The following is a 576716-nucleotide window of genomic DNA, read 5'->3' as shown; positions in this document are numbered from 1 at the left end:
GAAAGATAGCAGTTTTGTACTAACATGAGAGCAACCAGTAGTTTCAAGGTGAGAGTGAGAACAACTTAGGGAAAAAAAAAGAATGTGGATGACTATAGAAGGTTGTAGAAGGAAAAACAGAAAGTTAGAGGTTTATCCACATGATGATTAACAAAATGTTATGCTAAAAAGGGAAGACTAAAAATTAAAAGGAAATATTTGAATTATTTTTGTCTTTCAAAACACTGAAGTGAACTAAAATGTAGATAAATAAGTTGAGAGGATGAATTCTTACTTTCCATGGTGAACCAAAGCTAGGATTTATGGTACTTACGGTTATTGTCGTTGTAACTGGAAAATTTTAACACTACATGAAGGTTGCTGTGAATTATTTGATGAGACCCAACATGTAACCAATCAGTAGCCAAGGAAGTGGCTCGTGGACAATGGTAAAGCCTATTCCATCGGTGAACTTGAGCTCCCTCTAAAGATGTCCTATTTACATATCAACCGAGCAGTTCCTCTAAGGCTGCACGAATCATGGCATGTTGAAAGCAGTGGATGGTGCCTGGCCCTTAAAGGAGGGTGGGGTCATATACACTCCCATGAAGAGCAAGTTGCTATCCATAAAGGTAATTCCTATCTAGGAGTCCTTGCAGGAAAAATACACACCATCCTTTAACGCAAATCCTTGATCAAAGGGAGGGAATATATGAGAATCTAAAATTGAAGGACTCCCGTTTGCAGAAGGCTATGGAGGACGGAACACCTCCAAGCCATTTACAGAGTCCCGCAGCAATTACCCCTCCATTCAATTCCCTTTGTCCTTTGACCAAAGGTGTCACTAGTTCTGTGCTCTGACAGAATGGATGGCTACAAATCTAGTCAGGTTAAACTGTAAAATCTTATCGTTTGTTTCCCCTTTTGCCCAATTTTTAACTTGTTTATTATTTTCTGCGTTCTTTAATAATGAGGTTTTCCTGTGTTTGATGTTGTGATTGCTGTTAGGATCTTTTTTTGTATGATATTCTTTATATGAAATTCAGGATAAGTAAATCTATAGAGACAGTCACTAGATTAATAGTTTCTTAGGGTTATGAGAATTGAGGGAAATGAGCTAATAATAATGAGTATAAAAACTGGAAAGAAAAAGTTCTAAATTGATCATGGTAATGAATGCACAACTCTTTCTAATCTATGTGAATCATCGAATTGTATGGTAGGTAAATCACATGGCCACCAATTTGTTTTAAGATCTGAGTTAATCGGCGTGGATAGGGACGTCTCGAAGCAGAGCCTTAACTGCATCTGAAGTTTTGAAAGGAGCCTAGAATCCATGTTGAAATTAAAGTTTCTTTTTCTAACCTCTGTGGTTACCCTGTAGTTGCCCTTCACGATCTACCCTAAAGGAACTATGTTTCTCTGTTCGGCAAGATACCGGCATCCTATTCCCAAAGAATTCTCCCTCTACGATCAAACAGATGCAGGATGGAATCGTCTGGATGGGCGGGGATTGGGCTTGTCCTGGGATGCAAGCCTTTCTATGTGAAAACCAGAGAAGTCCTGGGCAAACCAGCATGTGCTGGTTGCCATACCTGGGATTAGATTTCCAGGTGGTGAGTCCCAGTAGGCAGGACCCCCTCGCTTCCAGCACTCAGACAGCCTTGAGAGCCGGAGAATGACTAGTGGCTGCAACCACACACAGGCATTGCCTTTGGGGGTCTGGCTAGCTGTTGGCTCACTGTTTATAAAACTGCGGTCAAAAACATAAGGGCACAGAAAAGACATAAAGGGGGAGGGGTATACTTGCCCACCCTCCTCCTATTAAAGTCTCATTCAAAGCTGTGGCTTCGATTTTACTTGAGCTACAATTGTACAAAGAGAAATCAGTGAGAGAAAGTTATTCACGGGGAGTCTGATGACACAGTCAGTCTGGGGAATCATGCTGAACGGCTCCCGGGCACATGTGAGGAGCAACATTTGCTGTTCCTTTCAGCCCCAGAGGAACATTCAAAGCCAGCGCAGTCCCTGTGCCTGGTGAGCTTGCCTTGCCTCAGTCTACCTTGAGCTGGTTAGTTCAGAAGAACAGAGTGAGCACTGGCCAGGTAGGGAGGAGCGCTGCAACTCGGACTGAAGGAAGCAGCTTTCATGGTGGCCTGTTCCTCTGTGTTGTCCTTAGGATTCCCTTTAAGGACACTTTCTCTTATATCCAATGCTCTTCCATAGCTATCCTTGGGCTAGAACATCCTGCTCTGGATCCACAGTCTTTCATCTCTGCAGGGCGCATTAACAGAGACACTTGCCAATTTCTTATCAGAATAGCGACCCCTGGGGGCACAGCGTTCAACTGCTAACCAAACCCAGGGGTGCTCCGCAGGGGAAAGATGCCTCTGTCTCCATTATAACCTTGACGTCTTAGGGAAGGGTCCTGCTCATCCTTGACGTTGCTGTTTAGTTCTAGGGATGGGGGATGATGCTACTCCATCCCTCTAGTTCAAACGGAAACTTTACACGTACTAAGGCTCCCCAGGCAAGAGAAGCCTGCCTCCGGGTACGTGTTTTCCTCCTGAGATGCAAGGACGTTGGTGTCACCCAGGTAGTAGCTCATGGCTTCGCCACTGCCTGGCTTTCTGTGGCTCTCCTCCCATGACCAGACCATAACAATCCTTAATAACGGCTCGTACCAATTTTCATCATAGAATAAAAATCAATCTACTTAAATATCATATTTCTTAGCTTATATAAATACCAATAACCGAAGGGGGCATTAAGATTGGAAGAAGACTAATGAGCTAGCTGTGACCTGCAGAGGATATGACCTTTCTTGCTGAGCATGAAGCGAACCTGAAGTACTTAGTAATGAGGACCCCAAACCAGCAGCCTTCAGTGTGAAGTAGAACTCAATGTAAAAGCAAACAACCCTCACACTGGACCAATAAGCAACATCCTGGTAAGCAGAGAAAAGATCGAAGTTGCTAAGTATTTCATTTTACTTAGATTCCCAATCAGTGCCCATAGAAACAGCAGTCAAGAAATCCATAAAACGATTGCACTGGGAAAGTCTGCTACAAAAACAAACAAAATATTTTTAAAATTCAATTTTTAAGTTGTTAAGGGGCAAAAATGTCACGATGAGGGTGATAGCACGTCAAGCTTACTGACTGACCCACAGAATGCAGTCCTGCCTTTACCCCCGCAAACTTAACTGAGAAATGTCCCCTTAGGTCCTCGAATGTGTTCAGTTACCCTCCCAAGGGGACCGCCATCATTGATGCCATTGTGCCCACTCTTGCTTCTAAGGAGTCTGACATCGTGCCCACTCTTGCTTCTAAGGAGTCTCCCCATTGCATATAGAATCGGCACTTATAATCTGAAGTAGCCCCATTTACTCTATATCAAACTATTCTGTTTTACTATAATCTTAATAAAGCAAAACCCAGTGAATAAAGCCAAACTCACTGCCCTTGAACTGATTCTGACTCCTTGCTACCCAATGAGACGGAGAACTGCCCCACTGTGGTTCTGAGGCCTCCTCCTAAATATGCGTTTACCAAGATCTGTTCATTTAAACGCTTGTGTGCCACTGTCAGGGGCCATCGAGTCAGTTCTGACCCATAGTGACCCCGTGACACCACAGAAGGACACACCACCTGGTCCCGGGCCACCCTCACGATTGCATTGGTACAGCCACCTTATCAGTTCATCTCGTTGCTAATTAATATGCAAATATATGAGTGTGGTGGGTGTGTGTAAAGGTAGATAGCCCTCAAGATCAGATCATCTAACTACTTCCTTTCACAGGAGAGACTTGGGATTCAGAGATGATTGATATGTGATACACCCAAATCCACGGTGCCGACTTGATTTGACGTTCAAGTCCAAGGCTCTTCAAGTGGTGTGCTCACCCTAAGGCACCACCCCGCTCCTCCATGAAGAGGCTGTTAAACAGACAGAAGAACTCAGATTTGGAGCTTAAAACTGTACAGTGAAATTACTTTTTCTGACAAGAGACTGGATTTGCTTTATTAACTCTATACTTTTACACTCCATTTACACCTCATTCATTTGAAATTAATGATAATATGCCATTGTTCCGAATTATCGTTTTTAAGCCAGGCAGGTTTAAGAAAAAATTATTTTTACCACTTGGTTTGCAATACCTGGTAGGTAGCTGGAGACAGGAGTTTGTCCCTCCCCTGCTTGTGTAGGCCCCCATAGAGGAGGTTGGGAAGGAAATCAGGCAAGCGTTAAACGCCATGAGGACCCCTGAATGGGGCATGCTCAAATTCAGGCCCCACACCAGGTAGGCAGTACACCTGGCGGCCCAAAGTAGGCCCAAGTAGGCTTAGTTCAGCCAGTGGGGTCAACCAATACCTTCAACCACACCTCCCCAGTCAGAGGTTTGAAATACTCTGGCAGTGGGAAGGCCCTTCTCTTCCTCCCCCGCACCCCCTGCCCCGTGCGTGCTCTCTTTCTGGCCCCAGTTCCACACGTGTGGTGCGCTTGCTGCTACAGGAGGTTGCTCACGTCCAGTTGTGAACTTCCGCACATCTACCACCTGGTTTGGCAGGTTTCCCTGAAATAGCGGGTACTCTTTTGAGACTGTAAAACCTGAAACTTCTCCCGTCCTTCATAAAAACTCACTCGGATTACAAACAGGCTTTTGCGTGAATTCCTTGTCATGGGAAGCCAATAACTGAGGTTTTAACCACCCAAGAAACCTCACACACCCTTTTCTAATATAAAGAAAATAACTAATGTGCTAATTATGTATGATCCTATTCTGTGTATTCAAAACAGACTCTCTTTGCTGTAATTTTGTTAACCCAGCTATGCTGTTCGTAACTATACATAGGAGGAAGTGATGGGATGCTAGCCTAAAGTTATGATTGTGTATGTGTGTTCGATAATTTTGTTCAATTTATTTATTAATGTTGATTTCATATTTTGGTATTTTGGTTTGGTTTTCCCTTCAGCAAGTTCAAGGTAGCAAGATTCTATTACATATAACAAACAAAGTATATTAAAGAGTAGAACAGTTTTACACACATTCTCAAACTAGAAACAATAAGAGACTGGATAAACAAACAGGAATACTCATACAATGGGATGCAACTTGACTTAAAACAACAACAACAACAACATGGTAGCAAGCAGGGACACAGGGCTAGTTTGGCACTGGTGCATCTCGTGATCAGGTTCTCTTAACCAAAAATAGTCTCCTGGCAACAACAATGAGACTGCTGCAAGCAGAAGAAAGTGCTCTACTCCAGAATGTGAAAAACAAAGCAAACCGCCAAGGCCCCAAATCTTGACAATCAACGCCTGAAGAAAAGCCAGAGTGTACCCGAAGCCCACACACAAGGCTCCGGACTATCAGTGAGCAGCAATGTTGAGAGGAGACAGTGTGTGAGCCAGGAGAAGCTAATCTCTCTAGGAATTAAAGCCTCATTAGCTTGTTTTCAGCCTTTCCCAGAAGGAGTCTACAGATGTTGAACTTTGACCATCTGACTATTATTTCTTCATATCACTAAGGAAGGGGGGGAGGTGTGGAGGGGAAGAAGAAGAACCTGAATAAACCCTTTGCCTTAATTTAGTTCCACACCCAAATGCACTGTTTGGTTTATACTGAAGACACAATGCTGTCTGATATTCGGATCTTGTCACCTAATTGTCAACTTCCTTCCTTTTCAATGGTTCTAAATCTGTCTTTTCCTACTCTTAGAGGGTGGTGGCCGAGCTGGGGCTTCTCAGGGTCAACCAAGGTGAAAAGAAAATGTCTATTGGAGCTGGAGTCTTCATGGGAGGCTCTGGATCCTCTTCTAGGCTTATGGGTTTGTGTAAACTCACACCCCTGCAGCTGCAGGATCATTGTTCTTGCTGGTAGGTGCCAACGAGTTCATTCCGACTCAAAGTGTCCCTGTGCACAACAGAATGAAACACCGTCTGGCCTTTCATCTTATGTCTGAAGCCATTGTTGCAGCCACTGTGTTGATGCATCTTGTGGAGAGGCTTCCTCTTTTTCTCTCCCCCTTTGTTTTACCAAGCATGCCGCCCTTCTCTAGTGATTGTCTCTCCTGATGTGTTAGGCCAGGTTGACTAGAGAAACAAATCCAGTGATACTTATATATATGTTAGAAAGAGCTTTAGACCAAGAAGTAATTATATATCAAGGACACATCCCAGTCCAGTCCAACTCAAATCCACACGTTGGATATCAGTCTACAAGTCCTGCTTCAGACTCATGTAGTCCCATGCAATGATGCAGAATACAGGAAGATCACAGGCTGGTGGGTGCAAAGTTGTGAGTATCCAATGGCGGTGGCTCTGGCAGCCATTCAGGTCAGTCAGCAGGAAGGTGAAGCCAGAGAGAGAAGGAGAGGTTCCCAGGACCCTTCTTATGAGAGGACCATGCCCACAAGGAGGTACCATCAGGCTGTGGCCTGGATTGACAGGCTAACTACCACCCCTACACTTTTATATATCTTCAAGTTGACATAAAATTATGCAACTACCGCAGCTGACAGCGTATCCAAAGTACATGAGATGAAGTTTGACCCTCCTCACCTCTAAGGAGCATCCGGGCTGTACTGCTTCCAAGATAGTTTATTCTTTTGTCAGTCTAGATACTTTGAATGTTATGCGCCAAGACCACAATTCTAGCACATGCAATGGTGTGGGAGCTTACTCCTTTAAAATGCAGCAAGAGAATTGCTCTCTCTTTAAATGTTCCTCCTTCATAATAAGCCATGAAGGAGATCTAGATAAAATAATATAGATAATGTAAGGTAAGTATCATATTACTTTGCTATGTGATGTAACCTGATCCAGGAAGGAACTCTCCCATCTCATATTCATAGACCTCACTTATACTCAGGGTGAGAGAGGACACCAGGGCAGTCTTCTTGGGGGGCTTTTGAGAATTCTGCATGTGTACCAATGGGGAGATTAAATTCAGAACATCAAGACTGCCAGGAAAAGGGGAAAGAAACTGTGTTGCCCAGCATTAGCATGAGACCTTGACACATTCCTCACTTTTAAGAAACATCTTTAGATTGAGAACTTAGAAAGGGAAGCTGAGTTAAAGTTAGCATTATCTAAGTCTGATATCTTTTCTGAAATACTTTAATAGTCATACATGTGCCAGTCATTTTAAAAAGAAAGGCTGCAGAAGGAGGAAGCCTTTGAAGGGAGGGAGATGGATATTTATATTTTTGCTACTCCTTTGAACAATCAGGTCTAGGTTTACTTCTGGGAGGAGCCTGATGGTGTAGTGGGTTATGTATTGAACTGCCAACTTCAAGGTCAGCAGTTTAAAACCACCAGCAGCTTCCAAGGAGAAAAATGAGACTTTCTAATCCTATAAATGTTTATAGTCTAGGAAACCCACAGAAGCAATTCAACTCTGTCTTACAGGGTCCCTATGAGTTGGAATTTACTTCATGGCAATGAGTTTGGTTTGGAGGTTTATTTCCAAAATATGGGAAGATTTTATCTTAAGAATAAATAAAGAGGTGATTATATTTGTCTTGCCTAGACTCATTTAAGTTATTGCAAGGTAATAATGGCAAGACAAGCATGAAAGATGTCAAGATATTGACGTAGCTTTGGAAAACCAGAAGGAACAATTACTGTACTGATTTAAATGTTAAAGTCCAGATCCTTTAAATTCAGGCTTTTACCTTTAACGAGAAGTTCCAGGGAGAAGACATGATCACTGCTCTAACCATAAAGCAATCTCTTGTAACTAGGGTCTGAGATCCGTTGTGGCAAGCTGTGCCTCACAAAGGTTCTTAGTCATCAATCTGTCTGAGAGACCTTTTTCTTCTGTCCTCTTCTCTGAAAATGAACAGAAATCCACTGGTTTATATAACCTGTGTATTGTCATTTTCAACTTTAACTTGTATGTTCAAGAATGGTTGCATGACATATTTATGGTCTTTGTTACATGTTTCAAGGCCAGACCAGGATTCTCAGGGTTTGGCAGTTACATAATAATGTAGTCACCCTCCATTTTAACACCTGATATAATCATCCTCCATTTTTTGTCTAATGAGTTGGCCTTTGGACCCTAACTATGTGGATAAGTGAGAAGTGGGTGTATGCAACTGATTGAAAATCATTGCAATAAACCATAATTTCATCTAATTAAAAGAACATCCTCTACTTTGGGCCTCTATTAAAATCTCACTTAAGTACTAGAATAGTTTGTTCTAATAATGTGAAACTGTATGATATTCACCTGCTTGACATGATTGCTGAAGTCAAAATGGGGCATAAGATAATGAGGTGAAGAAAGCTGATGGTGCCCGGCTATTAAAAAGATAGCATCTGGGGTCTTAAAGGCTTGCATTCAAACAGTCAGCCATTGATCAGGGAAGCAACAAAGCCTACATGGAAGAAGCATGGTAGCCTGTGTGATCATGAGGTGTTGACGAGAATAGGTATCACAAGTTCAAAAACAAGCAATCAAATTGATGTGAATGAACATGGACAAAGTGGAGACACAAAACCCACCTGCAAAACAATTGGACACTCCCTCACATAGGGGCCACAAGGGGGCGATGAGGAATTCAAGGTGAGATATAGCATGATGAACATATGATGAAACATAAAACTATCCTCTAGTTCTTTAATATAATTGTATTATATTATATAATTCAGTGCAGGATTGCCAGGATGGATGATCCTCCAGAAACAGCAACAGGAGTAATGATTCTGTGAGGGCATGGGAAGAGGGTGGGGGAGTTGATAGCAGTGAAGACTGTCTAACCCCACTCAAGGGGAGTGTATAACATAATTATCGGTAAATGTATCCATTCACCTATAATCCATGTGGATTATACATACATATACATGTACTGGTATATACATATAAATAGAATAATAATGATAATATATAACAATAACAACAAGGGTTCCTGGGGGGAAGGGTAGGGGAGGGAGGACATAAAGGTGAGCTGATATCAAGGAGTTCAAGAAGAAAGAAAATGTTTTGAAACAGATTGCAGTAGCAATTGTACAATTATGGTCGATCTATTTGAATTCTGGCATTTTATGACATCTGTAAGAACTCCCAGCAAAATGTTGAATGAAAAAAGGAATATCCTCTAATATGTTTTCATTTATTCCTATTGTTGTGCAAGATGAATTTCAAACCTGATCTCAATACTCACCTGATTAACTAGCACCCCCACAACTACTGTAGCAATTCCATGCAATGGAGGTATCATTAGAAGGAGGAAATACTGTCATTTCAAATGTGATATTGGTGAGATGGAATTATTTCTCACAAGTAAAGGAAACTGTTCAGTTGAGAGCAAATGACTGTTCTATTCATACTGACTCCACATTAAAAGCTTGATGATAGACCAGTGCTGAAAGGATGCTGGTGGACAAGTAGATCAGTGATGCATCACCTACCTGCCGGGTTGTAGCCTCATAACTTCTGAGACATACTTTTTACAAGGGAGGCATTCCCACGAAGCCTTCGGAAGCATTCTTGCATCCCAGGGCACTGGCAAAGAGAAAGGTGAACATCCAGAATGTTCTGAAAGATGCTGCCCAAGACCTCTTTAAATGTTGAAAAGTTCAGATGTTACAATGAGGGTTAAGGTGCACCTGACCCCAGCCTTGGTATATTTAATCACCTTCTATGTATGTGAAATTTGGACCGGAATAAGGAAGACTGAAGAAGAATTGGTGCATTTGATTCATGGGGCTGGTGAATATTGAATGCACCAGGGACTGCCAAAAGAGAAACAAACCTGTCTTTGAAGAAGTACAACTAGAGTGCTCTTTGGAAGCAAGAACAAGACTCTGTTTCACTTGCCTTGTTACGTTATGAGAGACCAGTCCCTGGAGAAAGACATCATGTTTGGTAAAGTACAGGGACAATGAAAAAGAGGAAGACTTTCAACAAAATGTATTGACAGGGTGGCTGCAACAATGGACTCCAATGTAACAATTGTGAGGCTGGCACAGGACTGGGCAGGAATATGTACTGCTGTACACTGGGTTGCTATGAGACAGGACCCACTCAACAGCAGCTAACAATGACATCAACATCGTATTTCAACTACACCCACAGAGTATTACTATTAATCCATAGCTGAACAAGTCCACAGAGGTGATTTTGTCGAGGAATTTGATTGATTGAATCAAACCAGCATATAGTGACCAAGACACCTACAATACAATTCTCCACAGGGGCTTATTCGGTGATGTGTTGAAGAATACTGTGAACACCATATGCTCCATCTTCCAGAGAGTAATGTTTACTTGATACTAAGTAATCACATACATTTCAATGTTTTGTTTTTTAAATGGAAGCCTTTAGCATCCACAAACCATACAGAAGCCCAATATATATGTCCAGCTCTGAGGAAGCCACGTTGGCACAGCAATTGGCTGATGGAGGTTTTCCTCTACATCAGCGGTTCTCAACCTGTGGGTCATAACTCCTTTGGGGGTCGAACAACCCTTTCACAGGGGTTGCCCGATTCATATCAGTAGCAAAATGATAGTGATGAAATAGCAACGAAAATAATTTTATGGTTGGGAGGGTCACCACTACATGAGGAACTGTATTAAAAGGTCGCAGCATGAGGAAGGTTGAGAACCACTGTTGTACATGTATCCTGGAATTAACGGTTTTCTCCCCTCTGTTAAAGTGCTTTCTCAAGGAAGTGTGTGAATGCACCCACGGCGGTGATGGCTCGCTCCCTGCTTGTTCCTCTGCACCCACTGCCAGACCCACCACTGCCACCACCATGGCCATGAAAGGCCGCTTCCTCATCCGCCACACCCTGCAGTACCTGGGCCAGGGTGATGTCTTGTTCAAGGACTCAGTGAAGGTCATGACGGTGAATTACAACACACACAGGGAGCTAGGTGAGGGCACCCCTGGGTGCAGATAATGATGTTTAAGAACATGACCCCGTCCCCATTCCTCCGCTTCTGCGATACTGGGGAGCAGGTCCTGGTGGACGTGGAGACCAAGAGCAATAAGGAGTTCATGGCGCACATCAGCACCATCCTGGGGAAGAACGAGGAAGCCCTCAAGGAAGAGGAGCAGGGGAAAAGCAGCTCTCTCACCCAGCCCACTTTGGACCCCGGGAGTATGGCCTGTGGGAGTGCGTCTGTGAAGTGGAGGGGCAGGTGCCCTGCCCAGCCCTGGTGCCATTACCTAAGGAGATGAGGTGGAAGTACAAAGGAGCGTTTAAAGCTAGCACCCAGGACTGAGGCTTGGCCTATGGGACTGAGGGAGTTGGGCCTGACCGTATGGCCATAGGGAAGTCCTGGATCCTATCTGTCTCTGGAAACTCTGGACATTAATCAACAACAAAAAGGACCTTTTGTATATCTGTGAAAAAAGATGTTGGGGAGAGGGGAAGAAGGAGCTGCAGCTGAGTTGCTGAATGAATACCCTTGTCCTATTGTACCAATAAAAGGTTTTTTTCCCCTCAAAAAAAAAAAAGTGCTTTCTCAGGGAAAACTAAGAAGCCCATGGCACCGAGGTTGTGCCAACCTGATTCCTCTTTCAGGTAAATCGAGCTGGCATTTGATATGCTGGGGTCCAACGCTTTAAATATAAAAATTTCTGGTTTTTCAGTTGCTTCAGTTACAAGATAATTCATCAAATGAACTTCTGCTTGGGTTAATATAGCCCTTCTGTCATCTCCATTTTTAAATCACAGTAAATAGCAATAGATCTTCCCACACCTGAGCTATGACTGAATGTTCACAAATGACAGCCTGCCCGAATGTGATTTCTGAACACGCTGGTTCTTTTGCTTCCCTTGATGATCTTCTGGTTGAAGAAGCCGCTTGGATCAGTATTGGGAACAGAGCTCTGTGTCCATATGCATGGATGGGCAGAGGACCCATCTTTGTAAATTAAGCCACACTGAACCTGAAAGGTATACCTAGCATCGTGGTTTACAGAACCAACATAGACCACACCTGGCAATGAGTTGTCAGATGTATTTTGGATAAAAGGCTTTGGTTTCTCTGATATATTCCAGGCAATCACACATGGCTTTCCTTCATACTTGGCCATGTATCTAACAGATCCATATTCTTTGGGGCTTCATGTTGAAAAGCACTTTCAGGAACTCACACTTCAGACTTACAAAACGCATGCAATGATGCCAAATGCAGGAGGATCACAGGCCAGTGGTTATGAAGTCTCGTGGATCCAGTGGCATTGTGAGCACTGACAGGGGTCTCTACGTGGCTTCTCCAGCTCCAGAGGTCTGGTTGCATCAGCGTAGGTCCATGTGACTTTTCCAGTTCCCAGGGCATAGCACCATGCGTCTTGTCAGTAGAGCGTCTCTCGGGAAGTGAGCCATGAGAAAGAGTCTTTCCTGCCTCCTAGGAGGAAAATCCAGGAATTCCTAGAATCCTCAGGCAAAGGTCATGCCCACAGAGAGACCTCCGTGGCTATAACCCAATTGACAGACTAGACTCCACCCCTTCACTCATCATCCTCCCAAGTCCCAAATTGACATCAGATGATGTAACCACCACAGAGTGAATGAACACTGCCTCGTCCTGGACCATCCTCACATGTCTTGTCACGTTTGAGCTCATTGTTGCAGCCACCACGTCACTCCATCTTGTTGAGGGCCTGCCTCTACTTTACCAAGCATGATGTTCTTTTCTACGGATGGTCTTTCCTGATATGGTCCCGCCAAAATATGTGAGATGAGGTCTCATAATCCATGTATCTAAGGAACATTAAACTGTATGGTTTCCAGGACAGATTTCTTTGTTCTTTAAGTAGTCTATGATATTTTCAATATTTTCACCAATAGCATAATGCAAATGCATCAACTTTTCTTTATTTTAGGCATTAGTGAGCTCAAAAGGACTGTACATTATGAGTTGGACAGTCATATGATCTATTATGCCAAGAATGACAAATGAAGAGGACTGTCATCGCATTCCTGGTCAAAAAAGTATTTGATGAGAAGTTGCTTTTGGAGCGAACGTGCGGCTCAGCGTGGTCTCTCTGAGCTTCCACGATGGTGTACCGCGGCCAAGGCCAGAAAGTACAGAAGGTGATGGTGCAGCCCATCAACCTCATCTTCAGATACTTGCAAAATAGATCCCGGATTCAGGTGTGGCTTTATGAGCAAGTGAATATGCGGATAGAGGGCTGTATCATAGGCTTTGATGAGTACATGAACCTTGTATTAGATGATGCAGAAGAGATTCATTCTAAAACAAAGTCAAGAAAACAATTGGGACGGATCATGCTGAAAGGAGACATTACTCTGCTACAAAGTGTGTCCACCTAGAACTGATCGTTGAAGCGAGAAGCTGAGGGCAAGAGCTCCCCAAGTCCCCTTTTTTTAAGTGTTCTTTGTTATGGATATAGTTCAAAAACATGGCTCATATTGTTCTCATTACCCTTAGCTTCTCACTCAACAACAATAAATGGCCTCTGTGGGAAAAAAAAGTATTTGATGAATTTTTGTTTGTTTTAATCATTATATTGGGGCTCATACAACTCTTATCACAATCCATACAAACATCCATTGTGTCAAGCACATTTATATATTTATTACCATCATTGTTTTCAAAACATTTGCTTTCTGCTTGAGCCCTTGGTATCAGCCCCTCGTTTTTCCCCTCCCTCCCCGCTTCCCCCTCCTTCATGATCCCTTGATAATTTATAAATTATTATTACTTTGTCATATCTTTTTTTTTAAGCAAAAGGGAAGAAATTTATTGGAGCCCATACAGGAAGCCCTAGGGGGGGCCCAGCATACCCTACTGTGTAGCCATGCCCAGCAAAGAGCTATACCATTCACTGTACCCCCATGTCCCAGAGGGACTCCCCTTGAGGCAAGCCCCAAAGCCCCAGAACTGGCTGGGGGTGGGGACGACTTTGTCATATCTTACACTGTCTGATGTCTCCCTTTACCTCAGAGAGGAGGTTATATGTAGATCCTTGTAATTAGTTCCTCCTTTCCATTCCACCCTCTCTCCACCTTCCCGGTATCACCACTCTCACCACTAGTCCTGAAGTGATCATCTGTCCTGGATTCCCTGTGTTTTCAGTTCCTATCTGTACCAGTGTACATCCTCTGGTCTAGCCAGATTTGTAAGGTAGAATTGGGATCATAAAATGGAGGGAGGAAGCATTTAGGAACTAGAGGAAAGTTGTGTGATTCATTGTTGCTACACTGCAACCCATCTCCTCCCCAAGACCCTCTGTAAGGGGATGTCCATTTGCCTACAGATGGGTCTTGGGTCCCCAATCTGTACTCCCCCTCATTCACAATGATTTGGTATTTTGTTCTTTGATGCCTGATACCTGATCCCTTTGACACCTTGTGATTACACAGGCTGGTGTGCTTCTTCCATGTGGGCTTTGTTGCTTTTGAGCTAGATGGCTGCTTGTTTACCTTCAAGCCTTTAAGACCCCACATGCTATATCTTTTGATATCCAGGCACCATCAGCTTTCTTCACCACATTTGCTTTTGCACCCGTTTTGTCTTCAGCGATTGTGTTGGGAAGGTGAGCCTCATGGAATGCCAATTTAATAGAACAAAGTATTCTTGCATTGAGGAAGTACTTGAGTGGAGGGCCAATGTCCATCTGCTGCCTTAATCCTAAACCTAAGAAAGAATCCCAAACCTATAAATATATGCACATAGATCTATTTCCCATCCTCATATACAAATATATTTCCATATGCACATGCCTTTATTTAGACCTCTATAAATTTCCATTTCCTCCTAGTTTTTTCCTCTATTTCCTTTTACATTTCTTTTGTCCCACTATCTTGCTCAGCCTTCATTTGGGTTTCAGTAATTCCTCTCAGTTACATTACCCTTGATCACACCCTACCAGGCCTCCTACATCCTCCTCATCACCGATTTGGATCACTTGTTGTTCCCTTGTCCCTGAGTTTGTTAACACCACTTCCTCCCCCCCCGCCCCCTTCTCCTATGTCTCCCCCGGAACCATCGGTCCTGTTATTTTATCCTCCAGATTGTTCATCCAGCCTATCTTATTTAGACCAATCTAAGGAGAGAATAACATCCACAAAAACAAGACAGAGCAAAACAAAACTTCTAACCCACTGGTCTGTGATCCTCCTGCATTCGGCATCATTGCATGTATTTTGTGAGTCTGAAGAGGACTTTATAGATTGGTATTAGACATATGGACTAATATTGGATTTACAGACTTGATCTGGACTGGGTTGGGCTATTTTCTCAATATTCAATTGCTCTTGTATATAAACCTCTGTATTATTCATACAAAACAATAAATAAATAACAAGAACTCACACTTCATGGCATCTTTTAGAACATTCTGGAAGCTTTCAATGTAATAGATGCCAGGTGTCTACCTTTCTCTTTTCAAGTCCTCTGAAATGCAATTATGCATCCCAAGGCTTCATGGAATGCCTCCCTTGGAAAAACTATGTCTCAGAAGTCAAGAGGCTACAACCCGGCAGGTAGGTGATCCATCGCTGATCTACTTGTCCACCAGCATCTTTTCAGCACTGGTCTATCATCCAGCTTTTAATGTGGAGTCAGTATTAATAGAATAGTCATTCGATCATGACTTAACAGTTTACTGTTGAGAAAGAATTCCATCTCATCAATAGCACTATTTGAGATCACAGTATTTCCTGAATTGTTGGGACACTTTCACTACTGCTCCTTTCCAGATTTTCTAACATTTCCCAAGTGAGTTTGCAATGGAATATAACCTTCACCTTCTAAGTTCAGATAGAAGGAAAGCATGATATCGAGGATCTACTCTGCTCTCACACACTATGTTTTTCAGTGATAACTTGTCCCTGCACGTTACATTTTTCAGTCACTGTATTTCCAAATCCAACATTAAGAGTTTTTCATTTTAGCTTAGTTTTCACCCACATACCAAACTCATCACTCATGGTCATTTGCTCATTTAGCAATCTTACTGTAACTTTCCTTAGAAGTTGTAAAGTTTCCAAATTCAATTTTCACATACCGATTTGTCACTGGAAAAGTAATGTTTCATATTATTCTCAGCTAATACATCATAGACTTTTTGTATCTTGGTAACGCTACATGATATTAATAATAAACCCCAAACCCACCGCCAACAAGTTGATTCTCACTCATAGCGATCCTATAGTGGGCTTCTGAGGCATCTTGAATCTTTTTCAGAGGCAGACAGCTTCATCTTCCTCTGTTAGAGCAAATGCTGGCTTTTAATCTCCAACCCTGAAGTTAGCAGTCCGATGCTTACCTGACAGTACCACCCGGGCTAAGACATATCTTATAGTCATTAAACAGTGACATAGTTATGAATTGACTGCAATCCGCAAGGTTGGCAGTTTGAAACCACCAGCTACTCTGAGGGGGAAAGGCTTTTTCTCCTATAAATAGTTACAGTCTCAGAAACTCAAAGGGGCAGTTTTACCCTGTCCTATAGGCTCCCTGCGAGTCAGCATCAACTCACTGTCATTGAGTCTTCAGTTATATTACAGTGAGGTGGGGCTGTGGCTTAGGAGTTGATCTGATAAACACAAGGTTAGCGGTTCAAACCTCAGGAGGAAGATGAACGTGTCTGCTACTGTAAAGGTTTAGTTTCAAGACCCCTGTAGAGCATTAGTAGTGGAGTCAATGGCAATGGGACCGAGTTGAGGTTTTTTAAAAACAACTTCTTATTATGTAGGGGCCCTGGTGGTGCGAGGCTTACAGAATTCAGCCACGAACCAAAGAGCAGTGGTCCAAACCCATCCACTGCCTCCCAGGAGAAAGAGGCGGCAGACCTTCCATGGAGATCCCAGCCTTGGCGCCCTCCAGGGAAGTGCAACACTGACCTAGACGGTCTCTGTGCGTCAGAGTCAACTTGACGGCTGAGGGTTTATATTGCAGTAAAGATAAATCTTAGCCTTTGGTAACTCAGAGAGAATGGAGCATATACATACCTCTGTAGAACTGGCTTAGAGTCCGTTCATATTCAACAACTGCTAGCCATTTATCGTTCTGAGTGTGGATTGATTGATAGCGGCGAGCTTGGAGTTTGGGGAGTCTCGTGCCATCAGCGTATTAGAGGAACTGGAACGACTTCGACTTTATATTTGCTGCTTTCTTCCATTTAAAGTCCCACTTTACAACATTTGCATACGTTTATCCAGCACATGTTGAAGAAAAATATCTCACCTCCTAGTGATACCATCACGTTGCTGAAGCACTGATAGTTGACACTCAAAACATAACTTTTTTTTTCCCTGCTCGCTACTGATGTTTGCTAACATTTTGATTTGTGAGGCGAAAGTCAAACTCAAGCATCTAAGCACACCCAGGAGCCGTGGTGGCAGAGGGGGTTAAGGTACTAGCTGAAAGGTGGGCAAGTGGAAGCCACTCCTACAGCGTCGCTGTAAGAGGCACAGGGACAATTGTGAGGGCGGTGCAGGACCGGATAGTGCTTCATTCCGTGGTGCATAGACACCTAATGAAGACACCTAATTAACAGCAAGAGTGAGAAGTACAAACATTATGTGATTAAAAAAAACCCACAGCCCTCCAATTTACAGCCATCCCGTCAATTTGCACCCTTAGCAACTAATAGGGCAGGGTGGAACTGCTCCTGTGGGTTTCCAAGACTCTCACCCTTCACAGGAGTGGACAGCCATCCCCTTGTCCCACAGAGCAGCTGGTAGTTTTGAACTTCCGACCTTCAGGCTAGCAGCCCAACCAGACAGCCTTGTTGTTGTCGCCAGGTGCCTTCGAGTTGGTTTCCACTCACGGCAACCCCATGTACAAGAGAAGGAAACATGGCTAGATCCTGTGACTTCCTCACAACTGTTCTTATGTTTGGGCCCCTCCGTGCAGCCACGGTATCAATCCACCTCCTGGGGGGCCTGCCTCTGCATATCATGTTAACAAGCCTCCTCTCATCCTGATGCCACGTTCTTCTTCATCGAATCCGGCTTCTCTGATGATTGGCCTGCCGCTTTTCCACTCGCCACCCCCTTGATCAGGCAAGATTTCCAGGGACTGATCTCTCACGTCCAAGGTACGTGAAATGAAGTGTCATCGTCCTGGCCTCTAAGGAGCCTTATGGCTGTTCTTCCCAAACAGATTTGTTTGTTCTCTTGGCGGTTCACAGTACGTTCAATATCCTTCACCAACACCGTAGTTCAAGGGCATCCGTCTTTCTTCAGTCTTCCTTACTCATTGTCCAACCTTCACATGCACGCGGATGAGGGTGACGGACAATAGCATGGCTGGAGTCAGCCCTGCCTTAGTCCTCAAAGTAACATACTTGCTTTTTCACATTGCAAGAGGTTTTGGGCAGTAGATTTACTGAACGTAACGCATCCTTTGATCTCTTGACTGCTGCTTCCATGAGCATTGATTGTGGAACCAAACAAGTTGAAATCCTTGACAACGTCAACCCCCCCTCTCACCCCCCCGTATATCATTCATGTTATCTATTGGTCCATTTGTGAAGATATTGATCTTCTTTACACTGAGGGGTGATCCACAAGGAAAGCTGCAGACCTTGATCTTGATCAGCAAAAAACCGAGTCCTCCTCATTTTGAGCAAGCTAGTGTGTGTCATCTGCATACTACAGGTTGTTAATAAGCCTCCTCTCATCCTGATGCCACATTCTTCTTCATCGAATCCAGCTTCTCTGATGATTGGCTCGGCATGCAGTTTGAATAAGGATAGGGAGGGACTAAAACCTGACACACACCTTTTCTGATTTTAAACCATGCAATATTCCCTTTTTCCATTTCCATAACTGCTTCTTTGCCCATGGACAGGTTCCATAGGAGCACAATTAAGTGTTCTCAAATCCCCGTTCTTCTCAAGTTTATCCAGAGTTCATTATGATCCGCATAGTCAAATGTCTTTGCAAAGTAAAGGAAACACAGAAACATCTTTCTGGTATTCTTTGCTTTCGGCCAAGATTCAGCTGACATCAGCAGTGATAGCCCTTGTTTCAGGTCCTCCTCTGATTTTGGCCTGAACCTCTGGAAGCTCCCTGTCAATGTATGTCTGTAATCATTGTTGAAGGATCTACAGCAAAATTGAGTAAGTCCATGTAATATCAATGATATTGTTCTATAATTTGAGCATTCTGTTGGGTCACCTTTCTTTGTAATGGGTACAAATATAGAGCAAGTGTGTGTTGAGCGGATTGACTAGAGAAACAAATCCAGGGACACTCATATATGTGTTGAGAGAGCTTTGTATCAAAGAGCAATTGTATATTAAGAAAACATCCCAGCCCAGTCCAGATCAAGTCATAAATCCGGTGTTACTCCATAAGTCCAATACTAGTCCATAAATCCCTCCTCAGACTCACACAACGACACGCAATGGTGTTAAAAGCAGGAAGATCAGGGGCTGGTGGGTGAAAAGTCTTGTGGATCCAATGGCAGTCTCCACATGGCTCTTCCAGCTCTCCAAGTATCTCAACAGCAGAAAGTGAAGCAAAGTGAGAGAGAGGCACTTTCACAGGGCTCAGCAAGCCTCCGAGTGGCTTGTCAACAATAAGACAAGGGAGAGAGAGAGAGAGAGGAAGTTCCCAGAATCCTCATGAGATGGCCATACCCATACAGAGGCATCCTCAGGCTCTGACCTGATTGACTGGCTAGACTCCAGCCCTACACTTACTTATCCAGTTGACATGAAATTATGTAAATACCACAACTTCCAGTTAGCCAAGTAACTCTCCTCCAAATTTCTGGCATAGATGAGTGAGTGCTTGCAGTGCTTCCTTAATTTGTGGAAAAATGTGTATTGGTATTCCATCCATTCCTGGAACCTCATATTTGGTTAATGCTTTTAGACTTCTTTCTTCAGTATCATTGGCTCTTACCCGTATGCTACCCCTTGAAATAGTTGAATGGTGACTAATGGTCTGGGGTAGACTGACTGTGTGTATTATTTCTATTTCCTTTTGATCCTGCAAAATCCAATATTTCACATATAGAATTCTTCAATATCACAACTCAAGACTGGAATATTTTTATTTCTTTCCCTTTTTTTAGAATTCAGCAAAATAAAAATCTCAGTGTATTTCTGAACAACATTGTTTTACACATACATCAAATAAATAAAAAATGAATAAACAGCAACTTCACAGACAAAAAAAAGGGAAAAGAAACATTTTAACCCTCTCATACAAACCAACTACTTAGAGCACTACTAAGTACATCCACATAAACAGTTACGGGAATGCTCAGAATCAGATTGTGTTTTCATTATTGTTGTTTTAGCTTTTTTTTAAAGGTTGGATTTTTTCCTCCTTTGATATTATAATGAACTTGGTCACATGCCAAGTTAAGTCAGAAGTAGGACAGAAAATGCTCTGAAGGCTGGTTGGTCATCCAAATTCATTAAAAGTGGTTGACCCTGACAGTTATGTACAGAAATATAAGATGTAAGTAAAAAGTAAAAGTGAATTTTCCTTTACAAAGTACGTTTAAGAAGAAAGGCAGGTCCTTGGAAGTTTGGGGGGTTTGCCTCCGTGTTGCAAATTCGCGGTGTGGTTTTGGGGCGGCGGTGGGCCCTTGTCGCTACTCGAAGGGAATCCCGTTTAGATGATGAGATGGGCAGAGGAGGGTGCATCCGTCATGGCGGCCTTTTGGGGGTTTCGGTCTTTTGGTAAATTGGACTGGCCCGAGACTCAGCTGGGTATCCACAGGCATCGCGGTAGCTGAGGCTGAGCAGCGGTGCTTGCTGAAGCAATGAACTAGTGCCCTCGCCAGCCGTTGCCAGGGACGCAAATAAATGATCCACTGGCTTACAACTTACACATGATTGTTGAGCTGAAAATAGGAGCGCTATTAGAGTTTCGGTTTCCCTGGTGAAATGTATGTGTTTGTGTCTTGTTTGTCTTGGTGGTTGGTTCTGTTTCGGTTTGAAGCTCCACTCTTCCCAGTGCCCTGCAGGTTCTGTGGGAAGCTAAACGGAGGCCCAGGAACCAGCACCTCTGCCCTCCGGGAGGTTCTAGCCCCAGGCAGCTGCAAGCATGCCCTCCAGCCCTGGAAGTCTCTAGGAATCAAAAATCTATTCCGTCATAGCGAGTTGGGTCCTTAGCAATCCTTATGACCCAGGCCTGTTGAAAGTCTTCCTTGTCTACTGTCAGTGGAGAAGCTAGTGATGGCATGCTTACAACGCGGGCTCTGTGGGGACTCCATAAGGAGCCAGACAGAAACCTGTGAAAAATTAAAGAGCGAGACCAAAGACAAGGAAGCCCAGAAGGAAAGAGCTATCGGGGGAGTAAGTGATTAATTGCCAGATGGTGAAGACCAAAAGCTTACAGGAGCTGGGAGGAGGGCGCGATCCACTCCTGCTGGGGTGTTGACTGGGAGGCCAACGTGATTACAGTTTCCAGCATGGGTTCAATCCAACTTTTTTCCCCTTTCACCAACTTTCCCTCCCCATCCCCTGGATCTTCCGGCTGTCTGGAAGAGAGGTGCTGTCCTAGACGGTCTGGGAAGAGTTGCCAGTTGGGGATTGACGGGATTGGATTGAGGCGGCCCTGAACCTAAATTAGCTTCTACAGCCAGAAGACTCGACGGAGTACTTCTTTAAAAAGTGACCAGGCTTTGTTACTCGATGCAGTATCTTAGTTGCAAACATTCCCTTTCCCTAATGACAGACATGGTGTTTGGTAAAGCAGGTCCGCCCCCTCCCCCCCACAAGGACTTTGACAGGCAGTGTTCTATGCATAGAAGGTTACTGGTTATTGTATTTTCAAGATTGAGCCCACACTCACTCCTCAGCAACTGCTATAAACCAGGCGGACGGATTCGGCCATCACCACTCCTCTGTACTCACTTCTAGTCCAGTTCCCTTAAATGCGGACCCTAACGTTTGATATCAGTATTTCCTGCTCTGGCTTTCAATTTGATAACCAGGCACTCCTTCAATCCAATGACGCCCCCTAACCCACCCCCCACCCCCACTGTTTTTGAGCTACTGTTAAGCTTTCTTTCTTATAAGATTATCACTAAGGAATTTCTTGACCAGTCTTCAGGGGAATTCAAAACACGTGTAAATTTACCTGGGAAAGCTAAGAACGATTGACTCCATGGAAACACTGCACCAATGGGTAAAACCAAGACAGCAAGGGGGAGAGAGACCCTGCACAAGGGAGGACAGGACAGAGACACCAGTGGGGCAAGTCTTGTAAACTGTCTTAAGAAGAGATTTATAGGAGGAGAAACAGGGAAGCACAGCTGAGTTTTATTTATTTTTATTTTTAATAAATCATTTTATTGGGGGGCTCTTACAGCTCTTACAACAATCCAGACATCAATTGTATCGAGCACATTTGTACATGGGCTGCCATCATCATTTTCAAAACGTTTTCTTTCTACTTGAGTCCTTAGTAAGAGCTCCTCTTTTTTCCCTTCCCTCCCCCACCCTCCCTCCCTTGTAAATCATTGATAATTTATAAATTATTTTTATTTTAATATTTTACACCATCTGTCTCCCTTCACCCATGTTTCTGTTGTTTGTCCCCCTTGGGGGGTAGGATTATACATCGATCATTTCGATCAGCTCCCTCCTTCTCCCCCTTCTCCCCCTCACCCCCCACACCTTCCCCCTACCTTCATGGTATCGCTACTCTCATTTTTGGTCCTGAGGAGTTTACCTGTCCTGGATTCTGTGTGTTGAGAGCTCTTATCTGTACCAGTGTACATGCTCTGGTCTAGCCAGGTTTGTAAGATAGAACTAGGATCATGATAGGGGGGGCGAGGAAGCATTAAAGAACTGGTGGGATGTTGGGTGTTTCACGGTGTTACACTGCAAAGGGCAATGACTTGAGCTAGAGTCAGAGACTTCCGTGATGGCGGTGGGCCGTGGGTGGGAGGCAAGGAAAGCTATTCCAATGCCGACTGAGGAGAAATGGGAAATGTAAGCAGAACCTAGGAGACACAGTTGAGCAAACCTTCATGACTGCGTGTTCTGTCTGGGAGGCTCCCTGGAAGGTTAGGGGAAGAGCAGCCTGGTGATAGGTGTCCGTAAGCATTAGCCGAGAAAACCCTATGGGGTCCCTTCTACCCAGAACACACGGGTTATCATGTGTCAGAATCAACGTGATCGCATTTTGTTCCTCCACGATTGACTGAATGCAATGAATGGAGGGTCGGTAATGCTTCGGGGTTCAGACTTCATCCTTGTGCATGCCTAGTGGCTCACCATTCACTGGGCTGCTCTGCAAGCTCAGCAACACCCCCGCCCCCCCCCCCCCCCCAGCAACTCCGAGGGAGAAAGAGTCCGGCTTTCTCCTCCACAGAGTTACAGCTTCGGAAACCCAAAGGGAGCGTCCCACCCTGTCCTTCAGGCTCGCTGTGAGTTGGAAGCGAGCAGTGGCAGAGAATTGGTTTGGTTGGCGGTTCCTGTGCCCGAGGTCTTCCTTGTTCAATAAAAGATCACAGGTCCTGAAGGTCGAAAAATGAGCCGAGATAAATTCCAGCCCTCTGTGTAGCCCTGCCCCGCACCCCCCGCCCCTTCCACCCATTCTGCTCTGCCCTGCCTCTCCCTCTCTCTTCATTCACTATCTTAACTGACACGGGCTTCGCTTGAGCTCTTAAGAAAACAACAAGTGGTCTTTAAAATGGTCACTTTTGAAATACACAAAACTCCCTGTGACATCATGCCTATTTCAGCTTCAATCATGCCTTGTCTCACTCCTGGGGCCGTTCGAATTCCTCCAGGGGATCCCAGGTGAAGGAAAGAAGAGAGGGAAATAGAGGCGGTGCCAAGGGGCCACTCCTCGCTTATCCGATGCTCTGGTGCCTCTAAGGAAAGAGGGCCCTCAGAAGAGAGACCCACTCTGCTTGACTGACATTGTCCCAAACCTGGAGGGCTGACCTTGGATGGGATTCAGCCACCACTGCTCTCCTAAGCAGGGGTGGGGAGGGGGAGGGTGACGCAGTGTACATGCCACGGTGCTACCTCCTAGGATAATGAGTGGAAAAGAGGGTCTGGAAACGTCTGGTCCGGCGTCTTTCATTGACGCAACACTAGATTGGAATAATGCAGAAGCTGAGAACTAGAAGATACTCACCCTTTCCCTGAAGGAGGCCCAGAAAATAGATGGTCATGTGGTAGCGCATCCAATCCATCCACTACCACCGAGCCAAGTCTGACTCACAGGGAGCCTATAGGATGGAACAGAACTGGCCCAAAGGATTCTGGGGCTAATACAGCTTATGACAGCAGAGAGCTTCATCCTTCTCCTGCAGTGACAGGTGGTTTCAAACTGCTAACCATAAGTTACTGCTAAATGTGGTTACATGTTACTAAGCCACTGGGGCTCCTTGTGCTAGGGCATAGAACGAGCTCATTAGAGTTAGAACCCGAGCTCCCGGTAAAAATAGTTTATCCTCTGTGGCTTCAGTTCCTCACCTAGAAAACAGAAAGGCCTGTGTTGGGTTTTCTCCAAGTTCTGAGGATGGTGCATGTTGCTTCTGTTGTTGTTTTTCTTCTCATTTTCAATTTAGTTATTTAATTATACACGATTTTTATTTGTTCTTTATTTTTTTATTTTATATATAAAATGTTTTGTTTTATTTACTTTTCATTTTCACACGCGGTATTATTCTCTTACTATAAATTGTATCACTATTCTGTTCCAGAAAATAAACATTTTAAAACCACGTATTAGGCTTTTCATTTCAGGTAAGGTCCAGCAATGTGAGTTGTTTCCCTGAACAATGCTTGTTAGATGCTGTTGAGTCGGCTTCGAGGACTGTGACCTCCTGTAGCAGAGGAGAATGCTGCTCAGTCCCGTGCCCTCTTTGTGGTCTTCAGTGCTGTGGATGGATGGTGTCCCCCAAAGTTGCGTGTGATCAATCCTATCCCCCGTGGTGGTTTTAATCCCACTTGATCATGGGCTTGCTTGGTTTATGTGAATGTGGCAGTAGTCAGGTAGCTGTGCCTTAATTTAAACTTAAATCAATTGAGATAGAAAAGAGATTAAACAAGCAAGCAAGGGAGCAGAAACGGGGGACAAGAGTGTCACACCAACACGATGATCACCAAGAAGCCAAGGAATAAAAGAGTGGCAGACCGAGACCTTCCCCGAGAGCCTTCCCCTGGAGCTGGTGCTCTGGCTTCCGACTCCCAGCTTTCTACCTTATGCCATTTTCTGTCAGAGCAACACTCGAGCGCCCGGGTAGCTGGTTTGCTCCAGTCCATTGTTTTGGTCCCGGGTGTTGTGAGAGACACAGGGCCTTACAACGCAGGGGCTCCTGGCCTACACTTACCAGACGGTGGTCTGCTGTGATCGCTAGGACTTTCATTGGCTGAGGTTTGGAAATAAATTACCAGCCCCTTCTTCTAAATTTGTTTTAGGCTGACTAGTGTTACCAGAATTAAGTTCTTGTCTTTTACTAAGAGAAAGATGTATTCGGGTTAGGCACAGAGGCATTGCTGGAGAAATTTATTAGAGGCTCTTAGGAGGAAGTAAAGCCATTTAACCAGGACAGTCAACACATAGGCTGCCCTGCCCACACATTCATGCCAACACGTTTGAAAGGTTCCTGCTAGAGGCTAAGATTCCATAGGTAGGGCACGTGAGATTCAATTGAAGTGTGCTCTGTTCCCAATAGATGATGTTGGGTGTAAGGGGTTCTGGGAAATGTAGTCCCAAGGGCAGGATCATCCACAGGGAGGTCCTACTTCCCTATCTCTGAGGCAGGATCTGTGTAAGACAGCTTGCATATTTAATTATGAGAGAAAAGGTCTGATTCTAGAGATTTCCCTGTGCTCTTGTCCCACAAGGGAACTACTCTCCCCTCTGTTTCTAGTCCAAGTCTCTACCTTTGCTAGTAACACAAGGGATTGATTATATGATACTTTTTATTACCCTAAGGGAAAAGCTAAGCAGTCATTCCAATGGGGCTAGGGGTGGCTAACCTTTGGAGAAGTGTTTTGTTGAATAAGCTATGAGAACCCAAATGGGCCTGGAAAGCGTCTGAAGAAACAGATCCCTCTCATACTTTGGTAAGTGAAGGCAATTTAAAAATATTCCTCAAGATGATAATACAATGGAAACTAGAATTCTCACTTCTGGAAAGCTAGGAGGTTATCCTGATAAGCTTTCCATTATGCCACTCATTGTAACACCCTGTGTAATAGAAAAAGATTGGAAACCTTCAAATTGTAACATAAAACATGGCATATTTTACACTCTGGAACATGCTATGGGTATTGAAGGATTTTAAAAAGAGAGCTAATTTAAAAATGTAACAGTTTTGTTGGCCTATAAATAGCATATCATTGCAATTCAATAGTTCACTCACATTAAGAAGAATTGTACACTCATCACTATAATCAATTGTAGAACATTTGCTGCTTTCTTGTACCCATTGTTATTAACTCCCATTCTCCCCCACCTCCCCTGGCATGCCCCCAAGAATCCATTAATCCAGTTACTGTCACTAAAGATTTACCTATCCTGGATTTCATAGACAGAAAATCATAGAAACAAACAAACAAAAAGCAACAGCAATAGCAAAGTATCACAGACAGAAACGTCAATCCAAAAGACATCAGAAAGTACTAAAAGCTACAACAAATTTAAGATGGGTTAAAAAGGAAATCAAACGATAGGGTGTGAAATTTTAACCTGATTGCGTCTGCATCCACCTTCCAGTGTGCGGTGTATTAGCAAGGCTGCTCACATCGCGACTATAGAACGGGCCAAAAGGGATCTCAAATGATAAAGTATTACATTTTAAGTGCACCTCCTATAACCGACTTTGCAATGCTCTCTGATAACAGACTATTCATGTCCCTTGACTCTGGTCAGAGGGCATTCACTGGAGGTGTAATCCACCTGTGAACCCTGTGAATGCATTGTGGGCTTCCAATATCACCCATAGCCTTCTACAGACGGGGTGTTTACAAGTTAAGCTCGGATACCATTTCCTTTTTTGGATTTGGATTTTATCATGTACAATCCTTGGATAACACAAGCTAGTGTGTTTCTTCCATGTAGACTTAGTTGATGCCTCATTTAGATGGCTGCTTATTTGAAGACAAGCCTTTAAGACCCCAGAAGCTAGTCTTTCTGATAGCTGGGCACCATCTAGTTTCTTCACCACACTTTGATAAAACACCCATATGTTCAGTGATCTCTTCATGAAGATGAGTATCAAGCAGGGCCATGTCATAAGAACTAATTCTTCTTAGATTGGGGCCAGAATTAAGTGTGACCCCAAATCCATTCATATATCTATGGTTCATATATCTTTCAGGCCCACTTCAGAAATATTATCATTTCATGTTATGGAACAAAATATTGAGGATTTTATGGGCTGTAAGATTAATTAGGAGAAGCAAAATATAAAAGAATGTACGTAGTCAGCCACTATGGAATAAAAATAAATTTGTGTTTCTTGATATGCACACATACAAATAACCTAGAGGCAAACCCCAAAATCAATATAGTAGTTACTTTGTGTGGCACAGTGAATTACTTACTAAGGCCCTTCTAGCCACTATCTAGGGGAGCCCTGGTGGTGTAGTGGTTGTGCATTGGGCTGCTAATCTCAAGGTTAACAATTCAAAATCACTAATAGCTCTGCAGGTGAAAGATGAGGCTTTCTACTCCCATAAAAAGCTAGAGTGTCCTACAGGGTTGTTATGGATGGCAGTGAGTTTCCTTTCGGGGTGTTTATGTGTTGTTTTTAGCCATTACCCTCCATTTTGTGATCAAATATTGGGGTGTCTCAGTGATGATGCAAACCGATTACATGTGCAGCATTCACACAGTGTCTCTGTGGAACTTGGGGGAGAGAGGAGAAGCGAGGAAAGAGCATGAAGCCCATGCCACTCCCCGGGCCGTGTGCAATACAGTTGTCTGCCTCTGAGCCAGGGGTCTCATGCCCTCGCAGCCTCCACGAAGCCTGTAGCAGGCTAAATTCCTAGCTTGCAAGCAGGGGGAAATTTCGGACTCTTCTGAGTTTGGAAACTCTCAGAGTTGACCTTCTGGTGAGGGGCCGGAGGAAGAATCAAACAGACAAATTAAGTCATGATAAATGGTCAGTGGTACTTTAGAGGTACAGATTTGAGGCTATGTGTGGGGACCCGGGGCACAGTGGGGGAAGACAGGAGAGGGGGAAACAGCTCTCAGACCTGACTCCTAGGAAGCAGAGCCCTGGAGGAGAGAGAACCCGCCCCATGAGCAAGGCACAGGGATTCTGAGCCACGGGAAGACAGCACGCCTCTTGAGGAATGATGAAAGAGACAAAGCTCTGGTCTGAGCTGAGGTGGGAGAGGCAGGCAAGTCTCGATCGTGCACAAATCATGTGTGTCGTGGACAGGACTTTGGATGGTTCCCAAGGCTCTCGGGCAGGGAGTGAGTTGCCCTCAATCATCGCTGAAGAAGGCGACTGTCTCAGTGAAGCTTCCAGTGGCCTGGGAGAGGCGACCAAAGGAACACTTGGGGAGAGAATGTCAACAACACATGCTGAGTTGGGAACGCTACATCCAATGTCAACGATTTGGCCAGCAACAAGGCTAAAAATCACTGATGAGAAGCCAAAAATGCCATGGGTTTTTGTTTGTCGGGTTTTCTTTTTGGAAATAGGCCTGGCCCCTTAGAAACAAGTTTGGAATTGTAAGAAAACATCTGTCGATACATTTTGCATACATCAGTATTTTCCCCATGATGGCTGTTTGCATGATTGGAGTGTTTATTGGCAATGCTTCCAAACACTGTACTCCCACCACCTCCTCGTCTCTGTCAATACTAATGACCTGTAAAGCAAAACTGAACTCCACTGGAAAGACTTCCCATGAAAAGAACCTACACAAAGGCTTCTCTCCCCTCTTTGTCCTGTAAGCTTTGGTCAATGTGTTCTGAGAGTGAAGACGTGTACATTCCTTAGCTTAACAAAAGCTCACAAACACCAAGTTCACTGCCATCAAGTTGACTCCCACTCATAGCCACCCTGAGGGTGAAGCACCCTGGTTTTAAAGCCTCAGCTCAGAAGTGGCACACATCACTTACACTCGAGTCCCGTCACCAGACCCAGGCCATGGCCTCATGCTGAGTACAAGGAAGGCCTGGAAAATAGAGGAAGCACCTTGAACATCTGGCAAGCCCTCATTCTGCCAAGTAGCTCTGCAAAGAGAACCCCAGTGGTGCGGACAGTCGCATGCTTGGCTGCTAACAAAAGGGTTGGTGGTTCAAATCCACCCAGCAACTCCTTGAAAGCAAGGCCAGTTTGTGTCAGCCAGGAGACCTGAGTTTCTAGGAGGCCCGTATCTGAGCAGATGGCACGAAGGGCGAGATGGTGCTCACTCACTGACTCTTGGCATGATGTGTGCTCCCTGGAGCATAGATGCAAGGAAGGATGCATCTCTATTGTCTACCATGATGGGATCTTGAAAGAGAAACCAAGACAACATAGAGACAAAGGATCAACTATGTTGTATGGACACCCAGCTCTCTCTCTCTCAAAGGATACCTGCATATGCTCCATTCTGGGAATCCTTGGAGTATGTACTGGGTGAGCTCCCAATCCACAGTGTACTTCTTCCAACAAGGTCTCCCTTCTCCACCAGGAAAGGACAGAAAAAATGCTGTCACTTAAGAACCAATTGCTGGGAAGTAGATTCCAACTCATGGTGCATCTGGAGAAGTGTGGGGGGAGGTCAGATGCTTACAGACATCTTCCCTGAAGGCAGTCGCTGCCAGACTGCTGACTCCCCACACCACAGGGGTGGGGGCCTGCGACCATTAGTTTGCTTCCTGTAGGTGGAGTTCACACCCTACCAGTAATGGTCTCTATCAGTTGAACCAGGGAACAGGCCAAACCAGCTCTGTGACAGCCAAAGTTAAGATGCCACCCTAAATCTAGGATCCGCCCATCTTGTCACATATATACCCCCAATCCCTCCTCTTCCTATTGCTTGTGTGTCCCTAGACCCCCCACCCCCTCACTGCTGTGTAACATAGTGCAACCACTCCCAGTGACATATGTCTTTACCTGTAATTAGGGGGCTTGTATGTTCACAAAGAATATAAAAGCCTTGGTCAGCATTAAAGATTCTCTCTCTCCCTCCACGTGGACCACCAAACGGGGCTGAGGTGAGCATGCTACCATAAATCGTGTCTGACTCCATTCATTTCAATACTTCTCTGCTATCTCTCATGCTCTCTATGACTTTACTATGATCTTTACTTATTATTGCTGTACAATTGCGCCTACTGGACCCGTGATGATGTGTTAGGGGCTGGCTTCCCCTGTCAGAGAAGGATCAGGAGGTCTATTTTTGAAAAGCCAGTCACTGAAAACCTTAGGGAGCGTAGGTCGAGTCTGACACGCATGAGGCCGTGTTAACTGAAAGGGAGACATTCCTTCCACAACCACTTGAGTATCCATAGTTGACCTTAACCAAGAGGGCTTTGAACTGGGCTGACCCATGTATACACATGGATATTTTTTCCCTGTTTCAATGTGTTAAGGCCAATTCTTGTATCTTCGTAAGACGTTGTATGACATTAATCATTTCCACTAATCCGTTAATCGTCTCACCAGTGAAGTGAGGTGGGGAAGGAATAGGAAGGCCAGGTGTGCGGTCACTGGACAGAGGAACCCCTTGCACAGAGGCAAGGAGCACCCGTGCCATTTTGAGAGGACACGCTCCACACGTGGGCGGGGCAATGTGGCTGTTAGGTATTGTCAAGATGGTCCTGACTCACGGCGTCCTGTGTACACAGAACACCCCCGTCTGTGCTGTCACAACTGTCCTTATGTTTGAGGCTCTCCATGCAGCCACTGTGTCATTCAATCTCATTCAAGGTCTTCCTCGCTCCCCCTGCCCTGCTTCTTTACCAAGCATGATGTCTTCCTCCAGGGATTGGTCTCTCCTGACAGCCCATCCAAAGTACTCAAGACAAAGTCTCACCACCTTTACCTCTAAGGAGCGTTCTGGCTGTACTCCTTCCAAACACATTTGTTTGTTCTTTTGACAGCCCCTGGTGCCTTTAATATTCTTCTCCGGCCCCACAATTTCAATGCATCAATTCTTCTTCAGTCTTCCTAAATCAACGCTCAACTTTCACATCCATCTGAGGTGATTGAAAATGCCAGGGCTTGGGTCAGACACACTCAATGTGAAAGAGGTCCTGTGTGTCCAATTTCCCAATGAACCTCATCATTTGCTCTCCCGACGGCAGCTTCCATGAGCATTCATGATGGATCCAAGCAAGAGGAAATCCTTGAGGACTTCAATCTTTTCTCCACTTACCGTGGTGTTCCCTGTTGGTCCATTGATGAGGATTTGGGTTTATTTACATTCAGTTGTAATTCATACTGACGCCTGCAGACTTTGATCTTCATCAGCCAGTGTTTCAAATCCTTCTCACCTCGTGTCACCTGCAGATTGCAGGTTGTTAATAAGCCTTCCTCCAGCCCTGATGCCCCATTCGCCTTTGTATAATCCACCTTCTCTAACGACTTGCTCTGCACACAGACTGAGTAAATCATGGTGAGAGGATACAACCCTGATGCACAGCTTCCTTGATTTGAAAGCACGCGATATCCTCTTGTTCTGTTCAGACAACTGCGTCTTGATCCACGAACAGGTCCCCTATGGGTACAATGTAGTATGATGGGATTCCCATTCTTCTGGTGGGTTTGAACTGCCGATCTAGTGGGTAGCAATCCAATGCACACCCCACTGCGCCGCCAGGGCTGCTTATGAAAGAAGAGAGGTAAGTAGAATGCAGGGATGCCGGGTGGTGTGAGGTGCTAAAGAGGAAAATAAGACAGGCAGCCAGTCAGCAGAGCAGTGCTGTGCCATTTCAGATGGGGATGGCCTTATTGAGAAGGTGATACATGGATACAGGTGTGAAAGAAGTGTGACAGGAAGCCATGTGGATATGTGCAAGAGGGGCCTCTGGGAAGAGGGATGAGCCAGGACAAAGCTCTGAGATGGGTCACTTTAAAGCTGGGTGACTGAGGTAGTTAGTTTATTGTGCCAACCTGGTTGATAAACACATGTGGGTTTAAGTGAAGGGAAGAGGGATAGATGGGTCTGTGAGCCTCCCCTTTCTAGTTCTCGGGTCTCTTGCTTTCTGATAGTGAGATCAGGGTGCAGCTGCCTTAGCCAGTTCCCTGCTTCAGCTGACAAGGCTCTCTTCCTGTGAGAGATCCCTGAGGAGAAGCCACATGGACCTACCCCGATGCAGCCCTGGGTGCTGGAGCAGCCGTGTGGAGACCCCTGCCAGTGCTGAGATGCTTACACACTCACTAATTTGTCTTTCCTCCTGCAGTCGGTGTCATAGTGTGTGTTCTGTGAGATGGAGGAGGACTTCGTGGATTGGTGTTGGACATATGGGTTAATGTTCGACTTGTGGGCTTGGGCAGCACTGGGTTGGGATGTTTTCTTGATGTGCACTTCTCTTTATATAAACCTCTCTTTCTTATACATGAGTTTCTGTGGATTTGTTTCTCTAAAGCACCCAGACTAGCACAGTGAGCACCATAGATTCTTGGAGATGTGTTCAGAGATGAACTAAGCATGGAGCCTGGTGGGACTCTGCAGACTATTCCTGGGACTTTGGCATTTTCTCTGAGTTGTATGTCAGGCAAACTCCTGGAGGGGAAGGGGTTGAGTTTTTCAGAATTGAAGAGCTAGAAGTCAGGAGGACAGAAGAAATGTGGAAATACAGCCATCCTAAGATTTGAAGAGTTTGGGGAACAGCTAGGACATCATTCCTAAGTGATCCCCATGTCTTGTGACAGGTCATCCTTTGCCCTACTAGGAGATCATGTGAGGATCAGGAACTCCCTACCTGTCGGCAGTCCCCAGATCACAATTCTGTCTGCAAATCAAGGTTGTCCACAAGTCGGAACAGGTATAGTTCCCAGTGACTATCAGGTAACTGGTTGTCATAGTTTAGTGTACATTGTCCCTTTCTGTGCATAAAGAACATTAAAGAAACACTCCAGATACACTCAGAGACCTTTAGCCTCATAACTCACTGCCTCGAGTCAACGCTGACTCGCAGTGACCCTGTGTCAGCTTCCAAGACTGTAATCATTTACGGGAGTAGAAAGCCCAGTCTTTCTCGCAAGGAGTTGCTGGTGGTTTCAAACTGCAGTTCGTGGAGATCACAGCCCAATGCTTAACCACTACCCCACCAGGACTCCCCTCTCAACCTCATAGTGTGGTAGTAATGACGATTTGATGCCTGTTTCCAAGGAGCTCCCATGTGTTTTTGCTCACAAGTCATTACATGCACCTTGAGTTCTAAATATAGTAGGCTTGCGGAGATGGCGATTTGTCACTATGAGTTGTAAACACGACCTTGCATTCCCAGTGGGTTACAAGTTGGATTGATAAACTACAGGGTCAGCAGTTCTAATCCCCGAGCTTCTCCCCTGCTGGCCATAAGGACTTTGCTGGGCCAGGCAGTTTTGTATGTCCCAGCATAATCTCATAGGGTTCCTCATTGACAATAGTGTGTGTGTGTGTGTGTGTGTGTGTGTTGGCGGGGGGGGGCGCTGGGATGGGGCCTATTTCTGTCCATCACATCACATTATTTCTCTCAAAGGGTGATTATACTCTACCTGAGATGCACAGGTAAACATCTTTGTTAAGGCCATGCTTCCCCCAGTGTCTCACTTCCCTGTACCCAGGGTTTCCCAGGAGGGGCCCCTGATGTCTGGTCACCCTACTCCACTGAGAAGGGGCCAAAGCAGAGTCTAGTACCTCTAGAGCAGCGGTTCCCAACCATGGCTCTCACCTCCTTTGGGGGTCAAACAACCCTTTCACAGGGGTCACCCGATTCATAACAATAGCAAAATGACAGTGATGAAGTAGCAACGGAAATAATTTTATGGTGGAGGGGGTCACCACAACAAGGGGAACTGTATGAAAGGGTCACGGCATTAGGAAGGCTGAGAACCGCTGCTCTGGTGCCTCCAGGCACTCAGTGGGGAAAAGGCGAGGCTTTCTCCTCCCATAAAGAGTTGTACAGCCGTGGAAACGCAGAGGCAGTCCTACCCTGTGCTACAGTCTGCCCTATGCTAGGAGTCGGAATCGATTCAATGGCAGCAAGAGTCTTCCCACACCACCACCAGGTAGCCGGCCGGTAAGGATCCTTGGGGTGGAAGTGCAGCACTGTTTGGTCCTGGCGAGGTCCATACCTGAGGCTGGTGAGGAGTCTTCTCCTCCCTCTGGGCTCCCCACAGCTGTTCACATCCAGCCATGGAGGAAGAAGGAGAGAGGGCAGAGGGCTGAAGTGCTTCTCTCTGATCCTTCTTGTCCCAGGAGCCTCTCCCACCTGATGCCATTCAGGGCTCCGGCTGTCAGCACAGGTGTTCTTTCCAGATCCTGCCTGATGCTCAAGCCTGGGCCCCTTGCAACGCTCGCCCCCATCCAGCTCATCAACTCAGCCACGGCGAAGTGTGTGGACCTGAGCCGATCCTCGTCCTGAGTGACTCCACCGTCCGGAGCTGTCCCCTCCAGGTGAGCACCTCCTGTCAGTGTCTGCGTTCTAGCACACCTGTTACTTCTTCAAGAGACCTGCTGGAGTTGGCTTCTCCTTAGCCCTGTGTTCCGCGAGACCGTCTCGATGGAGGCGGACAAATGGGGAGGAGAAAGGACGCGAGCATGAGAAGGGGGTATTCTATTCCCGGGGGGGCAACTTCTGACTTTGCAGCCAAAGCACAGCTGCCGTGGACAAGACAAACACAGGAAGCAGGACAGGGCCAAAGGATGTCCAACGTCGCCGCCTTGGCACGCCTCTCCAGCCGGTGCCTCCTTCCCTTCCCTGCCATCATTAGTCTCTGGGGGGTGGGAGTGGAGGTGGGGGTGGGCGTGGGGCACATGTTCTCTCCCGGCCTCCCATTTTCCCAGGAGACGGCCTCTCCAGCTCAGCTCGTGCGCACACAGCGGCACCTGGCACTGCCGCCGGGCCTGGGGAGAGTATTTCTGGTTAAGCACCCCCTTGGCTCATCCTCCTTGAAAGCATTGGCATCGCAGGCAGGCAGCGTTACGTTGGGACTAGGCACAAATAGCTCTCTGGATTGTTCGGGTACAGCCCAGCTCAGCCCCGCTCAGCCCCGCTCCACGCGTCCTTTAAAAATAGCAGCGCTGGTTTGGAAATTTCAAGAGAAGTCATGTGGGGCGTGTGTCTGCCCACCTGCCACCCCCTCGTCGAGTTTCCTTTTGAGGAGAGGAGAAATCAGTGTTTGGGGGGACAGGATGGGGGTGGGGAGGGTCATTAGCAGACCCCCTCCCCACCGGCTTCACCTTACATCACAGAGAAGGCCTCCCCAGGCATGCGCGGAAACACTTTCACCAGACTGGTTCCTGCAGCTCGGTGACCAAGCCAGGCTGGACGTGGTTGAAAATCAATGGGAGGGGGAAGGGGGAGGCTCTGGTTTGAGAGGAGAGCTGAAAAACAAAATAAACCACACCTGCCTGAAGGGTGGTGGCACAGCTATTAAGCATCCAGCTGCTAACCTACTGGCTGGTGGTTCAGAACCACCCAGCAGCCACGCAAGACAAGAACCTGCAGGTCTGCTTCCGGAAAGATTAAACCAAAACACACCACCAACAACAAAAATGCCAAGGTCACTCCCAGGGGGCCGTCACTCACTCCTAGTTGCCCTGTAGGAGAGGGTAGAACAGGCCCGGTGGGTTTCTGAGCCTGTAACTCTTTAGTGAAGTAGAAAGCCTCGTCTTTCTTCTTTGGAGGGGTTGGTGGTTTCAAACTGCTGACCTTGTCGTCAGCAGCCCAACTGGTAAGCCACGATGCCACCGGGATTCAGCCTATAATACCTTTCGGGCTGGCGTGACTCTCAAGAGCAGCTTTAAAGAGGAAGCAGAGGAGTGGTCTTACTAATGGTCCAGAATTTGTTTGGTTTTATTGTGGTAAATAAATAAACAAACAAACATCTATAATTTTACAAAAATGATCATTTTAACCATAAACATAGTTTTATTGGCATCTAATTTACATATCATACAGTTTAATAATTCAATAATGTTAAGAGGACTTGTGTAGCTACCACATTTCAGAACTTTTTCGTCTTGTGCTCATTGCTGTTGGCTCCCCCTCCACCCCCACCTCATCCCTATGACATGCCTGAGCTCATTGTTAATCCACCTTTTGTCTCCAGAGATTTTTACCTGTCCTTCATTGTATATACAGAAGTCCTACAAAGCACAAACAGGAAGTAAACAAACTGAGAAGTAAAATCCCCAACAACCAGGACAAAAGAGGCAAACATCAATCCAAAACAAAGCAGAGACGATTAAAAATCTGAAACAACTTTAAAATGAGTCAGGATGATAACTGTTGAAATTTTAACCTAACTTCCTCTGCCTCAGTCGACTTTATCATGCTCTCTGTCCCATAGCAAGGCAGTGCGCGTCTCTGGACTGGGGCCCGAGGGCATTCACTGAAGGCTTAATCCACATGGAGACCCTCACCATGGATTTGGGCTTTGCCATCCTCCATCGCTTTCTGCAAACTGGCTAGCCACCATCAAGCGTACAGGTCAGTGACATTAAAGCATCGCCCGTGCAGAGCACCCATCCTATGTTTCCTAAGGATTTTCATCACCCCCGCCAGAAACTTAGCACCCTATCAGCAATAACTCCTCCATGCCCTGTTCCCCAGTCCCTCTGGCCCCCACCATGGAATCAATTCCTGTTTATAGCAACAACCCTGTAAAGATGGGGTTTATGAAGCTTTAAATCTCAATGAGAACAGACGGCCTCATGTTGCTCCCTTGGAGTAGCTGGTGGATTTTAAACCACTGACCTTGTGGTTCAGTGGCCCAATGCTTAACCCGCAGTGCCACCAGGGCTCCTCCCGCAATCCTGGCTAACACTAACAACCTTTGCTCTCTATGAATTTCTCTATTCTGGAGAGTTCATGTAAGGGGCATTAGGCGATAGCTATTTTTTTAGCATCTGAGTTTTCAGGGTTCTTCCATGTCAGCGTCTCCCAAAGTGAATGATACTGTTCCCTCAAGGGCACTGGAATGACCCAACGGGGCTGCAGATACCTACACTTTAGCCTGGATTATGGGCTGTAGCCCAAACGTTTGTAATTGTCAAGGGGTGCTGAATAATTTGATTTTTTTTCCCTAAGGGGGCAGGCAGTAGGCCAAGTCAGTTTGGGAAACTGATTTAAATTGTAGCTTGTATCAAAACTTTATTTCTATTTCTGGCAAAATAGTGTTCCATCGTACAGCTACCTTACATACTGTGTATTCATTTATCCATTGATGGACACGTGGTGTTTTGAGGTTCCCCCCTACCTTTTTGGCTACCTTTTGTGAGTAGTGTGGCCATGAACCTTGGTGGGAAAGTATCTGCCTGAGTGAGTCCCTGCATTCAGATCTTTGGAGCATGTACTTGGAGTGGAGTTCGTAGGACATCTGGTAATTCTGGGCTTTGCTATTGTGAGGCGCAGCCGAGCTGCTTTGGATCAGCAGCTGCACCCAGTTGTATTCCCACCAGCAGTGGGTGAGGGATCCAGGCTTTCAAAAGCAAGCCACCTCGCAGCCATGACCATGACCACAATCTTGGATGGGAGCTGGAGCAGCAGAGACCTGGGTGCGCTCTCTGCCACTGACTCCCCAGCAGAGCTAGCCCGGGGTGTGGGCCTGCTTAGTGAAAGCAGTCATGTTTGGGCTTGGATGAGACAGCTGGGTTAGCTCGAATGGTTATGAGAAATTCCAGGAGGGCCAGCACTTCTAGGGGAGCCTGTGAGAGGAGATGGGAAAGAATGTTCCAATCTAGGGAAAGAAAATATGTTTTAGGAACCCCATCGCTCCCACCATCAGCTCCAAGTCCCAGATGCAGAGAAGTGCTGCTGGCCAAGGAGAAATAAATGAGGCACTCAACTACCCACACCGTGCGGTGGGTATTCACGCACCAGCTCTCACAGGTCTTAGTTGCTGTTGAGTTAACCCAGTTCATGGTGACTGCGACTCCTGGTGCCCCCATGGGTGTCAGAGAGGAGCTGGGTCCCACTGGGGTTGGAAGTAGATCACCAGGCCTTTCTGCCAAGGTGCCGAGTGGACCCAGACCCCCCACCTTTTGATCAGCATCTGACACGTAAGCACGTTCCTGGGACCACCTCCCTGATTTCAGATGAAAATCCCAAACAAGCTCATTGCCACTGAGCTGACTCCGACTCATGACGGCCTGCGGGTTACTGTGTAGAATCTCTTTGTAGGTTTTTCTTGGTGGTAACACCTGATGGCCTGCTGGGTCGCATGTTGGTCTGCTGGCTGGGCAAGGTCTGTGGTTTGAAACTACCAGCTGCTCCTTAGGAGAAACACGGGGCTTTCTACTCCTGGAAAGAATAACAGACCCAGAAACCCGCGGGGGAAGTTCTTCCCTGTCCTAGAGATTCGCTAGGAGCCACACAGGGACTTTTTATTAAAAATAGAGCTCGCCATGTCCTCTGGCATCACGTGATAGCTGTTGCTCATAGAAGCAGCTCTCTTTGTGCCCGGAGCAGCTCCCAAAGAAGGCTGTCTGGCTTCTGCTGTGGTTCTCTTGGGGAAGCAGGTGTTCTATGAAGCCCAGAATCACCCCTTGTATCTATTATGCTGATATCTTTGCCACATTTTTTTTCTCAACTTCTTTGTTATCGGTCATTCTCGGCTCTCATTTACTGACCGCTGACTGTGAGTGTGTTCTGGAGACGGGCCTAGAAGCTACACAGCATGTTGCTCTCATCCAGTGCTCAGAATCGCCCTTTTGAAGGAGGCAGGCAGGGGTTGTTGTGGTTTTGTTTTGAACAAAGGAATGCATTTGGACCCAGGGAAGTTACTTACCTTGACCAAGGCTACACAGCTCCCCCTGGGCAAGGCAGGCTGCCCCCTTCACTCTTTACTTCTCTGAGGCGCTGCTCACAGGATCCCCAACAACCTCTGCAGGCTTGCCAGCAATTTTAGCCGGAGGTGAGTGACTTGGGCAGAGGGGATTTGGAACGCTCCCAAATCCCCAGCAAAACCCTGCTGACAGGTTTCAAAAACCTGGTCTTGCAGCTACTGTTCTCCCTCTTGGGATTTCTGGAGTCCACCTCAAGTCGAGACCCTTGATTTCCTGAGAGACTTGAAAGGTGGCATCTCCACAAATGACCAAATTATAGTGAAATGAAAAGTTACCCTTCTTACAAAACAAGGTCAGGAACCCGAACCCCATTCCAAAGATGGAAGTGGTACCAGAGGGGAGGTTATGGTGACTTCTAGAATCTTCTAGAAAGGCCAGGCATAAAAGCTGTATATCTGCATAACCTTTTGAAGAATCTCAGCCGGAGCTGATCTAACCTGGAATTAGATCAAGCCTTGGACACATTCCCCATGCTCACATCTTGTCCCTTCACCAACACTCCCAGTCGCTCCAGCCATCTCCTCGATTCTGGACCATCCTGATAGGCCAGTGAGGCCCAAGAAGTGACTGGACCCAGCTGGTGGTCACTTGTGCTGCCCTTGAGAAGGTTTTCCCAGTAACCATTGGCAAAGGCAATGATCCGGTGAATAGTGGATCATGGTCCAGAGACATCTCTGAGGAGGGATCCAGGTCAAGGTTTGACCCCGAATGGGACTAATGACCCATTAATTGATGTACTTCTGGATCTATGACAAGCTCACACATTTGGGTGTTTATCTTCCCAATGGCAGGGTTTCTTCCTAAAGCCAATGGTGACTGGCATCCTGTCTCTGTCCCAGTTTATCCCCTCATCTTGCCCACTTGCTTCTTGAATGAAGCCAGCAACGCACTGGGCAGCTTTCCTAAGTAAAGGAGATGACTTCAGCCCACAGAACGGACATCAATTAGGTATCTAATGAGAGCTCCAATGAGATCTTGTGGGAAACAGATGGCTTTTCTCTTCCCGATAGCACATAACCTTTCATATTTGAGATGAATGCTCTTTGTGGTCACCAGCTTTGAGGTTAAGGGTTTCAAACAATAGTAATAAAAAGCTACACAGATCTGAAAAGGTGACTCAACTCCTTGGGAGGGAAAGTGTGGGAAAGATCGTGTCCTAGTGTCCCAGTGTTGTGCGAGAAATAGCGCAGCAGCGACATGGTTTGGGATTGCAGGCATTCACTTGCTCACAGGTCTGGAGGTGAACTGTCCAAACCAAGATCTCGGCCCCTTACATGGGCCTCTCTCTGTGTCTGGTGTCTGCCAGCGATCCCTGGCACTTCTGGGTCTCCCTTGGCATCTGTCTTCCCTCTGTTTATTTTGTGTCTGTGCTTGTCGTTTTTATAACTCAGAAGTGATTAGACTCAGGACCCACCCTACTCTGGTATGGCCTCATTAATGTAACCAATGAAAAGCAGGACAAGTTCTCAAGGCATATTTGGGCGATCCAATTCAAGTCATAACAGATGCTGGCCATGTAGGACTGGGGAGTGGGGCCATTGAGATTCTAGAAGTGCAAAGGAAGCGAGGGTGGGTTTTAGAGTGAGAGGGATCTAGGAGAAGAGGTGGCGTGGGAAGGGATGCAAGGGACAGCAGAGGGAGGAGGAGGAAGAAATGGGAAGGGAGAGAAGAATGAGAGAATGGTTTGTGCTCTTGGAACCAGCATCCCAGCAGGATGGGCTTTTCCCCCGCCATCAGGCAGCAGTTACATTTTTATAAGGCAGAAGCAGAGTGTTTGCAGGTCCAACATCTGGGGGCTATTTGTTCAGGTGCCCAGCTAACCCCCAAATCATCACACAGGTCACATGCGGTTATCAGCTGCTCCTAGGATTTGCTCCGTGAAAAGTGGCAGCTGGTCCTGATTGGACTTTGCTCGGGTTTCTTGTGCAGGAAAACTGCTTGTCCAAATGAATGGCTGTCTCTCTAGATCAGTAGGTGAGACAGGAAGGTTAGCAGTCCAAGCCCCAGGCTCCCCCACCCTCACCACCCACCACCACCAACTGTCAACATGTTAAGGGTAAAGAGAAATCGGATTGAAGCCAAACAAACACATCTCATTAGGGAACTGCCATCAGCAGAGAAGTCCAGTGCCGGGTTACACGCCAGCGCTGCGTGCTGGGATCTGCGCACTGAACTTTGAGCCAAGGAGACTTGCCCCGGGGTCTTCGGGGTGGGGAAAATTCAGCCATTTTGTAACATCATGGTCCATCTGACTTGTTGACATGAAGTGATATGGTTCTAGACATCAAAAGCCTTGCTCTTCTGGGAAATATGAGGATGCTTCTGATATTCCATGTACCATATGGGAAAATCCTCACCCTCACTGCCATCTGGTTGATTATGACTTAGAATGACCCTACAGGACAGGGTAGAACTGCCACTGTGGATTTTTGAGACTAATGCTTTACAGGAGTAGAAAGCCGTATCTTTCTCTGGAAGAGTGGCTGGTGGTTTTGAACTGTTGACCTTGCTCTTAGCAGCCTACCTAACAACCCCTACACCACCATGTCTCCTGTACGGGGAGATAGGTGTAAAACGAAATGGCCAATTTCTGTTGCATCAGGCCGCATTGCGTCAGGGGGAGACTGCGCTCTGCTTCATTCGCAGTGACCACCAAGTCTTTTTTCCTAGGCACTTCCAGCTGGACTTGAACTTCCACCCTATGGCTTCTGAGGGCACTCAGGCATGTCTGCATAGAAATTTGAATGTTCAAAGTAATGGGGAGGGTGGGGGGAACCATGCTTAAAATATTGCCTAAAATTGTGAGTGACGATTGATATCACAATAATATTTTTTTAAATTCCATTGCATTCTCTACAATTGTACTGCTCCTTTCCAAACCATTATCAAGACCAGAAGGGAGATGGACCCGAGATCTTAACAGTCATGGAGGGTAAACTCTGCCAATCCAGCAGGCAAACAGCATGTCATTACTAAGTGCTTTGGGCTAGGTGATAACGCCAGGGCATCTAACCAGTTCACAAGGTGTAAGAATCCCCTGGGAATTGATAAGACTCACCAGAGGGGATCTTGTTAAAATGTAGAAGCTGATTCATTGTATCTGGAGCCAAACCTAAACCCAGTGCCATCAAGTCGCTTCCGACTCATAGTAACCCAATATAGGGTATTCAAGAGTGTAAATCATTATGAAAAGCCTCATTTTTCTCAAAAGGAGCAGCCGGTGGGTCTGAACCACAGAGTGTGTGGTTAAAACCAGTGCTCCTCTGAAGCACCACCTCTTACCTGAGGCAGAAGTGCAAATTCTTAGCAGAGGGCAGAAATGGGACAAACAGGTTACTGGGTAAATAAAATTAAAAAACATAAAAGAACAATAACTCAGCATCATCGAGTCATTTATGACTCGAGACCCAAAAGGACAGGGTAGACCTGGCCCCATGGGTTTCAGAGACTAAGTTTCTATGGGAGCACAGAATCTCATCTTCCTCCAGCCAAACAGCTGTTGGTTTCGAACCTCCCATCTCTTGATTAGCAGCCCAACCTCACATAGCTCATTGCACCAGCAGGGCTCCTTCAAAAAGTTCGTGGGAAATAGTCACTGTCTTCTAACCTCATGAGTCTTTTGAACCCCCCACCCCTGTCCCATGCCACAGAAATAGGACACATGGCCCCAAGAAGGGAGACTTTCAGTGCTAAAACCAGGACGGCTCTCGGCAAACCCGGACAGCGGGGCACCCCCTAGGAATAACAAGCAACAGAGCCAACTCAGCGTCTGTCTCCTCCCCACCCGGTCCCCTCCTGTCCATGTTTCCAGGTTTACAAAGTCTTTCCACCTGCACAGGGGATCTCGGGGCGCCCCCTCTGAGATGCTCCCTCCAAGGCAGTCTAGAGAGTCTCCTCATTAGCACCTGGAGTCCCCGTGGTAGAGAAAATGGTGAAGGCACTCTGCTGGTGATCGAAAGGTTGGCGGTTCAAACCCACCCAGAGATGCCTCCAAAGAAAGACCTGCCAGTCCACCACCAAAAAGCTAGCTGCGGAATATCCCATGGAACACAGTTCTTTGCTGACGCACAGGCGTGGTTCCTTCGCCGGGTGACGCACTGTCCTGCAGTGCTCCGGGCAGCCACAGATAACCTGGGGCTGGCGGAAATGCGGGCTCCAGGCCGCACTACCACATCTTCTCAGAAACAAGGTGAACTGTATGTGCGACTGCTCTCCGCCAGCGAGGAAGGAAGCGTATGAGTACTCCATCCTTCTCAGGGACCATACATGTCCAATTAGGCTTGGCATCTGTAGGAAGATGCCAAAAGACGCCAGCTATCTCTAGAAGCAGAATCTTTGATGTGGTGAAACACTGACATGCCTCATGATGGGTTAAGTAAGCATAAATAAATCTGTGCTTCCCTTGCTTGTTGGCTAATCCGACGCTGCACATGCAGGACATCCCAACACCTGAAATGCTTTGAAGGTGCAGAGCAAGTTGACCAGTAGTAGCCATGTACAAGCCTGGTGGTCCTCTCATGTGAGCCTCCATTTCTAATTCAACTCCCCCTTCTTCTCCTCCCTCCTCAGCCTCCTTCCAGCAGTTGTTGGTGGACCAAAGACGAAGCCATGCACCCCAAAGATGCACTGTGGTATTAGATTAAGGAGGTGTTTGGACATTGGTCATTGAGTCTGGTCCTGGGTGAGAGACATTCCCTCAGTGTGAGTGTAGGTGGGGAATGGAGAAGCAGCCCTGCCTGCTCCTGTTTCCCCTGTGGATTCCACTATGAGTCGTTAAGACCCCAGAGTACCGAATGGGTCCAAGTTCTCATGAAGAAGGCTTGGGAGGAGGGTATGATCATGGAGAATCTGTCCAGGGGTTCTCCACGCTAGCTCTGAAGGCAAAGCTGATTCAGAGGAGAAATGGGGGCTTAGCAAGGATGGGAGGGTAAGGTGCCAGCCAGGTCCTGCATGAAGTGGGTCTCTTTGTGCCAGCGATGTCTCTGGACCTGGCTCTCAGAATCACTTGTTCTGTTAGTCACTCTGGGCTTTTAGTAAATTCACTTTCTGCGTGACGGTAGAGTTGGCTGCCAAATGGACTCTGACTTGCTGCGGTGAGCCTGTGTCTGCACAGTCAAAGCATCCTGTAGTGTTTTCAGGCCGAGAAATTTTCAGGGTTGTCTTCTGAGATGCCTCTGGGTGGATTTGAACCACCAGCCTTTGGGTCAGTAGTCGTTTGTGCCTTGCAGAGACTCCTTAAAGGAGCTCTGGAGGTGTAGTGGATTCCAGAGGGAGCTGCCAACTACTAGGTCAGCGGTTCAAACCTGGGTGGTTCCAGGGTGAAAGAAAAAGCTGTCGACTCCCATGCAGATTCAAAGTCTGTAAAACCCCAACGTGTGTTTCTACCACGCCTTGTTAGGGTTGCTACAAATCAGCGTCGACGCCATGGCAGTGAGGGACGCCTCCACTTCTAAATAGTTTCTTTTACTGGCCGTGAAGAACACTAACTTGAAAAGAGATGACTGTTCATTTGTGAAGGTAATTCGCTCCCTCCCAGATAAAGGGGCAACTGGTGTCGGATAGGCAAGGGAAGCCAGGGGTGTGGGGAGACGAGTTTCTGAAAAGAAAAAGGATTGTGATTTCTCCAAACGTGCACCAAGCAATGGTTTGATTACACTGGAAGGTAGTCAGGCAAGTCTTAGGGACTGATGGACTAAGGTACATGCTGTACTTCTCCACACAGGAAGAGAAAGAACCACAATTATGTCCTTCACGCTGGAAGCTGCTGCATCTGGCGCACGAGAGCTCCGTCAATCCATCAGGAAAGATTTATTGAACACCACCATATGTAGACTTGGCTAAAGCTTTGCCGAGTCTGCTCGGTGGAACAGGTCCAAGCCAGGCTCATATCACCTACAACTGGAATCAGTTAGAGTGATTTCTAGTCTGCTTCAGAAAATTTTGAAAAATTAAATGCCCTACTAAAACCTTTTGCTCACAAGTTCTAGTTCCTCCTTGCTGGGTGAAGTGAGAGGCAGAGACAGTGGTGTCCTCTGAGGGATCGATTCATTGTGACCAGGGTTTCATAGGAGAAGACAAACACATACACACACACACACACACACAGAGAGAGAGAGAGAGAGAGAGAGAGAAGAAAATTGCCTGTGTCATTCAAGAATTCCCAACAATTAGCTTTTCCAGTGGAAACCTGACCCTGGCTGGCTAGAAGCATCCATTTGTAAAGAAAGCCCGCAATCGGAGGGATTCTCTGGGGGGCTGTGAACGGTATTCTTCCAGAGTGTGGCTGATTCTGGCCTGGGGACACGCTTGGATCACCTCACTGTTACAGAACACAACTGGAACACACACCGTGGTGGGAGTGAGGGGCCAAGAAAGGAGTGCAGAGTGCCTGGGGAAGATCAGCCAGCGGCTCAAGAGTGGGGGGATGTGGCATGCTTCATTCCTTCCGGGACACCAAGCTGACTTCCTTCGCTGTGGAGTGCTGTCAGGTACCCTTTCTGAGCACCTTGGGGGTGCCCACCTGGACACGGTCAGAAACGATGGAGGCGATGTGGCGTGGCTCTCAATTTCCTTACGGATCAGCTGTCCAATGGAATTCACATCTTCGAAGTTCTGAGCTACGCATTACGGCAGAGTGGTAACACTCGGTCCATCAAAAGGTTTTCTGATCGGTTATTTTTAGGTCCCATTTGTCGGTGAGAACTAATGAGTAATTGGAAGGGTTGAGCTAAACCTGACGTGCTGCCATAGCGAACATCACCTGACCTTTCCGAGGCTGCGGCTGCGTCTGCTTCCTGCAGGGACGTCTGTGGTGTCTGAGAGCCCACGGTGGGACTGGAAAGTCACTTGCAGAGGAGGGTGGAGCAGGAACACAGCAGAAGACGGTGGCCCTGATGAAATCACAGAGCTGCTCCTAATTGGGAGCTGCTTCATCACAGACTAACACCCCCCCCACCCCCTATCTTCAAGTTCAAACTCAGGTTTACAGCTGAGAGCAGTTTTCACTGACAGGACAGCCCTCTTCAAGGAGGAAACGGCTTCTTGAAGACGCGGTGATAAAAGATGAGCTAAGTCAAATATGTGATCATTGATCGTTGACCAGGTGGCTTTTTGGTAGAACAAGCATCCATGTGTTCACATACACATGACTTCTTGCAGTGCCTGTTATGGGCGTGGCCGTTCACATCAACCCAGCAGGGCCAGGAGAGAACGAGCCAGCCATCTGCTTCAGTGAGATGAGAGCAACTGGAATCTACACAAAGCCTCGTTCTCCAGTGTGAGTCAGATAGTTAAGTGCTTGGCTGCTAACCTCATGGTAGGCAGCTTGACTCTACCCATGGGTACCTCCGAAGAAAGGCCTGGTGATCTGCTTCTGAAAGGTCACAACCACTCAAATCCCCTTGGAACTCAGTTCGACTTTGACAGATGTGGCGTCACCAAGAGTCAGGATCAACCACATAGCACTTGGCTTTTTGTTGTTGCTGCGGCTTGTTTGGTTTGGCTTGTGGGTGCCACCTGGAGTACTGAAACTCTGGGAATACAGGAGCATACAAACCAGGGTGGGCTCTGCCTTCAAGGAAATGGACAGTGGCATGGGAAGAGGTTCTCCTCTGGACACATCTTAGAGATATGTGAGACCTGGCCTTTGGGGAGACCTGGCCTTTGGGGAGGACAGCGGGAGTGGCACCGAGGGCTTCCCCAGGGGTGGAGACATTCCAGGCCATACCTCTGTGTTCTTTCCTGGACCTCAGTAGAATTCGACTTTGAACTGTGTCTCTGATAATGTTCCACAGTGCCCATGAAAGACACCACCAATGGAGTGTCTCGGTAAAGTACGCACATCGCGTACTTGCCCACAGGAATTGAACATGGAAGATAAGGTGCATAGCAAACTGCGCCAAAGAATTTAGATGGTGCCCAGCTGTCAGATAAAAATAGCGTCTGGGGTCTTAAAGGCTTATCCCCAAGCAAGCAGCCATCTAAGTGAGATGTCAACTAAGTGCACGCAGAAGAAACACACCATCCTCAGTCATCAACCGACTGGAATCTATATAATCCAAAGTCAGGATCAGCATCAGAGCCTAAATTGTGAGAATTCGGTGTCCAGAAGGCAATCGATGACAGGGGGGCTGAATAAGCCTCTGGAGAACCCCCATTTAAAACTGAGGGATGGGAGGAAAGCGGTCACGAAACAGAGTGTGCTTAGGAGAGAAGAACATAGAAGATCAGAGGCACAAATCTGACCTGAACACTTAAAACTTTGTCAATAGATCTCCCCTGTGATTGGTTTCCAAAATGTTCTATATTTTGGATGTGTAGTGTTTTGTTTGGTTTTTGTTCATATTAGACCTCATGGAGGTCACCCTCTTTTCATATGCTTTTCAGTATATGAAATCCAGGACTGATGAACCTAGAAGGAGAGTGAGATAGTTAAGATTTATTGTGCTAACTGGCCGATAAATACGTGGGATTAATTGAAGGTGGAGAGATAAATGGCTCGGTGAGCCTCGCCTTTCTAGCTCTCGGGTCTCTTGCTTTCTGATGGTTGGACCAGGGTGCAGCTGCCTTAGCCAGTTCCCTGCTTCAGCTGGCAAGGCTCACTCCCTGCAAGACATCCCTGAGGAGAAGCCACATGGACCTACCCCGATGCAGCCCTGGGTGCCGGAGCAGCCTTGTGGCGATCCCTGCCAGCGCTGAGGTGCTTACACACTCACTGATTTGACTTTCTTCCTGTAGTCGGCGTCATTGCATGTGTTTTGTGAGATGGAGGAGGACTTTGTAGATCGGTGTCGGACATATGGGCTAATGTTGGACTTATGGGCTTAGACAGCACTGGGTTGGGATGCTTTCTGAATGTACACTTACCCGTTCTCTAAAACTCTCTCACACATATATGAGTTTCTGTGGATTTGTTTCCCTAGTTTACCCAGGGTAGCACAGACAAATAAAATAAGGGGCTTGGGGTGGGGAATGAGGTACAGTGGGGGTGGGAGAGGGTAAAAGGAAGATGATGCAAGGAGTTCATGTAGAAAAAGGATGTTTAGAAACTGATTGTGGTAGTAATTGCACCATTCTATTTGATGTGATTGAAATACAGAATGATATGATGTATGTATTAAATCCCAATGAATAATAATAATAATAATAAAGTATACACATCGTGGGCAGGCCCCCCACTGCCAAGCTGCCCATCCCTGTGACTTTCCAGATGCAGTTGCACTGGCCCTTCCATTGGGGTTCAGAACTAGAGAGGCAGGCCTGGAAGAGAGTAAGTGAAATCAGGCATCATGAGTTTGGTGAACCAAGTGATCTTTATTCCCATTTTTAAAAAAACTTTTGGTGAAAGTATACTAAGCAGATAATCGTCTTACATTCTATGATTCATACACTTTCTGAAGAAATTGCTCTGGTGAAATCCCCACAATGGACCATCTTTTATCCCACCCTTTCCCCGTGTCTCTTGTTTCCATCCCTCTGAACTTTGTCCTTGGGTGACTGCTAACCAGTGGCTCTCAGATGGCTGATTTTTCCATTGTGAATGTGAGTTCAGTTCTAGACCTGAAGGGATAGGTTATAATTTTATCTCCATCTGACTAGTAAACCTGGCCAATTTTATGGTTTTGAGTTTTGTTCCACATTTTAAAAAATTTGTTTTATTAGGGGCTCATACAAGTCTTATCACAATCCATACATACATCAATTGTGTAAAATACATCTGTACATTCATTGCCCTCATCATTCTCAAAACATTTGCTTTCCACTTAAGCCCCTGGCATCAGGTCCTCATTTCCCCCCCTCCCTCCCTGCTTCCCTCTCTCTCATGAGCCCTTGATAATTTATAAATTATTGTTTTGTCATATCTTGCTCTGTCCAACATCTCCCTTCACCCACTTTTCTGTTGTCCATCCCCAGGGAGGAGGTCACACGTAGATCCCTGTAATCAGTTCCCTCTTTCCAATCCACTCTCCCTCGACCCTCCCAGTATCGCCACTCACACCCCTGGTCCTGAAGGTATCATCTGCCCTGAATTCCCTGTGTTTTCATTTCCCACCTGTACCAGTGTACATCCTCTGGTCCAGCCAGACTTGCAAGGCAGAATTCGGACCATTACAGTGGGGGGTGGGGAGGTGGGAAGAGGAAGCATTTAGGAACTAGAGGAGAGTTGTATTTTTCATCTGTGCTACATCACACCTTGACTGGTTCCTCTCCTCCCCTGCAAGGGGATCTCCAGTGGCTGACAAATGGGCTTTGGGTCTCCACTCTGCACTCCCCCACTCATTCACCATGGTAAGATTTTTTTTCTGATGATGCCTTATACCTGATCCCTTCGACACCTCGTGATCTATGTGGGTTTTGTTGCTTCTGAGCTAGATGGCTGCTTGTTTATCTTTAAGCCTTTAAGACCCCAGATGGTAGACCTTTTGATATCCAGGAACCATCAGCTTTCTTCATCACATTTGCTTATGCACCCATTTGTTCTCAGCAATCATATCATGGAGGTGTGCACACAATGATATGATTTTTTGTTCTTTGATGCCTGATAACTGATCCCTTCGGCACCTCATGATCACATAGGCTGGTGTGCTTCTTCCATGTGGGCTTTGTTGCTTCTGAGCTAGATGGCCGCTTGTTCACCGTCAAGACTTTAAGACCCCAGATGCTATATTTTTTGATAGTTGGACACTATCAACTTTCTTCACCACATTTGCTTATTCACCTGCTTTGTCTTCAGCGGTTGTGTCGGGAGGGTTAGCATCATAGAATGCCAATTTATTAGAAGAAAGTGTTCTTGCATTGAGGGAGTACTTGAGTAGAGGCCCAATGTCCTTCTGCTACCTTAATACTAAACCTATACATATAGGCACATAGATCTATTTCCCCATCCTCATACATAAATATATTTGCATATGCATGTGTATTTATCTAGACCTCTATAAATGCCCTTTGCCTCCCAGCTCTTTCCTCTCTTTCCCTTGATTTTCCTCCTGTCCCACTATCATGCTCTGTCTCCACCTGGGTTTCAGCAATACCTCTTCGTTACATTACCCTTGATCATGCCTTACCAGGCCTGCCACACCCTCCTCACCACCAATTTGGATCACTTGTTGTTCCCTTGTTCCTGGGTTTGTTAACACCACTACTTTCCCAACTTCCCCTATTCCATGTTCCCCCAGAACTGTTGGTCCCATTGTTTTCTCCTCCAGATTGTTCATCCAGCCTATCTTATTTAGACAACCCTCTGGAGATAATAACATGCACAAAACAAGACAGTTGCTCCACATTTTTCCTCCCAGTCTATCCAGGACTTCTTCAGAGCTGTTAGTTGTGGTCGCCAGGCACCATCTAGGGTTTTCTGGTCTCGGGGTTAAGGAGACCAATGTGTAAGTAGTCCATTCATCCCTTTGGACTGACTGTGTCCACGTGCCTATTGAATGCCATCACCCTTCTTTTCTCCTCCAGACAGGGAGCAAACAATGCTGGTACCTGAGATAGCTGCTCATGGACTTGTAAGACCCAAGGGGCCGCTCACCAGACTAGGATAGAGGATATCATCTTTGTGAATTAGGTTAATGCCAATTGATCTTGGTGTTCCCAAGGACTATGGTCCTGCTCCCTCAGGCCCAGTGATTTCTTACTTCAGGCGTTTCTGTCTAAGACATTTTCTTAACTCTGTCCCTTGTATGCCCCACCACATTCATGGATATACTTGCACCAGAAGTAAGTATGTTGTTGTTCTTAGGTGCCATCGAGTCGGTTCTGACCCATAGCAACTTTATGGACAACAGAAGGAAATAGGGCCTGGTCCTGTGCCATCTTTACAACGGTTCCTATGTTTGAGCCCATTGTCGCAGCCCTTTGTTGATCCATCTTGCTGAGGGCCTCCCTCTCTATCATTGTTCCTCTACGTTACCAAGTACGAGGTCCTTCTCCAGAGCCTGGTGTCTCCTGATGACATGTCCAAAGGATGTATCCGAACATCCTCTGTCAAGTCTATGCACATATGCCTCTGTGGGGTTACCCCCACTTGCCCTCTCTGGCCTGTTGAGCCCAGGCGTCTTCCCAAACATCTCCTTGTCAGTGACAACTATTGTGAAATCGTGTCTATAACAACACTTGCCTCTGTTGCCTTGGACTCTTGCAACATTTCATAGACACATACCGTTTGTATTTTTAAAGGAGCTTTGTTGGACTATCCCATAGATAGACATGTACCATAAACATATAACATAGTGAATGTCCATAAATGGAGCACCAGGGTCACCAGCATCCAACAAAGCAGAACATGAGCCACGCTGCAGAACCAGCCAGCTCCTCCTGGCCCCTTCCCAGCTGCAGGGCAATGGCTCTCCCGGCTACACTAATGTGGCTGTTTTGTACTTGACCTCAATAAAACTGTGCCATTTTGTGCCTAGCAGTTTGTTCATTTGCTTTTGGCTGTTCGACATCAGTCTGTGAGATCCCTCTGTGCCGGTGAATGTAGTTTCCCATCCTTCTTTTTTTATTTTTTTAATCATTTTATTGGGGGCTCATACAATTCTTTTCACTATCCATACATACATCCAGTGTGTCAATACCATATGCACATTTGTTGCCATCATCATTCTCAAAACATTTGCCTTCTACTTGAGCCCTTAATATCTGCTGCTCATTTCCCCCTCCCTCCCCAGTCCCCCTACCTCATGAACCCTTCATAATTCATAAATTGTTATTTTGTCATATATTACACTGTCCAATGTATCCCCCCACCTTCTTCTCTGCTGTGCCTCCCCCAGAGAGGAGGCTATATGTAGATTCTAGTCATCAGTTTCCCCTTTCCACCCCACATTCTCTCCACCCTCCAGGCATCGCCACTCTCACCACTGATCCTGGAGGAGTCATCTGTCCTGGATTCCCTGTGTATCCAGTTGCTATCTGTACCTATGTACATCCTCTTGTCTAGCCAGATTTGTAAGGTCAAATTGGGATCATGATTGTGGAGAGGGGGGGGAGGAAGTATTTAAGAACTAGAGGGAAGTTACATGTTTTTTTGTTGCTACCCTGCACCCTGACTGGCTCATCTCCTTCCCACAACCCTTCAGTAAGGGGTGTCCAGTTGGCTGCCGATGGGCTTTGAGTCTCCACTCTGCACTCACATGTTTATAATGATATGATTTTTTGTTCCTTAATGCTTGATATCTGGTCCCTTCTACACCTCATGGTCACACAGGCTGGTGTGTTTCTTCCATGAGGGCTTTGTTGCTTTTGAACTAGATGGCCACTTGTTTAGCTTCAAGCCTCCAAGACCCCAGACACTATATCTTTTGATAGTCAGGAACCATCAGCTTTCTTCACCACCTTTGCTTATGCACACGTTTGTCTTCATTGATTGTTTCAGGGAGGTGGGAACCCACTGATAGGATTTTTAGTTCTTCGATGTCTGGTAACTGGTCCCTTCTACACTTCATGGTCGCACAGGCTGGTGTGTTTCTTCGATGAGGGCTTTTATTCTCAGCTAGATGGCCGTTTGTTTATCTTCAAGCCTTTAAGACCCTAGACACTATATATTTTGATAACCAGACGCCATCAGCTTCCTTCACCACATTTGCTTATGCACACATTTTTCTTCAGCAATCGTGTTGGGAAGGTGAGCATCCTGGAATGCCAATTTAATAGAACAACATGTTCTTGCATTGAGTAAGTGCTTGAGTGGAGGCCCAATGTCCATCTGCTGCCTTAATACTAAGCCTATATATGTACATAGATCTGTTTCCCCACACTCATATAAATTGAGAGAAATTACTGAAACCCAAATGAAGGCTGAGCATGATAGTGGAACAAGAGGAAAGTGTAAGGAAATAGAGGAAAGAGCTAGATGACAGAGTATTTACAGGGGTGTAAAGACTCCCGTCCTTCATTTTCATGGCCCTGCAGCATTCTGTCAGGCAGCTGAGTCACAAAACAAAGGAGCTAAAAGTCAATGGACATATTCCATTAGATTGAAATGCCATCTTTGGAAGCCACTTGGTCTCTTTATCCATTCTGCTATTTATGGGCTAATGTTTGGCCTCGCAGGCTCTTTCGGGTGGGGCTGCCATGGAGTGTGGGGCTGGCCTCCCAGGAATGTGGGCAGCGTTCCTGCCGAATGTGTGACTGGGAGTGGATAGCGGGGCTGTTGAGCAAACGCAGGCTCAGCTGGGGCAAGGCAGCCCATTTCTAAAGTCCCTGCCATATGCATTACTTTTAACATAAGAAAACAAATCATCTGATAAGCCTCCCAACACAATATAGACCCACAGACACCACATTTCTTCAAATCCATTCATGGTGGAAAGCACTTTTAATCCTTTTTCTCAAGCGAGCATTCGCATCTGTTCCATGAACTCCACATTCGGTAGGAGAAGCCATGGCTTGAGTGGTGCCATGATAACCGGGGTTGGGTACTGGTATTTCCATTGCCAGCAGCGTCTCCCATGCTGGACAGCTTTCCGCAGAGCTTCTAGATGAAAACACACCAGAAAGGTCTGATGGTCTACTCCTGAAAATGCCACACCAAGCACACTGCCACCCAAGTCCATGACCATTCCTCGTGACCCTAGAGGACAGAGTAGGACTGGCCTTGTGAGTTTCTGAAACTAATTGTAAGGGGGATGGAAGCCCCCATCTTCCTCCCTTGGAGCTGCTGGTGTTTAGAACTTCTGACCTTGCAGTTAGCAGCCCAACGTGTAACTGCTGGGCTGCCATGCAAACCTGTGCGTCACAGCTCAATAAAGACCTGTTCAGTCTGGTGCTAGGGGGTGGACCCACCAGACCGGAAGGGGCTCAACATGCACAGCGATGGAAACAGTGAATCCGAGAATAGCATCTGCCGTGAAGATGGTACAAGACCGGGCGATAATTCTTTCCGTCGCATCTGAACTTGTCATCAGTCAGGGTGTATGCAACAGCAGCTAACCACAGTATAAGTTAGAAGATGCCCTAAACAGAGTCCCAGGCCCCAAGGATCTAATATACCCAGGAAGAGAAAACAAGCCTGCAGGTGTTGATGAACCACCTAAGCAGGCTCAGGACCAAGGCAGGAAGGTGCAGAGACTAATGTGGGGGCAAAGACAAATCAAGAAGCACTTCATTAAAATGATGATGGGGCAGGCTTAAAGAATGGGCAGATTTGGGGCCCCAAGGTCAACTGGCAGAACATAGTTCAGAAAGACTATTTTCTAGATCCTATTTTAGTAAGCAGAGACTGGGGTCTTAGCAGTCCATGAACAGACATCTAAGGAGTAACTATTGGTGTCTCCCTGTGCAAAGGAAAAGAGAATGAAGGATATTTAAGACGCATGGAAATATAATTAGTCCAAACAATTGGACCATACAGACAACAATTTCCATGACCCTAAAATGAAAAGAACCCAGTGATATCCAATTACCGCTACCAGCTGCTCTGAAAGAGATGGTGTTACAAAGTCCTGGCTAGAGTCGAGGATGCATGGCGCTCTTGGATATGGGTGAGGGGACAAAGGGAAGGTTAGAAGTTGGCTCCCACCTGCAGTCTGCAGGTGTCTGAGCATGGGGTTAGTGGTGGCCAGAGACCATCGAATCAATTCTAACTCGGAGCAATTCTGTGTGACAGAGTAGAACTGCCATGTAGGATTCTCTGGGCAGCAGTCTGCACAGAAGCAGATCATTAGCTGTTTCTTCCATGGAACCCCTCAGTGGCCTTTCAGTTGGCAGCTGGGCACTTACCTGTTTGGACCCCAGAGGATGGTAATGTCATTAACTGGGAGAAAGAGTGGGCAATGAGGAGCAGTTCTTCGAGATGAATGGGGTATTAGAGCAATGGATTTGCGTATTTTGTTGAGCAGAGGCAACTCAATTGGCAAGAGCTCTGTGGACACAGGCAAGCATGTTCCATAATCTTCGTACCATGTACACTGAAACAGACACCCTGGGCGCATCCCGAGAGATCCCGCCCCACCCCACCCTTAATGATCGAAACTTTGCTTATTTTAACTCTCCTGGGGAGAAGCCCTCCAATAGGTCCTGGTGGCATAGTAATGAGACCACCAGGTCAGCAGTTCAAAACACGCCACACTGGTTTTGTATTCGGGTAAAGAGTTACCGTCTTGGGAAACCTACAGGGGCAGTTCTATCCTGTCCTATAGGGTCCCCATGAGTCAGCATCAGATCGCTGACAATGAGTTTGTTTGAGAACTTGTGCACTTACTCGTCTGTATAATCCCTCATCTGTCATAATGCTTTGATGATGGAAGGTGTTCAAGGAAGGAGCACGTGTAAGGTAATGTGGGGACATCGTGATGCACATCAACTACATCCTTCTGCGCTAAAACATAGCCAAGGATCCTTAGTCTCTTCTGCTGTCCTCTCTGTCCCCTCTCAGCCTCTGGGCAATCACTGTGTGACTCCTGGAGACCCTTCCTAATCTCAGCACTCTTACCTTTGCATGCCAACACATGGCACATGGTGATGGCGCGTGTCAGTGGAGGGTCGGTGAACTCTATGTTGGAAGGTAAGAGTAAGCTTCAGTACAGGAAGCAGGGGGACTTCACACAGTGGGAAGCCCACGGTACCTGCTCCCCAAGAGCCAGCTTCTCCCCCATGAAGGGCAGCTTTGAGTGCCGCAGGAGGACATGCTGGCTTCATAAGGTCACATAGTTCTAAGTGACAGAATCTGAACTGGAACCCAGGTTGTTTGTCTCCTAAACCTGTGCCTTACAAAAGGGTGTCTCTGGCCCAGTGGGAGCCTCTTTTACACTGTCTCTTTTCTCTCTCTTTCCCCCTGGCTTTCTGTCTGTTTTTCTGCTTGTCATTTTGCCTGTCTGGCTTATTTCTATTTTCCCCACACACACACACCCTCTTTTTCTGTCTTTCTTTTTTTCTATCCACCACTGTCCATCTCTGTCATCACCTCTATCACCTCTGTCTGTCATTTTGATATCTTGTGTTTCTTGGTCCTGTTCATGCTAGAACAGGAAAAGCCTGTGTGACACTTTGAGTCTTCTCACTAGATTCAAAACATTTTAAAATGCAAATTAGTAAGCCTTCAACATTCATTTGTAGTGACCCATTATGGAGCTTGCTTTAATGTGACAGAAGATCCAATGGGACTTTGAACTTCTGTTCTTGAGAATATGACCTACATCAAAAATTACTAGAAAGGTCAGTAAAATAAATCAGGGGCCATACTTAACGGTCTATTGAGCTTGTCTGAGAAATTTTTGCAGTAATGGTTTCAATATTTGTAGGACTGTTTAACCAGTATGGGAAAGGTCAATGAAGAGATCTTTCATCATTTACACGGAAGGTAATTTTCACTTAGAACCGTGCACTAGTTCTATGGACTGAAGACAGACACCAATGAAAATGTTCAAAGATTTAATGTGTGCTCTTTATTTAGCTGACAGGAGCCCTGGTGGTATAGTGCTTACATGTTGGTCTGCAATTCGCATGGTCAGCAGCTCTGCAGAAGAAAGACTGGGCTTTCTACGTCCATGGACTGTGCAGTCTCAGGAGCCTGGTGACCAGGATCCTGTCAATGGCAGTGAGTTTGGCTTTTATTTATTTAATTACACCAGCAAATTGTTATTAAGGCACAGTTCCTTGGTACTTGGGGTACTACTTGGTACTTTGGGGTAAACACGAATAATCCCCTGGCCTCCTGGAGATGCCTTTGATTGTTTGTATAAGCTCCCTAAAATACCTGACCTGATGAGATGGTTGGTACAGTGGCTGCAATAACGGGCTCAAACTTGACAGCAGTTGTGACTATGGCACCGGACTGGTCATGTTTTGTTGGGTTGTACCAGGGTCGCTATGAGTTGAAACTGAGTTGAGGGCAGTTAGCAACAGCAAAGCACACCGGTGGCGCAGTGGGCTCAGTGTTGGGTTTCAGAACACAAGGATGACAGTTCCAAGTCACCAGCTGCTTCATGGGAGAAACATGAGATGTATGTTCCCATGAAGACACACAGTCTCACTAACAGTCACTTTAAATCAGAATCAACTGGCTGTGTTTATTTTTTCTTTTTTAATTTGATTTCGACCTGTTCACAGAAATGATCTATATAGTCCTCGCATGTTCCTATGAGTTTGACTTTACTGTGCTCATTTTTGGGGATGAAACACTGAAACTCAGGCAGGATCAGAAATTTGACCAAAGTCAAACAGCGAACCTGTCGCAAGCCTGGCTTCATGCCAGCTCTTCTGGCTGCAAGGCTCGCTCTGCTCTACTGCATTTCCCAAACTCGCTCATGGATCGGATGTTATCAAAATTAAAGGCTTCTGTGCTTTTACCACGCAGGTAAAAAAGACAACTTACAGAATGAGGGAACATATTGGAGTATCATATATCTAATGAGAAACTTATATCCAGACTATGTTAGGAACTCTTACAATTGAATAATAAAAAGAGAAACAACCAGCCCAAAGACATCAGTTACATTTTTTTGCAGAACAATAAAATAAAAGGTTTGCTGTTTTTTGTTTTTTTCCCAAAACAATAAAATAAAATAGAAAACATTGTTCTGAATTTTGCCCTTAGACCCGAGAGTTTTGCTTGTTCTGTTGGTCATTATTTTATTTTGTTAACAATATGCATAATATGCCAATGCATTCTTATAAGAGACATGTAAGGGAAAGGAGGAGCTCTTGTGGGGGTTGCGGTTGCTAATACTGGGAATTCATTTGGGAATTATTGGTAATAATTTGGGAAAGAAAAGGCACAATGGTTGCGGCACATGAAGAGGATCCTCAGGGTCACTGAATTAGAAATGCAGAAGTGGTTGAGTGGCAAAAGTTTGGTTGTGCATTTTTTAACCATAAAAATGCGAAAATGAGACCAGGACAAAAAGATAACCCAATTAAAAAACAGTCATATAATTTAAAAAAGAAATTCCTCCAAGGAAGATTTACAAGTGTCTACCAGGCATACGGAAAGATGCTCAGCACCATTCACCACCAGAGAAAAGCAAATCAAAGCCACACTGAGGTACCACTTCATCCTCACTAGGATGCCCGGAGAAGGATGTCGTCCTGTTCGGTAACGTGGAAGGGCAGCTGAAAAGAGGAAGGCCTTCAGCGAGATGGATCGACACCGTGGCTGCATCAACGGGCTCAAACATAGGAATGGCATCGGGCCATGCAGTGTTTCCTTCTGTTGTGCACAGGGTCACTATGGGTCGGAGCACCTAACAGCAGAAACAATAGAATGGCATCGTAGAAAAGAAAGACCATGTTGTGTGTTGGTGGAGAAACCGGAACGCTCATCCATTGCTGGTAGGTGTGTCAGATGGTACAGTCGCTTTGAACAACAACCTCAAAAGATTAAACGTAGTTACCGTAGAACCCAGCCATCCCACTCCTAGGTACACACCCTGGGGACTGAAAACACACATCCACAGGAACACTTGGATATGAATGTTCACAGCAGAATTATTTATTATAACCCCAAAGTGAAAACGACCCAAATGTGTCCTCACTTGATGAATGAATACCATGGGGTGTAGCCATACAAAGGGTGTTGACGTGTGCTCCAACATAAATGAGCCTTGGAAATAGCTTGTTGAGTAAATGATGCCAGGCATAAAATACTCCATGTGACAGGATTCCACTCATTTGAAATGCCCATAGTAGGCAAATCCATAAAGACATGAAGCACATGAGTGGTTACTCGGGGCTGAGATGGGGCAAAGGGGAAGTGGAGAGTGACTGCTAATAGGTTTGGGGTTGCTGTGGGAGATGGTGAATGTGCTCTGAAATTGGGGAATGCTGATGATCGCACAAGTCGGTGAACATACACACGGAACGGAAAGCACCGAATTGTACGTAAAGAGACAAGTACAGAGTGACATATGTGGACTGGGGCGTGTAGTTCAGAGAAGCATCGGGACATGAAAGAGAGGGCCTTAATCTTGCATGGAGACACTAGGGAAGCTTCTGTATTAGCGAGGGCTCTCTTCCTTACGTTGAAAACAACAAGTTAAACTTGGCTAAGAAAACTGAAGGAAGGGTCGACATGGCCTAACATAACTGGGGCATCGAGAGGTATCATTTACTCCCCGGCCTCATCGGAGGAGACTAGATGACAGCCAGTCACCAGAGACTCTTGCTTTCAGACTTAGCAAGTCCAGCAGAAGAGAGCTTTTCTCTTCCAACATCCATGAAGCAACCAAATGGAAGCTTTTGTTTGGCGGACTTTGGATGCAGACTTATTCCTGAACCATTTACTGCGTATCAGCTGCCTGGGGCGTTCTACTTGGGTATCCGGGGTCGGATGCTTATTCCTCTGTGTGAGTGTTTGGAGGAAGCCTTGGTAATTAATCATTTCTTAGGAAGTAACTATATCTGAGAGGAGGCAAAAGTTGGCAGACCCAAAGATCCAGAAAAAGAGAATTCCAGGTAAAAGGATCACTTAATGGCATAGTTTCTTTACTGTGACATTTAAAAAAAATCATTTCTCCTACCATCAAGGCTCCTTCTTAAAGGGTTAATAGTAGAGCATGAACAGTGATCGAACGGTTCCTTAATATTTTTATTTTCCTTAGAGTTGATTAAGTTCAGTTAGGTGACTTTGTCCTCGCTCTCACTGACACTGAGTGGATTCCAGCCCTGGCTGACCCTGTAGGACAGACTGCAACTGCTCCTGAGGGTCTCTGAGACTGGAGCTCTTTATGAGAGTAGAAAGCCTCGTCATTCTTCTTCAGGTCAGCTGGTGGTCTTGAACTGCTGACCATACAGTTAGCAGCCCAATTCATAAACCACTATGCCACCAGACTCCTCTAAAGAATTGATATAGATGCCAACATATGATTTAGCCTCACACCCAGTTTTCTCTCCTGTGGATATTTTGATTCAGCTAGCCTATTCCAACGCATCTCAAAGTCTTTTCTGCTTTGGTTTCTCATAACCTCCCCCTTGACCATCAAACAAACAGGTATCTTTTCTCCACACATCTCTAGAGGTGCCACCCACATCAGGAACTTAAGATTGCATTCAGCTCCTCCCTTTCCCTCCCATCTCTGCATCAGTCTTTCATCCATTTCTAAAAATGCTGGCTCTTAATTTCCTTCTGACCATTGCCCTGTCATGTCTACTCCCAATATCAAGGCAGTCACTTATCTCTTCATTATTTCTCCCTTGGGTTACTATCGTAGCCTCTCCGGGGCTACAGCCTCCATCCTCCCCCATCTCTTGTTCCTCCGTTGGCCACAGTGAACATTTGAAAATATAAATCTGGTGATGTCTTCACCAAGGCTTAAAATTCTGCTTCATGTGACCGTCAAGGTAAGACGGGGTTTGTGGCTACAAATTCATAGCTACTTTTATTTAAAACAACAACAACAAAATCAAAATGTGAAGCTATTGTTTTTAGATATAGCCTCCTTCTGGGTCTGCACATCTGAAGGCAGTGTGTTCATCTCTCTTACTGTTCCTGGAAGAATGCTGTGCTCTTCCATTTGCACCATGTCCAAGTGCACCCTCAAGGGCCCCTAATCATGATGGATTGTAAATCTTTGAGTTTGGGCTAACAGAAAGAAGTCTAGAGGGGAAATGTTGGGACTAGAGCATGGAGTCCACGATCGTCTCTGAGAAAGAGCAGGCGCACTGTCATGATGGTGAACCATTCTGAGTGCAACTTGCCTCATTTTTTTCCTCATCAATGCAGTTTTCAATATTCCTAGAATTTCTTCCTACTAAGCGCCTGGGATCCTCCTCCAAGAAAGCCTATCCAGATTAGTCCTCTGAAGACCCCCAAAGCACTAGCCATCCCTCTCTAAGCTGATCTCTCTGGCTCGAATATAACTAGCTCAGCAGAGCCTTCAGATGTCATTGATTGGATGGGACCCTTTATCTTGGAAAGCACCCCAGCAAGACTAGTATTGCTTTGAAAAAGAAGAACTTTCTCCACAGTCATCCACTGATTGCAGAGACATGTTTAAGCACGCTTAAACACAGGAATGAACCCATGTGTGAGAACTGGAACCCCAGAAACTAGCATCAATCACTTCAGGTAGATATCCCCAAATCCGTGGGATTAATGAAATCACCCTGACCTTGGGTACGTAAATAGAAATGTTTTACTTCTCTATCTCCCAGTAATGGAAACTCAGTATTCATCAAAACCCTACAACTCATTCTTCCCTCTAGGCCTTGTCAGAGACTGGCATCTCTCCTGGTTACCAGTGGTCTGACTTCCTGCATCAACCTCATGTGTGTTTTGCCTTCTTGGCTGTCTGTATCCTCTCCCCTGGATTGCTCCACTGACCCAACATGGAGTTCAGTTCTCTTTCTCAGGGCAACCCCATGCGGGGCAGAATGAATCACTGCCCGGTCCCACACAATTTCCATGGTTGGCCGGGGTCTAATTCTCATGGCTTTCACTGGCTGATTTTCATAAATCTATCTCTAGACCTTTCCTCCTGGTCCACTCTGTTCCAGAAGCGCTGCAGAAACCTGCTTGGCACCAGAGCAAGGTACCAGCATTCGTTTGCAGGTGGGTGGTGGCCATAAATGTAGGGCATCGGTGGGGAAACTGAGTCCAGGCCTTCCACATGGAAGTAGATGCCATGTGGATAACAGCCACGTGGATGCTTGAGAAGGTGTGAATGTTTGACGGACTCTTCACTCGGAAGAATCTGGTAATTAAAAGTGTAATTCTGAGAGAAGGAATCGAGAAGTGATCAGGCCACAGAAATGAGCAATGCCTGATGCCCAAAGGGCAGTTCCTCGTTGACATGTTCATCACCAGTCTAGTTGCGTCAGCTTGGCATTTGGCTAGAGCTGTATGCTTCTGCGGAGATCGTGCCCTTTGATCCATGAGAGTAGCAAAGGTATCACAATGGCTTTGAGCTGCCAAAGGCTCTGCGCTATAGAAAGGCTTTGTTGGTACTAGAATCATGTAAATCCACACACAATGGCTTGAACACCTACTCTGCTTCAGCCATGCATTATCTGGGTAGGGAAAAGAACTCACTGCCATCCAGGCAATTCCAACTCAGAGAGGCCCTATAGGGCAAGGAGTCTTGGGGGCTTCCAAGATTCTCATTCTTTACCGGAGTAAAAAGTCTCATTTTTCTCTCACAGAGCAGATGGTGGTTTCCAACTGCTGATCTTGCAGTTTATAGCCCAACAAGTCACCACTAGGCTACCAGGGCTCCGATGTGGGGAGGGGGTAGGGCTAATTACTGAGAGTCTCATGCTGAAGCCAGGTGGCCTTGGTTTGATTACTGGTCTCATTAGGAATTAGCTGTAAAGCCTTGAGTGAGTCACTTAACCACTCTGTGGCTCACTCTACCTATCGGTAGGATGACAGAGTCAATTCCTGCATCAGAGGGTGATTGTCTGGATTAAATGATAAATGTGTGTTCAGTCCTTAACAGTCAGCTCACTAAAAAATATTAGCTAGTAGGATCATCCGATTTGACTTCAGTTTCACATCGTTGATGAGATATTGATGTCCCTGTCCTGTCTAACCAATGAAGAAACTGAAGCTCCAATGTTGATTTCTCCGTGAGCACCCAAGGCCATAGGCTGAGTGAACCAGACTCCTCACTCTCCGCCCAAGGCTCTCTTGATATCACAAACAAGGCTTGGCCAAGGAGGCCAAGGTCAAGATACGTGCCTGCCTGCATTTCTCACTTGGGTTCCAAATTTTCCTTGGAAAGAAAACTAACTGCTAGCGTGTGTCAGTACTCTAACCCCCACGTGTTGAAGGGGGAAGGAACCCAGAAAACATGGTGGCCCAGGTAGGGCAGTTGCAAAGGGGCAAATGCTTTCCGGTCTGGCCTGCGTAAAATAATAAGGACATTCATGGAAATCAAAGCTTATGCATGGCTTCCAGGGTGGAAAAAGGGAGGGAAGGCAGAGTGTTTACTTAGGAGCCACTGTGTGTATATGACCGCAGGGGGACAGTTTGGAAAAGGTTGTTGACAATGGCTTCACAGCGTAAACAATTTAATCCATTCAGTCAGCCCCATGGAGGGGACAGATCTGACTTCCCCTAGCTTCCCTATTGCCATGACCCAAGGGTCAGATGTGTCTCCTTGTTCCTCCCTCTGTTACCTACTCTGACACTGACTGTACTCTCTGTCTATCGTGGGCTTGAGGATTCATGGTCATGGCCACACAGAATTCACAGATGACACTCACAATTAAGGGGTTTCCTGGGGGAGCTAGCAGGTTACCAACAACTAGTATCAGAAACCAGTGAGGATACAGTCTGTGGTCTGTAGCAACCCCACTCCTCAGCTAGCAGCCACGTTTCTCTGGTCCTCAGCCTCTCCGCCATGTGGTCCTGTGGCCAGTACTTCTGTGGACCAGGAAACCCACCTGTTTCTCTACCTCACGGTCCTGTAGCATATCTGTCTCATAGTTTCCTTGCCTTGACCTCTGGTCTCCTCCTGTCTTTGCTCTGTCCCCTATTCTCCATGTCACAGACGCTGGTGCCTCCCTCCAGACAGAGATCTGGGGCATGCCTCTCTGATGGTCCTGGGATTGTTCCCAATGTCCAAGAAGGCTCTTATACCCAGAGGACTGGCTTTTGTCTTTCAGCAGAAAAAAGCATGCCCCCAAGGAAACAAAGGGCATGGCTTGAACAATACCCTCTGCTGAAATCAAGACTTAATCTCACCATAATCCTGTCCATTAGCATAGCAGGGATCACCCTTCAAGATGGGATTATAGCCGAGGGAGGGAGTCCAGAATTACAATGCATCACCTAAGAAATTATTGTTCGAAGGGTCATATTCATTGACTACATCTCAATCTGTCACTTAATTGTACACATAGAAACAGTTTAATCAGTAAAGATTTGTGTGTGTGTGTGTGTGTGTGTGTGTATAACCTCCTCCCCTGCAAAACCGAATCCACCGCTACCAAGTCAACTCCAACCCCTATGGATGCTATGCAGGGTTTCTGAGACTGAAAATCCTTCAGGAGCAAACAGCCTCATCTGTTCCCTCAAAGCAGCCAGTGGATTCGAACCAGAGTCCAACGGCTAACCTACAGCACCACTCGGGGCTTCTCTCACACACACGAGGTCTTGTTAGCCCGTCTACTGATTTCATAGTAGCACTGCAGCGACCCTAGAGGACGGAATACGAGTCAACATCAATTCTGTGACAGTGAGTTTAGTCTTCTTGGATTTCTTTCTCTCCCTTTCTCTCTCTATGTATCCACTCAGTGTAAAGGAACCCTAGCGGATCCAAGGGTTAGGCGTGTCTCTACTATCCACCAACTCAGACGTTCAATACTACTGGGCGCTTCCTGAGAGAGAGATGATGCTGTCTGCTCCCACGAATATTTGGAGTCTCAAAAATCCTAGCTAGGCTCCATTTGGATCAGAATCAACTAGCTGGAAGTGGGATCTGGTGAGGTGAATGCTTATGAAAACAGAGGATGAACATTCAACTGGTCAGCATTTCGAACCCACTAGCCACGCCACAGGAAAGAGATGTAGTAGTCAGCTTCCGTAAAAATTTTAACCTTAGACATCTTGTTTAAAAACAACAACAACCCTGAACTGCCATCGAGGCGACGCCAACTCATAGCAACTCTGGAGGATCAGGTAGAACTGCCCCTGTGAGTTTCCGAGACTGAAACTGCTTACTGGAGCAAGAAGTCCCATCGTTCTCTCTTGGAGCAGCTGGTGGTTTCGAACTACTGGCCTTGCAGTTAGCAGCCCAATGTGTCCCTACCATGCCACCAGGGTTCCTACTGGACAGCTCGTAGGGAAGTTCTAACCTATGAGGCCTCTAAAAGTCATAATCAACTCAATGGCCATGGGTCTGGATTGGGCTAGGAAGGCTTGGGATCTCAGCTTTTACAAAAGAAGCCCTGGTGGGGAATGTGATGCACCATGAAGCACTCAGCTGCCAAGGCCAGCGGTTGAAACTCCCAGCTGATCCAAGGGAGAAAGAGGAGACCATCTGCTTCCGTGACGTTTATGGCCCCGGAAACCGTATGAGCAATTTCATTCTGTCCAATACCGTGCTCTGGGTCAGAATCGCGTAGACAGCTGTGGGTTTGTTTTTCACACGGTCAATGTGCTCGGCTGCTAATGGAAAGTTTGGAGGTTCAAATCTACCCCAAGCAACTTAGAAGAAAGAACTGGTTGTCTACTTGCAAAACTTCAGTACAGTTCTACACCAACACACCAAGGTCACCACAGTGGGTGTCTTTGTGTGTGTGATTAGAGGGGCCATACAAATGTTAGAATGTTTTTTGACATAATAAGCGAGATTTTTATTTTTCACAAATAGCATTGCTTTGTCAGGAAGTGTAATAAGAGGTGTCTCTTGGGACATGGCCCTGGCTGCTGCCCAAAGCCAAGTTCCTTCTCCTTTGATTGTTCTCATTTTTGTCTTTAAAAAAGTTTTTTTAAATGATCTGGAAAGACCTTAAAATTTGTCTTTGAAAATGCCCTTGATCTGAAAGAAGGAGTCATCCCCTGGAAGTCCAGTTGTTATGGCCAACGAGGAAAAACAAAGCTCTAACAAGAATTGCCGGCCTTGAAACCACGGGGCTTTCAGAATTAAATTGTTGAATTTATGTCGCATCCTCTCTTGGCCATTCCCTAGCTGTGTCTGCCAACAGTAACAGAAACTGTTGTTCCGAGCAAAGCTCTTCATAGGTAGCGACGCTGCTAATACCTCCCCACGTAGAGCCTCGGGGAGGCATCTGGAAAGAGCTTCAAGGCAGGGGTGTTGGGAACCATTCCCCCCCTCTCCCCAGGGAGGGAGATTTCTTTAAAGCAGTTTCCAACAGAGGAGTTGTCACCCCCCTGACCTCAGGAACAGCTTTCTCTGGCAATTCCCAGATTGTCTGCTTCCAGAAACATCTCTTCTTTTGTTTCACCCTCATCAAAAAGCTCTTATAGTCCACCCCTTCACCTCAGGGGAAGCATCAAAGATGCCTGGGGCAAGAAGGGGGCAAAATCCCCCATCCATACAGATGGTCCCTGTAGTTTTGGGAATTTATCATCTAAGCTGCAGATACACATGAAAAAAACAAAACAGATACAGGACAGGAAGAGGCATGATGCCCATGCATAGTCAGACAGTAAATCACAATAATATCCCATCTCTACCCTGATCCCTGATTCTCCACCTGCCTTGGTTTCCTTGACGTACCAGCATCTCGAGCAGGCTATGTCTGAAACGCGAGTTTTGAAATTGGAGCAAGGCACACCCACCCGAGCGCTCTCTGTCGGGGCTGATGGAAACCTGCAGTCTTTCGTTGACTGTGGCAGGGACCAGGTTGTCTAAAACTGTCTTACCCATGCAAGACCAGAAGGCTGCCCCAACTGACCGCAAGTATCTTTTCAAAAGTTTAGCATCCAGATCTGGCAGTGGGTTATTGAACTCTTTGGTGAGGGAACCAGTAAGAGAATTAAAAAACAAAACCAAATTCACTGCAAGTTGAAAAAATAGTTGACAAATTGAGTATTTATAACCACTGAAGAAAGAACCTTGGAATAAGATGGATCTTTGGAATAGGATCGTTCTCAATGAGAACCCACTCGATGGCAGTCGGCTTGATTTGGTTGGAAAGTTGGATACCAAAATGGCTAACATCCTTCAAGACGATAAAATTCCACATGCGGGGTTATCTTTTCCTCTCAAACCAAACTCCCTGCCTTCCAGTCGGTGCCGACTCATAGCAATGCGCCTGAGGGCTTCTGAGATTTAACTGTTTAAGGAAGTAGCGAGCCCTGTCTTTCTCCCAAAGAATGGTTTCGAACGGCCGATCATGCTGATCAAAGCCCAACGTGTAACCCTGCACTCTAGGTGGGAGTCATTTGCTTCTTTATATGGCAGAAACATAAGAGCCCAGAACTGTAGAGAGTTGGTGTCCTGCCTGATAGTGACAAATGAGCCCACCATGTCCTGCACATTCAGCTCAGCAGGCAAAAGCCTTGTCGGAGTTGGTCAGTAAATGCAGTACATTCCTAGAGTGCTGAGTCGCTACTAGCGCCAAAGAATTAACTTAATCTACTCACTTCATCAAGAATCTAGGGTTGCAGTCTCAATAACCCGGATCATGCCGGAGAGGCCTCCTTTGTTTATCTTTCTTCTGCTGCTATTGACATTCCTATTTCAAGGAAAAAATCCAAACACTGGAAATTTGTCTCCGTAGGTTTTACGTGCAGAAAGGAACCAGGATGCATTTCTCCCTCTCCGGCAGTGAGTTTCATTTGGTTTGTGAAGGCCTCTGATCTGTTGTGCTTCGTAGTCCCCAGAAGGCAACTTTCTTTACAGGCCGGGACCCCCAATGCTAGAGCCCAGGTGTGGAGTGAATTGTTTCTGTAAGAAAGACAGCTCAGAGTCTTATCCCCTGGGACTGTGAAGGTGACCTTCTCAATCAGTTAAGTTGGCATGAGGTCATACTGGAGTAGGAGGTAGATATTATGTCAACTAGACACTCCTGGCTAGGGGCAGAGTTCCACCTGTCAATCAAGTGCTAGCTTGATGACACCTTGGGGAGGGGCCTTTTGTAGAAGACGAGATTGAACACAGATAATTCCTCTCTGCCCCTTTGCCTGCCTTCTTGCTGGGACTTCACTGGGATCTGTGTCTGTTTGTCAGGGGTGGCCCCATAAGGGCCTGTCAGCCCCCTGTCATGCTTCTACGAACCATGGATCCACCTGACTCCACACTCAGCAGCCTGTGAGCTCCCTGCTTCCCGTTTCACCTTTTGGTAGCATTGGCCTGCTGCTGCGTGAGTCTGAGGAGAGAACTGGCTGGTACTGGACCGATGGACTTGAGTTGCAGTAGGCAGAAGTGCCTTCTTGATGTGCAGCTGCTTCTTATATGAAGTTCTTTCTTGTAAGAAATAAGGGTCACTGGTTTGTTTCTCCAGACAACCCATCCTAACACAGTCCCACTCCAGTATGAGTGTTGTCCTTATAAAAGTGGAGAGAAGACGCAGAGAGACATAACAGGAAGATGGCCAAGTGGAGATGAAGCTGAGGTGCAGCTGCAAGCCCTGGACACCTGGGACTAACAGAAACTGGGAGACACATGAAAGGCTCTTCCCCTAGAGCATGGCCCTGCCTACACCCTGGATTGGGGTTTCCAGCCTCCGGAAGATGAGGCGATGCATTTCTGTTGGCTTCAGGCCCTCTGTTTTGTGGTGTGTTGATATGGCATCTACAGGAAACTAACCCGAGATACCACACAGATACCTAAGAAGACGTGTGAGCCTCTACACCGCCACCAGAGACATATCTGATTAAATACCACTTATTTTTAAAGATGCCATTCCAGATATGGCCTGGGTTACATAATTATTTCATCTAATTATATCTTGGCAAAAATCCCATAAAACGAGGTCAGGTTCTTATTAAACTTCTGACAGTAACTACATTCTCATGCAAAGTAAAGAACACCTGCGTTCTGAGTTGTCCAGGAAATGGATTTAAATGCTTCACTTCAGTTGCAAAAGCATAATCTCATCAGTTAAGTGTTTATCTTGTCAAACATGGCATGCCAATAGAGCACAAAACACGAGAAGATACAACATTTGAATCATTTCCACAGTCTTCTAGAAAAAGAACGAACCACAAACACATTTTTTTCTCATTGGTTCATTCCATTTTCTTAATTAATTCTTGCCCCTTTGGTTCTGAAGTTAACAATCTGTTATTAAAAGTCATCTGCCTTTGGAGTAAAGAGTCCTGGAAATCCTGACTCAGTCCCCCAAGCTGACTTGACAATTACCTAAGAAATGTCACAGTAAACTCCAAACCTCAGACGAATCCATCATTTCGAGTAGCTTGTAGACTCAGTTTTCTTCGCTAACACCAACATTCCAAAGCACAGTTCTTCCTTTGTCTTCCTTACTCCCTGTTCATGTCCATGAATAAGGGACCAAAAAAATAAATAAATAACCAGGGTCAGGTATACCTTAGTCTTCAAAGTGGCATCTTTGCTTGTGGCCACTTTAAAGATGCCTGGTGGGGAAGGAGGAGAGAAAAGAGGAACTGACACCAAGGCTCAAGTAGAAAGAAAATATTTGGTAAATGATGATGGCAACATCTGTGCAAGTGTGCTCAATGCAACTGAATTAGCGATTGGTATAAGATCTGTAAGAGCCCCCAATAAAATGATTAATAATGATAAAATAAAATAAAGAGTTCTTGTACAGCAATTGTGACCAACACAAGACATCGTTTGACTTCTTTGCTGCTTCCACGGAGGTTGATGATGGATCCAAGTAAAATGAAATTATTGACGACTTCAGTGTTTTGCAATATTGCTTCTCAGTCCCGCGGTGCAGAGTCCATTTGATAAGACTCTCTGACCATAGTCTCTGTAACTCCCAGCAAATGCCACGTAGATTGGGCCTATTTCCTCTTTTCCTGATGTGTCTGAGCAAACGAAAGTGGAAGAAGATCCTGATGGATCATAGGGTCCACTTGTGAGTGATTAACCCAGTTTATTGTGACTGTACAGCCATAACTCTAATGAGGATGTTTGCCAGTTTTGCCATCCTGCTGGGCATAAAGTGAGTCATCCCCAAAACAAAAGGTGAGATTTGCATCAAGAAAGATGCACCAGGAGTGAGGCCTGTCCTGTCCTTTGGACACCGGATCCCTATACACTGAACCCCTTTGCTCCAGGGACAGAATATTGTAAGCCCAGAGTTGTGGCAGACGAGCAGCAGCAGAACCAATAGCCAGAGGATGAGACAGAGCGATGGCTTGCTAGTCAACAGAGCAAGTAAGGCTAAGTGAGTGCCTTTGGACAGAGAGTTTGTTCCTGGAGTGGAGCGCCTCCAAGCACTTAACCGGCAACCTAAACTTGCTCATCTATGGGAGCTACAGAGCCGAGCACCTTTAGGCTGAGACTTATGTTAGAGTGGACTGTCCTTTGAGTATTCATCAACAGAGCTAAAAGAGCTTTGTAAAGCAGAGGCCAAGTCAAGGGTACAAGGGACAAAGTGAAGTCTATATGTGGTCATAATAGGGTCATAGAGGCTGTTTTGACTGGAAGAACTGTGCCCTGAGTATTTCTGGTCCAGAGTTGTAATCTATTAACTTCCTTAATACATCTCCTATGGACTGTGAGTCTTGTGAAGGCATTCAAATAAATGATTAAATTAGGGGTGGGGGCAGTGTAGAGTACTGAGAGTGACAATTGGTTTCACAATTGATAAAGAAGTTTGAGTCCTGTCTACCCTTCTCATCATAGACATCAGCCAAAGGCCTCTACACCTCTTTGTCTCAGTACTATAGTTGTGAGGACTTGTATTTTCTCTAGGTCAAGGTGTAATCTAAACTGAAGGCTGTAGTGTTTGATCTTCAGAATAAGAGCTTCAAATTCTCTTCACAAGGTCTTATCATCTGCAGGCTGTAACAAGTCGTGCTCTAGTCCCAAAGTCACGGTCATTCTTGCCATCGAGCTTCTCGGGTTGTTTGCTCAGAGTACAGGCTGACTGAAGCATGGGGGAAGGATACAACCCTGAAACATCCTTTTTTTAATTTCAAATCACGAAGTATCCTCTTATTCTAGTTCAATGACCTCCTCCTAGTCAATCTACGGGTTTCAGGTGACCATAGTTAAATGTTCTGGAATTCCCATTCTTCACAATCTTATCTATAATAAAAAAAAATCATTTTGTTGGGGGCTCCTACAACTCTTATCACAAGCCATACATCCATCTATGTGTCAAGTGCATTTGCATATTTGTTGCCTTCATCATTTTCAAAACATTTTATTTCTACTTGAACCCTTGGTATCAGCTCTTCAGTTTCCCCTTCCTCCCTGCCACCCCCTCCTTCACAAACCCTTGATAATTTATATTATTTTCGAAGAAGCAAGTGCCTTTGCATTGTTAACAAAATGGGTAAACAAGCATCTCTCTCCTAGTCCCTGCTTTCAGGCCAAATCCAGCTGACATCAACAAATGATTTCCTTCCTTCTTTGTTTCTCATTAGCTGGTGCGTCGGGATTTTAATGTGCAGTTTTAATACAAAACAAAAAGTTTTAACGGGAAAATTTTGAAAGAGCAAACATAGTTGAGACAAAATATGCTTTTAGTTTGACTATTCATCAAAATGAAAGCAAATATTTTAAAACACACGCAGAAGAAAGTAATGCAATTGTCAGAAAATGTGCCTCTTTCAGAAGTGAGCAACTCTTTTTAAAAAAAATAATCAACACGCCAAAAAATCGACAGAAAACACAGGGACTTATTTTTAAGATCTAGGACCGTCACGGAATAGGGGACTCATAATAAATGTGAAGAAGAATCATTTTGCTACATTTTGTTTCTTGTGAACAGACTAAATAGGCCAAGAGCGGTAGTCATTTTAACGGGAAGGGAACAACATTCTCGTGTTACATTAACGAATTACCAGGCATGGGGCAGTAAAACTTTTGTTAGGAGGACTTTTCTTTACTCAAGTATTGCTTATTAAAATGATAGCATCAGAACTGGCCAAAGTTGGCAGACGTTAGCACATTCCTTCTTCCCTTCAGGTGGTCAAATTGAAGTCCCTCGGACCTCCAACATGCTCCACCCCCTCAAACATTGTCCCTCAGGATACAGGCGTGCATCTGCAGAAACCGTCTGACAGGACAAGGGAAAGATACTCTGTTTATCTCCTGGTTTCTGAGACAGTGCCTCATTCTGAGAGCAGACAGCCTCACTTTTCTCCCTTGGTGAGGCTAGTGAGTTTGAACCATTGGCCATGTGGTTAACAGCCCAAGGCTTAATCCACTACACCACACCAGTGCTCCTTTGTCCCTTGTAAACAACCAAACCAGACAAAACCTCCTGCCACTTAGTTAATTCGGACTCAGAGTGACTCCAGGGGTAGGACAGAATTGCTCCCTAGGGTTTCTGAGACTGTAAGTCTTTACTGGGACCATCTCCTCTTGCTCCCTCCAGGCTGGTGGGTTTGAAAGTGTGACCTTGTGGCCAGCAGCGCACTGCTCCATCTAGACTCTTTTGCCTGGTATTGTCTTATATAAGCATAACTATTTGTATAAGTTCATAAATGTGTATGCACTTACAGCATAATCCAATTGGGACAAGTCACAGGATCATTTTATTTTTTGTGCATCATATGGTTAACCGTGTATATCACATACAATGTTGCAACATATAATTTGCTGACATTATCCTTCTCAGATGGGCATTGCAGATGTTCAGTTTTAGGACTTACTCTCCAAAGCACTGTGATATAGATTTAGTTTTAAACTAACTCCTGGGCCTCAGTTGCTTGGAAACATGAGTCCAAACACTGATCAATCTTGCTAAAGCCGAATGGCAGATTCAGGAAGCAGAGAGATGCCCCCCCGCAAATATGTGAACAAAAAAGACAAGTTTCTGCCTAGAAACCCCACCCCCATTCCCAGGGATCATCCAGGGGATCCAGGCCACAGCTGACACCATGCCCCTGCAGAGTGGCAGGGAAAGTGGGGTTTGCGTCTTATGTCAGAACTGATGCACAGCGGTGTGGCGGGACCAGGATCCTGTTGTCAGTCAGGCACTGCTGAAGGAGAAAGCTTGTGGGAAAATGACATGAATGGAATTTTTCTGCCAACTCGTCTGAAGTTCCATCTGATTTGGGGCCTTGGTGGCACTGTGGGTAAAGCGCCCCACCAATAATCAAAGGATTGGCAGTTTGAACTCACCAGCCGCTTGGCCAGGAGTGTGGCAGTCTGCTTTCATAAAGATTACAGGCTTGGAAAAGCTGTAAGGCAGTTCTACTCTGTCCTATGGGGTTGGTAAGAGTCAGTGGATAAGTAAATATAGTATGTATGTATGAGTTAATAAAAGGTGTCGTTTGCCTGCTGCTCGAATGGCGCTTTGGCAAGGAGAGGGCAGGCCCCAGCTCAAGCAGCACATGGGAGCTCACCTCGGGGAGGATCACCACCTATAGCAGGTGAGCTGACAGGCCCGCACACACACAGGCATGTCAGACCGGTTCGACAGTCTGCAGGGCCCAGGGCAAAAGGAAGATGCGCATGACTTGTTCAGTACGTAACGCTCACAGCTTGAGCACAGTGTGAGTGAACACACGTGACAGTGGCCAAAGCTTCAGAAAAGGTGCAGGTATCCAAAACGGACCCACACATTAATTTCGATGAATATCACCCCAAAGGTTTTTAAGGAACTTCGGGACTGGGGGAATTCCATAGGAGCTGCTGTCGTATAGGGGACGATTGCGGTTTCCCCGGGTGCCTAGGGGCTACTAGAGCAAAAACGAAACTCCGCAGAGCAGGTGGCTTTCAAATCCGCTGCCGCACAGGTCTGCAGGCTGGATGTCTGAGCTGAGGTGGGCAGCGTCCTGCTCTTTCTGGTCACTCTCCAAGAGGATCTGACACCCCTCATAAGAGATGGCAACACCTGATGTTGTCCAGTCCATTCTGACACTGAGTGACCCGTTGGGACAGAGGAGAACCACTTCATCTCTCTGCTGAGTCCATTCTGACTCATGGTGACCCTACAGGACAGGGTAGAACTATGCCTCTGGGCTTCCTAGACTATAATTCTTTTTTAAAAAATCATTTTATTGGGGGCTCTTACAACTCTTATCACACGCCATATATACATCCATTGTGTCAAGCACATTTGTACATTTGTTGCCCTCATCATTCTCAAAGCATTTGCTTTCTACTCGAGGCCTTGGTATCGGCTCCTCATTTTTCTCCCTCTCACCCTGTTCCCCCCTCTCTCATGAACCCTTGATAATTTATAAATTATTATTATTATTTTGTCATTCACTGTCCGACGTCTCCCTTCACCTGCTTTTCTGTTGTCCATCCCCCAGGGAGGAAGTTATATGTAGATCCTTGTAATCAGTTCTCCCTTTCTACTCCACCTTTCCTCCACCCTCCTGGTATCACCACTCACACCACTGGTCCTGAAGGGATCATCCGCCCTGGATTTCCTGTGTTTCCAGTTCCTATCTGTACCAGTGTACATCCTCTGTTCTAGTTGGACTTATACGGTAGAATTGGGATCATTATAGGGCAGGGGGAGGAAGCATTTAGGAACTAGAGGAAAATTGTATATTTCATCGTTGCTACACTGCACCCCGACTGACTTGTCTCCTCCCCATGATCCCTCTGCAAAGGGGTGTCCAGTTGCCTAGACTTTAATTCGTTACGGGAGTAGAAAGCCTAATCGTTCTCCCTGAGAGAAGCTGGTGGTTTCAGACTGCTGGCTTTGCAGTTAATAGTCCAGTGCGTACCCATCACATTACCAGGCTTAAAGCCCAGTGCGTACCCACCGCACTACCAGGGCTCCTGAACAGCTGCATGCTGTCCTCCTTGAGTTGGTTCCTAGGTACAGCAGAAGGAAACAGGTCATCATCACAGTTGTCCCGATGTTGGAAATCACCATTGCAGCCACTGTGTCAATCCACCTGGCCCTGGAGCCAGAAACAAAGGCAAGCACAATGAATCGGAACTGAAAACTCACAACACAGAGAAGCAGAGAGTCAGCAGAGACAAAGTTCTCCTAGGGACCTACTCTGGGCACTTACAAAGGACATGCTGGGGGGACACAGCCCACGGGCGCTCTTCTGAGGCAGTCCAGTTTAACGGCTCTGACCGGTAAGACCATGGGGATCTTTCTGTGAGACCACTTCTACCACTGTGGAAGTCTAACTTCCCCAAAGTTAAAAAGTGAAGGCATAAAACGACAGAAGAAACATGTGCTAAAGATTTATTCCTCTCATTATTGAGGGAACCAGCAGATGAAGCATGAGTTCAAAGTGCATTTGAAGTCCTGAGTATTTACAGCCACGGCAGAGAGACTGTGGAGCATGACAGCAAAGTCAGATCATAAATTAGCTTATGTCCCGCAATCTCCCAACCCAGAGAGACATCATTTGCATCTCTATCAGACAAAATCCACATGAGAACAACTAACTTCAGAGAGCCTGGCTCCGATCCACAGTCAGTGGCCAGGGGAGCAAAGCACATTAGTGATGAATCTTTGGATGGGACTTTTCAATAAAACACCAGGATGATGATGGGAAAACAGTCATTCTTCTTTTGCCTGGTTTTTATGCCTTGGATCATTTTTGTCGCCCTACAGGCAGGTCGTGCCCTTTGAAGAAGGGCGAGTTAAGCAGGTGAGTCTAATGTGGAAAGGCAGATGTATCGTATTTCCAGGTGGCCTCATAAGAGATCACATGTTAAAAAAGGTGGGGGGTGTGTTTGGGGGAATCTGCAAGATGAAAGTTTCTTGGCTGAAAGCAGAGAATACCAGAAAGATGTTTACCTGTGTTTTATTGGCTATGCAAAGGTGTTCGACTGTGTGTCCTAACAAATTGTGGGTAACATGGAGAAGTGAGAATCTTCCACAACCCTTCGGTGTGCTCATAGGGACCCTGTGCACAGACCAAAAGATAGTCGTGCAACCGAACAAGGAGCTAGTCTGCGGTTTGGAAGCAGGAAAGGGGTGCAGACGAGCTCCACCCTTTTACTTCCACATGCTGAGCAACAGGTCTGGGGAACTGGCTGACAGAATACAGCCTCGGGATTAGAAGGAGACTCACTAACACCCTGCAGGTGACCCAACCTTGCTGGCTGGAAGTAAAGGTGACTCGAAGCACTTACCAAGGAAGATCAAAGAAAGCAACCTTCGGAATGGATTGTGCCCCACTCAACATCAAGAGAAGAAAAGTCCTCACCTGGACCCGTGGGCATCCTCAGATACTGGTGGTAGCCAAGACGGCGTGCCCCTTGCCTTCCCAATCCATGCCCATGGAAGCAGCCCTCAAGACATCAAAGGACACACTGACTCGGACAACTCTGGGCCGAAAGACCTCTTTAACGCGTTAGCAAGCGAAGAAGTCTCTTTGGCAACGAGGAAGGTGCAGGAAGCCATGGCTTTTTTTCTCAACTGCCTGATGCGCAGTTGAAAGTCGGTGATGAAGAAGAAAGACTGAAGACTCACCAGTGCCTTTCATTCTGGCGCTGGTGAAGAATATTGAATGCACCGTGGACTGCCGGAGGAGTCCTGGCTACATGGTGGTTACTGGTTGGGCTGCTAACCGCAAGGTCAGCCGTTTGAAACCATCAGTCACTCCACAGGACAAAGACGGGGCTTTCCAAGCCCATCAAGAGTAGTCTCAGAAACTCACAGGGGCAGTTCTACCCTGTCCTGTAGGATCGCTATGAGGAGCCGGCTTTGACTCAGTGGCAGTGAGTTTGGGGGGTTTTGTTTGTTTGATTGGATGGGCTGCCTGAAGAACAAACAAATCTGTCTTGAAATAAGTGCAGCCAGATGCTCCTCAGAAGTCACATCCATTGGCTCTGAATTGGAACCGACTTGACAGCACTCAGCAAGCTCTGGGCACGGAACCTTGGTGGCAGAACGGCTAAGTGCTCAACTGCTGACTGAAAGGTTTGTCGTTTGAACGCAGCACCCACTGGGCAGGAAAAAGATGTGGCTGTCTGCTTCCTTGGAAACCCCTTGGGGAATTTCTCCTCGATCCTCTGGGATGGCTATGAGTCAGAATGAATTGAATGGCAATGGATTTCCAGTTCAGTGTGTGTCAGGGCAAAGAGCGATGCAGATGAATTGAAGAGGGGTTGGACTGTCAGCATTGGCAAAGAGAAGGTTGTAGCCTGATGTGGGAGCTGATTGGCATAGAGATCCTCAAGCAGAACATTGAAACAATGTTAGAATGTTCTCTTACTCAGCCTCCTCTCTGACCTGAGCAATCTACGCAGGTGTCTCATGGACTCCATGATGTAGCCCAAACCAAAAAACCAAACGCACTGCCATTGAGTTGATTAGGACTCATAGCAACCCCAGAGGACAGGGTAGAACTGCCTCTGCCTCTGTGAGTTTCTCAGACTGCAACTATATAGGAGTAGAAAGCCTCATTTTTCTCCCGAGGGGTGACAAGTGGTTTAGAACTGCTGTCCTTGTTATTAACTGCCCAACACATACCACTACACCACCATGCCTCCTTGGTCTAGGACAGTGGTTCTCAACCTTCCTAATGCCGTGACCCTTTAATATAGTTCCTCATATTGTGGTGACCCCCAAACATAAAACTATTTTTGTTGCTACTTCATAAGTATAATTTTGCTACTGTTGTGAGTTGTAATGTAAATTGTAATGTAATGTAAATATCTGATATGCAGGGTATATTTTCATTGTTAAAAATTGAATATAATTAAAGCATAGTGATTAATCATGAAAACAATATGCAATTCTGTATTGTGAAATATTTATTTCTAATTAGAAATAAATGAAAATTTGTCTTGAAGCATTGTGTAGCATGGGTAACAGTCTTAATATAACTACAGTAAACTACTACATTTTGCGACAATGTGCGTACAAAGTTGATGTCAGTGCGAAGGGTGAAATAGCTTTTGTCTCACCAGATCAGCATTTCTTCATGTAGGTGGACCCGCCTGGAGATGGATAAAGGAGTGGTGTCTGAGTTCCTAAGATCATTGGAAAGAAGTGTTTTCTGATGATCTTAGGTGACCCTGTGGAAGGGTCATTTGACTCCCAAAGGGGTCACGACCCACAGGTTGAGAACCACTGGTCTAGTAAATGTACCCACAGTACACTATTCATGCTGAAAGCCTGACCTTGGTAAACCTACCCAGCACCATCCCAGTACAGTCCCGCAGAGATGTTCCTCTCTACTGCCTACCCCATCTCAGCTCACACTCCCTGTGAGAGTTAGGTTTATTGTGCCCACCTGGCCAATACAAACATGTCGGATTAATCAGGTCGAAGTTTGATTGAAGGGCAAAGAGATAAATGGCTCAGCAAGGCCCGCCCCGACTCTCGTTCTCCAGCGATCTGACCAACATGTTGATGCTTTAGTTAGCTCTCTGCTTGTTCTCAACCTGTGAGCTACACCATCTGTGGGCCAAACCGACCCCGGATCATGTTTCTAGAGCTTGAGGCTCCTTTGAGACCTGCTTCACCAAGCTGCTGCTGCTGCATACTTCGCTTGAGCTTGAGGCTGATGGATCCTGTCGCCTTGCATTGCTTGCATTTGAAATCCCATCGGGACCTGCTTCGCTAAGTTCCCTTGCTACTTACTGTTGCTACCCACCCTGCTTTTTGCTGCCTGTGGGCAGACTTTGCCTGCCTTGCCCAAGGGAGGACTCCCATTGTCTGCATCCTTGACCTTGGACCTGGTAGCCCAAGTAAGTTGAAGGTCTTCCAGCATATTGTTTCATGGGAGTGAGTTGAACTGAGACCTCTGTACTGCTGTGTGGACTAATTAGCTGCTATATTTCTTCTCACTGTATAAATCTATCTATCTAATCATATGTATCCTGGTTTTGTTTCTCTAGAGAACCCTGCCTAACACACTCCCCTGCCATACTCTCTACCTAATTGCCTAATACTTTGAAGCTTATGTTCAGCACAAAGTTCTCTGGGTCCCGTCCAGATAACACTCAGTCGGTCTCTTTCTCTCGTGGGATGCTCACCTGTCTTCCTCAACCATCCACCATTTCTTGGCTCTGGATACCTCTCCTTCCAATGGCTCTCCACTAAATGAGGCCTCACTGCCTCCCTCACCTGTCTTCTCTGTGTCACACTCACGTGTCTGCGTCAGACAGTCAGTCAGCAATTTCCTTTCAGCTCCCTTCATGCTGCTTTCTGCCATCGAGCGGATTCTGACTCACAGTGAGATCCTATGGGACAGAATAGAACTGCCCCGATGGGTTCCGAGACTGACTCCTCAGGGGAATAGAAAAATCTCATCTCTTCCCCCTGAGCTTCCCTGGGTGCTCTTCTAAGCCCTTCCTTGGGGCAGAGTAGGAGGAGGGGATCCAGAGCGATCTAGATCATTTTTGAAAGGGGCCAGGGAAACCACCATCTCCACAGAAAGCGAGCTTCTATGTGTACCACACCGGGGGAAATCCACCGAGGGCACCGCAAAGTGCGGTGAACAAGATTCCATCTTCAAGTCTCTCCAACACTGATTTCTCTGACGGAAAGCATCCCAGTTGCCACAGAACCCCGCCCCATCCCCCGCCCCAGCAACCCAGGTACCACTCAGAGGAGCCCTTTCCTCTGATAAGCCAAGAGAAATGCAGGACCCACCCTCTGCAAGGCACCGAAAGTGAAGTCCCACTACCTGTCCACCTAGCTTTGGAATTTCATCCTCCCTTGGGAACCTGGCTCTTGCTGGCATTTAATTCTTCACTCATTCACTGTGTGTGGCAGACACTCTGCGAGGCTGGGGAGATGGCAAGGTACAAGGACAATGTCCCCAAGGGAGGACAAATGGCTTGCTGTGGGAGGTTCTGGGCCACGGGCCTGCTTTGTTTTCCCCCCACTGAAAGAGTGTCTCAGAGGCTCTAGGAGGCACTAAAGGTTCATATCTGTGATGGTCAGTAGGTCAGAAGTTCAAACCCACACAGGGGCACCTGAGGAGATGAGCCAGGCCATCGGACTCTGACAGGCCATTGCGAGTTGTGAGTTGGCATCAATTTGATGGCAGTGAGTTGGAGATATATATACTGCTAACCAAAGGTTAGCTGTTTGGGGCTATCAAGGGGTTCCATGGCAGAAAGGCTTGGAGATCTACTTATAAACATACCAGGCATTGACAACTCTGTGGGACAGGGGTCCACTGACACCCAGGGGGTCACTGTGAATCCATTCCACAGAACCCGGTTTAAAGAAGCCTTTTTTTTTCTTTTTCCATTTTATCCTTTGTATTCCCAAATGGAATAACCTAGATCCCACCCCACCCTAAATCCCAACCCCACCTATGGTGGGGAGCAGAGGGGGGAGGGGCACCTGCTCCTCAAATCCGCTCACATCCCATGGCAACTCGCTGGACCAGAAGATTGTCCTGAATGAATTGCCGAGACAATCATAGGACAGCCACAGGAGCTGTGTTAGTCTGGAGTGACTAGAGAAACAAATGCAGAGATACTCGTGTATCTCATAAGAGAGAACTCATCTATAAGACAAAACTTCATATCAATAAGTAGTTATGCATCAATAACATAGCCCAGCCCAGAGCAAGTCCATAAGTTTGATATTAGCCCACAGGCCCGATATTAGCCCATACATTCCTCTTCAGACTCACATAGCACATGCAATGATGCCGAATTGCAGGGAGATCACTGGTCGGTGGGTGGGAAGTTCTGTAGCTCCAATGGCACTGGATGCATCCCCAGGGCTCTGGCTCCATCAGTGTAGCTCCATGTGGCTTGTCAATGGGAAGGTGAAGCAGAGAGGGAGTGTGTGTTCTGCCTCCAGGGAGGAAGACAGAATCCTCAGAAGGCCATGCCTGCACAGAAACATCATTGGCTATGTCGAGATGGACAGGCTAGACTCCACCCCTTCCTTCAAGTTGACAGGAGATGATGTAACTGCCTCAAAAGCCCTGAGGACTCCAGTGTCCACTGCCTGGCAACTGAACCAAGCCAGTAGCACACCCTCCTTTCCTACCCAATCTTCTGTTCAGGAAAAAAATGATCTAAGACTCCCAGTCTTCTAGGTTTATTGAATCAGCTCTGCCTCAGGGGGACCCCATATAGGTGAGAGTAAACCTGTGCTCCATGAACTCATCTATGGTTAATCTTCCAGATGTCCAGCAGGGCTACTCTGGGTGAACTTGAACTTGAGCTGCTCAGCTCATTCGCCTTTAGGATTCCTCTAGGTTTGTTGTTCTATGCAATTATATTCTCCCAAACTTTATTATTATTATTTTACTTTCTGTAGTAGTCTGGGTTGACTAGAGAAATAAATTCATAGGCACACATATGTGTGTAAGAAAGAGCTTTATATAAAAGAGTAATTGTACATTAAGAAAACATCCTATCCCAGTCCAGATCAAGTCCATAAGTCTGATATTAGCCTGTATGTCCAATAGTAGTTCATAAATTCCTCATTAGACTAACCCAGCCATGCCATAGTGACACATGTAGGAAGACCACATGTGGGTGGGAAGTCTTATGGATCCAGTGGGTGGAAAGTGAGTGGAAAGTCTTATGGATCCAGTGGCGGTAGAAGCATCTCAGTGCTGGCAGGAGTCTCCACGTGACTCTTTCAGCTCCAGGACTCTAGCTTAGCTCTATGTGTCTTCTCAACAGGAATGTCTCTCAGAGAGTGTGCATGAGTCCCTCCTCCAAAGAGCTATTTATCTCCTTAGTGCCTCCAAATGAGATGACCAAGCTGTTACCAGATTGACAGGATAAACTCCACCCCTTCACTTGTAAGTCTCAAATTGACAACAGATTATGTAACTACCACACTTTCTATGCTTCCTTGGCTTCAGTGCAACTCCTAGAGTTACCCCATCAAGGCAGGCAGCAGATAAGGGTGTCAAAGGTGTCACTGAAGGCTTGGCATTGGGCTGCTAATCATAAAGTTGGCAGTTCAGACCCACGGGCCACTCTGCGAGAGAAAGATGAGGCTGTCTGCCCCTGGAAAACTCTACAGTTTTGGAAACCCTAGAGAGCAGAATTTCCCAGCCGTGTTTTGCCTACAGTCCCTTAAAAATGAAAACAAAGCACACCAAAAACTCAGTGCCCCCTGGCAAGCGGCAGTGTTTTCCTGTAGTCCACAATCCAGGATAAAGTGTAGGCATCTGCTTTGGCAGCCCCCTGGATGATCCCAGCCCCCCTGAGGCAGAGGTATTGCCCACTCTGGGAAACACAGCAATTACACAGGTGTTATGACGTTAATTGCTATGACATGCATGCTGTGACTATGAATCAGAATCGACTCGATGGCAGTGAGTTTGAGCCTGGAGTTTATGATCCCAAACACCGGGGCTCCTGACGCAGGCACAGTTTCTGCCTGGCTCGGGGCTCCTGCCCTTTGGCTCAATCCCTTGCACTGGAGTCTGCTTCATAGGAAGCAGTTTTATGTCCCGAAACTTCAAAGCAGCATGCTTCCTGCCCTCAGGAATGTCAGAACTCACTAAAAGCCCTTTAAAGTTCTCTGGGATCCCAGCTGCACACTTCCCGCTGGGATGCTAAAAGCAAGTGAGCTCTATCCTTTCACTGAAAACGGCTGAGGAGAAAATCCTCCAAGGGGCAGCTTCAGGGCTGTAGCTCCCGTGTGCTTTCCCTCGGCCACTGGAATCAAGGGACGCACAAACTATTGGCCAACAGCAAGCACGCCCTCACCCCTAGAATGTGATATGACCCTGGGTGTGGAGGAATGGGGCTTGGCAGGCAAGCCGTGCATAGAGATGCTGACTCACTGCCCTGTAAAATAGGAGGGAATCCCAATAAAAGGTCTGGCTTTAACAAAGAAACTCTGGGACCAGGCCTCCTTGGTGGGAAACAGATGAGTCTCAGCCCTAATGAGCAGATCTGTGGAGCCTGTCTCTGCCCAGGGCTTTCTGAGTCCCTGATGGCACAGGATGGGTGCCTAAGGTCACCAGCGAGCCCAGAGCCAGGCCCAGGGCTACAAGAGACACCCCAGACTCATGGCAACTCTCAGGCCTCGCTACCTTGATAGGATATGCCCTGCATTGAGGATGCTAATTACAACCTTTGCAACTCAAACTGTATAAACCAGAAAAGAAAAATAGTTCATCCATTAAACTTGGGGGAGACGAAAGGAATCTATGATCCAGTCCTTCAAGGGAACATTGAGGACAGAATGTTTCTAAAGTGTGCCTTCGAGACGCTGGGCTTGCATACCTTTCTCTTTGTATGGAAGTCTTCTTCCCACAGATGTTTAGAAATCCTGCCACACTGCCTCCGGTCTATGGCTCTAACTGAGCAGGGGGCCACACTCCCCACCTTGCTGAGAACGAGGGTTCCATAATAAATCTGTCCCAGAGAGCCCTGCCCTCTCCCCGAGTCTGCAGGGGCCTCGCATGCCGGCCAGCCAGCGTCAGTCATTCGCTGCAGCTGTGTCCACAGTTGAGGGGCTGCAGTCCGGTGTGTGCTGTCTGTATGACAAATTATATTTTGCTAAAAGGTTGTTGCCACTTGGCCGATGTTCCCCTTCGGATGACAATGCTGAGCTACCACGTGGGTCCCAAGCCCACCCCAGAGCCGCGCGATGGCCATCTTGACATCAGCTCCGTCCGAGGCTGACCCTCTTCGGGTCCCGCTCATCTAGACCACCTTCTTTCTTGCCTCTCTTTGACTTTCAACTTCTGCTTCCTTATTCTTGACAAACTGTGAGCGGTTGCTCTGAGCCAGGTATCACGTTAGACATTTTTATGATGCTAGGGAGGAATGTTGAAAATACCCTGATCTGCCAAAAGAGCAAACAGCTCTGTCTGGAAAGGAATACACACAGAATGTTCTCTAGAGGCCAGGATGGTGAACCTGTGTCTCACGTACTTTGGCCTGTTATCAGGAGAGACAAGTCCCAAGTTACATAATTTCATGTCAACTTGATAAGTAGAGTGTGGGGGTGGAGGTTAACCTATCAGTCAGGGCATAGCCTGACGATGCCTCCTTGTGGGGTGGCCTTCTCATGAGGATTCTGGGAACTTCCTCTCGTTCTCCCTTGAGGCAGACCACACACTCTCTCTGCTTCACCTTCCTGTGGACAACTCACAAAGAATCACATTCAGAGAGCTTGAGGAGCGTCACACCACTCTGAGATGCTTCCACTGCCACCGGATCCATAAGACTTTTCACCCACCAGCCTGTGACCTTCCTGTATTCAGTGTCATTACTGGTGTTGTGTGAGTCTGAAGAGGAATTTATGGGCTAGTATCAGACAGATGGGCTAATATCGGACTTATGGACTTGATCTGGACTGGGCTGGGACGTTTTCTCAGTATACAATTGCTCTTTATATAAAGCGCTCTCTCACACATATCGGAGTCTCCCTGGATTTGTTTCTCTAGTCAACCCAGACTAACGCAGACATCATGCTTAATAAAGTAGGAGGGGAGAGTAAAAGAGGACAACTCTCAGTGAGGTAGATTGACACAGTGGCTGCAACAATGGGCTCAAACATGAGTACAATTGTGAGCCCCCAGGACCGGGGTGCTATTTCATTCCGTCATACATAAAGCCGCTATGAGTTGAAACTGTCCTGATAGCGCCTAACAATTTCATTTGATATTCACAACCTACCCCCATCTGAGAGGCTGTCTCAGTGCAGAGAGGGTGAAGGTTCTCAACCTTCCTAATGGCCCTTTCCTACAGTTCCTCATGTTGGAGTGACCCCCCCAACCATAAAATTATTTTTGTTGCTACTTCATAACTGTAATTTTGCTACTGTTATGAATCAGGCAACCCCTTGTGAAAGGGTCATTCAACCCCCAAAGGGGTCATAACCCACAGATGGAGAACAACTGATTTAGGGACAGCATGTTGTCCTCCCATACCTGCAAAGGCCCCCATGGAGGACATTAGAATAGAAAACAGAGAGCTGAGTATTTATTTATAAGCACTCTGGAAAAAACACGAGACTCCTGTACTGTGGGAGAAGCTGTTTGCCCAGCTGACCTTTCCCATTTGATCTCCCCACACTTCCTTGACCTTCTCTATCACATGACAGTGGAAGTGGCGGTCAACCATCAAAAAGCAGCCCCGTTGCCGTCAAGGGGAGTCTAACTGGGTGACCGCATACACATCATGGTAGAAACTGCACACCTCAGGGAATAGCTCAGTGACCGAGTTCTCAGAAAGAGATGGCCAGGCCTTTCTTCTGAGGCACCTTGGGGTGGGCTCAAGCCGCCCAGAGGGTTAGCAGCCAAGGACATTCACCATCTGCTCTATCTAGGGACTCTGGAGATGACAGTAGTCGTATCTTCACTCAAAGCTCAGCTTATTCACCATACCTGATGTCATCATTGATTTGCATATCATCCATAGTACAGGTTAAGTGGGGCTAGAAATCAAATGTATGGGAAGTGACCGTGATACAGGCATGGTCTAGGGGTCCTCACTGCCTTCCTCAGATTGGGGGTGGGAGGATGGGGTGATGCAAGCCCCTTCTGAATCCCGACCCCCCACATCTGAGCCCCTTGGAGGGAAAGGAAGCCCCTCCGCCTCTAGGTGCTCAGGCAAGAAACACCGCCATCTTGAAGCACGTTGTGTCACTGCCCTATCTCATGTCCAGTGTCTGCGTGAAAAGCCAGCCGCTTCCCCTCCCATAGCTGCTGGGCCTCTTTGGTTCATGGTCTTTATTAAAACAATTGTTATTTTAATCTATTTTTACTTGGGATTTAAAACATATATCATTCTGTAGTTCGGTCACATCAAGTAGAATTGTACCATAGCTACCACAATCTGTTTCCAGACATTCTATTTCTACATGGACTCCTTGACATTGTCTCCCTTTTACCCCGCCTCCCCCCCGACTGTACCTCCCCCCACTGAAGCCCTTATTCTACTTGCTGTCCCTCTAGGTTCATCAATCCAGGGTCTCATAGATCGATAAATGGAAAAGCATGTAACACCGCTTTAAGAGGGTGACCTCCATTGACATGACACCTTTGAGATACATCCTACCACGAACAAGCAAAACAATACAAACAAAAGTACAGAAAATTTTAGAAAACCAGACCAGGTCCAGCCTGCATCATGGGGAGGGGGGGGAAATCTACTGACATTGTTTTAAGGACAAGCTCAGGTCCTGTCTGTCTTTGCTCTTCGGGACTTCACTGATAAGTCAGCCCATGATGATCTGCACTCTCTCTACCCCTAAAGCACTCACCATCTCTCTCCCCTCCTCCCCTCCTCTCCTCTCTTGAATGTTCTGCCATTTACCCTGAGCTTGCTCGGAACCTTATTCTTCTTCTTCCTGGTTTACTTGTTAGCAGCTCCCATGGTCTCTACCTCAATGTGGAGCTCTAAATGCAGAAGATTAATGTGCTTGGCCACTGACTAAAAGACTAACAACTTGCATCCACCCAGAGGTGTGGTGAAAAAAGGCCTGGTGATCTCCATCTACCGAGCACAGTTTCTCCTCTGACACCTGACATGAGGGTCCCCATGACTCCTAGCTGACTGGACAGCCCCTCGTTGAGGACCACACTCACCTGGTGACTGAAAAGTTGGCACTTTGAGTTCTCCCAGAGGTAGGTGCCTTGGAAGAAAGGTGTGGCCATCTACTTCTAAAGAGCGAGCCACGGAAAACCCCTAAGGAGCACAGTCCTGCCCTGACAGACATTGGCAATGACCAGGCAGCAACTGGAAAGTCAACAATACAGGCCGTGCCTGAAGGAGAACACAAGTGACAGGGGCTGCGATCAACATGTGGGTGTGGGGGCAGGGAGACGGGGGTGCAGGGACTGACAGGAAGGGCTTGTAGCATTTCTAAATCTACACGTAGAGTAAACAATGTGTGTGTGTCAGTGTGTGTGTCAGTGTGTGTGTGTGTTAGGCGTGTGTGTGATGAGTGTGTGTATGTGTGATGAGTGTGTGTCAGTGTGTGTGTGTGATAGGCGTGTGTGTGATGAGTGTGTGTATGTGTGATGAGTGTGTGTGATGAATGTGTGTGCAGTGAATGAGTGTGATATGAGTGTGTTGGGGCTGGGGGGGGGTGCGTCCCAGGATCTGGAGATGACATGCAATGTTCAAGAGAGAATCAGTGTGCTCTGTCTTGGAGCACTGGGTCCTGTCAGACCATTCTGCCGCCAGCAGACAGGTGGCTAATAGTTACTGCGTCCTCTCATGTCCATTCTGACTCCTAGCAGCCCTTTCTGAGGAGCCTCAAGCAGCCTATCAGGTTTTCTAGATTGCTCACATTTACAAGAGCAGATCAGCAGGCCTTTCTCCTGCAGGAACAATGGATGGATTCAAACCACTGAGCTTTCAGGGAGCAGCTGCGTGCTGAACCACCACCCTCCCCAGGTTCCTCAGGTACTAGACTCGGGGCAGGTAGGTTCAGAAATGCAGAGTCTTCTAAAATTGACTGTGGTGATAAATACACACCCCTCTTAAATATATTTAAACCATCGAATTGTATGACAAGTCAACTTTATGTCAACGAAACTGTTTTTAAAGCCAGTTAAAGGCTTATATGCAGAGGGAGAAAGAGATAGCAGCAGAGAAGGAAAGAGTTCGCCACAGTGGAGCCTTGAGTGCCAAGCGAAGGAGTTTGGGGTGTCATCCTACAACCAAGGGGAAACCACTGAGGGTTGGGCGTAGTCAGTGACTGGACACTGAATGGAGAATCTGGAGGCCGAATAGAGAGGCCACCCTGATTCAGAGAGGGCACCACGGTGGCCCTGTGAAGATGCTGGCCAAGGGAACAGACGCAAAGAATGGATCGAGAAAGCATTTTTAAAAGAAGAATCAGTCTCTTATGGGCTTTCTCTGTCTAAGAATGTGTTAGCTCCTTTCTCCAGAAAATGACATCTACTACTGTGTTAGGCTGGGTTCACTAGAGGAACAAATCCAAAGACACTCATGAATATGTAAGACAGTGATGTATATTAAGGAGTGATTGTGCATCAATAGGTGATCCTAGCCTAGTCCAGATCAACTCCTTAAGTCTGATACTAGTCCACAAGTCTGACACTCGTCCATAAATCCCTCTTCAGACTCACCAAGCCACGTGCAATGATACTGCACACAGGAACATCACCAGCTGGTGGATGCAAACTCCCATGGATCCAATGACAGTGGCTCTGGCAGCTCTCCGAGTGACTCGATAGCAGGAAGTTGAGGGCAGAGAGAGAGAGAGAGAGAGAGAGAGAGAGAGAGAGAGAGAGAGAGAGAGAGGACGTTCCCAGGATCCTCCTTGTGAGATGGCCACACCCACCAGGAGGTACCATCAGGAACCTGATTGACAAGCTAGACTTCAGCCCTACACTTTTATATTTGCAAGTGACAGGAAAATTATGTAACTGCCACAACCACCCAATGCTCATCTTTCAATTTTGCATTCGTACAGTGTTGTGGTGGTAAGGGAATTCATGCCACTGGTGCTTCAAATACCACGGTAGACAGGTGGACAGGTTTCAGTGGCACTTCCACACCAAACCAGAAAAGAATAGATGTCCTACTTCTGAGTGATTAGCCACGGCAAACATGGATAACAGAAAGGCAACCCAACAGATATGACAATTATGGGGCACGATCCTTAATATCGCAGCAAGTAAACTTGCGCTGAAGGTAATTTGTAAATGGTTGCTGCCAGAAATTCCAGCTGGAGTCAAAGGAGAATGTGGGATGAGGGATACGATGGCTGGTTCCAGATAAATCTTTAGGGGAAGCAAAGAAAACCAGGAGGCTGTTTGCTAGTGTGTGATTGACTCTGCAAAAGGATTCGGCTGCGGATCCTAACACACTATGGACAAAATCGAGAAGAATGACAATTCCAGAATACTTCCCTGTGCTCGTGTGGAATCTATACACAGATCGGGAGGCAGGGACCAGGGAACACTGCATGGTTTAAAAATCAAGAAAGGTGTCTGTCAGGGTTGTATCCTTTCACCGCACTTTTCAGTCTGTATGCTGAGAAAATCATCTAAGAAGATGCGCTACCCGAAGGAGAATGTAGCATCAGGAGTGGAGGAAGGCTCACTAGCACCTTGTGAGGTATAGATGACACAAGCACACTGACTGACAGCAAGGAGGACTCGAAGCTCTTTCTGGCAAAGATCCAAGCAAACCGTCTTAAATATGGATGACAATCATCAAGGTAATGAAACCCAAATCTTCAAAACTGGACCAATAAACAGTATCGTGATGAAGGAAGGAAAGATTGGAGTTGTCAAGGATTGCATTTTGCTTGGAGTCCCGATGCAAGGGAAGCAGCAGTGATAGAAGTCAGATACCACATGGCATCAAGGATCTGCTGCAAAAGGTCTCCCTAATACGCCACAGCCAACACGGCACTTTGAAGAGAAGGTGCATCTGACTCAAGCCCTGGTATTTTCAGTGGCCTCTGATGAGTGTGAAAGGTGGAGAGTGAGCCAGGAAGACTATGGAAGAATGGGTCCATTTGAATGATGGTGAAGAAAATGGAATATAGGACTACCAGAGGAACAAACATTTCTTGGAAGAGGTTCCGCCAAATGGTTTTCACAAGAAGAATGGCAAGACTTGGTCTCGGGTACATTGGACGTATTATCATCTGAAGAGACCAGCCTCTGAGAAAGGACTTGGTAAAGTAGAAAGCCGGTGAAAAGAGAGCAAGACGATGCTCAGAAAGATGGATTGGCACAGTGGCTGTAATGATGAACTTGAAGGGCCGAGGAGGGTTTGGTTCTGTTGCACATTCTAGTTGTGAAGGGTTGGAAGGGACTCCATGGCACCTAACAACAACAACAATGATGCAGACGGCGCCATCCAATGAAGATAGGAAACACACTTCTCCCAGGAGTCCCACCGCTCCCCGCTCGCTGGCCAACAATATTGAGCTCAGACTTCCGGGCCAGCATTTCAGGCCCACACCAGTGATTCTCATACCTTTTAAAATCCCTTTTTCAAAAATCAGGACCTTATCTTCAAAGGAGACTTTATTCAGAAAAGTAAGAAGTAAAACAGATTTAAAAGGAAAATGGTCTCATCAGATCTGTGTCCAGTCTAGCATGCCCACCCCCTTCTCCAGTTAGTCCACTCCTGGCATTGAGAGTTAGTCTACTTTTAGATTTCTAATCCTTTACCCATCTCAACTACTCCTAGCTCCACCCTTGAAGTTTCTGAGAACTTCCAAGGAATCCTCAGGGTCTTGAAGATTAATATGCAAAGAATAAAATTTAGGGACAGGAGCCAAGCCTTGGAGATTGCTCCAGGGAGGTTGGATGCCTACCAGCAGAAGAAATGGCCACAGGGTTCTAAGAAATCAAGGCATTAGGGGAAGGTGGCTTGTATATTGCTGCTCTTTTCATCCCAGGCAGTCCTTTCATTTGGCCAAAGCACTGTTCTTGGCTGTTTGCTAGGGCACTGTTAACACCGGGGCGCACGCAATGACAGACTGTAGGGAACGGAGTGGGAGAATGGAATCCCTGGGCGGTTGCTGCAAACAGTTTATCTGTTCAGTTGCTAACCAAACGATGAGCAGGTCAAGTGTTGGCGGTACAACGGTTAGCGTAGCTGCCGTCTTAAAGATAAGCAGTTCAAGTCTACCAAGAGACCCCTATTGAGAAAGTTCCGGTGACTCACCCCCAAAAATGTCAGCCATCGGTACCACTCTGAGAGGGATCCCAAGAGGAGAGACTGAAGAGAGTGGGAGAAAAGTGACACAAGACTCAAAATAACTTTAAATTTTAAAAATAGAAGCTGACTGGTCTGCTAGAGACTGGTGGCACCCGAGATTAGCGACTGTAGCTATCCTTCAAGTCTGGAATGCAAATCCTCCAACCCCCCCACCCCCATGGCTCAACTTTTAGCAAAACAATAGGCGGGCCTCTAAGAATTAGTAACCTTATGGAGGGACCATTCCTTAGAACCATCAACCAAATCAGGTCCAAGGGGGGCATTCTCAAACCTAAGGACCACTGTGGGCATGGCGCAGGACCTCGCGGTGTTTCCTTGTACATGAGTCCATCTGAGTGGGAACCAACTTGAAGTCACTCGTCACTCAATAACCACAAAGGTCAGAAGGCCTTTGAGATAAGAAAGAAGGATGAACAGAAATAGCGAGCCCGGGAAGGAAGTAGCAGGAGGGTAATTTCATTGTGGGGATGGTGATCGCCAATCTAAATGCATATGAATTGCTGAATGGAAAACCAATGTGCTCTCTCAACTGTCATCAAACTCACAACAACAAAAACATTTTTAAAAAATCAGCCACTGAAAATTCTATGAATAATTTTAACCACCCGCACATACAGACGCACGTGTGTGCAATAATCATGGAGCATATTTGTATTCTGACACACAAGTTGCGGCGAGCTAGAATCAACTCAATGGTATGTGGTTAGGGACAGATGAGCGAAGAGGAAAAAGGCGATAGCCATTTGCTAAATACACTGGCATTGTAGTGGTTACGTATAGGACTGCTAACTGGAAGGTCACCAGTTCAAAACCACCAGCTGCTTTTCAGGAGAAAAACGGGGCTGTCTACTCCCCTGAAGAATTACAGCCTTGTAAATGCACAGGGGGCAGCCCTGTCTTGTCATTTAGGGTTGTTATGGGTCAGGATGAGTCCAAATCAACGTGAAGGCAGGGACAGAGAGATACACAGAACCTTGAGACATTAGCATGAAGAAGTGGTAATTCCCAGTCAATTAATTAAAATGCTAAAGAAAGTGAATGGGACTGATAAGTTGACCTGACCCAGATAGGAATATACTTAAATATGACAGTCCTTGGATTTAAAATAGCACCATTTAAAGTCATGTCAATGAAAACAGAGTCTCAGAGCTGAGCCACCCAGTTCCCAGGAGGTCCTGACCCGGAGATAAAGGGGTCTCTGAGCCCCCATTTCCTATTTAAGACCACAGCTTACTTGAGGTCGAGCAGGTTCTGTCTTGCTCTCATAACTGAACATTTAAAAATAAAACAAAACAACCTAGTGAATTCCCCAAATGCATGTTTCCTTGGGGAGACATTTACATTCTTATGAACCATGATGTCCAGCCAGTAAAAGCCAGGGCTGAAGCCATTCCTCGCTGTTATCAGCAGATAGGCAGGATGGCATGAACAGCTTCAAAGCAAGTCAGTGTTAGTCTGGGAGAAAAATGACTTTGGGGTCTGTGTGCTTTTGTCTTTTCTTCCACCTTAATTTAGATGGACAGATAACGGTCCCACAACAGGTCAGTATCCATAATGCGGAATAGCTGGTTTCCCAGTGGAAGGGCCATCCAAGCATGCGTGTATAGTGTGGCAGCTGAGCTGGCTGAGACCATGAGAGTGAGCTGCTGCTTGTTTAGAGAAATGGCTAAGTTCAATGTCAGACTAGGAGCCATAAAGATTCTGTCACTGTGCACATCACCTACTGATCTCTGTCTAGTCCCATGCAGATTCAGAAACTAAAGCCTAAGGCAACTGAGAAACAGAGCCAGAGTCAAACATTGGGCCGCAGCCATTCCAAGGAGGGACAGAGGCAACCGAGGTCATGTTGGCGTGACAAAGAGGAAGTGGAGAAAGATTCGGATCACATGTGTGAAGAACAAAACAAGAAGGAATAACTTAAACTCCCACGAAAAGACCTTGGTTTAGGAAGAAGGAAAAATATGCCTGAACTATTTCTGCTCAAATAGGGAAGTGTGTTGCCAAAGGTCATTGAAATTACCTGTGTTCAAATCCCACATCCTCTGGTGACCTTGAGCACGTTACTTAACCTCTCTGTGCCTCCGCATTCTTTAATCATGGAGATTTCATCCTCCCCATCTGTTGTTGGGTAACACCTGGAAAGGCTGTGCAGCGATGTGGTGGTTGTCAGTTGCTGGCAAGTTGGGTCCATCTTTCTCAGGAAGAATCCACGTACACCAGGAAGAAGCATTGCCTGGCCCTTCACCGTAGTCCTAAGCATGATCCCAGTTTGCCCAGTGCAGTGCAGCAGCAACTGTGTTTTGAATGCCCTCCAGCCCAGGAGACCCCCATCCAGCACTACGGGGGACGATCCTCTGTTGGAATCCAGGGTGTTTTTATCAGCTAACTTTGAGAAGCAGATCAGCAAATCCACCTGAGAGCTCTGCTGAAATCTGTCCCATGTGAGTGATTCTGCTGGGGTTTGAAATGCCAACATAATGTCCAGCCTCATAGCAACGTGTGAGCCACCAGGCTCTGAAAGACAGATGGGTGGAAGCTGGCTTAGCAAACTCAAAAACAAACTCAGTTATCGAGCCAATTCTGACTCATCATGACTCTATAGTTTCTAAGACCATAAATCTTTATGGGACAAGAAAACCTCATCTTTCTCCTGAGGAGCAGCTGGTCGGCTTGAACTGCTGCACTTGTGGTTAGCAGCACAATGCGTAGCCCACGACACCATGACGAGTCTGAATCGCCTCAAAGGCAGAACATCCGAGAAGCAGGCACATAATAAGGAATGTTAGCAATCCCGACTCCGCCATGATTCGCATCATCTTTCTACCCCCAAAAAGCACTGGTCTGAGTTCAGAAACTCGGGTATGAAAGAAATGTAACATTTTTCTAAAACAGAATTCATATCTAGTTTGAGCTCCGTCCTTCCCCCTTTGAAAAGAGAACGTTCAATTTATTGGTGGGTACAGGTCAGGAAGGACGTCACTACCAAGGTCTTCGTGATGGCAAGCCTGCCATTTCTCCAAAGAGCTATGGTCTCAAAGCTTAAAACTCAGCTCCCACTGAGTTGATGGCAACTCATAGCGACTCGATAGGACAGGATGGAACTGCCCCCTCTGAGTATTCTTTATGGGAGTAGACAGCCCTGTCTTTCTCCTACAAAGCGGCTGATGGTTTTGAACTGCTGACCTTTTAGATCTCAGCCCAACTCATAATTGAGTCCCCAGGTCTCCATAGTAGGAGGTGTCTCTGACAGCACGACATTCTGGGAATTGGCACTTCTCAGCCGCCATGTCTTCAAACCCACCAGCCCTGAACTTGGTAAAGCCCCACTTCTTGGAGATACAGTTCTTCTGCCACCCAGGGAACTTGAACTTTGTCCCACATAGGATCGAAATCACGTGGCCCCTGTTTTAAAGCTTGGTGTGGATGGATGGGAAGAGCTGGTCATTGTGGAGTGTGGTCACGGGACTCTGGGTATTTCCAAAGGTACCTCACATACCCTTCTGGAGTCTGAAGGAAAGGGCTCTCTCCAACCCTTTTAGGGCAACCCGTCCGTGTTGACGGGCTGTGTGCTCTTTGTTCACTGCAAGGAAGCAATTGTTTGCAGTCAGGGCACAAAGTCCCTCCGAGAGGAGGGGGACAGTTAGCTTGAGCCTCCCTCATTTAAAGGAAAATGTATCTCTGTCCAGTCCACGTCACCTCCATTCCTTCCAGGGAGGTTGACTCCTGATGAGCCGCGGTATTGGGGATGGGGAAAGACTGGCATAGAAGTCTGTCCTAAGTTACCATCAGTCACCACCAGTACTCTGAGAAATTCTGTGGGGCCTCAGAGCTCAGTTCCCAAGGAGGTGGCCACTGGTAAGGCTCCTTAGGCTCAAGCACTCTCTCGCCTACTGTCTGCTCTGTCTGAGTACAGGTGGCTACGGAAAACTTTCTGCACACCAAGCAGCCATTATGCTTTGGGGAATCTTGTCACCTCACACAGCTGGACCCCAGAGAAGTGAGATCCAAGAATTATTTGATTAATGACCCACCAGACCTTTGATCCTTATTGTTGTCCCAGAAATAGGAAGGGTGAGATAGATCTACCTGGTTGGAACCCAAGTATCTACATTGATTCCTTATTTCCCTTCTACACATATCCCTTGTTTATCTGCCCTTAATTCTACCATTTCTTCAGTGCTTAGCTGTACGCCCTGGGTGCGGGGCCCCTGAGCAGCAGAGTTCTCTTGTCTGGGTGTCTAAAGCACGTCCCTGCTCACATGGCTCGTGATTTAATAGCATCCCCTGAAACTGCTCCATGCAATGTCCACAACAGGTTTCCCCTTCCCCGAGAACAGACTGTGACCAGCCTGGGTTGCTGCCTTCCAAACATGCTCATCTATTCCTGCTGCTCAGGCATCCCAAGGATTCCCTGGCTGGGTTTATGGCATTTGGGGACAGACAAGAGTAAAACGCCATCTTTGCCCAGAGGCCTCGCTGGTCTAGTTGATCAAACAGGCAAATAAGTAAATGTGCTTTCCTCAGCTTGCTTTTTGAGACTTTGGAAATCATTGAATACTAAAGAAAAGCACAAACTCAAAAAAAAAATCAATTTGACTCTCCACTTATACCAAAATTCAGCCCAAACAAGTTAGCCTTTGAACGTTACATCCCCCTCCCTCCCTCTGATGATGCCCCTTCCCTGGTATTTCTCCTCCTAGAAAAAGAAAACAAACAGAAGAAGCAGATGCTTTTCCTGATTTAATTATTTTGGCCCTGCCGTTGAAGGTCTTATCCTTTCTGGGCCTGAGCTGTTTCAGCAGAACATGAATATAATGACATTAGCAACCATTTGAATATTGCAAGTTATGCGCCAGGAATTTTCCCAAGCACGTTGCAAATATTAACTCACTTAATCTTCACCTCCTCCCCCCAAATCTGTAAAATACATACTATCATGATTTCCATTATACAGATGAGGAACCCCAGAGAATTTGAATGCTCCCAAGATCACACAGGTGGTAAGAAACAGTGCTAAGGTTCAACCCATTCCAGATTCGATTGCTGAACTATTATTCAGTGCTGATTTAAAGGATGGGTGAAAGATAGGTGGTGGATCAATAGGTAGATTGATAGATAAATGAATTAATGAATAGATGAGTGGATAGTTAGGTGGATGAATTTGGATAGATGGCTGGACAGATAATGAATGGATGATTATATGGGTAGATGGGCAGACAAGTAATAGATGAATATATAGATGGGGGGGGGTAGGTGAATCTATGAGCAGGTGGTGATCTGGTAAAGTCACAGGACCCAGAAGCTGCTCAGCTGCCTCCCTAAGAGGTAGATACTCAAAACCAAACTCACCGTCATTGAATGGATGCAGACTCTTAGTGTCGCTGTAGGACACAGTGGAATGGTCCCTGTGGGTGTCTGAGACTGTAACTGTTTCCAGGAGTAGAAAGCTCCATCTTTCTTCCTTGGAACTGGTGGCAGTTTCATACTGGTGACCTTCCGCATCACCGCCCAGTGCATAACCATTGTGCCACGCGGGCTCCACAGAGGTCTACGTGCTACCACTATTCAAGATGCATGAAGCATTGTGGCCATTAACATTGTTTCTCTCTGCACATGAAATGGAGGTACGTCCATCAGAAAGCAACAGGCACTTGCAGGCGGAGTAACAACGTGCCCTGCTATATCTCAGACCTTCTTGAGAAAAGGGACATTTCCCCCAGGACTCAGTTTAAACCGCTGTGAGTAGAAGCAAGGAAGTTCTGTTTATCCAAAATGAATTAATCTCAGAAGTGTTCTTTGAGGATCTTGGATAAAAAGGGTTCGACTGGAGCCAAGACTAACACATATCTTGCATAAAAGTGAAAAGAACATTTCCAGTTACCCCCAAAGAAATAGATTCCAGTACAGTCAACAAGAACTTATCTTAAGTCTCCAAAGAATTGGATGAGGTCTCATTAAAGTTTTCTCTTTAATTAAGAGACGAGTTTGAAGTTAGCCAGATCAGTGGAGCTGTCATTCCAGGCTCCAAGTCCCAGGGAAAGGCCTGTTTTTCATCTCTGTGTTATTATTCTTTGGCCCCCAAACATTTTCTTTAGTAAAAGTGTGTTGTGCGCTTTACTTATAACAGACTGCTGAAGATTGCACAGATAAGGAAGGAAGGGAAACCGATGGACCAGAGAGCCAAGTGTAATGGTGCAAACGCTCCGTGCCAAAGAGTCACTGATTACAGAAAATGACCATCATTTAAAAACTGATCTTTGCTAAGATTTTCAAATCATTATAGACTAATTTTCTTCCTTTTTATTTTTTAAGAGGGATCCGAATTATCTTATGCTGAAGAGAAGGCACTCTGGTTGTGCAGTGGGTTGTACATTATGCTGCTAAGTGAAAGTTCCATGGTTTGCATCCATCCACTGCTTCTCGAGAGGGAAATGAGGCAATCTGCTTCTGTTAGGGTTACAGCTTCAGAAAGCCGATGAAGTTAGAGCCTTGAGCCCAATGGCATCATGGGAGTGGCTTTTTTTTTATATTACAAGTGAATGGCTTTTGCAAACAGAAATTTGTTTTCTCACAGTTTTGTAAGATGGAAATCTCCATTCCAAATGACAGCTCTAGGAAAGGCATTCTCTGTATGGAGATCCATGTGTGTCCTGTCAGCAACCATCTCTGCTCACTGCTTTGCTTCTAATCTCCTTTATCTCTTGAAAAGATTGATGCAAAACACACCCTACAGGAATTCTGTTTCATTCACGTACCAAAGAGAATCCATTTCTAAATGGGATTACAACCACAGGCGTAGAGGTTAAAATTTACAACACATGTTTTGGGGGGACACAATCTAATAAAAAAATTAAAATAGAAAAAAATACTCATGCCCACAATAAACTTACTACCTTTGAGTCAATTCCGACTCATAATGACCCTGGAGGACAAGGTAGAACGGTCCCTGTGGGTTTATGACACTGTAGCTCTTTATGAAAGTAGGGAACCTCAACATTGGTCAGTGTAAGACAGGAAGAAATAATAATTTATAAATTATCAATGGTTTATGAGGGAGGGAGAGGAGAGAGAGAAAAATGAGGAGCTGATACCAAGGGCTCAAGAAGAAAGAGAATGCTTTGAAAATGACGATGGCAACATATGTACGAATGTGCATGACAAATGGATGGATGTATGGATAGTGATGAGAGATGTATGAGCTACCAATAAATGATGTTTTTAATGCAGAAAACCTTATTTGTCTCCCATGAAGTGGCGAGTGGTTTTGAACCAACAGTGGCTTTCAGTTAACAGCAACGTGTGTAACCACTATGCCACCAGCCCCCCCCTTTTAAATCATTTTTGGGGAGCTCTTACAGATATCATAGCATTCCATAGTTCAGTCCCATTAAATAGCATTGAACAATTGCTACCATACTCAGTTTCAAAACATTTTCTTTCTTCTCAAACTCTTTGATAACAGCTCCCTTCAATGCCCTCCCTCCCCCACAATAACCCCCAGGAACCCTTATTCTTTTTCCTATATTAGGCTGTTTTTCCTTGCCATATCTTACACAGTCCAATACATCCATCCACATACAATTCTGTTTTTTGATCCCATCGAGTGGGGTTATGCGGTCATCAGCACTATTAGCTCCCATGCCCCGCTCCCTTCTGTTCCCGTACCCTTAGGGAACCATTACTCCTGTTACTCCTTCTGAAGGGTTATTTATCTTGCTTTTCATGTACCAAATGATTTTAAATACACAAATGCACATGTACAAATCTAACATGATTAGTGATGTAAAACACCTGCCACCAGGGCACTTTTAACCCAAAAAGAAGAGCGGATTAAGTTTTACTTGCTTTTGAGATGTTCAATCAGTAGATTGAATCCATGTCATTAATAGTTCCCCTTTGGTCTGGAATGCACATGTGCCTACAGGCATATAATTCGTTTCATTTCCGTGAATCATATCCTGAAGATTGTACAGTACTGGACAGAGACTGGTCCAGTTGTTCCTCATTAGTCACAGATTCTGTATTTGCAAAGTGGACTACTTCCCAACATTTATTTATAACCCACAAATCAAACTCCAGATGCGCTAATGCTCACTGGCAGTGTGGTGACAACTGCGAGTCACCCAACACACATGTCCCCAATCGAGGTTGTTCACTATCATATTATCCACAGGTGGCTTTGGGCCACATTTTCTCGTATCGGTGCAGTTTCTGTTGGTAACGTCCTGGTTGAAAGTGGCCCTCCAGAGTGTCTAGTTTGCCTGAGTCCAAGAAGGCTACAATGTGCCCTGTTGAGAACACACACAGGTTAGATAAGCTTCCTTCTGGCATGAGTTATACCGCTCCTGATGCCGAGCTCTCTCACACCACCACGCAGTCCATTCCGGCTCGCAGCGACCCTATAGAGCAGGGAGAATGGTCCCATGTGGGTTCCTCAGACTGTAACTCACTACCAGAGTAGAACGCCTCATTTTCCCATGCAGAGCGGCACGGTTTTGAACTGTTCTCCTTGGGATGAGCAGCTCCATGCATGACCCACCAAGCTACCAGGACTCCTTGACAATGAGCTAAGCAATCATTAATCTACAGTAGACATCCAATGAGCTGTCCGCAAACAGAAACACACATCATGCTGTGAGCAAAGTCTAATAGGAACGTCATCTTGCATTTCCCTTCTCCAGTATTGCTGTCCGCCCTGTGGTGGCATTACAGAACATGTTGCTATGTGCAGCCAAGTCGATTCCAATCTGAAGGACTCTACAGGATAGAGCCGAACTGCCCCACAGCATTTCCTAGGCTCACATCTCTACAGAGAGAGACTGTCACATCTTTATCCTACAATGGCCGATGGATTCAAACTGCTCCTCTGTCAGTGAGCTGAGCACCTAAGCATTGCACTGCCTGGAATCCTCTTCCTAAAACGTGCTGACTGCAAATCACAAGAATGAATGAAATTCTGCTTGGGCTCTGCCATTTCCAGCCATGAACCTTCCCACCCCTCCAAACTCTTCTCGGCCTCAGCAACCTTACCTATGGACGATGCTATCCATTGGGGCATGATAAAGGCTACCTGTGAAAACCACTGTGAATGACAGAGATTAGCGATTATAAATGGTATTGGTTTCCTGATCTCCCCACTCCCCCCACCCATCACCACCACCGCTGACTTCTCTTTGTTAGTGTGGAGAAATCCGACTGGTTTTTGTGTGTGGCTCTTGTACCCTATCATTTTGCTGAATTCTTATATTAATTCTAATAGCTTTCATGTTGAGTCTGTTATTTCCTATTTATGTCATCTGCAAATAAAGACCGTTTTGCTTCTTCCTTAACAATGTTGGTGTCTATATTTCCCTTTCTGGCCTTATTGCTCTGATTAGCACTGCCAATACAATATTGAATAGTAACAGTGGAAAAGTCATTCGTGCCTAGCTCCTGTTTGCATGTTTCAGGCTTCATTCTAGTCTCTCTCCAAGGAGAATAATGTTAGCCATTTGTGTCGGTCCAGGTTGACTAGAGAAACAAATTCATAGACACTCATATGTGTATAAGAAAGAGCTTTGTATGAAAGAACAATTGTATATTGAGAAAAACATCTCAGCCCCCATTCAGATCAAGTCCATAAGTCTGATATTAGCCCATATATCCAATACCAGTCTATAAATTCCTCTTCAGACTCGCACAGCACATGCAGTGATGCCGAATGCATGAAGTTCACAGGCCAGTGAGTGGAAAGTCTTGTGTATACAGTGGTGGTGGAAGCGTCTCAGCGCTGGTGTGGGTCTCCATGTGGCTCCTCCTGCTATAGGGCTCTGGCTCCATCAGCATAACTCCATCTGGCTTGTCATGAGGAATGTCTTGCAGAGAGTGTGTCCTGCCTCCAGGGAAGAAGACAGAATTTCCCAGAATCCTCAGGAAAAGGTCATGCCCACCCGGAGGCTTCATGGGCTATATATAACCTGATTGACAGGCTAGCCTCCACCCCTTCGCAAGTTGACAGATTATGTAACTGCCACAACATTGGTTTTGTGTCTAAACCCTTAGGTATGCTGAGAAAATTCTTTTCCTCCCTATTTTGAGAAGATTTTGCTTTTGTTTTGTTTTGGGGAATGGGTGTTGAATTTTATTAACCATCTTTTATTCATCAATCAATACAATCAGGTGGTTCTTTCCCTTCGGTTTACTTATGTAGCAGATTGTGTTGGTTGTTTTTCTAATGCTGAATCGTCCTTGCAGACCCAAAATGACTCCCGCCTGGTCATAATGTATTTAAAAAATATTATATTGGATTCTATTGTCTAGAATCTTGTTGAGAATTTCTCATCTATGCACATGAGGGATAGATATTTAGCTATAATTTTTTGTAATGGTGCCTTTGCTTGATTTCGGTATCAGAATTATCCCTGCTTCGTAGAATAAATTTGGGGGGAGTATTAGATCCTTCTGTATGTTCTGGAACATTCTGAATAGAATTGGTGTCAGCTCTTCTCTGAATATTTAGTCGAATTCTCCAGTGAAGCCATTTGGGCCAGGACTTTTTCGTACTATTGATGGAAGATTTTTTTATGACCTGTTCAATTTCTTCTTTTGTTACGGGCCTGTTCAAGTTTCTACCTCACTTCATGCTTGCTCAGACATAAAGCTCATGAGACAGGAAGGGGCAGGAAAGAGACATGAGAAACTGGGAGCCCCTTGTGGGAGAAATGTTACATTGAGAAGATTGCTACCAGCATGATGAAACAAAATGTGTATAAATTATTGAATGGAAAATTAATGTTCTCTATCAACTTCTACCCAAACTACAATAAAAGGCTCAAGTAACAATAATAATACCACAAGGGGTCTTGGTGGCATCACAGTATTGCTGCGTTGAACGAGTGTTGTTTGGTGGCTTGAGAGGCCTTTTCTTAACTTCGGTTGTTAAAAAGGAAAAAGGTAATTAATGAGGGTTGAGAAGTTGGGATTTATGGTAATTCCTGTTGTTTCCAAGAGAGCTGCCAATGTTAAATAATCTATAAACTGGAGCCCCTCCCCCTGCCTGCCCAGCCTTTTCCTCTCCGTATAATAGCCTCACCCCGGGGTGGCTGCACAACCTGCTAAGAGAAAGTGTGCTCTCAGAGCAATTAGATTTGCTTCACCAACCCTCTCTCTGCCACTGCCACTGCCACTGCCACTGCCACTGCCACTTGGCCTTGTGAAAACAAGGCTGGGTGTCCAGAGTGCTGTTTGAGTGGCCCTAATGCCAATCAGGTGACCCCAACCTCAGAGACCTCTTCAATTCTGAGGATTTGTTTTCTCTGTATTCTGACAAGCGGCGGCGATTTCCCCAGCCCCTCCTTCCCAGCGTCTCGTCACTTAGAGTGCATGCTTATTAATAATCACTCCTTTTAGTAGCCTGCGAATCCCTCCAGCCCATTAATTTCCAGTTTTCTCTCACTCTAGCTGAAATAGAAAGGATTTAGAAATTATAATACAGAATAGGAGGCAGAAGGAGCAAGCAGAGAAAGTCTCCATGCAGACACGGGCGCTGATTTTAGAGACTTAAAAGGCATTCCTGTGGAGGAGGCTTAGATTCATTTGGCCCGACATCAGAGGACAGATCGGGGACCAGTGAGTGAAAGTGATGTGGAGGCTGATTCCTGATGAGGGTCTTAGGAAAGCACTCAGGAGGGGCTCTTTCCTGAAGTGGTGAGTTCGTAACCAGTAAAAAATGAGCAACCAGATGTGCGCTGACCACTTATCAGGAGGGATCGTCTGTCAAATACAGAGCTGGTTCAAGGACTGCACTCAAAGACCTCGACCCAAACCAAAACTCACTGCCATTGAGTCCATACTGACTCATAGTGACTGTACAAGACAGGGGAAAACTGCCCCTCTGAGTTTTTCAGACTGTAACTTTATAGGAGGAGAAAGCTCTGTCTTTCTCCTGCCAAAGACCTCAAAGGCCCCTTTCGAATGGAGTTAGAGGACTACAAGGTCCTGAGTGAGTTTCCTTATGGGGGGCAGTAAGAGTTCAGTGATAGAATCCTCACCTTGCACTTGTGTGGACCACCTTCAATTCCCATCCAGATACCTCACATGCAATCTGCACTATTCTGTCAGGGGAACCTGTGTGTTAGACAAGGTTCTTTAGAGAAACAAAACCAGGGCACTTATGATGATAGATAGATAGATAGATAGATAGATAGATAGATAGATAGATAGATTTATACAGCATGAAGAAATATAACAGCGAATTAATCCACATAGCAGTACAGAGGGCTGAGTTCAACTCACTTCCATGAAACAGTTAATATACTGGAAGTCCTTCAACTCACCCTGCTGGGTCCAAGGTCAAGGAAGCAGTTAGCTGAGTCTTTCCTCTGGCAATGCAGGCAGAGTCTGCCCACAGGCAGCAAATAGCAGGGCAGGTCACTTACAGTCAGCAGCTTGGGAGTTTAGCAAATCAGGCCCAGATGGGATATCAAGCTCAAGAAATGCAAGATGACAGGATCCACCAGCCTCAAGCTCAAGTGTTATACACACCAGCAACATGGCAAATCAGGTTTCAAAGGAACCTCAAGCTCTAGCGACACAATCCATGGGTTGTCTGTCCCACAGGTAGTGTAGTTCACAAATTGAGGCAAAGAACTAGTTAAAGCAGCCACATACTAGTCCAATCACCAGCGAGCAAGAGAGAGAAGGGCAGGCCTTGCCAAGCCATTTATGTCTATCTCTTCAATCAAACTGCAACCTGATTAATCCCACATGCACTTTTTGGCCAGGTTGGGACAATAAACCTACCTATCACACTTTGCATGTTGCTATGATACTGAACAGGTTTCCGGGGAACTTCCAGACTAAGACAGCCTAGGAAGAAAAGCCTACAAATTGCTTCCAAAAACTCAGCCAATGAAAACCCAATGAATCACAATGGTCGCATTTGTAATTTATTATGGGGATGGCAGTGTTTCTTTCATTGAGTTGCTTTTGGGGTCACTACAAGTCTTGGATTAACTGGGGAGGGGGGAAGCTAAAACAATCAGAGTAAATTTCTAGACCTGGAAATTCCCACATTGTTTTTCACACCCTACCTTCCCCTTCAGACTTTACCAAAATCCTACAACATGGGAGAGTAGAGTCATATTATTGTCCCTTAGAACAGAAGTATCCACTCAATAAAGTTTGAAACTTGCATTCCATCATTTTCTCCGAAATCCTGCTTCTAAGAAAGAGGTGTGTTGAGTTTATTAAATCCTTCTGAAGATTATTTACAGCAAGTGTGGGAAATCTTTTTTCTGCCGACAGCCACTTGGATATTTATAACATTGTTCTCAGGCTATGCTGGTCAGGCATTAGATTGACTCACCCCTAATGTGATGCCGAGAGCTGCTTCTCTTTGGTGAGGCATGCCATTTTAGCTGACATTGGTAGGCTAGCAGGTTTTATATGCCCTGAAGCCTAGCAGTTCCCCACCCTTGATTTAGAGACTAAAACACAGCCTGGAACACAGTAAGAGCTCAATCAATCTCAGTTAAAAGAATAAATGTGTGCAATTTTTTTAAGAGAAGATAATGCTTTATCCAAAAAACACAGGTCTCAGGATTCAAGGCCCCTCTACAAAATGGGGATACCTACATTATAATGGTGCTTGCCCTTGAGTTGTTCTCGAGACTAGATGCTATTCTGAGTGTCAGTCCATTAAGCGAGGCTGAATGACTGACACCCATCTGTGTTGTCATTACTGTTATTTTACACGATGTGATCTGAAGAGAGGGTGGATACAATAGCGAGATATTTGAGGACAGCAGCTTCTTCCCCATGACCACCTTCTATCACAGCACATCACATCGTATCACATCATCTAGAAGCAGCGAACGATTTCATACTGACTTTAAGGAGGAAAGTGTAGGACTTTGGTTGGCAAAGGGAAAGCCTCTCTCTCTCTCTCTCTCTCTCTCTCTCTCTCTCCCACAATCATTTCTAAAACATGCCCTCCTTCTTGTACTCCTTGACATCTGCTCCCCATTACTGCCCCTTCTCCTACCAATCACTCTGGACAGGACTCATCCCCGTGTTTACGTCTCCCCTCCAGTCATAACTTCTAATGATAGCAGACAATGATTGTGAGACAGGAGAAGATGACATATCTTCTTCCATGAGATATTTGTTCCAACATCATTTTAGAGTCTGCGGTAATATCACTCCTTTATCCTTATCCTTTTAGCAAAGGACATATTTTTTTCCCTCTGCAAGTGGAATTTTTAATGTGGTCAGCTAGTGGGAGGCAAAGAGGAGTGATTAGAGACGTATTACAGGGTCAAAGGATGGGTTACCATTTTACAAAAAATAAAAATACAAAGGCTCAAAGAACTGCAGTTTTTTTCAGTAGCTACAAATAAATCAGTAGCTGAGTGTGTGAGAGGGCTATAACCCAGGCCCTTAATTACCCATGAAACCGTATGCCCTGATACGCTAACCTCACCAGTGACCCAAGTCGTTCTAATGACTCTAAGCCCTGATGAAAACTGCAGAGCAAGTTCCGCATGAAACCACTGATAGACAGACAACTCAAAATACACCCTTCAAGCACCTTTTCAAAGTGATTGATTCCACCCGATCGTGCTATGGTGGCCTAACCCGTGGGCAAGAACAAATAGCAACCTTCGCATGCTGTTTGCTATTCTGCCCTTATGCATTTAAGATGGGCCCGCATAGTGGTTCTCCGGAAAGGTGTCTAGAAATGTAAACTGTCTTCCTCTTCTCCAAAGAGGAACAAAATTGAGGCATGAATGTGATTGATATACTTTCTTTTAGGCTCTGCTACACTCATATCTCAGGGCTGATCCTGCATAAACCATTGCTGTCTAGTCGATTCCAATCTACAGCCATCCTGTAGAACCAGGTAGCACTGCGCCATAGGGCCTCCCTGGTCGGGTATCTTCATGGAAGCCACTACCATACCTTGCTCTGGTGGAGTAGGCTGGTAGGTTCAAATAACCATGAACATGAACCCCTGCACACTCAGATTTTGTCCGGTCACCTTCTATCAAGTATACAAAGTCTAAACTCAATGCCATGGTGTTGGTAGAGGGACATGAAACGATGGTTCTGCAAAGTACTAGTTGTCCTTTTTCATCTGGATTTTTCTAAAGAGTGCTTTTCGGAACTCAGCTAACTGCTTCCATGTTCCCTAATGGATGTGAGCGAAGCACCTGATGTTCTCGGAGGTAAAAGTCCATTAGATTGTGCAGTAAGTCCATTTGCCGCTATTAATCCGAGACGGCAGCCATCTGTTTGGGCAGCCAAACATCCTTGTTTTCATTCTTCTAAACGTGACTGTGATGCAGCCATTGTTCAGCTAGGACATTGCATTCCCTCCACGCCTTCAGCGACTCGTTGTCATCAGATCGAATCGTCACGTCTGTTGTTACACAAACGGAAAATTCTGGATGTTGCCCCACCAGACACTTATTAACTAAAGGCGGGACAATGGAGCACATGAGGTGACCCCAAGATTGAACTTTCTAATTTGGGGCTTGTCTGCTGAGCAGTGGTCATGGCCATCCATTTGGAGCTGTTCTAAGAGAACTCTGCCGCTGACATGAATTTTGACCGTAAAGGACAAAGACTGTTCGCTTGGGACCAGAAAAACATCTGGAGACCATTACACCTCGAGACTCTTCCCTCCAAACTCTGATTGCCAGGGTTAGAACCAACCTCCCCGAAACTCTGGTCCTCATGCTAACTCAATGTTGACATTTCATTAAAAAAAAAAAGTTGCTTCAGAGATTTACATCGTGCTGTTTGTGGCATCGTTTCCATGGTTACTGGTTCTCTTCCCAGTTGGCAAGTCCTCTGCCCAGGAGACCAACACATCTCTCAGGTCTGAAATGAAGGAGCAGCTTTCTGGGGAAGAGTTTCTGAATCCCTCTTACTATCAACGGGCCACCAGGAATCAGAAGTTGACGATCTTCTGAAACCCTTGAGAGGAGAACAAGGGGGTGAGACCCAACGTTGAAAGTATTCAAATAGAATTTTTAAAACAACCGCATGAGATTTTGCTTTTCTATAGCTAATACATCCATAATCTATAACAAAAGCAACTTTAATGGAAAAGTATGTCATTTGGGATATGGCTTGGTTTCTTATTCCAGTCGTAATAAGTGAACACAAAATTAGTGGCTTAAAAAAGGTACAAACTGATTACAACCCAGTTCTAGGACTAGAAGTCTGAAATGGATCTTCCTGGGCTGAAAGGAAAGGATCAGTAGGGCTATGTTCCTGCCTAGGAGTCTCAGGGGAAACACCCTTTCTTGTCTCTTCTACCTTCTAAAAAGCTCACTGCCATTGAGTCAATTCATATAATAGGGGTTCCCCCCCCCAAAAAAAACCGGATTGCACTGGGTGGAGCAGAACTTTCATAATATGCAATTTTCCCTTGGCAAGCACCCCACAATTCACTCTGAGTTAGTGCACTCAGTGGTGTCGCCTGTAACTCTGTGGTTACAGTGAACTTTTTCATAAAAGCAGTTTCACTTGAACCTTGTTTTTTTGTGTTGGCTGATTTTCGAGAACCGTGTGCAGCTGTGAAATTGTGTTTCCCGCTTGGGAAAAATGCCACAGAAACTTGTGATGTTGAACACAGCTTATAAGGACAGTGTCCTGGGGAAAAATCCTCAAGTGCACATGTGGTTTTATCATTTCAACAAAAGAGAAATGCCAATTGATGACAAACCTCCTTATGGACATATGACAGCTTCCCAAATGGACGAAATTGTTGACTCATAGTGTGTTTGGAGTTAATTCCACCAGGTCAAGATATTAATCAAGCTTTCTATGTAGAGGTTCTGAAAAGATTGCATAACAGTGTATGACAAAAAAAGGCCTGATTTGTGGCAGACAGTGGACTGGTCTTGCCAGCCACAACAATGCACATGCTCACACAGTCATCTCAGTGCGATGGTGTTTTGGCAAAAAATATCATGCCTCTCTTGCCCCACTCATCTGACTCACCTGACCTTGCTCTGTGCAACTTCTTTTTGTTTCCCAGAATGAAGAGGGGCATGAAAGGTCAGTGATTTAACAATGTAGAAGAGGTGAAGAAAAAAAACAAGGGAGGTGCTGTCAGCCATCCGAAGAGATGAGTTTGAAAAATGTTTCCAGGAATGGAATTGCAGCTTTGACGACTGTATTAAGCGTAATGGAGAATACTTTGAAGGTTGCTTTGTTAAAAAAAATTAAATACATATTTTTGAAAAAATCATTCTGAATTTTTTTGGGTTCCCCTCCTATATGACTGATGGATCCCATCTCCATCTCTGAAGCCATCAAAGCAGCTTCACTCTGACTTGCCTTCCTATGTCACATCTCTCTCCAACCACTGCCACCTGAGAACAGAGTAATTCCTTGGGGAGCCACCCAGCAATCTTCCTGCCTCAAGATCCTTAATCTGGCCATGTCGGAGATGGCCCTTTGCCAGAGGAAGTAACAAATTACAGAATCTAGGGATGCCGTCTTCATTATTAGGCGTCCCCTGCCTTCAAGTCAATCCATTCTTGCTCGTGACCAAGGAGAACGGCCCCATCGACTTTCCTTGATGAACTGCAACCTTTCGTCTGTTTTTCCCTTGGCTCCAATCTTTACAGAAACAGAGTGCCAGGTCTTTCTGCCAAGGAGCCGCTGGGTGCACTCAGATGACCCACCTCTTGGTTGGCAGCTGCGTATTTGAGTACTTGTACTGCTTGGGGGCCTCCTAGGCATCTTAGGGACCGGTCATCATTCTGGCCACCGAAGCTGATTCCTGACACCAAGGACTGAAGGGATGTGAAACTCAAGTGTTTCAAAGTTGCCTTAAGGGTTTGATTCAGAGACACCCCTGGCTCTCAGATGGAGAACAAGAGTGGGATTCTAATGCACCAGGGAGGTTTCTCAGGCCTGGGATTTCCCATCTTTTTCAGGCCCTACCTCTCCTTTCTGGACATTGCATAAATACTGTCATAAGAACATTTCACACCTACAGGTCTCTTCTCCTGACTCAAGTGAAAAGGTGAGTGTGACAGATGTCAATCTGGTATTAACTGGATCATTCTTTATTCACTTGGGCCTTACCCTAGGAAATGGATGGAAGTTTGCAGTGCCTACTCAGTGCAACCATCTCACCAGTTCCACTCGTCCAGAATATTGCTCTGGGCTAGCAATTTTTTAAGAGGACTACAAGGGTAGGTTCTAAGAAGTTTTTATGCTAGCATTTTGGTTTACACATGGCATGGGGATTTATTCCAAACAAAATGTGTTTAAACATGTCTGCCAAACTAACTGCCATCTAATTGGTTGTGACTCAGAGAGACTCCTATGGGACAGGGCAGAACTGCCCCTGGGGTTTCCAAGACTGTAACTCTTCACAGGAGTAGAAAGCCTCGTCTTTTTCCCTCAGAGTGGCTGGTGGTTCTGAACTGCCGACCTTGAATTTAGCAGTCGAACACATATGTAACTTAACTGTTATAATTACATAGGAGACAATAAATAGTTGTTTTTATTTTCTAACCACAAAATGTTCATGGAGAGCTTCAACAGTTCTTTCTTTGCACCTGTGGAAGGGCAGAGGGAGTCGTTACAATGTACGTAGCACATCTTGTCACCCCGAGCCACCCAGAGAGAGACCTCACCTGCACCATACTGCACATAACACCTTTGGTGGGTCCACGCGGTCTCAGGCTTGTATTTCCTACCCATGCCTGGCAAACCCCAGAGCTGACGCGGCTCTGTTCCAAGTCATACTCACGGGTTTTTCCCAAGCTCACTGCCAAACCCTGGCTCCTCTTCAGCAGTGCACACGTCTTCCTCTCTGGGAACCATGGATTGTTCTTAGTTTGCACTTTTAATAACTAGGAGCCCATCCCAAGCCAGACTCATTCAGGGGTGGGGAACTTTTTCTCTGCCAAGTGCCATTGGAATATTCAGAGCATCGTTCATGGGCCATGCCGGTCCAATATTTCACTCACCCGCTAAAGCGCTGGCTGGAATGGCTTCTCTTTAGTAAGGCAGGTGGTGTGCTAGCTGGTGTTAGTGAGCTGGCCTGGGGGCTGGGTGCACCCCACCCCTGAGATCTAGCTCTCCTGGAAATGCTGTAGGCAATATCAGCCAGTGTCCAGAAATGATCTGATGGGTCGTCTTCTGTCTTTATGGATGCGGTTCTCCTTGGCACTGGGAATATTGGCCTACTCTCTCTCTTTAAGTGATGAATCCTTCAGAAGGCATGCTCCATCTCTAGGTCTGCGGGGGAAGCACACCATCCTTTGCCACAGAATGACTCAATGGGGAAGGCACCGTTTATTGAGCTCCTCACTACATGTCAAGGAGCCTTCGTGTTGTTGTGGGTTATGTGGGTTAATAAACACAAGGTCAGTAGTTCGAACCCACAGCCACATGGAGGGGGAAAAGGCGGCCATTTCCTCCTGTACCGATGTAAAGTTTCAGAAACCCACAGGGCAGTTCTATGCTGTCCTAGACTGGAGTCCACTCAGTAGCAGTGGGTTGACAGGGTGGCTGGATGGTGGAGTTGACTCAATAGCAGGGGGAGTGGTTTGGGGTTTGGTCTACATTCCAGAACTTATGCTAAGAGCCTTCAGGGCCTTATCTCACTTAACTTTACAAAATCCTATGAAATAGGGTCTATTCACCACCATCACCCCCTGACATTTACCCACAGGTCACACTATGCACACACACACACACACACACAACAACTTCAAAGTGGACCAAAGTGGAAAAGCTATAAGATTCTTACAAGAAATATAGGATTGAAGCTGTAAGTGGGGTCTAATTTTGATGATTGATCATAAAATAGAACAAATAAAGTTCAAGAATCAAAAGGCAAAATAGAGCAATGGGATCTCGTGAAAACAAAATACTTTTGTTCGTCAAAAGACAAACTACAGGTGAAGAAAAAATGTTCAGGAACCCTCTACCCAATAGGAATTTAGTAGACATAATATATCTAAAACTTCTACAATGTAACCACACACACACACACACACACACACCCGCACATACCAGCACACACATGGAAGATATTCAAATGGCCTGCAAGTTGCTCAGGATGGGAAGCCATCTCAGCCTATTGCTGCCAAGTTGATTATGATCCATAGGGACCCTGCAGAAGCCCCTCCCCCACCGCCCACGTTTCCACCATTGTCATCTTTACGGAAGCAGACTATCCATTTCTCCTGCCAAGCAGAGCATCCCCAGGGTTTCATTAATCACACAAACCCACTGCCAAGAGTCAGTTCCCCCTCATGGCAGCCAGCCCTGTAGGACCATGTAGGACTGTTGGTGTGAGTTGCTGCGACTGTAACTCTTGATGGGAATGGAAAGCCTCATCTTTCTCCTGAGGAGCAGCTGGTGGTTTCGAACGGCCAACCATGTAGTTAGCAGACCAACGTGTAAACTTTTCATTAGTCATTTTGTTATTTTCCTTTGTGTGTGTGTGTGTGTGTGTAATCTTAACCATCCTTTTGGGAGTGAAGTGGTACTTTATGTTAGTAGTGAGCACAAGAGGAAGAGGAGGAGCCATTTCTGGGAAGCTGTGGGCTTTTGTTTAAAATTGTGGGACAGTTGCCAGTGATAGATGAATGGCACACACCCTGCTCAATGCGACTGAATGCTGATAAATGGTATTACCATGCACTGGCAGATGCTGGGTTACCTGCATAGTTTTATGACCATAAAAGTGAGCACTTTATTTTCATTCCCCTATTGTATAGATAATGAATGCGAGGATTAAAATGACTTGTCTGAACTCACAAGATTGGTCCTGGAAGAAGAGTAGACATGTGGGCTGAGACAGGTAAGGCACTCACCTGGGGAGCCAAGTGTAAAAGGGAGAGTGTTTAGTAGCTGTTTCACCAGGGCTCCTTATAACCTGAACTTAATACCATATGGTTCCATTTACTTACTTAGCGCCATTATTTTATGTTGCTTTATTCTTTACAGTGTTATTGGCCTGTAATTCACCTATCATACAATTCGACAGTTCAATCAGAATTTTGTTACTCTAAATTACGTGAGGAATTACATGCCACATCAACTTGATAGCCAACAGTTTAAACTACCAATCAAACCGCTTGATAGTTTGCGCTTCACCCACTCTTGGGTGTCTCTTCTCCCTCTGTGGGCGACTCACTTCCATCTCACCCAAGTTAGCACCCCTCAACAATCTATCCAATGGGCCGGCAAACTTTTAAGACGGAAGAGTCAATCCTGTTCCCACCAACAAGGTAAAAATTATTTGATGGGACCAGGGGTGTGAGGGACGATGCTGGGAGAGTGGAGGGTGAGTGGGTTGGAAAGGGGGAGCTGATTATAAGGATCCACATGTGACCTCCTCCCTGGGAGATGGACGGCAGAGAAGGGGGGAAGGGAGACTCCGGATAGGGCAAGATATGACAAAATAACAATCTATAAATTATCAAGGGCTCATAAGGGAGGGGGGGGAGGGAGGGGAAAAAAAGAGGACCTGATGCAAAGGGCTTAAGTGGAGAGCAAATGCATTGAAAATGATTAGGGCAAAGAATGTACGGATGTGCTTTATACAATTGCTGTATGTATATGTATGGATTGTGATAAGAGTTGCATGAGTCCCTAATAAAATGTAAAAAATAATTATTTGAGAACCAGAAATATAAACAAATGAAATTACCATGATCTGAAAAACGTCCTATGAATGAAAGTGTGATAGTTTTGTTTTTATTCTCAAGTTTACTTCAGAGGCGCCCGTACGTACCGAAAGAGCCACAAACAGCTCATGAGCCACTCATTGCTGACCCTAGTCCATTGCTTTCTCTTCCCTCCCTTGACCTCAGGCTCCAGAGGTGATCCCCTTGGGGATGAAAATCTTCCTCTTGTTTTGGTTTGCGTTCTTCCCCTTCTAACAATGACCTCACACACTATTCTTCCTTTTGTGATTGTGCGATGCCACTCTGTGTAATGTTCTCCGGGTCCGTCCATGCCACCAGGTGTTTCGTGGTTTGGTCACTGTTTTCCAGCGATGTGTAGGGTTCCGTTGTGTGAATGGACCAGCATTTCTTTATCCGCTCATTTACGGGTGAGCACTGCGGTTGTTTCCACCTTCTCGGCCTTGTCCACAGTGCTATGCCGAACACAGGCGATCACATGTTTGTTCATGTTATGAGTCTTATTCTTCAGGATATTTACCAGCAGAGGATATCATATGGGATATCATGTGAATTCTTATAGCATTCCCTTGTGTGCCTCAGAAAGGAGTCCTCATGACTGCAAGGTCAGTTAGGACCCATCAGTCAATCCCTGTAAGAAAGAGGCGGTTTCCTGATCCTGTAAAAATGTTACAGCCTCAGAACCCCTAGGGAGCAGCTCTCTATAGAGGGTCAGTCATGAATCCCCATGAACTCTGTGCAAAGGCGTTTGGTTTGGTCTCTGGAACTGAGGCTGTCTTTACACAGCATCCTGAAGCAGGGCATGGTGCTCTGACACACAGCATTCTGGAACCCGGAGCACTAGCTGTTCACCCTCTTTGGGTGCTTACCTTGTCTGCTCAGGCTATGTTACACTTCACATTCCCTGTCTAACACTTAAATGCTTTCAATTCCTGCAGTGATCCTTCAGCTATTTAAGAACAAAACAAACAAAATTCCTTGATCTTTTGTCTTAGAGCTAGACACCTATGTTCTCTATGCTTTCTTCTGCTAAGCGTATTAGCAGATATATACTCTTCTCTTACTCAGCAAACCTGGGTTGTCCACTGAGGGCTGGGTTTAGCACTGTCTCTTGAATTTTCTTCTGCGGAGGCTCTGAGAGTTCAGTGGATACCCTCGCACCAGGTCACCACATCTTAGCCCTCGGCTTCCATCAGAAGGGAGATGAGTAGTGTATTAAGAATGTTTAAAAGAAGAACATGATCCTGATCGGTTCTGAAGACAGCTGAACTCAACTGGCTGCCATTGAGTTGATTCTGAGTCATCGTGACCCCAGACAACAGAGAGCGACTGACCCCACGATTTCTGGGAGCAGAAAACCTCATCTTTCTCCCACAGGGAAGCCGGTGCTTTCCAACTGATGACCTGTCCATTAGCTTCCCGACTGCAGGACGGAGACCCGCAGTCACTTGCTTCTACTCTACAGAGAAGAGTGCCGTTTTCTGCGGACAGATGAACAGTTGTTCAACAAATATTGGCCACAAAGTAGTGCATGATGCATGAGTCACAGATTGCACTCATTTCTAAGTCGCCTATTCCATTGAAATTGTCTACAGGACCACTTATTATTGTTTCTAATCACCCATAAAAATGTTCAAAACAGAAAAGTTAGGAAACTCAAAAGAGCATTAAAACATACACACACACCCTCACATATACCCAATCACTCACTCACCGACTCACAAGCCAAACATCAAAAGGTAACAAATGATAATATGTTAGAAAATAAATGATTTGATCCTTCTTCCGATGTATATAAATAATACTAAATATGTATTTTTATCTCAAAAGTGACTCATGCTGATCGTACTTCAGTAGTTCCTGTGCTGTTTAACATGAATATAAATATAAATCTTTCTCAAACAATATCAGAGTGTTAGAGTCCTTGGCTGTCTCCAAAGTTTACTGTTATAAATAATGCTTTGATAAACTTCTTCACAAACTGCTTTGTAGACATTGCTTAATTCTTCTTCAACAAATTCCTAGACATTTCAATTCTGAGAAAAAGAGTAATACCATATTCAAAGCATGTGATAAAATATTAACAAACCAAAACCCCAAGTCAAGCCTATTTCCATTGAATTTGATGGAGAGCCATCGCAACCTCACGTAGGGTTTCAGAGACTGGAAAGCTTTACTGGAGCAGACAGCCTCATCTTTCCCTAGTAGAGGGATTGGTAGATTTGAACCGTTGACCTTGAGGTTAGCAACCCAATGCTTACCCAACAATGCCACCAGGACTACCCAAACCAAACTCACTGCATCGAGTTGATGCAGACTCATAGGGATTCTGTAGGGCAGGGTAGACCTGCCCCATGTGAGTTTCCGAGACTGTAACTCTTTACTGGACTACAGCCCCATCTTTCTCCCAAGGAAGGCCTGGGCTTCCTAACTGCTGACCTTGTCGTTAGCAGCCCAGTGTGTAACCACTATGCCACCAGGGTTCAAGCATTGAAGAGATGTGAATCAAAACCACAATGGGATCCCACTTCACACCCACTGGAGTGGTAGCCCTGGTGCCCAAGCTATTCAGCACTCAGATGTTAACTAAAAGGTGGGCAGTTCGAACCTACCAGCTGCTCTACCACAGAAAAGCCAAAACACCTAATTCATATACTCTGAAAGGAAATCGTGACTACATGCATGTCGCATGTCAGACAACTTTGGGGCTAGTAGGTGGCAGGAAAAAGTAAGGAGGGAAGGACAGAGATCTGCAGTCATTTGCTTTCCAATCACAACTTGGCCAAAGGTGGAAACAGCCTCTGAGGGAAGCCACCGTGTCCCAGCAGGAGAGTCCAGCATGGATGACATGTCGACAATCTCTGACAGAGGTCTTTTTGCCTCGTCTTTCTCCCACAGGGAAGATGTTTGATATTCAACTTAAGTGCACGGTATGAGAACTATCCCGTGGCATGATAATCAAAACAGCTATAATTTATGGGGTGCCTAGTGTGTGCATATATGTATGTGATAGCACTTGAGGTTCACAGACACCATGACAGGGAGATATTTTTATCCCCACGAATGGGTAAAGAAACAGATTCCAATAAAACGCTGCAATGCCGCAGAGCTGACACCGGGCACAGCCAAGCTTGGAACCCAGCCAGTTGGATTTCCAAAGCCCTTTTCCTAAGGTGCCGAAATCCAGAGTCCTGCGAGGTGTTCCATCAGGACTGGTGACAAAAGCACGGTGTTCCATTTGAGAGGTCCCCGCTCCTTCCGGCATGCTTTTCTCCCTTTCTCTCCTCTTTCCTGGCCCCTCAAATATTGTTTTGGCTCATGAATCCCTTCTCCAGAGGTTTGGGGATTTTGCAGAAAAGGTGGCGGGGGGAGGTGGGGGCAGGGCACAGAGGTGGGGGAAATTATTACTAAGTTCTTTCACTGATGTTTCCAGAGCCTTCTGAAGACCCTTCTTCGCACCAGGGTTGGCTGGATGGCAAAGCTCCACTCAGACTCGTGGGGGGGGGGGGGGGGACTGTAAGTCAGACCTGCTCTGCAAGAACTGCTTCGGTTCTGTGTGCCTGCCCCTGCTTCGCTCAGTGCTAGTTCACAATGAGGCTCGCATTTCTCAGCTACAAATGGCCGCAGATGCCCTGGTGATTTCAATGGACATAAGGGCTGTGGTTCAATATGGCTTCGTTTTTCTGCTATTACTAACTGTCTTGTTCGATTTGGTTCCCCTTCTTCCCCGAAAACGGAGAGGCCTTGATGCTAATCCTTTCCATGCATTATGTAATCACAGGCCTGTCGAGCCCATAGAAACAGGGTTCTTATCCGCAAACGCTCAGCTGCTTCATAAATGAAGGAACTGATGTCTGGAGAGGCTGTGTGGCCAGGCCAGCTACCCAAGCAGAGAGACGGGCTCTGGTCCACAGAAGCACAAGGGCAGGGCCTCCGCGACTGGGCGTTTATTCTTACCGAGTGTTGATTCTCCCAACGCATCTTTTGGCGAGGCTCAGGATTTGCACTAGGCTACTCACTTCAAGATTGGCCCTATGAACCCCCTGGCAGCACAGCGTAGTAAAGGCCTGGCGGCCAGCATCTGTACATCACAGTCCCGAAAACTTCATAACAAGCACAGTCGCCGTGAGTTGGAAACAACTAGATGGCAAAGGGGTGGGCTGGGGTTTGGGTCGATGCTTCTCAAGCTAGGTAGACATCCAAAGTGTGCTTTCCTTTCCCAGGAATTTGGCTTCACTTGGGGAATTTATATGTAGCAAATGCAGGATACCAAAGAACGAACCCAAGGTCTCTGCCATTGAGTCATTTCAACTCCCTGTGACCCTGTAGGACGGGGTGGAACTGTTCCCGTGGGTTTCTGAGGTTGTAATCCTTACGGAAGCTGTAGCCTCAGCTTTTCTCCGTGGAGCGGCTGATGGGTTTGAACCACTAACCTTATGATTGGCAGCCCAATGTGTAACCCATTACACCCCCAAAATGGCTTTGGCACAAGATCGTATCTGATAAAAGCCTAATTCTTGTAAGGGGCCAGATGTGGGATCTCAACTCATTCCAAACATTTCACACTTCTTATAAGAAGTTTAGTCATTTCACCAACCAAATGCATGTCTCCTACTGCACTCAGGCAGCCACTGCTGCAACAGTGGAGCTCTGGGGCTTGTTATAGGCCTCTCGGAGGTTCAGAATTAAATGGTTGGAAGAAAGTACCAAAAGCCCACCCTTCTCAATATGAACTTTATTGTTTTTGTCAGAATCACTATAAAACTTTACTCCAACATGTGTTCTGTAAAGTTAGTGTGTGTGTGTGTGTATACATACATACATGTATCAAAAAGTCCAAAAGTTCATGGAAAAATGCCATTACCTTGTAATTCCATTTTCTCCCAAGCTTTGTGAAGTCTATGTCTATATCTATCACTCAATCAATAAATAGATGATACTGGAATTTTCCCATGAACTTTAAAAAGCTTATATGTATCATCCTATTTAACAGCACACACACACACACATATATATAAATATATGCTAGATGAAATGCCATGTTTATTAGAATAAAAATACAAAACAGTTGATCCTGTGAGGATTCTTTGTCAAATTGAGTGCGTCTTCTAGAGCCAGTTTCTGATCAAGGTTTGAAAGAATCTTTGAGAACACGGAAACTCTGTATGCCCAACCTGCACCGAGTTCAAAGGACCCATGGCTCCCAGCCTTGGTATTAGGAACACCGATGGCGACACGGTGCGCGAGAGCTCAGTAAAGACTGTGGTCTTGGAAACCCGGTGGGACATTCTACTCTGTCCTACGGGGTTGCGTCAGAACTGACACAATGGCAGCGGTTTCCGTTTGGAGGTTTTGAGTTAGCCTCTAGCGTAAGTGAAAAGGAATCTTGGTCCAAGTGACATCCGGGAGATCGTGGTGGGGGATAAAGAGAAGTGGGATAGATGCCCTCCCTCGAGCGGCAGGATTCTAAACCCTTTTTCCTTTTTCTTTTCTTGGAAAGCCTTGGCAATTTTCTTCAGAAAGAACAGGGAAGCAGTGGGGGGGGGGGGGGGGGGAAGTGGTTGTACTGGGGGGTGAACTCCCCCTCCACTCACAGACACAGACTCGCTCTAGCTGGGCGTACTGGTCCCTGGGGCACCTCGATACCTTGGGTGTCCTGGGAGCACAGGGTTTACAAATCTACTTCATCAACCCTGCAGTGGAAGGCACCCACCACATCAGCCTGTCGCCATCTGGCTGTAGCCCTAAGAGAGGGAATTCTCAGTTGCGTGTAATTTTAATGACATTAACTGTCTCAAATAGCCACCTCAGGGTCATCCTAGAGCATTTCTCTTCTGCAGGTAACAATACAACTGTACCACTAAGTGGCCAACAAGATGTTTGTAAAAATTAATTCAGATCGAGCAAAGGCTGTGGCATTCATGGGCCAGTGCCGTTCTTGCAGAGGTGGGGATGTTCCGGGGCTGTGCTGCACAATGTATGAGCCAGCAGCCACCGCGCTAACCCACTGCCACTGAGGCAATGGCGACTCACAGAGAGCCTCCCTACAAGATCGAGCAGAACTGCCCCGCAGGATTTCCAAGGCTGTCTTATTTATGGATGGTGCCCTGGGGACACCATGGTTAAAGCAGCCCGTAATTTAAAACCCATCATCCTTCCACCCAAGAAAGATGTGGCAACCCACTCCAGTGGAGATAGATGCTCAGCTTCGGAATTTACTCTGTCCTAGGGTTGCTGTGAGTTGAAATCGATCCGATGGTACATCACCACAACAACAATCCTCGCAGAAGCAGACTGCCCCATCTTTCTCCCTCGGCACGCCTGGTAGAGCTAATTTTTGGGGTTAGCGGTAGAGTGCTTTACCACTGTGCCACCAGGGCACCTGTCCTCTGGCTACAGAAACAAGAGTGGAAAGTTGCAGTTTTGTGCCATTTTAATTGCTTTCGAGATGAACTCAAAATCGCCACCCCAGGATCGGTCATCCTAGAGCCATGTGTCTTCTGCAGGTAAAAGTACGACCCCTGTGCATGAGATGAAAGGCCCGGCTGGCTCCCCTCCTGGAGGAAACTGCTCAGCGCACGCCATCTTTCTTCCTCTCCATGATACCTGGGTAAAGACTCAGACAAGAACCCCTTCCATAGTGTTCATAGCTCAACTGTAAACAAATTACTCCAATGTTTGGTGGCTGGATAATAGCACAAATGTATTCCCCTTCAGCTCTGGTGGTCGGACATCAGAACCACAGACATCTCACTGGGCTGCTGAAATCATGGTGCTGGCAGAATTGCGTTAGTTTCTACACAATCCCTGGACTTGCCTCTTCCAACTTCTAGGATGGCTGCCATTCCTTGGCTGCTGGCCCTTTGCTCCATCTCTGAAGCCAGCAGTGTAGTATCTCCCCGCCGATTGCCCCTGAATTGATTCCAATTCGTAGCAAACCTGTGTAGGATCTCGGAGGTGGCCCGACAGCACCAGCATGACTCCTGGTAATATCTTCAAATCTCTCTGTCTCTGCTTCCATCCTCACATCAGCTCCTGACTCTGATGTTTGCTTTCCTGCCTCCCTCGAAGGCCACTGTGCTTGGATTGGGCCCAACCAGGGGATCCGGACCAACTCCTCTGCCTCAGAACTGTAGTCACGCATGCCCCGGCTCCTTGATCAGCAGCGTGTTCTCAGGTCCAGGGAAAAGAGGAACATTGTGGGGGGGGGGGGGACTCTCAGCTGTCTATTGACCTTTGCTGTGGACTAACTTGAGAGGATACCTATGCCTTTCTGTAAGTTCACAAAACACCGGCTTTTAGAGGGTAGCCCTGGTTGGCAAAGCTTCTCCTCCGCGACCGTAAGTGAGCTCTTCTCTGGCAATCTTCAGTCCAAGCCCGTGGTCCCCCGCCTTCGGTCTGCATCAGAATCGCCCCGTGGACCCGGGAAAACAGATTACTGTGTACAAATCCCAGAGTCTCTGATTTAGGAGGTCTGGAGAGGGGCCCAAGCGTTTGCAGTTCTTGGCCAGGTGCGGTGGTTTTAAAATAGATCAACAAATTCTTTGACATTCCTCCCAGTCAAATGTGGGGTCTCATTTTCCTCCCCTAGAGAGTGGGCTGGAGTTAGTCATTCAATCCTAGTTAATAAAATGTGATGAAAGAAATAGTGTATGACTTTGGGGGGAAAGGTACCCCAAAGCATGACAACTTTCTCCTTCTCTCCTTCAGATCACTTGCTCTGGGAAATGCCAGTCTCTGGGGCTTAAAAACACTCAAACATCCCCAAGGGGGACAAAAAAATCTCTCCACCCAAAAATGTCTACTTTGGTAACACACGAAAAGGTCCTTAAGCCAGTCACGTGAGCAAGCACCTTAAAGTAGGTCCTCCAGCCCCATCCAAGTCTTCTGATGCGTGCAGTCCTGATGGCATCTTGATTGTAACCCGAGGAGAGACCCTGAGCCAGCCACCCAGTTACCCATTAACACCGAGTCAATTCTGATTCACAGCAACCCCTGCAGGCCGGGGTAGACCTGTGGATCTCCTAGCCGGTGGCTCTCGGCAGGAGCAGAAAGCCCGATCTTTCTCCCTCAAAGAAACTTTGGTGGATTCCAACTGCCATTAAAAAAGCTCAGCTTATTGTAGCTTGTTACTCTGCTGTATGTTACTGTCTCTCTTCTGAAAGCCTGCTTTTCTGCTCTTCTGGACCTGCAGTGCCGAGGGAAGGCCGGGGATATCCCACCAGCACTAACTAATGGAATGGGAGCAAGAACAGAAGCAAGAGGCAGAGTGAGATGTCTGAGGATAAAGGAGAAGATCTGAGTATACTACGAACTCTCAGAAGAAGAAACAAATCTGTCTTGGAAGAAATACAGCCTGAATGCTCTGTGGTAGTTATATAATCAGTTGTCAATTTTAGTATTAAGAGTGAAGGGGGTGGAGTTTAGTCTGTCAATCAGGTCGCATCTTGATGACCTCATTTGGAGCCTCTAAGGAGATAAATAGCGCCCTGGAGGCAGGAGACAGATGCACCCCCTGCAAGACATCCCTAAGGAGAAGCCACATGGACCTACCGTAATGCAGCCAGAGCCCTGGGAGCTGGAGGAGCCACGTGGAGACAGACACCTGCCAGCACAGATGTTTACAATGCCACTGGACCCATAAGACTTCCCACCCACAGTCCTGTGATCTTCCTGCATTCTGTGTCATTGCATGTGTTTTATGAGACTGAAGAGGACTTTACAGATTGGTACCGGACATATGGGCTAGTATCAGACTTGATCTGGACTGGGCTGTGATGTTTCCTTAATGTCCAATTACTCTTTATCTAAAGCTCTTTCTTATACATAGATGTGTGTTTATGACTTTGTTTCTCTCGTCTATCCGGACTAATACATACTCCTTTGAAAGGAGATTATCAGTACTTATTTCACAGATGTTGGATACAATAACAAGAGGAACCAGTCCCTGGAGATGGACATCGTGTTTGAAGGCCAGGGAAAAGGAAGAAGTTCTTCATGAGCCGGACACTCTGGCTGCAGCAATGGACTCAAACACAGACGCAGCTGTGGGAATGGTCCAGGCCCAGCCGATGCTGGGTTCTGTTGTGCACGGAGTCAAGAGCACGGGGAAGAATGGTCCCAAGGAGACCAGCAGTGTGATTATATTAGGGAAATTGTGACTACTAACTAGACAGTAGTAAGAGGCTCATGTCATATAGTTAAGATAAAATGAATCCCAGGGTTGGAGGCATTTTCCTAAGGCGTACGAGCTGCTGTGGGGTTCGGGGAAAGAAGGAGAGGAAGAAATGATAGGGGGGGAACAGGAGACAATGAAAAGGTGGTCGGGTAAATGGATTCAAGGATGGCTGGAGTTGGAATTTTAAAGTAGAGCTGGGAAAACTAGGAGCGTATTATCCGAGAATCGACGGTCTAAATAGTAGTAGGATGGCTATAGCCAATTTCAAGTGATAGCCGAGCATCCAGTGGAAAAGAATTGCTAGGAAGATTTTAAAATCGAACGCCAAAAAGGTTATAAAGGCTTACAAACAGAACTGGAAGAACAGTAATGAAATGAAGGGAAATACAGGCAAAAGCACATATTGAAAACATGAGTCCAAGCACATGCCTTCACAGTTCTCTGTGGCAGCCATCATGCTAAGCAAAAGGTGGAAAGCCACATGTTAATCACAGAAGAACACATCAGTGAACGTGCTTCGTGCACACAATGGCACATTACTCATCCACAAAGAGGCACGAACTCCTGATACTTGCTGCAACATGTGTGATTCTTGAAAAGATTATGCTGAAATTGTGCACACATGCACAAATATGATGTGATTCCACTTATTAAAATGGTGTGGAGTACAAGTACAGAGAGAACGGAGTTTATTAGTGGCTACCAGAGGGGGCGAGGCTCGAGAGCCGGACTCACAAATGAGGACCCCGCTTCTGTGAACCACTGCACCGCCAGGGCTCGCTCACCCATCAGTAAGTAGTATGTCATGCGATGCTGATCCCACTGGTCCAAGGACTGACTTTTGAGACCTTATGGTCTAAGCTATACACCAGGGAAGGGGCCCTGGTGGTCTAGTGGTTACAGGTTGGACTGCGGTCCTCATGTTCGACAGTTCGAAACCACCAGCACCTCTGCCAGAAAAAGACTGGGTTTTCTACTCCCATAAACAGTTATGGTCTTGGAAACGCACAGGGGGGCACTGTGAGTCAGCAGGAACTCGGTGGCAGTGAGTTCAGTTTCTGGTTTTGGTAGACGCCATGGAGGGCGGAGGCATTGTTCCCTGCCAGCTCTGGCAGGTTCCAGAGAGCCAGAGTCAGGGAAGTGTTCTCAGGCCTTCAGTGTCCTGGCTTGCGTTTCCTCTTCTCTGCAGCCGTATTCAGTTACGTCGGTGCTCCTTGGTGGCAGTGTTTTTCCTGGGAAGAATAACAACATGTCAAATGATAGCTGGACTCCAAAAACCCTTTTTTGTCCACTCGGTCATAAAAAGTGTTCTGCGCACGGATAAAGGCCCAGACGGGTTTCGTGAGAAGAGGAAATGATTGAAAGACGAGACCTTTGCTCTCTCTCACACTCTCTTACGTCTGGAGGTGAGCAAGATGAACAGAGCAAACCAAACCCTTGGCAAGGAAGGGAGAGACAGCAGTGGGAGCCAGAAGAGCGAAGGGGGATCCAACTGTTAAGTAACGGGAAACTGAAGCCTCCCTCCCTGTGTCACAGAGAACATTTCCTGCGCCAGCTGCGGAGGAAATGGGGAGTTTACATGATCTGGGATGTCAGTAAGACTCGAGCAGACATGTTTTCTGCCTGGCTCTCCCCAGAGACTAGCAAACTGTTGAGTAAAGATGCTTTTCCAGGGCCTTCATTCCTTGTTTACTTTTCCCAATTGGCTGATGTGGCCAAAAAAGGAAACATTGTTCCAAGCATGAGAGGAAGAGAAATGGTACGGAACTCCACAGAGGACCCAAGGTAAGGACGAGCAAGATGGCAGGACCACAAGATGGGCTGTGTCTCCAACTGAGATAGAGCCAGGCAAGAGCCACCGCACCCATCCCTGTCCTGTCAGGGGAGGCCTCTCTGGCTTTCCGATTCATCTTATGACATCTTAAAGCATCACATAGGACTACACTTATAGGAAAAGGCCTGACAAGGTGAAGCAAATCTATAGTGACCGAAAGCAGGGCCCGTGTTGGTTGGGGAGTTGACTGTGAAGGGACCGTTGAGGAAATTTTGGGGTGTGATGGAAGTGTGTGGTGTGTAGTTTGTGGTAATGGCTAACCAACCAGTTGCTGTTGAGTCACTTCCAACCCATGGTGACTCGTGTGTGCCGGAGCTCAGACCAGGGTGTATGTGTCGGTCAAACTGTCCTGGGCTGTGTGTTTAGAACAGGCGCTTTTTAGTCTAGCTCCATGACACATCAATACTGTTGATAATAAAATATACATGAGAGATTAGAATCCCAGTGATGGGTTGCCAGTGATTGGTGGGGGATTCGACTAATTTGGAGGGAGAGGATGAAAGTAGAAGCGCTGCACATACACGATGGGAGACAGATTTCTAGTTTTAGCATCAGTCACGTATTTAGTTGAATTTTCACACAAAAAGCCTATTTTGCAGAGAATTAAAGACTCAAGTCAGGTGACCCCCTCCCTTCCCCCCGCTCACGTTCCCCTGGGCACACGTCTAAATTTCAGCAGAGTCTCTCAGTGCTGTCAAGACACTGCGGGAACATGCAGTCCCTGAATCATAGGCGCATACAAGGGTTCATCTTCCTGCTCTGAACCTTGCACCTGTTTGCTTTTGTGTGGATTCCTGTTTCTTCTGAACTGCCCTGAGTCGCACTAACAGCTGTGAGGGGTAGGGCTAGTTGCTCTGAGAGAGGATCATGAAGAAGACTCACACGCTTCTCTACAAGTCACTCCTTGGCTCCATCTGCCTAGATCCTAGACAAAGGCACAACCCCTGTGAGGCTTCAGTGCTTCCCAGGATGTCGCCTTAAGAAGTAGACCCCAGGACTCCTTCAGTCTTACACGCCCCCACCCCCACCCCCCAGCACTTCCTGAAATTTGGGAGAGGTGGTGTCAGCATCATGATGAAGAGCACTTCCTCTGGATTCAAACTCCAGGGGTTTAAATCCTCCATCTGCCACGTGGTAGTGTGTAACCCTGAGCAAGTGATCCACTCCTTCTCGGTAAACCTTTTCCAACTGAGCATAATGATAGTTCTCATGCCATGAAATCACTGCAGGGATGAAATTAGTTAATATTCAAATCTCTTATAAGACTGCTGAGCCATACCAGGGGGAAAGGGGAAGGTGGGTGGAGAAAGGGGGAATTGATCACAACGATCTACATATAACCCCATCCCAGGAGGGTGGACAACAGAAAAGTGGGTGAAGGAAGACATGAGACATAATGATAATTTATAAATTATCAAGGGTTCATGAGGAGGGAGGGTGGGGAAGGGAGGGGAAAATGAGAAGCTGATACCAAGGGCTCAAGTAGAAAGAAAATGTTTTGAGAATGATGGCAACAAATGTACAAATGTGCTTGACACCATGGATGGATGAATGGATTCTAATAAGAGTTGTATGAGCCCCCAATACAATATTAGGTTACTTGAGGCACAGTTGTTCTCAGATTTTCTAATCTCTGCATGGAGTTCCTGGATGATGCAGATGGTTAGAAGTTCAACTCCACACAGGGGTGATAGTCAATTAATATTCCTGATGGGATGTACTCTAATTCTGGACTCTAGAAACCGATGGCTATAATCCATTTTAGGAGGGCATTCTCTATGATGGACAGCTCTAAGTGGGGTTAAGACCTTACTTCGGTAGAATGTAGAAAAACAGCCACACCCATTGTTTCCATGGAGGCATCTTTGACTCTATCTCAGTAGAGCGTGAGACTTAGGACACCATCCTTTGTTTTCATTGGATGGGGTATATCTACTGGTACCATTATAAGGGTCTAACACACATTACCCCACCTGGGGAAACAGGCCTCTCTGTTTTCTGACAGCTTTGATAGAAGGGAGAAGACCCATGGTGAACTGTTGGACATTTGGGACTCCTGGCTCTGAACCCTGCATTTGGCTAACCTCTGCTTGAACTTTGACTCTGAACCCTGCATTTGGCTCACCTCTGCTTGACCTTTGGATCTGGGGCTGAAGAGCAACCACCACCAAGTGAGACATTTCCTCAAAATAGTACCAGTATGTGTACCCTATCCAGTGACACCCGAGGATGACGGCTACAGTGAGCCACAGACTCAGGGTCATGAGGGAATATAGTCAAGGGAGGAATGGAAGGAAATGGAGCAAATTAGCCTCTTGGAAGAGTTGAACATTTGGGACATCTTTAATCTCCGACTTCTTAGGAGTAGTCTGGTACTCATTCTTCTAAAACCACTATTACCATAACATGAAAGCAATCAAGGCAAAGACGGGAGGGGGCTGCTGGCAGCCAGCTTGTCAACCATCAAAACTTCTCGAAAGCGGAGTTCCCTCAGATACACATGGGTCACTGTGAATTAGTCAGCACAGCACCTGGTTAATCTCTTCATGAGCGTCATCACGGACTCTGTTTTCAGTCCCACCTTGATGTTTCTCTATTTCCCTTATCCCGAGCTTTAAGGCTCCAGGGAAACCGCTCCTTCTTCTGTTTACCAAGAGGCTCTTCCTCAGGGAGATGCTTCTGCCTCAGGAGCACCTACTTGAATCCCTGGAATGAGTCTTGTGCTTGGAAACGGAAAAAGCAAAGCCGTCCACAGCTTGATTTTTCATCTGCCATCCATTCTATTTGTGCTTTCTCTTGAAACGATGTAAGAAGCAATACTTGAAAATGGTGGGGGGCATGATAATTGTTAAGTTCCTCCACGTTGGTTTCAATTGAGTGGCCCCTGAACAACAGGGTTGAACACGCCTGGCCCTGTGCCAGCCATGCTCACGATCTTGATCCCTGAGCCACCGTGGCAGCCGTGGCGTCATTCCATCCGGTCAAGGTCTTCCAGAGAGCGGGAACTACTAAGAGAAAAGAATGGTTTGAACCAGGACTGATTCCGTAGAACCGAAAATTCCCTCATGTTCATTCCAACACAGGGAAATGTCCAACTTAGAATAAGTAAAACCTGATGTTTTAGAACACTATGCTTTCTACTCAACCATATAATGGTGAGAAAACTAATACAAACAAGAACTTTGACCCAGATTTACCATTTACCCAAAAGTAGTTTCTAAAGAAGAGTCAACTACCAGTACCTGAGTGAAAGTTGGGGTGGGGGGGCATGCGAAGTGGGGCAGGGGGAGACAAATGAAAAGATGAAAGAAGGGTCCGAGACTTAAAAGGAAAGCATACTTTTAGCTTTTACTTAAATCTACCCAGATCCCTGTTCTTATCAGCTGCTTTGAATCAGTACCAGCTCAGGCCAGCGGAAAAGCATGCTGCCAGGCCCTTCGCCACTCCCAAGATGAGTTGTGGGCTGGACCATAGGGCTGTTGTTGGCTGGCTTTCTGAAGCAGGCCACAGTCATTCTTCCAAGCTCACCTTAATGTGGAAGCCCTCCTGAAACCTGTTCAGCATCATAGTAACATGTAGTCTCTAGGGAAGTGGTTCTCAGCCTTCCTCATGCCGCCACCCTTTCATACAGTCTCTCATGCGGTGGTGACCCCAACCATAACATTATTTTCATTGCTACTTCATGACTGTCATTTTGCTACTGTGATGAATCGGGCAGCCTGTGTGAAAGGGTCATTTGACCCGCCCAAAGGGATCGCGACCCACAGGTTGAGAACCACTGCGCTAGTGGTCTCTCTATGTAGTCTTTCCACCAAGGAACTGGGACTTCTTACGTGGTGCCTCGGAGAATCCAAAAGTATAAAAGCAGAAGCTGCCAGACTGCCTTGAGGCCAGAGCAGAGAATGACCATAATACAGCTTCCACCAGTGCCTGTAGGCTGAAGCCATTTAGCAGAGCAGCCCAGCATCCAGAGGCACGAACTATTCCACAGTTTAAGTACCAAAGACTTGTTTTATTGAGTGAAGGACTGGGTCTGCTTTTTCCACCACCACCACCCACCCCCGGCCCAGGGGTGCAATTCTAAGATGAATCGCTCCACTCCGGGGCACAGAGGAAGCTGAGAACCACTGCTCTAGAGGCCATGTGGTAGCTGGGAAAATGGCATGGTTTGGGTGGGAGGAGGGCGGGGTGTGTGTGTGTGTGTATCTGGCCTCCTTTGGATACACATGGAGAAGAATCCATCTGCACACAAACCCAAGGCTGCTCTCCCCAGGGCAGGGGTCAGACAGGCCGCCCCCTCCATCCTTTTGTACCTGTGAGGACCTGACCTTTCTTCCCACAGCCCCTCCTTCTGTGTTGGATTCAGGAATTCATGCCATTGTCGTGCATTTAGTGAACTCCCAGACGATAGTCGCAACGCAGAGGGTTTCACTATGGAAACGGACAGGTTACCGCAAGCCGGGTTCAGGATCAGAACATGAAGGATGCAGTCTTTTGTCCATGGCAACAGCCCTTTTCAGTCAGCAGCCACGTTTCTCTTGAGTCCCCAGCTTCTCAGCCCCACGGTACCTCTGGCCTCTGCCTCCAGGGCCCAGGAAGCCCATGTGCTGCTCTCTCTCCTAGTTTCCCAGTGTCCACACTGCTCCTCTGCTCTGCCTCATGGTCTTTCTGCCTTGACCTGCGGCCTCAACTTGGGTCCTTGCTCTGCCCCAGGGTCTCCAGCTGCCGCCTCCAGTGCCTCCGGTGTCAACCCCACCACTTCAGACAACGATCCAGCCGTGCTGCTGGGCTTCTTGTCTGTCCTATTAATACATGCACTACATCCACGTGGCACCTGGGAATGTGCTATTTTCTCATTGGCCCCCACCCCACCCAGCATGTATCATCTCTGTATTCATTTTACCCTTCCATCCAGATTAATCTGGTGACCCTTTTGACACAGAGAATTAAATTAGCCTCTCACTGCAAATGGGAAACGGAGGATTAAAGCAATTAACCTAATCATTCAGGCAGGCTGGTTACCACATCAGGCATTGGAGTCTTCGTTTTATCACTCAAATGAGCAGGAACAAGCTGAAGTTCCAGGTACATTATTCTAATATGACATCCATTTGGCTTTCATAACCAGACTTGCCGGCCAGGTGTTGTCAGGGGGAACCACGTTGTTTCCAGTGTCCAGAGAAAAGTACTAGTGGGCTACTATGAATAGCCTCAGTAGTCCTTGAGATGGCCGGGACTAGAGACTGCTGATGGCCAGGAGGGGAGAGAGGCTGGACAGGATGTGTGGTAGGGAGTCCAAGACTGTGCTGTAGAATCATCAGGAATAGGGGACTGGGCTGCCAGCAGGGCTGAGGTACTCAACCAGAGCCTTCCCAAAGACTCAGAGCTGAAAGCTGCCCCAGACTTGGCTACTGACCATGCTTCTGAATGCCTGCAAAAGCAAGATGAGCCTTGAGGAATACATCTTGAACCCATACCATGTCTCCTAGCAGCAGGGAGGTGTAAATCTAGCTCAGGGAGCAATGGTTTTCAGAAACAATGGCCTTCAGTGACACAAAGTGAACACCTCTTCAGGAGACAGGGGCCGGTTCCTCATTCTTAGATGCCATCCTTCATGGAGAAACAGACACCTCTCGAGTACTTCCTGTGCTGGGCTTTGTGGGCGAAGGTGGGGAGAGGCTTTGTAAAGGCCTAATGCCGGCTCCTAAGCTGAGAAGGTTGGGTCCAAAGGCCATGTTGCTTTGTATACTACTGGCATCCAGTGTGGGCTCACGGCATGCTGAGATGCTGTCCTGAAGGCACAGTGGCCATCAGTGAGATCACACATACATGGAGGGCAAACACTGGACAGGCTATTGTGACGTGTAGCTTGCATGAGGAGAAACTAGTGCAGGTCTTACATTTATAGAGTCCTTCCACATCCTGAGCAGAGTGGGCAATGAGAGCTGCTGATTAGTGGTTAAAGCCCAGCAGCTGCTCCTTGGCTGAAAGATGAGGCTTTCTGCTCCCATGAAGACATAGCCACAGACACCCCCAAGCACACGTCTACCCTGTCCTAGAGGATTTGCAATGAGTCAGAAAGGACTGGAGGGCAGTGGGCTTCAGGTTTCTCATTTTTAAGGACTGTGGTGGCACAGCAGGTTAAGAATTAGGCTGCTAACAGCAGGTCGATGGTTCTAACCCAACAGTTATTTTGTAGGAGAAAGATTAGGTTTTCTGCTCCTGTAAAGATTGTACCATCTCAGAAACCCTGTCGGGTGGTTCTGCTCTGTCTCATAGGGTCTGTCTAGTCAGATCTAATGGGGCAGCAACAGGCAGATGGTCCCCATTCTTGCCTTACCTGACCCTCACCACAGCCTTTAGTGGTAACCTGTCTCAGACCACATAGCCTGTGTGGCCAGCAGTCTCCAACACACCCACCAGGCTGCCCGCCACTGCCCTCAGTCACTGTCTGCTCTGTCCTGACTCAAGGTAGCCCCTTGTCTATCAGAGGGCAGCCTCTGTCTAACAGAATGCTAAGTGGTCCTGCTCCATCTTCATGGCCTTGATCATGTCCCTCTGAGGACCAAGGCATCTACAGACCCAAGATACTGCCTTTTCAGGAGCCACAGGGGGTCACTATGAGTCCACACTGACTTGTGGGCAGTGAGAATGGAGAGAAGTTAGGCTGCCAGGAGAACCTGCAAAACAGTCTCAGGAGAACCATGATGAGCATGCTCCCAAGGAGCGAGGATGGGGAGACTAGTTACTCACGTGGACACATTGTCAGGACAGACCGCCCTCTCCAAACGGCCATGATGGCCAGTAAAGTGCGGGTCAGTGAAAACGAGGAAGGCCCTCCGGGAGCTGTGTGGATACGGGGCCCTCAGTGGACCTCAGCATATCGACAATCATCATGGGCTAGGAGCTTGAAACAGAGGAATCGAGAGGAGGCGTGGAGGCTTCTCACCCCAAACAGGCATCATCTTGTAAAGTCCCCAAAGCCAAAGCCCTCAGGGTGAGCGTCAGCCTGAAGGGGAAGGCAGCCCCCTGGCCATCTGCTGAGCTGGGGCAGCTGGTCAGCAGGCCAGGCCGAGGGCTCTTCCCCCAGAAGCAGCATCTGCTCGCAGGGTCATCAGACAGAGGAAATGTCTGATGGCGTAAATCCCACTGAAGCTCTTTGCAGACCCAGTGCCCATGGAAACCAAACAGCGGGCAAACACGGCCACAGACAAAGGGAGAGAGCGGTGCTTTATTGAGCACTTACTTTGTGCCAAGCAACACACCAAGCACTACCAGTGGCTTCCTCGGTTAATCCTCCCAGCGGCCATGTGTGTGGGAAGTGCCCTAACCCTGCCCCAGATAAGGCCCCAAACAGTTGGCCTACAGGAGGCTAAAACCAACCCAGTGGAGAGACAGAGCCTCTGAACCCAGTTGCTCTGAGGCCAATACTAAGTTATAACCTGTGTCCTAGTGACTATAATTTCCCCCTGGAAACATGCAAGTCACATATCCCCTCCTGAGAGTTTGGAATCCTGAGCAAGGAAAAAATGACACAATAGGATCAAGCAGCCCCTCACAGGCGCAGTTGTCTGTCTGGCTTGCACCCAGAACCCAACTTTCTAGAACAGAGGCTGGTATCTAGTGGACCGTCTACTTTTTGAGTGGGGGGAAAGAACCATGCGAAGCCCTGTGGTGCAAATGAGGGTCTTGCTCCCACACATCGGTCTTGCAGTTTCAAGTGCAAATTGTTCCTACATGTTGGGCTGCAACCTGCAAGGCTATAGTTCAAATCCACTAGCTGCTCTGAAGGAGAAAGATGAGGCTTTCTACTCCTGTCAAGGGTGGCATCTAGCAGGGAAGCAGATAAACCCACATGGAAGAAGCACACCAACCTGTGTGATCATGAGGTGTCAACAGGATCAGGTATCAGATATCCCAAGATCCAAAACAAACAATTATATCGATGTGAATGAGGGGGGGTTGTAGTGGAGACCCAAAGCCTATCTGTAGACAGTTGCGCATCTCCCCACAGAAGGGTTACAAGGAATGAGTGATTCAACCAGGGTGCAGTGCAGCACCAACGAATCAGACACCATTCTTCTAGTACCTGGATGCTTCCCCCACCCCCAACTGCCATGACTCCGTTTTACCTGACAAAGCCAGCTAGACTGGAGTACACACACTGGTACAAATAAGAGCTTTTGAATTCAGGACAGATAAAATCCTCAGGAACAGCAGTGGGAGTAGTGATATCATGAGGATAGAGGGATGGTAGGGGCAGGGGTGGAGGGAGGGGAGAAAGAAGGAACCCATCACAAGGTTGGATATACAGCCCACCCACCCCCAGGGGGATGAATAACAGAAATATGGGTGAAGGAATACAACAGACAGTGTAAGACACAGAATAATAAATAATAATAATAATATATAACTGATCAAGGATTCACAAGGGGGGAGGGGGAAAGAGGAGCTGATACCAAGGACTTACTCAAGTAGAAAGAAAATGTTTTGGAAATGTTGATGGCAACCTACATACAACTGTGCATAATACAAGTGAATGATGGATTGTTAGAAGATTTGTAAGATTCTCCCCCTCAATTAATAAAAATGATTAGTAAAAAAGAAAAGAAGGAAAGATTGCCAAGGAGCAAAGGAATAAGGACCTTCCCCCAGAGCAAAAAGAAAGAGAGTTAGTCTCAAAAACCCACAGGGCAGCGTTACTGCCCTATTCAGCTGCTATGAGTTGGCATTGACTCCAGGGCAGTGTGTTTGGCTTTAGAGGTCGAATAGGAGTGAGGTGGTTAAAGGACTAAGCTGCGAACCACAAGGTCAGGGTTGACCTCACCAGTGGCTCTGCGGGAGAAAGACACAGCACTCTGCTTCTGTAAAATCGTCCAGCCTTGGAAACCCTCTGAGGCAGTTCCACTTGCAGGGTCGCTGTGAGTTGGAATTGACTCGATGGCCATGAGTTTAGCTAGGCTCCAGAGTAAGGCCCTTTAAAAATGTCATTGTAGACATAATGTGATTGGTAAATGTAGACATAATGTGATTGTAGACATAATGTGATTGGTAATGTGATTGGTAAATGTCCCACTTTCAAACAGAGAAGGCTGGGTCCCTGAGATGTAGTCAGTGGCTCAATATGGCCCTGCTCACCATAATCCCGTTTTGTGATGTATTATAAATTCTAGCCTCTATGCTTGTGGTTAGACTCCCGTTTCGGAAGGAGTTCTCTATCATGGAAGTAAGCTGAGATGGAATCCAAGTCTCCACCCTCGTGGAGAGTGTAACTCAGGTCACCACCTTTTGTCTCCTTGGGCTGTGATCTGCTGGAAGACAAGCCACACCTCTATCAAAGCCATTCCCCTGTGTGTAACAGTCATCTCAGAAACACACAGAATGCCACAATGGTTGGAAGAAGAGCCACCATTGTGCACAGTCAACATCTCTGTCTGAAGTGGTGAGAGATCAAGACCAAAGCCACCAGAGGCTGTGGAGCAGAGCACAGGAGCCAGACAGAGACCAGAGGTCAACGCCAAGAGACCATGAGACAGAGCAAAGAAGCAGTATGGAGACTGTGAGGCAGAGCCATGGGTGAGCTTCCAAGGAAACAGAAGCGAAGGGACCATGTAGCTGAGAGACTGAGGGCCAGGGAAGAGAGACTTGATGGCTGGCAGAGATCTTTTGCTGTCAACCAAAGACTGTATCCTAGCTGTTTACTGATCTAGCCTTGTAGCAACCTGCCAACTTCCCAAATTAACCCCCTTCCCTTTGAGTGTTGTCTGTGAGTTCTGGGTGGTCATTGCGATGAGATAAATGATCAACCGCAGCATCGAAGGCGAGTGTCCTGGGATGAATGGTTTGTGTCCGAGCAGATAAAGAAGGATCGAGGCTGGAGGCGTGTCTAACCTCGGCCTCATGGCTATGGGAAGTCAGGTGGTGTCCACACCAGAGCTCTTGGACCCCTGCTGGCTGACGGAGACTCTGGTTCTGCTGAACCCCTATAACCTTCTCCTCCTCCCAGCTCCATCAGCTCTTCTGATCCTTTCACTTGGCTAATGTAACCCCATTTTTGTAAGGCTCATTGGCCGAGCCCCACTTAACCCAAGGGTGGTAGGGTTTCCCTTTCCTCCCTGTACCGTGGAGCATTAGACTTCCTCCGAAACAATATTGCTTCAAGGTTGCTGTGGAGTTGCCCGACTCAAGGGAAGGCAAGTCCAGGGAAAGCTTCATGGCGGATCCCCTAGGGATCTTCTCTTCTTAGCCAGGGTGGGCTGAGGGGCGCAGATGCCGGAGTTCAGATTTCATGGGAAAGCAGTCTCTCTGAGACGCACATCTAATGTCACCCAGGTGCGGTCCTTCACAGAAGTCGCCTCGTGTGTGTCAGGCGAGAGCTGCTCTAGTGGGCTGTCAAGGGCTGGGTGTTTAGACATGAAACTCCAGGACTTGGTTCTTGGGAGACTGTTGTATGAATTCCAGAACCAACCTTGCCGTGAGCATCACGGTGCCTATTGGCACCTCCCAGGATGAACCATAAGAAACACAGCTATTAGATCCACACCTGACCAAGGACAAAGGCTTCTGCCGCTCTCCAGGTTTGTGCTCACCATCCCGTCAAGGGCCAGCTCTGGCCTCACCTGGTTAAATGTGTCTCAGTGACCAGGGACGCTGAGTGTAGAGTTGGCTGGAGAAAGTAGTCCTACCCTTGACTAGTACATGGATCTCTCCCACACTGGCATTTCACTAGATCTACATCTGTCCATCAAGTGGGGGTGTTTTGCTGTCCAGATCAATGAAGAGCCACAGGGAGAATGTGTTTTTCTAACTGCGGATGGTCGTTATTTCCCCCCTAGGCTTCTAATTCAGCAGCAATTATACTGTCGGTCTTCACGGGCACGGCTCAATGAGGAATAGAGTCACAAATTGTCAGTGGCAAGAGTTCCCTCAGAAATCACCTGAGTCAAGTATTTTCAAACATAGGCATTAAGATCGTATTTTAAATTTGAGCTGACCATGAATTCAATATTGTATAGTGTAGAATAGTGTTGTGTTGTCTTGTATTCTATTGTACTGCACTGCCCTATATTGTAATGTATTGCAGAGGGTTGTATAGTATGGTATGGTATTATGTGGTACTATATTACATCCATTTTATTATATGTACCTATTGAGGTGTCCCTGGATGGTGAAAATGGTTTGCCCTGAACTGTTGACCTTCAAAGGATCCCTGGTGGTGCTGTTGGATAAATATTGGGCTGCTAACCACAAGGTTGGTGGTTCAAACTCACCAGCTGCTCCATGAGAGAAAAATGAGGATCACTGTTACCATAGAGAGGTACAGCCTCAAAAACTCTACCTAGAGTAACCATGAGTCAGAATCGAGTTGGCATTGGGTTTTACTAAAGTGTTACGATTTGAACCTATTCAGCCACCTGGCGAAAGAAAGGCCGGGTTAACTGCTTCTGTACATAGCACAGCCCAGGAAGCCTTATGGAGCAGTTCTAATCTGTCCGGGGGGGGGGGGGCGGGGGGTTGCTAAGAGTCAAATCAACTCAATGACTATGATTTTTGTGTGCTTTTTAATTGAACTATATAATACTATTTTATTATATTATTTGTAAAAAAAAAAAAAAAGCTAGATGTGTGGTGAATTAAGTCAAGACGACCCCTGGAGTTGCAAGCAGAGTTTCAGAAACACTCATCTCAATCTAGCCCCTCGCTTCAAGGATCATAAACAAAAGGTCTCTGGGGTGGAGACCGGTCCAAGGTCAAGCAGCCAGTTGATGGCCAAGCTGGCTTGAAACCCACGTCCCCATAGTGCTCCCTCTGGGCCACCACAAGTCTAAACCTGCTCTCTAGCACACACCTCTGAGAAACACACCTGCATGGGACAAGTGCAGGTAAAGCATGCTCTCCGCCTGGGCCGGAGGCTTCACCAGGTCTTCAGCATGTGGATACATGTGAAGGATCACACCTGGGTGATTTAGTCAACATGCCGCTTCAGATAGAGAACGCTTTCATACAAAAGCTAAAGCAAGATCTTCCCCTCTGCCCACCCCTGTTAAGACTCCAAGAAGTCCTCCCTGGCCCTGCCTTCCCACCTCTCAGAGAATCTTTTGTCCTCACAAGGCAGATTAAAATGTGCTATTTCAATGAAACCCAAGACAGGTAAATCTAGACAGACATTAACAGGATCCATCGTTCCCTGGGGTCATGGCCGAGGAGTAAATGGGGCGTCGAGCACACAAAAGAAGAAAATGTTCTAAAAATGATTGTGGTAATGATTGTGCAATTGTTTGAGCTATTGAATTATGAATTACAGGTCCATAAAACTCTTTAGTAAATAAATAGTAAAGCTTGCTATCTCAGCCCCATTCTCCACCAAAAACAAAAGGCAAAACCAAACAAACATAAAACTAAAATGAAAACACCCGCCCCTCTATCCAGTCTTTCACTTGCAAGAGACAGATAAGGTCTTGCAAACATTACTGCTGAAAGTCTTAATGGAGAGAGATGGGGCTTTGGACAGAACCCAGGAACCTGACTCCAGCAGGCCCCTGCGGGCCCTCACCTGGGCCTCAGCTCCCCCTGGACAGGAGAGGGCTGAAGTGACTTCCCGGTGCATCCCGCAGCTTAGGTGTACTGAAGGCCCGAGAGGCACAGCAATCCTCCTGGGTCCTAGCCCCAGGTGGAAGGGAGCTTCTTCCCATTTTCTCCCCCAAAGGAGCAAGGAGAGGCCACAGGAGCTGCTTTAAGATCACATGCTTTGAAGACCACAAAAGCACCACACAAACGCCTTCAATCCCCCAAATCCCTGTTTCAATAGTTCTTTAATTGCATGGCCTTCTCAATTACTCAGCTGAAACGCCTTCAGAAAAGTTGCCCATATACAGCTCAAGTCCCTGCCTGTCCCCAACCCCGGCTCCTTGCTTGTGTCTCAGCTGATAGTCTGGTGCCAGGGCCTGAAATGGGAAGCCGGCAGGCTGTCTCCTCCCAGGAAGGTCACATGGGGTCTTTGGCTGGAACACCGAGTGGTGCTCAGAAATCCTAAACACCGTCGACGTTGTCGCAGTGCCTGCCAGAGAGAACAAGGAGTCCTCTCCCAGCCAGACCCCAAGCAGGCAAGATGGACGAGCCTTATTAGGGCATCCAGCCAGAGAGAGCGGGGTGCACAGCTCTCTCTGCTCACCGGACCACAAGAAGCAGCCTCCACATCTGGGCATCGATGTCCCTCCCTGCGAACTCCCCCACAGTCCCCCGGGGAGGAATCTGCCCTCCCCCAGAGGCTCAACTCTCGCTAGTCTCCAGAGCCCGGAAAGGAAGCCCAGAGAACCAGCTTCTTCCCCAACCCCCAGTGATGTCGGGTTTGTTCCTGTCTGAGGTGAAGCTACAGAAAACAGCGTCCTTGGCGATTCCCTTTAACTTGACAAGTGGTCTTTCACAGGTGGAAACAGTGATGGCAAATAGAAGGTGCCCATGGGTGCCCAGGGTGTGTGCCCACATGCCATACCCCAGCGAAGCCCCTGCCCTCTCTTTCCGAGTCCCGAGCCCGCCCCCTACCTCTCCAATAGCACTCAACACTCATGAAGCAGGACTCAGAAGTCCCCGATTGGTTATATTTCCTGTGGGTCGTCAGCCTCCTGGCACTACAATGTAAACCCCTTGAGAAGGAAATCATCTCGGTTTGAGTCATTGATCTACCTCAAGCACAGTTTTCAATAAATATTTGTATTCAATAAATATACACCAAGATAGCTCTCAAGTGCAAGTTCTCTCTCCACATGTCCCGAGCTGCTTTTTCTCAGCGACGTCTACAGCTCCAGTCGCTTTGTGGCCACAGGCAGAGAGCAGAAGGAAGGTTAGACTTGTCAGTCCCTAACTCCTATCTGGAGCTCAGCAGTCTCCCTCCATGTTTCTGGGGAAAGTGGGCTGGTCGGGGTAAATCTCTCACTGGGCCCTCAGATCATGGACATGGGAGGTTTTGAAGTCTGCAAACATGTCTCGGGGCTCAGCAAGAATAAGAAAACATCCCAGAGCAATTAACAAACAGCAGCTGAGCAACCCTTAAGATACAAATCCTACTCAACTGCCATCAAGTCAATTCTGACTCATAGACACCCTATAGAAGAGGTTTGAGCTGCCCCTGTGGGTTTCCAAGATGGTAACTCTTTACAGAAGTAGAAAGCCTCATCTTTTGCCCCAGGAGAAACTGGTGGTTTCGAACTCCCAGACTTGTGGTTGACAGCCTAACATGTAATCCACTCTGCCAGTGACCCTTAGAGACCCCCTTTTTGCCTTTGCTTTTGCCTCCTGCTTCCATCCAGGTTCCTGTTACTGCCACCAAAGCTGTCCCCAGTGCAGAATCTTACCGTCTCAGCCACAGCCACATCGATGGAGATGGCAGTCGTGGTCAGGGGTGGCCTGCTTGCCTTCCAGGCAGGACACCTGAGAACCATGTCCCACACAGCCTTGTCCACCTCTCCAGGGAGATTTGCATGTTGCTATCAAATGGAGCAGGTTTCAGCAAAGCTTTTGGGCTAAGACTCCTGAGAGAGGCCTAGTGAGCTCCTTCTCTGAAAGTCAATCAATGAAAGCCATTTGGGCTACACTGGCCCGCCTTTGTCCACAGAATCACAAAGATCTCTGGGTAGATGCCATGACAGCTAAATACAAGGTTTAACATGCCCCGTCTCCGAGAGCTTACCTGTGGTTTCAGCAGGTAAGCCTCACCTAGAACCCCAGTATGCATCTTACACATTTTCTGGTTCTTCCCTGAGTCCAACTGTCATCATTTTTCTTTTAAAAAGCAAAATGTTCCCACTCTCTCCTTTCCATTTAGGAGGCCCACAATTCACGGCAAGCTTTCCTATGGGCGCACGGAAGAGCAGGGCTCGGCGTCAGTAGTGTCAAGGACAGTGTGGATCCCTGAGGACAGTCCTGTGTGTGGCTCCCCGATGACACAAGTAAACAAAGAACAGTTGCCATCAAGCTGCCTCCACATATGTCAGAGTAGAGCTGAGCTCTTCAGTGGCCGCTTTCCCACTAATCAATCACCCGGCTTTTCTTCCAAGGCATGGCTGAGTGCACTCTGGCCTCCAACCTTTCAGTGACCAGTCAAGGGCACTAACCACTAACACCACCAGAGACTTGCATGGCACAGAATAGCCCAACAAGCAAACAAAACTCTCTGCCTTCGGTTCAGTGCTGACTCATAGGCCCTATGCCATAGGGTAGAACTGCCCCTTCAGGTTTCTTAAGACTATAACTCTGTGGGAGTAGACAGCCCCATCTTTCTCCCTCAGGCTTGCTGGTGGTTTTGAACTGCTGACCTTGAAGTTAGCCCACAGCACCACCAAGATTCCAAGAGCAGAGAGTGAGTACTCACTAAACTCTGTGGATGCAACACACCTCGGAGGAAGCCCAGGGCAAAATGAATGTGGAAGTGCCAGCTGCTGCCTCTGATCTCAGTTCACAAAAGTTATCCCCTCGAAACAGATACTTCTCTCCACCCAATCAAAGATGTGGTGAAGCCCATGTGAAATTGTTCAGTTGTTGTTGATAGGTGTCACCAAGTCGGTTCTGATGCATAGTGACTCATATCAGACAGAAACGCTGCACAGCCCCACGCCACCCTCACAGCCCTGCTTATATCGAGCCTACTGTGGAAGCCATGGTGCTCATCCACCTCATCCCGGGACGCCTCCGTATTCGCTGTCCCTCTATGCGATCAGACATGATGTCCTTCTCCAGGGACTGGTCTCTCCTGACAATGTGTCCAAAGTACACAAGATAAAGTCTTGACATCCTTGGTTCTAAGAAGCATTTTGGCTGCACTTCTTCCAAGACAGATCTGTCTGTTCTTTTTTTTGGGAGGGGGGGTGTTAAGGTGCTTTCAATATCCTTCTCTCATACCATGTTTCAAATGTATCAATCTTTCTTCAATTCAGTCTTCTTTATTCAATGTCCAATTTTTATGTGCATATCAGGCAATTAAAAATACCAGGGCTTGAGTTAGGCACGCTTGGTGCTCAAAGTATTCTCCTTGCTTTGCAATACTCTAAAGAGGTCTTTGGCAAGCAAGGTGATCTAATGTAACAAGTCTTTTGATCTCTTGACAGTGCTTCCATGAGCATTGATTGTGGATCCAAGGAAGACGAAATCCTCGACTTCAGTCTTTTCTCCATTTATCAAGATACTACCTGTTAGTCCAATGGTGAGGATCTTTCACTCCATCTGGGTAAGTAAACATCAACAAACCTATGATTACCTTGCATATTGGGTAACCTGCACCTGTACATCACCGAGCAACATGTTGCCCTTTCCTGAGCCACCTTCATGATCGTGGTACATCTGCGTCCACGGTTGTGGCTCCTGAGTTAATCCCTCCATGCGGTTGGCCCTCTAACAATAGCAAAGCTATGTGCTGTTGTGGTCCTCTCGTCCGTCATCTAAGTAGTTGAAAAAAATAAATGAAGGTGGGGGAGGTAACGAACGGATGTCCTTCAAGGCCAGAGGGTAAATTCTGTATTCCCCGCCCCCAGAAGGTAATTTCTTGAGCACTCTGTGGAGAAGGTAAAGTACGCTATTTCCCTATTAGTCCCTACCAATAGCTCATCAATGCGGTAAGTTCATAAATACGGCCCCCTTGGGGCTGCGTGTGTTCTCCAACTGTCAGCCATCTTGGTAACATTGAAAAGGCATTTTGTTAATACAGAAAGAGGGGGACCTGAGAGGCAGAAAAGGGATGCAGTCATAATTCGTCCTGTGGCCCGGCGCCATAAACCTCATCTTGATGTTCTGACAGCTTCTAACAAAAGCAACAGGCTTCTGTCACTCCTGCTGGGAACCGAAGGACTAGCGTGAATATAACCTCCCAATCCTCTGATAACCTGTGGGATTTATTCTAATTCTCAGCTCTGCCTAACCTGAGCCATAACTTAGTGCCATGAAATGGATTTCAGTTCATGGTGACCCCAGTCGCCCCCGTGTTACAGAGTTGAATCGCTCTTTGGAGTCTTCCTGGCTGTCATGATTTAGTTATTTAATTTGGGGCTCTCATTATTGCAACAAAAGCTTGCCAGATCTTTCTTTCCTGGGGCTGCTCCGTGGATTCAATAAATCAACCTATAATTTAATAGTTTGGAGCAAATCATACGCATACACTGCCCAATGATCCACCTGAGTCATAAAGATGCATATATACACCAAACCCAAACCAAACTCACTGCCATCAGGTCGATTCCAACTCACAGTGATGCAACGGGGCAGATTAAAACTACCACCATGGATTTCTAAGATTGTCGCGGAAGTAGAACCTCTCATACTTTTTCCCGCAGAGGAGCTAGTGGCTTTGAACTGCAGACCTTAAGGTTAGCAGCCCAAGGCATAACCCATGACATCAGAAAGCCACCTAAGCATTTGGGGATTTTCTTATACATCCCTGCAAGTGTCCAAGCACTCAAGAGCTCTCTGAGGTCTTGTAAATTTATTTGCTCGTTTGTTGCTTCAGAAAGAGTCAGCTTCCCAATAATGAGTGTTTCGCTTGAGGACACAAGCACCCATTGTTGTTACTTTCCCGTCCCTGAAGTACAGCTACTTTGGCAAACCCCCACTTATGACTTCAACTTCCATCTGATTCTCATCAAGTGTGCTCTTTGCCGTGCAAAGAAAAGCCAAGTCAAACTTTTACAAGGTCAGCACAGACATATCTTTGCAGGTGCCACATTGTGTATATGAAAAATAATAGAGGTATGCTTTCTAGAGAAAAGCCAGTTTTTATAGCAGCTCTGGGTTTTATAGAGGAACAAGTATTAGAAGCCAGCCCCTGGCCTTCTCAACGTCTCATCAGCTGTGAAGTGGAGAGCTTGAGCCATGCAAATATTTGAAACACACCGAGAAGCACACTCCAGGAAAAATGAATAAGAACATGGTCTTTCTGCACACCTGACCATATGGAAAATGAGTTAATTTTATTCTGATTATATTACAGTGAAAAGCCCAAGTGTTGTGCCAATGTGAAAAGCCAGGCCCTCAGTCTGGGCGCAGCGGAGTTATGGATTTATTACAAACCTTCTACAGTAACGGGTGAAAAGTCATCTGATTCTGGGACCAGAGTCATCTCTCGGTTGCTGTCGGGGCAGCAGACAGCTGCCTTCACAGTACAATGTAATGAGCATTACAGTCTGTCTGATTCCACCACTAAGGTTTCTCCATTACCTTGAGATATTGTATCTCCTTGGTTTCTCTTTTTCTCTCTCTCTGCAAAAGCCTCAGTGAACAGTTACAGACACTGGAAGCTAGCTCGAAGGCATTATTTTGGAAAATTCTTCCCTCTATTGAGTTGAAATGTGCTTTAGGCAGCACAAATCATTTGCACTCAACCACTAACCTAAAGGTTGATGGTTCAAACATCCTGGGCACCAGCAGGGGGCCAGGCAAGGGGGCAGTCCTGATGATCTGCATCTGTTTGGCCTACAATCAGGAAAATCTATGGAACAATCATGGGGCTGCCATTGGGTTGAAATCCACTCAACAGTCATGGCTTTTGTTGTATTGATTCCAACTCATAGTAACCTTACAGGGCAGAGTCAGAATGCCACATAGCACTTTCAAGGTTGTAATCTTTATAGAGCTGACTGTCGACACACCCTCCTTGCCTTAGAGGAATTGTATTGCCCCAACTCCTGGGGAGCACTTGCACAGGAGTGCCGTGCTGGCCTGTCCCGCGTCATCTCCAGGATCAGCTGCCGATTTGGCCTTTGTGGTCCATAGGATTGTCATTGACTGATTTTGGGGGGTGGGGTGGGTGGGGAGAAGATTACCAGGCCTTCCTTCCTAGTCCGTTTTAGTCTGAACGCTCTATTGAAACCTGCTCGGCGTGCCTACTGAGAGACGGGTAGTGGCCATGCGTGAGCAGTTAGATGGAACCTGGGTCATCCACGTGGAAGTTGAGCATTCTACCACTGACCCACCAAGGCCCTTTCCCCCACGCTAGCCTGTCAAATATGAGAAGACAGCTGACGAGGCTCCTCTAAGCCTCTTCAGACTCAAACACGTGAGCTTCTTCACAGGTTTCTAAATGAATGAATTTCCAGAGGCGTCATCCTTTGAGTTACTTCTCTCTAACCCTGACCCTGCTATTAATTCGCTTCTTAAAGTCGGAACTCAAAACTCTGGACATTCTCCTCAAGAAGTGATTTAGCTGACATGGTGTCCAGTACACGCTGTCATTGATTCATTTGTTTGCCTTCTTTTGTTGCATTCTAAAGTCCTGTTAGCATTTTCGGACAACTGTTCTGTGGTTCATAAAAAAAACGTACAATGAACTATAAACCCTTAAGGTCTCGCCACGTAAATTCCTATTTAGCTGATCAAATCTCAGGTTTGCATCCCATTGTTCCTGTTTGTCAAGATTCCTTTGGCTCTTGTCAGTTCTGGTTAGGTTACCAGTGATTCCTGCCAGCCCCGAGTCATCTGTAACTTGTTAAAGTTCACTTTGGTTTACTGATCCACAGTTGACAATAAAGATAAAGATTCTAAACAGCACTATCAGAAACACCTTCTTGGTACACAGTAATCCACCACTCGGCTCAGGGATATACGAGGAGATACAGATCTACCCATCCGGCACTATTGCTAAGTCTCCATCTCCTTAACTTTCTTCACTGTTAACCAAAAGTTTGGAACTTTAAGTGAACTCAGAGGTATCTTGGGGAAAGAGGACTGACATGTATTTCTGGAGGAAAAAAGCCACCATTGAAACTCTGCAAAGCAGACACAGCCGAAGATGGGGCTTAACAACACCCATCATGCCATCTCCTTGCAGCAATGGATCAAGAAGCCATTGAAAACAGATGCAGGTGACAACCCCTGAGCCTAGACCAGAAAACAGAAGGATGACGAATGAGACCAACACCCAAGTGAAGGAGAAACCATGAAAACATGGAACAAGGAGACTTGGGGTCTATAAGTGTACTGTCAGACGTAGGATGGCCACCTGCGTCTATGCTGCAGATGGCCAGAAGACATAGTTCTTTAAAGCAATGGAAAAACTATTCTGCAAGTTTATGCGGAAAGGGACCAAACGCTCACTGCCATCGAGTTCATTGAAACTCCTGGCAACCCCACAGGACATGGTAGAACTGCCCCTGAATGTTTCTGAGACTGTAACGCTTTACAGGAGAAGAAAGCCCGATCTTTCTCCTGTGGAGCCGCTGGTAGTTACGAACTGCTGACCTTGCAATTAGCAGCCCAGCGTGTAACCACGATACCACCAGGGCTCCACGTGGAAAGAAAGGGGGCCCCAAATAGCTAAAGCAGTATTGAAGACGAAGACCCAAACAGGAGACTTTTCACTTGCCAACTTCAAAGCCTACTATACAGCCTAAGTAATCAAAACAGCCTGGTACTAGTTCACATAGACCAGCAGAATTAAGTGAATCCACCTATAGGCAGCTGATCTTCAACAGAGGGTCAAAGCTCACTCAATAACAAAGAAACAGGCTCTTTAACAAATGGTGCTAGCAAAAAAATGGTGCTAGAAGACAATGAGACATCATCATCTTTCCCCATTCAAAATGACAACAGGTTAAAAATAAGTAGAAAACACTACTTGCTAATGGGGTTGTAAAATGGCTTATACACGCGCTAGGGAAAACAACATGACACTCAAAAAGCTACATATAGAAATACCACATGACCCAGCACTCTCACTTTGAGGGGTCTCACCGAGATATATAGTGCAGGGACACACATAGACGTCTGCAAACCTATGTTCATTATCCATAAAAGCAAGAAGATGGAGACAACCTACGTGTCCATCAATGGATGAATGGATAAACAAATTGGGGTACACACATACAAAGAAATACTACCAAAGTCTAAAGAATAATGAGGAGTCTATGACATATCTTACAAAGTGGATGAATCTAGAATTAAATCAATCACAAGAAGATAAATATTATATGGACCCCTTATTATAAAAGTCAAATATATATTTTATAAATTATTTATATTTGACTTTTTATAATAGGTCCATATACACACAGAAAGTAAAGTTATTTCATGCTTATCAGGGGTGGATAAAGAAGGAAGAAAAGTCCCTTTTAGATAGTCGACATTTTGGTGACGGTGAAAAGCAATCGCAAATATGGGTGAAGTTAGCACAGATCGACGTAGATAAATGCAGACACTAAGAAGTATACAGGAAAACAAAAGGAACGCGACTGGTAAATGCTAAAACAGATAAAAAATTTCAACAAAGTAGCAATAACCAGAAGATGCATGTGTCCTTGCAGAGGTAGATAGATTTGCACAGAGGAGGAGTTAACTGACAAAGTTTTGATGTTCAAGTCAGCTTTTGGCCTTTGATCGTCTATCCTCATCTTGTATTTGTCTTTCTTCTCACCCTGGACACCTCCTACCATCCCTCTGTCCTTCTAAACTGCGGGCTTCTCTGAAAGTTCATCTCCTCCTGTGGTCATGCCAATCTCTGGGATTACCTCATGGGACTTACTTAGATCAACACAAATCTAGATCTAAGCGGAAAATCCATTACTTTGTGTTCCTTTTTCAGAGAGCTACTCTCTGGCCCACATTAAGTCTTGCGTCCCAATCCTCTGGGATCATGAAGCCACAGGGCTATGGATATAAACTTTCCTCCCTCTGGTTTACGTTCCCGCCAATGAGGGTGGGTGGCGCGTGGCTGTGCGGGCTGCGTGGCCCACGGGTGTGTAAGGCAGGGCCCAGCAGCATGGAGAGGAGCTGAGGGCGAAAGGATACAATAGGTAGGGACTCTGGAACAAAGGCTGGGAGCCAGCTCCCCGACCATGTTCCATTGTGGAATTCGAGAGAGAGAACTCTACATTTGAACCGGGTCTTCAAGATCACAGAGAAAAAAAGAAAGACAAGAAAATCCCTGTCAAAGTTGTCGGAGACATATTTTATTTCATAGGTTGTTAGCCTGATTTATGGTCCCTAAATATTTAGACATAAGGTATGTGGGTCTCTACTTGTGCTCTTGCCCTAGGCCCCAACATGTTAGAAGCTGATTGTCAGGTTTTTGCTTTTAGGGCCTGATGATCGTATCTTTTAAAAGGGGCTGCTAACGATTAACAAAACATCGCATCTACGCTTTCACAGAATATTTTGAAATGTATGCCAACAGGATGCTAAAATAGGATTATGTGTGTCTCATTTTCTGCTGAGGTTACCAAAAGCTGAGAGGAAGGCAGTCAACAGGAAGTATTCCCACATTCCGGAGCCAAGTGCTAGACCGCTGCTTCACTTCTCTGTTGCTGCCTAAGACACACCAAGGAGCGTCAAACAGCGACTTTATTTGCCCCAGAGAGTTTGGGTGCAGAAGTTGTCACCCAAAGGACACAGAGGGCAAGACTTGACTTTGCCACTTGTGTTTGGGGCGGGACACCACATTTGGTGCTCAAAGAGCTGAGGGCTGGCTGACCTGCCTTCTTGTTGGTTTTCTGTCCAGTTGCTTCCTCGGTGCTTCATGTAGCCTTGACACGGGGCTACCCGGGGCTTCCTCCCAGCATGGAGGTGGCCCGTCACTTCTTACATGACTGTTGGCGTTTCTCCAGCGAGAACATGGCAGATGCCAACGCTCCTCAAGTGGAGCCCAGCACTGGCAAGGCATCACTTCTCCCTCACTCAGCTACTCAAGACGTCTTCCAGGGCCAGCCCAGCTTCAAGGGAGCAGGGCAGAAAATGCCACACACCCCTCCTCTTGGATGAGTAGAGTAGAATGTCTCAGGGGAGCCAGCAAGGCACGGTGGTGACCACCTTGGTGATGCTACACAACAACTGCTCTGCAGAACTTGCAAAGGAGAGAATAAAAAGGGTCTTGCCATCCTTAGCCCAATGGCTTAAGGGATTTGAAGTCAGAGAAGAGCAAGAATGCTTCTTTGGGGAAAGTTGTCGTGGTGCTGTGACATTTTTCTTTCCTTCTTCACCAGTAGGGGAGGGGAGAGCCTTCTCTGTCAGCTCAGGCTTCCTGAAAGGAACTTCCGGCCAGTACCGGTGCATGACTGGACTTCCATTTCTCCCCACCACCAGAACTTCCATAGTCAAGAGGTCAATGTGGGGAAAGATGGTCTTCGTTCTGGGTCCATTGTGTGAGCTACATTACAAGAAGATCAGACTCGTCCACCCTAGCCATGGGACCCAGTATCACAAGAAGTGGGGCCCCTCAGTCAGCCCCTGAAGTAAAAGGAGTGAGTGTAAGTAAGTAAGGGAGAGAAGAGAAGAGGGTCGTCGTGCTGGTTTAATTGTCCTTTAATAGGGGAAGCCACTAGTTGCCATGCTAAATTCAGAAATGTGTCTCCCCCCGCCCCCCGAGGGTGTTGGATGAATCAGCTTTGAGTTCCAAATGCTGCATAACCAATCATCCTACTGTCCACTGACTTACAGGGCTGAGCATTTGTTGTTGGATCCATACGCTGGCTAGGCCAGCTGTTTCTGACTGCAGCCTGGGTTTGGGGGTTCATGTATTCCATTCTGGAGTCAGAGCACATTTTAAGTCAGTGCTCATTGGACGTTGGCTCCCACATCCCATGAGCCAAATCATGTCACATGCCCAAACCCAGGATTAACGGGGAGTCAAACATATGCTTCGCCTGCTCAGGTAGTTGTTGTTGTTGTTCAGTGCCATCGGGTCAGTTCTGACCCACAGCGACCGTATGCACAGTAGATGAAACACCGCGCAGTACTGCGCCCTCCTCACCCTCGTTCCTATGCTGGGGTTCCTTGTTGCAGCCACTGTCGGTCCATCTCCCTGAGGGCCTTCTCTCTCTCTGCTGCCACTCTAGCTCGTCAAACGTGATGTCCTTCTCAGGAGCTGGTCTTTCCTGATAACCTGTCCAGAGGCTGTAGGACGAAGTCTCGCCATCTTTGCTTCCAAGGCTCACTCTGGGCATCCATACCTCTTCCGAGATAGATTTGCTTGTTCTTTTGGCAGTCCATGGTACTTTCAATATTCTTTACCAGCACTGCAATTCAAATGCATGGATACTTCTTCGGTCTTCCATATTCAATGTCCAATTTTCACATGCATATGAGGCAATTGAAAATGCCATGGCTTGGGCCAGGTGCATCTTAATCCTCAAAGCAACCTGTCTGCTTCTCAATCATTTAAAGCGGTCTAATGCAGCAGATTTACCCAACGCAGTGCATCATTTGATCTCTTGACTGCTGTTTCCATGAGCAGTAGATCCAAGCAAGATGAGATCCTTGCCAACTTCAGTCTTTTTTATCATGATGGTACCGACTGATCTAGTTGTGAGGATTTTGGTCTTCTTTACAGTCGGTTGTAGTCCAAACTGAAGGACGCACTGTAAAGTCTTGTGGTAAGAGGCACGGAGGTCGTATTCTTCTATTAGAGTTAAAGAGGGAAGAATTAGGACAATAACCGAATCTATCCCAGGGTACAGATTGAGGAGCAGGGAAAACTTACATAATGAGAATTTTCAGGCCAATCAAAGCAAAAGAAAAAATCCTCCCTGACATTGAGTCAATAATGACTCACAGTCACCCCTTGTGGGTTTCTGAGACTGTAACTGTTTACAGGAGTAGAAAGCCCCATCTTTCTCCCGTGGAGCTGCTGCTGGTTTCAAACTGCCAACCAGGCAGCTTGCATCCCCCATGCGTAATCACTAAGCCACCAGAGCCCCTCCAGTCAAAGTCAAGATAGAAGCAAATATAACTTGGAAGTTGTGGGCTGCTGGCGGGAAGGCTCCGAGTCTAAGAAGGAATATCTAGGACTTAGAGTTGACCTAAAAGCAAGTCCAGACATGAAGGTTATTGAGAATGAAACTTTAGATGAGGTACTTGTTTTTCTATCAAAGTGGAAAGTGGCCATGCAAGAGTGCACGGTGTGTGATCGGACATGGGACTGGAGACCTCAGCAGCTGCGTGAGAATTAGTCAGGTCTTCAGATGAGCCCATGGTGGTAGCTTTAGGATTTCGATCCTGTTTAGACTGAGAGTAGGACACTCCTTCCCCAGCATGCATGATGGCCTTACTTGGACTAAATCCACAACCTATACCTTTTATACTCTTGTGTTTTTATTTCTTGCTGCACGCATGGACCTATGGGAAATGTCTCTGTAAAAAGGCTGCCTGTGACCTTTCACGAGAGTCCAGCTCATTTTATGAATGGACTTGCCAAGAGCCAGGAGTTGCCCCAGGAGGGTGGTCTTGCTCAGATCCACAGGGAAGACCACATGGACCCCCTAGGAGGAAGAGAGAAAACTGACAGATGGAGTGTTTGGCTGGGTTATCTACAGAAACAAAACCAGGGACACTCAGATAAATATCAGAAGGAACTTTATATCAAGAAGTCACCCCATACCCATCCGACTCAAGTCCACGGGTTCAATGCCAGCCAAACCCCTCTTCAGACTCACGTAGCTGCAGGCTGATGACACGGAATGGTGAAGCAAGAAGCAAGGAGAACACAGGCCAGTGGGTACGCATGGACCCAAGAGTCTCATGGATCCAAGATGAGTGGAAACATGGCAGGCTGCTGACAGCTCTCCAGTTTGGCACACCACGTGGGAGCCACTCTTGGAGGCAGACACAGGGTCCCAGCTAAGTCCAGCAAGGAGGAAGGCCAAGGGCCAGAGAGGAAGGAGAAGTTCCCAGTCTCTCTCTTATAAAAAGGCCACACCGAAGGAGGCATCATCAGGCTCTGACCTGATTGACAGCTTGGATTCCACAGGGTCAGGTTGACATAAAATCTAACTGTCAAAGGTCAAGCTTGCCTGACTCCAGGAGGCTCAGGCACCCCCCTGTGTGGGCCCTCTCGGTGGCACTGGGGAGAGCGGGCCACTGACCAGTCATGTCTTCCTTGCAGGATGCTGTGGGGCATTTCCATGTAGTTCTATCTTCCTCAGCTTTTGTGCAGACTGGAGTCCCCGAGGAATGGTCGCCAGCTAACCAAACGGCTGGAGATTCGAGTACCTCTCAGAGCGCTTTCCAAGGAAATCCTGATGATCTGCTTCTGAAAAGGCAGCTGTTGAGAACCCCGTGACATACGGGTCTACTCCAGTAGGACCGCCAGGAGTTGGAGCCAACATGAGAGCCATCGCCTGACTGGTCATCCAGCCCACCCTCTGGATTGCGCTCTTCGACGCAGGGCTTTTAGATGTTGGACCTTGTCTACTTCTCCCATCCCTTTCCAGGCCCCTGTCTCTTCTATGTGGCTTGGCGTGTGTGTTTGTTGAGCTACTATGTGAGTCAGAGCAGGAGGAAATGGAAATCCCCTGAGCACTTGGTGTGCTCGCTGTGGGCGTGTTCCTGCCTTCTGTACAGAAAGGCACCAGCTCACCCCATGCCCAGCTCACACTAGCTCGCCAGTTCTGTTAGCTCACCAGAGGCTGAATGGGCTGCAGATGCTAAGGAGTTGGCCTGAGGGACTCTAGGTTGCTGGACTTTGCAGGGAGTGGCCACTGTGCTTGCCAGTCCGGGCCTTGATCTGCGGACATCAGTGAATGTCCAAGGTCAGAGTCCAAGTCCTCACAGCCAACAGAGGCCCCAAACAAGCCCTCCGTGCTATGCTCTGTTCGAATTCCATAATCACGGAGCATAATCAAAATGACTATTTTACAACATGACCTTCTACGGGCAGGTTTACCCAGCCATACATAATCTCTGGGACACGGTCTCGGTGTCTGTCTTTCAACTAGAATCTAGAACAACTGGGAACCTTCACGAGATTTAACGTGAAGCGTTTTAGCGAATGAATAGTATGATTTCAAAGGAGCAGTGTTTCATGAGGCATTTTTCATAGGGTGTAAGTATACAAAATCGAGAATTTCCCGGGAGCATTTCTCATTGGCTGACAGATACAGAATCATGAGCTGACTGTCACAAGACAAGTGTGGGATCCTTTAAGCATGATTTTGTTCATCAGAAGGCTGGAGTTAGTTGATATCTCCTGCATCTGTGGAGATCTTAGGGACCAGTCTGAGAGGATCCAGGAGCAGAGGGGCCTCCAGGCTTCCCGGGGAATGCTGCCTGGCTGACTCTGGAGAGTCCCCTCAGAATAAGAGCAAAGCACACACGGGGGCCCTTCCTGGGTCTTTGCCAGCAGCCTCGCCCGACACCAAGCACTTAGAATATGTTTAAGACTCCTTCACAGGACAGAATGCTTTCGATATGAAAGGCTTTTTAAATTTTAAATTTTATTTTAATGATTCAAAGTGCTTGCCTTGGCGAATAGCCAGGTACAAGTAGAGGAGATGGTTTCACAGGTAAGACATGTGACTCTGTCTTGGACGAAGCCCAGTTCAAAGCCAGCCTCACTTGTTTGGGATTGTGTTTTCATGGGCGCGTTCATTTCGCCAGCCCTTACATAGCTTCCGTGGAACCAGCCTGGCCCTGGAAAATTTCCTGAGCCAGGTTGGGGGGGGGGGGGGTTGGGAGGGAGTAGAGGCAGATTCCTCTTTGTTGTTGCTGCTTCCTAAAGCTGCCAGGAGATGAAAGAGATGGGCAGAGAGTCAGCATTTGCCAGGCTTCCTGCTGCTCTGAAATGAATCACCGCTGGTCACTTAGTGGAAAACAGGTATGGGGGAGGGGAGAGGCAAACAACACCATGGGGAGCCTTACATGGGAACCCCTAGATTCAAGATGGACTTCCTTTACAGGAAGGAGGGGACAATTTTCCTGCTGAGTAGATGTTTTTGTTCTTTGCTCAGGTAGGGAGAATAGACATAGCAGCAGTGTGAGCTGATTCCACACACAACGGAAGGATCAGAAGATGCCAGGGGGATTCGGGACAGTGTCACGCAATGGAAACGCGAGCCTCCTCTCTCTTGGGGGGTGCGGGGTCACATTTGCTGGTTTATGTGACCAATTCCTAAGGACAGGTGGATCAGACCATACTTAATATATGAGATCAGTTGTGCCATAGAACAGAGTGGCAGGACACCCAAGCTCACACAGCTCGGACGCGGTGGTCCTGGGTTTGGGAACGGAGGATTCATCGCAACTCTTTGATGGCAATTCACAGACTCTCTAGCTGAGTGGGTCAGAAGGGAATTTGGGGAGCGTGTGGGTGAGCTCATGGGATATGAGCAGAGGCTGGAGAACCACACTCAGAGGGGACAGAAACGAGGCCCTTCGAATCGGGGTCTTGGAACGTTGAGACATCTCATCCAAGAGCTTCCGCGGCAATGAACGTATCCCACATTGCTCTATCCTTGACCTTGCCCAGTTTCCAGGTCATTTGGTTTTGTTGTGACTTGCTGCTCTTCCGTTGATTCGAGGCAACAGTGATGCCAGGTAACAGAGGAGACGCACCCTAGCAGGGTGGCTGGGACCTCCATGGAGGTAGAGCCTCGGAGTGGGTTCAAACCGCCAACCTTTCTGTTAAGAGCTGAGCGAGGAGTGATCTGTGCCATCTAGGCTCCTGAACTCAAGTAAGACAAGGCTCCTTGAAACAGTCTCACCAAACTCGTCCCACGGGAGGTTTCATTTCACTCTCCTTCCTCCCAAATGGGTCGTTGCTACGGAAGAGGATGGATTGAATGCTAGACCACCAGTAGGACAGCAGAATCCCACTCTATCGAGACTGCCAGCTGTCCTGTCCAGAGCAATTCCTACCATCTTAAGTCTGCGTGGAACTCCCTTCATTTCGAAGGCTCTGTGCCAGTGGAATGCAGGACTCCGTTCCTCAGAGAAAGACGCTTGTATCAAGAGCCTCATGGGAAGATGGGGAGGACTGGTCCAGGGTGGACCCAGCTGGAACGAACCTGAAAACTGAAAGCAGATCGAAGTTGCATGTAATTTATTACCCTCTGGGCTGCTCTTTATGAGGCCTTTTTGCCAGACCCACAGGCTTGATAACAAATGCAATAAAAGTGGGGAAATGCCGAGTTAATCTAACAGTATGGGATCATGATGTAATCTATGGAGTAAACAAGGGTAGCTCTTGAGTTATAAATAATCCTCTCACAGCAATCTTGAATATGTACGATACCAGATGTACAGTAAATACCCTCGCTTTATGGAAATGCCTTTTCCTTTGAAGAGAAAGGGAAGCAATCCATAATATAAAACTACATGTGTGCCACTCACGTGGGCTTTATTTTGTTCTTTTGGGGCGATTTGTTTAACTCTTCTTTGGTCATCTAAATAGACTGAAACCCCACGACCGAATTCACTGCCACAAGTTGAATCTGACTCCTAGTTGATTCTGCCAGACCCTGCAGGACAGAGTAGAAACAGTAAAGTGTAAATGTTTAGAGGAGTAGAGGAAGCCTCGTCTTTCCCCTGTGGAACAGCTTGTGGTTTCGAACTGCTGATCTTTGGGTTAGCAGCCCAATGTGTAATCCACTCTGCCATGAGCTCAAACCAAACCCAAATTCACTGTCATCAAGTTACTCCTGGCTCACCTTCACCCCAATAGGACAGGGTAGAACTAACCCTGGGGATTTCCAAGTCTGAAAGGGAGTAGAAAGTTACACCTTCCTCCCTTGGAGTAGCTGGTGGTCTAGAACTGCTGACTTCACAGTTACCCAATGTGCCACCAGGGCTCCTATCTAAATGGACTGGGCCTTGCCAATTACTCCTTGGTTTTGTGTGCCTAAACCACTTGGCAGGAAATATGGGTCATTTTCCTACCTGGAGTCTCGGGAAGCTGACCTCTTTCTTTGTGAATCTGAATTGCATAACCCTGAATAAAGGATGTCACCCCAAATTGCAGTGCTCTTTGGTTGAACCTGTGGTTTTAGAGAGAGCTAGAATGCTCTCTCACTGGCCATTTGGGGTGGTCTTCATGGAATGTTGAAGGCAGCTGTGTTTAGCAGACTGGCTTGTGACCCCCTCTAAGAAAGTGCAACCTGGACAGCCCCTCCCAGCACCTTGGTCATCCTCCATCCTGTCACCTTGCCTTTCCCACACAAGGTAGGGAACCACCCCCTGACAGCTGTGGCGATGAGTCTCTTCTTTCCTATTGATCTCTTGTTATGTCAGCTGTTTGTTTCACGAAGAAACTATCTTTGCGTGGGTGTTTTGTAACTTTAAAAAGTTAAAGTGATTTGTGAGGTCACGTATATTCCTTATGCTATCCTTAATTTTGATTGTGGTGTAGACGAGGAGACTTCAAAAAGTTTGTAGAAAATGAAAATAAATGAAAATGAAAGATTCCTACAAGCGTGTTGAAGCCCTCTCACATATATACTCATCTTTACTGACATATCCACATCTATCTCTATCCACCTACCTACCTATATACACTGAATTTATTGCTCTCTATATTAATCAATATATAATATGTATATTATATATGGGGGCTTCAAAGAATTTCTGAAAAATATTCTATCATCTTTTAATTCCATTTTCCACACATATTCTGAAGCCCCTTGTATATTTAGCTATCACAGTATATTTACATATTTCAACCAATATATATGTATCACGTGCATGTATGAATGTGTGCATATAATATATGTACACGCACAGCACTATATAGATGCACATATCTACCACAATAGAAAGGTAATCAAACAACATTAGAGCAAAGCATTTGTCATGTCCCCGGGCCCCCATGTCCGCCGGGACAGCAGGCGTGTACTCATGTTGCACAGCGTCACTACCGTCTGTTTCTACGCTTTTTTGGTCACTGGATTCCATATTTCACTTCTTTACATCGTTCTACTTCCAAACACAAATTCTGTACCTCTATCTTCTAAATATCTCTCCAAACAACCAACTTACATTTTATTCTTTATTGAATGACTTGGATATTTCACAGACTTTTAAGATGAATTCAAAGTTAAACTTGTAATTAAAAAAATTGTTTCTTAAAAATACGATGCATTGAAATGAAATGTTGTATTCATAGTTGGCATCCGGGAATCTTTGTGGCTAGATGATTTTCAAGACAGCAGCATATAGGAAAAATTTGACTTATTGTAGAATTAGAATTTCTCCAGAGGTTATTTTATAGTCTTGTTAAAATATCCCGGCCAACACAGGAATGTATTCCATGGAAGGAGCACATGTGTCACCTATAAAATCGATGGTTTGGCATCAGAGAGAGAAAATTCACATCATTCTTCAGATGCCCCTGCTGATATCTTTGCCCACTCTCATTCCTTCGAGTCCCCCCCATCAGCATTCCCTCCTCACCCGTGTTCAACCCTTTCCTGAACACTTCGAGCCAGGTGCTGTCATGTGGATTCCAGCCACTGGAAACCCGAGGGTTGTCGGAGCAGAGCTGTGCTCTATTGGATTCTCAAGAGCGAATGCTTTGAAGTCGGTCAACCAGGACTTTTCTATAAGGTATCACTGGGTGGGCGCGAGCCTGCCACCCTGTAGGTAGCAGCAGAACCCATTAACTGCTTACACCACCTGGAAACTCCAGAAGGTAAAGAGAGAGAATATTAATTGCTTCTGCTCGGAATTGCCTTCCCCAAAGCTAAGGCATTCTGAAAATCACAATGATCTTAACCTTGCTCTTTGGAGAATAAATTGAATGCCATTTTGGTTAATTACCAGGGTTCTGCCAGCAAATGAGTGACAGGTAACAAGTTAAATTTTCAGCAACTCAAGTCAGTAGTTGCTGGACCTATGCGTCTTAGCTTAGTCTCAACCTGGAATGACATCTTTCCACACAGTGCTTTGTTTAAGGAAGCCCCTAGAATGCGTAGCTGTTCTGGTCCATTGAATCACCTGAGCTCACAAGAACCTCAAGGGTAACAGAAGGAAACACTGCCTGGTCCTGCACCGTCTTCACATACATGCTGTTTTTGAGCCCATGGCTGCAGCCACTGTGCCAGTTCATCTCTGAGGAACATCCTCTTCTCTGCCGACCCTCTGCTTTACTCAGGCATGATGTCCTCCTCCAGAGACTGGCTCCCCTGACGCCTTGTCAAAGCATGTGAGATACGATTGTTCCAGCTTCCCTTTTCGGAGCATGCAAGGCAGATTTGTTTATTCTCCTGGCAGTGACTGGTAGAGTCAGTATTCTTCACCAACACCGTCATTCGACGGCATCAACCTTTCTCGGGTCTTCCGCGTTCATTGTCCACCGTGCAGAGGAAGAGATTGAAAATACGATGTTTTTTGTCAAATATGACTTAGTACTCAAGGTGATATCTTTGCTTTTGAACACTTTTAAAAGACTTTTTTTTGACAAGGGATTTTTCTGGTGCCAATACATCTTTTGCTCTCTTGTCTGCTCCTTCACTGGGTGTTGATTGTGAATCCAGCTCATATGACCTGACTGAATTTGTACCAATTGACATCAGATGCATTCTTTCCATCTTCCGCTGTCTCCTGTGGCACTCAACATTTGCCCAGTGAATCCTTCAATATTCAACTTGAGGTGGGAAGCCTTTCTTCCATTCTTTCAGCTTGAAAAATGCTAAACATGTCCTTTCCGTTGGGTGTTAAATTCAGGTTTTTGCACATTTTATGATAAAACCGTAGTTTGCCTTCTAGCACCACCCTGGGAAAGTTTCTTTTCAGGTCCTTTATATTATTGTTTATTTCATTCATTTTAGCTTCTCTATGTTGAAGAGCAAGTTTCAGAATCACTCCTGGAATCTATTCTGTTCTTCTCTGTCTCTTTAATAACCTTTGGATTTCTTCATGTATGGTGTCCATTATCCATGCCGCCACTCATCTGGTCTTCAGTCATTTGTCCTCGGTGCACAAGTTCTAGTCTCGAGATGGTCTCCTTTTCTTCCCTTTCATCTTGAACTTGCAATTGAGCAATGGATGATCTGTCTCACTGTCAGCCCCTGGCCTTGTTCTGACAGATCCTATTGTACTTCTTCACTGTCTTTTCTCACCTATGTAGTTGATTTGATTCCTGTGTATTCCATTCAGAAACAGCCACATGTATAGTAGCCAGTTAAATTGCTGAAAAGAGTTATTTCCAAATAATAATTTATAAATTATCATGGGTTCGTGAGGGAAGGAGTGGAGAGGAGAGGAGAGAAATTAAGGTAATGATACAAAGGGCTCATGTAGAAAGAAAATGTTTGGAGAATGATGATGACAACAAATGTACAAATGTGCTTGACACAATGGATGGATGGATGGATGGTGATAGGAGCTGTATGAACCCCCCCCCCAATAAAATGATATTTTAAAGAGTTATTTCAAGTGCAATCCTGTCATGTAATCTCCAGTGTCATTTCTGTCACTGGGACTGACCCGGTGACTGTCAGTGACCCTTCTTCGTTTCCAACTTTTGCTTTCCAATCACCAATAATTATCAATGTATCTGTATTTCATGTCTGATCAGTTTCTGATTGCAGAAGTTGGCAAAAGATCTCCAGTTTCTTCATCATTGGCATTAGTACTAGTGTGAAAATTGGAATAGTCATATTAACTGATCCCCTCGTTGGTATACGAATATTACCCTATCACTGACATTGTTGTAATTCAGGATGGATGTGTATGTGTGAATTAGGTGAAGGTTTACAGAGCATATCATCAGTTTTTATTCGACAATTTATGTACATTTTGTTTCGATTCAAAGGATGCCGGTGGCGTAGGGGGCTGCACATTGGACTGCTAGTTGCAAAGGCAACAGTTTAAACCCACCAGCCATTCTCTGAAAGAAAGATGAGGCTTTCTGCTCCCATGACGATCTACAGCCTCAGTAACCCCCGGGGGCAATTCTACTCGCAGGTAAGGTCATAATGAGCTAGTGCGACTTGATGGCTGTGACGTTAGTTTGGGGTTTTGTTGTTCAAGTCATCCACTTCAGCCCCTCCAGGTACCATTGCTTCTCCTGCTTCTTGCCTGTGTTTCCCGGTGCCTCTCCTTCTTCCTTCCTTCCCCTCTGACCTTGGGTCGATGCTGCCCTGTGGTCTTAAATAGTTGGTTATTCTAACATGAGATAAGTTCCGTTTCAGACCTGAAGACTGACTAAGGGCCATAATTTAAGGATTGATCTTGAAATGTTCTTTTCGGATGATGGATGTGATGTCATTCTGCTTTAATTTATTGTTCTTGGCATAGTACACCAAAGGATGATTCCATTCAAAATAACCAATACCAGTCTGTTCAGGTCAGTAATGCCTGGGACATTAATCTTTATGTGTTTCATCTTGTTTCTGACAACTTCAAATTTTCCTATGCTTCATGCTTCGTATATTTCGTATTCCAATGGAGAATGGGTGTTTGCAGTCTTTTCAGTTTGAGTCCGTGCCACATCAGCAAATGAAGTCTCAAACGTGTCACTCCGTCCACATCATTAAGGTCAACTCTGTTTTGAGGTGGAAGCTCTTCCTCAGTCATATTTCTCACTAGATTTCCACCCGAGGGTCTCTTCTTCCGACACTATGTCTGAGAACACTCGACTGGTATTCATAAGATCTTCACTAGCCTTTTTCTTTTATTTCCTTTCTTTTGTTTTTAGCATGTAGTCACTGGGCCCTTCTTCTTAGTCTGCCTTGGTCTGGAAACTTCATTGAAACCTGTTCACCATGGATGAGCTGCTGATAGTTGACAGACAGGCAGCATGGTTCCGGAGTCACAGTAATCTGCGAGCAATCAAAGCCCAGTACACTGGCAGATGAGTCGCTGTAGCTAAAATTTCTGCATAGGACAGATTTACAATACCATGTTCTCATTATTTCTTATGGTGATTGGGTGAACAAATTCATTTTCCATTCAAATGTGTTTTCCCCTCAGATTTTGATACGCAGTTTGTTTCATAACGTTAGTTGCAATTCTCTACGTTACAGCGCTCTCCCAGCTTCCTCTCTGGGTTCCCTGTGTGCGCATTCAAGCTTCTTTTCTGCCGCTGCCTGTGTGTTCTGAGCTTTGTTTCAGGCAAACTCTGCCCTTTGGTTCTTCCACAGTCAATTGCTTTGAGAGTACATTTCTCATGAGTGCTGCTGTTTACTGTATAGGCCTGTCTGTTGGTCAACTTTAAGGTGATCCCACGGGGTGAGTTCAGTCACAGGTTTGAAGGAGTTCTAAGGGCCACAGTCTGGGCTTCCACTAATCTCTAACAGACTAGTTAAGCCTGGTCTTTTACATGATTTTGAGTTGAGTTCTATATATTTCTTCCATTTTCTCAGGACCTTCTATCAGAGTGGCTGGTAGGGATAGGTGGGCATAATCCAGTTTTTCTGATCTCGGGGTGGGTGGATGGGTGGGGGCATAGACTGTGGCTCGACATCGCCCGTTCATCCGTTGGAATCATGGTTTCATTGAGTCTTTGATTTCCTTCACTCTTCTTTGCTTCGCACCCCACCCACCCCGCCCACACCCCACCCCATAATATGCTCTGAAATCCCCAGAATGTTTCCTGTGTTTCAATAATATTATATCTCCTTATCAAGTTCAAAAAGTATCCCACAACCATGGATTCAATTTAAATGGGATTAAAGCTAGTGCTGCTCTTCAAACTGAGTGGCAGAATCAGTTCAAGGTCACCAAGAGGCCTTTCGATGAATTCAAGATCACCAACAGGCCACTCTGTGGAAACTTTGCTCCTCACTGGGCAATCTACCTCAATGATAAAATCAAGTTTCTGCTGTCATAGACAGGATCATCCAAACTGAGCTCTGTTTCAGCCTTACCCCCATTATGCTTCTGTTTCCTTTGAATAAATTGAGTGAGAATGACAGGAGTGTGTGTGTGTGTTGGGGTAGGCGGTGTAGGGGGGATGCAAGAGGGGAGAGAAAGGAGAGCAAGCTATTTGATGAACGCTGCAGTTGGCAGAACCGTAGTGCCGGCGGGACTCATTAAGGAGCTATCCTTCAGCCAGAGGGACTTTGCTTTCTGTAGGGAGGAGAGAGTCACACCCCCCGTGGACACAGCCTGGATCCAAGTCAAGTGTTTGGAAGTCAGGGCGCAGACAGCTGCCTGAGGGGAGCTCAAATTAACACTCTCCTGGAAGGCTGTCCGAGACTCACAGCCGTGACTTGGCCTTGGAATCAGGACCTTGCTTTCCACTCCTCTCTGCCAAGGCCCCTCAATCATCATTTTGGACACACCTGCTGAGTCTGCCCGGCCAGTCTGTGAAGCCCTGGCTGGCTGTGGCCAATTTCATGGGACTTTTGTACCATGGGCCAGCAAATACTAGATGAGAGCGGAGGCCGCCTTTGTCCCTGGCAGCTGAGCTGACTTTGAGCGATTTCTCATATGGAAAACAATGCCTGGGTCCCACCGCCCAGCTTCTCCTGGCCACCCAGCTTTACTTCAGGAGGATGCTGTGGCCTTTAAGAGTGGACTTGCTGAGCCCTTGAGAAAAGGCCTCTTTGCTTTAATCCTGATTATTGGAGGGGAGCCTGAAGCCAGGAAAATGCTGAATAAAGGACAGGCCACACCAGAGACCTCAGATGATTTCTTCTTGACAGAAAAATCTCTCTGCTTTCTCCTTGCTGGAGAAATCCTGAAGTTCGCTAGAGCTTTCTCTTCTAGCGCCATCTCAAGAGAAACCTTACTATCCTAGTTCCCAAAGAGATGTTGCCGTTGGGGACCTTGAGTTAGTTCTAACACATGGTAACCTTATGTACAACAGAACACCACGCTGCCTGGTCCTGTGCCATCCTCACTGTTGTTCCTGTGCCTGAGCCCCTTGGTACAACCACAATGTCCATCCATCTCATGAAGGGCCTTCCTCTCTGTCACTTCCCCTCTACTTTACCAGGGGCCTGATCTCCTGACAACTTGTCCAAAGAGCTTGAGATGAAGTCTCGCCATTCTTGCTTCTAATAAGTGTTCTGGCTGTACTTCTTCCAAGACAGAGTTTGTTCTTTGAATAGTCTTCGATAGCACCATAATTCAAATGCATGCATCAGTTCTTCTTCAGTCTTCTTTATTCAGTGTCTAACTCTCACATGCGTGTCAGGTGATTGAAAATGCTCTGGCTTGGGTAAGGCACACCTTAGTCCTCAAAGTAGCCTCCTTGATTTTCAACAGTTTTGAGAGATTTTATGCACTCTAGTTACCCAATGAAATGCATTGTCTGATCTCTCAACTACCGCTTCCGCGAGCATTGATTGTGAATCAAAGCAAGATGAAATCCTTGATTTTTATCTTATCTCCATTGATCAAGATGTCACCTTAATGTTCCAGTTGTGAGGATGTTGGTCTTCTTTACATTGAGTTGGAAACCATACAAAGGGCTGCCATCCTTGATCAACAAGCACTTCAAGACTTCCTCCACTGACGCAGCAAGCAAGGCCGTGTCATCTGTCCATCACAGATTAATCATAAGCCTCCCGCTGATCCTGAGGGCGCACACTTTTTATTCGTCTACAGCTTCTCTAATTATTTTCTCAGCATAAAGATTGAGTAATTCTGGCGAGAGGACACAACCCTTACGGACACCTTTCCTGATTTTATACCATGACCTTGTACGGTTCATACAATTGCCTCTTGATTTGTGTACAGTAACCACGTGGGCACAATGTGATGTTCTGGGATTCCCATCCCGCAAGGCTATCCATAGTTAGCTGTGGTCCACACAGTCGAAGCCTTGGAATTGTTAATAAAACACAAGTAAACATGTTTCTGGTATTCTCTTCTTAGAACCAAGATCTTTCTGACATCAGCAATAATATTTCTTGTTCCACTTCCTCTTCTGAGGCTGACCTGAACCTCTGGCAGGGCTCCCTACTAATGAACTGCTGCAACCACCGTTGAAGGATCATCAGCAACATCGACTTGCATGCGATATTAATGGCATTGTTCTATAATTTGAGCACTAGGTTGAGTCACCTTCCAGTGTGATGGGTACAAATATGGATCTATCTCTTCCAGGCAGTTGGCCAAGGAGCTGTCTCCCAAATTTCCTGGCATAGACGAGTGAGTGCTTCCAGTGCTTCATCTGCTTGTTGAAACATTCCATTGGGAGTCCATCAATTCCCGGAACATTGTTTTAGCTAATGCTTTCAGCACCGCTTGGACTTCTTCCCTCAACGCCATGGGTTCTTGCCCAATGGTTGCATGTTGACTTCTAGACAGTCCATTTGGTACAGTGACTCTGTGTGTTCTTTCCGTCTTCTTTTACTGCTTCTCATTAAATGTTTTGCTTTTAGAATCTTTTCATATTGCAACTTAAAGCTTGAAGGTTTTTTTTCCCCTTGAGGTCTTTCAGTGTAAGATGTAGGTGTTCTTTGAAAGAGAAGAAAACCCTCACCCAGCAAGAGTAGCACAGTGGCTGTCCAATGGGTGCAAGCATAAGAACCGTGGTGAGGGTGGAGCAGGCTGGGCAGTGTGTCCTTCTGTTGGGTCCAGGGTCCTGAGGAGTTGGAGGTCATGAGGAGTACGCAATGACACCTAACAACAACAACTCTAGGTCTCTGCACATTTCATTATCATATTCTCATTTGTCTTCATGAGCTGCCCCTTGAAATTTTCTGTTCAGTTCTGTGACCTCATCGTTTCTCCCATATGCCTATGATGTGATCTTAGTGTTAGCCCACGCTCATCAGGTCTCCTGTCATTAGTATCTAATGCATCAAATATATTCTTGAGATGTTCTTAAAATTCAGGTGGGAGAGACACAAAAATGCATTTGGCTCTTGGGGCTTTGTTTTCATTTTATTCAGCTTCAACCTGAACTTGCATATGAGTAATTGCTGGTCTGTTCCACATCAGTCCCTGGCCTGGTTTTAGCTGTAGATATCAGATTCCTCCATCAGCTCTTGCCACAGATGTAGTCAATTTTATCACTGTGTCTTCCATCTGGAGAAGTTCATGCGTATAGTCATCTGCTGTGTTGTTGAAAAAAATGTATATGTGATGAAAAAGCCGTAGGTCTTGCAAAATTCTATCATGCCTCTCCAGCTTTATTTCTATTACCAAGGCCATGTTTTCCAGTATTGCTTCTTCTTCTTTGGTGCCAACTTTTGTATTCCAATAACCAATGATTTTCCATGCATCTTGAGTGCAAGTTTGATCCATTTCAGACTGAAAGCATTGGTAGAATTCATCAACTTCTTTATCGCTAGCATTGGTGATACATAATTTGAGTGATCATTGTGTTGACTGGATTTCCTTGAATGAGGAGAGATAATTCCTATCACACTGTACTTCAAGATAGGTCTCGAGATGTCCTTTTTGATAATGAAGGAACAGCCATTCATCTTGATTGTTTCATGCCCAGCAGAGTAAACCATAGGGTTTTCCTCTTCAAAATGACCATTCACTCCCCAGCTCTCAGAGATCACAATTTCATCTTTGGCTTCTCCCCTTAAACTTCAGCCCTCTCTAACTGATAACCTTGTTTCTTGCCTTGTTAAGAAAACATATGCAAGCAATGCAGAGCTGGGCCATGTTCTCCCATCTACCTATGGACTTGCCTATGTAACCACCCACCATTGCGCGGGTGACCTTCTCTACTCGTGCACTAGACCTAACTTCTTCTCTCCTGCTTGTGTTAGTGTGGGTAAACTAGAGAAACAAATCCAGAGACACTCATATATATGTAAGAGAGAACTTTATATCAAGAAGTAATTATACATCAATAAAACCTCCCAGCCCAGTCCAGATCAAGTCCATAGGTTCCATATTAGCCCATCAATCCAATATTAGCCCATGAATTCCTCTTCAGACTCATGCAGCACATGCAATGTTGCCGAATGCAGGGAGATCACAGGCCGGTGGTGGAAAGTCCTGTGGGTCCAATGGCAGTGGGTGCATCTCCAGGGATGTGGCTGATATCAGTGTGGCTCCATGTGGCTTGTCAACAGGAGTGTGAAGCAGAGAGAGAGTATGTGTCCCACATCCAGGAAAGAAAAGAGGAAATCCTGGAATCCTCCTGAGAAGGTCTTGCCCATAAGGAGTTATCATCAGGCTGTGATCTGATTAATAGACTACACTCTACCCTTTTGTTCTTATTTATCAAGTTGACATGAAACTACCACACTGCTGAAGGACTTTGTCTGAGATGTCACCCTCTCTCCTGTACTGTCCATTCTTCCACTGCTACCGAATCACTCACTTGGGTAAGAACTGAAATGTTATCTGTCCTTCAAAGCCTATGGAACTCTGGTGGCTTGGTGGCTATGAGTTGGGCTGCTAACCATAAAGTTAACAGTTTGAAACCACCAGCCTCCATCCTTGGGAGAAAGATGGGGCTTTCTACTCCTAAAAATAGTTCGTCTCAGAGACTCATAAGAGCAGCTCTATCCTGCCCTGTAGGGTCACTATGAGTCAGAATAATCTGAATGGCGGTGAATTTGGTTTGGGTTTTGGTTAAGAGCCTGCCACCTACACCTTTTCTTTGTTTCCTTTTTTTTAATCAAAATGTCTCAAAATGGTTATGTCTATTTTCATTCTTTCTACCAGTGTGCTCTTCTCAAATTTCCTTTTTTATTACCAGCCTAGACCCTACCAGAAGCTCTATCTGCCAAATACACTGTCCATTTCCATCTTACTCGACCTCTGCTTCTTAAAACATTGGCTTCATTTGGTGTCTGGGTTATTACTTTTCAGGTTTTCCTCCTATCTTGCTACCAGCCCTTTGTGGATCTCTGCTTTGTCCTCTGCTTCCTATCTGCTAGTTGGTGCTGGACCTTAGGGTTAATCATTGCCTCCTGTCCTAGGATAAGAGTCATCACAGATTATAGTATTGAGAAGGAAACAAAGTTTTATTTGGCATATTCATCAAATAGGAAAGAGCGATGGGAAACACGACTGACACACCACTAAGATGATGTCTGGCCAAATCCAAAAAGCCCGGCACAATTTGTCCTTCTGTACAGAGGTGGCAGTGGTTTGGTCCTTTCAACAGGCGAGATAAGCATAAGCAGTCGCGTCTTCAACCCGGTCAAATGCTGTCCGATGTAAAGACAGACAGAAGGGGTCTTCTGTCGCTCCCCTGGGTCAGAACTGGGGAGGGCAAGTGGCATGGTCTGTCCTATTTGCATGTCTGCATCTTGAGACATGACTTCCTTGTGACTACCCTTGTCTTTTATCTAAATGTTCCCCCCTCACCTAACCTTTGTTAATGTTGCTGTCTATTCAGCGAGTATTTTCCTCCTCCAACGATCTTTCTGCTAAAAGATAGCTCTTCCCTGCCTTCCTGGGTCACCAAGACCATTGCTCAGAGCTATTGTCCTTTCCCATCTCCTGGGTCTTTCCCTGGGCAGCTTGGTAGTCAGAGAGTGGATGTGGGGGACTCAAGAGGGCATTTGACCTAATTTTAGGCTTAGGGTGAAACTGGGGCTCTTTCTGGCTACTTTTGCTTTTAAGCACTCTCGCCTCTCTACATGTTTTATCTTCATCTACATTCTGGGTCAGTTATTCAATCTCATGATTTTAAATACTGAGTGCCATTATGACTCCTAAATGTCTATCTCTAGCCTCAATTTCTCCTTGATATTCAGATTTATATTTAATGTCCCCCCACCCCACCCCCAACCCATGCCTAATGAGTAACTTAGACTTAATTTAGTCCAAACCAGGGTCAGTATGGTTGGCAATTGTTGTGCAGTTTGCACACTGCCTAGAGGGAGCCAGTCAATGGGACAGAACATAAAGGTCAAATTCATTGCCATTGAGAAGATGCCACCTCAGAGCGGCTCTCGGGCAGGGTAGGACTGCCCCGTGTGAGTTTCTGAGACTGCAACTGTGTACAGGAGTAGAAAGCCCCGCCTTTCTCCCTCAGAGCAGCTGGTGATTTTGAACTGGGGACCTTGCCGATCACAGCCCAAATTGGCTGGAAATCAAACCCAGGTGGGCTTTGCTAAGCCATGAGCAGGTTTGGGCTCAGTTAGATGATCCCTTTCTCCAGAGGAGATGATTCCTTTCTCCAGAGGAAGTCTCTTTCCTAAATGTTATTAGCTAGCTGTGGTCTTGAACACCAGCACATCTTTTCCTTTCTCCGCAGCCCAAGTTTTCTATTCTCCATATATGATGCCATGAAATAGCTTTCTAGGAAAAGAAGGCAGAGTAGAAGGAGGAGAAGCAAGAGGAGCAGAGGGGAAGACAGGAGATCCAACCTCTGTCTCTTGGCCTTACCCAGCACATCCCAAAGGTACCCGGCACTGACCACGCTTCACCTCTTATCTGCCACCCTGACGTGGAACATTAGCTCCCCTTGTCACTGGGAGGCTGCAAAATTCCCAGTCGATCTCTTGGCCACCCTTCCCTGACCTTGGGCAATCCTTCCGCTACACAAGCAGTTTCTGAAGACATAGATGCTATCTCTCCGCTCCAGTGCTTCCCAATCCCCAATGTCTTCCTGACTCCAGCAGAACCAAACCCAGCCCTTTTCCCACAGGTCTCAGCTTTTCTGATGGAATCCCTTCCACTCCCAGGCTTCCCAGGATCCAGTTGTGCTGACTTCCTTCCTCCTGTAAACATACCACGGGTTCTCCTATCCCAGCACCTGCACACTTTCCTCGCATCTTCACACAGCCTCCCCCTTTTAGAAATTCAAGTCCAATGTTCTAGAAGAGGATTGGGCCGCGATCCTTGTGGTCCACAGTTCAAAACCACCAGGGGCTCCATGGGAGAAAGATGGGGCCTTCCACTTCCGTATGCAGTTCCAAAGTCAGAATCTCAAAGGGGCGGTCCTATCCTATCCAATAGGGACCCTGTAATCCCCGGGAGCATGCGCTCAATGGCAGCGAGTCGTCGCTGTCGTTTAACGTTCTGTAGCACTTTCTTAGAAAGTTCTTCCTTGATCAACTTTCATAAAACAGTGCTTCCTCTACCTTACCTCCTCTCCGTTTTCTGTCATATCATCATTTCATCGGCCTGTCACCTATGAGAGTTACCTTCTCTGCCTCCTTGCTTTCTGCTGATGGTGTAACCCCAGCACCTCCTAGAACATTGGTTCTGAAAGGGCCAGGAGGATCCCACTGCCTTGTTCCTACGGTGTCCATTGTGTTTGGAACCGTGTGTGTGTGGTACGTAGCAGGTTCTCAGAGACTTGACCAAGTGTCTCCGAGATAAGACGAGGCAAGCTGAGGAGCTCATGGGTAAATTAAGGAAAGGAGAAAAGAGTAGGAGCCAAGAACTGAGGGGTGAAAGCTCAGGGAACAACACTAAGAAGGACTTGCCCGGGGCTCCTTCGAAAGGAAGGAGGCAGGGGAAAGGTCAAAGGAAGTGCTGGGTGTGGAGGACCGACTGTGATGGAACACACAGGAAGAGCATGTTACTGGAGGAAGTGTGGTCGTGTCTTGGCAGCAGAGGGTGGGGTCCTGCTGCGCTCCTGGCTGGGCTTCTCTCCGCCTCAGGCCCTGCCACCCACGTTTGCCGTACAAAGGGGACATTCAGCCAAACTATGATCAGGTGCATCCTTGAACCTTTTTGAGAAGCAAATAGTTGGACAGGCTTAAGGGCCACTGTGGCTTATTTCTATCTCCTGCTCCAAATGAAGGCTCAAGCGCCCGTTCAGTGAAGTCAGGAGGAAGCAGGGTGGTGGGAAGTTGAATTTGTGCTGGGGCTCCACCTTCTTACCCCACCTCGTCTGCCCCACAGCCTCAGGACGGTGGAAACAAGTCTGACTCTGCCTCCTTTGGCCCATGAACACATTTCCTTTGGCCCATGAACAGCCTTGGAGGCTTTGAGAATAGAGCTCAATGGCAACGAATGAAAGGAAGTAGGTAAAGGCTTGTTGAAGTTAGAACTTGCCTCTTGGACGAGGGTAAAGCAAGGTAGAAGAAGTCGCTATAGAATTGCCCCAAGTGCTGTTTTCTCCATGTTCTAATCATTTGTTCCTATTCATTCAGTAGAAAGGAACCTAGAGTTGGTTGAACATGCATGTGATGTTTGGACGGAAACCCCTCTGAGTTCCCCCTTTCCCTGCGTGGTACAAATGCATAATGTACTTGGCTGCTAACTGAAAGGTTGGAGGTTCCACGCCACACAAAGGGACACGGGAAGAAAGCTCTGATGGCCGACTCATGGAAAACTCAGCCATTGCAAACCCGGTGGACACGGTCCTTCTCTGACATGCCTGGGGTCGCTATGAGTCAGAGTTGAGCTGAGACCAACTGACCCCCCCGACCCCACACACCGTGGTCTTCAAAGATGTTATATTCGGCAAGGCACAGTAAGCGAAGGAGACCCTCTCCCCAAAGAGAACCCAACACGGGGACTCTTTTCTACCCTAGCCAACCTTGGAATCGCTTCCACTCTGACACTCAATTCCATCACACTACCCAGCACTGGCCTCCCTTACTTCGTGAGGTTATTCTGGTGTGGGGGGGTAGGGGTGGGGGACAGGTGGGGGACAGGTGGGGGAAGCACAGAAAGGGTAGAAAAAGAAAAATGTACAATGAGTCGAAACCAAATTGGCAGAGCAACGCTCAAAAGTGGAGCCCACGAGTCCCCGATGAAGAATGTTCTGGGTGCCAGCTCCTCCTTCTGGGATTACAGTATCCCCGGAGGCACTGTGATCACAAACAGGCTGCTTATAAGTCAGCACACCCTGCATGTGCTTATCTCCCAGAAACATCTCGGATTTGTTTTTGTGCTCTCAGAAAATGGATTGTAGTGGCAGGTGTAAAATTACATCAATAGGGCAGCAATTCAGGGTAGTTCTCTGCCAACTTTCTGTCTGTTGTCAGTGGCAGGGCTCTGCCCGAACACATGATTTGGAAGCAAAGCGTGTTGGAAAGCCCACCTGCACAGACTCCCCGAGAGAGGGTTCAGAGACTTCTCCCTGACGGCCAGTCTCTCCCACATGTAAGCGAGCTATGGGCTTCCTTATCCTCCGGGTCCTCTTCTTAGGAGACCAGAACTCTGGGTTCCCTCGCACTACATGCGCGATCCTGAAGCTCTAGAGAACTGAAGCTTGAAAAGGCATCGACCAAAACCTTAACCATGTATGGTCCTAAGCAGGGGAAATGACTTGCAAACACTGAGCAGTGACTGCCCACACAAAAATGACTTTAAGGGCAGCAGCTCAACCTCACTGTGCACTAGGACCACACAGCTTACAAAGGAGAGATGTGCTAATTGAACAGCATTGCTTGGCAGACACTTAGCATGCATTTAGCTAGAGCCTGGATCCTTCCTCTGCACGAGTGCCCGGGGGATTCTTTTCATCTGAATGCAAAGTGGAAGGGTAAAAGGAATCAGTGTCTCATTTCTCTGAAAGGGAACCGGCCGTGCCAAGTTAGGGTCTGAATGGCTAAGTCCAACCTTTGTCTCGCCTTCCACATCTCCAAGGTCTGAGCCACATTCCTGAAGGAGTCTCCTTCTCTGAAGTCCAAGCTTCCACTGATTCAAGAACTCAATTGGCAATCGGTCTATTGACATTTATAATTTGCACAAATCTCCCCTTGCTCTTCTGTTGTGTGGCATGAAAACCCCCTTGTTCATTCATCAGACCAGCTGCGTGGTAGTGACACAATATGTTGTCAATTTGAGACTATTAAGAATGAAGGGGTGGAGTTCAGTGTGTCAATCAGGTCGCAGCTTGATGACCTCATTTGGAGGCACTAAGGACATAAAGAGCTCACTGGAGGTGGGACACACACGTACTTCCTGTGAGACATTCCTGTTGATAAGCCACATGGAACTATGCTGATAGATTCAAGGTCCTTGAGCTGAAGGAGCCACATGGAGACCCATGCCAGCCGGAGATGCTTCCACCGCCTACAAGACTTTCGACCCACTGGCCTGTGATCTTCCTGCACTTCACATCATTGCATGTATTGCATGAGTCTGAAGAGGAATTTACAAACTAGTACTGGATATATGAGCTAATATCAGACGTATGGACTTGATCTGGACTAGGCTGGAATGTTTTCTTAATGTACAATTGCTCTTTGAGAGAAAGTTCTCTCTTATACACGTATGAGTCTCCCTAGATTTGTTTCTCTTGTCCATCTGGACTAATGCACGTGTGTTTTAGGCAAGACCTGCTGTTGCCTCATGGTTTTGCTCTTTCCTGTGAAGCTTGCTGCTTCCTTGACCTCTGGTGCCCTCTAGCTGGTACCCTCACATCTCACGTTGATTGGAGTGTGCCTTGGCCTACACCTCACTGTGTGTCAGTTCTCAGACTCACAGCTGTGTTAGGGAAACGCCAAGAATGAAATCATTGACACATTGGGAATGCAAGGAGGCGGTCTGAAGGGAACGCACCATCGGCATCTACTCCCGACCTTCAGAAAAAGGTAGAGTCTTTCATTTCTAGGTTGACAAATATGACAAGACTTGTACTTGGTGTTTTGAGATGTGACCAGTGGACCCACTGAAATGAAGCAGGGTCTTCTTCTGGCTTCTTCTGGGCAGAGGGCAGGAAATGTTCAACAAGAAGCTCAGATGTCTTGTAGCAGAAAGCAAGGAGGCCTCATCAATGAAAGGTGGCAGGAACCAGCATACAGAGATTCCAATTGGCCAGAGATGGGATGGTTGAAGCATAAAAGGATAAATACGCGCTATGACATCAAATACGTAGAAACATTTGAGAACGAGGGACAGAAGCACTCCATCCCCTGCCACAATAAAGAAGGGAAACCAACCAGTTATTTCCTGAGGTTGCCAGGAACTACCACACCCTGGGCGGCTCTGTGCACAGAAATGTCTTCTCTCTCCATCTGGATATGAAAGCAAGGCGTTCCAAGGGTCCTGCTTTCCCTGCAGGTCTAGGGAAGCACCATCCCTTGTCTCGCTGAGCATCTGGTGGGTGCCAGCAATACTTGCGTCCCATGGCTGGGGGCAGCGCAACCACAATGTCTGCCTCTGTCTTCACGTGCTGCCTTCCTTCTCTCCACGGCTATGTCTCAATGTCCCTCTTCTCGTAAGGACACCCGCTGCTGAAATTGAGTCCACTCTAATCTAGTATGCTGGTGTGCTGGGTACCATGGAGCCCATTTCGACTCCAGTAGGACCTCATCTCAATTTGATTGCATCTGCAAAGACCCTGTTAGGTTGCTAGGGGTCATGGGCTCGGTTCCAACCCACAGCTGATGGATTCAAACTGTTGATCTTGAGGTAAGCAACCCAATGCACAGCCCACTCTGCCACCAGGGCTCAAGTATTCACTAACTAAATTTTCTATCTATGCACAGCAGATTAAAACACTGCATGGTCCTATCCACCCTCAAATTGTTCCTATGCCTGATGCCATTGCTGTAGCCAGTGTCAATTCATCTCATGGAGGGCCTTCCCAGGAACCACAAGATCAGCAGTTCAAAACCACTGGCTTCTCAAACCCACAGGGGCAGTTCTATCCTGTCCTATAGGGTTGCTACGCATCAGACTCAATTTGATGGCAATTAGTTTGAGCAAAGACCCTCTTTCCAAAGAAAGTCACTTGTATAGGCTCCAGGTGGACATGAACTTTGGAGTATCACTATTCAGTCTGTGCAGGCATCTCTGGTCACTAGGGCTCCAAGCCCTTCTTCTGGAAAATGAACAATTGAAGGAAAGAATTGGCACTTATCCTGCCATTCCTGAATGACTTATATTGAAGGACAACCAAATAGCCTTCAGGGACGAGGAATTGCTGCTTTTCAACAGTTTTATTGACACATCATCCACCTATCACACAATGCAATCATTTAATCATTTCAAGAAGAGTTGTCCAACCATCACCACAATCTGTTTTAGAACAGTATCTTCTTTCTTGTACTCATTGTTAGGAAAATGCTTTTTGGAAAAGAAAGTCAGCCAGTAAACATGTAACACAGGCATTTCTTCTTGGAATATCAGATTTTTTTTGTTTGTGTTCTTGTTATGATAAAACATGTACCACAAACCATTTGTGCCATTTCTCAGAGAACAGTTTGGTAACATTATTTACAACAGATGGACTTGAAAAGCTCATGGAAAAGATGAATGAAAAGAAAATGGGATTTTCCCCAAAACGTCTTGGAGCCCGCTCATATTGACATGCTATACAACCATCACCACTGGTTCCAAATGTTTTTGTCCTCCTGAATAGAAACTCAATACCCTTCTTTAATGACTCCCCGTTTCCCTCTTGCCAACATCTCTGGTTGTTATGGTGAGGAGCCATTGAGTTGGTTCCACCTCCCAGTGACCGTATGTAAGCAGAATGAAACACCGCCCTGTCTGTACCAGCCTCACAATCGTCCAATGAGACCCTCAAAACTCTCTACTCTCACTGCCACCGAGGTGATGCCAACTCACATAGACCCTTTAGAGCAGATTAGAACTTTGCAGATTTCTGAGATTATATTTCTCTCTCGCTCTTTTTAAAATCATTTTATTGGGGCTCTTACACCTCTTATAACATTCCATACATCAATTGTAACAAACATATTTGTACAAATGTTGCCATCATCATTTTCTAAACATTTACTTTCTGTTTGTACCCTTGGTATCAGCTCTTCTTGTTTTCCCTCCCTCTCCCTGCTCCCACCCTTGTGACCCCTTGATAAATCATGAACTATAATTATTTTCATATCTTACATCCACTGCTGTCTCCCTTCCCCCATGGTTTTTGTTGTTTGTCCCCCTTGGTGGGGGGTTGGGGTGGAGGGGGGTTATGTGTCGATCATTATGATCAGTTTCCCCTTCTGCCGCTACTCTCCCCACCTTCCCCCTACCCTCCTGATATTGCTACTCTCATTTCTGCTCCTGAGGGGTTTATCTGACCTGGATTCCGTGTGTCCTGAGCTCTTATGTGTGCCTGTGTACATGCTCCGTTCTAGCCAGAACTGAAAGGTAGGACTGGGGTCATGGTAGTGGTAAGGTGAGGAAGCCCCAAAAAACCAGAGGAATACTGTGTGTTTCATTGGTGCTATAGTGTGCCCTGGTTAACTCATCTCTTCCTTGTAACTCTTCTGTAAGGGGATGTCCTATTGTCTACAGATGGGTTTGGGGTCTCTGCTCCAACCCCCCTTCTTCTCACCAATGTTTTTTGTTTGTTTCCTTGTTTACGGTCTTCTGGTGTCTGTTACCTGATTCTATTGACATCTCATGATCACACAGGCTGGTGTGCTTCTTCCATGTGGGCTTGTAGCTTCTCTGCTAGATGGTCGCTTGTTTAACTTCATCCTATCTCTTTTAATAGCCAGGCACCATCAGCTTTCTTCACCACATTTGCTTATGCACCCATCTTGTCTTCAGTGATTGTCTATAAATCTTTATGGGCGTAGAAAGTCACATCTTTTCCCCTCAGATTGGCTGATGGATTCAAACTGTTGACCTTGCAATAACCAGCCCAATGCACAGCCCACTCTGCAACCGGGGCTCAAATATCCACTAACTAAATTTTGTATCTATGCATTTGCCTAAAGGTACTGGCATTTTTGTTTGTTTTTATTAAAAATTAAAACCAGTTGCAATCTCCCGTGAAATAATTGATTCAAAGGACAGTCATCGCTGGGTGACCTGTACATGAAAGATTCATGGGGAATTTTATAATGCAAGGTAGTTAACATCACCCAAAAAGGGACAAGGATTCATTGTGTGCTGGCTGACAGGATGCAGTGTGAACCACACAGCACCACCTATGAAATATCCTTGTCGAAACAATCGACTTTCAGAGTCAGAAAAGAGGTCAAAGAGGTGGCAAATTATACCACAAGGAAGGATACACACAAGTCCAGAATGTGGGACCTTTTGGGGGAGCAAATGACCAGTTTGTACCATAACTCAATGATGTGGGCGTGGGAAGTCAAGAATCTTTCACAGACGTTAAAAAGAAGGGTAAGAAACATAGCAACCAAATTGAATTTCCAGATCCTGTTTGGATCCTGCTTGCAATTAGCCGATGTGAAAAAATTAATTCTTATACAATTAGGAAATGTACTAAACTTTCATGGGCTGGTGACACAGGACACCAGAAAGTATTGAATGTGACAACAGCATTGTAGTTATGTAAGAAGAGTCTGTATTTTAGATAGACATGCAGAAGTATAAGGTAATGAAGCCATATCAAATCTTCATGCAAAAGATTCATTATATTTTCATCTCTACTTTTGAATATATCTGAGTGAAAATTAATTATTAGAGTCCTTAAATTTACATGAATGATTGTTAAAAGAGTGTTTGGAAACTGATTATAGTAGCAATTGTAAAATTCTGCTTGGTGCAACTAAACTATGGAATGATATGTATATATTCATAAAAAATGAAAATAAAATGATTGTTTACATCAAGTTCACAGTGGTTTTTTAAATAAACTCTAATAGAACAAAATAAATGCCCAAAGTTAGAATTTGATAGCATAATTAAATATATTGTTTATGGGACAGAATTATAAGCCTATTTTGATGACTTTAGAGTTATCGGCTGTTATTGGTAGTTGCCTTTGAGTCAGTTCCCGCAGCAGAGCAGGGGTGGCTGGTCCTACACCATCTTCACGGTCACCGGCAGTCGGGAGACCATTGTGTGCTTTCAGTTCCTTTCAAGCTCTGGGCCTCACCTTGAAGCACTAGATTGGTCAATGTTCTGCTCCCACTCAAAGGGTTTGAAATAGCTAATTGTCCTTTCTTCTTATCCATCTTTGTCCAGAAGCACTTCTGACCTTGCTGGTATTCTAAATACCAGTGGCACTGCTTCCAGCCTCTCAGCAACCTCTCAATAAGCTACCACGGTACAGAAAACTGACAGACCAGTGGCAAATAGTCATCAGTAACCACTTGAACATTTCTAACCAACTAAAAAAGAGGGGGGATAAAGAAAAGGAGAGAGAAAAATGAATATCAGGGGAACAGGGCACTCACTAACCCTCCCAAGGGGGGGGGTACTGTTTATATCTCCACAGGGAAAGAGGGACCAGACTTCAACCTGGTGCTCCAAGATGGCAATGAAAGGTAGAGGCATGAAGCAGGGAACCTGTAGAGAGGTCTGAGGGGCTGACCCCAACCCCAACTATGTGGGCAGCCACCCCTCCCCCCCAGAAGAATTTACTTCAGAGGACAACACTGAAGCTACGGCACAGGGAGAAGGACATGTCTGATCGGAGCACATGGGAGCAAATGAAGGGGGAGGAAGAGAGAATGGAGCACATCCTAGTCCACCAAGCCTTATATCCCCACTCAGCGCAGCCAATGCACAGAGAGGACCATATGGCTGGTCCCATTATGAGACACAACATCCCTCACTTACCCGTAGCCCTACAGGGAACAACACTGGAGACACAATATCAGAATTGCGTCCGATCTGGCCCCACTACACTGAGGCAAAACACTCAAGGCATGCAACAGAACAAACAGCAAGGGGAGCAGAGCAAGGAAGTCTCGAGGGAGTACCAAAAAATAGACTTTGGGGCCAGGGTGTGGCACCCCATCAGACTTGAGCAGAAAGCACTCCTAAAGGTCAGCAAACAGATCTTGAACTATTTATGACTTTTCTTCTTTTTTTTGTCATTGGTTTTAGTTTTGTCACTTTGTTTTGCTCTGTCTTGTTGTGTGTGTGTGTGTGTGTGTGTGTGTGTGTGTGTGCATCTTATTATCTCTGCGGGTTTATCTAGATAAGATAGGCTGGATAAACAATCTGGAGGAGAAAACAACAAGACTGATGTTTTCCAGGGAGAAGTGGGAGAAGGGGAAATGGGGGAAAGGAAGTGGTGTTAATAAACCTACAAACAAGGGAACAACAAGTGATCCAAAATCAGTGGCAGGGAGGGTGTAGGAGCAATGTAACTGAGAGGAGTTACTGAAACCCAAATGAAGGCTGAGCATGATAGTGGGAAAAGAGGACAGTCAAAGGAAATAGAGGAAATAACTGGGTAAGACATTTTCAGCACCTCACAAAGAAGCCCCAAGCGGGAGGCCATGCTCTTGTTTTATTCTTTGAGGTTTGATTGTGTTCTTAGGTGATTCGGTTCCTGGCCCCTTCCTCCCAGAACCCTAGTGGCAATGGGGCGACACGTAGGGCTGAAGGCCATAAGCCCAATGGTCCGAACCCCACCGGACCTCCGTGATCCACTAAACCATCGACTGCAGGCAGTCAGGGAGAAGGCAGGTTCCTTCTCTGGGCTCCTCGTTCCTGGCACAGAGCTGTCTGTGACCAAGTTGTTCAGTTGTGGCACCCGTCCTGAGAATCCTCTTCTCTGGAGCCCTGGCAGCCAGGCATCCTTCACCTTGTCCTACTCCTGTGAGTACAGAAACTTCTCTGGTGGCCTTCCTCAGAACCGTGCTTCGCATGGGTCAAATTCTTCCACCACTTGACAGAGAGGGGGGCGGGGTTGATGATATGTTTTTAAAATGTGACGGAAGAGTCCTGGCTATTTGAAATCAACTAAGGAAGGCACAGCATGCTTTAAATGTTTAATTCGCTTTCAGAGTAATGTGCACAAAGCAAATCGGACTCATTAGCGAGTCAGACTCGGATTGTTCTGTGGCACCGGTTACTGCAACGCCTGCAGGGTCTCAGCACGCTGACCTTCCCCGACCCCCGGCAGCCCCTGCTGCCCCTTTTCAGTCCATCCAGGCCAGTGGTTGTCAAACTTCCTAACGCCGCGACCCTTTCGTACAGTCCCTCCTGTGGTGGTGACCCCCCCAACCATAAAATGATTTCCATTGCTGCTTCATCACTGTCATTTGACTACTATTATGAATCAAGTGACCCCTGTGAAAGGGCTATTTGACACCCCCCCCAAAGGGTTTGTGACCCACAGGTTGAGAAGCACTGATCCAGGGCCTCCTTGCCTCTTCTTTGCTTTTGGGCACATAGGGGCAGTTTGGTCTCTTGTGGTTGATTGTTTAAAGGAACAGGTGTTATTGTTTGTTTTATTGGCCAGTGGCTTCCATTGCAGGTCAAAAGACTGATAGTCTCAAGAGTGCCTCTAGTTTCTATCAGAAGGTCTGGTCTTTTTCTGGGAAGCTGAGTTGTGTTCTATAATTTTCTCCCATTCGAACTGGGATGGTCAGTGTTGGTAGCCAGGCACAATTTAATTGTTCTGCTCTCGGGATCCAGAAAGTTGAGGTTCACATGGGCCATTAGTCTCCTTTGGCCTTGGGTTTCCTTCACTCTCCATTATTGCAGATGGGACAAGACCAACGGTTAACTCTTAGATGGTCACTTGCAAATTTTTAAGACCCCCGATACTACGAGGATAGATGCTAAAACCAGGACACGGTGTACTGTCTGTATGAACTAAGTTATGCCAGTCACCTCATTGCCCCAGTGGGCGACGGTCCTGAGGGTAAGGCAGCCTGTTGCCTGTTCTGCAGTAAGATGTAGCAGGAGTCCTGGTGGCTCTGTTGGGAAGGCATTGAACTGCTAACTGCAAGGTCAGTGGTTCAATCCCCCCAGCAATGACTCCAGAGAAAGATGGGGTTATTTGCTGTGATCATTTATTGTGCCAGCCTGTGGGATGCATAGGGTCACAGTATGATTGGAGAGCAAAGAGATACATGACTTGGCAAGGCTCACCCCTCTCTCTTGCTCTCCGGTGATCGGATTAGTATGTGGCTGCTTCAACCAGTTCTCTGCTTCAACTTGTGAGCTACACTAACTGTGGGACAACCAACCCATGGATTATGTTGCTAGAACTTGAGGTTCCTTCAAGAGCTGCTTCATCACACTGCTGGTGTGTACATCGCTTGAGCTTGAAGCTGGTGGCTCCTGTCGCCTTGCATTGCTGGATTTTGATATCCCACCCAGGCCTAAGCTCCTGAGCTGCTGACTGTTGGTGACCTGCCTGTTGCCGCCTGTACACGGACTGCCTGCATTCCCCAAGGGAAGACTCATCTGTCTGCTTCCTTGACCTTGGAGGACTTCCAGTATAGTACCTGTTCCACAGAAGTCATTTGAACTGGACCGTCTGTCATGCTGCGTGTCCTGGTTTTATTTCTCTAGAGAGCCCTGCCTAATGCCTTTGCTGCTACAAAGCTATTAGTCTTGGAAATCCTACTTAAGTTGCTGTGAGTTCAAAAGTGTTGAGGTAGAAAATTGTCATCAGAAAAAGGAATTCAGACTATGGAGGAGTAATGCCCTACTCTGCTCCCAGTATATGAGGTGACACCCTGCCTCCCCCCAAAAAACAGATGTGATGTGAGGGGGGATGCATGTGAAGTTGGTTCCCCCAGGTCAGCTTGTTAACCAAGCTTTTGATTCTGAGGTTCTGAAAAGATTGCTTAACAGTGTATGACCAAAAGCACCTGATTTGTGGCAAACAGGGGACTGGTTTTGCTACCATGACAATGCACCTGCTCATACAGCCATCTCAGTACGCCAGTTTGGGGCAAAAAACAGCATGCCTTGCTTGCCCCACACACCTTACTCAACTAACCTTGCTCGGTGTGACTTCGCTGTGTCTCTGCAAATGCAGAGGGACATGAAAGGACAGCGATTTGATGATGTAGAAGAGGTGAAGGGGAAAATCGAGGGTGCTATTGTCAGTCATCCAAACAGATGAGTTTGAAAAATGTTTCCAAGAATGGAATCACATATTTGACAAATGTATTAACAGTAATGGAGAGTACTTCGAAGGTGATAAGGTTGTTTTGTAAAAAATTTAAATGCATAGCTTTGAAATTTTTTTTCCAGTGATTTTTTTGGGGGTACCCCCTTGTATGCCTCTCCCCGGTCCTCCTGTACATCTCAAACAAACATTCCAGGCACCCCTGACTCCTTCTGTAGCCACCTCACTTCCAGCACTGTCTCTTCAGACTCCCTCCAGGGTTCTTCTAATGATAAGACAGGGCGAGTAGCCAGCCATTGATGTTAGGTGTATGTCTCTCTCTTGTTCTAATAAAAAAAAGTGAAAATTGTGAATGATAATAGAAAGTTCTAGACTGTTAAACAATACACAATGAAAAGCAAATTTCATAGTATAGCGATAAGAGCACAGACTCCATAATCAATCTTCCTGGGTTCCAACCCAGCTCTCTCACTTAACTCATGGGTAACTACAGAACCCCAGTGGCATAGTGGTTACATTGGCTGCAAAGTCAGCAGTTTAAAACCACCAGCTGATCCTCAGGAGAAAGATGGGGTTTTCCACTCCTGTGAAGAGGTACAGTCACAGAAACTCAGAGGGTAAGTTCTCCCGTATCCTACAAGGTTGCTATGAATCAGCATCAACTAGTGGCACCAAATTTGGTTGTGAATAGACAAGTGACTTACTTAAACTCCCTGTACCTCAGTTTTTCACCAAGAAATGGGAATCATAATGCCTCACTTAGAGGAATGAATGTGATCAGTAAGTTATTTAACTTAGGAGAGGTACAGCGACTGAAATGCATCAGCTGTTTGAAGTGTCTGGGGCTTTTTTAAACCAGTGGTCATAAAGTGGACCCTGGCCATGACAACCCCATGTGTGTCAGAGTAGAACTGTGCTCCATTGGATTTTCAGAGGTTGGTTCGTGGAAATTTCCCATGAGAATTTCTTCCAAGGTACCTCTGGGCTTTCCTAGGAACAAGTATCCGGGTGCAAGGACTCCCTCTGGAAGCTCGATGGTAGTATTTTTGCTGTTGTTGTTGTGCTAATGTTGTTTCTATACCACACTTCAATGTTACCAGGGATTTGAGTCTTTGTGTATCCATCTGGAAATCATTTATTCCATTTATTAATTTATGCATTTGCTCCCGAGACATAAATAGTATCTGCTCTTCTGCATATCAGCTTATCCATGCCTCCTCATCATTCTCTCCAATATCCTTATTTGACCTCTCACCCACTGCCATGAGTGTACTCTGACCGTAGCAGCCCTATAGGGTAGAGGAGAACTGTTCGTTTGCTTTGCTGTGGCTATAAATCTTTACGGAAGCAGAGAGCCTTACCTTTCTGCCACGGAGCAGCTGCTGATTTCAAAATGCTGACCTTGCAGTTAGCAGCCCACTCGGCAACCAGGGTTATGCCGCCAGGATCCCCGGTTAATGGACGGTTAATGGGTTATTTCTGAAAAGCTCTTAGTGGTGTTTCACTATAAGCCCAAAGGTTGGCTGTTTGAGCACGTGCAGAGAGTGACAGGCCTTCTCTCTCAAGGCCTTGTAAGAACCTATGGGCAGTTCTATTCAACACACACTGGGTCACCTGGAGAGCAGCTAATCACGACAGGCTAATTCTACAATTGCCTAATTAAAAATGAAATTGCAATACACCATAGGCACACATGTGGGTCATATATGTGAGTATCTGTGGGATACATTCTTTAGCGTGTAGCTGGATTGACGTTACATGCACTATTGATTCTGAAAGATATTACTGACTTGTCCATTATTTCACTTTCCGATAGGGCCACCTCTTAAGACAGCTGAGATAGTTCGTCTAGAGGCACAAGCAGTTCAGTGTGCCCACCTGACTGCGCCCTCTAGAAGGTCCTTCCCATCAACCCCACCTTCCATGTCTGGTGTGGATGCTTCCCAACAATGCCCTTTCTTACTGGGAACAGCTTTGAGGCTGATTGTTCCATCCTCCTTCCTAACCTTTGTGAACCCTTTACCATGAGTTGGAATCGTCTGGATGGCCGCTGGCTACATTTGGGTTTTGTTGTAATGAAACATGTCTTCAGGCCTAATGTGGGCGTGTTTACCGTACCTTGCATCTGTTCCCCAGTGTCTGTCAATCCTAGCATTCCCTGTCCACTTTATGATTGATTTATGTAGTCATGTTTCTTTGATTTGTAACATTTGGAGGGGGAGTCTTGTTTGTTGTTGTCCTTTCTTTCATTGATGATGGGTTCGGGGGCAGGTTGGAGGGGTCCGTATGATTCATGGTAGTTCTTTGTCGCAGGTGCTCTGTCAAGGCTAACCTCATTGCTGTGTTGCTGCATCTCCATTTCTTGCCACTGATCGGTGCATGTGCTTATCAAATAGATGTATTAACCCACGGCGTGTTTGGTGTAGACTGTTTCCCAGACTGACATTGTCCTTAACCAATGCCGCCCTTCAGAATCATGATCAAAAGTGGAGTCTGGGAGCCAGTTCTGAGTTAAGAAAACCTCGTGTGTGTTAGTATAGTTGAGCTATACTCCATAGGGTCAATCTCTCTCTCTCTCTCTCTCTCTCTCTCTCTCTCTCTCTCTCTCTCTCTCTCTCTCTCATTCTCTCTTCATCTTCTAAATATATTTTACTGTGTTTTTCGTGGAGGCTTACACAGCAGTTTAGGAACCCATTCCATAATTCCTATACAAATGGTTTCCATGACATTGGTTACAATCTTCATAATGCTTGAATAGTCTCATTATTTCCCTTCTGGTTGTGCGGTCCCATGCATCTAGTTTCCCTACCCCTTGATATTCTTGTCTGTGTTTTAAAGTCATTGTTGACTGACTGGTCGTGTGTTGGTGATTTTTGAAAAGAGCATTCTCTGAAGGTTTTCCAGTGGCTGATTTCCCAGTAGTAGACCACCAGACTTCTCTTCCAAGGTGTCTCTGGGTGGACTTGAGCCAACAACCTCTCAGGGGCCCAGTGATTAGAATTATGAACAGGTCCACTGCACTGGGAGTTGACAAGTAGACTTATAAACCTGATTCTGCCAGGATCTGGTATTTCCTCAACCACTCCCTTAAGAGGCCTCCGTTTCCTCATCTGAAGCACTAGAACCCAGCCACCAGCCCCTGCCATGTCTAAAATGTGGTGGCCGCCATATGCTTCTCCAGATGGACTATATTTATCAGTAATGCCTGTGACTGTTTTTCCTCAAAAATATGGCCCAACTTTCCAGAAAGACATACAGAAGCAATTAAGAAAATATTTAACCACAGTGGGTTAACTTTTTCATTCCTTTCAAGGACTACCTTTTTGAAGTAAAGAAAAGTAAGGAAAGAGGGGCCGTAGACAAGGTCTCCATCTGAAAGCAAGACAGTGGCAAACCCACCACCAAATTTGGAGACTCCCCTTCAAGGATGAGGTGCTGCTCAGAAGAGATGAGATTCCATGAGAGCTGGCAACAAAGGTTATCTGGAACCTCCTCTTAAGTGACATTCAGTGGGAAATCAAAATCACCGAAAAGCTATTTAGGCCCTTAAAAAAAGGGGGTGGGGAGAGAATCTGTCATTGTTGAAGCATTTCCTCTGTGGTTTAGGAGTGCTTTCCAAGATTCATATCTGTAGGTCGTAAAAACTCCTTTCTCATGGTCAGAAACCTTATCACCTGGCAATTGAGAAAACCATCATGCTAGGTATGCAAGTAACTAAGTAAAGAAAACCAAAACAGAGATCACGACAATGAATTTGTCTTCATAGACAATTGGAAGATTTTTTCTTTTTAGTGTTTGCGTGGAAAGATTAGTCAATGACATTAAGGCATGAAACTGCTCTTCATTTCATTTAAGCAGCAAAGGTTCAAGAAGAACATGAAGATGTGGAGACAGCTTTCTCGTTGATCTCTCGGTGTACCAAAGGAATGGTATACTGACAGACCTCTTTTCCTAGTCTCAGGATCATGTTCCTTGTGTGAGCTCTTAGTTACTCAGCCACCTGAAACAATAGCTTACTTTGTCACTGTCCATACTCAGCCTCATTTGTCAGTTCTGCGGATGCTACTCAGAAAGTTGGGGTTTGGGGGAGTTGATAGCATTGATGTTTGTAGAGCCCCATCCGATGGGATTGGACAACAGAACTGAATGGGGAGGGAAAGATTATATTGGAATGAGTAAGGTATGTCAATAAAATTCCAAAAAACATTTTTTTAAGAAAGTTGGGGTGTCAACCCAATAACTGGATCAAGTTTTGCTCGTTATTCACGTTGTGTCAGAGCTATTCCAGAGAGTGCTCATTCAAGTATCAGTCATCAAACAGATACTTATTTAACACCAACAATGTACCCAAGGGAGAAAGATGAGGCTGTCTGCTCCTGTAAAGATGCACAGTCTCAGAAACTGCTCCTAAGGAGCATGTCTACGCCGACCTAGAGGGTCACACTCTATGAATAAGAGTTGACAAAATGGCAGCAGGTTAACTAGAAGGGATTGTTATTAACTTCCAAGGCTTTAGTAATCTAAAATTTTCCTTGTAAATGTCTCTATATTGAAGGATTATCTAGTATTATAATCCAGGAAGCAACAAAGTAAGATGGAAATAATACACAGTCACTGTATCAAAAAGAACTAGTTGACATTCCACTATTTCAGGAGGTAGTCTATGAGCAAGAACCAGTGGTACTGAAGGAAAATGTCCAAGCCATACAAGCTACACAAGTCCAAAAACAAGGTTCCAGGAATTGGTGGGATACCAACTGAATTGTTTCAGCAAGTTGATGAAGCACTGGAAGCCTGCCAATGTCTATGCTAGGAAGTGTGCAAGACCAGGCCAATTGCCTCAAAGAGATCCATATTTGTACCCATTCCAAAGAAAGGTGGCCCAAGAGAAGGGTCAAACTAGAAAGCAAGATCATTAATATCACATACAAGTTCAATTTTGCTGACAACCATCCAAAAACATTTGCAGCAGCTCGTTGGCAAGGAACTGCCAGAAGTTCAGGCTGGATTCAGAAGAGAACATGGAATGAGGGACCTCACTGCTGATGTCGTATGGATCTGGGCTGAACGCAAAGAACACCAGGAGATTCTTACTTGTGTTCTGTTGACCGTGCAAAAGCGTTTGACTGCGTGGATCCTAGCAAACTACAGACAGCTTTGAGAAGACTGGGAATTCCAGAACACCTAACTGTGCTTGTGCAGAACATGTACACAGATGGAGAGGCAGTTATGGAAATAGAATAAGAGTTTACTGCATGGTTTAAAATCAGAAACGGGGTACATCAGGACTGTATCCTCTCATCATGCAGATTGTACATTCTGTAGGCTGAGCTGCGAATTAGGGAAGCAGGATTCAATGAAGAAGAAAATGCAGCATCAATATTGGAAGCAGGCTTACAAGCTACCGGTGATGTGCAGGGGACACAACCTTGCTTGCAGGCAGTGAGGAAGATGTGGAGCGCTTCCTGATGAAGATCAAGGACTGCAACCTTCTAAGCGGATTACCACTCAATGTAAAGAGGACCAAAGTCCTCATAACTGAATCCATAGGTAACATCGTGATAGGCGAAGAGAAAATGGAACTTGTCAAGAATGTTGTCTTGCTTGGATCCACAATCAAGGCTTATGGAAGCAGCCTTCAAGACTGACCCATTGCATCGGGGACATCTGCTGCACGAGACCTCTTTAAAGTTTTGGAAAGCAGGGCGATGACTTTGAGGACTAAGTTGAGCCAGACTCAAACATGGTATTTCCACTTGCCTCCGATGCATGTGAAAGAGGCACACTGACCGAGGAAGACCACGGGAACATCGTTGCATTTGAATTACGGTGCTGGCAAAGAATATTGAAGATACCATGAACTGCCAAAAGAACAACAACAGAAAATCTGTCTTGGGAGAAGTACAGCCAGGATGTTCTTTGGAGGCAAGGATGGTGAGACTTCATTTCACATACTTTGGACATGTTATCAGGAGAGTCCGGTTTCTGGAGAAGGACATCTTGCTCGGTAAAGTAGAAGGCAGCAAAACAGAGGAAGGCCCTCGACAAGCTGGACTGACATGGTCCTACAACAATGGACTTGAACATAAGAACACTTGTGGAGATGACGCAGAACCAAGCAGGCTTTCCTTCTACTGTACGGAGGGTCTTGCTAAGGTGGAGCTGACTCAGTGGTACCTACCACTAACATAATTTAAGCCCAGAAATATTTACTAGGCACGGGCAAGGTAAAAACTAATGAAATATGAGCACAGTAGAAGGTTCAGGTCCGGGGAAGTGCATGCGTAAACAGGTCTGCCACAGTGGGCGCCGGCACGGAACAAAGAGATGCCCACTCCGCTCAGAGGACGTGGAAGAACACAGGAGGGAATGTTTCAGCCCGTGCAGAAGAATCAGAACAGTCTACCCAAATGATTCACCAGGGCAAGACTTGAAACCCGAGTAGGAATTTGGCAGATGGACCCAGAGGTGACCGACCCTACAGGACCAATTAGAACTGACCCTGTGTGTGGTAGTTATATACTGATCAATTTAAGGATTAAGCGTGTAGTGGTGGAGTCTAGCCTGTCAATCAGGTCATAGCCAATGAGGTTTCTGTGTGGTCACAGTCTTCCCCTAAGGATTCTTGGAATTCCAGTATTTCCTCCTTGGAGGTGGGGAGACTGTCTGTACACACCCTGGGAGACATAGCAACTGACTAGATGCATGGACCCACCCTGATGCAGCCCTGGGTGCTGGAGAAGCCATGCAGAGACCCCTGCCAGCGCTGAGATGCTTCCAATGACACTGGATCCAAAGACTTTCCACCCACTGGCCTGTGATTTTCTACATTTGGCATCATTACATGTGTTTCATGAGTCTGAAGAGGACTTTATAGATTGGTATTGGACATATGGGCTAATATTGGGCTTATGGACTTGATCTGGACTGGGCTGGAATGTTTTCTCAGTGTTCAATTGCTCTTGTATATAAATCTCTTTCTTATATACATATGTGTGTGTCCTTGGATTGGTTTCTCTAGTCTCATTTTCTTTCCTGTAGCTAGGCACCATTCCCTCACTTTACAGGTAGAGAAAGGGAATCACAGACCCTCAAAAGATTCTCCTAAGGCCCCAAAGTTTATTCTGATGCTTAGTGACCATAGTGAACAAAACAGAACTAATTGTTCCTGTGGGTTTCGGGGACTGTAACTCTTGATGGGAGTTGAAAGCCCCCTCTTGCTCCAGTGGACCACCTGGTGGGGTCAACCTGTAGACCACCAATTAATCTCCAGGTGCAATTGGAACGCAAGTGAACTGACACTCAGATCCATTTGTGTGTGTGTGTGTGTGTGTGTGTGTGTGTGTGTGCAGAAGATCACAGAGGTTCCTTAATCGTGGTGTGTGTTTTATTAATTCCTTCTGAGAGATCTCCCACCTGGCCGAATGAACAGAGATTCTCTGTCTAACTCAGAATTAGAAAAAGATTTTCCTTGGCTTGAATCCTCCTAAAACACTTGACCAAGAAAAGGAAAAATAGTTATCACTTGTCCAGAATCGCTGGCTCCAAGGAGTTTCTTTAAAATCTTCCCAACATCTTCCAAAGATGTTTCCAGGGCCTTGGCTAATGCCTGTCCATGTGCTTCCTCTCTCTCCCTACCCTCCAACCTTGTCTCACCCTCTTCCTCCCTGCGCTTGCCCTGACAGGGGACCCCGGGCAGTTTCTCAAAGTCCATCACTTCGTTGCCCCCTCCACTGGCAGGACCAAGGCTGAGAACATCTTCTTCCATCCTGGTGAACTGGAGCATCCGTGCCTGGAAGGGTGGAGAGGACTCCGGGAAAGGGAGGGAAGAATTCCCGACCTTGGACAACCCTTGGTTTCACACGTGTTGACAATCATGCAGGATTTGCTTTCCCCCTTTGTTCAGAGTTTCCACCTGTCGCACTCCACTATTTGCTGCACACCTGTCCTGTTGACATAGTTGAGCTGGGCTCTGTGTGTACTGAAGTGCATTCCTTTCTCGGTTTAGTTTGGGACGCACCAGAAAGAGCATGCACCTCAAACACAGTAAAACGCCACTCTCAGAAAGAAAGAGAACTAGGGCCAGGGTCCCTGGCCCAATTCAGGACCTTCTCCCACCACCACCATCAACCACCACCTCCAGATTAGTCTTCACTCATCAACTACTTCAACTTCAAAATGGCAAATATGATGCTCAGCTAAGTGGAAACACATGCTTCAACTTCCAACAGCAGTGTTGGTGGCTGTAGCACTTGTCCTGTTTGTTTCAAGCCAGGACCATTGCCAAAAGCACAGGACGGCCACCCCCTTGCCTTTTCATTTTTTTGGTAAGATGTAAGCAAAATGATTAGGGAGTAGATCAACATCATTATCACTAAACATATAAATAGATGTCCGTCTTACCGCCGTACATTCCACACGCAGGGCACACGGGTCGCACCCGTGCTAATTCTGTCTTAGAGCGTGGACAGCCTTATTAGGGAAAGGTCGGAGGTGGCTGGGCAGGGGTGACTTCAGTCGTGCAGGAGTCTTGCATGGGCTCTCTCAGCTGGAAGGCCTGCGGTGAGCGAGGGGAACCTTGTTGAGTGAGTAGCTTGTGACTAACTATTCTAGGAGTAGGGACACCACCTCTTTTGAACGAAAACCTGGCTTTGTCTCAAAATAACGAATACAGTCCAGACGAGCTTCTTGAATACAGTCCAGACGAGCTTCTTGTGGCACGTGCTGAACATGTCAGCCGTGTGGATGGGTTCTGCTTGTGCCCACCCTAGGGAAATGCCGAGTCCTGACCTTGGAAGGCAGTGCTGGCAGCTGAGAGCGACCAGTGGGAGGGGTCCCACAGGGGACCAGACTATGGAGAGTCGGGTCCAGCTGTCAGAAAGGGTATGTGTGACCCAAGGAGAGCTTCCATCGTGGTTAATGCAGCAGACACTGTTGCTACTTCACCACCCCTGCTGTCCCCCGTGCGTCCCCCAGAATCCAGCACATGATAAGTATTTGTTGAAGACATAGATGAACAAATGACCGAGGGGCTAGTGAATGAATGCACAGCAGGTCTTTTCCCAAGTCAAAGCATAGTGGGGGAAGCGCAAGGCTGTGAATTAGGGGAACGGCATTCAATCAGTAAATATCTGGAGGAGGGGGCAGGAGGTCACTAATCTCTTTGTTTTCTGATCTCTAAAATGTGAAGAGTGGATTCAACCAAGGTTCTCAACCACTGCTGCCTATTTGATACACCTGAGAAACTTTCAAAAGGTCATTGCTATTGGGAAGCAATCAAGCAAAGGTCAAGAGGAGATGGGAAGTTCTAGAAACAAATGACCTGACTGTTTCCACAAATAAATGGGAAAAGAATAAAAGGCCGTGGAACTATGACAAATTCAAAGTGTTTCAAGAGACATTTTTACCCAAATATAATTGCATAAATCTTGTTTAGAACCTGATTCAAATAAATGATTGTGGTGCAAGCAGACAAACCATCTTTATTGAAAAAAAATTTTTAAATGGGTAAAACCATTGTAAAGATACCTTTTAATCAGCCAGAGACATTTGAGCATGGGGATAAGTTACTTGAAAGTATGATTTAGGAAGTGTTCATTTTGTTCCAGGTCAAAACAATGCTGTGTATATGTCTACATGCATTGAATGTGTATCTATATAATCCTCCGTTAGATACATACTGAACAATTTGATCCAAATGCTTGTATAGCTGGGGTTTGCTTCAAAATACTTGTAGCTGCAACAACCAGTGGAAATGGTATCTAACATACAGATACAACAGGATTAGAAAAATGATGGTAATTATGGAAACTGAATGATGGGTGGGGATGAGGGGTGTGGTGAAAGTGCTTCAATATGGCTCTTCTATCTACTTCTCTACAACTCCCTCCAAATGATTGCATGGAACAATGCAATGAAGGTGTCGAGCGCTCTAACTTGGGGATTGCTCAGTCTCTCCATTCCTCTGCGTATAAGAGAGACAGCTCAGAAGCAAGAAGTGAGCCCTACCAGGGGAGCAAGAGCTGAGAAAACCACACGAAGACCTTGAGACAGAGCAGAGGAGGTACACTGAGTCACTGCCGGGAGGCAGGCGGGTCTCCTAATCCACAGAACAAGGCAAAGGCCAAGGAGCCCAGCAGCTAGGAGGCTGAAGACCAGAGACAGACTTGGCTGCTGGCTTAGGAGCAGCATTGCTGTGGGTTCAAATCTGTATCCTCAGTGTTTTCTGAGTCTGGCTTATGGGAGCCTGTGAATGTCCCTAATAAGCCCCCATAAGTATTGTCTGTGCAATGGCTCTGTGTAGCCATGGAAACCAATGACCTCACCCAGAAGGGAAGTAGAATGAATGTCTCAGGAGGAACAGTTGATGCGAAAGTGGGACAAAGGGAAGATGGCGGGTGGGGGCATGTCTGCTCTCTGTCTTGTGGCAATCAGCCCCGAGCTGGTGTAGGACGGGGTTTTCTTCTCCCAAGTGAAGCCAGAGTTGGTCAGCCCTGGCCTCCATGCCATTTTCTCAAGGGGCATCGTATGTGTCTCTTTATCTTTGTGTGTGTTTTTTCTCTCTCTTTTTTCCCCAGGCGAGAGCGTGAACCCAGTCCCCCATAACCACAAATTACGCAGTCGAGTTTCCCACATTTGGGGAAATCGCAGGGGTCAGCACATCCGGAGTGCAATGAACAAGCCTCGCCCTGGGAAAACCACCTTCATGATCATGGTGTCTGCCCTGCCAGGTAAGTATTGTATGCTTTAAGTGTGACGTGAAAATTGCTTTAAAAATATTGATACTTGGCCCTCACACCAGACTAAACAAATTAAGACTCCTGGATGGGGTCGGAGACAGGGAGCTTGGTGTCAGTAGTCTTTAAAAGATTTCCCCGATTCCAATGCTACAGCCAGGCTCAGGAACCCAAGACGACCTTCCATGTGAGCTCCCTGTAGGGGAGGTGCTCCGCTACTTCGGGAGATGAGTGGAAACCCAGGCTTGCTGTGGGGTCCCTACTGACACTTTAGAAGAGAGGTCCTTCTCAGGGGCTCTACTCAGCCTGCTGGACCACCCCCAGAGGGGTGCTCGTACCTTCAAGGAAGGGTATGGAAGTTAAGGTTCCCCAGTTAGTCTTGGTTGGCCTGGGTGGGGTGGACTACAGTTCTCCGTGACATTCGATTGAGTAGGATAGTTTGAACCTTTGGTATCGATTGCAACTCGATGTAAAGATGAGCAAATTCCTCACAACTGGACTAATAGCTCGTGTCATGGTCAATGGAGAAATGTCCCTGTGAGTTTCTGAGGCTGGGAATGTTTATGGGAGCAGAAAGCCTCACCTTGCTCCTGCAGAGTGGCTTGTGGTTTCGATCTGCTGACCTGTTATGCAGCCTAACTCGTAACCTGCTGCACCACCAGAGATGGGAGCACCCCCTCCTGGATCAGGTGGCTCCAGAGCAGTGGTTCTCAACCTGGGGGTCGCAACCCCTTTGGGGGTCAAATGACCCTTTCACAGGGTCGCCCGATTTATAACCGTAGCAAAACGACAGTGATGAAGTAGCAATGAAAATAATTTGTTGGCTGGGGGTCACCACAATATGAGGAACTGTGTGAAAGGGTCGTGGCACCAGGAAGGTTGAGAAGCTGCTCTCGATCGATAATGGCAGGACACCATAGCTTCCCATGTTGAGATTTCCGATTGAGGAAAGTGTAGGTGACTTTGTAGGGATGCTGCTTGACTTCAAGTATGCGCACGCGCATCATCCGGCACATGCGCGATGATGGGAACACTACAGTGTGGAATGGTGAGGAGGCAGCAGTGAGTGGGACTCTTTCCCAGGATGGTGAAGTTTACTCTATGGCTTCCGGCACAGTCCTGATTTGGCTCTCAAAGTGTAGGTGGGTTTTTCCGACCGACGCTGAAATGTCCTTTGGCCTGGATTCTGATGATGACTGACGCTTGACCCTGGGCCCTACTTAGCCTGCCTCTGCTGGTGTGTTGTTGTCTGGTGAAAGCCATCTTCCCGTCCTGAAGTGTCCTGCCTCCGAGACGCATGTCCACATCAGGAGAGACACGAGGTTGCAGCTGGGGAGTCTGGGAAGCTGATGAGTCAGGAGAACGAAAATAAACACACACTGAGGACCACCACGTTCCCAGGTGGCCCTGACATATCCCCCCACCCACCCACAGCACCCCCACTCCACCCCCTGCCTTCTTTCCTTTCTTGCTTCTCTTCCTCCTGTGGAGCATGTGATCACTACCACTCCCTAATTGTCTAGTTTAATGACCGTCAACTGTCCAGGCGAAGTGTCCCAGCAGCTGTCTTGTTCACAACGAGCCCAAGCCGACATTGTTGCTAGTCTCTGCAGCGTTGGTTCAGAGTTGAACCACGTGCTCCATAGGGATTCAAGCCGGTGACCTTTTGAAATCATATGACCAGGCCTGCCTTCCAGAGCAGGTATCCGAAGAGGAAACACACAAACAGAAGGAAACAGAGGGGCTCCTGACCAGAAGAGTCAACTGAAGCCTTACCTGGGGGAATCCCCAGGTTGACTTCTGTCACCGCACCTCTGATCTCCTGTTCCTTTTCAGGGGCAGCTTGGTAGCACATGATTCTCCCCCCAACCCCCACTCCCAGCTCTGGACTTTGTTCCCTCTCTAGCAGGCCTCACTGCCTTTCAGTGACGTGCTGGGGCACGGGATGTGGACGCCACACTGTTCTTGAAGAGATGAGAGTTCCTGAGATCCAAGGAAGACCAGCAAAGGCATGCTCTCCCCCGCCCCCCATGGTCAGCCCAAATTTCCTTCTGAGAGCCTCAAACAGCCCCAGCGGTGCAGGGAAGATCCCCCGCTTGCCTGAGCAGCATGGTGCCGTGTGTTCTGTGCACAGTGCACCATTGGGGCTGATGCTGGGAGAAGCGCTGAAGACAGTCTCACAAAGAACAAAGGGTCGCAGCTGTGGCCGTTCGACCTGCTGAGAAGCACTCCAGCTGGATTTTGTCTCTGAGGCTCCACCACTTAGGTCCCCACCTCTTCATTCTGTCATCATGAGGGAGAGCGTGGGAAACGCACTGGGCTTGTTGCTGGTCAGAGGAGCCAAGCTCGATGCATTCTCTTCCCACTGTCACCTCCCCCACCGCCAGCTCACCAAGGGAAAAGTTAAAAGAGCAAAAGTCTTTTGCCGAGGAAGGTAGAGTTTTGTGCACATCCAGAGGGTTTTGTTGCCCTCCACTCGTTTTCCTGTGTGGAAAGTTCTCAGGCAGAAGATCAAGCCTGCCTGCCTTCTCCTCCCAGCTCTCTGGCCTCCTCTGGCCCGGGGAGGCTTTCCAGGGCCCCTCTGTACTTGATTCACCTTGATGTGTCCTCAGACGACCAGTATTCACACGAAGTGGTACAGGTGCATGAGAAAGAGGTCTAGCCATGACAATTGAGTCAGATCAAGACTGTGAGGCCAGATCCCCTGGTCCGGTCAGTCAATATCTCTAGTTGTCAGCTTTGGGACAGACATTGGTTGACAAGAGGACAATGACTGAGGCCCTGTCCCAAAGAACACATCATTTACAAGTGGAGAAAACGGAAAACCCCGACTCACTGCCATTGTGGCGATTCTCCTCGTAGTGAACCTCTGATGGATTTCCAAAGCTGAACCTTTAAGGGAGCAGACAACCTCGCCTTCTTCCCAATGGAGTGGCTGGTGAGTTTGAACTACAAACCTTAGCAGACCAACTCCTAACCTATAGGGCTACCAGGATCCTAGAGTTAGGAAACAGCAGATGAGCCTGTTATTCTGTAAACTGAAATAAATTCTAGAACTAGACTGATCCCTGAGAGAAATCACAGGTGTCAGAGAAGATGCCCTAACTCTGTCCGAGTGTTGAGATGGCACGTGGGTGGGGGCGGCATCGTGCTGAGAGCAGCTTCCTCCAGAGGAGAATTCCTAGATTGTGTCCAGAGATGAGCAGGTGGAGGAGAGAAGGAATTTCTGACAACCTGTGCCACAGCCATACGGGGTGAGGAACGGCTACCTGGATGGACATATTTCTTCCTCCCGTCTTTGTGTAGGCCTTCGCTTGGAAGAATTCTACAATCCAATCAGCAACCCCCTTATCAGACAACAAGATGTCTGGGCAGTTTAGAGCCAATGATGGTGACCGCACAGTGGGGTACCCTATGGTCACATCGCAGAAGTCTATTTTCCTGTTCTAAGAGGTCTGGGCTTGGCTCCTTGTCTTTGTCTCTATGGTCAACTAGGCTAGTCCTGTCTTCTCTGTCTTCATCTTTGTTGAAGTCTTCACAGTAAGAGTTCCTTAGCTTTTACTTCTTTCCTGATTTCCAGATTTATCTATGTAATGGATTCAGGGTGCCTCCATTTGAGTGCTCCCCAGATGTCTATTTGCCATCCCAAGTTTTATTCATTCCTTCTGTCTTCCAGTAACAGGTACCCAATTGCCATGTGAGTCTTCAGCGTCACATAGGCTGCTTCTCAGAAACTTCTTTGCCCCTTCTTAATTCAAACCCTGCTCTGTGCAGCCTGTTTTGCTCCAGAACAGAGCTGTGTTCACTTGGGTCCTTGCCTCCTCTCCCTGACACTGTCTGCTGCTCATTTTCAAGTCTGGGTTTAATCTCTGTCACTGCTTCCAAAGAGATCCCTTTATGCATATTGAGTGTTATACCTTTGCTTCAACTAAATCCCCGATCTTAGCCACTGCTTCAAGCTCCATGGAAATTCTCCCCTGATATGCAAGGCCACTAAGTTCCCAATCTCTCTTTCCTCAGTGCTTGTTACTGCTAGAAGGACATTGCTCATGCAAAGAGGGAAGGGGGGTGGAGTGAAATAGTAGTTTGTTTGTTCTATGCTATTTTCATAAATGCAAAATATTGGATAACAAGGTAGCTGATAAGTAAAGAGAGACTATGTCACTCCCCCTTTCCTGGTTGCTGTCATCATATGTGATTTAGCCCGGGGTTCTAAGGAGAACTGTGTTCAACTGCGTTTTCATTGCCTGATCTTTCAGACATAGATCATGAGACCTTTTTCAGAGGCACCTCTGGGTGGCCTCGCATCGCCCGTCTTTCAGCAGCTGAATGCCTTCAACAGGATCTCTTGCCCGTTGCCAATGGCCTTGGCCCTTCTGACTCTCTGCCTTCACAAACGTTTATTCGTCTCCGGGCAATATCTCTTGCTCCCCACAGTTGGATCCCTTGGAAGCAAACGCAAAGTATATATCAGCTAACCCCCTCCCCAGGGTTCCTACCAACTTCCCCGTCTTTGACTTCTTCATAAATAAAAGAGTATTCCCTGAGCATCTCCTCTGTGTCTGCTGTGGGTCTAGGCAGCAGAGCTATGGCGTTAACAGAACAACCCCCCCTGCCCTTGGGGAGCTGGCGTTGCAGGGGTGGGCAGAGAGAAACGCACACGAGTGAGGTATGCAGAGTGCTACTGCAGCAAGAGCGATGTCGAAAACCAAAGCGCGACGACAGAAGTGACGACAAAGAAGGGGAGAGGATTTTCTCGTTTCTCCCATTTCTATAAATGGGTACAAGTTGCACTTTCCTGCTGGTGTTTGTTGAGTAAGAGTTCCATCAGAGTGAACTTCCACGAACTAAGTGCCTTCCACGCAACAGAGCTCTATTGTCTCACAAGTCTAGAGACTAGAAGTCTGAGGCCGAGGGGTCGGCACGGCCTTGCTCCCGCTGAAAGCTCAAGAGAAGGAATCCTTGGCATCTGCCACTTCCGGTGCTCCCAGATGTTCCTTGGCTTGTGCTAGCACAGCTCTAGTTTTGCCTCCGTCTCCTCTGGGCCCTTTTCTCTGTGCTTTCTCCTTTTCTCGTAAGCAACGCAGTCATGGGACTTACGACCTGCCCTAGACCAGGCTGATTTTATCTCCGAGTCCATCGTAAGTCCCTCTGCAAAGAAACTATTTCCAAATAAGGTCACAGGTAGACATTGCTTTGGGTGGAAGTGGAGGGGTGACCCTCTTTCACCCAACACATTCTGCAGGCAGAAGGTGGATTAAAGTCTTCCTTTTGTTTTTGCAAAGGAAATGACTATTTTAAAACTAAACAGAGCAGAGAGATGATTCTGCAAGGAAAGTCTTTCTACTTAGGTATCGTTTTTCTTTCAGCTCCTCAGTAACTGTCCCTGCAGCCTCTGAGCAGCCTGCAGGCCAAGGTAAACGTCACTGTGCTTCCACACACTCCCTTATCAGGCAAGAGGTTCCTGTCTCATTTCTCAACCATGCTTTTGACCACTGAAGGTCAAAGGGAGAATTAGATCTACAGCAGGAGCAATCATCTGCAATATCAGAAAACAGGGCCTACATCTTAATTCCCATGTCTTCAATTTCCACTGTAAGCAGGAATAAGCACGTCTCACATAATCGCATTGAATGTAACTGAGCACAAGACCTTACCTGGCACAAAACTAAGTGATTCATACATATGATCTTTTTGAACCTCACAGCAAATGTAGAAGGGAAGGACTATAAAGGCAGCCATTGTGAAATGAAAGGCCAAATCCTGAGGCTCAGCTGGGATGTCATGTGCTCCTCCCTGCCAGATTTCACCAGGACTGGTCATTTACAAAGCAACAAACCAATAGTGGGTAAATCGTGGTTATTTAAGAGGATTGCTTTCTTAGCTTCTTTTTTGGTTTGGTTTTGTTTTGGGTCCCCTGTCTATGGCGTTGTTTGCTCACTGCTCCCTTCCCCCTCTTAACATCTTAAAATTAAGTTTAAATTTTCTACAGCACTCTTTTCAACTTAATACGACTCGGAAAATTGATAAGAATCGCATGTGTTCCAGTGTCCTTTCTACCTCATTGATGACTTTTACACATTTATTTGGGCATTTGCTTACTTAAACATTTACATTTTTCAAAAAGAAGAAGTTGACCTCAGTAAACTCTGTAAGAGCTGTGGGGGAAATGCTTATGAAATCATCGAGAAGTGATTTGACAGATACCCAAACCAACACAGAACCCTGAAGAATGAAGAGAAAAATAGGAAACAAAGCAAAATTGGGGGAGAAACTTTAGCATTACCTATGTAAATACCCCAACCCCCGAGGAGAATATACTCAGCATTATATTTCTAATTGTGTACTTTGGACCAAATTTCTTTCCAGACCTAGGTGACCCAGGCCTCATGCTATCGACCATTTAGACTTCGTCCTTTCAAGGTGCACACCATCTTTCATAGGTCACAACGAAAGGATCCCATTTAGAAAGGCCACTCATCAAACCAGGCTTTACCTCAAACACACCTGTATCAGATTAAAGGAACTGAAATATTCCCCTGAACTTAAGGATGAAATGATCTCGTGTGAGAAAGCAGAAGCCTACTGTCACAGGTTATGGATAAAATCATTGGATTTTAGTTCAAATCTCTTACTTTGAGAGTGTCAATAAATGGCAATGCAAGACGATTACGTATTTGCCATTTTTATTCTCTTTGCTTTTTTATGATATGTCTTAGTTCAACATCCACATATCTGCCTTAGCAAATGAGTTTTACTGAAAATGTTGCCCTATCTCCAAACCTCATTGTTTGTATAAATACTGTTCAGTCACTTTAGTTTTTAATCTGCACAAGTCAACAATCCATGTATTTTAGTCTAAAAAGCTATCTTATACATGTATACTTTCCTTTTCTCAACAGTATTTTAAATGCCATTTCACTGGATAAATTAGTGATGCTACCATATGCCTTGTGTGGATGATTTCCAATACACCCCAATAAAATTATAATGATACTTCTAATATGAAGCAGAGACATATATAAACCAGAGATACAAGAAGGAATCTAAGAACAATTGGGTCTTATGACATGGCCTTACTTGATACTTGCCCTCATGAAGAGCTCACTGCAGATCTGGGTGCTATAGCGAAATATAGTGAAGCAATCGTATGGCTGCTGCTTTTCAGAAAGAATAGCATCTGAGAACCTAAGACATATTAAAACAAGCAATCATCTAAGTGGTGTGTAAGCTGAGTCCACACAGAAGAAGCATGCCAGCCTGTGTGATCCAAGGATTGTAAATAATAAAATCCAAGACTGGAGGTGGAAACTGTATATGAGCTTAAATTCTAAGTACCTGGTTTGCAGAAGGCCATGGATGATAGTGAAGGCCCAAAGTCCACTTGCAGGGTCCCCACATGGATTAAACCTCCAGAGAATAGTCGCTGACTATTAACCAGGATGTGACTAGTCTTTCTCACAGAAAGAAAGCATTGGAAAATGGATTAATGCTGATGCCATTATATTAAAATTTAACATCTTATCATTTTGTTCTCCCTTTTAACTCTGCTTAAATTTATTCTAGCTTATAGCATTTTCTGCTTTCTTTTGGATTTAGGGTTTTATATGTTTCATTTTTTATTGTTGTTGGGGGCAAGTTGAATGTTTTTCTTTATCTGAAACCCAGGGTAGTTAAATCTCTAGAGATAGTAACTGGAATAACAGTTTCTTTGGATTATAACAGGGGAGGCTGGGGAAAATGAGGCGCTAATAATAATGAGTACAAAAATGTTTTAAAATTGATTGTGGTGAAGATTGCAAACCTCTTTAATGTGTTTACGCCATTGTACATGAATTACATATCAATAAAAATGTAAATGTGTTTAAAAGAAATGAGGCAAGAAGAACAAAATGGTGTGGCATAGAGCCAGTTCAGGTCAGAGAAACCATTAAGGAGGAATCATCCAGGAAAAGTTCTCCATCAGGCAGCTGGGATTCTGAGTAATGAGAACGATTAAGAATGGCCGTTAATCACGTAGTCACTAGTGAGAAGACATGATGATACAACGGTGTTGTCCAAGCCCAGTTTGAAGGCATTCACTCCATCATTAGAGTTGTTTATGCACAAAGCAACAAACACTGCTGAGTTCTTGCTCCAGAGTCAATTGAGCCCTGCTTGTCTTCCTTTACATGGAAGAGGAGACTTCCGGTTCTTCAACTATTTTATCAAAGAAGTACATGACTGTTTATTGTGCTTGCAACAAAATCAGTGAGTATAAATAAAGTGCATTCCTATTTTATTAATAGCCCCGAAGCTCTGCGAGACCCTACTATGTTAATAGAATATGTAACAAATTTTCCATCTGCCCTTGACAGAATATTTTGAGATTTCTTGCAATGTCTGCTGAGACTGAATTCAGGAGTCCTCTGCAGGTATGTCTATTTTTGATGGGTCTGTTTGCTTTCCTGGTTAAATTTAGCTGGATTGCGTCAACTCCAACCTTCATAATTCTGATAACTGGCAAGGTTAGTAAACTTGTAAGAGTATTTTAAACTATCTGTAAAAAGAAATATTCCTTTGTGGAAAAACACCATGCATTTTTCCAGCTTCAAAGCATTTTGATTTTAGTTAGTCACACAGTAATCTGGATTTTATTTTGTTGTTGTTGCTCTCTCTTTCAGTCTAATTCTGCAAAGGGCAATGCATTCTACTTGATAGAATGTATTCAAAAGCATGAGTAATTTAAAATAAGGCAACTACTTACCCCACAAAGAAGGGGATACCCTTTTAGCAGTTGTTATGGATTCAACTATGTTCTCTCAAAATCTATAAGAGAACCATCAATAGGACCCTTACTCAATATATTGGATATCCATGTATTGGATAAAGGTTAAATATATCCATACATTGCATAAGGGTTAAATATTGAGAATATATCAAGAAGTCCTATAACTTAGCAGCAAAACTTCCTAACAGAAAATGAGCAAAGGACTGGAATAGATTACTTACTAGAGAAGATATATAAATGGTCAAGGTGAACATGAAAAGATACTAAGTGTCATTATTCATTCAAGAGATGCAGATCAATACCACAATGAGGCTCCAAAAACAGTGATACCAGCAGTGTGGGAGTTCCATGAGGATACTGAGAGGGAAGGGGTGGAGGGGGAAGGGGTGGAGGGAAAGGTCATAACCCCTGATGCCTCTATGTGGGCATGGCCTTGAGGATTCTAGAAACTTCCTCTCTCTCTCTCTCTCTCTCTGCTTCCTCTTCCTGTTGAGGAGTCACGAGGAGCCAACACTGGAATGCTTCTACTGATATTGGATCCACAAGACTTTCTACCCACCGGCCTATGATCTTCCTGCAATCACTATCATTGCATGTGCTGTGTGAGTCTGAAAGGGGATTTATGGACTAGTATCAGACATATGGGCTAATATCAGACTTATGGACTTGCTCTGGATTGGGCTGGGATGTTTTCTCAATATACAATTGTTCTTTGATATAAAGTTATTTCCTATATAAAAAACAAAAAGCCAACATGAGATATCACTTTATTTCCACAGGCTGAAATTTAGAAAAAAGATAACAGAAAGTAATACTTGTTGTGAAAGTGGGAGGGGGAGATATAATTTAATCCTTTCATTATCAAAAGGGACATTTCAAGATCTATTCTGAAGTACAGCACTGTCAGGGAAAGGTCAGTACACACCTAGCTATAAGGATGACAGTTAAAATGATTATTTTTCAAGTATCCATACCAACCACTAATGCTAAAGATAAAGAAATTGAAGACATTTACCAATTTCTGAAATTGATCAAACAAGCACTCAGCATGCATTGATAATTACTGGTGATTGAAATGTGAAAATTGGAAAGAGAAGGCCTTGGTGCTAGAAATTATGCCAGAGCTGAATGATGGCCATAGGCAAGACCAATGACCTCTCACTGCAAAGACCTCTTTTTCAACAGGGTAAGAGGCAACAATTTTATATACGTGGACCTCATTGGCTGGAATACACAGAACTCAAACATTGTATCTGTGGAAAAAGACTATGGAGACTCTCAATAGTGTCAGTTAGAACAAGGCCACAGACCAACTATGAAACAGGCCAACAAGTGTTTCTAGGCAAATTCAAGTTGAAACTGAAGGAAATTTAAACACGTCCACAAGAGCCAGTGCACAACCTGAGTTTGGCCATCTATCTGAACTTAGAGTTCATCTCAAAGTAGATTTAATGCGTTGAACACTAGTGACCAAAGACCACACAAGTTGTGTGATAACATCAAGAACATCTTACATGAGTAAAGCAAAGGTTATTTTAAAAGACTGCAAAGAAAGAAAAGACCAAAATGGATGGGAGAAGAGACTCTGAAACTGACTCTTGAACATAGAGTAGCTACAGTGAAGGGAAGAAATGATGGAGCAAAGGAGCTAAGCATAAGATTTCAAAAGGTAGCTCAGGAAGACTATGCATAATGAAATGTACAAAGACATGAAGTTAGACAACCAAAACAGAAGATGCTCAGCATTTCTCACCCTGAGAAAACGTAAGGAAAAATTATAGCGTTGAGCTGCAGTTCTGAAGCATTCTAAAGGCAAAATATTACACAAAGCAGAATGCATCAAAAGAAGCTGAGATGAATACAGAGTCATTGTATCAAAAAGACTTGGCTGACAGCCAGTCATTTCAGGAGGTAAGATTTGATCAAGTGCGGATAGTGCTGAAGGAGGAAGTCCCAGCTGCATTGAAGGCGTTGGAATTGATGGAATGCCAATTGGAATATTGCAGCAAACAGATACAACACTAGAAGCACTTACTTGTGTGCGTCATGAAATTTGGAAGCATGATCCAGGCCAACTGACTGAAAGAGACCCGTATCTCTGCTCACTCCAAAGAAAGATGATTCAACAGAACGCAGATCCTACCAAACACTGCCATGATGGTCACATGCAGGTAAAATTGTGCTGGAGATTACTCAAAAATGGTTGCAGCAGAACATTAACAGGGAATTGCCGGAAATTCAAGGCCTACTCAGAAGACATGGAATAAGGTGATCGTGGTTGTTATCAAGTAGATCTTCACTGAAAATAGAGAATACCAGAAAGATGCTTACCAGTGTTTCATTGATTATGAAAAGGCATACGGCTGGTGGGTCATGAGACATTATGAATGACACTGAAGCGTGGGAATTCTGAAACATTGGTTGTGCTCATGCAGAACCTGCATCTAGACCAAGAGGTGCCTTTTTAAACAGAACAAGAGGATACATCAGCTTTTACATCAAGAAGGATGTGTGCTAGTGTGGTGTCCTTTCTCCCTACGTATTCAATCCAAGAAACTGAACTATCTCCAGAAGAAGGTTGGATGAAAAATTCCAATCTTTCTTATTTATTTTTAGGTTTGGAGGTGGCAGGTGTGCCATCGTTGGCAGGGAGGCTTTGTGGTGGGCAGTTAGGTCGGTGGCAGAGGGGAGTCTGCAGGATGGGGGATGTGGTGGAAGGAGGGAAGCTGTGCAGATGGCAGCTGGGGCCTCAGGTTCAGGGAAACTTTTCTGTTGAACATTTTTGTTGCCAGCAATGGAAAGGCTTTGCTGAATGGCAGCTTGTCCCTGAGTAGCAGGAAGACTTAAGCCTTCGGTGGTGTGGAGATTTGCTGGAGGGCAGCGAAACCGGTGGTTGTGGGGAGACGTTGCTGAGGAGGGGGGAGTTTCCGTCTTGGATAGGGCAATTTGGGAGACTGTGTGGTGACAGCTGAACCCTCCAGGGGTAGTGAGATTTGTAGGGGGCAGTTGGACCGGTGGTGGCTAGGAGACATTGCCTAGGGGCTTTGCCTGGGGGAATCAAGAAGTACTTTGGCCAGTGGATGGGCTTGTCTATCAGAAGCCACTATCACCTTGGGAGGCAATGCATTTTAAATATGAAGCCTTTGGGTGAACCTCGAGCAAAGTCACCAAGGTCAGAAAAGGGGTCCCCGGTTCTGATTCAATGGCAGTGGGTTTGTCAATCTTGTTAAGCCTTTCAAAGAAGTAGGTCCTTGTCTTGCTGATGTGTGTTTTTCTCTTTCATTTATTTCAGCTTTAATTTTGTCTTCTGGTTGACGCACAACTATTTTGCTGTTCTTTTTCTAATTACTGGAGGTGCTGGGGACAGGTGCTCATTTGGGTTCTTCGTTTTGCAATGTGGCATTTATTGTGATAAATTGCCTCCTGAGTACTTTTTTGCCACGCCTCCATGGTTTGGGTATATTGCGCATTCATTCCTGTTTTATTCTCATTTATTTCACTTTTTATTTCTTCTATTACCAAGTAGCAGCTTTTTAAGGAATTATTCAACTTCCATGTGTTTGATTACCCCCCCCACTTTGATCGTCCTATTGTTGATTTCTAGTTTTATAGCATTGTGATATGAGATGATGCTTTATTCTATTCCAATGCTTTCAAATTTATTGAAGCTTGCTTTGTGGCCCAAAATATGGTCTAAACTGGAGAAGTTTCCCTGGATGCTGGGAAAGAATCGGTATATTGTTCTGCTGTTGAGTGGCGTGGTCTGTATCTGTCTATCGGGTCAAGTTGGTTGATTGTGCTGTTTAGTTCTATGTCTTGGCTGAGCTTCTTTCTAGTTGTTCCCGCCTTCATTGAAAGTGGTGTGTTAAAGTCTACTACTATTATTATAGAGTCCTTTCTTGTTTCAATTCTATAAGAGTCTGCTTGATGGATTTTAAGGCTCTTTCATGAGTGCATAAATATTTATTGTAGTTATGACCCTCTTCTTCAATTGATCCTGTAACCATTATACAACACCCCTCTTCGTCTCCTACTGGATTTCACCTTAATGTCTATTTTATCAGAAGTTAATAATGTTACTCCTTTTTTAATTGCAGTTAGCTTGGTATATATTTTCCCATTCTCTGAATTTTAGTCTATTTTTATCTTTGTATCTAAGGTGAATCTCGTGGACAGCATTTTGAAGGGTCCTGTTTTCTTATCTAACTGCTACTCTCTGTCTCTGGACAGCTACAGTGAATGTATTTACATTCAGTGTGCTTATTGATAGGTATGAATTTGTTCCTGAAATTTTGGTGTGTGTGTGTGTGTGTGTGTGTGTGTGTGTTTCTAGTTTCTTTATTCCACATAATTGTCTCTGCCCTGAGCATTTTGTCGGTGAGCTTTCTGGTCATCTTCTTCATTGCTATTGTTTAGTGCTCACTAAAGTGTTCTTATTTTCTTATTATTTTTATAAGGTATAGTAATTTTCTTTGAGGTGACCCTGTAGTTTATTGATTTCTTCCCAAACTAAGAATAAAATATTCCATCATACAATCTCTTTGAGTTCCTCTCCGTTTCAAGGTTCTGTAACTTCACTATTCCCGCTAGTCACTCTGTAGTTGTCTTCATTACTAATTGATATCTCTAAAACCAAAACCAAACTCAAGTTTGATGTCAACTCACAGTAGCCCTACGGGACAGGATAAAAATTACCTGTGAGTTTCTAAGACTATAAGTCTTTATGGTGGTAGAAATCCCCCCTCTTTCTCCCAAGGAGTAGTTGGTGTTTAAAACAGCTGGTCTTTCAGTTAGCACCCCAACACATAACCATTATGCTATCAGGGCTCCTCTTGATCTCTGGCTCCCTATTTTCAGCCTTTCATGTTTGCTTTACTTTGGATGCTTCTATATGTGAGTTGACTTCTGGTTGGTACTTCTGGGTCTGTCTATCTCAGGTTGTTGTCTATTTCTATTGGTTCTCTATCCAAAGAACTCCTTTGGTATTTTTTGTTTGGGTTTTACAATTTACTTTCATTTCTATTTATCTGGAAATGATGTCATTTCACCACTGTCTTCGAAGGACAATGTTTCTCGGTATATGATTCTTGGTTGGTGATTATTTTTCTTTTCAGAGTCTTATATATGTTATCCATTGCCTTCTTGCCTGCATGCTTTCTGCTGAGAAATCAGAGATTATTCTTATTGCTTTCCCAAGTTGCTCGCACAATTAAATAGTGTCTGATATCACTAATATGAAATAACAAGACTAGACACATGCATAGAAGCCAATGTTTATTACAGGTTACTGGGGGTTGCAGGGGTGGGGGTGAGAGGAGGTGTTGCTGTTTGGGAAGCAGTCATTTTCTGTTTGTGGCTATGGAAATTTGGCAAGGATCATAGATAATGGTTGTACTGCAAGATTAATTGATAACTCTGAAATGTATGACTTAAACATGTGGAATTAGCCTATGTTGTGTTATATACTGTAAAATCCAAGAAAGCCAGAGTCAGTAGAAACCAGTCAGAGAAGGGCAACCCAAATATTTCCATTAAATAGAGAGCAATTGGAAAGGGGTGAGGGAGGTGGGGATGTAAGAGGTGGGACAGTTGTGAGACCCTGAAAAACAAGGCAATTCTGTTCTGCTTCTGATTCTCAGGGGCTTCGTGCCTATTTTTACAACTTTTTTTTAAGTCATCAAAGATCTGTGTCAGTTCCCAAGTCCATAAACTCTCCTTGACACCCCCTACCTTTCAGTTTGCAAAATTTCAAGCAGACAGAGAAACTACAAATAAAAGTTTTGAAAATGAGTGCAGCAAGCATTCAGAGGCCCTCTACTTATGAGGGGTTACCCTCCCCCCCACAAAACAGAGTTTTTTTCTTTTTTTGTTCCCCTCAAGTGGAGTTATTTTCTCTCCCCACACCCCCCCCCCACTGGGGTTAAAACAGAGTTTTTTCAAAGGTATATATTTAATTTTTTTTCAAAGACAACCTAGTCACCTTCAAAGTACTCTCCATTACACTTAATATATTTGTCAAATCTGTGATTCCATTCTTGGAAACATTTTTCAAACTCATCTATTTGGATAGCTGACAGCACCTCCCTCGTGTTTTTTTTTTTCTTCACTTCTATATCATCAAATCGCTGTCCTTTCCTGTCCCTCTGCATTCACAGAAACAAACAAACAAAAAAAGAGAAGTCCCACAGAGGGATGTCAGGTGAGTAAGGTGCATGGGGCAAGAGAGTATGCTGTTTGTTGCCCCAAAATGGTGTACTGCGATGGCTGTGCAGGTGCATCGTCGTGGTGGCAAAATCTGTCCTCCATCTGCCACAAATCAGCACTTTAAAAAATATAGTTATGAAATCTTTTCAGAACCTCTAAATAGAAGGTTTGATTAACAGTCTGAAGTGGTGGCATGACTCCAAGTGCACTATATTAGTCCACATTTTTGTCCGTTTGGGAAGTTGATGCAAGTCCAGGATTAGGTTTGTCATCAATCAACATTTCACCTTTTATAAAATGAGAAAACCACTTTGTACACTTGAGTTTTCCCCATAGTGCTGTCTTTGTAAGCTGTGTTCAACATCACAAGAATTTCTGCAGCATTTGTCCTGTGCAGAAAACAAAATTTCATAGCCACAGGCTGTTCTCTTAAATCAGTCATCACAAAATATGAGGTTTGAGTGAAGCTGCTTTTACAAAACACTTCACTGTGACCAGAGAGACCCTACGCTGGTGACACCACTGGGTGCACTAACTCAGAGTGAGTTATTCGATGCTCACCTAGCAGGGAAAATATGTGCTATGAAATCTCTGCTCCACCCAGAGCAATTCTGGTTTGTTTGGGGTTTGTTTGGTCCCCCTCATAGATTCAAGAAGGATCCCCAATGTTTGCTGCATCTGCTGTTCTTGCTCTCACACTCGCTCTCTTGCACCCCCTGACCTCTTCTCTCCCACCATTGCATAATAAGCTGTGTAGATCGTGAAGCTTTGCCTCTAGTTACTTTATCAGATATCCACGAACAATAAGAGCATTCACATAGTAACACAAAGGCATCTGCACACCCAGGAAAATTGGTGATGATTCCATCATACCACGAAAGGATCAGTGCCTATTTCAGTATCTCCTTTTGGACCCCAAATGCCTTCACTGGCTGTGTCTTTTAATTTGTTGAACAAGAATATAATTGAGGTTCAGACCTGTCTTCTGAATTTTGTCTTCTTCAACTCCATTTTTTTCCATACTGTTGACTTTTTGAAAATTCAGGCCACTTGTATTTTAGAATTTTTCACCATCGGGATATAGCCATTGTTTACACTGGGGGTAATATAGCTTCTTTGTGACTTTGGGGTTTTTATCATTTGTTATTTACATCTGAGGCATAAACTCTCCTCTGTCTTTGATGCTGTGGTGCACCAGTCCTCTCAGTAGATTGGGATCCGTAAGTCACTCTTTTAGATATTATAACTAAATTTTGAATGTATGATTTGCTATTTGATCAGAACACATGATAATTACCTCATTGTCATTCACTGCCTCAGGGAGTGGATTAACTTTGCCCCAAGTGGTAAGTAGAAATAAGCTATCTTGTGGCAAAATGCTGAGAGTAATCCCTAGAAAGCTTTATGGTTCTTTGCTCTTTCCCCCAATTTCATGAACACAGACTGATATCTGGGGCTTCGAAGCAAAGGGGAGGACTGTGTGTTGAAGCCAGCTCTTTCTGGCTCTTCATTTCTACCCCATTCTGCCAAGGGAGCAGAACACTCCCCCTGACCTCCTCAGTTCCCGCATCCAGCATCAGCACCAACTGAGGAGGTCAGTGCCGTGGAACACTGGAAATAGAAGGTAGATTTTCTCTCTGAGCACAGTCAAGAGTCTCATGGGCCAGATGCCGTGATATCAGGCAACACGTACAGAGTACCCGCTGTAGGCCAAGCACTGACCTTGTACATGAAGATCCCATTAAAAGCTCACAGACTAGGAGTTAGGTAGATTCAAACAAAGAAACAAACAAAACAACTTCATTGCCACCTAGTCAGTACAGACTCACAGCAACTACGATAGCACAGGGTAGAACTGCCCCCTGTGAATTTCCAAGACTCTAATGTTTAAGGGAGTAGAAAGCCCCATCATTCTCCTGAGGAGGGCCTAGTTTCGAACTGCTGACCTTGTGGATTGCAGTCTAATGCATAACCACGACATCAGCAGGGCTCCTTAGGTGGGATTATCATCTGTAAAATAAAGGCGCAGAGAAGTTAAGTAGCTTTCACAAGGACACAAAGCAATGGACTGAATGAGCTGAGATTCAGACTCCATACTATCAGATTCCAGAGCCTGCATCTCACCGCAATACTTGTCCCAAGTGAAACCATCTGAAAGAGAAGAATCTGTCCCTGGGCTTTCTGAGGCTAGACCTCATGCAGGACACCAGGCCAACCTGTTATGTAGGTTCCTGACATGATACTCTCTAAGATGGACTGATAGACAATGTTTTCACTGTCCTTCTACAGCTAGAGGCATGCACTCGTTGGTTGTTCAGGCAATCCCTGCCACATCAAAGGAAGTGAACGAGGCCTCCAGAAGATGACCCACGGATCCAGTGAGTGGCTGGAGATCTGTCCAGAGATTGTCAGTCCCCTCTCTCCCCTAGAGCTGCTCATTCTTTACCTGCTGCGACACCCAATTGGCTTATGAAAGAAAGTCCAGTGTTAACCATGCTTTCTTAAAGAAATTCGAAACAGGTGCTACCCTGCCAGCCCCTCCAAAGTGGAAAGCAAATACTGCTTCAGGAGCGTGTGCAGCAGACATGCCTGGCTTGGCTCAGTCCGGTTCCAACCTGACAGACTGGTCAGGAAGCCACAGCAGTGTTCTAGCAGTTGGGCACATCGTGACAACTGGAGTCCTCACAGACAGGGAGAGAACAGCCAGAGTCCAAATGGCGTGGGAACACCCCATCAGAGCTTCTTCATCAACACGGCCCTTTATCAACGAGCTGTCCACTGCTTGTGAAAGATAACTTGTACTTTTTAATATTTGGAGTTTGGAAAGTACTAGGTCCTGGGACACCTCCACTTACTCACTGTTACTGAAGGCGAAGACCTTTTCTTGTCATTGTGGATATCTCTGCCCATGTGTTGCACTGTTTCTGCTAAAGCAACAAAAAGGGGGGCTGTCTTATGGAAAGACTTGAAAATCAAAACAAAAAATTACCCTTTGTAAAATCTGCAATTGTCTCATATTAGCAAATAATTAAACTGTAATAGAGCCAGGGGAGGCAAGGGTATAGGGAAATTGTTGATTTCATATGTTGCTGGTCAAAAAAATTTATGGAGGAGAATTTGGTAATAACAGCAAAACTCCTTTGCATGTAGCTCTTGAGTTGGCAACTTAACTTCTAGGAGTCTCTCCTACAGATATACCTGCACCACGTGCAAAAGTCAATGAAGATTGTTTGCTGTCAGTTTATTGTGTTTCTGTTGTAAGGCTGGATAGGATGCACCTGTCCAGCCAAAGAAGACCGATGAGCAAATTAAGGAGCCTTGGTGGCACAGTGCCTTAGCACTCGGCTGCGAAACCAAAGGTCAGCAGCTGGACCCCACCCTCCCGGCCACTAGGAGAAGACGTGGCATGCTGCTCCTGTAAAGCCTGCGGCCTGGGAGACCCCATGGGCAGTGCTGCTCTCGGATAGCACCCCCTAGGGTGATAAGTGACTCCAAGGCCATGGGGAGTTGGGTTGGGTTAAGTTTGGTTAATGCATTAATTAAGGCTCCCTTCTGCGTAGTTGTTAAGCCTGGGTTGCTAATCAAAACGTTGGTGGATTGAGACCCGCCAGCTGCTCTTCAGGAAAAAGATGTAGCAGTCTGCTTCTATAAAGATTACAGCCTGAGAAACCCTATGGGGAAGTTGTCCTCTGTCCTGAGAAGTCACTGTGAGTCAGGACTGACATGATGGCAATGGGTTGGGGTTACTGGTTGGTGGCTCAACAGTTCAGCACAAAGATGGTAACCCAAAGACTTGTGATTCAAACCTATACAACAACCCCAGGGAAGGACAGGAGGAAAGTCCTGGCAAGCTGCTTGGCTGAAGGTGACAGCCTAGAATACTCAGTGGGACAGCTCTGTTCCGTCACGTGGAGTCAGTGAGTCAAAAGTGACTCCACAGCGCCGAGCAGCAACAATAGTCTATAAAGAACAGCACAGCCATGAAAAATACCATGCAGCTACCAAAACAGAATCGAGAAAGTCTACGTCCTTGAAATAACCAAGATATGCCAAGATATACTATTATGCCAAGATATACTATTATATATATAATAAACACTTATTTTTAAAGAAAATGCCATATTGTTATATGCATATATATATTCACATATATAAATGCATACTTTGTACATACACGAAAAACCCTGAAACTATATATCAAGCAAAACCAAACTCACTGCCATTAAGTTGATTCTGACTCAGAGTGACCCTCCAGGACAAGGTTGGACTGCCCTGCTGGGTTTCCGAGATGGTAGCTCTTCACTGGAGTAGAAGGCCCCATCATCCTCCTGAGGAGTAGCTGGTGACTTTGTACTTCTGACCATTATGGTTCACAACCCAGTGCATAACCACTTTGCCACCAGGGCTCTCAAACTTACTATTCATGTGTGTATATATACACCCATACACACTCATACATATGTATACTCACACATATATAAATGTATGTGTGTGTGTACACAGGCTACTACATGTTCAGAATGAGTGGGTCTAAAGACAAAATGCTTTCCTTTTTTAAAAAAAAAGTCCTCTTCTACTTGAAGACTTTGAATGGGCATGTATTACATTTATCATTTCAAGAAGCAGGCTTTAAGTTTTTTAGAAATAGTTAACACTGAACACACCTGCTTCACACTCAGACTTTCCATGCTCCTCTTGTCTGTAGAACACACCAACCACAGAGGCCTCCCAAGACTGAAAAACCCAGCTGTGAAAAGGGAAAGGGACTTGAGCTACATTACCCAGAAGGTCCTGTTTCCCCAGTGTCCTCAAGTGCTCCCCTGGTCATGTCCCTTTAGTGCAGAGAACAGCACTATCCATCCAGTGTGACTGCTGTCTTTCCACAGGACTTCTCTGTGTTGGGTGAATCTGATCCAGAGGTCAGTCCTGAGATAGCACTTGGCTGTCTTCAGGCAGCATCCACAATGGATGGTGGGTGTGCAGGCTACGGATACCCCCGCTCCTTCTTTGAAGGAAGGTTGGACTCTGACACCCAGAAAACACACCTAGTAGCCTCTAAAAGGCCCATTGGACTTCTTAGAGGCCACGCTCTTATGTGGGGTGGAGGAAAACACATTCTCAGTGGAATAAATCAGAGCGAGAGATTGCTGAGACTTGTGCTGTGCTCTGGAACATCTCACGTGGTTCTGCCATTGTCCTTTGGGGGCTAGCAATTCCTGCACCTGAGATGTGGATGGGCACCATTCAGGGTAGAACATGCACCATGAGGTTCCAGGCTGGTGAAGAAGTCTGTCTCTGTACTAGCGTCACACACAACACTAGTGGGAGATGAGATCTTTCTATTAAGCACTGCCTTTCAAAGATGATCTCTGAGTATCATTGAAACTCATTCTATTTCCTATGTAGAGACTGCTAACTGTTTGTGTGTGCCACCCTTTCGTCAGCTTGTTGTGCTGTGGTGGCTTACAGGATGCCGGGAGGGATGCCATTTGTAGACCAGCAGGGTCAGTCACTCACATTGGACAGATTTCAATGGAGCACCTGGGCAAAGGAAGGCTAGGAAGAAATGCCTGGCAACCAACTTCCATAATTCAGTCAGTGGAAACTCTCTAGATCATAGCCGGTTCCATTTGAAACCAATCGCGGGGATGACACAGAGCCCGGCAGCCTACCCAGGTGTCTATAGGGGTTTGCATGAGTCAGGGTCAACTGGATATTATCTTGACAACTTGGCAAGTCAATTTATATAGACATCACCCACTGAATTTAATGATTTCAGCACACACACACACATCTGTTTCATTGCTCAAGCCAAAAAAATTATACATTTCTGTAGCAGAAATCATATGCTGTGCTTCACCAAATCCCCTTTCACTCTATACCTGTGTCCACAGGAAGTTTGTCTTTCTTGCAGTCAGGTAGGAGCCAGACCAGGTGAGTAGAAAATTCACTTAACCCTCTTCCCTTTCTTGTTCTTTCTCTGAACTCGGAGTGTGTTCTGAGAGGTAATGGTGAGGGAGGTCCCACGAACCTGAGTCCCTGAATGAGTACATGGAGCAGAATTCCCATCCTCTCACCACTCAGTCACTTAGCTATCTCCCCAATCCCACTTTAAAGCTGAGTTCCCTGGAACAGTGATTCAGAGATGGGATTATTCAGGGACTGTTTTAGGCTGGGTGATCAAGAGGAGGAAATAAGTACCATGAAACATATATACAAGGAAGCTTCAGAAAGAATATGGAAAAATGGAATGGAGAGAGAATGGGATTTTCCACAAACTTTTGAAACCCACTCAAATGTAAGTATATATAGAGAGATTTATTTCAAAGAAATGATTCACACACTTGTGGAGACTGGCAAGTCCCAAATACCTGGGTCAGGTGTCAGACTGGTGGCTTTTTCTGATTCACGTAGTTGCCGGGATTGAGAAAACCAAAATTGACACATCAGGTAGATATTTTAAGAAGCACAGTGTTACAATAGGCATTCTTTACTCATCCCTTTTTGCACACCTGTGCAGGTTTCTCTGTAGGAGAGATTTTTTTTTATCTCTGGTCCAAGAAATCATATAGCTTGACCAATCCAAAAGAGGACAATGGATTCATCAACTAATGAATCCAAGAGAGCCAATCCAAGATTCCAAACTCAGATCCCGGGTTCAGCGCAAATAATTGATTCACAAGAGGTCAAGAGTTTGAACCCAGCCCAGGCCCCACAGCAAGTCCACAGAAGAACACGGGATTAGTCATGAAATGAGTGGGACTTTTTACTCTCTAAATCTAGTGTAGAATTCACTGAATAGTTCAATCAACTCATTCGCTTGCTAACTGAAAGGTTGGAGGTTTGAATACCCTAGAGGCAACTCAGCAAAAAGGCCTGGAGATCTACTTCCAAAAATACAATTATTGAGAACTCTGTGGAGCACAGTTCTGGGTTGTCACACACGGGGTCACCATGAGTCGGCTGCATCTCTCATGAGATGCTTTCTAAATCGGCTTCATGGGGGCACGCTTCAAATACAGTCAAACGAGCCTATGTACCATGTACATTTTGATGATTTCTGACAGGTTGATAACTCAAGTAACTAGCGCTATCATCAAGATAGAGAGCATCTTCTTCCCCCCTCCTACACCCCACACCCCTGAAAATTGTGTGTGTTCTTTCCCAATCTCCTTCCCATCTCTGGCTCCCGACAACCACGGGTCTGCCCTCCATCACTGTAGATTGTTCTTGGCTAGGATTTCATGTAAGTGGATCCTATCAGCTCATGCTCTTTTGTGAGACAAGATTCTTTCCTAGGAACAGTGTTTTGATGGGCATCCATGTCATTGTGTGTGTGTCTGTGGTTCTTTTTGGTGGCTGAAAGGCATTGCCATGTTGTTGTGTGTGAATATACTGCAGTTGGTTTATCCATTCACCTAGTGATAGAATTAGGTTTGCTTCCAGTTTTTTATATTGTGCATAAAGCTTCCTGGAACATTTGTGCACATCTTTCTGTGGGTACGTGCTTTCATGTCTCTCAGACAAATATTAGCAATATGAATTCTGGCCTGTCTCATGAGTGTATTTTTTAAATCATTTTATTGGGGGCTCATACAACTCTTTTTTTAAATTTTAACAATTTATTGGGGCTGATAGAATTCTTTTCACAGTTCATACATATACATACATCAATTGTATAAAGCACATCTGTACAGTCTTTGCCCTAATCATTTTTTTCTCTTTTCTTCTTTTACATTTTATTAGGGACTCAAACAACTCTTACCACAATCCATACATATACATACATCAATTGTATAAAGCACATCCATACATTCCCTGCCCCAATCATTCTCAAGGCATTTGCTCTCCACTTAAGCCCCTTGCATCAGGTCCTCTTTTTTCCCCCCGGCTCATACAACTCTTATCACAATCCATGCATCCAGCCATTGTGTCAAACACTTTTGTATATTTGTTACCCTCATCATTCTCAAAATATTTGCTTTCTACAAGAGCCCTTGGCATCAGCTCCTCATTTTTCCCTTCCCTCGCTCTCCCCCTCCCCCATGAACTCTTGATAATTTATAAACGATTATTATTTTGTTATATCGTACACCATCCGACATCTCTCTTCACCCACTTTTCCTCTGTCTGTCCCTCAAGGGAAGAGGTTATATGTAGATCCTTATAAGCTGTTCCCCTTTCTCCCTCACCTTCCCTGCACCGTTCCGGTATCACCACTCTTACCACTGGTCCTGAAGGGCTCATCTGTCCTGGATTCCCTTTGTTTCCAGTTCCTATCTGTATCAGTGTACATCCTCCAGTCCAGCTGGATTTGTAAGGTAGAATTGGGATCATGATAGTGGGGGGAGGAAGCATTCAAGAATTAGAGGAAAATTGTATGTTTCATCGTTGCTACACTGCACCCTGACTGGCTCATCTCCTCCCAGCAGCCCTTCTGCAAGGGATGTCCAGTTTCCCACAGATGGCCTTGGGTCCCCACTCTGCATTCCCCCTCATTCACAATGCTATGGTTTTTTTTATTTTTTATTTTTGGGTCTTTAATGCCTGATACCTGATCCCTTCGACATCTCATGGTCACACAGGCTGGTGTGCTTCTTCCATGTGGGCTTTGTTATTTCTCAGTTAGATGGCCATTTGTTTATCTTCCAGTCTATAGGACCCCAGACTCTATATCTTTTGATAGCTGGGAACTATCAGCTTTCTTTACCACATTAGCTTTTGCACCAGCTTTGTCTTCAGCAATCATGTCAGGGTAGGCTGGTGTGCTTCTTCCATGTGGGCTTTGTTGTTTCTCAGCTAGAAGGCTGCCTGTTTATCTTCAAGCCTTTAAGACCTATATCTTTTGATAGCCGGGCACCATCAGCTTTCTTCACCATATTTGCTAATGCACCTGCTTTGTCTTTTGCGATTGAGTCAGAACAAACTACTGTGCTTCTTCCATGTGGGTTTTTTTGTTTCTCAGTTAGATGGCTACTTGTTTATCTTCAGGCCTTTAAGACCTCAGATGCTATACCTTTTGATAGCCGGGCACCATCAGCTTTCTTCACTGCATTTGCTTGTATTTTTAGCTTTAAAAAGACTACCAAACCGATTCCCAAGGTGGTTGCACAATTTGGCTTTCCCACCAGTAAGGCAGAAGTGCTCTGCCGCTCACATTCTCGCCAATACTTGAGCTTGATAGTCTTTCTAAACTCCAGGCATTCTAATGGGGTGTAGTAATATCGCCTTTGGGTTTTTATTTGCATTTCTATGAAAACGAAAAACATTGAGTATTTTCTCGTTTGCTATTTGACAATTGGTGTCATGTATTTTCTTGTTTAAAGTATCTGTTGGGATACTTTTGCTAATTTTTTATATTGTTTCTTATTATTAAGTTCTAAGCGGTTTTAAGTCTCCTGGATACCAGACTCTGTTATATACTCACTGCCATCAAGTCAATTCCAACTCGTAGTGACCCTCCAGGAGAGAGCAGGACTCTGTCTTAGAGTTTCCAACTTTGTACCTCTTTGCTCCTGTGGAGCAGCTGGTTCCGACTGTAGTGGTCAACAGCCAAGTGGGAGATAGATAGATAGATAGATAGAGCGAAAGTTAGATTTCGACTCATGGAGAAATGGGAGTAGAAAGCCTACTCTTTCTCCCGTGTAGCACCTGATGGTTTTGAACTGCTGCCTTTTCGGTTAGCAGCCAAATGCATAACCACTTCCCCCACTCATCATCTCCATATCTTTGTCAAAAATCTATTTTCTATCTCCTAGTGCCCCTTTGGCAATTAAACATTTACACTATGGTCTACAATCCAAAATAAAGTGTAGGTGCTTGCTTTGGCATCCTGCCTGGATCAACTGCCAAAGAGCCATATTGTCCATTTTGGAAAATGCCAGCCTGTATATTCATGGATCTGCTTCTGGACTCTCCGTTCTATAGCTTTGATCTATGTGTCTGTTTTGACCTCAACACCACAGTGTCTTAATTCCTATCACTTTATCATAAATCTTGGAGTTAGGTCATATAAATCCTTCCCCTTTGCTCTTCAATTGAAAAATTATCGTAGTAATTAGAGATCATATTAATATTACTACCTACATCTTAGAATTATTCATTTTTTATTGATTTCAATTGTACTGAAATTTAGGTTGGGATTATATTGATTCTACAGATCTATCTGAAGGACCTCATATCAAAATATCTTCCAGTCCTAATGAACATGGTGTTTCTCTCTGAGGATTTAGGTTTTCTCTATTTCTCTGAGCAATAATCTGTAGGTTTCATTGTTTTGGTGTTGTGTTTATTTTGTGATGCCATATTTTCTTTTATGCTTTTTGATGCTAGTGAGAATGGTGCTGTACACTGAAATTTCATGTACCAACTGCTCATTCCTAGTTCATTAAAGGCTTTAATATGACTTCAAGATAAAATTGCTTGTCCTGTGCTTTGGTCATTGATAAAAAATTCCAGCAAGATCAGGGTCTTTCAGAAGTACTCTGGAAACTACTCACAGAAGTTCATTAAAAAATAGACATGGATGAAAGTGCTATCAAGTAGATGGTTTCCCCTCAGAGAGAGTCTTTAAACAGAAGTTGCCCAAGGTCAAAAGGGACTCTGAAAATTGAACCGGTTTAGCCTGGCCCCACCAGTCCCTCCTCAGGAGTTTCTCTGATCACAGCCTGGAGACCCGCCGAGGCAGTTCTACTCTTTCTGATAGTGCCTTGGTGAGTGAGAGTGGACTGACAAACAATGGACGTGTTCCAGTTTGGATTCAGTTCAGTTAGTTTGACTTGGTAGGAAGGGGAACCAGGAATGAACGAAGCCTGACAAACTATACATTTCTCAGAATTCCTTGGTCAATGTTTTAGCATGGCTGGAGATGCTGATACTCAACCCTGACTGGGCTCCTCCCCCACCGGCCTATCCCTGCTCTGCCAAACACAGTGGGAGAGGAAGGTGCACATTCCTCTCAGTGGGTACACGCGGAAAGATGCAGTTCTGAGTGGCAAAGGGTTACTTGGAATGCTAGTGTGCATCCTTAAAGGAAAGGCAGCCTGAATTGATCATCCCTGTCACAATGCTATGGTGTCGCTGTTCTGGTGAAAATACTGGAATCCTCATCAAAGTGGAAATGGCCCAAAGGTTATATCATAAATAAGTCATTATTATCAAAGAGCTAGCCCATGAACCAAAGGTAATTTTTTTCAGGAATGGTCACCTTAGAAACAGAGGTAGTGCTCGGTAGAGCTGGTTTGGGCAATGCTTGTGGGAGGGGAGTGCAGAAGACAGAGGAGGAAGGTTCTGGACCCTTCAGAGGCTCCAGCAAAGAGCCCGAGCAAAGGAAGCCCTTTGGAGAGCTGCAAACTCGCGGTCTCTTTTCCACTCACCATTGCTTTAATACTGATCCAGGATGGCCCAGCGTGTAGACAGTTTATTAATAGCTAGACTGGGCTATGGAGCTAGACCTGCATCCAAATTAATGAGCTAGATAAAAGTTCATTGTAGATCAGCTGAAGCTTCTCTGCTTTAGTCGAGCAAATTCCCACCTAACCTAAGCTCATTACAAAGCGCACCCTCTCCGTGAGACGCATCTGGACGCAGCCACAATTGTTGTTCCTCCTCCTCTCAGCTCCCACCCAAATTTATTCCAAAATGTTGAACTTGGCCAGCTAAATAATCTCTCTCTCTCTTCCCATTCCTCTCCCTCTCCCAATTTCTGGGGGACAATTTGCTCCTATGATCAATTTTGATCCCCACTCCAGACATTACCTCTGAGCTCTAGTACCCTAAAATCTAGCTGCCTTTTCTGACATTAAATTCGATGAATCTACTCAGATCCATCAAAAGCCACCTCAACCCCAAACTATCCCAAGACTGGACTCCCCCTTCTCAATCTCTGTCCTTTCTGTGAATAGCTTCTGTTTCTCTAGCGGGCAGACTGGAGATGGACCATCGTCCTTGATAGCCACTTCCCACGTTCTCCACGCCCACTCTGATGAATTTACTTCCTGCCTATCTCCAGAAGCACACCCCATTTGTTCCTTCTCTCTGTCACCACCGCAGACCAGGCTCTGCTTACACCATCACCTCCCCTGCAAGCCTGCAGCTTCCTCTTGCTGTCTCCACACATGCACTCTTATCAGCCCCACTGAGCCCCAGAGGTGCCGGCAAGATGCAACTCTGATCTGTTGCGATGCTGTTTTGGAGATTTTAATGTCTTCCTTTATTGTTGAGATCGAGTCAAATCTCTGTCTTCACACACGAGTTCCTGCCTGGTCTCCAGCTGCTTACGGTACCAGCCTCTTCCTCTTAATGTCGATTCTCCAACTGCACTGGCTTCTCCTCCACCTCCTCCTCCTCCTCCTTCTCCTCCTTCTTCTCCTCTTCCTCCTCTTTTCCCTTCTCCTCCTCCTTGTCCTCCTCCTCCCCTCTGCCCCCTCTCCTTTTCTTTTAAGTTTTGGTTTTTTAAGTTTGAAATCATTTCAGACATGCCAAGGGTTGCAAAACTCATAGAAATATTTCTGGTAGACCGTTCACCCACCTTCCCCAGGTGTGGCCATTGTACATGTACCCTTTGCACAAGGATCAAAGCCAGGGAAGCAACCGTGAGCTACGCTGCAGCTCACTCCTCTGCAGACTGGTCTGGGGTTGTGCCAGATGCTTCAGGATTCGAACCATGAGTCTTCCTTGCATCTCGGGGTCTCATCTCCTTTCTTCACCCATCTGGGTCGGTGGCCTCAGTCCTTCATTTGTGGTTTTGACACTTTCGTACTTGCCAGTGATTTTGCAGCCTGGTTTCCAATTTTGGTTTGCCTGAGGTTTCCTCGTGTCCAAATTCAGGTTATATTGTCTGGCTAGCGCATCAGGGAAGTGGCATTGCGTCCTCAGTGCACCCTCTCAGGAGGCCCATGATAGGGACCCGTCTCATTTCTGGGGAGGCCAACAGTCATCCACCGGGCTCAGTATAACTCTGCCTCAGTTGCCTCTTTCCTATCATACTTTCACCCCCTAATTGTAGCTCCAATCCACCATTCCCACACTCACTTAATAATCAACCCTTGTGGTGTTTGCCAGTTGGTGATCGTTTCCATCCTTCGTGCCACAAGTGTTCAACGGCGCTCCGCCCTCCCCCATCCTCCCACCACCTTTCCTTGACTTGCTCATTTGTATCACTGTGGACTCCTGAGCAGTTACTTTACTCCACAGGTTTCTGAGCTACTGCTCAGGATATGTTATATTTTGTGCTCCAAGTGTCCCGATTTGGAACTGACCCCTTTTCTTACTCAACTAGCAACAGTTACACATCGCCACAGAGTCTTGGAACATGCTATCCTTGTAGCTTGACATAATCTTCTAACTTACTCCTGCGACCTCCCTGACTTCTTTGCACAATGAACCTCTTTGCAGTGTTGAGATTGCAACTCCCGGGTCCTATCTGCAGGGAAGCTCTCTCACCCTGCCTGTAGCCCTGAGAGCCCTGCTAGCAGCTGTCCACAGCACTGTCTCCTCTCTCCTTTGTCATGGCACTTCACCTCTTTTGAAATCCAATGACTCTGGTGTGAAGATTTCTGAAGGCAGGGAATGTAACTGCTTTAACCCAGCCCACTAATAAGCATTCAAAAAGTTCTTCAGATTGACTGAATGACCACCTGGTTATCTCCAATTAGTAATGCTATAGTGACCATTCACTTTTACCCTAAGCCTAAGAGAAGGTTTTCCCTGGGCACCTCAGAGAGATCTAGATGTGACACGGTTGACACTTTCACACCATCAAGACTCACTGAAGTCACTCATGGAAGCCTGCCTCTGTGATTTGCGTGGGTCTGGGAGGCTATTTCCTGGGTGGTCTCCATTCTGTGCTGGCTGTTCTGTGTGGCCCTTATTTCTTAAAAAGGTAATAGAAACTTGAGTCGCATCTTATTTATGACCTCTCCTATCTTTGTTGTGTTTTATAATACAGTCTTCAGAAAGACTCTAAGCTTGTTCTCTAAGTCCTGATTTTCTGTAACATCTTTTCTTCATTCGGACCCTTAAAAGCAAGCTAAACAAAAGAAAACCCACTGCCAACAACTTGATTATGATTCCAAGACCCTGCAGGACAGAACAGAACTGACCCCTAGGATTTCCAAGAGTGAATTCCTTAACCAAAGTCAACTGCCATGGGATGGCCCGGGTGTGTAAACTGCTGATCTTTTGGTTAGCACCTGAGTACTTCAACCACTGTGCCACCAGGACACATATTTTCAGAATGGGAAGGCATTAGACTGCAAACCACAAGGTCAGAGGTTCAAGCACATTGGCCACTCCACGGGAGAAAGATGAGGCAGCCCACTCCGATAAAGTGGAGCCCTGACACAAATCCTAGCTCCAACTTAAGAGCCATCATGGCCCCACTCCATACTCACCTTCATGAAATGATCACTGAACATAAGGATGCTACAGCAAAGTGTGGTGAAGACCGCAGATGGTGCCTGGCTCTCAATGGGAGTAGTGCCTGAGGTCTTAAAGGCTTGGATCCAAACAATCAGCCATATAAGCGAGGAGTCAACTAAGTCCACACAGAGGAAGCACACTAGTGTGTGTGATCCAAAGATGACAATTACAAAATTCAACTATGGTCAAGAGAAAATCATGAACACCCAATTTGTGGAGGGCTGTGGGGGACAGTGTAAGCCCAAAACCCATCTGCAGAGTGTCCAGTCAGACTGAGCTGCTGGCAGACCCGCTCCAGCCACAGGCCAGGGTCTTGATCAGCCTCAGTATCAGGCAGAGACCATTGTCATCTTGATGATGCTGGATCGAACTTGACACTTGGCCAGCTGACCTCCCTATAGACGGAGCTGAATTGGTTCTGGATGATAGGATCCCTACTAGTTCCAGGACAGAAACCTCTTCCCTGGATTTTAGAATGTTGACGGGGTCTTTTCCTTCTTACACGCAGACTTGTATTTTTGTCTTTGGACTGTTGTGATGTATCCTTACCACCTTAGTGCAAGTGTGTTCTGTATTGTGTTCTGTTGGGTCTCCCAGCTGGGAAGCACAGGAGGAGTGGATTCATAATGATAATAATGGATATAATGGGGTATAGGGAATACAGGGGGGGGTGATAGAGAGGGAGAGGGGATTTCAGGAGTAAATAAGAAATGGGGAGGGAGCGTCGGGATGGATTGTGATTACAGTCTGAAGGCAATGCAACCATGGGGGGAGGGGTGCTCTAACACACCTTAGAACCAATTCCACATTCTGTTCAAAGAGCATCCTCGCTGAGCCAATTTCATGTTCTGTTGGAAAACCTGGATTTCCAATTATTTGATAACCAAAGGCAGGGCCTGCGAGGAAGACCGCTCTGATCCTGACTGTTAGAGAATAGTTTCCCCACTGTAGCCCTGCTGGTTTGTTTGATCAGGCCGGTAGCTTAGAATCTTAGAAGGTTCCGGAGAAGACTCTCCTTGCCTGCAGGGCAGTTGAGCGTGTGTGCAACCCAGCTGGAAGGAGGCCTCCTGTCTTGGAGGCCTCTGTCATCTGAGCTGGCCAGAGCCAGAAAGGGAAGGCAAGGCAAACTCCTTGAGAAGAAGGCGAGTTTCTCTGATCATGATCCTGAGCGAGGCAAGGCCTCTCTCAAGTCTCCTCATCTGAAATGTCATCTGTCCACCAAGCACCATCTGGGTCAGGAATTACGAAAGGTCTGAGATCTTACCTTACTTGATAGATGACAAGCTGACTTGCGCCGTTTCATGGGTGCTGGTAGAAGACGTGAGATTTCTAGATTGGAGGCAAAGGACAGTGAGCAATAGCTGAAGCCAGAGTGTCAGAATGTTTGTGCTACAAGCCATAATTCTCACAGGATGATGAGAGCCCCCCAAGCTGTGGTGGGTGTGCGGACAATGTCCCTTTCTGATATTGGACATAGGCATGCCTGCTGTTGCTTCAGGGAGAGAGAGGATTTCTATCATCCAAAGTGGTAAGCAAACCTGCCCTTTCCACTGGTGAGAGACACTGTCCCTGTTGAAAAGATTATTAGGAACAAAACGCAGCCCAGGCGCTGTTCATAGGATGCACACAAGCCAAAGAGAACCATGGAGTGTCTCCTTTCAACAGCACGGTCCTACCTTTCTCCTCCTCCTCCTCCTCCTCCTCCTCCTCCTCCTCCTCCTCCTCCTCCTCCTCCTCTTCTTCTTCTTCTTCTTCTTCTTTCTCTCTCTCTCTCTCTCTCTCTCTCTCTCTCTCTCTCTCTCTCTCTCTCTCTCTCTCTCTCTCTCTCTCTCCTTTACCCTGATGATCCCCTGCTTACACATCCTTGGTTCTCATGTACCTCTTGTGTAGTGGGGTATCAACACTCATGTATCTCTTGTGTCCTGGGGCATCAACACGCTGAGCAAGTGTTAGTTGGGACAAATACCTAGCAATAAAGTCAATTGGAGGATGTGGGTGGAATTCCACAGGTGGTGAAGATAGGAAAGATAACCATTCAAATTCATTCAGCAACTCAGTGGAACAAAGGTGTGGTAAAGCTTACCAAAACAAACAAACAAACAAACCAAATTCACTGCCCCTAAGCTGGTTTCAACTCATAGCTATCCTACAGAAGAGACTAGAACTTCACCTGTGGGTTTCTGAGACTGTAAATCTCTACAGGAGTAGAAAGCCTTATGGTTCTCCCATGGAGCAGCTGGTGGTCTTGAACTGCTGGGACTTGTGGTTAGCATCCCACTGTGTAAGCACTAAGCCACCAGTGCTCCAGTCAAGAAAAGAGTCTATGGACTGGTTCTGCCCTGTAGCCCAACGGGTCTCCATGAGTTAGAATCCACTTGGATGTGTTTTTCAATTGGGGCGGGAGGGGTGAGTGGGGATGGGGCAGTAGGGAGGTTGGATGGAGGAGCCCACAGGACTCCTGACCTCTGATATCCAGAGGAACAAGCGATACTATGTTATTACCTGCCGACACAAAGTAAAGACTTCATGTCAACTCTTGGATCAGTCAAGATGCAGGACTTTTCCTGCAGGGACAAACTCTCTCAAGTTATCAAAGTCTTCACCATTTATCGGGTTACTTGTCCGCTCCCCATGGCCTAGGGGCTCGGCACCGTGTTGTCCACACTCAGGGTCTGGCTGATAGGTTCGTGATCTGCAGCAGGACTGGTCCCTGTGGCAGAAAAAGGGCAATCTGGAGAAATGTGCACAGGCAATGAAAAGCTATGACCCGGAAGTCACACACTTCACTGGTCAGACCTGGTGGCATGGCCTCACAGGCTGTAACACCACCACATCCCCAGAAAGCGAAAAGACCGAATACTTGGGGAACAGCAATGATGACATAGCTTTTGTGGCTCTTTCTAACATCATCATGAAAACATGTGCTGTCGTAGTGGACAGTACACTGGCCTGTTTGCAATCTTCCTGCCCTTAATTTTTGGTAACAGAACCCCAGTTTGGTTCTGATCCTTCCCCCACCCATCCAACGTGTCTCGGGGACAATGTCCAAGCTAGACAACGCCCACCCCCACCCCGCAGTGGAAAGGATTCTCTTGCTGGTGCTTGATTTAGGTGCGGACATGTACAAACTTAGGTTCTTGGGGTCTTAGGAATTTGTTTACTCTTCTTAAAGAGTTTACAGAGTGACTCTTTTTCTTCTTGTGGACATCCTCAAGCACCAAGGTGGGGTCTGGAACCAGCCAACCCATTCTTGCCACCAGCCTGAGGATGAAGCTGACTAACCAGCTCCAATGGCCCTGGGGTCAATGCAGGCATGGAGGCCGAGGCACCTCCAGGTGGAACTGGATTCTGTAGGGTTCCTGACGGCTCATTTTCCAGAAGTAGACCAAAAGACCTGGGGGTGGAATTGAACCGGCAACCTTTCTTCCAAAAGACCTGGGGGTGGAATTGAACCAGCAACCTTTCTCAGCTGAACATGTTCACCATTCCTGCTGCCCGGGACAGTGGGGTGGGGTATGTGAACCCCAAAGCTCTCCAGAACTCACATATGGAGACTCATTCTTGAAGCCAAATAAGGAGGACGTCCATCCCACTGTGCAGAAACAAGGAACCCCAATGGCAGTGCGAATCAATGCAGGACTGCGAACTTTAAGCATGGAGTTCAGATCCAGCAGCCACCACACAGCAGCAGCAAGATGATGGCTGTGAATTTATTGAAAAAAAATTTTTAATGGGGAGGGGGCAGTGGTTTCTTAGCTGGAAAACATCTTCACTAATGTTATCTTCCAGTTAACTTTTGGAAATAAGGGTGGTGTTCCTGGGAGGGGTGGGAGGTGGGCATCGTTAGAGGGACCAGAATCATAAAAGGATCATAAATGGCCAGACACCCCACCCTCCCCCGAAGAAACATCAATTACTAACTGATCATGAGTTCTAAGGTTCACTGCCAAAACAATCCACCACCCCCAGAGTCTTGGCTAGAGCCTTGGCAGCCTGGGCACTGGCTGGCTTGCAGCTGTGCACGTAATCTCTTAGGCAAGATCTGTTACCCTGTCTGGGAGAAACCACTATTCTGCAGATCTGTGATTCAGGCCAGATTTGGATCTTCGGCGCGGATTTCCTCCTGGTTCTCCTTTCTCCCTCTTGAGGGCTGTGTCTGAAGACCTCAGTGTAGCTTCTAGGACCAGGTCACAAGCTATTCCTGTAACTTGGCTGGGACTTCCCCATTGTGTCCACCCAGCTACTGCCCACAGCCCACAGGTTCCAAGAATAATAGGCGTGGCTTGTAGAGTCCCCATAGGGTCAGGCTAGTGAGTCTGTGGGTGCACCCTGATGCACGTCGGTGTCAAGGCCAAGCAAGCCTGACTTGAATTGTCTGGAGCTGACATGCTTTACACCTCTTCTCACATCACCCGCTTCAAGGCATATCAGGTTAGAGTACACAGGCACATCTCAGAGCAGTCTGTAACCCCCCAGCAGGAAAGGGCTCTCTTCTCGTCTGACTGGGCCGCCGGGCTTTTACTTCCTGTGTTGTTCTAGTTCAGAGGAAAGAGGAGAGTGACTTCGTTTTTCATCATCCCACTAGAGTAATAAAATCCTTTTTTTAATTGCTAGGCACCCTTTGGTTAGCAGGATGAAGAGGCTGTTTTGAATAAGCAGGGTGAGAGGACAAGAAATACCTTCTCTCCACAATTGCAACAAAACCAAGCTCTTACGCTCCGTGCAGGCGTCTGCCCCGCAGCGCCATCAACAACCTCAAACCGGAGCAGAATGAGAGGGAAGGGGCTGAAATCGCAGCCCACGGGCTTTAGGGCGGATCAGACTCGCCCAGGCGCTCGCAGGCCTTTGCAAACAAGCCCAGACTGCTGTTGGGTTGCACGAAGTCTGCGCTGTTGGGATGAGTGCCGCAGAGTGGACTGGTCCCAAAGGTGGTCCTGTGGGGTCCCTGGGAAGTGATCAAACTGGTCCTCCTCGGCTTGAGCAAGCACAGGCGAACCTCCCAGACAGAACCAGGTGGGCTTGTTGGCAGCGTGGCATTTTCAAGATCACGGGGCAGTTTTACACAGGCATCAACAAGGGATGTCCACTGGCTGATGCAGACCGTTCACGTCATCCAAAGGCAACACACTGGGGTCACTGCGTCCATTCGGACTCACAGCAGCCCTCTAGGTCAGAGGAAAACGACCCCCTGGTGCATTTCCGAGACTGTAACTCTCTAGGGGAGGAGAAAGCCTCGTCTTTCTCTCACGGAGCAGCTGGTGGTTTCGAAGTGCTGACCTTCTGGCCAACAGCCCAGTGTGTAACCCACTATGCCACCAGGGAATACAGCCCCTAAAAATCCATTTCCTTCCCAAGACCTCAGCTACCCCTTGACTTTACCAAGGCTGATGTCCGTTTCCAGGGTCTGGGCTCTCCTGATAACATGTCCAAAGGAAGTCCATGGGAAGAAGCTTGACATCCTCGCTTCTAAGGTGCACTCTGGCTGTCCTGCCTCCAAGAGGGAGTCGTCTGTTCTTTTGGCAGCCCACGGGACTTTCCATGTTCATCACCAGCACCATAATTCAAATGAATCCAATCTTCTGCAGTCTTCCTTATTCCGTGTCCAACTTTCATGTGCATAGGAGGGGATTGAAAGGGTCCTGGCCTGGCCCACCTTGTCTTCCAAGAAGCAGCCTTGCTTCACAATACTTCAGAGAGGTCCTGTGCAATGGATGTACCCAGTGCAGTGCATCCTTTGGTCTCTCGACTTCTGCTTCCATGAGCATCGATAGTGGATCCAGGCAAGATGAAATCCTTGTAAAGAGTTACACTCTCCGACATACAAAGATGGTTTTACTCTGCCCTGTGGGGCCACTGTCAGAATGGACTCTCAGTGAGTTTTGCTTGTTTCATTTTCTATGTAGAAGGCTCGTCCCTTCTTTTTACACACTTCACCCTGAAAGCTATAAGTGATTGGTCTCAGTCGCTAACTCCCTCTTCAGGGGCCTCTCCTAGGAGGACAATGTCAGGCCTTAAAATGTTCTGTGCTGTAAGGTACGTTGGTATGGTAGCCTGTTTCGGTGGACCGCCCTCTGGAGAACATTCTGCTTTTTCTCAAACGATGAAGCTTTACTTCAGGTTTTAGTCACCAAGAGAGAGTTGACAGTGACAGAAGGGGTAGCAGCTTATGTCACTGTGCGGTCTCCTCCTGGAGCAGTTACTTGGAAGTGGACTTGTAACCATCAGCTTCACTAAGCCCACCCTGTGGTAGTTGTATAATCATCTGTCAGTCTGAGAGGATTAAGAGTGAAGGGGTAGAGGTTAGCCTGTCAATGAGGTCATAACCAATGAGGCCTCTGTGTGGGCATGGCCTTCTCCTGAGGATTCTGGGAACTCCTGTATTTCTCCCCGGAGGCGGGAGAAACATTCTCTTGGGTTTACCCCAAGTGAGACATTGTAACTGACAGGACACATGAAACTACACTAGTGCCCTGAGCTGGAGGAGCCATGTGGAGACCCAAGCCAGCGCTGAGATGCTTACAATACCCCTAGATCTACAAGACTTCCCACCCACTGGTCTGTGATCTTCTGACATTTGGTGTCCTTGTATGTGTTTCATAGTTCTGAAGAGAACTTTTAGATTGGTATTGGACATATGGGCTAATATCGAACTTATGGACTTGATCTGAACTGGGATGTTTTCTCAGTGTTCAACTGCTCTTGTATTTAAAGCTCTCTCCTGTTTACATGAGTCTCCCTGAATTTGTTTCTCTAGTCTACCCAGGCTAACACACCACCTATATTTTAAGTTTTATTACAGCTTTCCATTTCATATATCTAAGTCCTCAGATAACTGTGGTAGAGGGGTGTTTATTAATGATAAAAGTAGAGGGACAAAGGAGGGGGCTGAGCATCAAACTGAAGAGTCTTCTGTGTATTTAGTGGTGAAAATTAACTGACACCCATCTAGTTTTATTTTACAGGGTTGAGACCCAGCCAGGCTTATAAATAATATCAAAGAGCAGTTCAGCCTCTAGGAATGTTCCAGAACCACAGTTGTCCCCCCGCCCCCCATTTGATGCCAGCTCATCCCATTTCTTTTTTGTCCAAAGTTGAAGAAGAAGATGAAGAATCTGGAACACATTTTAATGTCTTGTTAAAACTCATGCTTTCCACAGGATGATTTCTTTCAGACTTTGCCCAACTTTCAAATCCAAAATATAATTCTATAATGATATTCGTGGTCAGTGATATTTTCTATTGAAGAATTGAGACGTTGCCTTTTAGAATTTCTCTTCTAGAATAGCTACAGCTATCCCTGGTCCACCCAATTTGTCTTTCTTTCTCTCACTCTCTCTTTTGGGAAACCTCATCCATGTTTACCTGGTCCGTGTGTCTGTCCTTCTGGTCTGCCCAGACCAGAGTAATTTAAGCAATAGGAGAAAGAGGGGTTGGGGGTGAGTAGCAATATATATATATATATATATATATATATATATATATATATATATATATATATATATATATATATATATATATATATATATATATATATATATATATATATATATATATATATATATATATATATATATATATCTTCTTTATTTACAAGGCAGCCTTTAAGGACTCTAAACCCAAGGGGGTAAGAATAGGGCCCTTTAAACTATTGTGGGCTGGACCCAGGTGTCTTTGGTGAAAGGAACTTCATGAGGAAGGAAACTCTTGGCCTGGATATCAAGGCTACAGTTTTCTAAGGGCTGTTTGTCCATCTCCTGTGTTACACAGTCCTATCTCCTTCCTGGCCCTCTCTCCCTGTGGGCCTTCCAGCCTAGGGCACTCTTGGCGATCAGAAAGCTCCGCCTTCCTCTGAACATATTACTTTGGACCAAAGCTATGCTCCTTACATGTCTACCTCCACCACTGGTCCTTTCACTCCAGCAAAGGTTAGTGAGCTCAATCGTGTCCTTTTGATATTGCAGCATGTGTGAAGGAAATCCCGTGTCACCGCACCTATCGCTCATGTCTGGAAACCTCAGGGGACACTAGCTTTGTCTGGCAACATACCAGGCCATAAGTGCCAACAAGGGCAGAGGAGGGTTAGGGCAGCTCGCTTAGCGGCCAACAAACGGTGGGGGTCCTGTTCTGCAATGCTTCCAGAATTCCTGAGAGATTCCCAACATTCTGTTTATACAATGTTAGATGTTATACTATGTATGCTTTCTAGGAGCCCGTGCAGGGCTGAGAGTTAGGTTGCTTTCCAAACCATAAACTGAACTCGGCCAGCGAGTCCATCCCGACTCAGAGTGACCCTCTGCAGGGTTGAATGGTGGTGCCCCTGGGTTCAAGGAGGAACACGCCCTGGCTTCTCCTCCTGCAGAGTGGCTGGTGGTTTCCAACTGCTGACATTGCAACGACTGGCCTTGAGGTTGGCAGTTCAACCCGGCTACCAGATCTCCTGCTAGAATTTAAGTCTTTCAAGTTTAGAACCACAGCACACAGCTCAGTCCACAGTGAAGAAAGGGCAGGCCTACTGACCAGTAAAAGTAGACGCTCAATGTTCTATTCAGGGCCTTTGCGTTTGTTCTAGGGCCTGAGCAGCAGTGCAAGTCTAATCTAAATCTGTCTGGTGCATACTCTGTTGGAAAAATGTAAATGGTAAAAACCGAGCTGAGAAGAAGCAGTAAGTGGAGCAATATTAAATGTGAACACATTTGACTGAAATAAGACAAGACACTAAAGAATAGATTTGGCTGCCCAATCGCCACTACCCCTTTACTACTTTGCCATTTACCAAGTTCTTTCCCAAATTCTCTTCACTTTTAAGGCTGCTTCGGCATCACCTAGGAACCTGTTAGAAAATGCAGATGCTCCGGGCCTCCCCAGATGCACAGAGGAAGAAACTCAGAGATCCTTAAAACATCTCTAAGGCGTTTCTGATGCAGCTGAAGTTGAAGAGCCTCTAAGAGGGGTGAGAGTGGGGGCACGGTTTTCTAGGTCAAGGCCAACAATTCAGAGGAGGATCGGCCAGTTCACCCGCCAAAGCAGGGCGGTCTCTCGACAAGTGACAGGAGAGCTCTCAACCACCGAGTTCGCATCCGTTGGCACCTTGTGTCTTTAGAACGCCTGGCAACTCCCAGCGTTCGCTCCACGTCTCCAAGGTAAGAGGCACCACGCCTCTGACCTCGGGGAAACGGTCCGCGAGCCCTGCCGAGCCCCGAGAACCCCGCCAGCCGTGGCCCGAGCGCAGGGCGCGTGCTCGCGGGCGCAGCGGCTGGGACGCGGGACCTGGCGTGTGCGCGCCAAGGGGTTGGACTCCCGGCCGCCTGGCTGGCCTGGCACGCGATCCGAGCCACTCAGCGCCCAGCGGCCGCCACGCTGGGGACCCCTATAATTAATCCACCACGCTTGTCCGCGACGCCAAGACTCGCGCGTCCGCATTCGGGGAAGGAGGTGTCGAATCCGCCCTGACAAGCCTGCAACTTGGCTCAACTGGGCCACTGCTGGGAGTCTGGGCCGGGGCCGACTCTCCCAGTCGCCTTCTCCAAGAGCGAGCTCCAGCAGGGCACCCTGCCGCCGCCTCCAAAGTCCCGGGCGAGGGTGAGTCCTAAGTAGCAGCCACCCACCAGCTTCGTCCCCGCTGCAAGGAACTTGGGGCAGCGGCTCGGGCCTGGCAGGTGTGTGAGCTCCCGCTCCCCCCGCCCACGCGTGCCTGTGGGTGCGCCTACGGGAGCAGGCGGATAAGGTGAGAGCCATCGGGACATGGGCGCATGTGGATCCACGCACTCTGTAGGGTTCGTATGGATGTTTTTCCCCTTTCCCAAGTTTCGCTAGGGCTCTGTGCTGGGGAACAGCAAACCTGCTGCCAGGGTGTTTACTGGGACGAAAGAGCGTGTCCTTAAGGTTCCAGCCACTCCCACTGCCCGCGTGAGCGACGGGCCAGCCCCGGCCTCCAGCCCCCAGAACCTGACCCGCAACGCTGGCTGCGGGGGTCGCGGAGCCCCACAGCCCTGGGACTGTGGCCGCACCCGGAGCCTTTCCCCAAGCTTCCAACTCGCCCTAGGATTCCGGGGGCGTGCCAGGCCACCGCCCTCCCCTCGGTCCCTTTAAATTTGGAGAGGAGAAAGCCAAGTTAGGCTAAGGAGAGAGCAGGACTCTCACGCCGCCGCGTTCCAGCACAGCACAAACCGCCCTTCCAGGACACCTCGCAGCCGGACCTATCGCGCTTTGGGGGGCCCACTCGAGGGAAGGGCTGGTCCGCGAAGGGGGCGACTCCAGGCGTGCGTAAGTGTCTTGGGCACTGGGGCAGCTCTAGTCCCTTCTGCGGGGACGCGGGCCGGGTCGTGGCAGGACAGCCTCAGGGCAGTTCCCGAGCGCTACCAGCTGCCTGAGAGGGAGGAGACCCGCGACGCCAGGCTCAGGGGTCCCCGCACTTCACAGGGCTTGAGGTTCGGGTGCTTTCTCCCGCCCGGCCCCGGGATGCTCCGCCTGGTGGCCCGCAGAGGGCGCCGTCCCTGGGTCGCCGCGCAGGGCGGCGTCGGGGAGGGGACTGGCGCGGGCCTCCAGGTAAGGAGCGACGTGAATCACCCGAGCAGCGGGCACCGGGATCGCCCGGCGGCGGAGGAGCTGCGAGTGGCCACTGCGCCGCTGAGCGATCAGGGCGGGCGGGCCGCCGCGCGGCGGGGACCGGAGATTCCGAGACCCAGAGAGAGGGGGAAAGTTCCGGAAGGTGAGGCGCCTCCCTATGCGCGGGGGGCCAGGGCTTGGGGACACGAGGATTCGCCACCGCCTCAGGGGCTGGAGAGGGGGGGCGGTCCACTTGACTCTGGCTCTGGGCGGGTTCAGCCGGTGGCTGTGGGTCCCTGCGAGCCGCGTGAGGGGTGGGGGGAAGAGGCGGGCCCGATCCCTGGGTCGCTGCGATTGGGTGTCCCCGGGGGCGCGCGGGGTCCCCCTCACCCCACCCGGGACTGTAACAAAGGCGCGGCGCAGCACACTGCCCCCGCCCACTTCCGCCCCGGCTCCGGGGCGGGGTGGGTGTCCCCTCCTCCGAGTTTCGGGAAGTGAGTTGCGGCAGAGGCCCGTTAAGCGAGGAGGAGGGGCAGGGCCGGGGCGGGCGGGCGAGCTTGTGCGCGTTTTGAACGGTGAGACCTGGCGCTTCCTCTCCCGACCTTACTGGCGAACTGCGAGGAGTCCCGTGGCCCCGGCGCCCGCCTCCGGGTCCCCAGTCTAGCGCCTCCCCAGGGCCCGCGCGGGTTCAAACTCCCCGCGCTGCGCTCGGCTGCCTGGCGCCATCCAGCCCCGCCTGCCGGGCTCTGGCGGACCCTGGGGCCCAGTGGTCTGCTCTCCCCAGAGCCGACCCTCTGCGCCAGGCATGGGCTGCCCTGCCCCGCCGGAGGGTCGGAGCATTCCTGGGCATGAGCTGCATGGACGGGGGCTCGAGTCCAGTCCGCAAGCTGGGTCAGGTGCGGACTTAAACGCTGGTGGTGTCCCTAGGCATTTCCAATTCTTGGGGAGTCTGACAAGTTGATTGCAACTAAGTTCTGCAGGAGGGGCAAGGCCTGTTTTCCCTAAAGTTGTAGCACCCAAAAGTCAAACACAAACTCACAGCCAGCGAGTCGAAGCGGACGCATAGGGCAGAGTGGAGGCTGGCCCTGTGAGTATCTGAGACTGTAACTCTTTGCAGGAGTAGAAAGACTCATCTTCCGTCCATGGAGGGGGTTTCGAACTGCTGACCTTATGATTAGCAGCCCATCGCTGAGCTCATAGGCCACCAGGCCCCTTGAGGTTGTGCCAACTTTATGCAAACCCCAGCGCCTGCTTTAGGGTTGTTGAAAGGACACATATGTACAGCATCCGCTCTGCACACCTGACCTAGACTGGGAGCTGAGGTTCAGTGGGACATGTGGTTGGAGAGACATTGAGATCATCTGCTCAGAGAAACCCCAGCACCCCGCAACCAATGGATGAAATCCAGCACTTTTCTATTGTCATGAAAGAGCAGGATCTACGTTTTGCTAAATGCCTAATACTGGAGTGAATCTTACATGCCCACTGTGGAAGGACTGCCACAGGGTGGCTCCTGGGAGGCATGATTTCCATTTCACAGATGAGGAAACGGGTGGACAAGGTGAACGGTATCCCCCTCCTGCTGCGCTTCAGAGGGAATTGGTTACCATTCTGAGTTTCATTGTTTCATTTAGTTTTCTTGAATGGATTGCTCACTTAAGAGTCAGTGTGTGCTGCAGAAACCCAGTTGGTTGGGACTTGAGAGATGCTGAACTGCGGGGTTTGATTGGCTTCTCGGATCCCCCTATCTTTCCTTAGCCCGATTGTTTGGGGTGCTAACTGTAAGTCAGCAGTTTGAAGCCACTAGTTGCCCTGCGGGACCAAGATAGGGCTTTCTACTCCCTTATAAGTTATAATCTAGGAAACCCACAGGGCCGTTCTACCCTGCCCTATCGGGTCAGTATGAGTTGAAATACACTCAGTGGGAGTGGGTTTGTTTTGTTTTTTCTTACACCAGTGCCTCAATTCAACCAACTTTTAAGCTAAAGCTCAAGGAAGGACAATTTCAGAAAAAAAGACTTTTCCCAACCCCCCACAGAGAATCTGAGGTGACCGCCCTTGGCTTTTAGGCACTATCTCACAGGACATGTGGGCCTGGAGTCAGGAACTCTACCCAGCAGGAAGTTCTGTTTGTTTTCCCAGTTATAAGAAGCTGTACTTCCTAGCCCGTTTCAGCTGCGTGCCTACCACTGTGCTGAATATTTGTTTACAATGAAGTGACATCTGCCTTGGAACGGTGGCCAACATGAGTGGCTGACGAGGTGAAATCCCCAGCTTTTGTTTGAGGATTGGCGACCGTCCGCACACCTTGATGCAGCAGCGAGTTCCCGTCTGTAATGTGGACTTTGGTATTGCCCTGCATTGCCTCAAAGAAGGATCTGGGTTCGGACTGGAATGACACTTTGTGACCCAGAATGCCCCAGTGACATTGCCACTTGCCCTGGAGACCCTGACACTTGGTGATGAAAGGCCAGACTCTGGCCAGGGCTCAAACGCCACCTCCATCTTTACAGCTCTGTCAGCTTGAACCCAGAACCCTGGTGAGACAGCGGGACCTGCTGGGCTGCTAATTGCAAGGTTAGCCATTCAAAGCCACCAGCTGTTCCAAGGGAGAAAGAGGGGCTTTCTGCTCCCACTGCATGAAGAAAATGTTCCAAAGTCGATTGTGATGAGGATTGTGCACCTCTTCTGGATGTGCGGTTTAACTATTGAATTGTATGATGTGTGAATCATATGCCAATTAAATTTTCTTTTAACAAACAGTTACAGACTCCGACACTCACAGGAGCAGTTCTGCCCTTCTTATAGGGCATCCTCTCCATGGCAGTGTGTTTGGGTGTTTGGTGTTTTCGGTTTAACCTTAAGCAAGTGCTCAGTCTCGCTGAGCTTCTTGGTCTTCTTCTAAAATAGGGAGAACATCTTGGGTTTCAAGCTCCGAGGATCAAAGTAAACCCGTTGCCCTTCTTCTGCAGTGGCAGCATTCACTGGGTGGGTTTGAAGTGCCACCAGTTTGCTTAAGCAGCTGATTACAAACGGCTTCTGTTACCCAGACACCTGCCTGGCACATAGCCCTCTGTTGTTGAGTTGACTCGCTTAGCGATCCTAGAGGGCACAGTAGAACTGCTCCATAGGGTTTCCAAGGCTGTACATCTTTAGGCAAGTCGACTTTCTTCTACAGAGTAGCTGGTGGGTTTGAACCAGGTGGCTTTCAGTGAGCAGCCAAGTGCTTCATCACTATGCCTAACACACCTGCAGACCAAACCTACTGCCTGTGAGTCTATTCTCACTCAGTCAGAACCCTGTATAGGGTTTCTGAGACTATAAACCTTTATGGGAGCAGATCGCCTCATCTTTCTCACTAAGAGCAGCTGGTAGGTTTGAACTGCCAACCTTGTGGTTAGCAGTCCAATACTTAGCCCACTTGCCACCAGGGCTCCTTTGCCCAGAACAGAGTAGCTGCTTAATAAATGTTAACTGATAATGATGGTGGTGAAGGAATTTGGCAATGGAGTCCTCTCTTCCCTTCCTCCCTCATCAGAGGGGTGAAGTAGTTCATGCCCAACCTAAATTCAATTCTGACTCAGCAGCTTTAGAGGGCAGAGGGCAGCCTCCCCTGTAGGTTTCCGAGGCCACGGATCTTTCCTGGACCACAGTCTTTCTCCTGTAGAGCGGCTGGAGATTCTGAACTGCTGACCTTGCAATCGGCAGCCCAATTAGTAAAGTGTCCTGAGTGGCCATTTAAAGGTGAGCCACCAAGCTGGCCAAGGAGGAAGGGAGGAGGGAGAGCTGGAGATACCGTCTTGCAAATATTTGCTTGAATATGGTCAACTGTACGCGACTGGAAAATTGCTAAGGCAGCTGTGAGAAGGCCACCTGGGGAGGGGCAGGCCGGCCAGGCCGAACAATTAGTGCACCGCCGTGCCCAATGACAATAGGTTAAAAATCTTGACCGCTTTACAATGTAGTGAAGACAAGTGGAGAAACAGTTTTCTTTCTTCCCTTTGCAAAGCCCTTGCTATTTCCCAGTCGTTGCCTTTGCTTTTGTTGTTATCTTTACATACATTCGTCACGGGCTCAAGCGCTGGGGCTCTTACAATGTCATTAAACACCGCTCGATTGTACGATTGTACGGAACCGAGAAGGACTGGAGCCCCTCCCAAGGGGCTGCCATTGAAAGCATGATATGGGTTTTACATTTGCGTACGAAACGCAGCTGGCCCCACACTAGAAAATGAGCTGTGTGTGTCAGCAAGTTACAGCAAGGAAAGGGTTAGGACCCAGGTCCCTGCTTCTGTGCGCGGTGGCTGCACTTGTAGCCACTTGTTGCTCTCTGGCTGGGGAGAAAGGAACAGCTGCAGGCATGCGCGGGACCTGCGCTGGGCTGGCGCTTCCATTGTACGGTGGATGAACAGGCAGCGTTATTTTGGATCGCGTAGCCGCTTGGTCAAAAGCATCTTGCATTCCCCAGCTGTTCCACAACTCCTGCACACATGGGCCCGACAACTTGCCAGCTGCTGGGGCCAGCTGTCCTTGCGTTTGCCGCTTTTGTGCAGTAACCCAGGAAGGTAACAACCCAGGAGTCTTTGTTACACTGTAGCCATTGTAACTTGTCTCTATTTGTTTCTGTTCTGTCCGGGTGGTTCCAGATCCTCTTGGTCAGGGGAGAAGGTTGCAGTGGACATGCCAAACCAGTGCCTGTCAGGATAGCGAGCTTGTAGAGCTGTTGGTGTGTCCCCCCATATTTAAAAACCTAGCTTGCTCTCTCTCCTATGTTAACGGGCTAACAAAGGAGTAGGGCTGATATTAAAAATAAGTGCTTTTTCCCTGTTTGTTTGTTTTTTCTTTTTAAAATTACCGTCTCAACTCATTTGGTGTCGTTGGCATGACATGTATCAGAGTGACACTATCCAGCCAGAGGGCTCTTTTGTCTTTTCCAGAGATTAAGTTATCTTGGGAATCTGTGGACGAGGTTCTGTTTGTAGAGCCGGAAGGTACGTACTTTGTCCACACTCCTTAGTTCGTGGATGAGAAAATTGCATTTCCAAGAAGTCGTCACCTGGGCAAGGAAAGCGGTGTGGCTGTTTGTTCCAATCCAGCCAGCCTTATGGCGAGTGTTTACAAGGCAGCCGGCCTAGGGAAACTAGAATAAGAGGCGCGAGAGCTGGCCTGGGTCCCGAGAGGGCTTGGAGTTAGCCCAGAGAAGACAGAGTAAAGCACCTCCTGAATAGATGTGGGGCAGGCAGCACCTGTCTCCAGCCAGTACCTCTTTGAGCACCTTGAGGTTTTCAGAGCAGTGGTGCAAGCTTGTCGGCTCCAATAAAGCCCGAGCAGCAATTTGATGTGCCAAGAAGGATTGTGAAAGGGGGCGGTGTGTGTGTGTGTGTGTGTGTGTGTGTGAGTGTGTGTGTATGCTGAGAGGCGCTGCGTTCTCCACCTTATCCCGTTTTGCGCACACGCACTTAAAAGCGAAGGCCTGTGGCCATGCCCGGACACCTGCACCTCCACCGAATCCCTCCCCCGGTCACCTAACACCTGTCCGGCACGCCCAGACTTTCTGCCCTTCTTGTTATCCCGAAGGGCAGTCAGTGCCCTCTTGTCATGAATCATCCTCCTTTGTTGGGATTCTATCCACTTCCAGCCTCTTTGTTCTCTAAGAGGTTAGAAAATGAACTAGACTCTCTCGGATGTGAACAGAACTTCCCGGCTCTGATTGGTGTCTAACTCTCTGGGGCTCTTGTGCTGCAAACCTGCTGTTGTGTCTGATCCCCTGTGACGCCTGGTTGCTCAGCTAGACCCCACGGTCCTAAGCCCTTCAGTCCCCTTCTGGACACCATCCACACAGCCCTGTGTCTTTTGGACCTCCTCTGTTTGTGGGCAATAATAACAGGAAAAAACGGTTTTTTAAGGTGTATTTCAGTCTTGAGTTGGTTTGACTGCTGTCCTCATTGGAGGCTCTGAGAGACTCTGGCTGGTTCTTAGGGTCATGGTTCCCTGTTTCACAGAAGAACTTGAGGCTCCGTTCAGGCCCTGGAGAGCTTCCCCTGGGCTAGGGTTAGAATGGGGCTCCCGACTCTTGGAACTAAACACTTTTTCACAGACTCGGTCGTAAAAACAAAAACAAAACAAAAAAATCCCAGGTGCTGTCAGGTAGATTTGAACTCATGATGTCTCCAAGTGTGTTGAGAATAGACCTGTGCTCCACAGGGTTGTCACGGACTCACTTTTTTTTTTTCAGCAGTAGATTGCTAGGCTTCTCTTCTGTGGTGCCTCTGGTTAGACTTGAAGCTTCAACCTTCTGTTTGTCAGAGGGATGGGATAACCACTTGCACAAACCAGGGTCTCCTGAGTTTTTGAAGGGTCAACTCATACAGAGCTAGAGATTTAGTCTGACCCACTGTCTGAGGCATCCTGGTACTTCACTGAGCTCGCTTGGTGTTCCTCCCTGTCCTCTCCCAGGGATAAACGAATCCCTTATCATATTTGTATTTCTTTGTACTTCATCGTGTTACGCTTTTAAGTCTTGTCTCGGTGCAATTGCCAATTTTCTAACCCCTATCTCCTTCCTACACACACACACACACACACACACACACACAGGATCATTGGTACCATCATCCTTCTCCAGCCAGTCCAGCTCTTTCAGAAAGGGATTGTAAATTGGCTACATTTAAGTGTTTATTTCTGTTTCATGGTTGGGGCAGCTACAGAATTCTTCATTCAGTAGCATCTTTGTCTTTAAGTATCTGCTTGAGGTGATTGTGAAATCCTTGGCTTGTAAGAACTATCTTATAGAGATTACACAGATCATCTATGATCTTTTTCAGATTCTACTTCAAGCATGGTAGAGCATGAGAACTTTCTTTTTCTTTTTTTTTCCCATCGATGGTGGAACATACAAACTGAAAGGGAGCTAATCAATGTACCTGCCTTCCTATTAAGGACTTCTCGGCATATCCTCCAGAAAGCATTTGGAAAGACAAACCACGTTTGCAATTAATTTGTACTGCACATGCAACTGATTTAAGAAATAAGTCTGTGCTCTGGGGTTTCGTGCCATCTTGTTAGAAACCTCCCAACCATGAGAGCCAAGTGGAGGAAGAAGAGAATGCACACACTGAAGCGCAAGAGAAGAGAGTACAGCAGCCGGGCGCCCCCTCCGAAGCCACAGCTGCAGGAATATGGAGTGCCCGAGGCCAGGACACTGCTACAGGCTGTTGACTGCATGCGACCCACTATCTCTGTCAAGAGTGACCGTCTCAGAAACCCAGGGCTGCGGGGGTGGGTGGAGGGGGGCAGTTCTGCAGGGTCACATGAGTGGGAATCGACTGGCGAGCAGATGGAAGGTGGGAGTCAACCTGCCTCTTTTTTGTTGGGATGTGATGGGAGGCAGGGAGGTGCTGTTGGCAAATGAGCTGGATCTCCTTGGTGCCGGTGGCCCAGCTGTCCCCTCAGCAGCGGACTTAAAAGTAACCACCATTTCCCTGTAGGAGGAAGACAGTGATGAACTTTCAGGGTGCATCCAGGAAGGCCCCTGGTTTTCTAGTTGTCTTTCTGCCTCCCTGAAACCCTGGAGGCATAGAGGTTACACACTGGGCTGCTACCCCAGAGGTCAGGAGTTCGAAACCACCAGCCACTCCATGGGACCAAGATGAGGCCTTTTACTCTTATAAAGAACTGCAGTCTCAGAAACCCACAGGGGCAGTCTCGCTCTGCCCTTGGAGTCACTGTGAGTCCAAACCACATCAATAGCAGTGAGTTCGTTTGGTTTGGTTTTGTGTATTTACAGTCTACCCCCGGCCCCCGCCCCAGTACCCCTTCCTCCTACCTGTCCAACACTGGCAGCTTTCTCCTCCTTCTTGGAGCCCCTGTTGTCTCTCTTGACATTCAGCCCCGCCTGCTCCTGGTCTCTTGCTGCTACCCAGCCACCTCCCCACCAGCCCCGGGTTTCAAGTGTCTTTGGGAGGCATTTGGCTGGGCTGCCCTTATCTCGATCGGTCACTGGTGTTTAATCGCCTCCTTCCCTGTAGCCAGCCTGCGCTTTGACTTGGGTAAGTTCTCCCCCTGGCTCCCCTTTGGGTGACTTGTGTCAGCTTTTTCCCTCTGGCTGATTCGGCTGCCAGGCGTGGCTCCTCCTCTGCTGGCGGCTCCTTTGTGCAGGCCCTTTCCCCAGGTCTCCAGCACAAGGCTTTGTTTCCACCCTGAGTCTATCTCCTCTTTCAGGCTCTCTTCCTTGCCCTACCCACCCCCACTCCAGCCCCACCCCCTTTGTTTTTTGACAAGTCTGTTTTCTCTCATTTTCTTCCTTGTCAGCAATTTGCAAACCCTTATACCTTTGTCCTGGGTCAATCCCCACTGGGCTTGCACCTTTGTTTAGCATAATCAGGATATGAATACTTTACCAAGTGTTTCTTTGGGGCGGGGGAGATATATATATATTTCTCTCTATATATATTTCTACATATATTTCTTTGGAATTGAAATTTGGAAACCCTAGTTTGGAAATCGGCTCAGAGCAGGAGACTCAGAAGGCTGAACTTTGGGGGAAATGGTTTGTGGAAATGCAGTTTGGCTTTTCTTTCATGGAACAGTGCCTTGAAAGCAACAGAAACATGAGCTTGTTTGAGCAAAACCGTTCCTTTGCCAATGGAAACGATGCATACGCGGGGCAGTATGAATGTGTGTGTGTGTGTTTGTGTGTGTGTGTGTGTGTGTGTTCGTTCAAATGGAAGATTCTGATGGAGCTTTGAGGGCAATCTGGCTTGCAGGTAATTCATGAATGGTGGTCATGCGAACACTGTACTGGTGCCTTCTGATGGAGATGCTCACGAGGGGTATTTCCTCGCAGTGGCCATGAGAATATACAGGAGTCTCAGAAAGGAGCGCTGGCGATGCCGTTGGGTATGCATTAGACTGCTAACTGCAAGGTCTGAGGTTCAAAGCCACTCAGAGAAAGATGAGACTCTCGGTTCCCATAAGGGTTGATAATCTTGGAAACCATATAAAGGGGTTCTGTGAGCTGTGATAAATTCAGTGACAGTTGGTTTTGGGGTAGAAGCCTTAGTTGAGGCTTGGCAGATTGTGCCAAATGTAGGAGGCTTGATTTTCTCGTAAGAATGGTGAGACTTTCTCTAACATACGTTGAACATGTTGTCAGGAGAGACTAGTCCCTAGAGGAGGCCACCGCACTTGGTAAAGTAGAGGGGCGTTGAAAGAGCAAGGTCCTCCGGGAGAGGAATGGACACAGCGGCTAGAGCACTGGGCTCCTTGTGAGGATGGCAAGGGACCCATGCAGTTTTGTTTTGTTGTACACAATCACAATAGACAGGCTCCCTATGATTGAGAACCAATCGGACAGTCCCTAACAACTGCAATGACCTTTCCCCCCAAAGCTATGACACCGAGGTGATATGTGGGAACATGGTGCAGGGTGGGGGACAGCTCAAGGGATGTTCTAGCAGCCCTGCCTTGTGCTGGCGCTCCAGGGACCAACAGGGATGGGTGGTGTTGCCCCTGCTTGGCCATGGAGGCATAGCAGGGTCACAGGAGCTCCTGGCCACCCAGCTGGTAGTTGCTCAGTGCCCCAAATTGCTGTTTCTGAATTGTGGGTTTGTGGGTTATCTACTTAAAGTTATGTTTTTCTCCCTATTCTGCTTTCTCTGGGGCTCTGCTAAAAGAAGATGTGTCTCTATGCCAAAAGAGTTTGATTCTTTGATTTCTCAATTAAAAGGAAGCATGGTTTCTTTGTTTCAGCAGATAATTGAGTCTGCTCACAATGTTGGGTCATGTAAGTATTAAATGCAATTCATCTGGACCAAGAAATCTTTCAACAATGAACCGATGCCCAGTCCCACCAACTAAACATCGTTGTGACTTTTTCTAATGTAGTCACCCATCTACGGCAATAGCTGGAATTCTTATAATTATACAGAACTAGGAGATGCATGCAACTACATCGACTGTTCATTTAACCAAGTGTTGATTCAACAAACACTTGTTAACCACATTGGGGATGAGGGTGTGTACGACTTGATCATACCTGGTGCTTGGAATATGGAATGCCCCCTACTCTCAAGCAGTTTATAGTCTGGAACTAAGTGTGTGAAGAAATACTATATCTTAATGTCACAGGTATTGGGATGGATGCACATTCAAGCTACATGACGCGGGCACAACGTTGATGATGATGATGATTGTGGCTAACCTGTATTGATTGTGTGCCAGGTGGTGGATACTGTGCTGAGAACTTTACATGCATTCCTCTCCTTTAATATGTACAATCGCATAGTGTCTGCGATAAGTTACATGTATATAATATACTCATTGCCATTAAGTTGATTCCAATACTCAGGGACCACGTAGAACTCAGTAGAGGTTCCCCTGTGGGTTTCTGAATCTAACTCTTTTTTTTTCTTTTAAACAGTTTTATTTGGCATATAATTCACACATCATACAATCAAATAGTCCAGTCATATTAAGTCATCACTGCAATTTTAGAACATTTTCTTCTTTCTTATAGTTTTTCCTATTAGCTCCCTATTTCCCCCCAACTTTCCTTGCCATGTCCCCAAGAAACCATGAATCCATTTACTGTCTCTATAAATTTATGGATCCTGGATTTCATACACAGAAAAGCATACATCATCAACAATAACAAACAACAGTAACCAAGTAAAACAGGAAAACCTCAGTAGAAAAGAAGCAGAAAAGATGAAAAACTAGAGCAACTTAAAAATGGGTCAAAAGGGAGGTCAAGGGATAAGAGAATACATTTTAAGCCAGCTAGTTCTACTCTAATCCATTTTATATGCTCTTTGTCTGATAACAGGGTCATGCACATCCCTTAATATAAGCAGAGGGGAGTCACCAGAGGAGACACTGCAAGTGGAGTTTGGACTTCCACTGTCTTCCACAGCCTTCGGCAAACCAAGTGTTCACAGTTTAAGCTCTGATAGCATTCCCTCCTTCGGATTTGAATTTCATTATTTACAATCCTTGGGTCACACAGGCTGGAGCACTTTAAAAAGCCTTTAAGACCCCAGGCACTATTCTTCCTGATAGCGGGGCACCATCTAGTTTCTTCACCACACTTTTGCTATAGCACTCAGGGTCTTCAGTGAGCTCTTCAGGAGGGAGAGCACCAAGCAGGGCCATTCAAGACGGTAACTCTTGACGGGAGTAGAAAGCCTCATCTTTCTCCATCGGAACCAGAGCTCCATATTGATAGGTTCAGTCTTTGTTTTGGGAAGGAAGGCAATAAGTAGAGCCCTGGCGGGAGTTGGGACAGCAGGGAAGGAGAGCCTTGCTTAGAGGCCATTCCGTTCCTGTGATGGGTGATGGAAAAAAAGAGTGACGCTGGTTTCATGACAGGATGACTGTCATCATTGAATTCCACGGGGAAATTGTTAAGTCAAACGTGTTTTGTTGTGTGTGGCTTTTGATGATGTTGTTTCCAGGTGTGTAGCTTTGAACCTATCCAGCGTCTCTCGCTGGAAGCAGGGCCTGATGCTCTGCTTCATACAGGTTACAGCCAAGAAAACTCTATGGAGCAGTCTGCTCTCTTACCAAGCAATTAACATGAGAGAAATGGAGTTGGAGGTGGTATAGATACAGATAATATAGATATTTACACACATATGTATATATACATACACACACATGTAATATTATATATACATAGATACACACACACGCAAACTCATTGTCTCCGAGTCGATACCAATTCATGGTGACCTTACAGGATAGGGTGCGAACTGCCCCATGAGTTTCCAGACTGTAACTCTCTGGGAGGTGAGAGCCCTGCCTGCCTCCTCCTGATATGGACATACATGCATACCTATGTACTTTACCATTAAGAGGCAAACCCCTCACAAAACCAGTAAATCTAAGCTCCTAACACACACTAAAAGGAGAGGACCCATCAGTACCTCCCTTAGTTTACTTCCCCTCTGTCACAGGCAGCGGGGAAAGGGGGAAAAAGCCAAGAGTCATTTTTCACAGAGGATGTGCAGTGGACATCTTGTTGATCCCCATGGTCCTACAGACCATGGAGTTTAGCCTAGGCTGCCAGTGAGTCTGTAATCATTTATTTTCTCAGAGTAATCTTTATATCCAAGATTTTGCCAAGCATGTTTCTAAAGAGGTTTTCTTTTCCCTCTGCCATGCTCTGCAGAACTGGCTGCCAGCCTGCTGGTCACCTCTGTCAGCCCCACAGCTCTCTCTGCCTCTTTGCATTGTAGCAACAGCCTCTGGTCTCCGTCTCTCTTCTCAGTTGTGCCTGGGAGAGAAAAGGTTATATTTCAGGCCTGTTGATGTGAAGAGTAATTTCTTCATTAAGGCTGTTCCTAAATGAATCTTCCGCTGAGCCGGAAGAAACACGCCCACCATGACATCTCTGCCCACGAGCAAGCACTTAGAAACTGCGAGTCTCCCCACCCAGCACAGGACAGGCTACATTGTGTTGATCTCTCCTTTCTGTCTTTTCAAAGTGCAAGACTCTCTTTCTGATTTTTTCTTTTTTTAATGAAAGCAAATCATGCCCAGTTGTGGTCTCTAAGGATGCTGAGCAGGGCAGGCTGGAGGAAACCTACCTCTTTGTTAGTAACCAGTTCCAGGGACTAAAAGGGGAAGCTCAATCTTCCACTTCCCAAAGGGAGCCAGGAGGACCCGGGACAGCCTGTTATGGGTTGATAGGACTCTGTCGTGGTTGTCAGTTGCTGCTGATATATATATATAATAAAATTGTAAGTGCAAACCAAAGTTAGCCAGCCCCTCCACCATCGAGTTGCTTCTGGCTCAGAGTGACAGACCCTGGAGAGTAGACCCCACCCAACAGGATTCCCAAACTGGAAGCTTACGTGGAGGCTACCACATCTTTTTGCTGGGAAGCAGATAGTGGGTTTGAACGGCTGACCTGCCAGTTAGTAGTGGAGCACTTAACCACTGAACCACCAGGGTGCCTCCAGCCCCAAAGCTCTGAGACTCAGAGTGAAGCCTATAATCCTGATGATTCCGCAGCTCAAATTTAGAGAGGGGTACTTCAAGCCACCGAAGTCTATGTCCATCCCATTCCTAAAAATGAATTACATATATAAACCTTTCAAGTAAGATTTATAGCTACATATATTTTTCATTCTGACCCTGGAGTTATCCAATTATCTTTTAAAATACAGTCATCATCATATACTTCTGACCTTGAGTTTCCAGGAAAGAAAACCCCAAACAAAACAAAACAAAACAAAAAAACATATACACGACAAGAAAATTATACAGTTGCAAAATCTTTGAGTTGATTATTTATATAAACCCATCATCTATATATTTTTTAAAAACACAAAACTTCATTATTTTTAAAGAAAAACTCAAAGTTTTCATTTGTGTGTATGTGTGCATGTGTGTGTGTGTGTGCGCGCTTCTTTCTATCTTTGATTCCCGCATGTTGGAGCAGCCAGTGAAACACCTAATTATTTTCCATGAACAAATTGGTTCCATCTCTGTATCGAAAACCAGAAACCAAACCCACTGCCACCACAAAATCAATTCCAACTCGTAGCAATCCTCTCGAAGGTTTCTAAGAACTGTAAATCTTTAGGCGAAGCCTCTTCTTGTGGGTTTGAATGGCCGACCTTGAAGTTGGCAGCCCAGTGCATAATCATTTCCATCACCAGAGCTCCTTCTCTGAGCTCGAGACTGGAAGAAAGAAGATGATGGCTTAGAGGAAACCACACTTTGTGGAAAACTTGTCACTTTCATTTTAGGCAAACACACTGATTCTGCAGTCAAGAACTGTGTGTCATTGAGTCCATTCAAACTCACAGTGGCCTCATGGACAAAATGGGCTGCACCCTTGGGTTTCCTAGGGTGTGCTCTGTGTGGACCCCACTCATCTGTCAGTTGATCTTACTGTGGCAACTTGCATGTCGCTGAAACTATACTATCAATCAGTCTTTCGTGTATCAGTCAAATCAACCCTGTGAACAAATTTTAGCAAAGCTTACAAACTAAGAACACAGTCGGGTGAGTCCACTGGACCGCTGTTTGGATTAATTAGCTGTTATATTCCTTCATGCTGTATCTATCTATCTATCTATCTATCTATCTATCTATCTATCTATCTATCTATCTATCTATAATCATAAGAAAAAAGAACACACTAGGCAGATGGAAGCAGTTGTCTACTTCTGAGGGATTTATTCGGTGAAAACCTTTTGAGTGCCAGCAGGACATTTCCACTCTGGTGCTGGCAGCTGAGCCCCTCAGGGTGGAGGTCCTCATCCTACTTCAGTGGGAGAAGAAATCCTCCCTCACAGTAGAGTCAACCTGAACGGTGTGGTGTGAGCAAAGTTTCTGAGACCTATATGTCATGATGGGGTGTGAATCAACATGAAGCAGCAGCAAGTATCCATTAATAACCAGAACATGTAATATACAAGATATGAATGTAGGAAAATTGGAAATTACCAAAAATGAACTCAAATGCATAAAGATCAATATCCTATGCAGTAGTGAGCTGAAATGCACTGGTATTGGCCATTGTGAAGCAGAGAATCATGTAGTTTACTATGCCAGGAATTCAAGAGGAATGATGTTGAATTCATTATCAAAAAGGACATTTCAAGATCTTTTTTGTAGTACAGTGCTGTTTGTGACAAGATAAAAGCTAGAAGCCCACAAGGAAGACAAGTTAATACAACTGGTATTCAAATATACATATGAACCACTAAAACCAATAAGGAAATTGAAGACTTCTACCAACTTCTGCAGTGTGAAATTCATAAAACAGACCATCAAGGTACTTTGACAATTCTTGGTGATAGGAATGTTAAAGTTGGAAACAAAAAGGAAGGATCGATAGTTAGAAAACATGGCTTTAGTGACAAAAACAAGCTGGAGATCATATGACAGAATTTTGCAAGACCAACATCTTCTTCATTACAAAGAGCTTTTCTTTAAGAACATAAACAATAATTATGCACATGACCTTTCCAGAGAATCTGGACTATCTGGAGAAGAAAGGGGCATCAGGATTGGTGAAAGGCTCGTGAACAACTTGTTATAAGGAAATGACACAGCAGTTCGTGCTGAAAGTGAAGGGACTTCACTTAACGGATGAAGGTCAAAGACTACAACCGTCACTGTGGATTACACCTCAACATGAAGAAAACAAAAATTGTAGCACTGGGCCAAGACATGGGATAATTGAAGAAATGGATGAAGTTGCCAAGAATTTCACTGTACTTGGGTTCACAGTCAACACCCCTGGACACAGCAGTCACAAAATCATCAAACCATGCATTGCACGGGGCCCATCTGCTGCAGTAGACCTGTTTAAGGCGTTGACCAGCGAAGATGTCCCATTGAGGAATAAGGGTGCTCCTGACCCAGGTTCACTTGCCAGAAGCCCGTTCATAGTCAAAGTTAAAGATGTTCCTAAGACAGCATGAGAGGAGTTCATTGAACTAACTAACACAATGCAGCGAGAACTGATTTCTCTACAATGCCAGTCACAAAGTTCTGGATCAAGTGTTTGCAGTCATATCCTGTTCTGTCTGAGACTGTGTTGGGCCTTCTTCTTCCATTTCCAACAACATCTCTTGTGAAACAGGGTTTTCCTTTGGTTATCAAGTCTACATACAGAAGCAGACTTGTTATGGAAGATGATTTTCCTTGTGCTCTTGCAAAGACTGCCCCGAGAATTTCTGATGCGATAAGAAAGAAGCTATCTCAACCTTCCCAGTGATGTTGGCTTTTTACACATACTGTTGCCAAATGTAGCAATGTAGTTTACTGTTGTTCGCCAAAAAAGGGGAAACCATCAAAGAGACTGGTATCCGTGTATCACCATGCTTCGAGACAAAATTTCATTTATTTGTAATGAGAAATAAATATTTCACAATATATAATTACATATTTTTTGTGATGTTCATTATGCTTTAATTATGTTCATTTTGTAACAATGAAAATCCTGTATATCAGATTCATAATATATACATTATGATTCATAACAGTAGCAAAATGACAGTTATGAAGTAGGAACAAAAATCATTTTATGGCTGGGCATCACCACAACATGAAGAATTGTATTAAAGGGTCGAGGCATTAGGAAGGCTGAGAACCACTGTGGTAGAGGGCAGAGAAGTAGAAGACTCTCGATACAATGGACTGACACAGTGGTTGTAACATGGGCTCAAACACAGCCACCATTATGAGAATGGCCAGTTAGCTTGCAGGTGGTCTATTGGGTCTCCACTTTGTCTATATTCCTTCATGTCAATGTGCTTGCTTGTGTTTGAACTTCTGATACCCATTCCCGTGGACATTCCTTCATGATGGCACAGGTCAACATGCTTCTTCCATGTGGGCTATGTTGCTTCCCTGCCAGATGGCTACTTGTTTAATTCAAGCCTTTAAGACCCCAGACACTCTATCTTTTAATAGCCAGGCACCATCAGCTTACTTCACCACTTTTGCTTATGCATCCACTTTATCTTCAATGATTGTGTGTGTCTTCAATCATACATTGCCAAGATTAAAGTAGAGGTCTAAAGTGTCCATTTGCTTTCTTGCTGTGTGTGTGTATACAAACAAATACCTCTATCTTTATATATTTACATACCTATCTTTATACAAAAAAAAGAGAGAGAGAGAGAATGGCAGTGTTTTGTTCTGTTGTATGGACGCTTTGAGTTGCAACTGACTCTACGGCACCCAACAAGAGCAATGTTTACAGAAGCAAGCTATCACATCGTTCTTCTCTGGGGAGGTGGGTGGGTTCAAACCTCCACCTTTTGGTTAATGGTTTAACCATGACGTACCTGGGCTCCCCTAGGTTCAACGCTTGGCATCTTTTATCTGACCTGGAGAACTACCAAAAGCCACAAAGCCACCCCTGTTTCACTCGTCTCATACCTGCAGTCTCCAGATACCCACTTTACTCTCCATCTTTCTACTTCACCTACAATTCAGCTTTGACAACGTCAGTGCCGTGTTTACACAGTCTTCACCAAACCCAGACCTTTTCTCCAAGTTTTTCATCTTTGTTACCAAATTCACGCGAGTTTCTTCTCATTAGCCAAGAATGACGTTTCTGATTCATTATATTTTGAAATGTTTCCCCATAGTTTTCAATGATGGGGACAAGCGGGGGGAGTAAATGGGCTGTAGAAGCAATTGCCTCCTTGTGTGCAGGCTTACGGGATCGTTACTATCCCCAAGTGTGGATACGCATGGTATTGCCTGTGGATTTAATATTTGTTAATTTCAGGATAGATCAGAGGGGAGGCAATTGAAAAGATGAAAAGAAATGATTTCATAGTCTGAGTATCTTTTTCTCTCAAGATTTAAAGATGGTAGTGATTCTTTCCCCCTGAAACATCACTCACAGTCACGTAGGACAAAGAGCTCTCACTGAGAATAATGTCCTCTCATCAGCAAATGCTGGCATTCTCAGTTTGACTACTGACTTGGCACAAATAGCTGTCCTTTGAGTTGGAGCAATGATTGCTTAAATGGCAAGTAGCCATTGGACACCTTCATATCCAGGGCACTCTGCTGGGCACGTGCAGCTGCTGAATTTCAGGCCATCCCCACAACCACATGACGTGGGTGGTCAGATTCCTAGTTCACAGATGAGCAATAGTGAGGCTTTCAAGAGGTACCAGGCCTACCCAAAATCATGCATGTAGTACAGGAATGGGGGACCTTTTGTCTGCCAATGGCCTTGAGGTTGACAATGACATCATTCACAGACCAGACAGGTTAAACAATAAACAATTAACTCACCCTTAATGTGACAGCTGGGCCTGCTTCTCAGTGAGGTGGGTGATGTTAGCTGGTATTGATGACTTCTTGGGCCCTCCCCACCCTGCCCCCTTGATCTCGTTAGTGGGTGACGAGATTAAGATTTATTAAGATCCTGTTCAATTTCCAAGGCAGTCAGCCAGTAAGTGGGAGTGGCTATAGCACAATTAAATTCACACCTGGGATTCCACAAGCCTAGCATGATGCTAAGGCAGTGAAATTTAAGGACAAAACTATAGAATGCTTTCAAATTCAGGGAACTTTGGTGATGCAGTGGTCAAGTGCCTGGCTGCTAACTGAAAGGTTGGTTGTTCAAATCCATTGGCCGTACTGCAGGAGAAAGATGCAGCAGTGGGCTTCTGTAAAGATCCCTAAACCTCTCAGCCATCGGGTCAATTCTGACTCATGGTTACCCTAGAGGGCAGGGTGGAATGCCCTGTGGGTTTCCGAGACTGTAACTCTTTGCCAGAGTAGAAAGCCTCATCTTTGTCCTGTGGAGCAAAGCAAGCTGGTGGTTTCAAACTGCTGACCTCCCAGTTAGCAGCCCAACACATAACCCCTGTGCCACCAGGGTGGTAGAAACACCGTAGAGCTGATTTTTATTTGTCCTGTAGAAGTTGCCTGTTGATGTCACAGAGCTGATTTCAACTCCGAGCAACTCTCCAGGCAGAGTAGACTTGATGGCGACGGGTCGTGTTAAGCTCGGTCTGGAAGCTGGGATCCGAGTGTGCTGCCCAGCTTTCCTAAAGACGCCTATCGTCCTAGCTCTGTGTCCAGCTCCTAATGCAAACACCGCGGTGGTTCCTTGGGAGCCTGGGGTGACGCTGATGTGGAAAGAACTCTCGTTTATAAAGCCTGGAAAATGATGACCGCAACTGTTTTCATTTCACTTTTTACAAAATGGCTTTATTGAGGTATGATTGTGCTACTGTTTTCTTAACCTTCCGGCCAGATTTTTGGGGAAAGTTTAGGTCAACGTGAAGTCAGAATGTCTTAACTTCTCGGGTTTTCTGTTCTTGGAGAAAGAACTTCGTTTTTGGTTTCTTGGGACTTTTGTTTTCAGACTTCTTTATTTTCAGCAGTAGCCGAGGAAGGCTGTGCGTTTCAAAAGCATCTTTCTAGATACAAATAGGTTTGGTGCCTGCCGACCACTTTTGAGTGCATGCATCTAAAAATGCAGAAAATTAGAAGTTTGCTAGTTTGACAGTTTTCTTCTCTCTATTTACCTCTTGATTTTCTATGTTAACACGAGAAGCTGATGGCCATACAAACTAACAGTACCGTTACTGCCTTGTGCTTAATGGTTCCACGCACATTTATGTCCCTTCTTTTGCATTCTGCAAGATGAACAGAACCCGCTGGTGTACCTTCCCTTTCTAAGAAAGGAAATCAAGGCGCAAGCAGAAAAGTGCCCCACTGAATGAACATGTAAGGCCCCTAGGCAGCAAGACCTACTGACTCCCGGCCTGGAGCTTTCCATTCTTCCTTTGCCGAGCTCAGGGCAAGTGAGAGAGATTTTCCAGTGGACCTTTCACAAAACACAAACTAGTTATGGCCAATTCTGACATTCTGCTGATCCCACAAGGCATTGTTATGAACCCGTCCGACTTGGTCCTTTCTCTGTTAATCCATCATGAGATTTCAAGGCAACACACAGCATCAAGTGTTGGAAGAGTGCATGCTATCCCTTTAAATTAAGAGAAGCTCTTCCCTGGGGAGGAGAGAGGAAAGGGTAGGCTATTGGGGTTGAAGCCTAGGGGGGTTTTCAGATGCAGATGGGTCTGCTTTGCTTTTGAAGGAATTGATCTTTCTCATCCTGACTGGGATTATAGTGTGCTAGGCAGGTGATCTCAGCTCATCACAGGGTATTGGGACAGAGGAGTTAGTCAGAATAAGTAGAAAAGAAAGTAGTGTTTATTGCGCATGCGCTGTGTTAGGCCATGAGGTACGTAGGTCTCATCCCGACAATTGCTTTATGGTAGCTCTTGCTGTGATCCCACAGAAGGCCTTCACTTTCAAACAGTGTGAGTTACTAGAGGTGGGTCTGGTGTTACAGGCAAGTCTATAAAATGATGAACTTCTGCACCTTCCAGCTCTACCATCGCTACATTCTGTGATTTATTTGTTTTTTAAGACGAGCTTCACTGAAAACTCCTTTTCCTTTCAGTCTTTCTGCTGTTTGTGCTTCCAGTGCATGGTTTGCAGTAGGCCGCAGGCCCTCGGGTCTCGCCCCCAACCCCATATCACAGTCTCTGCTTTTCCGTGCGATTTAGACTGTTTACATTGAGTGTGTTCTTGATGTGAGCAAGTGTAAGTCTCGCTGATTGTTTTCTATTTATCGCGTGTTCTATGTACCCCCTTTCTTGCCTTTCTGCATTCTTTTGCATTTCTATATTAAAAAAATGTTTAATGATTTCCTTTCCTTCCTGGATGGGTTGTTAACTATTTCCATGTTTGCTTTAGGGTTTATAGTATACATCCTTAATTTATCATAGTCTATAGTCTACCTGTACATTATACGAACTCTGGTGACCTAGTGGGTTATGCTTTGGACTGTGTGTTAGGCAGAGTTCTCTCAAGAAACGAAACAAGGACACTTATGATATATATATATATATATATATATATATATATATATATATATATATATATATATATATATTTATACAACAAGAAGGAATATAACAGCTAATTAGTCCACACAACAGTCACTTCCTTGAAGCAGTTAGTACACTGTAAATCCTTCAACTCACGTGGGCTGCTGGGTCCCAGGTCAAGGTAGCCCACAGCAGAGTCCTCCTGGGCAAGGCAAGCAGAATCTGTCCACAGGCAGCAAGCAGCAGAATGGTCACCAACAGTCATTAGCTCGGGAGCTTAGCAAAGCAGGCGCAGGTAGAATATTGAATGCAAGCAATACAAGCCGACAGGATTCACCAGCCTCAAGGTCCAGCCATGTGCACACAAGCAGTGTGGCGATGCAGGTCTGGAAGGAGCCTCAAGCTCTAGCAACATGATCCATGGGTTGGCCTGGCCCACAGGTAGTGTAACCCACAGGTTGAGGCAGAACTAGCTAAAGCATCAGCATGCATACTCCAGCACGCTCAGATCACCAGAGAGCAAGAGAGAGGGGGGTGGGCCTTGCAGAGCCATTTTCTCATGCTCTCCAATCAGACTGTGACCTGACTAATCCCACATGTTCCTATTGGCCAGGTTGTCACAATAAATGTATCATAGGCTGCGAGACACATGATCAGCAGGTTCTGTCCATTCTTGCTACTCCTTGAGAGAAAGATGTGGGTTTCTACTCCTTACGGTCTTGTAATCCCACAGGGGCAGTTTTGTCCTGTACTATAGGGTCACTGTGAGTTGGAATCAGGTTGATGTCAGTGAGTTTGGTTTGGGGGTTTGGACCAAAAGTTATACTATATGATTACACACACAGTATAAGAAACTTCCCAAACCAACTAAACTCACTGCCGCTCAGTTGATTCTGACTCGTAGTTAATGCTATAGGGGGGTTAGGGCTATATATATTTACAGTAGCAAATAGTTTCATCCCCCCCACCCCCCACCCCCCCCCACACATGGAGTAGCTGTTGGGTTTAAATAGCCAGTCTGTCTCTTGGCTCAAAGGCCAACACTTACCTGACAGTCCTTACCATGAGGACTCGCCAGTCTATTTCCATCTTAACCTTCATGCTATTTTGGGCCTGCATTTTTAATTTCACATATGTGATAAGCCCCATATCCAATTGATTTAGTTTTGCTTAAGACTTCAGTTTTCTTTTAAGGAGATGTAAATATAAATCATCTCATTTATAAAAGTAAGCCAAAAAGTATTACAACAAAATTATAGAAATCTGTATTAAAAATATCAACACATGAAGCTATTGTTTCTTGCTTTATTGTCCCTTTAGGCCTACCTACTTTGGAAGGTGATGGGCGACTCTCTCTAATTCTTCCTCAAAGGGTTCTGTGCTCTTCTAACGACAGTGCAGGCGGTTCTGTGCTGTCCGGTGTACTCAGAAATGACTCGGTGGCAGTGGGTTGAGTTGATTGCCTTCCTCTGGTGACCCCACTTACACATTGCTAGGTGTCTCGAAGTCAGTTCCAACTTGCAGTGGTTCCAACTCAGGTAACAGAACAAAATACCGCTTGGTCCCGTGTCATCATCACAGGTGTGATGTGTGAGCCCCGTCCCTGTTGCTGCCACTGTGTCAATCCACCTCTTTGATGGTGTCCCCTTTTGTGGCGAGCCCTCTACTTTACAAAAGCAAATACCCGTCTCCAGCGACGACCGGTCTCTCCTGATTAAAATGCCCAACGTATGTGAGATGAAGTGTTGCCATTCTGGATTCTAAGGAGGAATTCTGGTTGTCCTTCTTCCATGAGAGATGTGTTTGTTTTTCTAGAAGTCCACGGTACTTTTCAATAGCCTCCACCAACACCATAATCCAGATGCATCGTCTCAGTGGGCTTCCTTATTCATCATCCCACTTTCACATGCGCTTGGGGAAATTGAAAATATTGTGGGTCGGGCCAGGAACACTGTATTCCTCTTTGAACTTCAACACTTGAAAGAGACCTTGTGCAGTGCACGTGTTGTTTGATTGCTTGCTTGTTGCTTCCGGGAGCATCGATTGTGGATACAGGGGAAATGAGATTCTCGACAGCTTCATGCTCCGCTCCATTTGTCAGGACGCTGCTGATTGGCTGCTATGTTACACCGCCAGAAGTTGTGTTCGGAGCTGCTGGTGCCGTTGCTGAGAACTCTCTTCTGTTTCTCATTTGGAATCATTTCTGTTGCTATGGCTGCAAGTGTGCGAAGACTTTCTTTGGCGATGTTTGATCTGCTTTTAATGCTCCCTGGAATAAAAGGGGCTTCCAAACTTTGGGGAGAAACTCCATTATCTTTGGATTCCATTTTTCTGTAAATTTTCTGAAGTGTCCTCATATTTTTCACCTCAGAGCAACTCTAGGTTTCATATCCAATACGTGCATACATGTAAATAAAGCTCTTTCTTCTTCTACTGATGTTGACGTCTGTCTCAGTGGTAAATCAATGTCTATTGATTGCCTTTTGTCTTCATTGTAAGTTGTATTTTCCTACTTGTTGGCACAGTTGGTCATTTTCCATTGGCTGGCAGGTACTGTGAATTTTTACCTTCTTGCTTATGACGATACTGTGTGTTGTCTTGAGCCTGGTAGGGACGTAATTGAGTTACTTGGAGACCAGCTTGAAGGTATGTGTTATAGGCAGGACCGGGGCAGTGCTGCATCGAGGGCTCATCATGCCCTAGACAAGTCTTCCTGAACACTGTCCCTCCTCCCACATCTGAATTTATTCCCCCGCTCGTTCTTCCTCCAGCCCCAGGTAGCTTCCTTACACCTGTATACTGATGAATACTCAGCTGACCTTGTCGATCTTTGGAATTTTTCTTTATATGGCTCGAGCCTCTTTGGTGCTCAGTGAATGCGAGCTGCTTCGATCTCCCCAGATCTCTCTGTATTCTCAGCTCTGAGTCGGACAGTTCCTCCTTCCTGTGCCATGGCCAGGAAGCTCGCCAGGCAAAATGCTGGGCCAGTCATTTGTTTTCCACCGCAGAGGAAGCCCTGCCCTTATGACCCAATGTCCTTTGTCCTGAAAACCACTGATTTTTTATATATTTTGTCCGGTTTCTTCTTCTTCTTCTTCCTCTTCCTCTTCCTCCTCCTCCTCCTCCTCTCTCTCTGTCTCTCACACACACAAACAACACTTCATTATCTTTCATTGTTTCAGCACTCAGGGTAAATCTGGTCACTGTTTACTTTATCTTGACCAAACCTGGAATTCTTGTCCAAATACAGATTCTGTTCAGTACGTTTGGGATGGGGCTTGAGATACTGCATTTCTAAGAAACTCTCAGGCTCTTAGGACTTCTGGAAAGAAGGCTTCATTGTGAGTAGCAAGAGCCTCCAGCTTTCAGCAGAAACATGAGAGGGCTTCAAGATATCTGTGGGGAACAAAACATGGAATTAAAAGATAAGGATGTTTTGCCACAAGGCTTTTGAAGCTCTTTTAGTTCATGTGAGCCAAAAAAATGTAATTGAAATATTTTAGTCATCTGTCTTTTAAAAAACGTTAAAGAACCAAGTGAAATTATGTGCATTAAAAATAATAAATATTTAACCCAGATGTTGCTTTTCCAATACATAATCAATACAAAAATTAATGAGATATTTAAAAATACTATTAGTTACTAAGTCCTAAATTGTGATGTGCATTTTACAGTTATAAAACACACTGCCATTAGGTCAACGGTGACTCGTCGCCACCCTTTCGGACAGACTAGGGTTTCTGAGCTGGCAAATCTCTGGGGAAGAAGGCCGTGTCATCTTCCCCTGCATGTGTGCGCATCCTCCTTCAAACCCCTGCCCTGGAGGTCAACAGCACCGTGCGCAGGGTTCATAACCGATCTGAACCGAAACTTCATTTTCATGTGAAACACTTGATCTGTGTATTTCTAGTTCATAACATTTATACTTGAGAATGTAAATTTGCCAAACTAAGTTCCGGATACACTTAACATTTTTAAAAAGCTAAATCGAATATAAAAAAGCTCATTTCCTTTAATAATTACATTCCTATGGATACAACTGGTTCATCATTTTCAGAAGAGTGGATTTGGCTTTTTACAATGTACCGATTTCAATGAAACTTCTGTTCAAGTGAAACAAATTCACTAACTTTCATGTCAAGTCCGTACGATTAACATTAAATGCACACAGATTTTAAACAAACTGACAAACAGCTCTAAATTAATCAATTTCAACAAAAGCCCCCAAAAGACTCACTGTCATTGAGTTGATTGCTACTCATAGTCACCCTTTAGACCGGAATAGAACTGCCCTGTGAGTTCCCGAAGCTGTAATTCTTTACAGGAACAGAGGGCGGTGGTTCTCAAGCTGTGGGTCGAGACCCCTTTGGGGGTCGAACAACCCTCTTTCACAGGGGTCGCCCAATTCAGTAGCAAAATTGCAGCGATGAAGTATCAAGGAAAATAATTGTGTGGTTGGGAGTCACCAGCACATGAAGAACTGTATGAAAGGGTGGCGGCATGAGGAAGGTTGAGGACCACTGCCCTATGGAGTGGCTGGTGGTTTCGAACTGCTGACCTTGTGGTCGGCAGCCCAACTCGTAACCAATCTGTCACTAGGGCTCATTTTTAATTTCAGCAAAGTGCTCTTCAAATTTTCTTGTCCTGTTTGAAACCTATTTAAACAACACTTTCAGTTTTAATTACATATTCTGCGGATTCACATCCGAACGTTCTATAGGTCTACGAGTTTGCCACTTAATGCCCATTCAGGCATTGTCTCTGCTCCCATGAGGATTTTTTTTTTTTTGTTATTACTGTTATTCTTTGAAGGGAAAGCAACTCTCCTTTTGTTTATTTTCTTTCCCGAATGGTGCCAAGGATGCAAACTCCCAGCTGAGCCACCAGTGGGGTAAGGCAGTGGGTAGGGGCATGGCTCTGGGCATGACTTTTAGGCAGCCAGGAAACCGGCCTGGCTGGCCACATGCTGGCTGGGTCTCTCCCTGATTGCTTCTTCTCAGCTGCAGCAGCTGCTGCTGCTGCTGCTTTCACCCATGCCTCCAGCCTCCAGCCCCCACCAGCAGCTCCAGCCTCCAGCCCCCCATCAGCAGCTCCAGCCTCCAGCCCCCCACCAGCAGCTCCAGCCTCCACCAGCAGCACCAGCCTCCAGCCTCCAGCCCCCACCAGCAGCTCCAGCCTCCACCAGCAGCACCAGCCTCCAGCCCCCACCAGCAGCACCAGCCTCCAGCCCCCACCAGCAGCTCCAGCTGAAGCAGCCGTGAGTGGCAGGAGCTGGAAGTGAGCTCCTGTAAAGCTTTCAGATGACATGCACACAACCCCACTATGTCACAGACAGTCTCATGGGCCTCAGGTTACGCATGCTAGTGCACTATGCACACCCCTCGTGTACTGGCATAATTAGGTTCCAGGGTGTGATGTGAAAATTGACGCTCTGTGAACATGGAGGATGACCTCATGAGATGCAGAATGGAGGATGACGACATCATTACAAACTGCCAAGTTACCTCACTGATAGTTGCCAATCAAGGAGAATTAACGCCCAGCCAAGCTGACCCGTAAACCTAGCTAACACGGCCAGCGTTACTCTCTTCTTACACCTCCGTGTGTGTTACTGCTGAAGATAAGTCGTTACTGTGTAAATGGTTGGGTAGTGGGACTTTTACTATTGCTGCTGCAGCAATGCAGTGATTTATTTAACTGGCTCTTCTGGACATAGTCCATTACTCTCACCAAATGGCCGATTCCTGATGGCTCTGGGTAAGAGAAGGTGGGGGAGACACTGATAAGATTCAGCTGTGAGTGATTGTTAACAGAATTCATTGTGATTGGCCTCCTGCTGGGTATAAGACCAAAGCTCTCCGAAGGAGGAAGGTCAGAATCAGCAAGAGAAGAGAGCCAGCAGTGGCTCAGTCCCTGAGTACTGAACCTCCTGGATCCAGGAGCCAATCTAGGAGTGATAGCAGCAGAACCAAGAGCCAGAGAGGGAGAATTCCCAGACCACAGAGCCATAAAAGCTGAGTGCCCTCGGGCTGGAGGCTGGCTTATAGAGTGAGTGGAATGCTTCCTGGGACGTAATTAGAGAGCTACATTTGCTGACCCACGTGGATTGAGTTAAGCACCTTGGGTTGAGACTTCTGGCAGAGTGGTGTGGCCTTTGGGTATTTATTGGCAACTACAAAAGTGTTGTGTAACATTGCTAGCAGGGCAGAGGTCAATGGGCCGTGTGGCCAAGCGGCCCCATTTGCAGACACAACTGAGAAGAATCTGTCCTGTGGGATTAATTGCAGCCTGAGCGTGTGTGTGACCTGTCAACTTCCAAAGTAAAACCCATCATGTGAGTGTTGAATGTGGGTTTTTGGTGACCATTGCAATGAATTACCAAACCCAGCGCCAAAGGAGAGGGCTGTGGGAGGAGGGGCCGGTGTAAGCATTGTTAGAAGGTTGGAGGGTGGGGTATGTCTCACCTCCTCTGTCTCTAGAAATTTGCCTTGGGCAGTGCTGATGTCAAGTTTGGTTTCCTCCTCTCCCCATGTGGAGCTGATGGTGCCCTGGTGGCACACTGGTATGTGCTGGGCGCTAACTGCAAGGTCAACAGTTGGAAACCACCAGCCACTCCTCTCCTGCAGCATTACGTGCTGGAAACCCACAGGGGCAGTTTGTTTTACCCTGTCCTGTGGACTCCTTATGAGTCGGAGTTGACTCGATGGCAGTAGTTTGGTTCAGTGTGGCAGGAGCTCAGACTTCTTTTATGTCGTAAAATAAGCAGCGTTGCTCAGGAGAGTTGATTTGGGAGAAGTAAGTGTATTCTTTTAGTCGATGAAAAATAGAGATATTGATAAAGATTCTTCTCTTACCTGCTAGCTAAGTCACAAACACACTCCCTTTTCTTGGGTCGTCAGGTTTAGTTCATTATAAGTAGTGTGGTATCTGTAGGAAAACACAACTTGCATTATTGCGTGTTTGGTGTCGTTCCTTTTATGTAAATTAAACAACCCGGAGTGAGCTGTGCTGGGAATAGGAGCCCTGGAGTTGAAGCGAGGTACATGATGGGCTGTTAACTGCAAGGTCAGCAGCTGCTCCTCGGGACACAGACGGGACATTGTACTCTCTGTAAGAGGAAGTCTTGCAAACTCACAGGGGGTAGTTCTACCCTGGCCTTTGGGGTTGCTGTGAGTAGGCATCGCCTCGATGGTGGTGAGTTTGGCTTGATACTGGGAATCTGTATAAAACTTCTACAAGCCAACCAAAAGGCACTAGTCAAGAACATACACACACACATGGACATGAACACACATGAGCTTTAAATTCACTGTGTTTCACTTCTTTCAGTTCCATGAACTGGTGATAATTCATAGTATTTAGATGTACATGCTAAACAATATTAACAACTGTATCCATGACAGTTTCCATAGACTCCTCAGAACACAGATTGAGTGTCAGGCAGCAGGTTAGAAAGTAAAAGGATCACCAGTCTGTGTTTTAAAAAATCCTGAACCTGGATTTTTGAACTAACGTAACCAGTGCGCTTTCTATATTAATAAATAAGTAACTGTCACTGTGTCATAGTAACCCTATAGGACAGAGCAGAACTGCTCCTGTGGGTCTCTGAGGCAGTAAATACAGTATCAGATAGATTCATTTCACCCCTGAGGGACTATTGGTGGATTTGAACTGCTGATCTGGTGGTTAGCAACGCAACATGTGACCCACTACACCACCAAGGCTGGTTTCCATTTTGATTGTGTGTGCGCGTGTGTATAGCTGAATTTGTTCTTTAGCAGATGTAAAGAATTAAAAAGTGCCTCTGACATGAATTTAATATTTTAGGCTGTTAATTCATATTTCTTCATAAATTTGGAAACTCTATGAGAGAAAAATGAATTCTAAGTATTAGTTGAGCAATTCTACTCCAATTGTTAACTCATTTAAAGCAGAAGAGGGGTACTGGTGACTACAAATTTGGAATCATGGCCTTTTGATGTTACTGAAAGCGTGTTGCAGTGTGAAGGACACATGGGTAATGTGCTTGGCTGAGTCCACCTCTAGGTGCCTCAGAAGAAACGCCTGGCAGTCTATCCAGCCCATCACAGCCTTTGCAAACCCTACTCTGACCTGAATTAAACATCGACAGAAACATTTTTGTTGTTATTCGGTGCATAATCGTTTGATTGCTTAGTTGAAGATCTTCCCGTTGTTGCACATTGTGCTTGCCGTTCTTTTCATGACGGCTTTCTAACAATGGCTAGTCCAGCTAACTCCAGGTTCTTTTCTGTACATACAAGGAATGACACCAGACACTCAGTAATGCAATGTGTGTTTTCCTGTAGATACCACACTACTTCAAAACGGCCTTCTCTTTTGTGTTTGAATCTATGCTTCATTGCTAGCCAAAGCTACAACTCGGATTTTGTTTTGCTTTAAAAGTTTTGTTTGTTTGACCCAGACTTCTGATTTCAGAAGACTAATTCCATTGATTAAAAGATAAATCGTTTTGTCGTTGTTTTGGATGTTGTGGGGAAACCATCTCAGTGTCACTCATATGTGCTGAACGTGTCTCTTTACATGCTCTTCTCTCTGCTGGCTGCAGCACCACACATACTAAAGTACTGCCAACTTTACTACCTGTGATTTTCTTTTTCTGTGCGACTGACAGCTTTTTAATTCTGCTTCTCCAGTGTAGATTGCAGGTGCCGCCAATAAAGAAATGTGTTGCTGTCTGCCAGTGGCTTGTCCCCGCCTTTTCTATTCTAATTGTCGAACTAGTTGATGTTTTGCCACCCAGTTTTGTACCAGCGCTAAGCATTTTCTTTTAAATACGAAGATTTGACTATATTGCTTCAACCACAAGACATTTAGTTATAGTTAAGGTACATCGGCGTGTAGGGAAACTGCTGTATTGTAGACGGTGTCGCCAAGAGTCGAGATGGCAGCGGGCAGCAATCGCAGTAGTTCCTGTTGTGTTGTAGTGTGACTGGCCCTTCACATAAACACTTCCCTGACCTTGTTGCAGCTGTCAATGAGTAGAGTTGGCTTGAATGATTTTTCCCCCCTACACCCTGATGTAGTCTTGTACTACGGAGTTGTTAATGGAATGTTTAATGCAGAATGCATAAGTTAGAGTGATTATGCAAATCATAACTCAAAAGGAAATGAAAACATAACTATCACTAGATGCTTTGTAGTTTTGGAAATATGGTCAAATCTTCATATTTAAAAGAACATTGGGTGGCAGTGCATGAACGAGGTCTATTGTTGCGGCTCTTAGCCGCGTCTCCTACAAGGCAGCCATTGCAAGAGCCACACCCAATGACACAGCTCCCTTTTCTAAAGTACATTAAAAGCAACTCATTCCCTCCGTTACACTCGCCACATTTCCAGTCTCTGTCCCCGTGGGTGGTGAGCGGATGTCGCAGGGACCAGTGTCTGTTGGGCTGAGTGCTTTTACAACCCAGGCACCTCCTTCAACACATCCACCGGTGTCTCGCTCTTCTTGCCCTGCCGCTTCTTCTTCTTTGTCCAGTTCCCAGGGTGAAAGGAAGCCCTGTCCAATTAAGTGGTCTCTGAAGGATCTGATGACTTTGCCTCAAGGGTTGGCCCACTTCCCACTGGGCTAGGTCATTGGAGCAAGTCTCAGGGCCAGAGTGCGACCTCGGGGACAGTTTGTGGTTTGTAATAAGGGTTGGCTTGGGAGAGGGCCAAGGCAGGGTCCGTAGGTCAATGGCAGCTGCTCTTTCTCTGCTCAATGGATTTTTCACCAATGGCCTCTGGGGCAGTGTGATTCGGATGTGGTCTGGGTGGGAATTCTGTCCCTAGAGGCTGCATTCCTGAGGTTCTAAAAGAGGCAGGTTTCATTTCCACACTATAATGAGGGGGCTGTGAGAGGAGTCCCTCTCCTCCCCTCCGTTGGCCAAGAATGTTTCTGAAGGACCTGTTGATACATAATCGTAGGCCACGCAAGGACACCTGTAAAACCGGGAGAAAAAGGGATGGTTGGTTTGCGTGTTCAAGGAAAAGGAACTCTCGGTCGTGTGAATGTACCAGAATTCAGAAGCCACGGTGTGCTTTTCATCTCATGGTAGCCAAGTTCATTTGAAATTTCGTTTCCTAGAGCCAATTCGGTTTAATCTCACCTTGCTTGGGCAACTTGTTTAAAACTCTTTTATTTCATGGGGGAAAAAATTAGGTTCATAGCTTTATACATTTCTGTGTTTGGGAACATGTTGCTTCGTTTCATGTATTTGTATTGTTTCTGAGAAATTAGCACGTGTACTTAGATCTTAGGTTTCTCCAGCGTTTTTGTATTGGCCCCCATTCTCCTAAACTTCATCTCCTCACACCCCTGCTCTGTGCACAACTGTACAGTCAGTGCGAGCCTCCTCAGCTGCCATTCATTACTTTCATGACCCAGAGAACGATGGGCGCGCAATGACACCGGATTATTGGCTCCAGAACAGGAGTTGGCAAATTTGGGGGATGGAAGAGTCCACCCAGCCCCTTGAAACAATTCAAATATGATTTGAGAGCCAGCAAAGTCGTTTTACAAAAAAATGAAGCCATTGTGATCTGGATAGTTGTTTATTTTCTGTTTCCCCAGAGCCCCGTGTCCATACCGAAAAAGCTGCATGTGGCTCAAGAGCCGCCGTGTGCAGAATCATTGCTCTAAAGTCATACACAGATCAGACCAGTTGCCATCCGAGTCTCCTCTGTCCCATCTCGGCCCCACACGTGTCAGAGGCTCACTTACTTGCTGGGGTTTTCTGTGGTTGATTTCTCCGAATCAGATCTGCAGGCCTTTCTTAGGAGATGCTGCTGCGTAGACTTGAACCCACTACCCTCTCAGCTGGCAGGCGTGTGCGCTAACTGTACATACTCCCCAGGGGCTTCATTAATAAATAGAGAGAAGGAGGATTTTGTTATTCTTCCTTCTATTTTCTCACCTTCTCCTTAAAAAATATTCTCCCCTCTCTTAAAAACAAAACAAAACAAAAATATCCTCCCTCTCTTAAAAAAAGACATTGGTGATGAGGAAGCCAATTCACAGTGAATGTGACTTATAGATTCACCACATCTCATGATGGTTCTAAAGAAATAATGAAACATGACGCTGGAGGCTGATGGTTTTTTGTTTGTTGTTAGGTTTTCGTTGTGTTTTATCAGTGTAGCTAACATTGTATCCAAATGTGTCCCGGAACTGTATACCTGTTTGTTCTAGGACCTCCATGCACTGCCCTCTGAGCTGGAGGTGGGCAGAATTCGTTACTGAGTTCCAGATGCTACCTTGCCAGGTGACCTTGGGCAAGTCATTTCCTGTTCTCCGAGCGTCATTTATCCAGTGCTGAGGGGTGGGAGGTAGATTGCGCCTCTGTTTCCCAAACTGTTGCACAGAACACTAGATTCCCTTGAGATGCGTGGGGGCTTGACGTAGTTAGTTTATTGTGCCAACGTGGCCGATAAACACATGTGGGGTTAATTGAAGGGCAAAGGGATAAATGGCTCAGTGAACCTCGCCTTTTTAGTTCTCGGGTCTCTTGCTTTCTGATGGTCGGCAGCTGCCTTAGCCAGTTCTCTGCGTCAGCTGGCAAGGCTCACTTCCTGTGATACACCCCCAAGGAGAAGCCGCATGGACCTACTCCGATGCAGCCCTGGGTGCTGGAGCAGCCGTGTGGAGACCCCTGCCAGCGCTTAGATGCTTACACGCTCACTGACTTGGCTTTCCTCCTGCAGTTGGCATCATAGTGTGTGTTTTGTGAGATGGAGGAGGACTTTGTGGATTAGGGTTGGACAGATGGGTTACTGTTGGACTTGTGGGCTTGGGTAGCATTGGGTAGGGATAATTTCTTGATAATGTGCATTTACCCTTTATATAACACTCTCTCTTATACATGAGTTTCTATAGATTTGTTTCTCGAAAGTACCCAGATTAACACAGTGCTCCTCGGGTGGACTCAAGCTAATTAGAGAAATGTTCTGCACTGCACCATAATTCTTCAGTATTGGGTATGCAAATACCCAGAAGCACAGTACATGAAGGCTGTGACATGTGACATTGGCCTACTACTGTTTGACTTAGCATATTCTGGACTCTTTGTAGGTAGGAGTCTTCCCTCTGTTTGAAAGAATGCCTGTAAGTATATCGGATTGGGGAAGCACTGGAGGACTAGATCAGGAATCAGCACCTTATACATAGCCCACAGGCCAAACCTGGCCCACTCTCTGTGAGTGTAAATAAAGTTTTATTGGAACCCAGCCATATTTGTTTGTGCTAGCATGGCAGAGTTGAGTGACTTATGATACACCAGCAAGCCCTTATGGTACGTGATACTGAACACATCTCATTGTCTATAGAAAAAGTCTGCCAGTCCTTGGACTAAATGGATGTTTTCTAAACAGTAAAGTAATTCATGAGCAGGGTGGGATGTGTGTGTGTGTGTGTGTGTGTGTGTGTGCATACAGGAATCAAATAGTGCAGAACTGCTCATTAAAAATAGAATTAAAAGGTGTTGCTGTTAATTCTCTTAGTGAAGATTACTTTTATAACTCTTAATGATAAGCTCCTCAGCTGTGCTTCAAACATCTGCTTTGGGATCTCTCTGTTGGCCTGCGATGCCACCGGAAACATAGCAGCCACAGCAACACCAACAAATGAGCTCAGAGTCACTGAGTTGACCAATTGAAAGCAACCTTTGAGGACAGAGTAAAACTGCCCGGTTGAGTTTCCAAGACTTTTAAATCTTTACAGGAACAGACCGCCTCATCTTTCTACCTTGGAGCAATGGGTGGGTTTGAACTACTGACCTTACAGCTAGCGGCTACACCACCAGGGCTCCTGGCCTGCCATGCCGGGTCAGGTCATATGTAGATGTGCAGTCAAGCAAGCACGCAAACACTTTTTCGTTTTCTTAACTCGTTGAATCTCTCCATTGATTATCTTTCCACTTTTAATATTCATAAATCTCTACTTCCTTGATCCATTTACACTTGGGCTTTCCCCCCCTATCTCCCATATTTTGAAAGCCCCTTTGTCATCTTCTCTTCCCCCCTCAGCCATCTTTCTATCAACCCTGTCTTGTTCTGTCTTTGCCTTTGCCCTGTGATGGTGTTCACTGTCTCTAGCTGGAAACCTTTCCCTTGCCTTGTCCATCGGTGGGAGTCCACAGGCTAAACACCAGTGAAAAGCCTTCCTGTTAGCAGTGCCCGTGGCAGAGGCAAGGCGTGTGCTCCAGTTGTCCTTCCCTCCCCATTGTCAACAAAGGACAGCATCGCTAACATCTGTTCCGGGCAGATTCAGTCTGTGAATTTCCATTGCTCAAAATCTTGACGCATGTTGGATCGCTTTTCTCTTGTATTTCATAGCTCTCCTTTAAAATTTGTATTGGCCTCCCTCCCCCCCACCCCCTCATTGCCTTGAAGATGGCCAAATCGTGTCTCCTTGGCCATATCCTAAGATCCTCTAGCTCTGAATTCATTTCCGTGGCACGGGGTCCTGTCAGTGCTGTGTGCACGGCCTTCTGAGCTGCTGCTGGGATTTGCCTTCCAGACTATTCTCTCTCATGCATGTTGCTTTTCCCTTTGCTGTTTTATTACGTTTTCACTCTGGAGGAAGATCATCTCTGGTAACTTCTCCATAAAGAGAGAGAGACGGGTGGGATTTGCATGTCTGAAAACATCTCCTCCAGGTTGGCATGGCTTCATGGGTTTGAAATGATGTCTTTAAGCCTCAAAGCCTTGCCTTATTGTGCCTGATTTGAGAAGCCATATGCCATTCAGACTTTTCAGGAATCTTTTTATGTGAATTGTTTTTTTTCTTTCTGGACCCTCTGAGAGTTTTTTTCTTCCTCCTTCAGTATCTGGAAATTCCACCATGACATCACAGTGATGCGTCTGGTTGTGAATGTCCTCTTACTGCATTTGCTAGTCGGGGAGTATCTGTCAAGTTCTATTCAAGAGATGAAACACATTGGAATTTGAACAGGGAAAGTGCGACATACAGAATTAAGTATAACGAGGGATTGACTCAGATTAGCAGCCCACCACCCATCTGTCAGTGTGTCAGTTTGTCCTTCGGTGGCTTCCATGCTACTCGGATGCTGGAAGCTACGGTAGTGTTACTTCAAATACCAGTGAGTTCGCTCATGGTGGACAAGTTTCAAGGGCGTGGTGGTCTACCACTGAAACCCTACGGACTCCAGTGGAACACTGTGCAGTACAATGCTGGAAGATGAGCTCTTAGGGTGAGTTAGTAGGTACAGTTGAGTTCACTTCAATTCATGGTGACCCCGTGTGAAAATAGAGCTGTCCCATAGGGCCTCCTTGACCATCATCTTGATAGAACTCCATCTTTCTCCTGTGACACTGTTGGGTGGGTTTGAACTGCCGACCTTCTGTTAGCAGCTGAATACTTAACCTTTGTGCCACCAGGGCCCGTACCCTGGGTTGGAAAAGAAAAACAAAACAACTCACTGCCGTCGAGTCAGTACTGACTCAAAGCAACCCTATAGGACAGTGTAGAACTGCCCCAGTGGGGTGCTGATACTGCAACACTTTGTGGGACTCCAAAGCCTCATCTTTCTCTTGCGGAGTGGCTGCTGGTTTTGAACTGCTGCTCAAAATACAGTCACTGCCATGATAGACTTTAACACTCCAACCTCATGAACAGGGCACCAGGCTGGGCAATGTTTTGGTCACTTGTGCTTGGATCACCATGAGTCAGAGCCAGTTGACTGGCAGCGGACATCTCCACTCCACTCCCCAAATCAAGAGCCCTGGAGAATGCAGATAGTGAATCCTGGGAGCGGCCACTGCTTCCCAGGCTGAGGCAGGAAGAAATTTGGAGGGGGCTATGCTTCGTTCAACCCTAAAGCTGAGATGATCTTTTGGGAGAGTAAGATTCTATCTACTGAGTTGCTGATGAAACTGCTGGGAAACTAACCACTAGGGGCCTGCACGAATTGCTGGCAGTCCTACTTGCTGCTGGGGACTGCCCACAGGGCTGCTCCTTGAAACTATCAGGAAGCTGACATGGAGGTGCCTGTGAGACTCAGCGGGGACCTGCAGGGATGCTACTGAGAATCCTCCAGGGGGGCCATGCTCCTGGGTATCACACGTGCAGCCGGCCACCTGCCATGCAGGAGCCAGCGAGCGGGCAAAAGCACATTAGAACCAAGAAGGGAATCCTTTTCTTTGCACACTCCTTCTAGCATCTTCCACGGGCACAGCATGTCCTGAGGGCCGCTGGCCAAGGAGAAGCATCGACCAGGTGCAGCACCAGTATGAATGTACCTGCGGGTGTGAAGCATCTGTTTAGAGCTGTAAGGATACTTCTCTGTTTAGCTCTGGGAAGTTATCATATTGCTTCATTTTTGTTGTGATATAATTTATTTTGGTGTGGCTTATGATATATTATTTCTTTGATAATTTCTTCCCCCACTCCCTGGGCCTTTCTGATGACGTTCAAGAACTTCCTTCAATCAATGTGAGGCTTCGTCCATCCATCCTTTTCTTGGTCTTTTAATCTTGAGCTTTCATCTCTTGGCTTGCTCTCTCTGTGTTCTGAGAGAACTGTAAACTGTATCTTCTAACTCATCTATTAAGCTTTGTATTTGGCAAACACATCTAAAAAAATCCATTAGCTTGTTCTCAGGTTTTATGCTTTTCATAATATTTGTATTCTGTCCCTTTTTAAAAAAATGGTTACAAAGTATTATGAATAGATTCCTCTTCCAGAAATATGTCAACATCTTTTTACCTCTTGATGGTTGGTTCTTTTTCATTCACGAATAGAAGTTTACATATTAAAAATATTTTTCTTACTATTATTTTAGTGGGTCAGATTCCCTGTGTTTAAGTCATAGTCTTGGTGGGTCCTGGCTATGTCATCTGAGTCTTAATTTTCTCTGTACAATGAGAATGGTAATAGTAACTCTCAGTTACATCGTATGAGAATAAGGGACGTCGTACATGAAAAATACATAGCATAGCATCTGGCACATCCACTTAAAAAATACCTTGCACTATTAATCATTAAAAAAACATTGCCATCAGGTTGACGCCGACTCATGGTGACCCCAGGTATGTCAGAGTAGAATTGCGGTCCATGGGGTTTGCAGGGGCTGGTTGTTAAGAAGTAATTAGCCAGGGCTTTCTTCTGAGGCACGTGTTATTTTTCATCTGTAAGATCCTGTTTCTCAGGCCCGTTATGACTGTTGCTGTCATGATTGTGTCCGTGGCGCTATGGAATCGGTCGGACTCACAGCCTCCTTGCCTATGCCAGAAGAAAACATGGCCCAGCCTCTGCTGTCCTCTCAAGGTTGCGCTATTAGTGATCTTTAGAGAAGCAGACATGAGAAAGGGCAGAAATGAGTGGAGGGCAAGTTAATGACATGAGATTTGAAGACATTTAAATTTTTCTTTCGTAGCCTCCCCTGCCCCCTGTCAAGAGTTAGAGGGTCTCAGAAACTCAGAGGGGCAGTTCTACCCTGTCCTGTGGTGTCTCTATGAGTTGGCATCCACTCAATGGCAAGGAGTTTGTTTATTGGGTTTGGCATTTTTCAGCCAAGTTTTTAGTTTTGAAAAGGCTTACACTTACTGAAAAGTAGGTAGAGATAGAAAGCAACCTCAACAACCCTGAATAATGAATTGCATATGCATCTCACCTGGAAGCAGGGACGTGGACCTAGTCAACAGAGCCGAAGCAACGCTGGCAGGTATCTCGAGGGAGAGGCTTGGCTTTTACTCCTGCCTGGATTGCTTCTCAGGAGCCCTCGTGGACTGTGTGTTAGGCTGCTACTTGCAAGATCAGCAGTTCAAAACCACCAGTCCCTCCAAAGGAGACCTAGGATTTCTCCCCATAAAGAATTCAGTCTCAAAACCCCACAGAGGCCGCCTCATCCTGCCCTATGAGTTGGAACCGATTTGATGGCAGTGAGTTCGGCTTCTTTGGTTAGGTGGTTTATCAGACCCCTGAGGTGGGCGGGGTGGTGGTGGGTGTCTTAAGGCAGGTGGATCCAGGGGTTCCCACTGACTCTCCCCGTTGCAGGCCACTGAGGTGTCTGGCCCACTGACTTGAAAGAGGCTGCCGCCTCTCTCCACTCCCCTTCCATGTCTACCTTCTGCTGGCGCTGGGCGGGAGTCTTTTGTTCAGAGGGTGCCCTAAGCTGCTGGAGCCAGCTTGGGGAGCTGGCTGACAGAGAGCCCTGTGTTCACCGCCCTCCCTCCCCCCGGACCCGTGGGTTTCTGCATCACTTGTCATGAATGAGCAGAACATGCGTGAAGAAAAGGAGTGTTAATTTAGGCGGAGGGATATATTTTTCACGGAGGGTTTCCGACAGCAGGTGGAGGTACCAGCCAAAGGGCTGGCAGCTCATTTATCAGCTCAGCCAGCCAGGTGAGGGGAGATACTGCAGCGCCCAGTATCTGTTATTTGGTCCAATTACCCTTAACCCTTTGATGACCCAGTATTTTTCCTCTGGATTTTTTGGGCCGTGGATTAATGCATTTCATTACTGGAAGGTTTCATATCAAAGCCAGGAATATTTCTGAAACCTTGTTGTGAAATATAGACTTTGATACATTATGTGGGACACATAGATCCCTCTGGACTCTGGGGTAGGATTAGTGGGACAGGTATGTTCATTTGGACTCTGAACCATCTTCTAATCTATTGATACGCACATACAATTACCATATATAATCATGTATAAGCGGAGTTTTTCAGCACATTTTTAATGTAGTTTTTGTGGTAAAATTAGGTGTCATGGTTGATGTTCAGCTTTTACTCGAGTATATACGGTACATAATTTAGGGCACCTGAAAATTTGACTAAGCATGGGATCGTCACAAGAGAGGCAACTTCTTAATATTGCACACCAAACCAGAGGAACCTTCACAGCTACCCTACATAGGGTTTCCAAGTCTGTAAATCTTTATGGGAACAGAAAACCTTGTTTTCCTCCCGTGGAACCTCTGGTGGTTTTGAACTGCTGGCCTTGTGGTTAGCAGCCTGACACGTTCGTTACCCACTATGTTGTGTGCTAACAAGGCTGTTCTAGCGGTAAAGCCAAGAGAGACAAAGTGTTCCACAATTACACCTCTTATTGCCACCTGGGGAAATAGTAGTTTGCAGCGCTCACCACGTCTTCCCTTTCACACAGGTGTTACACAGAGGGACCTTAACTACGTGATCCTGGAGAGGATTGTAAGCACTGAAAAGAGATCATAAAAATGAGGGCGTGATCACGAGTCTACTTTGAAGTTTGAATTCTTCTTCATTTCGGTCACAACTATGCTGTTTTTTCTGTTTTTCTCCTTTTGTGAATGCCTGGATATCTTCACATTATGCTTACGGTAATAGCGGGCCCCTTCCCCTTTAAAGAGTAGTTATAAGAGACTTTTGGCTAAGACACTGAGATTCGGTCTTCTGGTTTGAAAAGCAACGTGATAGGCAATCCAACTCATTCACCTGATGAGTATTTATTTGTTAAAGGCCCTGCCAAGGTCTCTGAGGATCTGGCGGGGAGTGAACTAGTCAGACTCCATCCTGCTCCCCTGGGTTTGCTGTCTACCACAGAAGGCCCGTGTGCAGAGAAGCAAGCTGTCTGCCCCCCTCCCCACCATGGACTCCCTGTTAGTGGTCCAACCTGCAGCGGGATACCTAGAGCTGTGGTTCTCAATCATAGGTTGTGACCCCTTTGGGGGTCCAATGACCCTTTCACACCTATTTCCCATGGTCTTATGAACCGAGACACCACCCTCTGTCTCCAGGCGGGTCCTCCCACATGCAGATACGCCCATGTACAGGTACCCGGCGTGAAGACTGTTACCCAGGCTACACCATGCTTCAAGACAACATTTCATTTATTTGTCATTAGAAATATTTCACAATATAGAATTATATAATGCTTTTGTGATTCATCACTATGCTTTAATTATGTTCAATTTGTAACAATGAAAATACATTCTGCTTATCAGATATTTACATGATGGTTCAAAACAGTAGCAAAATTGACAGTTATGAAGTAGTACGAAAATCATGTGATGGTTGAGAGAGGTCACCACCACATGAGGAACTGTAGGAAAGGGTCGTGGCATGAAGAAGGTTAAGAACCAGTGCCTTAGAGGGCAGCTAGACACCAGACAGGAGCCGACAGAGGGATCTCTGAGTAGGCTGTGCACAAACACTCGGCTTGGAGATTCCAAAAGGCCGACGGCTGTGAGCCATGCTTTGTGGAGCGTCTCGGGTTCAGTGTCACCTTAGCAAACATCGGACTGATGACTGGGCTTGCCAGAGCACACAGAACCTTGCCTATGTCTGAAATGGGATAGCATTCTAAATCACGCCGGACCAACCTCATCTCACGTGGTCTGGCCTAGCCTCCCGATTTTGGCTCTGGGTTCACACACCGGCCAACTCGGACAGCAAAGGAATAGCCTGCAGTGGCTGGAGGTGAACCGAGCCATGAGGGGTGGGCTGGGCCAGGCTGATGTTGGTAGGTGCCGCCCTGCAAATTCTAACGCGGTGATCCCGAGTTCTCTGTGCTCAGTCCTTATAGAAGCTGATTGCTCGGTCTTTCTCTGTTCACCATTCCACCATGCATTTTCCTCATCGATCAAGGGCATTAGAGCCCCGACATTCCTACAAGCTCCTCTTTGTTCAGCTCTTAAGCTTCTTTTACAGTTTAGTACTTTTGTTCTAGACAGTAAACAAACCAAAAAAAATCTGGGGCATCCTGTTTAGCCTCGACAAAGTATTGACCAAAGGAACTTACGACTTGAGCCCTTTTTATTTTAGGTCGGAGCTCTGGTGGCACAGGGGATCAGGCATTGAATTGCTAGATATAAGGTCTGCGGTTCAAACCCATCTGCCTTTTGGCAGCAGAAAGATGAGGCTTCCATAAAGATTCGCAGCCTCGGGGACTCACAGGGACAGTTCTGTTCTGTCCCATAGGATCCCTCTGAGCAGGAATTGAACTGGTGACAATCTTTTTTTAAGTTTTAGATGTGTTCCTATGAGTGAACTTAACCTAGATGTTCACCCTTTATTGTGCCATCTTTGTATTTTCCTTTTGGCTTGGGAAACCCCCAGCCCTTTCATTTGGTAACTGTGTTAGCCCAGGTAGACTCAAGAAACAAATTTATAAACACAAAAATCTGTATAAGAAAGAAGTTTATATATAAGAGCAATTGAATATTGAGAAAGCATCCCAGCCCATTCCAGATTAAGTCCATGAATCCGATATTAACCCATGTGTCTGATATCAGTCTGTAAATTCCTTTTCAGACCCAGGAGACACATGCAATGACACCGAATGCAGGACAATCACAGGCCACTGGGTCCAAAGTCTTGTGGATGCGGGGGTGGTAGAAGCATGTCAGCGCTGGCAGGGGTCTCCACATGGCTCCTCCAGTTCCCAGGCCACGGGGTCTATCAGTGTAGTGCCAAGTGTATTGTCAGTAGAGTGTCTCTCAGGGAGTGAGCCGAAAGCAAGTGTTTCCTGCCTCCAAGGAGGAAAATACAGAGTTCCCAGAATCTTCAGGAGAAGGCCCACACAGAGGCCTCATTGGCTATGGTCCACCCCTTCACTCTTAATCCTCTCCAGTCCCAAGTTGACACCAGATGATATAACTCCCACAGTCACCCAGGGCTTACTGATGGTGCAAGGTCAACACTTCAAAACCACCTGCCACCCCACCGGAGGAAAATGAGGCTTTTGACTCTTGTAAAGATTCACAGTCTCAGAAACACACAGGGGCAGAGCTACCCTGTCTTATAGGGTCATGATGAGTTGGCATGGACTTGATGGCAGTGAGTTGGGTGTCTCGGTTTTATCGGACTGGAAAGAACTGCTCCTTAGGGTTTCTGAGATCGTGAATCTCTGCAGAAGTAGCTTGCCTCATCCCCAGCAGCCCAAGGCTCAGCCTAGTATGCTTTCCAGTCATTTTATAAAACCAACACCAAACTCACAGTCTCCAAGTTGAATTTGGCTCAGTAAAAAGGAACCCTTGGTGGCGCAGGGGATTCAGAATTGAGCCTCTAACCACAAGGTCAGCAGTTTGAAACTGCCAGTAGTGCTATGGGGGGGGGGGGGGAGATGGCTCCACTGGAAGGAAATCAATGAGTCTTTGAGTGTGGCTTCACACCCAAACGTCCCCTCAACCGCAGTCCTCTTTGCTAAAAGACGCTGCGAACAAACTCTTTGTTAGTTTGGCAACAACATGTCTTGAGCTTGCACAAGGCACCTAGTGACTCAACAGCATTGCTAAATGATTAAATTTCCACTATTTTTTCAGCTGGCAGACAAAGAAAGGGCCGAGTGAAAGCAAAGCCAACCTGTGAAGCAGCATTTTTTTCAAGGTTATCATGTGAGCAGATACAGTACTTCAGTTGAGGGCGTCATTTGATGAAGGTTCTGTTTATCTTCCCCGGCCTGGCCGTCTGCTTTCTCTTGAGAACAGGTGCAGCCTCGCCTCGCCGGCCACAGAGCCTCACTGTGTAGTTCCCTGTCTCTTCTCCATCCTCAGTCTGCAGCGTCTCTCGAAGAAAACTTTAAGCAATTCTTAGTTTGTTTCCCACTCTCCACCTCGCCGCCTACACTTCTTTTTAAGTAGCAAAATGTGTGATTTTTCCCGCTACTTCCAAATGTGAATGACTTTTAAAAAGAATGAGATGGTTGGATTCATGAAGTAAAGTTTTCCCACAGAACATGCCTAAGTTCTTTTACATCTAAAATGATAGATTTCTTTAAAATAAACCCTTAACTGCTAGGGGACCCAGGTCCTCCTCTCAAGCTCTGCTGGACATTTTTCTTCCAGCCCCCGGAGCCCTGATTTGCTAGGAGTTTCTTCTTCCCCCAGAAAGACCACAAATTGTGTGCCCAGAAGAAGAGACCCCGACTCCTCAGGGGCGCCCCGTTCTCTCCTGGACTTCAGCCACGTGCGTGCGCGCACGTGTGTGTGTGTCACAAAGTACCAGGAAAACAGCAGCCATTTAGTATCTCCCTGCTATGGAGGGTACAAGTCAGAGACCAGGGTGTCAGCCAGGCTGATTCCGACTCAGGGCGCCAAGGACGAAGCTGATCATGCCTCTCTCCCAGCTCCTGGTGGCAGCTGGCCGAGCCTGGGTCACGCTGGCTTTTAGATTCACACTCCAGTCAGTATCGTTCCCTACATATCGCATTCTCCTGGGGCCCTCCGGGCCCTCCTCCTTCCTCTGCTTATCCAGACCGCAGTCACTGTGGATTAGGACCCACCCTGATCCAATCCGTCCTCATGCGAATTTACTAACTGCATCTGACAGGGTCCTATTTCCAAACGGTTCATTGCCATGAGTGGCAGGAGTTAAGCCTTCAATATATCCTTTCTTTTTTTTTGTAGGGGCCACAGTTCACTCATAACACCATTTTTCTTCTAATGCTCAATTATTTGAAAATGCTCCCTTAAGACGGGCGAGTGCCGTTTTGTTCAGATTGGATCGTGCATCAACCTCCCATTCAAACGACAGTTCTTATCCCGGCTCGAGTTCGTCTTGAGGTTGCCCCAAATACCAATTTCTATTATTACTGCGATGATTATTTCAGTCTCCTCCTCTTTTCGTTATGTTAAGAAAACATTTAAATGCATTTTGGGAAACACGATGCACCTGTGCTGACAGTGAATCTAATAAGTCAGTGCGTGCGTGTGTGTATGTGTGTTCATTCGTCCCCACCTCTGTGAGCGTATGTATTGTCATGTGACTGGAATATGGTGGTCGGCCAGCCCCATTCTCGGGGTCTCTCTGTGGAATAAGGTGGCAGAGGGAACCATGGTGCTTAGGGAACCCCCTGGACCCCTTGGCCCACCATGGCATCGAGAAGCTATAACTCAAAGGTATGATTGTAGCTCAGGAGCCCTGGTGGTGCAGCAGTTAAGCACTCTTCAGCTAATGGTAAGGCCAGCCGTGGGCACTCAGGCCCTGCCCTGTGGTGAATGATGTGGCAGTGTGCGCCCATAAAGATCCCAGCCTTGGGACCACAGTGCAGCTCTGCTCTGTCGCACGAGGGCCTTCAAAGCATTCAGGGAGAAATGACATTCGCTTTTACTTCCTGTTTCCAGTGGACTGTTCTGAAGGCCCCTCTTACAGCGTGGCTGTGAGTCAGAATCAACTCAACAGCAATGGGCTCCTGTGGCTCCTTTGCTGCCCGGTTGGGTCTGGCTCATCGTGATCCTGTGCACAGCAGAACGCAACGCTGTCCGGTCCTCTGCCGTCTGCACAGCTGTTGCTGTGGGTGAGCCCATTGTTGCAGCCACTGTGTCACCCTGTCTCCTTGAGGGCCTTGCTATTGTGACTCACCCTGTACCTTACCAGGGACTGGCCCTTTCTGGCCAAAGTATGTGAGATGAGGCTTCACCATCTTCGTTTCTAAGGAGCGTTTTGGTTGCACTTCTTCCAACTCAGATGTGTTTGTTTGTCCTGATAGTCCATGGTCGAGTTACTCTTTCTCTCCAATGCCATGATTGTCTGTTTTTCTTCATTGTTGAGCTTTCGTGTATCTATGAGGTTTTTGAAAATACCATGGTATCTTTGCTTTGTAACACTTCCAGGGGACTTTGCCACGGACTTGCCCAATACAATGTGGCTGAGATAAAACATTCTCTTAGGCTTGCCTGTCAAATAGAGATGCTACGCAATGCTGAAGACTTGATTAATGTTGGTAATGGCTTTTCTAGGCCAAACGCATGTGCTCACATTTCCACACTTGTTGTCCTCAGTTACTGGTACGCTGACTTTTCTTCAAACCACAAAACAAACTCCCTGCCGTCGCATCAATGCTGACTCGTCGCGACCCTGTAGGACCGGGTAGAACTGCCCGCATGCGTTCCCGAGACCATGTAACTGTTTACAGGAGTAGCCAGCTCCGTCTTCACCCCTGCAGCGGCAGGTGGTTTCAAACTGCCCACCTGGATGATCGAAGCCCAACTCGTAATCACCGTGCCTCGCCAGGGCTCCTGACTTTTCTTTACAGGAAATAAAGTTTGAGACAGATGCTTCAGTAGAGGAGGGGGGGCACTGTTTTGCGGGGGGGGTGTTCTAGGATGTTTTGGATGTGTGGGATTGTCGTCAAACACGGCAGCTGTGTTGTACAGTTGAGCAAGCTCTAGCCCAGTGGTTCTCAACCTTCCTCATGCTGTGACCCCGTCATACAATTCTTCACGTGGTGGTGACCCCCCAACCATAAAATTATTTTCATTGCTCCTTCATCACTGTCATGGTGCTACTGTTATGAATCGGGTGACCCCTGTGAAAGGGTTGTTCGACCCCCAAAGGGGTCATGACCCACAGGTTGAGAACCACTGCTCTAGACCAATGTCCTCTCCTCTGGAGTTGCCGCAGTGGGGTTCGTGGTTCGCGGTTCGCGATGCCCCACGGGCACCGTCTGTGGCTCCTCTTGCTCCAGCCCCATTGGAACAAAGGAACAAACTGCAGCCACAGCAGAACTCATGCCGTAGAGCCCCTTCCAATTCAAGGCAGCAACGTGTGTTCTAGGGTCAGATGGCTCTCTAGGGTCCCCCTGCCTGGAATTGTCCACAGTGCGGGTCGCCAGGCCTTCCTGTCTTCTGTCGCACTGCGGGTGAGTTCAAACCATCAACCCGTGGGTTAGGGGTCAGACTCACCCTGTTGATGCCACTCGGAGACCGGAATCGGAATTCTCAACTTTGTGTTGGCAGACGCAGCCCATGACAGCGCGTTAGGCATCAGCTTCCCAGTTGGGTTTTCTTTGCTTTGCATGTGGAGGGAAGGGGAAGAGGGGCTCCTGGACAGCTTTATTCCCTAATTCCTCCACCCTGCCTGGCTTTCTACCCACCCCAGGCTCCAAATTAATTCCCACACAGAGACAGACCCTGTGCTTTGTGTGCCAGCGTGTATGTTCTAGAGCGACCCTGGCTTGGCTCTGTTCCCTGGCCACATTGTTTTGCCCCCGTGAGCCTCAGTTTCCTGCTCTGTGAAGTGGGGGTGATGCTCGTTCCTTCTGCACAGGACTGTTATGAGGATTAGGTGAGCGAGCACGGAGACAGCTCTCGGGGTGCCTGGTCTATTGTAAGCAGGCATGTCACCGATGCTCGTGATGGTGGAACCAGCCGCTGACTCGTGGCAACCTGTGCGTAGCCTTGGGGTCCACGGGGCTTTTGCTCGGTGTTTCTTGGATGTTGACTGCCAGCCCTTCTTCCTAGTCCATCTTAGTCCAGATACTCAGCTGCCACCCGCTCAGCATCATAGCCATGCACAGACATCTGCTGATGAGATGCGTGGTGGCCACACACGAGGTGTTTCCGGTGAGACTTGAACCCAGATCTCCTGCGTGGATGGTGAGAATCCTACCACTGAGCCACTACGACCCTGGTGTCAGCACTCTGGGAGCCCTGTCTATCCTGCAGGGAACGAGGAGGCATGGTTTCAGAATACTCCCTTTGGGAATGGGAGGGTGTCTACATTTTGACCGTCAAAGAGCCAGTGCCCGTCTCGGAAGGAAAGGACTAGCTGGAACTAGGGAGCACGGGGCCCATGCCGCCTCGCTCGAGGTTCAGCGAATGTGGAGAGTCATTCCCTTCTGCATGGAGCGGCGAACACAAAGCAAGCTGCTCCTTGTTCCCCAGATGCCAGCCTTGTGCCACGTGCCTGCCACCTATAGTCTCATCGAAAGCTCCCAAGAGCCATCCAGGTGCCTTCTGATAGCCATTTTATAGACGTGACACAGGCTCGGGGGTCATGAAGCCTGCTCACTGGAGTGAGTGGCTCTTCTGCCTGGTGGATCGCTCTTCCTCTCATCTTGTCTCCTAGAATAGTGAGCGGGACCAGGCATTACGGCCAGCTCACCATCTTCACCATATCCCCTCATGGCCGAGAATACGTTTGAATATTGAAACACGCCTGTGCTCCATGCCCTTTGCCAGAAAGAAAGGGCCTGATGCATCCTTTATATTCCCTGTGGTTGATGAGGGCGTCCCTGGTCAAAACAAACAACCCCTTTGACAACTGTAGAGCCTCAAAGGCCTGCCGGTAAGGTTGATAGTGACTTAGCAGTGTGAGCTGGGGCCGGGACTTCTCATGGCGCTTGAATGTCCAGTTCTTTGTTGGCCAGCACACGTGATGAGAGTTGCCCAGGTCCACTGCTAATAAGTTGCCACCAAGCTGAATCTGACTGCCGGAGACATCCTGTAGGGTTTCAGTGGCTGGCTTTGGGGGATAGACGGTAGGGTGGCATTTCCTTTGAAGCTCTGCTGGGCCGGCGTGAACATCCAGTCTTTGGGTGAGTGTTTGTTGTTAGATGGTGTGGTAGTTGCATAATCGGTTGTCAATTTGAGCTTATGAGTGAAGCAGTGGAATTTAGCCCGTCAATCAGATCACAGCTTGATGACCTCATTTGGAGGCGCTAAGGAGATAACTAACTCGCTGGAGGCGGGACACCCACACACACTCCGTGAGACATTCCTTCTGACAAGACACATGGAGTCACAGCTCGAGCCCTGGAGCTGGAGGACCCACATGGAGACCCCTCCCAGCGCTGAGATGCTTCCACTGCCACTGGATTAACAAGACTTTGCACCCACTGGACTGTGATCTTCCTGCATTCAGCATCATTGCATGTGTTTCGTGAATCTGAAGAGGAATTAATAAATTGGCATTGGACTTATAGGCTAATGCCGGACTTATGGACTTGATCTGGACTGGGCTGGGATGTTTTCTCAATATTCAGTTGCTCTTGTGTATAAAACTCTTTCTTATCCACATATGCATATGTTAATAAATTTGTTTCTCTAGTCAACCCAGACTAACGCAGATGGTGATGGTGAAATCCAGCATGTGTCTACCGTAGGACCTGGTGGCTATTCCGTCATCTTGGCTGGCTTCGGGTAGCCCTGGGGACTTTGTTATCCTTGGAAACCTGGAAAGAACCTTTAGTCATATCATAATCCTGAGCCATAACTCTTTCCTTGTTTTGAGAGATAAGCAAATTTGACGGAAAGACTGAGCCAGTCATTTCGATCTTGATCTTCAAGACAAGATTAAATATACTTCCTGAATCATAGATTCCTATCTTGGTCACAGAAGCTCAACAGTCCCCAGTGAATGATTTTTAAAAATCTATCCACTATCCCCTAGACTCAGGCTTACCCATGACCTGTTCTTTGGGCTCTGCATCCTATCACAGGTTGAAAAGCAAAATAACTTTTGATTGTGGGATGTTGCCATTTCCCACAATGGAAAAAAATGCAGTTCCCTTACTTTTCTTGCACTTGTGGAAGAAAATGTTCTACTGAATAATTGATGCTCCTAATATGAAGTCTTGTGTTTTGATGATACTAGAATAACTATCATTAGCTAACTGAATGATGGAAAGCACTGCATATTAACTATTTTCATATAATATACACTTCGAACGTCATCGGGCAATGCAGCTATTGTGTTCTCAAGTGGAGTTCAGATCATGCATTCTACAGAATCACCGATAATTATAAATGATGGAACTAATCACAATATGCAAATCAGAAACTCTAAGAACCACAGGAAGCTACTCCCAGAGTGTTGTTCAGCTAGAAGAGGATGTTGTAACTGGAAACTTAATTATATAATTCAAGATGGCACATGCATGATGATACTTTCACACTTGTTAAAAGAAATGAGACAAATAGATTCATTTGTGATTTCGTAACTTAAAAATACTTACCCCCCCCCTACTTGGCATCATGTGCACCTTTTTTAAATACCAAAGGGACACAACAGAAACATGGCATCTCCTAGTTTTGCATATCCTGGATCTAGAGTTTCTGCTTCTAAAATGTATACTTGGCTCAAAAAGATAGAAATATCTTTCGTATTGCTGATTTATTCTTTAAAAAATTCACTCTGAAGGCTTGACAGCAGGTCTTTGTTATCCGAGGATAATTAGAACCAGAAAAGGCCATTGGAAGTAGATCCGCTTAAGTGGGGACCAACATTTCATAACATAATGAAATAAAGCTTTGGGACATTATCTGGAAAAATGGAAATGAAAATAAGTCTTCGTTTATAATTTAATAGAGTTTATTTCACGGTTTCGCGATCGTGGCCTACCTCTTAGAATGAGCAAAGCAGAAATCGGGTGTTGGCCGTTGGAAGGGAGAAGGCGTTGGACAAAAATTGTCGAGGTCTTGCTCATTTTCCTTGGGACCTTTCAGGTTCTTGATATCAAAATCACTCCCAAATCAAACCCCTAACTTCCCACCAACTTTTGATACTTATCTGAAATGATTGTTTCCTGATCAAGTCCTTATTTGTCATTATTTTACTCTTTATTTGGGCAGGTTGGAGGGGGGGCTCCCTAATGTTATTTTGAGCTCACCTCTTGAAATTCTGTATTCTGGGGTCAAGATGTGCAGTTTCGCTTTGCAGTAGCCTTAGGCCATCTTGTGGCATCGATGGGATCCCTAGAGAGGTGCTGTTGCGTAAGCATTGGACTGAACTGTAAGGTCGGCAGTTCAAATCCACCAGCTGCTCTGAGGGAGAAAGTTAAGGTTATCTGCTCTCACATAAAGGTTTACAGCCTCAGGAAGCTGATAGAGGGCTGCTATGAATTGGATTCCACTCAGAGGCAGTAGGGCTTTGTTGTGGTTGAGAGACAGGACACTAAACAGACATAATCAGACGGAGGAGATGCTATCATTGAACAAGCACAGAATTTTAAGTAAGGGCCTAAGTCATAAAGTGGTGGGTTATTTAGAACTGCAGTGAGATTCTGTGAGAGCCAGAACACCATGGGACAGCTGTGTTTTTCCAGGTCTGGCAAGTTTTCCCCCTTTGACAGGATATGTTGTCTCACTATTCTAGTGGCTGTATCAGTGGGAAGTGTTTGAGCTTGGCCTTTCTGACAGGTTTCCACCTTACACATCTTCTGCTCTCATAGGTTTTCTTGTAGTTTATTGTTTTAAAATCTTTGCTTCCCGAACCAGACTCAAAACTGTGGGGATGTGGGTTGGTAATGCTTGAATAGCAAGGACCACCCATAGCAGTATGGTCTATTGAAAAGAGGATTAGATCATGTGTTGGGAGATGGAAATTCTAATCTCCCTACTGCCAGTAAGCGGCTGTATGAACACGGACAAATCACTTAATGTTCTGAGGCAACAGTTTACTTCTATGTAAAGTGGATCTTTTAAGCAGAGCAGAACAATGCCCTTCTCCCCATCCCTCCCCCCAACCCGCCATAGACTCCCAATCCTACAACTTAGTGGTGGTTGAGCAAATTCCTCTTTTTCCGTTTATTAGATTGCTCTATAAAAAAATAATTTCAGTGGCCACATTCATGTGTAATCATAGTTTTAGTAGAGTTGTGATTAGCACTTGGGTATGTATAAAGGTTAGTGGTGAGTTGTACGAGCTCCCAATAAAAGGATTTTTTTTTTAAAGTGGTTACCGGCTATATTTCATTAAATAAATACGGTTTAATATATTTAAATATTTTCTTACCATTGGGCAACTGTCTCTGTACTTTAGAGGTTTGTATATGTATGCACACACACACATACACACACACACAGATATTTTGCTCGGTTACCATAGGCATCTTTTTAGGTAGGCAGCTTTTGTTACTGTTGCTGTTTGTTTTGTTATTTTTCTTGAGTGTGTACTGAATAGGCATCTAGGCCTCCATAGATACATCTAGGAAGGTGTGTGTGTGTGTGTGTGTGTGTGCGCGCGCGCGCCTGCGCACATGCACACTGTAAACTTTATTGTGAGTTGGGTGTAGGTTCACAGAGATCATCAGTTTCACATTCAACAATCCGTACACATTGGGTTTCATCTCATTCGTCGTAATCCCCTCAATACAACGCCACGCATCCCACCTCCCCCCTGGGTTTCCCATGGGAGTTGTTACATCATTTTATCAATTTAAAGATGTATAAAAGTGTAGGGGTGATATTCAACCTGTCAGTCAGGTCACAGCCTGATGGTGCCTCCTTGTGAGTGTAGCCTGCTCATAAGAAGGGTCCTGGAAACCTCCCGCTCTTCATCTGCCCTCGCTTTCCTGCTGGGGAGCCACTCTGAGACCTGCCAGAGCCCCGTGAAGCTTCCATGCCATTGGATCCACAACACTTTCCCCCCACCAGCCTGTGCTCTTCCTGCATTCTGCATCATTGCATGTGACTGTGTGAGTCTAAAGAGGAACTCAGCAACTAGTCTCGGACTTTGGGGCTTGAGTTGGACTGGGCTGGGATGTTTTCTCAATATAGAATTACTTCTTGATATAAAACTCTTACACACTTATAAAACTTACACTTCTTGATATAAAACTCTTGAGACTGGATTTGTTTCTCTAGTCAATCCAGCCTGACACCATGCCCCCTTCTCCAGTTCCTCTGCTAACCTCTGGCCTTGGAATAATGCTGCTCCTTTGATCTCAAATAGCTCAACATTCTGAAGAGTGTGTGCCTTACTAGTGTTCATGTTCCCCCATTCTGCTGGCTGTTTGGCTGAAAATTGAGCCATGGGAGTGGGTTCATGTCCACAACGGAAGGGTGATGAAGAGCCATCATCTCATGCCAGTCTCTTTCCAACCAGCAAGCCTGATTTCTTTCCTGGTGTTGAGTTTTGGATCACCAGTTTCTGCCACTCCATGTAGGACCTTCAAATGGGATTGCTTTCTGAGTAGTGGGCAGTGGTAGCTGGGCACCATCTAGTTCTTCTGGGTCTCCGGGTCATGGAAACAGATGTCTGGGCTAATGGTCTCCATGTGTCTTTAATTTTCATCCTCCTCCTTTCCTCTGGGCCAGGCCGACAGTTGTACCTTAGATGGATCTTCTTGAGCTTTGAAGACCCAGTTGCTACTCACCGAAGTAGGATGTAGAACATTGTCGTTGTAGACTATGTTATGGATTAAAAAAAAAATTTAAGTCACTGCTAGCGAGTTGATGCTGTCTAGTTATACATATATATATATATTTCAGAAAGTTTTTAGCAAACCTCTATTATCTTTTAATGCTATTTTCCAACAAACTTTTTACAACTCTGTTGGTCCCTTTGTAGCTTCTTGCACACGTAATGTGGTCCTGTGTACATTTCAGAACTCACCTGCCCTGTGGTGCGGATGTAAATAGGAAGAAACAAAGGGAGGCCCAGCGGCTGGCTTTGAAACAAGGAGGAAACTAGGAACACAGAGGAGCGTATTGCTTGTGCAGTGGCGAAGCAGGGCAAATAGGGAATCCAGGGAATTGGGCTTTGAATAACAAAGAAAGCAGGAGAACCAGGGCAGCAAGCCAGGTGGGATTCTGAATGGCGCCTTCAGATGGGTGGTTGTTGCTGCCACACTACCCGCAGGACCTGATCACCTGGGGAGGTTGGTGGCCCCAGTGTCTGGTCCCGAGAAGGAGCCGTCCCCAGAAGAGGATATGGTTTCATGGAAGCAGGTGTGCTCTGCATTAGCTAATCCTACGTGACTAAAAACTGCTTTTCATTTTCACTCATGATATTGGAAATGTTCATTGTGTCCTCGGGGCAGGGTGCGGGGAGAATTTGTTCATCCATTGTGATTGTATTTGCCACCTGTGATCCAAATAAAAGCAACATAATTGATGCTTTCCATGTGTGTTAGTCTGGGTAGACTAGAGCAACAAATTCATAGGCACTCACATGTGTGTAAGAAAGAGCTTTATACAAGGGTGATTGAATATTGAGAACATTTCCCAATCCAGTCCAGATCAAATCCATAAGTCTGGTATTAGACCATATGTCCGATAACCTATAAATGGCTCTTCAGACTCACGCAAGACATGCAATGACGCTGAATGCAGGCCAATCACAAGCCAGTGGGTGGAAAGTCTTGTGGATCCAGTGGCGATGTGAACATCTCAGTGCTGGCAGAGGTCTCCACATGGCTTCTCCAGCTCTGAGGCTCTGGGTGCCATCAACTTGTCTCCATGTGGCTTGTCAACTGCAATGTCTCCCAGGGAGTGTGCATGTGTCCCGCCTCCAGTGAGCTATTTATCTCCTTAACATCTCCAAATGAGGTCATAAACCGGGTCCTGATTGACAGGCTAAACTCTCCACCCTTTCATCTTAAGTCTGAAATTGACAACATTATGTAACTACCATACCATGTTTCTATCTCCTCTGGTCTTTCCTTACTCTCTATATATACACGTGGGGCCACTCTTTGCAATACTTCACCTAACTTGCCGCATGGGGAGTTTGGCCATGGGGCAAGAAAGGGAATGATGCCACCTGAAAATCGGGAACCCTGCTGACATCGTGGGTTAGACATTGGTCAGCAGTTCTACATTACCAGCTGTACCCCTGGAACAGTCCGCAGCTTTCTGTTTTGGTGAAGAGCCACAGTCTCAGGGCAGCTGAAGAGCTAACCCCCCTGAGGGCAGTCCTTGCCCTGTAGGTCACTATGAGTTGGAATGGACTCAATAGCAGTGAGTTTGAGTTATTTTGGAGTTTGGTTGTTTGCTACGCATCAAAATCAACTTGAATGGCAGTGGGCTTGGTCGGTTGGTTGAATGGTGAACGTCGCAGGTGAAGCTAGCGAAGGTGTTCAATCAAGGCAATTTCAGTCATGGTTAAAATGACCAGGCAGATCAGAGAAATGAAAACTGAAGAATTATAGAAATTGTATGTCAAATTTTACTGTGTTGTGTCTGATGGGAATGTGGATCTTGAAAAAGTGTGATATCATCCAATATTTTGAAAAAGGTTGACATAAGTTCAACCAATAATCTATCCATATATGTATGTACACATCTGTGTGTGCATGTATGTGTCTGTATATTTATTACATATGTGTATGTGTGTATATACGTAGGTATTCCCCAACATATGTATTCAAGTAATGGTGAGCTGCACTTCAGACCATCTGTTGTGTTTGTTTGTTTGTTTGGTATGTCCTATCCTTAGTAATATGTATTGCCTCAGTGTTGTAGCATTTAATGTGTTGGTGCTGATATTCTCAGATGTTCACTCAGGGGGGAAAACGTATTAGATTTTTCAGAAACAACTTAGGACAGAATTGTTCCAGCGGTTCTCAACCTGTGGGTCGTGGCTCCTTGGGGAGTTGAGTGACCCTTTCACAATGGTCGCCTGATCCATAACCATCGCAAAATGACAGTGATGAAGTAGCAACGAAAATAATTTTGTGGTTAGAGGGTCACCACCACATGAGGAACTGTATGAAAGGGTCGTGGCATTAGGAAGGTTGAGAACCACTGGTTTAAACAGATCCCTGTCCCAAGTCAAGGGCTACTTATACATGTGAACATTTGGAAGTTACAGTCTATAATTAAAAAATAAAACTCTCCCCCCATCCCATTTTTAGGTACCTTGGAGATTGCTTCCTTTCTCAAGCTAAAGGAGAAACCCATGAAGGGATGGTGAATTCGCTTTGAATTTGGAGCGGCAGACTAAGGTAATGATGGTTTCAGCGTGCTTTTGCAATACCACGAGCTTTGCTGGTGTCCTTGGTTACAGATTGGGCTGCTAACTACAATGTCAGCAGTTCAGATTCGCCAGTTGCTGCGTGGGAGAAAGAGGAGGCTCCCTGCTCCTGTAAAGATTGACAGCCATGGAAACCCACAGGTCCACTTTGTCCCATCGGGTCACACGAGGAGTCAGAATCAACTTGCTGGCAGTGACCTTGGGGTTTATAACACAATAACACAACTGTGGAGTTCAGGCACTATTGCAAGATACAAAATACCCTGGGTTTTGGAGATCTCTCTCTCTCTCTCTCTCTCTCTCTCTCTCTCTCTCTCTCTCTCTCTCTCTCTCTCTCTCACACACACACACACACACACACACACACACACACACACACAGCCTGGGACATACATTGCCTTAAAGAAGCTTCTTCAGGTGTGCAGGGGCAGTTCTGCCCTGTCCTGTAGGTCTCTGAGAGTTCACATCGACCGCTGGCAGTGCGTGTGGTTTGGAGACGTCCACCTGGGGATTCACAAGTGACCTGGCAAAGCCATCATCTCCTCTTCTTCTTTTTAAACTATTGCTTAATTCTTTTTTTCATTAATTTTATTTGGGGGCTCTTATACATCTTATAACAATGCATCATTCAATCGTATCGAGCACATTTGTACAGATGTTGCCATCATCATTTCCAAAATAGTTTCTTTCTACTTGAGCCCTTGGTGCCAGGTCCTCTTTATTCCCCTCAAATCCCCTCCCTCCAGCCCTTGTGAATCCTTGATCAATGATACATTGATACTGTTCTAGCTCCTCTTCTTAGACGGACTCTTTGGGCCTAGTCCCTCTGCCTGCTCTGTGTGACATCTCAGCATTTAGAAAGAGAATGTGAGAATTTCCAAGATGTCAGCTGTGGAGAGATCGTTCAAGTCATGCTCTTTGTAGCCGCTCATGGCCTTGCTGCCCCTCGACCTAGTTTCAGCTCAGTTAACCCCTGGTAGAACCGGTGGACTCACCTCCATAAGCTACCATCCTGGCTGCCCACTGGATCTGGACTCCGTGGACTTTGTCCAGGGCCGAGTTTCCAGAGGGACCGTCAGGCTTTCCTTCTGAAGCCCCTCTGGATGGATCCCGATCTCCAGGTGTTTGGTTAGCAGCTGAGCTCATGAACCGCCTGTACCAACCAGGGGCTTCATATCAGAGTCAGATGATATTATTGCCATCCATGCTGACCCACCTTTCGAGCCCAGTTGGACCCAGTTTGGACCCACAGGGTGGGGGACACCAAGAGACAGCCTGCCATGGGGCAAAGGGAGCCTGTTGCAACATGCGTCTCGAGTCGGAAGATCCTCGTCACTGCACAGTTGTTCGGAGCGTGACAAAGGGGGAGCCTGGCTGTGTTGGCAAGGATAGACTAATGTCAACCAAGAGCCACACCAGCTGAAAGAGATTCTGCCCGTTCCCCATGGAGGGCCTACAGGAAGCAACATTTTGTGAAGCTCAGCACGCAAGCTGAACTGGATGGCTGCCCTTGTCATTTCTGATGCATCTGCCATGCTTTGGGGTGGCTGTCTTTAAACTGTCACAGTAGCTGATTTCCTAGCTGACTCACTCTAAGCTCTCATGAGCTTGCAGACTCTTCAGAGAGAGGGTGGTGGTGGTGGTGGGTGGTTTGTGTGGTGGTGGTGGTGCTCAGAGGGTACTTTGTTTGGGGAGTGGGGAGGGATCCCAGAGTTGTGTGGTGGGGCTGGGACTGGAATGCTGGGGCATTGGCTCCCTCAGTGAAAGGCTTCTTGCAGGTGTTTCAGGTTAAGCTCAGTGACTCTTGCTTGCTACCTGAGGGGAAAACTGGTAGGGGACCGTCTGACGGGAGGGCATGTGTTTTGCTAGGTTGAAAGGAGAAGATTGTGAGGTAATTATGAACTCTACTATTAGGAGGCTCCTGGCCTGACCTTAGCACCGCACCCACTCGGCTACCCTCCAGTCCCTAGTGCCTGCCTCCCGCAGCCCTGGCCATTCCAAAGCCAGCAGGTTCACGGCCATGGTCATTTGAGATGAGATGAAATGTAATGCAATAACCTTTTCAGATGATGTCGCAGGACCACCATCCCTGTCGATTGTGAGAAGACCTGGGGAAGTTCATGGAAAATTCTGTGACCTTTCCTTCTATTTTTCCATGAACTTTTGGAAGCCCCCATTGACCTAAAGGCATCTTGGAGTTTCAACGACATTCGTAGACTTCTGTCTCCTCATAGTCTCTCCGTACGTCTAAGACAGTATTTTCTCCTCCTTCCTTCCACATAGGAGCCCTGGTGGCATAGTGAGGTATATGTTGGGCTTCTAACGGCAGGGTCAGTTATTCAAAGACACCACCTGCTCCCATGGAGAATGAGGAGGCTTTTTGCAGGCATGATTTCAGGTATCAGAAGCCCCGAGGGCCAGTTCTCCTGACCTAAAACATTGCTATAGAGTCATCTCGATGGCTGTGAGGTTGGCTGAGTTTTGTTTCTCCCCTTCTGAATGCAGTGACCCTTTGCTCTCTTCTGTATCCGTGGCCTGGCTCTGGGCATCATCATGTGTGGATAACTCATCTCATGGATCACCAGAATCCTAGGAGGTTGGGACTAGTCCCCATTATTTGGATTTCCCATTATTGTGATGCAGCGCTTGCTCTCTTTGTGGGGATGATATACCTCACACTTCCCCAGGAGGGCTGAGCAGGGGCACTATGCTGTAACTGTGTTGGTGACCACAAGTTGAGCATGCCATTCTTCTGTTTAGGGGCCCCTGGGTGGTACTAACAGATAACACACTCAGTTTCTCACCTAGAAACTCCTCGCTAAAAAGGCTTGGTGATCTCCCCCACCCCCGCCCCAAATTCACTATGGAAAACCTTTTGGGGCACAGTGGTCCACATGGAGTCACCGTGAGCCAGTGTCCAGTGTCCACTCGACGGCAGCCGGTACTGGCTGTGGTGCCAACTGCTTACAGCATCTTTCCAAGATGCTGACAAATCCTGTGTGGATGAGAAGAGGAGGCCAAGGACCAGCCATGGTGTCAGGAGCCGGACTTTGTCTTGCAGGCCACCTCTCCAGTTCCCGTAGACGACAGGAAGAGCAGGAAGGGCGTGTGCTAGGCTGCCAGCTGTTTTCCTGTGGTGTCAGGGCTAGGAGGAAGTGTGCCCTAGGTCACTTGGAGACAATTTCTGTCCCCTCTCCGGGGTTATGGTGGCACTTTGCCCCTGCCTGAGAAGCCCAGTTGCTGTCCAAACAAACAAAGAGCACCAGGGGCTGAGGTTGCATTTTATGGGAAATGTGCAGGATCAGATTGGTAGCAGATAAGAAGTCTGGCTGATGGGAGAGTCAGATGCAGTTCTAATAATCTAATGTCCTTTGACCAAATGCCCTGAGGAGGGGTGGAGTGGGATCACCCTTTGGTCTTCCTTCTTAGGGGATCCACCCTTTTCTGGAGCCTCTCAGTCTAGCAAGTTTATCTGGAAAGGAGACTTTAGGTACCAGTGCTTTCAACTGTAGGTATAACAGAGTTCCCTTTCCCTCAGCTGATGGGAGATCTCAAGACAGTCCAGAGGGCTTCAAGTTCATGAGATCATGGGCTTTTTGCTCCTTTTCTTCCTCCTCTCTTTCAGAGCCATCTTTTAGGTGTTTGCACCTCAGGTCCTATGCTGAGGTAGCTGATCTCTCCCTTAACCCCCGAATATTTGCTAAACCCCAACCTGACACCCGTCTTCTTTGCCCATGGACCTCCCTTCCCCAACACCGAGCCCGGCTCTTGGTGTTGCAGCACACCCGCTCTTGCCACAATGGCTCTTCATCTCCACCACAATCTCATTTTCCCGGACTGTTCCCCCAAAAAGCCAGTTAAGCATATGGGTGGTTTGATGGTAGAACTCTGCCCGCCTCCGTAGGAGACCGAGGTTTAACTCCCAAGAATGCCCCGCAGTCACAGTCATCACCCGTCGGCCCATGGGGGCATTGTGGCTACCACACTGCATGGCTTTTCTTTGGAGTTTCCAGACTAAGACGGACCAGTGACCTTCTTGTGAGGATTAGCCAGTGAAAACGCTCTGGCTCAGAGCAGCTCACCATGGATCACGAGGAGGAGGAGGGGTGGGGAGGTCAGGGCATTTCACTTGCTGGGGCGTTGGCTGCACATGGTTGGGGGGTGGGGGTCCACTCGATGGCAGCCAAGGACAACAGTGAAGACACTTGCAAATGGAGCGTTTGGATGGGAGCACATCCTCCTGGGAAAGGCATCCTTCTAGAACGTCTGTAAGTATAACTTCTCCCAGGACCCTACCTAACGCTTCCATCGAGCGCTAGCACAGCACACCTGTTGTGGTCGTTACGTAATCTAGTGCTAACTTGAGACTACTAAGAGTGAAGGGGTGGAGTTTAGCCTGTCCATCAGGTCCTAGCTTTATGACCTCATTTGGGGCCACTAAGGAGATAAATAGCTCACTGGAGGCAGGACACAGACACTCTTTGCTTGGTATTCCTGATGACACGACACATGGAAGTACACTAGAGCCCTGGAGCTGAAAGAGCCACATGGTGACCCATGCCAACACTGAGATGCTTCTACTGCCACTGGGTCCACAAGAACTTCCACCCACTGGCTTGTGATCTTCCTGCATTTGGCATCTTTGCATGCGTTGTGTGAGTCTGAAAAGGAATTTATTGACTGGTATCAGACAGGTGCACTAATATCAGACTTATGGACTTGATCTGGACTGGGCTGGGATGTTTTCTCAATATTCAACTGTTCTTGCATATAAAACCCTTTCTTGACACATAGGAATCTCCCTAGATTGGTTTCTCTAGTCTACCCGGACTAACACACCTATTTTCTGAGGCCAGCATGTGAAGGCCCAGTCATGCTGGTCAGATTGGCAATCTTCGCCCTGATCACTGGATCGCCTCCCCTGCCTGCTTTCCCTACCGTTCTTGAGCTAGACCGGAATCCTGCACATGCGGATTTGCACACAGAATCTTCCTCCATAGCCTTGGGAGTGGAGGTCGTCACGGAGCAAGCGTATGGGGCCCTTCTAATGCTGGCTTCCCATCTGATTGTGGCACTGCATCCTGATCATGCTTCATTCCTCCGGGCTTTCTGGAAAGAATAGGCTCTCTCCTGACGTCCTCCCCTCGCACCTGCTCTTCCTACTGCCTCAACGCCCTGGCTCTTCCTTCTGAGCTGCCTCCATCACCCAGAAGGCTAGGGATTCCATTCAGGTGCCTGTGCCAAGAAGCCCACCATCCCGGGCTGGGGCTGCGTCCAGCGCAGCTCCTGGTGTGGAGCTTTGGGTCTCTCTGCATACATGCATCCTACAGCACGGCGCCGTCAGCATCGGCTTCTGTGTTGGTCTCCTCCGAGGGGGTTGGACCTCTGCCTGTGGCATCGTACCCAGCAGGCCATTCAGGAGAAATGCCTTTTCTTTCCCATCCTTTGTCTGCTGACCTGCCATTCCACCCGCGGCTTGGGGACTTTGGGTTTGGTCTCTCTGATAAATACTTAATAAGAAGCTTCTTCCACGTGAAGCAGAGGTGAGGCAGGGTGGATAGGCACGGTCACTACAACCAGAGGCTCAACAGGAGATCCAGTAGCAATTGTACAATGCTGCTTGATGTGATTGAACTCGGGGATGAGATGAGACCCGTATTCACTCCCAATAAAATGATTTGCGGCAGGAGGCACGAGGGGTGTGTGTGTGTGTGTGTGTGTGTGTGTGTGTGTGTGTAGAAGAAGAGAGAGAGGGAGAGAGAACAATGATGAGGTTGGCACAAGACTGGGCGGTGTGTCCTCTGTTGTACGTCAGGTCACGGTGAATTAGAAATGCCTGGAGGGAATCGAACCACCACCCGGTGCACAGAGAAACAGGGAATAAAGACGGAGCTTGTCCTCTTCCCCCAAGTCCGCACTGGAATGACTTTATCCATGCCTTCTAATCGGGTTTTCTCATGAAGAGATGTCACATGCGCTTACGACTACACTGGAGAATGTTAGCGAGAGCTGGTGGAATCCGGCTCAGTTGTCTACACATGCTCTCCACCCAGGTGCTTTTAATTTCATGTGTGAATTGATACTAGACAGCCGATGCCAGGAGAGGGAGGGCCTCACCCCGGCTCCGCGCGAGTCAGCGTCCTACAATGTGAGCGGAGCGCCCCACGGGACGGGGCAGTGTATTTGCCAAGCTCGCTCAGCCCTCCGTGCTCTCTGCTTGCTTCTCAGCGTGCCCACGGAGGTCCGTGGTGTCTCTGAGTTCCAGGCCTCCAGGGAACAGTCTCTTAACTGACCCGGGATGTTCGGATGCCACTCAGATGTGCCCAGCCCTAGCAAGACCCCAGACGTGCCAGCTGCCTTTCAGGTCAGGCGGGCCCTGGCTTCCTTGCTTAGATCCATGGTGGAATGGCAGCACGTGGCTGTCAATCATGTTCCTCTGCTTTATTCGACACGAGTGTCCCTTCACCTATAGACCGAGTGGGCCTAACCGGATGGTCTTTGGGGCTCACCACATTGAAAGTGGAGCACTCAGGTGATGAGGCTAGAAAGCATGAATGGGGTATCGGGTGCCCTTAACATGCAAGTGCCCCATAGCTGCCCTTGTGTGGATGGGGGATTCTTCTTCCGTGGAATTTGGAACCCTGAGATAAGTGACCAATGAACATGTGCACTAGGTAGCCATGACTGTGGTTGGGCAAGGCCTGGGTCCTCTAATAGACTTGGTTTCCCCTTGGACTTGAGACCACTGCCAGGGGTGGCGTAACAAGATGCAAACAAATGTAAACCTTCCTGTTTGCTTTTCTACCTCTCTCACCTGGAAGCAGTAGTTAGGGGTGAAAAAGGATAGTGTCTGGTAGGCATATCCTCCCAGGTCCAGGGGTAACACCTGGGCTGAGGGTGTGGGAGAATGGGAAGAGGGAGGATTTGTAGACCAGGACAGTGAGTAATGGGGAGTCTCCTGAAGGGAGAGAGTTCAGTACCATTCAATCTCTGCCTGTTTTTCATTTGAAAATTTGAGAGTGATCTTATGGAAATGTTAGTTGCCAAAGCCCTCTGGGATGGGGCACCTTTATTGTGAAATGTTTGCAAGGCGAGTAGTCTTTGGTCTCAGGGCAAATGGGTTCTGCTGACCTTGGGGGAACTCTGCGTCTCAGGCTGCTTCTCGACAGAGTCCCAACGAGGAGCCAGTGGGCAAAGGGAGTTGGAAAATCAGCTCCCTACAGCCAAATGGACATTACATCCGAGGCAAAGCCAGCTGAAACGTCGCCTGATGTGTGGCCAGAGGCTGTTGTCAAAAACAGAAGGCTTGGCTCTGGTTCCCCCAACCCACGTCCAGCTCAGTGTTCAAGAACAGTTGCTCCCACCCCCTAAAGCGATCTCCCGGGGGCCCAGAATGACCTTCCTCACCCTGCTCCAGCCAACAGAACCCATACCATTTTTTCCATTTACCTCGTGCAGGAGCGAACCCTATACCAAACTCTGCTTCCAGCCCCCAACGGGCTTCATTGAATCATCATGCCTAAGTGATACCGATCTAGCTCCCTGGGTTGGGGTAGATGGCACAGTATCACTTATGTTAATGTTAGCAATCTTTGCGTCTAAGGGCCATTCATCACCCTGCCTATAAACGTATCTATTCTTTGAACTGAAAAAACAAAAACAGAAGAAGGAATTCACTCATATATGTTTAAGAGACACTGAGAAAGAAGGCCAGCAGCAGGACATAGATGCACATCTCTTGACGATAATGAACATAGGTGTTTGGGGGGCGCGGGGAGTGGTATTTATGCCCCATTGCTAGAGTAACAAATTTGGTTTTCTCTTCAAAATCATGCTTCACTTCTAAGAACACTTGGGGGCATGGAGGGTGGCTTGGGGAAAAGGAAGTGGTGCACTATTGGCTAAGGCATGATGGGTAGGAGGTCCGATGTGTTGTCCTTTTGTGCAGCTCTGGGGGGGCTCCACCTTATCCCCAAAACTCACTGCCACGGAAGGCCACGGAATCCATCCCCACTCATAGCAATCCTGAAGGGACAGGGTAGAACTGCCCCAATGAGTTTCCAAGACTATAACCCTTTATGAGAATAGAAACTCCTGTCTGTCTCCCGAGGAGCGTCTGGCGGTCTTGAACTGCCGACCATGCGGATTCCAGCCTAAAGCATAACTACTAGGCCACCACCAGGGTGCCTCACGTTGTGCAGGTGGGTCTGGTATCATCAAGCACCAGGGCTCCATGAAGTGAAAGTAGGCAGAGGAGTCCAGGCCACCGTGATGGCAGGTGCTAAAGGCTTGGCTGGCCAATCCTGGTTGACCACAGAGAATGGGACCAGGAACCAAGGAATGTGGGCAGCATGTAGATCCTAGAAGCAAGAAAAACAATTCTCCCCAGAGCCTGCAGAAATGAACATGTCTCTGCCCCGTGAGACCCATCTCAGCCTCCAGTCCTCTAAGGTAATAAACTTGGACATTTATTTTCTAGTCATTTGTTAACAGCAGCCACACTCAATTCTAATGCCACCTGCAAAGCAGGCTCTGGTTTGGAAATCTAAGCACTTCTTGGCGCTAGCTCCCTGGAGTTAAATCACCACAGAAGGGTCTGGTCAAAGTCCATTTGGAGATATTCCTGAGTGCTTTCATTTGATCAGAGTGAAGAGTCTTTATTTTCTCCACGCATGTGCCCTTGCTACCTAGATTGGTGCCTGACTCATGGTAGGTCCACAATATTGCAAAGGAGTGAATCTCTTCCCTAAATGTGTGAAAAGCCAAAGCGGCGATCTTTCCAAGAAATTAGTTCATGCTAAAATATTGCATCACTGTTTCAAGTCTCATGACAGAGCTTCGCACTGTCTGCCAAAGAAGAGTGCCTTGGTTAGAGAGATTGAGTTTAAACAAGGGTCCCTTAGTGTTTCTTTGGATTCTAGGAACTTGTCAGCGACTATGCATGGTTGGCGTGTTAGCAAACCTGTCCCTGGGGCTGCTCAGTACATCTTGTGTTTTATATATATATATATATATATATATACACACACACATATATATACACACATACATATATACACACATACATATATAATAAAATGTAAGTTATAGTTATTAAATCAGTGAGCAAAAAAGAACTCATTTGTAAAAGTCAGTCTTCGTTTGTGAAACTTGGTATCATTTACAAATATGTTATTGATGGTCTTGGTGTGGCATCTTTGAGCATTAAGATACTTTCCAGTGTTGAATTTGTTTCTCGAGTCACTCATTTTCTGCACCAACTTCTGCTAAGATCCGACTCTGTGCCAGGCCCTGGATAGCCGCGGCGGTGTTGTGTGCTGCCCTGTCGATTCCAACTCACAGTGACCATCTACAGCGGTGTTACACTGTCCCATAGGGTTTTCTAGGCTTACGTCTTCCTGGGTGCAGGTTACCAAGTCTTTCCATCTACGGGCTGGTGCATTTGAACCGTTAGCCAAAGGAAGGCGTAGCCATGGTACCACCAGGACTTCTTAACAGACTCCCTGCCATCAAGTTGATTCTGACTCACACTGACCAGGGTAGAACTGCCCCTTTGGGTTTCCAAGGCTGTAAATTGTGATGGGACCTAAAAGCCTCATCTCTCTCCCTCCGAACAACTGGTACCTTCTAACTGCTAGCCCAGCGTGTAACCCCCTCTGTCACCAGGACTCTCCCAGGCCTCTTCAGCCCTGGATAAACCAAGGGAAATAAGCCTGGCACCCGCCCCAGAGAAGCCCACATTATAGATAGATGCAAGACAAGGGTGTAGGTAATAATATGAAGTAACAAACCCCAGAAGAATTAGGAGGGAGCTTCCACCTCTTCAAGGAGAATGCAGCAGAGAGCAGTGGATGTTTGAACCAAGTGCTGAAAAGCTAGGAGGAGCTTAGCAAGTAGAAGGGAATATATGTTAATTGACTACAGAATACCAGACACTGTGCTAAGCACTTGGGTTTTTTTGTTTTTTAAAATACCCCCAAAACTATACATTAAAAAAAAAATTATCATTTGGCTAGAAACTAAAAAAATAGCTCGTGTGAATCCACAAAATGACTAGTGAGATTTCTACACCTTTCAACATTCCTCCCTGAGAATTTGAAATGAGCTATTTCAGGTATTTTTATTTCTCACGATTCCAGTTTCATGGTGAAATGAGGCTAGCAAACAGACCATGATGGAGCCAGTGAAGCAGTGTTGCTCCGCACCGTGATGAAGACAGAGAGCTGTACAGGCATCCAGTAGGGAAGCCTTTTCCTGTGCTCTTAATTTTTCGACATTTTAGTGTGAATTGGGTGTGGGTGGACAGAGCAGCTTATCAGCTGGACATTCAGCAATGTCCAGCAATTCGTTCCAACTCCTCATTCATTGCTGTCCCCTTGTTGATCCCACATCTTCCCTGTTTGCTGTCTCCATCCCTCCTCCTTTCCCAACCATTCTGAATGTAGTCCTTGGGTACATGCTGTCCCTTGAGTCACAAATGGCCGATTATTTTAAGGTGTGCATACCTCTCTAGTGCCATTGTTCCCTTTACAGACCTGTCTGTTCCTTGGAAATTAAACCATGGGGTGAGTTCGCTTCCAGACCCGAAGGGCGATGAAGGGTCGTAATCCCTCAGGTTCCACCAGTCTCTAGTCGGCTCGTATTGTCTGGCCTTTTTACGATTTGGAGTTTTGTTCCACGTTGTCTCCCATTCTCTCCAGGACCTTCCAATGTGATCTCCTTCAAAGCAGTCAGTAGTGGTAGCCTGGCACCTTCTAGCTCCCCTGGTCTTAGGATTGTGGAGACTGCTGTCCGTGTGATTCATTAGCCCATTGTATCATTTGATTAGACCACGTGTCACTTGATTCTTGTCACCCTTCTGTCTTTGCATAGGAAGAGATCAATTGCTTTGAAGACCCTAGGTCAGCAGTTCTCAACCTGTGGGTCACGACCCCTTTGGGGGGGTGGTCGAATGACCCTTTCACAGGGGTCGCCCGATTCTTAGCAGTAGCAAAATTACAGTTATGAAGTAGCAACAAAATTAATGTTATGGTTGGGGATCACCACCATATGAGGAACTGTATTAAAGGGATGCGTCATTAGGAAAGTTGAGAACCACTGCCCTAGGCTGTAGGCACCAACATTAGACGTAGAACATTCTCTTTGTGGACTGTTATGTCGATTGTATTGTATTCCTTGAAACTTGGGACTACAGTGAGCCTCCAGGTCCACTGTCTCACACCCTCAAGGTGTGTCTGGTTACCTCAGAAGTTTTCATGAGTTTGTGGCCTCTGTGCTTCACAACAGTTGTGGATCTGTTTGCAGCAAAGGTAAATAGCCATGTACAGATAACCCTATGTCAAATCTTGTTTCGTATGCTTCCTCTCTCCCTCCCATGCCGATTCAACCTGTGAGCCTCTGTGTGTGTGCTCTGAGATCAGCATTACTGGAGGATTTTGTATGTAACACAGTTTGTTTCTATTGCCCTCGACTCCACGTGCTAAACACATTTGGGTATCATGTAATTTTAAAAAAATCATTTTATTGGGGGGTCACACAACTCTTATCACAATCCATGAATACATCAATTGTGTAAAGCACATTTGTACATTCATTGCCCTCATCGTTCTCAAAACATTTGTTCTCCACTTAAGCCCCTGGAATCAGCTCCTCATTTTGTCCCCTCCTGCCCTGCTCCTGCCTCCCTGATGAACCCTTGATAATTTATAAATTATTATTATTTTGTCATATCTTACACTGTCCAATGTCTCCCTTCACCCACTTTTCTGTTGCCTGTCCCCCAGGGAGGAGGTTATATGTAGATCCTTGTAATCTGTTCCCCCTTTCCACGCTATCCTCCCTCCACCCTCCCAGTATCGCCACTCTCACCACTGGTCCTGAAAGGATCATCTGTCCTGGATTCCCTGTGTTTCTGGTTCTTATCTGTACCAGTGTACATCCTCTGGTCTAGCCAGATTTGTAAGGTAGAATTGGGATCATGATAGTGGGGTGAGTGGGGGGAGGAAGCATTCAAGAACTAGAGGAAAGTTGTATGTTTCATGGTTGCTACACTCCACCCAGACTGGCTCGACTCCTTTGCACAACCCTAACTTAAGGGGATATCCAATTGCTTACAGATGGGATTTGGGCCTCCACTCCAAACTCCCCCTTATTTACAGTAATATGATTTTTTGTTCTGATGGTGCCTGATACCTGATCCCTTCGACACTTCATGATTCCACAAGCTGGTGTGCTTCTTCCATGTGGGCTTTGTTGCTTCTGAGCTAGATGGCTGCTTGTTTACCTTCAAGACTTTAAGACCCCAGGCACTATATCTTTTGATAGCCAGGCACCATCAGCTTTCTTCACCGCATTTGCTTATGCACCCTTTATCTTCATCAATAGTATCGGGGAGGTGAGCACACAATGATATGATTTTTTGTTCTTTGATGTCTGATACCTGGTCCCTTCAGCACCTTGTGATCATGCGGGGTGGTGTGCTTCTTCCATGTGGGCCTTGTTGCTTCTGAACTAGATGGCCGCTTGTTTACCTTCAAGCCTTGCAGAAGCAATTGTGGTGAAGAAAGATGATGGTGCCCGGCTATCAAAAGATATAGCATCTGGGGTCTTAAAAGCATCATGCAATTTTTAATGTGAAGAAAATTATTATTTTTAGGTAAGGAAGGAACTTTGCAAAGCTACCCAGAGTAGAATTTGAGCCCTTGTCCTGGAAGTCTTTGGTTTTGAAGTTCTTTAAAGTACTTGGTAGAGGCATAAAGTCACCACTCTTTAATGCTGTCTTTCTAGTGGGAAAGCATCCATTAATAATATGGAAAAGAATGAGCATGGCTGCATTCCAATGAAACTTTATTGACTAAATAATTAAATAAATATTAAGCAAGCAAGCAGCAGGGCCTAATTTGGCCCACAGGCTCTAGTGTGCTGATTTCTGTCACAGACAGCAGTTATTGGTATCATTTTTTTTAGATATATTTTTCTGGAGAGGGACCCCTTAGGTTCATTAACTGCTCCAGTTGAGTCAGTGACTGGTGCGAGTTGGTGGGCAGACGTCTCATAATGAATTACAGAACCTCACGGCGAGATGATAGCAGCCTGGATTAATAATGGAGATGCAGACTGACCCAATTTTCTAACATTTCACATCCTTGTGGTTAATATTTAACATCCATCTCAGAATCCAGATAGAATACATCTTTCAGTTATTATAAATGAGTCCAAAGAGAAAAACCACACGAGTTCAGTCTTGGCTGAGAGAGTTGGATACTGTGTGTGTGTTTGTTTTAACTCCAAGAATTACACCAAAAAAAGAAAAAAAGAGGGATTTGTCTGGAGGAACCGAGAAGACAGAAGTTAACTATCTGAATAGATGGATGGGAAAAGCCCACAGTGTAAATCCCTGATATGGCTGCTTTCTGGAAAGAGGCAGAAACAGCCGGTTAACGTCAAGAGGACCTCATTGCGGGGTGGGGGTGGGGGGGGTGTGAACGGAAGGAAGTGCTGGGTCCAGATTTGAAAAGCAGACTATATCTTGACAACTTAAAGCCCCAAGCCAGCAAGATCTGCCTTTAATAGCTGATACTGTGGGAAAAGCCACCGGCCCTTCACTGGAGTCTTTTAAAGGAAAACAATGAATATGGAGAAGGACTGTCCTTTCCAGGAGCTCCTCCTGGGCAAGTTGCTGTGGCAGGAAAACACCTGGAGAACTGCTAATGGGCTTAGGAATGTTATGGAAAGGACAGGCTGGCAAGCCATTTAAGAACCTGGCTTAGCCCCACGCGACTAAAAGATTGTCCTTGGGCTGATGGTGGAGGAGGAGAAGTTAGTCAGAGTTCTTTGGGGAGATAACCTCTTTTGAGTAAAACTTGATTTGGAAAAACCAGAAACCAAGCCAAGTGGTTTCAAGTTGGAATGATTTCAAGTGGATTGAAGCCTTTTTCTCTCCACCAGGAATCCTCAAGCCTGGCTTTCTGAAGTATGTTCTGATCTGGTTCCCATCTGACTCTTGTTGTTCTTGGGGTTGGACTGGGGAAACGAGACTCGCAAGGATGGAAACTATGGGAGTTGATATATGCCTGGAAGACGTTGTAACAGTCTACCAGCATTCCAATCAAAACAATCGAAACTTTCCTTGTGTTTTGAATCCTGGGCACGCATTTTGCCCTGGATGAAACGGATGTGATCTCGGGATGTGCACCAAGTCCCAAAACAAACAAACTCGTTGCCATCAAGCTGGTGTGGACTCCCAGCAACCTATAGGACTGGGTGGACTCGGCCCTGCAAGTTTCTAAGACGTTAGCTCTTTAGGGGAAAAGAAAGCCTCGTCTTCCTCCCAAGGAGAGCCTGGTGGTTTTGAACAGCTGAGCTTAAGGTTAACAACCCTGTGCATAACCACTACACCACCAGGGCTCCTTGGGACATGCACAGACAACCACCATAGAAGCCGGCCCTCCTGCTTCCGCACCTCACCCGACAGTGAAGACTCGATTGTTTAGCTGATTGTGTGTTTGTGAGTTGTCTCTGGCCTCTTCGAGGTTCAAGGCAGTTTGAGATCCCCCAGACAGAGCTTCCTCAAGCCTTTGGGCACAGCTCAAGAAGAGACTCTGTACAGCTGATAAATGTGTTCATGTGGATTCTATCCGGCACATGGTGTTTATAGAAAACGCTTGAACATGTAAACCAATGAAAGATTCTTAACATTTGACTTCTCCTTTCCCATCGGACGAGACTGGGTCCTCACGTCACCATAAGGAGCACCCAGAGTTGGTAATCATGCCGACCGTCTTTTGTTTTCCCAAGGGTTAGGTGCAGGAGCTCGCCCCAAACAGGCTTGGTATATTTCACCAAGCTCCAACGCTGGAAATCTGTGTTCTGCACAGTTCCCTAATGGAGGCCCTAGCTCCTCTTGGAAACTCGTTTCTTACCTGCGTCTGAGTCATAAGTAGCCTCGTCAGCGAGGCTGGGATGGCAGAATTAAGTTACTATCCAAATGTATAATCACTGTAAAGTTTTTTACAGGCTGGTGGTAGAAAATTATTTAGATCAAATTAACCTTTTTCTGCTCTTAAATCACCTCATTAACTCCCTGATGTGGGAATACTCACGTTAATATGAGAATGTGGGGAATCTCACATTAATATGCAATATGCATTTCCAGCCCCTTTCACGGCTGCTCTTGAATATGGAATTAAATTGAGCTGTCCTTGCTGTAAATGGCCCCATTGTCACCCCTTTGTCCAGGCTGCCCGTTTCTCATTCCCTCCACCGTCAGTCACCACCACGTTCCAAGGGCTACTGCTTCTGTCAGTGTGGCTCCCTTCTTGGTCTTGTCTGTCCCCCACCTCCCCTTGCTCTTTTCTTAACAAACCAGTATAGACCAGTTGCCCCGGCTGGGTGGATTCCGACTCATGGTTACCCTTGTGTGTCAGAGCTGAGTTGTATATTCTGTGGGGTTTCAGAAGCAGATGGTCAAGATGCTGCTGGGTGAACTTGAACCTGGTTTGGGGTAGCAGCCAAGCTGGTGAAGTCTTTGCGCACATACTTTTGCTCACCATGCGAGTGGTTCTTTAGAACGAAACCAAGCTCATGCCGGGTCCACGCTCGTGCTCCACAGTGACTGTTAGAGTCCAAAGTCACGGAATGACACCCAAGATCTGTGCCCAGCACTCTCTGACCAGTGCTTTCTGCTGACTTCTCACAAGATCTTCTGTTTACTCATTAAGCTCCAGTCACACTGACCACCCTGGGACACACCAGTCACTCCCAGCTCAATAGTTTGCTCTTGTGTTAGTCTGGCTAGATTAGAGAAAACAAATTCATTGATACTCACATATGTAAATGAAAGAGCTTTATAAAAAAGAGCAATTGTATATTGAGAACATCCAGTCCATAAGTCTGATCTTAGCCCATTTTTCTGATACCAATCTATAAATTCCTCTGCAGACTCACACAACACATGCAATGACACCAAATACAAGATAATCACAAGCCAGTGGGTGGAAAATCTTGTGGACCCAGTGGCAATGGAAGCATCTCAGTGCTGACAGGGGTCTCCACATGGTTCCTTCAGCTCCAGGGTTCTAGTGTAGCTCCATGTTTCACATGGAGTGTGCATGCCCCACATCCAGTGAGCTATTTATCTCCTTAGGGCCTCCAAATGAGATCATCAAGCTGAGACCTGATGGACAGGCTAAACTCCATCCCTTCACCCTTAAGTCTCAAATTGACAACAGACTGTGTGACTGCCACAGACCACCCCTTGTCAATTTGACACTTTCACACAATTCTTTAGCCATATATAACTTTCAAACAATCCAATCATATCTGTACCTAACAGGATAAAACCAAAATGCATACATACAATTCAAAAATATGCCACCCTCATTTAAACATGACATTCTATAAGTGAACAAAACAAAAATATTCTATACTTATGTGAACATCTACACCTTAATCCTATAATCCTATGAATATATTCCAGCACCTATGAAAGTTTATAAGGCAACCACTTCATGCCTTTATCCCCATATTGGGTATCCAATTTCTGTACTGCCCACCTACATCAACCCCATGCTTTGAGGAGACAAGTATAGTCTTTGACATGAAGAATCTTCATTCCAGTTGGAACTTTGTGAAGTCCACATCTATAAGCAAAGTCAAATCAGGACAGGCCTTCCATAAAGTCAGCAGCAATATGCTCCAGTTCACAGGCTCAAAAATCTTTATCTGGTCGGGTTCTGGTCAACTCAATGTGCGTTGCCTCACTTAGTCTCACCAGGGTGTCCTTAGGTCACCTTGCCTTTAGACCATGGCCCCGTCACAAATTCTCAACAACCCTCGCCCCTTGTGCTAGGTCATGAACTTGAGACCAGTCAACCCGCTCTCATCTCTTCTAGGTCCTGTAAGCCACGTCCACGGGTGTCAGTGGCCACAATGAACCCATCTCTTTATTGCTGCATCTCTCCCACTTCCACTCAACAAATGGATCCAGGTGGTCACCTAGCAAGCATTTCAGCCCGCCCACAAGCTTCCTTTAATGTTCAGTTCTAGAGAGGCGTTTTCTTCATGGTTCCAGATTTTTTTCCAGCCTCAGTGCAAACTACTAGTTCAAAATTCAAAAATCCGAAGAAGAGTTCTTTCTTTTTTATCTTTCAACGGACGCCAGGCAAGTCCCTTGAAATGAAAATGTCCTGAGTACTCCAAAGCACTGTGTGGCGCTTATCTTTTCAGACCCTTCTTTGAAGGCGTGTTCTCACCCATGTAAAGATTCAAATTCATATGGCTGAAGGCAAGGCTTACAAACTTTCTCTTTTACAAACTTTCTCTTTTCATACTTCCCAATAATCATTTCTATCAAAGCAGAAGAAATCAGTTTAAATAAAGTAGAATCAGATCCTAAATTCATTTCTTAAAACAGCCAAGTTCAATCCTTAATTAACGTATTTTAATCCTTAACTAAACTATTCCATTGACACAAAGAATGGGATTAAACCTCTGACAGCATCCAGCCAGAGCCAGGCTTTCTGTACGCCATCTGGACCTTCTGTCAGCTTTTTTCCCTAAGCAGCATGGTTGCTGAGAACTTCACAGAGTGATTTCTACCTACCCCTGAGCTCAAAATATGCATTAACAACATTTTCATCATCTCAAACAGTAATCGCCAAAGAAAACAACCAAACAAAATAACCACAACTTTAACTTCCCATATTCTTCAGAGAAAACAGCTCAATAAACTGCACGGATATATCTGACTTCTGTCTTGCCAACGAAGAAAAACTCCCATAGGCAGAGGTGGAACCAGGCACCCACTCTCCAGCTTCATGATTTGTTTCTCTAGTACCCCACTCCCAAGGTACAATGTGTTAGTCTGGGTAGACTAGAGAAACAAATTCATTGTCACTCATGTCTATATAAGTAAGAGCTTTATAGAAATGAGCAATTGTATATTGAGAACATCCCAGCCCAGTCCAGATCAAGTCCTTAAGTCCACTATTAGCCCATATGTCCAATACCAATCTATAAATTCTTCTTCAGACTCACAAAACACATGTGATGATGCCAAATGCTGGATGATCACAGGCTAGTGGGTAGAAATCTTTGTGGATACAGTAGTAGTGGAAGCATCTCAACACTGGCAGGGGTCTCCACGTGGCTCCTCCAGCTCCAGGGCTCTCGCATAGCTCCATGTTTCTTGCCAGAAGGAATTTCTCCCAGGGAGTGAGCTTGTGTCCTGCCTCCAGGGAGCTATCTATCTCTTTAGTGTCTCCAGATGAGGTCATCAAACTGCAACCTGATTGACAGGCTAAACTCCACCCTTTCAGTCTTAAGTCTCAAATTGACAACAGATTATGTAACGACCACAGGAATATGCCCTGCTTTCTTTTTTCCCTTCAGGTAGTCGCAAGCCTTCTGCCGCAGGTCTTTCAGGTCTCTGCTCAAAGGTTACCCCCTCAGAGTCCCAGAGCACTTGAATCTAAGTCAGCCAGCCCCCTCCCCACCCGCACCCCCAACAACACCTTTATCCAGCTTCTCCTTCATGGCCTGGCATTCTGCTCAGTCTGTTGTAGATTCTTCCACTCATTCCTTATCATTTAATCTTTAAATCTGTCCCTCCCAAGAGAATGCGAGTCCCTTGAGAGCGGGGCTTTGCTTCACCATCGTGTCTCCAGGTCTAGATTGGTAACGATATGTCTGCTCGGGTGTTGAGGGAGAGAGTCGGGACCATGCACCCGGACTCACGGTGGCCCCATGTACAGCCGCAGGAAGCACTGTCTTGTCCTGTGCCATCCCTGTGATCACTGCTATGCTTCAGCCCATTGCTTAAGCCACCGTGTAGCTTACCTACCTTTGCTAGTGACACGGTGGGTTAGGCATTGGCCAACTTGAGCCCATTAGCTGCTCCTCAGGAGTAATGATTTGTCTTTATTGCCCCATAATGGCTTGTCATTTAGGAAACTCTTTACAAGTTTGGGAAAGGAGCACCTGTGCTCTGTCCTATGAGGCCACTCTGAGTCAAAATTGACTCGATGGCAGTGAGTGGTATAGTGCCCCACTTAGAGAGCTCATTATCTAGACCAGCGGTTCTCAACCTGTGGGTCATGACCCCTTTGAGGCTCAACCCTTTCACAGGGGTCGCCCGATTCATCCCAGTAGCAAAATGACAGTGATGAAGTAGCAACGAAAATAATTTTATGGTGGGGCGGGGGTCACCACTTCATGAGGAACTGTCTTAAAGGGTCGTGGCATTAGGAAGGTTGAGAATGGCTGATCTTGACGGATTCTCTTGTGTTCCATTGACTTTTTATTAGCTGGTTGTCTGTAGTAGATCATCAGACCTTTTTACTTTCTCCAAGACTGGACACTCTATTGAAACTAGTCCCCCATCAATGACCCTGTTGATATTTGACATAGTGGTGGTCTAGCTTCCGGCATCATAGAACACACAGGCTACCACCGTGTGTCAGGTTGATGGACGGGTGGCAGCATGATATGCAAATGAAGACCACAAGGTGGTGCGGTTCTGTAAAGTGATGATTTGGGTCTTGTCTTTTTCACCACGCTATGAGCTCATCAGGAGTCTGCATCAGCAGCTAACCACGAAGGTCAGCCATTCAACCGCCAAAGTTTATCTTAGGTTGACTTACCGCTGACAGATTTCAGCAGTCACCTGGGCCCTGCGATGTCCTCTCACCTCCACGTGTTGGGGAGCCCGTGGTTTTGTTGTGGTGACCGATGGCTGTAGACAGAGCCAGTGGCATCTGGCTCGTCTTCCTTTGTCGGTGACTCATGGCACATATTTAGTGCAAGGAGGAGCCACAGAAGTCAAGTCTATTTTTAATACAGGGGAATTCCCCAAGTTACTAAACACTGAGAGATTATATCAAGACATTTCATATTACTAAAAGAGCTTTTTCTGCTAGCCCCCACGTAAACAATCGGTATTCTTCCCATAAATGGCATGAGATAAGAAATTGGTGTGGAATTTAAGAGAGGAGGTTGGTTACATGTTTATAGTACCTTGTGGAATAGTGTTACCCACAGTGGGCGATACTGACCCCTGGGTCCCACTGGAATGCACTGGGGAGGGAGGGTGGCAAAAACAGATACCTACACTTTATCTTGAATTATGGGCTATGCTACAAATATTTTAAATTGCTAGCAGTAGGGCACTGCGTGAGTATTTTTCTGGGAGAGCAGGGCAGAAAGCCAAATAAGTTTGGGAGCCTGTGTTGTAGAAGTTCATAACAGCTAGATTCCATACAGCATGCTTTTGCTTGTATAATTTATATGGACTCATTTTGAAAAGCCGGGTTTATTGAGGATCCTTCTTTGTACTGTTATGAGTTTTGATAAATGCATCCAGTTTAGCAACTCCCGTCATAATCAAGGTATAGAATTTCCGTCTCCCTGAAAAAGTTTCTCATATGCCCTTATAATCCACCTCTTCTATTTCCTGTCGTGAGAGCTTTGTCACTGAAATGGAATCAGATGGTATAAGCCTTGTGAACCGGCTGCCCTCACTCATCACAGTGCGTTTGAGATTTACACAGCGGTGGGGCCTTTCAGTGGTAGCTCACTGCTTCTTAATGCAAAGTGCTGTTCCATTGTTTAGCCAGACAAGCTGCTTGCTTATCTGTTCACAGGCTGAAGGGCATTTAGGTGGTTTCCATTTTGGGGTGAGTCTGAATAAACCCCTTATATTATCCATTTGTGATTCGGGGGTGTGTTTTGGTGGGCGGTACATAGCCTTTCTTGCTGTGTGAGGATGAGTGCCTAGGAGTGTCACTGGCAGGTCATATGGTAAATGTGTGTTTCGCTTTGTGAGAAACTACCAAACTGTCTTTCAGAGCGGCTGTGCCATTGTGTCTGCCCATCCCCAATGAAGGACACTTCTTGCCTTCTTCCTGAAATGATCATGCCCAGGGTGGTTTTCCTCCTTGGAGAGAAACTGCTGGATTCAGCTCTCCCTTCTGTTCCTCTCCATGTGTGCTCCAATGCCTTCTCCTTGACCCTTTCAATTACCTTTATTGGAAAACCTTCCAACCCTTCTGCACGAGTTTCTTGTTTCCATCTCTGTGCTTAGGACATGATGCTAAGCTCACATTGGTTTTGTTTGGTTTTAGTAAAGAGTGTAACAGACTGCATGGTGGATGGTCCCCTTGGGAGGTGGGGCTTTGGTGCAAATGTGTGTGTGTGTGTGTGTGTGTGTGTGTGTGTGTGTGTGTACAGCTCTAAGAGCCATGATTGAGACTTGTCTCAGGACCTAGGGAGAGATTCCCAGTATTCCCTTGGGTAATGAGGTGCTTCTAGGCATTGAGTATAAAACTGTGTTTGGACTTTCTTAGTAGTGAGGACCCATTCTGTCTCAAGGAGCCCTGGTCATGTAATGGTTATGCATTGAACTGCTAATCGTAATGTCAGCAGTTCGAAACCACCAGCCGCTCCTCAGAAAAGAGCTGAGACTTTCTATTTCCCTGAAGCGTCACAGTCTCAGAAACCCACATGGCAGTTCTAGCCTGCCCTATAGGTTGATGCGAGTCAGAATCCACTTGATGGCTATGTGTTTGGTTATGGTACTCTGTCTCAGGCAGAGAGGTCTGAAGCAAACTTCAGTAATGAAGAGGAGCAGAGCTCTATCTTAGGAGATACTGACCATGAAGGGTGTGGAGTCTTATGAAAAGCATTTTATCTCCCTTTAGAGCAGTAGTTCTCAACGTTCCGAATGCCACAACCCTTTCATACAGTTCCCTCGAACCATAAATTCAGTTTCATTGCTACTTCATACCTGTAATTTTGCTACTGTTATGAATCAGGTGACTTTTGTGAAAGGGCCGTTTGACCTCCCCAAAGGGGTCCTGACCCACAGATTGAGAACCGCTGCTTTAGGGCTTGTTCTGGCATCTCAAGGTAGCAAACACGGTTAAGCACCTGACTCCCAGCTGATAGGTCGGCCGATGGAAACCATCTGGAGGTGCCTTGGAAGACACACTTGGCACTCTGTTCCCTTAAAACCCTGTTGTCTGCGGTTCTAGTTTCTGCACACACGGGGTTGCCATGAACTTTAACCCGTTCCTCAGCAGTTATGAGCAACAGCAATTGGGTGTTGCAACTAGTCAAGCACTGTCATTAACCAGAGGGTTGGTGATTCAAGTCTTCCCAAAGACACCTTGGGAGACAGGCCTGATGATCTACTTCCAAGAAGTCACAGGCATTAAGCAGGCTTCGGAAGCCAGTTCTTCTCGCTCATCCCCGGGATCGCCACAAGTCAGAACTGAGCCCATAGCCACGTTTTTGAAAAATCGTAAAGTTCTTTCATTATTGTTCTTCTTATCTTATTACTGGGACAGTGTAGTGCAGTGGATAAGAACAAGTGTTCTGGAGCCAGATTTCAGAGCTCTGCTCTTCACCTATGTGACCCCGGGGTAATAATAACAGCAGCTACTTGTGAAGATCAATTGTTAATGTGTGCTCATGGTTGGCAACTCTTAAGTGCTTTTATGAGTACTGCAGGGACGGGCCCTGGCAGTGCTGTGGTGTAGCGGTTGGGTTGCTAATTCTAAGGTCAGCAGTTCTAAACCCACCAGCATCTCCAAAAGAGAAAGATGAGGTTCTTTTTTCCCCATGAAGTTTAACAGCCTCTGAAAGCCACCACGGGGTCGCTATGGTCATGGTTGACTGGCTAGCAGTGGATTTTCATATGAGTGCTGGAGCCCTGCCGGCACATGGTGAAGTGCCATTCTGCTGACTGAAAGGTTGACAGTTCAAACCCACCAGATGCTCCTTAGGAGAGAGGACCTGGCAATCTGCTCCCAGAACGAATATTTAGCTTAAGAAACCCTACAAGCAGACCTGCCGGGTCCTGTGAAATCACTGGGTGAAAATGGACACACCAGTATTGCTACAGGAGTACAAGTTACTACTTGAATTGTTCTGAACCAAATCTTACCCCTAATCGTCCGAAAAATATGTGACTTCCATGCGTTTGTCACCTGGTTAGGCACTAGAATACCTGTCCATAGAATTCTTACAATTCATTTGGCTGTGAGAGCCAGAACTTCATGACATTAATTGGGTTGATATCTGGGCTCTGGTTTTCCAGGACAGGTGTGTGTACACTCACCCCTGTTGATTCAGACCACATGGTTTTCAATGTCACCCAATGCTCCAGTCTCTAGACACGTGTTTTATTCCTGGAGGCTCAGAAGGAAGCCAGGATCAGTGAGGTAGATGGGCCTTCCCCCTCACCTGCCCATCCAGTCCTGCTCCCACCTTTTACCTTAGGAGGGCTGAGGCTGCTGGATTTTGCTACTGTGTCGGGGTTAAGCATTTTGGAATGAAACTCTGGTTTATCCCTTTCTCTCTTCCTAAATCTTGCTTGTTGCCACTTCCATAGAGAAACAACGTGGCTTAGCTTGCTGTTCCCCCTGATATTTCACACAGTTGCGTTTTTTCCCATTTTGGACCTTGCCCTGGGCCAGAGTGAGTGCAGTCAGGCTTGCTTTGTGCTTGGGGGCCACGACTCCATGCTAGAGCGCTCACAGTACCAGTGAGCACTGACTCCCACTCCCCACCCACCCATCCACCCCCAGCCCCACTGAACTTCACCCACGAAGAGCTATCACAAGGGATCCAGGGATTTATGCGTCAGGTCGGTGCAGAGGTGCCATGGTTAAAACAGCTCGATTGCTAACCAGAAAGTCTGGCATTTCAAACCCGCCAGCCATCGAGTGGGAGAGAGTTGTGTACCCCCTCCCCCCACCTTGCCCCCTCACCCCATCCTCCGAACCAGAGGGCTGATGGGGTTTCTGGATCTCACCAGTGCAGGGGTGGTGCTTATTTTAGCTCCCTTTACTTCATGTGTCCTCCACGTCAATTGCTATTTTGACCGAGAACATCGTCCTGCAGCTGGTGGTGTGTTAATTGCCAGAGTACTCGTAAGAAGACTGAGCTGCCACTGGCCTGCATGAGCTCTGCCAGGCTTTCAGCTCGGTTTCTTGAGGAGGGACTTGGGCTGGCCTAGGCAGTGGGTGGCTGACCACACGGTTGAAGTTCAAACCCATCAGCTGCTACGCCCATCTCAGTCTCAGTTCGGAGAATGAAAGGCGGGTAATTCCTGATTGAGAGGCAACAGAGCCTCTGAGTGGCATAGCTGGTTTGGGCTCCCTGCTAAGCCATCGGTTGAGGGTTCAAGTCCACCCAAAGGGACTTTGGAAGACAGTCCTGGTGATCGCCTTCCCCAGACTCAGCCACGGAGAATCGTACGGAGCACAGCTCTTCTCTGACACGCCCTTCTTGGGGAAACCATGAATCAGGACCACCTCCAGGGCAACTGGTTATGTTCATCAGTTGATTCAAAGGGCAGAAAAGGGCGCTCTGGTAATGCAGCAGCTACGTGCCTTTGCTAGCCCATTGCTAGAAGCATGCTCCGCTGCAGTCACTGCATGCTTTTGATTTGCACCATTAGGTCTTAGATCCATTTTGAGTTTCTCCTTGTGTTTGGTGTGAGGCATGGATCGTGTCTCACTTTTCCGCAGGTGGACGTCCAATTTTCCCAGCACCATTAGTGGAAGGGACTCTTCTCTCCTCATTGAAGAGACTTAGCACCTTTGTCAAAAACCACTTGACCGTCGATGTATGGCTTTCTCTCTAGGCTCTCAAGGCAGTGTTCACTTGGCTTCTGTGCGCATTCAGCAGTGTTCAATGTTACGGCCTTATGGAATGTTTCCCGTGATGAGTGTGAGTCCTCGTCTCTGGTCTCATCCTCCCATGCTGCTCTCAGCATTCAGGCTCTCTTGTGATTCCAGGTAAAGTCCATGATATTTTCCCCCGTCCGTTTCTATAATGATGACTTTTGGAATTGGGGTTGTTCTTTGAACCTGTAGATCACGTTGGGTAGTATTGACATCTTAGCAATATCAGGTCTTTTCCATCCATGAATATGGCCTTTCACTCCATTTACTTAATGGAAAGTCTTCTTTAATCTCCTTGAGTAGTGTTTTATAATTTTTATTGTATTAAGTCCTTCACACCCCTGGTTAAATTTATTCCTAGGTACTCTTTTTTTTCTTCGATGCTATTATAAATGGAATTGTTTTCTTAATTTCCCTTTCAGGTTTCTCATGATGGTGCCCTTGAACATTATTTTAAAATATAAAACGATTGCAAACATAATTAAACAAAAAAAAAGGCACTCACTGCCATGCAGTCAATGCTGACTCATAATGACCCTACAGGACAGGATAGAACTGTCCTTGGAGGTAGCTTTGGGCCAGAGTAGAAAGACTGGTCTTCCTCCCAGGGAGAGACTGGTAGTTTTGAACTGCTGACTTTGCAGTTAGCAGACCAATACGTAACCACTATGCCACCAGCGCTCCATGCGGGTAAAATAGTGTCACAAAAACCAAACTCACTCTCATCAAATTCATTCTGACTCATATCAACCCTGTGGGACAGAGTAGACCTGTCCCCTGTGAGTTTCTGTGACAGCCGCCAAGTGAATGTCTACTTTGCCCTGAGATAAATACTTCAAAAAGGCTAGAGAGCCAAGAAGTCACAAGACAAAGATCTTAAGAGTCTAGCCCTTTGAGCCAAAGGTGTCCTCCTGCTGTCTTATTAACAGCATGGCGTGCACAGTCTCCAATCCCTCATTTGCCTCTGCAGTGTTTCCTACTGGGCTAGTGGATTCGACTTCAACTTGTCACTTAATTTGGACTCTTTCCTGGGTCGCTTCTTTCTGCCTGCCCCTGAGCCTGCCCCCGGAATGGATCTTGTTTGCATTCAAGCTGATTCTAGGGTCAGGTTTCCTTTCCAATGTGCCGCCTTCTGACGTTTGCCCCGTGCCTGAGGTGTTGCTGTCGGTGAGAAAACGAAGTCCCTCACATGAAGTGCTGTCATCGCAGGCCTTTCAACTCTTCCTCCCCGCGCTCATGCTCTCCACACAGGTGCTCCTCTCCTCTAGAACCTGGGCCTCCCATCCACCCGCTCCCTCAGAACCTGGCTCCGGAGGGCCCTCCAGGGGCATGGCTCAAGGGCAGAGTGGTGAGGTGCTGGCAGGGGTGAGGAACCATCTCTCTGTAAAGGCCATTGGGATAGTATCACACCATTCTTGGGCCAGACTGGTCAGCACTTAATGAACTCACCCCTACTGTGATGGCTGGAGCTGCTTGCCTCTGATGAGCCTCGTGGTGTTAGCTCATGGTGAAAGCAGGATGACACCTGCTTTCGTGGGCCGTACACCACCCATGGCCCGACGGTCCACACTCCTGGCTAGGGCCACAGTGGAGCTCTGTCTCTTTCAAGAGGAAGACTTGACACCCCCTCTCCTGCCCCCCACCCCAACTTCCTCTCCGGCTATTCCCCCTTGGCTTCTCCTGTTTCTCTTGGCCTCTTTCCTTTGGGAATTTTTCCCCATTTTTTCCTTCCTTTCTGACTGGAAGAAGGTCTCATTTTCCAAAGCAGGAAAATCCCTCCCCAGCCCAGAACCCTTCGGAGGAAACCCCCGGAGAACCTGTCTCCGTCTGGCTCAGAGTGACCTGCTGGGACAGAGTAGAACTGTAATAGGTATGGAAGCAGCCAGTCGACCGGCAAGTTCCACACCGCTGCCCGTGCACTCTGTAACAGGCGCTTAACCACTGTGCCACCGGGTTCCCAAGGGACAGGGGCTCAAGACGTGGGACTTGCGTGCGTCTTGTCCAGCTCACGGGGCTCCAAGAACTTTTTGGTAAGAAGCAGACTTACAGGGCAGGAGGGGAATTTTTTTTTTCTTTTTTGGCACAAAAACGGCCTGCTGAGAGCCAGCAGTCTGTCTGTCCTGGACCGCAAACTTCCCGGTGGCTTGGAGTAATGAGTTGTGACCGTCTGGACTTCGCCTTGCAGTAATGATGACAAAGGGGCACCTTCAGGGATTTGGTGTTGTTTGTTTTGCCTTGTGAGAGCTTGTATGAGCTGACCCCACTCTGCCTCTCACCCACCCTAAACTAGCTCCCACACAATCCACCTCGGGGCTGAAGATGAGCCCCCAGTTCTCCCGACAGCAGGGAGGGCAGGCCGCCAGCCCTGGGCTGCCCACAGGCTTGGGCAAAGCAGCGCGGCGGGCAGCCAGCGCTGGCTCTCACAGGGCAGGACCTTCGTTCCGCGGTTGAGTGGACCGTTTCCTAAAAGGACTGCTGAGCAGGCCTTGCGGAGGAGAGGAAGAAACGCTGCAGTCGCCTGGAGCAAAAGGTGTCCCGGAGCCACGTCTGTCTTAAGTAACCGCTAACCTCGTCACACACCGAAGGGCTCTCCCACTGGGCTGGTCTTGGGTTGGAGCTTGGCCTTTTTGGTGTGCGTTCAGTAAGCTTTTCCAGCATTCATCCAGCAGGCAGCCGGTGGAGGGTGGAAGGAGCAGCCCCACAGGGGTTGCTGTGTGTACCATTGATACCAGGTCGGTCAGGCAGGTGGCACAGTGGTTACATCTGGGGCTGCGATCTGTGCGATCAGCAGTTCAAAACCACCAGCTTCTCCTCAGGAGAAAGATGAAGTTCTCGACTCCCATAAAGAGCTGGGATCGGGAGCTCACAGGGGCAATTCTGCTCTGTCCTATAGGGTGGCTATGAATCGGAATTGACTGGACAGTAGCGTGTTTGTTTTGTTTCTGGTTAGGCAGAGTTCACAAGGTCATGTACATCTTACCGTAGTTCTACTCTGATGCGCTTTCACTGCGGGTGAGGTTTCCCCCTGTCCCCCAACCTTTAGAAAGTAAATGTCTATTGAAGATAGGCTGTACCTGGAAACCATGGTCTAGAATTGGGGTCGTTAAACTTTTGAGACAGAAGAGTCAATCCTGTCCCTCACAACAATGTAAAAAATATTCATGGATCATAAATATATATTTTTTTTCAACAAATGAAATCACATTATTTGAATAATATCCTTTTAAAAATGTATAAATGAAACTGTGGTAGTTTCATTTTCAATTTTACTTCTGAGCCACAGGTTCATACTGAAAGAGCTGCAGTTTGCTGACCCACCATCTAGACCAAATTCTAGTCAAACCATTCACTCTGCAAACCCTAGCCTTGCTGTACCAGTCTCCTAGTGCTCCCTCCAGAATCTCTGTGTTGTATGGGGAGCCCCCATACAATAAAGGATTTAGCTATGATGGGGAGCCCCCATACAATAAAGGATTTAGCTATGATCCTGGGTCCTGAGAGTTGGACCACCCCTGAGACCAAGGAGTGGTCACCGACCAGACCAAAGGGGACCAGCTGGGGGCTGATGCTGGCCAAGCATCGTGTAATTTACTGGCTTTGTGAAGAAGTCACTCAAGAAAGTATATGGTGGAGTATCTGTTTACTGGGGGTGAGAGTGAACATTTGCTTTCCAGTGGGAATCCCCTGGGGACATTGAAATTTTACATCTTCCCTAGGTGTTTATATGAGAGGGAAAGATGAGGCTTTTTACTTCTGGAAACCCCCAGGGGCAGGTCGACCCTGTCTGATAAGGTCCTAGTGAGTTGGAATAGATGCTGAGGCAGTTATGATGGTGAGATGTGTTTGTATCCTTTTTCCTGCTAGGTTCAAGATAGCCCTTTCCCTGGTGTTTGTGAGCCTTTGCAATGGTTACTGGACATAAGAAACAGAGAAGTGTCCAGTCCCCAGGAACCTACCACCAGAGGAATGGGAATAAGAATGAGACATGGCCAGTACTTACTGACCCAGTAAATGGCCACGAGAAAGGGCTTCACTGGCAGCTGGAGGCTGGACAGACCAGGGAAGGGAAACTGGGATTTCAATGGGAGGTCTTTGGTGTCAGCGGTTGACGATCTCACTCTCCTGGGATTGGTGTGATATAAATGGCAATGAGGATGGGATTCACGTGAATGGTCTTGACTTTGTCACTTCTTCCTGCCTGGGTGTGTCTGTCTCCTGACCCTTGAGGAATCCACCCCCTTCTCTTCCGTCTTCCCCAGTGTCCTGACTTTGGACTGATTGAAACTTTTATTTGGATAGTGCGAATGATACAACTCTTGCCTTTAGACCCCATTCATAAAATTTCAGCCTTCACTGAGTACACTTAGGACCATTACATGGAAATGGCTTTATTCCCTGAGTGTCAGGCCAAGGACAGCGTGCATTCTTTTACTGAGTACTTTTTGTAAGAGATGTTGAACAGGTCCTCGAGCCATCACCTGAAGAGTGTACTCATCCGTGTGGATGAACAATTGGAAGAGAGGAAAGCCCTTCAGAAGCAGCAAGTTAATCACAGCAAAGTATCTTGTCTTGCCTCTGGCTGTTGTCCTACAGTGCTCGCTGCTTTCTTTCTTAGATTTCACACGAGCGTTCAAGCAGATGACTGTAGAGGCAGCTGCCATCGGAGGTTTTGAAGTGAAGCCATTCAGTGCATGAAGTCATGATTTCAACCAAGCAGTAAGGTATGTTGGAAAGAAACCTTGCGGTCTTCTGGTTTGTACACTCTTGGTCCTGCCTGCAGTCTGAGCATACACTAAAGTACAATATGAAAGCCGATCTTGTTTAAATCATATACAACCAAGCAGAGCCTGTGAAAACTGAGGGTCTCAGTGGTGAGTCCAGTGATTACCTGGGGGAGGAGGTGGGTGTCAAAGGAGTGGGGGACAGCCCTTCCCTGAGGCATGCACATCCATGTGCCTACGTTAGTGCTGGGAAAGAAAAGGAACATTGGAGGTTTTAATTCCGAAACAGAACTATCCTGATGAGAAAGCTCCCAGGGACATGTCTAAGTTCAAGTTTTTGTGGTCATAGTAGAGTCGCAGTGAGTACATTGGGGCCAGAAGTGTCCACCTGGGTACCGAGCTCTCTGACCTCATGGCTGCTTGGGGATAGTATTCTTCAGCGTGTGCTCTGTGGAATACGGAGTCTTAAGCTATTGGTGCCACGAGGCCAGTGTGGGAAGACGGGTCTGTGATCACATGAGCTGGAGAACCATTGGGTTCAAGCTAAGAAACCTTCTATCCAGAGGGATCTCAGAAAACTTTGGCTAAATTAATCGTCCTGGTGGCTCTCCATGGCCCTGTGTAGTTGACAGTGCTGACCAGGGGCCTGTGCACCCTTTTCTTGGGTGGCATCTTGGGACCAGTCTGCCATTTTCTCATTACATTTTTATTGAAGGTCTGTGTGGGAGCCAGCGGTGCATGGTGTGAGATGCTAAGACTACAGCAAGAAGGGAGGTGGGAAGTTCTTGTGTATATACCAAATATACTCGAGTATAAGCATCTAATTTTACTACAAAAATGGGAGGGGGGAGCTTTTTCAGCTTAAAAATTGTTCTGGAAAAAAAAACGCGACTTTTATTTGAGTATATGTGGTAAGTTACTAAGTCAGTAGACAAGGCAGCAATTGAGAAGCAGAAGAAGAGAGGCTAGAGAAAATGTTTTCTAGAGCCATGTGCTATGGGCTTAAATCTCAGCTTTGCCAATTTATAAATCGGATGACCTGGGGAAAGACAATGTGTGTGTGTGTGTGTGTGTGTGTGTGTGTGTGTGTGTGTGTGTGTTTCATCTGTAAAATGGTAATGATAGTATTCATGTCATACGATTCCTGTGTAAGTTAATACGATGAACACATGTTGGCATAGGCTAAGCCTTGAATGAGTATGATCGAATGTGCCATTTCATCATCTTGGCGGTGTGCGTTGAAGATCCTATGACTGTGTGGCTGAAGAGCAGATGATGGTGGATGGAAGCTTTTGGACAGCACGGTCCAGGGCGGCTCTGAAAGAGACCCTAAGGATGAGAAGCAGGAACTTAGGCAAAGAGTATGGAGAGAGCATCCAGACAGAGCAAGTATAGAAGGACAGGTCTTGCACAGAATAAGCCTTTGGCACAATTGAACACTGCTTCATGAATAAAAGTTGCCAGGGGAAGCCAGCCCCTAACACATCATTATGGGTCTGGTGGCGCAATTGTACAGCCATAGTAAATAAAAATGATAGTAAAGTCAGAGAGCATGAGAGATAGAAGAGAAATGTAGAAATAAATGGAGTCAGACACATTTCTCAGTAGCATGCTCACTCACCTCAGCCCTGCTTGGTGGTCCACGTGGAGGGAGAGAATCTTTAATGCTCACCAAGGCTTTTATATTCTGTGAACATGCAAGCCCCCTAATTACCGGTGAAGACATACATCACAGGAAGGGGTTGTGCTATAGGTAATACAGTAATGGGAGGGGGTGATTTAGGGGTATCTACGCAATAGGAAGAGGAGAGTTTGGGGGTACACATGTGGCAAGATGGGCAGATCCTAGATGCAGGATGGCAGGCTAACTTTGGATGTCACAGAGCCAGTTTGGCCTGTTCCTGGTTCAACTGATAGAGACCATTATTGGTAGGGTGTGAACTCCACCTTCATGAACCAAGCTAATGGTCACAGGCCTCGGGGACAAATAATCCATTGTCTCCAGCAGCAGGGAGCAGACCCACCCCTGTGGTGTGGGGAGACAGCAGTCTGGCAGCGACTGCCTTCAGGGAAGATGTCTGTAAGCATCTGACCTCCCCCCACAAAAGTACTCAACAAACTAGGAAGAAAAGGGGCCTTCTTTAACCTGATGAAGGTGTTAACAACCCATAGCTGACCAAAACCCAACAGCTAACAGTATACTTCATGGTGAAAGATGGAATGCTAAAATCAGAACCCCAGGAATATCTGCTGTTCCCGTCTCATATTAATCTTTACTCAGGGTTCTACAAGGGCAACTGGGCAATAACAAATAAATAAAAGACATACAGATTAGAAAGGAAGAAGAAATATCTTTATTTTTGTATGATATAAAATCCTAGGGAACCCACCAAAAATGTGTTAGGATCAGTAAGCAAGTCCCACAAGGTTGCAGAATACAAGATCAATATACAAAAATTAAATTTATATCTAAACACTTGCAACAAGCTGAAAATGAAATGGAGAGATGTAAAATGAACTCTGAACACTAAAAACATTGTTGGAAGACATTAAAGAAGACCTAAAAAAATGGGAAGATATCCCATGTTCATGGACTGGAGATTTAGGATTGGTAAAATGGCATTCGGTAGATGGATCTACCGATTTTAAGGAATATCTGTCAGAATCATAGTTGGCTTCTTGCAGAAATTGACAGTCTAATTCTCAAATTTATATGGGAATTCATGGGACTCAGAGTAGCTGAATCAATCTAGAAAAAGAATAACATTAGAACACTTACACGTCTCAATTTAAAGCTAAGCTCAGCGAATTGCTGTCATCTCTGTCGTGACTCCGAGCAGCCCCAAGTATTTCAGAGTAGAATCGTTATTTTAGAGACTTTTCAGGTGTGAGCGCTTTGGGACGTAGATTGCATGATGTTTCCTCTGAAGCGCCTCTGGTGGATATCTATCATCAGCCTTTCCGTTAATAGCTGAGCATTAACCTTATGCACCAGCCAGGGATTCCTGAGCTTATTAATGAGCTTCTGTATTCAAGCAATATGTTACCAGTAGAAAGATAAAATCCCAAACCAAATAACTGACCTCGAGTCGGTTCCAGCTTAACAGCCCTATAGGACAGATTAGAACTGTTCTATAGGGTTTCTAAGACTGTAAATCTTGGAAGCTGACGGTCTCATCTTCCTCTTATGGAGAGACTGGTGAGCTTGCAATGCCAGCTTTGTGGTTAGAAGTCGGATGCTTAACATGCGACGCCATCAGGGCTCATTAGCATCAGGCTAGGCATAAGAAAATGCAAATCAAAACCACAACGCAATACCACTGTATACCCACTAAGATCACAATGATTTAAAAATAAAGACAAATAATGACAAGAGCTCACAAGGACGTGGAGAAACTGGAGCATTCACACGTCATTGCTGAGAGTGCAAACGGATGCAGTCTCTCTGAAAACCAGTCTGACAGGTCCTCGCATCAGTTCACTCTTGGTATACACGCCAAGGACAGGACCATCTACGTCCATACAGAAACGAACTCAGATGTGCGTAGCTCCAAGGTGGCACCAACCTAAATGCTGAGCAGAGGACGAGGACAGCCCCCGTGGCTCAATACCTACAGGCTGAGCTGCTCCCCGTAAGTCAGCACTGCCAAACCACCAGCCGCCCCACGGCAGAAAGCTGTGGCTTTCTGCTTTTATAAAGAGTTGCAGCCTGAGAAACTCGCGGGGCCAGTTCTACTCTGTCCTGTAGAGTCACTATTGGTCGGCATCGACTCAACAGGGAGTTTGATTTTTTTATATGCATATAATAAAATACTACTCAGTCCATAAACGAATGACTCAGATAGGTGCGCTACACCATGAGAAAAGTGAAAGAAGCCAGACTTGAAAGACCACACAGTGGATAACTCTACTTACAGGAAATATCCATAATACGGACTACAGAGAGGTAGGAAGGAGACAAGTGACTGCCCAGGCTTGGGGTGGTGAGGGGAGAATGGGAAATAAATCCTAATGGGTATCGGGGGAAGGAAACGATTAGATGTGGTGAAAGGCTCCTAAAAATGGATGTGGAGATGGTTTCAAACTGAGTATATTTTAAAACCATTGAATTTGAACCTTTAAGTGGGGTGGATTGTGTGTTATGCACACATACACATGTTAGTCTGTCTTAGGAGTCTATCTGTCATCACTGAGTGATGCGTGGGACATGGGGAGGGAGGATAAAGAAGTATTAAGAATGCCTACATTTGGGATTGGAGCAGTTTTTGAGAATGAATTCTAGGGGAAGGAATCTATAGGCGTTTTTGTTTGTTTTGTTTTTCCACTAACGAGGGCATGCCGTAAGAATCAGGGGTCTTGTGGGCACATTCAGTTGGAGGTGCCTGTTAAATATTCAAACTGAAATATTAAGTAGACAATTGACTATGAGCCTGCAATTCAGGAAAGCAATCCAGACCAGAGATAGCGTAGTTCTATAAATCCATTGAAAAGTCTAAAAAGAGAGACAGTGGGGTGTACAGGTAATTAAATACTCTTGAAAAAAAAACCCAAAACAGAGAATTCGGAATTCCCTATTTGAAAGCTTACTACCAAAGCCACGCCCGGTTGCCATTGGATGGATTCTGTCCCCTGGCAACCCCACGTATTACATTGTAGCACTGATCCTTCTACAGGGCTACCTTGTCTATCATCCTTACAGATGGAGCGGGGGCTGGGTGGGATGGAAAAACCAATGTTAGCCACCGCTGGTCACAAACAGCTGGTGCCACCCAGGACAAGGCATCCTGCAAATGTCTGCCAGTGACGTTTGTAGCTTTCCGAGTGTAAGTTTCACACAGTTTCATTTGCTTGCATAGATTCTACAGTCGACTTTTTGTACTGATCTTGTATCCTAAGATTAGAAGTATCCTGCTATACTGTATCCTACGATTAGAAGAAATGGGGTAGGGGTGGGGGTGCAACCACCAAGTGAAAATAAGAAGCAGCAGCCAGCCAGGGAGGGAGGTGGGAAAGCAGGAATAATGGGGAGTCACTGAATTCAAGTGGTTTGGGGAGGGGCGGGTGTCAGGATCTGCCTGGAGGTCAGTGAGAGGCAGACAGTGGTCAGTGGAATGCAGGAGGAGTGCTGTTCTGGTGTCCACTCCTGCTGTCCAGCCGAGAGACTCCAGATCAGAGTGTGTGCACGACAGAATGTGAAATGATACTGTGGAGAGAGTTCGGCAATTATTTCTAGACGTTTTGCTGCAAACACACTGTGCTGAAAACTGCCCTAGGATCCTTTCCTACTCCGGTGAAAACCTGCTGTGTCCTGCTTCGGTTTGAGAGTCAGCTCTTCCCTTGGAGTTGGCTCCTCCGGGGAGGAAACCTACCAGCCCCGCTGGACATGATTGGCAGGAGGGTAGCTTTCAGGGGCCTTTGAGGAAACCTTGCCCCCCACCCTCCCTTTGCTTTGCCTTCTGCTGGATTTGATGGCGGGTTGTTACGTGCATGAGGAGAAAGAAAGCCCAGAGAAGGCTCTCACTAGGGATTATGGTTGTGACTTGTAGCTACAACTGTTTGAAGCATCTTCATCTGGAAACAGAATAATGGGAAAAGGCATTCCACACTTTCAGACGCAATGGAGGTCTTTAATAAAGTAAACTCCGGATCGTGAAAGACATTGGCAGGACATCCCTGCCCACAGGATGGTAGAGGTTTGGCAGGAAGGACGTGTCGGACCAACAGAGGGACTATTCAAACAGATTCTCCATCCTCACAAATGCTCCCGTTGGAGGGCTGACCCACATTTTTACTTTAACCATGGAGCTAGCAACCCACTTACTTTGATACATTCTTTCCTCGTGTGTCTTTTCCCCCCTTCTTTTTTACTATTTTAGGTTATGTGAAAACAAAGCCCTTTTGATGTTTTGTGCAAAGGTCCTGTTTTGAGCACATGACTGGTCTGCACTTTTTGTGTGTGATAAGTTTAGGGTTTTGTTGCCCCTCACAGCGTGTGCGTGCGCACTGTGGTGAGCCCCTTTTATAAGTTACATGTCTGAGGGCTTCTCGCTAGAATTGCTGCCTTTTCTCGCATCGCATCTAAACGAGCTGTCATACATGTGTTTGTTTTGTTTGGGTTTGAAGGATCTGAGGTTTTCCGACTTGACAGGGAGTGAGAGACACCCTGTGTTTGCAAGCCCGGTTGAAGGCTCCTTGTAAGGTTTTTCTTGTGTGTCTGGGATCTTTTGTCGTGTGATTTCTTTTTAAGTGGTGGTTGGGTTGGGTTGTACATTTGGGGGATTTTGAGGGAAGGATGTTTTCAGTTCCACACTCATGAAAACATTCTTCTCCCGAAAGAAGACTCGGAATGCGTTTTAGAACACAGACCCACAAGATTCTCCTATGTGTCATTACGATCAGAAAGTGATATCCCCCACATAGTGGGAGACAGAGGACGCTGTCCATTCCCAGAGGAGTTGAAGTCTCAGAGTCCATGGGGACCTGTCCAGTCTGCCCTGCAAGGCCGCTGTGAGTCAGAACTGACTCCATGGCTGTGACCGTGGTCCTGCTTGTTTAGAAACCTGACTCTAACCCAGGAGGAAATCCCCGGCTTAGAAAACAAACAATCCTGATTTGGGAATCCTCACTTGTAGGCCCTTCCTATGTATTCTGAAATGTCTTCAGGTCAAACCCATCAAAGGTTCCCAGAGAGACAGAAGAAGCATTCTACTCCCCCAAAGATCGACAGCCCCAGAAGGCCAAGGCCACAGTTCTCCTCTGCGCTGTGAGAATGAACTTGAAGGCAGTGGGATTGGTCAGTGCCTAACTTCGAATCACAGAAATACTGTGGTTACCTGGGAGGAAGCCTTTGAACTCCGGTCTGTGGTTATCTTAGCTAGGAGATGGTGCCAAAGGGCACTGGAAAGGAAAGACACTTGGTTCCTTGGTTTAAAAGAGCAAGAGAAAGCGGCTGCAAAGACCGTAACAGCGTGGACAGCTCTGCTCGCCTTGGCCTCGTGAGAGGGAAGCCGGTTCTAGGAGCCTCACCATGATCCGCAGGCAGCCAGGTCAGATGACTGTCTCCCCGTTGTTTTCAAAGAATCGCGCGTGATTAGGCAGGTGTTGCGATCCGCGTTTCAGCTCGTGTTACGGAGGAGGAGTGCAGATTGATCTCCCTCCCCCCCACCAGGGTGGATCTGTGCGAATCACGTTCTCCAAAAAGAGAAAAGGGGGGTGGGTGGGTGGGTTGTTGGTTGTCTTGGGATGCTGCCTGGCCTCCACTTTGGGTGGTGGGTGCTGTCACACAGACCTCAGGGTCCTTCTGTGAGCTTTGCTTTGTCAGTAGGCAGACAGGCCTTTATAAACCAGATGGTGTGTCTTTGGGGGGGACTCCAGGGGCAGACCTAACATTGATGTGTGTGAGCCCTTGTAGACAGCGTCTTTGGACAACTTCCTCTGAGGTATGAGAATGTGGTGACACGAGGAAAGGACAGGCAAGGGACTTTCTGGATTTTCTAAATGACCTCTCTTTGGATCTATGTAGGAAAAAAATGGTTGGCATTTCTTAGGTTCGATGGGGGGTGGGGGTGGGGCTGAGGGGAAGCTGCATACTCCTCTTGTTTTTAACAGTGATATCTGATGTTGACATTGGATGACGTTTAAAGCCTGTCACCTGCAAGTGTGTCACACGTTTACCTCTGTAAGCAAACACTTAGGGACGGTTTGCTCACTGCCATCGATTCAATACTAACTCCTAGCGACTCTACATGGGTAGATGTGTGGGTTTCTGAGACTGTGACTCTTTACAGGAGTAGAAAGCCCCATCCTTCTTCTAGGAAGCGGCTGGTGGTTTCAAACGGCTGACCTTCATAACCACTACACCACCAGGGTTCCTCTTGCTACATTGGACTGGCCAAGATCAGAGGGTCCCTTCTCACTCCCCTGGGAGATACATCACAAACACACACACACACACACACACAAACACACACACACACAAAACAAGCCAAGGGGGGTGTCTCTTCTACTGTGATCCCTCATTCCATCCCATTTCAGGGTAGAGGGGGTTATAAAATAGTATTTGTCGTAGAATGGGAAACAGAAACCACCCTGCTGGCTATGAGGACCCCTTTGTACTTCTCAGGTCCTCACCTGTTACACACACACACACACACACACACACACACACACACACACACAACACACACACACACACACACCTATATTTGCATGGGAAAAAACCCCAAAACAAAACAGACAGCCAAAGACCCAAGGGGCAAACAAAAGGTACAAATCCAGTCCCGCAAGAGGTTAGATATAAATTGGAACGAGTCTTAATTTTTTATTTCACTTTCATTTGGCTATGTGTACTAATTCTCTGTGCTGTGAAACATTCTTTGGCCCTGGGAGAGAGTTGTATAACCATAAAACTTGAGAATCCTGGCCCTAGAAGAAATGTTCCCTTAAAAACCCCAAGGACAGAAAATTGAGTGCAGCTGTGCCTGGAAGACACCGGGGAGGACAAAGGGCTGAGTGCTGGTGGAGGGCAGCGGGGCACCCGGCCAACTCCCCCAGTGCATTCGGGCTGTGGGTTCTTGGAGAGGGGCGGTAGGGAGCGCGAATGTCCCTTTGAAGGTTTCAGGGACAGGCCAACATCTTCCTTCAGAAACCATACGTTTCTGTGATTGTGGCTAGAACAGTCTCTGTCGTATTGCCAGCCATCACTGGGCTTGTCCTCTGCATATTATTTTTTTTGGCCCCCTTCAGAGAAGTGAGGTTTCTGGGTCATTTTCGGAGATGCCATGATTCTGCAAACTTGACAGCTCACACTTCATGAACTGAGCTGCCAAGCTTAAGCAGTTTACACCCAAATCAGAGCACGGAGCAGACAGGACACCGAGTGAGGAGACACAGCAGCTGAGATGCTGACGCCTGAAACCCCACTACCCCGCTCCCTCAGTCACAGAGTTGGCCTGCTTTCAAAAAGATAAATCCGTTGGCGTGTGTACCGGAGAGCACGGCATTGCCGGGACTGGCTTGTCCTCCCCCGAGATGGAAATCAAGATGCAGTGTCTCCGATGCTGGGCAGCTCGGGGGGCCCCCCTGTTTGCGTTGTAACCCGCAGGGAGCCCTCACAGCTGACCCTGACCTTGGTGGGGCCCCAGCCTTCACCACTTCACTCTTAGACCCGGTAATGATGACTCACACTGCTTCCTCTCCCACATTAGATTACTGTCATTTTCATATCCTGGACTGCCCACGAGGGACGGGAATTCACCGTTGGTATGTAAAGCAGTGTCTTGTTGCTGGGGAGAACGCACTGAGCTTGCCCACTTGGCTCTTATCAGAAAGGGGACTGGTGAGCAGTCTCAGAGTGCTACAGATGGGGAAGGGGCTTGACTGCTAATTAATGAAGTTGGGGTTCAAGTCCACTCCGAGGCACCTGGGAAGAAAGGCCTGGGCAGTCACTGCGAGCCTGATGGAGCACACGGTTCTACCCTGACACACGGGTTAGATGTGACTCCATGGCAGCCGGTTTGATTCGACTGTGAGCCTGACTCTGAAAAGTAGTTCTGTGCTCGGGTAAATACCCTACCATAGAGGCGACCCTGCAGGCCGGGCCTCTGTGTGCACACGGACCCTGGGCACTGGCTTTGCCTAGGGCAGCAGTTCTCCCCTTTGGGAGTCAAATGACCCTTTCACAAGGGTCGCCCAATTCATAACAGTTGAAGAACGACAGTGATGAAGTAGCAATGAAAATAATTTTATGGTTGGGGGTGGCCACCACATGAGAAACTGTATGAAAGGGTCCCAGCATGAGAAAGGTTAAAAGCCACTTGTTTGGATGGAAAGAGTTTATGGAAAGGGGTACTTCAGTGTAGAGCTTCAAAGGGCCTCCAGCTAAGCCACAGGCTTAGAAGACGGAGCAGTTAGGTTTGCTGTTGGTTTTCTTAATCCTACTAATGGAAGGCCTTCCACCATTGGCTGGCTCTCTGGCAGGTTCTCTGCTATTAGCTGGCTTTCTGTAGCATACCCTCCTGGGCCCCAGAGCATCCATCAACCCACTGTGGGAGTCGTATGTACATCCTCCTTCCCCACCTTTATTCTCCAGTCTCTTCCACTGATAAGGAAATGGCTCTCATCTGCCCTTCAGCTTCCTTGATGCTGCGGAGGCATGGAGGATGTGCGCTTCCACCTCCCTTTTGTATTAGCATCCCTTCTGCTGTCGCCCCCATTTCCCACATTGTGGCTACCCCACAGTAGCCTTGGGGAACAATTGCACTTTGGGCACTTGCCCTACAAGATGTGTGCCATGGGGTGACTTGTGCCATCAGCATGTGTGTTGAAGTCTCCCTGTCTCTACTGATGAGCGTGAGCAGGTTTGGAAAAGGGGGTTTTGTCACAGTTCACTGAGGTCAGACCGGAGGAAGGTCAGCCCCATCCTAGTCCTGCCTCAAAGTGTTTTCTAAAGATGGAGCCTGTTTACTGGCATGCCTCAGAGACAGTGGGAGGGAGTTTGGCTCCAGACTGTCCCAATAAAATAAGTGTGTTAGTTCAGGTTGACTAGAGAAACAAATTCATGGACACTCATAGGTGTGTAAGAAAGAGCTTTATATACAAGAGCAATTGTACATTAAGAAAACATCCCAACCCATTACAGATCACGTCCATAAGTCCAATATTAGCCCATATGTCCAATACCAGTCTATAAAGTCTCTTCATACTCACAAAACACATGTGATTACACTGAATGCAGGAAGATCACAGGCCAGTGGGTGGAAAGTCTTGTGGAACCAGTGGCAGTGGAAGCATCTCAGTGCTGACGTGGGTCTTCATGTGGCTCCTCTAGCTCCAGGGCTCTGGCTCCACCAGCGTGGCTCCGTGTGATTTGTCAACAGGAATGTCTCGCAGGGAATCAGTGTATCTGGCCTCCAGTGAGTTATTTATCTCCTTAGCACCTCCAAATGAGGTCATCAAGCCACGAGCTGATTTGCAGGCTAGACCTCACCCCTTTCTCAAGTTGACATCAGATTATGTACGTTAACTGCCACAACAAGCATCACATGAAAGCACATCACACGAATCGTTGGGCCTCCGGTGCATAAATAAGTTGTTTGTACCGTGCTGCTGTCTACTCGGTGTGCAATGGTGTGATGGGAAAATTCAAAACGCTGGCTAGAATTACCAAAACATGACACAGAGTGAGCAGGTGCGTTTGGAGAGACACTCTGGCAGACTTACCGGATGCAAGATGGCTATAGACATGCCCCCTAGAAAACACAGTATCAGTGACTTGCAGTAAGGTGAGGTGCAGTGAAAACAAGGCATGCCTGTGTATGGGATGGAGTCACACACAAACAGATGCCACATCAGGGCAGAGATGAGCAAGTAGCCGAGAGGCGCCAAGGACTGCTACTGCCACCACTTGGCTTTCCACTAGGTGAGAGGCATGGCAGAGGATTCAGAGGACGAGACCTGGCTAATGCCCGATTTGAGCTTCCAGCCCCAAGAGCTATGAGGGGGTGGGAGGCATCTCTGGTCTTCTAGGCCACCCACACCGCAGCTCTAGAAAACTAGGATATGACATGTTATTCACTCCGTTCATTTAATGGACCCTTACTGAGCACATACTGTGTGCTGGCTACCATGATACCATTGGTTGACAAATTAGAGGAAGATATCTGTCCTCACAGAACTCATGTTCTAGGGAATTGTGTAAGCAGAGCAAGGCCACCTCAAGGAGGGAGGAGTCACTGGAGGAAATCCTAGGTAAGTGTTGTTATTGTTAGCTGACACTGGGTTGATTTCCGCCCCCAACTCATGACTTTGCACTGCGGGGCGAAACAATGCATGGTCCTGTGCCATCCATCCTCCTGATAGGGTTCGGATCAGACTGTTTTGACCCATAGGGTTTTCAGTGGTTGGTATTCTAACACAGATCATCAGGCCTTTCTTCCTAGTCTCTCTTGATCTGGAAGGTCGTGACTGTGTACACGACGTGCGCAGGTTGAAAATCCAATCCAAGTCTCGTGTGTGGAAGGTGAGAATTCTACCATGAAACTCTCACTGTCCTGTATAAGTTTGAACCAAACCAGACCAAACCCACGCTCGCAGGTAGACTCCAACTCATAGTAACCCTCTAGTAAGGAGTAGAGCTGCTGCTTAGCGTTTCCAAGACTCTAAGTCTCTATGGGAACAGGCAGTCTCATTTTCCTCCCTTGGAGCAGCTGGTGGGTTTGAAGTGCCAACTTGATGTTTACCAGTCCAGGACCTAACCCAGAGCCCACCCAACTGAACCCAAGCCCTCTGCCATAGAGTTGATTCCAACTCAGAATACCTATAAGGGGTTTCTGAGACCCTATAAAGATCTTCATGGGAGTGGTTAGTCTCATTTTTCTCCATTGGAGCAGCTCATGGGTTTGAACCATTGATCTTACAGTTAGTTGATAAGTAGTTCAACACTTTCCCAACAGCACCACTTTCCTCTAAACGTAGTTGCTTGACAAGCTACTTGCTTATGTGTTTCCTCTCTTCCTTTGGACGCAGTGGGCATGCCCTGGCCCACTTGCAAGATTACCGGGCATTTTCAGTGGGTCCCCTGGCGGGCATCTGTCACACCTGCCAGTGAGTAACGCACTTTGGTGTTAGCAGTTTGACCACTCGAAAGGCTTTGAAGAGACTGGTCCACAGAGGGCTTCAAAACATTCATGGGAGAATGGAATGTAAAGAGTGGGGTTTCCCCCCGAACTTTCTGTAGCCCCATGTGGACTCGGGATCTGCTGAGGGCTGTTCTGGCATCACGGGTTTTTTTTTTATCGTTGTTTATGGCCCGTTTAGTCATTCTTCCTCAGAAGCCTTGTGTTGACATAGTTTCTCTCTCCTTGGACTGCCTGCTTTTTTGTTTAAAAACTTTTTTTTTTCTTTCTCTTAGTTTCCTTCCTATCTTCCTGTCCGGCTCCTTTCCCCCCAAGGAAATATGGGAATGGTCTGTTGTCTCTGAATTGCAGACTCCCAGGTATGGAGAACTGGATGGGATGAGAGTTGTTTTTGACCGATAACTTTTCAGTCCCTGAACTGAAACCAAATTTCCACCTGGTGACAGTGAAATAAGAAACACAAGGAAGTGAAGCGAATGCTTCGCTTGGTGAAGTGCTTACTGCCCACCGGTGTGTTCTTGTAGGGCCAGTGGTTCGGGTCTGCTCTAACTCTCGGTGATCCCCGAGTGTCTCCAGTCGAACTGTGCTCACCAGGTGATCAGGAGCTGACAGTTCAGGTGGAGCGTACCGGGACTTTCTCCCAAGGCTCGTTGAGTGGAACCGCTCCTCCACCCTTTGGATTAGCAGGCGAAGCGGGAAGCATTTTGCATGGCCTGGCGAAGAGAGTCCATGACTGTAAGGGCCTATTTTTCAATGACCTTCTTTTCTTTCTTGAACTCTGGTCCATTTTTTCATGTCTTTCATTTCCCTTCCCCCCCGAAATGGGTCTTCCTTCTGAGCCAGCCCACCAGCGTTTCCCCAGAGTTGACTGATTTTCCCTCCCCTTCTCCCAGCCTCCAGTGTCTAGACTGTATCCTCCTCCTCAATTCTGTAGCTCCTGGCCCCGATTCCTGAGCCTCTGTCAGCCCTGTAGGGCAGGAAGGACCCATGGGTGCTGTCGGGAGAGGCGGCCCGTTCCCCAGCAGGAGCAGGAGACACGTCTTCAGATCCACAGCAGAGTAGTTCTGTTTTAGAGAATTACCGGTGTTGTGGTTCCCCTCTAGCACGGGTTTATCCGATCTTTGTGGGCTAGCTGAAGCATCACTGAGAAATGAACAATGGAGCTCCGATTGAGCTGCAGAAGGCTTGCTCTTGGCTCCCAGCAGACGGGCGTGGGCTTCCTGCTCTGTAGAGACGGCGGATAGAGTTTCAGGGCGCGCGGGCCAGGCCTCCTGTGCTCTCAGAGCATCTCTGAGGTGTGGACTGCAGATGTGGGCCTGTTCCTCGCCAGCCTTCTGGCCGTGGACACTGAGTGTTTTCGTTCAGGAATGAGACTCGCCCATCCCGTCTTGGCATGTGGGGTCTGCAAACACAACCACTAAAGGCCTTGGTCTTTGTGATGCCAATAATACCATGACAGGGAAGGGCCTTCTCCACTCCTTCCCCGGGCCCTGGACTCCTCCTCCCGCCAGCTGTCTCACTTGAAGGCAGTGCACGCCCCGGCCAGAGACGCAGCCTCGGGGACTTTGCTGGGATGAATGGCCGCTGTAGAGAAGACAGAAATCTTGTATTTGGGGGCAGATCGTGGCCTGTCTGGAGCACTTTGTCACACACTGTGTCTCTGCCATTATGCTCCGGGCCCCGAGCCTGGTGTCCGGGAATGCAGTGTTGGTTCAGCCTTGGAAGAGCCGTGACCCCGGTGTCAGGACTCATAAAACAGCCCAGGCTCACCGCTGGCTGACTCACTTACCTTCAGGAGGTCCCTGCTACACACCATTGCTCGGAAGTGGCAGCCGGCAAGCGCGGCCTTGGCTGGCTCATCAGCTGTTCCAACCGGTGACCTACAGGTGACCTAGGAGCTCGAGAAATGTCCCTCTAATGTCCAAGATGCTCACAATCAGCTTTGAGACAGACTCGCGGGGAGAAAGAAGGGGACCGAGGTATAGGCACTCCAGACACACAGTCTCTGATCAATTTTGAGTCCATAGGAGTGAGGGGGTGGTTGTTAGGTTTTGTTTTGTTTTGAAAGTGTGTGTGTGCCTATTTTTTGATATTTTAGTTTTTTATCATTTTATTGGGAACTCTTACAAGATATCAGAGCATCCCATAGTGTGTGTGTTTAACGCTTTCAAAAATTGACTTACAGTATTGCCATCATCCCGGGCTCACAGTGGGGCATGGGCGTCGTGGTGAGGAGGCTCAAATGTGTCCCTGTCTTATCTCAGAAGTGTCAGAGCCCTTAGTCTGCAGCAGAGATTACGAAGAACAAGAAACGAGAAAAGATTCCAAGTCTGATCCCTCCCTGGCAGATATCAGAACTGAAACCAAGTTCTGGCACCAGGACCTCTCCGGCCTCTGGAAATGAGGGAGACTTAGACATGACTCCCAACACGTCTTCCAGCTCGGTATCATCTAGGCCACAGAACTTTTCCAGGGGCCAGCCCGCGAGACCTCCAGCTTGGCTGTGCCCCTTCCCCTGCACAGGCAGTCTGGCCAAGCCTCAGCCATCACTGTGGTCCAGCAAATAGGTGCTTTCGGGGAGAAAATGGGAAGTGAAACCATTGGGCAAACACTGTGGAGCTGGTAGCACAGACTATCTGCCGAGGAAACCCTTAATCCCCGTTCTCCAGGAGGATGTTAAATGGTCATGAACCAGACTGGGGGGACAAGGGGCATTGGGAAGGGGAATGCATCTTAGTGGAATTAAAATGTAGAAAGGAGATCAAGTTGCAAGCTGCTTTGCATCTAGTTTTGAGTCTTCACATCATGGATAGCATTTATTGAGTGGCTGACACTTCTGATTGTTCCGGGGCTGCGGAGATGAGACGGATGCCCAGCCCTCTCTGTGAGCCTACAGTGCAGACATCAGTAGCCCCAGGAAAGGGCTTTTAAGGAGAAGCCATGTTAACTGAGTCGTGAAGGATGACCACAGGGTCATCTAAACGGAGAAGCCACCATCTGTCTGTCGAGTTTGTCAGACCGCGGTGGTTTGCGTGTGGCTGTGGTGCTGGAATTGCTGCCGCTAAGATTTCAAGTACCAGCAGCAGCAGCCCTGGTGGACAGGTTTCCGCAGAGCTTCTAGACTCAGACAGGATAGGAAGAAATGCAAAATTCGCCACTAAAACCGTTAAAGACCACCACGGAACATTGTCCAACTCAACTTGCTTAGGATATGTCATCAAGAGGGGCAATTGCTGGAGGAGGACCTGGTGTTTGGTGAAGTAGAGGGTCAGCAAAGGTACAGGGGAGCCTCCCTGAGATGGACTCAATGCTGGCGGTCTTGTGACAGTGACGCAGACCACGCGCCTTTTGGTGTCCTGGTAGGTAAGGTAGATTAAGTTGGAATCAAAACCAGCTATTTATATGTTTATCTGTTTGTCTACTTACCTGCCTACCCATTCACCCACCATCTGTCCATCAGTCAATCCATCCCTCTCCCACCCGCCCTCTCTCCTTCCAATCTAGCTGTCTATTTAAGTGGAGAAGGAGGGGAAGACATTCAGAACAGAGAGAAGAATCTAGACACAGCACAGATGTTAATGAGTGTTCTCATGCCCCTGGGGTCCAAGCCACCTACTGGGAGAAGGTGGTGAATCATAAGGCTGATAAACTGGGGAAGTCACTAGGGACATTATAATCAAAACAGCTGTGCTCCACCTTGAGTGCCTGCTTTGGGTATACTGGGGGAGTCGTGTGTACTTTGTATCAGTATGCAAACTGTGATGCGGCAGTCAAATGACATTAAAATAACCTGCCGTCCTCATGGCTACAGACCATGCGTCCACAAAGGAACGCACTCTGGGCATTGGCCTCGATGACATTGTCCATGCATGAAGGGTCCTTTCCAAAGTGTTTTGGGGGAACTTGGCCCCTTTTTCTATTACCGAAGAGCATTTAAATGCAAGAGGCTGGGGACGATATTGGATGATCCTTGCAGTTACCAGGTGAGAAAGAAGTCAGCGGTTGTCGTGCGATCTTTCATGGGTGAGATGGAACTTGCTCACCAGCTGCCCTCTGAAGACGGTCCTTCCCGGGACCCGAGCGGGGCCACTGCCGGGCTGTGAGACAGCCTTCATTGGATAGGATGCACACCTGAACTGTCGGCAACCGCGGGTTATGTCAGAGTAGACGTGTGCTCCACGGGGTTTGCAGCCACTGAGTTTTCAGAAGTAGATCTCCAGACTTCTCTTCCAAGGTGCCTCTGGGTGAGTTCACCCCTTCTGTCAGCAGCCAAGTGTTTTCACGGTTCCATTCCCCAAACCCACTGCCCTCCAGCCAGTTCCTGCTCATCAGGAGACAGAGTGGACTGGCTCCCCCAGGGGCTCCAGGGATGAGGTGAGCCCTAGAAGCACAATCCTTAGGTAACCGGGGAAGGCACGATGGTGGGAAGGCTGCCATCTACTCGACCCTCAACTCGGTCGGTTGTGATCCATAAGGTTGATTTTTTTTTCATTTATTCTTTGGCTGATGGTTCCGAAGGAGATCACCAGGTCTTTCTTCCTCCTGCGGAAGTTGATCGGTAAGGAAAGGAAGTAGGTGGGCCAGGCTGGGAGGGGGAGGTGGGATTGCAGGGATGTGCCGACGGGGGAGAAGACAAGCTAGAGCCTATGACCGGGCGGCGGTGCTGCCTGTTGGTGCAAGGTGTTTGGTTCTTGGGCATACCTTCTCGAACCCAAGAGAAGAAAAGGCACAGAAGCAGCCTCTGCTTCCCGTGTCACCTCTTCCAGGCTCAGTCTTTGTATTTTCAACAAGGAGGACGCCGTCGAGTTCTAGAGTCCAACCACTGGTTTTGTAGGAAGGACATTTGTGACAGCATTACATGTTGGAGATGGCCTCGCCTCCTCCCTTTCTCAAAGAGTTGTTTCCTGAGCGTATGTTGGGTTTGGACACGAATACTTGCAGGCAGTGGACTGAACTTCCGGACAATTATTTGGCAGTGCCCTGTTCTGTGACTGGGTAGGTCCTGGTTCTTAATGACACTGGGTCTCAAAAGTGCCCCAATGAAGTATCCTTTAAAAAGTAAACAAAAGCAAACAAAACCACGGCAAGCCCGTTGTGGTCCCGGTGACTCCGCTCGGGGACCTCGAGGGTGGCAGAGGAGTGTCGCCTTGGGTTCCAGTGGGCCATGTCTCAGAAGGTCATTGTCAGGCCTGTCTGCTGAGGTGCTGCTACGTGGATCCTCCCGCCAACTCGGGAGCACTTGAGCACTATGATCCTTTGCACCAGCAGTGACTCCTTCGGTGAGCAAAGTAAACCGAGTTCATCGAAAAGCTGTCCCTTCTTATTTTCCACCGAATAGCTCACTTTTCCTCCATGACTTCCATTCTTGTCAGGAAAGCGGGACATTCCCCATTTGAAATTCTTGTGGTTGCACAGGTAACAGGCAAATGTGTACATGGTTCTTTCAAGCCCAAGTCGAGTTGAAGAGTCCACTTTCAGATAGGTCATGCTTGGAAGTTTCATTGGAAGTGGCTTTCTGTTTAAGGAAAGAAAAATCAATGAAGCTTTTCATTTTGAGATCCTTGTAGGTCCAGGTGCAGAATAGCCCAGAGGTGCAGTGTACATTGGCCAGTTTTCTCTAACTCTCACCTTGTACAAGACTCTCGTACACGATCATGTCTGGGGGGTTGACATCGACTCAGCCAGTGTAGCAGTTGGATTGTCTCACTGCATGGACGCCTACTTTGCAGCCACCTCCGTTTCGACAATCCCTAGCCTCTCCTCCCCTTCTATAATTTTGCCATCTTAAAAAGGAAATGGAATTACACCGCAGGTATGATCTTTGTGGATGGCTGTCTTCACTCATAGGTAAAACTGCCTCCTCTGGGTTTCCAAGACTGTAACTCTCAATGGGAGTTAGCAAGCCACCTCTTTCTCCTGTGGAGGGGCTGGTTGGTTTCCAACTGCTGACCTCTCGGGTAGCAGCCCTATGCATGATCCTTTCCATAGCCCATACCCTGGTGTATTCGCCCATCCGTCCACTGGAGGATATTTAGTTGTTTCTAGTCGAGCTTATTTTCAATCAAACTACTCTGAACCTCCTGGACGGGCTCTGTGTGAAAATAAGTTCTCGTTGCCCCAGAATAAATGAGCCAGAGTGAAGTTTCTGGCAGTTGCAAGTTTTGGTTTATAAAATCTTGCCCAGCCGTTTTCCAGGGTGACTGCAGTATTTCACATTCTCACCAGCAATGGAAGCGATCCCAGTTCCTCCACATGTTTGCCACCAAGTGATGTTGTCACTGCTCTTTATTGGTAACCATTCTGGTGGGTGTGAAGGGTCGTGTCATTGTGGTTTTCACCCGTCATTTCCTAATGGCTAATGATTGTAAATATCTCTTGGTGTACTTAGTTGCCATCTGTCGGTCCTCACGGGAGAAATGGCTCTTCATGTTGTTTGCCCGTTTTGCAGTTTGTTTGTTTCACTGTTGCATTTGGGGGAGTTTGTTCTGTAAACTTTATATTTGCCCTTTAGTAAGAAACATGATTGACACGCATTTTCTCCCATTTTGTAGCATATCCTTTCATTTCAGAAATGATCTTGCAAAGAACAAGTTTGATACTTTAATGGGTTCTCACTGGTCAGTGTTTCCCCCCCCCCCTTTGGTGGTTTGCAGGTGTTTGTGGTGTCAAGTTTAAGAGCTCTTTGCCTAGCCTAGATCACAAAGATTTTCCCCTATAGTAAAAAAAAAAAAATTATAGTTGTATATGTGACATTTAACTTCATGACCCATTATAGTTAATTTTGTGTACAAGATTCAAGGTTTAGGCTGCGGTCATTTTTGTTTGTTTCTGCATATTCAAAACCAAAGCAGATGCACCAGTTACTAAGAAAACCAAAGTAAAAACAACAATACCCCCCAAACTGCCATCCAGTTGATTCTGACTCATAACAACCCTATCAGACAGAGCAGACCTGACCCTGTGGATTCCCAAGACTGTAAGTCTTTAAAAAAAAATTATTGGCATTTCATTCACATATCATATAATTCAGTAGTTCAATCGTATCAAGAAATCAAGACGAGTTGTACGATCTTTACGACAATTAACTTTAGAACATTTTCTTTTCAAGACTGTAAATCTTTAAGATGGAGTGGGCGGGGGTGAGGGAGCCTCATCTTTTCCCCAAGGAGTTCGTTGTGGAGTTGATCCAGTGACCTTGTGGTTAGCAGCCCAATCCATAACTTACTACTCCACTGGAGATAACACCAGGAGGGTACAGTTTAATTGGTACTAGGAAACAGTAAGCAAAAACTCAAGCAGTATACAAAAAGCTAGGTGTATATTTTATGGAAGGTAATCTTGTTTTTAGGGGAAAAATACACATAAAAAAACTCCCAGAAAACAAACCAAAACAACCCCCAAACCCTGCATTATTGTGGTAACAGTGATTCATTTCCTCCTCTTTTTTGGAAAGACACAGAGAGCCAACTGTTTTATGTAAGTATATTTTTACCCTGCTTAACTGCAGGAGAGGCACCCCGCCGCCCTGTGGCTTAGGCATTGCAAGACTAAGCCACCAGCTAGCTGCTCTGCTTGAGGCTGGCTGGCTATCTGCGCCTTTTGGAGCCTGGGTAGTGTAGTGGTTGTATGTTGGGCTGCTACATGCAAGGGGAGCAGTTCGAAACCACCAGCCAACCGCTCGGCAGGAGAAAGGCAGGGCTTTCTAATCCTGTAAGGATTTTACAGCCTCAGAATCCGCCCCCCACCCAGAGCAGTTCTGCTCCATCCTGCAGGGTCTCGATGAGTTGGAATCAACTTGATGGCAGTGAGAGCTTGGTGGTTAGTCTGCTCCTGTCAAGATGTACAGTCGCAGAAAACCCCATGGAACAGTGCTACTTGAAGGTCCTCCCGGGTCACTGGGAGTCAGAGTCACGTGGACAGTGGTACATTTTGTTTGTCTCTGTTTGTTTCCGCTCCAGGAGAATGTTAAAGCAGCTTATAACAAGACATCCAGCAAGATAAAATAAAGAACACTGGACAGGCAAAAGTGGTCCGAGGGAAAGTAAGATGAGAGCCAGGCCTGAGATTGGGGTGGCCAAGACATGCCATGAGGTGTTCCTTGGTAGCTTCACCTTGGCTTGGGTACCCTGTTTTCAGCCCTGGCACAGAAGAGTGGTACCAGGCTCATTTAATGAGTGCCCGGGTCCAGAGTATCTGACATCCTTTCACCTGGTGCCGGCACTCCCGTTGTCCTGCAGGGTCCATTAATAGCAGGAGTCCAGAGCCTGCCTGGCGAGGCCTCTGCAGGTCTGTCGGTGCAGCTGGTGGTCTGGGAAAGCTAACACCCAGAAGCCTACCACCCAGCAGCCCCCTCAGCGCATGCTGCTAGTCACAGCTGCTGCGGCACAAGTGTCGGGAGTCGGCCAGTAACGGGGAGACTTACGGGGAAGGTCTAAGGAACAATGGAGGCTGCCCGCTATTCTTGGTAAGAACAAGGCGTCTTTGATTTGAAGCGTTTGTGCCGGCACGGTTTCCATTCATACTTTTAATGTTGTTGGCTTTTGCGAGTGTGTATTTTTTGCTTTGGGGTTTTTTTAATTTTTGCTCTGGTGTGTGTACTTTCTACTCTCTATTCAGGGAAAGCTTATGCAGCTGCGGAGTTTCACATTTCGACCATTTAGTCGCACATTGATTCTGTGACACAGGTTTGCAGCCCTGTTCCCATGTTTAGGACATGTGAGTAGTCTTTTACGAGAGAGCCAGGCTTCCTGGTTTGTCAGTATTATTTATTCTTAAGTTCTCTGCGAGTTGCCCTTCGCTCGGTGTGGAAGTGAGACGGGTGCGCCCTCTGAGCTTGACCCTGCCGGCTCCTGGCCCTGTCTGTGCTGTTACACGGTTTTCCGTCTGGTCTCAGGGAATGCCAGCCCAGTTCTTCCTCCTGACGTCTGAATAAGCATCTGCAGCAAGAGGAAGGGGAGAGAATGGTTGGAGCTGTCGACCTAGTCTGGAAGCTTTCGAATAGAGCTATTGCTTTGCGTTTTTTAAAATTACTTTTATTACTTTTTATTGTTTTGTTTTATTGTATTGTTTATTACTTTTGGAATGCTTCGAATCAAGAGCTTGGGCGAAGGTCATGTTGCTGCTTTGAGCTTCAACACTGGAGTTTCAGGAGAGTACCGTGCCCACCCGATTCCGGATGGTTGTCGCCTGCGATTGTATCTTTTTAAATTTCTCTTTCAAGCCAGCCGGGAGGCAATGTTGACAATCTAATTGCATTGGAAGCCGCTGCTGGCCCGGGGCGTGTGGCAACAGCTGATGGGCTCTGCGGAGGTTCACAAGCTATTTCTGGAGGATGAGATGGGACCCAGGCTCTCTGGTTCAGGCCATAAAAGGCCGGGCCCCTGTGGAGTTGCCCTGCTGCTGTGCCCGGCGTCCTCAGAGGCTGAAGCGCTCCTTGGGTTTCACGTGGACCGCGCGGCCATGGATGCGCACGCGGAGGCCAGGCGGGGGGAGATCGGCACCGAGGACGCGAGGGGCCCCCCGGCGGTGAAAAGGAGACCCCTCTTCCCCATCCTTTGGCACGCTTGCTTCCGAGAAACTTGGGGGCTGTAGCCCGTCCCCTGCCCACCTTGTGTGCTGCCCACGGGCTGTTTTGGAAAGCACCGCGCTAAATTTATCCTGCTTCGAAATCGTCCCCGCTGGCAGACGCGCCTGCCTTCTCCTTTGCACTGTGGCTTCTGGTCTGTGGGTTCGATGTGACTTGCGGGAACACCTCACTTTGGAAGGTTCGCTTAGGATGTGAAAGTAGCGATTCGGAGACTCAGCAAGTCACACCTGAGGACACCCAAGAAGCCGGCTTAAAGGCTATCGATTTTTTTTCTCCCTTCCTTAGAGTGAGAAGAATAAGGAATTGCAGTGTGATTTTTTTTAACCCCCCTTTTGATTTAAGAGGATTATACCGAAATTTGATGTAAGTGTGTGTGTATGTGGTGGGGGAGGGGACTTCCTATAAGCGCTTCGATGGGTTTTGTTGTACTTTGTGTTAAGTGCCACCTGTCTGAGCATGCTTCCTAAGCAGTCCTGATCTCAAACCCTAGAATGTTCCTGCCCGGATTCCCTGCTTATCACAGCTACTCTTCTCGTTACCCCGGAGCAGATTGGTTTGGGGAGGGGAGGGATTTTTTTGTGCCCCTCCTTAAAAATAAAAGGGCTTAACTGGGTGGTGCAGAAAGGTTTCCTGCTAGCCATTTGATTAAGGGGGCTTGGTAAGCATGTTCTGTCTAAATGTGGCCCTGGAAGCTGTGGAACCGAAAACCTCACCATGATACAAAGGACGCTACTAATCATATCGCAGGTGTGTGTGGGGGGGGGCGGCTGAGAAGGACAAGTTTCTCTCTCTCCTGTCGTTAAGACACGTGGACGCATTGGTCGACCCATGCCAGGTGCATGATCTCTGCTTGGAGGTTCTCTGCCCCGTGCTTTCATGAGCCGATTTGGTCTCCGGGACCTCTGGGATGCCAGAAGGAAGAAGCAGAAGCTTGCCTCCGTGTCTTGATTTCGATCGGGTTTTGTTTGTAAAGTCTCCAAAGGTGGGCAGGGGGGAATCTGTGTCTCAGCCTTTCGAAGTCCAGAGGTAGCTTTGCTGGTCACTTTGTAATTGCATTTGGTGATTCGCTTCTGCTGCAAAGTAGCCGGGAGCTGTAGAACCTTCAGGGTGGATCTGACCCATGCCCTCCCTCGCTTAGAAAACCAGAATGCCCATGGAGAAGGACTTTATCCTCAAAGGCGTCTGTGACTCTCCCCTTGAGGTACCCCTGTGCCCCTCAAACTCACTGCCATCGAGACCATTCTGGTCCATAGTGACGGCCCCACAGGACGTAGTAGAACTGACCCCCCGGGGGCTTCCGAGTCTCTAAATCTGTATGGGAACAGACAGCCTCATCTTCCTCCCGTGGAATGACTAGTGGTTTTGAACTGCTGATCTTCTGGCTACCAGCCCAACTCCCAGCCCACTACACCAGAAGGGTTTCTTCCTGTGACTCTTGGTGGCATTAGAAAATGTGTCTGATTTTCAGAATGACCGTGACTGGCATCTGAAGGAGTTTGGGATCCTTGCGTGATACAACTCGTACAAGCATTTGTCTGCTCAATGAAAGGAGAGCAGTTCAAACTGATCCAGAGGAAGCTAGGAAGAAAGACCCGCCGGTCAACTCCTAAAAGGTCCCCGCCAAGAAAAACCCATGGGGCGCAGTTCTGCTCTGCACCACATGGGGTCGCCCCGAGTCCCAGTTGGCTGGACAGAAACAGGCCGCTTAAGAATGACATTGTAACGGTGCTATCTGTGAGTCAGGATGGGCTGGACAGCAGTGAGTTCTTCTGCCTTGACTTGATGGCATTGATCATTGATGCCAGATGGTTCCAGAAGAAAGACTTGCCCGGGCCAAAATGCCCATAACGTCTCCTGTGGGGAGAACTGCAAGAGAGAAATGACTCTGTTGCTCCTGAGAGAGAAGCAACAGAATGCTTGCTCGTGGGCTTGGCCTCTTCTCAGGAACCGGGTCCCCAAAGGCGGATCACTCATGCCACCCCTAGGGAGATGAGAGAATGGGCATGCTGGTGGGTGGGGAGAGGGTACAGTTCTGCGACTTGTCACTCACCGTCCTGCTGTCTGGGGTGTGTCAGCCGGGGGTGGGAGGGTTCTCAGGGCCTGAGGGCACCTCTGGTGCTGGAAGCATAACCTTTGTTGGTTAAAGCACAGAGCTTGCAGCGGATTTCAAGCCTTCTTTGCACAAGCATGCCTTTCTCGCTCCCGTGCGCTCCTGACACACGGTTTCTTGGCAACCAGACCTCTGGGAGATGTTAGATTTCAGCAGTCACTGGGGTCAGATAAAATTCTACAATTGAATTGTGCCCAAAGAGGAGGGCCATCTGATTTGACAAGGAAGGCAGAGAGGGTGACATAGCCTCAGGGGTCACAGGCTGTGAGGAGCATGCAGGGAGCCGAGCCGCCAGGGCCCTCTTGTCTTGTAAGGATATGGAGGGCAGCCTTGGAAGCTGGCTCGATTCCTAGGAAAAGGCTCCTCCTTGCTTCGGGGAGACCTGGGTTTTCCAGACCTGTGTTTTATGTTAGACCACTGGTCCCACTGCCCCGTGTGGCATTCCCCTGTTCCTGGAAGGCTTCCTGGCCTGGGGTTTCCCTGGGGTTCTGTGCTTCCTAATGTGGTGACTCTGAATCCCAATCCCCTGATTGCCACTCTTGACTCCTCTCCTGGTAGATTACCGAGGCCTCTGTGCCTGCCTGCGAAATGATGCCCATGGCCATGATTTCCCCTGAGCCTCCAGGGATCTCAACCTGGACTCTGCAGTAGCCCTTTGTTATCCCAAGTTCTCCTGTCCCCCAGCCATCCTGCGGATGAACAATGAGCTGATCCTCAGAGGCAAACCCCTCAAAGGGTCCGTGCTGCGGATGGGCCCAAACTTCATAGTCTTCCCCAGAGACCTCTCCACTGATCTCCTCTCCCTTTACTGTCAATACCAAACGAGACTGCTCACCAGTGTCCTCCCGTTGCCCCCAGTGCAGCCTGCCCTGCAGAGCCAGTGGCACCCCTTCCTGTGCTCCCACCGAGACTCAGAGACTCAGAACTCTTCCACTCCCGTGTCAGGGCCAGGGCTAGGCGAGATGGCTGAACTGCATCGGATGGTAGAGGCATTTAGATTCTCCATCTCAAAAAGTAGCTCTCTGCCTTAAATCCCCACCGCCATCGTTATCTGTCTCTCGCTCCAGAAGTGGTTGTCCTGTGTCACAAGTTCTCTTTTGCTCTGGCATCGAGGACCACCAGCAGAGAGAGGTTTGTGCCCCTAACAGGCCTGGTGGGGGTTCTGGATCTGAGCTCGGGCCGGCACAGGAAATTAAGGTGCCTTCGGTGAAGTCACCCTCTTCATTACAGGAGCCGTGCTCAAAGGGAAGACGCCCTCCCACGGCATACTTGGACTGGGGCTTCTCCCAATCATTAGACTCCATCTGGCCGGGCCAAACTCGGCTGGGATGGGCTCTGTGGACTGGCAAGTAGGTGCAGGACACTTTCATTGCCTCAAGGAGATTTCGTCCTCACTTTCTTATGCACACTCCTTGTTCTTGTAGGTCGTTTTATTTGTTTATATATTTTTTAAAGAGGAAAGCATTTTTCCCTGTAACCTACTTGTTCTATGTTTGAGAGTTGATCCTTTCATCTCTAACAAGTGCGTACCGTCCTTTGAACTGAGTTTTATGCCAATGTGACTGAAGAAGTAGCTTTCCTATTTGTGGTGGGGTCATGGTGGGACCCGCGCTATGGCACTGGGATCCTGTCAACACATACCTGGTAAAGCACCTAATCTCTGGGTGGGGTGCTGTTTGCGGAGCTCTGTGCCGCATGCCGGTGCATGACCATGACTGAAGCATGCCCCCTGGCCTTTGTGACCTCCTGTGGAGTTCAAACAAACACAAAACGAAGCTCTTGCACCAGTCAGACTGGGTAGCATGAGCAATAACAGCATGTCACTCATCAGGGATTTGTGCCAGGTTCCGTGCCAACCCCTCTCCTTTCAGTATCACACTGAAGCCTTATCGCAGCCTCCGAAAAATGTTAGTGTCATTATCCTGATTTCTTTCTTTTAATTTTTTTCCCCAGAAGGATAAAACCAAGACTTAGGCCCAGTCAATCCCTCAAGGGTACAAGGATGGCATGTACCTAGACCAAGGGCAGGGGGTGGATTTGAAATCAGATCTACTTGACTTTGGTACTCATACTCAGGAGCTTTAGTGGTGCAGTGGTTGCACAAGTGGGTGACACAGGGTCAGCAGTTCAAAACCACCAGTGGTTCCACAGGGAAGAGATGAGGCTTTCTACTCCCGTAAAGAGTGATATTCTCGGAAACCCACTGGGACAGTTCTGTTCTGGCCTCCAGGGTGGCTATGGGTCTGAACAGACCCAATGGCAGTGAGTCTCCACTCATGTCCAGAACCACTGTTCTAAACCGGCACTTCTCAGACTTTTAGATGCAGGAGACTCACCTGTGCCTATATGAAATTACAGATTCTGGTTCCAGTCTGGGTGGGGCCTGATGTTCCAGAAGTAAGATTTAAGACGCGGGTGATGGCTCTGGAACGAACGGAAGCCAGCCCCTGCGCTGTGGAGGTGGCCGCTGCCCTGAAATTGATGCAGGCTCACAGAGGCCTCTTGTGAACAGAGGCCATTCTGCCCGGGCTAAGCAGCAGCCCTGCTGCAGCCCTCAAAATGACAGCGCCTACGTGTGGGGAGAGGAGCCCTGGGGCTGCTCAGGGGGAGATAGCCCAAGTTTGTCATGAGTGACGGCCCTGTCCTTTTCATGATGTCACCGCATAATCTTGGCCTACCAATCGTATCCCATTTCTCTCCCGTTCCGCCTAAGCCATTCTCTCGACCCCTCTCACATTGGAAACACGCTCAAGTTTCCTCCATCTAAATACATTTTCCCTTGGCCTCCAGCTGTCACCTATTTCTGTCACCACCCACTCACTCCGTAGCCCACACTCCGCTGGCTATGCAGTCTGCTTGCGGCATTAGCCCGACCACCCTCTGTGTGAGAATCCCACCCAGGTGGCGCTCCGGCCCCAAATCGGAACTCTCCACACAGGGCGCCCTTCCTGACTGCTCAGGACTGCTTTATGTTTCTTGTGGTAAAAGAATATTTACATAACACAGCTCTTGCCAACGCAGTGGTTTTTTACACGTGCAGCAAGCAACACTGATCACTCTCATCATGGCTGTGTAGTTTTGGCCACTGTCCTTGTGTTAGTCCGGGTAGACTAGAGAAAAAAATCTATAGACATTGAAGGGTATAAAAATGAGCTTTATATAAAAGAGCAATGGTATATTGTGTTAGGGTTCTCTAGAGAAACTAAGCCAGGACACTTTAGATAGATAGATAGATAGATAGATAGATAGATAGATAGATAGATAGATAGATAGATAGATAGAATACAAGAAATAAGCAGCTAATTAATCCACAGAGCAATCAAGAGGGCTCAGTTCAACTCACTTCCATGAGACAATATACTGGCAGCCCTTCAACTCACGAAGGCTGCTGGGTACAAGTCACGAAAGCAGACAGCTGAGTCTTCTGTAGAGCAATACAGGCAATCCAGCCACAGGCAGCACACAGCAAGGCAGGTCACCAACAGTCAGGTGATGTACACACCAGCTGTGTGGTGAAGCAGGTCTCAAAGGAAGCTCAAATTATAGTGACATGGTCCACAGGTTGGGTGTCCCACAGGTAGTGTAGCTCTGAAGTTGAGGCAGAGAACTAGCTAAGGCAGCCGCATATTTGTCCAATCATCAGAGAGCAAGAGACAGAAAGGCAAGGCTTCTCTGAGCCATTTATCTCTTTGCCCTTCCATTAAACTGTGACCTTAGTCCCACATGCATTTATTGGCCGAGTTGGCACAATAAGCCTACCTTCACATATATTGAGAAAACATCCCAGCCTAGTCCAGATCAAGTCCATATGTCCGATATTATCCCATGTGTCTGATACCAGTCTATAAATTCCTCTTCAGTCTCATTCAGCACATGCAATGATGCCGAATGCAGGAATATCACAGGCCAGTGGTAGAAAGTCTTGTGTATCCAGTGGCAGTGGAAGCATCTCAGTGCTGGCAGGGGTCTCCATGTGGCTCCTCCAGCTCCACAACTCTAGCATAGCTCCATGTGCCTTGCCAGTAGGAGGATGAAGCGGAGAGTGTCAATGTATTTGGTCTCCAATGAGCTCCTTATATCTGTGGTGCCTCTAAATGTCATCAAGCTGCACCCTGATTGACAGGCTAGACTCCATCCCTTCAAAAGTTGACAGGAGATTATGTAACTTCCATAGTCCTGTTCCACATTTGTCTGCCACCGTGACTCAAAACTCAGTGACCCCCAAACAATGACATCCCCATTCTCCCCGCCTCTTACCTTGTCCTCTCTTACACGAGTGGGATCATAGAATGTGTCATTCTGTGAATGACTTAAAGGAGTCCTGGAGGCCCTTTCAGTGTTGGGCTGCTAATACCAAGGCCATTAGTTCAACCCCACAGCCCACTCCTCGGGGGAAAGTTGAGGCTGTCTGCTCCCATGAAGTTATACAGCTTCTGAAAACCTTATGTGGTGTTTGCTGAGTGTTGGAATCAACTTGATGGCAGTGAGTTTGTTTCATTTTCAGCAAGGTCTTTTAAAGGTTTTCCCTTGATGTAGCATGTATCAGGCCTTCGCTGTTGTATTTAATGGATGAGTTATATTCTGTCGCATGAATATACCACATCTTGTTTATCTAGTCACCTGTGGATGGACATACTTGGGGTACTGCTCCCACCTTTTAGCTATTGTGAAGTGTGCTTTAGGTTCTAAAAATCTGTCTTTCTGCCTCTTGCTTCAGACTGTTCCTTCTTAGAGTATGGTAAGACACACTCTCTTGCGCCTGCTCTTCCTAAGGTGACCTCTCTGCTTGAATGATATATTTGATTTTTATAGCTCCTTTTCGCCGGTGGCGTAGTGGTTACATGTTGGACCTGCTAACTGCCAGGTCAGCAGTTCGAAACTGCCAGCTGCTCTGAGGGAGAAAGATGGGGCTTTCCATTCCAGCAAGGCGTCACAGTCTCAGAAACTCACAGGGCTGTTCTACCCTGTCCTATTGGGTCACTATGGGTCGGCGTGGACTTGATGGCAGTGAGCTTAGGTTTTGGTTTCTCCTTGCGCTGAGGAACTTTTAAAAGCACCACCAAATCTTGTGGCAGCCCCCTCCCTGTTGTCAGCCATTAACTTCTCATTGAGCTGGGTGAGGCCTGCAGGCTGGATGACCAGACTTGATGCAGTTAGACTTAAAGAAAGAACAATTGGGTTCTGTGGGAAGGACTCAAAGGGCTTTTATCAACCAAGCAGCTACAGTTTGTGAGCACTGGTTAATCAGAGGCCTCTTTTGTTTCTTCCTTATCCTTGATGTTCTGAGTAGAGCAAGCAGGCACCTATCCCGGGGTATTTATGATTGTTGAAGAATTCAAATGCCTTAAATGTTTATGATCTTAAGTACGGGTTCTGTTTTTGTGCACAATCTGAAACCTTATACCTCACACTACCTCTGTTTAACCCCAGATCTTAAAATGCACACTTGCTTATTACACACTCACAAAAATAACTCCTATCAGAACTCACATAGGAGCGTGAGTGGTTGATATTTTACCCCCAGTGGCTTTAGCTGTATGGAATGAAGAGCTGCGTTAGGAAAGTCAAAACTAATCCTTGAGATTTGGGTTTTTAGGACTGGCTTGGCAATCGTATTAAACACACACACCCCCTTCATACGTTTTTGGTTTTGGAAATTTCCATCATTATTTGAGTAACAGTTTGCAAAGCAAATTAATTTTCTTTCTTTTATTCATAAATCATTTTACATATAACAATCCATGAAGCAATTATATCAAGCGAACTTGTACAGATGTTGACAGACTTATTCAAATCAATTTCAAAACACTTCTTGAGCCCTTTAATATATTTTTAACACTTCTTTTTTTAAATAAAATACATTGGAGCTGGAGTTTCAGTTGACCGTGTGTTCACATGATCCCAGAATTCGGCCGCATCAGTGCATTTGGCTGGGTGCTCATTTCCTTGAGCAGCTGCTACCAGGAAGCTCACAGGGCTCTGGTGGCGCAGCCGCTAAAATGCTCTCAGTAGTTGATGGAGAAATGGGAACCCACCCAGATGCTCCAAGGCACTAAGCTTCACAGCCTGCTCCGGAGGAGATTTAGACTTGGAAACCCCACAGGGCCATTCAGTTCGCCATGAGTAGAAATCCGTTTACCTGTGAAGGCTGCGGGACAAATGGCAGCTTGAATGTATCTGCTGTTTATGCGGCCTTATCACCACCCTTAAGTCTGAGCGCGCGGGCGCGGGTTCCTCGGCTTGTGCTCACAGTCTGCCTTTCCACCAGCTGGCCCTTCTAGCCAGGTGGTGGCTTTATTGTTGCATGCATTTTCATGGCGGATGTTGAATGTAAACGTTTTGGGGGTATGACACTCCAGAGTAGGGTGACTCAGCGTGGCACGGACCCAGGCCTCTCCCTTTGGAGATGGAATGTCTTTGTTTTGGTCTGTATCCCTTATCTTCAAAGGTTTCAGGAAGCTTTTATGCAGCGCTCAGGTCTTGGGAACCATTTAAAAAGTTGCCTTCAGACAGGGAGTGAGTAAGAACAGATGAGAAAAACAAGCAAGCTTCTGATCCAGTGCGTCGGGGTGGCTTCTCCAAAACACCAAATGTACACCATGGAGTTGATTCCGAGTCATAGCCACGCTGCCGGACAGGGTAGAACCTCCCCTGTGGGTTCCTGAGACTAACTCCTTACAGGAGTAGAAAGCCTCGTCTTTCTCTTGAGCGGCTGGTGGTTTTGAACTGCCGGCCTGTAGGTGTGCAGCCCAACACCTTGTCCAATACACTACCAGGAATCTAGCCGATTCCAACTCGTGATGATCTCGTGTGATAGAGGATTTCTTGGCTGCAATCTTGATGAAAATAGGTCTTTGTCCCATGGATCCTCTCAGTGTGATTGAACCACCAAGCTTTCCATTAACAGCCATGCAGGAACCATTGTGCTACCCAGGTTTCTTTGTCCCTGCTCTACCCATCCACTCCCAATCCTAATGGGCTCCCCCTGCTCCTCCAGTCCCCAGCAGAAGGTGACAATTATTACATTTTGAAAGTGAAGCTATTTGGTACTGCCTAGTGCTCGGGGCCATGTCAGTGTGTGGGGGAAACCCTGGTCTAAGTTAACAGCCAGATGTGTGATCCTGGTAAGTTACTTCACCTCTCTGCGCTTCAGTGCCCTCATCCATCAACACAAGTGTTGGCCTCAAAGATTTCTAAGGTGCCTTCTCCTGTTTGTGTCTTGTCATCTATGCTGGGCTCGTTGGGACTACCGTAGCATTTCTAGAAAGGATTCTTGTGTGAGGCAGACACTGATACAGGGTGGCAGAGCAAGACTACATTAGAAATATCCTCTTCTCCCCCCACCCCAACCCACCCCTCTCTGTGTTCTCACAAAACTTTCGTATTGAAATGCGCTGCCTGTCCCTAACTTCCCGTAGTTGGCTCCATCCCCGTTCTTTGTCTTCAACTCTATATTTTTGCCACCTCTGCGGATCAAGCTCTTCTTCCATCTCTTTTTGAAAATGTAAGCGCTCTTTTCTATCACCTAGTTTATTCTCATTCTCTTACTTTCTTTTGGACTTTTTTCCTTCTCTGAATGTGGAACTCCAGATGACCACCTTGCAGCGCTGGGCACTGTGAGCACATGCCTCTCCTCAACCCACAGAGGCACTGCCAGACTGCTTTGTGCTCCTCGGCCAGCATGCGTTCACGGTCAACTGGGCTTCTGAATGTGGACTAAGTGCTAAGGGCCAGGATAGGTGTTGGGAAAGAGTAGTACAAACCCAGCCCCTGTCTCCATCGAATCTGCATTCCAGTGGGCCATACACACTTGCCACCCAGGTGAGTTTCTTGAGATTCAACCTTTACATGTCTTTAGAATGACAGGATTTTATTATTATCATTATTATTATAGTTGAAAGAAATCGCTGCTCCATTCTGGTCAACTAAAATTAAGACAGAGTAATGTTGCTTGTTGTTTGGGGTTTTTTTGTTTTCAGAGCTACTCCATGACTTACCTGTTTTCTTCAATTCAGGGCTTTAAGGTTCAAACGTATTCAGTCATGGCCAGTGAAGCAAAATTGGAACTGACCTGAGTTATCAACGTTTGAGTGTAGTGTGATGAGGATGGGAATGGAGAAAATTCCAGGCAGAAGCTCCAGGAGACTTGGAAAAGGCCTTTTACTGCTGGACTTCGGAACCCTGGTAGCCTAGTGGTTCCACCCTGGGCTGCTAACTGCATGTTCAGCTCAAAGCCACCAGCTGCTCCTCTGGGGGGAAAGATGGGCTTCCTACTCTGCTCAAGAGTTACAGACTCAGAAACTCACAGGGACAGTTCTACCCTGGTCCTACTAGAGCAGTGGTCCTCAACCTTCCTAGAGCTGCCACCCTTTCATACAGTTCCTTGTGTTGTGGTGACGCCCCAACCATCAAATTATTTTCATTGCTACTTCATAAATGTCATTTTGCTACTGTTATGAATCCTAATGTAAATATCCGATATGCAGGATGTATTTTCGTTGTTACAAATTGAACATAATTAAAGTGTAGTGATGAATCACAAAACAGTATCTTGAAGCATGGTGTGGCATGTCTCAATATAACAACAGTAAACTACATTGCTACATAATGCATAAAAAGCCAACGTCAGTGCAAAGGTTGAGATAACTTCTTTCTCACCAGGTCAGCATATCTGCACGTGGGCAGATGACTCAGTGCCTGAGACCATCGGAAATACGTGTTTTCCGATAGTCTTAGGTGACCCCTGTGAAAGGGTCATTCGACCCCCAAAGGGGTCGCCACCCGCAGGTTGAGGACTGCCACATTAGAGGGTTGCTATGAGTCGGATCGACTTGATGGCAGTGGCTTTGGTCGGTTTAGAGAAGTGCAATACACTTTCTAAGGGGCATAGTCAGCCTCCATCCTTAAGCGGGAGCCAGTTTGTTGGATTGTGTTGGTCAAGAGGCTTGGTTGCTACAGAGCATACATACACCTTAGAGGGATGTTAGCTTCTGGCCGGAGCTTGACCCATAATTTTTCCTGTTCCAGTCACTGTCTAAGTTCACCCACATTTTACAAATTCAGGTCTGTCCTAGTTGCACATCATTGGCCGTCACCGAACTGAGCAGAGCTGTTTCCAAGTTTCAGAGTTTCAAAGAACACAGTCTGCTATTCAGGACAGTGGATAAAAAGGCCCAGCGAACTCCCCACTCCCACTCTGAAGCCCTGGTATCAGGAGGGGACAAATAGCATGTTTACTCAGAGGAGGCGGCTCTATGTCACCACCAGCTCCTCTCAGCTGTTGAGCTGAATGGCTGCTTTTAAAATAACTAGCACCATTGACCGCCCAAGGGGCCACCTGGCCTTATTTGGTTTGCTAGAGAGGTTCTCTTATGAGGGACAATGTCAGTAGTCAGACTCTTCCTCCTCCCTCCTCCCCAGGACCCTCTTCCCCACTCCTCTTCTCCCACTTCTTCCTTTCTCTCCTCCTCTTCCTCTCCACTTTCCTTTTCGATCGCTTCCTGCATTTCATCTACTTTCTCCTATTTCCTCCTGCTGCCTCGTAAGCATGGATACCTGTAAGTTATCCTAATTTTGGTGTGTGTGTGTGTGTGTGTGTGTGTGAAGTGAGTCTTTTAAAACGCAAGTCTGTTCCGCATGTGTCCCTGGTGTGTGTATACGCCTTCATGTGAGTTGGATGGGTTTTGATAGCAACGCTTCTGATAATACTTCTGTCCGTGTGATAATTGAGTGTTTAGCGTGATGAGCATCATCCACTGTATACTGTGCTTTGCTGCAGACAACCTGCACGTTCTATGCTGCCTTGTCAGCCTCTCCCTCTCCCGGAAGGTATGTTCATCAGCACTGTTATGCTAGTGTTAAGAGTTTAAAATTTTAGCATGGGATGTTTACAAAAATATCTCCCAGAAGGAGGGAAGAGTTGACAAACAAATGTGGATTGTGTGTAAAAATGTAATAGTTAGTCATTCTGTCTCTATATGTGAGATCTGCCTTTTATACACCATTATACCTGATAGAGAGATTTCTAGTTCTTGTTAGAGAGTCTGGGTCATGTTTTCTTCTGTGTGACCTTTATTTATATGGATACTCCACATGTATGTATAGAGGTGTATGGATAGCAAACAGATAAGACACCCTTACCTTGTAAAAAACATGTCGTCTGTCACTAGTCATAAAGAGAAAATGAGTAAGTACATGACATTCTAGTTTAATTTTAGTCGAGCAGAAATTGAAGTCCAAGCTCAGCTTCTGCTCAGGTGTTCATGAACTCAAATGTAAAATTAGAAATGTGGTCATTATCTGGCAGTTGTGGCTTTCCAAGAGAAACCATATAACATTGTATGGGCACACGCGTGTGCGCATGCATGTGCGTATGCACGCAGGCACACGTGTGTGTATGCACATGCGCCTGCTGGCCTCTAAAGTGGAGATACCCTTTACAAGATGAACTTCAATATCTAAATTCATAGTACCCCCAAAACCAAACTCACTGCCATTGAGATGAGAGTTGATGCCGACTCATAGTGACCTTCTAGGCCAAGGTAGACCCGCCCCCTATGTTTGTGAGACTGTAACCCTTCATGGGAATAGAAAGACCTGTCTCTCTGGTGGAGCGGCTGGTGGTTTAAAACTGCCAGCCTTGATGATCACAACCCGATGCATAACCAGTAAGCCAAGTAGATGGTTGTGAACATGGCGGCTATGATTTTGTGATTCTTCCGAGGAAAATTACACACCAGCTTGAGCTGCATTCAGTTCACTTTCGGTCAGAGCTCTTTTGTTTTAAAAAAATCAACCACGGAAGAGTCAACACTCTTGACCCTGACTATAAATATTTGCCATACGTCTGGTTGGTTTAAGTTTTAACTGAGTAAAACCATGTTGGCAGATGGTCATTACAACTTGACAGCCCAACAAACTACAGAAAATCTGAACTTTCCCTCACTCATGTTTCTCACACATTTATCCCGTCATCCACAACTGATTTGAAAATGTTTTTTTCATGTGTGTTGAACCCCCCCCCCCCCAACCGCATCTTCTTAGACACATGATATGAAAAACAGAATAACATGGATAAGGGGCTTCGGGGCAGGGCACGATGCTGCTGTCAGGTTTCTAAAGAGTTAAAAGAGGATCATTCAAGTTCAGAGGTTCAGGTCTAAATGTAGAGCCTCAGATGAGCCTTCATGGGGTGGCCATTGTTCTGCCCTGTACCTGATTAACCTCCATTGGAGGGTGGGTGGCTGTCCTTTGGGTCTCCTTCTCTGGGGGCAGAACGCCTTGGGCTTGAGTTGCCCCTTTAGCACCCAGTCCTCTTCCATTGTACTTCAGTCCCTGGGTGGTGCCAATTGCTCCCCTGCTGACCCACAGGTTGGAGATTCAAGTCTACTACGGAAGAAAGGTCTGGCCACCCTCTTGTTTAAAAAATCATCCCTTGATGTGCTTGACACAATGGATGGGTGGATGGATGGATGGATGGATGGATGGTGAGAAGAGCTTATGAGCCCCTAATAAATTGATTTTTAAAATAAATCATCCATTGAAAACCATACAGAACTTACTTCTACTCTGAATGGACTTAGTCGCAGCGGGGACTGGTCTTTACTGAAGGGTCAATAGGACAATTTATCAATGGGAAATGGAAGGGGGCCACAAGAGACCCTTGACTCAGAAAAGACCCACTGATTGTGTGGCCCCTACCAGGGCCATTCTATTTGGGATCTTCACACGTGGGTGGAACGAAGGCATCTAGGTCCGGTCCGTTCCCTCCACCCGAGTTGTGTGGAGAAGACACAGGGAAAAGGAAGCCCTGGCCTGGCCCTGCTGTGACATTGCCTTCTGCCCGAGGCCCCACGGCTGTGCCTCTTCTGTGCTGCTGGGGCTTGCTTCATCGGGGGAGCGGAGAACAGCCTGCTGTAGTCAGAGAAGAGGGTGTTTTTCTTTCCAAGGCCTTATGGGCATAAAACAAAACTTGAATTTGACAAACTGTCTAATAAGCTCTCCCGCCCAGAGTTATGATTTGAGGTCTTGATTCTTAATCCGTACTGTCTGCAGCTGTTGGCTCTGGGCTCATTACAGAGCTTTCTCCAAAATCAAATTTATAAAGCATTCTCCCATGCTGGAGAGGCCAGAATTAGCTAGCCTCCCAAGAGAGCGCGCCCCTCGCTGTGTAACTAAGCCCTTGGGAAACAAGGCCATATGCACACACATCCTGCCTCCAGGCCGGTTTTTCATATACGAGAGGGTGGCAACGTGGAATTAAAAGACAATGAAAGTTATCCACATACTTTTTGGAGTGTCCTGCCCACCCCCTCGCCACCCCAGCCGTACTTAGAAGTTCTAGGGCATTTTTCCTGGCCACAGTGTACAATGGTCTAGCAGGCATCAATCATCCAAATGAATAAACACCCATTTCCTGTCAAATTTGGTATGTGAGAGCCAGTTTTTTGGAGCCAGTTTTGTTTTTCTTCACTTAAACACAGAGAACCGCACAAAAAAGGAGCCACACACAGGTCCCTCTTGAGAATACACAGCCCACCACCACCAGCACCAGCACGGCCCACCTCAAAGCGTAGACCCTGGAGCCACCTTGCAGATTTGCTGTATGGAATGGACAAAAGATGGTGGGTTCTCCATACTGCATGGAGATTTCCAGCCCGGGCGGCAGAATGTCTCAAAGTGCACTTGCTTGTTCTCCAGTTGACTTAGGTTTCCAGATCCCTGAAATGGGGGCCTGTGTGGTCCTCTGTCAGGCCTTGGCAAGTGGGGGAATGTTCTAGATTGGTGGCCATCTGAGGTGCCTCTGGAAGCCTGGCCAAGTCATAGCGGTGGCCTGGGCTGGCTGTGCTCTGACAGTGGTCTGTGCACTCTTATTTCAGGATTCGGGGTCTGAGAGGCTGAAGAGTGTATACTGTTTAAATTTTAAAATAAAAATAATAACTCTTAAGAAAAACACACCTAACCTGGGTGTGCTTTTTATAAATCATACAAATTAGTGTAACACATTAAACATTAATGTCAGACTACCAATTTTCCATATGAGATTTTCTTACCCGGTGTCTGCTTTCTGTGTAACAGCTTCTCGTTTTTATTTGATAATTTGAGACATGTCATAATTGCCAGCAACGATGTGATAGACTAGATTTAAGCTTGTTGGTCTTAAAGATGGAAAAGTACAATCCCTTCAAATAGCTAAGCTTTCCTGGAGAGCCTACCTCTGCATGAAAAGAACCTTAAGTTGCTACTGAAACACCAACCTCCCCGTGAGAGGGAGCCTTGGTAATGATGTTGAGTGAGCAACAGCTAACCACACACTTGGTTTTCAAACCCATCCGCTGCTCCCTGGGAGAAAGACGAGGCTTACTGCTCCGGTAAAGACTCACTGCCTCCGGAGCCCCATATAGGGTTAACTGTGAGTCAGAAATCACTCAATGGCAGTGGGGTTTGTTTTTTTCAGTTCACAGCTGAGCCCTTAACCAGGACAGGACCAGGCCTTCTTTTACAAATGCTGAGTGAACTGTAAGAGAGCTTAAAGAAGAAAGAATTGAAAGCCCATTTTTATTTCCTCAGCTGCCAAGCTCTCCACTGGAAATGTGCTTTGTTAAGACCTCTGATTCATTCAGACATCCTCCAGAGAAAAAGTAATTAAGTGTTTTTGTTTTCAAACTGTTCCATTTTAATACCACAGGTGACAAGCGAGGAATAACCCGGTTTAGCTTTTAACAAAGTGGATCATTAAACAGAAAATACTGCCATAACAAGGAAGCCAAGATAGATCATTTTAAACCAGGGCTGTGACAAATTTGTTTGGTGAGATCTGGTGGGGAAATCAGCTAAATAATACACTCTTAAGTTGTAGGAAATATCTGGGAGATGAAGAGAGCATTTTTAGAGTTTCTAAAACAAGATGACAAGTGTCTAGAAAATGGTTTCAATAGAGTAAATGCGATAAAATCATTTAGAGTGTAATTTAAAAAACGGTAGCAACTAATCGCTCAATTTCATAGATTCCCCAACTATCTGCCCTACAACCCTCTTAAAAAAGTATTCAGCACCCCGGGTAATTAAAAGCTTTACACTTTGGGTTGCCAGCACCAAGGCCAGCAATTGAAAATCTCAGTCACTGGGCAGAGAAAGACAGATTTCTACTCTCATAGCGATGGGCAGACTTGGAAACCCACAGGGCAGTTCTACTCCGTTCCGCAAGGTTGCTGTGAGTCAGCATCCCATCGGCCCTGACTCGATGGCAGTGAGTATTTTTGTTGGCACTATCGCTCATAAGCAGGATAAAGTGTAGGCATCTGTCTTTGCAGCAGCACCCCCGCCCTATCTTTCCAGAGCCCACCGGGGGCTAGTATCAAGCCCTATGAGAAACACTAGTCTGTTTCTTAAATCGATGTCTCATTTCCTGAAAGGGTTTGAGGACATGTTGCACTTATCTGAAAGTTCAAGTGTGATGTCTTACTGTAGGATTTCCCTGTGGTGGGCATCTGGACCTAACTGGGTCGTTTCAAGCTCTGCTATTTTTAGTTATTACTTTTGTTAGTGTAGACAGGTAACAGATAATTTAACTTCTCTGCCTCAATACCCTCTTCCATGAAACAGTAATAACAGTATAGTATTAATCACCTCATGCTATTATTAGGACTCAATAAGTTGATATGCATTAACCCTTAAAGGAACCTTGCTCCATAGCCATGTAAAAAATACATGGGCTTTCACTGTGGGTTACACCGGAGCATGTGCACAGGTACAGCTAAGAGCTCACAACACGGGGAATCCAGGAACAGGAATGGGAGTAGCAATACCAGGAGGGTAGGGGGAAGGTGGGGAGAGGAGGGGAGGAAGAGGGAACCAATCGCAATGATGGACACATAACCACCCCACCCCCAGGAAATAATCCAACTAAGGATCTAAAGGTTTTTTGGTGTTGTTTCAAAATGGGCTTTTCTTTTGCTTAGATTTTTGGTTTGGGGGTTCTACCTCGTCATATAAATCTCAGAGGAAGTCTTCTTTGTGCCAAGGTGCCAGGCTGAGCCTCAGTGTACAGGGTAAGGGGCTGGGGGCTGTCAGTGCCACCCCCAGCCCCACAGCAGGCCCGTCGTCTCTGTTAGAGGAATCATTCATCAGTCTGCAGGTGACTCAGCTGTAACCCAGTCCAGCTCTCACCTGAGCTCACTTCCATCACTGCTCAGTCACCCGCTGCCCTGCTGCATGACCAACACATGAGGAGATGCTGCGAGGGGAGCCTAAGAGGGGCAGAGAACTCCATCAGAGTGTCTGAGAACACTGAGACGATGGGGGTTAAGGCTGTGTTGGCCACTGAGGCCCCGGCCAGCGGTTACAGTCCCTGTGTCACAGAATCCCAGCATGCTTGCCCTGGCCAGCTCTGTGCCACCTGCATTCCTGGTGCCTAAGGTCAAAGCAGATTCTCATTTTCACTTGTAATAAGAAGAAAAGCTGAGAATTGCTCTTTTCCTGCCCTTCCCCCTCTCCTGAGATAGCTGAGGAGGGAGTCTCGCCAACATCTGGACCATCCCCTGGGGCAGATAGAATATTTCTAGAGAAAAATGAGTCCACTCTTTACCGAAAGATTTGCTGCCATTGGATACCGCCGCCCATCTGGGGGCGGGAGAGCCCCTTAGGCTATTTGGTCTCTTTGGGCTTAATGACCCTGGGAATGGCAATCCGCCCCTTTGCTGCTGCCCTGCCCTCTGCCCCCTCTTTACAATCGCATCCTATGTAACCCTGAGCCGCTAGACTGCCCAAGTGTGCGAGTCCCAGGGAAACAGCTGGCTCGAGTCACTTGTAAGAATTCATCCTTGGTTTCAACTCAGGAAAAACCAAACTCACTGCCATGACATAATCCAGACTGATGATGACCCTGTAAGACAGGGTAGAACTGCCCCCATGGGTGTCCGAGCCTGTGACTCTATGGGTGCCGAAAGCCTCATCTTTCTCTCAAGGAGTACCTGGTGGTTTCCAACAGCCGACCTTGCGGATTGCAGGCCGAGGAGAAACCACTACTCCACCAGGGCTCCTACCTGGTTCTTGCTGCTTGAGACGACATTTCCCACAAATCATCGCTTTGCTTCCCAGCTGCTCTTTCTCATCTGTGCGATGACCACCACAGAGCTCGGGCCCAGCCAGCCTCTTAGCTGCATCCTTCCTAGCCTTTGGGAGACCTCCTTGAGTGATGGCTTCGTCCCCAAGCACCCCAGGATGCTATATCTAAAATGACAAGTAATTTTTACCTTCAATGAGGGGTAGCATTCAGACCATTATAGGTCACGGGGACATGCCTGCCAGAGTTAAAAAGAGGCTCTTCTTATCACATCTTACCCTGCCTGGGGAGCAGATGGGGCTAAGTGACCACTTGACACCCGTTGGTGACTCCCTCCTACCTTGGTCCGCATTGGAGACATGCCCAAGCCTGTGCCAGAGTCTGCGCTGTGTGTAAAAACAAGTAAGGCCAGCCTCGAAATGGGAAAGTTTCAAACACCTCTCTGAGTTTGGCTGAGACTCACAGCGTCAGCAGTTCAAAACCAACAAGGAGAAAGATGGGGCTTTTTATTCCTGTAGACACTTACAGTCTCGGAAACTCAAAGGGGCAGTTCTACTCTGCCCTATGGGGTCCCTGTGAGTTAGCATCGACCCTGTGGCAGTGAGCTTGGAGGGGCATTTTTAGACATTCAAAAATGACGAAGAAGAAGGACCATTGTATTGAAGATTGTAAGCAAGCTTCCTTCCCGTTGAATAAGCCAAGAGGCACCAAAAGAGGGATTTAGGTGAGGCATCCTGTTTGGTAAAATATAACCCCAAACCAAACCAAACTCACTGCTGCTGAGTCAATTCCAATTCATCAGGACCCTATAAGACAGAGTGGAGCTCCTGTCAATTCCCGAGACGGTAACTCTTCATGGGAGTAGTGTGCCCCATCTTTCTTCCTCAGAGCAGCTGGTGGTTTCGAATTGCCGACCTGGGGGTTAGCAGCCCGACGTGCAACCATTCCAACACCAAGGTAAAATACGGGGTCAGTGACAGCACAGGAAGCCTGTAACGAGCTGGACCGACACAGGAAAGAGTGGACACAAACACCCAGTGACTGCGAGGGTGGTGTGGACTGGACAGTGTATCCTTTCCCTGGTGACGAAGTCACCACGAAGGGGAACCAATGTTGTTGTCTTCTACTCTTAGTGACTCACTCTATAAGGCAGAGCAGACTGCCCCACAGTTTCCAAGTCTGTACGTCTTTTTTCTTTTTTAATCATTTTATCGCAATCCATACATCCATCCATTGTGTCAAGCACATTTGTACATTTGTTGCCATCATCAGTCTCAAACAGTTGCTTTCTACTTAAGCCCTTGGTATCAGCTCTGCATTTTCCCCTCCCTTCCCACTCGCCCTCCTTCACGAACCCTTGTAATTTATAAATTATTATTTTGTCATATCTTTCCCTGTCCTACATCTCCCTTCACCCATTTTCTGTTGTCCAACCCCCAGGGAGGGGGTCATATGTAGATCCTTGTAATTGGTTCCTCCTCTCTACCCCACCCTCCTGCCATCCTCCCAGTATTGCAACTCTCAGCACTGGTCCTGAAGGGACCATCCGCCCTGGATTCCCTGTGTTTCCAGTTCCTGTCTGTACCAGTGTGCATCGCCTGGTCTAGCCGGATTTGTAAGGTAGAGTGGGGATCCTGATGGGGGAGGGAGGGGGTACAGGAAGCATCTAGGAACTGGAGGGAAGTTCAGGAAGTCAGCTGCCACATCACAGCCTTCTTCAGTGGAGCAGTTGGTAGGTTCTAATGGAAGACTTCTCTCTTAGCAACTGAGCACTTAGGGCATTTGGCCTCGGGTCACTTATTGAGTGCTATTTAAATAGGGCTTAGTGTTATTTCAATGTGGCCTGTTATTACCCATCCAGCCACAAAGAAATCCAAATGATGTCTATGGGAAGCAGAGGGGGGTGGAAACGTCTGATGCCCCCAGCCGCCTCCTTGAGGTAGCTGATCTTTTTGTGCACAAGGGGGACTGGAAATGATTTGGGGCCAGCAGTCCTTGGTACTACAGACTGTGTAGTAGGTCGCTCCGAATCACATGGATGTGTGTGCCTGCCAATCATATTTTGATACAGTTTAAGAGCAAGGAGGCCAGGTGAGTCCAGGAAGATATCGTAGACCAGAGGATGGGTAGGTAGGTTTTTGATCCCCGAGAAGCTCAGGGTGGGTTGGTGGGCACATGCGAAGGGAAGGTGAAGGCAGAGTGGATGGGGTTTGTTTGGCCTAAGGAGCACCAGCCTTGATCAACAAGGTTAGCACTGTGTGTTCATTGTCAATGGACAACGAGGCACTTTGAGCCGGGCAGATGCACATGACGGTGCGCAGGGTGCAGGGCTGTGTGTGCAGGTGCGTCAGCGCCTGCTGTGATTAGTGTGAGACTCTTGAACAACCACACTGGCAGTGAGAGGAGAAAGGAAAGAACCAGAGACGGATGAGGGGAGAATCGCCCTGGCTCAAGGACTGATTGGAATATAGACATCTTCAAGAACTGAAGAACTACAAAGGCGACCCATCACTCAAAATCCTTAGCTGCACGGGTTGCTCTCAGCTCTCAGTGATGTGTGTGATTACCATCCGCCCACCCCCACCCTCACCCCCGTGGGCAAGACCTGGTCACAGGGCTAAGTCCTCAGCAAGAACAGAGGTGGTCTGGGATGCCTTTGACTGCCCCACCCCTCTGGCTTGACCATCCTCTCCAGTAAGGAGGTAACCCTGCCCAACCTGCATGGAAGGCCTGTGGGTGGTGACCAGTGAGAGGTACACACTGAGCCGGTGGGAGGGAGACAATAGAGAGTTAAACACTCAAAATGATTGCCAACTCCAGAACCATGCAGTGACTTCTCAGGGCCACTGGTGGCCTCTCTTAGGAGCCTGGCTGTCATTGGGTTAAGTGCAGTTAGCAGCATGGGTGTTGCCTCGCGGAGGATGTGTACTGTCGTGCTGTCAGCTGCGGTGGCATGGCCCATGCACCATGATCGAAATGCTCCCTGGCCGGAACCATCCCCACCATCGTTTGCAATCCCAGCCATCTTTTGAGGCAGAGAACAAAAACCTGATGCTCTAAAGAGCTCTCACCTCCAGACCACAACCCAACAGCAGACAGAGAGGAAGGAAAGATCACATTGACAAATGCAGTGCCCCCCCCCAAAAAAAAAGAACTTCAAAGAAATACAATTTCCAAATATGTAAAAATACATCTCTGGGTAGCTATGAAACGACTCCTGAAGAACATGTGAACGAATTGGGGGATGGGGAGGGGGTTAGTCTGGAATAGCAAAATTCAACACAAACATATCATGTTTTGCTGTTAATTTAATAAACTTGATGCCTTCCCAATAAACTGTCCAATTAAAAACTTGGTAAGTAGATTGAGGGCAATGTGTAGGATACAGGGTCTGCGTAGAGGCGTCTGTGATACTGAGACTCTTAAACAACCAGGCTGGTAACGGGAAGAGAAGGGTAGAACCAGAGAGGAAGGAAGGAAGAATGGTCTGGCTGAGAGACTGTGGAATGTTATCTGAGATGTGCTTGATTGAAGAAGGCTCACAGGGGTAAATTCCAGCTGCTGCTTCAGCGGTACCTGCTACTGAGTCCGTCCCCATTCGTGGTGGGCACATGAACAGTGGAATGAGGTGCTGCTGGTGGTTGGTAAGATCTTTGTGATCCAGTGGTTTCCATGGCTCGGTCCAGAAGTACATCAGTGGGCCTTTCTGCCGATCTGTCTTAGTCTGGACGCTCTGTTGAAACCCATCCTGCATCATAGCAACACTCAACGCTCCACTGACTGATGGCTGGTGACTTTTTATGGGGTGTGTCGGTTGGGAGTGGAACCTGAGTTCTTCACATGGAAGACTTACCACCACCACCCACTGCTTTTGAGTCAATGCTGACTCCTAGCACCCCACTAGCACAGGGTAGCCCTGCCCCTGTGGGTTTCTGAGACGAACTCTTTATGGGAGCAGGAAGTGTCCTCTTTCTCCTGAGGTGCAGCTGGTGACTTTTGTGCATAACTCTATACCATTGTCCCATGAGGCAAGATGAACCAGAGTTATTTGGTATTATCTAACACTCAACCGAGAATCCCTAGTGGTGTAGTGGTTATGGTCACACATCAGGGTGCTGACTTGCAAGGTCAGGAGTTTGAAACCACCAGCCACTCCAAGGGAGAAAAATGAGGTTTTCTACTCCCATAGAGAGTTACAGTTTAGCTACCTCTATCATGCTCAGCCGCCCAACCAGCACTTGACCAGTATACCACCAGGGTTCCTCAAATAAGAACTACTGGCGATGAAATATATTATCAGTCTCAGTAACTCACCTGATGTTCTGGCGATGGAGTAAACACAATAGTGGGGCAGAATTGAAAAAAGTTGAAATAATAGCAAATATGAGGAGACCTTCAAAAAGTTCATCGAAAAATACCATCACTCTTAAGTTTCCATAAATTGTTTGAAGCCTCTTTATAAACATAAAGGAATAAATAAGAGAAATGGGGACCATTCAATAAATGTTGGGACAACTAGAGCATCTTCTGGGAAAAAAACAAGTAAATAGAACCATATAATAAGCCTCAATTCTGATAGCTCCAATACTTGGGTTATTGAGTGTTTTAAAAATGAAAAGTTTGAAATGCTTCCTGATTTGAAGAAGTTGACTTGTTTGGGAAAAAAAAAAAAGCCAAAACACATTTTTTAGACAGCTGGGAAAGATTGACTATAGTTTGAGTCTTAACGATGCCTGTGGCCATTGATTCCATTCCAATACATAGCAACTGGTAGGCCAGGAGGGGACGGCCCCATGGAGTTCTTAAGGCTAGACTCTTTATAGAAGCAAGCTGCTGTAGCTCTCTCCCAAGGGGTGGCTGGTGGCTTCACACGTCTCACACTTTCCTTAGCAGCCATGCACTTAACCAGGGAGCCACAACCCACCGCCCAAGATGAGTAGTCTCCCCAAAAACCTCATTACTATTGAGTCTGTTCCCAGTCACAGCAACCCCATAAGACAGGGTAGAACTGCTCCTGTGAGTTTCTGAGACTGTCACTCTTTGGGGAGAAAAAGACTCATTTTTCTCCCTTGGAGGAGCTGGTGGTTTCAAACTGCTGGCCTTGCAGTTAGTAGCCTGATGTGTGACCATAACCAGTATACCAGTAGGGATTCTAGGTTAATTAATAAGTGGTTAATCTTGTTTCATTGGACAGTGGCCATAGACTTATATACGAAGTGTCTGTGTAGTTTTTAAAGGTATTCAGAAGCTTCCAGGGGCAAAATGACCTGGCATCTCCAGTTTGCCAGGAAGTTCCCCACAGAGATGAATTTGTCCACAACCAAATACTCAAACATACCACAGACCATGGAGCGGGAACAAAGGCAGTGTTTCATTCTGTGTGTCTGTCTGTCTGTCTGTCTCTCTCTCTCTCTCTCTCTCTCTCTCTCTCACACACACACACACACACACACGGCCCAAGTTAGAACTCACACTCAATTGCAACTAACAGCAACGAGGCTAGTCTGTGTACAAGAGGGAAAAATATGGATGTTTCTTTGCATTTGCTTGTGTGAACGAGTTCTGGAAGGCCCAACAAGGAACTAGTATCTAGCAATTAACACGGATCTGTGAGAGAGCCCTGGTGTAGGGGCAGACAGCGCAACGTGGAGCAGATCTGGTTGAAACCTCTGACTGTATTACTTGCCCAAGAACAGACCTATTGAAGGAGATTTTAAAGTATGTGCTCTTGGTCCCGTATATGGAGTCATCTTGGCAGATCAAGTCCTTGGCCATCTGTATTAACCTCCATGAGCAGTCAAATTTTATATGAATTGAGTTAAAAATCTTAAAATAACAATTAGGTCATATTCAAACACATGCCGTGGGTGCCCATTAAATGTTCTCGTCAATCCGTGCCTTGTGCGGAAGGTGCCCGGCCTGGCCGGTGGGGGTGGGGGATTTTTGATTGTGTAAGGTAGCCTGGCTGTTTCGAGAAGGAAGGCTCCCGTCTCTTATTCCTGTAGTGTGTCGTCACCTTCCCCGTGATCCAGCCAGCTGCTCGGTTGATAGGAGCACCAAGAATGTTTTGAAATGGCAGGTACAGAACTTGGATGGATGGAGACCCGTCAAATATATCCTGCTTCTTGGAAGAGCTGTGTGGCCCGGGCGCAGAGGCAGTGCACACACTGATCCCGGACTTCAAGCATGCGCTTCCTGGATGAGTTTCCATATTTGTTTTAAAAGTTGCATATTAGCACCTGTCTTACATATTTCACACCCTGCCCTGCAGAATTCCTTTTAAACATAGAGATTCCTGTTTTAAGGTTTGGGGGAAGGGCGTGGGGGATTCATAAACTTTTAAAGTTTATCCTTTCCTTTGTTATATATCTATAAAGAAAGGCCAATCAAGCAACCAACTAGATGCCACTGGGTCAGTGTCTCCTCCCGACAGTCCCATCAGGGTCAGAGTAGAACTGTGCTCCAAAGACTTGCCAGTGATGGATATTTCTGGACCTAGATCGGCAAGCTTTCTTGAGGTGCCTCTGGGTGGCCTTCAACCTCCAATCTTTTGGTTAGGAGCTGCGAGCATGAAATGCAGGGACCCCCATACCCGGCGCAGGCGTTCTTACTGAAACACTAGAAGGGGCTTCTAGTTCGTAATGTATTGCAAAACAATCCAAACCATGTTGGCAGCTTTAGCGGTTTCTTGGCAGGTGTTCACAATTGCTAATTGTTCCACATATCATTCAAAGAAAGGAAATTGTAATATCACCCAGCGACCCAGAGCCCGATGTCTCCAAAGAGCAGAGCCGGAGTTTTCAATTGGAGAGCGTGAAAAAACTTGGCAATGGTGACTTAGCCCATGTGCGGCTGTGTCCTCATCTGCAAAACGGGCGATCGTAGCTCCTACCCCGTGGCCTAGTTGTGAAGGGTACATGTTATAAGTATTCCTAGTACAAGGTGCTCAGAATTGTGTTTGTCACATGTTGTTGGGTGACGTGGAGTCGATTCCAACCCATTGAGACCCCTTACAACCGAACGAAAGCCCCCCTCCCCCGGTCTGCACCATCCTCACAATTGTATTTGCGCCCCTGGTCGCAGTCACATCCTTCTCATTGAGGGTCTTCCTGGGTCAACTCGGACTCACAGCGCCCCTCCAGGACGGAGCAGCACTGCCCCCTGGAGGTTCCGAGGCGGTATATGTTTACGGGAGCAGACAGCCTCATCTTCCTTCCTTGTTCGCGTAGTAAGGCCCACCTACATCTTATTTATTTATTGTGTACATGTGCATAAACAGACAATTCTCTTCAACATTACTACATGTATTTCTACCCCCTCCTTTTTAAAAAAATTAAAGTTTCATGTCTAGTCAAGCAACTAAAACACAAGCCCGTATCGTTGAGTAGATCCCAACTCCTGGTGACCCCCTGGGGCAGAATAGACTTGCTCCTAATGGTTTCTGAGACTATGAATCTTTATGGGGACAGACTGACACTTGTTTCTCCCACATAGTAGCTGGTGGGTTTCAACCACCAACCGCGGAGTTTGCATCCCTGCACTTAGCCCACTGAGCTACCAGGTCTCCCGGCCAATAAAATCAAACCTCTACTTAAACAAGAAAGAAGACACACCCACTTACCAGCCCCAGAACCTCCCTAACTTGAATTGATGGTGAGTCAGCCCCAGAACCTCCCTAACTTGAATTGATGGTGAGTCCCAGCAGACAATGAGCAGGCCAAAAAGAGAGTCAGTTGGAAGAGTCAAGGATTCATCAACATGGATAATCCCCCAAGTGGACATTTCCTGTTCAGAGGAGGAAGGAGAGAGTATCTATCTGCCCAGGAAAGAGAAGAAGTAGGCAGAGGGCGCGAGGAAGGTGGTGGCGAGCAGTAGGCGGAGTGCCCAGTGCTATCCACAGGCTTGTGTCAAGTTCACTAATGCAGTGGTTCTCAACCTTGCTAATGCCACGACCCTTTAGTACAGTTCCTCATGTGGTGGTGATCCCCCCAACCATCACATCATTTTTGTTGCTACTTCAGAACTGTCGTTTTGCTACTGTGATGAATCAGGTGACGCCTGTGAAAGGATCGTTCGTCCCCCAAAGGGGCCACAACCCACAGGTTGAGAACCGCTGCACTATTGTATCTTTGAATGGCCTTCCTCCTTAGAGAAACTCGACAGTCTTCGTCGATAGAGCCACTCAGTAACCCAAAGGGCACATGGCTAGAAAAATCAGAGCTGGGGTTTGAAGTGCTGTCTGTCTGAACTAGCCCGTCCTTAAACCTCGGGGTTGTAGCGCTGCGTCATCTCTGGCATCTTAGAAACAAAGATCATCTGTGACCTGTCGTGTCGCTTACCTGGCATCAGAGTCTCTGGCAAGAACCTCGGAGTAGCATTGCACATTGTGTACCTGAAGCTAAACTCTCTAAGTGCCTAGGGGTTAGGCTGAAAGAACGTATATATCGCTCAGCACAAAGACATTCCCTCTATGAGGGGCGCGCTGTCGAATGCCACTCTCACTGATAATGGTTTGGGAGCATCCTTTTGACACGCCAGGGACACACATTTTGACCCCGATCCTTCCTTTCAGCTCCGATTCAAGGGGTGTTGGCAGACTTGACGCGGGCGTTGGGCTTAGATTAAAAGTTGGCTCATCACGTTGGGGAAAATGCACACGAGCAAGTAAAGCTGTGGGGGTGAGTGCTTGGTTTCAAAATGCTCTTGCTGCGGGATCTTATTTATGCTGGTCTTGTTAGCAATTTCCCTTGGACGACAAACTTGTATAATTGCAGTAACATGTTTCTCCGACACAGAGGATGAAAACCGCAACAAAATCGAACCTTTCCAAGTTCGTGCATGAGTAATGTGTATTAATGACAGGGCAAGTGGAGCCGGGGAAATGTTTTTCAAGAAAGAACTGCCCAGACGTCAGGGGGATGGATGTCTGCGCCTTGTGTTTGCATTATATCTGATTTCGAGGAGTCAGCTGCCCTCCAGCTGGGGTTAGGAAAACACTGACTTCCATTACCGTGTTGATTCATATTCCAATATTTGTAATATTGCTATTACCTGCCTCGTGAAGCAGTTAAGAAGATTAAGCGTAATTTGGGTCGGCCGAGATCGTCTACAAAGGTGATCTCATGAAAAGGCGATCACCCCAAGACGGTGATTATCAAGATCGGCAGTAGAATTTCTCATTAGGGTGGCCTCTCATCATCTCACCCCTTCCGCCCCTTGGTTCCCAGGGAATTTGATTGTGGCCGCATAATTCTACTCCTTCATTTCTTGAGTGGGGACCTTTATTTGCCGATATTTTATGTCCCGGGACTGATAAAATTTTAATTGCATATTCCCTAATGATGCTTGTTTAAATGTGCCACCAAGTGGCAACCTTTCCTATGTTAAGTGATGGTGATGTTTTGGGGTTCTTTTCTTTCTTTTTTTAAAAAGAAAAAAGGAAATCCTGGAGTTTCCTTTCCAGCTCTGGACATGTGATCGGGAGGGACCAGTCCCTGGCCCAGGCATCATGCTTAGTAAATAGAAGAAGATGCAAAAAAGAAGACCCCCTCCCCCGCCACCGCAGCAGATGGATTGACACGGTCACTACAAGAGGGGCTTCAAACGTAGCATATGTCAGGGTGGACAGCATGTCCTTCTGCCAGACAGAGGGTCACGGGAGTTCTGACTGGCTCAACCTGGCTGCTGACACTACCTTAGCTCACCTGGATGTGCCGTTATCAGCGGGAAAAGGACCCCAGAGCAGTGACTTTTATGCTGGGCGACACACGGGGGAATCACTCGGTCACTTTGACAAGATTCCAAGGCCACAGTCCTACCCCAGAGATGCTGGGGCAGTTGGTCTGGGGTCTGGCCAGGCCATGATGAGTTTGAAGCTCCTGGGGGGAGAGTCTTAACCACCAGCCACCGCCAGGAACCACAAAGCCAGGGGCTTTCTAAGCCTCTGCAGATGCAAACTCGCCGCCATCCCCGAGAGCAGCTGGTGCTTTGGGACCCCTGCGCTTGTGGCTCTCACTGCCACTGAGCCGGTGCCCACTCACAGCAACCCTGCAGGACAGGGTAGAACTGCCCTGTGTGTTTTCAAGCCTGTAACTCTTGATGGGAGTACAAAGCCCCATCTTCCTCCCTCTGAACCCAGTCAATTTGACTCCCCTGCTCATGTTCAAGGCCGTGTCATACCTATTCATGACTAACAAAATAAAGTTGTGTTTGTTTTTTTTCAGGGACCCTTGTAAAATGACCATCCAGCCCAAAGCACTAAGGAGTAGCCCTATGTAGTGCATTTTGTTTATATTTTACACACTAGACTTTGGCAACAGTGGGGCACCCCACTCTTAGCGCTTTGGATTGGGTGGGGTTTGGTGCGCACAGGGCATGCCTGACTGCTAACCTAAAGCTTGAAAGCATAAATCCACCCCTCCCTGACCGCATCCAGACTGCACTCCCCACCATGGTACCTGGCTGCCTGCTTCCATCAAGATTCCCAGACCCCCAGCCATTGAGTTAGATCCAATTCCCAGTGACTCGCTTTAGGATTTCTGTAGCTTTATAAATCTCCATAGTCAACAGACAGCCTCACTTCTCTCCTGAGGAGCAGCGTGTGTCTTTGAACCACCATCCTCATCGTTCTCACTGCCATTGAGTCAATTCTGACTCATAGCGGCCCTATAGGGCAGGGTTAAATTGCCTTCTTGAGTTTCCAAGACTCATAACTCCTTACAGGTGTAGAAAACCTCCTATTTCTCCTTCCGAGCATCTGGTGGTTTTGAACCACCGACCTTGAGGTTAGCAACCCAATGTGTAACTCCTACACCACCAGGTAACAGTCCAGCATTTACCAAGCTGCACCACCTAGGCGTCTTTTCCATTAAAACAGCAGTTCTCAACCTGTGGGTCATGACCCCTTTGGAGGTAGAAGGCCCTTTCTGAGGAGTCACCTAAGACTATCGGAAAACACATATTTCCAATGATCTTAGGAAACAAGACATCGCTCCTCTATCCATCTCCAGGCAGATATGTCCACTTACGAGTACTCGGCGTGAAGACTGTTACCCATGCCGCACCATGTTTCAAGGAAAAATTTCATTTTTCATTAGAAATAAATATTTCACAATATAGAATTACATACTGTTTTTGTGATGAATCACTTTGCTTGAATCATGTTCAATTTGTAACCTTGAAAATACACCCTGCATATCAGATATGTACATGATGATTCATAACAGTAGCAAAGTGACAGTGATGAAGTAGCAGTGAAAATAATGTTATGGTTGGTGGTCACCACCACATGAGGAACTGTAGGAAAGGGTCGTGGCGTGAGGAACGGTGAGAACTGGTGCATTAAGGGTACAACCCAGAAAACCCAGTGGAACAGTTCCTCTCTGAGATACACGAGTCTCCCACGGATCCTCTCAATGGCAGCTAACAACAACCAAGTGTACTTTAGTGGGTCCTCCGTGGGCTGCCTAGAAGTGATGGCCCCGCCCTGCCTCCATGGCTCAGGCATTACTGGGTCAATGGTAACAATCCCACTCTCCATTCAGGAGCCCCGAGGTGGAATCCCAGTCAGTGCACCTCCTGTCCAGCACCCCACCAGTCAGGGGAGACGTGTGGGTTCCTGTGATGCGAGAGGATTTTAACACAGCTTTTAGATGGATAGAGACGAGGAAGAAAAGTGGCCAATGGGATCCCCGTGGACCTCAAGGGCCTGATCTGCAACCAGGCTGAGGCTAGAGCCTGCCTGGGTGGTGGGTGGATCGTGCCGTCATAACTGGGTCGCTGTAAGCTGTGAGCTCAATTGATAACCACGAACAGTACACCTCCTCCGGCTCTTCAGTTTCGATTCAGATGAACAAATAAACCTGGGGCCCACTGACATCAAGTTGATTTGATTCATAGACACCCCGTATAGTAAGGGCGCACACGGCCCCCACGTTCTCCCTGGGAGGACTGACGGGTGGTCACCAAGCAGAAGGGGGCCTACATGCGCAGAGTCACGCTGAAGAGATTTGAACATCCCTCCCATTACCTGTCCTTCACACGCCCCCCTGTAGACGCCAGTGCCTTGCATCTCACGAGAAATTCAGGTCTTGTCTATCTGATGCTCTTGGAGTTGATTGTGTAGTTTTGCTCCCCCACTGCATCCCACCTTCCCACTCCCCCACTGCATCCCACCTTCCCACCTGCCTGCCGTGGGGGTTGGGGGAGGGACGGACAATTAAAACAATGTTTTCAAGGAAAACTGAGCAAAACAAGATGACCAGGCAAAACAAAATACTCCTCAAGGAGAAAAAAATGGAAAACGAGTCTTATGATTCAGAACTTGGTCTGCAGTTTACAGGCTCCAGGGAGGAGCGGGTGGGGTGGAAGGAAAACAAGCCAACCGCTGTACTCTGCTCCGCAGCTGCCTGAAGCACAGCGCCAGGCTGATGAGTTAAGTAAGTGGTGCCCCCGGTGTCAGGCGAGGAGCTGAGCCCCACTTAGGTCTGCGAGTCTTCCCTGGCAAGCCCCCACTCATTCTTGCGATAGATGAACTATTTCGGCCATAGATATATTTTTGTTTTCTTCCTTTTTTGCCAAATCAGCGTGATCAAATCTTTCTAAAGCTGATCAGTATGACATATTGGCTCACAAGGAATTGCCCACGCCCTGGAAGAGTCCTGCTGGGAAGGATGGGGAGTGGTCGCTGCGTGCTCAGGAGGATGCCCGGAGGCAGCCCAGCCGTAGATGGCCCTGTTTTGATTCAGCTCTGGCCGGGCAAGTTTGTGCATTAGCTCATGTCCCAACCCTGTCACCAGAAGAATGTGGGGAGAACCTCGTTTCTGTCTGATTTTTCTTTCCCACTGCACCCTTTCCTCAGCCGGAGTCCGGCATCTCTCCCCGCCCCCCTACCTCCCAGCCACACTTGCCAAGGCTGGGCCACGGCAGTTGTGAATGAAGCCTGACAGGCTTCTGACATGACCCACCCAAAGAAACCCCATCACTGCCCGCCCCAAACCCCTGGCCCACTTTGCCAGGGACTGTTCCCCACTCTCCGCGGAGTGGCTTCACACGTGGGATTAAGTCGTTCTCTGAGAAGCAGCCTTCCTCCACTGAGGCTGGAGACAGGAGAGAAGCGGAGGAGAGCAGCAGTCTTAAGAAGCTGGGGCAGCCGTGATTCCAGACTTGCTTTGGGGTTGGAGGTTCGGTCATCTCAGTCTGCAAGGGCATCGACCGGATTCCAGGGGCTTGATGCAACCCCCAGGCCTCCGGTGATCCCTCCTCATTCCCCTTACCACACAGACAGAGACACCTGTCAAAGGACATAGCTTTCTCTGCTCCCAGAACCTTGTGGTGCCTCTGGGGGGTCGGTTTCCCCATCTGTGGAATGGGACCATCATGTTTTCCTTGTGCCCATGGGAGCCCAGGAAGGCGCATCGACTCATACATTGTAAAACACTTCACCAGGGGCATCTTTGTTGCCATGGTGATGATGAAACGATGCCCAAGGTGTGTGCGTGTGGTCGTCCTCAGTCGCCCTGGAGCTGGCTCCTTCTCAAGGCGACCTCCTGGATGGTGAAGCGAGTCCTCACCTCTAGGCTGGGGGGCCTTTTTCACGAGGGGTGTTGGTAAACTTGAGACCAGTGTTGCTTCTATGGGGTCAGTCCTTCTCTTGGAGGGCTCCCCTTGTCTCTCCTCCCCACCCCCACTTTACCAGACGTGATGTTATTTTCCGGCGATTGGTCTTTCCTGCTGCTGTGTCCAAAGTAGACAAGTCAGGGCCTCCTTGCTCTTGCTTCGGAGTCTATTTCTTTTAAAGGTTCTCATCCGCTCGCAGATTACAGGGGTCCGGGAGGCTGTCATGATATCAGCCAGAAACCGAGGCCAGATGTCTTTAGTTTGTTCCTTCAAACCCCAGCAGAAGGAAAATGACCAGGCTTCTCCTCAGTGCCGTTTCAGAGTCCACTCCTGACCCCCTCGAGTTAATATACAAGAAAAGGGAATTTTGGGGGTTGTGTTTTCAATGATGACAGGAAGAGATTATCAGGGTTTTTACAGTGTCACAGGATACAATCGGTACTATAAGCAGGCATGAGGAAATGATCTATCCTCACATTTCTCCAGGGCCATTGATCACCATCCCCTGCAGCTTCATGCACCCTGGGCTACTCCTTCCTGAGTCAGGACATTGCTGCTGATTAAACTTGAAAGGGATTTTACTGCAACGATGGGGGCTGGTACACGGTGGATCTCTCAAAAACTTCAGATTATATGTCTAATATTGTGATGACCAGCAGAGTAATTCTTCCACCCTCTTTATGAAGGCTTCCCCCAGCCCCTGGCATGCTGCTTGTCCCTCACGGCATCACAGTGCCGAAGTCTCTGTTCTCCTCCTGCCTTTTTCTCTCTCTGGCTTTTGCTTGCAGGTGAGCTGATTGAAAAGACCGTGGCTCATGTTTCCTCTATCTGTTGTTTGAGTTGGGGAACAGAAAGAAACCTAAAGGGGCAAGATCAGAGCTGTGGGCAGATGGCGTGAGGGTTCCCAGTGAGATTCCCACGGGACCACCTTTGCTGTCCTTGAAGAAGGAGCTTGTGCATTCTCCTGATGGGGGAAATGGTGTGACGACCCTGGCCTTTCCTCACCAATACAGTTTGCTTCCAACGCTGTTGTTAAAAGGTCCCGGGATCATTGGTGTCATTAAGAAAATCTGTCAAGGTTATTCCTTTGGGATCCATACTTCCCACCCCACCCCACCCCACCCCTGCTCCCCCAAAATCACTATCACCTTTTGGATTGACCTTTGTTCCTTGAATGTAGCTAGCCCAGCAAATCCCCTCACTTTGATAGGATCTCTCTCTCTCCCTTTCTCTCTCTCTCTCTCTCTCTCTCTCTCTCTCTCTCTCTCTCTCTCTCTCTCTCTCTCTCTCTCTCTCTCTCTCACACACACACACACACACGCACACACTCTTACGGTATCTTAAGGAGACTAAAACAAGTGTTTTACTGAGAGAGAACCTATCTGCAGCCATCCACTGCTTATAGACATATTTAAACACAGTTTGTTTGGAATAAGCCCCTGCACGGTGAACTCAGGAGCCTGAGTAGCATCACTTTTTAACATGTCCTGTAGCACCTAACATACGATGTCATTGGTAGCTCCCATCTGGTCAGTTTCCAGGCGGAGCTGCCCAGTGTGTCAGAGTGCACCTAGCCCCTGGGGTTTCCTGGAACGCATTCTTTCTCAAGCTTCTTGCTGACTCCTGTTGGTCCTGAGGTTTTCCTTGTTGGAGACTACCAAGCCGACTCAGGGTGCCTCCAGGTGACATCCATAGGGTTTGCCGGGCCGTCGTCTCTCTGGCAGCAGATCCTGAAGTCTTTTCTGCCAAAGAGCCACTAATGCAGTGGTTCTCAACCTGTGGGTCGCGACCCCTTTGGGGCTCGAACAACCCTTTCACAGGGATCTCCCAATTCGTGACAGTAGCAAAATGACAGTGATGTAGTAGCCATGAAAATAATCTGATGGTTGGGGGAGTCACCACCACATGAAGGCTGAGAACCACCGCACTAGTGGATTATGCCTGGGAGCTTTTCATTAGCAGCTGAGCGCTTAACCGTTGCACCACTAGGGATCCTCAGTCGTTCTGAGCACCCCACCCATTACTGATGACTTGCTCACACTCATAGTGACCCTACGACCCAGTAGAGCTGTCCCATAGAGTGGATTAGAACTCTCCTGCCCCATAGCGTTTCCAAGAGACTAAACCTTTACAGAAGCAGACAGCCTCTTCTTTTTCCCACAGAGCAGCTGGTGGGTTTGAACCCAGGCTATTAGTTCTGGTCCTGCTATTTCCTCCTTTGTTCTTTTAATGCTGGCAAAAGGGAATTCCACTGTTGTGTGGCAGCATTGGGATTTATGGTTATGACATTTTAGTTACAAGATTCTGAATAAATAAAACATTCACACAATTATGTTTATGTACAAAAAAGATCATAGAGACATATTATCACCGTGCATTATTCTATCCGCTTTTAAATATTGTAGCCCCTTTTGTAATGAAACTGACTGACTCCTTCCTCTATTTATACCTCAGTATTGTTGAGAAGGAGCCGCCTTAAGGTTGCTGTGGGCTCAACATTGGGCTGTCCATGGCTAAGTTGGCCGTTCAAATCCACTGGTCACTCTGCATGGGAAAGCTGAGGCAACAGATCTGTTTCGTCCTTTGTAACTCTTGTTGGGAAATTTTAAAAATGGGATGTTGGTGTGATTGAGTCTCTTGGGTCTTGTCTTGCATGGTAAGGATCTATCAAAGTGCCCAGCCCATGCAGGGTCAGGCTAATCTGCGGAGGTGGGTGTTGAGTGTGACAAGACAGGGACAGCATCCCCCATATTTCATCAGCAGGTCTCTCCTGAGTTGCCTACGGCAAGGTGGCGAATGGTAACAGCGGGACTTCTCTGTAAGAGGTGCTGTCAGCATTAGGCTGTTCCATGCTCAGCTTGCGTGTCCTAGTCACACGTTGCATGTTTCATACATGTGATTTGGGATGACCACCTTGTGAGCCATCAAATCCCCTCTGTGTGACCTCCCTGGTCGATATCCATATGCCCACAGTTTGTGTTCATCCGGGCAAAGTGCAGGGCTTGGCCTGGGGCAGGCAGGGGTCAAACCAAGGTGGGAAGGGGGATGCTGAGAGTTGAGGGAGCAGATGGACCAGCAATACAGGAAGAGCCAGCATTTCCAGAGAGCTCCCCCATCTACCCCATCCCTTTCATGGGCAGTAAGGTGAAAGTCCGCTGGGTAAGTGAGTGATCATACGTCTTACTTGTTTATTACTGGGATGTCTGCTCCGTGCAGGCAGGGGGTTTGCTTCTGTCTTCACTGTGTCCCCAACACGAGAGCAGGGCTGGCTAATGGGCGTTCCATGAGTATCTGTTGAATACATGAAAGCACTAAACGGCTAACATTTGTACTCTACATCTTCACCAGAGCAGAGAATAGCATCGCTCTCCCTCAGAGCAGCTGGTGGTTTAGAACCGCTGCCCTTGAGGTTAGCAGTGCAGTGCCTAGCCCACAGCGCCCCCTTGGCTCCTAGAGCTAGCAAAGGCCCTTCAAGCTCATAGGTCCTTGCGTTGCACTTTCTTTGACAAGTTGTTGTGGCTGGGTGCTGTCGAGCTGATTTCGATCCCAGGTGACCCCACATGGCAGCACAGAGCCACCCCACACGGTTTCTAAACTCTGATCTACGTAGGAGCAGGTCACCAGGCCTTTCCTCTGTGGACTCACTTGATGAGTTCCAACCCCTAAGAGACCGTCTGCTTCTGCAACCAGCTCCCCAAACCTCAGCAGCCTGCCTCTTACCTGGGCTACTTTATTAAGAGTAAGAAAAAAAAATCAGAAGCCCACTCCCATCGGGTGTGTCCCAATACAGCGACCCTGTGGGGAGCCGTCTGCAGAAGTGACTGCCACGTCTCTCCCGCAGAGGGGCTGGGGGGCTCCAACCACCAGCCTTCTCAGTAACCGCCCAGCAGTGTGACCCTGGCCCCACCTGGGCGCACATATATTGCATTTTATTTTATTTTATTTTATTTACTTTAAAAGCAAAGAAACAAAGACGTGACTGCTATCTGGTCAGTTCTCACTCATAGTCAAGAGTGAAAACCAGGAGGCGCTGCCAGCGACTTGATTCGGACTCAGAGCTCCATTTTGCCAAGAGATCCAACAAAGACCAGACTCACAGCCAACACATCGTGACCCTCTGCGGGCAGTCGAGTCCAGCACATAGTGACCCTAGAAGACAGGGCATAACTGCCTGGACAGGTTCCTGACACTGTAACTCCTTACAGGAGGAGAAAGCCTTATCATTCTCTGGTGGAGCAGCTGGTGGTTTTGAACTGCTGACTTTACAGCACAACAGGGAACCACTCCACAGCGATTGCTACATTGACCTCCGGAAGCACATCGGCTCCTTTCTGCCACACAGTGCTGTGGAGGAATCATATTTTTAAGGGATATTTTTTTTCAAAAGGGATTAGTTCAAAAGCCTTAGACATGCATAAGGGTGACTAACTTAAATGGCCGCTACAGGAGGAAGTTTACAACTGGACCAGCATATTTTCAGCTGACCATGGGGTAAACATGTGTCCCGGTTAAAAATACGGCCACAAGAATAGCCTTAAAAAATCAAGTGTATAAATAGGTATCAAGGGAAGATTTAGCCTTTAATCATTGTTTCATCATCGCCAGACCAATGACTAGCACATGGGAGGCAGTAGTCAAAAGATGTGACGCACATATTAAGGGGAATGCTTTCAGTATTTTTTCTTTTCTCCTATGTGGTTGGTACAGTTTTCCCTTTGAGGGGGGACTGGCATGAGTTTACTTCTGCTGAATGGATGCGGACTAAAAATATGTGCCTTCAAAACGAGGTGTCCGTTGCTAGTTTATTATCAGCAAGGCTGTGAATAGTTCTCTTGTGCTGGGAACCTGTTGAACAAGCTCCCTAGATAAAAGAAAGGCCAGGGGCAGGGCAAGCCCAGGAATTTCTATTCACCAGAGAGAATCTCTGAGCTGAGGCCTAAGGGAGCTTCTTTTACAACTTTACATTTCACTAGAATGAAGCATGAGCTTTATCTGAGAAAGCTAGACCTTGGTTACCCTCTTCCCTTTGCGCTTCCTAAGGTCCCAAGGGACGGCCACATCTGTTGAGACAGCGCCCTCTACATCACCTCCCCTTTAGTGGTGGTTTCCTCCTCCCTGGTGGCGTAGCGGGTTACTCGTTGGACTGCTAACCTTAGGGTCAGCGGTTCCAAACCACCAGCTGCACCTACTGAGAAGGACGAGGCTTGCTACTCCCATAGTCTTGGATGCCCAAGGGGCCATTCTTCCATGTGGATAGGGTCACTCTGAATCAGAATTGAGTCCTAGCAGGGAATCCCTCCCCTTGAAGGGGCAGTCGTTTGGCAGAGCTGGCTGGCATGAGCTGATAGCTAGTGGGCACTCTTCCTCTCTTTTCCTTGCCCGGCCTCTCCTGAAAGCACTAATTTAGTAGCAGGCAGCGTCCAAAGCTGGCAGCCATAGAAGGAAGGGCACACAGCACTTCAAGTGGTAGATAACTGGGCCTTCAATCATGGAGACTATACTGCTTGGGGGTGAAAAAAATGCAAAAAAAACAGCGTTCAGTGGCTGCAAGCTGCTGTGGCCATACAAGTAGGCCCCCTGCTTTCTGAGGGGTACGCGGGCACCAACTGACCCCATGCCACCCGGGTCCAGCCACACCTCGGGTCCACCCATCGCTTTGTCTTCTCCTTGGTCTGACTTAAGCTGTGAGGTCCTGGCAGCACGGTGCTCTGTGTGAACTAGGAGGGGTTTGCTGGCTGGTTTCCGAGCGGGTCTGTCTTGCTAGTCTATTTCAGTCTGGAGGCGTCACTGAAACCCATTTCAGCACCTGAGCAAATTGCCAGACAGGAGGTGGCTGTGCGAAGGGGTACTGGTCAGGATTTGGACCCAGGGAGGGCTTCATCCCAGAAGGTCAGGATTTTACCACTGAACCACCTCTGCCTCTCTGCCTGATGAGAGTAGATAATGGGAGTGCCCAGGCAGTGCTGGGATTGTAAATTCAAAGGCGAGTTCACTGCCTTTCCGTCCTGTTTTACACAGAGCTAGAGGAATCTTCTTTATGGGGAGGAGCCTGGGTGGCACAGTGGTTACGTGTTGGGTTGCTAATTACAAGGTCAGCAGTTCGAAACCACCAGCAGCTCCACCGGAGAAAGAGGAGGTTTTCTATTCTTGGAGAGAGTGAGTCTTGGAAATATCGCACAAGGGCAGGTCTACCCTGTCCCTTAGGGTCTCTGAGTCAGTATCGACTCCGTGGCAGTGAGGTGAGGGGCATTTTGTTTTTGCTTCCTTTATGAATCTCTAGATAGCCAGTGCCCATAACCTGGATTAGAAAACTGCCTAGCGCCCGAGTAGGTAACCCTGAATTACCAAGAGCTGAAAACCAGCCTCATCGTGACCCCCACTTAGCATTTACCGGGCTTCCATTTCAAACACTCCTGGTGGCCTTTCTCAGGGAAGCAACGAATGATGCTTTAGTACATTCATGTTCAGGCAGCCGAGAAACGGGGAAGCAACCACATGGAAAAACCGATGAACCCTGGCAACTAGCATGAAACCGAACCCAGAACGCCAAACCTATGCCCACTGAGGTGTTTCCCGCCTCCTAGCGCGTTTCTGAGGCTGTAAGTCTCTGTGGGTGCAGACGGCCCCCTTGGGGAAATGCTGGCAGTGGTGGATCGCTTCCATAATTGCATATTTAGGCTAATTGAGTTCAGATGTGATTGAACTTGTAACTTGGTGTGAGTATTGTCTTCCACTTAAAAAGCAAATAAACAACCTCACTGCCATTGAGTCAATGCTGACTCACAGTGACCCCCTAAAGCACAGGGTAGAACTGCCCCTGTGGGTGTCTGAGACTCTAATTCTTTATGGGATTACAGAGCTTTGGCTTTCTCCCGAATCATCCTGTAAGGTATTGCTATTGCACACTCCCTGATCCTTCATTCAAGGAGCCCTGGTGGCTCTGTGCGTCAGGCATCGGGCCCCTAACTGCAAGGTCAGAGGTCCAAAGGCACCAGCCGCTACACAGAAGGAAGGCATGGCCGTCTGGCTCCGTCCAGATGACAGCGTTGGAAACCCTGTCGGTAGTCTTACGTCTGCACTGTGGAGTCATCGTGAGGTGGCATTGCCTGGTCAGCAGTGGGTTTTTGTCTGGGTTTGGACCCTTCCTGAGTTTGCTGCAGGTTCACATGGACAGCCCACCACTGCCACTTGAAATGTCTTCAAGACTCTGTGGGGACCTAACAGATTCTGTTCTGGTGGCAGGATGCTTTCTGAATGACAAAGGCCCCTGTGGCTCACAGCTAAAGGAAATGATGGATGAGCCGCAATTCATCACCACAGGATCTGCTCTTTTGCCTTGTGCTTCCTGAAGCGCCAGGCCGGGGTGGGAGAGGCGGGAATGGCTGCGCCCAGGCATGTTTGTAGCCGAGCGCAGCCGGTTAGCCAAGAGCTCACCTCCGTGTCCGTGGTCTGAAAGGAAGACTGCACTTTCTCCCTGGCAACGCTCTCATTTTTTGGAATGCCCAGGATTTGTTCCCTGCACCTGGGCCAGTGACTCCCTGTTCAGTCTCCAAGACTGGATCTCTTTGAAAGACAGCAGGTTGCTGTTTTGAATTCGGGGAGCGTGCTAAATACCTTCCTCTCAGGGCTGCCTTTATGTAAGCGAAGTTGGCTGCGAAGCCAAGGCCAAACCGGCTGCGTGAGTTACTTTCACAACCTAACAGACCCCAGCCCTCAGCTTTCAGTAACCCTGAAAGCCAGCAGAACCCAAGGGCTGCCTCTGGCAGGCTCTGCTGAAAAGTTTCTATTATTATGTAAATATACCAACAGTGTGGCCTTTTAAGAATTTTTTGGCAAAGGGTAACCCTTCTGTCTGCCAGAAGGTAGGCTCTGGCTCTGCCTGCAAGCCCGGTGCACTGTAAACAGAGGGTGACCTCTGCGCCAGCCAGTCAACTCGCACATTGCCTTATTTAGACAGGCTGATGAGGCTGGTGTCTGGGGACCCGCCGGCAGCGGCAGTGGCAGTGGACTTATGTCCTATAAGGAGCAGGAGAGCCGGGGCCCTGGAGATGTGACCTACTCCTATTCCATTAATGACCGTGCGCTGTGGTGACAGGAATATGTGCTCTCCGTGGCAGGCAGGCTTGATGGTATGGTTGGAAAACAAGAGTTGTGTAGGGGGAGGTGACCTCCCCAAGGACAGAGGGGTAGCTCTCACTCTCCTATGGCATTCCTTGCCGTGTGGTGTGTCCTGTCCAGCCCTGTTCCAGGACCGACTCTGTTGAGTATGAACTTCATGGGGAAATATTTACTGGATTCCTTTTATTCAAGATGCTTTGCAGGCTCCAGGAAAGCGGTATAAGAAATAGTCTTTCTAACAGTGAGACCAGATGTGTAGTAGGGGGAAGTATCATTGTGGTGCAATGGAAAGAACAGCCTTGGGAGCCAGGAAACCAGACCTGTTTTTCAAAGGCACCTGCCAACTGGCTGAGTGACCTTGGGCAAGTCACTTCCACAGCTCAGCATAAAATGTAGGTGAACCTGAATGAGCTCTTAAATGATTTCCTGTGCTAATTTCTCATCTAACATGATGGAAATTATATTCTTTCTCTCCTTTCCCCTTTCATTTTCTTCAGTAATGAGGCTTACTATTCATCATTTGCCCTCAGGGAGAGGTCACTAAAGATATGGGGGCTGTAGCAAACTGGTGAAGAAATCAGATGGTGCTCGGTTATCAGAAAGAAGAGTACCTGGAGTCTTAAAGGCTTGTCTTAAAATAAGCAGCTATTTTAGGGAGGTATCAGCTCAGTCTGCATGCAGGAGGCACACCAGCTGTGATCTAAGGATTGTAAATAATAAAATCTAAGACCAGAGGACGGAACTGTATTAGAGCTTAAATTTTGAGCACCTGGTTCCACAAGGGCAGCTGTTTGAAATCACCAGTCAGTATGTCTCTTCTCCATTTGCTATAGCCGTTTGGTATATATACAGTGTTATGGGTGTGTGTGTGTATATATATATATATATATATAAAACAGTGTTCTATTTTTACATCTATGGAAATATTCCTGATAGAGACTGCTCCATTAGCTAGATCCCATGATGAAGATGATCTGGAAGGAAGTCAGCCAACTAACATGGGGCATATAATTTAAATGAAAAATAAACCTTTGTTATTTTAATCAAAAATAATAATACAGATCAAGGCTTAGTGAGTATTTGTGGTTAATAGGCACAGCTTAGCATCCAAAGAAAGGATTTAGGTGATCAGACTTTGAAAGGTGGATCTATCTGTTCTCTCTTGCGTTTTTGCTCTGTGGACATTTTTTGCTCAGACTCCTCAAATTCTTGAAACAAAGCAGCCACGGTCCTGGACCAATGTAACACGTGGTCAAAATGTGAAATTGGAGGAGGTGTCTGTTAATTTTGAGACAGGGGAGCGGCTTTTGAAAATTTGGGGTTGAATTGGATATTTCTGTGCCTGGGACAGCAGTCGGGCAATCTACCAGGACGAAAGAACCCGCTGGGGTTCTTCTAACTCCCCCATTAGCATGCTGAAGTTCTCCTCACCCTCCAAAAGACTTGTCTTCGCCCAGCTCTCAGGCTGCTTCACAAGAACAGAGAGCGTGCCCATTGCTGGAGTTGTCAAAAACGAAAACTCAGTCATTGCCCACAATTCCTTCCCACTCCGTGCAATGGTGTTGTCGCCGTTGCCAGGTCAGCCCCAGCTCATGGTGATCCCGTCCGTGCCCCATGGAATAGCACACGGCCCAGCCTATCCTGGCCCCCTGATCCGTCATGGACTGCTGTGAACCAGAGGGCTTTGGGAAGATCGTTCATCCTTGTTCGTCCTCATCTGAAAGCCTGACAGAAACCGGCTCCGCAACATCTCCCTGCCATTGAGTCGATTCTGACCCACAGGGACCCCGGGTAGAAGGGCCTCTGTGAGTTTTGGAGACTCACTCTGGGTGGGAGGAGAAAGCCTCGTCTTTCTCTCGAGACAGCTGGTGGTTTCCAACACTGACCTCGTGGCTAGCAGCCCCTCTCAGAGCCCCACGCCACAAACCACCATGACAGACAAGTGGATGCCAGAGTCCGATTACGTGTGGACTCTCTCCCCAATGACTTCCGAGCTGCCGCTGGCAAGGGTCTGTTTGGACCATGGATCCATTTCTGGTAATGGTCTTTCCAATGAGGCAGAATTGAGTAGAGAGCAGCAAAAGAGTGAGTGAGTCAGTCATTGAGATGGAGGACGGACAGACGGACAAAGTGCTGCTGTCATTCAGAGGAAAGGGAACCATCACTTCTCCCCCACTGTGAATACAAAAATTGTGTAAATGCCCCCCCCCCCTGTTTTACATGTGTTTCTCAGCTGACTGCATAAGGCAAGAGCTTGACTTTGAGTGACTCTCTCTTCACACAGAAAACCTCTCACCTGTCCACAAGAGAACAGCTACTTTGGTCTGGACAAGTAGTGACCCCCTAAAACATGCAAAGTGTTTAGGCCTAAAGGAAAAACTACTGAACTTCAAAATGTAAAGAGAAGGGCGACGCATTAAATGTGTCAAGTCTTCTCTGTTGGAGGATCCCACTTCTTTATGCATCAGAGAGATACCAGCCGACAGGAAGCAGCTTCTAGTAGTTGAAGCATCAACTTAGAATCCCAGAAGCCACGGAAATCGTCTGCATGGAAGCTTCAGAGACCAGAGTTGGAAATATTCATAGTCTCCGCGCCTTGAAGGAGGCACCTGTGAATTTTAGCAGGGGGACAATCGAGTTTTCTCGGTTGAATTTTTTTTTTTTTCAACATACGGACACAGCTCCGATGACCAGCATTCCTTTGACATTGAAGGCTCCTCACTTCCTGGTCCGGATGGTTAAAAAGTGTTTTGTCATTTGAGGAAAGGACAATGTCCTTCTCAAAGACTCCAATGGCCTGTGATGCTTTAATCAGGTGTTCCTGATGATTCCTTAATTAGCTCAGTAAATGAATAGCAAGAATGGACTAACAGTCCAGGGTTCATTCCAGGCCAATGTGGGTGTAAAAGTGAATGGGGTTTGTCGGGACGTCACAGTAGAGCTTTGCGCAGTGAGGAGCATTTATCTCATCACAAGGTGAAGGATTTTGATACTGAGAACAGGAAGGAAGTGTGGAACGGGTCTCGGCTAGTAGGAAGTAAGAGTCCTTGCAGTAATCTGCAGCGATGATGTTGTGTCACCTCAGCGTGAGGTGAGGTGTTGCTGGCCCTGGAGCTCTGTGAAGCCCTCACTTCATGCCCAGAAAAAATGCATCATGGCTGGGGCAGACATGCCTGGGAGGGATCAGAACATAGGAAGAAGTCGGGAAACCGCTGAAGGGTCAGGGGATACCAAGGTGGTAAAGGACTTGGACACCTATGTGTAACATTTGACCATAAGGTCTAAACTGTGAACTCATTGTGGGCAGGAACTCTGTTGTTCAACGCAACCACAGCCTCAGCCTCGTTTCGGAAGACCTCTAGTAGTTGCTCAACAAATCCTGTGCAGAAAGAACGGACGGGTTCCAGAAATGGACTGAATAGGTGAGTGGATGGCAAGAGATTGCAAAGGCATGTAGAGCTCTTTGGCATGGGTCTTGTGTGTGTGCAGGTAGCTGGCTGAGCATCGAACTGGAAAACCATGCTAGGCAGATAATGGGAAAGATCAGCCTACAGTTTGCATCTTGTTCTCAACACTGAATTCCTCCCTGTGATTTATACTGGGCGGGTCACTGTGTCACTGGAGTGAGTGGCCAGGGCAGCTGACCTGTTAGGTCTGAAAATAGAGCCTAGAATGGCGCCAGCAGTGTGGCCAGCTGTGGGTCAGGTTCGAATCCACGGAGGAGGTCCCAGTGATTTGTTTCTTCATCCAAACTGTTGGTTGTGATAAGCTTTCCTGTTCTCGTTGACTCTCCAAGAGTCATAGGTCATGGCCTGAAACAGTAAGGCACAGAAAACATGAATATGTAATGATCAGGACACTCTGTGGAATCCCCCCCTCCCCCCACACCCCCCAATCAAATGTTATAGGCCAGTTGGGTGAGACCCACCTACTTTGGACTTGTGCTCGGGAAAGACAAATTGGCTTGGAAAGGACATCTTGGTTGGGAAAGTGGAGGGCCAGCCAACACAAGGGGGAGCCCTCGGGGAGATGGAGTGACATGGCAGTAACAGCCATAGACATCCAGTGAGCACAGCACAGGGCCAGGGAGCACTGTGCTCAGTTGCACACAGGTCTCGGTGAAAACTAACAATGCTATTTATAACTAGTATTTTCTCAGAAGCCAAGAGAACACACAACATGATGTCGTCCAGGCTGGGGTTCCGGTGTAGAGCGTTAGAAATTCCATGGCTCTCATTTTTCTTATCTCTGGGGCCCCAGCTCGTCATTCTAGGACAGCGGTTCTCAACCTTCCTAATGTCCCGGCCCTTTCATACAGCTCCTCATGTTGTGGTGACCTCCCCCCCACCCATAAAATTATGTTCGTTGCTACTTCATCACTGTCATTTTGCTACTGTGATGAATCGTCATGTAAATATGTGATAGGCAGGATGTGTTTTCATGGTTACAAATTGAACATAACAGAAGCATGGTGATTCATCACAAAAACAATATGGAATTAAATATGTGAAATATTTGTTTCTAATGACAAATAAATGAAATGTTGTCTTGTAGCATGGGTAACAGGCTTCACGCCGGCTACTTGTATGTAGGTGTATCTGCATGTGGGCGGACCTGCCTGGAGGCGGATAGAGGAGCAGCGTTTCGCTTCCTAAGACCATGGGAAATGTGTTTTCCGACGGTCTTAGATGACCCCTGTGAAAGGGTCGTCAGACCCGCAGGTTGAGAACCGCTGCTCTAGGAGGATCTCCTTGACTCCTCTTCCTCACGGCTTCATGGAGTGCTCATGCCTTCTGACCGTGGCACACCAGGGAATCTGGCCCCGTTAGACACCGTCCTCATTCAGCTCTCAGGCCTTGGGCACGCCTTACTCCTGGCTGCCAACCCTCTGCTCCCTAAGCATCCACTGTCTTTCTTTCCCTCACAAGGAAGCTCCTCAGACCAAGTAAGCCCAAGAGGGCTTCCTTTATCAAACACCCATCTGATTATTCTACTTTTCTGTGTCCACCCAGACTTCTTACCACCAATGACTTAGGAGTTTTGAACTGTGGAGCATACCATGATCATCTGGGGTTCAGGGACCTGCATTTTAACAAGCACCCCACGGGAGGCTGAGCTCCACCAAAGGCAATTGTCGGCCTTTTGTCAGGTGTCAAGCTTATTGCTCAGGGTAAACATTGTTTTAACGTCATTTCAATAAGCGGAGCAGTGGCTGACGTTTCTTTGCCGTCCCTGTCACTCGGGATAGACTGTCACTCAGGTAGTGAGCTCAGGCTCTCCTTCCCCACTGAAGGGCTGAGGGAAGAGAAAAACCCTCTTCTGACCTGGATGAAGTCACCATGAACTTGTCCCAGGGCTCCCTTCCCATCAGTCTAGTAACTTTGCTAGGAATCTGCTCGGATCAGTGCGGTTAAGTCGCAGGAGCCTTGTGGACAATATCTGGAGACCTTGGGCAGGTGACTAAGCATCTCTTGGATTTGCATAGTGCTGATTGCAGTGGAGGTTGTCACTGAGTTGTTTTTACTAAGATGCCCATCAGAGACCAAACCAGTTACTGCCATCGAGTCAGCCCACGCTCATGGTGGTCCCCACCCTCATTAATGCTCCTCGGGGCTTTCAAGGCTGTGGCCTTTCAGACTGGGTTAGTCCAGATAGACTAAAGAAACAAATTCATAGACACTCATATGTGTATAAGAAAGAGCTTTATCTAAAAGAGCATTTGTATATTGAGAAAACATCCCAGTCCAGATCAAGTCCATATATCCAATATTAGCCCATATGTCTGATACCAGTCAATACATTTCTCTTCAGACTCACAAAAACACATGCAATGATGCTGAATGCAGGATGTTCACATGCCAGTAGGTGGACGGTCTTATGGATCCAGTGGGGCAGAAGTACCTCAGTGCTGGCGTGGGTCTCCACGTGACTCCTCGAGCTCCAGGGCTCTGGCTCCATCAGCGTAGCTCGATGTCTCTTGTCAGCAGGAAGCCGAAGCAGAGAGACTCTGAGTCTGGCCTCCAGACCCAGCTATTTACATCCATAGCACCTCCAAATGAGATCATCAAGCTGAGACCTCATAGAGAGGCTAAATTCCACCCCATTCACTCTTAATAGTTTCAAACTGACACCATATTATGTAACTACCAAACAGACACAGATCTACTTCTGAGTGGCTCAGAACCTCCGTCCTTTGGGTTCCTGGCGGGGTGCTTCATCCTGCCACTCAGTGAGTTCCTAGAGACCAAGGAAGCCAAGAAATGCTTCGAATCAAAGCTCTTTCCTTCAGGTCACCCTCCCCCCGCCCCCCCGCAGCCCCGGCCCCATGTTGCTGTAGAATGGCCAAGCTCTCAGGTGTCAATAGTCATTTTATGTATTGACTTGTCTGCCATCTGGATTTTCAGACTCATAAAACAAACTGCTATCTGGTGACTCAGTGTTTCCTCGCTGTGTGGTCATGGGAAAGCCATCAACTAGGGAGTCCTGAGTTGGCAGAAGGGTTCTCTGACCTCCTTGTATCATAACTGTAGCGCTGGCCGCTCCCTCCATTAACAGGCTTTTCTCCTCCAAGAACCAGGTGTTCCCCGCTGCAGCCCCTCCAGCATTCCGCAGCTGTCACCTCAGCCTACATCTCACTTCCAAATGGTAACTGAAACCATCTTTGTCATGTGGTGCTCTGCAAAGACCAGGAATGGTCTTGCTGTCCCCCACACCTGCGGGAGGAAAGGTGGGCATGGGTCCTAGGTCCGGGCATGATCCCATGTCCGCGCTTTGTGCTTAGTCATCAGTGTACGTTTGGCACATTAAATGGATCTGACCGGTATCTTTCTCCGGAGGTGAGAAGCGATGGACCAGGGCGCCCCTCTCCTACAAGATTCAAATACACTGCCATTGAACCGACGTGGGCCCTATAGGACAGGGTAGAACAGCCCCAGGGCGTTTCTGAGACTAACTCTTTACAAGAGGAGAAGGCTCTGTCTTTCTCCAATGGAGCAGGCTGATGGTTTCAAACCGCCAGCCGCTCGGATGACCGCGGCCCAGCGCGTAACGGCTACCCGACCAGGGCTCGCCGTCTACAAGGCCCCTGGATTTTTGCCCCCAAGCATCATACGTCACCGATTCGAAAGAGGCCACATCCTAAGCAGAGATAGGGCGATTGTCACTTGAATCGTTAGCATTTGTCATTTGAAGATCGGTGAGTCTTTAAAAGCCCAACGGTTGTCCATGGAGTGTGGCTGGCCGGATGCTTTCAGGGTGGCTGATAGAGAAGTCGCTTCTCGGGGCGGGCCGGGCCTGGCCCTTTCATCGCCACCTTGCTGGCCTGCTTCGATGGCCTCACGTAGAGATGCAACACCCAGCTGTGTTAGCAGCCTTGGCCAGAATGTCACCATGCGCCGAAATCCACAGAGCCCCACACTCCACACCGGGTGGGCCTGGGGAGGGGGTGTAACACTAAAAGGAAGAATCTGGGATGTCTGAATAACCCGTCTGTGAGAAAAGGGAAATGAAAAGGCTCGAACGGGCTTCCCAGTGGTGGGATTACCTCATGCCGGGCAGTGTTAGCCCGGATTAAGGGTCTACGAACGTACATAAAATCCACCGAGGAGAATCAGAAGACCATTTCTGGCTGTTCCTCACCTATAAAATACTCCTGCGCTCGGCTATAAAAAATCTATCCGTCACTTTGGAATTCCAGCCTGGCAGGCCTCTTTAGGCGTGCCTGGTCGATTTCATTAAAGTCATTTATCTGGGGCACTTACAGAGAGAGCATTCTAAAATGTTTCAGTAACTCCCAAGCAGTATGCTTTCAGGTAGGTGCCAGTCACCCTGTGACTCTGCCCCCTGGTTCAGTCCCGGCTCACCTCCCAGTGGGCTGCTTGCTCCCCTGGCTCCTCAGCTCTAAGGTGGCATCACACTGACCTCCTCAGAGTGCATCCTGCATCTGCCTTTCCTTTCTGGATGCAGGGTCTCCCAGGGACAAACATGCAAGCAATCTCCCCTAGCGCGCCCCCACGCCTCTCCATTCATCTTGCACCCACCTCCATAGCGACTTCTTTGCTAGGATGTTTGCTGGCCAGTGAATGGCGCTGTGTCAGCACACGCCAGTGCCCACTGCATGCCTTTAAAGATGCCTTTTCATTAGCTCATCCATCCATGCTCCAGTAGTTCTTGTAGATCACACTATACCTTAGTTTCCCCATCTATAAATAGAGGTGGTTAGAGGGTATCTGTTTTTCCTTCGTTGTTTCCCTGTGTCTCCATGTTACACACTCACTCTCTCTCTCTCTCTCTCTCTCTCTCTCTCTCTCTCTCTCTCTCTCTCTCTCTCTCTCTCTCTCTCTCTCTCCCTCTCTCTCTCTCTCCCCCTCCCTCCCTCCCTCCCCCCCTCCCCCTCTCCCTCTCTCTCTCACTGGCTTTTGAGAGGGCCACATGAGTTGATTGACTCTAAGGCGCCCCTAGGTGGTACAGTAAATTAACAGGTGGTGCAGCTGCTAACACAAGGTCGTGGTTCAAATCTACCCAGCGGTGCCTCAGAGAAAGACCCGGTGACCACCTTCTGAATAAGCAGCCATTGAGATCCCTGGAGATTACTCTGACAGCTCTGGGGTTGACTCAGCAGCGAGTGGAAATGAGTTGGGGGCGTGCGGCATCCTGTTTGCCACGCGGTGGTCACCGGTCCAGCTGCGTAGGTCTTCCTTGTATTGTTTACACCGAGTGTGATAGCGAGAGGCCAGCGGGGGTCCTCGGCTTCCCCCTTCTCGTCTGTTTGCTAGGTTTCCTTCCGTGGTGTTTCCCCTTGCTGACTGCTGGAGAATAGCGGCTCCCCCGTGTGTCGCAGGGGCAGGTATAGTGTCATTGACAGCCCCCCTTTCAGCTGGAGCCACCGTTGTGAGTGGCATATCCTATCCCCTGAGGGACTTCATACCACAGTCCTTTTGAGCAGGCAGTTGGGCGGCATTCCTTCCTACCTGGACTCATCCCACCGTTGACCACGCCTGGACTCCAGGAGTCACCTGCCCGGTTCTTCACCAGGGAATCCGGAGTGTTTTCTCTCTGGAGCTCCTTGCATGCAGGTGTTCACAACCCGCAGCGTCTCTTCTGGTTGGAGGGACCACCGGGCCACAACAGCGGGAGGACCGAGTCGGGGAACGAGTGGCAGTCACCTTCCTCGATGCCACCCACTTAGGAAAGAGAGGTGATGACTCATCTGGGAATGAGGAGGAGTCCAAAGGGCTGCGTCGCTGGCCTGTTGGGTTGGTTGATGGGTTGAGCGGATAGATCAACCATCCTGCTTCTGAACTCGCTGTGAGCACGGTGTTCGGTGAGGCAGTTGGGGGAAGACACACAGGAGCGCGTCTTAGCTGGGCAGCCCTTCTAGTTCTTACCATCCTTTAGCCAGGATGCCACACTTCACCAAACCCAGCTCCAGAGTCAGTTTTTGACTCCCAGTGACTCCGTGGAGGGCAGAGGAGACCTGCTTTGAAGGCTGTGATCTTTGTGGGAGCAGATTGTCACTTGTCTTTCTCCTGACTCTCTGGTTGGCCACCTGACTCACACCCAGGGTGCCACCAGGGCGCCTTAGCTGGACGGCAGGGAAGATTGCTTCTACAGGAGAAGTGAGAGTGGTCAGAGCGATGCCCCAGAGAGGAGACAGATGTACAAAGGGGCCCGCGTAGGTGAATTCAGTGCTGGGCAGGGGGCAGTGATCCAACTTTTGCATGGATTATGGTCCAGGGGGCGCCGAGTTTGAGAAACAGCATGTGTTATGTCATTGAAGACATTGGCAATTGTCTGGCCCTCTCCTTGGTTTTCAGCCAAGGTAGGTTGACCTGGTGCCATAGTTCTGTGGGCACAAATCCAAAAAAATCCTAGTGCCTTCATTTTTGCTTGCACTTAACTGTTTTGGTAACTACAGAGATTAATGTGTATGTATTAGGAAGCCTGGTGGTGTAGTGGTTACACTTATGGGCTGCTAACTACAAGACAAGCAGTTTGAAACCACCTGCAGCTCCTCAGCAGAAAGATGAGGCTTTCTACTCCTGTCAAGAGTTACCGTCTCTGAAAACCACAGGGCCGGTCCTCCCCTGTCCTTCAGGGTCACAATTTGTCAGCATCAATGCAATGTCAGTGAGTTGGGTGTTTGAGTTTAGCCTGTGTCTGTGGGCACTGGGGAGGGCGGGGAGGGCGATCAGGAGCAGGGTCCTCTCTGAGCTGTGAGGTGTGGACCTTTTCCTCTTTCTGACCTGCATTGTCTGGGTGCATCTCCAATATGTGTAACGTGAACAAACAAACCCCTCCCAAATCACAGCCTGGATTCAAAGCCCAGTTGTCTTGTGTTTCTTATTTATCTCTTCCTTTACTACATCCCTTCTGTAGCCTTCTTCCAGACTGACACATCTATAAGGAAGGTGATGATGGATATCATTGTACCTGGCAGGAAGGGTACTCTCCTTGACCCACTTCTAGAGGCAGAATCACTGAGCCCCACGGCCCAAAGAGTCAGGTCCATGCTCAGTCCATCTCCAGTGAGGTGGGGGCCTTGGAAAGGGGCGGGGGAGAGCCAGAGAGCCACCCTTTGCCTTCTTGTACCCACCTCCCACATGCCACTGACATGGGTCTTTGCCATCGTGTCTTTGAGTAGGGCCCTAGTTACTCAACTCCTGAAGCAATGAGACCTAGAAATCAGTATAAGCAACCATTAGCTGGCCTAACCACTCCTCAGGGGGTCCTAGTGGACCCCACTGGTCTTCGCCTTTCCTATGAAGCCACCATGAGCTTTAGGACTGTCTCTCCTCCCCTTCACCCCCTTTGTCCTCTTTTTTCCTCTCTAAGCCACCACCGTGACCCTACAGTGACGCTGCCACTACCACTGTGCCCTGCAATCAGGCTGTCCCGTGCGGAGTTGTTCTTACCTGCCCTGTTGGTCAGCTTGCAAATGTGAGATGCTGTGTCAGGTCAGGTGGACTAGAGAAACAAATCCAGTGACTCTCACATGTGGATCAGAACCAAGTATCAAGAAGGCGTTATAGTTCAAGAAAGCATCCCAACCCAGTCCAACTCAAGTCTATAAGTCTGATGCTAGTCCACCAGTCCCTCCTCAGACTCACGCAGCCATGATGTAGATGCAGGAAGATCACAGGTTATGGGGCGCAGAGTGTGGATCCGAGGTCGGTGGAAACATGGGCACCTGCAGCTCTCCGGGCCAATGGCAGAGTCCCAGCCAGCAGGAAGGCGAAGCGACAGAGAGGGAGGGGGTTTCCAAGGGCCCTCCTAATGGGAGGGGGTTCCCAGGGCCCACACAAGAAGGCAGGGTCAGGCTCTGACCTGATGGACAGGTTGATTCCACCCCTCTCCTTTCATACATCTTCAAGTTGAGACAAAATCATCCAAGGATCACAGAAAGTTTCCTGCCTCTCTGCCCCTTTCTCTCTGCAAGAGTTCGACTCTGTGTCTCCTCCTTAACAGCTCTAGCCTGCCATTCGTTGCTCCCGTCAAAGTTGATGATTCAGAAATCCTTTGGCAGTGGGTCTGGTGGGAAAGCAGACAAGCAGTGCCATCATTTTAGAAGGCAACGTCTCGCTTTCAGAAAAGGCCATTCCTTGATTGTGTGTGGTCCATCGGTAGTCACTGGCTGAGCGCCTACTGTGTGCTCCGGGTCCAGTGCTCAGCCCTGAAGAGACACACAGGACCAACCATGTTTTCTGCCTCTGGGGGGAGGAGGGCTGAGTCACAGGTGTGAACTATCTCCCCAAGAACTGATGGTATTGCCACTCCCCAGTCGTTCTCCTGAGCTCATCAGCAAGGAGGGGGCTGTGTCCAGGGACTCCCCTCCTTCCGATTGCCCTGAGCTGTAAATCTGCCCCTCTGGAGTGGCTATGACTTTCTTGGCACGGTGCAATAACTGTTTAGGCCCAGCCGCTACAGGTCACAACTGCTGGAGGCGACCGGGGCTGTCACTGTCTAGCCTGCGGCACTTCATAGTGTCTGCCTCCCATGAAAAGGTTGGAACCCCGACTAATAGCTGCCTTTTGTCCCGCCCCCTGCCCCCCAGTTCCACTCCATGGTGCTCACAAATCTGACCTTGGCTCCCTTGTTAAGTAAAACCCTTCCCTTGCTGATAGGAGCCAAAGCCCAGCTGGGAGCCGCTTGCCACCTTTAGAAGACTTCCTTCCACCCTGCTCCCTCCAGAGTCTCTGGCCGTGTCCGTTTGCTTGTTTGCTTTGAGGGAGAGGAGGATGTTTCGCGTGCGGCATGATCTTGCCTAGTGGAAACATGCTGTGATTTGTCTGCAGTGTTGGAGTAGTAAGATTGCAAATGTCCAATGGCTGGAGTCCTGTCTCTCCCGGCATCCATGGGCCTAATTTCTGCTTGTAATCTGATTACGGGTCTGAGCTGCCGCGGCCCACAGCCGGGGCTCTGAGCTTACTATGTCCTCAAGGACACCAGCGCCTGGTGGCTCAGCCCTGCCTGCCTGGTGGAAAACCTCAGTCCCAGTTTGCTTGGGTGGCTGGGGCCGTGGCTGGCTGAGAGTCAGCTGTGGAGCAGGCTGCGCTGCTGAGCCTTTCCCTCTGCAGCCATGTTCAGGAGGCCAGGGCTTCCCGGCTACTGGGGAGGGCTCGCGCTCGCTGAGAAACCAGGTAAGGCCAGAGAGATGGCAGATGCTCTGGGGGTTGGCTTTAGGAGCCTAGTGAATGACTTTACCCTGTGTGTTCCCGTGTCCAGATAATATATGCTGTTTGATTCAAAGAATGCTTTGAACCAGATTTGCAAATTAGCTTATCGTGTCATCGTTGGAAACTAGAGGGGTTTTGTTTTGTTTTTGGAGGGTTTGTTTGGGTTTTTGTCCCACGTCACCGTTATAAGTTCAAGATAGTGCTAAGCCATTCCAGCCTGTGTGTGGGGCAAATGATTCATGATGCCCAAAGTTTGGAGCAAGCTCTGGATATGCTGGGATCCTGCTAAAATGTTTCCCCCAAGCCACCGCTGTGTTTACTCAATTATTTCCAGTAGGCAAGTGGGTGAGTGTGTGGTTTCTTAAAATTAAGCCTTCAAGGGAGACAGTTTGGAACAAAATACTGTCTTCCCGGTGGCTTCCTTGGGAGCGGGGAGGAGACTATGTTATGAGCTTCCCACTTCCCTGCTGAAGCGGTACCTCGGGTTCCGTCGCCGGGTGGAGTGACGACAGCGAGATGCTGGAGTGATTTGGGGATGTCCGATTTGAAAGCCAGGCACTGCCGCTGGAACGGGTTGCCTAGCACAGGTGTGCGGTCTGAAAGGAGCTTGGGCAGCTCAGGTCTTAAATTCAGGAATTTTCTTCGGCAGCCGTGGGTGGGCATTTTTGTGAGTTCCTTTCTTTAATTACCTAGCAAGGTCATTGTCTACTTAGGAAACAAACTTAAATGCTTTGCGGACGTGATGCATTTCATTTTATCGCATGTCTCTAGTGTCCAGGATTCCCACATGCCGGTGTCAGGGTGTAACTGATGGATGAGGACTCGTTCGCATCTGGTGTGTCGGGCCCCTGTGTTCTCCCCTAAAATGCTAAATAGTGAGAGTCGGGACTTCCTTGGGTCAAGAAGTGTCTGTATGTGGTCTCCTTATGATTGTCGTGGTGGACCAGTGGTTCCGTGCCAAGAGCTGTAAAATGGATTAGTTGCTATTCGCCTGGTTATGAATTTTGCCTGGGCCTGCTTTTGATTAACCCCTTCACTCAGGACAGGCATGTTTCCCTGTATGGAATTGCCTCCGGCTGTCCTTCCACAGCCTCTCATCTTCAAGAATAAATAAGGGACTGGTTTGTTACGCTGTTATCAATTAGATGATCCTGAAAACAATAAAGGCACAGGAAAAGCACCCCCTGTTCGCTACCTCGAGCCCCGCCTTTAGTCTTTAAAAGCCCCTCAGCAGGCTCAGATGGCAATTATGTCGATCATTTCTGTTTACCTTGAGCCCTAGCCAGGTCAGCCCACTGTTGGGTGGCTTTGAGGGTATGCTTATTACGGTAGCACATTTAGATGATAACTTCAAACTCTGTCAGGTTTTTTGGTCTTGTTTTGTTTTATTTGAATTCCTTGGCATAGGTTGGCGACTTTTCAGGAGGGGGGGGGAACCACACCCAAAGCAAAAACAAAACCAAAAACACACCAAAACTTGACCGTGCAAAATCTGTCTGCGAGAGTTGATTCTTGGAAAGTGTCAATGCTTGTCATTGACTTGTCCGAGTCCCGGTTTCTGTTTCTGAATTCTGGGGCAAAGGGAACTTTGAAGAATTGTCCCCACCCCCTCTCCCAGTGGGATCTTTATTTTTTATTTTCTTTTTACTCGGTAACAGTTTGAACGAGACATTATTTCTCTTCCTTTAGATTTCAACAAGAAAAACGCAAGCTTCATTGGATTCTCACCTTCCCGAAAAGTTCTAAGGTAAGGTGGCCTCTGCGTGGGGGGGGGTCTTCAGTGTTGCAATTTGAAACTAATTTTTCAAAGTCGTCTCTTGGATCCCTAATTGGTGAGCTTCAAGGTGTGCCTGTGCGTTATCGCCCCAGAGTTTGATTTATTAAAATACATTGAAGCAAAGCGAGCTCTGGGACCCCTAGCCAAGCACGTTTCTTCTTGTTTATGGGGCTCTGGAGAAAGCAATGTCGGTGTCTTGTGTCATTACAAACTTCATCACACCTGCTTTTAAGCACCTGCTGGCCTTTTGGAAACTCTCCATCAAGAAATGGAGTTTTGATGTTTTTGTTGTTAGAAGGGTTTTGCTTCCTTCCCCCTACCCTCCATCCTTTAGTTCATGTTTCCATCTCACACCCCCTCCCCTGCCCCAGCTAGCCAAGGAAATCTGTCTAGTAAATGTTGGACTGCAAACCTTAAAATCAGTGCCTCAGACCTACCAGCTGAGGAGAAAGATCAAACTGTCTGCTCCTGTAAAATATTTACAGCTTCGGAAACTCCATATGAGATGCTGCAAGTCTGAATTGACCTGAAGGTGGTGGGTTCATCCATCCATCCATCCATCTATATATCAAACTGTTTCTGGGTTGGGTTACCTGGGTTCTTTGCTTCATGACATTGAAATAATCCACACAGCAGACACTCTTTTGTAATCCGAGTGAGTTTGTCTGAAGGAGAGGGAACGTTTCGGGTATTAGTCTCAAAAGGGTACGTGCTATTTCTGGAAAGTGTGCCAGGCCACGAGGAAGCTGCGCTGGGGTTTGCACCTGGGCGTGAAAAACCACGTGGAAAGAAGACAGGAACAGGGAACATGAAACCCCCATATGCCAAACTAGGGCATCCCCAGAGGCCAAGAGTGGGTATGGGGGCCTCAGGGGGCCCGCAGGCGCTTACATGCCTTGCATGTGGGAGGGACTCAGGGACTCCCACCCTCTGCCTGCAGCATGCACTTGAGCAAGAGCAGAGTAAAAGAGACTGGCTGTGCACCTGCCCCTTTTTCTCTCCTGCCCCTTCCTGGGGGAGGCGTGGTTGAGGGCATTGGCCAATCCTATTGGCTGTGTTTAAGCACACCTGTGTGATGTCATGGGCCTAGGTCTAGTCTGTGTGCCCAGGTGGACTCCCACCTTGTAGCTGAGCATGCTTGTATCTGAGCATGCTCAGTTGGGATCTTCTCACAGGTGTCTAATTGGGGTGCCTGATTTCTTTCCAACCCCATTATTGTGGCATAGACAGCTCATTATTGTTTAGCTCAGGCATTCGGGAAGACGACCCCCTTTGTGCCTAATCTAGCTACCTAATACCTCCCCCATCAACCACGGGGTTTGAACCGATCCACAGGAGAGCAAGGAGGTTTTCTTCTCCGGAAAGCTTTAGTCTCAGAAACCTACAGCGGTGGTTGCTATGATTCAGAATCGACTTGATGGCGGTGAATTTTTAGGTTTGGGGGTCTTCTCTCTTTCTGAAGCTTTTTGCTCTTTGATTCCTTTAGCTGCAGGATGTTGTGTCGCTTTGATTTAGCTGATATGCATGCTGCTCCGATTTCGCGGTTCATTGTTTTTTATGTCCAACCACGTAAAAGCCAGTGCCAAAGCAGAGAGCTGTATGTCTCTTGGGGACTTCTCTTTCGACCACTATCCCTGAGAGAGGCTGGGATGTTCACGTGGAACCACTAAGTCAACCACCCCTACACACGCAGGCCTGGATCTCAACCTGAACTTCATTGACTCAGAAGCCCCGATCTCCCTCATTCCCGCCGATGCTCTTGTTCCTAGTGCATCGCTAGATTGCTTCTGTACTAAGTAAGTGCTTGCCTCAGCATTGGCTTAGACAGTAGTCTAACCACTGAATCTAAGCCTGGCAGTGCATTTGCGGATGGCCCAGTGGATCCCGTGAGCACAGTGGCGAAGGAACGACCAGATGTACTTTATCTGCTAGAGTTTAGGTTAATTGGCGCCATCGTGGCCCAGGGTCATCAGGGTGGTTGTCTTCCCTGACTCATGAAACCTTATTTTTCTAGAGCTTGACCCACTCCAGCCCAAACCACAGCTGTCTAGTTGGTTCTGACTCAGAGCCGCAGTATAAAGGGTCTCCAAGGAGGTAGATCTTTGCAAGAGAGGCAGCGTTGTAGTTAGCAGCCCAGTGCCCACCTCCAGTGCCCCTGGACTATCAGTGCTCGGCACCGCTTCCACCTTTCTCCTGCTCGCCATGTTTGGAATCGACCCCAAAGCTCATTTCCTAATATGGCCCCAGCTGGTTGATTTCACTGCACTAGCACTGATGACTAAGAGGAAGAAGAGGAAACTAAGAGGTATTGTTTATCGAAGGATAGGACAAGCATGCAATTGGGCCGTAAGACAGACCTGAGATGGGGCGGAAGGACACAGCCACTCCAGAGTCAGGGGTGTTTTATATATAAAACCACTTGCTCTTGAGCCAGTTCCAACCTGGAGCAACCCTTGTGTATCAGTGTGGTACCACGCTTCCCAGGGCTGTCAGCGTCTGGTTGACTGGAAGTACGTCACCAGCCCTTCTTCCAGGGTCCCTCTGAGTAGACTCAAACGTCTAACCTGTCGGTTAGCAGCCGTAGTCCAAGGGACAGGAGGCACAGGAAAATACAGCCTTAGGCCAAACCCAGTCAGCTGGTCAACTACTAAAACATACCAAAGACCCACTGCCATCGATTCGTTGCCAACTCACAGCGACCCTATAGGACAGGGTAGAACTGCCCCTGTGGGTTTCTGAGACGGTAGCTCTTTAAGGGACTAGAAAGTCTCATGAGTCTCATCTCTCTCCCCTGGAGCGGCAGGTAGTTTTGAACTGCCCAGGTTGTCATTAGCAGTCCAACTAATAGAGGTGAAAATGGGTGGCCGCGAGCCTTCCTCTTCTACGCCTTATAATTTAAAGGATGGCCGGGTAGGGGAGTCCCAGACAGAGTGGGTATAGCTCTTGCTCATGGTTAAGGAGCTGTGAGGTGATAACAGCACAATACCCCTGCTTGCACGTGAATGTTTCTCCTTGTTCCTCCAGCTGGACATTAAGTAGGTTAATGGGACACTTAAAAAAAAAAGTCAGGGAAACAGGTACCTAGATTTTCAGAGCTAAGGGAGGGAGCCATAGATACGGGAAAAAAATTAATCATAAAATGACTCTTCTTTAACCCACAGATGGCAAGAGTTGATTAAAAGAGATCAAGAGTTCTTAGTAGGAGGGGGTTTGAAAGTCATAGCTGAGAAAATTAAGTCTGTCATTTTTACTTCTATTGTGTGTGGAGAGATGGGTTTGGAACTTCGGTGTAGCTGTCACAGGGCACCAAGAAAGGAAATCATATGCAAGAATGCAGAAGTTATCCCCCCAGAGACCGGTCTACCTCCCCAGCCCTGTCACCAAGGGAATGCTGCCTAGAGAAGGGGCCCCAGTCTCCAGAGCTTCGTGCTTTGGAATGACAAGGAGTGTAAGTTACCACTGGGCTCTGCTAACACCGGGCTGGGGCTGCTGGCTCAGAACCCCAAAAGGACAGGCACAGAAGGGCTCTTCTGGAGAGTTGCCACACCTTTCATTAGCCACGAAGCAATCAGAAGGAGTTGCTCTTGCATGAACGGGCCAGAATTCTTCAGCCGCTAGTACATTTCCCTGCATCTCCTCTGCTGCACGGTTCCCCTTCTGGGTACAAAGTCCAGGCAAGAAACGTGATTCTTTTCTAAAAACCTCACTGTTCATGTTGACTGGGGGAATCTTGCTTTTTTTTTTTCCCCCACAGCTTTCCCCCACTTGGGAATCAATGTCACACTTTCCAAGCCAACTTCCTCGTCCTTCCTTCCTTCCTGCTAACCTCTCATATCACATGGTTGGGAGCCGTCATCGGTCATTGAGGAGAGAGACAGAGAAATGATAGCCGCGGGAGTAGCAATTGTGAAGATATACCTTGAAGATGTAGAGGTTTTCCTACTGTGCAAACACATGCAAATAGACTAGGATTTCCTTGCATGCGTGCAATGTGAACCAAAAAAGGTGGAGATAAATACACGATCCCAATCCTATATTAGTCTAAGGATGGGGAAAAGTAACCGATGTTATTGAATGTTCGCCTTTGTAACCAAACCAAGCCTATAGCAGTCGAGTCTATTCTGACTCCGGGTGGCCCCCGGAGGCGGAGTTGAACTTCCCCATGGAGTTTCCAAGGTGGTTCGTCTTTACAGAAGCAGACTGCCACATCTTTCTCCCTCTGAGCAGTTTAGTCGCTCGAACTGCCCACATTCTGGCTAGTAGCTAAGCACTTGGCCCTGGGCCGTCCACATTCCTTATGTCCTTATGATTATTCCCAATTTTGGTAATGAGCCTGGCCCCTAACTACCACTCAGATAGCTGGAGACAGAGAAGGCTTTCTATTTGATGGCAGTGAGTTAGGTTTTTTGTTTACCAAACAGGTCATGGAGCCCTGGTGACGCTATGGGTTAAGCCTTGAGCTGCTAAACTGAAAATGCTGGCGGTTCAAACCCACCAGCTGCTCCTCCGGAGAAAGGGGAGGCTGTCGGCTCCAGTAAAGATTCACAATCTCCGAAGCCCTGTGTAGTCAGGTCACTGTAAGTTGGAATTGACTCGAGGGCAATGGAGTATTATACAGGTAGGAGCCCTGGTGGCCTACCTGTTCAGTGCACAGGTGTGAATCAAAAGGTTGATGGTTGAACTCAGTCAGTGACTCCACAGAAACCCTCATGGTGTAGTGGCTAGACACTGACCTGCGAACCAGAAGGACAGCAGTTCAAAAACACTAGCCACTTCTCTGCAGAAAGACAAAGACGCCTACTCTCATAAAGGCTACGAAGCCCACAGGGGAAGTTCTGTGCCCTATAGGATCGCTATAATTTGGAATTGCTGGCAGTGACTTTACCTTTTGAGGGACTCCATGGGGGGATAGACCTGTTCATTTGCTTCCAAAAAGACTCCAAACTCTATGCCATCAATGTGATGCTGACTCTTTGACAGGAGTGGAAAGCCTCATCTTTCTCCTGCTGACCTTGCGGATCACAGCCTAACATGTAGCCCCCGCCCCACCAGGGCTCCCCACAGACTACAGCCTAGAACACCCTGTGAGGCCATTCTACCCTGTCCTCGCCAGTCACCATGAATTGGAATTAACTCCAGCCCAAAGCCACACACACATAACATATAGAGCGGATAACATACTTGAAGGTGAATTTTAATATACATTGAAGCATTTGTGGTTGTCATGTACTCATTTATTCATTCATTCAATAGATATTTAGTGACAGCCAGCCACCATGTGGAGCCATGGTGGAGTAGTGCGTTATGTGTTGGGCTGAGAATCACAGGTTAGTTTAAAACCACCAGCATCTCTGTGGGAAAAAGCTGAGGCTTTCTGCTCCTGTACAGTCAGAGTCTCTGAAGATAGGGTCTCTAGGAGCCAGACTGGAACTGATAGCTGTGAGCTTGGTGTTGGAGGCTCAGCATTAGAGAGACATGAGGTACTGAACAGACATGGCCTCCACCTGCACCATCCTCCAGTCAGAGAAACAGAACCGTTTAAATAATCATTCAGAGAACCTAGATGTTGTGTGTTACAGGTGCTGCACATGGGATCTCCTGAGGGACAATTGCACAGGTGCACGCTACAGATTAGGGTGAGCACATGCTCCTGAGAAAATGGTGTCCACGTAGGTACAGGGTTACCCCAGGCCAGCGGTTCTCAACCTGTAGGTCGCAACCCCTTTGGGGGTTGAATGACCTTTTCACAGGAGTCACCTGATTCATGATAGTAGCAAAATTATAGTTATGAAGTAGCAACGAAAATAATTTTATGGTTGGGGCCACGACATGAGAAATGTTAAGAACCACTGCTCTAGGCCTCCCATGGGTAAGCACTGCACCCCCTGCGAAGCTCAGTGAAGCACAGCCCATTCAGACATGATATTCCTGTAGCCATTCTGGTAACCACCCAGGGCTGGGTCTGAATCTCTTCTCCACCTCTCAGCAGAGAGGGGGCCTTGGGCAAATCCTTCAGCCGTGTCTGCATGTGTCTCTCTCCTTGCTGTCAAGTCAATTCCAACTCACAGCGACGTTACAGGACAGGATAGAACTAGATCTGCCCGTGTAGATTTCTGAGACCGTAAGGCTTTACAGGAGTAGAAAGCCTCATATTTCTCCCTCACAAAGCAGCTGGTGGTTTCGAACTGCTGACCTTGAGGTTGGCAGTCCAAGCTGGAACCTGCTATGGCACAAAGGTTTGCATAATAAATGCTGCACAAGGTGCTGGGTCTGCCATGCTGCACTGGCTCGCGAGAGCAACGTGCCGCCCTCTCTGTCACGCATTGACTTCAGCGGCCTCCCAGTGGCAGGTTGAAGGCAGCCTTGGGCAATAGCACAGAGCAGACACTGTTTTTGGAGGGAGGATACAAGAAAAGCCCTTTGTCTAGCGCTTACCTCAGAGCCTTCTGGTCAAGTTCATTAGGATCCTTCGCTTCCACTGAGTCCATTCTGAATCATAGTGAGCCCATGGGACAGAGGAGACTGTTCTGGTGGGTTTCTCAGACCGAACCCCTACTTGGGTAGAAAGCCGCGTCCTTCCTTAGAGGGGCTGGGGGTTTCAAACTGCGGGCCTTGAGATTAGCAGCCTAGCAAGTAACTCACAAGGCTCCTGGTTCACTCAGATCGTACCGGGGATACGTCGACTGTGGGAGCAGGTAGAAAGCGGTCAATGCATGTTTGTCGTCTCCCGTTTCATTTCCTCTTTTTAATTTTGTTCCCCAACTTGCTGTTTTGTGGACCTTCCCAGCCTGCTCACTGTGCTGCCGTGTATTGGCCGATTACAGGCATTTCTCGCTTCAGTAAAGTGCTAACACCGGAAGGAAATGTGGAGATGGCTAGCCACGTAGCTGGTTTTCCTGGTGAAGACATTGTGTCACAGAGCAGTCGCATGACTAAGTGGGGCCTGACACGCATGGTCCGTCTGAACCGACCCACACGGGCTTCCTAGTTCTGTGTTTTCACAAGCCCGTGTCTCCTGCTCATCATGGTTTCATTATTTAATTGCACAAATAGCATGGTAGCAGGAGCCCAACGTTTCACATGCCAGTAAGCTCCCTCGAAGAACACCTTTTATGCGTGAGATGTACGAATATCCGAGGGGGCTTCGAAATGTTCGTGGAAAATGGAATCAGAAGGTAGTGAAACTGTCCCACCAACTTTTTGAAGCCCCGTCGTATTTAACTCTGTTTAATTACACGTCTGGTGATCTGCTTCCAACAAGATTACAGCCAGGGAAGCCATGTGGGGTGGTTTTACTGTCACTTGAGGCTGCTGGGAGTTTGAGTAGATTTCACACCCACCAACAATATCAGCATAGCACTGGAGTCCCTCAGAAACAAACACATCAGTGCCCAACCATGGAGAGGGTAGAACTGTCCTTGTGGGTTTCTGAGACTGCAACTCCCTATGGGAATAGAAAGACCTCCCATCTTTCTCCCAAGGAGAAGCTGGTGGTTTTGAACTGCTGACCTTGCAGTTAGCAGCCCAACTGGTAACCACTCCACCACCAGGCCTCCTTACATGAACTCCTGGATGGTGCCAATGGCTAGTGTGCCCAGCTGCTCACCAAGAGTCTGGAGGTTCGAGTCTACTTGGGGGCCTCAGAAGGAAGGCCTGGCATTGTGCCTGGGAAACACCAGCCTTGAAAATCCTGCAGGGCTCAGAGGGCTGCCCGTTAGTTGGAGTTGGCGAAGTGGCAGCTGGTTTTTGCTTTGGTTTGGTTTTGAATCATAGCAAAGATGGATTTTTTATGTTATTCGGTTTTGCTGATTATTCTATACCTTGATCTAAACTGACTTAACATTTTGTATTAACTTAATCAATTTTAGCTTTCAGAAAGAGTTTTCGCTCGAAAATAAGGAACACCTTACTAACGGCAAAAGAGGACTCGATGCTCAGATTTTAGCTGCACTTCCTAAAGGTAAGGCTGTTGAAAATCAGCAACTAGTGTCCCATTCTCTTAAGCATCGTGTTCTCTGATCGGCTGTGAAGAGAACTCCAGCACCATGGGCTCCCTCCCCTTCAGGTCCTCCCGAGCCTCATCCAAGAGTTAGCCTCACGAAATGACCGCCCTCCTTGGGTTCTCAATTCTCATCTGTCCACTAGTTCTTTCTAGGCACCCATTCCAGATGCCTTCCAGTGGTCACTCCTAGGGGGCTGGGTGGGGAGGCTGAGAGGGAACCTGGTATTGACGTCACTGCATCCTTGCTTCCTACCTTTAAGCTTCTCATTTTCTCACCCACCACCCACGACTGCCCACCCTGCGGTCTGCAAACCAGGCCACTTGACGTGTTCCCATGTTATGATTCTGACGCTTACTATCTTGTAATATCTGTCAGAGTAGGACTGGGCTCCGTAGGGTTTTCAAAGCCCCGTCACCGCTCACATCACCCTGGGGATTCTCCTTCCCAGCTTTGTTGTGTTGTTATTTGTACATTGCTTTTGAGTTCATTCCTAAGGCCAGTGATTGCAAAGTTTCCCAAGCCGGTGTTTCCCTTGGGTAAGGTGCACGTGCAGTGAAACGTTGCATTGTCTCTAGCCCGGCTGCTGCTAGTATTGCCAGTGAATGAAAACGCCATAAAAAGCACCTGGTGTGTGCTGTCACCGCCTGGAAGATGACTGCAAGAAATGATCACTTAGTCCAGTTCAAAAAAACATGTCTTCCCCCCGAAGGACCTCTATAGCCCTTAACTTTAGAAGAAACCAGTGTGGTGGGTGATCAGAGTTTTTGGATGTCAAGTCCAATAGAAATTAGACCAGACACCATGCTCTTCTAATAGAAGCACGATCCAGTGAAAAGGCCCGCTGGCAGCCTGGTGTACATCCTGAACTGTGGGATGGGTGATCTACCTGCATGTCGTCTGATGAGAAGGGTGTGCAAGCCCCCCTCCGGGGGGGGGGGGTTGGCTTGTGGCAGAGAAACTTCACCAAGGGCATCGATCAATCTTCAAGTGCCTAGAAAAGTGTCGATCGAAATGCAGGCTTGAAATCTGTACAACCTGGTGCCACAGGTAAGAATAAGGTCTCTAATTGCGAAGAAGTAGTGGGGACTTCAGTGTGAGAAAGAAAACGATCCTCAGAAATGAAAGGAGGAATGGATACATTTGAGTCGTGGCATCAGGAAGCGCAGCGAGGATGGTGAAACTTGGTCACAGGTGCTTTAGAGATGCTATTGGGAGAGATCCCCCCACCCCCGAAAAGGACAGAAGATTTGGTCAACTAGAGGAAGACCTTGAGGAGATGGGTGCCCATCGTCTAATAGCTGCAGGTGTGGACTCAGACCTAATGATTGTGCGGATGGCACAGCCCCCAGGGCATGTTTCCTTCCGCAGTACATAGCGTCATCAGCCAGATGGCACCGAACAACAAGAGATGAAATGGACCTCACTTTGCTCTACTAAGCTGCCCTCATGAACTATTAAGGACCAGTCATGTGACCCCGTGCTCATGGGACTCACTATTGTAGCGGGGCTCCTCCCTTGAGGAGTGTGAGGACCAGGTGTGCAGTGGAAGAGCCCTCTTCAGTGTTTAAGACTCTGTGGAAGGCAAAGGCGCTCATGACGAGCTCACTTGAGCTCTGAGTGCTACAGCACAGTGTGGTGAGGAAATCAGGTGATTCCCAGCCATGACAAAGAACAGCATCTCAGTTCTGAAAGGCTTGTTGTAAAACAAGCAACTGTCCAAGTGAGCTATCAGGTAGATCCACACGGAGCAGCAAACTGGTCTGTATGACCCACGGACTGTGAACAATAAAATCCAGGGCCAGAGAAGGGAACCATATTCAAGCTTAAATTCTGAGCACCTGGTTTGCAGAAGCCTGTGGGACAACAGTGAAAACCCAAAAACTCATTTGTTGGGGTTCCCACATAGAGGGATCCTTTGGGGAATCCCTTCTAGCCATTGACCAGGATATGAACAGCCTTGCTGTCAGGAAGTGTGGAATATATTAGAAACTGGATTAATGTTAACCTTTAACGCCTTATCACTTCCTCTCTTTCTTGAACCGTTTTAAAGTTTTCCTAGTTTTTTATATTTTCTGCTTGCTTCTGGATTGAGGTTATTTTTTCTTGTTTTATTTTGTATTTTTTCTCTATATGAAATCCAGGATAGGTAAATCTAAAGACACCGTAACTGGACTCATGGTTTCTTAGATTTATGTGAGGGAAAGTTATGGGATGGGGGTGGGAGGGAACAAGAAGCTAATAACAAAAAGTATAGGAAGGAAGAAAATGTTCTAAAACCGATTGTGTTGATGATTGCACAACTATTTTTACTATGATTAAACCTCTGGGTTATAAAGTATATGATTATGTCAATAAAACTGTTAAAATTGTGAAAACAGAAGCTGAATTTAATTGGAGCCAAAGTGTTTAGAAACTGTGAATATTATCAAAACACTGCATAATTTTAACAATAGCTTAGGAAAGCTGACCAAAAATATCAAAGAGCCATCAAGCCGGAGGGGTTGCCGCCAGGTTGAAGAGTTCCTTGTTGCCCCTCTCCACCCTAGTTTCTCTTTTGACGAATAATATCATAAACAACTGTGCCTGTCTGGGTAAACTAGGGAAACAAATCCACAGAAACTCATATGTATAAGAGAGAGTTTTATATAAAGGGTAAGTGCACATTAAGAAAACATCCCAACCCAGCACTGTCCAAGCCCATAAGTCCAACATGAGCCCAATCTATAAAGTCCTGCTCCATCTCACAAACACACACAATGACACCGACTACAGGAGGAAAGCCAAGTCAGTGAGCATGTAAGCATCTCAGCACTGGCAGGGGTCTCCACACGGCTGCTCCAACACCCAGGGCTGCATCGGGGTAGGTCCATGTGGCTTCTCCTCAGGAATGTCTTGCAGGAAGTGAGTGAGCCTTGCCAGCTGAAGCAGGGAACTGGCTAAGGCAGCTGCACCCTGGTCTGACCATCAGAGAGCAAGAGACCCGAGAACTAGAAAGGCGAGGCTCACCAAGCCATTTATCTCCCTGCCCTTCAATTAATCCCACGTGTGTATTGGCCAGGTTGGCACAATAAACTGTAACTATCTGGACAACCTAGGATCAGAACCCTTAGAAATCAATACGAGATGCTGGCTTCCTTAGTCACCAGCTGTCTGGCAGGGTGTCACACCGTGGTGGCTTGTGTGTGACTTAGGATGCTGTAAGCTGCACTGCAGGTGAGCCTGCTGATGTTGGAAACACTGGTGGTGTCACTTCGAGCATTACAGCACCATGAATGGCACCAGACACTGGCAGTCTTCAAGCTTAGTCATTAATTACTTAATAAGCTAGGAGACAACCAGAGCAGACTGTGAAGTCTCGTTTCAGTGCCAGGCGTGTTGATGCTGTTTCCAGGGCGTTATGCTTGAAATGGCTTTGTGTTGTGATCGAAAGAGCCCACGGTGAGCTAGGGACACTGGTGCCTCGAGGGTAGATTTCCTGCTTCAAATGTCGGCCTTGACTCGACCCAGTGAGCCTCAGTCTAAGAGAGGACTACCTCCCTGGGGCAGTTAGGTTTTGTCCAAGTGTTTTCTCATCCAGGCTACGCAAAGGAACACAGGTAGCTGTCCCACAAACTGAGGAATCAGGTCGAATTCTGTGACATTTCTGCCTTCCACGTGATGTCATCATTGATCTTCTTCAGTGTCTTGTTGAGTATTTAATGGAATCTTTTTAGTAATGTTTTAGATGCATTACTTTTAAAGAACAATTTTAAAAAGAAGAAAGCAATAAAAATCCAACCAAAGTAATTTTAAAAGTACAAAAAAACCCAAAAACAACAACTCTCTTAACTTTCTCCAATGGAGGTTAGCCTCTGTGAGTTAATATCGTCACCTTCCTTCCTTCCCTCCAACCAAACTCATTACTACCCAGTCTGTCAGCTCTGACTCTTCAGAGCCCTGGTGGTGTAGTGGGTGATGAATTGAGCTGTTAATCACAAGATCAGTAGTTCAAATCCATGAGTTGCTCCACAGGAGAAAGACAGGCTGTCTACTCCCATGAAGATGTAAAGTCTTGGAAACATAGAGAGATAGTTGTAGTCTCTCCTCTATGGTCTCTATGAGATAGATGTCGATATAAGCAGAAGTTGCGGAACTGGGGAATGTTTTGTTATGCATATTTTTACCACAGTTAGCCAAAAAATTACATGAATAACAATGAATACAAGGAAGAAGAAAATGTTCTAGAGTAGAATATGGTTAAAATTGTACAACTCTTCTTGAAGTGACTGAATTATCGAATTGTATGACATGTGGATAAAGTACTAAGGAAACTATTTTTAAAAAGTCAAACCGAAGAAGAAGAAATCTGTGCTTAGCTACAGTAATTTTAGGAAAGAAAAGGACCGCTACCGTCGTGCACATGTTACTCAGACGTTGCTAAGGCATTGTGGGCTTTGTTGCCGAGTAATGGCAAGTCAGTTCTCATTCATAGTTTGCTGCCTTCTTGACTGATCTATGTCGACACCAGAGTGCTGGGTCTCTTTTCCTCGGAACAACTCAAACTCCAAAAGCCAAATGCACTGCTGTCGATGGCAGCTCATCGTGACCCTATAGGACAGGGTAGAACTGCCCCTTTCCCTCAGGGCAGCTGGTGATTTTGAACCACTGACCTTGTGGTTGGCAGCCCAAAGTACAAACCATTAGGCCACAAGGGGTCTTTGGAACCCCTGGGTCTGTTCAAACAGACCACCTTTCTTTCTTTGGGTCAGCAGCGCCAGGGCCCCAAACAGTAACCCACTTCCCAGTCATGGGTTTAAATCACAAGATTCAGACAACCTGTTGGGAAAAATTTGAGTTTGATTGTAGTAGCTCTTGAGCATTTTTAAAGTTATGTCTATTTTCCTCTTTTGAGTTTAAATAAGAAATTACAATAGACCATAAATTCCAGAAAATAATGATGTACAAATATGCTTGATACCATTGATGTATGGGTTGTTATAAAAGCTGACTTACTGTTTGATTTTCATCATCTCTCAAAATAATTTTCAAAATATGTTCTACCAGCCAATTAAAGTGTTATCACCCTAATTTCATTAGAGTTAATTAGTTAACTGGAAACACTATTATTAGCCAGGCTTCCTCTCAGGGCAGCATAGCAAACTGCACTGCTATAGCCTGAGTTCTGAGGAGAAGCATTATAGTGAACATCGTAGAGGAAGCCCACCTGGGCCCCAGCTCCTCTGAATCCCAGCGAGGCCGATGTCCACAGAAACTCTTTTTTTTTTTAATTCTCTAAAAACAAAAAACACAAAGGACTACCATCAAGTCCATTACTACTCCTAAACACCCTGTAGGCAGGGCAAAGCTGACCCTGTGGGTTTCTGAGACTGTCACTCTTTATGGGATTAGAAAGCCTCATTTTTCTCCCTTGGAGCTGCTGATGGTTTCCAACTGCTATCCACCGAGTAACCCACAACATCACCAGTTAGTTCACCTTCACAAAGGAACCCCTGGTTGGTGAAACCTGCTATTCAGAAGGTTGGAGGTTCAAGTCCTTGCAGAGATGCCTAGAAGAAAGGCCTGGTGGTCTCAGCTTCCTCCAAATCAACCACTGAAATAAAACCTCGTGGGCCCACCTGGGATTGTCATGAGTCAGAATTGACCCAACAGCAACAGGTTGGAACAAACAGTTCAGCAAAACATTTGAGATGGTTATCGAAAATAGAGCCCTGGAGGCAGAGTGATTAAGTGCTCAGCAGAAGGTTGGGGATTCAAACCCACCAGCCGGCCTGTGGGATAAAGATGGGCAGTCTTCTATAATAATGACTGTTGCTGTCGTCGGGTGCCTTCAAGTTGGGTCTGGCTCATAGTGACCCCATGTACAACAGAACAAAGCGCAGTCTGGCCCCGTGCCACCATCACAAATGTTATGTTCGAGCCCACTGCTGTAGCCACCGTGTCAGTCTGTCCTATCAAGGGTCTTCCTCGCTTTCACTTCCCCTCTACTTTCTAAAGCACGGTATCCTTTGCTGGACCCATGGTGTCCAAATACGTGAGGCTTGAAGTCTTGCCATCTTTGCTTCTAAAGAGCCTTGAAAATTGGGGCGGGGGGGGAGAGGAGGCAGGTCCATATTCTGTCATATAGCATAGCTGAGATCGATTCTGCTCCGTGGCGGTGGGTTTGGGTATAATTTACAGCTCAACCGAATCACCACTGAGTTGATTCCAGCTCATAGTGATCCTGTAGGACTGAGTGGAACTACCCTCTTAAGGTTGCCAAGGCTGTAATCTGTACAGAAGCAGACGCCACATCTTCCTCCCACAACTGGGCGATCTGCTCACAGACAGATTCATTCTAGAAAACCTGATGTGCTCTGTCCTATGGGGTCGCTAGGAGGTGGTACGAATTAGCACCCAACAAGTTATCTAAAAATAAATGACTAATAATTAGACATGTATCTCTAAACACAACCAAAGAGTAATAAAATCTGGGTGTGTGAGTATGGGGAGTTTGGCTCATTGCCGAAAATGATAAGGTTTTTTAAAAAGTGAAATGGAAATGACAGCAGTTGAGAGTCTGTGCCTTCATACCTCCCTTCCTCTCTGTGTCTCTTCTTTGACTCCGTCTTTCAAACATTTTCAGCCCCTTACCATTTTCCCACCCTCTCCTCCTCTCCGGAGCCATCCGTAGGAGCCACTCAGCCAAGCCCTTAGCAATTTCTAAGGAAGAGGCGCAAAGAGAGGGCTTTTATTCTCCACCAAACTCGCCATTTCTCCAAGGAAACAGCTGTTGGGGCGCTCAGTGAGAGCCTTGTCCTTCCCACATGAGACCCTCCTGCTGATCACTCAGTGTCGCAACCAGAATTAGGATAAACACTTCAGCCGTCTTAGTGAAGCCCTGCTGGGGAGGCTTGAGAAGGGTCCTCATGTGGACCGCCATTAACGCAGGTCCACCACATGGGGCCCTGCTGCAAGCACAGCCAGCTAGGAAGGAGAGGTTTCACCATGCGGTGACCTAGGGGTGGCTGTGAATTCATCATGGCCCTGGAACATAAAGCATAAACTGTAAGACCTACACAAAAGGGGGAGGAAAGGCACTATTTGGGTTTCTGTTTAAAGAAAAAAAGTTCGAAGGGCTCTTCTTGGATCTCCCGGATGAAGGAGCACCCTCTCCTGTCATTCAGTAGCGCCCCGGTGGCACAGTGCCAGGCTGGTGGCCTGGGGCTGCTAACGACAAGATCCACAGTTCTAAAGCACCAGCAACCTGCAGGAGGAAGAGGGATGGCTTTCTATTCCTAGAAAAAGTTACAGTCTTGGGAACTCACAGGGGCAAGTCTTCCTTGTCCTGCAGGGTCCCCATGAGTCAGCCTCAACTCAGGGGCAGCGAGTTTGTTTGTGTTGGTTTCTTGTCCTTCAAGGGAATCCCAGTGATGCTTTGGATGATGCTTTGGTTGCTAACTGCAAGGTCAGTGGTTCAAACTCACCAGCCCCTCTGGGAGGAAGATGAGGCAGTCTGCCCTGTTCGGGATTCACAGTCTCCTTCAGAGCCATAGGTAGGGCCACCGTGAATCAGAATCTACTTGTTGGCCGTGCATGTGGTGGGTTTAACTGTCACCAGGAGGCGTTCCTCACGGTGCACAGGGTGAGCATGCTTCAAGGGGGTTGAGCCCCAGGTGTGCCACGCAAGAAAGCCCTGGTGATCTCCATCTGGAAAAAAAAAACGACCATTGAAAAAGTTTGTAGGGGTGATGGTGAGTCAGGATCAACTGAACAGGGTCTACTTTGGTTTGGGGTTCTTCCTACCACCCCACCCTTCCCCTGCCTTGTTTTTCATATGACCACTTAACCCCCTGTGAGCAGGCATGTGAGTCTGTGGGTTTGGATGGGTGTGCCCGCATGTGCTGCACACGGGCCTCCCCTAACCAGAAAACCACCGCCTCCCGGGAAGCCGAACCTTAAACTGTCTATATCTCAAGGTTGGCGTCAGAGCCATGGCCAGAAAAATGCATTCCATCCACAGGCGTCGCATGCGTGAATCAATCAATATTCACAAACTGTTCCTCTTTTTCTTTTGCTTCAGTTGCAGAGTTAAGGAAACTCTTTGAACCCCAGCGGAGCGACGTCTTCAAAATGAAAAGGTGAGGGGGTTTACGATGGGCGACCCTTTGGCCCGAGTCGCCCGTTTTCTCTGCCAGCGGTTGTCCCTCATGACGCCTGTTTGGTGTGTTGCACAGGAAAGAGAGAATCGCCAGGCGCTTAGAGGGGATTGAGAATGATGCCCAGCCCATCCTCCTACAGAGCTGCACAGGGCTAGTGACTCACCGCTTGCTGGAGGAAGACACGCCGAGATACATGCGCGCCACGGACCCGTCCAGCCCCCACATCGGTGAGCGTGTGCCTGGCTGCTGGGGGTGCGGTAGAATGAGAGAGAGCGTGAAAGTACATTTCTCGATGCCCTTTGATTCCATGTGTGCTTTGGTTCAAAAGAGCAGCAACAAACCCGTCAGCCCCACCGGACCTGCTGCTGGTATGATGGTGAATGACTGGCACAGGGAGAGGTGCAGACCCCCTTCCCCAGTGCGCAAAGCACCAAAGCCAAGCTCACTGCCTTGGAGTCGATTCGGACTCACAGTCACCCCATAGCACAGGGCAGAGCTGCCCCTGTGAGTTTCCAAAACTGTTAACCCTTCACAGAGGAAAAAGCCTCATCTTTCTCCCAGGGAGCAGCTCGTGGTTTTGAACTGCTAACCTCTGGTTAGCACTCCAGTATATAACCCACTGCGCTTCCATATTTGCATATTTATTTCTGTATTAGACAGTATATCTGACTGCGTGGGGTTTTCCCCCCCTGGGTGGCTCAGTATCATTGGCCTTCGCATCTAATATTCTTCTGGACCCAACAGGAAGAACACAGAGCTGGGCTGTTACTCATTCCTGCCCCACACTGGGAGGTGCTGTACACCATTTCCTCCCTCAGAGATGGTGTTGCTCTCATTTTGTGATGCCAACAGTTAGCTTTTCTCAACTGTTTCTAATCTCCTGAGGCCCGAAAACTAGATAATGAAGTTTTTATTGTTGTTGCTGCTGTTTTAGTTACATATATGATGAATTAATAATAGATCAGAGTACCAACATTTAGATCCCAGAAATAAATCACAGTGTGCTAAAGATGGCATATAATTTAAACATCGGATATTAGTGAAAAAAGGAAGAATTATTTAATAGCATGGGGTTGGGAACATGGGTTCACCATGAGATGGGGGTGGGGGGCTACATTCCTGCCCCTATTTCATCCCAACTGTGTTAGTCCGGGTCGACTAGAGAAACAAATCCAGTGACACTCATATATGCATAAGGAAGAGTTTTATATCACTAAGTCATTCTATATCAAGAAAGTATCCCAGCCCAGTCCAACTCAAGTGTACAAGTTCAATACTAGTCTGAAAGTCCCTCTGTAGACTCACGCAACCTTGTGCAATGGTGCAGAATGCAGGGGGTCACAGGCTGGTGGGTGCAGAGTCATGTGGCTCCAAGGTCGGTGGAAACAGGACAGGGCCCCGGGCAGCTCTGAGTGCAGCCACCTAGCAGGAAAGGCGGAGGAGGAGGAAGAGAGAGAGCAGTTCCCATTGTCCCTCACTTAGACCATCCAGGAGGTATCCTCAGGCTGCGACTTGACTGATAGGTTTGACTCCACCCCTCCACTTTCAGATATGTTCACGTTGACATAAAATGACCCACCACACAAGGATAAAAATAAGTTCCAATTAATCACTTAATTAGTTTGAAGAAAACAACTGAAAGGAAAACATGGATGGGTCTTTCCTTAGAGCTTGGACAGAAAAGGATTTCCAAACACAGAAGAATTCACAAATGACCAGATCACTTGAGCCCCTGGGAATCTGTACTGTAAGGGGAAGTTTACGTGACCATAGAGACTTCTTGCCAAAATGAGGGAGGAAACAAGTTTGAGAATATTCATGAATAAGACAAAAGGCTAATAACGCTTATAAGAGTTTACACAAATCACTAAAAATACCACTGTAAGCCAATGGGAGATGGGCAATACACTTGATCAGGCTTTCCGCAGAGGACAATAGAGAATGCAAATGGCTAGTGGGTGAAGGGAAATGTAAATAAGTATAAATTAAACTTATCCATTTCCTTCATGTTTATACGATGACCACGGGCATTACAAGCCTAAGGGGCCTTGCTGGTGTAGCACTTACACGGGGGCCTCAAACCACAAGGCCAGCAGTTGGAGACCACCAACTGCTCCCTGGGGGAAAGAGCTGTCTCCTACTGGAACCATTCCAGCCTCAGAAACCCACCAGGGCAGCTCTACCCTGTTCCATCGGGTTGCTATGAGTCAGGACCAAAGAATCAATTCCATGGCAGTGAGTTTCTTTGTTTTGGGGGGTTTATTACAAGGCCATCTGTTGTGACATTAATCAGAAAATCAGACTAATTGAAACTCAGAAACAACTCAAATACCCAGCCGTGTGGGAAGAGTTAAGTTATGATGGGGTAGGAAGCTTTTACATTTAAAATGAAGTGTTCAAAATAAAGATTTCTCAATGCAAGGAGCTGTTTTATGCAGAACATTAATATTATACAGAGCATGAAATGGTTCATATAGAAAAATTAAAGTCCACAAGAGTCTGGAAAGGCCTTAAAAATACTTGGCCAAGTAGCAAGGTATAGTGCGATCATGGGAGATTTGGGGGTTTGTACCTCTGTGGGTTTCTGTGTTAGACTTTTTCAGCCTCATGCGTGGGTGCTGTGATTGGGAACAGCCACTCCTGTCAAAAGCCTGGGGAATATTGTCATAAGCTATGTTGCCATGGTTACAATCAGATCCCAATACAACCACAGTCACTTGTCAGATGACGGCCATTTGAATATCTGTTATCTTTTCTAGAGGACTCTGAACTTGTCCTCCTGCCTCATATGTGAAACATTAAACTCAAAAACAAACCCAAAATAAGAAAGAAAAGTAAATAAAAATAAAGGTCAAGGAGCAAGAACTTGCCAAGCCCTGGTGAGAGGAACGGGCTGGGCTTTCGATCCGGCTGCAGGACGCTCTCAGGCTCCAGCCGTTTCAGGGCAGTTCATGAAGGTGTCCTGCACCTCCTGAAAGTCATTCTTGTCCTTCCAAGCGCAGAAGCACAAGTGGGTGGCGTGTGCAGTAGAACCACAAAAACACACTGCCACCGAGTCCACCCTGACCCATGGTGACCCTATAGGACAGGGTAGAACTTCCCCCTTTGGGTTTCTGAGATGGCAACTTTGACAGGAGTAGGAAACCTCGCGTTTCTCCCAAGGAGCCGCTCGTGGTTTGGAACGGCTGACCTTGTGCTTATCAGCCCTGCATGGAACCGCTGTGCCATCTTTCTCCCGCGGCGCTGCCGGTGGTTTCGAACTGCCCCCTGTGCGGCTCGCAGGATTCAGTGCATTGTGTGCAAACCGTGCTTCCTTGCTTGAAGCCTGTCCTTATTCATGTGCTCTTCTCGCAGGTCGGTCCAACGAAGAGGACGAAACTTCAGATACTTCTCTAGAAAAGCAATCGCGATCTAAATACTACCCAGAACCCCCCGGGGAGTCCCCCTACAGCTCGGGCACCATGGACACCCGGGGCCTGGAGTCCAAAGCTGAGCGGATCGCCAGGTACAAAGCGGAAAGGAGACGGCAGCTGGCCGAGAAATACGGGCTCACTCTGGACTCGGAAGCTGACTCCCCCGAGTATTTATCTCGATACCCCAAGTCCAGGAGGGAGCCGGACGTTCTGGAGAAAAGGGGAGGCAACGCCGACAAACAGGAAGATGCGAACAAAGACGCCAGCTCGGTGTACGCCAGGACCGAGGCCGGGGCACCCCGGACCTGCGCAGTGGAATCCCAGGACTACGGCTTCCCCGGGGGTGACCGCGTGTCCCACCAGGAGTTGCTGCTCAATGTGGAAAACCAAAGAGGAGCTCAGGAGCGCAGTGCCACCGGGCGGGCCCAGGACCTGCCTCCAGCTGCGGAGAGTTCCTGCTCCTCCTCCTTCCCTGGGCGAGACCCCTCTGTCAGTGAAGTGCCAAGGTCTCCCAAGCAGACGCACAGGGGAGCCCCCTCCTCGCCGAAGCAGTCCGCCTCCCCCAGCCACTCCATTGGCGACCCCCCGTCCCACGTCCTCGAGGCTCGAGCCAGGTAGGTGTACGGTCTCATGCTCTCCCGGAATGTAGGAAAATGCTGGGTCTTCTCTTGGCCTGGATGTGTCATCGAAGAATCTGCTCTTGAGTTCTCTGGAGAAATGCTTTTTAAAAAAATCGTTTTATTGGGGGCTCGTACAACTCTTATCACAAGGCATACATGCATCCATTGTGTCAAGCACATTTGTACTTTTGTTGCCATCATGGTTCTTCAAACATTTGCTTTCTGCTTGAGCCCTTGGTATCAGCTCCTCATTTTCCCCCTCCCTCTCCCCTCCCTATGAACCCTTGATAATTTCTAAATTATTATTATTTTGGCATGTCTTACACTGTCTGACATCTCCCTTCACCCGCTTCTCTGCTGTCCTTCCCCCAGGGAGGGGGTTATATGTAGATCCTTGTGATCGGTTCCCCCTTTCTACTCCATCTTCCCTCCACCCTCCTGGTATCGCCACTCTCACCACTGGGTCTGAGGGTTTTATCTGTCCTGGATTCCCTGTGTTTCCAGTTCCTATCTGTACCAGTGTACATCCTCTGGTCTAGCTGGATTTGTAAGGTAGAATTGGGATCATGATAGTGGGTGGGGAGGGGAAGCATTTAAGAACTAGAGGAAAGTTGTATGTTTCATCGTTGCTATACTGCACCTTGATTGGCTCGTCTCCTCCCTGTGACCCTTCTGTAAGGGGATGTGCAGTTGGTTACAGATGGGCTTTGGGTCCCCACTCCGCACTGCCCCTCATTCACAATGATTTGAATTTTTTGTTCTTTGATGCCTGATACCTGAAATGCTTTCCAAATGCCCACAGCACCCAAACAGGTTCTGCAGAAGCAGGAAAGCAGCTTGTGTTCTGTTTAAAATAGCAAGCCCACCAGGAGCCCAGGGGAGCCTCACCGGAAGTCCCATCTTAAGAGTCGGGACTATTCTTAACTGCATTTCTCAGGACCTGTAATATCTGCCTTTTTTACATTGCTGTTCCATAATCACACCCCAGTCTTGCGTTTCCTGGTGACGGTCGTTGTCGGGTACACTCACAAAGTAGAAAGACCACCTCTGGTGAGTTTGGAAGGGTAGAGGTGGCGGGTACAGAAAAATGACTCTATATTACCGAAGATCACTACAGTCATGCACCTGGAGTACAGTCACGGTCAAAGACACTCAGCCAAAAGGTGAAGAGAGTGAACTGCCTTGGTCATGGGGTTGCTGTTGTTAGCTGCCATTGCGTTGATTCTGACTCACAGCACCCCTCTGTGCCACAGAATGAGGTTTCGCCCCCCTGATCCAGCCTCCTCAGGGGGGAGTCCATGGTGGCAGCTACTGTGTCCATCCATCTTGTCGAGGGTCTTCCGCTTGTTCACTGCCCCTCCACTGTACCAGGCTGATGTCCTGCTCCATGGACCGGTCTCTCCTGACAACATGTTCAAAGCACGGGAGACAAAGTCTTGCCTTCCTTGCCTCTAAGGAGCCTACTGGCTGTAGTTCTTTCAGGGACTTTAAGTCAGAAGAGCCACTAAAAAAGAGAATGGTTGCCATTTGAGAAATTAGACTAACAGTAGAAAATCAGGTGCCAGAAGAGTGTATGCGCTTGTTTCTTGTGTAAGTGGAAGACATAGGATGCTCCTATTTCAAATGAAATTGACTTTGAATGTCCTCCTTAGAGGGTTGGGGTAGTCACCAGATTAGACTCCTGATGCTGTTTACCAGTTCATTCAAGCAGTGGCTTTGCAGGTGATTGAGAGAGGTTAAGAAAATAAAATGAAGTCAAGGACATTATTGGGGCGGGGAGGGAGCTGAGGGAGATGGGGCTAAATGAGCAAGCTACGGGAGAACACTCTGGTTTCTTGCCCAGTGAAACTGGGTGGGTAAAATGTGGTCATCTGGAAATGGCGTTTCCACATTGGAAATTGATCCCTTTCACTCTTGTAGCGCTCAGTGAGCCAAAGACCTATCACCACTTGATCAGTCAGACCAAATATTTAAGAGATTTTCATTTTAAGAGAAATAATTCTAGGTCCCAAGAAGAATGTATTTTAAGGGCTTTGCTCCAGCCTCTAGATTTAACTAGAAAGTTGGAGACTGTGACCCGCTGTATCATATGTTGAAGCAAGGGTCTGTGATGTGGAAAGTGTGCATTTCTTAGTAGAAACTATGTTCTTGATTCTCATCCACTAGCCCTCTGTCATCGAGTCTATTCTGACTCATAGCAGCCCTAGAGGGTAGGGGAGGATGGGCCTGTGGGTCTGCAAGACTGGGACTCTCGGAGGGGAATAGAGCATTCTTTTCCTCCCGTGGAGCACCTAGTGGTTTCAAATTGCAGACCTTTCGATGGCAGCCTGATGGGTAACCACTGCGCCACCGGGACCCCTGCTTATCACGAGGACAAAGAAATTTAAATGATTCCAGTTTAGGGGGCAAATACGAGGTGTTCCATTTCATGGGTGAAGAAGATAAAAAATTGAATTATCATCTGATTGCCTTGTACTAACTGTGAATTCAACCTGGGTTTCCCACACAGAAGATGAGAATTGTGCCCTGGGGCCTCCACGGCTGGTGCTTGCCACATGTGGAATGGAAAACAGTTTAAGTCCTTTGCACTGGCGTCTCGGCTAGCCACCTAGATCAAAGTGTCTTCAACAGTGGGCTGCTGCCCTTTATGGGCTAGCATAACTGAATGGGGGAGGGGCTGTGAAAAACCTGGCAACAGAAACCTATTGCTATCACAAAAAATGACCCAAAATGTATTCAAAATCAAATGTGTAAGGAATCTGAGGTGTTTCTGACAGCGCTTGCTCAGGCTGCAAAATTCTGCGATGGAAAGGAGTCTCCAGTGTGAAAAGTTTAAGAAGCCCTGACATACATTTTCAGATTTTTAGGTCGGCTAACCCTGGTGCCATATCGGGTTATACATGGGCCTGCTAACCATGAGATCAGCGGTTTGAAACCACCAGCCACTCTGTGGGAGAAAGATGAGACTTTCTACTCCCATAAAGATGTACAGCCGCAAATCTGTGTTCTGTAGTACAGCCAGGAGTTGGAATCGACTCAATGGCAGAGGGTTTGGGTTTAAAACAATAATTAGGACCTCTGGTGGTACATTTGTTGAAGTGCTTGATTGCTAATCAAAATGCCAGCCAACTAAAAGGGACTCGAGCCCAGCAGCTGCTCCACGGACCACAGATGCAGCCGTGAGCCTCCATGAAGATCAGCACCTTGACACTATGGCACGGTCCTACTCTTGTCCTGTCTTGGGTCACTGGGAGTCAGGATTGACTCGGTAGCCATAGGTTTGCTTTATTATGGATCATAGTAATTAAAACTCTGTTCTGGATTCTAAGTGAAAAAATAGGATTCCTGAGAGTTTTGTCAGCTTAATCAAATTTTCATGTTCCAAACTTTATGTTACTTCTACGTCTTCAGACCTAAGGCAAAACACTGCTGACTCACCAAAGCCCATAACAAAACAGAGCCAGTTCTCTACATTATGCGAAGAGACGTCAGAAGTTTTCACACATCTAGCCTGAGCCTCACAGTGCTTTCAGCACATGAATAACACCTAAAATGAATGAAACGTGCACGAAAGAATCCTGAAGGAGGTACATGCGTTCTTTCAAATCCAAGGTATCCAATCCATGATTGAGAAGGAAAAGAAAATCAATAATCTTATACATGTGAGGAAAGCACCTAAGATACGTTTGCATGGAAAGTGAGGTGGGACAAGCTTGGCCATAGAAAATTGGGGGAGGTGTGTTTTCCAACAACTACAATTGTTCAGCTTGTAAAGATGGATTTAAAAGAGATTCACCTCCTCCTGTAGATGTCCTTCCTAAAGCCAGGGAATTCAGGCTTCAGAAAATTAATATTTAAAATGTATGCCAAAGAGATGGAATAAAAGAGTCATTGTCTGAGTCTGATTTTGAGGAAGGTAGAAAAACAAAGCAAGCGAGTTTTGTGGGCTAAAACAACATAGACAACGTGTCTCGATGGCCAGATGTGGAAACATGAAAGAGAAGCGTGTATGTAAATTAGAGGGAAGAAAAAGGTAAATCCATTTTAATAGAACATTTATTCAGAGGTTGTTTTATTTTTCCCTCTGCCATGAACATGGAATATTTCTCTCACTGTTGTCCCTTCGTGACACTTAGCTCTGTCAGGTTTCTTCGCTGTGAACCTGAGTCCCTCTTCCCCATTGCATCGTTTCATGTTGGACCCACTAGCAAAAGGCTGGTTTGCTTCACTTATTAAGTATGAATACACCCCCCCATGACTTCGCACCCAAAATACTGCTTTAGGCGTGAGCCAGAAACCCCACATGCTGTTTGTATGTGCTCAGGAACACAGACTCTTGTACACATGGGTACACCCACAGAGCAATCACCGGTCTCACACTTCACTGTTTTTAATCATTACACATATTCTACACTAAACAGTCATAAGGGTGAGAAGTACATTGATTTGGGAGTTTCTTAGTATTCATTTTGTAGGCGAAACAAGATTTTGCTCTCTGACGACCCATCTAGGAGCCCTGGTAGCTTACTGGTCACACATTGGACTGCTAGCCACAAGGTCAGCAGTTCGAAACCACCAGCTGCTCCATGGGAGAGAGTGGAGGGGCTTCCTACTCCCATAAAGCGTTACAGTCTCCAAATGTGCTTGACACAATGGATGGATGGATGGATGGATGGATGGATGGATGGATGGATGGATGGATATAAGAATTGTACAAGCCCCCAATAAAATGATTTTAAAAAAAGAATCACAGTCTTGGAAACTCACTAGAGCAGTTCTACCCCTGTCCTTTAGGGTCACTAAGGGTTGGCATTGACTTCATGGCCACCTGAATATACATAAAAATGTCCATATACATAATAATAATGTAATGGACCCTAATTAAAGCACCCTCACCCCCAAATACTCCTCTCTCAACCCTGCCAGACCCTATGGGTTGGGAATTTTGGAAATTGGACATTTTGGAGTGGTTTTATTGTTGTTTTGTTTTGTTTTTCAACCCTGATAAATTCTAGGGTAAAGAAAGTTCATTGAAACTTGGGGCCTCTGTGTTACTTCCTTTTTTTTTTAAACTGAGATTCCCACTAGATAACTTGAATCTGATATTTTGTGTTGAGTTTGCCACTATATGCATCTCTTGTATTTAAAATCTCTTGCTGATTTTGCCATGTTCATATGTACTTCTTTTACTTGAGAAAAAAAAAAAAAAGTAAGTGCATCCTAGTTGGTATTCATCAAGAAACTGGCGACCTAGATGGGGATGGGGAACATCCCGCCCGCGGGCTGTGTCGATCACTGCCATGAAGTTGGTGCCGACTCAGCAATCCCCCCTTGGGTCTCTGGGACTGTAACTGCTTATCAGAGTAGAAAGCCTAGTCTTTCTCCCAGGGAGCTACTGGTGGTTTTGAACTGCCGACCTTGTGAGACCACAGCCCAGTACATCATAATTACCCCCATAAGGCCCTCAAAATCATCAAGACCAGTAAGCATGTGTCTCACAAAAGAGAACCCGTTTTCTTAATTCTCATTAGGGGGTGAGTTAATTAAATGTCTACTCAGTTTGGCCCATGAATAATCCTAAAAGTATCCAAAAGGACCTTGGCAGAAAAAACGGTTCTCCACCCGACTTAGTGGTTAACCCCATTGCTGTTTCCTGAGCATAAATGTAACTCCTTATCTCAGTGAATTCTGTGACTTCCAAATAAGCAAATGGAATGGAATGTGACCCTTGACTTTCTAGGGGCAACTCACTTTGGAAAGTGTTTGTTCATAATTTTATCTTTATTACCACCACACAGTGTGGCCAGAAGGTGCCTATGTGGTCAGAGGGCTTCCATACCAAGTTGATGGCCCCAGGAGAGCTGCCTGCAGTCAGTAATGATTTGGGCAGGGCTTCCTATGGACACCAGAGCTGGGTATCATAGAGCTGTGGATTCACCTAGGGAGGTTGACCAGGACACCCTCCTGGATAAGCCTCGTCCACAACCCCATGCCATACAGTTTTAGTCATGAAGAAGGAAAGGGGCTTATGATGCACTTAGGATGGCTTATTTCTAATTGCATTTGCTCATCTCCTAATGAGAGGTTTGGGTCTGAAACCACCAGGGCCTCAAACGCTCATTGTTTGAGTTGTTAACTGTCTGTTACATGCACTAGTCTCCTCACCCCTGTGTCTGAATATTAATACTATGGCTAACTTGTTCCTGTCTTTCAAATTTCATTCAGTGCTCAGTAGCAAGTGCCAGTTTCTGCTCACTGACTTAACTAGAAACCTATCGTCCCAATGCCCTCAAAGTTCAAATGAGAGCCAAATTTCACATGCGACATTTTTTCTGCATGCATATGGGCTTGCTCATTATGCCGTTCAACCCGCTGGAAAAACCAACATGCAGGATCAGACATGACTCTGCACACATGCAACAGCCAGTGGTTTTTCCAAACGGCTTACTCGTTAACAAAGCAACTGTTCATTTGAATTGGAGGAGCCGACACGAATGGCCAATTTTCTTTAGCTGAATGACGAAGCTGTAACATAATTAGAGCTCGTCGCCCACATTGTAAACTTACTTTGTGCCAGATTCAACTTCACCTTGATAGCAGGACACACCTTTCAGTCTGTTGACTCTTAAAGGTTAAAACCAAACCTACCCCCGTAGAGATTACAATTCGGAGTGACCCTATAGGACAGATGAGAGCTGCTGCTTAGGGTTTCTGCAGCTATAAATCTTTACAGGAATAAATAGCTTCATCTTTCTTCCAAGGAGTGGTAGGTTGGTTTAAACTGCCGACTTCGTGGTTTGGCAGACCAACACTTAATTCATTGTGCTACCAGGACTCCTTTGCTTAAGGTACTCTCATGAGTTAAATCATAGCATTATATACTTATGATACAAACCAAAAATAACTCCTGGTATCGATTAGAACTTAGAGTACCTTCTTATTTCTTGGTATTATAATTTCCTACTGGAAATGATACATTTTATTAGCAAAAATTGGTTCCGACCTGAGGTCATCACCTCACAATCTGGTTTCCCAGTAGCAACATGGTCCAGTCCCGGCAGAGTTGTGGCAACATCTACCCTATGGGGATTAGCATGCCCCATGAGCCCACACATAGATTCTCTACAATAATGAATCTGAGACTTTTAGGACCAGAGGTAAGCCTGGTGATGACTGAGGCCAAAATCATTTAGTTCACTACACTGGAAAAAAAATCAGCATACAGGATCAGGATTCAGGAAACCTGGCTTAATAGCAATTCATAGGCAACTGACCCAGGGGGAGGAAAATGGAAAATTCAAGAAATGAAGTAACTTAGTCATCACCAAATAGCTACTTTGACTCCAAATCAAAGTACTGACTACTTCCAGTTCGCTGCATGCCAATCAGGGGTGTTTTCCACCAAGGCCTCCTCCAGTTATTTATATGTCATTGCTGGGGGTTTTTTTTCCCTCAGAGTGGGAAAAAGACTAATGTTTTACCCTTTGAAAGTTAGAGATTTTGGGAAAGCAGGCCAAGGAAAGGATAGCAGTAGTGTAGCTGGATGTCCATGGGTATTCACGAAAGCTTGTTCTCAGAAACAAGTACGTGCAGTCTCAGGGACTTCACACTGCGCAGGCATCTACCCTTACCGCCTCGGGGTCTGATGTGGGAAACCATTCAAAAACGATATTGAGCCTTCCATGTGCCCGACACTGATACATCATTTTTTTTTTAAGTATGAGAAATAAATACCGCCTAATGAGGTCAAGCTGGTTCTAGAGGCCAAGATCGAGTGTGGTGGGAGGTGCCAGGGACAGGGTATACCTTCTTCCTCCTTGAAAGAATGATCATGGTCTAACAATGTCTTGAAGGATAGGTGTGGGTGGCGGGGATAGGGGGCTGATTCTAGATGTGGAGGGGAAGACCCAGGCAGGTGTTAACAAACTCGGGAGGAGAAGCCTGGGAGGAGAAGGCTGAAGATAGAACCAGGCAGAGGTCAAGTCATGCAGCACCTTAGAAGACAACACAAGGCCTTTGACCTTTGTCTTGTGGACAGTAGGAAGTGGCTGCAGGATTTTCATCAAGGATGACCATGTAGAACGGCCCCATTGGGTTTGCAAGGGTGAAAGTCTGTGGCAGTGGACAGCCCCAGCTCTCTCCTACAGACACCTGGTGGGTTCTCTTCACCAGCCTGGCAGCTTAACACTTAACCCCTGCACCACCGGACCAGCTAGGGCTCTTTTTTCAGTGTTGTAGAGCAATCACGGTGGAAGAGTGTGGAGGATTGGGCTGGATTGATTTACCGCTAGAGAGAGGCCAATTAAGGGTGGTTGCAATTGCTCAGATGTGAGCTAATGCAATTTCTAGTTCCTAATTGGGCTTTGTCATTAGCCTGGCCCTTTGGGTCACTCGACAGATAATCTGAAAGCCACAGGTGACAGAGTTGTCAGATTTCTAGAGGAGGGGTGGTACATAAGTGTGATGGCGGAAACAAAGAGAGATGGAGGAAGGGCGGAAGGAGGAGGAGAAGTAAGAGCGAGGGTGGGAGAAGAAAGAATAGGAGCGTGTACTTGGAGCAAAGGCTGGAAAGTAACAAGGTGGAATTGAATAAAGTACTGTCCTGAGAGGGGAAAAAATAAGCATACGAATTCCACATACGAATTCATTAAGCACCTGTTCCATTATCCGGCTGCCACAAGTGATTAGCCCAACCCAGGGAACTGTCTGAGGCACAGGTAAGCGCCTGCCCTCTGCTGTGGCCGGGTTCCACGGGTGTCACATTCTCCTCGCGTTCTTGACACATGAGAGCATGTCCAGAGGAGAGTCCCCCTTCCCATCCGCCCTGCTTTGTGACCTTTCCAAAGTTTCCATAACCTTCCCTCTGCCATATTGGAAACCAGGCTCATTTTTGCAGTCATACGCACATTCTTTGGTGCTTAGATTCTCGAAGCGATCTGTTTTTCTCATTATCAGCTTGCCTTTTCTTTTTCTTTCCCTGGAGCGGTTAGAAGGCTGCAGCTGCAGCTTGGCTTGGCAAGAGGGACCCCCAATGCTATCAGTCTGGCTCCTGGTCCATGGTGATGCTGCCAAAAGAGAAAAGACTGAGAAAGAGACCGTAAGCTAAATGAATGGGCTCACGCCTGCAGCTTCACCTGGGTCTTGGGTCGTAGGATAAAGGATATTCAAAGGCCCAACCTTCTAGAACAAGCCTTTTGGCAGAAGATTTGTAAAAGCTGTGTCAGGATTCTCCCAGCCATGATAGCGTGCATTTCATATTATAAAAATCGGAAGACTGCGCAGGATGATGCCCAGAACAATGTTCCTTTAGTTGAAGCTGGTGGCGACATGGTGAAGCATTCGGCGGCGAAATTCAAGGTCTGCTGCTCAAAACCTTTGGCGTAGAAACACACAGGGGCAGTTTGATCCTGTCCTGCCAGGTCACTGGGGGTCAGCACAGACTCGTGGCAGTGAGTTTGGTTTTGACTCCTTAAGGGAAGGGTGGATACCTAGACTTAGCCATTGTTACCTTCTCTGGCATTTAGGACAAACTATAACAGCACTGCTGGAAATAACTAGTCTGCATTTTAGGATCAACCCACAATTGGTAAGGAACATGAATCAGAATGTGATCTGTGCCCTGCTGCTTCCTTCATGGAGAAAGTCATGCTGGGTGGGGCAGGGCTGGGAGCTGAGCTAAGCAGCAGGCTTCATGCTATTGTTGACTACCATTATCTGTTGCAAGTTTTTTGTTTGCTTGTTTTTTTTTTTCAAGTCATGGACCAGTAAGACCAGTTAGCAGACCCCTCTTTGAGGAGCATACCTCAAAATCCACATTCAGGATGTAAGACGTCACCATCATTTATTAGGTCTCTCTGTGACAGCATGCATTGTTGAGTTTCTTCGCAAGGACCTGGTTTAAGGTCCCAGGTAGCACAAAAGATCTGCACTTGACTGTTGAGGGTTGATTGGCTTCCTCCTTCTAGCTCCCAACAATGCCATGGACAGGAAAAGGCTGGCACTGTACTTCCATCCAGATTACAGCCAAGAAAACCCTGAGCTGCCTGCCTACTCTGTCACATGCAGTACCCATGAACCAAAGTCCACTCAACAGCATGGGGCTGGGTTGTTTGTTTGTTTTTAAGTGGAGCTTAGGTAGCCAGACAGTATTATCTATTCAATGTGTTATGTTATATAAAGCAGACTGGCCCACTGTTAATTTTTAAACCGAGCCCTAATGATTCATCTGATGTCATTAGGCATAGCATTAATGAACACTTGATAAAATAATGTCCATGCAAGATTTTAGGGGTAAGAACAAGAAAAAAAATTTAAGCAAGGTCTAAATGTTACCTCTTTTTATTTGCATTTTAGAAAAGTCGCTTGCTCTTAAACTACTTCTCCAAATCCATTGCCCTTCTGGGCCCCGGAAATCATTTCTGTACTTTAGGAAGTGATATATTATTTAGCTTGGGTATCCCTTTGCCACCCCACATTGTTACCATTGGACTCTGCTCCTAGGTGGAAAACTCAGGCCACAAACTAACATTAGGCCTTTTCGTTTGGGGGGGGGGGGGGGTAGGGGTGGCGCTCACCTGACCAGCTCTGTAGTTGGATTCACCATTTAGGGGGACCAGATGTTTTCATCAAACTTGAGCCAGCAAGCCATGCGATGATTAGAATAGAGAGACCTGGCCAGAAATAGCCATGACAAAGGCCCTGAATGGATGCCACACTTGGAGTGTCTGATGAGGTTCCCAGTCAGCAGCATGACAGGGGCGGAGGGTAGGGCGGAGCCTGTCAGAGAGGCTCTGGGAGCCCATCATGCAGACTTTGGATTTACTTCAAATGAGCCTACACCCCCCTCCCCACTTCCAGCCCACTGTTGTCTAGTCCCCCCCCCCCCCCAGCTCAGGGCCAGTGTGTGGGAGAGAGGAGAATGACCTCAGTGGGGTTGCAGGGCTGTCCTCTTCAGGATCAGCCTGCCACCGGCTTTGTCTAGAGAGCTGTCGGCGAGCCGGTTTCTCCTGAGCTTGGGCTTGCATAGCTACCGGGGGTGCTCCTTCCGTGGCTAAACTTTTCTCCAAGATCCCTTAAGCCTGGCCTCCTGGCTTTGCCTTGGTCTACCCTACACTGTGAGTCTGTGCATCAGGAGTGAACACGTGGCCCGGTTGTTTGTCATCTTGCCTGCTGGGATGTAAGCTTACTGAGGCCCAGCGTCACCCTTGTTCCTCCTCACAGCCGAGCTTAGGATGTTGCTCTGGTAGGAACTCAATCCACGTGTCCCCAACGGGCCTGGACTCACCTGGTTATACTATCCAGTCTTGGATATCCAAATGGCTAGTAGCAAATAAGCCCTCGAGTTCTAGCCAGAAGGTTGGTGGTTCGAAACCACTCAGGTGCCCCTTGGAAGACACCCCTGGTGACCTGCTGATGAAAGGCCCAGCCCAGTGGGCGTGGTTGGGCATGACTTGAAGGCAACCACGGGGACAGATGAAAGATAGGACGGCATGATGTTGCTTTTGAGGTCGTCTCTCTCTTTGAGGCCTTTGGTTTTCATGAACAGGACTTTGATATTTGGCTGTGCGGAGTGCCCCAACAAAGCACATGGATGCTAAGCTGCCTTGTGTTTTTAATCCAATTTCTTAAGCACGAGAAATGTCTGATATCGGGGGTCGGCGTATGATGAACGGATTCTCCTTTCCAGTGCCTCCGATGCCTCATCTAACATCGTGTGCGGGGACTGTCAGCACATTTATTTCTGCCTCTTAATTTCAGTAGTGAACACAGTCCAAAGGCCATGGGAATCCCTTCGAATGGTGACACACCCCTGGCATGACTGGTTTGTGTACACCATCCGCCACAAGAATGTATTCTTTTCTTGATGAAAATCAGCCCCTGCAATGTCTTTGCTTTGAATAAAGTCTGTGTGTATGTTGACATTTTCAGAGGAAATTACATGATTTTTCTTTTCTTTTTTTGTACACGGTAGTGTCGGGAAACCCAAACATGAGTGGTTTCTCCAGAAAGATTCTGAAGGGGACACACCTTCGCTTATCAACTGGCCTTCCAGGTATATCTGAGGTTGAACCTCTGGCTGCTGTGTCCCAGACGCTTGACCTAGCCCCTGATTTGCCTTACCCTTTCCACACCTGAGCTAACACTCACTCGCCTCTCCCCTCTCCCCTCTCCCACAGTGGGGCGTTGGAGAATCTTGTGTTCCAAAGGAGGCAGCTACTTTCTAATTGTTTGCTTTCCCCTCCATTGCCTTAATCTCTGTGGTTCCTCCTCCTTCGGGTAATCTTTGCCCAGGACGGCCTCTGTTCCCTTTCCTCACCCACTTGTCCACACCTCACCAGTTGGGGGCAGGGATGAAACACACACACACACCTGCCTGGTTTCCTTCCTGTCCCACTAACCAGCCTGGGCTTCCTCTGGTTGTCCCTCCTCCCCGCACTGCCGACTTCTCTCTCCTCATGAGCCAGCGGTGTGTTTTCAACAGTTAAACTTACGGTACGTGCCTTTGAAAGCGGACAAAATCCCCGTCATTTCATTTTTAAGGTTGGGGGCAGGGAGAGGCAGTAAGAACTGAGGAGTCGTGGGCAGGACAAAGCACCCATGTAGTGCGTTTCCTCACAGTCACTTTGTCCCCGCTGAGGACAGAATTCCGATTGTCTTTGCTTAGAGGCACACATTCCACGGGCGGACTGGAACCACATTTCAGGCGTCTTTGGGTTTGCAAAGGTTAGGAGTCTGAGAAGCTCCAACACTGGCTAGTCGCTAGGAAAAATAACCGCCCGAATGCTGCCCCACTCCGCACTGAGTGATTATTCAAAATAACTGCTTTTTATGTGCAAGCTTGGGTTTTTTTCTTCAACTACCTAAACCCAGATATTTTGCACCTGATGTTGAAAAATGGGTAGTTAAGAATTAAGCAGACGTTTTCATCAAATGTCTCAGGGTGTACATGTCAGGAAAGAGAAGATTCTCTTCCATAAAGCGTACAAAGGGGCTTCCGAAAGTTCACGGGAAAATGGAATTAAAAGATCATGCCATTTTCCAACAGGCCTTCTGAAGCATTCCCCCGTCACATGTCAGCGGTGGTTAGTTTTTGGTAACTAATCGTAACGGTCTCACGTTCTCCAAGGAATCCCCTCCCTCACTCCGAAAGCATTCGGGACTTTTTGAAAGGCGATCTCCATCCATTACCCATTTGCAGACTCCTGGCGTTTGTTTCCAAACGTCAAGCTGAGCACTGGCTCACAGGAGCACCCGTCTCACTCCTCTTCCTCAAGCACAAGGCCAAGTGCGTTGCAGCTTCACTTTACACGTGCAACCGTAATGTCCACTGCAGAGATCAGACTGAAGCCTGCAGGCTCAAGGCGGGCCACTGAGTTGCCTAAGGCCACGAAGCCAGCCCTGCTGAGAGCTGAATTGAGGTGTTCTCTCTAGGACCCCACAGCCCAGCCTCTGGGCTACTTTGTCTCTGTGGTGATAGAAATTGGCCTGGAGCATTTGAAGAGAGGTGTGCTTAAATAGCTTAAAAACAACCAGAACAATTTCTTCTTACATTCACTTTTTTAAAGAAAGAACCTAAGAACAGCTCTTGGCGGGTGGAGGGGGTGGAGGGGACACCTTCAGTGCGTCTGTTCTTCCACAACGATCTTTTCTTGTGGTTAGGGGTGATGTTGGCCAAACTGGGCAGCTGTGTCTTGTGCGTGCGACAGTGCCTTGCCTTGCGAACAGCCTGCAAAGGCTGCCGGGTGGTCAGTCAGCCAAAGAGAGATGATGGCTGATGGTGAAGTGCTCCCGAATGCTCTGACATGTCCGGGAGACGAGGACATGATGCAGTTGGGGTTAGCAGATCCAGCTCCTTCTACAGGCCTGGACGGGGGGCATTCCCCCGGCCCCAGCCTCCTCCGCCTGCCCGATGCACCCTGATGGTGCAGTCAGAAGCTTCGCCTGGCTTCTTCCTGGGGGCTCAGTTGGTGAGAATAGGACAGCTGCTGTGCCACGCTGGCACGCGTAGGCAGATTAGAAAACTCGGTTCAAAACCGCTCATCTGATTCAAGCAGTGCTTTCCTAACATTAAACACCTCCCTCCCCCCAAAAAAATATATATACTTAAAAGTTGTTCTCCCTTGTTAATCTGTGACCACGCGTGCTTTCTTTCCCTTGAGCAGTGACCGCGCTTCCCAACGGACCCCCCTTTTTCTTTCCTAAAGAGTAAAGGTTAGAGAGAAATTGGTGAAGGAGGAGAGTGCGCGCAGCAGCCCGGAACTGGCCTCAGAGCCCCAGACTCAGAGAAGCCATCAGAAGGTGTCACTGCGCTACCTGCCCTTCCCCTCCGAAAACTCCGCTTTCCACAGGGTCCCGAGCAAGGCTGTTGGCGCCGCCCGCCAGCCGATCCGGGGCTCCGTGCAAGCAGCAGATGCCATTCACACCGCCAAGCTGGTGAACCCCGAGAGGATCTTGAAGTGCAACTGGGCGGAAGCAGCCCCGCAGCGTGTAATAAAGCCAGCCCCTCCAAAGGTCCCCGAAGGTGAGAGCAGGGGTAACCCGGTTCTCCACATTTATGAGCCAAACGCAGAAGAGGAGGAGTACTTCGCTGAAGCTCCCGGCAATAGCAGGAAACCACTTTTGGAGGATCCGGGGCTCGTGAGAAGCCACGGAGAAGACCTCTCTGGAGAGGAGGGCTTTGGTGAACCAGCTGTTATTAGCACACTCACCTTGGGGCATCAGAAGGAGCAGCCAGATCACCTACCACAGCCACCGAGAGGCCAAGAGCAGCCCGCCCAGAGAATGGGCAGGGCGGAGATGGGGTCCGGTCTGCAGCCTGAGCCTGAGTCCGTAGACACCGGCTTGGCAGAGCCTAAGAAGGAAGTTTCCCGCAGGAAGCGCAAGATCCTCACCCGCTCATTCTCTGATTACACCGGCCCCCCTCAGCTCCAGGTCTCCAAGTACAAGGACTCCGTTTTCAAGCGGGAATCCAGGCCAGAGAGTCCTGAAGCCGAAGGGCCCTGTTCAGAGGTGGGCATGGTAGACACCAAGGTCTCTGTCGCCCAGCTCCGAAGTGCATTTCTGGAGTCAGCCAAGGCCAGCAAGCAACCCGACCTGTAGGTGATGTTTGCCACGCACTGCCCATGTGTCACTTGCACGTCGTTGACAGACTTAGCCACTACCCAGCGTGTGTCACATCCCAGTCAGATGCGGTTAGCTTAGCTCACAAGTGTGCAGGGCAGACGGCACGAGGACATGGCCCTGGAACTAGCATTGTGCTTCTGCCTACTAACAGGGTGGTAGAGTGTTGGGTTACTGGAATGTTCTCCCTCCTTTTGCGCATGGTAGAGGCATGCAGAAGGATTTAGCAGCACTCCGCCTTCACTCATTGTGATGCATAAATATTTGCCTTCTTCTCTCCCTGTCTCTCTCTCCACCCCACCCCACCCCCCTCCATCTCTCTGTCCACCTGTTCCTCTCCCATGTACTCTCCACCCCATGATTCAAAAAGCCATCCACGGGCTGAGAGGTCAGCCAAAGGAGTTGGCTCCCCCACCAATATCGAATGGGAGAGAGGGTCCCGGAAACCAAGACGCTATTTCTCTCCTGGTGAAAGTAGAAAGACTTCGGAGAGATTTAGAACTCAACCCATAACCTCAGCAGAACGAAAGGAGTCGGATAGGTAGGCGCATGTGTGTGTAGTTAGTTCTGCAGGTCTAGGAAAATAAGAGAGATGATGGAGGGGGTTTTACCGAAGCGTTAGAACCGATCCCGTTAACATAGGATGTTGGTGATTCTGCGATTCTTCGGCTCTTCAATAAGGGATATTTATCGGGCTGATTTAAAGGTACTTTTAAAGAAGGCTTGACCTTTACAGTGGTCTCACAGTATGCAGTTCTGAATCACATTTAGGTGGTGTGGGAAAGGCATTGATTATTGTACTGGGATGGTTTAAGATGGAAGAAATGTGCATTTTCTTCATTTAATATTTGACCAGGGCTCTTTTCATATTAATATTTTTAATGCTCTAATGCCCTGTCACATGAGGATCCAAATTGTGTATTCACCAGTTTTTATAGTGATGTCAACCAAAGCCTTTCGTCTCCATACTTAAAATAAATGTCTGCTCATTTGTTTTATCTGAGTTTTGATATTAAATTATGACATTCTGTTGCATAGAAAAGGAGCCCTACACATTAGGCTGCCAACCACAAGCCCAGCAGTTCAAAGCCACCAGTCACTCCTTAGAAGAAAGACGAGGCTGTCTACTCCTATAAAGAGTTACAGTCTCGGAAAACCCATGGGTCGGTTCTACCCTGTCCTGTAGGGTCACTGGGAATCAGAATCAACTTGATGGCAGTGAGTCTGTCTCTTGTTTATTACATAGGAATGATCAGGGCTGTCTGAATAGCTGTCATCCGTCCTGTTCAATAAATAAATCATCCGTAGCCTTAGTTTCCTCCACGAGTTATGTGTTTGGCTGAGCTCCTGCACACACACGAGCTCCACTGCATCGGCCTCACTGGAATCCACCCCCGATGTTCATTGCCTCTGAGTGTTGACTTTGCATATGATGCTGTTGGATGGGGACCTTCTACTCCCACCAGCTAATGCTTTATTACTATTGTGTGCTAATGTCTTCCCTAGATCTACTCCAAATTCAGAAATGCCGACTGCTGAGGGCAAGTATATTTTCATTGTTCTTCTTCCTCCTTATCCTCCCCACCCAGAGTAGAGTTAGGATTAGGATTTGGGCCTTTGGAGAAACTAACGCTGGTGGAACAGAGAAATCCCTCGCCTTTCTGCAGGCCTGCCTTTCTGGGAGTGCGAGACAGTCTAGTGGAGTGCTTCAGAGAAGCGCATTCTGGAGCTGGAGAGTCGTGGTGGCCGAGCACTATTAAATTAAGACCCTGGTACAGGCGGGTCTCCTCCTGCTGGTATTTAGCCGTAGAGGAAGTGTAGAGTATGGTGTATGAAGAAGCCCGGGCCGGGGAAGGGGGGCGAATGGGGGTGCAGAGTGGTTAAGTGCTCGGCTTCTCGCTCCAAGATCAGTGGTTCAAGCCCAATAGCCATTCTGTGGGAGAAAGATGTGTCAGTCTGCAGCCGTAGAAATGACAATGGGAGGCTTGTGGGGCAGTTCTAGTCTGCTCTGTATAGGCTGCCTTCTGTGTGCGCATCGACTCGGCACCCATGAGTGTGCGACCAGATGAGGACTTTTGTTTGCTTATTTTTCCTGTAAAACCTCTTCTCTGCTCTTAGTGAGTCGGGCATTGCAGCAGGCTCTTGGTGCCTTTGCAGGGCTGGGTTGGGGTTGGCTTGAGTTGAGAGGAAATCAGCACCTGTTCACTGAACAGATACAGTGGGCCCTGCCCAAGGTAGGGATAGTGCCAATGGCCCTATTGCGTGCCCCCTCCCTAGGTTGCCCAGGGTTTCCCGCCAACTTTGAGCAGCTTCTCAGGAACTTCCATTACATTTTCTAACACGGCTCGGCCTTTCTGTGCGGTGTCTTGCAGGTGAAGAAACGGTTGATGAACGAGCCAAGTTGAGTGTGGCTGCCAAGAGGCTTCTTTTCAGGGTAAGCTGTCCCCCTAAGGGTTTAATAGGAGTCGGGGTGTAACGGGGTGACCCTGCTTCACCACCCCGCTTCCCGTGCCTCTGGGCACTTCAGGGGGCTCTGCAGTTGGGCTGATCCACGTGACGGTGCCCTTGTGTCCCTCCCTGTCCAGTTCGGACACATCAGCAAATATTTCTGATGGGGATGCATGCCTCTCAGTCTGTCCCCTCCCGTAGGAGAACAGAGGCGAGACACGCCTTCCCTGGGATTAATAGGGCTCCCGGTGTCTCGAACTCTTAGGAAATGGAAAAGTCGTTTGATGAGAAAATCATTCCTAAGCGGCGCTCAAGAAACTTGGCGGTGGAACAGAGGCTCCGGCGGCTGCAGGACAGGTCCCACACGCAGCCAGTCACCACCGAGGAGGTGGTCATCGCGGCCACGTGAGTCTGCCCGGGAGTGGCTTGGCCTGGGCCCATGTCTCCTCTTAAACAAAGAGCCCGGGATTTTTAAGTTTAAAAACAAAATGCAAGGGGACAGTGAGATGGCTCCCCCAGAAGCCCCTGGGGGATGTCAGTCCTCAGGGAGTGTCCAGGCCACTGCCTTTCTCAGCGTTGTCACTTGATTCGTTGCCCTTGGTTCCCCTGGGGCATCCAGGTGGCTCCAGGTTTCTGCCACCTGCCGCTCAACTGAAGGTTGGGGAGTGGACCTCGCCCAGCGATTCCATGAGAGATGGCGGGTTGGGCTTCTCACCAGGAGGGCAACCCGGAAGACAACAGGGGCCAGCCCTACTCTGGAACCCATGGGGTCCCCGAGAGTGGGAACGACTCAACAGCAGCTAACAACCCCACGCCCGTTGTAGCTCCTAGAAAAACTTGAAAGGCGAATTCTGTTTTACTTTTATTTGCTTTGCCGGTGCCTTCTAAGGAGCCCTCCCTGCTTAGTGGTTACGTGTTGGGCTGCTAGCAGCAAGGTCGGTTGTTTGAAACTACCAGCCGCTCCTTGAGAGAAAGATGAGGCTTTCTACTCCTGTAAAAAGTTACAGTCTCAGGAACGCACAGGGGCAGTTCTACCCTGTCCTATAGGGTCACTATGAGTCAGCGTTGACTTAATAGCAGTGAGCTTGGAGCTAAATTCACACACACACACACACACAGACACACACACACACATACACACACACACACACACACACACACACACACCCCTCTTTTCCTGAAGAAAGTAAAGTTCATTCATTCCAGACCTGAGAGGCCTCTCTGTCCAAGTGTATGTCTGTGAGCCTGTGTTAAGTCAACTGGCTTCACTCCTGCCTCCAGTTGTTTCTCAGCTTCCTGGTGTGTTTGTGAAGAAATAAGTTCGTGTGCTTATTTGGAACTCTTAGGAAGCCAGACTGGCTTTTTACTAAGCATCATGTGTATGGGTGGCTGCTATGGACCTCTGGTGGCATAGCGGGTTCTGCCTTGGGCTGCTAACTGCAAGGTCAGCAGTTCAAAACTACCCACTGCTTCTTGAGAGAAACAAGAGGCTTTCTACTTCCATAGAGAGACACAGTCTCAGAAACCCACAGAATCAGTTCTACCCTATCCTACAGGTTTGCTATGAGTTGGAATTGACTCGATGGCAGTGAATTTGGTTTGGAACTTGGTTAGAAAGCAGCACCAACTAGCAGAAGGCCCCAAACAGTAACCAAACACCAACGATCACCCTGCAAGGCTCAGGGACCCACTGTGCTGTGTTTCCCACAGGACAACACTGGTTGTGAAAAATACGAAGTGGAGAACAGTATTCTAAAAACCTGGAACGAGCTACTTATTTTTACTTGATGCTTAATATTAGTTTTTGTTTGCTCTTGCATCAATTTTCCAAACAAAGACACCTGTACTTAAATATTTAAGATTTCAAAAAGTTTATGGGAAAAGTCCGTCAGCCTCTCTCTTGATTTTTTCCATGAACTTTTTGAAACCCGCTTGTAAAGCTGCAAACCTTTCCCAGCTGGAAACGCTAGTCTGTTCTCTGGTTTCTTACATTCAGAATTGCTTTCCAAGCTCTGTTGTGATTCCCCCTCCTCCTCAAAGTACTTAGCAAATAAACGTGGTGAAGTATTTGATTTCGCTTTTCCGAATTTACAATGCTTTCCTTAACGCTTCTTCTTCTCTCTCTCTCTCTCTCTCTCCCTATGAATTATCCTTCTTTGGCAAATGGCTTTCAAAGCGAACCTATCCCTGCTTCCTGTTCTGTGGCCGCCCGCCCTGTCATGGCAGGACTTCCTAGTCCCACTCTAGCTAAGAGCACTGTGCAGCCCGCCAGGTACTGGACAGAAGTAGCTGCATGTGGCATCGGGTGCAGAGGTGCCAGACAACCGCGCATCTTGACGTCTCCAATGCCTGCTGCTGTCTGGCTCACGAGCCCCTGCCGTGAGAGGTTCCGGCACTGCCGCATCTGCTTCTGTCAGAATGCACAGCCTGCATGAGAACACCTGGTCTCTCCATCTGTCCAGTGTGCTCCCACGGACCCGTCTTGTCTTGTGTCTGTTCTTCGTTGCAGCCGTCATCCCTAAGCCACCTCATGCCTTCCTGCAGTGCTAGCGCCTAATAAAGGTTAACAGAGCAGTTGGGGAGCTAACACGGGTGCTGAGGTTTGGACAACACATGCAGACCAAGAGAGACGCGGAAAATACCCTTCCTAGGGTGACAGTGCTGTTATAATACTTTAGTGTCTGTATGCAAACGTTGTAAATGTGTGGTGTTTGGAAATTGTGTCCTTAAAGCATGCAGATGACAACTTACCCCTTGCCCCCCACCTTTATCTAACTCTTTGGGACTAATCCAAGAAGGGCGAGAGAAGCCAAGGGCCACCGGGAAAGAAGGCTAGTGCCGGGCTCCACGTCGCTGGGACGTGGGCTGCCCTCAGAGTGTGCGGCAGCTCAACATAGACTTTTAAGCTCAGGTTGCTTTTCTTAACAGCCTCTGGGTGCGCCTGCAGCCCAAATAACGGCTCTTTTGTCTTGGGCAATGTGTGAATTGGTCATTCAGGTGTGGGGGGGGCATAACCCGCTTCAGATTCTCCTGCACACCTGATTTGAGAATTGGCTTTCCCCAGGAAAAATATACTACCAAAATAGTATATGGTCTGGAAAAGCTCCCAAGAGACTGAGAAACCATACAAATCAGAAGCTTCCTACTCCAGTGGGAGGGGGTGGGGCTGAGGGGTGGGGGAGGGGCGGCTTCTGTTTTCTAGATACAGGAAAGTTTACGTTTAAGCCATTTCAAAAACCTGAGTGCTTTTGAGAGCCAGGTAAAGCAGTGAAATTTTTTTTTTAATTAGGTCACTCCTGTCTAGCTTTGGAAAGCAAGAACAGAAAAGCCCTGTAAGGCAAACAAGGTGTTGCCCAAAAGTGACTGCACTGTTCCTAACTGTTTAAGGAGACCACCTTCTGACATTCCTCTCTCGTGTCTGACGGTGCCTTGGGGTCTGCCTCGGGATGCCTGTTAGCCCGACTTAACCATACAGCTTCTTGCTCTAAGTAAGACAGCTATATCCAAGCAGCATTTCAGTTCCTTAGATGGGAAACCCACTTCTTAGAATGATTCGGAGTGGAAAGTCTGCTCTTTCTGCCATTGATGATGCTCCTGCCCGGTCTCATTTGATAAGCAGTGATAAGAACCTGGGCCTAATTTAGGAAGGGCCAGGAAGCCCCTTTGCCAGGTTGGGCCCACGACACGTCCACAATGAATTTGTGGACACGGTTGGCGGGGGAGCCTTCTTGGTCTCTTTATGTACTGGTGACTCTGTCTTACTCTCAGATTACAGGCATCCGCTCACCAAAAGGCATTAGCTAGGGACCAGGCAAACGAGGGCAGAGATGCTGCTGAACCAGGCGAACCTGATTCCTCCACGCTCAGCCTCGCAGAGAAGCTGGCCTTGTTTAACCAACTCTCCCAGCCTGTGTCCAAAGCTATTTCCACCCGAAACAGAATAGACGTGAGGCAGAGGAGGATGAATGCGCGTTTCCAGACGCAGCCCGTGACGCTCGGAGAGGTGGAACAGGTGGGTACACTGGTATCAGCGACCTGTGCCGGTTGGCCCTGAGAACACAGGCGCCCAGAGCCACTCCCAGGTCAGTGGTGGGGGGGTTAAGGCAGCTTACTGCTGAAGGCTGTTACCTGTGGGTGATTTGGTAATAACTGAATGCCTGTGAAAGGCGATCTTGCTAGGTGTGTCTGTCCTCCTTTGCATAAGCCGCTTATAGACATCATCGAGACTAAGTCCGTTTGCAAGAGTCTGTATTCACAACTTGCTCCGGGTCTAGGAGATGACTTTCAATGAGATAGATACCTTATATAACTGTACACGGTAAGGGATTACCAGGAAGCTAAGCGGTAGGATTCTGCCCAGCGCGGCATGAAGCCTGTCAGTCTACCAACATAAAGCAACCCTGTTGCTGCAAGGTATTTGAAATCATCATTGTCCTTCTGAACTGTGTGTGTGTGTGTGTGTGTGTGTGTGTGTGTTGTGTCCCTCCTCTCCAGGTCCAGAGTGGCAAGCTCATTCCATTTACACCGACCGTCAACACGTCTGTATCCACCGTGGCACCTTCCATCACCCCAATGTATGCTGGGGATCTGCGGGCCAGGCCACCTGTGGATGACCACGCAAGGGCCACCGACGGCCAGCTCCCTCCCTCGAAGGACAGCGCAGAGGCCCCGGTCAGAAGCATTTTGAAACCCCCAGGGGAGCAAAGGATGGATGGTGAGAGCAGAGGAACGTCGTCAAGAGACGTGGAGGCTGGAAGCAAGCAGGTCTCGGCCGATAGGAACAGTTGGGCTAAAATGTATGAGGCCGTAGAGGAAGCAGAACGCCCCTACCCCGCGCTTCACCGGGCCAGAGAGGGAGAGGCTAAGTGTGCGGTCCCCAGAAAAGGCAGCCTGGAGCCGGCGAACCCTCCCGAGGATGAGCTGAAGGACCTGTCCACGCCCCAAAGCCCGGCACTGGGGACCCTGGGCGCGGAGGACGGGCCGCCCTTTGAGGAGAGAATGGAGATGGTGGAGAGTGTGATGAGAAGCAGGTTTTCTCTGAGAGGTAAGGCATGGCGGGGCGCACTGCCCTCCACATTTACGAAGCCAGGGTCAGGTGTCCTGTGTCTGTTTGGCTAGTTACACGTGCCCTGTGAAGCGGCAGAGGCTGTAGACCAGATTGGTGCCAAGGCTGCATGGAGCCAAGGCGCCTGCTCCCACAGCACTCTTCCCCCTTCCCTTGACCTTGCCCATGGCTTCACCCACTTCCCTGCAGGGAAAACAATACCCAGCGCTCCTTTTACCTCCAAAAAGAGGCTTTGGTCCCTCCGCTGCTGATGGCGTGCCCTCGAAGCACAGCTGGGAGAGGCCCCTTCTAAGCACAGGGCTAAGGACTCAAACCAATGGGTCCCCCGGGTGTGCTTTCCAGCCTCTTTCTTGCTATGCTCCTGGGTTTTTGTTTTGTTTCTTTTTTTGGTTTTGTTTTTTGGCATACTGACAAGTGTGAACGGGACTTGAATCCCCTCGCTCGTTCGTGGCCATCAAGGGAGACCGTGTGCAGTTAATAGGAAGGGTTTTCACGTGTGAGGGGGGCACGCTTGAAATGTGCAAGTCTCGTCTATGGGGCATTCCACAGTGTGTCTGGGGCATTCCACAGTTGACGGGAGAAAGGCCGATTGTCCTGATGTGCTCTGCGGAGGGCCGGCACCCACGGAGACGCCTGGCCTCCTCCTCGCAGCGCTGTAGATTTGCATAAGGCCAAAGGGATCGGGTGACCTGTGTCCAAGCCTGAGCTCAGAGGACTTGACTGCTAGGGTTGACAGCAGCAGGAATGCTTGCTGGAGGAGTCCCTGCTGACGCTGCTCCTCTCCTGGTCCACAGCGGAACTGGGGGAGCCCACTGGGGAGCAGAAGGCTGACACTCCAGCAGCAAGCCCAGCCTCCTGGAGGCAGCAGGAGTCAGCAGAACATGGACTGGAGCAGTTCTACAAGAGTCCCTGTGCCATGTTTGCTGCCGGAGAGATCAGAGCGCCTTTGATGGAGGGCCCCCTTGACTCGCCCAGCAAAACCATGTCAATCAAAGAAAGGTAAAGAGAAGCATGTTCTTGGGGGGGGGGCAGCGAGGTGGGGGAGAGGCATTCGAACCTTGGGTGGTTCGGTTTGTGCAGAAAGGTCCGCCAGAGGGGCACAAGGAAGTCACACCTTCAAGTAGGGCCGAGGGCTGTGTGATGCTGGCAGAACCCGGGTGGGCAGTCCCGTCACACAGTGGTGGGCTTCGGGGTTGCTAGGTGCCATGGTCTCGGGTCCAGCTCACAGCACAACAGAAGGGAACACTGCCCTGTCCAGCACCAGCAGTGGCCATCCCCACAACTGTCCCTAAGCTTGAGCCCATTGGGGCAACTGCGGTGGGTGTCATACCATCTCCTTGAAGGCCTTCCTCTTTCTCCCTGCCCCTGTCCTCTGTCCTCGACAACCCTTGTTAGTGAACTGCACTCCCCCTCCCCCAACCCCACCCATCTCACCCCAAGTGCTTGGTTGGTCATGTTGATGGTGGGCCTGGCCAGATGAGGAAGCCAACTGGAACATACTTGTTTCTTAGCAATTTGTTTATTTCTTAGCAATTCCATCTCCTCTCTGTATATTGGATTCTCTGATGATCTAGTGATGGGACCTCTTGACACTTCGGATGCCTGTGGCTTCCCAATGAGTCTCCCAACTGTTGGTGACCGTCTGTCCACATAACCCAGGGGTGGGGAGGCTTTGTCTGCCACGGCCCAATTGGATCATTCTTACATCCATCGAGGGCCAGACTGGTCAAACATGGATTTAAGTCACCCCCAGTGTTTCCATGTGATCTGTAGCGGCACGGTGAGTCAGAATCAGCTTGATGGCAGTGAGTTTAATGTGATGGCTGGTGCTTCTCTAGGGTGAGGCATGTGATGATTGGCGGTGATGTTCCTGACCCCCCCTGATGTCAACCGTCTACAGAAGGAATAAGATGAATTCAATGCTGGATTTACATCCGTGGGGTCTGATTCTAAGGTCTGCTGCTTGTCCAGAGAGAGAGGCGGTGACTTTTCTGAATGGCATTTAGAAATGTCCTGTCTGACAATCCCTATGATAGATTTCATTTGAGTCTTGTGTTCGTTTGGGTGGACTAGAGAAACAAAATCATATACACTCATATGTGTATACAAAAGAGGTTTATATAGAAGAGCAATTGAATATTGAGAAAACATCCCAGCCCAGTTCAGTCCAAGCCCATAAATTCATTATTAACCCATATTTGGTACCAGTCTATAGATTCCTCTTCAGACTCACGCAACACATGCAATGACACTGAATGCAGGAAGATCACAGGCCAGTGGGTGGAAAGTCTTGTGGATCCAGTGGTGGTAGAGGTATCAGTGCTGGTAAGGGTCTCCATGTGGTTCCTTTAGCTACAGGGGAAATAAGCAGCCAGAGATGGGACAGTGATAGGAATTTGGGGTGGAAAGAGGTCAGGTTCATGTCCCCGTGTGATCAACAGCACCGTGATTCCTCACTGCTCCTTAGGGTTCTGTTGGCCATTTCTCATCACCTCCCACCTTTCAGAAGGCCAATTGCTTCGTCAATCGCAGGCCAGTGTTAATTTTTGTAGATAAATTTCAAACTGCCCAAGACTCTATGTCAACCCGGGATGAAACTCTCCTTCCTTTATTTGGTATGTTTTAAAGCCATGCTTTTTTTATGTTGGACATTAGTTATTTAAAAAGAACAACACACGTTCAACAGATGCTACCTCTTCCTTCTGGCCAATTAATACACTGGTTGAATCGTATTTTCACAGTCACCTGTCTTTACTTAAAATCCACAGTAAATTTGACCTACTACAGCACCCTCCTGGTCACAAAGGTCAAACTCTTGGCTATAAATCACTATGTTGGCAGTTTGAACCCCTGCAGCAGCTCTGTGGGGTGTTAGGGGGTAAGGAGCGGGAGAGACCTGGCAGTCCACTACAGTAACAATCCAGGCAAGAAGACCCCCTGGGTCAGTTCTACTCTGAGACACGCCGGGGGGTGGGGGGGCATTGGGTCAGAATCCACCCCAAGTCACCCATCCACACAGCAGTAGTCTGAGGGTGTCATGGAGTGCAGAAGCTGAGTAAGAGGAGGGATGGCTTGAATCAGACAAGCTCTTGGACCCCTGTTTTGTGTCAAAGCCAAGGGAGAATTTGATCCCAGAGTTCAGGGTGTCGACCGCTAGTCACATGAGAAGGAAGAGAGAGCATTTAAGGAAATGAATGATAAACATCACTTACACACATTTTCTAAGGAGCTCTGGTGGCACTGTGAGCTAAGCATTGGGCAGCAAACCACGTGGTCTGTGGTTCAAACCCACCGGCTGCTCCAAAGGAAGCCAATGAGGCTGTCTGCTCCTATAAAAATGTACAGTCTCGGAAACCCTAAGGAGCAGTTCTGCTGTGCCCTAAGGGGGTCTTTCTCAGTTGGAATCAACTCAATGACAGTGGGGTGTGTAGATATCTGAAGGTATGCTGGGGTGAAATCCCAACAGGAAATGTGAATGTACCCTCCTCTGTCGCGGACTTCTGAAGATCTCCCATCTTGGGGAGTCTTCTGTCTGTTGGAACCTGGCACTATGGATGAAGGCGCCCGACCTCCATCCGCTGTGCAGTCAGTCTTCATTGACATGCCAGTTTTAGGTAAATTTGGGTTTGACCTTTACCTTTCTGAAAACACTTTTAAAACCTGTTATAAAATTCCCAACCCCCACGCCCAAATATGTGAGATGCTATAAAGGTGCGACTTCCCGGACAGGCGCTGCGACTTCTCAGGAATTCAGGGCTGGGGCCGAGCTTTCTGGGCACAGCCTGGGGCATGCTCGAGTGTCCCAGCATGCACAGGGTCAAGAGAGTCAAGGATGCTGGTTAACCAGTCAGCTCCTGGGTTCATTTTTTTAATCTGGATTTAAAGATAGGCAAAGGGCATTGTATGCCGCGGCTATTTATAATATGTTCAGTGAATGAAGTATATTGCCAAATAAAATCACCTGCCTGGCCTGGACAGCATGTTTGCTTGTCCTTTGCTAAAAAGCACAGCACTGCCTACATTTGAGCTCCATTGCTCACAGCTGCTTCCAGAGGGAGGCTCCAGGCCTCTTATCAGATTTCATAATTTTACCCAAATAAAATCATGGAGCATGACCCATTTCAAACAGGAAGGTGACTCACATATCTGCCCGGGGCTTTCCTTCCCCAGAGTTTGAGGTGACTGTAGACAGTCTCATGTCTCTACGGCCTTCCTCTAAGGACCTCTTTTGAGTCGAGGAGCCTGTGTGACCCGTGAGTTCGAGGCGAGCAGCCCCCAGCTGGTCTGCTTTGGGGAGTATTGTCGCTCTGACCCACACAGAAAGAGGCCGCTGGGTGTTTTCCTGGTGCAGCTGTTGGGTGGACTCAAACCACCAAGCTTTCCATTCGCAGTGGAGTGCTTGGCCATGCGTGTAGCTGGCCGCCTTCACCATCTCTTAACGGTCTCATTTCACCAAAACCTGTTTGCTGGTGAGTCGACTCCGACTCCATTTGTCCAAATGGAAGTTTGCTCCTATGAGTTTTCAATGCACGGTTCTTCAGAAGTAGATCAACCAGGACTTTCTTCCGAGGCAACTTCTGGGTAGACTTGAACTCCCAACCTCTGGGTGAGTAGCCGAGCACGTCAGCGTTGGCACCATCATTTTAAAAGGAGGAGCTCAAATGTCTGGGGGGTCCTGTTTTCCTTGAGGACCATGAGGTGAAGAGACCGGGCCCCAGGGGCTGGACACCCCCTCCCCCGCCTGAGCATGCTGCCACCCAGTTGGTCTAATGAGGACAGGATGAGGGGACAGAGGTCCGCTAGATAGAACAGTCCTAAAGAACCTGCCCTGCCCTCAAATCGTCCTTCCCCATCGACAGTGTCTGCCTGGAACTCACGGGGAACTCAGTTTCATATTTAAATCCCCAGAAGTAGAGTGTGGGTTAGCAGATGTCCGACCTCGTCACCTCACAGGTCCCACGAACACCCTCTGCTTCGGATCTGTGATTTGCTGCCTCATTGAACCAACCCCCAAACCAAACTCACCGCCATCGAGTCCGATGCCGACTTATAGCAACCCTACGGGACAGGGTAGACCTGCCCCCGGGGGTGTCCAAGACTGTGAACTCTTGACTGGAGTAGAAAGTCTCATCTTTCTCCCAGGGAGCAGTGGGTAGTCTTGAACTGTTTGGACTGCGGTTAGCAGCCCGATGCCTAACCCACTGTGCCACCCATCAGGGCTCTGGTCAATTTCTCAGCCCCCCTCCTTTTCTGTCGCCGATGTATTCCTCCACTAAAGCCGCCTGGCTCCTTCCTCCTGTCTGCAGCTAGTGAGGCAGGACCTGATGTGGGCAGTAGTCAGTCACCAGTCAGCCCCTTCTGAAATCGGTGGGCCCCGGTGACTCTCTGAAAAGGGAAAGAGCTGCGGAGATCAGGCACGTGTCTGATTCTCCTGCCACCCATGGGACCCATCCGTTTGCCGAGTGTCTGGAGAACTCATTCTTTTCAAGCAAGGCTCTCCGGTGCTTGCAGCTAAAGCAGCCCTCTCGGCCAGCATCTGCCCTGCTGGAGAATCCAGTACTGTGGAAAGGAGAGGCGATAGCGCTCGAGGGAACCCAGCAAGCCTGCGCTCATGGTGCGCCCTGACCAGACCTGAAGGCTAATGGGCTATGCTGTGCCACTTGGTAGATGGCAGCCTTAGACTAAGCATCTGCCAGGGCCTTCAACGATCAAATCGCACTCACTTTGGCCGCTGCTCACAGCCCTGCCCGCTGCTTGAAGTGCACGGGGAGTGAGTTCCGGCGCCCAGGACCAGGTGTGGTATGTCACTGCTCACTCATCCTTTGCCGTGCCTGGCCCTGCGGGCAAAAGGAGGCTGCGGGAGGAGAGAGCCCTTTTGGAAGAATCCCCTGCTCTCCTCAGCTTGTGGAACAAGAAGTCAGAAATCCCTACCAGTTCTGACTCATAGCGGCCCCTAGAGGACAGGGTGGAACTTCCCCTGTGAGTTTCTGAGACTGTAACTCTTCACAAGAGTAGAAAGCCCTGTCAGGCTCCCCAGGAGCAGCTGGTGGTTTCGAACTGTTGACCTTGCAGTTAGCAGCCCAACACATAATGTTTACAAACTGTGCTCACCAGGATGAATTTGATTGATTGACTTTTTTATTAATTCTCATGTGAAATCTGATCTTAACAATAAAATCATGGCTAAGAGAGAGGATTGTCCAATCGTGTAACTCCAGGGAGAATTGAGAGAGAAACTGGTTCTGAGTCTCGTTTGCCAGGAGACCAGCAGCCCCATCGTCACAGGATGTGGAAAGGGAGGGAGCAAGTACTTCTTTCGGTTCTCTACAAACTATTCTCTTAAAGTCTCCCTTACAGACACCTGGAAACCTTTGAAATTCCTAATGTAGCATGCAACCAATCGTTTAATTATTTCATCTCGTTAGAGTCTTCTTTTTTTCCCTCACTAGGCTAAGACTGACTCACCCACATGAACTGGAACAAAGAGAACTCTTAGTCAGGATACAGTGTGAGATGCCGATGGGACCATTCAGGGCCATGTCCATTCAGTTGTCTGGTGCGTGGGCTAGCCGGGCCACAGACCGTGCAGTCTGTGTTTGGTTGGGGAGGGCGAGGAGCTCGTGGGAGTGGGTAGCGGTGTTGGTTGTGCAGCATGGTAAGGAGTGGTGTCACTGAATGGCACACGCACAGATGGTTAGAGGGCGCATGTGTGGACGTGTGGGTTCTACCGCAATGGAAAGCCACACAGCCTTGTTGGTGGACTGTGTTTGCCTCAGAACCACCCCGCCCACCCTCTCCTCTAATCCTGCCCATCGCCACGGGATAGCACAGAGCCTAACTGTCCCGCAGGTTTCCCAGGCTGCAGATCCTCATGGAAATAGCCTGTCATCACGTCTTCCTTCGCCACAGAAGGGATTCGAACAAGCGGCCTCTTCTGTTAGCAGCCCCATGCTGCCAGGACTGTACTCGTGCTCGTTTAAAGGCTGTGGCTCACCAGGCTTGGCACAGAGGGGAAGAGAATCCCCCCCCACATCCCCCCCCACATCCCCATCCCCCTCCCCTTAAATGATCTGATCATGAGTTTGAATGAGTTTCATCATCATCATCATCATCATCATCATCTCTTTCTACCATTGTGAATTAGGTGAGGATTTACCTTATCAGGTTTACCTGCTAAGATCATCATTTCGTATTCACAGTTTTAAACAACTGGTCCAACCTCCTTGCTGCTTGCTCTGTTTGGGGTCCCCCATCTCCTGTCTTCAGTGTATGTTCTTCCTGTCACCAAAGTGAGGACCAGCCTACGCTCTGCTTGTCTCTTCCCTCCCCACACCTGGTCACTAGTTCCGTGAGATTGCAAACCCTTTCTTTATTATTGTTATTTTTAAATACCAGTGGTCTCATACAATATTTGTCCTTTTGTTTCTGACTGACTTCCGTCAGCAGAATGTTCTCCAAGTCCCTCGTGTCACCGATCCATCGTTATTCTGTAGCAACGCGTAGCATTCCATTGCTGAGCTCCATTTGTGCCCATGCTCGTTCCTGTATTGTATTTGCCTTCATTTCATTTCATTACACTACAGTTAGCTGGAACAGCTGGTCCCATCTTACTAAAATCACCTTTCCCTGCTTAGAGCATCCAGCTTTCTGTCAGGTCCCACCCTAGCTGAGTTAAAGTAGGTTAGGTTACACATTGCAGTTAATGAGATTCTTTTTGTGTGTGTATAGCTTTTCCCCAAGGAAAGTTGAAGTAATGGTAATTTTTTAAGAGGCGGGGTGAGAAGGGAGAAGGGGGGATTGTCAAGAATACTTTCTGCATTGAGCTGATAGAATGGGAAGACCAGGTTCGTGCAGAGCAAAAGAACAGGGCTCAAAGTACAGGAAGAGGCACCTCTCGCCTTCCACCTAGGTGACAGTGAATGATATTGGGAGGTTTCCAGTGGGGTTTGTTTGTTTGTTTTTCTGTAGTTTGGTGTTTATTGGTTCATTTCTGCAACATTTTCTGAAAATTAAAAACCACTTCCCAGCTGCAAGCTCGGGAATTCAAAACCACAAGCTGGCCCGTGGATGGAAGACGAGGCTTTCCGCTCCCATAAAGAGTTGCAGTCTCTGACAGGCACAGGGGCAGTTCTATCCTGCCCAGTAGGGAGAGTCGCTATGAGTTAGCATCCACTCCTTGGCAATGAGAAAGAATGCCAGTTTATGTGTTGTTTCACCAAGTGGCCAGAAAGGGTCACTAGAAGGCATGTTTCTCCCTGGAGAGTGACTTGACTGCTTCAACCCAAGGGAAAGAAGATTCCTTCGCTGGGCTGCAGGTCCAGCCATCCGCTGTGGGTTCCAATCAAATCTGAGAAAATAAGATCTTTGGTGCCTCTTATTCTTCCAGACAGTGCAACCCAAAGGGGTTCAAAGTAGAGAGCCGCGGTTTTTGCTAGCCAGGGCTTTGCTGCTGACGTCTTGGGTCCCTGTTGCTCTGCCCTCAGGTTGGCGCTGTTGAAGAGGAGTGGCGAGGAAGACTGGAAGAACAGACTGAACAAGAAGCAGGAGTACAGTAAAGGGTCCGTCTGCAGCAGCCTGCATATTCAAGACACGGAGCAGTCACTCACGAAGAAGGTAAAGATTCTGAGTTCGCAGGCGGCCTCCTGCCTGGCTCAGCCGCACATCAAAGGGACAAGCATGCATAGTCTAATCACCCACCTGGGCAGCATCTGCGCTTTAGGGCATTCAAGTGCACGCTTAGAATCACTGCCGCTTAAGCAGCTGACAAGGATCCCGAGTAAAGTCTTGAGCTCCTCAGCCCCACCTCCATAAGGCATCAACAAACCCAACCTGCTTTTCTGAGGCGTGTGCTGCAACTCCCAAATAAGGCCTTCTGAGCAGGGACATTTAAGGTATTACAAAAGGCTCCATGATGAAATGCCCCGTGAGCAACTAACGGTTTGGAAATTGCACATGAAACACGGACTTGCTTTTAGGAGGCAGATGCTTAAAACCTCAGGGCGCAAAATAAATCCCTAATGATGTCCAGAGAGTGCTTACTTCCCTCACATTTCCAAGTATGTTTCATGATGGACAAGTTTGTTTCCCAGGGAGACTCCTCGCAGGAATGCATAGCATGTATCTTTATTTCCTAAGTTTAAAGAGTATTAAGACACCAGCATCAACTCTAGCACACATTTCATAGGCAAAAGCAGTGGTGTGTTGCTAATACAATAATGACCAGAAGGAGCCCCTGCCATGACACCTTGGGCTGCTAACTACAAGGTCAGCAGTTCAAAAAACCCAGCCCCTCAGAGGGGGGACTATGAGAGGCAGTGTGCCCCGAAAGATTTACAGCCTCAAAAACCCTATGGCAGGTCGCTGTGAGTCGGCATTGACTTGATGGCAGTGGGGTTAGCTTTAGAAGCGTGGCCAGCTCTTGACCATTTGCAAGCCGCCTAACTGCTTCTCTGCGGCCCGACTGTGACCGATGATGGCCTTGTCAGCGGGAGACAAGTAGGGTGCCTGTGACCCTGCTGAGGCAAGTGGCTAAGATGAACAGTCTTTAAATAGAAAAACTAATAATAGAAAGGCATGTCCAACCAAGTGACCCCCCCGGCCCCTCCTAGTTCTGACCAAGGTGGAGCATCTGTGGAAGAGAGAACTTGGGGACACGACCTTTAGGAATCGGGAACCCGACACGCTGAGTTTGTGGGTGAGAACAAGAGACAGACAGAGTTTGGGTGCTGTTTCACAGTCCATCTGGTGCTGCTGTGTCTCTAGAAGTTAAATCAAAGCACCGGTTTGAATTTGATTTTTGAATTTGAGGCGGGGTTTTTTGTTTATTTTTTAGATAGACTGTACCTGGTGTTAAAGACAGTGACACAAGACATTTTCACCCTCAGCCATTTGTAAAGCTTTCAGATATATCGATAAATAGATATATAGCTACATAGAAGCCTTGGGGGCTAAGGGGCACAGGAGCGCTCCGCCCGTGCTGAGCAGGGCATCTGCTGCGGGCACTTGCTCTCCCTCCTGCTCCTCAGAAGCCTCACTGAAGTTAAAATAAGCTGGGGCTATTTTCAGCTGTGGTGGCAGACACAGGGGTTCTCAAGTCCTGTGGAGGTCAAGTGGTTTCGGAGTGTCCTGGTCATCCCTGGGCCTCATGCCCTCGTGAGGGCAGGCAGTGGGCTCATCACACTTTCTACCTTGGACGCCTGTCAAAAGTCACTGTCTGGGAAACTCATAGGACCAGTTATACTTTGTCCTGCAAGCTCACCGTGTGTTGGCATCAACTCGATGGCAGGGAGTTCTGTTTGGATTTTTATTTAGCTGTAATCTAGTCCTAAGGACCCCGACTGGCACTGTGCGTTAGATGTTGGACTGGTAACTGAAAGATGGTCAGTTCAAATCCACCAAGCTACTCTGAAGGAGAAAGATGAGGCTGTCCACTTCGGTAACAACTTACAGCCTCTGAAACACTATGTAGGGTCTGTGCATTACATCGATTCAATGACAGTGAGTGGGTACTCCAGCCAGTCAGGTAAAGTGCCTTAATCCTGGACAGTGCTAAGACAAAGGAGCCCCCGGTAGCACTGTGGGATAGACATTAGGCTGCTAACTACAAGGTTGACAGTTCGAACCCACCAGCCGCTCCTTAGGAGAAAGATGAGCTACTTGCTCCCTAAAGATTGTCAGCCGCTGGAGACTTAAGAAGCAGTTCTACTCTGCCCAGTAGGGTCTCTATGGCTTAGTTTGGGGGTCTGGGTGTTAAGGTGATCCCTACCCCTCTGGGAGGAGATATGCTTAGGATGTTGGTGCGGGCCCGAGGGACCTCTCTCCTTGGAGTGGGTCTAGACTTGCTGTGACACACAATTAGGATGCAAACATGCAGATAACATGTAGACATCCACTGGTAGCCTTATCTCTTAAAAACTAAAATAAAACACACTAGTGTCCATAACATTTTAATGTAATCGGATATCATCATCTTTCCACATTCAGCAGAACCTGTGGGGGCTGGAATTTGCCAGGACTGCCTCATTGTCCCTGGTCTCCTATGTGTAACACCCTTTGGTGGAGTGGACTTGCCCCCATCCTGTTACTTTGTATTCAGTGGGAAAGATGTGCGTTTTCCTGCTCTGGCAGGTTTCTTTCTGAGAGCCAGGTTCCGGCTTCCACAGGTCTTGCTCTATGCCCCGTCTACTAGGATATGTGATAGGTCCCACTCTGTTTCATACCAGCTTCTTTTTAAACCCACTGTGGACAGTGCACATCAAGTGGATCCCAGGAGCCACACATGGGCGGCAGGCTGCCACACTGGACACAAATCTATGTGGAAGCCACAGATATGAATAACTGCCGGCCAACACATTCCTACATGGTAGACTTCATTGTTTCCAATGAAAATACTCCCACGGGAATCTAGTCCTCACAGTGGGACATGAGAAATTAAGTTAAGCTCAAGATCCCAAATGTTGGAATCAGCAGGAGACTCACTCACTAGCGATCCCAACAGGGGCGCAGGACCTTTAAACACATCTTCTTCTGACATGTCAGACCTGGACAGAATTGGTCCTGGCCACTGATCCCACATTGCCCCCGGTCACCGTGGGATGCACTGAGTGTAGGCCAAGCAAGTGATCTGGTGGGTCTCCATCCATGCCATAAGTCCGAGTCTTCAGGACTGGGGGTGAAATTACCTCAGTGGGAGACCCACTGAATGTGGTTAGCGACTACGTAAGCAGCAGCACCCTAACTATAGCGTGCAGATTAGTTGTCCTTTCTTACGCTGAGAAGCAGTGTAGAAAGTCTATCACGATTGTGTTCCTCCCCGCTGAAGACAGTCTGCCATCTGTCCGTAGTCTTGATAATGGAAGCCCATTTAAAAAGCCAAACCTTGAAGAAGCATAATAGAACCGGCAGGTTTCTGTCGGAGCTTTTTCCTCAAACAAAACAAATGTGAACTATCCAGCATCGTATTTTGGGTCCTCTGGGGAGCCCTGGTAGCCCAGTGGTGATGTGATGGGCCGCCAACCACAAAGTTAGCAGTTTGAAACCACCTTCGGCTCCACGGGGCACAGTCGAGGCTTTCTGCTGCCATAACAGCTAGTGTCGGAGATCCACAGGGGCGACTCTGCCCTGTCCTGGGGTGTGCCACCAGGAGTCGAAATCGACTCAGTGGCATTGAGTTTGGTGTTTTTAAAAATATGATTAAAAGAGGGGGGAAACACCTACTCTTCTGACCTTTAAGGAAGCGAGTTGAACGTTTTGCTTTCTGCGTTGCAAATCTGTCTGAAAGATGATATAATGTGGCAGAAGTGATCTGCTGACTAATAGGACCCTTGCTCCTTCCTGCCCCTCCCCACCAGAAACTAATCAAAAACTGAAAACCAGCGTGGGTGACCTGGAGCTGTGAACATTATTAGCAATCCTTACCCAGCAGGCTCTGCACAGGCTTCGTTTTCTCTCCTCCTTCTCACCCTCCCTGTTGCCCGAATCCATAGTCCCCGTCCTTAGTTGAGTCTAGGCCAGCGCCAGCAGTCTGATAGAAACGTTTCAGCTTCAGGTGGCGAAGGGTCAGCTGTAAGATACCACTTGCTGGCTGCACTTGGCCCGGTCCGCATCGTGGGACAGGGTACATGTGAGCCGGGCTGCTACACGCTTTCCTCCAGGGTAATTCACCGGGAAAAGAAAAAGGTGGGAGGAAAGAAACTTGTCTTTTCCCAAAGAGTCTTAAAAATGTGTTTCAAATCCTGCCCTGTGTCTGAGACCAGCATCATAGCCGAGAATCTGCCATGCTTTGAAGTCCTGGACCAGCCAGTCAAGGGGAGCTCAGATATCCCCCAAACCAGGGCCTGAAAACTCCCCTAAGCTGAGCCTGCCACTCCCATGATCTAAGTGCCTGCTGTCATTGCAATTCCCAAATCACAATTCCAAGTGAATCTAGTCCAGGTGAATCTAGTCCACGTGGTTGGGGAGGAGAGCGGGGGCTGGTGGGGAGCGCCCTGGGAGGGGGGTGGGCAGGGAAAGGCTGGCCGGTGTGAGCCAAACAGCCGAATGTTGAAAATTATCCTCCTGCTTGCAGGCTACGAATTTAGTTGGTTGCCGTGCCTGCCGCCCGCCCGTGTGAGCATGCGCACGCTTTCTGCTAGTTGAACCCCCGGCTCTGAGTAATTGACACCCCTGCTAGACCCCTGCCCTCCAGCCCCCTGCAATGGTTCCTGTCTGTTTCAACCTGTAGGAAGAAGGAGGATTTACAGATGATAATTCCGTTTCTTATCTGCTTTGGGTAAGCCTGACTCTACCCGAGGTGTGGTCGGTCCACTTTAAGGCTGGACCTTATCCCTCACCCTCTTCATTTCTGTCTTCCGTGGCTCCTGGGTTGGCTGGCTTTCCTGAGGTACGAGGCCACCAGTATCCAGATGCAAGGCTGATCTGGTCACATTGATTTTTTTCTTTTAATGTTAAAACTGCCAAGGAAAGCCATGACCTCCCACCGAGCAGCTCGGTAGCTTATATCAATGGTAGTCCCACCCTGGTAGCCCACTGGTTTATTCCTGCCCCAAACTGGCCAGGTGTATTTTACTGTGCATGAGTGAATTGGTGGTGGTAGCATGGTTTTAAAAACAAAGTAGACAAATAGAAAGGGCTTTCTTGGAAAGAAAAGTGAAATTGCAATGAGTACATTAACATGTAAGGGGCCCTGGGCGCACAGTGATTAAATGTTCACCTACTAACCCCAAGGTTGGTAGTTCAGAGACCAGCTTTTGTGATTACAGACCTGGACGCCACTGGGGGATCTTCCCCTCTGTTCTTCGGGATCCCTATTAGTCAGAATTGCCCGATGCTAGTGGGTTCGGTTTTCTCTTTTTCTTTTGATTTTTAAATTAATATTGTGTTAGAAAAAATAGCCTTATTTTCGCCTCTCCCCACCCCACTCTGGTATATCTCTTCTCTTCTCACCTCTAATCCTCTTGCTTTGCTCTATAGGAACCTGTTTATGCTTCCACTTATTCTCCTGCTATCCCTGCTGCCCATAAACACCTGTCTTTTGTCTCTATTAATCAGGTGAGGAAAAGCCTGCTCTTGGTCAGCCTCATTGCAATTTCTTAGCTGTCGGGAAGCACTTTTCTTTCACTTGAGAAAGAAACCTTTCTGTGTCTCACCGTGTGAATGTATGGGAGAGAGTTAAGTGTGTGAGAGAGTGGACGTGAGAGAGAGAGATATCCAGTCCAGTCTTCAGAGACTGGTCGGTGTGAGGCATGCATACCCTATCCTCGGCTCAGACTTTTAGGTAGCCCTGATCATGTTCCTGAGACAAGTTTAAGAAAATTTGCTCTTTCAATCTCTGCACTAACGGAAGCCACAAACAAAAACAAGTTGCTGACGAATTGGTTCCAACTCAGGGGGACATTGTGTGGTCAGAAGAAGACTGTGCTCTGTAGCATTTCCACAGGTCCCAAGTCTACCCCAGAGTGCCTCTGACGGAAGGCCAGGTGTCCAACTGCCCCCCACATTGGCCATGGAGCCTAGTTGTGCTCTGCCCACTGGGGTCACAGTGAGTCAGGGTCAGTGCCATGTCAACAGGTAAGGGTGCCTCCACCTGGAAAAGGACCCCATGCTTTGACTTCTGCTAGAGGATTCGTGGTTAGTAGAGGTGACCTTTGACTGAAAGGCTTGGGGTTTCTGATGCTAAATCGGCAGGCTGTGGGCAGAAGAGGTGTTGGTGGGTGCTATTCACCCTCCTCTGTCAATACAAGCTCTCTGCCGTTCTTGTTGGCCTTTGTCACAAACAGGAAGTGACAGCAGGTGCTGTGACAACTCAGGAGACTCGGGGAGAGGCAGGCAGGCCACACACACACACATACACACACACGTACTGTCCCTCACATGGACACACACATTGCCATGCACACACTGTCACACACGTGCATATTTCCATGCACACACACTCACCCACACCTTGTCCCTCACACATGTACACACACACTCCCACTGTCCCTCATGCACACAGTCACACACACACTCCCACTGTCCCTCACGCACACAGTCACACATACACAGTCACACACACACTCCCACTGTCCCTCATGCACACAGTCACACACACACTCCCACTGTCCCTCACACACACAGTCACACATATAGTCACACACACACTCCCACTGTCCCTCACGCACACAGTCACACACACAGTCACACACACACTCCCACTGTCCCTCACGCACACAGTCACACATATAGTCACACACACACTCCCACTGTCCTTCACGCACACAGTCACACATATAGTCACACACACACTCCCACTGTCCCTCACGCACACAGTCACACACACAGTCACACACACACTCCCACTGTCCCTCACGCACACAGTCACACATATAGTCACACACACACTCCCACTGTCCCTCACGCACACAGTCACACACACACTCCCACTGTCCCTCACGCACACAGTCACACATATAGTCACACACACACTCCCACTGTCCCTCACGCACACAGTCACACACACACAGTCACACACACACTCCCACTGTCCCTCGCGCACAGTCACACTCGCATAGACACACACACAGTCCCCCTCTCTCTGCCACGTGCACGAGCGCTATGTCTGTATGAAAGGATCAGAGATGGGGCGGGGAGGCCTTGTGTTCATCTTCTCCCCAAACTGGCTCTTTCCGCGCCACCGTCCACCCTGAGCAGCAGCATTTAAACCTGGGAAGTGACATGATACCACAATAAAAAGTGTTTACAAACTCACTGCCATTGAGTCGATGCTGACTCATAGCGACCCTCTGGGACAGAGTCACCCCTGGGAGTTTCTTAGACTGTAACTCTTTATGGGGGTGGAGTAGAAAGCCCCGTCTTTGTCCTGAGAGGCGGCTGGTGGTTTCAAACTGCTGACCTTGCAGATCACAGCCCAGTGTGTAATCATTTGCCACTCGGCTGCCTTAAAATGGAAAGAAAAACATAGGAGGAAAGCAATCAAGTGGAGAATGACACCCGTCCTATTGGTTTTTATCTTTTGAATTCTGAAATCGAATAGTAACTGTGAAAAAGCCTTAGATTCTTCCCAGAGCAAATTGTATATTCCTTACCCAATTAGAGAGTCATAAAAGATATGTAGTGGCATTTTAGGGGCCGCCTGGCCCCTGCCCTTTGCCCTGCCCACCTACTCTAGCACTTTGGGCTGTTAGCTATCAGGTTAGCAGTTCAAACCCACGGGCTGCACTGTAGGAGAAAGTGGGGCTTTCTGCTCCATGAAGATTTTTCCAGCCTCAAAAACGCATAAGGGTTGCCATGTATTAGAGTGGACTTGATAGTGAATTTGGTTTTTTAAACCCCAGGAGCATTGGTGATGCAGTAAGCTAAGGGTTTGGCTGCTGAATGCAAGGTCAGTGGTTCAAACATGCCAGCCTGTGCTCTGGAGAAAGATAAGGCGGACTGCCCCTGTCAAGAATCACAGTCGTCCTTAAAAACCTCTGGAGTTGTCCTACTCTGTCTCTGAGGGCCACTGTGAATTGGAATCAATTCTGTGGCAAAGGTTTGGGTTTTGACATTCTATCCCCAAGGGAACCTGGCGGTGCTGTGCGTTGGGCATTTGGCTACCAACGAGAGATCACCAGTTAGGACCCACCTGCTGCTCCACTGGGTGAGGGACACACTGGGGTGGTGGCTCCCTCTGTTCTATAGAGTCACTGAATCAGAACCAAGGCCACAGCAACGGCTTTGATTTTTAGGGGTCTTAATCCAACCCTACTAACCCACAAAATTAAGAAGAAGCCAACATGTTTGTTTAATATTTCCTTTTCAGAACAACAACAAAAAACGCCCAAAAAACATATTCCTTCTCTTGGGGCCAATCGTGTCTCTTTCAAGGAAAATTATGTCTTCCCAACACAGACCTGGCAAACTAAGGGAAACTTTAAATCCTGAGACCTGAGTGTCATCCCATGCCTCAGCGTGATCTCATTCCCGCATTCCCGGCAGGCAGGAGCCCCAGGGAAATCGGGAAGGGAGTTTCCAACCTTGGGCTGCCTCCTTCTGAGGCATGAGCACCGGCCACAGGGCCACGCCCTGGTCACTGGGGTGTGACTGAGTTCACCCACAGGTCTGCTGCTCCCTGGCCCTCGGGAGAGCTGACGTTCTTGGCACTGCATGTCTTTCTGGAAATAGTTCAAGGCAAGTGCCTTATTGGTGTGATTAAAGTCCTCTTGTGAGCCGGTCTTTTCAAGAGATCGCATTCTCCGGAATGCTGATGGGGTCGGCCTGGCAGTCAGCCTCCTAGTTTAATAAGGGCCGGTGCTCAGGAGACGCTGTAGACAGTCACTCACCCTCTGGCCAGCCTCTTGCCTCCTTCCCCCTCGCCTTCCTTTCCCTGTCTTTCTCTCTCCTCCTTGCGCCCTCTCATTTATCTCTTCTTCCTCTCCCTTTCTCATGCCACCTTATATATATAATCAAAAGTCCATGGGATAATGATTTAAAAGATAATGGAATTTTCCACAGACTCTGAATCCCTGGTGTGTGCGTGTGTGTGTGTGTGTGTGTGTGTGTGTGTAGCCTCCCCTCCTTCCTCAGTGTCTTTCCCACAGCCCCACCTCTCTGCTGGGGCACCACCTGGCCCCTGCCCTTTGTCCTGCCTACCTACTCTTGGCTGCAGGAGAAGGGAAAGCAAATGTCTCTCCTGCCAGCACTCCTGGTAGTGTAGTGGTTACATACGGGGCTGCTAACCACAAGATCAGCAGTTCAAATCCACAGCGTTTTCTTGGAAATGCACAGCAGCAGTTCTGCCCGGTCTGACGGGGGCCCTGGGAGTCGGTGTCGACTCAATGGCAGTGTGTTTAGTGGGTGCTGACAGCACCCCGCACACCTCATCTGCCACACTCTTAAGAGCCACCTGGCCCTTCAACTCAAGGGTGTGAGCCCCTTCCTGTGCCCCCCTGCGGCTTCCCTTCCTCTCACCCTCACCCCATCCCCACCTGAGCCCCTCCTCCGTTCCTGGTCCCTCTTTCCACAAGGAGACCCCTCCCTCAGCAGCAAGCCAACAAAGGCCGGGAGAGCCCCAGTGCCTGGAGCTTACAGAGGTAGTGCTGCCAGAACCTGGTGAAACGCTAATGGAAAAAAGCATCTTTTTTAAAGGTGGCGACACACACACACACACACACACACACACGCACGTGTAGCTGTATCTATCCTTAAAGAGCACTGGGGGTACCGTCAGGGAAGCATTAGATCCCTACCTGCAAAATCCATGGTTCAAACTGACTCCACAGGAGAGGTGCGGCTCTCTGCTCTTAGAGAGGGGTGCTGGAAGTCGGGGTGGATTTAATGGCAGTGTCTTTCAGTGTTAGTTTTTGTTTTATATAAAGCACACCCATGACAGCAGGGATATATATACAGCAAATGTGTATATACATGTATGTGTGTGTTTAACACATGAGAGGCTTCAAAAAGTTCGTGGGAAAATGGGATTGAAAGATAATGGACTTGTTCTACAACCTTTTGAAGCCCCTTCAAATACAGATATGTAACGTATATGCCTGTGTAAAACATACACTCACATAATGGGGACTTTGACAAGTTTGTGGGGGAAACAACACTATCTCTTCATTCCATTTCTTCACAGAGTTTTTGAAGCCTCCTCCTGCATAAGGGCTTGTTGTTGTTGTTGTTGTTTTTCAGTCAACGGCACAATTTTTCCTCAGCTATATTCTGGCTTCCATGTACGTACCCCAGGCTGACACAGGAGCCTCCCTGCTGCCCACTTCTAGTACCTTCCAGTAGCTCACCTTCCTCTCCAGAGGCTTTCCCTACTGAATACTGAGCCGCACGCCCTAGGAGCTCACCTGGGGGGAGTCTCCTCCATTGAGCATATGACTTATAAGCATCCGTGGATGAAATCTGCTCATCAACCCAGTTCAGCAGACAGGTGACACGGAGCCCCCTGCAAGCCCTGCCCTGTGGGCATCAGACCAGCTTTCCATGCGGGCTCCTTTCCTGCCTCCACGCAGCCTTCTGGCCTTCCACAGGCACGCGAGGAGAACCAGCATTTAGCCTCAGCAGTCAGTGCTGTTTCGGGTGCTTCCCCTGCCCCAGGCTGGACACCCCCCATCTCAGAGACCGTTTCCGAGAGAACACTGTGGGACATTTGTGGGGAAGCGCCTGGAGCTGCTTTTTTCTTTCTTTTCGTTTTTAGCCCATGCAACATCACAAGCTTAAAACTCACGTCCTTGTCGTTTCTCCCCTCTGCTTCCCCATCCCCACCCCACCCCCGGGTGCGAGCAGCGGGTCACCGACAGCCGAGAGAGCCAGATGAGCATCGAGGAGCGGAAGCAGCTCATCACGGTGCGAGAGGAAGCCTGGAAGACCAAAGGCAAAGGCGCGGCCAACGACTCCACGCAGTTCACTGTGGCCGGGAGGATGGTGAAGAAAGGTCAGTGTGTGCATGCGTGCGTGCGTGCATGCTATGTGGAGGGGGCTGGAGGGGTGAGGAGGGACAGGAGCTTTCAAAACATTCCCGGAAAAATGCCATCATCTACCCAGTCCACTTTTTCCACAAACCACTTGAAACTCCCCTTGTGTATGTGTTGTGCACATGTGCTTGTGTCTGTGAGAAAATGGGAGTATGTTCACTTGAGAGAGAGAGAGTGTGTGTGTGGGGGGGGGGGTGTCCACCCATGGAGTTAGGGCGAGGTGAGAGAGCTCCATTGGGAGGGGGAGTGGAATCAAGGCATGATCTCGTGGTTTTTAGTTGTTTTTTTAAATGCATCCATCCATTGTGTCGAGCGCTTTTGTACATACGTTGCCATCATCGTTTTCAAAAGATTTACTTTCTACTTGAGCCCTTGGTATCAGCTCCTCATTCCTCCCCCATCTCTCATAAACCCTTGATGACCTCTTGTTAATGTTGAGTTCTGCTGGCATTTTATGGGCTAGCCCGACTCTTTATAAACTGTCATTTTCAGTCTGTGAACCGTAATTCAGTCCATCACTGTTTCAACATGGACCTATTTGGAAATTGGCACCAGTTTCCAAATCCATTGTCGATATGCTAACCGATCTTCATCCTCTCCCGGAATTACTTTAAACTGTGCCCGGTTCTTAGCACCTGGGAAGTAGGAAGCCTTTCCCCATAAAGAAGCATTTTATGTCCTCTCCCCTTTGGGTTGATGCTTAGATCCCCGTGCCTCTAATCAGATCCCTGTGGCTCCCAAGGCCGCTTTGCAGATCCTCTTTAAATAGATGTCTGAAAGATGGGCCCAGTTCTGAGCCAGAGGGATTGCTCTGCAGAAAGTTTCTCCTCCGGTGCTGAGCTCCTGGAGCTGATGTAAAGCGTGTATCCAAACACTTTAAAGGCGGCCACTTTCAGCGTCCCTGGGGAGCTTTTCTGGCTCCTGGGGGAATATATGACACTTTCTTTTCTTCCCTATAGGAAGGGGTTAAAAAATTGGGGGCCCTAGAGTTGCTATGAGGATCTCTTATGACTTAGTGGTTACCCATCGGGCTACTGACCATAAGGTCTGTAGTTCGAAACCACCAGCTGCTCCTCTGGAGAAAGGCAATGCTTTCTCCTCCCCTAAGAGTCAGTTTTGGAAGCCAGCAAGGCTGTTCTACCCTGTCCTGTAGGAGGGACCTCTATGAGTCTGAATTGACTCAACGGCATTGAGTTTGAGGGCTGCTATAGGAGCCCTGGTGGCATAATAGGTTACTCATTGGACTGCTAACCACAAGGTCAGCAGTTTGAAACCATCAGCCACTTCTTGGGAGAAAGATGAGGCTTTCTCATCCCATTAAGTCTTGGGAACCCACCAGGCAGTTCTATCCTGCCCTGTCGGGTTGCTATGAGTCAGAATCCACATGACAGTGGGATCGGCGAACAGAAAGGTTCTTAAAGACCCGCTCCTGAAAAAGCAGCCCTTGGAAACCCTGAGAGTGTAGTTCCGGCTGCTACCTCGAGGGGAGCCACAGTCCAAATAGGTTCAGTGCAGCGGGGTTTCCCTTTTGGTTACCTGATTTTGATACATTCTCATTTGATCGGATGTCGTTTTAAAGCTAGTCTTCTGGATTGTAAAGCAAAATTTCCTAAATTAGCGATATAAGTTTTCCCAATCATTTAAAAGTTAGCTTCGACTTTCACTCACTTACCCGCTTACAAACTTCCTTAATTCCTTGTAGACTGTATGAGGAGATGGTTGTAGAGGAAAGAGAGGGAGGGAAAGCCCATGACTTTCAATTCACTAAAAATCCTAGTGAAAGAACCACAGAAAACCAAGCCAAACTCGGTTCTGACTCATAGTGACCTTGTAAACACAGGGTAGAAATGTCTCTGTGGGTTTCTGAGACTCACTCTTCACGACATTCGAAAACCTCATCTTTCTCCCTTTGAGCAACTGGTGGTTTCGAACTGCTGGCCTTGAGGACTGCAGCCCAGTGCATAACCATGATGCCACCAGGTTCCTAGTCTGACCAAATCTTGGCACTGTCAACAGACCACAGTCCGCTCTCCCTGAGGGAGGTAGCACCTGACCGGTTCATCACAGCACAGACTGGGCTCCTGCTCACCCGCTTGGACACAAGTTCCATCGCTCATTTTACAAAACCAGAGCTTCAGCTCAGAGAGGTTCCCTGGAGCTCAGGATGAGACATTGGCCCAGCATGCAACCTGGGCCAACTTCTAGCACACCCTGTTCTCCCAATGCCTTTCTACATTGCTTCTTCTTGTTTCTCCCTTTCCTCTCCTAAAACGAAATCGTGATTCCCTCGGAAGCCCCACTGCCCCTGTCCACCATGGCGTCATAAGAAAGAATTGGCGGTATTGTTAGGCACCATCGAGTTGGGTTGGTTCTGACTCATAGTGACCCGATGAACAACTGGACAAAACACTGCCTGGTCCTGCTCCGTCCTCACAATCAGGGAACTTCGTTGTTGTCGCCATTGTGCCAGTCCATCCCATAGAGGATCTTCCTCTCATTCACCGACCCTGTACTGTACCAAGCAGCACATATCCTCAATATGTACACCTTTGAATAAGAAAATGAGAAATTGTTCCCAGAAACTAGTTACTAGTTAATGAATATAGAAATCCCGCCCACCCTCCACACACACCTTCTTTAAAGTTTTTGGGAGGAAGGTTTGTTTTATCTTGTTTTGTGTTAATGTTTTGAATTTAAATCTAATGCCTCCCCCACCCCAACACCCTTACTAAATTCCCTGAAACTCTTTGTGTTGGACAGGGTTCTCTAGAGAGACAAGACCAGATTGATAGTAATTATATATAGATATTATCTATATATTATAATATATTATCTATATATTGCACTCTTTCTCTCTAGCTAAGAAAAGAAAGCCCCACTATGTGAAGTTTTTCAGGGTGCAACTTCCTGGATAGGCACCAGGGGGCGATGTGGCTGCAGTTTTCCCCATTTGCTGGAGCATGAACAGAGACAGGCTGAGCAAGTGGCTTTGGAATCCAGCCTCTGAGTCAGCACCCAGGTGATGGCCTCCATGCTAATGAGCCCTGCTGAGAGCCCCCAAGCACCCTTTCAGCAGATAATGCTTTAAATGCAGACGATTTACTTTCTCACTGTGCAGGTCCTATAACACACACACACACACACACACACACACACACACTCACATTTTGTCTATCGCCATCATCAAACACCTAAAATGAGGCATTTCACCCCGTGAGACGTTTCAGACTCGGACACCAACAGTGGCAGTTCTGCCCTGTCCTGTCAGGTCGACCCTGCCCTGTGGGGTTGCTGTGTGTCAGATCAGCTCCGGGCAGTGAGAGTCGGGTGTCAGCGTCATCCAAGCACTTCACATTGATCACAAATGAATACCAAGAAGGTTCACATCTTCTCCAGCATTTTGTGAATGGCCGTGGCCGGTCCCTTTCACTTCAGAGAAAACGTTGGTGGCAATGCCGTGTGTTGCAGAGTAGAACTCTCGATAGGGTTTGCTTGGCCCTGCTGATGCAGTGGTTACATGTTGGGCTGCTGACCATAAGATCGGCAGTTCAAAACCACCAGCTGCTCTGAGGGAGGAAGATGAGGCTTTCTGCTCCCGTAAAGAGTTACTGTCTTGGAAACCCACAGGTTTGAACCTACCAGGGGTGCCCTGGGAGAAAGCTCTGCCTATCTCCCATTAAGGCTCCAAACCCCAAACCAAACTCACTGCCATGGAGTGGCTCCCAACTCAAAGTGACCCTATAGGACAGGGTAGACCAGCACCTCTGTAAAAATACAACCGTGAGTCAAAAAGCCTCGTTGCCAGAGGGGTCTGCTTCATACCAAAAAATTCAAGTTGATTCTGACTCATAATGACCTTCTAGGACAGAGTAGAACTCCCTCTGTGGGTTCCCAAGACCATCGCTCTTCAAGAGAGTAGAAAGGCCTGTCTTTCTCCTGAGTAGCAGCAAGTGGTTTTGAACTGCCAACCCTGAGGTTAGCAGACCAGTGAGTAGCCCACTACGCCACCAGGGCCCCTTCCATGCCCACACAGGTGTATTAGAAACCAAGCATGTGTCTCTGCAGTCAGTGAGTGGCGGCAGGCAAGTCCTCCCAATCGTAGACGGGCATCAAAATGTGAGTGGGATAATGCTCATCGTTCTTTTAATTCTGTTTTCCATGAATTTTATGATGTGCCCTTGTATACTCAGCTTCATTGGGTTCCCTGCGTAAACAGTCCAAACATTGGCATCTGAGGGGATTGGCTGGGCCGGTTAAGTTCAAGGCAAAGAGGTCAACTCAGAAATTTGGGGTGACTGGTTTTTTAATTTTTAGTTCAAAATGGGCAACTTTATAGATTTTCTTACAGGACACAGAGCCATTGTGAAGGCTTCTTAGAACGAAGTTAGAGGAAAATGACATTGATGAGAAAAAGCCAAGAAAAGTCCAAGAGAGATTTTTCTGCAGCTTAATCATGTCTATCCGTTCCTTCTTTGAGGAAAGTGAGGACTGGCCTGTGAGAATTCCTTGGAATGCCCTACACCATCCGCCTGACAACCCGAACCTTCAGGATTCTTTCTGTTCCACAAACTCAAAGGCTATTTTTTTAAAAATCACCATCTGAGTCTCTTGAGGACACACGGGAACTGCCATGTTGACATGGTGTGAATCAAAGCAGACAATTCCCCAGGGAAGGTTTGCAGAGATGGAAACGCCACTCTCAGGCAGTGCCGAGCCTACAGGGAGGCGGTGTGGAGAAAAATAGTACCCCCTGCTGGTCTTTTTGTCTAGTGATGCTCGTTACCCTGTGGTGGCCATCTCCCTTCACTGGCCCTCACATGTTGCCAGTTCCTAGCCACGTCTGAGACATGGCAACCGACCCTCCAACCATCGTCAACCCACTGCCACGCCCACTCTTCTGGGCCTGTCTCCCAAAACGTTTCAGTCCTCCTGGCGTGCATGCCCAGTGGCATCACGCGCTGCACGAACGATGCTCCTGAGGCCAGACTGCCCCTGCCTCACCTCAGTCCGCAGGTGAGCTCCAGTGCGAGGGGACCACAGCTTGTCCAGTACTTCCTCTGTGGGAAGCAAAGATACTTTCTCCTCAGCTAGCCCCCCATCCATCTCTCTCTCTCTCTCTCTCTCTCTCTCTCTCTCTCTCTCTCACACACACACACACACACACACACACACACACACAGCCTTCAGACCTCACAGCTCCGCTTCATGGGGTAGAGTCTGATCACCTTCTGCATTATTCTGTTCAGTTCACTTGTCAGTGAACACGATTAATACGTGTGATTATGTCTTCATTGCTCCTTGGGGAATGTAAGCTTCTCTGCTCTTTACAGACAGACAGCTGACTCACTGACATCAAGCTTATTCTAACTCACAACAACTCTTCTAGGACAGAGAAGAACTGCCCCTGTGTGTTTATGAGACAGGAAATCTATACAGGGATAGAAAGTCTTGTCTTTTCTCCTGAAAAGTGGCTGGTGGTTTGGAACTGCTGACCTTGAAGTTAGCAGCCCAACATGGCTCCGTTAAAGCTACTGTATGTTTGCACTTTTCTGACATATTTGTGGCTCCTCCCAAAGGTGTGTGTGTGTGTGTGTGTGTGTGTATGTGAATTCTATAAATTATGAAACCTGTCCTGGGCTTATTGTGTATCACCCAAGTTCTGAGAATTTCCAGAAATGGGACTGACCTGCTCACTCACTCCTGTTTGCTCGGCAGGTTTGGCCTCCCCTTCTGCCATAACTCCAGTTGCTTCACCTGTTTGCAATAAAGCAAAGAGCACCACCCCGGTTTCCAAGCCCCTGGAAGGTGAGTGATCAAGCCCCTGATATGCACGCCCATGGGCTTGTGGTCCGCCCTGGCCCTATCTCACTGTGGTTTCTACTTGCTCAGATATCGAAGCAAGACCAGACATGCAGTTAGAGTCTGACCTGAAGCTGGACCGGCTGGAAACCTTCCTCCGGAGGCTGAACAACAAAGGTACCTAACAGGTGCCCAGAGAGACCCTTGAATTTCTGAGCTTCCAGCACACTGGTGTGCATCTTCAATATGAGCCTACAGAAGGTAGCCAGAGAACACCTGCTCTCTGACTTACTCTGCATCCAATTCTGCCTGCCTTTCCCCTGCCTCTATCCCCCCGCCCCCCCCATCCAAGGGTCAGCTTGCTCCCAGAATGTCACCGAGTCACATATTCTCTGCACCGTTGGTTCTCAACCTGTGGGTCGCAATCCCTTTGGGGGTCAAACAACCCTTTCACAGGGGTTGTCTGACTCATAACAGTAGCAAAATGATAGTGATGAAGTAGCAACGGAAATAATTATATGACTGGGTGGGGTCACCACAACACGAGGAATGTATTTGAGGGTCACGGCATTAGGAAGGTTGAGAACCACTGGGCTAAGCATTACCCTCGTGGAGAGCAAAAATGACTTTGATCACATCTGATTGGCTCATGAAGCTCGGACGTACTTGATGCCCTAAATTGGAGACCCTCCAATCACATGCTGTCGCTCACTCTGAACCTCAGGCATGAAGCCCTACACTCAGAATTACACTTTAGATTTTAACCTTGAAGCCCAGTCATTCTACACATGCAAAATCAACATCGCTTTGGGTCTGAGGAATTCTAAATTGTATGCATCAAATTTTAGTAAGGTCAAAAAGAAAGAAAAACAGCAGATAGTATTGCTTATCATCACAAAGTGGGTCTACAAGAATATTCTGGGAACGACCAAGGAGTCCAGGTGGCCTAGTGGTTGCGAGTTAGACTGCTGACGAAACAGTCAGCAGTTCCAAACTGCGAGCCACGCCTCTAGAAAAGGCAGAGCTTTCTGCTCCTGTAAAAAGTTACCGTCTCGGAAACTCGCAGCATGGTTCTGCCCTGTCCTATGGGATCGCTATGAGTTGGCATCAACTCGATGGCAGGGAGTGAAATGTTGCAAATAAGACATTGCCGTACAAAAATCGGTAAAGTATGTAGCATCTCAGAAAAAGCACCTCGGCTCCTACTAGAAAAGTCCAGTTCTGGACACGGATCAACTACTGGGAGCTGGGAGCCCCTACAGCTAACAGAGATCCTTAAACGGTTGAAAATAAATACAGACAAGTACTTTAAAGTAGAAGTAGAAGCATGTCAAGTAATTAAACTGCAGGCAACTAATGCAAACCACTGAAAGTTTATTATATAAACTCACACACACACACTCACGATAGTAACCCAATCTAGGGCCTATCAACTCCAGCTCGCCACTTATGCTTATAGATAAAGTTTTATTGGCCCCCAGACTTGCCTACATATTGACAGTAGCTACTCCTGCCCACCAGCAGAGCTGAATCGTCATAGCGGCAGCTCCTGAAAGCCTACACTGAAGACCATCGGGCCATTCACAGAAACAAAGCTCGCTCACCTCTGTTCTAGCATGAGGCTGAGGCTCTCTAGCCCCCGTCACAAGAGGGACGTGTTCAGAAATGCAGACTTACCAAGCTTGCACGTAGAAAGGCCAGCCTCCCTCTCTCCTGCCATTTTGCCGTGGAAGCTGGTTTGGCTGGGGAGGCATCTATCCATCCTGTGTGTCACCAACCTGTTTCCCCCACTCCTGGAACCTAGGAGGAGGGGAGACGGCTCCCAAAGAGCTGTGAGGCCGCCTGGCGTCACGCACGTCACATGTTGTTTGTTTGTCCGTAGTTGGCGGGATGCAAGAGACTGTCCTCACTGTCACCGGCAAATCCGTGAAGGAGGTGATGAAGCTGGATGACGACGAGACCTTCGCCAGGTTCTACCGCAGCATGGATCACTCCGCCCCGCGGAGCCCCGTGGAGCTCCATGACGACTTCGATGTCATTTTCGATCCTTACGCGCCCAAGTGAGTCGCTGCCGGCTCCTCCATTCCCCTCGCTACCTCCTCCTCCACGGGCGTCTCCCCTGCCAGCCTCTCTTCCCCAGAATTCGGCGCCCACCGGCGCAGTGGGTGGATTAGACATGACATCCCAGACCAGTGCTTCCAGGCAAGATGGCTTGTCTTCGCTGCCCTGTGGCACACACGTCTGTCCTGTCCCATCAGGACCGTGACTGGACTGTTTGTCATTTTATTTTGTTTTAAAATGGTTAGAATGTGCTCAGAGTTTTATGAGTATAGTTTAACTGAAAATTCTGGGCCCGTCTTTCGCTTGGCATAGCAAACCCTTTCTTGCCCATAACTTGGAAAGACCATCTTTGGCTCCTGTGGGTGTCAATGAATAGGACCCCCTTGCTAGAGAATCAGCAAAGCACACTGCTCCCTGTAAAATCACTTAGGCAATCGGGGGCGCTGTGGGCTTGCGTGGCAATGCCCACGGGTCTCCCTGCCCACGGGAACATGCCATCGCCCTGAGAAACAGCGTGATGAAGTGTGGGGTCCTTCAGAAAGGGGCACGGTCAGAAAGAAGTCCGTCGAGGTGACTTAAGCCAGAGAGTGACGTGGAGGAATGGCGTAGGCTTCGTCACAGCAAAGCGCAGGCAGGCCTAGTGCCAGGCTCGGAAGCCTCCAGAGACCACCAAGTGTCACCTGTCTCCCCTGAAAGTTCCTGGGGGCCGTTTCCACTCTCTGCCATGCTGTGACCCAGTGGCGGAAGCTGGTTCCACACAGTCCCAAGTTCATAGGCTACCTCCCCATGACCCTCCCCGGCAGTTCCTCCAGAGCAAGTGCCAGGCTTGATTTTCCTGGCCCCAACGTGGGCCCTACTTCCCTCCCTAAACCAGCCTTTGTGGCCAAGACGGTGGAAGACACTGCTTGGCCAGATCTGGGTCTCTCTGCCCCCCACCCCTGCCCTCACCTCGTGTCTCCCCCCCCCACTCCGAGCTAGCTAGGCTGGAAGGGTGAGAATGAAGTGAGTTGGCTCCCAAAAGGGAAAACCAAGATGCATTAGCAGAAGCAGGGCAATGCATGCTGGGAAGGCAAAAGAGGTGACACTGGGCCCCAGTGACCTGCTCTCTCCTAAAAACGGAGCAGAATGACAGTCACCTTCAGAAGCCCACTTTTGCGTTCCTGATGTTTACACCTCACACATTTTGCCTGAAGTCAGTCCTGATGTACATATATAAGATTTTAATTTGCATGTGTCAATTTCCTATCTTTAAAATATATATATTGCTCTTTCTCATTTGAAGATCATATTTTACATAAGTGGATATTTAATCATTTCTCAATCTCCCCACCCAAATGCTGTTGCTTAAGTTGTATATATCATAATCTAAATATATCATAATCTAAATATAATCATGCTTATATTTATAAGGCAGCACCAGAAATTTTGTGGGGAAAGTCCATTATATTTTCATTCCATTTACCATGAACTTTTAAAGACCCTCATTCATATATATTTTTAGTTATAGATATAGATGTTTCTGTGTGTATGTGTGAGTATGTATGTGTGTGTGTATATATATATATATTTTTTTTTTCAAACAGCCTCGGTGGAGTAGTGGTTACATGTTGGACTGCTAAACACGAGGTTAGCAGGTCAAAACTGCCAGCCTCTCTTCAGGAGAAAGATGAGGCTTTCTACTCCCATAAAGAATTAGAATCTCAGAAACTCACAGGGGCAGTTCTACCCAACCCCATAGGATTGCCGCAGGTCAGAATTGATGTGATGGTAATAAGTAAAAGTCATAGTAATACACGCACGTACAGACTCCTATATCTGTACAGACATGGGGGCTTCAAACATTTTGTGGAATTTTTCCACCAATTTTTGAAGCCCCCTTCATTCATAGATGGATAAATGTGTGTGTTTAAACATACATGTGAGTAAACTTCAACAAGTTTGGGGGAATTCCATGTTCTGTTCTTCATTTTATTTTTCCATGAACCTTTTGAGACCGCGCGCGTGTGTGTGGCGTGTGGCACAGCCACGATACTTTCGGACATTTGGAGGAGTGGCAGGAAGCCGTTGGAGGGCGTGTGAATGGGTTTTCTCTTCTCCTGTGTCTGGTTTTCTGCTCCAGGGAGCTCTGTGAGTGACTATGTGGTGGTCAGCGTTGATTTTGTGGTGGTACTTTATTTCCGTACCTATTTCCAAACACTTATTTTTTTAGGGTTGGGTAATAGGATGAGAGTCGGTGAGTTAGGGAGGGGTGGCAAGGGGATGGAAAAGCTATTGCCTAAGAGAATGTTTAGGACGGTGCCTTGGTAGCATAGTAGATTAGTGTTGGGCCGCTAACTACAAGGTCAGTGGTTGGGAACCACCAACTGCTCTGTGGGCGAAAGATGAGGCTGTCTACTCCCATCGAGAGTTACAGTCTCAGAAACCCACAGGGGCGGTTCTACCCTGCCCCATAGGGTTGCTGTGCTTTGGATTGGATTAGATAGCAGAGAGTTGGTGTTTGAGTGAGAAGAGAAGGCGTCTGGAGAAAGTAAAATTGAGCAGCAGGAACTGTTGATAAATCCCAGAAGGACTTGCTAGTGACAGGTGAAGCAGGCACAGTGTCTAGAACGCTCCAACAGAACGAGGACCCCCGCAGCGTGGACAGGGTGGGGAGATGACACTCCCTCCCTCTGCAAGAACTTCCCGGTGGCCTGAGCTGCAAGTGAAGTCCCAGACACCCCCACCCCTGAGGCAGAGCCCAAGGGCATGGGGTGAGGGGGTGGGTGGTCTCCCCGTGGCTGGGACCTGGAGCTAAGTGGGCTTCCTCTCAGCTCTAAGATTCTTGGACTCTGTGTTGGGGAGTGCCAAGTTTCTGGGGGGGGGCGGGGGGGACGATGGGGATGGATGCTAAAAAAATCAGGAACCGGAACTGTGGAACCAGGTACCGCCCCCGGGCCAGAGATCCTCTATCCCAATGTCGCTGTAGTCATCGGGCAGGTGCCCTCCACGGACTGGGCCGCAGCTCTGCTTCGCCCCTAGGTTGACCTCCTCTGTGGCCGAGCACAAGCGTGCGGTCAGGCCCAAGCGCCGGGTGCAGGCCTCCAAGAACCCCCTGAAAATGCTGGCCGCCCGGGAAGACCTTCTTCAGGAATATACAGAGCAGAGATTAAACGTGGCTTTCATGGAGTCAAAGCGGATGAAAGTCGAGAAGCGTGAGTACTGGCACCACCACTCTGCCCTGGACAGGGGGAGTGGGGGGCTGCTGGCCGGGTGGGAAGGGGCCCCGCTGTGCATAGTGCCCTTGCTTCAGGCTACGCAGCCCTGCTGCCACCTGTCCGCCTCTTGAAACAGCGGCTCTCTGATGGAGGTAAAACCAGGAGTCCTCTGGCTGTGTTGAGTTACGGACATTGCCAGCATAGGACTCTCGCTGTATCTTCCGACAGTACTCGGGAGGTGCCTTTGGTAGGTTTCTCACCTCCCATGAAGGAAACCCAGCTTCCGTTTCCCACCAGGGCCCCCTGGGCAGCCATCACCCATCTGGCCCTGGGTGCTGGTATGTGTGGCAATATGCTGAACAGGTGTCAGTGGAATTTCAAGGCAAAGATGGGCTAGGGAGAGAGGCCTGGTGGTCTGCTCGTGAGAATCGGCTGGTGAAAACCCCATGAGCGATAGCGATTTGCTCTGCAGCCCAAACCATGGCAGGATACAGGACCATTCCGGTGTGCATGGGGTGGGGGCGCCCCAAGAGCTAAGGGCAGCTTGATGGCAGCTCACGGCAATAACACTCCTACATCGGTTTAGTCCTAAGGCTTTTCTTAGAAAGGGGGTGGAGAGGTGAAGTGGCTGGCTTACACTAACCCGTCCTCTGAGGAAGTCTGTCTGGAAATGGCTTCTGCTGTATCAATGGTCAAGGAGGGTTCTCTTTCTTCAGTGTGGGCACCTAATCGCAGGGAAATCATTTTCTGAAGTTTTCTCTTTCTCTCTCTCTCTCTCTCTCTATATATATATATATAATATTTATTTATAGATATATTTATTTTAAAATATTTTTATTTTTACATATATATATTTATCTGTAAGTTGGAGAAGTAAAGGTTTATTAGCACCAAAGTGACCTGCTTTGGGTCCATCCCTCATTCGGGGTGGTAACAGGGCGTTGATTTGTGATCCCTGAGTGCCTGTGGCCATCTATACTGAAAAGCCAGCATCTTGTTAGGACCCTTTTGGGTCTGAAAACCGGGAGCTCAAGAGATCTCTTTGCCTCCAGGAAAGACTAGAAGTCAACCACCCTTTATCACATGGGAGCGGAGACTTGTCTCTGCCAAGGGCCACCATTTGGCTGTTGATAACAGGGCCATATTGCTCAAACCTTTCGTTAACCCCTAACGAGATGGCTAGAAATGCTCCTCTTTGGTGAATCAGATGGCATTAGCTGGCATTGGTGATTTCACGGGGCTTTATACGCCAGATGTTGCCCACCCACTCCCCCCCTTGATAATGTGACTGCTGTCTCCTGTGACAGTAAGACATCAGCAGTCTTTCCAGAAGTGCATTCCGTCATACAAAGGCTGTTCATAATAACCACGACAGCTTTCTGGGGAACTGAACACACGAGTTTGGTGTCTGAGTGTATCTCAAGAAACTGATCAATAAAGGCACTCCGCTCTCGTCTCTCTGCCTGGGCACCTCTGAACTGCACCGCTTGTCAAACTGAAGTATGCCTACCTCCCTACTCAAGATGAAAGTTCAGAGAAAAAAGATAGTGGTGGTCGTCTGTCCTTCCACCTCACCTCTCCCGGCTCTGTGTCCCCTTGTCCCCCCTGCCAGTGTCCTCCAACTCCAACTTCTCCGAAGTCACCCTGGCGGGCTTAGCCAGCAAAGAAAACTTCAGCAGCGTCAGCCTGCGGAGCGTCAACCTGACGGAGCAGAACTCCAACAACAGTTCGGTGCCCTACAAGAAGCTGATGCTGTTACAGGTCAAAGGTACCTGAGAGCGGCCCGGGGGCTCTTCTGCCTGGAAACCTGAGGCACCCTGGCTGCTCCCTTGACCTCCTCTAAGGGGCTAGCCATGTTAGTCCGGGTTGACTAGAGAAACAAATTCATAGACATTCTCGTGTGTATAAGAAAGAGCTTTATAGAGAAGAAGAGCAATTGAATGTTGAGAAAACATCCCAGCCCAACCAGATCAAGCCCACAGTCCCATATTAGCCCATACGTCCAATGACAATCTATAAAGTCCTCTTCAGACTCACAAACCACATGATGACACCAAATGCAGGAAGATCACAGGCCGGTGGGTGGAAAGTCTTGTGGATCCAGTGGCATTGTAAACATCTCTGTGCTGGCAGGGGTCTCCACGTGGCTCCTCCAGCTCAGGGCACTAGGGTAGCCCCATGTGTCTTGTCAGCTGCAATGTCTCCCAGGGAGTGAGCCTGTGTCCCACCCAAGAAAGCTGTTTATCTCCTTAGAGCCTCCAAAGAAGGTCACCAAGCTGCCACCTGACTGACAGGCTAAATTCCACTCCTTCATTCTTAATTCTCAAGTTGACAACAGATGATGTCACTACCACAGTGGCTCACTCTTTTTCCTGTAAACCAGGAAATTGTCCACCTCCTCCCATGACATATCACGGTATCTCACAGAGTTGGAGGTGGTGAGCTTGTGAGAGACAGGCCTGGTCAGAGGCCAGTCTGGATTTGAGTGTAGGTTTCTCCTAGGTCCAAAACTCAGCTTTTGTTGCTGCTTCAACCTCTGCCTCACACACCCTGGGACCTGGCACCACAGACAGTCACCGCTCACGTTGTGAGAACCTGACTGCCGTCCAAGAATGAAATAGATACAAAAGACGCGGTGCAGGCCAGAGAGATGGGAATCAGGGAACACCAGGGTCAACGAAGCACTATGAGTCAGAACTGACTCCATGGCAGTGAGTTTGTGTCCTTAATTGTGTGACATCAGGAGTCCTAATGGTGCCTGGGTTAAGTGTTGGGCTGCTAACCACAAAGTCAGTGGTTCAAACCCACCAGTCACTCTGAGGGAGAAAGTTGAGGCTGTCTGCTTAGCTGCTTAGAAGCCCTCTGGGGCAGTTTTACATGGTCTGGAAGGTTGCTCTCAGCTGGAGCCAACTTGATAGCTGTGAGTTTGAGAGAACGATGAGGATTTCTGCTCCCATCAAGAGTTTGACCTGGAAACTCACAGGGACAGTTCTACCCTGTCCTATATGGTTGCTACGCATCAGCATCAACTCGATGGCGGTGAGTTTGGGGTGTAAGGTTTGGTTTGTTTAGTAGCGATTCTCTTTCTGGGAAGACACTGACACTCTGCCTTGTGTTCAGGGAGAAGACACGTGCAGACAAGACTGGTCGAGCCCCGAGCCTCATCCCTTAACAGTGGGGACTGCTTCCTTCTCTTATCTCCCCATTATTGCTTCCTGTGGGTAGGAGAGTTTGCCAATGTCATAGAGAAAGCTAAGGTGGGTATCTTAAAAAATACTTGAATTCTGAACTCTTTTTTTATATGTAGCTACAGAATGGTCTACTAGTAGCCCGGTGATTGCGAAGCCTCCCAGTTCCAGGTGTTGCCTCCAAGCCAGAAGGGGCAGCTCGGCTTTATGTCCCTGACTAGCTTTCTAACAAACTTTCATTGGGTGCTTACACGGGAGGACTGATTTACGTTTCCTGGGCTTTATTCTTAGTCCCATGTCCAAAAGAGGATCGTGTATTGCAAAATGGTTATCGCTGTGAAATGTGACCGCCAGGTTCCTGAATCTTGGGGGTCCTGGGAGGGGGAACTCAGAGAATGGGTGTTTCTTTTCAAACTTCCTGAATGCTGGGTTGAGTGTTTCAGAACTGAGACCTCTTGCTCTAAAGAGCTGACTGCCCTTCGCCCCCTGGCTACGTGTCTTTTAGCTTTATTAGACATGCCCAAGCGGCATGTCGGGCAGCTCCGTGGTCCCCAGGCATTCCTGAGACACACCATCGTTTCCCTTGTGACGGGGACACGGACCACTGCTCTTAGCTGGGGCTCTTCCACCCTGTAATTGCCGTCCTCCCTTAGGCCTCAGAACTGGCGACTTTAATCCAGACGAAGAGGGAACTTGGGTGTAGAGCCACCTACATCCAAACTATCGAGGAGGGAATCAACACACACACCCATGCTGCCAAAGACTTCTGGAAACTGCTGGGGGGCCAGACCAGTTACCAATGTAAGAGTTGGCTGTACGTCTGAGAAACGGCCGGGCGGGGGTTGGCTGTCTTCCGCCCTAACGCATCCCTCGAAAGCGGCTCCTTTTCACTGTGCATCCTCTGCGGTTCGTTCTTCTCCCCCAGCTGCTGGGGACCCCAAAGAAGACGAGCTGTATGAAGCCGCCATCATAGAGACGAACTGCGTTTACCGCTTGACGGATGACAAGCTCGTGCCCGACGACGACTACTGGGGGAAAATCCCCAAGTGCTCCCTTCTGCAACCCAAAGAGGTACGTGAAGGCCCTCCACTTGCCAGCCAGAACGCAGTCGTGAAGCACCGGCCACAGCATAGCACGTGGCCGCCAGAAAGGAGCCAGGATGACCACGGACTTCCCTGGTGGTAGAGTAGGTGACACAGTGAGCCGCTTCCTGCAGGATCCATGGTTCAAACCTAACAGCCCACTGTGAAACGATTATAAAATGCTTGTTTTGTTCCTGTTGTTGTTAGGTTTAAGGAATAGGTGCATGTATAATTTGTAGTCATCAATTATGGTCCTGTGCTGGGTTCATTGGGGGTTTTGTTCCCCTCCCATATCGATAAATATTTGCTGTTGCCATTCTTAGGTTGCATAGAACTCACTGCCCTCAAGTTGATTCCAAGGCACAATGACCCAGTAAGACACAGAACTACCCCTGTGGTTTGGAGTAGAAAGCCTCCTTTTTCTCCCATGGACTGGCTCGGCCAGTGGTTCTCAGCCTTTAATACAGTTCCTCATATTGTGGTGCCCCCCCCAGCCATAAAATTATTTTTGTTGCTACTTCATAACTGTAATTTTGCTACTTTCATAAATTGAGCCACCCCTGTGAAAGGGTCATTCAACCCCCAAAGGGGTCACGACCCACAGGTTGAGAGCCGCTGGGCTAGTGGTTTCGAACTGCTGGCCTTATGGTTAACAGCCCACTCGTACCCACTGTACCATCAGGGCTGTTGATTGGTGGCATAGAGTGGATTTTTGACTCACAGTAGAACTTCCCCTTAGGATTTCATAGGCTGTCATATTGACAGAAGCAGATTGTTGGGTTTTTCTCTGGCAGAGCCCTGGTAGGGGGGTGCATTATGTGCCACTGTGAGTTGGAATTGGCTGGATGACAATGAGTAGTTCTGTTTGTTTGCTGTTTTAGCACCAGTATTCTATGTGCTGAGGGGGTGAGGGGAGGAAGATCCAAGAGGCTTACCTGTATTTCGGTAGAAGGGTGTGTTAGTCCGGGTTGACTAGAGAAACAAATCCAGAGACACTGATAAGTGTATAAGATAGAGATTTATATAAAGAGTAATTGTACATTGAGAAAACATCCCAGCCCAGTCCAGATCAAGTCCATAAGTCTGATGTTAGCCCATACGTCCAATACCAATCTATAAATTCCTCTTCAGACTCATGCAATGCATGCAATGACACCAAATACAGGAAGATCGCAGGCCAGTGGGTGGAAGCACCTCATCGCTGGTGTGGGTCTCCACGTGGCTCTTCCAGCTCCAGGGTTCTGGCTTTCTCAGCATAGCTCTGTGTGTCTTGTCAGCAGGAAGATGAAGCAGAGAGTCTGTGTGGGTCTGGCCTCCAGTGAGCTACTTATCCATAGCGCCTCCCAATGAAGTCATCAAGCTCTGACCTGATTGACAGACTAGACCCCACCCCTTCACTCGTAATAGTCTCAAGTTGACACCAGATTATGTAACCACCACAAAGGGTATTAGAACACCTGTCTCTTAAAGCACAGCTGTACAGCGCAGACCAAACCTGGCGTGGGCCTTCATAGGGAGGACAGTGGCCCACACAAAGAAACAATCCGGGCGAGCTTTCCAGAGGAAGCGAAATGCAGCCTGGCCTTGATATGTAGAAGACGGCTCTCTGGGAATGAAGGGAAAGACTTAGCTCAGAAGAAAGAATGAGACAAGCTAAAAATGTTAAAATAGGAACTAGCACTGCATACACATACTCACTCAGCATATACTGACCACGCCCCTGGGGCATCCAGTCAGGCAGGGTGGTCTCTGCCCGTAAGGATTTAGAATTGTGAGAAGGAGAGAAGACATCAGTGTCTGGCCTGTGTGAAGGGGCCCGTGGAGGGGATGAGTGGACAGAGGCTGGAGGGATGCCACGCAAGGAAGGAGCTCGCGTGGCACAAGGGTTAAAGCAATCACTTGCCATCCAAGAGACTGGCCTTTGAACTCACCCAGCTGATCCACTGGCGACAGGCCTGGAGTCTGCTTTTGCCAGGACTGTAGCCTAGAACCCAACGGGGTCACTAGAAGCCAGCGCTAACCCAGCTGCACCTGACAAAGCCACTGCGACCGTCAAGTGAGGAGCCGAGGGGGAAAGGAGGGAGGAAGAAAGAGAGAAGTGCCTTTTTAAAAAATAAATCATTTTATTGAGGCTCTGGCAGCTCTTATAACAATCCATACATCAACCGTATCAAGCACATTTGTACATGTATTGCCATCATCATTTCCAAAGCATTTTCTTTCTACTGGAGCCCGTGGTATCACCTCCTCTTTTTTCCCCTCCCTCCCACCCTCGAGAAACCTTGATAATTTAAAATTTATTTTTATTTTCATATTTTACACCGTCCGCTGTCTCCCTTCACCCACGTTTCTGTTGAGGGGGGAGTAACTTTTTTGATGAATCATAAGTTCCAAGTGGTCTGAGAGTTCAGAGGGCGGCGCATTGGACGTGCAGGAGTCGTGTGGGGGCAAAGGCTGGCTCAGTGGCAGAGCTGGGCCAGCTGGTGGGTTCTTGAGGCCTTGCTCCGTGTGAACCGATGGTCCATTAAGGCTTGCACCATCCCTCGTTGGAGTCACTGCTCAGGGACCGAGGCGGCTCGGAGCACCTCCCTGAAGTCAGCAAATTCTCTCGTACCCTTTCCGCAGGTGTTGGTGTTTGATTTTGGCAGCGAAGTCTACGTGTGGCACGGAAAAGAAGTCACCTTAGCGCAACGAAAAGTGGCCTTTCAGCTGGCAAAGCACTTGTGGAATGGAACCTTTGACTATGAGAGCTGCGACATCAACCCGCTGGATCCCGGAGAGTGCAACCCGCTTATTCCCCGGTACGCGGGGGTGCGCGGGTGGGGCTTCCTCTTGGGTGTCCAAAGCCCTTCCGTTGCCCTTGCTCTCACCATGGTCATTGAGCGCGCTGCTTATAAGTTTCGGTTTTCATAAATGTTTCATTCACACGTAACAGTTTTCAGACTGTTTCATTCCCATGTAACAGTATCCCTCCCTCATGCGATGCAGGAGGAAGGGGGGTGTCTATCCTTTGCTGGAAGGTGTGTGAGTGATACTTCATTTCTTAAAGGGAAGAAACGTTTCCCACCTGCAGCATGCCAGATGCTCCTGCGGCAGAAGAATAGCAAGTGTGTCAACAAATGACTTGCTGATTGAAGTCTCGCCAGGCTCTGGGATTCAGCCACTAATTCTGGAATTTAGCAGAAGCAACACATTTCCTTGTGATTTCAGAGCTTCGAGGCATAGCTCCTGAGGTGCAGGATTTCCCATTTATTTGGTAACCCACATTTCGTAGCGGGCATGGAAACACTGATTGAGGTTCTAATGACTTCCTCCAGTGGATAGGCCTTTTGAGAGCCATGTTGGCAAATCCACAGACTATAATCCACACTGAAGAAAGGTAGTCATGATCAAAATAATTGTTAATTGCAGAAAAAGCATTGGGGTTGTTTTTGTGTCTTGTTTTAGCATTATGGGTTTTAATGATGGGGCAAGAAGTGTGCCTTCACACATAGCAGGTTAGAAATAGCTGTACCTACCCATAGCAGATGACAGCCTTGCTTGCTGGAAGTTAGGAGGACTTGCAACACTTGCTGAGAAGATCAAGGCTTGCAGCTCTCAGTTTGGATCATAGCTCAGTGTCAAGAAGACCAAAAGCCTCACAACTGGACCAATAAGTAACAACACGATGAAGGAGGAAATGTTGACGGTGTCAATGATTTTGTCTTGCTTGGCTCTCCAGTGCTCATGGGAGCAGCAGTCAGGATCAAATGATGCATAGCATCAGGTAAACCTACAGCAGACCTCTTTAAAGTGTTGAAAAGCAAGGCTGTTACTTTGAGGACGATACCATGAAGCAAGCCCTGGTACTTGCAGTGGCCTCATGTGCATGTGAAAGGTGCACCCTGAATACAGAAGACCAAAGGAGAATCAATGCATTTGAATTGTGGTGCTGGGGAAGCATATTGACAGTACCATGGACTGTCAAAAGAACCAACAGATCTGTCTTTGAAGAATTATAGTCAGAATTCTCCTGCGAGACAAGGCTGACAAGACGGTGTCTCACGTACTTTGGACCTGTTGTCAGGAGAAACCAGGAGGACATCATGCTTCATAAAGAAGAGGGGCAGCAAGAAAGAGGAAGGCCCTGGACAGGATGAATTGAGACAATGGCTACAACAAGGAGCTCAACCTTAAGAACAATTGTGAGGATGGCACAGGTCTGGGGGTATTTGTTCTGTTGTCCATGACGATGCTGGGAGTTGGAACTGACTCAGTGACACCTAACCATAACAATAATCCAGAGCCCTGGTGGCATAATGGGTTACATGTGGGGCTGCTAACTGCAAAGTCTGCAGTTCAAAACCATGAGCTGAACCAAGGGAGAAAGATGAGGATTTTCCCTCTCATAAAGATACAAGGTCCCAGAGACACACAGAGGTAGTTCTAGTCAGAATTGACTCAGTGGTAGTGAGTTTTGAGTGTGGCCCAAAGCCCATTACTGCCAAGTCGATGCAGACTCATTGTGACCCTATGGGATAAAGCAGCACTGCCTATAGGGTTTCCAAGCCTGTGATCTGTGTGGAAGCAGTCTGCCTCATCTTTCTCCTATGGGGCAGCTGGGGAGTTGAAGTGCCCTCCCACCAGTTAGCAGAAGCGAGTTAGCTTCACCCCTGGTCTCTGCATATTCATTATCACACAAGTAGATTTTAATACATTCCCATAGTCTTACATACCATGTGCAACTTGACAACTTGGGTCCCCTGTTTTAAAATCCAATTATTTATGTTACTATTAGTTCATTATCAGTATAGAAACAAGATTGATGTCAAGGGAGGTTGAAAGTTTAGAAACCCTTTTCAAATCAAAGCAAATTTAGCAGAGTGAACTTAGCACCCTCGCAATCAGTGTTTGAAGGACTGAAGTTAAGGCTGAGAAGATGGCTTTCTTTGGGAGGATGTGTTAGGCCAGGCTGACTAGAGAAACAAATCCAATGACACTCATCTATGTGTAAGAAAGTCATTATATACCAAGAAGGCATCCCACCCCAATCCAACTCAAGTCCATAAGTCCCGCTTAAGGCTGATGCAGCCACGTGCAGAATGCAGGAGGATCACAGGCTGGTGGGTGCAAAGCCATGGGGATCCAATGACGGTGGCTCTGACAGCCATCCAGGTCAACCAACAGGAAGATGAAGGCAGAGAGAGGAGGTTCCCAGGACCCTTCTTATGAGAAGGCCCTGCCCACAAGGAGGCACCATCAGGCTTTGCCCTGATTGACAGGATGAATACACTGCCCGCACTTTTATATATCTTCAAGTTGACATGAAATTACGTAACTACCACGGCAGGTAAGTAGAAATACAAAGTAATGTGGCATGAATCTCAAAAGACAGACAATTTATGCTTCATAGCAACCTACTCAGGGACAGGAATACAGAGGAGCAGGCATCTAACTCACAGCTTCTCAACACAGCTGAGATCTTCTAGAACCACCCAAGGAGCCTCTTTTTTAAAAATCATGTGATGGGCTGCCCTGCCCACTCCCCCCCCCCTTAAGATTTGCTTCCAGTCTATGTGGCATGAAGTTCCTGTAATAGTATGTACTTGTTATTGTTTTGATTCTGTAAAAATACACACGACAGATTTCACACACACCATTCAGCAATGCCTCTATTGACAGTTTGGTGACATTGGCTACATTCTTTGTGTTGTGTCACCCTTGTATGGTGCCACCATTCTGCAATAAGGGGACCCTCTCCCCATGCCACTTCACCCCATTGACTTAGACTCACTGCCCCACAAGCTGCTTTTCGGTGCTTTAGAGTGCTTGTGGTCACTGTGATCTGATATTGATACTTCATGAAAAGAATCCAGTGTTTAACAAGAACAGCCTCAGATCAACTGGATGGCTGCGAGCATGCAGTGTTTGGTGTGAAGATCACTTCAGGAAATAGTTTTAGTTCAGGGTTCAAAAGGAAGAGATTCAGGGGTTCCTCCAACCTGAATGGGTCTAGTAAATGTAGGGTTGAATAAGAATTTTGGCCTGGTACAATAGTTGTATGGATAGATGGTGATAAGAGTTGTACGAGTCCCCAATAAAATGATTGTTAAAAATAAAGTAAAAAGATAGAAGGTTCCACCAATACCCCCCTAAAAAAATAAGAAATTTGGATTTATATTCCATGTGTTCCCACACCCCCCACCCCCTTCTTAATCAGGATGAATCTGTGAGTAGCCGGGCACCATCCTGTTCTTCGGATCTCATAGCAGAGGCAGCGGTAATTCAGGGAGGCAATTACATGTGTAGTCCAATTTCTTCTCCAGTTCTTAGGTCTCCTTCCTCGGTGGCTCTTGTCATGTAGAAACCAGTGACTACCTTAGATTGTCAGTGTGCTCTAACCCCCACCCAACCCCACCCCGAGATTTTGAGGTACGGCCAAGATTGAGCATTTGGCACCTTTGTAACCAGTGGGAAAGTAAAACCACTGAGATGGACTGACACGGAGGACCATGATGAGGTGCAGACCTCCCTGGCCACAGGCCCTTCACACTGCAGCTGGATGTCTGCCTCCTTCAGCGCGCTGCAAAACCTAGAAGACACGTTCCTCTACGATGCTTGAGCAGGCCTGCATCGTAGACTTTATGTAAAAGAGAATCACTCTGATAATTTCTGGTAGAGACCACAGATGTTCAGGGTGGTGCAGGAGTTCCCATACTTGGTGATATTTGGTTCCTTAGATCCTGCTAGTTTTGTGCCACTGTCTCAGAAGCCTGTGTGCACAGGACAATGACATGGAAATCCACAGGTAGACGTCAGGAGCACCTACCACCATCAACCACTAGGGGCAGTATAATCCAGGCTAGCAAAGTATGCGGCTGCTGTCTGGATCCACCAGGTCTCAGATGCAAGAATGCTAGAATGGAAGCAAAGCCCGGCCCTGGCGTGGTTTATGTTGGATCCAGGTACATAAACTCCATGGACACAAATTCCCAAGGCTTCAGGCTAACATAATGCCACTTATGAGGCACAGCAAGGAAAAATAAGTCACCTTTTCTGTAAACCATTTATGTCCTTTTGAGTGTTATCCAGCAGCCTCATGCGTCAGTTCCTGTCCTTTGTTTTAGCATGGCTTCATCCTGTGTTTCTGTTTTTGTTTTTCTTTCCACCCTCCCCCCCCGACTCCCACCCCACCCACCCCCCATGCAGAAAAGGACAAGGGCGGCCTGATTGGGCAATATTTGGCAGACTTACTGAACACAACGAGACAATTCTGTTCAAAGAGAAGTTTCTGGATTGGACAGAACTGAAGAGGCCGAACGAGAAGAACACCGGCGAGCCCAGCCAGCAGAAGGTAGCGTCCTGTGGCTGCCCTGTGTCTGAATTCAGCTTTCCTGGGCTCCCACAGCTCGCTGCCATTGAGGAGATTCCGACTTACGGCGACTCTAGGACAGAGTAGAACTGCCCCTGTGGGTTTCTGAGAGTGTATATCTTCATAGGAGTAAAAAGCCTCATCTTTTCCTCACACAGCAGTTCCTGGTTTAGAACTGCTTACCCTGCAGTTAGCAGCCAGGGTACACTGAGTTTCAATTATCTTCCAACTCTCGGAAGTGAAAATCCTCATTTGCTCCGCCTCTGCTGGGCGTGGACTAGGGTTGAGGGCACCAAGGGAGAGGATGGAAATTCAGGCTTCCCAGACCTTTCCCCTAAATGCAGTAGGTACGTAAGACACCCGAGACAGAGTCTGAAGGCAGTACATTGACCCTTCAGGACAACTCAAGTGACGTTGAAGGTGAGCAAAACCACTCTAGAAAGAGCGGCGGCTGAGCAAAGGCTCTCGTGTTCCCTGGTAGGAAGATCCTCGGGCCGAGGTCAAGCCATACGACGTGACCCGGATGGTGCCTGTGCCGCAGACGGCCACCGGCAGTGTCCTCGATGGGGTGAACGTGGGCCGTGGCTACGGCCTGGTGGAAGGTGATGACCGGCGGCAGTTTGAGATCGCCAGTGTTGCGGTGGATGTCTGGCACATCCTGGAGTTCGACTACAGCCGGCTCCCCAAACAGAGCATCGGGCAGTTCCACGAGGGCGACGCCTATGTGGTCAAGTGGAAGTTCATGGTGAGCACTGCAGGTCAGTGAACGCTTCTGTTCTCTCTGAGCATGCGAGGTCTGGGAGCGGGCAGGCGGTCAGCAGGGGGGTGAGAGCAGAGTATTGCTTGGCTGCTGAGTTCTGGGGCCCCTGGATGGTCCCTAACAGCCGAGCCTCTCCAGCCCCATGGATGTTTTCTCATGGAAGCCTCATGTCTGAAGGTTTCCCGAGTGCCCCCACCCTGTCCGTGAAAGTGATGATTTGCCTCCAGCGATATATAAGCAGCTATCTGCTGCCTAAATTCAAATCCTTAAAGAAAAGCCCATCCGCATGATTTACAACGGAAACCAAAAGAGAAAGCGCAAGTGTTGTATGGTAAACCATAAATCAAAAAGGAAGTTATTTCCTCGGAGGCCCGGTGCACGAACGCCGCTTTGTGACTGGTGTGGTCACGAGTGGAAACCCCCCTTTGTAGCAGAGCCCCTCCCCGGTGCGCGTGCTGCATTTGCACTAGAGGCAGGCGGGAAGGAGAAGGCAGTGCTTACGCCTAGCCTTTGACAGCCTCCGCTTTCTCACCTGGAAAATACAGACCACGGAACTCATCTCCCAGACTTTTGTAATCCTGCATGTGAGCCACCAGGTGCCTGGCCGCCTGCACAGGGTAGCTGCAGGAAGGCATCCCAGCAGAATGGGGAGGGGCAGCCACAGGCCTGTCCCAAACCAAAAGCCATTCCTAAAAAGACTGCAGAACCGCCTCGAGTGGGTTTAAGATCCTGATCTGCTGCAAGGCTGATGGACCAAATTAATCATCTGTGCTGATGACAAAAACAATAAGGAAGTGTGTTGTGTGTTGTGTGTGTGAGTGCGTGAGTGTGCAAGTGTATGTGTGTTGTGTGAATGAGTATGTGATCTGAGGAGGTGTACAGTGTGTGTATAGTATAAGTTTGATCTATGTGTTGTGTGTGAGTGGATGTGTGTGTGTGTGTGCATGTGTAAGTGTATGTGTGAGTATCTGATGTGGGGAGGTGAGTGTGTACAGTGTTTGTGTATGAGTGTATATGTGTGTTGTGTGTGAGTGTATGTATGTGTGTGAGTGTGTGTATAAGTGTATGCATGTGTAAGTGTATGTGAGTGATGTGGGGAGGTGAGTGTACAGTGTTTGATGTGTGTGTTGTGAGTGTAGTGTGTGTGTATAAGTGTATGCATGTGTATGTGTATGTGAGTGATGTGGGGAGGTGAGTGTACAGTGTTTGATGTGTGTGTTGTGAGTGTATGTATGTGTGAGTGTGTGATGTGGGGAGATGTGTGTGTTGTGTGTGTGTAGTATGTGTGTGTATAAGTGTATGTATAAGTGTATGTGTGAGTGATGTGGGGAGGTGAGTGTGTACAGTGTTTGATGTGTGTGAGTGTATATGTGTGTTGTGTGTGAGTGTATGTATGTGTGTGAGTGTGTATAAGTGTATGCATGTGTAAGTGTATGTGAGTGATGTGGGGAGGTGAGTGTACAGTATTTGATGTGTGTGTTGAGTGTATGTATGTGTGAGTGTGTGATGTGGGGAGATGTGTGTGTTGTGTGTGAGTGTAGTATGTGTGTGTATAAGTGTATGTGAGTGATGTGGGGAGGTGGGTATGTACAGTGTTTGATGTGTGTGTTGTGCGTGAGTGTAGTGGATGTGTGTAGTGACAGGACCCCCCCCCCCCCCAGTGGAGTTGAGGAAGTGGGAACTGGAATGGTGCCCAGGTTCTCATCTTTAACCCCAGGAGGAAGCAGCCAGCTCACACCAAGACAGTCACCTTTTGAACTGTACTGGCCTTCTTCACTGTCGACTGGGAAAGAAACCCTCGGAAATGAACGAATGAGTGAGTGAATGAACGGGATTCTGTTAAAGCATTTTTCTTTAAACATTCCAAGAGCGTCACAGACTAGTTACTTGAAGGTCCCTAAAACGTAATGAGCTGACCGCAAAGGCTTGCTTGCTGGCTGCACGAGCATCTCACAGCCGGTTCGAGCATCATCGTCATGAGCGAAGTTACAGCTGTGGAAAAGATTGTTGAACTTGAGCAGGGAACATTTCGGTTCCAGGCTGTCCCTGGGGAGCCGTAAGCAGAGGCCTCTGCTGTTTGTGGTGCCCCTGAAGCTGGCGGCGGTGGACCCAGCCCTCCAATGGCACAGCCTAGGAGATGCTCCGAGGCAGTTCTGCACGTAGGGTCACTGTGCATCCGAGTAGCCCTGCTTCGCTGGTCCCACAAGGACCGGACCTCTGCAGGCAGGATGAGCACAGAGCCCTCAGCCTTCCCCTGGGACAGGGCCAGCAAGTCAAAGCAGCTGTCGAGGCAGTCAGTCCGACTGAGGTGGTCACTGGCCAGTCTGCCCAGGCACACGTGGATGTGCCATGGGGTGGGGGGTATGAGAGGGTAGACTAGACAGGTGAGACCACAGTGGGTCGATGGTGTAGCTCACGGAGCGCCTCAGGTGCTGAGTTAGGAGAAAGCGGCTCTTGCTACAGTGCCATGCTGGGCCAGGCCTTGTGCACAGGCGATGCGGGAACAGCTTGCAGGTGTCGGTGGTCAGTACAGTAAGTCTTGGTGCAAGGCTGCTGGGCCCTGAGCAAGTCTTCCTACCTCAGTGTTCTGCTTGACCTGAATGGAGAAAGTAGTGGCCGCAGACTTGCTCTTGTAAGGATTTTGGTGGCATGCCACGTGTACACATCACATTCAGTGTCGGACTGATGGAGCCTAGAAAGATTACAGTGAAAACACTCTTATTACACCTGCTCCTCCTCTGTTGACACTCTTGTTCTCTGACATTTCACATGTGCGACAAGTGGGATACGTCTACTGTCTGGCTGTTTTGTTCATGGTGTGCATCTGGCAGGAAGCAATACCTAGGTGTGAGCTCAGGATTGTGCAGCTGTGGTCAGTCTGAGCCACGATGCTCAGGGTGAGGCACGTAGGTAGTGATGCCATTCTGCTGTGACTTCTTGGCATGTCGCCAACACGGCCTTTGGAGCCTGAGTATGTTGACAAGTGAGGAACGGATGTGATTAAAACTTAACTTGGCTAAAGTGAAAAAAAAAGAGTGAATTAAAATTAAAGTTGCATCTAAGATTAAAGTTGATATGTTGATGAAAATGGTAAGGAGAATTGGTGAAAGGTCCATCTTATGAACTATTTTAAAAGAAATGCAGGGCTGTATTAGGTATATACACTCAAATCTATTAGAGAAGGTTAGGGTGTAAAGGCTAGTGATGTATGCATGAATGAATATAGTTATATATTTGAGTGCTAACCAGTTTTAAGGTATGTATAAATGGTCAGTTTTAATTACATCTTTCCCCAGTAATCTAATTGATGCCACTATTTTTCACTACTGTGAAATACAAACTTGCACTACTTTGAAGAACAAACTTTTGTTTGTCTAGGTTCATAGAAATTGCAATTAAATATCTTTTGAGTTACATTAGGGTATTTATAGCCCATTCACTTATGTGTTCCTTTTTCATATTTCCCACTTACAAATACACAGATTTTCTAATATCAGACCCATAGTAGATGTCACTAGAGACTGTTAATTCTAAAACAGTTTAAGAAATTATTCCATTTATTTATAAGTAATCAATAAATACTCGACCGCTTAGGAACTTAAAACAAATAAGAATTTCCCCTCCTTCTGTTTCCCTTCCATATAACTGTTCAATATAACATCAGTATAACTTATTTAATAAATTGGATTAGGACTGAGGAAAAAATCTGGAGGCAGAGAGACCCAAGTTTATTTAATGAACTTTTAATGTATGCAGGTGTTACACCTACCTACAGTCTCCCTCTCACCGACTTGCTGATACCACCCAGGCATTTACGTCATCCCGAGGCTCCACCCAACTCATTTCAGTACCTGAAGTGATCTCATTCACCTATTCGCTTCCTGGTTGTGTCCACTGACTCGGACAGAAGCGAGGACTTCATCTCTCTCCATTCACTGGAGCCCCGGGTTCCTGGCTCATAGTGGGTGCTCTGGAGGCATGAAGGGCTGAAATGCTCTAAAAGAACCATTTGACCAATGAGCCTCCGGGATGGCTCGTTAGAGGCAGTGGTTCCATCTGCTCTATGTCCTCAGCTAATGATCCTGGAGGCCTACGAGGTGCCGGCTGGCCAGGATGCTAGGTTCTTAATCCTGGCCACAGCCCTGGTGGCAGCTGTTATTTAAACCCCACATGATTGTATGAACATGATATGTCAGCCATCTCTCTGTTCCATTTCTGACCGAACTTGGGAACTTCTCGGTGTTTTGATTTTCAATCCTCCCTGGAATCGCGTTAGCGATCATCTTTTCCCCCCTTTGTGCTGGACACTGGGCCCGCTGTTGGTAGCTCTTCTCTGCCAGCCGATGCCCTGCTCTCAGTCTCCCTTTCTCTCCTGCACACGTGGAGTTGCCTGCACCCTCCTCCAAGGATTGCAGGTGGTTTCCTCAGGGTGTCCAGGGGGCTTCAAGTCACTTCCGTCCAGTCGGGAAGCTCCGGGTCAGACAGCCTGTCTTCTCCTGTGTGAGGATTCACGCTCACTCCGGGGGTGAGCAGTTCCTTCCCACCTCTGACCTGTGTCCCAAGGTGCTCGCTCAGGCCTGAGGGACGACCGTGGTGGCTGCGCTCTGGCGCCCGGTTGCCAGTTGCTGGCCTCATGCTCAGTGTCTGTCTCTCCGCAGTGGGGAGTCGGCAGAAGGGGGAGCACCTGGTGAGGGTGGCCGGCAAAGAGAAGTGTGTCTACTTCTTCTGGCAAGGCCGGCACTCAACGGTGAGCGAAAAGGGGACCTCGGCACTGATGACCGTGGAGCTGGATGAAGAAAGGGGTGCCCAGGTAAGCCCCACGGGAGAGCTGGCGGGGGCAGGGACGGGGCTGGTCCCTGACAACCTGATCCTAACCAACAAAGACAACCTCACCCAAAGCACTTTCTCCCTTTCGCTCTCCCACCAGTGCTCAGATTCCTCTCACAGAGACTAAGCCAGGATGGACCTCCAGTTGTAATACGATTCCAAACAGATGGAATGAGTGGCCCCCTAACTCCCAATGGAAAGTCTTTCCATTTAAAAAAAAAAGAGAGAGATGTAATTTCCTACTTCTAAGATTGTTAACTCGGTATCATCAAGTTAATTCCAACTCATATTGACCCTACAGGATAGAGTAGAGCTGCCTCTGGTTTTCCAAGGCTGAACCACTTGATTTATTTATTCATATATATTTTTAAATTAATCATTTATTGGGGACCCTCACAAATCTTAGAACAATGAAATATTCAATAGTATTAAGCACACGTGTATATAGGTTGCCATCAACATTTTTAAAACAATTTCTTTCTACTTGAGTCCTTGGTATCTGCTCCTCTTTTTCCCCTCCCCCCCCCCACCCTTGTGAATCCTTGATCAATGATATATTGTTGTTGTTACTTCATGTCTTACACTGTCAAGGTTGAACCTGTTTAAGAATAGAAAGCCTCATCTTTCTTCAGCAAAGCAGTTGGTGGTTTCGAATTGCTGGCCTTGCAGTTAGCAGCCCCATGTGTAACCACTGCGCTACTGGGGCTCCTTCTAAAGCTGGTAGAGATGGTGTATTAAGCAGGTTCTCCAGAGAAACAAAACCAGGACAGTTACGATTATATGTAAGAGGACAGGTATATACAGCAAGAAGGACTATAACAGCTAATTAATCCATACGGCAGTACAGAGGGCTCAGTTCAACTCACTTTCATGGAACAGTTAATGTACTGAAAGTCTTTCAACTCAGGTCCAAGGTCAAGAAGCAAACATCAGAGTCCTCCCTCGGGCAAGGCAGGCAGAGTCTGCCCACAGTCGGCAAACAGCTGTGTGGGTCAGCAACAGTCAGTAGCTCAGGAGCTTTGTGAAGCAGGGACATTGAACTGAAGCAATGCAAGGTAACAGGACCTACCAGCCTCAGACTCAAGGGACAGGCTCCACAGGTTGGCCTGTCCCACAAGTAGTGTAGCACACAGGTTGAGGCAGAGAACTAGCTAAAGCGGCAGCACCCTAGTCTGATCACCAGAGAGCAAGAGAGAGGGGGGGCGGGCCTTGCAGAGCCATTTATCTCTTTGCCCTCCAATCAAACTGCAACCTGGTTAATCCCACATGTTCCTATTGGCCAGGTTGGTACAACAAACTGAACTTTCACAGATGGTTAACAGAATAGAGCTGATGTTGGTGCTTATACAACAGGATGGCTACCCTCGTGCATATCTATTTCTCTGAAAAGTAGTTTTGATTTGAATCCTAATGCCTGTGGGCTTTGATTGACTATGCTGCTTACACAAATCAATTCTAAGGAAATATTAGAGATTAAGGTACGCGTTAAGTTTTCACTGTCACTACACCTTCTAGCAGCCCAGGTAATTTTTCTAGAGCAGAAATCAGCTCACTCCATTGCTCTTTGTCGAATGTGGATACGATCTAAAGTCTTCAGGTGTCTGCCAGGGCCTTTCGTGGTCAGTCCCACACACCTTTGCAGGCCCCTGCCACCCTAGCACTGCTCCTCAGACACACATTGCTCCCCCTGCCCTGGGGCCTTTGCACTTAGCATTTTTCCATTTGGGATGCCCTCTCTCTCAACTTCATCGAGTGGTTTCTGTTCAGATGCCCACCTCTCCGTTGTATCCAAATCATTTCACATCCCCAATTATTCTCTGTCCCTTAACCATGCAGTTTCTCCCTATCCCCCACCCTCACCCCACCCACTTGTTACTTACCCCATGTGAAGTTATATCATTATTTGTTTCTTCAGTATCGATCTTTCCCTATAAGCCTGGCTTTGTAACCCCAGTGTCCTAAGCAACAGGCCCGCTGTGCCCTGTAGGTGCCAGCACCGAATGGCAGTGAGTCTGGTTTTTCAGCGGGTCTGGTTTGGCCTGCCTGATGGCTGGCAGGCACTGCTGCCCAAATGGAAAGTTTTCTAAACATCTCTTTGTGATGTTTGGGATAGCTATGCCTCTTGTCCCATCACTGAGTACCAATGATTAACAATGGTTGGTTTGTGTATTTTTTTTTAAGAAATATATCACCATAAGCAGATGTTCTCCCTGTCTTGGACGAATGGTTAGCATTAGCATGGACGGACGAGAAGAGAGGCCTTTTTCTAGAAATAAGCAACATTCAGCAAACCATCCAGAGCCCCCAAAACATACAGGTAGTGCCCAACTGACACCATATTCTAGTTACAACACAACACATGTCAGACCATCTGCCTGTGGGTGTGCGTGCATACATCTTACTGTTAGTGATATGTACTACATACAGTGTTGGCAGCGTGTAATTGGATGATGTTATCTTTCCCAGATGTTCACTTGCAGATGTTCAAGTGGTAAGATTTACTGTCCCAGATACAGCTGTATTGTAGATTATAAAAACATTTTTTAGAGGTCTACTGATTTGATTTCCATCAGGACTGACGGAGCACACTGCCCTCAGAACTCAAGGACTGCCTCTCTTAAGGGCCTAAAGTCTACCACTGACTGTACTTTTCAATGAGTGGTTAGCAACAGTTACGTTTTAGTTTCTAATTATGGGTGACTTCAGCTGCACGTTTATACATTTGTTTGCTTCTGGGAAAGGCCAAGTCGTCCCGTTGGAGGAGCAGGTTGGGTGGGGTTTCATCAGGCCTTGGGGTTCAGAGCCAGAATCCCTCCAGTTTGAGCTTTCTGTTTTCTTCATGCTAGCTGCTGGAAGATCATGTTAGACAATTGACCCCGACACCAAGGGTCGTTGGATCTGGGGAATTGGGCGTGACTTGTTGTTTGGTGATGTTGAGTTGGTTCCAATGCACAGCGACCCTATGTACAAGAGAGGGGCACGCTGCTCGGTCTGTGCCGTTGTCACCATCATTGCTGTCTTTGAGCCCATCATTGCAGCCCTGTGCCACCCCATATGGTCCAGCCATCCTCTTTGCCACGGGCCCTCTGCTTTACCCAGCATGCCACTCTCCAGGGGCTCATCCCACCTGATAACTTAACCAAAGTAAGCAAGGCTCAGTTTCGCCATCCTTGTTTCAAAAAACATTCTGCCTATACTTTTCCCAGGACAGATTGGTTCCTCCTGGTGGTCTGTGGTCTATTCAATATTCTTCGACAACCTAATTATTGACAAGTTAACTCATGGTGAGAATTGCTTCCCACCTGATACACATCACCAAACCTAAAACAAAACTCACTGCCATGATGTCGATGCCAACTCTTCATGAAAGATCCTATAGAACTGGGTAGAATTGCCCGTGAGTTTCCGAGAGTCTCTTTACGGGAGTAGAGAGCCGTTTCTTTGTCTCGGAGTGGTTAGTGGTTTCGAACTGCTGCCCTTGCATTTAGCAGCCAAAAGTATAACCGCCGTGCCACCAGGGCTCCTGGGAAAGATTATGTACCGGCCCCTGGGGAAAACAAATATGTAAATCTTAATTTTTATGCCGATAGTTAGAATCTCATTTTAGAATCCGATGTATTTGTTGTGTAAATGAGGCAGGAGTAGTGCGGGGCATGTCTGGAATCAATCTCTTCTGAGATACAGTGGAGACAAGAATGACAGGCTAGAAAAGCCATGCTGCTCACTCCAGGGAAGCAGACACTCCACTGACGAGGGCCTTCCTCCAGAGCCCAGAGAGAGAGAATGGCTTCGCCCTGGAGCAGGGGTTGGCAAACTTTTGAGACAGGAGAGCCAGTCCTGCCCCTCACAATAATTTTTAAACTATTTGGTAGTTTCACAAACAAATGCGGTTCCCCTTGTCTGGCTATCTTTTGTCTCAGTTGTTGTTCAGAGGCACAGGTGCGTGCTGAAAGAGCCGCATGTGGCTGCAAGCGGCGGTTTGCCGTGACCCCTGTCTGAGAGCCATGGTCTAGGCTCGGGCCTCTCGCCTCCGAAACTGAGAGGAAATAAATTTGTTGGTTAAAGCCATCCACTGGGGTGTTCCTGTTACTGCCACACCAGGTAACTAAGACACTGCCGTTGAATGCTCCCAGAGTGCCAGGTTCAATGAACGACTTCCTCTCTGAGGAAGGATGTGAGAGAGTTGAGTCAACGTTAATGTATGTGGTACAATTAGGACCTGATGGCAGAGAGTGCTTTCACATGCAAAGCAGAGGTTGTGTGTGTGCACAGCACATCCATCTTTAAATGGAGTATCGCAGTGACTGCAAGAAAAAGAAGAGAGAAAACCAACTCTCCCCAACTGCCACGTCAGTGAGTAGTCATACTCATTGCTGAGAGAGCTGCTTTGTTAGAAATGTTTAAATCCATTTGGCCCAACTGTAGGTTGGCAGTTTAAGACCACCACTGCTCCACAGGACAAAGATGAGGCAGTCTACTTTGGGAAAGAGTGACAGCCTCAGAAGCCCCAGGGAGAAGTGCTACTCTGCCTAGAAAGTCAATATGAGTCACATTTGGTTTGGTTGGTTATACCTTGAATAGCATTAAAATATCAAAATAGATTTTTAAAAAGTGATATAAGGAGACATTAGCGAAGAAAGCAACAAAACAGCAAACTTATTTTGGATTTAAACAAAAAAAATAGATAAGGGAGCTCCCCAAAGTTCATGGAAAAATAGGAAGAGAGGATCATGGGAACTTTCTCAGCCTTCTACAGCCCCTCTGCTCCGAGAGGGGTGCTCTGAGAGGACCGTTACCCCTGGGGTGTCTCAGTGGTTTTCCTTCCCTAACAGGATTCGTGTTCACCTCCCTTTGCTTTTCTTGGTATTTTTCAGATTTTCTATGAGAGGCATGTATTATGTTTATGAAAACCCACTAAATGCAATGTGACCCACCCCCACCCCCCATGTGTTTAAATTTCCAGGTCCAGGTGCTTCAAGGGAAGGAGCCCCCATGTTTCCTGCAGTGTTTCCAGGGAGGAATGGTGGTACACTCAGGGAGGCGGGAAGAGGAGGAAGAAAACGTGCAAAGTAAATCACCTTTACTGTTGGGATTCCATTGCTCTTGCGCGCGCTGTCTCTGTCTCTCTCCTGGCAGGTATTTTTATAGACAGGAGGTTTAAGACAAGTCTCTCTTCATAAAATTGTGGCTTTACCACCACGAGCCTCCAACTGTTTTCCTTATCACTCAGCTTTATGAGGAGCGTGTAAGCCCCCATGGGGTTCACTTCAGGATCTAATTTGGCAGAAATGAGGCTGGAAGATTATTTCATATTTAACTGAATTGCACATCACTATGGCTCTGTCTGTTCTTTATAGCGGGGGTGGGAGAAGGCATGGATCTTATGTTAAACATCATCAGATTTTTTTTTTATAGGTCAGCATCCAACTGAAAAATCGTTTTGGAGCCTTTTTTTTAAAAAATGCCTGTTAGATCACTTAGCAAGGTATTTTACACGTTTCATGGAAAAGAACCACCTTGGTGCACAACCTCCTTTTGGCAGGCGAACTCTGACAGGATGGGCCTTCTGGAGAAGCAGTTAGGCTGCGTGCTCAGCATGCTTCTGGGGGCGACAGGCACAGCCCCCAAGGCAGCCCAGCATTCCTCTCCCGGAGTGTGATTGTGCATGTGGTGGAGGGCAGGGGGCTAGAATGGCAGCCTTTCCAGGCTGTCTGCACCGGGGCAGCCTAACTCTGTGCTTCTGGTGCCCCCTGCAGGTGAGTGGAGGCTGTACTGCGTGCGAGGAGAAGTCCCTGTGGAAGGGAATTTGCTGGAAGTTGCGTGTCACTGTAGCAGCCTGCGGTCTAGGACGTCCATGGTCGTACTCAACATCAATAAAGCCCTCATTTACCTGTGGCATGGGTGCAAAGCACAGGCACACACCAAGGAGGTTGGACGGACTGCAGCAAATAAAATCAAGGAGCAGTGAGTATTCTCGGTCCATAGCACACTCTCCAGCCACTGAGTCTGCCCAGCAGACCCCACTGAGAACAGTCCCTGACCTGGAAGCCTCACTGAGCTTCAGGATCATGGCTCCTCTCTCCAATCCAGGGAAGGATTTCTGGGGAGTAGGCAGTTTTCAATAGAGAACACAAACAAGCTGAGAGGATCCCCCAGGGCCCCAGTCCCTGTGTGCTTGATGTCACTTCAACAAATGTCAGAGACGCCTGACTTCCTGAGAGGTCCAGCACTCCTCTCGGCTGAATCTTAGGGCTTCCCTCCCCCACATTTTAAAGGTTTACCTGCCCAGAGGACAAGGGCAAAGACCCCGACAGGTATTTCCATTTCTTCCCTTACAGGCAAGATTCCACTTTTGAGCTGTAAGCCCAGGGACCTGTAGTGTTTAAAGAGAGAAAACTTCATCTATCTTTTAAGGGAGTCAGGGTTATGTCTGAACAGTGGAATGCGAAAGAGCATTTAGCTGAAGAAGAGTCTGTGGTCAGACATCTGTTTCCGAGAGATCCGCTCTCTCCTGAAGGCAGCCCCCTGCCATTGCTGGCTCTGCTCTCTCACAGCCCACTGGGCACTGGGGACTGCATCCCAGGGCCAAGGTCCCCCTGCCCCGCAGACACCCACGCTTCAGGGGTCAGAGCTCAGGGTGCTAAGGCATGAAGTGAGGACCTTAGGGAAGAAGTCGCACCGCCACTAGGGGGCAGTAAGATGAAGCCAAAGGCAAGCACAGCATTCTGGGGTGCACCACCCTGTCTTTGTCACCCCTGCAGATGCGAGTGTGTCTGTGCACCCCCACACAGGGCAGGAGACTCACTCGGAGAAGTCCCAGTGCCAGGTGCTCTGCGCCTTCTCACACCAGGGTGTGCACAGACCTTGGCGATGCCCTGACAGTAAAAATGCCGGGTTCCCTGGGAGCTCAGAGCACCACCAAAGTGCCGCTCATACAAATCATCGTCTGGGAGCGAGTTGGGCGTCTGCGCCCGCTGCTTCCCGACAGCTGTCAACCCAGTGCTGTGTGGACAGGCCTGAGAGGAGAAGGGAGACCGTGAGTTGAGTCACCGGGGAGGGATGGTAAATGAAGCTCAGGGAGGTCCCCAGAGGCTCCAGGGACTTCTCACATGGAGTAAAGGAGCAAAATATAGGAAGCAAGAAGTCAAGCATGCCTGCATTCCATGCTTATTGAGCTCAGCACAGTTGTGAGCACTGGGGATTTCCAGTACACAAGCCCCAGATCCTGTCTTGTGGGCGCTTGCATCTGAAAAGCAGGACACGAAGCACTAGCTAAGGAAGTCCAAGCCTCCCCCTAGCTTCACCAGGGCAACCTAGGGAATTATGTCTTTATGGAAAGAGATTGTATTTTCATCATTTACTTATATATCATTTTACACTCCTCCCTGAGGTCAAATCCCATTTCTTCCCCCCACTACCCCACCCCCACACTCAAACACAGGAGCATTTTCTTTTGTATCTGTTTGTCAGAATTGCTTTTTATCAGAAAGCCAAACAAGAGAGGTGGAGAGATTGAGTCTTGAAGAGTGTGGGGCAAGGACACTTTGAGGGCTTACTTTACAAACGAGTGGGGTTTCTCCTGTGCAGGTGTCCCCTGGAAGCAGGACTGCACAGTAGCAGTAAAGTGACCATACACGAGTGTGATGAGGGGTCGGAGCCGCTGGGATTCTGGGATGCACTCGGACGGAGGGATAGGAAAGCCTACGACTGCATGCTGCAAGGTAACACGCGGTCCTGTCCCTTCGTCATGGTAAACCCCCTCACTGCTCCCGCCAGTGGGTGCGGACACCACAGAAATGGGTGTCAAGGCAGACTGCAAGTCAGAGTGGGCCTGAGGTGGTCAGAAGCAGGGAGTGTTACCAACTCCACTGAGGAAGTGAAGAAGCAAAGAGGGGGAAAGAACAGTCACTGGAGGGACATCTGAGTAAAGAATATGACTTTTAAGTGGGCGGTTCAGGCCCCCCTCCCCTCTCCAGGTGCTCCTCGAGTAAAGATTTAGTCTCAGAAACCCCATCTCAGGTCCCTGTGCGTCAGAAAGGACTCCATAGCAGAGGGTTTGGTCTAGGAGGTTTGTGTCTGTGTTCCCTCTGCACTATTTCTGGGTGGATCGGAGGCTGCAGTGAAGAGCAGATGGAACTGTCCAGACGGGATGGTTGGGGTACAAAATCTGCCGGGGCTGGGGATCAAGGCACAGTTAGCCTTGGGTGGGGGAGCAAGATCCTGTGCTCCCTGCCCAGCGTGATGCTGAACACGGTGAGTCGGCCCTTTGGCAGTCTACGTTGTCAGCTAGAGATGAAAAGAGGGGATGGCCCCTGGGTGGACGGAGAGTAAAGCTGTCCCCTAGACTGGCTGCCCAACACCTTGTGTCTACTTCATGGGGTTTTGATGCTTGTGTTCTAGGCCTTCTCCACTCCCCAAATAAGTAAATGCTATTTTCCTTGAGAGTATGTATCTCATTTGCCATTTATCTGGCGCTTAGGCCTTGGGCTGCTAGCTGCAGGCTTGGCGGTTTGAACCCACCACCTACTCTGAGGGAGAAAGATGAGGCTGTCTATTCCCATAAAGCTTTACTGTCTTGGAAGCCTTGTGGCAGGAATCCCCTCGGGGCAGCAGGTTTGGTTGGGTTCATTTGTTGAGTATCTTATTCTCTTCTCTCCCAGGGACTAGTTTCATGTTTAGTGTGGGCATCAAGATAACAGTCATTGGCCTCCCCCCACCCCCTCCCAAACCTTCTTGTTGTTTCTATACATGGAGTCTGTCTCGAAGTGGCTCCTTTTGAGAGTGAAGCCGACGCCTGGGGTCTTCTTGACGATGATGTTTACAGAGGCAGACTGCCCGGCCTCTCTCCAGCACAGCTGCTGGGTGGGTTCCAACTGCCAGCCTTTCAGCTGGCACTAACCATTGTGCCCCCCAAAACTCACTGCCACCGAGTCACTTCCGACTTCAAAGGTCCTTATAGGACAAGGGAGAACTACCCATATTGATTTCTGAGACAACTCTCTATGGGAGTAGAAAGATTCATCTTTCATCCAGGTAGCAGCTGGGGGTTTTGAAATGCTGACCTTGCAGCTCCCACAGAGCCATCAGACAATGCTAAACATACCATATGAACTCACCTAACCCTTTTTGTAGTTCAGTAAGGCTCTCTCCCCTTGTCCTGATTTTACTAAGGTGGTATAAAAGGGCTTCTCGCCCTCCAAGCTCAGCCACCTCCTACCAACTGCTGGACTCATTCTTGTTCCACATTGACTCTCGCTCTTCAGTCCATCTGGAACTTACATTGATCGATGCACATTTTGTCTTTCGCTTTGTTCTCTTTTTCGGCAAAGATCCTGGAAATTTCAACTTTACGCCCCGCCTGTTCATCCTCAGCAGTTCTTCTGGAGATTTCTTGGCCACAGAATTCATGTATCCTGCCCGAGACCCCTCTGTGATCAACTCTATGCCCTTCCTGCAGGAAGACCTGTACAGTGCACCACAGCCAGGTAAGACACCTCCCAAACCTCTCTCACTTCACTGTGCCCTTCAAGTGATTCCTATCTTCCAGGTACTCAGCCAAATCTCTTTCATACTTGATGCCATCTTCATACCTACAGCAAAAGGCAGGTGCGGGCACCCCCTGTAGACTGTAGTGCAAGACACTGAGGCTGCGTTTCTTGTCAGTGAAGAACAGGCTGATTCGGACACAAACTGTTTCGTGTCATTAACTGCATCTTCGTAGTGTAACATCTCTTAGCCTACTTTCTCCCTGTGCTTCCTGTTTCTGTTAAACCTTTACTCAATCAACAGTAACAAGAAGACAAGGTAGAACGCAACAGTGGCAGGTCTGCCGTCTGTAATTCTCCAGACTGGCCTTCTGTCTTGTTGCTTCATAGTCCCAGAGGACTGCCTCTGCTCCAACCAGCTTTGCATCCTTGACAAAAAAGGAGGCAGCGGTGCAGACAGCAGCAATAGCCGTGTCTCTCCCTTTAGTAGAGAAAACGCTAACCCCAAAGCCCCCAGCAGACATCTGCTTACACACCATTGGCTAGAGCTGTCACATGACCACCCCAGTTGCAACGCAGCCTGGGGGAGCAAGTGGTTCGCTCTTCACGCCACTGTAATGTGAGCGACAAAGGGAGGGTCGTAGAATGTGAGGGCAAGTCAAAAAGCCTTGCTACAGGGTTCCAGTTCACACATGCAATGGTTTGCTCCAAATAACACCTTTCTGGGCAGACCTCTGCAATCAGGGGACGGCTGTGGGCATGTTCTCCCAGTCGCACATCTGTTTTGTTTTATTGAGGTGCCTTTTTCAAAAAGAGTATCTTTTGTGCCATAAGGATGAGGAGCCAGTTGAGGTTAGGGTCAGTATCAGTTTTAAAGGAAACTCAAGCGGCCATCTTTCCAAGCTTTGCAACAAGTTTCCAGGATGGCTGTCCAAAGAAAACAACAGGTGGGTCCAGGTTCTAAGGAAAGCCGGGAAGCCCTCAGAGATGAATTCAGGACATGGAGGACAGATCAAAGGCTTCAGGCACCCGTGAGTCAAAGGACTCAGGGCGATCATGGGGCTTACTCGGAAAAAATTTTAAGCAAATTAAGAAAAAGGCCAAAAAAGCTTCACCATGGAATGTTTTCCCACCACAAAAATGCCCTTGCTCATTCTTGGTGAGTGACAGGGGCTGTCCTGTAAGAATTTCCTTGGGAAACATTACCCTTCCACCCTCTTAGCCCAGCCCCAAACTCCAAGAACATTTCAAAGGAGCCTATGTGAGTCCTTCAAGGATGGCCAAAGTGCCATCCTGAGGCAGAGCCCACAGGATTCTTGGGAAAGCACGGGGACCTCAATGGAGGCTATGTTGAGAAACAGCATAGCTTCACATTTTGGTATTTTTGTTTGAATGGGGTTTTATCATTTTGTAGCAATGCCTCTGACTTACGCTCAGAGCTGCTGGGTTTACTAAAGCGTGCTGTCATCTCAAGGCTCTAGAGCAAGGCCAAGACTTCAGCTAGCCCGTGTCTTCTGATTACAAGATCAAAATGGGACCCCCCCCCCCCCAAGGCTACGGCCACCAGAAAGAAATCTCTGTGCTCCCATTGACTGGAGAGTTACAGGAAAGCAGGCTATATAAACATTCCAAGCCCTCCCCTGTCAAGAGTGACATCCGTGATCTCTGGTTTGTTCTCTCAAACATTGTGAGCACCTGGAGCGACACACTTCCCCTTCCACCCACGGCGCAGGTCACTGCCTTCTGGTACCGATCTCTGGACAATATTAGCAAGTGCCTTCAAACGGCAGTTGTCACCACCCTCAGCAGCCAGTGGTTCAGGGTGGGTTACTGACCACCAGGGGGCTTGGAAAAGATGTGGTTTTCACAGAATGTTGAAGGCAGGAAAGGACTCTGTGGGAAAGGATCAGCCATAGCAAGGGTCAAGAGCCAGCTTGGCCCACAGGGCCGGATTGGTGCACTTCCCAGTTTTAAATGTGCTCAGAGGTAAAACTTGCTGACCCCTCAGTCACAGTCCTGGCCATACCAGAGAGGGGCATGGCTTGCCCACAGGGGGGCTAGAGTAAAAGGAAGAAAAATGTCAGGAGAGGTGCAGGAAAGGGAAGAAATCCAATCATATATTATTGCTCCCTGAAATCTTCCTCAAAGTGGGACAAGCCAATGTAAATCTCTTGGCTGTTTCAATGATTTTATCTCAAAAAGTCAGATTTGTAGGGTCTTCGTTTGCTTGGGCAGCTGTAATAGCACAAGTGAGTGGCTTCACCGAGCAAGAATTTATCTCAGTTTGGAACCTACAAGTCCTAATCCAGGCACCTGCACCAGGGGTAGGCCCGAGAGTTCGTGGCATCCCTCGGCTCATAGGCAGTTCCTCTCTCCATCTCTTCCCTCTGCTTGTGTCTGTCTCTTCTGCTTTCTTTATGACAGATCACTCAGAAGTGATTGTGCTTAGGATCCACCCTGCTTCCCCATGCACTCATTAGCGTAGCAAAAGAAAAGCCCTACTCCAAACAGGAATTACATGCTTACTAGTCCAGACATGGGGATCTTGCCATACCACCACCACCCTTATTACCAGGAACTGATTCTGATTCACAGCTACCCTGTACAGGGCTTCTACAGCCCGCTCAGCTTCTCCCACCAAAACATTGGCGGGTGGAGAGAAGCGCAGATCAATCCACAGTAAATCCCCAGCTTTCTCATTCTGTCAGACACCCAGATGTGTGGGCTCTAGCACAAAGCGACGATGCAAGGAATCTATCTGAATTGCTGAGGTGTCACCGTTTTCTTATCACCGAGTATGGGGTAGCAGAGCCTGTTCTTGAAAAACTGTTTAGTAATAATAAGGATAAAAGGCAGAGAAGCGTCCCTGGGGCCAGGGGACAGGAATCAATTTGCCCTTTTGCCCCTGAGTCCATCACCAAAGGGCCTATTCCTGCGGCTGCCTCAGTGGCATGGGAGGGAGGGCACTGGGACCTGCGGCTGCCCTGCCGGAGCTGTGACCCTCTGGTCCCGCCCTGTGGCCCCGCAGCACTCTTCCTCGTTGACAATCATCATGAGGTGTACCTCTGGCAAGGCTGGTGGCCCGTGGAGAACAAGATCACCGGCTCAGCCCGCATCCGCTGGGCCTCGGACCGGAAGAGCGCCATGGAGACGGTGCTCCAGTACTGCAAAGGTGAGGCCCCTGGACCAGGGTGAAGCTGCGACCGCCGCATGGGTACCGGAAGTGGGCTGGGTCAGAGGGCAGCTAGGACACTGTGTGGACCGGAAGTAGTCCTGAGTCACATCGGGACCTCCAGTTGAGCCGGAAGTAGGCTGAGGGCATGGTCCAGGTGAACCGGAAGTGGGCTGGGGCACGCTGAAGAGCATGACCCTCCCGGAAGGAACTAGCAGGGGGACAGCAGGACCCTGTGGGGACTGGAAATGGGTTGGGCTTGGGGGAGCATCGAACTGAGAACCCTCCAGGCCAACCCAAGCATCCACTGTGCGCCATGCTCCGTCGTTCCGAGAGGGGTTCCCCGCCACCTTGGTTCGAAACCCCTAGAGCCTCGGCCTCCACATGCCACGCTCTCCGAGGAACCGAACCCTTCGGAGTTGTTGAAAAGCCAATGTTGACCTTTCTATCATTGGTTAATATTTTTAGCGTTCCTTCCAAAGAGGAACGGGCCCTGATAAATTCCCAGCGTTCTTGCAGCGCTATCCCCTAGAAATTGGTAGTCTTTTTTTTAAAAAATGAAGGTGCCAGCCATTCATTTTTTACCAGAATGTTAGTGAGGTTTCAGCACTGAGCTTAATCTCACTGAAGTGCACAATCGGTTCTCTTCTTGAAAAGCTCTTTAGTAAGAAGTAACTGATTAAAGTTTCCACCAGACTTCTAAAATTCTTGATGGCGAATATGACAGCGGGGAGACCCACACAGAAACCAGGCAGAGCGGCTCCCCCTTTGCAGGGTCCAGCAGCTGGTGAGATTCAGGCAGCACAGCTGGCTGTGAGTCCCTGCCCCGGGTTAATGTGCTTAACTGCTAACCCAAAGTCTGAAGGTTTGGCGACACCAAGTTGCCATGGTGGCTGTCTTCGTGGAAACCCTAATGACACTGGTTTAAGCACTCATTGGCTGCCAACCAACAGGTCGGCAGTTCAAACCCATTGGGCCCACCTCAGAATAAAACAGACCAACTCCCATAAAGATGACTGCCTTCTCTGGCCCCGATGAGTCAGACCCACCTAGGGAGCACAGTTCTTCTCTGACACATATTGGGGGTGGGGGACAGAGTGGGAAAGCTTTGGAATGGATGGCAGCTAAACTTTCTGTTAGAGTAATGCCAGTGATGTGTATCAAGTAATTCTGTGAGGGAATGTGCTGGGAATCAGCTTTGTTATGAGAGCCTCAGACGTGACTTAAAGTGCCTGATCAAAAGTGCCAAACGACAATAAATGAGATTTCCAGGAAAACGAGAGAGAGAGAGAGAGAGAGAGAGAGAGAGAGAGAGAGAGAGAGAGAGAGAGAGGCAGAGTTGCTGGGCCCACCCTAAATCTCCTCACCTTGCCATTCTGTGTCACCACAGGAAAAAACCTCAAGAAGCCACCTCCCAAGTCATACCTGATCCATGCTGGTCTGGAACCCCTGACGTTCACCAACATGTTTCCCAGCTGGGAGCACCGGGAGGACATTGCCGAGATCACAGAAACGGTGAGCACACCAGCCTGTCCTTCCGCAGCCCTGTCCTGTCATGGAGACCTCGCTCTGCCCTGGGGACGACAAAAGGACGTGCTCTCATGAGGAGGGACCACTGCAGGCCTGTTCTCCCACACCACCACCCATCACTGCATGGTTCTGTCCACAGTACATTTACACTGTGCAGATGACAAACTGCCACGGCCTCTTCCAAATGAAGTTCAAGGGCATAACTGGCCATATCATGTTATTGTGCTCCCTGTACATAATGGGGAGGAGGGGTGTGTCAGCCGTGGACACTATCAGGAGCCCTGGTGGCACAATGGTTAAGTGCTCAGCCGCTAACCAGAAGGTTGGAAGTTCAAACCTATCAGCTACTCTGTGGGTGGAAGATGAGGCTGTCTGCTTCTGTAAAGATTTTGGCCTTGGGAATGCCCTGGGGCAATACTGCTCTGCATCAGAATCGACCTGACAGCCAGCTGGAGGTGTTTGGGAAAGGGGATTTCTGAGTTCTGCTGCATGTCTGCTCCATAAACACCACCATCACGACATTCAGTGAGTGCTCGTGTGCCCCAGGCACCGCGCCAAGCACTTCCTGTTCATGATTACATTTTTGCTTTTTACAATTACAAAAGTCTATTTAACGAGAAAATCGAACATGAAAAATATATGTAGCCTTTTTTTTTACACTGTAGTAAAAGGTCCTTTGGAGAGGGGTCGCGTGGAAGCTCCTGGTGGCTCTGTTGAACATAGCCGCTACTTAAACTCACTCCAAGGCTTCCAACAGGCTGATACGATTGCCTCTTATTATCCCTATGACAATATTGTTCTGGGGTCATCTCCACACATTCATCTATCACAAGATTCAAAAAGGAATCAAATGCCCAGAGTACCCTTGGGTACTGCCGCTGTGTAATTTCACAACGGTCACTTCTTGTCCGTAAATGCTTTCAACTCGGGCAGATGAGCTTTGCTCATTGTGCCTTCTCTGAAGGTTCAGCGCTGGCTGCCCTGAGACACCACTTTCTGGTCATCTTCCTGCCTCACTCTTAGAAGAGTTTTAACGTCCCTGAATGACCAGTACAAGAACCAAGGGCCGGAAACACCTTGCCCAAAGTCTCAGTAATGGAAGAAACAGGGCTCAAACTCAGGACTCTCACTCTCATGCCAGGTCCCCGGTCCACCCCGTCACCTGTTGACCAAAGGGAGACTGGCTCATCTGGACTTTCCAGTTTACTGCAGGATGATAAGGTCCCCAGAATAACCTAGTCCCAATTATAAGCACACAGCAATATCCAGTCCCCAGGTTAGTATTGTTATATTGCTAAACAGCCCCCCCCAAAAAAAAGGGCAGTGGTAAGAAATGAAACCAATGCTCATTGAGCCAGTTCCATATAGAATACAGTAGAACTGCTCCTTCGGGGCTCTGAGATGATAGAGTTTTATAGGACTGATGGCTTCATCTCTATCGTGCAGTACAGCTGCTAAGTTTGAACCACTGATGTTGGGGGCTAGCAGCCCAAAACGGAACTCGCAGTGCCATCAGAGCGACTTTGTCAGGCTGCTGTGAGGTTGTTGGGTGCCATGGAGTCAGCTCCTACTCACGTCGCCCTGTGCACAGCAGAAACTCCACTCAGTCCGTCCCACCTTGCCCAACATCCTCTTGTTTTCCACTAACCCGTTACTTCACCGAGCGTCCTGTCCTCTTCTCTTACGCTGCCACCTACACACCTGCTGCCGTCAAGTCCATTGCAGTTGAGCACTTTACCTGCGCCACCAGGGCTCCTTATAGAGGCCATAGCGAACACCGGAATACAGTGCAAGGATGGCCTGACACACCCTTGAACTTAGACTGGGCAGGGCAGTGACACTGCCCTTTGGGGCACAGTAGAACTGCTCCCTGAGTTCCTCAAAGCTGTAAATCCCTCCTGCAGCAGACAGCCTCATCTTCTTCCCACCCCCACTGCCATCAAGTCGATGCCGATTCGTAGTCACCCAGCAGCACAAGGTAGAACCGCCCCTGCGTGTCCCCAAGACTGGAACACTTTGCAGGCGCAGAAAGCCCCATCTTTCTCCCAGGAGCGGCTGGTGGTTTGAAACTGCAGTCGTTACAGTTAACTCTTGAGCGTAAACCATAAGGTCAGCTCCTCGAACCCAAATGCCTGGCCCGGTGGCTGTGAGTCGGAACCTGCTTGAGGGCAATGGGAATCCTTAGGGAAGCAGACTGCCGCATCTCTTGGCCGCAGTCACATTGGCCTTGGGGCGTGGGGACCCCATGCACAGCTCAGCGTAACCTGCGCAGGCCCGAGCTGGGTCCCTGACTGACTGCAGAGCAGACTGCTGTGATCAGTGGCGTTTGCACTGACAGGTTTGCAGAAGTCAATCGCCAGGACTTGCCTCCTGGTCTGTCTCATTCTAGAAGTTCTGCTGAACCTAGGCAGCCTCTCAGGAACACGCAGGCCTCCACTGACAACTGGGTGGGAGCTGTGCATGAGGTGCATTCACCGGGGATGGAACCTGTGTCTCTGGAATGGGAAACAGAAATTCTCCCATCGACCACCGTGTTGGTGTTTTAAAGAAATGCTTTAGAACAAGTCTTAGCATTTGGATATTTCCGGTGTTTAGACACCAGATTCGCACGTGGTATTCTCTAAACTCTTTCTGGCAGCCCAGGAGCCGGAATTGTCTCACACTTGGTGGTAGCGACAGTAAGCATTTAAAATGGGCACCTGCCGAGCTCAGGGAGACTCCTTTCAAAGTCATAGCATTCGCTTCCTTTTCTGAGAAACAAAGGCTTAGTCCCTGCCTCTGGACTGATGCCAACACAGTGTGCTCACTTGTAGTTCAGAGGCAGAATTCCCACCTTCCCACACAGGAGACCTGCCTTAGATTCCCAGTCAGTGGACCTTACGCACGGCCAGGAGTGAGGCTATGAAGCTGAACTATTTGCTAGATTAGGAAGCAAGGCGTGCCAGCTCACAGCCTGTGCCCACGCATGGGCATGGCGAAGGACCGGGCAGCATCTCATTCCACTGTGCATCAGGCCACAGTGTGCAGGGGCCACCTGGGCAGCAGCTAATGGCCACAGGGATCCCCAAGCCCTTGTTGAAACCTATTCCGACATGGGAGTTGAGTTCTCTGCTCTTCCTAGGACACAGAAGTTTCTAACCAGATCACGCTGGTGGAAGACGTCTTAGCCAAGCTGTGTAAGACCATTTACCCGCTGGCCGATCTCTTAGCCAGGCCACTGCCTGAGGGAGTGGACCCTCTAAAGCTTGAAATATACCTGACGGATGAAGACTTTGAGGTAGGTGCTTCTGCAGGTGGGGGAGCAATTAGCTGGCTCAGTCTAAGGGTCCCCTTCACTCACCTGCTGGCCACGTGCTTCCTATTCCTCAGTTTGCACTAGACATGACGCGAGACGAGTACAGCGCACTGCCTTCCTGGAAGCAGGTGAACCTGAAGAAAGCCAAGGGGCTGTTCTGAGCGCCGCTGCCGCCAAGAGCTCACTGTGGAGGAATCGCCTCTGTCACTTTCAGTTGGACCAGGAAATCGGAGACTTGATAGTTGGTAATTTGGGGGTTTTTTAGTCTCTTTGTTTCTTGTTTTCTGGGACTGATATTTCAAATATATATATATATTTTTAATCCAAGTTTTCAAAACCCGACGTGATCAGCGTTCTGCTTGTCCTGGAGTTGTGTATTTTGTAAATGTTGGAGAGAATTTGTCGGGAAACGGTGGGTCCGGTTCTGCAGGTATTGATACTCGAGTCCTTGCGGGGCGGCGCCTCTGCTGCCACGTGTCCGGTTGCTTCACCTAGCCCCTGCCTCCTTCTTCCCTTTAGAAGCAGTCCTTCCACATAAAGTGTTATTTTGATAGTTTGTGGATTCTAAAATATATATATTTATATAAACACCATATAAATCAAGTCTGTATTTAACAAAGCAATATGTACTTGTTCACTTTGAAGATCTTTTCTTGGTGTCAGATTTTCTGGAGAGGTAGATGGAGTTGCTTCTGCTGAGTTAGCTCTGCCACTAGTATGTATCTTCACCCACACATTCGGAAGCGTTTCCACCGGCATTCGGGATGACTTGTTCTGAGAACTGCTTCCGGTGCTAAAATGAACAAAGAATTTGTACTTAATGACATAGATCCAGAAGAATCTATGAATCAACCTATCTACCTTAATAACACCCCCCAAAAATGTATAGTGCCTTGTTTTTAATGTACAGTTTATATACAGAGATGTTCGGTCTGCCTTTTTGACGACGGTTTTGAACATGAGCTATCATTTTACTCTGAAGCGAGAAAATAAAGACATCTCAATTTCTAAGACCTGTTGTAAACCAGTAGACTGCCGTTTGTTTTATTTGGCTCCAGAATAAAAAAAGCTTCAAAATAAACACAACAACTAATCGATTGGTTCACATTGAGTCCCAAGCATATTCTTGGTTAAGGTTCACCAAGAACCAATATTTCACAATTAAATATTAACCCTTGTGATTTTGGATTTTGTGCCCGGCAAGGTTTTATACAAGGCAGTAAGATGAACTACACAGATATTGGCCCATCAATGTAGTTCCAGGTCCTGTATTAAATACTTAGTCTTTAGTTATCTAACATTGCTGTGAATTTGTGTGTGTGTGTGTGTGTGTGTGTGGCATGAAACATATTTCCTCCCAATTCTTAACTTTTGGGTCCAGATCAGGACCTTGCCATATGGATTCCTTCCTTGGGCCTCTCTCCTAGTTCTGGTCGCCCTTTGGTTAGCACAATGCCTAAACCACAGCGCCCCCCGGGCTCCTTACAACTCTCACATGCACTTCTCAAATCCAGGATTGCAGTGCTTTTCCCCCCCTTCTCCTCCTACTTCTTTTTAAGTGAATACACAAAGCACTTTGTTGGTGGTGGGAGTCTTAGGTGGCATCAAGGCAATTTGGAATGAGAGCTCCCCCATGTGATGGGCAGAAAGAACTGCCCTAAAGGATTCTCTTGCCTGAAATCTTTATCACAGCAAAACTCCAGCTCTTTCCCCTGTGGAACAGCAGGGGTAGGAGGTAACTTAAGTTGCTTTCATCAGTGGATTGGTGTTAATACTAATATTCATGACCTCAGAATTATCCCAGAATGCTTTTAAAAGAGTGAAAACCTATCTGCTTTAACTACTTCTTTTGTGTTGGTTTATTGAATGAATCATGATGGTTTGCCAGTTGCTGTAGTACTGAAAGCTATGCTACCAATACTGCAAAGAGACTAGGGGGAAAGGCCTGGTGATCTGCTCTGGAAAACTGACCAGTGAAAGCCTACGGATCTTAGCAGAATACTGAGCCTCCCAAGTCGGGAGGCTTTAAACCCAGTGACCACACAGTCAAGGTAAGTCAAGGAGCCTAGAGATGAGGCGGGACAGGGAAACAGTTGGCTCGGGCATATGTGGGGTTGCCCGAAGCCCGAGCCAACTTGACAGCAGCTAATCACAATAATTAGTTTGCTTTAACATTTTATTGTGACCTAGGTGAAGTTTTACTAAGCAGATCATCAGTCTTACATTGAACAATTGATAGCGTTTTGTTTCAACTCACCCATTGCAGCCCTCTCAACATATGATCCATTGTTCTGCTCTCTCCCTGGGCTCGCTGTTTCCATCCCCTCCTCCTCCATTCCTAACCCTCCCAGCTTTGCCATTGGGTAAACACTGTGCTCTGGGTGTCAAGCCATTGCTCATTCTACCACAGGACTGGGTCGGGTATGGAGGATCAATACCAGGCTGGCTTATAGCAGCAAGTGACCTTGAATCTCCCCCACCCGTGCAGAGCTGACCAGAGCTAGCTGAAACAACTAGCAGTGAGTGACCTTGAATCTCCCCACACATCTGCGGTTCTCAACCCACCACTCTGTACCAGCCAGTACGGCCCGTTTGGTTCAGTGCCTGCTTTGTTCTCGGCCCGCCGCTCTCTGCACCAGACAGGTATACACTCGGAACCAGGAAAATGCCTTACATTCCAGAAGCCCGGACATACCTGTATCTCCCAATCCTTGACTACTTTACCTTAGATGGACTCAAGACAGCCCAGTCACATGTTCCCTGGCCATATAAGCACCACTCCTATAGCCTGGGGCACGATTCCCCCGACCCAGACACTGGACCGTGGGACTTCGCCCAGGCTGGGTTTTTCTCCCCAATAAAGCCTGTGTGCTCTAATTCGACTGATTTGGTCTCTGGTGCCTCTCGACTACCTTACATTGTTGCAGATCACCTGAATAAAGACCCCCTCATGGTCAGGGGCCAACCCCCTCCCCCAAGGGACTCTTCTACAACCAAACCTCAGTGGTAAAGAACAGCGCAATCAGTTTTGGACTCGGGTAAATCCCGCCCTGCCACCTCTCTGTCCGAGCCTACCTGTCCTGTTTTGTGGCAGCCGTGCTAGGGACGGCTTTCCGCTTCCATTCAGGACCCTGTGACCTGAGAGATGTCTCATTAGCAGGGGACCACCTCCGTTTAGAGTTTCCTCTAACACGGGAGATGCCTTGTCTTGGGGGATAACTCTCCCGGGTGTAGGGGCATCATGGGCAATACCGAGTCCAAAACTAATCACCCCCTTGGACTGTCTCCTCCTAAATTTCTCCAAATTAAAATTTTCCCAAAGCCTCCGTTAAAAAAAAAGGCTAGTCCTTCTGTGTACCACCGAGTGGCCTCAATAGCCCTTAGACAATCAGTCTAGGTGGACTTCCAAAAGCACTTTTAATTTTGGCATCTTCACTGACTTGGACAATTTTTGTCACCACTCAGAAAAATGGTAGATAATTCCATATGTTCAGGTTTTCTGGAATCTGAGACTGCCTGTCACTATGCGTCCAGTGTTCTACTTCACAGGTCCTTTTAGCTAAATCAACTGAAAAAAAGCATGGCGGCGAAATCAAAACTTAAAAATATCCCCAACTTTTCCTACCATACCCTAGCACTGTCCTCTGCACTTACTGAAGAGCCAGACCCTCGGTCTCCCACCTGGACCGATTCCTAATCCTCCTCCTCCCTCCCAGCCTCTGCCACCCTGCCACAGCCACTCCCCGTCCCTTCGCCATCCATCGTCTTCCCCCTCAGCTGCTGGACAGCTCCAACCCTCTGCTCAGGGTTGCCCTTTCGCTCCTCCCTGTGTCAGCACATACCCATTCCCACCTCCTGCCTCTTAGAGAAGTAGCAGGAGCTGAGGGTGTGCTACGGGTCCGTGTTATGTTTTCTCTCCAAGACCTGCCCCAAATAAAAAGGCAACTTAAAAAGCATCCAAGTTCGGTGTATAACTGTCACACAGGATGATACCCAAATCCACTGCAGGTCGCCAAGGTAAACAGCCGCGGGCATGTTAAAACAATGTAGGTTTAAAAAACGTTGGCAAACAAGCTGAATCCGTAACTTCAGAATAAGGATTGGCTATAAGGACTGGGGCACGAAGTGGGAAGGACCTGGCTCATGCCGCTGCCCACCCCTGCCCGCTGCGAGACATCCCCAACCCCTAATCCCCGCCAAAAAAAGGGGGGGTAGAAAAAAAATGGCAGCGACTCCAGACAGCAGGTGCCCAGCTGCGCTTAAAACGTGGTGAAGAAAGCTGATGGTAGAGCAGCCAGTCCACAGAGAGAACAACATGGCCGGCCCCACTATGAGAAATGATGCCAATCAGTGACTAAGGGCGATACAGGGGACTGCACCGGAGACACAGTGTGGGAATTGCACCTGACCTGATCCCACCACACCGAGGCAAATCACTGGGGGAGTGCAGCGGAACAGCAAGGGAATGGAGTGGCAAGGTCCCCAGGGAATGCTGAAAGTGGACTTTGGGGCCAGGGCGTGGTGCCCCAACAGACTGGACTGGAAAACGCTCCTAAGGGCCAGCAAACGATCCCTGAACTAACTACAAGCTTTTCTCTTGTGAACTGTTTTGTTCTGTTCTTTGTCAGTGGTTTGTTTTTGTTGTTTTGTTGTCTGGTTGCATACTGTTGCTTTGTTTTCCTCTGTCTTGTTTTCGTGCATGTTAGTGTCTCCACAGGTCTGTCTGAATAGGACAGGCTGGATGAACTATCTGGAGGAAAAACAACGGGACCGACAGTTCCGGGGGGACTTGGGGTGGGGGGGCAGGGGGGGTAAGGAAGTGGTATTAACAAACTCAGGGACAAGGGAAAAACATGGGACCCCAAATGGTAGAGAAGGGGGAGTGGCAGGCCTGGTGGGAAATGATCAAGGGTAAGGTTGCTTAGAGAAGAGGTATACTCTAGCCCAGGTGGTGACGAAGCATGGTAGTAGGGCAGGAGGAAAGTCAAGGGAGATGGAGGTAAGAGCTGGAGTCAAAGGGCATTCATGGAGGTCTAGACAAAGACATGTACATGCAAATATATATAGGAGGATGGGGAAATAGATCTATGTGTCTATATTTATAGGTCAAGTATTAAGTGGCAGAAGGACCTTGGGCCTCTACTCAAACACTCCCTCAATGCATGAATACCTTCTTTTATTAAATTGGAACTCTATGATGCTCACTCTCCCGACACAACGGCTGGAGTCAAAGTGGGTGAACAAGTAAATGTGGTGAAGAAAGCTGATGGTGCCCGGCTATCAAAAGAGATAGTGACTGGGGTCTTAAAGGCTTGAAGATAAACAAGCGGCCATCTAGCTCAGAAGCAACAAAGTCCACATGGAAGATCACACCAGCCTGTTGTGTGATCGAGTGGTCCCGAAGAGATCAGTTACCAGGCATCAAAGAACAAAAAATCATATCATTGACTGCACACCTCCATGATAGGATCACTGAAGACAAATGGGTGCATAAGCAAATGTGGTGAAGAAAGCTGATGGTGCCCGGTTATCAAAAGAGATAGTGTCTGGGGTCTTAAAGGCTTGAAGGTGAACAAGCGGCCATCTAGCTCAGAAGCAAAAAAGCCCACATGGAAGAAGCACACCGGCCAGTGCAATCACGAGGTGCCAAGGTACCAGGTATAAGGCATCATGCAAAAAAAAAGATATAAGTGTGTATGTATGTGTATATGTGTGTATATGTATATATATATATATATATATATATATATATATACCATATTAAATGAAGGGGGAAGTGCAGAGTGGAGACCCAAGGCCCAAGTGTCGGCCAATGGAGATCCCCTCAGAGAGGAGTTTAGGAGAGGAGATGGGTTAATTAGAGTGCGAGGTAGTACCAATGAAGAACACAGCTTTCCCCCAGATCCTGGATGCTTCCTCCCCCAAACTACCATGATCCGAATTCTAGCTTGCAGGGCTGGATAGGACAGAGGCTATACACTGGTACATATGAGGGCTGGAGGTACAGGGAATCCAGGGTGGATGATACCTTCAGGACCAAGGGTGTGAGGGACGATGCTGGGAGAGTGGAGGGTGAGTGGGTTGGAAAGGGGGAACTGATTACAAGGATCCACATGTGACCTCTTCCCTGGGAGAGGGACAGCAGAGAAGGGGGGAAGGGAGACTCCGGATAGGGCAAGATATGACAAAATAACGATGTATAAATTACCAAGGGCACATGAGGGAGGGGGGAAAGGGGAGGGGGGAAAGGGGAGGGAGGGGAAATAAAAAAAGAGGACCTGATGCAAGGGGCTTAAGTGGAGAGCAAATGCCTTGAGAATGATTGGGGCAGGGAATGTATGGATGTGCTTTATACAATTGATGTATGTATATGTATGGATTGTGATAAGAGTTGTATGAGCCCTAATAAAATGTAAAAAAAGAAAAGAGGAGAAAAAAAATGATTAGGGCAAAGACTGTACAGATGTGCTTTATACAATTGATGTATGTATATGTATGAACTGTGATAAGAATTGTATGAGCCCCAATAAATTGTTAAAAAAAAAAAAAGAAAGCTGATGGTAACTGGCTATCAAAAGATAAAGTGTCTGGGGTCTTAAAGGCTTGAAGGCAAACAAGTGGCCATCTAGCTCAGAAGTAACAAAGCCCACACAGAAGCAGCACACAAGCCTGTATGATCATGAGGTGATGAAGGGATCAGGTAGCAGACACCAAAGAACAAAATAATCATTGATCACCTTCCCCACATAAACGCTGAAGATGAATGTGTGCATAAGTAAGTGTGGTGAAGAAGGCTGATGGTGCCCGGCTATCGAGAGATATAGCATCTGAGGTCTTAAAGGCTTGAAAATAAACAAGCGGCCATCTAGTCCAGAAGCAACAAAGTCCACATGGAAGCAGCACACCAACACGTGCGATCATGAAGGGCTGAAGGGACCAGGTTTCAAGCACCAAAGATGCGGGGCAGGGGGGATATCATCATGAATGAGGGGAGCACATGATGGGGACCCAATGCCCGTCTGCAGACAACTGGACATCCCTTGCAGAGGAGTAGCAGGGAGGACATGAGTCAGGGCTCAGTGTAGCAATAAAGAAACTTACAGCCTTCCTCTAGTTCTTAAACACTTCCGCCCCCTTCCCCCACCCACATATCATGATCCCAATTCTACCTTGCAAACCTGGTGAGACCAGAGGATGCACGGCGGTACAGATGGGAACTGGAAACACAGGGAATCCAGGACAGATGAACCCCTCAGGACCAACGGTGAGAGTGGTGATACTGGGAGGGAAGTGGGGGTAAAAAGGGGGAACCGATCACAATGATCTACATATAACCTCCTGTCTGGGGGATGGGCAACAGAAAAGTGAGTGAAGGTAGATGTCGGGCAGTGTAAGAAAAAAAAATAATTTTTAAATTATCAACGGTTCATGAGGGTGGGGGGGAGCATGGAGGGAGGGAGAGGGGGGAAAAGGAAAATGAACTGATTTCAGGAACCCAAGCAAAAAGCGAGTTTTGAGAATGATGAGGGAAACAAATGTATAAGTGTGCTTTACACAATTGATGTATGTGTGGATTGTGATAAGAGTTGTATGAGCCCCAATAAAATGATTTTTATATTAAAAAAAACTGTGCAGACCAGGAAAATCGGACTGTTTAATTAAAACAAAGCATTAAAACGCAATATGATTTCTGCCCAGTACTCTGAAAGTCAAAAAAGTGTGGGTAAACAGAGGGAGTAACTATAACTCCCTTAGAAGAATCAACTTTGAAAAACATAAAGAGGTAATACAGTGGAAGAATAAAAACCCTGCCCTTTTCCTAAACCACCTTCAGGAGGTTACAAACTGGACCCCAAGCCCCTGCGAGGCACCTGTTTTGACCTTCCACTTTATCTCTCAGTCAGCTCCAAATATAATAAAAAAAATTTAAAGCCGAGGAGGGACCACAAACCCCATTATCAGATCTGGTAAAAAATGGCCTTTACAGTCTTTAACACCCGGAAGAAAGTGAGTGAATCAACCCAGGACAGTCCAAATTACAACCCAGGCTCTGGTAGCTGCCCTGAAAGATCCTCACACCAAATGGGATGCAGCCCTGTGGGGGCGGGGAAGGGGCAGGAGGAGGGGCTTGTTTTAAGTGCGGTAAGACGGACATTGGGCCCACCAATGCCCAAGCCCCTGACCCCCCACCAAGCTGTGCCCGGTGGGTGTGCAGCCAGAAAGGGCACTGGAAGTCTGACTGTCGCTGGCGGGCTTCCACCGGCTGTCCCAACAGCCGAGGGCAGCCGGAGCCTCATCACCATCCTTCCTGGCTGGTGAGCTTCTGGGGCTTGCTGAAGAAGACTGAAGATGCCTGCACTAGGACACCCCAATAACCCTAGCCGAGCCCAGGGTCACCATCCAGGGAGCGGGTAAGTCCACCTCTGTTTTATGGGACACAGGGGCTATTCCGTCCTTCCTTCATACACCAGGCGTAGTCTCCCTTCCACGGTCACTGTAATGGGGATTGAGGCACCTCCTCAACACCCAGCAAAACCCCCTCTTGCCCTGCGTCTTAAACCAATACCCTTTCCCCCATTCATTCCTCATAATCCCATCACGTTCTGTTCCATTGCTCAGACGCAACATTTTTACAACGCCTTAAGGCCTCCATTTCCCTAACACCTCAGCAGCCTCACGCTGCCCATCTCCTTTTTGCTGCTGTGGCCAACCTGGGGCCAGAAGCTCCTCCCAGAGCAACATTCAGCTTCCAAAAAACCTCCACCAATTCCATGGGCACCTCCCCAGTGAGGCCTGGCCAATTAATTTTATGCACATGCCTAAACATAAACATCTTAAATGTTTGTTAACTTTGGTGAATACCTCTTCAGGGTGGATAGAAGCATTCCCTACCAGCCGGGAAACAGCAGATGTTGTCGCTCAAACTCTCCTAAATTCTATAATCCCTGGGTTTGGCCTTCCACACTCTACCCAGCCTGGCATTGGCCCAGCCTTCATTTCTCAGGTGTCCCAAAGGGTCTCAGCTGCCCTGGGAGTGGATTGGAAGCTACATATTCCTCATTGCCCCAGTCATCAGGCAAGGTTGAGCACGCCCACAGACTTATAAAGTCCCAGTTAACTAAGTTCTCCTTAGAGGCCCACCTCTCTTGGCCAGATCTCCTTCCTGTTGCCTTAACCCGCCCCCGGGCTTCCCCCAAGGAACCCATGGGTCTCAGCCGGTTTAAAATTCTCTACGGCCGTCCTTTTGTCCTGAATTATTCTCTGCCTCACAATGAAGCGCAGCTTTCAGCTTGCTTACCCACTCTATCTTTGCTCTGCAATTTACTCAGGTCCTACCCAGATCAACACCTTCCGGATGTACAAAACACCTCTTCTGGGCACCCAATCCTTAACCTCTCCCCAGGAAACCAAGACCTAGTAAAACCTCTTCCCGTGCCTGGCCCTGGACTCCAGCCACGGTGGGAAGGACCATCCACCGTAATCCTCGCCACCCCATCGGCATTCAAACTGGTATAACACACGGGGTGGTATCATCCGGGTCAAGCAAGCACCCTGGAACCCAAACCCACGTAAAACAAGTAGACTTCTAACCTCATCGGTCCAATTGCACCCCGCCCAACTAAAACCTCCCCCTCAATGATTTCGGCATGCCTCCTCCTCTTTTTATTTTTTACTCCCTTATTATATGTTTTTGGAATAAGCCATGCAGCAACCGCTCCGGCCAATTGAACCACTGATCAAAAGGTGTGTTTGGGACTCAGTTATGTTGCGATTTGTTCCTGTTTTTTTTCCTCATCAGGTGCTGGCTTTCGTAAACACGGAAATGCAGTACACAGAAATGCGGTCACCCAGCCACCGATGGACATTCATAGTTACCGATAGCTGGAGTGATGATTTGGGAACCCACTCACAGGTTCTAGGCACAAAGTATTGTCTGTCAGCCCGAAGGCTGCCAATCTCTGGTGTCGGTTCCCGTAAAACCTTTCACTGCACTCCCCCAATGCAGTCCCACCCGCTCCTTTGTTTCCCATATGACCAAACCAAATCTAGCGGTTGAAGCACAGAATGGGTAGAAGAATATGAAGGTTGCCCATGGAATTCCTGCGTAATGCACAAATACCAAATGGATCAGGAACAAAAGCGGAAACAAAAGTATCATCTCACCGGTAACCATCAGAACGGTACTTTTTGGATCAATATCCCTGACCCATGGGACACTGGCTGGCAGAAAGGTATCCCAGGAAAAATCTACCGGTATCCAGGTTCCTCTTACGCTTGTCAAAAAAAATTTATATATATATATATATATATGTATATATATATATATACATATATATATATATATTTCATGCTCACGTACACAATGGCTAGCTGATCAAACCTGGCTAATTCAAAAAGCACAACAAGAACTTTGAAAACAATGTACAGGGCAGAAGTGCAAGGAAAAACCTTTTTCTTGGCTCACCGTTATCCAGGAAGGGGCAGCCCCTTCTTACCAATTCCAACCTGGTTCATCTTTCCTCTTGTTTCCTATGTGCTTCCCTCCATAGGTCTCCTCTGGCAACAGTACCTTTACCTCGCCTGTTTAACTACACGGAAAAAACAGATGCCTTTCCACCAGTAATTAAAGTTCCCCTGTTCCACAACCCACTGCTAAAAAATGGCCATTTTGCTATTCCTACCTAGAACAAGGTTGTAACAACACCGCAAGTCACCTCACTTTTCCCCTCAATGTCCCCCCAGGTGGATTCTTTCGGTGCAATAGCACCCTGATAAAAAAGCCTTTCCACTCCTTCCCCATTCTATTTATGTATGCCGGACACCCTGGCTCCCCAGCTAACTATGTTCACAGTCCCCGAGGTAAACGCTCTGCAAAATCCCTCCCATGGCACCACCAGACACACAGGGCAGTATTCCTCCCTGTCATGGTGGGTTTCGCGGTAGCCTCTCCTTTGGTTGGCTCAGGAATGGGGCAGGAGCCCTATCCCACTCTCTGAGCTCTTCACAAAGCTGGTCCTCCAAACTGCAAGCGGCAGTTAAAAATTAAATCGCATACAGCACCAAATAACATCCCTAGCCCAAGTAGCCTTACAAAACAGAAAAGCCCTAGACCTCTTAACGGCCGATAAAGGGGGAATGTATATATACCTGAATGAGGAGTGTTGCTATTATGTTAACAAATCTGGGTTGATGGAAACCAGCATAAACAAACTTCGTAAGTTGGGAAAAGGGCTATCTGGTCAGACCCCCGGCGTCCAACAAGAAGGTTGGTAATCTAACCCATTCATCGGTTGGGTTGCTCAATAACCCCTCTTATAACCATCTACACTCTCCTACTTCTGGCACCCTGTTTGCTGAACTTTTTTTGCAACCAATGCAAAAAATTTCTTGTGTTGCCGTTAATCAAATGTTATTACGCCCTTACAGCCCTCTCCCACAGGAGCCAGACATTCCCAACCCGTAGGTCCTCCCACAACGTCCCAGTACCCGCAGGAAGTAGCCAGAAGAGTCATCATCCATCTCACCAAAGAGTTGGGAATGTATGGCTGCATCAATACCAGGCTGGCTTACAGCAGCAAGTGACCTTGAATCTCCCCCACCCATGCGGAGCTGACCAGAGCTAGCTGAAACAACTGACCAGAGCTAGCTGAAACAACGAGCAGTGAGTGACCTTGAATCTCCCACACACACCTGAGGAGCTGACCAAAGCTGGCTAATGGCTTGCTTTGTTCTCGACCCACCGCTCTGCACCCGGCACAAATACACCCAGAACCAGGAAAACACCTTACGTTCCAGAAACCCAGACATATCTGTATCTCCTAATTCCTGACTACCTTATATGGATTCAAGATAGCCCAGTCACATGTTCCATGGCCATATAAGCACCACCCCTGTAACCTGGGGCACAACTCCCTCAGCCCAGACACTGTGGAGCATGGGACTTCTCCCAGGCTGGGTTTTTCTCCCCAATAAAGCCTGTTTGCTTTAATTTGACTGAGTTGGTCTCTGGAGCCTCTCGACTACCTTACAGCTTCCACTCGTCTCTATCCAACCAGTAAGCCTGATCTCTTTCTTGATTTTGAATTTAGTTCCGTAATTTTCTCCCACTCTGTCCAGGCCCTTCTAAGGTGATCCTTTGCAGAGCAAACCCTTTAAATAGAACAGGCGTGTACTTAAAACACCTCTGCTCCAGCTTTTACTGTCAATGGACTTTCACCTCTTTGAATTCTCTCTCAGAACTGGAGCCTTGTATAGGTGGTTTATCTGGTCTTTTTCTTTTCATAGCTAGACCTTCGATGTTTGCATCCTGGACTGGGATCTGACCAAATGCACTCCATTGTTCAGTCTGAACAACTTAAGCATTTACATTGTACCAGTGCCTCAGGCCTTTCCACATCACTACTCCCAAAACAAACCACTCAAAACTGAAAAAACAAAGCCAAACTGAGTCACTTCTAACTCGCAGACCATGCTAGTGGTCTTTTATTAAACACATTGGGTCTGGTGATGGCTGCCTCCTTAATGTGCTCCTCCTTTGAGCTGAGGAGCTTTCTAAGAGGGACCTGGTACCTGGGTTGAGTGGCGATAATCAGAGCTACCTTGGGACACATTAGATGTTGTGGGCATTCTGAGGCTTTGAACAAAACCATACAAATTCCAATGTAAGTCTGGTAAAATATCTCCCCTGAGGGGGCTTTCTGCCTTGGCTCTTTGGAAAAACATCTCAAAGAGAAATTTACGCTAAACCCTGAAGAGTTGCCTTTGCCCTACTTCTCTACCCCAGAAGGTGTGTGGCTCTAGGCCAGGCTGGTTGACATTCCCTGAGAAAGCCGAAAATAACTTGGTCTTGATACACGTACACATAGCCTGGTCCTTGAAGGGGACGGCCAATGAACGATGCAGTGAGGTGCCTATGGCCTACTATGCAGATGAAGCATCCATAGCCTACCTAGAGGGGATTGGTCAGTTGGTGAGCCCCTTTCCCAGGGAAGGGCCCTGCTCGTAAGTTGACATGGAGGCTTTTCAAACAATGAGAAGCCAGAAAGAACTGAGAAGCAGCAGAGAGAAGGAAGAGGCAAGGAACCTCCTAAAAGAGCTTGCACACGGGTGAAGCACTCCCAGACTGAAGCGACCACGGCCAGGGAGGGGCCCTTTGCCTGTGGGTGGTGAGAGACTGCAGGACGCAAGGAGCCTGCCGTCGGGGCCAAGGAGCGGCCTGTCATGCAAGAGAAGCAGAGAACACTGTCCTGAACTGAAGAACCCACATGCTTCCTGATCCCAAGTTACACCCTATTCCACAGCCACCACCTATTGCTATTGCACTGATCCTGACTCCCAGCAACCCTATGAAGACAGAGGAGAACCGCCCCTTAGGATTGACATGGAACCTTGGAGGTGGTGTGGTTATGTGTTGCACTGTGATCCATGTGAGGGGCAGTTTGAAACAACCAGCAGCCCCGAGGGACAAAGACTTCACTTTCTACTCCTTTAAACAGTGACTGTCTCGGAGCGTCTCTCACACACACACACACACACACACACCCGGGGGGGGGGGTGCTATGAGTCAGCACTGGCTTGATGGCTGAGAGAGAATAATCTTGATGGAAGCAGACCTTCTTTCCCCGCAGAGAGACCAGACGGTTCAATCTGCCAACCTATCAGTGAGCACCTGAGCGCTTAAGCACTGCACCACCAGGGCCCCAGGGCCTGGGTATGTTGTTACTAGACCACTTCACTCTAAGTATAGTCATGAGGTCTGTGAGATGTAGGTGCAAACTACCAAGCCCAGACAGGAGGGAAGAGTATCCAGCGTCAGAGATGCAGCAGTACAAGCAGCTTGGAGAAGGTGGAATTCTGGGGTGAATTCAGCCTCCGCCTCAGTGGAACCGGCCCTGTGCTGCTTCTCCCGCTCTGACGTTGCGGGTGCCATCAGCAGTTTCCACTGGAGTGGAGTGATCCTCTCTGATCCTCTCCACGTCGACCCCAGGTCACAGTCAGGGATGGGGGTGCTAGAGCCCCTTCTCACCTCCTCTTAAAATGTCGACCACTCTTAGAACTCAGGTTTCTGGTAAAAAGAGGTGCCTTCCAGAAATGGTTTAAGAATATTTCTTGGTCGTTATGTTTTGTGAGATATCATTATTACGATTGAACTAACGCTCATGTCCACACCGTCAGATGTACACGGATATTCATAACACCACTCAAAACCCATGGAGCCACCAACCGATGAATTGATAAACAAAATTTGGTAGCACCATGCAATGACATCCCCCTTCATAATACAAAGCAGCAAATACCGGTGCATGTTCAACACTGAGAAAATGCGAAAACATCGTTAAGGCAAAGAACCCAGGAACAAAACACAGATTGTTTGAAGTCATTTGCATGAACACTCAAGAAAAGGCAAATCTGAACAGACAGCCGATCTGTTGGGGGAGCAGGGTTGCCTCTAAAGGGGCAGAAGGGTGACTTTGCGGGTGATGTAAGCGCCCTACAGCTGCTGGGGGGGGGGGGCTGCACAACTATCCACGTATTAAAGCTTGTTGAGGGCACGTGGACGTGGGCAGAGTTTACGGACTTTTCTTGAGGCCTCAAGCAAGCTTTTTAAGAATAGCACCGCTGGTTTTTGTCGTGGCTGCCGAGTGCTGCTACCAAGTTGGTTCCAACTCATGGTGACTCTATGTGCCAACAAACAAGACTCTGCCTGGTCCTGCCCCATCCTCACAACAATCATGGTGTCAATCCATCTTGTCCAGGGGCTTCCTTTTCACTGCCCCTCCCCCAAGCACGATGGTCTTCTCCAGGAACTGGCTTCTCCTGATAACAGGTTCACAGTACATCAGATGACATCTCGCCATCCTTGCTCCTAAGGAGCATTCTGCCTGCTGTCCTTCTTCCAAGACAGTCCCCCCCACAAAAAAAAAACAAGCCCCAAATGTTATTTATTGAATATATTAATCCCAAGGGTGCAAATGGAGACTTGATTTTAAAAGCAAAAATGATACCACAGCTTAACATACAGAGTCCTACACAGAAGTCCAGGGGAGGAAGGACAAACAACTACAGAAGAGAAGGCAATACAGGGACAGGGCAGGTCAGGGCTCTTGACTGGGCACTTGCTCTGAGGAGGTTTCCTGCAGGGATTGCTTAAAGGCGGTGGGTTTCCTCAGAGCTCAGTTGTGTGGGTGCTCGAAGGGCTGTCGATGCTGAGCTCTCCCAGCAGGTGCTGGGTGGGGGGAAGAGGCCTGACATCACACAGGGTGGACCACTTGTCCTTCAGGATGTCCAGGCAGATGCTATCCTGAGTGTCCACGTTGGGGTGGGAGCAGGGGTGAGGAACTTCACTGTGGGCGCACTGTGAGGGTAGCCACTGGGGAACTCCAGGGAGAGCTTACACCTCAGGTACCATGGATGCCCCCACCCACTTGAAAAGGTGCTCTGATTCCGGGAAGGCAGAGAGTCCTTTGTCGCCAGACATGATGAGGGTCCTCAGCTCCTGTGGTAGCCTCTTGCCCACTGAACCCCAGGTGGCGCCCCTGCTGGCTGCAGCTGGGTCGCCATTTGGGGGGCCATTCCCTCAGGGCTGGCAGAGACAGGAACTCAGAAAACTGGCCAGTAACTTCAGTGAGATTTGCCTATTCTTTTGGCAGTTTATGGTGCTTGCAGTATTGTTTGTCAACAGTGCCATTCAAATGCATCGATTCTAATTCCATCTTCCTTATTCCATGTCGAACTTTCACATGCATATGAGGTGATTGAAAATACCATGACATGTAGTGGGGAACAGGGCAGTAACCCACCCAAGGGGAGGGTATTGTTGATATCTCCACAAGGAAAGGGGGACCAGACTTCAACCCTGTGCTCCAAGATGGGAATGCAACATACCTGCATGAATCAGGGAACTAGAAGAGAGGTCGGCCCCAATCACAACGACATGTATCCACCAGAAGAATTTACTTCAGAGGATAGCACTGAAGCTACAACTCAGGGAGAGGGACATGTTTGATCAGAGCACATGGAAGCAAATGAAGAGGGAGGAAGGGAGAGTGGAGCACATCCTGGCCCACCCAGCCTTGAGGACAACATCCCTGCTCAGAGCAGCCAATGCACAGAGAACACCAGATGGCCAGTCTCATTATGAGATACGACATCCCTCACTCACCTATAGCCCTACAGGGGACAACACTGGAGACACAGTGTGGGAATTGCACCCACTCTGACCCCACCACACAGAGGCAAAACACTAAGGGCGTGCAACAGAACAGCAAAGGGAGCAGAGCAACAAAGCCCCCAGGGAATACCAAAAATAGACTTTGGGGCCAGGGCATGGCACCCCATCAGACTCGACTGGAAAACACGCCAAGTGATCAACAAACAGACCTTGAACTAGTTACAGGCTTTTCTTTTTGTTTTGTTTTTGTCATTTTTTTGTTTTATTTTCTTTTGTTGCTTTGTTTTGCTCTGTCTTGTTTTTGTGCATATTATTATCTTTGCAGGTCTATCTAGATAAGATGTGCTGGATAAACAATCTGGAGGAGAAAGCAACGCGACTGATGGTTCGGGGGAGGGGGCATATGGGAGACAGGGAGGTGGGGGAAAGGAAGTGGTGTTAACAAACCCATAAACAAGGGAACAAAAAGTACTCCAAAATCAGGGGCAAGGAGGGTGCAGGAGGCCTGATAGGGCTTGATCAAGGGCAATGTAACTGAGTGGAATTACGGAAACCCAAATGAAGGCTGAGCATGATAGTGGGACAAGAAAACAGTAAAAGGAAATAGAGGAAAGAGCTAGGAGGCAAAAGGCATTTATAGAGGTCTACATACAGGCATGAACATATGTGAATATATTTACATATGATGATAGGGAACTAGATCTCTGTGCATATATTTATAGGTTTAGTATTAAAGTAGCATATGGACATTGGGCCTCTACTCAAGTACAACCCTCAATGCAAGAACACTTTGTTCTATTAAACTGGCATTCCATGATGCTCACCTTCCCAACACAATCACTGAAGACACGTGTGTGCATAAGCAAATGTGGTGAAGAAAGCTGATGGTACCTGGCTATCAAAAGATATAGCATCTGGGGTCTTAAAGGCTTGAAGATAAAACAAGTGGTCATCTAGCTGAGAAGCAACAGAGCCCACATGGAAGAAGCTCACCAGCTTCTTCAAGAGGTGTCGAAAGGATTAAGTATCAGGCATCAAAGAACAAAAAATATTGTGAATGGAGAGGAGTGTGGAATGGGGACCCAAAGCCCATCTGTAAGCAGCTGGACATACCCTTACAGAAGGGTCTTGGGGAGGAGATGAGCTAGTCAGATTGGAGTATAGCAACGATGAAGCATACAACTTTCCTCTAGTTCTTCAATGCTTCCTCCCTCCACACCCCCACTATCATGATTCAAATTCTACCTTACAAATCCAGCTAGACCAGAGGATGTACATTGGTACAGACAGGAACTGGAAACACAGGGAATCCAGGACAGACAAACCTCTCAGAACCAGTGGTGAGAGTGGTGATACCAGGAGGGTGGAGGGAAGGTAGGGTAGAAAGAGGGAACTGATTATAAGGATCTACATATAACACCACCCCCTCTCCCCCTGGCAGTGGACAACGAAAAGTTGGTGAAAGGAGACATCGGACAGTGTAAGACATGACAAAATAATAATTTATAAATGATCAAGGGTTTATGAGGGGGAGGGTGGAGAGGGAGGGGAAAGATGAGAATCTGATACAAGGGCTCATGTAGAAAGTGTTTTGAGAATAATGATGGTAACAAATGTACAAATCTGCTTCACACAATGGATGCAGGTGTGGATTGTGATGATTTGTATGAGCACCCCCCCAAAAAAAATATTTTTAAAAAAAGAAAATACCATGACTTGGGTCAGGCACACCCACTTCTTCAAATGGACTTGCTCTTCAACACTTTAAAGATGTCTTGTGAACCATATTGGTCTATGTAGATAAGTCCACTTCCCAGGTCCAAGGGCTTGAATGAGTTTGATTTATGTCCTCTAGATTTTTCTTTGCTGCTATTAACAGAGATGTGTGTGTTCATGTTTTTTAAAGAAAAAAATGGGATGTGTGTGTTACATTTGTTCTTCTGCATCTTAACGTTTTGTTACTAGTAGGCCTTGGGCCTTGATCCTTGGGGGTTCGGTTGGGTGTCCTAGAGGTTCTCCAATCACATGAGGCCCAGTGGGGAGACCTAAGTCCATGCTTACATGTGCCCGGATCCTGCCAACACACCCTCCCCAGCTGTACCTCCTTCCTTGCTAAGAAGGGGCAACATCAAGCTAGGCGCTGGAGAGAGAATTGGGTGATAGGTTTTCCAAGGACTTCTTGATCTTCAACCCAATCAAAGCCCAGTTTCTGTGTAAAACCCTTTGTAGAGTTTTGTATAGTAATGTAGAGAGGGGCTGGTCAGCGCCAGGCAAGAAAAACACAAAGTTGTACAGAGACCTGTGTTCTCAGAGATCACGGTAAATTGTCCAAAAGCAAAAAAAAAGTTCTACTACTACTAATAAAGCAAAAATGGAAACTGGCTTGTACTGGGGTGGCAGTTGACCCAACAATTGCTTCCAACTTTAAAACATAAATGAATGTGTTGTATTGCGTGCCCTTGCTCTCCCCACACCAGACAAGGGATGTGGAATATCTGCTCCTGGCTCCCTCGACCAGATGTGCCCAGAGGACTAGACCGGAGAGGCAGATGTGCAGAGGGAAGGCCGCAGACACCTCCTATTCCTACACTCCGGTGCCTGGATGCAGTGTGCGTGTGGGACTTGGGAAGCACCCTGCAGGCATCGCCTTTGAAGGCACAGCCTAATGCTGAGCCTCGAGGTGCAATTGGGAAGAAGGAGCAGGCAGCCCTGGCCCATTTCTAATGCGTGCTCCTCGGAGCTTTGAGCTTGTGCGGCTGAGCTTGGAGAGCAAGCTCCGGGAGCAGAAATGAACGCTAGCGATGGTAATGGAATGCCCAAGCCCCACCCTGACAAGCCTTCCCAGGCCTCGCCAGGGTGCCAGGAAAACACTCTTGACCCCTCAGGCCATGGCACCCTGCAAGCCTCCTCCAGGATCTATTGCAACTGACCTGCATTACTGGGGAGTTGACATAAAAGGCCTTTTATTAAAGCTCACTGAATTACTCAGCCCAACGTTCCCATCCAAACACCGTTTGAGCATATCCAGCCCCGCGTGGTTTTCAGCAGGACTTGTTAGCGCTGACAAGGTTTGGGGATGTTGCTGTCCGGACAAACAAACGAACAAGCAGTCGTAGGCCTATCAGGAGTGAGAGGAAGATCAGGTGGGACAGCGAAGCCAGCGTGATTGGCACTCTGTAGTTAGAGCAGTTCTGTGTGGCCGAAGCCAGCTCCAGAGAACGCATTTGGAAAGGAACACACGTTTGGGGGCTGAGTGCACCCGCCCTAGGAAAAGATGCTGCAAACCAGGCCTCCCTCCCTGTGTCTTCCACCATCGCCTGCAGTGTATTCCTGCTTCCTGCAGAAGGCCATTCCGGTTTATTTGTATGTTTGTTTTTAAATCAAGAACCACAAAGAGTTGACACAAAAAAATGTTCCTTTGGGAACCTTCACATTTTGAGTCCTATTGGGAGAACTTCCCGTTAGCTAATGAGTAGAGTCTTCTTATCACTTCAAATCCAACCCAAATGACAGCCCCATTGTCAGCTGAAGTGTGTTTCCAGTCTTCTGTGTGAACCCTGAGAACCTGCGGTAGAACTTGGGGCCCATGTACATCCATCCTTTCAGCTACTAGTTTTGAGGGGTCCAAGATACCATTCCAACCTGCCATCGAGTCCAAACCAACTCACAATGACCCTGTTGAACAGGGTAGAACTGCCCCTGTGGGTTTCGGAAACTATAACTCTTTATGGCGGTAGAAAGCCTCTTCTTTCTCCCTCTGAGCTGCTGGTGGCTTTGAACTGCTGACTATGTGGTTAGTAGCCAATGCATAACCACTATGCCACCAGGGCTCTCCTTCAAGATACAATAGAAGACAACACCAAAGACACAGTGCGGGAATTGCACACAATCTGATCCCACCACACCGAGGCAAAACACTAAAGGTGTGCCACAGAACAGCAAGGGAATGGAGCGGCAAGGTCCCCAGGGAATGCTGACGGTGGACTTTGGGGCCAGGGCATGGTGCCCCAACAGACTGGATTGGGAAATACTCCTAAAGGCCTACAAACAATCCTTGAACTAACTACAAGCTTTTCTTTCTTGTGCTTTGTTTTGTTTTGTTTTTTTTGTCACTGGTTTGTTGTTGTTGTTGTTGTTGTTGTTGTTTTGCTATACATTATTGCTTGTTTTTGCTCTGTCTTGTTTTTGTGCAATTGTGGTGAGGAAAGCTGATGGTGACCAGCTATCAAGTGATATAGCTTCTGGGGTATTGGGGGATTGAGGGTAGACAAGCAGCCATCTAGCTCAGGGGTGGCAAAGCCCACACAGAAGAAGCACACCACCCCGGCTCATGAGGTGTCGAAGGGATCAGGTATCAGGCATCATCATAACAAAATATCTTATCATAGTGAATGAGGTGGGGAGGGTGGAGTGGAGACCCAAAGCCCATTTGTAGGCCACTGGACACCCCCTTACAGAAGGGTCTCGGGGAGGAGATGAGCCAGTCAGGGTGCTATGTAGCACCAATGAAATATACCACTTTCCTCTAGTTCCTAAATGCTTCTTGCCCCCACCCCCAACTATCATGATCCCAATTCTACCTTGCAAATCTGGCTAGACCAGAGGATGGACACTGATACAGATAGTAACTGGAAACACAGGGAATCCAGCGAAGATGATCCCTTCAGGACCAGTGGTGTGAGTGGCAATACTGGGAGGGTAGAGGGAGAGTGGGTTGGAAAGAGGGAACTGATTACAAGGAGCTGCATATGACCTCCTCCCTGGGGGACGGACAACAGAAAAGTGGGTGAAGGGAAATGTCGGACAGGGCAAGATATGACAAAATAATAATTTATAAATTATCAAGGGCTCATGAGGGAGGGGGCAGGAGGGAGGGGGAAAATGAGGGCATGATAGCAGGGGCTTAAGTGGAGAGCAAATGTTTTGAGAATGATGAGGGAAGTGAATGTACAAATGTGCTTTACACAAGTGATATATGTATGGACTGTGATAAGAGTTGCATGAGCCCCTAATTAAAAAAAAATGTGAGTTCTACCTAGGCTTTCATCCCTCTGGGCGCTTGCATTCTAGGGACCCAGAGACAGACTGTAATTCCAGAGGGTGTGTAGGTCAAGGTGCAATGGGAGCCTGCCCGTGAAAACCCAGCCTCAACTACAGCAGAGAGAGGTCCTAGCTCACAGGTTAAGGAAGCAACCTTGGGGTCTCCAGGCCACCACGCAGTGATCTACAAATGCCAGAGTTCCCAAACCCCTACTGCCCTCTGCCCTCAGACCTCATGAGGACAACTCCCAGAATTTGGAAGAATGCTGTTCTTCCTATAACTGTATTATTAAACTATTACATGGAGCTGAAAGAAGCCACTGAAGACAAGTGTGGGAGGGTCATAAATAGAGAGTTTTTGTGTCCTTGCCCCATGGAGTTTGAACCTATTTGATTAAGCCAATGCCATGCCCCCACAGAGCCCAAAGGAGGGAGTTCAGGTTGGAGGGAGGAGAGAAGAGAAAGGCTCAGGGCACCTTCGTTGAAGTAGTCTTACCTGCCTAAATCTTGAAGGCTGGGGCTTGGTAGGCATTTCTCACTGTGGTGAAGAGTCAGCCCACTAGCTCAGAAAGGGAGGATTTGGTAGGGTGGATATGGGTGCAGCAGGGGGTAGTCTGCCAAGATTCCCAGTGAGAGGCCAGGTGAGTGACAATCTGACAAATTCTTTGCCTCTTTAAGTCAGACCATTCTGTGGAACAGCTCGCTGGAGAAGCAAGAGAGAGAAGGGACCAGCAAGCAGGGTCACATGACTAGGTGAAGATGCATAAAAGAAAATCTGGCTAGACCAGAGGATGTACATAGGTACAGATAGAGGATGTACATAGGTACAACTGGAAACAGGGAATCCAGGACAGATGACTCCTTCAGGACCAGTGGTGAGAGTGGCAATGACTAGAGGGTTGAGGGAAGGTGGAGTGGAAAGGGGGAACGGATGACAAGAATCTACGTACAACCTCCTCCCTGGGGGAGGGACAGCAGAGAAGAAGGTGAGGGGAGACATTGGACAGTGTAATATATGACAAAATAATAATAATTTATGAATGATGAAGAGTTCATGAGGTAGGGGGAATGAGGAGGGAGGGGGAAAATGAGCAGCAGATATTAAGGGCTCAAGTAGAAAGCAAATGTTTGAGAATGATGATGGCAACAAATGTACATATGTTCTTGACACAATGGATGTATTTATGGATTGTGATAAGAATTGTATGAGCCCCCAATAAAATGATTAAAAATTTTTAAAAAATCAAAGGTGGAGGTGAAATGACCAATTGGGCCAAGCAAAGACGCTTCCAGCTGTGAGGCTGGCCTGGCAACATCATGTGGGGTCCCTCAGTCTCTAGCGCCCCTTAAGCAAAGTGAGCAAGGGCCCCCTCCCACTGTGCCTGTGTGGACTGGCAGGACCATCTGACCTCATTGTGTCTGGTTTTTCTTACATTTAGTCTTAAAACATTTATCTTCTTTGCATTCAAGTAAGTCCTGGTATTGCTTTGAATCGATTAGATCTTGAATCTATCCTTGAAATGGATAAGATCTTCTAGTCTAGGCTTCGCGTAAAGATATTTCCGAGATATCCAGCAAACAGTGCAGCTCATGGGGAGAGCTGGCCTGGGCTTGTTTAGACAATAATTCCATTTTCTGAAGACCACCAAAGGCCATGGGATAGCTGTGGCCATAAAATGCCCAATGGCCAGATACGTTTGACACCTTGAAGCCATTCAAATGGACAAGAAAGAATTCCACTGCACTGAAAATATTCAAAAGCTCTGAATCTTGCCCTTACATTGCTATCTTAACTGTGAAAGTGTTTTGTCCATCCTATTCGTGGTTTTTATTTATTTATTTTTTCAGTATTGGAATAACCCTGTGGACGGGGTTATTTCCCCAAAAGACATGTCTTCCCAGAACCTGTGAAAGTCACCTTAGTTGGCAATAGAGTCTTTACAGATGTGATCAAGATGCTGGATGCTAAATCCAACATGCCTGGTGCCATAGATGGAAAGAGAGGCCAAGGCTCAGAGAGAGAAAGCTGTGAGCTGTGGAGTCAGAGATGGAAGTGAGGCCCCAGCGAGCCTGGGAATGAGGAGGATTGCCAGCAAGCATCAGAAGACAGGGCTTTCTACCACTCTAAAAAGTCACAGTCTCTGAAACCCACGGGGGCAGTTCTACCCTGTCCTATAGGGTCACTATGAGTCAGCCTCAACTTGATGTCAGTGAGTTTGGATTTGGGGATTTTGTTGTTGTTATTCCCTGGAGGGAGGAGAATGTTGGAATGAAAATTCCTCCCCTTGCGGCCCTGGGAAGAGTGGTCTCAGGATGTACCAGGTGCCTCCTGTGGGGTCTCCTTAAAGCTCCAAGGAGCAATGGACCTCCATCAACCTCCTCCCTGCAACATCCCAACAAGCATACCAGCTCAGGAAGAAAACCAGGAGGGCTCCTTTGCAAGCACAGATTCTTGACGGTTCTGAGACAACCCCCTCCAACTCACCTCCCTACCCCCACCCTCTGGAAAGCTGTCCCCTGCCCCTCCAGGGAAGACAAGCTGCAACTTTTGTTAATACAGGGAGACGGACCTTCATTTCCCCTGGCTAGTCAATCAAATGTCCTCAACCAGGAATGACTGGTTAGGGTGAGGTGCATGCTTTTAATTTACAAATGGATCAGTGACAGATTTATAGGACTTCTGAAATAATTTGTCAGCCACATTACTCCGGTCAGAGAAGCCAGGGCTCCAAGACAGGTCTGGCCAGGCAGGGAAAAAAGGAAAGTCCAAGCAAACAAGAGTCCTGATGGTCACCTGCCTTGGTGACCTGCTTGACTGCTAGTTCAAAATCAGCAGTTTGAACCCATGGCTGGTCTACAGAAGAAAGATGTGGCATTTTACTTCTGTGGAGTGTCCATCTTTAGAACTCTGTGGGAAGTGGTGGGGCTCAGCCGGTCTCCGGCTGCATGCAGCTGCCCGGCAGCATGCGCTGTCCGTAGGTATGAAAATGTAGATGAACTTTCCTTATGATTTATTCATTTCATAGAACTCGTTATGCTTTTGATAAAACACTACATTTTTATTCCCTCGTGTTGGTTACTTCAGTAAAGACACATAACACGTAAAGAGAAAAGGTGCCAAAGCGCAAGAGGGTGACAACATTGTCAGCCGTTGCGGCTTGGTGTTACACCCCACATTCCCATGAGATATTGTGAGTGAATTGCGCAATTCAGCACTAAACATAGTGTCAGAACATTTGCTATGAGTACAGTAGATACAGAAAGCAGTTTTTCAAAGATGAACATAACTTGTCCCTAGAAGAGAAGTTGACTAACTTTCTAACAGGCCAAACACAGTAGCTTTAATCTCATTGGTTGACCCCTACAAGAATGGGATCTTACTCCTACAGTGAAAAGATGGTGAAGCCAATGATGATCGATAAAAGCAAAGGATATTGCAAGTGAGGACGCCAATACAGAAATCTTAAATAACAGCTTTGTTGTTTTTGCCAAGTATTATTTCATATTTTTCTATGACTATTTTAAAACTTTCTTATAACATAATCTAGCTTTGTGTGCCTCTCTTATTTCTCTTATTTAAGGATTAACTGTATGAAACAATAAACTACCTTTTGGTATATGACTTTTTTTATACTTTAAATGGTCATTAGGGCAGCAAACCGATTGTTAACTTACTTGACTCTCACCTCTACCTGTGGAGCAGTTCTACTCTGTCCGGTAGGGTCACTGTGAGTCAGATTTAGGGATTTGGGGGAGTTGGTTTGGTATTTATATAATCCAAGAAACAAATTGGCATTTGGTCCAGGTGAGAGGGAAGACCTGTCAGCCAGCAGGTGGCGCTGCTGTGCATCAGTGAAGGCCATGTCTAACCTGAGTCATGTTCCTTCAAAAAGAAGCATCCGGTGCCTAGAGGGACTCAATCAAGGGCAATGTAGCAGCGAGGAATTACTAAACCCGAATAAATGACAACCATGATGGTGGGACAAGAGGAAAGTAAAAAGGAAATAGAGGAAAGAACCAGGATGCAAAAGACATTTATAGAGGCCTAAATACAGGCATGTATGTATGTAAATATACATATAACGAGAGTGGAATAGAACTATGTACTCATACATGCATGTTAAGAATTAAGGTTGCAGATGGACATTGGGCTCAACTCAAATACTCCCTTAACACAAGAACACTTTGTTCTACCAATCCGGCATTCTGTGATGCTCACCTTCCCTACACGAACGCTGAAGACAAAATGGGTGTATAAGCAAATGTAGTGAAGAAAACTGATGGTACCCGCCTATCAAAAGTTATAGCATTGGAGAGGGAGGAAGATGGTGGATCAGGAGATTCGCATACTCCGAGAGCTCTTTCAAACAAGGCAGGTTTGGTGTCCAGGTAGCCGAGTGGAAGGAGTCTGGTGAGGGAACTATCCCCTCAGGACAGCACCCCACCCCCACCCCACGCATTTGTCCTGAGCTGGGGTCTCAGGGATCCTGGATCCGATTCTTGGGACATCTTGGGTCATTAGGCCACAGCCACCGCAGACACAATTAGCTATAGCCCCACTCCATCCCCAGACCGGAACCCTGCACCCAGAGTCACTTGCCTACTCTGCCGAGACACGTGCAGTGGTGGCGGGATCCCCCTACAGCATCTGCCCACTCATTGGACCCCACTAAGAGAGAAGTTTCCCTTTCCTGTGGTTCCCCTCTCCCCATGTGGCAGTGACCTGCCCTTGGACCTGTGTCCCTCCCTCCATTTATCCAAGGCCTGGGTAACTGACCTGCAATGTACGGGGGGGGGGGGCTGCCTGGGTGACCTCCACAGGGGACCATCCACCCTCATTGCTGCCTGGGACCTCTCCACCGGCACGCTGTTTACTGGCTGCCCGCCCCCCTCAGCTTAGCTCCTGCTCCACTCCCGGCCAGGGAAGCTGCACTATGCACTTCCCGCTGGCACAAACCTGCAGCTGGAGCCCATCCTGCGTCTATCCCAGACACTATGGTTCCACCGGAGCCACTTCAGGCTGGCCTGCACCACCAAGGAGCCCTGTGCCCGTGACCCGGAGCGCTAAACCTGCCTGCCGCGGGGCGCTCCTTCCAGCGCTGACAGCGCCGCGTGTAACAGTGAGCGCTCCTGCCTATTGGAAGCGCTAGCGACTGGGCTTTGTGCTCCTACCGGAGCGGCTTTGCCCTCCCTGGTGCACTGTGGGACTTCAATCATCCGATGGCTGCGAGCTCTGAGCCTGCCACAGCGCATTCCTCCCAGGGTGGAGGGCAGGCGCCATTGCCCGCTGTTCGCTGTTTCCCGCCAGAGCATACGCTGTCCAATCCAACTCGGACCACATAAGTGTAAAGCGCCCCGCCGGCTAGGGAGCCTAGGACTTGTCTTTGTGGTCCCCGCCGAAGCCATCTGTGCACTCTGGCCAGCTCTCACCACGGTGGTGCCCTGAGGGTCTCCAGCGCCAGCTTCCAAGCCTGCCCCCATCCTTCCCAGTCAGCATAGAAGGAGGTGCTGCGCCCTGTGCCTCCCTCAGCACCCCTTGCGGCCCCAGCCTCTTCCGGCAGGTGCAGGAGACTCGCCCCTGCGGTGCTTCTCCCGCCTGTGTAGCCCCTCCTCATAGACTTAACTCTACAAGCCTGCAGACACCTGAGAGAGCTTACTGATCTGAAGAGCATTTCCCCCTCACATAGCTCGGCTCCAGAGCCCAGATCAGCACCACGTCCCATGGCAGTGAGGCATCTCCCACCTCCACCTTCCATTAGGCATTGCTAGATCTTGGAGGGAAAAGAAGGGGGGGGGGAATTTAAACATATAGAGATAAGGGCCCCGGGCCACCCAGAAACATGGGGCCTATGAAAGAATCAAGGAAAAATCAACAAACCACATCACTCCCCCCCCCCGCCCCCCAAAAAAAACATAGTAGCAGAGCTAATATCTTTCATTGGAGAAACATATACAGATCTGCCACAGAAGGAAATCTTCAGTAGTCTGCTTGCAGTTATACAGGAGCTGAGGGAAGCAACCCAGAATAAGGATGCAATGATAGAGAAGATGAAGTCCACAATAGAGAGGATGAAGCCCACCCACCAAAGGGAACTGCAGGAGCTAACAGAGGAGGCAACAGAAGCCACACACAAGGTCACAGAATTACGATTAGGTTTGAGGAGGCCAAGAACCGCATCAGTGTTCTCGAGTACACTCAAACAGACCTAAGAAAGTGAGAAAGACAGTCAGATAGGAAAATTAAAGAAGTAGAAGATAACCTGAGATCAATGACAGATGCTATGAAGAATAATATTTGAATAATTGGTCTACCGGAGCACAATGCAACACACAAGTCGACAGTCAAGATAGCAAAGAAATTTCTGGAAGAAAACACTCCCACCCTAACAAGAGAGAACAAGGCACTCATACAGGAAGCAGAAAGGACGCCAGCTAGACTAGACTGCAAGAAAAACATGCCAAGACATAGAATAGTAAAAATATCCAACTTCAAGGAAAAAGAGAAAATGTTATGAGCAGCAAGAGAAAGGAAGACAGTCACATACAAAGGAGTGTAGGTAAGAGTACGCTCAGACCTATCAGCACATACCATGAAGAGGAGGAGAGAATGGAGCAACATCTTCCAAAAGCTGAAAGAAAAAAATACACCTCCCCCAGAATCCTGTACCCTGCCAAGTTATCCATTAAGATAGATGGTGAGATAAGCGTCTTCCAGGACAAGCAAAGACTCAAAGAATATGCTGCAAGACACCCAACCACACAGAAGATACTCGCTGACTCACTATGGCCAGAGGATCAACCTCCACTAAGAACAAACAGGAGACCACCATATAGCCCAACTCCATCTAGAAGCCAATAACAGCAACAATTACCAGGACAACAGGGTCTCAGATGGAAAATAAGGCAAGATAGAAACTCTCCACTCAAACACAGCACACTGATAGGAAGTGAGATAGGTAAACACCCAAAACACAAAGCAGGGTATGACAACTATGAATCCACTGATAGTGATAATAACTCTGAATTCCAATGTATTCAATTCATGCATTAAGAGAAAAAGGCTTGAGGACTGGCTCCGAAGACACAATCCATCAATCTGTTGCCTGCAAGAGACACATCTTAAGCCCACAGACAAGAATATACTAAGAATAAAAGGCTGGCAGAAAGTTTACCAATCGAATGGTAACTCAAAAAAGGCAGGGGTGGCTATCTTAATCTCCAATAAAATGGATCTCAAGATCCAAACCATAAAAAGAGACAAAGAGGGACATTACATAATGCTCAAAGGTTCAGTAAATCAAGAAGCAGTTAGCATATTGAATATTTATGCTCCTAATAATGGTGTGGCGAATTTCACCAAACTATTAAAAAGATGAAAAAAGAAATCACGGACTCAACAATCATAGAGAGGCTTATGACAGATACGTTAACACAAAACCTCCAACAACTACAACAGAGTCAGCAGAACAATAGCAAGAGAAAATAAATGATAAAAATCAGGGCAGAGCTAAACCAGTGGGAAGACAAGAGAACAATGCAAAAGATAAATGCAGCTAAAAGCTGGTTCTATGAAAGGATAAACAAAATTGACACACCACTGGCAAAGCTTACCAAGGATAGAAAGGAACAAACATCAATAGCCAGGATAAGGGATGAAATAGGGGCAATAACAACAGACCCCAATGAGATTAAAGGAATAATCACAAAGTACTATAAAGGTCTGTATTCTAATGAATTCAGAAACATGGAAGACATGGTTAAGTATTTGGAAAAACGGTCTCTCCCTAGATTATCTCAGACAGAGATCAGGAACCAAAACAAACCCATAGAGAAAGAAGAAATTGAGAGTCATCCAAGAACCTACGAACAAAAAAAGCCCCAGGGCCAGATGGTTTCATAGCAGAATTCTACCAAGCATTCAGAGAAAAGTTGAAACCGATGCTCCACAAAATATTCCATAACATAGAAGAAGATGGCAAACTCCTAAACTCATTCTATGAAGCCAGCATTACTTTGATACCCAAACAGGGCAAAGACCCCAAAGCTATAGAGAATTACAGACGAATTTCTCTAATGGACATAGATGCAAAAAGCCTTAACAAAGTTTTAGCCAATAGAATACAAAAGTATATAAAACATAGCATCCACCACAACCAGGTAGGATTCATCCCAGGGATGCAGGGATGGTTTAACATCCGAAAATCCATCAATATTATACACCAGATAGAGAAGAAAAAGGATAAAAACATATGATAATATCCACAGATGCAGTAAAAGCATTTGAGAAGATCCAACACCCATTCCTAATTAAGACACCCATGAAGATAGAATTGGAAGATAAGTTCCTCAAGCTGATACAAGCTATCTATGAAAGGCCAACGGCCAACATCATAGTCAATGGAGAAAAGACAAAAACAATCCCACTGAAAAAGGGTACAAGACAAGGATGCCCCCTGTCCCCACTTCTATGCAACATTGTTCTGGAGTTTCTGGCTAACAACATAAGGCAGTGGAAAGACATCAAAGAGATCCAAATGGGAGAGGAGGTGGTGAAACTATCGCTAGTTGCAGACAACATGATCCTGTACACTGAAAACCCCAAAAGCTCCACAGCTGGAGTACTTACAGCGATAGAGGAATATGGAAGAGTGGCAGGATACAAGATCAATAAACAGAAGTTGAAAGGTTTTAAATACACATCGGACAGGACCATGGAAGAGGGGACTAAGAAGGAAGTACCCTTCACAGTAGCTAAGAACAAACAGAAATACCTATGAATATATTTAACAACGAAAACTAAAGACCTATACAAGGAAAACTATGAGACCCCACTATAGGAAACCAAAAACGACCTCCACAAATGGAAGAACACCCCCTGCTCATGGATTGGAAGAATTAACATAGTAAAGATGACAATCTTACCTAAAGCACTTTACAAGTTCAATGCTATACTGATTCAAATACCATCAACCTTCTTCAAAGAATTGGAAAAACTGACCACCAGTTTCATATGGAGAGGGAAGAAACCCAGAATTAGCCAAGAACTCCTCAAGAGGAAGAACCACAGTTGGAGGACTCACTTTACCTGATTTTAATGCCTATTACACAGCTACAGTGGTCAAAACAGCATGGTACTGGCACAACGACAGGCACTCAAACCAGTGGAAAAGAATAGAAAGCCCAGGAATAAAGCCATCAACATATAGACAATTGATCTTCGACAAAGGACCCAAGACCATCAAGTGGGAAGCGGATGGCCTTTTTAACAAGTGGAGCTGGAAACAATGGATATTCACATGTAGAAAAATGAAACAAGACGTTTACCTCACCCCATGCACAAGAATAAACTCAAGGTGGATCACAGACCCAGAAGGTAAACCCCAAACCATCAGGACCATCAAGGAGGGAATTGGAACTAACCATAGAGCACTGGCCCAGGGAACTCATAGGCTCACTGCAATAAGGAAGAGTACACACACAGGTGAACTGGAAATCGACAAATGGGATCTAATATGAATAAAGCACCTGTGCACCTCGAAAGACTTCACCAAGAGGGCGACAAGACAACCCACAGACTGGGAGAGGATATTTAGTAATGACATCGGACAGAGGGCTCATTACTAAAACCTACAACACCCTCATGACCCACAAAAAGAGGAAAACAGTTAGCCCCCTAAGGAAGTGGGCAAAAGAACTGAAAAGACCTTTCACTAGGGAAGAGACCCATGTGGCCAACAAGCATATGAGAAAGTGTTCCCGCTCATTAGCCATAAGAGAAATGCAAATCAAAACCACCATTAGATAACACCTAACACCCCTGAGGCTAGCCCAAATCAGCAAATCAGAGAGCAACAAGTGTTGGAGGGGCTGTGGTGAAGTAGGAGCCCTCCTCCACTGCTGATGGTCGTGTAGATTTGTACAGACACTGTGGAAAGCAATCTGGCGATACTTAAAGAAAATGGAAATTGATCTACCTTATGACCCAGTCATCCCTCAACTGGGCATATACCTGGTGGAAGCAACAAATAAAATACGACCAGTCATCTGCGCCCCAATGTTTATTGCGGCACAATTCACAATCGCAAAGATTTAGAAGCAGCCTAAGTTTCCCTCCATAGAGAAGTGGATTAGTAAACTCTAGCACATACACATAATGGAGTACTATGCAGCACTGAAAAGCATGGACGATCACATGAAACACATCGTTTCATGGGAAAAGTTGGAAGGGATCATGTTAAGTGAGGTAAGCCAAACTCAAAAGGACTGGTATAACATGAGTCCCCCAAGGTAAGTACAATCAACACTCCAGGAATAGAAGAATAAAAACCTATCTCGCAATAAACAGGTGGAAGCATAGATAGCTGGGGGGAGGGCAGATCACACTTAGGGAGGTAATGTGAGTCCAACATAAAGAAGAGGAAGGGGATGGCAGTTGGAGGGAGAATCAGGATGGGGAGGAAATGAGTTTATGGCACAGGGGAAACAGGTCACTAACTCACCCAGGAGGAGAGTATTAGTTGTCCGCACAGAACTGGAATGTACATACAGGCCCCACCATGACACACCAAACCAGGAGGACAACGCAATGCACGGAGGAATCCAGAAAAAGACTGGACCATATGCTGGCCCTAACCAGAATCAGCCCTACCCCCACCATGGAAGGGAGTGCCAAAGAAAATGAAAATAGATTGTCTGGTGTGGGAACGGAACTGACTTACCATACCCAGAAGGAAGCTGAAGCAAAGGAAGGAGGAGGAACGGAGCCCACCAAGCTCAGAGGACGATTGCCTGGCTTGGAGGGCCCAAGGTACAGAGAGGACCATGTAGCCAACCCCACAGAGAGATGCGACATCCTGCACTGACCCATGGCCTTACATGGGACCGCACCAGAGACACAGTGTGGGATGTGCAACTGAGTTGACCCCACCACACTGAGACATAACAGTGGGGTGTGCACTCGAGCAGTGGAGGAAGCAGCACAAGGAGGTCCCAAGGGAGTATAAAGGATGGACATTGGGGCCAGGACGTGGCACCTCATCAGACTCGTCCGGAAAACACTCCTAAAGGTCAACAAACAGACCTCGAATTATTAACAGGCTTTTTATTTTTTGTTTTGTTTGTTTGGGTTTTTTTCTTTTAAATTTTGTATGTCAGTGGCTTCTTTGTTTGTTAGCTTGTCAGTGTTGCTGTCATCGTTGCCATGTTCCTATGTGCCACTTTGTTTGGTGCTGTCAAAGCCATCCGCAATTTTATGCACATATTATTGTCTCTACGGGTCCATCTAGATAAGATAGGCTGGACAAACAATGAGAGAGAAAAATAACGGGATCAACGGTCCCAGTGGGACATGAGAGTGTGGGAGATAGGGGAAGAGAGGAAGTGTTGGCCAACCCAGGGACAAGGGAACAACGAGTGGTTCAGAACCAGTGGAGGGAGGGGATGGGAGGACTGGTAGAGAGTAACCAAGGTCAAGGTAACTGAGAGGAATTACTGAAACCAGAATGAAGGCTGAACATGGTAATGAGACAGGAGGAAAGCATAAGGAAATAGAGGAAAGGAGTAGGAGACAAAGAGCATACATAGAGGCCTAAATACAGACATGTACATATATAAATATATTTATGATTACAGGGGAAATAGACCTATGTGCATATATTTATAGGTTCAGTAGTAGGGTAGCAGATGGACATTGAGCCTCCTCACGCACACTCCCTTAATACAAGAGCACCTTGCTCAGTTAAAGTCATTCCATGATACCCACCTTCCTGACATAATCGCTGAAGGCAAACATGTGCATAAGCAAACGTGATGAAGAAAGCTGATGGTGCCCGGCTATCAAAAGATATAGCATCTGGGATCTTAAAGGCTTGAAAGTAAACAAGCCGCCATCTAGCCCAAAAGCAACAAAGCCCACATGGAAGCAGCACACCAACATGTGTGAACATGAAGGTCCAAAGGGACCAGGTTTCAAGCACCAAAGAGGGGCTGGGGAATCATATTGTGAATGAGGGGAACATGTGATGGGGACCCAATACCCACCTGTAGACAACTGAGCATCCTTGCAGAGTGGTAGTGGGGAGATGAGTCACTCAGGGTTCAGTGTAGCAATAAGGAAACTCACAACCTTCCTCTAGTTCTTAAACGCTTCCTCCCCACAACTATCATGATCCCAATTCTACCTTGCAAACCTGGTGAGACCAGAGGATGCACAGCAGTACAGATGGGAACTGGAAACAGGAAATCCAGGACAGATGAATCTCTCAGGACCAGCGGGGAGAGTGGTGATACCGGGAGGGAAGGGGGGGTATGAAGGAGGGACCAATCATAAGGATCTACATATAACCTCCCTGGGGGACGGGCAACAGAAAAATGGGTGAAGGGAGACGCTGAGCAGGGTACGATAAAATAATAATTTATAAATTATCAAGAATTCATGGGGGAGGGGGGAGTAGGAACAGAAGGGGAGGGGGAAAACGGAAAATGAGGAGCTGATTCCAGGATCCCAAGTGAAAAGCAAGTTTTGAGGATGATGAGGGCAATGAATGTATAAGTGAGCTTTACACAATTGATGTATGTGTGGATTATGATAAGAGTTGTATGAACTCCAATAAAATGATTTATTGAAGATAAATCAGCAGCCATCTAGCTCAGAAGCAACAAAGTCCACATGGAAGAAACACACCAGCCTGTGTGATCATGAGGTGTCAGTGGGATCAGGTATCAGGCATCTAAGACCCAAAATAAAACCATACCCAATGTGAATTGGTTGGGGGGGGATTATGAAGTGGAGACCCAATGCCCATCTGTAGACAATTGGACATCCCTCACAGAGGGATCACAGGGAAGAGATGAACCAGTCAGGGTGCAGTCTAGCACCGATGAAACACACAACTTTCCTCTAGTTCTTTGGTGCTTCCTTCACCCCACTATCATGACCTCAATTCTACCTTAAAAATCAAATTAGACCAGAGCAGGCACACTGCTACAGATAAGAGCCTGAAACACTGGGAATCCAGGATAGATAAATCCCTCAGGGCCAACAAGGAGAGTAGATACCAGGGGGGGTGAGAGAGGGGCGGGGAGGGGGAGAAAGGGGGAATCGATTACAAGGATCAATCTAGAACCCACTCCCAGGGGGACGAATAATGGAAAATTGAGTGAGGGGCAACCGATGTAAAATATGGAAAAAATAATCTATAATGTATCAAGGGTTCATGAGGGAGGGCAGGTGGGGGAGGGTCGGGGAAGAAATGGGGAGCTGTTATCAGGGGCTCAAGTGGAAGAGAATGCTTTGAAAATGATGATGGCGGCAGATGTGCAAACGTGCTTGACACACTGGAGGAATGTATGGATTGTGAGAAGAGATGTAAGAGCCCCCAATAACATATATTTTTTTAAAGCATCCTTTTTTAGGCAATGAAGTGAGATCACTACCTTCCTAGTCCGACACCTCCTCTACCTCTTCATTTATTTTTGGCACAAAGAACTTGAATTTGGTGACGGATCTGGCTCTGGAAGGGGCGATCCAATCCTCTCCATTCTGTCCCTACTTGTGCCCCGGCCTAACTTCCCGGAGGCAAGCCCTTAGAGATCTGCACTGCAGCAAATGAAGCCATGAAAATGACACAGTGAAACCAAACAGCCCACGGCACTGGGTCTGAGAGTCAGGAATCGTCTTTTTCATGATAAGATTCCCTTCTTCCAGTGCACCGCTTTGTTTCCGTTTGCTTTTTCAAACACCCTCTTCCCTTTGCTAGCTTAATCCTCAATATCGGATGAAGGTGTCACCTTCCTTAGACTCAATTAGCTAATGTCAGGAAAGCTCTCTGCAGATGAAAGGCATTGCATCCTATTGATCAAATATGTAATTAGCCGCAATGGGGGCTGATTCATAATCATCCATGCAACCTGCTGAATAATCAAACAGGGGAAATGACATGATCCGAGATTATTTTAAATACAAGGTTTAAATACAAGAGATCGAGTGCCTGTCAAGACTATAAGGGAGGATTTTGGAAATATCATTCCAATGTCCCTCTGGTCCTCTGGCCCAGAAGAAGCCGATTCCTGCCCACTCGGCCAGTTTGCTATGGCCAATTCTGCCCCAACCCCACCCCCTGCCTCGCCGGCCATTATCGGGACAGTCTGGGCCCTCTGGTCACAGGGAGGACATGTTGTGAGGAAACCTCACATCTGTGCCTCAGGCCACCTTTTAGTCCTGGCTGGTTGTGGTTGTCACCACAACATATGCCAGTGGTTTTCTCACCTCCTGCCAGTCACATGTCAGCCCCTGACCAGCAGGGTTGAGGGAGGGGAGCGGCTATTACTGACAAAGCAGCAGGAAGACAGATTCATGAACAGGAGAGAGGAGATCCAACTCTAGCAGCTAGCTAAAATATGGCGGTGTTGGAGTTGGGAAATGGGTAGAGGTTGAAAGAGTTTAAGTGGCCTTTTGTAAAAACCTAGATTGCCTTGAAGAGATTGCTGGCAGGTCTGCAGGCGTCAGAGATGATTCTGAAGGTGTCAGGACACACACACACACACACACACACACACACACACCACCCACCCACCCCCACCCCCCGTGAGAGCGGGCTCAGAAGGCAGCTTGGAGCAGAGATGGGGAGGAAGTCTCTGCCATCTTAGAGAATCCATACGGGCCAACCGCAGCATGTTGCTAGACATAGGACACTATGTTTTTGGTGAGTGGGGCTTTCAAAGGAAATGACAAATGCGATTGGGTGATGGGGGAAGGGCTATGCTTTCTAATACAGCGATAAAGAACGTGTCTGAATTATGTCCAAGTGTTCAGTGGAAGGTAGAACTTGTAAGTGATGAACGTGGCTATCTGGCTGAGGCGAGAGCTAAGCAAGCTCATCTTTGGACTACCCCTGGGGTTCGCCTCGCTGCTCAGTGGAAAAGGTCACAGGAAAAAGGCAGGCTTGAAAAGAAACTGCAAAATGAAAGCAGAACTTAGAGACGGTGTTGTCCGAACTAAGAACCGTGGCCTAGTGTGCGCCACGGACCCGCCTGCACAGCTTTTTGTTCACGAGAGGAATGGATGTATGGATCTGATCAACGATCACAGCAGAACACGAATCCGTTTAAACTGAAGGAGACTTTAAAAAGTGCATGGAAAAATGGAATGACAAGATTATGAAATTGTCCCTCAAACTCTCTGAAGCTTCTGACGGCCAGCTCAGCAGTTCCAAACCACCAACCCCCTTCTCAGGGGAAAGACGGAGCTTTCTGCTCCCGTAAAGGGTCACAGTGTGAGAAACTCACGGGGACAGTTCTACCCTGTCCTGTAGAGTCACTGTGAGTCAGAATCTCAGAATCAACTCCAGGGTGGTGAATGAGTGAGATCAAGGGAAAGTGTGGAAAAGGGAATGATGGACTAGGATTTCAAAGTTAGATCCTGTGGTAGTTACATAATCTGGTGTCAATTTGAGGATTCAGAGTGAAGGAGTGGAGTCCAGCCAGGTCATAGCCAATAAGACCTCTGTGTGGGCCTGGCCTTCTCCTGAGGATTCTGGGAACTCCTGTATTCCTCCTTGGAGGCAGGAGACACACACTCTCTCTGCTCACTCCCTGTGAGACATCCCTGTGGAGAAGACACATGGAGAGAGGCTGACGGATCCAGACTTCTGGAGCTGGAGAAGCCATGTGGAGACCCCTGCCAGTGCTGAGATGCTTACACCACCACTAGATCCATAAGGCTTCTCGCCCACCAGTCTGTGATCTTTCTTCCTGAATTCAGCGTCATTGCATGTGTTTCGTGAGTCTGAAGAGGACTTTATGGATTGTTATCAGACATATGGGCTAATATTGGACTTATAGACTTGATCTGGACTGGCCTGGGATGTGTTCTCCATATTCAATTGCGCTTGTCTATAAAGCTCTTTCTTATATGCATGTGAGTATCTACAAATTTGTTCCTCTTGTCTACCCAGACTAACAAAGATCCCAAACTGGTTAATAACTTACAGAATAATAAAATTGTCACCTCTAAGGTTATTTTTTTCTACCAGTCAGAAATCATTACCCCACTCTGTCTTAGTTTCCTCCAGACCTCTGTAACAAAATACTGGAAAGTAGATGACTTAAAAGAACAAAAATGTCACATCTGGCTTGGTTCTTGAGGCTGGAAGTCCAAATGCAGGTGGCCGGTGAGACCATGTTCTCTCGGTCTGCTCATGACACTGACCCTTCCTTGTCTGTCACAGCTTCTGGTGGCCCCAGGTAACTCTTGGTCTTCCTTGGCTTGTGGATGTATCTTCACCTGGCGTCTTCCTCCTGTGTCTGTCTGTCTGCTTTTTAAGATGCCACTCAGCAGGGATTAGGTACCACTCTACTGTGGCATAAGCTCATTTTAAATTAACTGATAGCATGTCTTCAAAGGAGAAACCTAGATCCCAACAAGATCACCTCCATGGGACCAGGAGAGAACTTCATCATCTATCTTTTGAGAAACACAATTTTATATAGAACTCTTGTCGTAGACAGAAAGGGACTTATAACTTATCAGGTCCACAAGTTAACATGTAACCTGACAGCCTCTGGGTCCTAATCAGTAGTAAACTACATTCCCTAGAAAGATGCCTGTGGGCAGGCTGGTTAGGGAGTGATCTGTGTTAGGGGTTGAGTTGTGCTCATTCAAACTGTAGGTGTTGGCATCAGACTACTCACCGCAAAGTCAACAGTTCAAAACCACCAGTCAGTCTTCAGAAGGAAGACGAGGCTTACAGTCTCAGAAACCCAGGGGGACAGGTCTAGCCTGCCCTGTAGGGTCAATATAAGTCGGAATTGATTTGATAGCAGTGAGTCAGATATAATCCTGTTTGGAAACAGGATTTCCTTTGCCATATTTATGAGATCTTGTCAATGTAGGGTGTGTCCTAGCCTAACCAATTCTGAGTTATTAGGAGCACACTCACTCACTGATATTGAGTTGATTCCAACTCATAGCAACTTTGTAGGGCAGGGTAGAACTGCCCCTGTGGGTTTCCAAGGCTATGGGAGTAGAAAGCCTAATTATTTCTCCCTCAGACTGGCTAGTGGGTTTGAAGAGCTGACCTTGCAGTTTGTAGAACATGGCATAACCCACCATGCACCAAAACCAAACTCACTGCCATCGAGTTAATTCCAACTCATAGCAACCCTATAGAATAGGGAAGAGCTGCCCCTGTGGGATCTGTGGATTTCTTTAGAAAGCCTCATCTTTCTCCTATGGAGCAGTTGGTTTCGAACTATTGACATTGCAATTAGGAAGCCAACTCGTAACCCACAATGCAACCAGGACTCTCAAACTCACTTCCATTGAGTCAGTGCCTACTCACAGCAAGCTGAGGGGGTGTCATGGGTTATGTGTTGGGCTGCTAACCACAAGGTCAGCAATTTGAAACCACCAACCACACTTTGGGAGCAAGACAAGGCTGTCTACTCCTGTAAAGATTCACAGCCTTGGAAACCCACAGGGGCAGTTCTACTTGGCCCTATAGGGCCACGATGAGTTAACTCAATAGGCGGTAAAAGTCTGGTATAATAAAAGCTACAACTGGGTCAGCATAAGGTGTGGTGAGAACGGAGTTGCCTTGAGATTATCTTTATACATTAACTAGAACTCAAAAGTATTTTTACAAAGGAGACCAGTCTTACTGGTCTGATAGAGATGGTGGAACTCCTGAAACCAGGGCCCTTCGCTGTTTAGGCCTGGAGCAAACTCCCAGGCGGCCCTCACTCTGCAGACCTGCCAACCACTGGAGATGGAAAGGGTACAGTGTGTGGAGGGACCATGTTCAGAGGACAGGTGGGGAGTGGGAGAGAATGCGGGACAGGGAGGAAGCAGGGACAGGGAGGAAGCAGGGACAGGGAGGAAGCAGGAGCAGGGAGGAAGCAGGGACAGGGATGAAGCAGGGACAGGGAGGAAGCAGGGACAGGGAGGAAGCAGACACAGGGAGGAAGCAGGGAGAGGGCTGTTACATCTTGGGAAGGTGTAGTCAACGGCACAGAGCAAACTGTAGACGAAATGTTGGCTGGAAAACCAATGTGCTCTCTGAATTCTCAGCTAAGCCCCAATAAAAAGCGGGGGAGATGTGGGCACGAGAAACTTCTCTAAAGAGCAATCAGGTGACATTTGCCAAGACCCTTGGAAATGCTTGCTTTTGTTTTCCCCAAGAGCCCCTTTTGGGGTCTATGTGATGGAAATTCATAAAAATACAGAAGAGGTTTTACTCCCCAAATATGAACGAACTCCAGTGCTATTCAGAGTAACTTAGAAAGAGCCAACTTTCACATCGGGAAGACATTTAGGTTGCACAAATACAGAAAGAGATATGCTACCATCAAAAGCCTATTGACAAGCATCTATCAATCCCTGAAAGACATAGGAGAACTAGTATGTCAAGTGAGAAAATGGGTAGGCTACAAAATTGGTTTGGGGGGGCCTTTACATTAATGAGCATAATTATGTGACTAGCCTCTTCATACAGATGATCACATCTGTACCACATCGCAGTATTAATACTGGGTTAACCCCAGGGGGTGGGGTGACAGGCGGCATTTGCTTTCTGCCCCTTTTCGAAAATAAGAGTGCACTGCTTTCTGAATATGTAAGAAAAATCAGATGATTTCTGAAGATGTTTGGAATCGGCTGGCCCGTGTTCCAGAGCGTATACAATGCTACGTGTCTGGTGCTGCCTCCCTCCCCGGAGCTTCTGAAATATGTGATGCAAGGGAACCACTGAGCCTCTGGCTTCATCTGCCAAGTGGGAGCACTCCTCTTTCCTACCAGAGCCCTAATGGCGTAGTGGGTTTTTCCTTGAGCTGCTAACTGTAAGGTCAGCAGTTTGAAACCGCCAGGGGTACCACAGCAGAAAGATGAGGCTTTCTGCTCCCAGAAAGAGTTACAGTCTACAGAACCAACAGGGGCAGTTCTACCTTGTCCTATAGGGTCGCTATGAGTGAGAATCAACGCGATGGCAGCGAGTTCGAGGTTTTCGAGTTTGAATCTCTGCCTGCGGCCTGGCCAGCATGCTGTTTCCCAAATGTTGCAGTCTTGAAAGGCGAATGGAGCTGGATGATCCGGCAGCAAGCAAACACAGCCACCGCCTTTACCTGCTGGAAGTCAGGGGGCTGAATGGGTGACCCGAAAAGGCCATGTCTAGTGCCGATGCCTCCACAGCTATCTTGCAGCAGCCTCTTTCGTGGCTCCTTACTGAAGCAAGGCCACGTCCTTCCTTTTGAAACTGGGACTGTGCGATTGGGAAGGACTGCCAATGCCATGAGGAGGTCAGGGGTCAGGCTTTTCCAAGCGACGTGGAGAAGCAGGTGATGACAGAGGCTTGATTCAGCCGCAGCAGCTGCCCGAGCCCGGCCAGGCCTGTGCCAAAGCAATCAGCAGGAGTCTTGGACAGAGACGGGCCTGAGGCTTTGTCCTTTCTTCTTCCCCAGCTACCCTGCCAGCTCCCACACTCCAAAGGGCTATTGGTTTTCCGGGCCTTTGGGCAGAACGCGGCTCTGCAGTTTTCTTCCCTTCGAACCTAACACGGCAGCTTTGCAGTACAAAGCCTTATCCCTGGGTGGCGCCATTGGTTAAGGACTGGGCTACTAACTGAAAGCGTAGGGGTTCACCCCCACCCAGAGGCCCCTCAAAAATCTATCCCGGAAAGACCGCAGCCATGGGAAACCCTGTGTCGCAGTTCTGACTCTGAAATGCCGGGAGTCAGCGTCACGTCAGCAGCCACTGGATCCTCGCCTGCAGGCCTTCCAGGCTGACAAAGCAAAGCTGGGAGGGCCAGGATGTAGAAAAGGAACACTTGGACCACTAACTGTGAGGGGAGACTCGGAAAAGGTGCCGTGGGCCCGTTCAGGAGCTCGTTTCGGGAACACAAGCTCCAGGTGCGTGCCTGGCTGCCACCTCTGAGCAGGACACTGTTTTTCTGACTCTGTGAGGCAAGAGAGTTGGTTGTTACAGCGCAACATGCACACCGCCTTCCTCTTCTGGGAAGGAGACCAAGTTTCTGGCATGGCGTTTCCTCGTTTCCCCTTTGATGGTGATCAGTCCAGACACTCACATGAAAGAAATTCCAGTCTACCCCCGTTTTGCTTCCTTAGCCATGGCTGAAGCAGGAAGAGCCTATTCAAGTCCTTATTTCTCTCTTCTTCTCTCTCCCACATCCCTTCTCCCACCTTCCCCTCCTTTCTCTCTCTCTCTCTCTCTCTCTCTCTCTCTCTCTCTCTCTCTCTCTCTCTCTCTCTCTCTCTCTCAGCACAAATAGCCCAAATGCAGAATTCCATTTGCTGTCGGTCTTGGAGGGTGTGAAGACCACCTCTTCTGTTCTGAAATCCCAGCCCACGGCTGTGGAACGACAACGGAAGTGCCATCCACTCTGAGCAGGGTGGGACAGCCCAGCCGTCACACGGCAGATTTGCAGACACCAGCAGGGCCAGCCGGCTCGTGGGCGCTGTGCGGTTATATGACCGATCGTGCATGGAGTGAATCCCGAAGAAAGGTCTAACTAAGATGCAGGTCACAAACACCTGCCCAGGAGTCACCCTGCAAACATGGCCAGCACCCTGGGCTGCCCCTGCCCCTCACAGCTGAGTTCAGTGAGTGAGGTCAGGCAGGTGGGCTGGGGTCCATCAGAGCTGAGCCCCACCTCTGACTGGCTAACTGCTGCTATGAAAATCCCCAAGTTGCCTTAAGGGTCCGTCTGTCTGTTTGTACACTGGGCATCAGAAAGGAAGGCCCTCCCAGTGCTCATGGGAGGATGACATGCATTCCTCACTCCCCTTGGCACCCGGCCCCAAGCAAGAGCTCCACAGCAGGCTCTCTCCACTCCAGCCCACGGGACCCCAGGGGTCCCAAGAAAGGCAAGCTCGGTGGGGGGGGGGGGTGTTCAATAGCTGATAATGGGAAGCAGAGGGCCGGCCTGTCTTCCGAGTCACCTCTAGGTTACTCCAAACTCCAACCTTCCCATTCGCAGTTCAGGGGTTCTGCTTTTTTTAGGCTCTCCCGCTTGGGGTGCAACGGTACTATGGGCAGTGAGGGTGCACCAACTATGAAATCGCATTCCTCTCTTTGGGGGAGGTGGGAGGGCACCCTGGAAACAGCTGAGCAGCTAAATTGTCAGTGATTAAATGCAGGGGCGGTGGGAGGCCCAGCAGTGCAGTTATGACAGCATGTGCTGGAAGAACCGGCTGGCCAGCAGCTCTGCAGTGACTGAGATGCAGTCCTGTCCCGAAACAGCCGCGCCACTGGGAAGGGCAGGCGTGCTGTGTCCATTCAAGGGAACATGACACTCTCCTGGGGAGATGTTATACATTAAATGAGGTGCCATTTCTTTCTCTCTCTCTCTCTCTCTCTCTCTCTCTCTCTCTCTCTCTCTCTCTCTCTCTCTCTCTCACTCACTCACACACACACACACACACACACACACCCTAACCCCTACCCCTGTGGAACAATATTGTCCTTTGATCATTGGTTCATGCCAGAGTAGGGTGGTTTCTAAGTTATCAAAGGAGCAGATTCAACATGTGGGAAGATGCCACCAGCCACGGACCACGCAGGCACTCGCAGGATTCTCTATAAAGAAGGAATCGATCCCGCCAAGACCTTGACTTCGACTTCTAGCCTCCAGAACACTGAGACAATTTACTTCTGTTCTTTAAGGTGACAGGGGGCAAGGGGGATTGAGGAGAAGCTGCCTGTGTAGAGACCATCAGGGTTTCTCCGGGCCAGCTGGTGGACGGCCTTCTAAGACTGCAACGGGGGTGTTACAAAAGCCACCAGCTCCTCCGCAGGAGAAGAATGAGGCTGTGTCTGCTCCAGTAAGGGTTCACAGCCAGGGAAACCCCACGTGCGGTCCCTAGGGGTGGAATCTGCTCCGTAGCAGTGGCTTTGGGTTGGCCTCAGAGCACAGGGGTCAACTGTGCTCCATTCATCTGGAAGATGCGCTCCCTCTGCTGGTAGGTAAGGGGGGTGCAATCGGAGAAGACGGTGCTCACCGTGGGGAGTTGTTGGAACTTGCCTGCTAAACAGCTTCTAGAATTTTCAGGGGAGCTCCTCCACCTCAGGTGTGGACAAGCCATGTACACTTTTAAATTGAAAGAGCCCCCCGCCCCCCCCACACACACACACAGTGAGGGAGGCCGGCTCACACCTCATTCATCAAAGGCCCCCCGGCAGAGGTGGCAAATTAGACAGGACCAGGTCCTCAGAGTATCTTCCTGGAGACATACATCGACCTCCACTTGTATTACGAGATCCCAGAACCCTCTTTTCCTTCCTTCCAGGCAAGATCATCCTAATCTAAGATGGTGGAGTCGGCGCTGATGCATGATCCAGGGCCACTGTGTCTGGCAGAGCAGAACTGAGCTCCATCACAGTGCACTCAATGGCCAGGTTTTCAGAAGGGGATCACTGGGGTCTTTCTTCGAAGGCAGCAGTTCTCAACCTATGGGTCGTGACCCCTTTGGGGAGTCAAACAATCCTTTCACAAGGGTCGCCCAATTCATAACAGTAGCAAAATTACAGTGATGAAGTAGCAATGAAGATAATTTTATAGTGGGGGGGGTCACCACAACACAAGGAACTGTATGAAAGGGTCGCGGCATCAGGAAGGTTGAGAACCACTGTTCTAAGGAGTGCCTAGGTGGACCCAATCCTCGACTTCTCCATTAGCAGCCAAGGGCGACCTCTTAGGGGGAGGGTCTCACCAACCCATAATTTTTCTATACATCATTTCCCCTTACATTTTAATTCCTCCTTCATCAACAGTGATGCGCTACTGACAGATCCCAGGCTGTGTCCACGCTGGGCTATTGTTTCTGGTTCTCTGAGGAGGGTCAAGCATTTCTTTTACTCCCACTTGGAACCCAACCATGAGTGGGGACTGAGAGCTCCTTCTTGCTCCCCTCCAGAAATGCCAGGGAGACTCCAAAGTGGCTCCCACTGCTTGTCAGACCATGATGACACGGACTCTCCACCCACCCAGCCACGCCGGTGCCCCCTCTCCCGGTGGGCCTCTGGCAGAGCCATCAAGGAGAGGGCATCCTGACGAGGAAAAGACTTTCACAAAGATCGTGCAAGTCCACTACCTTCTTTCTGTCTCCTCTGGGTTCTAAGCCATCCCTGCACCCAGGCCAATTCTGTTTGCCTTCTCCTCAAAACACCACACCTGGAATTGTCCAAAGCCCACGGAGGGTCTTTTCCCAGCCTTCACGGTCAGCCCTGTGTCGGTGCAGGGCAGCGGCAGCCCTCCCTGTAGTTACACCAGCAAGGAAACCGAGCGTCATGTTCATCACGTCCCTTTTTCTCACCACCACCCCCCCACCCCCTGAGCCAACTGGCACCAAGCTCTTATATCTTATACCGCTCTTAAGTCCATCATCCTAGAACCCACGGTACTGGTACCCACTCTGCTATGTTGTCACACTCGCTAGTCTGACTGGCTGCAGCGGTCCCTCTTTAGATCCAGACTGATCCCCACACTGCAATTACAATGATCTTTTGCAACCTGCATCTGGGAGCTCAGAAACCCCCTGCTGAACGCCCTTCAACATTTCCCATCGCTCTAGGGATAAGAACCAATTCTTTCACAAGCCCACAAGGCCCCTATTCAAATGCCCTTTGTTCTCTGTGCTCTGGCCACACTAGGGGCTTTCAGTCCCTCCAGTGCCCCATCCGCCCTCTCCGCAGAGGCCTTTGCACACACTGTCCCTGCCTTCTAGAATGATCAAAGGCCACTACAGCCAGCCCTTCAGCAAGCTCACCCCTGCTCAGCCTCCTCCAACTGCTCCATGTAGGCAGTTCCTTTGTAGCAAGTTCTCATTCAAGTTCTTTTAAAGAAAATCAGAACCTGCATTTCAATTTCCGATTAAGACAAGTGTGATTGCTTGAGTGATTGAGCTCTCTGATCAGTATTGTCCCCCAGCACCTAAGTCAGGCCTAACTCATAGAAGTTCCTTAATAAATATTGACTGAATGAACAGAGGAATAAAGGAGTGAGCAAAAATATCAGGACCTTGCTATTGCAAATGGTATGGTGGGTCAGGCTGGGCAGTCTAAAGAAAACCAATGACACTCATATGTGCACACGAAAGCACTTTCTATCAAGCAGGTATCTCAGACAGGCCCATGGGTCCGATGTTAGTTGGAACCTTCTTCAGACTCACGACGTAGAAAGCCGCAGGCAGAAAGATGACAGGCCGGTGGGTGCAGAGGCTTGTGGATCCAAGGGTTGGTAGAAATACAGCAGGGCACCGACAGTCCTCAGAGGCCCACATGGGGCCACCTTGGAGGCAGGCAGTGTGCCAGCCAGGATGAAGGCTAAGGGGGACGAGAGAGGAAGCTAATGCCTCTCTATCCTTATCGTAGAAAAGGCCACACCTACGGAGGCATCCTCAGGCCGTGTGTGACCTGACTGGTAGGTTGGTCTTCAACCCTACGCTTTCACACAGGGTCAAGTTGACATAAAACCTGACTGCCACGCGTGGCATGACAAAATACAAAGCGGTTACAAATCCCAGGTCTCCACAAAGATGCATGCTTTTGCGAGGCATGGGGAACTCTGAAGGTATTTTTAAGAGATTGGCTAGGAATGAAATGAATAAAGCCACTCCGCAGGGAGAGAAGAGCCAGGTCCCAAAGGACCCGAGAGAGCTGTCAGGCACATTCTGCTGGGTTCAGCCGGCGACCGCATGGCTTTGGAAGAGGCGCGCGGGGCATTTTGGGTTATCCCACTCTTTGGCTGCAGGGACCAGGGAAACAAAAAGACCTATCAAGCCACCTCCATCCCACATGCTGGAAGCCATGCTGCTCTGATGCCAACAGCGCCTCTCTGGAGAAATACTGAGGGGAGTGTGTTGGGGGGAGGGGAGTACATGAAACCACCCACAGGTTTCTCAGGAACGGAGGGCAAAGCACGTGGAAAGAGGAAACAGAGATTTAGTAAGCCTCGGGAACAGAGAAGTGCCGCCAACAACTACGTATTCAGCTCCACCAGTCCCAGGACGGACGGCCTGCGAAAGGAGGTGGTGTTAATGGCTCCTGGGACAAGGGCAATCTCCTCCCTCTCTGGAGACACTCACAGGCACAGGGTCTGGTCTCAGGGAATCAAACATAGATGATAGAAGTAGATCAACAGCCCCAGCTACCCTGCATCAGATACCTGCCTTACGGGCTCTACCAGCACAAGACCCCTCCTTGCCGTGGGGGCATCGTGAGTGCTGGCTCCGTGCATTCATCATACAGACAAATCATTGACGCACACTGTTGGGTTTCAGGCTACCATGTTGGCATAATGGGTTACGAGTTGGGCTACTAACTCCAAGGTCAGTAGTTTGAATCCATCAGCCGCTCCAAGGGAGAAAGACGAGACTTCCTACTCCTTGAAAGATGTACAGCCCCAGAAAAGGGGCAGTCTCGCTCTGTGCTATCGGGTCACTATGAGTCAGAACCCACTCAATGGCCATGCATAAAACTAGGTTTCAAAGCCATTGTACAGCCTGTCCAATTAGACCACTTTGTCTCTAATTTAGGGTCACTTAGTAGTCAAATTCACTACCCTCCTCGTATCTTCTTCCTAAGGTGAGACAATCATAAAAGACAATCTTGAGAAAATTCCTTGTGCTCAACCAACCCTGGGTTTTCTTTTCTCATTTCTCCCCAAGATCATCATTAGAACGGCCGAGAAATCCCTTTACCCATCCCCTCAAGACTAACGGAGGTTTATGAGATCTGATATGATATGACATCCTTGTACTTGCAGTTATCCGGGACCATAACATTGCTTCTGTCTCACAGCAACGCTGTGTGGAACACAACGACCCTCGGACCGGTCCCGGGCTGTGCTTACGAGGATCACGGTGTCCGATCCTGTTGTTGGAGCCACTGTGTCATCTAATCTCCTGCGGGCCCTCCTCCTTTTCCCTGCCCCTCTGCTTGTCTAAGCATGACGTCCTTTTCCAGAAACACGAGGTCCCTGTAACATGTCCAGAGTACGTGAGACAAAAATCTCAGCATCCTCACTTTGGAGAAGCATTCTGGCTGCATTTCTTCCAAGAGAGAGGGGTCTGTTCTTGGAACAGACCCTGGTCCTTTTGAGACTCTGCATCAGCGCCACGATTTCAGTGCGTCCGCCCAGCTTGTACATGCAGATGGGGTGACTGGACATGCCTCGGCTGGTGTCAAGGGCATCTTAGTCCTCAAAGTGACATCCTTGCTCTTCGACGCTTTAAAGCGGTCTTGTGCAGATTTACCCAATGCAATGCGTCTTTTATCTCCTGTTTGCCACTTCCATGAACACTGTGGATCCAAGTGAAATGAACATCTTGGCAAGTTCGAGTTTTCCTTCATTTGTGATGATGTTTTATATTGGATTTTTGGATTTGTTTACATTGGATTTTTGTTTTGTTTGGATTTTGTTTTGCTGTTTGGATTTTTGTTTTGTTTACATTGAGTTGCAAATCCATGGCGAAGGCTGCAATCTGATCTTCATCAAAATTAAGAACTCGGTTAACTGGCTAAAATTCAGCAATCCCCTTGTTTCTCCTTCTCTGATAAGAAGGACAATGTAGATTATACCATTAAAGAAGCACAAGGCAGCAAAATCATCCGCCGCTCCCTAGCTCACCTTAGATCACTGTGTGTGTTGGCCTGAGGTTTCTTCCCAAAGCACATAGACCCTTTTCCATGCAAAATTGAGATGCTGTGCATTTCGCCTTTTGTTTTTAAATCATGTTATTGGGGGGTTCATACAACTCTCAGCACAATCAATACATCCTTCTATTGTGTCAAACACATTTGTACATTTATTGCCATCATCATTTTCAAAATATGTTCATAAAAATAAACATTTTCTTTCTACTTGAGCCCTTGGTATCAGCTTCTCATTTTTCCCCTCCCTCCCTCCCTCATGAACCCTTGATAATCTATAAATTATCATTTTTTCATGCCTTTTAAGAGGCTATGTTAGTATGGGTAGACTAGAGAAACAAATTCAGAGACACTGATATGTGTGTAAAAAAGAATTGCATATTACAGAACAATTGTACATTAAGAGAGCATCCAACCCAGTCCAGAATAAGTCCATAAGTCTAATATTAATGCATATGTCTGATACCAGTCTGTAAAATCCTCTTCAGACTCATGTAACACATGCAATGATGCTGGATGCAGGAAGGTCACAGGCCAGTGGGTGGCAAGTCTTGTGGATCCAGTGGCAGTGGAAGCATCTCAGTGCCGGTGGGGGTCTCCACATGGCCCCTCTACCTCCATGTTTCTGGCTCTAATAGTATAGCTCCACGTGGCTTGTCAACAGGAATACGAAACAGAGAGGGTGTGTGTCCCACCTCCAGGAAGGAAGATAGGAGTTCCCAGAATCCTCAGGAGAAGGCCATGCCCACACAGAGGTTTCACTGGCTGTGATCTGATTGGCAGGCTCGACTCCACCCCTTTGCAAGTTGACAGGTTCTGTAACTGCCACAGAGGCTTTCTGCATTGAGCCATACAGTCACACCATCCTCCACAGGGCTCCGTAAGGCGATAGTGCGGCACATCCCCCCACGGAGGGCCGCCCAGGGCTTACCTGGCCGGCGTGAGCACTTGCTTCCTGCACCGTGTGTGGTAGGAGACGTGAAGCACCACCCAACCACTCTGCAAATTCCTTAAGACAAATTCATGGAAGATGGCAGGTCAAAGGATGTGGGTTTTGATGCATATTGCCAAGGTGTGTTTTCCAAGTTTCTTAACTGCATATACCTTCACAAGCAATGTGTAACCCCACTACCTTCCACTCAAGGCAGTTCATCCTCACCTCATGCCTGCTTGGGGGTCTATTAATCTTTACAAGAGCAAGACTGCTTTCGTTTGGTCCCATAGTGTGCCTGGTCGCTTTGAACCACCGACCTTGTGCCATCAGGCTCCTTAAGCACTGCAGTCCGTGAGGTAGGTAGTTTATGGTGCCAACCTGCCTGATGAACACATGTGGGGTTAAATGAAGGACGGAGAGATAATTGGCTCAGTGAAAATCACCTTTCTAGTTCTCGGGTCTCTTGCTCTCTGATGGTTGCACCAGGTACAGCTGCTTTAGGCAGTTCACTGCGTTAGCTGGCAAGGCTCACTTCCTGCAGGATGTCCTTGAGGAGAAGCCACATGGACTTACCCCGATGCAGCCCTGGATGCTGGAGCACCCGTGGGGAGACCCCTGCCAGCGCTGAGATGCTTACACATTCACTGACTGGGCTTTCCTCCTGCAGCTGACAACACTGTGTCTGTTTTGTGAGATGGAGGAGGACTTTGTGGATTGGTGTTGGATATATGGGTTAATGGGTAAATGTTGGACTTGTGGGCTTGGGCAGCACTAGGTTGGGATATTTTCTTGATGCACAATTAACCTTTATGTAAAACACTCTCTTATACATGAGTTTCTGTGAATTTGTTTCTTTAAAGTAGCCAGACTAGCACAGTCCAAAAGGTGTGCAGTTTGACTCCTGTAAACAGTTTATCCCCTCTGAAAGCACTGTGTCTATCTCACCTAAACACTTAGCATGGCGAGCGAGCTTTTCCTCTATCTGGGCACCTTCATTGGAAATGTTCCGTAAACTGAAATCCATCTCCCAAATCCATCCACACAGGAGGATGTCACAGATCCACAGAAGACCCAGGCCAAGTTGTTGTCAGAAGGGGACCCTAACGCGTGTGTGTCAGGAGTCCAGCAGGACTCCGGTGGTTGATTCTTTGGGAGTAGATCACCAGGCGTTTCTTCTGAGGCCCCAGTGGGTAGACACCAAGGGCAGCCTTTCCAGCATGACGGACGAAACAAGCGGGCATATGTAAATGCAAACCAAAGGCAGGAAGAAGTGGATTTTTCTCTTGACATGGTGGATCAAAACCATATCTCTTGAAATATTATGGATGAAACCCAAAGGTGTGGCTCTGAGTAGTGCCGCGGTGGGTTAAGCGCGGGGCTGCTCATGGCAAGGTCTCTGGTCTTCCTGGAACACGGATTTCCACGGTGAACAAGGCCGCTTGGCCCTGGGTGAGAGTTAATTTGGGGTCAGCTGGGCTGGGTGATGGTTCCCAGTTATCTGTCTAATGCTTAGAAGCTTGGTAGGAGCTAGAATCGACTCCGTGGTACATATTTTTCACTGGTCAGTGAGCCCGGCCTCAGCTCCCGGTGCTGTAGACGCCGTAAGGTAGAGAAGGTCCTCAGGGTGACTCCAAGCTTTCTTTTCCCCACAGGGAGCCCTGGTGGTGTGGTTAGTTAGGCACGAGGCTGCGATCCAAAAGGTCTGTGGTTCGATTCCCATGACCAATGATAGTCTCCAAAAAGCACCGGGACAGTTCTACCTGTCCTTATCGGGTTGTTAGGAATCAGCCTCAACTGAAGTTTTGAGTGATTTTTATTTTTCCCAGTCTGGTATCTCCTGCTTCATGTGGCTGCTGGGAGCCGGGAGGTGGGAGGGAGGGTCAGCCGTCTAAGATCTTCAGGGAAGAGCAGTGCCAAGACTCGGCCCTCTGTCCAAGCAGAGTCCGCATCTGGCCAGCCTGCCTGCGCCTCAGCCACTGTGACGCAGAGTGTAGGAAGAGCCGAGGCACTTGATGCAGGAAAGGAGCGGCGACTCACGTCTTCTGGCCGGCTCAGCAAGATTGGGGCATTTTCTTGAGGTGAAAAGGCCTCATTTGAAATTCACACACACAAACCCAACACCCCCGGCCAGTTCCTCTGTCTGAAAAGCAGTGTGCGATTCACCCCACTTGGGGGTGGTCTGGGGATAATTCTCCTTGGGCTCTAGCAGGCACCAGCTCGGGTATTTACTCCTAATACCGAACGAGTAATTTCTGAATTGGGCTTGTGATCACGACGGCTTTATAGGGAGATTCGTTGTTTGGAGCGCGCAGCCAGAAAAGACATGACGGCCTCAATTTTATTGCTCCTCCTTGATAATGGTGACAGCTGACTGAGAAATGCATCTGCTTCCTGACGCCATCAATTGGATGCTGTTTATAATAATGTAACGAAAGCAGTAACACTTTATCATCAGCGATGCTGTCCCTGTGGAAAATCATCATTTAGTGTGACTTGATAAATTGGTCATCCTTCACGGGCGGAGGAGAAATTGATGTGGCCTGCTTTATTTACAGGCGAGTGGGCAATATGTTATCTTGTTATTGGGCTGATGTTCTTCCGACCAGGCTTTCCGTACCAGGAGGATTATTTTTCCCTTTGAGTGTGACTCGGAGGATTTTTGTCAATGCCATTAGTCTTAAAGGCTTTGGTGCTCAGGGCCAACCCTTCCAGGACCCAGAATACCGCTCACAGGAGAAACTGTGGAGGAAAACATTTCTCTTCTGATAAAAGTAATGTCTTCCTTCCCAAATAGGGACATTACGAGGAAATAAGGAATGGTGATGAGCAGCTTTGTTCCCCAAAGCCAGCCAAATACCAACAGGCAGGTCCCCACAATTCTGTTCGCCTCTGTATAGAAAGACAATAGCTAAGCAATAGGTAGGTTGATGGCTGTGTGACGTATGTTGGGTCTTTCATTCTCAATGAACATGTATTTCCATAGAGGATGAGGCAACTTGTCTCTATGTGACAGTTAATGTTGTGTGCCAACATGACTAGGTCGGGGTTCGTCTAGTTGCTATGTTGGATTTACATGTGGTTTAATGAGTAGGCCTTGGGCAGAGCTGGCGGCCTTCCACAATGCAATGTAATATGATGTCATCAGCCAACTGCAGTGGCAGCAATGTAGGATGGTTCCCAAACCTAATCACTTCTGAATTATTAAACAAAAAAACAAAACCAAAATAGACAGAGACACACGGGGGCAGGGGAAGACAGACGATAGAGGCAGTTACATCTGTGAGCCAGGGAATGGCAAGGTACACCCAGGGCCACTGACAAGGAAGGAATCAACAAGGCCAAGATCTTGACTGGAATTTTTTAAGCTTCACAACTGTGAGAAAATAGATGTCTATTTTTTTTAAGCCAGTCACTCTTGGTATTTCTGTAACATCAGCATTAAGTAAGAATTTCTGGAAATTAATATTATTCCCAGTGGAGAACACGGCATCCTTGTGGGTAATGCTAACGTTAGAGATCTCCCTGTAAGCCTGGGCTGCCCAGAGTCTAGGTCAGTAGATTCACTTGGAGCATGAACACTCCTGTGTGGGATACAGAAGGATTTCTCCCAAGTTCTCTTCCCCAAATATATGCCAAACTTAGCTGCTTGCAAATGACTATACACTTGGAGGTCATCAGTAGGTCAGGGTTATTCTCCCTAAGGGTTATCAGCCATCTAGAGCAAGCAGACACCACTGCTTATCCCACAACAAATAGAGCCCACTCCCTTCTGATAAGGATAGTAGTTGCCTGTTTCCTTGTAGGAGACCCCAGAGAGGTCAAACCTGCCCAAGGATGACTAAGGCTAGGCCGCCATCATGAATCTAGGGTCCACCCATCTTGTCACATGTATGCCCCTAGACCTTCCTATTCCTATGGCACACCCCTAGCTCATCCCCTTCCTGTTACACTTATGCCTATCATACATCTCCTTCCTACGACGAGTATGCCTATTGTACTGCCCCTTCCTGTGACATGTGGTTACCTGTAATCATGCCCCCCTAATGAGATATAGCCCTTGGTTAGCAATAAAGTGGGGGCTCTCCTGCTCTCGCAGTTCAGCTTCCCCCATGAGGATCACCACGCGGGGCTGAGGTGAGATGCTACCATGAATTGTGTCTGGCTCCATTATTCCAATATCTCCTCTACCTTTCATGCGATGATTTTACTATAATCTTTACTTATTATTGCTGTACAATTGCATCTACCGGACCTGTGATGATTTGTGGGGGACCCTCCTCCCCATTCACAAAGGTGCTGCTGTCAGAAGGGACACCTCCCGTGGCTGCAGCTGCCTCTGACTCCACTCGCCAGGTGCCTGGGCATGTGTACATGTGTTGGTAAGGAGCACTGCAGCTAAGAGCCTTTGGCAACAGTGCTCCCGTCAGCCACGGGCTGAGAGTAACCGGTCCCCAGAGACCTCCAGGTCCTGTGGGGCAGGGAGCATCGTCCTGATTTCTAGGCTTCCCAAGGGGCTTTGACCTCAGGGTCACACTTGAGTCTCTCGACTCCAGAGTAATCACCTTTCATCAATCTCCAGCTACGATGGCCTCAGGAGAAAGGTGGCACTGTCTCCTTCTGTACAAAGTAAACGATCTTGGAAGCCCACAGGAGCAATTTACCCTGTCCTATAGGGTTGCTATGAGTTGGCATCTACTCAATGGCACAGACTTTTTAGTTTATTGATGACCTCAACTGCACGTCCACTATGATGTTGGAGAGGCCACAGATATTGAGGGGTGAGGAGGTTTGTACGTGTTGTAACATTTTCAAATGTTTTTTAACACTGTTCATATCAAAGTGTTGTGATGAGTGATTAACAGGGTAAAGCCGCAGCTGCACCATTTGCTCGATGTGTGGTTGGGGGCTGGCTGCCTGATTCTTCTAAGCCTCTGTTTTCTCATCTGGCAAATAGAGGTCACGCAATGGGTTTCCTAACAGACTGAGAATGAGCTCATCCTCAGGGGGCATGTGATGTCCTCCGTCATCATTCTCACGACACCCCTCCTCCTTACTTCGCAGGTGAGGAAATACTGTCAGACGGATGAAGTGAGCAGGAACACGAGTCCAATGCTGGTGCAGCATCTACGGCTTTCATGTGCTTTCACCCAGACGAGGGGCCTCCAAAAGTTGGTGGGGAAAACTCCATTACCTATACTTCCGATTTTCCATGAACGTTTGGAAGTCTTCTTGTTATTAAGTCAACTGGTATTTTTTCAACCTTCCTCTTGGAGACAGGAGGAAGCTAAAGCTTGGAGGGAGGGCAGGGTTTCTCAACCTGGACAGTATTGACATTTCGGGTCAGGGAAGTTCTGTTATCCGGCTGTGCTGTTATGAGATGTTTGACAGCGTCTGTGAGGGCTACCCACCAGAAGCCAGTAACAACCTCTCACCCTCAGTTTTCACACTGACTCCCCAGGCAATTCCAAAGGCCCCACTTGAGGAAAAAAGTCCCCTCCCCCCACTCAACGTGTGTGCCTACTCTAACCTCTATATCTATGGCCATAATCCCTTTGGAATGGGTTGTTGTGTTAATGAGGCAGGATTAACATAGGCTGTGTTTTGAGTCCACCTCTTTGGAAATAAAGCAGAGATTCAACAGAGATGGAATAAGATCAATGCCAAGACACTTGGAGATGTCCACAGATCTAGGAGGCAGGAATTAAAGAGGCAATGGGGATTTATGCAGCGGCAATAGAAAAAGTCTTCCTCCATAGCCATTGTTCTCCAATTAGATTCCGAGCCTCTAAACCGCGGAACCATCAATGTTTTTGTTAAAGGCCTCCCGCTTGTGGTATTTCTGTCACAGCAGCACTAGAGAGCGAAGACCGAATTTGGTACCAAGAAGTGGGGAGAGTGCTCTAAAGAGTACCAAAACTGTGGGCAGGGTTTTGGAATTGGGTAGAGGAGGGAAGAAGGGGTCCTGGTGCCGGAGAGAGCTACACGTTGGGCAGCTAACTGCAAGGTCAGCAGGTGCAAACCACCAGCTGCTCCCAAGGAAGGAAGCTGAGGTTCTGTGCCCCCTAAAAGAGTCACCGTCTCAGAAGCCCAGAGGGGTAGCTCTACTCTGTCCTTCAGGGTCACTGTGAGCTGAATAGACACGGTAGCATTGCGAAGACTCGCCAGTTGTCTGTCCATTTGTAAATCCGTGGTGGCATTCATGTTGCTATGGTCCTCGAAGCTGTATCAACAGTATTTCAAATACCAGCAGGGTCATTCGGGGTGGACTGGTCTCAAGAACACTGCCAGACTAAGGCAGATGAGGATCTATTGGCCAGTGAAACTCTATGAACAGCAGCAAAACATGGTCTGAAGTCGGTCAGAAGATGAGCTCCCCGAGTTGGGGGACAAAGCCCCGCCTCCTCCAGGTGGAGTCGACCTTGAGGATGTGGACAGAGTACAGTTTCATCTGCATGTACTAGCCTGGCGTGGCTCAAACCAAAAAGAAACCTTTGCACGCCTCCCTTACCAATCAGAACATGGAATGTACAAAGTATAAAACTAGAAAAATTGCGAGTCAATGGAACTGAAATGGGAGACACAAAGACCAGTATCTGAGGCCTTCGTGATGATGGGTGAACGAGGAATCATATCGCATCGTTTGTCGAAAGCACCGTTTCAAGCCCTAGCCTGAAGTCCAACACTGCTGGCGATCACATAATACCCATATGCCTACAATGAGGATTTTGTAAAAAACCATGAACTGTCAGGAGGATGCCCAACTCTGTCTGGGAAGAAGTACAGCCAGAACACTCCTTGGAAGTGCAGATGGCAAGACCTTGTGCCATGTACTTTGGAGGAGAGACTGGCCCCTGGACAAGGACATCATGCTTGGAAAGTAGAGGGTCACCGAAAAGGAAGACCTTTGATAGATGGGATCTCTACATCGGCTACAGCAATTGATTCAAACGTAACAGTTTGTGAGGATGGCCTAGGACTGGGCAGGGTTTTCTCTGATATACATGGGGTGGATGCGACTTGGAATTGACATGATGGGACCAAACAGCAAGGAGAAGGACCAGATAACATGACCGTTATTCAAATATAAGCACAGGCCACTGAAACTAGTGATGAAGAAATTGAAGAATTTTACCAACTTCTTCAGTCTGAAATTGACCAAACATGGAAGCCAGATGCCCTGATAATTATGGGTGCTTGGAATGCATAAGTCAGAAACAGAGAACAGTAGTTGGAAAATATGGCCTTGAGGGAGAAATGAAGCTGGAAATCAAATGATGGAATTTTGTAGGACCAATGACTTCTTCATTTCAAATACCTTTTTCAACAACATACATGGTGACTATGCACATGGACCTCACCGAAAGGAACACCCGGGAATAAAATTGACTGTGTCCATGGGAAGAAACGCTGGAGAGGCTCACTCAGAACACAGCCAGGAGCCGACTGTGCATCAGATCGTCAACTGCTCATGTATAAATTTAAGTTGAAGCTGAAGAAAATTGAAAGTCTACAAGAACCAAACCAACTCTGGGTATATCCTCCTTGAATTTAGAGACAAGCCTAGAGTTGACACATTGAACACAGTTGGGAGCCATCCCAGCCATGCTGTCTAGCAAAGCTGCAGCCTGGTGGAAGAAGCTTCTGCAGAGCAGAGCTTCCCAAAGAAGATTCCAACATCCCTCAAATATTTGCTGTTGTTGAATCCATTCTTGGGAACTCTGTGCGTTGTCATGTTTACTGCACCTAGAGCGGATGCGAGGGCAGTCTTGAGAAGTATGAATGAAACCAGATCCTAAACTTGCTTCAATATGACAGGGCTTTCCTTAACTGAGGCATTGGAGAGGCTTAGACAGCGAGACATCTTTGGGAATTCTGAGAAGGATATGTGGGAATTGAGTGAGGAAGAAACCCAAAAGTTGAGGTCAGAGGAGAAAATGAAACCCACCAAAAAACCCTGGATTCCATTCAGAGTAGGAGAGTAGGTAGTGGGAGACACTTTTGGCCTCCCCGATATACAGGACCTTAAAGACTGCCTCCCCCAACTGATGCCCCTTTACCTGGGACAGGGGTTTACATAGGAGAAAGAATGGTTAACATTAATAGACAACATGTAAAAGGGGAAACATTAAGTCTTTGGCAAAGAATCAGATGGTTTGGCTCCCCATGGTGCCTCAGGGGTATAAAAAATAAGAGACACATAGGTAGACAATGGAACAGTTACCATGGGAGAGTTTGTAAAGAAAATATTTAACTCTGAGAAGCATTTAACTCTGCTTGTAGATATTAGGCTTGGAAGTAGCACATGAGGTAGTTTCATTGTGTTAAGTTTGTCAACGAAAATGTTTTAAAACAAAGAAAATTATTAGGGCAGAGAATGTACAGATGTGCTTTATAAAATTGATGTATGTATATGTATGGATTGTGATAAGAGTTGTATGAGCCCCTAATAAAATTTTTTTTAAGTTTGTCAATGAGAAAGGGAACATTGTGAGCAAAAACTAGGGCAGTGAGTAGGCTATGAGTCTAACAAAATTTTCTGAACACCTCAGTCAAGAATAGTATGTGACGTATAAGACAAACAGTACAGAAAGGAAGAACCAGGAAGAGGACAGAAAGTGATAGAAAAAAGTACAGACAGACCTTATAAGGGTGTTTTATCAGATTTTAGTGGAAACAATAAGGGTGATTTTAATAATGTGAATTAATCATAAGGCATTGTTTTTATGTAATGGTCTGCAAAACTTTTTATGGTATAAATAAAGCTATTTGGAAGAACTCGGCAGAGATTGCTTCCACGAGAACATCTCTCGTGTCTGTCTGGTCTGTGTTCGCCGACTCCACCCCTCCTTCAGGTCTCCAGTTCAAGCCTCCGGAGCTGGACTCCGTCACGTGGCGCCCGAACAGGGACCTGAAGGTAAGCTTTTCTCGTTTTGGGTGTGGATAGGACTTCACCTAGGGCACTGCAGACCCGCTGATGCCAGGCAACCAGGTAAGTGGGGTGAACAGATAAAGAACATAAGGAAGAAGCCTGGGCCACAGTGAGTCTAAGGAGAGACGACTGCTGTGTGTAGAAATCCTAAAGCAAGTTCTTAAAGGGAAAGGGGTCCGTGTGTCGACTCGTCAGATACCAGGGTTTTTAATGTTGTCCAGCGATGCAGTCCATGGCTTCCTGAAGCAGGTGCCATCAGTTTAGATGCGTGGACTGGCGAAGGGGAAGAATTAAACGAATATTATGATGAACATGGGCCTGAAGAAATCCCTGTGGGAACATTCTCCTTATGGAGCATAGTGAGATTCCTTAGACCCCTTACAAGAGGCTACTCAACTTTCCCAAAAACTTTCTTTGCAAGATGAGAAAACGCCTTGAAAGGTGGAACAGGCGGAGAGGAAACAGATTCATACTGTTGAAACTGACTCAGGGGAAAGTCATGACAAACTTTGGCCTGAAGATGAAGCTGACTTAGAAGGAGCAGCTGCCCGATATCACGGCAATGATTGGGACTTACCCTGAGTTCATTCAAAAGGTCATCGTAAAAAGCTCCATTATGGCTCGATGAAAAATTTGGCAATTAAATCTAAAATTAAGAAGTCTAAAGGCCGACCTCCACCCCGCCTCCTTTGGGTTTCAGCTTTCAAAGAGCCCTACCTTGTGTCAGAAATATGTAAATGCAGCCTTGCAGTCAATTAGGTTTAGTATTTAGCAGATTATGTTCTCCGTTATATGGGTGATACTCTTTCAGCCCATCACAACCGTGGGATATTACAGGAAATTTTACAAGATTCTATATTGGCTCTAATTCAACAGGGACTAAAAATATCCCCAGAAAAAATATAAACAGAACCCCCTTTTTCTTATTCGGGGAGGAAAACATTGGGAGAGAAAATAATTAGTCAACCTATACAAGGATTCGTTAAAAACCTTAAATGATTTTCAAAAATTATTAAGTGATGTTAATTGGATTTGTCCTATTTTAAAGATAACCACTAATGATTGGAAACCTTTATTTGCCATCTTACAAGAGGACCCTAATGCCCTAAGTCACCTAGGAAGGAAAATTGGCCATTGAAAAGGTACAAAAAGCAATAATGAATAACCAATTAACAAGATTAGACTATTTAAAACCCTGGTCTTTGATTTTGCTACCTACTGTCCATTCTCCTATGGGATGTTTGTGGCAGAATGGACCCCTGGAATGGTTATATTTAGCTTCTGTGTGTTATATTTAGTTCTGTGTGTCCAGCTCAGGCTCCAACCTCACCAACTGAAGTCAATCCTTGAGGATTGATGTCTAATGACATATGGCAGATGGACATTACTCATATCCCTAGTTTTGATAAACTTTCCTTTGAACATGTATGCATAGATACTTTCTCACACACAGTCATTGCCTCAGCATTTAAGGATGCAATTCAACACTTGTTTTACTCTTTCTGGGACAGCCTAGAGAGATAAAAACTGATAATGGCCCTGCTTATACCTCTACTGCCTTTAAGAACTTTTGTTCCACTTTTGGGATCAAACATATTACAGGAATCCCATACAACCCTCAAGGACAGGCCATAGTAAAAAGAGCTCATCAAACACTTACAAACCAAATCCAGCGTTTGCAGGAAGGAGAGCTTAAATACTACTCTCCACATCATATTTTACAGCATGCTATGCTTGTTATAAATCATTTAAATTGTAATTCAGAAGGATACACACCCATGTGTCTACGTTTTCAGGGTCCTGACATTAAGCCTAAACCACTGGTAAAATGGAAAGATTTATTAGCTGGGACCTGGAAAGGCCCAGCCGTCTTACTCACTGTGGGCGAGGATATGCTTGCATCTTTCCGCAGGGTGCTGACTCTCCTGCGTGGATTCCAGTCCGATTCATTCGCCCCTGTGACGGGTCTGCCGCCTCCTCCGCCTTACAGCAGTGTCACGTGCTACTTGGAAACCACGAGGGAAACCACTGAGTCCTCTCCTGATGAATTCCAGCAGGCTCCGTGTCCAGCTCCTCCGACTAACACCCCAGTGCGCTATTCACCATCTCGGCTTCTCCTTTCCAGCGTCGGTCTCTTCAGCCAGGTGTGGAGAATCTGGGCCTGGGCCTCACTCATCACCGCTGCACCGTCTCCACCGCACTGTCTTCCCGCCGACCTGGGGACAACTGAAGAAGCTCAGCAACAAAGCACTTGACATTGGTGCTTCGCAAGGAACGGCGTCCACCGCTGAGGTTGTTTTTACTGCGATGCTAGCAGTGATCACGTGCCAGGTATTTCTCTCAGGATTAGTTGCAGCTGAAACCTATCGGTCAAACATACCAGAACCTTGGGTTTTGCACCCTGTCACCTAGGAAACCCCCAAGTGCAGGTATTTACAAATGATTCCTTCCTCCTGGGGGTCACTCAAGTGCCTCCAGTAACCCTAAAAGTTCATATAATGTTACCTACAGGGGTAATAGTTCCCTGCCTCCTATTTGCGGATTCCATGTTCACACACCACCTCCAGGGCCTTGTGTGTCCCTGGGGATTAGAACTCTGGTCACAGATTCCCGTTACTAGAGCCAAGCAGAGTCATCTTTGGATGTTAGCACTTATAATTCCCTGCTTTCCAGATTTTAAATTCATTACTACTTCCACTTTACCTCCTGATCAAATTCCTGTGCGTGACCCTTATCCAGAAGCCGATGATAGCTGGTTTGCTGTCAACAGGAAAACAGGATTTCCAAAGTGGCATGACATCAGACAGAAAAGGAGTCAAGCATCCTTTAAATGGTACAGATTTGTATGTGTATGATTATTCCATTACATCTCCCGCGGACGCTTACCGCGATTTAGTCAGACTGAGTACGAGATTGAATTGGTCTGATGCTGACTTGCCCACTCCTGAGCCTTTGGCCAGGTGGTTTACCCCAGGCTGGGTTTCTCCTATTGTGACCTTTTTCGGCTCCAATGGTGCAATCGTTCCAACATCTTTGTGGAGGCTCTTAACGGCTACCCAGCCTGCTGGTCTAAAAAGACCCAAAAAAGAATACAGATAAAAAAAAAAAAAGAATACAGATACAGAGCCCTTCACGCTTGCGTGCGCCCCCTTTTGCTGTTCTATATCCTGGTGATTTTGGCACATTAGAGATATTTGAAGATAATGGGGTCTTTGTTACTCATTGTAAAAATCGTATTCTAACCAATTGTATTTATTCTCATTTGAATATAACTTCTTTTGTCATTGTAATGTTGCCTTTAAAACTGGATACCCCTTGGTATGATATGGGACTACATGCCTTACAGTTAATGTTAGATATTTTGCAAAGAAAAAGATTTGTTGCCTCTTTAATTTTAGGCATTGCAGCATTATTTGCTATTATAGGTGCCTTGACTGCCTCTGCTGCAGCTTTGGTCCAAGAAGCACATACTGCTGAACATGTTGAAGAATTCACCAAAAATGTTACCATAGCCTTAAGGACAGAAGCAAACATTAATCAAAAACTTGACACATGAGTTAGTGCCTAAGAATAGGGAGTAGTATGGATGAGTAATCAGATTCAGGCTCTAAAAACTAGAAAGATGAGTAGATGTCACTCGAAGTTTAAATGGTCTGTGTCACTCCTTTAATTTACAGGGAATCAGAAGTCCCATGGGAAAAGGTTAAGAATCATGTTTTGTGGGAGGGGCGACGGAGGGTGATGGAAAGGGGGAACCGATTACAAGGATCTACATGTGACCTCCTCCCTGGGGGACGGACAGCAGAAAAGTGGGTGAAGGGAGACGTCAGACAGGGAAAGATATGACAAAATAATAATTTATAAATTATCAAGGGTTCATGAGGGAGGGGGGAGAGGGGAGGGGGAGAAAAAAATGAGGACCTGATGCCAGGGGCTTAAGTGAAGAGCAAATGTTTTGAGAATGATTAGGGTAATGCATGTACAAATGTGCTTTACACAACTGATGTATGTATGGATTGTGGTAAGAGTTGTGTGAGCCCCTAATAAAATGATTTTTTTCAAAGAATTATGTTTTGGGAGTATGGAACCATTCAGACATTTCTTTAGCCTCTTTATAGCCATCAGACACTCTAGAAGCTCTGTATTACCAGCTTCAGAAGTGGCCAAATTTTTGTTAGAAAAAATTACTGAATATGTTACAGGAAAGTCCTGGTTATCAATTTTTGTTAATCTGGGAGTTGCAGCTTTGATAATACTTCTTCTTGCTCTTTTTCTTCCAGTTGTCTTCCGATTGACCTTCCACAGTCTATGTTCCATGCAGGCAGAAATCCAAAGGCTTCATTTGAAAAATAATAAAAAAGGGGAGATGTTGGGAGCCATCCCAGCCATGCTGTCTAGCAAAGCTGCAGCCTGGTGGAAGAAGCTTCTGCAGAGCAGAGCTTCCCAGGGAGGGATTCCAACATCCCTCAAATATTTATTTGCTGTTGTTGAATCCATTCTTGAGAATTCTGTGCGTTGTCATGTTTACCGCACCTGGAGCGGATGCGAGGGCAGTCTTGAGAAGTACGAATGAAGCCGGATCTAAAACTTGCTTCAATATGATGGGGCTTTCCTTAACTGGGGCATTGGAGAGGCTTAGACAGCGAGACATCTTTGGGAATTCTGAGAAGGATATGTGGGAATTGAGTGAGGAAGAAACCCCAAAGTTGAGGTCAGCGGAGAAAATGAAACCCACCAAAAAACCCTGGATTCCATTCAGAGTAGGTAGTGGGAGACTCTTTTGGCCTCCCCAATATAGAGGACCTTAAAGACTGCCTCCCCCAACTGATGCCCCTTTACCTTGGATAGGAGCTTACATAGGAGAAAGAATGGTTAACTTTAATAGACAACATGTAAAGGGGGAGACATTAAGTCTTTGGCAAAGAATCAGACGGTTTGGCTCCCCATGATGCCTCAGGAGTATAAAAATAAAAGAGACAGAGGTAGACAATGGAACAGTTACCATGGGAGAGTTTGTAAAGAAAATATTTAACTCTGAGACGCATTTAACTCTGCTTGTAGATATTAGGCTTGGAAGTAGCACATGAGGTCATTTCATTGTGTTAAGTTTGTCAACGAGAAAGGGAACATTGTGAGCAAAAACTAGGGCAGTGAGTAGGCTATGAGTCTAACCAAATTTTCTGAACACCTCAGTCAAGAATAGTATGTGACGTATAAGACAAACAGTACAGAAAGGAAGAACCAGGAAGAGGACAGAAAGTGATAGAAAAAAGTACAGACCTTATAAGGGTGTTTTATCAGGTTTTAGTGGAAACAAAAAGGGTGACTTTGGAGTTAATCATAAGGCATTATTTTTATGTAGTGGTCTGCAAAACTTTATGGTATAAATAAAGCTGTTTGGAAGAACTCGGCAGAGATTGCTTCCACGAGAACATCTCTCGTGTCTGTCTGGTCTGTGGTCGCCGACTCCACCCCTCCTTCAGGTCTGCAGTTCAAGCGTCCGGAGCTGGACTCCGACAGAACACGAATGACCAAAGACTGAATGAGTTTGAAGGCATCATGTAGAAAGCAAAAGTCTTTCCAGAGACAAGAAGAAACAGGATAAAAGTGGGCATCAGAGAGATTCGGAACCTTCCTCTTGAGCACAGTGTAGCTAAAGAAAATGAAAGAAGAGATCGAGTTAAAGAGCTGAATATAGAAGATTTCAAACGTTGGCCCAAGAAGGCAGGGAGAGTATTCAAGTAAAATGTGCAAAGAGCTGCAGGTAGAGAGCCAAATAGTAGGCATTTCTCAAGCTGGTAGAACTGAAGAAGACTATCAATCCTTGATTTTCAATATTGAAATTCAAAAGATAGATTTTGTGAGCAAAATATTAAATAATTCAGGACTCGAACCAAACTCACTGCCATCAAGTTGAGTCTGACACATGGCAACCCTAAAAGACAACGTAAAACTGGCCCTATGGATTTCTGAGACTGAAACGCCTTACAGGAGTAGAAAGTTCGGCTTTCTCCCGAGCCACAGCTGGTGGTTTCAAACCTCTGACTTTGCAGTCAGCAGACCAATGCATAACCGTGACAGAAAACACAGAGTCGCTGTACTAAAAAGAACTAGTCAACATTCTGCCCTCTCAGGAGGTAGCCTATGATTGCTATTTACTGATGATGTCTTTGAATATGGTGATGCCTTATAATATGATGATATTGAAAGAAGTCCAACAGGCACTGTAGGCATTGGTAAAAACAAGACTGCAGGAATACCAAGTGAGATTTCTCAGCAAACAAATGCAAAGCTAAAAGCACTCATTTATGCCAAGGATTTTAGAAGACACCTATCTGTTCAACTGACGGGGCCCATCCCAAACAAAGATGAGCCAATAGAATCTGTAAGCTGTAGGACCATATCATGAACATCAAAGACAAGTATTTGGCTGGAAGTAATTTTAAAATGGTGCAGCAGTCCATTGACAGGAACTTGCCAGAATTCAAGATGGATTCAGACATGGACCTGGAATGAAGGATCTCACTGCCGATGTCAGATGCATCTTGGCTGAAAGCAAAGAATCCCAGAAAGACATTTGCAATGTTTTATTCATTATACAAAGACGCTTGGGCTGTGTGACTCAATACAGATTATAAATAACATTATAAAGAATGGGAATTCCCTAACATGCAGTTTAGCTTATACAGAACCTGGACATATACCAAAGTCATTTGACTAGAACAAAGGGATGAGGCATGGTTTCAACTCAGGGAAGGCACATGTCAGGGTGGTGGCTTTTCATCACACTTAGTCACTTTGTACGCTGAGCAAGGGACCTAAGAAGCTGCATATATAATTAGGACTATCACATCCAAATTGAAAGTAGACTCATTAACAACCTGGGAGACGCAGATGACACAGTCTTGCTTGCTGAAAGGGAAGAGGACGTAAAGACTTAGTGATGAGCCAAAAACTACAGCTTTCAGATGGGTTACACCTCAATAAAAAGAAGAGACATCCTTGTAATTGGACCAACAAGTAACATCAGAATAAGTGGAGAAAAAAATTAAATCTGTCAAGAATCTCATTATGCTTGGCTCAACAACCAACAGCCATGGGAGCTGCAGTCAAGAAATCAGATGATGAACTGCAACCATATTGCAAAAGACCTCTGTGATAGGTTTTTTGGGCCAACATGGCACCTGTAAGAATAGTTTAACATGTCAATCAAGTTTTGGCCTGACGACTCCTTGATAAAAGTGTGAGACTCTCTCTCTCTCTCTTTCTGTCTCTCCCACCCCACCCCCCCTTTCCCTTCTTGCTTGCTGGCCACTTGAGAGCTGCCGGAATCCTGCAATGCTTCCACTGACTTTGGATCCACAAGGTTCTGCACCCACCGGCTTGTGATCTTCATTTCTTGCACTCTGCATCATTGCATGTGACTGTGTGAGTGTCCAGACGGACTCATGGACTAGTTTTGACTGATGGACTTGAGTTGGACTGGGCTGCAACATTTCTTGATATATAATTACTTCTTACACACAGAGACACACACATACACACTTATATGTCACTGGATTTATTTCTTGAGTCAGCCTGGCCTAATATAACCTCTTTAAAATGTTGAAAGCCAAGATGTTACTTTGAGGCCTAAGGTGAACATGGCCCAAGACAGAATTGTCAATCATCTTATATTCTTGCAAAAGCTGCAGAATAAATAAGGAAAGTCAACGAAGCATTAATTCATTTGGCAAATAATATTGACTATACCATAGAATACTCAAGAGAATGAACACATCTGTCTTGAATGAAATACATCCAGAATGTTCCTTAGAAGCAAGAATGACAAGACTTCATCTGGTGTGTTATTGGGAGGAGCCATTCCCTGTAGAAGAACATCCTGCCAGTAGGGAGTCAGTGACAAGGAGGAGTACCCTCAATGAGATGGATTGACGTCACAGCTACAATTGGCTCAAGCACTGCGGTGATTTTAAGGATGGCACAGGACTAGAAAGTGTTTCTTTCTATTGTTCACAAAGGTCATTAAGATAATGAACTAACTGGATGGTAGCTCACAATAATAATATCAATAGTGAGAGTCTAGATTGCCATCAAGAGACTCTTGGTTGAACAAGTCTGGTGGAAACTCAGAAGGAAGAGAGAGGGACTACAGAGAAACGATCATTTTAGAGAATTCATATGATGCCAACAAGAGAATGTTGGTAAAAATGTCAGTGCTAATATGCTTTTGTGAGGCTTTAAAATAAAACAATGAACACGTGCTTATAAAATGGAGAGTGCATGGTGTTTTCTATGCAGTGGCAAAGAACTCGTCTGAATTATGTTTGCATGTCTGGTGGAAGGTAGAACTTGTAAGGAACGGACTTGTATATCAGGCTGAGGAAATTTCTAACCAAGCTCATCGAGGTGCTGCAAGATGTGAGCGGTAACAAAACAGACTTAAAAACTAATGGTGCAAACTAAAAGCAGAATAGAAAGATTTGGAAAATTCTGTTGCACAAACTAAGGACATAGGTCCTAGATGGACACCCAGGATGTAATGGCAAAACCTTTTTTGGTAAAGAGAATAGGCCTATCACTGATGGACCTGATGAACAACAGAAAACCCAGCAGCTTAGACTGGAGGGCACAGAGCAAAAAGGGAGGGAAAGAACACTGTCTGCCACTGGAATTTTACAGGCAGGAAACAGAGCAAAGGGGCTATAGCTGGTTGTTTTGTTTTTTCAATAAAAGAAAGGACCATCCCTGGAGTCTTTTTAAGATCATCATGACTGTAGAAAGGGGCATGGAAAGCTGGTCCTTCTGGGTTTCAAAGGGTGGGGCCACAGTCGCCTACATCTCAAAGGGGCCACCGTCTCCTTAGTTTCCAAAGTCAGATTTTCATCGATTTGGTTCTGGAGTGTGGGGCTGGGATTGAAGCCAAAGCTGATGGGGTTGGGCTGCCCAGTCACGGTGCTGAAGATTGGGTCACCATGGAGTCCAAGGAATGGTTTGCCACTCAGATGGTGTGATAGGTAGGTTTAATGTGCCAACCTGACCAAAAGGAACATATGAGATTCATCAGGTCACAGTTTGATTGGAGGGCAAAGAGATAAATGGTTCAGCAAGGTCTGCCCCCCTCTCTCTCTTGCTCTCTGGTGATCGGACCAGCATGCGGCTACTTTAGCTAGTTCTCTGCCTCAATTTGTGAGCTACACTACTTATGGGACAGCCAACCCGTAAATTGCATTGCTAGAGCTTGAGGTTACTTTGAGACTTGTTTCCACACGATACTGGTATGTGCATCGCTTGAGCTTGAGGCTGATGGATCCTGTCATCTTGCATTGCTTGAGTTCGATATCCCATCAGGTCTGCTTCGACAAGCTCCTGAGCTGCTGACTGTTGGTGACCAGCCCTGCTGTTTGCTGCCTGTGGGCAGACTGCCTGCATTGCCCAAGGGAAGAATCACCTGTCTGCTTCCTTAACCTTAGACCTGGCAGCCCTCGTGAGTTGAAGGACTTCCAGTATATTAACTGTTCCACGGAAGTGAGTTGAACTAAGCTCTCTGTACTGCTGCGTGGATTAATTGGCTGTTATATTCCTTTGTGCTGTATAAATCAAGAGAGAGAACAGGGCTGCCCAAAGCTGATGCGGCAGCATTGCTGTCCCGATGGATGCCCAGGGCTGAGGGGCCTCCACCAGGAGTTTGGAGGTGACCATTACTCAGATCACCTCAGAGAAGAGAGAATCATTTTCAAGCCTTGAGATTGAATGTCATTTGTTCTACTGGGTTTAAACTGGCGAGGTGCTCATTAACCCTTTGTTCTCTCCAATTTCTACCATCTGTCATGGAAATGTTTACCTTGTGCCTGTTCTACCATTGGACTTTGGAAACAGATCATTTGTAGTGTGGATTTTTCCAGGGTCATGGAGGAAAAGGAATTTTGCCCCAAAATAGACTAAAGCCTTACCCATATTTGATTTAGAGGATTCAGAAAATGAAAATTGGAACTTGGAGGTGATCTGAGACTTTGGGGATCATATGGTGGTGTGCATGTGGTAAGGACTTATATTTTGGGAGGCCAGAGGTAGAGTACTATGGATAGAATTGGATCATCTCCAAATCCATGTAGCAAACTCTATGTCTGAGATCATAATTTCATTTGGTATTGGTTTGTCTTTGTTATGTTAATAAGGAAAGATTAGTGTGGGGCATATTCTGAGTCAATTCTGTGCTAGTTACATAAGCTGGTGTCAATTTGAGGATTAAGAGTGTAAGGGTGGAGTCTAGACTGTCAAGCAGGATGTAGCCAATAAGGTCTCTGTGTGGGCATGGCCTTCTCCTGAGGATTCTGGGAACTCTAGTATTTCCTTCTTGGAGGCAGGAGACACAATCTCTGTCTGCTCACTTCTTGGGAGACATTGCTACTAACAAGCACGGATATATGCTGATGGTAGCGAGAGCCCTGGACCTGGAGGAGCCACATGTGGACCCTGGCCAGCTTGTGGATGCTTCAATGTAACTGGATCCACATGACTATCTACCTACTGGCCTGTGATCTTCCTGCATTCAGTATCATTGCATGTATTTTGTGAGTCTGAAGAGGACTTTATAGATTGGTATTGGACATATGGGCTAATATTGGACTTATGGACTTGATCTGGACTGGGCTAGGATGTTCACTCAATATTCAGTTGCTCTTATATATAAACCTCTCTCTTATACACGTAAGAGTCTCTATGGGTTTGTTTCTCTACTCTACCCAGACTGACACAATCTCCTTTGAGGTATGCAAGAGATTAAACACCATCTTGTAACTGAGAAGGGGGAAGCTAGATATCAAAACACATGGAGACATGGAGATCTCTAAAGAATTAGGAAGCAAAAGCTTGAGGAGGCAAGGATGCTCCTCCAGAGCTGAGAGAGAACATCTAATGCCAATGTCTGAATTCAAAGTTGTAGTATCCTAAACAATGAGAAAATAAAAGTGTTTCTGAAAGCCACCCCCTTGTGGTATGTCCATGAGAGGAGCACTACATAACTGAAACACCCTGTGCCTTAAAAGAGCGACTTTCCTGGCCACCACTGCCAGTTCTGACAAATGACCTGCATGTAGCTGACCACGACAACCTGGGTTAGGAAAGAAAGGTGCTATGTATTCAATCCCAGTGAGGGCTGAGGGAGACCTAGTTCAACTACCCTGTCTTGTCCTCAGCTCAGATGCTGACAACGTCCCCTCCAGACCCGGGAGGTACCACATAGCCATTGTCTTCTGCTGCTTACCTTCCAAAGTCAACAAGCATGATTCTGTTGCATGCCTAGACCCAGCTCTAAGGCTGATCTTTCTGGAGTGGACATTTGGGGATGTCTGGATCTCCTGAGGCAGGTGGCAAATGCCCAGGACAGTGACGCTTCTGCTACTCAGGAAATCTGGCCCAGCAGGAAACTTGCAAAGGAAAAAAGCAACAACCAAGTCATTGGTCTATTTTTAATTTTTCATCTACACAGCCTGACTCTGGGTTTGTGTGTAGACATTTCAACATGATGAGTGGTCAGGAATATATTATTGAAAGTTTCAATCTGGACATTCCAGTCAGCTATTAACAGATCGTGGTAAGAGGTCGTCTGGGTCAGAGGTACCAGGTGAGATGACTTCAGAGAGACTGTGGTGATTGGCCCCACAGGCTGTAAGACAGGGTAACCTTCTTTGTCACGCAAAAGCCCAGTACACTCATCTTTCTCCCACCTGCCTCAGACCAGTCGCTGAGTCATTGCCTGAGTCATTCACATCTCTTCAAGCTGCAAAGTTAAATATGATCAGCTGGACAAATCCGTTCAGTCTTGATTCCCATCATCAGCCGTTTTGTTGTTGCTATTGTTGGTTACCGAAGAGCTGTTTCCGCATCAGGATGAGCATGTGTGCAGAATAGCAGGGCTCCACACTTTCCCAAGAAGCCCTGGTCCCGTAGTGGATAACCGTTGGACTGCGATCTGCAAAGTCGGCAGTTTGAAACCACCAGCCACTTTTCGGAAAAAAAGATTAGGCTTTCTACTCAGAAACCCACAGAGGGTCGCTATGAGTCGGCACTGATTTGATGGCAGCGAGTGAGACAGGCTGTGACAGCTTCCAAGCCCAATGCCAGATGTGTCTTCTGAGGAGTCTGGCCGGATAGGCGATTCCAACCACCAACCACTGCATTAGTAGTGAGTGTGCACCAAATCACCCCACTTGTTCTTTTATGGTCCAGGAAGCAAGTCAGAGAGTGCCTGCATTGACACTGGGTACCAAAAGGGTACCAAAAGGCAGGGTCCTGGTGGCATAGTGGCTATGCTCTGGGGGGCGAACTGCAAGGTCAGCGGTTCGAAAGCACCAGGGAGAAAGACAACTTCCGTAGTAAAGAGTTGCAGTCTGGGGGCTGGACAGGAGCGATCCCACCCTGTCCTGCGGGGTCGCTCCCTCCGGTTCGGGCAGGTCAGGGAGCCCAGGCAGAGGCGGCCGCGCCAGCGGCCCGCCAGCAGAGGACGCGCGCGACCCGCCGAGGGCGCCCGCGGATGGAGACGCCCACGTGTCTGCTGCCGCCGGCTGGAGCCCGCTGAAGCCCGAAGTTGATCCCCAAACTCTTTGGCTTGGTTCCCGCTCGCCGAACTGTCGGCGAATTGTGTCGGCGATGAAGTCACCCACAATGGAAAGTGGCTGGCTAGGGACGGCGATGACAAAACCACAGGAAGGAAGCCGCGGCGGGGTAGGGGGAGCGGGCCCCGGAAGCGGCCTGGCCAGGGGCGATGGCCGCGGGGGCACCCCGCCTGGCCCCACTCTTTGCCCGGCGGCGCCCTCCCGCGCCTCGGAAGCCGGGCGGAGGAGAGCCGGCTCCCCGTGCCGCGGGCAGCGCTGGCGGCGGGGCTCGCTGGGCATGGCGGCCGCTGACGTCAGGAGCCAGTCGTCCGTGCGCAGAGCGGGGACCGAGCCCTGCCGCCCCGGGGACCAGAAAATGAGACGTGACTGCGATATCTGGGCCTGGCGGGCACACAGTAGGCGGTTCCCGTCGCCCCCGGGCCTGATGACACCCCGGTGGGGTTGGGACAAGACAAAGCTCTGGGCCCCAGGGTGTCTTCTGGGCTGGGCAGGTGCCCGCCCAGCCCACCCACTGGCTGAACTACCGCAGGGGGGAAAGGGGGCCTCAACCCCTGGAGCCCTTGGACAGGCCAGACTCACTGATGAGAACGTGCCCGCTGGCCTGCAGGTGGCCTCTTAGATGGATGGGTAGCTGCTAGCGAGGAGGACCTAGCCTCTGCTTGGGACTAGGTGGCTCCCTCATTACAAGACAGACGCAGGGAGGGCACGCTCGCCCGCCTTAGTCAATATGGGGGCGATGCTAATCAGACTATGCAAGGCAGCTCAGGTCCTCCTAGCCTTCCATTTTCCCCCTCCCCAGCCTGGCGGCCTGATTCCCGCCATTCCCAGCCCCCCAGGGCTAACCTGGAGCCAACTTAAGTGCGCAAAATGGCTGTTAACGCCACCTCGCCACTGGAGCTGGCGTCCCTGCCGGCCCTTGTAGCCGAAGTGAGATGATGTAGATCATAATCATTCATTCACCAGTCATCAAAATGATCCACGGCCCAGGAGAAATCAGAGCCGGGCTGATGAGCACCAGGCAGCTGGCCTAATCAGAAATTCAATATTCTCTACCGCTCCCTTCTATTACAGACCCGGGGCCGCTCCTTGGAGCCCCCGGGCTGTGAAGTTCACAGGGCTTTATTTAAACGTTGCAGCAGCAGGTCCCTGCGCTCCAGTGACAAGTGTTCAGATTTGGCAGTTAATTTGTGGGCGTTTGGGTTTTGCTGGGGTGTTGCTGGCCTGTTGCTGCCCCACTGTCTCCTCTTTTATTCCAAGTCCTTATATAGAGATGGATTCAGTCGCTGGCAGGTCTGAGGCTGAGCCTCCAGCAGCTGTGAGCCCGCTCAGGTTTCTGCCATCTCATTTACAAGCCAGTCGGAGCTGCTTTCTCCGATCTGCCTCCCAACCTCTTCGGACATTTTCCTTCTCTAAGGCGTTGCTCACGTGACTCTAATCAATGGGAGCCGGGGCTCAGTCAAGGCGTCTCGGCACTTCTTGCTCTCCCGGCGGAGCTAGGATTGTAAGGCGGATAAATTACCCGCAGCCCCCTCCTCTTTCTCCTATCTGTCCCCCTCCTCAGCACCCAGAGGTGCTTATCTCTAAACTCCTTGTCTCTGGGGAGGGCACCTCTTCCCAGGAGAGTCTGCACCCTCCTGCTTTTTACAAAGGGCACTGCCTGGGTCCCTTGAACCTCGGGGACTGCCCGGCTCCTGCAGAGGGTTAACTCACTCAGCTGCTCCCTGAAAGGCAGGGTGGGGGGTTGACTGCACACACAAGTACCTCGGAACAAAGGCGCAGCTGTCTAGTTCTTGAAAAGCAACCCCCCACACACCCCCAAAGTCCTGGCGGCATCGCGGTCACGTGATGGGCTACAATCAGCAGTTCAAACCCACCAGATGTTCCACAAGAGAAAGGGAAGGCTTTCTACTCCCTTAAAACGTTACAGTCTCAGCAACTCAAAGCGCACGCCTACTCGGTCCTATAGGATCGCTTTGAGTCGGCATCCACTTAATGGCAGTTGCGTTTTGGGGTTTTGGAAGCCCTACGGGACCCAGTTCTACTCCAACAACACGGGGTTGCCCTGTGTTGAACTTGACTCTCTGGCTTGAACCACACCCAGCAGCACTGGGGGGCATCCACCAGGCTTCCCTCCTGCCTTCCTCACTCCTCACCCACTGGACCGTGCAGTTGGTACTTTTGCTACTTCTCATCCCAGACTTGCCGTCAAAAGGCGTGAGTCCCCATCATGGCGCGCCTAAGGGGCTCAGCTGTAAAAGGAGCCGGAGGTTTGCAACAGTGAGTGAATTACCTTCTGTGAACGTGCCCGGCCAACCCGGGGTTCGACCAACATCGTCCCTTCCCTCCTCGCTCCTGCCGAAGCCTGCTCACACAGCGCCCGCCCCTCCTGGTGCTGACATCCCCGGTTCCAGGTGCGCTTTAGAAAAAGTCCTGCAGGGTGAGAGCAAGGGCGGATTGCCCATAAGCAAGATAAGTTCAGGCTTACTCGTGCTTACTTACTAATCTGTAGTGAACTTTTTTTTTCTTTCCGTCATGACATCAAAGGTATGGCCGGCAGCCCCCACTCTCTTTCAGCCCCCCCAGCACTTCCTTACAGAACCGAAGCCTCTTTTCTCATTTATCATGCTTGACAGGGATAGGGTGCCCAGTAAACAAGATTAGCACGCCCCTACATCTGCTTACGGACTGATCCGTAGTGAACAGCTTCACAAGATGTTTGTGTGTGTCTGTGTAGCACATCAAAGACTGTAAAGCAGTCATAGAGCATATTTGTGCTCTTATGTGGTAGATTAATTCAAGAAGGTAAGCTAGTTTTCCACTGCTTTCCACAGGACGCAGAGGACCTAGAGGTGTTCTTTCATGGGGACATTTCCGAGCGAGCCAAGATCCACCAGATCTTCAGCAGGCAATGGGATCTACTGATTGCTGGAATATAAGGGGTTCCCAACATTGGATTCAGAGATCCCATTTTGGGCTCAAGTAGAACATTGTTTGGAAATGTTGATGGCAACATATGCACCAGTGCACTTCATACTACTGAATCATGGCTAGTTACAAGATTTGTAAGAGTCCCCAATAAAATGATTAATTTTTTTAAAAGCCCCATTTATCTGCCAACCACAAGGTCAGCAGTTAGAAATCAGGGGCCGATTCTGCAGAGAAAGATGAGACTTTGTACTTCCATACAGTTACTGTCTCAGACCCCCACCTCCGGGAGCAGTTCAATTCGGCCATAGAGTTGTCAGCAGTCGGCATCCACTCAGTGGCATTCAGCTTGGTGTTTGGTCTGGCCTTGTGAGCCTGGGTCCTGCTGTCCACTTAGCAGATATGGGATGAAGTCCACCGGCCAGGGTGGGAATTTGCTTCCATTTTAGTCCCAAAATTCCATTGAGGGAATTTGCTTCTCCACGTTCTCCTGGGTTTGGGTGGGGTGGTAGTGGGTGTTCCCTGTGGGGTGTGCACCATACAGTTATCAGAGAGGTGACAGAATGATGAGAGGAAGCAGTTGGCCTGCTGTTTTCTGGCCTCTCCAACACTTGCTACACACACACACACACACACACACACACACACACACACACAACCTACCCATACACCCACTGGCCTTGTTCCTTGATGAGCGCTGAGTCCAGCTGAAGTGAGCATGAAGGGGGTACCTTTACCCCTTGTGGCCTCACAGACCACTGTTGTGAATCGGCTGGTGGTTTCGAACGGCTGGCCTTGTGGCTAGCAGCCCAATGAGTAACCGGTTACGCTACCAGGGCTCCTTCATTCCAAGATATGTCTTTATTTGAGGAGGTCCAGGGAAGGGTAAGGAGGGCCAGGGCTGTTCAGGGCTTGGTGTCTCAAAGGCTAGAAGGGCAGGCAAGCTGGCCAGGGAAGTGAGACCTCTGCAGACCTTCCCTTGGGGGTGCAGCAACTCAAATATTATGGGCTACTACGGGGGTCTCAGAAATCCTAGGAAGCAGTTGTCCCTGTGTAGAGGGTCTCTGTGAGCTGGGCGGGGCAGCAAACACCTGCCACTAACCATCAACCAGTTTCCTTTCCCTCCTGCCCCTCCCCAACAAGTTCATGGCCCACAGCAAAGGGAGATGCATTAGCCAGCTACAGGCCTCCTTGCCCCCCCACGCCACCAAAACACACACACACACACACACACATACACACACACACATGCACACACGTGCGCATTCCTCGCTTCCTTAAAAGCCAGAAAGGAAAGGTTAAAAAACATTTTGCAAAAATTAGAGCTTTGGGTTCAGGAAATCCCTGCTCCTGGAACCCACGGGTTAATAGGAGAACCATTTATAAATTCCAGCTGTTTCTGGACCGGCTGCCCGGTGCATACTCCGCATTCCAGCTAGAGACCATGGAATCAGGCTTGGACTGGGTAAAAAGGCTAAGATCTTATTCCCGCCCCGCTGGCTTCCCGATGGGCCAGTTCTGAAATGTCAACTCCCTGCCTCCGCTTGGATGGGCGAGTGTAATGTTACTTTCCAGCGAAGCCACGGGAACATTTCGTGTCTGTAAAGGTGTGGGGCAGATGGAGCTGGCCTGCTCTTGACAGAGAACAAGTTTCCATGTCGGGTGGGGCCTGCGCCCCCAGGCTCTCACTGAATGAGCCCCAGCTGTGCAGCTTCTGGCCCACTGACTGCATTGCTGTGCCTCCACCCACTGGAGAGATTAATCTCTCTCTCTCTCTCTCTCTCTCTCTCTCTCTCTCTCTCTCTCTCTCTCTCTCTCTCTCTCTCTCTCACACACACACACACACACACACACACACACACCACCACCACCACCACCACCACCACCACCACCACCACCACCACCACCACCACCACCACTACTTTACTGCCAAGGACTTTCAGGACGTTTGAGAAGCATTCATAGGGAATAGGTAGGGTTCAGCCAGAGGCTGAAACCAGACTGGGCAGTAAACTGGCCCAGGCCAAGTCCAGAGAGTCACAGGGAGAGCTTCTGAGTGAAGGCCATGTTCATGTCCTATGGGAAAAAAATCTCCAAACCCACTTCCATGGTGTGGACTCTGACTCATGGCCACCTGACACAGGGTTTCTGAGGCTCTAAGTCTTTACAGGAGGACAAAGCCTTTCTTCGGTGGAGCTGCTGATGTGCTTGAACCTCCGACCTTGCATTTTCCCAACAGCACCAAGGGCTCATCTTTGGAAGAAAGCAACTCATGGACCAAACGCAGAGTCAGAAGACAGGAGAAAGCATGGAGCCATGAGGAAGTGCTGGACACCAGCCTGGGCTGCAGTCACTGCTCTGGGCTGTACTGTGTGCCTCGAAAGCTCACTGATACCCGCGAGTATCAGTGAGTGTGCCTTCCACATTGCAGTGGTTAGATTTTATGTCAACTTGACCCTGTGTGAAAGCATAGAAGTGGAATCCAACCTGTCAAATCGGGTCACAGTCAGGTGATGCCTTCTTAGGGAGTGTGGCCTTTTTCTAAGAGACACAATGAGAACTTGTCTCTCCGTGGCTCCTTGCCTTCCTCTTCCCTGGGACTCTGTGGCTGCTTCCAGGGCCTGCCCCATGTGGACCGGTGACTATGGAAGCAACCTCTGAGCTGTAGATACCCTGTCCTGTTCCCACTAGCCTGGGATCCAGGTGGCTCTGCACCCACTGGCCTCTGATTTCCCTTCTTCCCCATTCACCGTTCTGCATCTCCAACCTCCTGCTTAGTGAGTCCGAAGAGGGCTTCTGCTAGCATCAGACCCATGGACTTGCGTTGGGCTGGGCCGGGCCGCCTAGTCGCTAGCAAGCTCTTTCAGGTACATCTATGAGTGTCTTTGGTTTTGTGTCTCTAGACTCCTCCGCCTAACTGACACAGCACTTTGGATGCTCCTGAGGGTTCTGTGGGCCTGAAGTCCTCCTGGGAGAGGGTGGGGCCTCATCCGACCTTAGTGCTGTCCTTTATACCAGGGACACCACAGAGAGAGGGTAGCCATGAGAAGACACAGTAGAGGCTGGAGTTAGGCAGCTACATGCCAAGACGTACCAAGGATGACTGTCAGGAACCACCAAAAACCAGGGGGGGGGGGGGCTTCCCGAGAGCCTTAAGAGAGAGGGTGGCCCTGCAGACACCCTGACTCTAAGACCCCCAGCCTTCAGCCCGGCGGGCAGATTCATCACTGCTGTGCGAAGGCAGCCAGCTTAGCTCTCCTAAGGTGTGGACAGGCATTCCGTCCTGCCTTGGTCTTTACTCTCAGGGAAGCTTACTCTCTGGGCCTTAACTTCCTCTTACAATTAAGACATTTGAATGGGTCCTTTCCTGGTTGGCGCTTTCTGAGAACTCCATGATTTGACCATTTGAGGACACTGGCACAGGATCACTTCCCCCCTGGGCAGCACTTGACTCACCGGTTTCCCCAGAAACCAGAGAGTTGGCATCCAACGAATAAACTTCTGTGAACACTGTTTGTCCTGTCAGTTCATCGATAAACAAGTGTGTGTTCTGAACCGGCGGGGTTTTGTTTGGACAAGTTCTAAGCAATGCCTGGTAAATAATCATCCCACAAAGACTCAACCAAACACTGACGCCCATCATTTACCTATAAAGGTTTCTAAGAAATGTTCTGCACATAATCACTACTTCAGACACTCAACAGGCCCTCCAGATGCCTTTGAGGTCCCAGCCAGACACTTGGAGGCTTTCGTCTGGCCTGAAACACTCAAGGCTTCCACCTGGATACATAGACCCAAGCCATTCTAGAGTCATTTCCCTGAAGGCCAGACTCAAGAATCAGCACTGAGCTGGTCACCAGCCTCGGCCCAGTAGCACTGGGATCCATAGACTGGGGGTTTTCATTGTAAGTAAATGGTCAGACCTTTCTTCCACGGCACAACAGGGTGGACCCAGACCTCCTCCATTTCTGAGAGAAGGAAGGGGGCACATTAGCCCTTTATACCTCCTAGAGAAGAGGGGTATAAGTTGGCAACTAGAATGGTGGGGATTCCCCTTGCCAAGTTAAATATCCTATCCGTCGGAGAAAGTGGCCGTCTTCCTTTCCCACATCAGTTACTTGTTGTGATTTTTGGGTGCTGGGGCAGCGTTCCAACTCCTGGGGGACTGCAGAGTTTCCGAATTGTGCCCGTCTTCCTGGTCTGCCTTTGAAGGGACCAGTGGGTAGACTTGACTCTCTAGCCTCGCTATTACTAGCTAAGTGCGTTCATTGTGCCTACCACCCAAAGACTACTCCCTATAACCAAGTTGCTGTGTGCCCTACCGGCACAGGGGGCTGGGGGGGGGGGCGGGGAGGGAGTGCCCCAGAGGATTCTCTAGGTTGTAATCTTGGCACGAGCAGAGTGTCAGGACTTTTCTCCTGCAGAGCACCCAGGAGCTCAAGCCACTACCAAGTTTGGGGTTAGCAGCAGCACATTGAAAGGTTGTTCATCAGTCCCTGGCTGGGGACAGTGGTCTTCCCCGGGGCCCAGGGCCAGGAGCCTGCTACTCTAAGCTCCTTTAAGAGAGGCCCAGCATCCCAGCTAGGAGGCGGCCGCTCACTGAAAAGCAAGACATGCACTCTTTGATCTTGGCTGTGCATGGCGTGTCTTTGGAATTCTAATAAGTGACTGCCTAAGCCTAGCCCTGTGATGCACAGTGCTGGTGGAATCATGTGTTCATTTATTCAGCACATCTCTTCAGTACCCCTGCCTGGCTGGCTACAGTCCAGCCAAGGACAGTGTACTATGGAACAAGACCTGCCCAGTGCCTACGTAGGCCAATGAGGAGACATTGCTTCCTGGGTGTGAGGAAAGCCAGGGTTGGGTGGGTTGGGGGTTTGGGGAGCTGGGACCTGGATCATTACCTGGCTGAAGGCAGGACAATCCCTTTGCCTCAGGGATGGGCTTCTGGACCACAGGAAGAAAAGGCTAGTTCAATTATAACTGGGGGGAGCAGTGGGGGGGAGAGGGGAGTACCCACGTGTGGGGTGGGGGACAAGACTTTTGGGGACAAGGTTGGGTTTACAGAAAGGCTTCAAGGGTGGTCGAATTAATAGCTGCTTGTCATGTGACTGGAGAGCTGAGCTACGAGGAAGACCACCTCAAATCACTGCCTCTTTCTTCTCAGGCTACATAAAATCCTTGAGAAATGAGACTCAGATACTAAGGGCCCTGGTTTCCTAGGCCACCTACCACGAGAGAGCTCCTGGTGGTGCAGTGGTTCAGTGCCCCGCTGCTCACTGAAGGGTCGGCCACTCAGGTGCACCGGTCACTCCACAGGAGAAGGGGGTGACCCTCTACTTCATTCAAGATTGCAGCCTTGGAAGCAATGGCAGTCTTGTGACTCTGCTGTGATCATGGCCCCCTTATTTCTGCCCATTTGCTGGTTCTCAGTGCTTCCCTCGGAGCCTGTGAGCGCACCTCTTCCCAGTCAGCTGCTTTCGTCCTGCCAAATGAGCAGGTTGTACATTTCTGTGCTGGCAATCCAGGATCCTAGCTGAGGCAGACACTGGTGATTCCATTCCATGCCACAAACATAGACAAAAAGAACTAAGGACATGTAGCAACTGGCCCCAGAGGATCCCTGGTCACGCAGTGGCTTATACATGGGGCTGCTAATCCGAAGACAAGCAGTTCAAAATCACTAGCCTCTCTGTGGAAGAAAGATGAGGATCGCTACTCTCCTAGAGAGTCACAGTCTGGAATGCTGCAGGGATGGTTCCACTCTGCTTGGCTGGTTGCTGTCAGTTGAACTTGACTCAGCGACAATGAGAGCAACTGGGCCGGCCCTGAGGGTGTGTCTTAGGCTGGGTTCTCTAGAGAAGCAGACCAATAAAGCATATATATTCACATATAGAAAGATTTATCTCAAAAGAATGGCTCACAGACCATTGTGGATGCTGGGAAGTCCCAAGGCCATCCATCGGTCAGAAGACAGACTGGAGGCTTCTCCTGATTCAGGTAACTGCAGGGGCTGAAGAATCCAAAGGTAGCAGATCAGACAGTCGGCTGCAAAGGCTAATGAGCCTCAAGATTGGTAGACAATAGGGCAGGCGGCTCCCATTTCCAAAGAAATGGAAGTTAGATGCAGGATCCAGATTGAAGATAAAGTCAGAATTCTACCAGGAAGTTCATAGTGAATGGATACCGGTCACACACCTAAAGAGACCCTCGTTCAGCTGATTGGCTGCATGTGGCTGATCATATCATGGAAATGATCACATTATATCAGAATTCACTGTGGGGGATGACCAACTTATGACCACCACCAAACCACTGAGCATCCTGACCCAGCAAAATCTATACACACAGCCTTCAACACAAGTGAGCAAGATGAATTCTATTACATTAATGTGGTATTCATGAGCAATTTTCTGTGTGTGGGGTATCAGGAGTCTTGTGCCCTGGATCTCTCTCTTCATGTGTATATTTATTTGCACAAAGGATCTCACAGCTGTCAACCCACAGGCTCTCAGAGCTGGAAAGAATTGCAGTTCGCTTCATCAGAAAGTGGGTTGTCCTGTCTACTCCTATTTTGTAAGTTTTGGACTTCACCTTACATGCTTTCTACCCAGAGTCCACCCATGACCACTGCGAGGATTTGAATTGGTTCTGACTCAGAGGAACCCACAGGGTTTCCAAGGCTGCACTCCTCTGTGACTTTACCATAATCTTTATGCATATTTTAACCGTAAAATTGAGCCTACTGAACCGATGATTATTTGGGGGCAGGGGCTGGTTTTCCCCACATACCTGGAGACTCTTGTTTGGGGTTGGACTCTTCTTTTGAAAGTGCCCGAAGGAGACTAAGACGAGTATTTTCCCAAGAGAATTTGTCTGCAGCCATTTACTGAACGCAGAGACCTTGTGAACGGCATTTTGTTTGGAGGAGGCCTCTGCGTGTAAGGACTGCAGTTGTAGTAGTCGTGCTTGTTGACGTGTGTGTGTGTGTGTGTGTGTGTCCATGGAGAAAGAAAAAGGTTTAAATTCTCTCCAAGACCACTTTCCAATCAGAACGTGCCACCAAAGCACTTGACCTTCAAAGCGCAAGACCGTGGCTTTGGGTTAGATGTGACCTGTGTACTTAAGACATTCGAATCCTTTCTAGCGTGAGTTTTCCTCCTTTGTAATTAGAGGCCAGGGTGAGGATTGCCTCCCATCTTCCATGCCACCAGCTGGGCATGCACTGGCCGCCTGCCAGTACAAACCCAACCCCGTGGGCTTTTCTTGCTGGCTACCCAGGCATGGCCCATCCCCGCTGCTGCCAGCATCTTAGGGAGCCCATCCTGCACCCAGATGCACCCCAGGAAAGAAAAGACTGGAAAAGGGGACTTCCAGGCCTGCCCTGAACTCGCCTCTGATTTCAGCCTTCGTCAGCCAAGACTTTCCCAGCGGTTCTAAGGAGGTTTAATTTTCTTTTTCCACAATTACCAAGGAAAAGAAAAATAAACCAACCTGTGTGAGTACAGGAATCCCTTCTCTCTCTCTCTCTCTCTCTCTCTCTCTCTCTCTCACGTACACACACACACCTCAAACCAAGCAATAATGGTGAACTTTCTTGCAGCCATAATGTGCATACAAGCCTGGCCTCTGAGCTGTCGCAGACACCACGTTGCACTAATTGGCCTGGTGGACTTTCCCTTCACGCTGCTGAATTCCCCGTGCCTGTTCCTCATTGAACAAATGTTCTCATGCAGTAAGGTCTTGAAATTAAAATATATAGATCCCAGTGGGCAACTCACAAATTAACGAGAGCTGCCCAACTACTGGTTTTCAACAAGCCAAGTGGAGGTTGCTCGACCCCAGCCTGTGTTATTCGTCTGCCTGCAAACGGCGGGGTACACCCTGGATACCTTTAATTTGTACCTCAATTCCCCCAGCCATTTTTAGCAATCACCACTTACAGCCCAGGGGCAACACGGGAAGAGGACTCATTAAAAACTCCCCGGAGACTTCTTTAATATTCTGTTATTGCCAAAGGCTCATGGTATGTGTACATGTGCATGTTTGCAAGCCTTCCTAACTTTGCTATGACAAATTTCTCTTCCAAGTCAATGCCTGAAAAAAAATA

At 47.5% G+C, this 576716-nt stretch overlaps 2 protein-coding genes, 1 non-coding gene and 1 pseudogene across 16 annotated transcripts; 3 read left to right on the top strand and 1 right to left on the bottom strand.

Annotated features, from left to right (window-relative positions):
• The first annotated feature begins 10751 nt into the window (after positions 1 to 10751).
• Positions 10752 to 11223, top strand: LOC142449040 (small ribosomal subunit protein mS25 pseudogene; annotated as a pseudogene).
• A 1735-nt stretch (positions 11224 to 12958) lies between these two features.
• LOC142449039 (small nuclear ribonucleoprotein E-like) lies at positions 12959 to 13413 on the top strand. Its single transcript, XM_075550802.1, has one exon. The coding sequence runs from the start codon at positions 13008 to 13010 to the stop codon at positions 13281 to 13283; it is 276 nt and encodes a 91-aa protein (XP_075406917.1). The 5' UTR covers positions 12959 to 13007; the 3' UTR covers positions 13284 to 13413.
• A 173986-nt stretch (positions 13414 to 187399) lies between these two features.
• Positions 187400 to 187563, bottom strand: LOC142449345 (U1 spliceosomal RNA). The gene has a single exon (XR_012784544.1). It is a non-coding gene; the product is annotated as a U1 spliceosomal RNA (small nuclear RNA).
• A 38697-nt stretch (positions 187564 to 226260) lies between these two features.
• Positions 226261 to 496342, top strand: SVIL (supervillin). 14 transcript variants are annotated; one of them, XM_075550348.1, is made up of 40 exons: positions 226261 to 226535; positions 281215 to 281304; positions 310635 to 310740; positions 387233 to 387290; positions 395189 to 395280; positions 403383 to 403440; positions 403537 to 403688; positions 406816 to 407488; positions 419466 to 419546; positions 421699 to 422589; positions 422985 to 423155; positions 424121 to 424155; positions 424987 to 425048; positions 425328 to 425467; positions 428831 to 429074; positions 429557 to 430106; positions 430922 to 431126; positions 438611 to 438740; positions 443350 to 443397; positions 449400 to 449547; positions 455303 to 455392; positions 455477 to 455563; positions 457269 to 457446; positions 460466 to 460638; positions 462254 to 462409; positions 463762 to 463898; positions 464483 to 464630; positions 464755 to 464900; positions 467537 to 467712; positions 472100 to 472244; positions 472744 to 473020; positions 477681 to 477832; positions 482813 to 482918; positions 483606 to 483813; positions 485437 to 485570; positions 487179 to 487334; positions 490363 to 490506; positions 491897 to 492021; positions 495158 to 495313; positions 495406 to 496342. In XM_075550348.1, exons 6-40 carry the CDS (start codon positions 403433 to 403435, stop codon positions 495490 to 495492), a joined length of 6519 nt encoding a protein of 2172 aa, XP_075406463.1. In that variant the 5' UTR covers positions 226261 to 226535; positions 281215 to 281304; positions 310635 to 310740; positions 387233 to 387290; positions 395189 to 395280; positions 403383 to 403432; the 3' UTR covers positions 495493 to 496342. The 14 variants fall into 14 exon arrangements, with proteins under 14 accessions (XP_075406463.1, XP_075406461.1, XP_075406466.1 ...); XM_075550346.1 differs by lacking the exon at positions 226261 to 226535 and adding an exon at positions 226542 to 226680; XM_075550353.1 differs by lacking the exon at positions 226261 to 226535 and adding an exon at positions 227049 to 227219 and having other exon boundaries at positions 421843 to 422589.
• Positions 496343 to 576716: the final 80374 nt, after the last annotated feature.

This window comes from Tenrec ecaudatus, chromosome 5 (assembly GCF_050624435.1).
Source record: "Tenrec ecaudatus isolate mTenEca1 chromosome 5, mTenEca1.hap1, whole genome shotgun sequence".
Taxonomy (NCBI): Eukaryota; Metazoa; Chordata; class Mammalia; order Afrosoricida; family Tenrecidae; genus Tenrec; species Tenrec ecaudatus.
Note: the sequence above shows the minus strand (reverse complement) of the source record. Positions and strands in the feature narration are given on the sequence as shown.

Coding starts and splice junctions, on each gene's coding strand:
- LOC142449039 (XM_075550802.1), top strand. CDS start 13,008: ATGGTGTACCGCGGCCAAGGCCAGAAAGTACAGAAGGTGATGGTGCAG.
- SVIL (XM_075550348.1), top strand. Junction 407,489..419,465: donor GTCCTCGAGGCTCGAGCCAG/GTAGGTGTACGG, acceptor TGTACACGGTAG/TGTCGGGAAACCCAAACATG. Junction 464,901..467,536: donor CCCTTCTGCAACCCAAAGAG/GTACGTGAAGGC, acceptor CCCTTTCCGCAG/GTGTTGGTGTTTGATTTTGG.